This window comes from Agelaius phoeniceus, chromosome 4 (assembly GCF_051311805.1).
Source record: "Agelaius phoeniceus isolate bAgePho1 chromosome 4, bAgePho1.hap1, whole genome shotgun sequence".
In the NCBI taxonomy this organism is placed as follows: domain Eukaryota; kingdom Metazoa; phylum Chordata; class Aves; order Passeriformes; family Icteridae; genus Agelaius; species Agelaius phoeniceus.
The window spans coordinates 51596526-52143244 of record NC_135268.1 but is presented as its reverse complement, the minus strand read 5'-3'; the positions used below and the strand labels follow the sequence as shown (position 1 = coordinate 52143244).

The window sequence follows — 546719 nt, the reverse complement described above, 5'->3', positions numbered from 1 at the left end:
TCCTTTTGTTAACATTTCATATTTGACTGCTTGTCTGCAAAGGAGATAGAAATACATTTTTCATTTTCTAGGTAAAAGCAGAATATGATAATTATCTTTTGTATCTGTCTGGTCCTCTGCTACTAGTGAGGCAGTGAGTTTCCACTTCTCAGTAGTTATGTGCAAGTCATTCTAATCAAGATGGTCCTCAGGAAAAAAAGTCTTGCTACAATTTGGTTCATCCTATTACCCTATTTCAAGTTCAGTTTTCTCAGATTTCTTTCTTTTCCTAAGTTTTTACAGGATGAGTGAATGCTAATAACACTCCTATATACAGTCTCTTTTTTCTGTGTTTCCAGCATTTGATGCATAGGATGTTGTTGGCTCTGTAGATAGTGACACTTCTTGTAATCTTGCAGATTTGAAATTGCCAAGGCAATGGTTCTTCTAAAGAGCATTTCTTCCATGTACTAGTTAAGATAAGCTGAGTAGCTTCAAGAGTCTGCTGCTGGCTGGGACTTTGAGCTCATGAAGTCATGGATTCTTGCTGGGATTAGTGGTACATGTATGTCTTCCCAGTTCATTATTCACAGTTTTCTCTTAGGGCATATCACAAAAAGTCTGACTGCAAAACAAACAAAACCTGAAATGCGGTTGTTGTTTAGTGTTTAATGGCCTGATACACCAATTGTCTCTGGTATTTTTTGATAAGGAATCTTAAATGGTGGTTTCAGTGGTTAGAGACTGAGGTAGCAAGCAGATACAGAGGAGCAGTGAACCTTGCAAATGGTAAAATAGCAATGTAATTAGTATGTAAGTACAGAATCATTCTAGAGCCTTTGAAGCTCATTCTGTACAGGAAACATGTCCAGCAAGTTGTTAACAGCCATTATGCTCATTTTTGAGAGAAGGAAAAAAAGATGCTTATTAAAAATTGAAAGAGATGGACTGATAAGGCATGTAGGGCCAGACAGGATAAAGCTGTGACATTTTCAAGATCTGCAGTAGGATGTCTGATATACCATAAAGAGATGTGAGTGCAAATACCCATTGAACTGAGAGGCAATACAAATCTGAGCATAGTGAAATCATTGGGATAAGCCTCAGAAAACCTTCAGGGTTTTTTCAGTCCCTGATGGACAGGCTTCAGTATCAGCAGGGTTTTTCTGATAAAGAGTGTTCTGTTCTTTTCAAGCAGTGGAGAAAGTCAAGTAAGACCTCATTACATAACATAGTCATCTTGTCAGAACGACCTGCTAGAATGGAAAAGAAAAGAACACAATACAAAAATATCTTCCATATCTTCCAAGAGCTTCTGGCATATCTCTGGGATGCACTGACATCTTCATCAAGCTCAGAACAAGCTTCCATAGTACCTAGAAATCAAATAATTTAAGTAGCAAGTTCAGACACTTAGAACATGTGACTTTGCTGGAGCTTACATGAAGGCAGTCCATGATGCTGATCTATTATTATGCAGCCCCTAATGGAACCATTTTTGGTGATACCTGCCACCTTACCTGATGTTTAATGAGAAAGTCATTTGCTCACAAATTTGGGGTTTATTATTTGACTGTCACATCTCTGACCTTAACCTTCATTGCTTGGCATTAAACTCCTAAACTATGTCAAAGGAGTAGAAAGGTTGCTTTAATGCACTGACTTTGCAGGAAAACAAGAAAAAGAATGGTGAGGCAGAACATATGTAGGTGTTTTACCATGTCTGAACAGAAATTGTAGCTGCAGAAACTCCAGGTGGCCCAACTGTCTCCTGCAGGATTTAACAGGATGGAGTGATGGAGTCATATATAACTGCTGACTTCAGTGTTACTGCATGCTGCCCTAGATACACTGGCTGGCATGAAAGGTGCCATGCAAGCCATTACCCACACTCTGGCAGCTGCCAAGTTCCATATAGGGTAGGAGAAATAAGTCTGTTTTAGCCTAATTCCAGCAGGCATAAACAGCATCTTCTATGCTCAGAACATCTTTAGGCATCCAAAATTATTAGCATTTGTTTAAAAGGAAAAAGAAAAAAAAAAAAGCCAGCATTTCAGATTTTTCCAGAAAGCAATACTATTTTAACTGGGGCTAATGTTTAAAAGACATGACTAAATAGGTACAAATTAAGGCAACGTGTGCTTAAAATTGTGGACAAATTAAGGAATATATATTTGGACATTTGAGTGGATCTGTGTTAATTATTATTTGCTAAGTTTATGTTGCAAGTACAGTAAATTCTTGTTTCCCCTTTTAAAAAACCTCATGCCTCAACAAAAGATAAAAACTTCCATTGTCAGCTTTTGCTTAAAAAAGAAGTAGGAAGTTCTGTGATTAAAGGAACATAAGTGTATGTGAGAGAAGGAGGAAATGAGAGTTTCAGAAGCAAAGAGCTGACAGCAGGGATTTACCCAAACCCTTTGTGTGACCTCCAGAGAGATCCCAGCAAAAAACATGCAACAGTTCACTGCTGTGGGCTACGAATTTCAGGAATTTTTAGTTACTGCAGTGACTAAAACTTCTCTCAGAGAGAAGGTTATGATATACTTTCCCTCTTCTGCATTTCCCTCCCACCAGCTATTCCATATTGCAACATAAAGGTGGGACATGACACAACACAGACATAAGCAGAACATCTGCAAGCTCTGGTATCTGTCACTTGAGCACCCTGTCCTGATGAGCCAAACAGTCAAGAGGAAAAACATCACTGGGGACTAAGGTACTTTCCTTTGTGAGCTGTGAGGTCCACAAGAGTCACTGGCTGTGTGCTAACACCAGTCCTGTGCATTCTGGTGAAGCATCTCTTCTGGAAAACCAGCAGCATATGATGCAGCAAGTGTCAAGAGATCATGGCTCTTCCACTTTCCATGAGAGTTTGATCTAGAAGGGTTGACCCTTCTTTTGTTCAAACAAGAACAAAACATTGAAGACCCTGCAGAGCCAAAAGATTTTGTTGTTGTTGTTGAGGCAAATCAGCCATTGGAATGGAGTTCTTGAAAGATTTTATGTTTTCCCCCAGATTTCCTTCATTACCAAGCATGGTTTCTGCCCAGAAATTGTTGGCACTGCCAGCCCTCTTCCCAAAGGAAATTAAGGGCATGAGCAGTCTTGAAGCTTTTATTGATACCAGGATCTGGCTCTTTCAGTCAGAAAAGAAGGATGTAAGTTAGACATGTACCCACCATTCCTGATGAATGGTTCCAAATATTCCTGATGAATGGTTCCAAATTCAGCTCCTCCCTTCCGTTCCTGATTCTTGGCTATTTCCCAATGTGTATCTCCACAATTCCCAAGAAGCAGATTTACAAAAAGCTGTCTGTGATCTGAGATATACTAAGCCTTCCGAAAGAGGTATTTCATTTTACCCAGAACCCACAACGTATTGCTCTGCTTCCTGGCCAAGTTTGTTAGTTTGAGCTCAGTGCAGCCCCAAACTCAGGAGTTACATGATTCCCAGTTTGGAGTTACTCTGTGCCCAGCAAGCTTGGAGTATAGAAAGAGCTCACTCTTGTCTGTCTACACCATTCCATGTTGACTTGCTTTGAGTGTTTTCAGGTCAACTTCAAGACTTCTCTTCACCAAAGTACAACGAGCATGCAGGCAATATGAAGCATTTTACCAGCCCCTGACCATTTATTTTGTGAGCTTCTGTATCACCTTTCATTTTTCATAATTATTGGAAGACAGGAACAGATATTGCATGGGATGGTCCATTGATGGTCCTCTGCATGCCCCTGGTTAGGCCTTCATTTCCATCTTTGTAGCATTCCTGTTCCAGCACCCACTGGAAACTTGCTGGCAATGGCCATGGCTCCTAAGGCCTTTTCAGTCATTTTTGATCATCCCAAGATTTATTCTGTAGTTATAGCATAGATTATTCATTCCCAATTATGTAATTTCCACTGTATTAAGGCATTTTGTTTCCACAGGACGCAATATCATTATAAGAATCAAGACCAGTCAGAAACCTTCCTAAGCTTGTTCTTCTGAAAAATCTGTGCAAAAAATCTTCTATACCTGCATTTCTTTTTCCCCTTTGGAGGTTTGCAAGGTTCACTGAAGTTTCCAGTCTGGAATTATGTACATCATGACCCCCCCAGCGTGCCAGTCCTGTTTCCAGTCCCCACTGTTACATAGATGGGCAAGGCACTGGTCTGAAACCAGATTGTGGTTTCATTTTTTAAAGGTAGGAGCAACATTTAAAAGCAAGCAGCGTTTGAAAGCAAGTGCTCACAAGATGTCAGCTGTGTTAGTTTACCAAGCCCCTGGACATCCAGTCTAATGTTCTCACTGGAGAGCAAACTGGCCTAATTTGTAATAAAAAAAAACAGTTATGAGTCTCACTGAGGTTAAATGGAATTGTGAAAAGATGTACTGCATATTCCACAAAGAAAATATCAAGCTCATTCCCTTGCCTTAATTAATATTGCCATTTTTCCTATTTTCTGACTCTACTGAAAGAGCTTTTTCCAGCTCTCTCCAACCGTCTTTTGCAAAAAGATTATAAAGCTTCAGGTAATTAGCCTGGGTATGTAGCTATTGCTGTTACTGGAGAAGGTTTAAAAATTAAACAGGTCTCATTCCCAGGCCCTTCACAAAAATCAGGCTGATTTCAATATAGTCTTACTCTGGGCATATTGTAATGATCTTCTTAATTACAAGTTTTAAGGACTTTCTGTCTGTCAGATCTACCATGTTCTGTCTGTGTAAGTGAAGAAACACCAACAATTGTGAAGTATTACCCTGCTGCATCTTATCAGAAGGGAAGAAATTTGTTTCTAAAAAGAAAACTCACAAAACTTTTGGCAGGTATTTTATTGTCTCATTTTACTTACCTTTTAATGGCTGATATTGAAGTACCCAAATTTATCCCCAGGGAGGAATTTGATCATCGATTCCAATAGGAATGGGATGACACCCTCAGATAACAAGCTACCTCTGGGGGAGGGGCTCTGTTGTTGCTGCTGGGTTATTTTTTAATGTGTTTATTACCCTAGGAGTTTAAGACCTAAGCCTGTAATCTCCAAAGCAAAGCAGCTCCTGTGACCCCGAGCGCAGGAGGTGCTGCAAGGCTGTTATTCAGTGTTGTGCAACCCTGTGGCTGTGCTGCGCAGAGCACTTCCCTCTCCTCCAGACAGCAACTCCCACGAGTGCAGCTTTCCTCAGGGAAACCAGGGCTTGTGCAGAGCACCAGGGAAAGTGGGGGAGATGAACCAAGTTCCCAGTATGACCTTCCACATGTGTGCATGTTGCTCTAGGCAACCTTCTGCAAGTGAAAGTGTGGCCCTCATCATGGGTGGATTTAAAAGCAGCCATTGGCCTTGATTTTTCTACTTTGGCATTGGAGCACTGTATAAAGTTAGTGTCCCTAGAGGATGGAGTGTTTTCCTCACAGTTAACTTTCACCTAAATCAGGGGGGTTTAGGCCACAGAGGTTTGACAAACTAGCCAAGTCTAGAACTGCAAACTGGTTTCAGCCACAATGCTGAAGTAAATGTGGCAATGAGGGAGGAAGCATGGTAGGTCAGGAACGACGCAGATGAGACCAGACAGATTTAGGGGAGTTGTTTCATGTCCTGCATGCTCCTAGAGCTGTGCTTCACTGTGAAGGCCCCACTGAATGCTGGCTGTTTTACCAAAGCCTGTGCAGGGGAAGCAACTGGTGGGACACAGCAAAGAAACCCAATAAACAAACTGAGCATCAGACAGAAAGTGTAGGAAGGGCAGGGTGGAGGTGCAGGAAGTGAAAGCCCTGTGACCAGCTTTTTCAGAATGAATATCAAAGCTTTCTTCTGAAAATCTTAGGGAATTAAAACTAATCTAGAGATTCTTATACTGATTTCCTGAATTTCTAATATTACTGATCTACAGTACGACTGAAAGACTCTTTTACTGCTCTGTTAAACCAGTCAGCTAACTTCAAGCATTGATTTTCAAAATGAGTATTTCATTGACTTCCTAATTCAGCATTAGGAAGTGCTGAACAGTCTTTGTGCAATAGTCCCACAGTGTATATTTCTGCATTGAGGAATTCACATCAGTCCTGGATCATATTCTCCACTAGATGGTAATGTTGTTTCAAATAGTTTGTGTTTAAAGGAGCTTCCTTGCCAACAACTCCGAAAGAAAGCGGAAGCCATGAGATACGTCCAAGAAATATCTTCGGATGACTTGGAAAATTAAAAAGTTTCCACTTATTATAAATAATTTTTGGTTTGAAAAGGTTTTTATGAAAACTTTGTATGTACTGTAATTACTAGGATCATGGAAGTCTTAGTTCATGAAACAAGTTTGAAAAGGTCTGAAAGCAATGAATCAATTGACAGAGAATGCAGAAGACAAGCAGAGTGATCTCTACTTCATGCTATCCGATACCCATCGTTGTTACTGAGTGACTCAAAATCCTTCATTTGTTTTTAGCCACAGTTTTTCCTGGGGAGTAGGAAAGTGCTCTTCTCCTCCTTTTATGGCAATGGAGACAGTAGAGCAAAAAAACACTTCTGCCACGGTGCTAGAAAACCTCTCTGGCTCCATCGGGATGTGGGGAAAAATAGCAAAACAGCAGCTGTGCTGCCCTTCCTCTGCTCCCTGGGGCTGGCTTTGGCAGGCTGCACATGCAGCGCTGTGCCTGCAGTGGAGGCTGCACATGCAGCAGTGTGCCTGCAGTGCAGTGCAGGTGGCAGTCCTGCAGCAGTGTGCCTGCAGTGGAGGTGGCAGCCCTGCAGTGCAGGTGGCAGCCCTGCAGTGGAGGTGGCAGCCCTGTAGCACTGTGCCTGCAGTGCAGTGCAGGTGGCAGCCCTGCAGTGGAGGCTGCACATGCAGCAGTGTGCCTGCAGTGGAGGTGGCAGCCCTGCAGCGCTGTGCCTGCAGTGGAGGTGGCAGCCCTGCAGCAGTGTGCCTGCAGTGCAATTCAGGTGGCAGCCCTGCAGCAGTGTGCCTGCAGTGCAGTGCAGGTGGCAGCCCTGTAGTGCTGTGCCTGCAGTGCAATTCAGGTGGCAGCCCTGCAGCAGTGTGCCTGCAGTGCAGTGCAGGTGGCAGCCCTGCAGTGGAGGCTGCACATGCAGCAGTGTGCCTGCAGTGGAGGCTGCACATGCAGCAGTGTGCCTGCAGTGCAGGTGGCAGCCCTGCATGCCGGCAGGGCCCCGCTCTCTGAGCACACACACGGGTGCGGGGCTGTGCCAGCAGAGCAGCAGGGCAGCCCTGCCAGGCAGCTTCAGCAGCGCTGCGAGCAGCAGCAGGAGCAGGAGACAGTTCCTGAGTGCTCACAGGGAATGCGGCTGCACTCGGGACCAAAGGGCAGCCCTTGTCACACAAACATGATTTATTTATTTGTGTTCAGCAAAATACAACCACTGTGAAACAAAAAGGGGCCAACTTGCCCCACAAGAAGAAGCACAGTCCCAGCGTGTGCTGCAAGCAAACAGCTGCAGGCTTGCTCCCAGGCAATATCCTAGGCCAGTGCAGCTCTGGAAAATGTTTTTAAAAGTCTTTAAATAGCACATAGCATTAAAGCTTAACACTGTTTCCACCTTAGGAACCCAAGGTTTCCAGCTTCTGTATTAGGATTTGTCATAAAATTCAGTGAAATCCTTAAAATTAAATTTTACTGTAATGTGCTGACAGGTCTAAACTGATGTATTAAAAATCCAAACCTAAAATTAGCTCAGTTTGTTTCTTCGAAGTGACCCATCAATGTTACAAATCAAGAGCAGATTTATGCTGTTTGCAAACAATAACCAGCTCTTCTCTAGCACTGGCTGAGAATGTAAACTTTTAACTTACATAAAGCAAGGAGAGTCCCTGTCAACACTGGATCTTCTGATCACATGAGACTCAATTACATATGCTTCAAAGTTCATCTGTGCTAGTTTTATTTTTAGTAATAAAGTGAAGTTTAAAAAACGACTTTTCACCTTTCACTTGGAACAAGAGATTAGGAAAATTCAAGAGAAGTTCAATTTAAAAAGCAATTCTGGAATTTGATACTTCTGCAATGTGATCCCATTAATTGTTACTAATCAATTAATCCAGCCTTGGCTACAGATATTGTTATGGCTGTTGATACAGTTATGGAAAGGCACCATTAGGTTTGGATGAGAAAAATGTAATGCCTCTGCTTCAAGTTTGGGATCCCATTCCTTATTTGCTAGATGAAACAATGGATAACTGTCAGTTTTGCTTTAAATCAGAGAAGCAGGTTTGTCCCTCTGTCAAGAGACATGAGATGAATCTCATACTCAGGGAAGACTTTGCAGGCACTTCTAAGGGCACTGTCCCATTGCCAGCTGCTGTGCCTGTGCCTTATCTAGAGAGGCAGCATTTACAATCAGAGGTAACAGTTTTAATCAGAGCTAACCCATCTGATATCCTTCTGGGCTCAGATTGTATTTGTTTGTCCAGGCAGGAAGCTGCAGCATCAGAACTGAAGGAAGGTTGGGCATTCCACACTGGTTACCCTGGTTGCTTTTGCTGCCTTGCCCACCAAAGGCACCTTCTTGTGGCTGTGGCTATTTCAGTCCCCAGCTGAGTGGAAATCACACAAGTCAGAGACCTTAGTTTAAGAAGGCAAAGGTGGTGTTTTATCTAAAGATGCTAAATGGTGCTGTCTCTGCCAAAACTGCCTCTGAAGGCCGAAAACCAAGAAGAAGGATGAGTACATCATGCTTTCCCAGTCTGCACCACACCACAGCATATGTGCTGATTTTATTATTTTAATATTCTGTCCCAAACAGCTGCTCTGAAACATAACAAGATAATTTAAGATTCACATTATATTGTTCGTTTCTTCATCTTGTGATCATCTGGATGCATAAAGAGAGCAGCACTTCTAACATGCTTTGCAGAAAAAGCCCTTAAGAAAATCTCTGGGCAGCCCATCTTCTTACACAATACAAATTTCTGTCTGTACTTGGTGACAGCAATCCACGAGGCCCAGTCAGCTTTACACAATGCAAGTGTCTGACTGTTTGCAGAGCAACCCAAACGTGCTTTTTCCAGAGAGAATACACAAGAGAGCAGGAAAATCTTCTTGGTTTTTTTTTTCCTTTTCTTTTTTTCCTAATTTGCACCTGCTGTTCCATCTAATTCTGGGCCATCAGAATGTCTTAGATGTCAGACTCCCAGAGGTAAGTCAATACTTGACCTCATAATTTTCTTGTGGGTCAGGTGTGAGGGGCAGAACCTGTTTCACATCGCTGACACATGGCACAGCTGCCAGGTCACTGCTCAGTTTCTAGATACATGCAGAGAAAAAGATCTGAAAATGCAGATTTTTTGCTCAAGTTGACATGAGTAAGATGTTTGTGTCATAGTGCATGTTATTGTGCTCGTAATCTTTCAATATTATGACATTTAATACTTCCTATTGTAATTTGACAAATTTTTTAATTCTTACCTAGAAAAAATTAGTGTTTTCAACTTATCACTTCAAATTAGAATCCAGAAATTTTACATCTCTCTGTTCCCAAAGAGCTAGTTAGAAAGCATTATTCCATTTCTCTGCTCTTCTATAGAACTTCTCATCTGCAGATTTTTCAAGTGCCTTGAAGAGGCTGTCCCTTTTTTTTCCCCTTTATAAGCACAGTGGAGGGAACATAATGAGTTTAATGTTTCTGTTTGGGCTCACTGTGCTCTGCAGAAGCAGAGGCAGGGTGGAGATGGGTGCTGGAAAGTCCTTTAGCCCCACTCAGATACTCTAACCCTGAAACAGCCCTGCCTTTCCTGGGCATAAACTCATCAATGTGCAGAGCATGGTGGCACTGAGCCAGGACAAAGAAGCTCAGCTGTAGAGACAGAAAATGTTGAAAGTTATTGCAGGGCTGGGGGGGTGTGAGTAGTGCTAGGACATAGGGACAGGCAGCAGTCTGCTTGGCACCCAAGACTTTAACAAGTACCTTTCACTTTAGGCTATGTATTAGATGTCTGAACCATTTTCTCTAAATAGATCATGATTAGACATGTATCTTAACCTTTGGAAAGCTGCAATATTTAGCTGTTCTTCCAAGAGTGGACCCTAACACTAAATCACCACAGATCTATATTGCTGCTAGGTCTGCACTGCAGTCATCCCTATTTTTAGCAAAAGGTGATTAACTTCCTTTGTCCAAATTAACGTATTTCTATAAAAAACACCCAAGAACACCGAGACTAATGCTTTTTCCATGCAATAAGAGAAATATATGAAGCACCAGCAAGCAATAAGAGGCTGGGCAGGGGCACCCTGGACAGCAAACACCCCTTGCCTGATGTGGGGCCACTGTGACTGGCCAGGACATGTGAACAGGGCAGGGCTTGAGCAAGGTGTGGCAGGAGCCCAATTTTGTTGAGCAGTGCCCTCCAAAATTCCCTAGCTTTGTATTTGGTGTGAGCAGGGTGGCAGATCCAGAGAGTATCTCTTAAGACCAGAGGGGGCCTTGAGAAAAGCATCAACATGTGAGAGCCACTGGGCCATGACTGATACAGGCTGGAACAGGCTGGTGTCCCAGATTATTCCCATGTGTCACTGCCTGTTCATCCTGGAGGGACACAGCATGGCAGACAGAGTGGGGGATAGATACATCCGGTCATAGTCTGTGCAGAACAAAACACATGAGGGGAGGGGAAGCAGGAAACACCTCAGAAGAAGGCAGAGTGATAGAGCTGAGATCACTTTGCCTGAGAACAAGTGTGGTGAGATTCTGTGCTGCCTCTCTGCAAGCAACCAAGCTGAGTTCAGGGAGAGGGAGACACCAACAAAAATTCTTGGGCCATTCATGGAATTGTCAAAGGAGCCATGGCCTAACATAAGCTCATGTCTTGGCTTCCCACAGGCTAAACACCTGTTTCTGGACAGCTCTGCAGCTGGAGCAGAGCTCCCTGCACTGCTGCCCTTACATAAACCAGCATAGGGAGTCCATGTGCATTCCCATCACTGGTGTGAGATAGAGATGTACATTCCAAGTCCCCACGGGTCGCTGAAGCAGCACAGCTGGCCAGCTGCAAGCTGCACCCCAATGCAACATGTTTCTACAAAAGATGCTGAGAAACTGCTCCCTCAGTTCCTACCCCCAGGGCATCCCTACTTCACCTGTTTTGAGCCTCTCCAGCAAGGTGAGCGCCCTGCAGCAGATAAAGGAGGGGAAGCTGAGCTGAATTCCTCACCTGTAGCTCCTGTGTGCTTTGAAATGTGAGCAGCACTGAGGGAAGAAAGCTTGTACAGGAAAAAGGTGGGCTAATGAAGAGGGCAGCACTACTCAAACTGGTGTAGGCCACTGGGGTAAAACTCCTGCAGAAGAACTGGAAAGGGCTAAGCTGTGTATGTCATGTGCTATAAGTTGACTTTTTGATGTCATTAGATGCCAGTCAGTAAGGCTATGAATAAATAGCTATGATGATTAGGAAAGTAAATGCATGCATTTGATGTCCAGAGATTTTAAGGAAAAACATACTGATGATGAAACAGGTACTCTCCCTCTGATCTTTTTGAGCCTAATGTCCAGAACAAGTAGGAAGCATTAGAGCAAAACCAGGATTTCCTCCTAGTAAATTCGATTTTCCTTGTTTAAGCTATTACATTGTACTAAGTGATGTAATCCTTTTTTTAAGTTACAGACTGAGAATTTAAGGGAAAGGAGACAGAAAACCAAAAAAGAGATGAGGAAAAGCAAGAGCACACATAATTGCATTGCGTTTGTGATGTGAAGAAGTGCAGACAGAAGTGACTTGTGGATAGACTGTGCCCTAGGGCTGTGTACAGCTTGTACCAGTGCCTGGGCTGTCCTTACTGTGCTTGCTCAGAGCAGCTGGTGCACACTGAGTCTGGATTACTTTCTATGCATACTTGCTTGTATCTACTAATGAAAATCAAGCCTAAAATGTTGTGTTTCTTTAGCTATGTCTTCTTAATTTAGTCACTGCCAACCACTTGATCCCATTGTGGATTTCACCTCACTCTAGTTGTTTGATTTTACCCCACTCTAATTTTGTCCTTTTCTTTCTTTCTGCAGAGCTTTCTGTTCATCCAAAGAAATCCCATTTATTGATGGTCTTTCCCTAATATTTTAGTTATAGACTCAACAAAGTTTTTATTACCAAGGATCTGAAAGTTAAGTAGGATTTTTTTTCCTTTGCTGTCCCCTTTACATTTAGAACAGTAACTAACACAGACTTTAAAATTATTTTTCTGGATGGCTGGCTTGTGCAATGTGCCATTGGGAGAGGGGTGAAGGGAACGGGGGCTTATCCCGGGAGAGATCACCACGCAGGACTCCTCGAGGCAGCTGCAGAAGGTGCAGGAGAGGAGGCTGAGGTTTGGGAAGGTTTGTGCTGTGAATTGGGCCACTGTGACCCACTGCAGGTGTGGCTGGCGCGGGCGGCAGCAGCGCCTTTTCTGTCGGGAGCGCCGGCAGAATGCAAATGCGGAGAAATTGGCAGGAAGGGAGTGCTGGGGGCAAAGCCAAGAAATCATATCCGCCCAGGGCTGCGTGCTGGGGGCCAAGTGACAAACTGTCCCGGAGGGTCAGGCAGCCCCAGCAGCTCCGCACTGCTCCAGGAGACTGGCAGTCCCTTGGCAGCACTCTGCATCCCGCACCCCGCATCCCGAATCCCTCTTGCCTCATCCCGCACCCTGCATCCCGCACCCCGCATCCCGCACACCGCACCCCGCATCCCGCTCCTCGGGGCGGGGATGGAGCGGGACTCAAAGGTCACCCCGGAGCTTCCTGCACGCGTCACAGAAACACGGCTGGCAAAGGGGGCACGCACGGCAGCAGACCTTGAACCCTTGTGCAAATTTACCCGGGGATATGGAAAAACAAACACGGAGGAGCCTGGAGAAAGCGATGGTGGTGGCTAAAGCCACCTCTGAATAGCAGTTTTCAAACAGAGTTGGTCATTAATTTTGCCACCAAATGCTTTTAATTAGATATTGCCTGGTCTGGTCAGGCTTGAGAATCTTTCACAAGAATGCGTATGTATCAAACAAATCTTCTCTTTTCTCTTTTCTCTTTTCCTTTTCCTTTTCCTTTTCCTTTTCCTTTTCCTTTTCCTTTCTTTTTCTTTTCCTTCACTTTCATTCTAAGGGAGAGAAAGAGGAGTGTTTATAGGACAGAACAGGCTATTTGGTCATAACATCCCATTTGGTTGGGATTAGATCCCTCCCCTGGAATGAGAAAAAAGCCCAGGGCTGGATCCATACCCTGCCAGCTCCAGGCCAAGGGAACAGCACTCACTGTTTTCCTTCCCAAGTGTTTTTTCTGTTGGGGAGTGATAAGGAATTTGTTTTGGGTGGTTTCTGTGAATGCTCCCATGCTTGTTAGAGAAAATTGCTCATTTTGCAGACAAAATTGTTTCTTTTCTTTAAGAATGGTAGCTCTCACCTTGGGGCAGGTGGAACAAATGGCTTGCTAGCCCAGGGAGAAGGACAGTCAGTGCTGAACACCTCAGGCCAGGCTCTTGGCTGGTGAGGCATCTTTTGGTTGCTACAAACTGCTTCAAAAAGTCTTGGGTTTTGTCCAACTCAGGATAGGAAAGATTTCAAAGTCTTGCAGTTTTGTGGGAGGAAGAAACCATTTTCCACCAGATGCTATTCCTCAGAAAACATGTTAGGAAGCAGCCAAGGAAACTGCCAGAACAGCAAAGTCTTCATGTGTCAAGCTTACTTTTGGTGGGGTCAAGGAATGGTTGGGTCTACTGCACTTCAGGGCTTTTCATATTTTGCCTGCATTGCTGTGTGAGTTTATAACAGAATAGAGTTCCCTAAAGTGTTTTCAGCCAAAAACATGATTCCAAAAATTGAGCTAAAGGATATTTCTCTTTGAGACTGGGTTGGGAATCATTTGGGCTATGAGTTTAGCAGACAAGGAGATAAAGAGCTTAACTCTCTGTAAGGTAAGAAAACTTACACGTCATAGAAACTTGTTTTAATAATGGTGTGTTTAAAGGAAAAAAGGTTTGCATTAACAAATACTTGTGCCACTGCTACTCCTTGAGAAAAGAACTGTTAACAAGGCCTGAGTGAAGTCACTGGAAATTAAAGATGAGGATTTTAGGATAACTAGTTTGAAATGCCACTGAGGAATTTGTGTTCTTAACAATGTATGTTAAGACTTTTGTGAAGTATTTTGATAAATCTCTACACTAGAGATACCACCTTTTTATGACTATTTTGGAAGCTCCAGTCACTGTAAACCCCAAGGTAGGAAGTTTAGCAAAAATGTTCCTTAGGATTTTTTACTTCACTGCTTTCAATATCCAGAATATTTTCCCCTTCTTTTTAGCTTGAGTTTTCTTTTACTTAGATGAGTTTACACTTTTTGAAAGGCTAGGCAGTAAAAGTTTGTTTATGACAACATTAATTAATTAATAAATAATTCAGTGTGTGCATTATTTATTTTGCACATTACAATAGTCTCTTTGGCTTAGATATTTCCCATTTGTTGGCTGATGCTTGTCTCTGAAAATGAGTTTCTAAATGTCAATAATTCCAAATCTGTCTAGTTCCAGTAGCCTGCCTGATGGAAGATTGTATTTTGGTGAGATGGATAATTTCCTGGACTCATAAGTACTAAACAAAGTGCAATCACTCTGCAAGGGTCTTGACATGAAAGCTCTGTGTGTGCTCTATCTAGTTCCTTTTGATGTTTTGATTAGCCCACCCCAAATAATTGCTAGCTAACTTCATGCCAATATGGAATACAAAACATTTCTCTCTCTTTTCCTCTGAGAGCAGTTTCTACTGTAGATTCCTAGGAGGGAAGCTTGGCCCCTCCATGAAGGAAAGTGGCTTGTATTTTCTACAAAACATGTGTGAAGATACAGGCCTTTGTGTCTGGTCCCCACTTGTGTCTGTTCCTCCCCTCCATATAACTTGAAGTCCACTTTGTGGTTCTTGCTTTTTCATCACAACAAAATTCATGTAAAGGCAGTGAGGGAAGCCAGTGGCTACAGTATAGGGGAAACAAGTGGCTGAGAAAAAATTTTGGCTAGTGTAGAGCAAAGTGAGAAACAGGAGAGTCATTGAGAGGAGAGAAGGGAGGAAAGCTAAGAGAAGTCACTGCTGTGACAGGGTAAGAAAAAGCTGAAATGTGTCTCTGTCACAACAATTGCTTTGGAGCATTAGCATCCATCAGCCATGTAGTAGTACAGAGCAAAAAATGAAAACTGTCTTTTTTTAAAGTCCTAAATTACAGTTGCCATGTATTTCCACCAGATATTGATTAGGCAGCCACTGTACCATCAATGCACAGCCAAGTGTCCCCCTCATGAGAACAAGTGAACACCTGTTTAACACAGCTCCATTTTCCAATGCAGTTCAGAGACTTGTCTAAAGGCATACTGGACAAGTCTCCTCCTAATATTACTTATCTAGGAGACACTTAGGACCTCTGAGATGAGCCATAACTCATCTTTTTCTTAGAGTGCTGTTTGATATCCTTCCAAGCCAGACAAATCATCTTTAGCACAAACCTTTATGGTCTTTTTTGTCTGTACCCTGTAGACTCCACTCCATGGCTTGACTGCTAGCTCTGATATCTGATTTCCCCAGACAGTGGCTAATCCATTTCCACTTTCTTTAATAGTAGCTTTGATGTGTCTCCCTTGTACTATGCTGTGCTCTCATTTGTCATCCACCCAACCATCCATTACTGTCTAAAATGTGGAGGCATAGCAATGTTTAGAAGTGTTCTCATCAGTTCCTTTGTGGTCCCCAGTGTCTCTGAGCTGTTCAATAAAATTTCCTTTACATTCTGTTTAGAATAGAAGTTTATTTCTCCATTAATCTTCATTTACACGTCACTTTGAAACAGTAAAATCAACTGGTTCCCCTCCAGTCCCAGTACTATTATCTGCTTTAATGTCACAGCATCAAAACTCACTAAGTTTTCAGCCTGAATGACTCTATTTCTGTAGTCTGTGTGTTTTGCTACATTATTCAATAACCTTTTTATCTTCCCTGCTTTATCAGCTTCCTGCTTTGCAAGTTTGTGTTTCAGTTTCCTCCCATTGTAAATCCCTGCAGTCACATGTCTGGTCAATGATTCAGATATCACCTGTGAAATCTCGGTCTTCCAGGATTTTGACTGATGTTCACCATATCCCTGCCACTGATATTCCTCAGTCAATTCCTCCTTCTTCAACTCCTCCTTATTCCTCCTTCTTCCATTCAGAAGAAGTAGCAAGAATGTTCAAAAATCTGATTATCTCAAAGTAGTCCCTGCTTTGAATGACTTCAAAGCTGCTTTCTCAATTGCAGCATAAAAAAAAACATTCCAAGCTAATAACAAAAGCTTAAACTGTCCAAGCCTCACAGATCAAATGTGCTCTCAGGGATTATAAAATGAATTTATTTATTTGAATACCATAGGATGCTCTGTACTGTAGATGGCCATAACATGATCTTACCATCCTATTACTATTTCTGTATTCTGAATTTGACATCATTTCAAAATTAGGAATCCATTGGTTGTCTCAAATTCTCCAGACTGTTCTTGACAAGAACATGCATGATATAGACATAAGTTTTCTCCTTGAGGTATTTAATAAAGATATGTCCTTCTACTCATGTATAACATTGTCTGCTTTCTCCAGATTTTGCCAAGAAGTTTGCTTGTGGCAGCAGTTAAGGTTGGATGTCCTGTATTTAACAGCTAAGCTGCAATTCATCAGTTCCACAGACTGCATTTTCATTAAGCAGGGTCTGGAACAGCTCCCCACAATTCAGCATGTTTTAAAAACCCAGATCAAGAGAAAGGCAAGAAAATGAAGAGGTTTGTGTATTGGTGGACAGAAGTGTTGATTTTTTTTTTAGTTCCAGAATTTTTTTTACCATGTAAATGTTTAATGTGATCTTATTGATGAAATTATGGTCTGTCATCCTGCCAAAGCTTCTTGTCATGCAGATATGACTGTCCTTACCTTCAGCCAAAAAGGACACAAGATGGGCATGCTCAGCAGCTGGCAGGAGCAAGCTCTTAATTATTAGAGAAACTGAAAGTCTCACAGTGCTCCTTGCCAGGCAGCCAGTACCAGGTGGTACAGTCACAGCTTCTGGGGCAATGCTGGTTGGCATGCTCCACATACCTTGCTGAAATTTCTTTATGATATTGCATACAAAGGTGCTTTCTCATGGTGCATACAAATATTGCATACAAAGGTGCTCCAATGTCGTCTTAGGAAGATTTCAGGTGAAATTGCCTTGAGTTTTCTTCACTGACAAGATGGACATGCAGGCATTTCCAGGAACCATCAGCAGAGTTAATCTATGCCAGTAACTTCAGTGACTGCTCTTATTTTTGTGAAGTCTGAAAGGGTTTTAAGCAAATAATTTTTCTCGTTAAGTGCCCTTCTCAGGACTGGATTTCACACCTCATCACAGTGTGGAGCTGCGTGAGAAAGCCTGGCTGGGAGAGCCACCACTTCCCTGGGCTATCTCTCAGTGTGGGTAAGACCAGCCAGATCCCCTTGTGAGAAACAGCTACTCACTTTTCACAGCTTAGGAAGGTGTATTAAATCTTATCAAAAATACAACAGAAGACTGAATAAAGAAAAAAGGTTACAGCGCCGGGAGCAAAAGATTTTCCCCGCCATGTGCTCAGCCCCCTCATAGTGGAGGCTTTCCCTTTTTAACCCTTTAATCCCTCCCAAAGTTCTGTCCATCAGCCCCTTCTTCGCTGTCCAGTGGCGAAGATCTCTTCCTCAAATCCTGATTAGAGGTCAGGTGTCACCATAGTGACAAGCCAGCCCTCCCAGATGTACCAACTCCAGCTGTCCCTTGATAACCACACAAGGGGGTAAAACATAACTATAAATCTATAAAACTTTTCTTAACCTATATACATGATATTTGTCGGTTAATTGTGAGAGTCAAAAATCACATTACTCATCTATCACATTCTTTACACAAATATCTGGTGGGTATTCCTCAGAAACACAGGGTTACCTTTCCAGAGGTGACCACAAGGGACTGTCACATGTGCAGAGATTTCACCTGAGATTTTGCTACAGCGTTCATCTCCAGCTAAGCTTGCTTTGCAGAGAGTTCCAGCCTGGGATGTCTGAGCCAGAGCACAGCTCCTCCCTTACCCGTGTGTAAGGGGAAAGAAGGACATGTGCACAGGGTGTGGGATGTGGCACCATGTCAAGGATGGAGGGTGAGGATTCTGTCAGGTGTGGGAGCAGAGGAGGCAGGCTGAGAGGCTTCCCCAGGGCATGAGGAAGGTGAGGGGAGGAGGAAAGCATGGCTTGCCTGGAGACTAATGGAAGGTAGAGCTCTAGTATTTACTTATCCCAACGACTATTTCCATCTTAAACAGCCTGAGCTACCTCTAGTAAAGAGGTTTTTGTCTGTGTGCTGTGGGAAAACACATGTAAAGGCAGTGCTGGTTACAACCGCCCTATCAATGTTTTTATTTAAAGGATGTGGATTGACTGGCTGCAGAGGAAATGTAAGGGGATGCTCACAAAGGAAAGCCTCTGCTCACTGTGTTAGCATTTGTTTATTTAGAAAATGTATGAAAATGCATTTCAATTTTTGGTAAAAATGAACTTCCATCATATGAAGTAAGACAAATGGATTTTCATCTGATTTTTCTAAGTAGTCGGGTCCTGAGCTTCTCCTGAGGCATTTCTCCCTTGGGAGTCTCCCACGAAGAATCTCCTCCCACCGGGGCAGTGTTGTCAGGCTGTTAGCACCTTTTAGGAGGCCACCTTCCCTCAGCACCAGCTGAACTGGTTCGTTCCACACCTTTGATTTGGGGTGAACGGAGCCTGCTGAGGCTGAGGGCTGGCAGTGCTCTCTGTGTCACCGTCTCACGCCAGTGTCACACTGAGGTACTGCGGCCTCCGCCGGTTTCGGGCTGTCCCCGGCGGGCTGCAATGGATCCCGATGGCGCAGTCCTGTTCAGCACAGCCTGTCTGAGGTCCCAAGCAGCTCCCAGCCGCAGGCCACCTTAGCAAGCTTAGGTGATATCAGCTCTTAATGATTATCAGCTCATTTTATGATTTCAGCTCTTTGCTTGCTAAGTGCCTTAGGCAGACGCAGGGAGAGAGAGGAGAAGGCTGTGTGAGGTTCCATAGGAGTGTCTTTATTGAATCTTCTGCGAAGGCTCTCAGGGACAGCTGTTCTGCCCAGCTGGGCAAAAGTAGGGGTTTTTATAGGATATAGGAGTTTTAGAAATTGTCCAATAGTAAGGGTCAAAGGGAAAGTGACCTATAGTCTTACAGAGAGATAAGCAAGGGTCTGAAGGTGGGGAGAGGGGCTTCTAGGGCCCAGCCATCATGACTCGGCATTTCCTGTCTCAGGCTGCTGAACGCCAGGGAGGCCTTGCAGGCCCTGGGCCCGCTACACTGAGGCGTGTGTGCTGGGTGTCCTGCTCTGCCACCTGCAAGGACAGTGAATGAGCAGAACAGCACTGAGCAGCGACCTACACCTGCATCTGCTGACATCAGCAGGGATTCTCATGTTAACTTAGGGAGCAGATTCTCTGAAAATGCCACGTGTGTGTGTGTACTTTGCTGCCTCATGTGAAATGGAGCGTGTGCCTGTAAGAGAGCTGCCCAGCAGCCTCTGCCAGCTCTCCTCAGTGCCATGCCACCAGGAGCCTGAAGCAATGGTAAGCCTCGCCTATGGATTAGACAGGTGGGACACAGGGTGGGGTGGGAAGCTGGGATCATTTTGACCTGATGAACCAGATCATCTGGATGCATTTCAGCAGGGCATATCTGTGCAGGCTGCTGCTCAATCCCAAGGTGAGTGCCTGCAGCCATGCTCCAGTTTATCACACTGCCTCTGACCTGGGTCAGATGTCTTCAGTGAACTAATGCCTCTCAGGCACACCCCTGCCTGATTTATGTGAACATTGGACTGGGTGAGATCAGTGAGGGAAGGTAGTGCTACAGCATCATCGTGTTTTCATTTGGTGGATCCAGTTTGCTTTATTCACCTGTCTTCTGCCATTGTAATTACATTGTTTGTTTTGGAGGGGGTTGCTTTCCCAATCTTTGTCCTATCCCAGAAAATGGAACAGATTTACTTCTGTTATGATGGTTTCAGAATGAACCTAAAGCATGGGACCATATTCTTACTTTTTTTTTATCCAGGAAACCTTTCTGTTGAGCCTAAAGTCCTACTCTTAAAGGAGTGGCAGAGAAAACAGAATCAAGCTCAGGTTTCCATTTCTACATATATTTGAAGAGCCAAACCCTACTTCTGCAGAAACGAATGGCTAAACTTCCCATTGTCTTTAAAATGGCAGCAAATAAAAGCAGCAGTCAAATATATAAAATTTGATGGTGAAAGTCAGCAGTCAGTCAGTGTTATGTAAGTGTCCCCACACATTTGAGAAACTCAGCCTGCCCTTTCCTGCCAACCCAGCCTTGCCCTTTCCTGCCAGCCTGGAGACTGGAGGCCTCAAGAACCTCCTCTGCAGTTGTACTTCAGCAGTAATCCCAAGGAGCATATTTTCCTCTGGTCAGATTTTCAGTTTTCTATCAGAGTACCTACCTTAGAGACTGGCTTCCTTCTGTGTATAAACACAGCACCTGATCTTGTGTGCTGCAGTGACAGAGTGACAGCAACGGTAACACTGACATTTCCTTTCATAACTAAGCCATATGTTTCTTCTTGGGTTAAGTTTATCACATTTCTCCATTCATACTCTCTGACATGTCATGGAATGCCTTCTTACTACAGAGAGGGAAAATGGCTCTGATTTTTTTCACAGGTGTTAAGGTCAAAAGGGACCATGTTGACACCTCTGACAAAATACAGAGCATAGAGTTTCTCTGAGTGAGTCCTGTATAAGGTCCAGTAATCTCAAGAGGAAATAATGAAAAGGTTTCTAAGACATTCAGTCTTGATATAAGATTTCAGGTGGTGAAAAATTCGTCCCAGTCCACAGTGAGATCCTCCAATTTTTAATTAACTTTGCAATTAAAATTTTGTACCTCAATTCCAATAGCAATTTTTCTAGCTTCAGTCTTACATTGTCAGATCTTATTGCTAGGTTCAGTAGTAACTACTGTGAAAAATGCTCTCTCCCCACAGAGATGGGGCTGCCCATACTATCTTTGATAATCTGAAATTACTTATCACCTTATATTTATTAGACTTTAAAAGGATGTTTTGTTCTTTTTTGGAGTCCTTTACAATACCCCTTAAACAGCAAACTACTGGCTTTTGTCACTTGGCAAACATAAGGTTATCTGGGGCCTCTCCAGTTTCCCTCTCTAGAGAATTTTCATACCAAAGGGCTTCCTTAAAGCAGTTAATTCCTATATGTGGAAGCTTAAATAATAGCTCTGCCTATTTATAGCTATGTTAAGTTTTCCATTTACTTCCATCTTGCTCTTGTGTGTAACCTCTGCCATGCCTGCCATTTCTGAGCAATGAGCACCCTGGGAATTCTTGTGACCGTGCCCTGAGAGAGGAATGCCAGGGCATTCCCACTACCTGGGGCATAAAACTGACAGCACATAGGGAAAAAAAAAAGGCTGCTTAGAGGGAGTCACTGAAGAGCAGGTGGGATCCCTGAGCAAGTATGAATTAGACATGGTTTTCTTCATTTCAGTGTCTCTGGTCATGGTACCGTGTGATAGAGATGATGAATTGATTGATAACTGTTCATTTATAAAATCATATGCCTGAAAATGTTATGTGGCACTGGACAAGGCACAAAGGGAGAAGCTCTTTCACATGGAGAGTGGATGCAAGTGGCTTTAGGACTCCTGTGTAATGCATGAGCATTTTGTGAGAGAGGAAAAGGGAGAAAAGTGAGATTCTTGACCCACTGATCATGCCTGTTCTTGTTATTTCCACTACAGTCACATTTTGTCATATAATCCCTTACAGAGATTGTATGGCTTAGCCAAGGACAAGGTGGCCCTCCAGAAGATGTGCCTGGTCGCTCAGCTGCTGCCTGTGGTGTTTAGGCAAGCCAGCTCTAGCACAGGAAGTATGCTCAGGTCCCTGCCCCAAGGGGTGTCCAGGAATAGAGAGCTTCACAGATCTGGGTTTGGCTCTAACATTTACTGGATTTCCAAAGTCCCTGAATTTCAATCAGGAATAGCAATAACAGAGCTCTTAAGGATGGGGAAACAAACAGGGCTGGTTTGCCAAGGGCTTCAAGCCTACTTGTAAAAATTACATCATTGTTTTACACAGAGTGCTGGAACCTGCCAATGTCTTGATAACTGATTAACATCAAAGAGAGATAGGAGGAGGTATCTTCAGTTTCTGCTGTATCTGAAACAGCCACCCCTATGCCAGAGGCTTTGAATTTTTAATTTGCTGCCCTATCAACACCCAGAAGGGTGGGGCTGGGAAAGGTTTTCCTTAAATAGATCATCAGCAGATATGGCTGAGCTTCTTGGAGGAGCCCTGCAAGGCAGGCATAAAGAAGGGGGTAATTACTTCACAAGTCAAACGTGTGATATCACCTCTTCCAAGGACAAAGGGAAGGCTTCAGAAATATGTGTAGAAGAAATGGTGGGGATGGAACAAAAGAGACTTTACAAATCTGGACCCAAGCCTGGAGGGGAGGAGGCCCATAACTCCTTCCCACTGAGCTAACATTGCCCAGTTGCATCTCTCCATATTCCTTTCCATCAACATGCATCAACTGGCCCCTCTCTATCTGGGTCCCAGCCCAGCCAAATGAACTCATGGTTTTCCTAGTTTGAACCTCATTACATACTCTTGCTTCCTTTCAATTCAGTCCACACTTGTTCAGCCCATATCCACACAGTCCAGTGGGACAGTCACTAGTAACCCTAATCACTCAGTCATATTCTGGTCCAGTAAAAATTGAGCTAATGTATTTAGAAAATGCATCAGTGTAGCTATTTGCCTCAGAAAAAAATGTGTTGGAACAAAAAGGCTTTGAGGGGGAAATATTAGAACAGCTACACAATTTTCAACAAAAATCTCAAATCTTAAAGGCTGCATGACTGCATGGTGGAACATTAGGACCTGTTGTCTGGCCTATTATCACATTTTGGTCAGTTATCTCTAGTGCAGGGCACTGGAGAACTGAGAATAAACTGGCTAAGGAGCAAGCTGGAAAACAGATGTCTATGGCTAATATCTTACTATGAACTTGTTTATATAAACAAACATATAATTATTTACTAGTGGGTCATTTAAGGATACAACAGCAAAGAATTTTGTTAAGAAAAAAGATTAGATTTATTTGGGATCATGAAAAATGTCTGCATTACCATAAATCACTGAGGACTTTGTCTACACACTTACTTGATTTAGGCTGAGATTCATAGAGCTGATAGCTAACATTTATTCATTACTGTTTTTCTTATAGGAAATCTGAAATAGGAAAATTTAAGAAGGTCATTAGGGACAATAAGTGAATAAGGTTGATGTTTTACTTAAAAAAACCAAAACCTAATGATAAAGGGAATAATTTCTCTTCCTGAAATATCACAAATAGTAAACCAGAACATGGTAATTTCAATTATGGGGACAAATTACAAGACAAACTGCCACAAAACAAAACAACATCAGATTAATTACTAATCTGAGATCAAATAGTGACTATGTCTCTTTGCCACTAGAGGGAAATGTATAGATCAATTTATAGACTGTATATCAGGAATGTTTTCATTTTGCATTGTAAACAAGATGGGTCAAAGCCTTGCCTGAATGATTTATTTTCCAAATGGTTATATGTTTTTAAGCAGAGAATTTTATTTAGAAATGAGAGCTGGAGAGCTCATGGCATCTAAATCCTTTCCATGATTAATTGCTATTGCTGCTTGGAAATTAATTTCACAGACATTAATTTGACAGAATGGCTCAGGCTGGAAGGGATCACAGGGGTCATCTGCTACAACCTCCCTGCTCAGACAGGGTCATCCCACAGCACATGGCACAGGATTGTGTCCAGATGGTTCTTGAATATCTGCAGTGAAGGAGACTCCACAGCCTCTCTGGCCAATCTGTTCCAGTGCTTGGACACCCCCACAGTAAAGAAGTTCTTCCTCATATTCAGGCAGAACTTCCTGTGCATCAGTTTCTGCCCTTTGCCTCTTGTCCTATTGCTTGGCACCAGCAATAAAAGCCTGGCTCCATCCTCTTGGCACCCTCCCTTTATATATTTCTAGACTGTATTTGCTCCACTACAGTTCACAGCCTTTGAACTTTATCTTACTTTTTGCCACATTGAACTCACTCTCCTTTGGAAATACAGAGTACTCTCCTTGGGACAGTGAGAAGGGCACACTGGCCTAGGGTCAGCTCAGTCTGCAGGGTTGCAGAATGCTCTGCTCTTTTTCAGCTCTGGCATCAGCCACTGGCTGGGTCACTCAAGTAACCCCTCTGTGACTTAAATAAGCATATAAATCCCCATGAAATATAACCAAGGAGATTGTTTAAATAAAACACCACTACCCCTGCTGATTATTTCCATCTGAGTAGATTGACACATTGAGCAAATTCTTTTAAAGCATGTACTTCCAAGATAAGCATATAAATACAGCTACTTTTAGTGATTCTCAACATACAGTACCTTTTACTGACAGATTTTTTTCCTAGCTCACCAAGGGCCCCAGGGAGCACAAGGTCAGCATCCTCTTCCTTGTTCACTTGCCACACCCTGCTCTCCCCCAGGTTGCTGGGCTCCACACTTCACCCAGGCAGGCACACTCCAGCTTCTGGGAACCCCCCATGCCACAAGGAATTCCTGCTCTGCACAGGAATAGGTGCAGTGTCCTCAGAGATATGGCCTCTTGATTGGTTGGCAAGCTTGCTGGATGAACTTGAGTTAGAAACGTGCCAGCAATACCTTGCCCAGGCTCTTAATTCTTCATCTTGCTCAACTGAGATAACATTAGACCAACCATACAGCATAAACAATGTTGATTTTTAAAGTTGAAATTGGTTATTTTAAAGTCATGACTATTCAGTAGGAGCAGTTTTGAGAGTAATAGTTTTGGGATGCTTGAGAGGTTTATTTTATTTCATCCAGAATATTAACCCCATTGACTCTGGCTTCTTTACCTTATGGCACCTGTGCTGGTTTTGGCTGGGGTAGAGTTAATTTTCTTCACAGAAGCTGGTATGGGGCTTTGTTTTGGATTTGTGCTGAGAAGTGCTGATTACACAGGGACGTTTTAGTTCCTGCTGAGCAGTGCTGACACAGAGCCAAGGCCTTTTCTGCTTCTCACACCACCACACCAGCAAGTAGGCTGGAGTGCACAAAAAGCTGGGAGGAGACACAGGTGACCAAAGGGATATTTATTCTGTGCCATAAGACATCATGTCAACAGTAATGTAGGTGGGGTCTGCCCTTTGATGACTGGCTGGGCATCATTTGATTGGTGGTGAGGAATTTCACCTCCAATGAATGTTTCAAATTTTATCTCATCTTTCTTGGGTTTTACTTTTCTAGCTCTTCATTAATCTCCCACTCTGCCACGCTGCCCCCCATTTATTGATATTGATTTTGTTACTATTAATTATTATTACAATTATATTAATTATGGGGTTGACAAGAAACCATGTGGGTTGATATGTTTTTATATCAACCCACATGTTTTCTCACTTTCATCGTTCCTATTTCTTTCCCCATCTGGCCAGGGAAGGGGAGATGGGTGTGAGTGACTGTGTGGTGCTTAGCTGCTAGCTGAGGTTAAACCACAGCAGTATCACACCTTGGATGTTAATTGGTGAGAAAAGCCACTGCTAAGAAAAGCCCTGAAGAGCAGAGCCATTGTGGTCTTTTGAAGGCCACCTAAGGTGGCCCTGCCTTGAGCTGGGTGTTGGAGCAGATGATGTCCAGAGGTGCCTTCTGACCTAAAGGACTGTGTAAGAAGCACTGCTTGCTGCAGTGAGATGGACAGCCTTACCACCTCTGAGCAGGAGACTTTGGAGCCTTGGTAACTCCATAATGTGGCCACGTCACTGCTACAGACAGGCCACCACTTTTGCAGTGAGTTTGCACAGCCTTGGGACTGAGCCTTGTCAGGTTGCTCTCTCCCTCATCTGCCTGAAGCTTTGTTTTACTGAACTTAGCTGTTGCAGCAATTTTTCTAACTAACCCCGTATCTACAGATAATTTATTTGTTTATCATTGCATAGTATAATCTCAGTTTTATATTGGTAGCCATGATAAGCAGTTGTTTCCTGTAGAATAAAATATTAATTAACAACTCTAATACAATGATGGAGAGAAACATGGGTCTGATAAAATAATGGAGGCCCTGAGAAGCAGAGACACAGGGGATGGCATGGAGAAAGGCAGATGTGGGATGATAAAGTATAGAGCTGCACTAAACTGCATTTAGGGAAAGCAGAACAAAGAAACAGTAACCCACCTATGCAGAAGGCATCATATACATTAAATTCTGATGTAAGGTGATAGTGAGACCAAAGAAGAAAAATAAAAGTGTCTAAGTATGTTAGCAAACTAACAAAAGTACCTCAGGTGGATCCCAGAAGGAGGAAGAAGAAACCAATTATATCAATACAATCTTCTCCCAAATAGGCACTCAGAGCCTGATAACTTACTGTGTCACCCTCTCCAGTAGCCCAAAGCTGCTGACTTCAGGACTCAAAGGTGCAGTGCAAGGGTGACCATTACCCTGAGAAAAGGGATGTCTACTAAGAACTGTCCCTGTTATGATTTCAGTTGCATTGCAGAATCACAGAAATAATAAGGTTGGAAAAGACCTCTGAGATCATTGAGTCCAAGCTGTGACCCAACACCACCTTGTAACCAGACCATGGCACTGAGTGCCACATCCAGGCCTTCCTTAAACACCTCCAGGGACAGTGACTCCACCACCTCCCTGGGCTGCCCATTCCAATGCCCAATCACCCTTCCTGGGAAGAAATTCTTCCTAAATGTCTGACCTATACCTCCCCTGGCACAGCTTTAGACAGCATCCCCTTGTCCTACTGCTGGTTGTCTGAGAGAAGAGATGGACCATATCGCTATAATTGAGACTTTGTCCAAAAAAATTATCATTCTATTTCAGCAGCAATTAGATCTAGACTAATAACAATTCTAGAATCAGATTGATACATTTTCCACTATACTGAAAATCTTTGGATTTACTTATATAAGGTATGCTTCCTCTGAGTCCATGAACAATATTATGAGTGTAACAGACTCATCAGTTCAGTTCAACTTATCAGCTGCTTAAGACCTTTAAAGGAATTCCTGAATCAGTGAAGATTTCCTTACTACATAGTGTCAGCAAAATTACTTAAAATCTTCAAACTCTTTAAAGAAAATAATTTAAATATACCTATTAGTGATCAGGCTCACTTCTTTGATGGCTGTGAATTCCACCATGAGCAAAAAAACTGGAAAATTAATTACTTTTCCTGTTTTGCTCTCAGTCTTTATTTGATAAATACTTCTACTCCTAGGATAGAAATTAATTTAAAACAGCAAAGAAAAGGCATTGCAAAAGTCCACATCTACGACAGGTGAATTCAAACCTTCAGAAGGGCACAAATCACCCTTGTTTGCTGTGGAAGCATAGGTGGGGATCAGGACTGCTCTGTGCAAGGGTAATCAGGGCATCAGGAGAGCCCTATGAGTCAGATCAGATTGTCAGACTTTGAGATGGGAAATAGAAGTGTGAGGGATGATCCAAGGAAATACACAGTAAAACAGCAGCAGCACTTGGCAGCAATGCAGAGGATGTGTAATCCAGGCCTCCAGACAATGTCCAATGCCCTTCACGCTGGGTAACAATAACCCCCTTCTGAACCAAAGCTAATGTTTGTCTGAGCCTGCTACATCTCCCTGGGTTGTGTAGGATATCCTTCCCAGTCGCCTTCTACGTATCTCTGCACCCCAGAGCTTCTTTCCTCATGGCTTTCTCTTGTTAGAGCTGAACATGATTTGGCAACATAGCACCAGGGAGATAATTTCTTTCCTTAAACAGTAGCTTGACAGCGCAAAACAAGCTCTGAAGGAATAGAGTTCTTCTGCAGGGAGCACATAAAAGCCCTGCTTGCAGGTGCTTCAGTAGCTGCCACGTGTGTCTCAGCAGACCTCAGCTCAGGTGCCGTCAGAAGGAGCTCATCTGGCAGTATTGCACTGAGGCTCTCATTCTCTGTTAAATTTTGTGTTATTCTGTAACACTTCTACATATCCACAACTGTGACCGTGGCAGTCACCATGATAGTGCCGACAAGACTCCTGCACTGAGGAGTCTGAGATATTAGAAGGATGTGACAACCACACCTGTGACATCTGCCCACATACAGGAATAAGTGTGTAATTAAAACACTTTCACACGACGATCAGTGTGTGGCACTCTGGCTCCAGTGAGGTTTGATATAATTATATTAAACAGTGGTAAAAGGCCACTAAGGCTGGAAGATCAAAGCCCAAAACCTTGCTTAGGAGGTGCCTAATAAGTTAGCAAAAGGCCTAAATGTCTTTAATTCACCTCTTGGGCACGCATTACATAACAACACTTTCTCTACCTGACCACATGCTACTTTTCAAGAGGCATTCTGCTCCATTCAAAGCAAAGCTGATTCTTTTCAAGATTGGTATGGCACAATATTAGTGGGGAGAGGGTGTGAAAGGCAGGATGTTAGGGAAGACAACATCTGACATCCAGGCAAAGGGTGCTTATTTCAGCTGTAAAAGCAACAGAGGCGAGATTTTGAAATCCAAACATCTCCAGAAACAGAAAGAATGACAGTTGTCCTTTTATAATACATGCTCATAAATAAAATGATTGTTGCCAAATGAGTTATAAGCCCTGTCTTGGTTTGAAAAGACAAGTGTCTGCTAAGGAAGGCAGGAGCTTCCCTTGAAATGGAAAACATAAACACCCTCCCTCTGGATTATTATAATTTTGAAATTAAGGGGCTCTCAGGCAAAGATATGGGAATAGGAATAACAGTTCTTTACTAGGAAAAATAAAAATAAAAATGCTGTAATACAAAACAAACCACTGAAAGAGTCAGAATATAACCTGACACCCTGTGGATGTTGGTAGCAGTCCCATTCAATGGTGGCTGCAGTCCTCCTGGAATGACAGATATGGTTCTGTTGAAGCAGTGATCCTGTAGAAGGGTGTTTTCCTCTGAAGGTCCAGGGGTGGTGTAGATGTGTCTGGTCTTCCTCTGGGAATCCAGTAGAGAAGAAAGCTGCTCCCCTGGGAATTCAGTGGGGAAAAGCTGCTGTGGTGTTCCAAACCTCTGATTATATCCAGGTCAGAATGCTTGGCTCCTCCCCCTGGGCAAAGCATCTCCCAATGTGATGATGTAATTTTATCAGCCATGCAGTGACACTCAATGGCCCATTAATAGAAGAGATCTCCTGGAGGGAGGGTTGGTTGTGGAAGAGATAAAGAAAACTGCCCCACCTGGTTTTAACAGATGGCAATAGAATACACACTCCTGACCACATCTTGCATTTGCAACCTAAGACAAGCCCATAAGATTTAAGAGAGGTGAATTTTTATATTGGCAGACAGACATTAATTTTCTAGATTCAAATTCCTCTAAATATGTAGTTGTTGCTGGAACTCAGCTTTCATTCTCCCTCGTGACTATAAACAAATAAATCAATCCAAAACTTGTACTGAACCTCATTAATGCCTTTTGGCCTGAGTTTGGTTTAGTAAATGAAGGGATATGAAAAAAATAACCAACCCTTTTTGTACCAAAATCAAGAAAAGGTAAATAACTGAAAGGAGCATCCAAGTGCAGCCAAAAACTATTTCCAGTTGTGAAATCCCTGAATAACCAGTCCAGCTTTTTATGATTGTTATGAAGTTCTTTATGTAATGATAGAGAAGCATTATGTGCAGCAATAATTGCTATGGTTCTTTGCTTTCTGGAATTTTGTTTTGGGGGGAGGTTGACCCGGTTAGAAGCACAACAAGGCAGACTACTGCATTTGATTTATAACCCCTTACATTGCAGGTGTGAGGGAGCTGGGAGCAGTCACATGGAGCTTCATTGTCCAGCACTGTAAAGCAGCTAGACTTTGTGAATTAAAAGAAAAATCCTAGTTTTCAAAACAGTCTACTCAATTATTATTTTTTCTTCTTCTGAAATGTAAGAAGTTGACAAGGCCTGTAGGCAACTTCATAAGGACTGCCTGAGTAGCACTGATTATGTGTCCCTGGAGAGGCCAAGAAAACAGGAAAGGGAGCCAGCCAAGAGGCATATTTAAGAGAAGGTTCTCAAACTTCCCTATTACCTTTGGGATTGTTTCCAAATTCTAAAGCTAAGAAAGAAAAACCTGGACTTGGCAAAATAAATAATCTGCACTGTACAATATGTTGTGTCCCAGGATGATTTGTGACATTTTGTAATACTGTGTGTCATGAACAATACTGAGAGAATAATCCACAGAAATACAGCTGCTTGAAAATTGCAGCTAAGACCACTTATAAATTAACAATTAAATCAAAATTTTGCCCATTTTATAGGCAATGTAACACAAAAAGCCAATGTTCTCAAAGGAGCTATTGCAAAAGGGAAATCTCAAAAATATTCTTACTGGATATTACTTGGAAGGGATCATTTTGATATTTTTCATAATTTGTTATTTTAATTTTAAGGTGGTTGTGTCTAGGAGAAATTATTCTCATTATATAATTCCTTATTATTAATTAGATTTAGAGTGGTCTTACTGGTACAAATATGCAAGAAAAGCAAGTTTAGTATTTTACTTCCTCCAAATGGCCATATACAGATCATTCTTACAATTGTTTTCTCACAGATACCCTGATTATACCCAGTTTAAACCTAATCTACAAGGAAAGGAAAGACTTTTACATTATTCAAGAGAGTTCAGATGTATTTACATCTTTCTGCCCAGCACTGGTCATGTGTGTGGGGCACTATCCTTAAACAGTAATAGGAAAAAATGGCTTTTATCACGTACTCTCCACTGCTTGGTTTTTTTGGGGGGGTTTGTTTGTTTTTTGTTTGGTTTTTTTGGTTTGTTTTTTTTTTTGAGAGACCCAGTGGAAAAAAGATGCTTCTTTGTATTGGAAATTTCCCTCAACAAATATTTTTACATTTTTTAAACCATCTCAATATGTTTATAATGTCTAGCAAAATAAAGTTAGCATTTATTTGCCATAAATCTGTAGCTTTTATTGATAACACTTCAGGAGAAACTTTTCTATGATACCTAAGCCATGTGCAGCATTTAAATATCTGTAATTAAAGTCATATCATGAAAGGTGATGTAATTAAAAACATTTATATATTATGGTTATAGGAGTAATGGACTTTTAGAAAGCTATTTTTGTCAGTAGAATAAAAGAGGAAACAGAAATTTGCTTCCAATTAAGATTTTATATCTTTATAATAAGCTTGAGATACACTTCAGCCAAATTTTAGGAACTGTTACCATGTGAGAAGGACAATGTCCATGGTGAACTGAGGAACTACCTACTGGTTTTTGGCTCTTTCCATGCCATCATTTACTTTCTAGCACAGGTTATGTGCTTGTTGCTGCTATGCACTATTTACACCATCATGTATGCAATATGATTAACATGCCAGCAGTGCAACTGCAATAAACCTGGATAATCCTTGCCCTAACACTTTTAAATTCATTGTGGATAATAACTATATACACTCCAGCATTATCTCAGATTTAAATTCTCATGAATTTTCATCATACCTCTCAGCAATTATATCCCTGTTACAGACCAAATAGTGTCTTTTGCACATGCACATTTCCTGGAGACTGTAGTAGAAAATATGCAGGAGGAAAAAATGGCCCAGTGCCCCAGCAGGGAATCTTGTGAGTTTGTGTTTGTGCAAGAGAGATGCCCAGTCTGTTACAAGAGGTCTTAACACTACCTAAATAAAATACAGTGCAGAAAGTAAAAGGTACAGTGCATGAAGTCAGAATAAGATTTGTTTGAAAATTGTAATCTGATTATCTATTACATGCTTTCCCATTCTAATGGAGACTACATCTTTGGTAACATAGATATTGAAGGGAATAATCCCATGTTCAGCCATATCCTTACCAGATCACCACTGCACACATTTGCAGTGACCAATACCTGGATTCTGCTCTCCCTGGAGCACTTTTTCTAGTGTGCTTCAGGGCCAGCCCCAGCATTTCCCTGCTCTTACACATGGGTACTTTCCATGGCACACATCCAAATGTAGTAAAGGTATCCTCCTCTGCTCCATCAGCCCTGCCACCCTTTGTCTGCTGATGAACGACTTTTCAAGGACACTGTGAATGCCAAGCTGACAGCCTTCCAAGAAACTACATTCACTTCCATTGCTGCTACTTAACAAATTAAGGCTTAATATGGTGTTAGAATAGTGATAGATCATGGTCCACATGCTGTCCTGGCTTAATGGAATAATGAACTACCCCACAGTTGGAGATGTGTATCTGCATATATGTATGTGGCAGAATAACATTTTGCACAAAAAAATAAGGATTTTCCCAACCTTACTTTACGCATCCTCCTTATTCTGGCTTTAAAATTTGCCAATGTATTTAAAGAAACAAAAGTCTCCCCACCAGGTTGAAGACTACAAAATCTCTGACAGAGAAATCCTGCTATGGTGTGTGCAGAGAAGGAGAACCTCAGGGGGACTCTTAGGAGGTGAGCTTTGTACCACTCACATCGTAAAAATTGTTTAGAGCTCACTTCTTACAAAAAGCCTGCAACTTTTGTTTTGTAATTAAGAGCTCTGCAAAGGCTTTACACTTCTATTTTGAAGTAAAATATTGCCCAGAGAGTTTGTGGATTCCCCATCCCTGGAGATGTTCAACACTAGACTGGATGGGGCTCTGAGTAACCTGGTCTAGTGAAGGTTCCCTGCCCATAGCAGGAGGGTTGCTAAATGATCTTTAAGGCCACTTGCAACCCAAACCACTCTGATTCTATGAAATACCAGTTCCTCTTGTGTTTATCTAGCAAGATCTGAACTCTTGCAAACACAGGGGGTCCAGGAAAGTGGAGTGTTTCCTCTCAGCAGAGTGCTTGGCAGGCATTGCCAGAAGCTACTCTGGCTGTATCACTAGGGCTGGGGAGGAAAGACTTATGCTTCCCTCTTTGTACCTGCTCAGGGGACACCCAGCCACCACCACTATTATGATAGAGTTCCCAGGAAAAACAGGAGGAAGTATTCTTTGTTAAAGATTAATTTGGCTCATTGAGGCTCTTTAACATTGAAATAAGTAAGGAGGCACAGAAGAGCCTTTGCTCTTTGCTCTTGAACTAATAAATAATAATAGTAATTTCTGGGAGAGCCAGGCTCAAGTCTTTTCCCCAGGTGTCCCCACATCTCCTCAACATAACTTTTACCCTCTGGAATTTTCCTGCCTCTCCCATTTCATGGCCCCTCCTCCCAGCCCTGGCTGCTGCCTCTCTCTCAGGCAGCCCCGGGCTGAGGGACGGGTGCCTTTGCAGGGCACTGCGCCCACTCCAGTGCTCCCCACCCCTGCCCAAGGCAGGAACTTACCTGAGGACAGAGATTCCTGACTTGTGAGGCACATGCATGCATGGTGCCAGGAGGGTGGGAAGCCACTCTCAGCACCTTTAGGGGTGTAGCACCATGTGTCTGCCCTTCACCCTCACCCTGACCTGTTTACAGAGAGAGCCTCTTCTCCTGAGCCATTGGAGTGCCTCTTGGCCCATTCCAAAAGGAACTTCACATTGACCCCTGAAGATGGTGGTGGTACCTCTTCCACTTCCTCTCTGGGTTACTTTTGAGAAGTTTCCCTTTGCTACATGGGGAAGGGCTGGTGTATAGATGTAGAGCCAGGGCTGCACAAATCTATGCATTTGCAAAGTTTTTTTTCCTTCTTAAATCATCTAAAGGAGGTTAGAAGCTTATAATTGAGGTTTTAACAGGAGAGGAGAAATCCAATAAAAATGCTCATAGAAGTCTTTATCAGGGCTTTATACAGAAGGATGCTTTAAAAAATTCTAATATGTATGAAATGAATGAGCATTTTCCCCCTCAGTATCTTGATTCATACCTGAAAATTTATGTTAGAAGGTATTCTACAAAGTATCTCATAATTGTTTCACTTTTAGTGTAGAGTTCAAGTTACAGTAGAATAAACACCTGAGCAATGTAAACATGCATGACCTAAGAAAAGGAAAGAGAACCTAAGCATGAGGTATGTTTTTTACCCCCAGTACCTAATCAAAGAGGCTTCTTAATACTTTGGTGCTATATTATGGCTCCCCCATCAGAGGACTGTTAGGCAGAAGACAACAAGGGTGTTTACTTTCCCTCCTTATTGTTTTGCTTTTTTTCCTAGATAAACCATAACCTGGCTGGCTACATGATATGAGTGCCAAAAGGAGGTGTTTGCAAGGCCAGTAGCGAGCAGGCATGTTGTGGTGGCCTCACTTCTGCAACCTAAAGAGCTCTGTGAAAGCTGTGGCAGTTCACAACACCCCACCTTCCATCTATCCTAGAAATATTCTGTCTAATCTTGCCTTATGCAAACCCACAATACACCCAGCACAACAACTTGCTGCAGCACTCAGAGGAAGTATAAATTCAGTTCTCAGAAGTGAGGAATACTTGTGCTCTCAAGCGAGTGATTTTCAGGCATATTTCCAGAAATATATTATTCTTCTTAAGAAGGATATTCTCTAATACCAGGCTTTGAGATTTGCAGAGTGATAGTAGTATAGCCCAAATGAACAATTAAAGCTTGGCAGACTACTGTTCACTTCCCATTTAGAATCACAAGAACAATGTCAGAGTTTTATTTGATTAACATCCACTATCTGTAGTGATCAAAGGACTATGTCTAAAAAATTAGCATTTTAGGAGGTCTTTGATAGTCAGCAATAAAATTCTCATACTTAGTCTGAAATCATTCCCATCTGCATTCTTTATTTGCATATAATTTATGAAGTATCATTAATGAAATCAAACAGATAGTAAGCACACCTAAAGCATCCATCCAACACCAAACAGAGACTCCAGATAATTAGGATAACTGCTATTATTTTACTTCTCTGCCCCTCCTATAATTAGGAGTGTTTGTAGTTGAAAAGGGAAAGAATCAAAGACTTTTCAGAAAATACTGTTTTAGTCTCACCTTATTTCACAATATCTTGTTTTAATCACACCTTATGCTTTGTAGGGGGCTTCTGAGCAAACTAAGTTTGACTCCCTTCAATGGCAGACTATGATTAATGGCTTCATTATGTAGTTCATGTCCAGGAAATGAAAATTTTTACTTCAGACAGAGTTCTACCTGCTAAAGGATTTATTCCTATATTATCAACAGAAATCAAAGAACATTACTTTTACAGCAAACACTTTTCTATTTAAGGGAGTAGGATTATTTATTGACCATCAGCATCCTGCAGAAGTCAGGCAGCACAAAAGGTAAGGAACAATTAGTGTACCAAGAGTTGGCTTCAGCTAATTTCCAACACCAAGACTATGCAGTATAGAATATCCTTTTATGAATATGAACTTTATAGCATATTGCATCACCCTACTAATACCACAAGGAATGTTTTATTTGGGTTTATGCAGTTTTAAAGAAGACTGTTAAGGATATATCCATCATTTATTACTTCTGATGGAAAATTGTATTTCACCAAATCAAACTTTTAATAGAAGAAAATTGTAGGTATTTCACACTTACACACATTAAAAAAACGTGTACGAAAAAAGCACAAAGTTTATAGCTTTCAGACCAGGACTGAGTGTTTTCCATTTGGAGTTACAGACCAGTTTTCATTGGGTAATGATAACATTTGCCCCTGTTCCCACTCTCCTCTGATCCTGTCTGCCTGGCCATAAACACACCCCAGTGCACCTGCAGGGATTGTGCTGAAGCAGCCACCTCCCTGAGCAGCCAGCTTGGCCTACATCTGCTGCAGCAGAAAGCTGCATCCATGGAAAATCCACAGGAGCTGAGCACTGAGCTCATGCCATGCCATGAGGAGGTGAGGGGCTGTCTTTTGCTTTATGTGTCCTTCCAGCTGCAGCTCCTCTGGGACCACGAGAGGAGTTTGTGCTGCCTGGTGCACAAGTGGCTCACCACAACCTCAGGCTGCTCCTTCACCAGGGCCATGAGAGCACAGTGACAGCCCAGGGGAAGTGGTGGCCCCTTCAACAGCAGCTTGAAGATGCTCACTGGAAGAGAAGAGCCTTCATGTTCCCAGGATCAAGGTAGGGCCCATCCTCATGCATTTTTCTCAGACATTTCAAAACAGGAAAGGCCAACATTTTGTCATAATTAATGATGTCTTGTCTTTCTCAGTGTTCCAAGTAACTGGTTTGCAAAGAAGAGAACTAAAGACAGTGATAACAGAACATGCACTTACACTGAACGGCATTTACCTGGGATGTGATAAGAGGTGATCTCCTTCATGTGTCTAATAGGGACTATTTTCAATCTAATCAGTAATTAGCTGGCCAATATAATTTGAGTGTTTGGCACTAGAAATTAATGGCACTGTTTCCTCTTACTGAACTTTAGAGCAAGGAGATGAAAAGCAGAACTGTGAATGCCTCAGTGTATCAGAAATATATTCTTTCATTCCCTGCACAAGTGAAAGACTGTGCAGTAGTACCCATTGCAGACTCCAGTGTCCCACAGCAATAGTCACAAGGAAAGAAATCTGCCCACAGCCTCCATCATCTATGAGACACAGATGGACAAAATTTTAAAATTGACATTGAAATCAAGATTCAAAAATATTGTGGCAACCTAAGCAAAACAGGTTTTCAGAAGTCAATTTTTCAAAGCAGCATACAGAAAGCATGAAAGCTGGCAATCACTCAGTGATTTGCAGGAGCTTGATAGAATCAGTGTAGACTATCTTACAACTTGTCCATTCTTGCATTGGCAGAAGTGGCTGTATTTCTTTTCCGAAATTAATAAATTATAATGCCAAAAGCAATACTTAAAATAAACTTTAAGCAATATTTAAATAAATCTCATGTTTGGCAAATTGCTTATGCGCAGAAATAAAGTAGAACAGTCCCACAATCACCCGATGCAACTGTGGATTGCAGGACAGTAGCTGAACCTGATATTGCAACAGCAGTGGTTTTAGGTTTAGATTAACTGCAAAGGATTTCTGCAAGCATTCTGCAGGTTCTGTGCAACACAGTGAGACCCTGAAGTTTCAAGACAAGTTAATGACAACTCACCTGCATGTCAGCTACCCAAAGTAGTATACAGAATATGGAAAGACAGCAAAATATGACTAGGAAAACACATCCAAATCTGTCTCTCTGGGATTACAACTGTCTTGATATTTTGTGCATTAGTGATACCACACATGAGATGACAGGGGTTTTCCTTATGCACTGAAATTTTTACAAGTTAGATATTTGCTATGTGAAAAATTGACTCCTGCAAAGTGTGCACCACTAGTCCTCAGGAACCTGTTTCAAAGAAGAATTCAAGTTTAAGCACAATACTTTTTGAATAATCACAACATTCCCACACAGAATTCCCAAAACTGGTTAGGCAGGTGAATGATGCAGGGCAGAGTGTACCATTTTAACTCAAACCTTTAAAGCCTCTTGTCAAAACTGTCAATATCTCAGCATGTAAGTGTGCTGTGGGTGATGATATCACACCAAGTAGACAGTTGCCATCACTTAGAAGTGCTTCTCCAAGGATATCAAATCAGGCTATTGAAGATGCACTGCTAATAAAACTGTCCACACATTGTAGGGGGATACAATATAAGACAATGTAAGAAAATAAAGGTAGTATAGAAAGTAATCTTACCCCATTAAGGAGTTGCAGCTGAGCCAATTATTAGAGCTTGGGAACAGGCCTGATTTTAACAGGCCACAGCTGTAGCCAAAAAGAGGAGTGTTATAAAAGAGTGGATTGGTTGGTTGGGGGGAACTGGAGTCAGTTGGCTGCTGTGAGGACAAGGAAGAGTCAGTGCCTAGAGGAGCTGCCTACAAGAAACATCAAGGAGGTATGAAGCTCTAGCAATATGGAACCTTTGCAATACAATGACAACAACACATCGTAAGGCAGGAGTACTGTAATTCTACTGGTCTTCAGTATAAAATACTAAAGCTGATGAATTTTGTAGTTATGAGAGATTATTTGGTTCATATGTTTACTAGCCTAACACTGACCCTTCTCTTTTTCTGGCTGAGGGCATGCACCCTGAGCAGTACTATGTGTGCTGCTGAGCTGCCAGCCCTGGGAAGTACCTTGTCCCTCTGATAGCAGTTTCTAAGGCAGGTCTGACTGTAGAGGAACCTGTGAGAGTGCATCAGCATCTGCTGGTTCAGCCTGCTGCAGTCAGTAGCTGTATGGGGATGATTTGTATGATATGTATATTAACTGGGTATAAATGAAGCACAGGATCTCTCCCAGGCTTTATTGAAAATCCTTCTGATGAGAAAGGAAAGCCTCTTACATCTCTAGCCCACCAAATAGCCATCTTACTCAAAGCATCAGCACGGCTCTCCTATAAACTCCTGTGTTATTTTCTATGCTTAAAGAGCATGTGTTGACTGGCAGCAGCTGAGACATGCTAAAAGCTGCTCAAGAAGCATGAAAAGTGGCATCAGACTGTATGAGCCTTCAATAATCCACTAATCTTTTTGAACGCATTCTTTTGTTTAGGCAGACTTTAGTCATTAGATTTGACACATTTGACATATTACAAAACTGATCATTATTGTGTAGCTGGCTAATCCTCAGTTTGAGGAAAGATTGATTTTTAAACTACTACAAAAAGGCCATCAACTTTAGCAAGGAGGCTCTGTGTTTCTAAGCATATATTTTGCTTTTACAGCATTTTCAGAGATGATGTAAATGATATAGATTTGCATAAAAGGGAAAATGCACATACTGTGAGCACAAAACTGCTTCACAGCCAATGATCAAAGTAGAAATTGGTTTATTTCTCTGTGGAACATTCACTCATGGTCAGTTAGAGGACAGGTCTGTTGTAGTAGGCACTTCTGTAAAGACAGAGGTAGAATCATCTGGGTTGGAAAACACTCTAGATATCATCAAATCCAACTGTTAACCCAGCACTGCCAAGCTCATCATTAAGCCATGTTCCTAAGTACCATGTCTACATAACCTAATAAAGTCAGGAATAAAACTACGGGAGAAGTATCAATTAACATTTATTGTTAAGGCATAAATGCATCAAAATAAAATTTAAAAATGCATCCTTATTTTTAATGTTAGTATTCACAGAATAGCCTATTTTTGCACAACTATGTAGTATTTTCCATAACATATTTTCACTGAACTAAATATACAATGCCCACTAGGTCTTGCAGAATTAATCAACATCTTTTACAGGTTTCCAGACTATTAGAAAGCAAGCTATTGTGAGGTCACTGAAAATTAGTTATTAATATTGGGGTTTTTGGTGAGCATCTCTTAACAACTCCTTTAACTATACTTAAGTTCTCAGAATATAGTTTCATTTTTTCTTCCTGATGTCTGACTTTTAATCACTGTTCAATTCACTGAAAGTCTTTCAATTTCCATTAACAGAACTGAACTCATTACCAGGGCATAAAGATGCTTCAGGCCAGACCACACAGTAAGATCCCATTCCTTTTCTGATCCTCCTTTCTCACCTATGAATGAATGCTGAAAATCCAGGAGGGAGCTGTTTCCTGCCTGAAGAGGGGTCTGGGAGAGATTTTGAATCCATCTTCAAGATTTCTTCATCTGAAGATTAGGCCTTTTAAATCTGCTTATTGAATATAAATTTATGTATTTAATTCTAAGTTGCCCACATTCATTCTTGCTAACTTGGATGCACAGTAGTCACTGATAAAATCAAATGATGGTAGTTTTAAAATGTGCATACAACATTATGTTTTGTGACAAGCTTCTAGTGGCCATGGCTGCAGACAATATACGAAACTGAAATAAGTCTAAATAAGTTATTATCTAGGTAATGAACTTGAATAACATTTTTTAACCCTTCATTGATGTTACCATTTTTTAACCAGGTTTGCTTTGCTCGTCTACACTGTTTATTAAAATAGGCACCTTCTAAGCTTTTGAAAGAATATGATTACTGATGCAGTCCAACTCCTAGGACATATGACAACACTTTCTCTCAGTAAGTCAGGCCAAGATAAGAACTGCAGCAAACCCTGAGGCTTGCTGTACTGTCCAGATGTTGAGATTTCAGTAGAAGATGGATGTTTTATCCTTAAAGCAATGGGATTTTCCATGTAAAATGCAACTCTTATGATGATAACAGTACACAAAAACCTCTGTGTGGTTGATCAGCACAAAGTTTATGCCACACTTGGACAATATTTTAAAACTTAGGGAAGGACTTTATTTATGTATAGATGTGGGGTTCTGCTGTGCACTATAATGAATTCACCCAGTGGAATTTTAATTTGCATACATTATCCTATTATCATGCCTCTCCCAAAACTTTATTAGCTTGAATGCAATACTGCCTGAATGTAGCTAGACTGCCTTCAGAAATTAGTTATTTCATGCGAAGCCAGTACAAAAATTGATTTTTGGAGCTTTGTTGGGTGTTCCCAAGCATATTTTTCCATGTTGGCACTTGTATGATATTTATTACAGTCTATACTCACTAATACTATATTTAGCCTTTTACTCCAGGAGATTCTCATCAGTGTATTATATATTAATCAGTAACTTGTCCTGTATCAGTACACACCAGAATTTGTATGTGGAAAAATGCAAATCATTTCATTCACTCCAGATGGGAGATGGATGGTAAGAGTGAAAACTCAGCAAGCAGCAGAAATGAAAGCCTTGGCTAGTGGTTTTCCTTTTATTTAAGCAAAATGGGTCAGTGTCTTATACTGACTGCAGGGGAGAGGTGAGAGAATGGGAAAGTTGCTCAGTGACAAAAAGTAGAAATCTCTTCATCCAGATTCTGCTTGGGCTACACAACTTTCTCCTAAATTGACTATCTTCAGAGGTATCAAACTAACTCAATGACCTCTTTAGTCCTGGGCCTGTCTGAGGGTTAAGATGCCCATAACATCAAATACAGCCCTGTGGGGGCTTGGTCTCTGGAAGCCATTCTGATCTGTCTATTGCATCCCTGAGCCCAGGGACACAGCCACAGTGGGAAGGATGCAAGGTCCTGGTCAGGGGTCCAACAGGAGCTGCTGTGCAGAGGCAGCAATGCACATTTGGTGCTTCAGGTAGGAGGGAAACAATCTCTTACCAACACTTCTGTGCATCTGACACAGAGTGCCTGAAGACCTTGAATGGCTGACTCTAGTTGCAAGAGGGTGCTATCCATAAGAATGATTAGTTTGTTATTTGTTGTTTTATTGCAGTCTAGTAGTGCTTTGCAGAGCACCCTACAGGCACAAATTACAGTCCTCACTTTGGTCATAAAAGATTGCAATCAAAATTTCAAAATATATTGGGCAGAAATCCAGTGTTAGATACACCTTTCTTTAGAAAGCATCTCTCTCTATCAAAGTGCCCTACACCAATTCACTGTGAGCTAAGCTCTCCCCACCCTGAATAATAGCATTAATTAAGAGCAGTTTTTTGGTGAATTGCATTTCATGCTGCCGCTTAGGTTGACCTAATTTGTGCTTGGCAGTCTCTGTAAGGAAAGTTAGTCAGTGAAGAATAAGACACTGTGTTGCAGTAAACAACCCAATGCAGGCAATATCTGGGCAGTCTAAAGTAGCCATTTCTAGCTCTTCAAAGTTAAAAACAAAAAATGGTGTTTCTTTGTTGCTAATTTTATAAGTACTTTGCAGGGCAAAATTAAATGGTGTGTTTGTTGCAGCACAAAGATTGCCTGAGATGTGTGCAGAAAACTGGTGCATCACTTCCTGTTTGCTGCATTGTTGCTTCACAGCTTTCTCCCAGCAAGGGAGTGATGTTGCCCAAACAACCTGGGAAGCACATCTGGGTGCTCAGTGTCACCCAGTGTCACGGTCCCCTCGTGGCTGTGGGGGCTGTGCACAGTGGCACACATGGTGGGCTGTGTGCTGAGGCAGGCACAGGGACGGGACTGGAAGGAGCTGGGCAGGGATCAGTGCCCACCCAGCCTTGCCCTGTCCTGCAAATCTGCACAAGGGGAGGGAGCACTACTCGATGATGCAGGTGGCTTGAAGAAGCCCACTCTCCCTTTGATGCTGCAGATATCAAATGGTTAGAGGGAAGAGGGAGCCTTCAGTTCCTTTCTGGGCCTACCTGGCATGTGGGTGCCCATTGCAGTCCAGTACAAGGAACTTCAGTCCTTACAACTACACAAGGGCTGTTGAAGTTGAGCCAGGAATGTCACAATGGTGATAGCAAAGGCCGAAGTCTGAAGCAGAGTCCCAACATGTGTCTGCACTAAGTAATGAAGTACACTACATGAAGTAATGAAGGTGTCATGCTCAGAGTAGCTCACTACTGCCTTTGCTGAGGTGCTGCTTGAAGATCACTGGCAGGCACAGAGTCACAGAAACATTGGTTAAAAGAGGCCTGTGAAGGGCATCAGCTCCAACCACTTTCTGGAAGTAGGACTACCACCAGCGCTGGTGATAGGTCAGCTGTGACTTTGGTCAAATCCTGTAAGCATCCAAGGACTGAGACCACCCCTGCCTTCCCAGACAACCTCTTCCAGTGCAGCACTGTCATCCTGGTGGAAATGGCTTTGTCATGTCCAGTCTGAATCTCCACTTTGTGGCCATAGCTGCATGTTATATCATCTGCCAGCTCAGAGAGATTCAGTTTTCTCATTTGCTTCTGACAGGTCAAAATCTTCCCTAAGTCAATAAATACTCCATCTAGCCTGCTCCTCCCATTAGTATACATAGTCATTTCCCCACGGACTGCAGTCAGGTTTGTCAAGGATTTACCCTTATTTTGTCTTTCCATCTTTATGTAATTGGACATGATCCCCAAGATTCATCAGTCTTCCTGATCTTTCTTTTTAAGGGCTGAAGTGAGCCTTACTTGTCTACAGCTCCTCTTCCCACGTCTTCCTTCTTGCCTTGACTACAGACAGATGTAACATTAGCCTTTTTCCAGTAAGAACAACAGCTTCCACTCCCTCAGTTTCACTGATGTCTTCATCTCAGCGGTTGTTTAGTAACTTTTCTAAAGCCTCTCACATTAATTGTGTTTTATACATGTTCTCCAGACTCCTGCCACTTCAAAATCGTTCCTGACTGTTCAAGATACCAGCTTCCCCTTGAAGAACATACCATCCATGTCCTTTACTTCCTTAATTTTGAAGGAAGCTTCCTGGTTGGAACACAAGTTGAGAGCCATTGAAAGGAAGGATAGTTATGCAGACAGAAAATTAACATAGACTGGTGATAAACACTGGTTATCTTCTTTTCACTGAATAGAGGTTAACATTTTTAGCCTGTAAGACGTGTTTCAAAACTTGATTATTTGTTCCAGTTACTTTATTGTGTCCTGTATTTTTTCTTATTTTGGGAGGAATATAGACTGCCAATTGCTTTTGCAACCAGCTTGCCATAACAATTTACATTTCTCTTTTGGGTACTAGTGACAGAGTTTCATGAAAGAAGCATTTTCTAGATTACAGAAATTACCTTAATGGCTATTATGCTTTACTCAAGTTAAATTCTCTCTCTCAAAATACAGAGTTTACTTAACCTAATATAATTAATGTTTTGGGCATGCCAAATGCATATATATATATATGTTATATAGCTGACTGTAAAAATCCAGGAAACGCTCCTTTTATGACTTCACCATGCCATTCATATATTGCACAAGAATAAGGATGATAAATAACTGAATATAGGAATTTGCATCACAGAAGTGTTTTTTTTAATAAAACAAGTGCTTATTTAGTCTATTAAGTCACAAAAGTGGTTCTTAAATTTTCTGCTTGCTATACATCTGATGTAAAACTTAGTCAAATGGTTGCTTCATTCCTATACTCCTAATAGCTGAAATCTATACCTGAAATGAGAATATTAAAAAAAAATTGCAGAAGTCAACAAGGGCAATCAATTATATTTACTTAGGTTGTTTTAGACTTCCCTCTGGCAATTCAACCGTTAAATCAGTTAATGGAATTAAATTATTTGTATGAGAAAATCTGCCCTGTGCTTTGTGTATTACCTTCATTTTTAGTGTGGGCTATGCAAGTTACTAAAAATTAGCTGCCAGCTTTCACTGTTCATCCTTCAGAGTTAGTTTAGTCAAATTTGTAGAGTTCTCCTCTCTGGGCTCCCAGTCAGCTGTCCTGCCCTATACATGCTCTTTTTCCAAGGCACAAAACATGGGATCATGCCAGAAGGAAAGCTGCCTGTGCAACATAATATGAGGAGAGCCAAATATTTCTGCAGTGCTCTAGCTGCACATGCAGTATGTGATGCATGCACATGGGTGGATTAGGGATGTGGTACGTAGTGGAACATAAATATTCTGGTGTTTGCCTGGTCAGCATCTCCACTGCCTACACAGCCAACAGCCTGTGCTCTGATCTCATAGTTGCAGCACACTGGAAGTAAAAACAGCAATTGTACAAGAAAAAAAATGAAGCCAGAGAGACTGAACAGTGAATAGAAATTTCTGACAGTCAATACTGGATGTGTGTGAGAGGGAAAGAGAGCATGAGCAAGTCAGAGCCTCTCAGAGTCCGAATGTACGAGCCCAGTTTTTGAAAGGGGCATAGCTAATGCACTGCACCCATGCATCAACCCTGCTCTTCCTGTAGGAAGTAATTCTGTCAGCTTTAATGAAAAGAGAAAATAAGTATTTTGCTGTCCTTAATCACTGTGTTAGATAGTTCTTGTTAGGTTTCTACCCTGATGGCTTCTTGCTGGGTTGACCATTTTCCTTTTTCTTCTCCCTAAAGGAATGGTGTCCAGCTGTTATCCTGCTCCCTTTCAAGATGATGACAAGTGAGTGCACAGCATTCCCCATGCCAGAAGTCTTCCTTCCCTGCATTATGTAGCATTCATTGTCACAGACAATTACTTTACCTGATACTTGTCAACATGCAGGCACACAAGAATTCTTTACCTCCAAAACTGTTTACTCAGCACCATCCTCTGCAGACTTTGCCCTCCTTTCAGCCTGTCTGGAAGGAATGAATGGGGTGGAAAGGAGCTCAGTCTCAAGCTGTTGCTTTCAGAGTTGAGCTGGGAAGCTCTCCAGAAGGATATCTAGCAGAGCTGGAGCCCTGGACTCCAGAAGGGCTGCTGTGAGAGCCCAGCACCAAGGAAGACAGGTGGCCAGAGAACAGGAACTTCAATCTTTGTGTTTCTTTAGCAGCAGTGGAAGAAGTAGAACCCCTGTGAAACCCACAAAGGAGTAGCCAGGGTACAGCTAGAAGTTTTTAGGACATGCTCCATGGCCTGTGTTAGGTGGCCACTCTCAGAGCACTGAAACAGATCCATCACCTATGGAGCCCCAGGCAGAAAGGCAAAAGTCCAGAATTTACATCCCCCAAAACAGGGAATATCCATTATTTTCCTATCACCTAAAACAAAACCAGCTGATTTGTTAATTACATCTTAGATAAAATAAATTTACAGGTAATTCACATGCTGCCTTTTGCATAGCAGCATGTGAATTAGCTTGGAATCCAATGCTGACCTGACACATCCATAATGGTGGTATGAAGTCAGAGGATCTATTTGCAGAGTGGCTTTGAATTGCTTGAGTTAAGGGTAAGAGGGCAGGGAAAGAGGCTGTGTAAAATCTGACTCATTTACCTATAAATCAGCTTATGGTTGGGAAGATATTTATTTACTGATATTGGGACACAATTAGTAAGAGAAGCAACAAGAACAAGTGATGACAATACTGCTGTATTCCCAGGAAAGGTTAAGATTTGTGTTGATACTCTGACATACAGGAATAAGCAAATTTCTTTTCAACAGCTTTTATTCCAGGTGATTAGATGGGGTGAGACAGGTTTGTTATTAGCAAAGCATTTATCTGTCTTTGCAAAAACAGTACACGACATCTATGAAATGTAACTGATCAGACACACCCTCTAGGAGATACATCCTTCCTACTCTTGTAAGCCAGTAAAATCTACATTTTCATCTTAGACTAATCTCACGAACCACACTGGATGCTTAGAGCCAGAATCTCACCACATGTAAACCAAAGTAGCTCCTCTTAAGGCAGTGGAGTAGCGCCAGCTGTGCTGTTCAGATCAGATCTAGAAACCTCCATGCATGTGTTGGTCTGCCTATAGCAATGTGAAGCATGGGAGCAATGTGAAGTTTCCTGTTTATAGAGGTAGGCTTTCAAAACATGTAGAAAACACATTGTGCAGAAAGTTTGCCCTTGTCAGGAGTCATGAATCCAGGGGTCTTTACATCAAGAGCACTTCCCCAATTAAGAGCAATATATTGCACTTGAACATGGGCTTTTATTATCTAGAACTCAGATATCAACATTAGTATCTACAATTACTCTTTTATGTATTAGAATGACTTTTAAGGATTTACAAATAGAAATAGACTATGTTGTCTGTAAAACAGCTTTCCATCCAAAAAAATTGCCTTATAGGCACTGTAAGCATTATAAAACATGAAATGATATTATATTATTGAAATTTAAATTGTTTTAGCACATTGGCCTGGTCTTCCAATCAAATGTAACCAACAGACACACAGTTAAAAAGAATTGTCCTTTTAATTCTCCTGTTCATGATTGTGAGCTTCTCAGAACAGTGGCACAGTTTATTGGAGACCCCCCACCAGCTCTGCTCTCCTTTAGTTCACAGCCAGAAGGCAGCAGAAATAAGCCACAAGTAAAATCCTTTTTTTCAGAGACTGGCCCTGTGCCTCTCAGGAAAGACATGGAATAGCACACTAGGGAAGAGTTCAGGCCTACCTCCATACCTAGTTTGGTGCTGGAGTTGCATCCACCAGCCCATAATAATTCCTCAGAGAATGAGAAGCTCATCTGCTACAAACTGTGAGGGTTTGCTGATCTAGGATCACAAAGAAATATTCTTTGACTACGGATCTTGATGGCACTGAGCTTCTTATCTAGAAACTTTCAACAGAGAAAAGCATATGTGCCTCCACATGTGTTAATACACAGCCATTTTAAAAATAATATCCTCCCAAAACAAGAAAAGTAAACCAAGACTGAAATTCTCAGATTTAGCTATTATACCCTCTGATCTGTCTTTAATTTGTTTTGGGTTATAATTGATCTCTAACAACTTAGGTAACCAGCACAGGTAAGCTACACTGTATTGTTTTGGTTTGGTAAATGCAGGTGGCTTTATATTAGGAATATTGTTCATGTATCTTTTTCAGAGGTCAAGGACTGGCACTTCCCATAGAACTGCCATTACAACAAAATATAGTTGCCTCTTTCCACAGGTTCAATCATGGACCTGAATTTCAGCCTGAGTCTTAGGTTTTAGCTTTTATATTTTTCAGATTCTGTGCTACTTGAGTGTGTAGTTCTGAGCTTCATATTAAGGTAAGCTCTCTTCACAGAGTAGGGAGACAAAACAGTTCCTTCTCTAGTGGGGGACCAAGGATAACCAATCCAAATTCCAGGCCCAAGAGCATAAGCAATGGCAGAATGAAGAGAGAAAAGCAAGGAGGATGGGACTTCATAACCTAAAGCTATAATTGGACAATTAACTCCAATATGCAAATGGACCAGAACTTTTAGAAGTGAGAGACTTTGTGACCAGTCACCCATTTTTGAGACCATTTTGGGTTCATCTTGGGTGTAGTCCTGGCCAGGCTCTTAAACTGCCCAAGGTGTATCCATTGAGGCCTTTTAGTAAATATCTACTTTAACTCTGACTAGCCTCTGCTCTAGGTCAGCTTTCACAAGGCATCACAGAAAGGCCTGAGATGGAAGGAAGAAGTGATGGAAATTGGATTATTTTGCTTTCACTACTCTGATATATCTAGTAATCAGTCAATTTATCAATCTTCCTTGCCAAAACCTAACTATGTCCTTAAAATTGGAAAGTATGTATTATGTAACAAACCACTATGGTTTGTTGAGCCATACATCATTTGCCTGGGAGACTAGACCATTATTCCTGCCAGGCAGTTGATGCAATTTGTGAGCTGTGCATGGGCACAAAACCTCAGTGTCCCACTTAAACAGTGTGCAGGGAATCTCCTATTGCTCAAGCTCCTGCCAGGCAGCAAGGGCCATCCAGGCTGTGCTTTGCCGCTGAGGATTTGTCCCCACTGGGCAGTGATGAAATGCAGTGCACCCTGCCACTTGCAAATCTCCGAGACTTATACTCACAAGGGTCACAAATACAAGTTTCTAGTCATAAGGGACATAATTCTGGTAGTTTTGCACAGAGAACTGAACTTTCCTCTAAATAGTAGCAACTAAAAGGCAGTAAAAGAATGACTGATACAAGTGTTGCCTTTTTACAGCCACAAGGCTGATAACAGTCCTTAAAATAGTTTGCAAGATGTGAACTTCAGTCAGTAAGGGAAAATATTCAGTAAGATCTTATAAAATAAATTATTTTGTTGGTTTACAGATTTACTATCATGGGAAACAAATAGTTTCACTAAATCGGAGGCAGATTTATATTATTTATATGATAGAGTGGATTGGATTGGAAGGAACCTTAAAGATCATCTAGTTCCAACATCTGGGACATGGGCAGGGACACCTTCCACTAGACCAGGGTGCTCAGAGCCCCCATCAACCTGGCCTTGGACATTTCCAAGGATGGGACATCCACAGCTTCTCTGGCCAACCTGTTTAAGTACCTCACCACCCTCATAACAAAGAATTTCTTCCTAATATCTAATCTAAACCTACTCTCTTTCAGTTTAAAGGCCTTCCCCCTTGTCCTATCATTTTTTGCCCTTGTAAAAAGCCCTTCTGCTTCATGTAGGCACCCTCTAAGTACCCAAAGGCTGCTAAAAGTCTCCCTGGAGCCTTCTCTTCTCCAGGCTGAACAAGCCCAACTCTCAGCCTTTCCTCTTAGGAGAACTGGCCTTTCTCATCATCTTCATGGTCCTCCTCCTCCAGACATCCATTTTTTCTTATGTTGGAGTCCCCAGGCCTGAACACAGTACTTTGGGTAGGTTCTCATGAGAGTGGAGTAGAGGGGCAGAACCACTTTCCTCAGCCTGCTGGTCACACTTCTTTTGATGCAGCCCAGAACAGAGTTGGAAGGTACTCTGCATAAATACTATGACCTTTCTTTGTAGCAGATGTATCAGACAGACATTTAAATGAGGACTACGATGACAAAGCAAGAAGACAGATTCTCACAGAAAACCTTAGAAGCACACAGGTCTTAACAAAAGGATGTTTGTGAAACGAAGGCATTTTGAATATTTCCATAACCCATACTGAGAGAGGGGATACAGAGGAATGTCATGCCAGGGCTGCTCAGGCCATGAAGCAGTTCCTGAGTTGGGGCTTGGAGAGCTGGTAAAGGACAAAATGCACATCATCTGTGTAAGCGCCTTTACAAAAAAGCTAGAATATGGCCAGAGATAAGTAGGGTAAATGAACACCATTAGACCTGGTTAGAGCATATGATCCCTAATTACCACTTCCAGAACACTTTGATGTTCTTACAGAGAGATTATATGAAGTTCAAAAATGACTTGTTAATAAGTAAAATTTTCAAAAGCATTTGAATGGTGAATGAGTTCCAGAGACCGCTAAGTTACATAGGTAGCTTTGGAAACTTCCCCTCAAGATAATAAATGTATGTCTCACCACTTGCTAAAAAGCCTTTCTTCTGCAGTGGCACAGTATTACTTGCACACAGTTTGAAGCTGTGTTTTTGTTCTCTGACTAACTGAAAGCGTAGCCTCAGTGTACCACTGTGTATGTTGTGCAAGCACACATTTAGAATTTGCATTTTTTAGATTACCAGACAATAAAAAAACCCTGAGATTGCACAGATATGCACCACCCTTAATTAGAGGCAGTGATATTCTCTCCCACCCAGTCCTGCCCAACCAAGACAATATTGCACATACGCCTCCAGACAATGAGCCTACCACACCTTTTGCCTCTAATTAAAATTATTAAGTTGAGATGGAAAGAAATGCATTTCAGTCTGTGCTTGTTAGTCAAATGTCTTGATAAAACTGAACATGTTCTGCTGCTGCCCACCATCTGTCCTTACAAATACTTTTTGAAAACACTGAACGGGAAAACAGATTTGTCATTACTGACTTCCACAATTTTATGCCATGCCCTCAGGTTTTTCTTTATGCAGACCAATAGAATGCACAGAATAGGATAAATTTTTCTCCTATTAAAACAATTTTGCACTCAACACACATTTTAGTAGAAAAGATTCAAACCTATGCATGTGGAAAGCTATGCAGAGCAATGAGGATGTCCTTATTGAGAACAGTATTTTGGGGCAATCTTGCTTCTTCTGTCTCAATTAATTCCTCACATAGTCTCAGTTCTTTCAATGCCAGATAAGCTCTCATGGAAACACTGTGACTCCATGTCTTTGACAAAGGGGTTACTTCTCATAGCTCTGCAGCCTTTGAGGCATCAAAACAATGTAAATCTTCCCAGCTTTCTCTTATTGCTGAGAAATCCGACTTCTGCAAGAAAATATGCCTTATCCATTATTGAGGTAAAGGAAACTCCTAGACAACCATAGCATCTCGTCCTGCAATGATTCCCAAAATTTTGCCCCTGATACAATGAAGAAATCCCAGCTGAGGTCACACAGCAGCCCAGCCACAGATCAATATGGGCTGCCAAGAAGGTCGATGCTGTTTCTTATGCAGACTCCCCACTGAATTTTAAGTGCAGTCACCATCCCCAGGCTTCCAGTGAGCTGCTTTAACTCTTGTGCCATAGGTGCCTTAAAAGCTTCTCGGCAGGTACAATGTTATAGTCAACAAGTATTTGTAAGACAAAGGAAAATGGACTTTGCCTGAGGCTGGTGCTAGTCTCTAGAGAAAAACAGGAATATCTCCTACTGCTGCAGGACCAACTGTGAGCTCTCTTCCCATAGATTATTGCATTAGTTCTTTTTCTTGGAACTACTCTTCTTTCTTATCACAGAAGCTCTTCCCAACAAATAAGTGGGAATTACTGTTTATTCACAACGGGTGTGAATAAACAGTACCAGATACAAATATTATCCCATCACAAGATGAGAACTGGCTCACATCAGTGCAGGTATTGAATTCCTCAGGGCTTGAGTTCAGGCAACAGAGGGACCACCCTTTCTTTGGTGAATTTTGGTGAGATAAAAGCTGAGCATGAAGATTTCTGGAATACCAGGACTGTTTAAGAAAATGCTGCTCAGCTGATATTAAATCACTTGAGGAGTGTTGGCTAATCCCACGGCATTCCAGGTCATGTAAGGCCAGGGCTAGTTGGGAAGGAGCAGCAGCACCTTCTCCTCCTCAAGCCAGTGCAAAGCTCTGCTTGCTGCCAGAAGGGACAAGAACAAGAATAGGACAGAAAAGTTTCTAGTGTGATTTTTTTGATGTAGAGAAATACAAGGAGGTCACAAGGAATGGCAGCAGCAAGATTTAAAATTATAACAAATATATCTAAAAGACTTCTAGACAAAGCATGCACAGGAAAAGGATAATTTTTCAGTCTTCTAGGAGTTAAACTCCATTTGGAAATTCTCTCTAGAAACTCCTTAGGAGTAGGCTTTCCTCTGCAATTTCTGGTCCCATCCATTTCAGGTTAGACTGGAAATATTGAGAAAGAGGCTCCTGACTCACCAACAGCCCAGTCTGTCTCAGGCTATTGACTCCCTCATATTCAAATCCACAAATTTCTCAGGAAGTACAGATACAGGAGTCTGAGGATGTTATCTTGTAAGGCAGAATATTAGACTAGCTTCAAAAGTCAGAAACAAAATTTTGCATCATTGCTAAGGCTGTGTCTTTGACAACCAAGGTGAGAATAATGAGGAAAGGTGAGGATGAAAATAGGCATTTAGTTGTAACTGGAGTTTGTTTCTGTTTCCTCTCCTTATGTTAAAGTTTTGGAAGTTTTTTGCCCCTCCCCTCTTTGTTTTCAGTTACATTTAAATTACATAGTTAAGTGAATATTTTGAGCTATCCAAAGCTTTCTGGAAGCAATGGGAAGGAATTATACTGACTTAATCTATGGGTTAATATTACATTTTTGGAAATGTAAGTGCATGTGATATTCCAAATACTGCTTCATACACTGCAGTAACTTCACACTATACCTTGTTATTGCAGCATATGGCTGTCTCAGATGATGGTCAAAGTTTATAGTTTACCCCCTAAAATCTCAGTAAGTAGACAGAAAACTTTATTTCAAAATTCAAGGATGGGGAGGAGAAACAAAAACCAAACCCAAATACCTAATCCTTACCTTCTCAAATGACTGAAGTTCTGGAGTACAGAATGACAGAAAACTGTATGTTTGCTTGTTGTGAGAGGGAAGAAAATAATAACACGCCCGCCTGCAATTACTTTCTTACTGGAAAAAGAAGAAACTATTAAGAGAAAAATTTTTCACAAGTTTCACAAGCTGAAATAAGAAAATAAATACCATAAATAGTTCCTTTTGTGTCTTACAAAACAATTTAAAAACATCTTTCATCCATTTCTAACTAGAACTGTGGTTCCAGCTTTTATGTGAGCAGTAATGCAAGTGTTTCCTTAACTCCTGCATCATTTCTTTAAACTTTTCCTCTTTATTGCCTCTGGATACTCAGCATTTTACTTTTTTTTTCAAATGAACATTATTAAACACGTGTGATTCATTAGTAATGATGGCTTAGCTTGGGACAACATGGTGGTTTCCACTCCCAGCTTTCTGCCCTTGCTTTCTCATGGTAGTTAGTTATTCCTCTTGCTTCAGGGGTAGCTCAGCAGCACATGAAGCTCCTGCACAACTCAAGTTTGGAGGAAACCAGGATCCATTTCAATTTCCCCTGGTACACCTACCTCTAATTTATGGCAGCTCAGCAACTGCTCCTGAGCAGGCACGGCCCTCTGCAGCAGAGGCAAAAGCTGCTGAGAGAAGAGCAGGGCAGATTTCCTGGCTGAATTCAAAGGAGCAGGTAGGTACATTAGCAAATGCCATGGGTCGCATTAAGGAAATTTGAGGAGTAATGCACTCAGTGAAAACAAAACAGAGCTTGGCACCAATCTAAATATTTGGAGGGTGGGGGATGAGGAAGAGAAGGTGCTACAGGGTCATTAAGAATTGTCAGATCATCATTCAAATCTGCAAAAAAATGCTAAAGGAGTCCCCAGGGAGATACGAAATTAACCCTTGATAATATATTCATCATTTCCCATTGTTTCTAAGAAAGTCCAGGTAAAAGATATTACTGCTTTAACAGGCACCCCAGCCCTCTGGCTCAAGGTATACTGATTTTGAAATGGCAAGGGTCAGTATGCAAAGAAAGTATGTGGGGATGTTTCACCACGACTTTTAACCCATATTACTTGAAATTGATTCTCTCAAAGATCATGTCCGCAAAAGTTCTCCTAGTCCTGTAGCAAAGTATAAAACAAAGCCATGGTCCTCTGGCTTTGTGACTTAAAAAATGAAGTGAAAGTAAGATTGCTCAGCTGGTCTCTGGACTTAAAGAATTAAATCCTGTCTTTACATGTAGGCCAAAAAGTATTATACAAATGAAGAAGGCAACATTCCTTGGAGATGTGGCTGATTATTTTCCTAACCTGATGTATCATCAGCAGCCTAGATGTTACCCTTAGAAAGAATGTGGCCTTACAACATTTTACTTTGTATATCCAATTCATTTTTAAGAGTTTTTGTTTTCTTAAACTGATATTTGAATTGTATTCAACACTTATTTCCTGAGAAAATAACTGTATATTGGAACAGGAAGCTGCACTGATGCCTTGTGAAGACTGACCTAGAACAGAAGCTAGACAGAGTTAAAGAATCAAGTAGGGATTTATTTAAAGGCCTCAATAGATACACCTTGGGCAGTACAAGAGCCCAGCCAGGGCTACACCCAAGATGAATCCAAAATGGTCACAAAAATGGTCACGAGGTCTCTCACTTCTAAAGTTCTGGTCCATTTGCATATTGGAGTTAATTGTCCAATTATAGCTTTAGGTTATGAAGTCCCATCCTCCTTGTTTTTCTCTCTTCATTCCGCTGTTGTTTGTTCTCTTGGGCGTGAAATTTGGATTGGCTGTCCTTGGTCCCACGCTAGAGAAGGAATTGTTTTGTCTCCCCACTCTGTGAAGAGAGCTTACCTTAATATGAAGCTCAGAACTACACAATAAAGCAGCACAGAATCTGAAAAATATAAAAGCTAAAACCTAAGACATCATACAGGTGACAGTTTAATTTAGAAAAGAATAGCAAAGTAACTTCTGCAAATACCACATTAGGAATTGATTCTCTAAAACAAAGCAGGCACAGCTTTGCTCTTACTGCCAAAAAGGTATTTGCCTGTCCTGTATTTCATTCTGGTTTTCCTGAGGTAGTTTTCCTAGGAAGTTCTCAGAGTCAACAAATGAATGTGTGTAGCCAGTCTTGTGGAGTTACTAAGAACATTTGGCATAGGCTTTAGGCTTCTGGGTCACCAGCAAAGTGTAGGTAGTCAGAGACAAGGAGGGGTGACAGTAGGTTCTGTTGTCAGATCTTGTGCTGGAGTAGCACTGTCTCTAACAGCAGGGCTGGTGTCTCCAGGGAACCACACTGGCCCAAGCAACAGCTCTAAGCACCCCAAAGGCTAATTTAACATTACACACATTCAGCATGGTATGTCAGGTAAGAGCATTTGTAATTGTGTGTTATATTAGTATGGGAATTAATAAGGAATTATAAAATTCTGGGTCAAGAAGAAAAAGGCAGTATTAGAGACTTATTAGAGTATTTTAGACTCTTAGAGACATCTTTTAGTGCTGAATCACCTCAGACAGAGAGCCTGAAGAAAAGATTGCTGTTGAGTGCTTGTATATATTGTAAATTAGACCTGGTCTTTTTAGTATAGAGCAGCTACTAGATACCACAAGAAGGGAGCCAATGCTGCATGCCATATAATCTGGTTTTTAATCCACTGCTGAAAAAGCCTGCAGAAAACTGTTAAAGCAAACACTAGCAAATTAGCCCATTTGAAACAGAGGAAGAAAGAAACAGACTAGAAATGATGCACTACAGTGTAGAAGCACTAGATGTTATTGATGGATTTGCTGTCATGAGGACTGCATTGTCTTGCTTTCACCACCAGTTTCTAACTCCCAGCCATGTGTATTTATAAGGTATGGGGGTTTTGGTCTGGTAATTTTTATATTCCTCATAATCTCTGTTCCTTTGTGATTTTCACTTTGTTTTTTATATCATACCAAATACATCTTGTTCTTCAAAGTATAAGAAACCGGTGATAAAAACCATTTGGGAGTGAGCATTGGCAGACTCACCTGGCAGAGAAACTGGCTTTTAACCTTGCAGCTAAGGGGAGGAGAGGAGTACTCTGGTTGAGTACTCTGCAGTAGGTGAAGCTCTGTTGAGCCGTGGGACAGCTGGAAAACTCCATGGCAGCTGAGATATACCAGCTTCTGTCTGGACCTCCGCAGTGTGTGTCTGGTAGACAAGGTCCACAATCATGTTAGGCTCCCACTCTCAAATTCTTCCTCTCATAAGCAGCTCCACTATCTTTAAGTGAATTATTTGCTGCTACTTCCACCAAGTCATAGTTCCCCATTTAACAGAGGCAAGTTGCCTGAAATTTTCTTCTGGTTTCCAGCTTATTTTATGGGATAAAGCTTAGGAGATAAAAAGAAAAAGCCCATACAGTCAATTTTCCACTATTCATGTCAAAGAGATGTCTAATCATGAATTACTTTAAATGGGAAGTTTAAGGGAAAAGGACTAAAGTATTTTAAAGAAAAGGGGTTTTTAGCTCAGACATAACAGTGTGTAAATGATAAGCTGAAAGGTTCAAAGGCAGCCAAACCCACTGCAGATCTCTCCAGCCCAGAAGCAGGAAGCTGAGGAACTCTTACATTGGCTGGTCCCAGGTGGTGCAGTCAGCCCTTACAGCTGCTCTTGTATAACACCATTCTGTGGCAACAAAGAGCAGACATGACTTTACTGGGGTTTGTTAGCTCAGGCTCAGTCAAGACCTTTCTGGACCAGCCTACACCAGCCTGAGGCACTCCTGAAACCACAGTTCATTTACTAAATGACCAGGTAACCCATTCTGAGGCACTGACTGATGACATTTACATTACATTTGATGAGGAATCTCTGCATGTATCAGAGACAATGTGCAGCAAATCTTTGGTATCTTTACTTTATAGGAGAAACTCCTTTTCCGCATTGCAGCCTGTGTGTTCCTTCTGTAACCTTTATAGAGGGAACTATACACACTATATACACAGCTGGTATACAAATGCTACCTACAAAGGACCCATATCTCAGTGTAAACAAAGCACAAAAGAAATGGTTTAGCTGTATAAAGTGATAACATAATAAACAGATTCTCTTCTTCTGTACATTCATTCCTGAGTATCTGCTTATATTTGGAAACATTTATGGTGTTGAGAATGATTTTTAATTGTTCCACAGCATCTGCTTCTTTCAATAAAAAATAATAGCTGGCCACACTCCATATGATTCTTTACTCAGGCAATGTTGCAAATTTAAACAGGAATTGGGGAAACTGCAAGGGAACAGAGTGCATAGCTGAAAATTCAATGGCATATGATATAATTAGGCCACAGCAGTGCCAAATCCAATTTGGACAGTTGCTCCTCCAGACCACCAGCGGGATGCTCTGCTAGCTAGCAAACCACAGTGTGCAGGGAAGATGAGGCACCTCTGAATGGCAATGCTCAGCAGGGAGTTATGTCAGTGCAAAACCCTGGCAAGGAGACACCTAATTCCTGCCATCAGCTCCCTAAGGTAGGGCAGCTCCAGACATTCCTCAGTGGAAGGACAATGCACAATGGAAGGACAATGGCAATCGTCACAAGTTGCAGCAAAGGAAATTCTGTCTATATGAGGACAAAAATGTTTACAGTGAGACTAATCCAACACTGGAAGAGACTTCCCAATGAAATTGTGGAGTCTCAATGCTTGCAGCTATTCAAAGCTCAGCTTCATGTGGCCCTGAGAAACTTGCTGTACTTGATAACAGTTTGAGGAAGAGGTTGGATTGGATGACACCCAGAAGTCTCTTCTGACCTACATTGTCCTTTGTTTCTGTGGACCCCTGTCCAGAGTCCGGGATGCTCATGGAGAAATGCAGTTAGAAATATTTGTTTATTTGGAACCCATCCCCAAGAAGTCTCTCCCAAATAAAAGTCCTGTAACCATGTCCTCAAAAAGGAAAAAGCAAGAGCAGCAGTTTCTTTTAAAACTCATGACAGTGGTGATGCCAGTACCCAAGTACTATATGATATCCTGTTCCCTGAAGCACTTGTCCAAGAAATGGCTATCCTTAGTGACCTGGGTGGGTCCAAACAAGTACAGGGTAGCCTTTGAGAAACAAGGATTCTCAAGAAAGGCTCAGGGACATGAAGGTGCCTAGGCCTATGGTGAAAGGTTATTGTCTCTTTCCAAGAAATAATGTCTCAAATCTTCACATCTGGTTATGGACTGTCTTTTGCATGGGCTCAGATGGAGAAGCAGCCATGGATATATGGAGCTATGCCAGGTTTTATTTCCTTCCCAGCTCTGCTGTAGCCCTCAGGCTGCAGTCACACTGCCCCTGGCTGCTCCCTTCCTGGCCCTTTGACTCATGTATAATTCATTCTGCCAAGATCCAGCTTCAGCAACAAGCTCCAAGTTTCCTCCCCTCTCAGAGATGGGCTGCTTATTAGGCTGCTCTCTTGGGAAATGCACCCTTGAGCTTCTTCAGGCTGAGAAAAACCTAATACTAAGGTTCCCCTGGGCAGGCACCCTTAACCACCATGTGGCATTAACTAAAAAACCCCACACGGCTGTGCCATGCCCACTACCTCCTCTATCATAGCCAGGGCCTGTTTTCAAAGAGCCTGGCCCTAGCTGAGCTCTGCAGGCAGCCAAATGCCATCCGTGGGCGTTAGGTGTGCTCTGGGAACAGGGAATGGGAGGGCCCTGAGGGAGTGGGGCTGAGAGCAGCCAGCTTCCTGCATCCTGCCCTTCCCAGCACTGGGACACAGAGCCATGTGGGCTGTGCTGCTTCTGGCCAAGCAGTGAAGCAGAGCTGGAGGTGCCCAGGCCGTGTCAGGACCTCCCCGTGAGCACAGGCAGATGCTTTGGGATGCACAGAGTCCACTTGGATTTCTGATTTGGAGACAGGTGGCTGCCTGACGTGCCCTGTGACACAGCCAGTTTACACACCTACAGCCTCTTTGCACTTCAATGCTTGCATCCAGTGCTCTGCTTGAATCACATTTTGGGCATTCTGCCACTGTCTCAAATGCTCTATAATCCATTTCTTCTCTCTCCTACTAAACCCTCTTGGCTCCTGTCCTTTCTTTCCTGCCATGGTGCCCTCTGCCTGGGCTCTCCATACACTTTTTTCAGGGGGCATTTTCTCTCCATACAGCTCCCCAGCAGACTGACCTGCCTGGGCATGGCAGGACACTCTGGTGGTGTGACCAGAGGTGGTCCTGCCACTCCAACTGCTAAAGTAGCCCACAAGACCCACAGACTGCTTCAGAGGGACCCCCAGGGACTGACAAATCCCTGTGATTAATAGAAATAACTTCAGGTCTAGACTGAGAAAAAAGCTCCAGCCTCTACCAGTGTCTGACCCCCAACTTTCTCTACAGCTCAGCTTTTGCCTTCTGCCATACACACCATGTCCTATCATTTCTTTTTTACTACTTTCCACTTGTTCCAATAGAGTATTACTACAATCCCATGACAAAAGTAGCATGGACCAAACATGCCATCTAAGTTCTTTGTGACCATATTTAAGTATTAAAATTATTTTTTCTTTTGTTCTTCAGGGATTGAAATAATGTCTTTCAACTTACTCTTCTGTCAGAAATGTGCTGAGACATCTATTTGCAGACTAAACCTCTTGGTTTTCCACTTTGGAAGGCACATGTGGCATTGGTCTTCCAGTATCTCCATCCAAGTTTCTCTTGTGGGACTCACAAATCCCTCCATCCTTGACACTTGCATTACAGCAAAGCAGGGAATGAGTCAGAATCTTAGTCTAGGAAATTATCTAATTCCCTTGTCACAGAACATGATGTGTGCCTACTTCTTCAATTACTTTGTCTCTCACTCTTCTTGACAAAACTGGTATTGCTGTGGAGACATTTTGACTACAAAAAAAATTTTCAGAAAACAAATTCATTTAAATGAAAATTATACCCAGACTCCTACTTCACACTTCCCTATTTTGGGATCCCATTTTAAAAAAACATCCTTAATCTCCATGTGCTTTTCCTTTTCTTTCTCAGTGATGAGCCCTTCATAGTACAATATGTTCCAAGAGTAGTAGTACTCTTTTACTACTGAAGGCCAGGAGATGACAGTCTTCTGTACTCTACCCTATGAGACTCCAACTAGAAGTTACAAAAATAGAGTAAAAACTAAGTTTTCCTCTTTTGTAATAGCACATTTTCCATTAATGATGAGTGGCACAATTCAAAGAAACTTCAGGATGAAACAGAAGGGCTGGAACACTCCAGAGAATAGCAGGAACCCAATCATACAGGTACTGGAGGGGTTGACACAGGGACATCCAGACAGGGTTACCCAGAGACAACACAGCACTAACAACACTGGCACATGGCCAGAGATAACAAGCCTAATTATCCCACTACAGAGCAAGGTATGTTTTTCTCTCCAGTGCTCAGTGATCTGGCTGGATTTACCATCTTGGGCTTAATACCAGTGATGCCAGACACGAGTGTATCCACTGTGCAGCCCTGGGATTGGGAAAGCAATAGGGAGCCAAGGGGGCTCTGCTGGTAGCCCACTGAAGTCAAGCATGGTTCCTTAACACAAAGCCTTTATTATTAGCAGGGTGAAAAAGAACAAGGTGGGAAAGACTATAACAGTGGGGAAATAGGAAGGAGGGAGGAACAGGACTGCCTCATTTAATGCTGGTAAGCTCAGTTTGGGTGTGCTGCTTAATTTTGTCCTCAGATTCTGCAACACAACTGCAGAGAACCCTCTGCCAGAGCAGAGCTGGCTCTGCAAACAGCAGATCTGTGCCTGTGTGACATTCCTCCTGAACTCATAAGCACTGCTGATCCCCAGCTGGCTCTGCTGTCCAGTAGAATAATGCCCCCAAACACCAGCAGGTAATTGAATGTTAACTGGCCTAGCAATTTATGGTGTACACAGATGGTGCTATAACCATCTAGCAGAGAAGTGTCAGGGTCTACCAATGGAATACTTTTTAAAACCTCAAAAAAAGGGCTTTCATACTAACCTGGGAAGCTACATTATGTTTTCTGTGTTTATGATGGGCACTATTTTCCACTCACTGGACTTCCTATGTCTGTCAGACACAGACACATTGGTTTAACCTGTGTGTTGTACTCATACCCGGCCTTGAGCATCAGTAGGTCAATGGGAGACCTCCCTCTAGGCTTCACAAGGGATCTGGCCCTCTCTTTCCCTTGTGCACAAACGGTGTGGTGTGTCTAAGCCTCGGGGCTTAGCCTTGAGAAGAGCTCCTGAGGCTGCAGATGTGTGCACAACCCGTCCCACAGGCATAATTTGAGAAAACCCTTGCTCAAGCTTGGTCTCAGCCTTAATGCACTAGGTGGTAGAGCATTTTTCTGCCTCAAAACAATTTCACTCCAGTGGCCTGAACAACACAGGGTTCTGAAGAAATTTCAATGCCCTTCTCAAAGTACAGTTGTCCTATCCCTCTTCTCATATAAATCCTTACACTGCTCACAAAGAAGGAGAGTGGCAAGCCAGGACAGAGAATCCCACAGAAGAGACACCACTAAGATCTACTTCATGCACTACTAAAATACTCATAACTTAGAACAAGTGTCAAATGGTAGACTAAGATGGAAGAATATATATGTTTTTACTGTAACATGCTTAGCAAATTCTTTTGGAAGAGTGAACACTGTAAATTAGTTATATGTTACCACTATGGCTCTGCTGTGCCTACCACCAATTGTCAAAATACACTTATGTTCTCCTTTTAATTCTGACACATTTTCCATTGAAGCAAATGGAACTTTTTCCATTGCTTTGACTCTGTAAAACGCCTTCTGAATAAAAACCACATAACTGTTACAGCTATTTAATAAGTAACTACCATATACAATTTTATAACTATAGTTTATAGTTATACAGTAATAACTAGATACCTATATAAAGTAGTTAACTACAAAGTTAAATAGCAGTTGTAGCTCACTTTAGCATGAAAAGGAGTATTAAAATTTTACTGGATTGATTTAACATTTGCTAGTGGGTTTGCTAGAATGATTTACATGCACTGCCTGTCTCTTCTCTTAGCTGTGCTCAGAAATTAGGTACAGGCTGAATAACACAGAGATTAACACATAAGATTGAACCAATCTGTGAGTTTTGTGGTCTGTCTTGAACAGGAAGCAAGGAGACAAAGGTGTTTTGCTAATCCATAACTGTTTCAATGCTGAGGGCCACTTCTTCATGCTTTGCAAGCACTGAAGAAATCTCCAGAGCACACACAGTTCAGCCTCTCCACTGGAGCAGAATCCAGAATCCATGTGTGACAGATGTTGGTCTAATCAGCTCTTACAAACCCCCAGTGAAGATTAGCAACACAGCCTGCCTCTTGCTTTGCCACTAGATAATTTTTTTTTAATATATAATTTAAATCTTCTTCTCTGCAAATTAGACTCTTTGTTTCATACACATCCCAGTGGGCATGTTGAACATTTAGTTACTCACTGATCTTTTTAAAACAATTTTTAAGCAGTACCAATGTTTTTCCTCTTCCCAACACCTTATGCTGATTTACACAAGTTGAGCAGCTGGCCTACAGTTTTAAAAGACCTGTTCTGCCAGCATCAGGCACTTCAGGGGAATGATGACAGCAAATCAAGATTTATGTTTTTCCATTCAATTGTTTTGTGATTTTAATGTGATTATTTTCATAGTGACAGTAAGGCTTTGTGAGCTTACAGCTCTGATGGTAACCTGTACAAACCAACTAAGGATGGATTCTGTCCTCCAAGGACAGACAGCAAGATGGGTTTTGCAATCTCAGATAACATACCAGGTCATTTTTGTATGATGTTCTCAGTTTTGCTCCCTCTAACAGAGTTAAATTCACTTTAAAAGCAAGGAAGGGAGAATGAGAATTAGAACTTTGTTTTCTCCTAGACAGCTTTCAGAAGAAGGTGACTGAAGTTTTTAGCATCATACAACAGAATTTTTAATTCCAGCCAAGATGTCAAGTGAGATGTTTTGCCCTCAAGAATGGGCTACTCTGTTTCTTACAGAGGCCTGATGCATTTATTTAATGTCAGTGGTCATTCTGTAGGAAATTCCTGCAAGCTTCTTGGTATGGCATGGAAAGGGACTGCTCTAGTCTAAGAGATAATGGAAAAAACCCAAACCCACTAATATCAGCTTGGAAATCAATGCTCCTAGGAATTCTGTTCACAGAGAAAACAAGACATCAGCTAGTTATATTGTCTTCTCAATGGCTCAGAGATTTATCTTGAACTCATTACCAGAAATGAGTCAAGACTGGGTAGCCTAGATAATTGAGTGAAAATTGTGTGACCCAGATTAGCATCCACCACACCTCCTGACTCTTGGCATAATTTGACCCATATGGGAAAAAATGATGTTTCTGGACCTCACAGGGAAGGGGAAGAATGTAAATTAAAAAAGAAAAATCAGAAAATAGCATCAGAATAAAATCCTTTTGATATACTAAGAATTTCAAAGGACAAAACAAAATGTGCTGCTCTCTTCTGGCCTGGCATCTCTTGTCCTGAAAAAAATAAGCCTCACAGCCTTTCTAGGCACTGGTACATGGAACTGCTTTTGAGGCAAGCATAAGGGGTAATTTGTAAGAAAGCAGTTGTATAAATTTTACAGTGACCTTGCCACTAGTTGGTGTGTGGGTGATGATAGCATGAAACTGACTGACAAAGAAGCTGACAAGGGAAGAGTGCAAAAAAGCAAAACCTAAGAAGCTGATCCCTGAGCAGGTGCTAACCTAGGGAGGATTAAATGAAGCAGACTTTTCTTGGACTGCCTGGGCAGATAATTTGCCCTAGGAATCAAAGAGTGAGCAGAATAATCCAATAAAATAGGTTTACTTCCTGAGTATTGTAAGGAAAAAGACAGGAATGTTTTGCTTAGGGTAAACCGAAACAATGTGTGGAAGACAAATTTGAAAGTAGACAACCAGTGCTTGATTTTTCTTTGAATCAGATGTGCCAGCCAGAGACTGGAAATTGTCTCTAAAATCAGGGTGAATTTCTATGCACATTCAGTGCTTCTTGTGGACACATTCTTCCTCAGACTATGGTTGGGGTCATAGCCAGCACTCAGGGTGTCAGTGCCACACAGAAGCTCCACAACAACAGCTGAAGACTTAGATCAAGTACTATGAAAACTTTGAGGGAATTCAGGGCCTGAGAGTAATGGAAGAACCAAATAGTAAAGCAAAGAATAAAGCTTGTACTGGAAGAGACTTAAGCAAGGGGAAGCAAAATGTGCTTGACGAATATCAGGTTGACAGCCAGGGATTTTGTTGAAACTGTTGAGCTAGAGTTGAAGGCCACAGCAGAATGGAGAGGGAAGCCAAATTAGTGAGATGGGGTCTGTGAATGAAAATAAAAGTCACTGAGAGGAAGAGAAGGAGGAGAGCCAGAAGGTAAGGCAAGGGATTGCTGAGGCTGGGTGGTATCAGCTGTGATGTACATCAAAGCAATACACAGTAAGAAGAAAAGTCAGAGGGAAGATATGAAACAAAATAACAAAAGGGAGCAGAAGGGGGCAGCTACAGGGGGAGCAACCATCGTTTTTCAGCTTTTTTCCTCTACACAGTTCAGTTTGCCTCCTGTGTAGAAGAATTTATCACTGAAATTTATCCTCAGTGTTTCATGTCACTGTGGCTCAATTTGTGATATTTTTTCACAAACAGCAACTTTGGTAAATGCTCCCTTAACACTGTTCTGTGTTAAGGGATTGCTGAGGTCCTTCACAACATGAAGCAGAGTGGTAAAAGCCAGATAACTGCTGTGCAAGCAGGGTGGAGTCACCAAGCAGTGTTGTTATTGCATGGCAACTCACAATGTGAAGCTGTTGAAAATTAATCATGTTTTAGTAGCAACACTGTGCTACTTTTCCTGATACTAAATGCCCTCTGACATGCCCAATTTACTGGGGATGACAAACAAAAGCTTGTGGCCAGTTGTTGTTCTGGCACAGAAAAGAATTTAAAAATGCAAGTTTATAAATTTTGTCATTATAATTGTGTAAATTACATTCCTGATCCCATCAGATGCCTCCCCTCCTGGTGCCAGGCTCCCAGTTTCCAAGTCCCCTGCCACAGAGCCCCATGACTCTTCCAGTCTCCACTTCCCTGCAGTCAGATGTAATTATCACAGTCCTGACTAAACTTCAGTTCTTCTGCCTCCACCAGCACAATGGTGTCCATCAGCAAACAGCCTTGCAAAAGCAGAGCCTGATCTTCTCAAAACAAAGGCAAGACAGTGGAAAAGGCCCCACAACAAAAGTTATCTATACAAGTTTGTCTGTCTGCCTCCCACTCAGGCTGACTGTGATGGCTCCTTCCCTGACTCCAGAACCTCTCCCCACACTGTCCTGTGCCCAGTGGCAGCTTCTGGCCACTGACTGCATCTTCTTGGGAACAGCTTCTTAACTGTTTGCTGATCTCTGGATTTGCAAGTATCACAAGCAAAGAAAAGCCTTGAGTTTTTCACTGAGCAGAATATAAGATGCTCAGATGGAGCAGCTTGTCAGTGCCTGCCAAGATATTGTTGTCTGCAGAGTCAGTGTACAGACTGGCAAGTTTTGGTCTTCCAATAATCTCACTTAATTAGACCACTGCTGGCTAGTCAGGAAGCACTCTCCCCTCTAGAAGTCAGATTAACGTTTTCAAGGGTACATTTAAATTGCAGAGAACATGATGCAGAGATCCCCAGGCTAGCACTGAGCTGATCTGGCAAGTCCACATAGCACAGCAAATGTGCAGATATGCCAAGTGGGACTGCAAGGCAGAATAATCATGTTCAGCTGGCACAGAACTCAGGGCTACATGGTGGCTGGCTCAGTGCTGGCCTGTAAGCAGCCTTTGCACTGTGTTTCCCAGCTCTTCAAGCTCTGGGAATAAATTGTACTGCACCAGCACAGACACCTTTGTGCACACCCTAAATAGCTGATCAGAGTCTATTACATAGCAACTCCACTCCATCCCAACCTCTCTCTTATAATTACTAAGAAGTCATCATGCAGTATGATCTATTTGACCTCCACTTGGTTACACTCCTCATGTGAGACACTTAAAATCTCTTAACCTCTAATTTTGTGCATTGATTTTTCTAAGCCTAACATTGAGAAAGTCTTATAACACTAGCCCTTCAATGTCTGCATTTATCCTTACCCCTTTCTTTCTTCTAATATAGCCCAATACCTCTTTAACAGACGGTTACCAAAAAAGAAATCTTTTATTCAGATAAAATTAAAATCTGGTACTAGACATGAATGAGTAACAGCTTTGGCATCAACCTAGATTAGTAACCCTAAATCCAAGAAACTATTCCTTCTAGCAGGTTCTAGCAGAGCAAGGAACAGGAAACATGAGAAAATTTGCCATCTTGCAAAGTTTTTGTAGCACTGACTGTGTTCTTGAAAAGCAGCCAGCAATCCATACTATGCACTTGTAAATGTTCTGCAGCTACTCTCTTAATAACTCAAGGATGATGGATGAGTGTAAGGTTGGGCAGCTTTGTTTGATACCCTAGGGGAGAGAGAGGGAGGGAGAGAAACAAGTATCAGCAAATAGATTGTGCAACAGACAAATAAAAAGAATTACACAATACACTATATTTTAAATAAGCCTTCTGGAATGTTGTCATTTTCAGCAATTGATGTTGCTCAGAATAAATTATCAGCTAATGCTACCAAAAATTTCATTTCAAGGGAGACAAATGGGTCCAAAGCATTGCCCCCAATAGTGCTTAAAAGAGTGTCAACAATGCAGAGCACTACTTACAACATGTTACATTTTCTAAAAAGAGATAGTCCCTTATTTCAGCCTTTTAGCCCCTTTAGGGCTTTAGCAGCAATTCAGAAAAATGGGCCCAAAGGTGAGGTGGAGGGGTGTCTTGAGGTCTTCTCACACCTCAGAGGCAGTTTGGAGTCACTTTTGTTAATTGCTTAATTCTGTGATTTTTCAAACCCCTAGAAGATACAGAGCAGAAAGTTTTGTGCCCCAAATTTTCACAACAGGTGAGAAACACAGCCACTACTGTCAGTAGGCTTAAATCTGATAGAAATGGGGACTGCCCCTCTTCTTGGTAAATGCTGACTTTGTTAAGATTGTGAAAGTTCATTTAAATTTGTTATGAATCCTTCTAGTGAATATTTATAAATAATTTTCTCCTTGAAGAAAAAGACTTAACAGTTCTTTCTTTTCCTTCAACTCTTGTAACTTCTGATCTGTCCTTCTTTCCACTCCCTCTCCTTGAACTGAAGCATCTTTCTCATTTTACGATCGCCAGAGCACAACATGGAAATAATGAAAACAACTCTAGTATTAATTGAAGTTATGAAAGCATGCATTTTGGAATTAGGAATTTGTGGAAGAAGTATGGGAATTGTAATTATTTCAGATCTAGTGCATATGTGCAAACCAGCAGAAGTTTGCAAAAAGAATATGGTGATGCAAGGTAAAGCACAGACCACTGGTTTTGTCAAGCAAACCTCCAGTGGGAAGGTGAGCACCTACAAGTGCTTTTGATGTTTGGGCTGGGCTCAGTGTTTCACATAATTAATGCACTTTTTTCAAAAGCAGCAAACATTGTATTCATGTCTTGATGAAGAAGCAGCACAATAGCATGTGCCAAGGGTACTACAACACACACTTAATGAAATCAACATCAAAATGCCTCTTGACCTCAGCTGTGACATCAGCAGCCTTTGTGTATATGAGAACAGCTGTCTGAAGTTGACTCGCAATGGAAGAGAAGGTTCTGAAAAATGGAGGAAAACATTTTTAAGGGCTTGTAGCCACTGTGCAGCTAGTGGTAATGGTATTGAAGCACACTATTGGCTAAGTCAGTCTTTAATCTGGTTGCAGCTCTGAACTCCAACTGACATTATTCACACAGAGCAGCTTCTGCAGAAAATGTTTGCCAGACTCTCTTCCTACAAGAAAACTCCATCTGACACAGGTGGCTATGAATGAATCTGACCTGTTCCCTACTCATAGGTCATCTATGGCATTTCAAGCATCCTTGAGGCTCCTTGCCTTTGATTCCCTTCATGGCCACTACAAAAGATCACAGCAAGTTGCAGAGTGAAGACTACAATCAGCTTCAGTGCTCTCAGACACAGTTCTCTGAGGTACAGAAATCACTGTGGTTACGAAAAAGATATTTAGGGCAGAAGTAGAACTGTTTTTTAGAGCCCTGATTCTGAAGAGTAAACTTCCAATAAGTTGAAGACCACCACAAACCACAGAAATTCCTGTTCCAACTGTATTTGACCTTGTCTAACAATAATAAAAAGTGCTGGTATCCCACCAAGAGAGAGTGCTGCAGAAGACTCACCACCACGGCAAAGCACACTGCTGAGACTCAGTGGAAGATCAGGCTGTATGTGTGAACAGCAAATATCCTGAAGGGGCCAATAAGAATATGAAAGTATCCTTTAAATCTACAAGCTTTGAATGAGAAAAGTACAGTGCTGTCCTTCCTAGAGAATTCCAGCTAGTGTGCTACTTCTGCTGTTCACCAGCTTCAGCTACCCATGAGGGAAATCACTATTGGCTGAGGAAGGACTTAAAAAGTTATACCACATTTGTCCTACTTGAAGCATAGTTTTTATAATACTGACAGATAAAAGGATTTATATTATAGTGCATTGGTCACACCTAAATGACAACTATTTTTACACTTATTTTTTCCAGCTATGCAGCTCAAGAGTAGAGGGCAAGACTCACATCTACTTTTTGGGGTATGGAAGCTGAAAGGATTAGGCAAAATGTTGTCAGACAACTTAAGTAAGAGCCTTAATATATATCCATATGCTTTCTGCTAAATACCCAATTAAAGGCTGGGTGAATTTGAGTCTAGAAGGCAGGGATTCCTCAGTCCTATAGCATATTTAATTAATTCCTCATTACCATCATATTGAATATTATAGCACCAAGTAATCCAGTAATTACAGTTTTCCTTTTCAAATCTGGAGTTCATTGATGCAGTTGACAATTGATTGCAGCTTGATGCAGCAAAACAACCCCAAGATTTCTCAAGAGCAAAATAACTTACATTTATGTCTTTATTTGTAAATGCACTTCTGAAAGACATCATGTGAATTGTATTTAGTAAGATCCTTATGGAGCTTTTACTACCTCAGCATTAAAAAACAGAGAATCCTACTTGAGCAGTAATAATGTCATCTCTTTCTTTCTAAGGAAGCCTGTTTGACTTGATAAAACATGAATTGTCAAATGTATGGCAGGCACAGGTGACTTGGGAGATAACACAGTACAAGTAGTCATAAGGTCTGAAACTCAGGGAACTACCAGAAATTCCCATACAACTTTTATTCTTACGCTATATTTCTTGTAAATTTCTTCATTCAATATACAAATATTTCTAGAAATGCTAAAATCATGAGAACAATCTTACTTTTGCAATTTTTTTTACCTTGTATGTCATTATCTTCCCACTTTTTTTTTGACAACTGTAGCTAGTCTAAGATAGTTGTTGTGTATATGACTACATAGTGACTTGTGTTGATATTCTTGGAGACTTCTAACATAATAAAAAATGCATAATAATAATAATAATTAATATCTACCTGTCAGATATGGCTTCTTCAGTGAAGAACTAAAATCAAAATTATGACTTTGGAGGAAGTTTGCCAAAACTAAAATAAAAGCTAGAAATACACTCATCTGTAACCAGGTCAACTTATCTCATAGCACTTGTTGTAAAAGCATGAATGACATAATGGTCCCTGGGTAATTCTGTGATGGCCAACTTTTTATATGCAAACATTGCAAAGAGCCTTGCAAACAATCAGGATTAATTCATAGTTCCCAGTAGTACTGACTGTACTCCATGGGGCAGGTCTGGCCAACCCCTCCATGTCGCTCCTGAAGGGACACCTGGCTGCGGCCTGAGGGTGCATTAGGGCAAGCCCTGGGGGATCACCACCTCCCTCAGGGCCTGGCTTACTGGAGGAAACCCCCAAAACAGTCAGAAGGGGAGATGCAGCAGGTCACTGTGGAGCACAGCCAGTCTGTAGTGAGCTACTGATGGCTACACAGTAGTTGAGCCCACAGGAGCAGCATGAACCAAATCAGCAGTTCTCAGGACAATGCTATGATTTGGGTTTAGTGAGGAAAGTGCTGATGACAGAGGCATAACAGAGGCATCCATGGTAATCCAAATAAAGAACTACATGGGGTTTTTCTTTAGGGTTTGGGTTTTTTTTAAATATATCAGTATGCATACAGAAAGGATGGATTGTTTGGAAATTGTTTAATTTCTCTAGAGGGATGGAGATCCCAGAAATTTTATTCCTTCAGCTGATGCTGATAGACAATCCTGGATGCTCAGTACCTTTCAAAATCTGGTCACAGACATGAGATAGATTAGGGCCTAATTTTCAGTTATCTTTTTTAAAAAGGATCTGGGTTACAGTCTTGAGAAGTAGAATACTTGTAAGAAGTTTGTATCATCTTTCTGCTCTGTATAATAAAGTGGCATGTGGTATTTTCTGTAGGTGCACACATTCACTTTACAGCCAATCTGAAACATGTTCACATCATATAATACTCAGTGATGTTTCTGCCCTCTTTGAATGAGTTTAGGAAATTATGCCCAAGTCCATGGATGCATGTAGGTGTCTGATGACCAGTGCAATCAGTGGGAGCTGGGTGTTTAACTATCTTCACATACCCAGGATGGAATGGTGGAAAACAGACTGTTGATACAACTTTGTACAGCTATCAAGGGCAATGCCAAAAGCAGTGACTGCTGTGAGCAGCAAGGCTGGGACCCTGCTCAGAAGTGCTGCAAGTCACAGTGTGGATACAGCAAGGAGGAAAGGGCACCCCTCACCTGCTGGGATCCACCTCCTAGAAGCCAACATGGCCACAGCTCTCAGTCTCCACAGGACATTCACAAAAGCAAACCTGCACCAGCACGTAGCCAGAGGAGCCTCACCACGCCCAAACACGCCAGGACAGCTGCACACACCGCCCAGGTGTATCACAGAGCCCATTCTTCTCCATTACCACGTGGGATCAGGCCCTGCTTCTGCTTGAAGCTGCCCATATTCTTGTATGGGCCTGTACTTCACCAATGTTAATGCACAAACCTGTGCATGAATTATTCAAAGGTATCTGTAAAATTAGTTTTGAAAACTGTAAAATACTGATCTGATGACAGGCTGGTCATATCTCCTATAGTTTCATTACTTCAAATGAACCTGAAGAATCAGGGAATGTTTTGCTTTAGTTTCTCATTGAATCAATGAAAAAGAAACATGTTCTTCCTGATGCTTCACCTGTGAGTGATCAGGTCTGCAGGCAGCACTTCAGCCATCTTCCTGAGCTACAGAAGGGCAGACAGTGGCCAAGGAGGCAACACTTGGGCACTGCCCCTGATAAGGTCAACAGACCTGCCCTCTAGCATCGGTACTTGGATCAGCCTGGGTGCCTTTCTCATTTAAGTCCCAGTTCTGCCACTGCCAAGTTAACAAGAGTTTGTCATGGGGCATGTTCAGGCTTCCAACACATTAGGAATAATGCTAATGATATTATATGTTTTGTCTGCAGTAGGGTCTGGTGCTTAGAAAATAAACATCTTGGCTTTGTCTCAATGTTTATCTTCAATAAATACCTCAGCTTTGTCTCAACAATTATCTCTCCACAGCAGACCATTATCCAGTAGCAACATATAATTCATTTAACACTACTGTTTAAAATATATCCTCTTTGTGCTGCAGAGAAAGGAGCCGTATGTGGGAAATATCAGGGGCCTCATGTATTCCTGGAATTAAAACAGAAATTAAGTCATTTGAGCTATTTTTTATCCTCTCAGCTTTTGTTTTTCCGTTTCTTGTTTTGCACAATACAAGCTCTCTCCGGCTCATGAGGAGATTGCAATTGGAGCAATCTGGAAGGCTTCCAAGGAAAGCATATTTTAGGGTAGTCCTGTGCCAGGGGCTATTGCAGGTGATAATAACTGATAAAGGTCCAACATATCACCGGAATCTGTTCAAACTGATGACAGGGATTTAGGAACAGGCGGGCGTTGGGCTTCTTTGTATCCTCTAAGGAAAAGGTGTGAGAAGTTCCTGGTGATAATTGTTAAATATTAACATCATGTTGACGTTTCAATCTGATTGCATGCAAGTCAGCAAGACACCTAGAAGTTAGCAGAGCATTTAAAGGAAAAAATTTCTCAGTAATTCTGGGGGCTGTAGGGGCACTGTGGAAGGAGACCCTGTCATAACTGCAGTGTTCAGTGCAAGCAGCTCAGGCAGCAGCATCTGTGAGAAAACAGCCCTCTATTGCACATCAGTCTTTTTGTTGTCTGCATTCTGTACTCAGCCAAATATGCCGTTAGCACTTAGCAAATATGCAGTAGGGTGGAGGATCTATTCTCCTGTGCATCACTACAAGCCCAGAGAAACTCTGTTAAGGCAGCAGAAGTAAATGAGATCACAACCTGACTTGTGTTCATGACCAGTTAAACTTTAACAAAGACCTGAAATAGTAGGACCACTCTGAGGTAAAAGGTTGAAGTGATGAAAAGCGGCTGAAGAGGAATGGATGGTGAAAAACCTGAACAAGTAGAGCCCTAGTGTGGATGGAAACAATATTTAACATCTGCAGTCAAAATCACCATGGCCAGATCCTATAAAGAATACAGGTGTTTGGGTGCGGTGGAGAAAGGAGAAGGAATGCTCAAACTGTTTGAGGCACTTGCAACCAAGCCTGGTATTTCCCATACATGTTTGGTACCTCACTATCAAACCTCAGCATTCCTGGGCTTCTGTACAGCCCACACTCACCACCATCTCATGCTCAGCTGAGTGGAAACTCCAGACTAGGAATCCTAGCATAAAGGTCTCTTGAAGGGTTGTCTAGTCAATGCACTCTGAATACACCTCAGCATTGAATTTCATGCAGAACACCACACACAGAGTCCTGTGCCCTGCAGGGGACTCCAATTATCTTCTACACTAACCAACAGTTCACTTTTATCAGCTTTGGCACTTAATTCTGGTGGCACAACCCACACAAGCAGACAGCATCCCCTGGTGCAAAAAGCTGCCTCCACCCTCATCCATCACCAGGCACCAGTGCTGCAGCCAGAGCTGTGGAGATGGGGATGCAGGCTGCTCTCTAGTCTGCATTAGGAGGAGCATCAGGAGGTTTCATGTGGTAATTTAGAAAGGCTCCCTACAGGAACAGTTCTAGTGGTACTCTCCATCTCTTCCAAGAAAAATCAGCCACCAGGGCTGACATTAGCCCACCAGCTACTGGTGTAGCTAGCCATGCCTAGCAGGTCTGGCACTTGCTCATTCATGAGGAGAGATGAGCTAGAGGTTCTCCTCCAGAGCTCTGTTATCTCTGCTAGGCAAACAAAATTAAAGTAAGTCTAAGATACAAGACTCAGCCTTGTGCCTCAGGAGCACTGGTGGGATGGAGGGGAATCTTTGTTTCTATTCCTCAAAAGTATTTTATCTGAAGTCTCTGGATAACTCAGTGGGCATGGACACACCCAAATTCACATGAAATGATAAGCAGTTAATAAAGAAGAAATCAGATCCCTGAGTAGCAGCAATGTGACACGCTTGGAAAACTTCACATAGACAACAAATTTTTGGTATGAACTTCAGTGCAGTCAAAAGTAATGTCATTCATTAGAGGAAAATCTTTCAGGTCATCCTCACAGGTTAATGGAGCCCTGAGAAGCAGTGAGTCTGCAGGGAGGACAGGGCAGATAACCCAACAGGAGGAAATGTTTGCTTCAACAGAAGGAATCCTTGAGTGTATGAACCTGGCAACTCTGGATGCCATGGACAAAGCCTGTCTCAGTCTAAAAGTGCTCTGGTTTTGAACATGCAAGTCAAGAGATTTCAGATGAGAGTTCACTGAATGACTGAGGACTGGAAAATGTGTCTTACAGCAAGAGTTTCCCCAAGGTGAAGCTCTTCATTAGAGCAAAGGGAAAGGCTTGTGTAGGTGTAATTTAGGAATACCTGTATTTGAAGCAACATTTTGGAGTGGGCTCTCACACACATCTGTCTAGACAATCTGCCCTAGAAATAAGGCATGTGGTTTCAGCAGAGAGGAGAAATTAACTGCTGGAACAACTTACATGGAGCAAAGGGTAGATTCTTTATCACTGTGCATAATTTAATTAAACTTGGCTGGTTTATGCAAAGAAAATCAATAGTTCAAACAGGAACAAATGCTGGGAAACCCTTTGATCCATGTTATGCAGAAGGACATGTGAGATGATTAATTCTGGATATCAGTCAATGAAAAGTGGGTCATGCTGTGCTCTGCTGCCCCTTCACTCTCCATCCCTCAGCACCAGGTCTGTGAGCAGTGGAAGCCAAGTGAAGCATCTCCAGCAATGCCTTCTTCCACCCTGAGACAGGGAATCCAGGACCAGCAAGAGTGGGAGAGATAGGCAAGAAGATTTCAGTGCAGGAACTGAGCTTGGAAATTCAGGAATTAATACCATGTTTTTCTTGGGTTGCATAACTAATTGTTGAGCAAGAGAAGAGTGCAGATGTGGGCTGGTGGGATCTACAATAAATTAATTAGAAATTAAGAGTCTGAGGGCCAGCTGGAAACTTCCTACTCTCAGGAGGCCAAACAGAGTTTTACAGAAGAGGGTATCACTCTCTGTCCATCCAGAAGAACTGGCAACACACATTGTCTGCCTTTCTCTCTTACACACACAAGAAAAAAAATTACTTTTTAAAAAACTTCATGATATTAAAATCATTGCCATGATTAGGCCAGTGCAGTTTTCTTCACTTCTAAGGTTTAGAGTCCCGTGTGAGAGCCAAACCCTACAGTGATCCCATCTGACCAACCTTGAGAGTGTTGTCTCATGCCTTTGTGAATGCATCCACCGAGGATGTTGCAGTGACCTCTCTTGGTAAGCTCTGTGTGTGTGTATGTGTGTGTGTGTGTGTGTGTGTGTGTGTGCTTCTTCTCAAGCTACTCTTTGCATATCTTCCAGGAGATGAAAAAGAAAAATGAGCTCAAAACCAGTGCAAATTGCCTAGAAGGTAATCAGAATATTACTATTCCTTACAAATAATTTAAAAAACCCTCTGCCCATTTTCATGGCATTAACACAGCACTAGCATAATGGTTCAGCCAACAAAATTTGTCAAGGAGCCAGTCCAGATTAAACAAAATATTTGATCCCTGACTACCCAAATCTCCTGTTTCTTTAAAGAAGCTTCATTTGTGTCATCTTCAGTACATAAGTCTCCTTTGACAACAATATTACAAATCCCAGTACAAAATTAAGATACAACCCTACACAAGCTGTGAAAGCTCGTCCCTGCATTTGCTCACTTCTCTGACCTCTCTGTTATTTATCCTCAGCATAAGATGTATTTCAGCCATTTGAATTTGCACTCCAGGCTTTATAAAGCTATCCTTCTCACCATCCCCACCCTGCCCTGGAGGAAATACTGTCTATAGGACATTCTGCAAGTCACCAGTAGTGTAGCAACATGCTGCTCCACCTTTATGCTGCTGGACAGGTAGATAAAGAACCCAGCCCACACTCCCATCTGGATAAAGAGAAGATTTAGAAAGGACAAGGAAGCACTGGCACATGTTGCCTGCAGCACTGGTGGAGTCTTTAAGAACTGGTTTGACTGGCATCTGTCAGGATGCAGGATACAGGCTAGTTCATTCTGTCTTCCAACACTACTTTTCTGAATCTAGGATGAAATTCTGCTCATGACAAACTGTCAAGAATATCTGCCTGTTCCCTGCAACCAGGGAAACAGAAGAGACACACTTTGGCAGCAGGCATTGAGGAAGGGGATTGCAAGTCACGTTGCAATCACCTTAGAAGAACATCTGACCCTTATCTACTACTGTCCAGATGGCACGGTCATTGGCATTGACGGACACTGGAATCTTCAAACCCCAAAATGGGCAGCAGCTTCCAGACTTTTATGACTTGCATTATTTTTAGCCGCTTACACAGTCCTCATGATTGATCTGCCTGGAGTGGCTCTGCTGCAAGCCCCGAGGGAGGTGAGAGGAAGGGGCTCATGGAGACGCACACTTCCATGGCTGATAAACTCACACGTGTTTTGAACCGTAAAATGGCAGCTCGTTGTGAAATCCTGCCGGAGCTTACCTTTTAAATGCCAAACAAGCACAGCATCAGCAGCACATAAAGAAATATTTGAAAGGCGCTGGCGGGAAGTCAAGAGAACGTGGCTAATGTTTCACCTGACCTCACCCCCTCGGCGGCCGGCTGTGCCCCGGCAGCCCTGCCCGTGTGACGAGAGCCTCCGAGCTCCGGCAGGCAGCTGCTCCCTGACTGCCCGCACTGTCTGCCCTGCTGGCAGCAGGACAAGGGAAACAAAGCGGCTGAAGCAGAAGGCAGCGGAGCTGAGGAGCGGCGCGGCCCGGAGCACAGCCCCGGCAGGGCGGCAGCCCCTCCCTCCCTCTCTCCCTCCCTCCCTCCCTCACGGCGGGGCCGGAGCGCGGCCTGTCCCGGGGCTCCCGGCCGCGGTCCCAGCCGCGCCCTCGGGAGGGGCCCGGCCGGGCACACACAGATGGATGCGGCTCTTTCCCGTCTGCCTGCCCTCATGGGGGAGCGGGGTGGGAAAAACTGGTCAGGCTCTGCCTTTCCTTTGGAAAAATCCACTCTCACTCCCCAGCCTCCAGCCGCCTGTCCTTTACATGCACCTAATTTGCCTCCTCTTTCAAACCCCTAAATATCTCCCCTTTAGCACAGAACAGTTTATTTTTCAATAATCTGTATTAAAAGTAATTATCCAGAGGCCTGTCCCAGCAGCCCAGCTCTGGAATTCTTGTTTTCTCTGAGTTATTCTTGTGTCCTTACTTTGTAATATTGTTACCCACCCCAGATACAAAAACCTGCTGTAAAGTCTGTTGCTATCACTGGCTGGCAGCTCAGGTTGAAAATGGAGCTGACAAGCATGATATGCCCAGAGAAACATTCTGTAAGCAGGAATTTGACTTACTGGATGTGAGCAGTGTTAATTATTGATTGATCATATTCTCCTCAGTTCAAGTGAGATTTGTAGAATTGTTATTTTACCTGCCTTAAATTGTAAACTGGTTAGTTTACACGTACTGGATCGTAGAGGCACAAAGCTTTTCAGAGGATTTAGAGAAAACTGTCTCTGTGTAGCATCAACCCAAGTGACAAAAGTGACAAAAATATTTCAGATCCTAAATAAAAAGAAGCAAGGCATTTTTTTTTTTACCAGGTGTTGATCAAAAGCTTGAGTTTAAGCCAAAAATCACCAGCAATATGGTCTCATGACATCAGCAGGAACATAGTGGCAAAGCAGTTGCCCAATGGCAGCAAAATAGAAATACAGACCAGAGACTGTTAGGAGACTAAAGCCAAATGTGATTCTTCTTGCAAAAAACATGTGAACTGACAGGAAGAAAAAGATCTAAAAATTAATATTCAGTTTGGCCAAAATCAGATACAGAATTAAAATCAACCTAATTTTTGAAGGTTTGGATTTGTTTGCTTATTTACTTACTAGATTTCTTTTTGATCCAGCTGTTTTTCATTTTGGTTAGTTTCGTTTTGAGGCAAAAGTGATGAAACACTACTAGAAGGGAAGTTCTTGTGGTTTTTTCAGGGGCATCCAGAAGGAGAGTAATGGAAAATCAACAAAAGACAGGAAAGACTGGAAAGTGTGAGACTTTTCCCAAACTCTGCCTAGTTCTGCAGACTGATGGTATATCATAACAAACAGACTTTTCTTTGGGTTGTAGAGGGTGCATACAGACCTTGTGTAGGCACAGGGAGATGTTGTGATAAGGAGAAAAGGAGAAAAAATATTCAGGAACTGTCCCATCTCCAGGCAGGTACAGAACAAGCAGGACATGAGAAAAAGGCAGTGTGTAGAGACTGGCTCGTATCCTGAGAATAAAATTCCACTTCTTTTCCCATGCAAATTGTGGAAGTATTTTTGAATAATGGATGAAAATTATTTTTCCCCCTGCCCCCACCCACCCATGTGCAGCTGAACCCTCAATTTCATTGAGCATGCATATTCCTTCTGCCTGTGATGCCCATCATCTGCCACCACTCAGGTATGGCTCTGCTTTGTGATCTGTAATACATAAGCAGAGATGCAGGAAAAGCTCTTGCTTTTGATTTGCCTGACATTGTAAACTTCAGACAGAACTCAGCCTACAAAGCAAAGACTAAAAGTTTAACCATATTTCTTCTATCATTAATATTCATCAAGTGGCTACTGACCAGATCTTGAGCTGGATAAAGTCACCGTACCTTTAAATCTTTGAGGAGATGTTAGCCACTTTGGCTCTGGGCTTAACCCTGTAAGTGTCAAATGGATTACTTTACTTTTCTTTACAAAGAAAACTTTACTACTTTACTTTTCACTTTACAAATTGAACCCCCAATCATCTATGAGTTATTTCAGAATATTTGAAGTTGTTACAATGAAATTACTTGGATTTTTTTAATCAATGCAATTTAATATATTTTGCTTTTTAATCATTTCCTAGTCATTTGTTTCCTAGACTACTTGTTCAACTTAAGTATTCAGCAATCATTTTTAAGAGAAACAAAGTTTCTTAAAGATTCAATACTGTGTTCCATCTGCTATGGGTGGAAAAAGTCAAGAACATGATTTCTGAGGCCACCCAAAAAGTCATGGAGAAAAAGAAAAGGACAACTGGACTTGTGAACCTTCTTGTTGTTTTTGTATTGTGAGCTTTATTGGTACAGCTCAGAATCCAGCCATCTGAGGAGTTTACTGGGCTCTCGGGAAGAAAATATTTGTACTGCAGAGCAGTATGTTTCCAGCTTCCTATGCAAAGTTTAAGGCTATATTTCTTCCTCTGTGGATTTAATGGTCTATCAGAAATATAAGGACACATCTTAAAAAAAAAAAAATTATGTCTTTAATTGACCCTGAGATTATCTCAGTTGGTTAGAGCAGGGTGCTAATAACACCAAGGTTGTGAGCCCAATCCCAGTATAAGCCATCCACTTAAGAGTTGGACTTGATGATCCTTGTGGGTCCCTTTTAATTCAGAATATTTTATGATCTTCGTCCCTTTTTTAGGTTTTGGTACACATTTGTTTCAACTCTCTTTTGTTTCAAGTCAATGTACTAAATTTTTTTTCTGCACAGGCTACAAATGAACAGCTGGTTAAAAGATGTATTTAATTACCCTTCAGTCGAATTGCCATCTTTCCTATCATCCAGTACCAAGCAACACTGGACATTTTACTCTACTGAAGAATTTCCTGTCTTTATCAAGCCAGACTCCAGGCACACTTTTCAGCAGAGAAGAATTAAAAAGGGAGGACCCTGTGCAAAGGAGCCACAATTTATCAGTGTAAAACCTACAACAAATTAAAACAGTTTTCTCCGAGTAATTTTAGCTATCAGAGGAACTTCCACACTGTTTTGTCATGCTAGAGATACATTCCTAATTAATCATTGCATGCACATACACATGCCCCTGCACTTGATCAAATGAACAGCTCTTGATAGCTAAATCCTCATGCACCCTTTGCTCCCCAAACTTACAAGCGTTTCACAGGATGTTTAGACAGGAGGAAGGAGTGGAGGACACCAGAATGACAGTGCTTATGACAGTCTGGGGGCTGTGATTCTGTTTTGCAAAAGGGGATATTTCTCATTATTCTATCCACTGCTTTGCACTACAGTTGGGACAGAAAAGGAGAAAGCCCAGGCAAAGAGAAGGAAACAAGACAGAGGTGACTGCAATTACAGGTAGTCAAAAAACCCAGTTACATTCCATTCTTCTCCAGGGAAATGAGGCAGCATGAAGAGTGACCCTGCCCTTTTGGAGACTTTGAGCTTTCTGTAACTTTACAGGAGTTAGAGGAAATCTAGATTAGTAGTAGAAGCCCTTCCAGCCTCAGTCCCAGTCAGCTGTCAGGTTGTTTGGCCAGTGGAGCTTTCATTTAGATGATGAAGATATACACTGAAAATAGATATAAATAGGACAAGAGCTGTACGTTACACCAATTTTGGGTTATATTATTTTGCAATGAATCCACAGGAAATTCTTTGAGGCCTTGAACCACAAAGTACACAGCTCTGCTCTTTTGTTGGGAAGTGCCTCTTCATTGGTGCAGAATCAAATGCTGGATGTCTGGGCAGTCACCTCTTCCAAAGAAATTGCTTTTCCTGCAATGTGCAGACTGAAATCAATCCCTTTCTGTGCCTGCAGTTCTCCCTTACATCTGCAGATTGCAGTTGCACTGCAAAATGCATTCAGATCTACAGTTGCTTCTCCTAAGAATAAGCTTCTTCTCAAGGGCCATGAACTCTGTGCATGTTGAAATGTTTCTGTGGCCTGAACTGGATTGTTTAGCATATGAAAGATCCGCTGTACTAAAACCCAATGGTATTACTGGTATGGTGAGCTACTATGCCTTTTCTGTTGGTTTTGTCTTATTCTGTATCTGCAGATACAAAATTTATCTGCTATGCACTGTATGTGCCCTGATGACTGCAGTGCTGGCTGTATCTCGAGTGGAGACCTGCAGGCCAGGGAGAAGAGGCACATAAGAAATATCCTGGACAATACAGATGTGAGAAGTGTAGCCAGCAGTTCCAGAATAAGAATAAAGTCACGTTTAATTTTGTTTCTACATACAGCCGTGTGCAGGGACAATGGCTCTCTTTTTGTGACACATGTATCATCTGCAGAAATGAGCTGCAGGGGATGGGGAGTGCAGGCTGGGCAAGAGACAGGAACATTGCCAGAATTGCAGTTCTGGTCCCTGCCAGCTGGGATGCCTTCACGTGGGACGCAGGAGTGCATCCCTGCCCTTCCACCAACATTGGTACCCTTACAGCAGCTGGGTCCAAATAGGCACTCCCCAAACTTCAGCAAGCACCAGCTTGAGCAGTAAATTTCCAAAGCTCATCAGAAGCCCATCAGTTCACACAACTTTTAATATAAACATCCCTCTGTAGAATTGAATCAAGCAAAGATATAATTTTCTCTCATTTGTGACTTCTAAAAAATCATGTAAGTTTGGAAAAGCTATTTTAAGTTCTGGCAAATTAAGAACACAATCAACCACAGAAAGTCAGTCAGGAGACAAAATGTTTTTGGCTAATGAAAATATTTCAGCTAGATTCTGACTCCCTCACACATTTTGATTGTTTTGGATAGCATTAAAGGAAATTCTGAAGTAAAGTAATGGTGAACCAAAGGTACTGAAAAGAAATCAAAGTGACAATTTAGTTTTTAACGAAATACTTATTAAACATTCCTATATTACACAAGTGGTCTGCAGAATTTCCATGGGTTTGTAAACTGATTCATGGTTGGTAGAACAGCTCTCTCCATTTAAAGAGAGCTTTTTTCTTCATCTTCATTCATTCAGTTGCTGAGAGTTGAAACTATACAGAATGAAACAGGAAAGTCTGGGAACATGATTATTGAAAGATTGAAAAATTAGTTTTGGATGACCTTGTGCTTTCTTTTTTTCTTCTACTTTCTTCCACAGGAAAAGGCTTTTGTGAGAGCAACCCTCAGCTGTTCTGGTTCAGGGGAGTTTGGTGAATATTTTTGGTTTCAGTTTGCTGAGCATTAGGACTCCTGTCTTATTCTATTCTGAAATGAACTGAACAAGTCAAAGTGATTCTCATAACACTGAATCTGGGACTGAAATTATGTGACTTGTAATAATGTCAACCTTTTCTAAACTGAAGGTGTCTTTCACAACCATAATGGAAACAGGCAGTATCTCAAAAGGATGGATCAATGGATACATGTGGGGATGATTCTGATTTCACAGATAACAATGGAAATCAGAGGCAGGAAAAACATTGGAGACATTAAAATGACTGTAAGAAAAAGCAAGACTAATTTTTTAATTTTCAGATATACAAATATGCACATTAAGAATTGTCTTCAGTTAAGAGTATTGTGCTGTCAGTAGTCATCTTACTTTAAATGTAGCAAGACTGATTACAGAAGAAGGTAGAAGCTGAAATTTTAGAGTTATTTTTTATATCTTATGCAAATTTACTTTTGAGCAGTTGCTGTTTGGTATCTATTTGCTTTGTTAAAAGCAAATAGAGAAAAATAATTGAATACGTAATAATGATTCAGAAGTTGAATAAAAATAAAATCCAAATTTGCTAAAGCTAAACAGTAGGGGGAAAAAGCATATTAATTGTGCACACAATGTCAAGATGGAAAAAGCCATTCTAAAATATTACATTGCCCTTATAAAGACTCTCAGAACAGGCACACTTCACTCTCCATCTGGAGGGAAAAAACCCTGAACAGAGAAATTACAACTAAAAGTGTACCATTTTAAATATACCAGGTGTATGCTTTTGCACAAAGTGTGCAAAAATTTCTATCTGCTGGGCCTGATGCCATTATTTATTGTCTTCTAGGAATAAGTCCTTCCACTGAATCAGGATCACCATGGGTTTTATGTGATTTCATCACCTTCAGCACCTTCATCAAATAAATTGAACAGAACTCATCACTCTAGAAGAAGGTTAACATCATTTGAGTTAAGGGGCATGTTAGCAAAAAGTAGAAGAAATCATCCCAACAACACTATTCCAACTTTTTTGTATTTTCCCAGATTAATATTATTAGCACATATTAATGAAGTGATTTTTAAGCAGTTTTATATCATATTACTTTTTTCAGAAATTGTTTAATATGACCTTGGCTTTACTTGTTTTCTTCAGTTTCTGTGGTTTGTTTTTTTGTTTTTTTTTTTGGTGGGGGGGGTTGTTTGTTTTAGTTGTGGTGATTTGTTGGGGTTTTTTTTGGTTTTGCCTTGGTTTTGGTTGGTTGGTTGGCTTTTTGAAAGTGAGCATTTTGTGGTGAAAAGAATAAATCTGATCTTGATTTTCTGCTGTCTCACTCTGCTTGATTCCCTACTGTATTCTGTGTAACTGGAGATTTATGCCACTGAGCAGTTTGCATTTAGAAGTGGTGGGTAGGTTTTGAGATACTGCCATGAAAAATGAGCCCAGGAAAGTGTGGTTATTATCTGCATACACTGAGAAAACTATTAGAAAGTTGTTTTTGAAAATCTGATATACCAAGAACAACTACTACTTTCTCCTAGTTGCCTCACATTAGTGCATCTGAAAAGCAGATACATCTGAAAAGAATGTAGAAAAATTACTTAAGTCAGTGACCAGGGGTACTGTGGCTCTCATGCACCTGGGTACAGGTGTAGATGGGTCAGAATGCCACTTGGTAAAAGTCAAGGACAAAAAATTTTGGCAATGTTCTAGTACATTATCATGGCATAGTGACTCTGGAAGGTGTCACAGCTGCTGCTTATATATTTTCACAGATATCCCTCACTGCTTTTCTCCTTGCTGTTGCTTACATATGTGCCAGCTGAAGCACATCTTCAAATTTCATACTAAAAACATATTCCTCATTTTTCATTATCCTGTTATTGGACCTTGAGAGTTTTTGTGAATGTGATTCTTGTCTGAAAATTTCATTCTCAGTAGAAAGCACAGCAATTTACCAAGGATCGAAGATCCTAGCCCTTAGATAAACAAGCATCCCTCTGATAAAGAAGAAGCATTGTGAAGCCCACTTCTTATGTCTGTCTCTCTCTACTCACATCAAAAATAACAAATGGGAGTACTGGGTCAGAAATAAATGTTTTACAGAAATAGTACTTCAACAAGCTCTCGCCATGACAACATACATATAGGGAAAAGAGAAAGATAAGGGTTTCCTCAAACATTATTTGGCTCTTAGAAGGGTGGAAAAGGAGATAAAAAACATTTTACCAGCATCAGGGAGGGAGAGGCACGAAGCACACAATTCTGGGTATTCAGTGCTTGTAGGGAGGAATAGATGAGACCCCTTCCTGCCAGCCTGGGAGAGCAGGGATGTGTTTCTGCCATTTTATCTGAAAGGAGAGTATTTATGCTTGGTATAAACATTGGGAGGTAGAGCTGGGATGGTTTATCTGGACACCAAGGGGAAAATCACAGGATGAAGAAAAATAGCCAAACTAGAAGTAAAATGAATGCCTGTAATTCAGAGGGGCTGTAAAAGAAGTGGTTTCCTCTGCTAACATGCTCTTACCTCCTCCTCTTATTGGGAGGTAAGAGCATGTTAGCAGAGGAAAACAGGAAGGTATTGGAGATGGTGAGAGAGAAGAGCAGTGCTGGGATGTAGATCTTGAAAGCCAGAATCTGGATTTTATGACTTTTTAGAAAGACAGAGTGAACAGGTGAAATAATGGAAATGGGAATTTGGAAAGTCTGTCAATCACATTCCATTTCAAAGACTGGTTAAATAGGCATTTACTTATACCAAATAGCAGTAGGTGGCTGCAGCCAACATTCAGATAACCCCCAAAGCATTTTCTATCTATAGAAGTGTACAATAAAGTCTATTAAATATGGCCTTCATTTCAAATTGAGCAGATGAATTTAATAGACTGAGGCCTTTTGTCGAAGGACAAAGACAGGGAGATGTGTAAAGCTGAATATGAAATATTCAGGAGTCTACTTCTGGCTGGTACTTAAGGCTCTGTTTTACAGTCATGGACTTTGGAGGAAATGCTCTACATAAGAAAAAATAAAAAGAGCAGAAGGTGCTTTTCCCATATAGTCTATTACTTCCTGCAATTCATGAGAACTCTTTCCTTGTGCATAAAGGTCACCTTTCATTGATGTACATATCTGTTTGGTTTGATGAAAAGGGTATCCTGAAAACATATTAAAAATATGAAAGGAAATGTAAAGTTAGGGGCAAAAGGGTGTATCTCATGGCAGGACATCTATAAATAATGACTATTAAAGAGAGTTGGCCATTGAAACTGTTCTATACAGAAATATCCTCGTGGCACTACAAATCATAGATTCCTGTTTCCACACAGTGACTTTAAAACCACAGGCCAACACTGCTGACTGCTGTTTGAATGTCCAAAAAACAAAAAAGATAAAGAAAGTGAGGGTATGAAGAGAGATTTGAAATTTTGCAGAAATGTTGTAACAGACAGATAACCAAAAGGAGAACCAAAAGCCTAGAAAACAAGGGAGCAAAGAGACTAATTTAAAATACTGGATGCATTCAGGAGCAGGTGTTACAGTAGATTTGTTCCTGTCCCCGTGTCTTTTCTGTGTATAACTGCTTCCATCTGAGGCAGACCCAAGATCTGGAATGACCCCAGCAGGACCCAGCACATGACTGGGAGGGATGATGGTGCTGTCCCTGTAACATAAGTGTATGAGATGCAAGCAAACGGGGAGCAAGGGCATGAGATGGGATCAAAATATCCTTACCTCATGCTCAGCACAGGGGATGTGAAGGGTCTGTCTGGAATGCACAGCAGACAGAAGCCTGCACTGGCCAGCAGTGGGTACCCCACCTCTAGCAGCAGCAGCCAGCTGCAGAACTCCTGCCTGCCCTTGAGGGGCCATGGGCAGCACTGGTTTTCTTTTGACTGGAAATGAATGATGGTGTTTTCACTTTGATGATGCCTCTTGAGCAATTTTCCACACCCCACCCCCCTCCCCCAGTCCTTGCTCTGTGAGGGAAATACGTGATTGAAAGCAGTGGAGTGGTGAGCAGAATTCATAAGCCCTTCCACAGATAGGAGCAAAGAATTATATTGGCAACCATTCCTTGTAAATACTAAAAAAAACTTGAACAAAATATGGCTTAAAACTAAACCTTCATCAGGTCATTTCCTCAGTGTTGCTAAATGCTGCAATGACTTGTGAACAGAGTTATGTATCAAGCTGATGAGCATTGAGATGCTGCCACTGGAGCTCCTGGTCCTGGTCCTGGCTGTCTTCTCATGCACAGTGCACCCATAGGTGTGGGGGTTCTCTCCTTGACTTGAGGTGTACACAAAACTAAAGTGTCCTTCAAGTCCTCTCCAGCTTGCAATCACTGTCCAGAAGACCAGAACACTCAGAAATATTTTACACAGTAATGAACATCCTGATGACCATCAGGAACTGGAGTAGGGCTGGGGTGATGCCAGTGGGGACCTGGCAGAGCAGGAAGAGCTGTGAAGGAGAGCAGATGCTGCAGTTGGTCAGAACTGTGCAGAGCAGGACTCCTGGGGATGGAGGGAAGGACAAAGCACGAGTGGGTGGTGGGTGAGCAGATCTCCAGCACCTGCAACAGCAAAGCCACTCAGGAGGCTGTGGCAGTGTGGATGTGCAAAGGTGAGACTGCTCAAGTAAAACAAGTTAGGAAAATAGTCTAAACCAGCAAGACCTGTAAAATCAAAATTAATATCAAAGCTATATAATTTAGAAAGTCCTGTGAACTGATTTCTTCAGTTGCAGCCACAGGGAGTGGACGTGGGAAAGCGTTCAGCTATTCCTATAGCCAAAGGTGCTAAGAGCAGGCAGCTGAAAGGGATCTGCACAGCAGAAGGATATAGGGGTGTGTCAGCAACGGGAGCAGAAGGACAATGCAGAGCTGCAACTCCCTTCCGCCCCTGCCCCTCTGCCAGACATCCGGATTCCAGGCACAAAAGGGCAAAGCCATTTTTTTCCCCTTGAATAGCTTTTTGGGACTCTGGGAGGCTGCCCTGGGCACTGCCAAAACCCTGCTGCTGCCCAAACAAGCTGCTAGCTCTCAGTTCAATTAATTATGCCCTTGGTGGTAACTGTAGCAGAACTGGAACCAGACCTGGTAGTAAAATATCTTGAGCCTGTTTCCATTTTCCCCCTATCTCTTATTTTCCTAAAACAGCTGATTTGTCACTTGCAGGTAAAGAGCCATGGCTCTGCTGTCAGGGGGATGTATTTCTAGTGTAATAATGCATGACAGACATGTAACGATGCATGATGTGCATCCTAGCTGCATTTTTGACTCCTCTTTCTTTTTCTTAATACATTTTCAACTAAAGGTCTGTTTCAGAAAAAAAAAAAAAAAAAAAAAAAACAAACCAAAAAACTCAAATAACAAAACAAAAAAAACCACTACCACCAAAAAACCACCCCAAAACAAAACAAACAAACCCCCTCAAAACAAAAACAAAACAACAAAAAAACCAAAACAGAAACCCAACCAACCAACCAACAAAACCCAACAAAAAACAACTTTTTTTCACCCTCCAGTGGAATTTAAACAAACAAAAAAATCCGTGTCATTCAGAGTTTCCTGTTCAGGATTCCCCAAACAAGCAAATATGTAACACTTCTCTATGGCATACGTATATGCTTGAATTTCCAACTTCCTGGAGCCTGGTGCATGATATGCATGATATATGCATGATATGCAAAAATATTTGCCTGGAAACCATAATATTATTATTATTAAATTAATAGAATTGATAATATTAATATTTCTATATCATTAAATATTATTAATATATTGTAGTAGTAATTATTAGTACTCAAAATCTTGTAGAGAACATCAGGTCCTGACCTAGTAGCAGGGGAATAAAACCACAAAGCAGTACCATGCAATTTTTTTTTCTTTACTTGATGAAGCATTTGGATAATAAGAACTGTGCATGCCTTTCTATTTGCTGCATTTCAAATAATCATTCAGCACTGCTTTTATTTTTCAGTTCATTTGAATAAGTTTTATGAGTCGATGTTGTGATGTGAATTTTTATTGCTGTTATCTCATGTCATTGTGTCTTCGGGGTGCAGAATTCCATAGGGAAAACATCTTTTGAAAGCGGGTTTTGGCTGGTTAGTTGACAGGTACTTGGTACTTAGACAGGTACTTGGAGTGCCCAGGGTTTCTCCTGGGCTTTCTGTAAAATCTACACACCCAGTCCATGGTCAGCCCACCTTCTCCTTGGCTGCACGGCCCTGGCTGGAGGAAGCTGCAGCATCCCCAGGGGTGAGTGTGTGCCTGCAGACACCTTGGCAAAGGGGGCACCTTGCAGAGATGCCAAGGAGCCCATTTAGTCCCCTGCTGTGAGAAAAGACAGCTTTCACACAGTTGTCCAACACACTAAAAACAAAGTCACATTTTTAAATAACCATGACTTCACAGTTACTAGCAACAGAGAACTCTAGGACGGAGGAAGTATAGGAGGAAAGCTAGAGAATAATAAATTTTAAAACCTTTTAAAAAAACTCCCATGAGCTGGGACTAGATGGCAAGTCCCAAATTCCTCTTCAGCTATCAAGTGTTGGTTGCAAAGGGAGTTAAGAAGCCTGTCTGTCCTGCTGGAAGGAAGCATGTGATTAAGAGAAATCTATTATTTTTCATTTTCATTTGTACTGGGCTGTGGCCTGAATCCAAGTCAGGGACCAGTTCTCAGAAGGGAATTAGAAGGCAAAGCCAATAACTAAGTGCCAGATTAATTCTGCCAGCTCTGTAAGCCTGCTACCAGCTATACCTGGGTGAAAACTGCCAGCACACCAGGACCTTGCAGCATCCAAGCTCCAAGTGGAGATACCAGGTCCATGGGAACCAAACACAATAAAACAGGGTGGGTTATTAAACAAGACTTAGAATTACATTGAGCTCAATCAGACAGTTGGGACCAGAGCTGCAGTGAGAGGGCAGTGGTCAAGCCAGCTGTGTGCCCTCTGAAAGGACTTCTGTTTGTCCCCACCATACTCAAAGGTTGAAATTGATCTTACTGGCTTGAAGATCAGTAAGACCAATAAATCCAACAGAGGTAAAGAGAAAAAACAAGTCTCTCTAGCTCAGAATCAGGGCAGTCCCTGCAATTGTCCATTTATGGGTATTTTGTTCGTAGACTGCCATCCTACAAAACTCTGAGGTCCCTGATTCTGATTTTAGGCTCTTAATTCAGGACTATTTGCTGAAAATTACAAGTCTAAACATTCTGATAATTTTGACTTGTGGTACCAAAAAACCAAACAACCACAGATTTATTTTGTTTTCTCCAATGAAAAATTAACTTCAGATAATAATCCTATTTTTAGGGTGGGGTGGGTTTTTTTTGTTTTGGTGCTTGGGGTTTTTTTCCCTAAAACCTAGCTGCCTCTGATGGGAGATTCTGTTCCTCCAGAATTTGTTCTCACTCATAATCAAAATATCCCACATTCCATAACCATGAACAGAAGAGCAAAGCTTAGCACTGCAATTTCCAACCTCTTGGTCTCATTTACCCACAGACATGAGGGAAGCCTGGGAAAAAAGAGATCTCAAGTTTGGCTGCTCCCCTGAAGCACTTCAACTTACATTTCCTATCTTCACATGTGGCCAATTCCCAAATGGTCAAAGGGGTCACACAAAGGAAACTGAGTACTAAAATAAGCTTCCCGTCTAACATAGCTCTGCACCTTGTGAAAACACATTCCACAGACAGACTAGTCACAGAAGAGGGAACAATGTCTTGGTAATTGTTTTAAAAGCATATCAACTTCCAAGGTTCACAGTGGGAAACCTGTGCCTAAACCTTTAATATTATTCCATGTATTGGCATAATTCACAAAGATTTTTGTCTGCAAAATTTTGCAAAAAATTTCATGGGATTGAACATCTGTAAATTATTTTTGACTACAAGATGTGCCTGAGTTGACCCTAGCTGAGAGGTTCCTCAGCAGTGGACTAGACACAGAGCCAAGAGCCCAGAGCCAAGAGCAGCTGGGACAGGGCAGCAAGTGGGCAGGTAACCTCAAAGTACAGTTCACACCAGGGAATTTCAAAGAAAGATGGAGGCTTCTCCTTAGGGAGATGAAATCTAACTCCTTTTCATGTGCAACTGCTGGTGAGCAAAGACATAAATAATGCACCCTGTTGTGTTGTGTTGGATTGTTCCGTTCCCCCCAGTTCTGTGACGGTTCTGCCCTGGTTCTCCCTGACTCCTCTCCAGTTTCCGTGGCACCCGATGTATCTTTTTTGTATCCCTCCCCGCTGTCCCTGCCTGTCACTCTCTGCTCCCACCTTTTCCTCTAGAATCATCCAGCTGGAGCAGTGGGTGATTGGCTCGGGAGCCGGGGCCCCTCCTTTATGTTGTTCCCATTGGTGTTTCCCTTATGTCAGCCCTTGGTACCCTCCCCCCGGAGCCCCTATTCGCTGAAGGACTGACTCCGCCTCTGTTTCCCTTACCCTTTATAAGTTGTAACAACCAGGCCCTCACTCTCTTCGGCTGCTGGTTTTCCCCTGGGACTGCAGTAAACCTGGCCTGTACCCCAGCTGGAGAGTGCCCTCTTTATTCCTGCTGGCTGAAGCTTTGACGCGGCCGTGTCCTGCACGAGGAGGCGCCGCTGCTGTAGCACAGAGCATCATCCTCGGGTGCTGCCCCGAAGCGCTGCTGTTGGGGCAGTGCCCCCCGAGCTGCAAGCGGTGCTGGCCAGCGTGCCGGGACCTTTTGGGAAGGTCGAGCCTTCTCCATCTAGCCAGACCGCTTCAGCACCCAGTGGAAGATGCTCATCTTCTGAGCTACCCTAATCAGCTGTGGCCATGTGCTCAGTGTCCTGGGAACTGCTGAGACCTGTGGAGCCCTGCAGACTGCAGGAAAGAGCAGGGATGAGCTAAAGGGCAGGTCCCCAAGGAGAAATCCACACAGCCTTGTAGTCCAGCCCCTGTACTATGTCACCATTAGCACCTCTGCCAATGTTCTCCATCTGCATCTTTATCTCCACTCAGCTTTCTTACTGAAATTCCTTTCTAAATCCAAAAAATCTGTGTCCCTTGGTACCCATATTCTGCTGCCGCTATCACCTTGGAGCAAACTGCCTCTTTTTAACCCAGGATCCCATTTGAAAAGGACTTCTTGTCCACTCCACTCTGCAAGTTTTCTTGTTGCCTTTCTTTGCAGGCTTTCTGCTGCCTCAGCCAGGATTTCTTTTCTCATGGCCATCTCTGAGTGCAACATAAGAGAAAAAGACATATTTTTTCTTCATCTAAACAACACAAGAAAAAAAACTACATCTGCTTGCCACAGGACTATTCAGTGTTGTAACTGTCAAGCTTGAATTTAGTCTTATTTTCAATTGTGACTTGATATTCTGCCTAGTTCTCATATTTAGAAGCCAACTAGCAACCATTCAACAACAACAAAAAAGCTATAAGCTTTACAGCTCTGGCATAAATGGCTAACATTTGGGGAGCAAAAGACCTGCTTTAGTTACTAAAATAATTTCCTTTTTCTTGTTTTCTCTCTTGGTTTCTCTCTCCACATTCTGTCTCTTTATTTCCTTCTAGATCTTCCTCTTAATTCCCCTTCTCATCTTTTTAATTTGGGTTCTGGATTAATTTTTCTGAAGCTAAAAAAGTAGGGACTTGCAAGTATTTTCCTTTATAAAGGTCACACGATTGTTTGCACTGGACTATAGCTGTAAAATGAGACAAGTTGTGTTAATCTGACACCAGCAGCAGAATGTAAGAGATATGAACATGCACAACTGGAGCCTGGGCACCTTCCCATGTGGGCTGTGCACACCCATCCTTGGCACCAGCTGCCATCTGTTCTATCTAGGATACCTGCACCACTTAATGGAAAGTTTTGTGATAACTTGAACTCCCCCAAAACACCAGGCTATAGAGCCTCATCCACTGTTTATTTTAGTTTACCTGTCTTTCTAGGCAGTCTTTTCTTGTTCCAGACCAGTTCAGCAACATCACCTGCACCCTCTTAAGGTTGTCATTTCAGCTGCTCTGGTTTCCGTGCTGAATTTCCACTTAAAACCCTGCTCCTGAGCTTCAAGATTTCCATAAAATTCCATGAGAAACTGGTCAGTGACTGAAGCTCTCACAGAAATTACTTTCTTAAATCTCTTTAGCAGGATGTGATGCCTGTAAACTCTCCAGAGATTCAAAGACAGGAAGAACCTCATTTTTTACAAAAGTAAGGCCTACTGGGTAGATCAAGGAATATTTTCTTCAATTCCATTCCTGAGTAATGAGGTGAATATTAACAGCAGAGGCTTCAGGGACATTTTTTGTTTGAATGCTGGTAGAAGAGTAACTCCTCTCTCATTCTAGAGTAATGAATTTTTAATTCAAAATGTAACTGCTCATACTGGGGAGACTTAATAGCTTGGTACATTGAATTGCCACCTGGGATACATATATCATGGAGTTTAGTTCTTTCCCTAAACAAGGAAAATATTTTAATGTGGTAAAGCCATAAGTTCAGCCTGGCCTTTTATTGTCCCAAAAGAGAACTCCAAACATAGCATAGCATTTACAAGGCTTTATGACCTCTGTAAAATGAGCAAAACAATAATTCACAGACCATTCTATATTCAATTAATCCTTGGTGGTTAGAAGATGAGAGGAATTGCAGAAAAATAACATAAGGTTATATAAAACAATTGTTTTACAAACTCAGAATTTTACTCTTAAAGCTACAAACATTTTATTACAAATGCTGGCAATTCCTGCCAACTCTCAGCTACAACTGCAGTCAGGCATTAGCAACAGCTGGAGCCAGCAAGCATTCCACAGGCCACTTTCACATGTGCCTCACCTGCATGGATGATGAAAGTGTACCAGCCCACCTAGCCAGTAGAGACTGCATTTCTCCAAAAGCATTTGAAAGGTGCAACCTTCATTCTGCATCAGACCAAAACCAAATGTCAAAAAAAAACTCAAAAAACAACAAGAAGTAAGGTTCTCTGCTGTACAACTGCAGGTGAAATATTGTCCTATGTAGCAATGCTGAATTTCAATCCAGGAGGTCCAAAAACATTGATAAGTGAAAACATGAAATGGACAGAGAAAGCTATAAAAGAAATCACCAAGCAAAGCAGAGCCATAAGGGCCCATCACTATTACTCTTTCTATAATTGTGTTCACAATAATAAGCAATAATGAAGTACTGGAGCCAATAAATAAGGAAAATTTGTGAAGTCCAGTTTTACTGACACACCTAATTTCCTTGTAACTTTTCTATGCTAATGCCAAGGATGGGGGAAAAAAGTTTAGTAATTCATAATACAGAACTGAAGTCTCTTTCCTCCAGCTAGAGAGAGGAAAAAATGTTATAGGCTGATCTCTGCCCAGCTCAGCTGTGCAGTGTTAATGGTAAGGTACATGTGTGCAAATGCCTGTGCTGTCAAAACTGCCGCCCCTGCTCTGCCAAACCTACCAAGAGCTCATTTCCTACAAAAAAAGACTGCACACAGTCTGGAAGAGCACGAGCACTTGTGCTTCACCACACACCCTAGGCTGTTTCTGTGCATTTGAGGTATTCCAGGTTTAAAGAGATTTAGCTGACAGGTCCAGACCAGCAGAAAAACTTTTTACTGCCTAGTTTCATGTGACAATTAATCAATAGTGAATTCTCAGTGTGAAAAATCTGTGATCATTTTTCTGAGATGCCTCAAGATACTGCTAATTTAAACAGTGGTAGAAGTCCAGAGAATTTTACAAATTATCTGGAAGCAGAGACAAAATTCTTAGAGTGACTAGTGTGCTCGTGCAATTTCAGACACATTTTAGAAAATCATTTCAAAATCTCACTCTAGCATAAAACCTAAAATCTGCAGCAGGGAGACATAGAGAAAAGGCTTAAACCCCCTCTCCATAAACAAAAATGCACATTTCCAAGCTGACTTACAGGCAGTTGCACAAGGGAGCTGGGGTTCACATCTCCCAGCACATTTTTGCTCAGCTGAGCCTTTCTCACAGACATAAGCTCCACTGCAAATGGCTTTGAAGTCCTGTGCACACCTGCATAGATTACAAAGAAGGGAAGGCAGGTCCCTCCACACCCAAACTGTAAATTAACAATGCAACATGTCAAGTTAAGATATGCCCTCCGGCACCTTGTTTTAAAGTCAGACCAATGGCTGACAGTCTCCTGATACACTTACTTAACCCTTTCCCTGGAATTCACACCCAGTTTTCAGTCTTCTGAAAGAAGAAACAAATTTATAGGAGTAACTGTGTGGGGGTTTTTCAGTTCAAACCTGGGCCATCTGGTTTAATTCAAAGCAGGAAGTTACTTTTTTTCTGCACAAAACAGAAGAAAGTTCCCACTGTACTGATTTGACTTTTGCAGAGTGCTTTGGACAGCAATACCTTTGGCTTGTGAATATGTCACAGGCTGAACAGAACCAGGCTTTGCCTTTCCATTTCATCTGTTACTCCTGGAAGAACCCCCATCTATGGGCAGGTCATGGCAATTACTGTCCTTTATTTCACCAAAACCCTTCAGGAGGTTCTGCTCTTCCACCAGAGAAGTGTTTCACCAGTAACTACAGCTTTGAAGCATACTTTTAACTGAAGCAAGAACAAGTATAGTCACCCAAACTGCAAGATTTCCTAGTCTTACTGTACTCCTCTTCCTTACTTCCTCCACTTTGTCACGGTGGCTCAGTGATCAATCACACTCATCTTGTCCCATCACTTCAGATCTAGTTGTAGGTGACAACTAATTCCTATCCCATCTACAATACTGCCCTTCTCCTGACCTAACCTCCTCTTGACCCTATCTCATGTCACAGATCTACAGCTGTGGGGAACAAGCGTGTGGGACTGAAGGACCCTGCTGACCTCCCTGAAGTGATTTCTGCAGGGAGAGCCCAGTGCCTGCTGTGACTCCATGCCCCAGCTGTACCTTTATTTGGCAAGTTTGCACACAAGCAGACATACAGGCACAGAGCTGAGGTACTGAGGGGCTGCTGGGGCTGGCCAAGGGTGCGTCTCCCGTCTCTTTAGCCACCAGCACAAGGCCAAGCACATGCCCACTTACAGAAGGGCACAGGGCACTGCTGACTCGGTGCAGCCATCTCCATGTCACCCACCTGCTCTTCCAGGAAAATCATGCAGCCCACTCTGGTCTGAGGTGCTCCCTGGTGGCATCCCAACACCCTCCACCCTGAAGGTGAGAGGGTGGAGGCATTTAGATTGGGCTGCCATTTTATAGTGTGGAGCTGGTGGTCCAAACCATCATTGTCCCAGAAGTGAGCTGAGTGGAGCTGAGCCAGAGAGGGACCAGCCTGCAGTTCATCCCCTGAAGCACCACAAGTCAGGGATGATTTCTGCACCCAGGTGTGGGTCCTTACAGCAAGACCTAAAGTACTCCTGACCAATGATAAGAAGGATCATCCAGGTATCCAGCTGTACTACAAGTGCAGATAAAAGCCAAGGACTGCAGTCTGTATGGTAAAATATGCTTTTCAAATCTCAACTGAAGTTTCCACATTTGGATATTCTTTGACTGTTTGGTTTTGTGGGAAAAATAAACAAAAGAATGGACATTTATTTATGTTCCTTCTTCTGTCTCACACACACTCTCCTTCCTTGTCACAAGCCCACAAGAAAGGGATCCAACCATGTTTTTGAGAAAGTAAGAACAATCTAATAAAATTCAAAAAGCTGATTTTTGGAAGTTTCTTCTCTTGGTTGAAAACAACTGTAACTCTGATAAACATTGTTTCTTCATGTGTCTGCTTTAGGTGGTTTAGTTGAAGTATCTAACTCCAAGCACTTTGGTACATATCCTTATCTGCATCAAAAGGAAATGAATATACTAGGAGTCAAGCAGAAAAGGAAGAAAAAAAATATTAGGGAATGGCAACCACCAGCTGTACAAAAGAATGTGAAGAGAAAAAAGAGACAGAAATAGGACCCAGTTTGGTTATCAAAGATAACCAGACAACAAGAGTAAACCATCAGATTGCTCAATGAGTATCTGAAATGGAATAAGGGAAAAAACAGAGCTGATTAATAGGAGGGATGTAAGAAGGACCACTGCAATGCAATGGTGGTGTCTTCACTGCTTTTAAGAGCATCTTGAATTCCAGGATGTTTCTCCATTGAAGGAACTCTGAATTCAGGTGTAGATTTTTTGTTTGATTGTTTGTTCTTGTATAATTATGCAGCCAAGGTAACAGGAGTAGTCAATGCTGTAAGACACTCTTTTGCACTCCAGAATGTTATCACTGTTGGGGAGCAGCTTCTGTAGGGAAATGTGATGAGAATCTTTTCAAAAAAGGACACAAGTGAGCAGCTCCCTAGACTCATGTCTAGGTGATATTGCAGGCACTTTCTGTCTCCTATTAAAAAAAAAAACCAACACAAAAGTCCGTTTCCTTTATAAAATGTACACAAAGAATGCAAAGGAGAACACACAACACAAACACCCTCCCACCCCTAGGGAAATCGCAGATAACAAGAGACCCACAAGGTCACACACCCAGATTGTGAGATCAAAAGGAAAAGGGCCCAGATAGGGAACTTCTGGTATCTAGCTGAAAAGTTAGCAAGCCAATGATTTGTTGCTTGTTGCTTGATAAATTTCTAAGACTACAACAACAAAGTATCTCAAAATCTGACAGGATGAGGAATGGCATTTCAGATGGTTCCAGAGGATTGAAGCTATCACTTGTCCTTCATGGGTGTTAAGTGGATTTTTAGGGTTTTTAATGAGCACACCTTAAACGCAACAACAGATTAAAAAGGGTGTGCACATTAGATCAAAAACAAAATGTAAGACGGACGGATGGATGGATGGATGGATGGATGGATGGATGGATGGATGGATGGATGGATGGATGGAGAAATGGATGGATGGATGGATGGATGGATGGATGGATGGATGGATGGATGGATGGATGGATGGATGGATGGATGGATGGATGGAGAGATGGATGGGAAGAACAGAACAGAATTAATGCGATCAGCAGTGCCCAAATGCTCTTCCTGGTCAAAAAACTTTACTTTTACTTTACTTTTAGAAAACATGCCAAATAATGTCAGCACCTGACCCCAGTCACCTTATCTTCCCTGCTTTCTGCTCTGCTTTTCACTTTCATCTCAAAAGCCCTCTATAATCAGCATCTTAAGAATCCAAACTTCTCAATTCCCTTAGTGAGAGAATATTGTGCATTAGCCAGAATAAGCAGAACACTGAAATGACTGCCCTGATATTGATTTTCTCATGTTAGTAACATAGAATGCAACCAACACATAAAATTGATTACTTTTATTTCAAAGGAAAGGGGACCTAGATCTAATCTCAAAAGTGATTGAAAATAGCACTAGGGAGTGTCTCCCTTATTGTAATTCACTGAATTCACACTGCTTTGGCTTAGCTGGAAGAGAAACAAAGACTCTGTGAAAGTATTAGGGAATTTGAACTATTGGGAGGAGCAGCAATTAACCCTGAGTTAATCTTAAGGGCAGAGTACCTACACACTCAGTACAGAGATACCTCATTAATTCCATGAAATATTGACACACAAACTAAGCAAAGTGTAATTACTTTTCCTTTAAGGCCATTGCAAGTAAAGGCTTGGCGTTCCCACTGCCAGGAGTTTCCTTCAAATATGTCATGAATCTAATTGACCTGTTATCTCAGAGGTACAAAACCAATACCTTTTTAAAAAACCATGGTTCAGAGGAAGAGATTGACTGCTTGGGGTCCACCAGGCTCCTCAACATCCACTCTTCCATTTTCACTCCTTAGCCAAATTGCCACCCCTTCTCATAATTCCAGATATAAACTCCAGTGTTTTAAAAACTCTTCCTATTACACAGACACTGAGAAACCAATTGGCAGATGCCCTCCTTGTCCCACAAACGTCTCTATTCTGTATTTTAGTCACTGGTCAAATCTCATTCAGCTGCCTCCAGAAAACTAATTTCTGCCACCATTCTGACACTCAGTAGTGGGTACCCACATCCCTTGCTTCATATTTGAACAGAATTACTCTCCTGATCTTCTTGTTCTTCTCTGAGCCTGTCTGACCATGTAGCCAGGGGTTGCTGTAGAGTTAATATTACAGGGCCTGGTATTACTCATCAATACTGCAGAGGTGGCAAAGATCAGGACTTACTGGGCCAAGGACTGTACAAACAGTAAGGAACAGTGCCTGCCTGCAAAGCCTGAAATCTAAACACACAGTGCAAGCAAAGGTAGAGCTCCCATTTCCCTTTGACAGGTGGGAGGGGATGCCACCTCCCTCTGACCACCCCCTTCCCTTCCATCCAGCACTGATGATGAGGTTCTGCTCCATGGAGCTTTCCTGCAAGAACCCCCATCTCCTCTGGCAAGGAGAAATCCCACATTCCTTGGGGATCTCCCTTGACACGGCTGTGAGTTTCTTGCTGTGCAGCTTCCATACCTAGGAAGGGCTGACCCCTGCCCACATCACACACACACAGTCCCCCCCTCCATAGCAGCCCATGGACACCTATGCACCCATACACACACAGACGCACAGGCAGGACATTCTGCCTAGCCCTAGGAAAACTCAGGACTGCCCACTTTGCCCTTGGGCCACAAAATTTCATCACACACTGCACCCCAGCCTGAAACTACATCTGCACTCGGGTCCCACAGCACCTGCTTCTCAAGGGCATCCAAAGCAACTTTTTCTCTCACTGCAATATGATCTGATTCACACTCAGATTTGTGTGACATGACACACAATTCAGGCAGGTTATATTTAATACTGGAAACAGTCCAGTGTCCTCAGGCCCACATGTAGGATGCAGCAGTGAGCTTCCCTGTGTTGGTTGTGGTGATGGCATCACAGTACTTGAGGTCACCACCCAAACTTGGTCTTACAAGTGACTCCCTCTTCAAGGCAGAATCAGCTCTCCATGTCTATCAGCATCTCACCTAACTGGCCACTGCTATAATGGCAGACAGCCTTTAAATGAGTCCAGTAAAGTCAAGAAAAAAAAAAACTATGGATAGATATGAAGTGACTGATGAAGAAAACCAGAAGAGCATTTACCTCTGGGTGCTTGGTGGTACTCCCGAGTCATGAGAGCATGCTCACATCAGTTGCTCTGAAAACAAGAGAAAGCAAACATTAAATTGACAAATAATTAAGGTTAGCCAAGCAGAACTTTAGAATTTATTTCCAGAGGATAAAACCCTGACTGCTGGAAAGCTGAGATGCCCTTAAGGATAAAAAAAATACATTAATTCAACCCTCAGACTGCTATTACCCTTTCTCTGGGATTTCCCAGTTGGAAATATGTGTGAATGAGCTCTGTAGACCATGTGTTACAAGCTCAACATTTCAGGAAGCGTTCTGACTGACTGCACATTCTCTGCACAAAAGATCTGTGGATATTCAATAGATCTGTAAACTCTGGGACACGTTTGGCTTAGCATGCATGCTCAATTCTGTTGAATAACATAAATGAGCAGGGCAAATCTAGAATCCAGAACATTTCAGACTTATACTAGAGACTCACACAGGCAGAACAACACTATCTGAAATCCACAGGACTTTCAGGCTGGCTGTGTATGTACTGGGTAGCTAATCTCTGCATGTGCTGTAGAAACAGTGCAGGTTCCAGATTTATATCAGCTCAGGCAAGGATCAGTCACTGAGCAGGGCTTCCCACTGGCTGGAAACCCTGGGCCAGTGTAAAAACCCTGAGGCTGTGTCTAGGAGCATGTCTGCAAGGAAAATGGGGCGTTCTTATGGGCACTCAGATCTGTGGGGGCTCTGTGCTAGCCCCATGGCAACAATGAGGGCTTGCTCCTGTCCACTTGGCCTCTGACATACAGATGCTTTCTTCTTCAGACAGCCTGTGCCTGCTGTCAGTATCCAGAAGGCTGTGCTTGTTTGTACTAGCCCAGATAAGGAGCCCATGCAATGCTAATTATTAGGTACCTGTTAAGCCATTTTACAGACAGTTGTGTGCCTTTATAATTTAAAGGGACAAGTGCAGTGAGTTACATGTAAATGAGGTCTGGCTTAGTGTCACAGCATCTACAAAGGACACAAGAGAGTCAAATAAACCGGGGAGCCCTTTTCTTCTCTGCATTACTGCAGAGGAGGCAGGCAAAGCAGAGGCTGGTGCTGCCTGCTGATGGGAAACAGGGGTTTGTTAGCACAGCCAGAGGCAGTGCCCTGAAGGAGAGCGTACCTGCCAGGAACAGGGTGCAGCAGAAGCCTCTCCCTGCCAAACCCCAGCCAGCAGGCTGGGATTGGCACTGAAGGGAATGCTAGCAGCAGCTCTGGAGGGAAGGAAAGGCTGCACACAAGCTGTTCCATCCCAAACCCCTGGAGCCAGCTTCCCACCCAGCATCACTGCCTGCTACTCAGAGGATAAACCCAAGAAGAAATGTGCATGAAGGGAAAACCAAGAAAAGGAGGAAAATGGCTAGGGAAGTTCATTGTACCTATGGCCAAGTTCCCAGAGCTATGCAGTTTCCCAGGAGGTAATACATGATACCACAGCTTCAATCCATGAACAAATAAAGTGGTATTATTTTGCTCAGTGCAGTGCAACTTCAGTTATGATGCTCAATGAAGGCAAAAGCCTGGCACACTGACCTCATGTCACAAGACATCGATGATGGAGACAATGAAGGACTTTTCCCAAAAGGCTGGTATTCTTGTGTGTCCTCTCTTCCAGGTTCTTCCATCTTTCTACATTAATATTAGTCATATCTGAAAATCAACGCCAGAAACTGAACCAGAAAATATATTTCTTCTCTCTTAGTTTGGATGCTGATCTGAGGGGGTTGATGGGCTGATGCAACTTAACAGAGCCCTGAGATTTTTAACTCTACTGACTTCAATGAAGATATTCTTGATTTGCACATACAATGTGCTTGGTCACCTTGTGGCAAAGTTTTGCTTTCACAGACATCACTTTGCCACAGCATTGGTGATGCTGAGGACAGTTCCAAAGTGGTGTCTGCTGGAGCAAATTACTGGTTCCCCCTTTAGATGGTTATTCCTGATCAGGAAAAAGTCATTTTGGGGAAAGATAAAATTTCAGCTTCTTAACTGGCCCATCTATAAACATGAATGGATTTATGAATGAAGAGGTCTCTGGAAATCCAGTGCAATGCCAGATTGAGGAGTCAACTCACTGCCTGTTACCACTGCAGGCAGGCATGGTACAGGAGGTGTTTCACAAACCAGACATGGCTATGGAAAGACCCACACTTCTCCCAGTGCTTTGCTAGATGAGCAAATCCTCCTAAGTTAAGTGCCTCCCACTGAAGAAGCCACCCTTCTCTTCCCTCCCTGCTTTCCTTCAGGCCAGAGATACCTCCAGGGATTAGATCATCCCTTGGTGTCAGGATTTGTGCTATGCTCGGCTGCCAGCCATGGGTGGATGTGTTATTAGTCAGATTTACATGTCTAAAACATCGTTTGTGCAACCACCCCAAGGCATGGCTATGAAGGAACTCAGGATGAAAATTGCAAAAATAAGTTCAATAAGCAGAAAAACAGTGTCTGAGTTGATGCTCCCCTACAAGCTAGTCAAATCTACTTGCAGCAAGTTAGCTAATGTGATTTACTATCAGATTTACTACAGAATGTGTTTGCTATTGAATGCTTCTTTAGTTGCTTCATGTTGCTCTACTAGATGCAGTATGCACTTGGTATTTGTCTCTAAAAAGCAAAAAAGGAAGCTGAGGAGTCCCACACGAGGAGCACACCTCTAGGGCTCTCAAAACAGGCATTAAATCAAGGGGACTTCATAGGCTATGACCATGCAGAAGTTATTTATCTACCTAACCAGGGGCTTGCAGGCTGTCACTCTGTGTTCAAAGCACATCTCTGTGGCACTAGGATGCTGCTGTCCTCACAGAGTAGTAAAATCACAAGGAACTCCAGACAGCAATGGTAAAATATTAACCAAACCTCAGGGGGGTGTAATACATTACAATCAGCTGGCATGGTATAAACCTGTTTTAAATATTTTCATGACCAAAAAAAGGAAGACTCTATTTTAAAGGATTTTACTCATGCTTTTCATTACCAACACAAAAAATGGCCACAGCCCAACACTCTGGGGAAACCAGGCATGGGAGGATGGGACTAGTGGAAAGCAATTTCGAGTCATTTCAACACCACACCACCAGAAGAGCAGGAGTAAAACAGCCAAATTGAAATAATGTCCTCATGGAGTGCCCATCCTCCTTATGGGCTGCCTCTAGATCAGTTGTCACAGGAAGAGCTGTGCTTTCCTCCTCCTATAGCACTGGGGAGGAATAAAAAGCCAGGGCTGCAGCTCTCAAGGGAAGAAAGAGAAATGTGGAACCCACGAAAAAGTACAGAACCAAGGAACTTCCACATGGCTTTTGGGGCATCAGGCTGGCAATGTCTGTTCAGATCTCTGGCTGCCATTTTCACACATTTGCTTCTCCTCAACCTCTGTGCCCTCTGCAGCCCAGGCCACTGCAGGAACAGGAGTGATGAGTGCTCAGACACTGCCCATGCAAACACCATCACCATCCTGTAATCCTACACCTGGTGCAGCCCGGTTTACCTGATTACATCACTTCTGTTCACACTAAGTGTTCATTGTGAAACTCTCTCAAGACAGGAAAAACTAGATAACAGGGGAAGAGCTTCTCTGTGGAGATTGCCACAGATGATGCCTGTTCTCATTGTTCAAGAAATCAACATGGCATCCAAAATAAAAAATTTCCCTGAGATGTCCTAACTATGCCATAATTTTTCACAGTTAAGCTGTGCAAGGAATATTAAAATCAGACTTTATTTCAGTTTCCGTTCACAAAATGTACACAAATAATCCAAAGCAGGACACAGAGCAATATGCCCCACCACCTCTAGGAATCAAAAGTAACAAGAGACAGATTTTTAAAAACTGTTTTGAAACAAATTTATTGTGTAAGAAAAAAAAAATTAAAGCAATTCACAGGAGTGGTGGGCACACCTGCTAAATTATTCAGACAAAATCAACAACCCCAAAGATAAATTCATGTTAAAATTCCTCCAGTTGCTACTAGAAAAATAAACTGACTCAACCCACTCTTCATGCCTTAACAACTCTAATCATAACCTGGGGCTATCCCCTTAGGTCATTTCTGTCCTAGACATCGGCCATTAGCCCTCAACACAGCAGCAGAATTCCAGCCCTGATTCCTGTCTTCTTTATTTCATCCATCAGAATGTCCTCCTCTCCTTCCACCCTGAACTGCATTGGCAGGTGTAGAGCAGAGGGTGGTAACTTGCCTTCCCACCTGCAGAGAGAGAATATTAATCCCTTCCTCTTCCCTGGAAACGTGGGAGCTGCCTACCATGCTGCAAGCAAAATCTGAGTTTATTTTTAAAATAATACTGTCTTGATTTTTGGTGTTCCAGGTATAGGAAAGGCCTTGATTTGATTATGTCTCATGCTGTGTTCCTTAATGACCTCAAATTATGAAACTGTGATCCAGAAAAAGCACAGTGGTTGGTATCACTGTGTAGAATAATCTGCTTCAAAATGTTCTTAGATCTACATCCACACACATCACTAAGACTAATTAATTAATTTATTAGACTAAATCAAAACTTTCTGGTAGCAACTATATGTTGTTTATTGAATAAAAATAAACTACTGAAAATAAAGCCATAACCTTTGCATTTTGCTAATCTTTTAAAAGCCTACATCTAATACTAACAACAGAATTATTTGCCTAAAAATTTTCCTATAAAGTACACTAAGATATTTTATTTACTTGGTTTCTGTTGGTTTAAAATAACAAAACCATTTATAAAGTCCCTTCATGGACTCAATGTATGGGCCATATATTACAGTTTTTTCTCTGGTTTAGTAGTGTAAAATTTATAGATTTACACAGCTAAATTAATGACAATGTATAATTTAGGACTCTGATTGTCTACAGATGATTCGCAATTCTAAATTGTAATTGGCTCACCAGTTCAATGCAGTAACTTGTACACAGCATCTGCATACAGGCTGTGACTTGTAAACTTGCACAGAGCAGATGATGGCCTTTTTATTAAATCACTAAGAACTGACAGTGTGTGGTGGAGGGCTTTGATGTGATTTGTATTAAATATCACTCTTGATAGGAGACAGTATTTTTATTAAATAGAATATTTTTCTTGTATCTATGTAAAGTACTAATACAAAACATAGCAAACCAACAAAGCTATGCCAGCAGAAAGGATACTGTTGAAACATATTTCTAATTCCTTGAAGAGTCATGTTTTATTGTTATTTAAGAGGATATATTGGTAGAATTAGAACTGTTTTGAAACCACACCTAGCAACAGTTTAAGGAATTAATTTGTTGAGCAAAAACTTTACTTACAATCCATGCACAATTCCTCTAAATTTTCAGTATTAAAAAGTTTTGCAGTAAAATGTAGCTGAATTTACTACTTAGATAGCTGAAGTTTGCTGCTCTTTATCCTTAGTTACTGCACTGACCTCAGGCAGCCCCAGAAAAATGTCAATGGAGAATTGCAGCCAACAAACCACTAAAGCTCCATCCTGTCCTGTGAATGTCCCATTGATTTCTGCAGTGTGGGACCCATCTGAAAAGCTTTGATGAGAAATGGTCATGTGCACTTCCACTCTAGGATTCCTCTTTTAATTATGCCATCCTCAAAAATTGTTAGTGCCAACAGAAGTGTACACTGGCCTAGGGTTTCCTCCACGCTTCTTTTATCCAAATCTAAGGAAAACCTTCTGCTCTGTTTCATGTGCTTTCCATGCAGAAAGCTTTACCTATAAAGCATACCTTCCACTGTGGGATCCTAATGCTTTAAAAATTATAAACCACTGCAAACTTCCACCTAACAGAAAGCTGCTATTGTCTTTAATAGGAGTAAGACTGGCACTTCATTAATGCAGTGCAGATGGCTTTTAATATCTTTCCAGGATAAAAGAGAGCTCTATCAGCATTTATAGGACGTTATTGTCAGTTGTGTGTGAAGAGGCAAGTGGATCTGTTTCAAACTGTCCTTTGATGATTTATGATCCAGAGGGATTTCAGAAATATAATTTACTTAACAAGTACTGAGCCACATCTTTGATATGTTTTCTCCTGCTAATGACAAGTCTCCCATGAAGCTCATCATACTCCAGCAATGTTTCTCAAATTGTGGATTGTGACTCCCTTTGAAGGCCTGAAAGCATTCAAAAGAGGCCATGTAACATGAGCAAAGGGAGAGTTAGTCAGCTCAGTTCTTCCAGGTGAAGTGTTGTGTTTACCTGGCTGCCAACATTCACACCAGCCCAGCAACTATGATTTTCTTCTCAATGCTTATAATTGGCTGGCATTAGTTTGGTCCCTTCAGCACATGGGCAGGATTGTTTACACTTGCAAGCAGTAATTACCAGCAATTCTCATTGCCACATCTTAAAAGGACTGACCTGCTGTCAGTTCAGGTGGTTTTACAAAAGATGGATAAACCAGAGAAGGTTGCATTTTCAGAAATTCTTGACATATAATGCTCACAGGAGAACAGATGATAAAGAGATTCCTAATTTCTACAGAGGTAAAAAATAAGTGGGCTTGAAACTGTGGAACAGAGAGAGAAGAGGAAGAGCATTCAGCTGGCCTCTACACCTGCAGAAAAACTTACTTTTAGGAGAAAAGTGCACTGTATGAGGAAGGCTGAAAACTGATAAAAAAAGAGAGTGAAAATGGAGACTCAAAGAACAGTCATCAAAATCAAGATGTTGAGAACAAAATTAGTCATGAGCCCAAAGAACGCAAAAAGAAGAAAAACATAATTGCCTAATCATCAGCACCAAGAGCTGGATGAGGGACTGGAGTTACACAACCACAAGCAATGTGTTACAGAACCCAGCATGATAAGTATGTTAAAGCAAATTGCCAGGATCTGCACAGACACAGGGAATAGGAGAGATGGCCTTGCACATCATGCAAGGTGCATCACTGCCTGTGTGCAGCTCACAAACACTCACAACTGAAAAGCTTGGCAAGGATCTAAGGATCTGCCCATTCAATTTGTGTGCTCAGCCCAGCCACTGCATTCTCACTGCAACCACGATGATCTCTCTGCAGACCTGTTAAAGGTGTGCCCTCCTACAACTACTCTCCAAGTTGCTGGAACTAGGGGAGAAAATTATTTTGAAAGGCTGTGAATTAGCACTGTCACTTATGAAGTTCAAGATAAGTGAAGAGGTGGTCTATTTTGCAGACTATCAAATCAGATCAGATTACTAGATCCATAATGAGCTATCTGTGGTGCCAGAGTAGAAAAACTCATTCTCACTCACATATTCCAGCTGAATGAAGTAGGCTGAATGTCTTCTGTTGCCACTAAACAAATGCAAAAGTACAGGCAATTTCCTAATTTGAAAATTAAATAAATCTATACTAGAACTGGATTGAAGACAGTTTGATGACAAAACTGTATTTTTGGTACAAGGGATTATATCCCATGAGTTGCAGTTAAAGACTGTGAAGTCCAAAAAAGTAATCTATTCAGCTTGTGATACAAAAGGACAAATATGTAAATGATTCTATGAAATTCTTGAGAAACTGTAGTAGATGTTCAATAAGCCACAGTTTCAAAGTGCCAAGGGCAACCATTCTTTCCCGTAGGAAGGAAATATGAGGGCAGTGTTACATTAACTGCTACAAAAGGAAAAGGAAGATGATAATAATAATTACCAACTAGAAGATAGGGACTAACAGAGAAATAAAAGCACAATGACCAAAAAGTAGTATGTTGTGAAGAAGAAAAATTTTCTATAGTGGATAGATTCTACAGTGTCTCTATAACATATTGTGGGATGATAATGGTAAATTATCAGAAGCAGTATACAAAAGGAAGAAGTGTTAACTAAATCTTTCTATTCTGTGCAGGGAACTGTCCCAGTTGGTATATAGTCATATAAGGTAGTGATGAATGGTAAAGTCTTCAAGCTCTATCAGTCCCTCTGTTTGGCAAACAACAGAATTCAAGTGCCAAACTTTCATTCATATCTCAAAATCTTGTTAATTAATTCAAAGATTCAAAGCTTATGTATTTGTTGGGATCATCTATCCTGCCCCCCTACATAGCATAGTCCATAGGATTTGCATGAATCCCATCTTAAGCTACAGAACACCTACAAGGAATACACCTACTTGTAAGAGTAGAACTATAAAACTCAGATGTTTGTTCGTGTCATAGCTTGTTCTAATTCAGCTTCTGGCCATCAGAGTCTCCCACCTATCTGCACTGTTCAAAGACTATAGCCAGATCCCTCCTTTATCTTCTCCCAACCATGACCATTATGAGGCACATTTGCCATTTCTCAGGAATTTCCACCCTTGCTAATGGAGTAGCATTCTTCCTGTCCTGTGAATATCCAGACTGAATACTGGACACCAGTAGTTGTTAAACCACTGTTAAGCACGAGACTAATGGCAGTGTCTGCATGAGAAAACTAAAGGTGGACACAAGTACAGGCACACATTTGTTCACACTATGTCATGGTTAGTTCCACAGCACATCTTGGGAATATGTGAACCAGCCCTCTGTCAGCCAGTGCCTTAGCATGGTTTGAGGGGTATGTTGGCACAAGTTGTTCAAGTATTAGTGAGACCACTTTGTACAAGGGAATCCAGGTGTATGGAGGCAGGTTGTGCTATTTCAACTGTCTAGAAAGACAGAGAACTGTACCTGGCTCACTTTACTGATTAGCATAGACATAGATTTTATAAACTTCTCTAATCAATTTCCTCATATTTTTAAGTTCAAGTGCCACAGAAGTTTGTTTTTCGGTGACCCACACCACCAACTCATGCTCAGACAGTTATTCACCCTGTTTACCATGTCCCTCTGAACATCACTATTCCCCAGTCCAGATTTGTCCGTGCCATCTGTATGACCTAAGATTTTTGCTCTCTCTCCAATGACTGTATATTCAACCATGTTAAAACAAGCAATCAAAGGTCACTTGAATTATAACACTACTGTTTTAACATCTGTTAGTTTCTTCACCATTAACATCTTCTGAAAATTCCATTAGCACTAGTTCTGTGTGTCATCAGAACAATTTCTCAAAAAAAACTTTGGTATAACAAATCTGTTTAAGGAAGAGGAACTTTCACACCAAATAATGCATTGTGCAAGTTTGCACCTGTGCAGTCATTGCAAAGTCAGAACGAGACCCCAGGCACCTTAATCTGCTGACACTAATACTGCTTTGAGGAAGGGGCTGGACTATATGAACCACAGAGGTACCTTCCAACCCAAATGATTCCGTGGTCATTCTACATTTGCACTCCAAGACCTGGCCAGCTTTCAATCAGCCTAACTCGTGCCATGTTAATTTTATATTGCTTGGCATTCTTAACTGCTGTCTCATGTGATGTTAGATCAAATTTGGTCATTTCCATCACACTTATCAAACTAATTTGCCATTTCATAAAAAAGGTGGCAAGTAAGATTTCCAGTATCAATTTACTTCCCATACAGTAATGATGATACAGCATTACTTGTATTTTTCTCCTTTATTTTTCGTTAATTTAGCCCTAATGAGCTCTTCGTTCTTTTGCCCACGATTTGCAATAGGCCCTATTCTAGCTACCAAAAATAATTCTGGATTCCCAGCTCTTGCGGAGTTTCAGGAATCCCTGAGCAGGCGAGCAGTTATCCACTCTTCAGAAGGACTCCGCTAAGCAGCTCGAACGCAGCTGGCCGGGTGCCTTGATTTAATGTTTAACTTCTCCTGCAGTTCCTGGGAGCACAGAACAGTTTCCCCGCAGCCCGGAACGCTCCCCAGTGAGGCGCTCCCGGAGCCCTCCGTGCCGGGGCTGGGCCAGGCCGGGCGGGGCCGGCGCTGCTGCCGCGGGCTGGGGCCGGGGCCGGGGCTGGGGCTGCCGGGAGCCGCCCGGCGCGGAGGCACCGCCCGCGCCCTCCTCCTGCCCGGGAACATCCCGGCCCCGGGGCGCTTTGTCCCTGTGACTGTCCCTGTGCGTGTCGCTGTCCTTGTCCCGCCCTGCCTCGCCCTGCCTCCCCCGGGCGGCCCGGCCTCGCTCGGCCTCGGCTCCCGCACCCGCGGCGGCGGGCGCAGCGTGGCCTCTGTCCTGAGGGCCTTCGGCGGGGAAAGCGGCGTGCCTGGGATACTTCCTGCTCTTTCTGCAGCTAAAACCCTCGCCAATGAATAGTATGCGGTTCAGAACGACTTAGCACGACGTGGTGTTAACATGCATATCAAAAAGTCCCATTTGTCATGCATAGCCCAAATCTTATCTGTTTTGCTGGCCGATACAATGCGAATGAATTCCAAGAATTCTGACTTTTTTTCTTGCCTACTCTGTTTTTGAGTCATCGAGACACCGGCTTTTGTTCACTGTCTCCAGACACTTCCACATACTTTATATTTGTCAGTACCTATGGCAAATCCAGAGCCAAACACCAACATCCCTCTTTCCACCTACACCATCTGCCAGTAAGGCAGCGGACTGACATTCCCAAAACGTCACTGAAAAAGGGCAACTGATACTTCTGCCTTTAGCATTGCAGTAAACAGAAGATAAATCTTTCTAGCAGTTTTTTCCCCCTGCCAAATGCCAGTTAGTTTTGAAAGAAAGCTTAGTAGCCAGTATTGCATTTTGGTAACTGACCTTAAAAATTTAAATCATCATGCCAATTTCAAACTTGTGAGAAAACTTGTAACTATGTCTCACTACCAGTTGCAAAATCTGCTTTAAATTTTTCACCGTCAATCCTATGGGCTTTCCTGTGGCAAACAGTTCTGCCTTTTGGTCTCCAGACAACCAGTGTGTTTTGACTTCCAGTTATTGCACAAAAAAATAAACTGCTTTTGTGTATCAGTGCTCATCATCTGTCACTCCCTGGAAGAGAAAATCTACTCAAACCAATCCTTCCACTCTCATTTTAGTTGGTATTTGGAGTACAAAGCCACCCTCCAGAACACTGCTTTTAGGCTCTCCTGATCATGACAGATGTCAAGCAGGGAGCCATGGGGAGTTTTCTCTCTCCCCTGCTCTACATACCACCAGAAGTTAGGTGTCCTTAATACCAAGTTCCTTTTGCCTGAGATGTCTTTCATAAACAGTACTTAAAGACATATGATGAATCCACGGAGGATACACATCATTCACAGCCCCTGCAGCCATGGCTCACTCAATAAATCATTGCTTTTGGCGCTGGGACATCAATCCTCCCCTCCCTAAGAGACAGCCCTATCCTACACAGCCTATCTCCCATCTCATTGGGTTTCTTTGCCACACAATCTTCGGGTTGAAATGTTGCCCTTTCGTTTATGAGGGTTGATTGATTGATTCAGGATTGTCTTCAGAAACAGAAATGCTGAAGTTTCTTGAGAAATCTTGTATTTATGATATTGTGTGGAGCAATATTGACTGGCTAACACTAGCTCTGCTTCTGCCAAGTAAAGGTATGTGGGACAACCAAGAGATTACAGGATGGACGTGGTAATCAGCCAGCTTCAAGTGAGTAAGAGGCCATATACACTTATTATCCATGGCCCTATCCTGCAAGAAACTCAACATATCCAGAAGAGTCCCTCAGGTCCTACTGAAATCAAGTTATGTCAATAGTAATAATGGTGATATAAATATGGAACAAAAAGGAAGAGACAAACCCTGCCCAAAGCTTACAAAGGAACAATCCAGGCATGGGGATCTGCTTAGATGAGCACAGGAAAGTATCAAAGATAGAGATGGATCTCCAGAGAGAGAAGAGAGCCAGATGGTCCTCTTTCAGATGGGATCTGTGAGAACTGCTAGTAGCAGTTCCCTCCACTTTCAGGCACATGCTTTGTGGCTTAGGCAAAACACTGAGGGATAAATATGTAATATCTAGGTTTCATTCTCACCCTGTGGCATGGAGGCACCCAGTGTCTTTTACAAGTTCTTTGTTTGCCCCATAGGGAGATTGAGATGCTTGTGCAGCATGGGTGCAAAGATGCTGAACATGACCTAGGAAATGCCAGGAGAGGCATGAGTAGTAAGTTAGACTTCTCCTAAAGCTCCAATGCCTGACTCCAGGCTGCAAATAGATTCCTTCTTCCAATCAGAGGCAAGTAAACCAGGTCAGTGACTGTACACGGAAAGAGGAGGAGGAGGATGTAGTGGCAGAGACGACGCCCAGTAGCCCAGTGGCAAGAGAACTCACCCTGGAGGTGGAATATTCAGGTTTGGATACCTTCTCTTCTGCCTGACTTAGAGCAGGGATTTAACTTCAGGTCTTCTGTCTCCTAAACAAGAAAGCCATGCAGGCTCTCAGTATCAATGGCACTGCTTTGCACAGAACTTTTAAATGCTTCTTTGGGCAGAGAGGAAAAAACCATACTGTGTCATCCTGGTGTGAGATCATGCCCAGAAAGCACCAATCTGGGATGAACAGTCCAGCCCTCATCTAGTGAATGATTAAGTACTTTATAGAAACTGAGAGCTGAGTCCCACTGCAGAGTATCCTCTACTCTATTGAACTGTGCACTTTTTACAAGAGAACTGGGTTTAGACCCAGAGGAATCAGGATTTAAATTTCTAGCATCTCTGTGTGAGGTTTGGGGGGGTTGGGTTTTGTTTCTTTGGGGTCTTTTTGTTTTCTGGTATTTTGGGACAGGAGATGCAGAAGATGTAGTCTCAGGTTGCATGGCAAGGTGGAGACACTTGGAGCTGTGAATGCACTCAGTAAGCAGGTATTAGCAGCTCAGAGACATTTAGGAGGAAGGATTGTATGCATGCTGACAGCAAAAATGTAGGTGCATTATAGCCTTAACTTTTGTCAGCATCCATGCCAAAGGGCACCAAGTGCCTCTCAAGCTAAGCAGACCTTGTGCAGGGGGTTCTGATGATCTCAGAATATGCCAGGTCAGGTTAGCCAGATACCAGCCTAAATATCAGTCTAGCCCTTAGTCTCTGGAGCTCAACTCCATTGTGGTACAGCAGTATCACAGAGACATGGCTCCAGGCCATATCCACCTCCTATCCATCTGACTTGCCTGCAGAAGCACCTTCAGGGCATGTTCTAGGCCAGCCCAGCTGGTACTCACAGGAATGAACTTGATGTGCACCCAAACCATTGAAGTGCTCTCAAGGGCACACTTATTCCCATGCAGTGCATGGCTCTGGGTCTCTGTGAAGCCTCTGCCTGTTTCCCTGTGCAAACATATCCTGTGACCTTTATCAGGTGGACAAGAACACCTGGAGTGAGACAGAAATGTCTCTTGCCACAGGTGCAGATGGGACTTGTGATCTATCTGAGCTCAGGCCAGCTACAAGCAAGAGGAGAACTCAGATGCTTTGCTGTCAGAGGACCACTGCTCCAGCCCACCCTGGAGCCTTGGCCTGGGGGTGCAGTACTCACAGCCCCACTGCCCCTGCTCCACTTGCAGTAGCTGGGATCATCCTCCTACCAGCAGCATCGTGAGGATGAACACAGTAGTGTGGGGCCACTGTGGCCACCAAAATGGGGTATAGGCAGGAAAGCTGATCTGACAAAGCAAAAGTGGAAAAGTAGAAGCTCTTTCCTGGAAACACTTCTGGGAAGCACAGAACGGAGAATAGGGAGGAAGAAATGAACAATCGTCATTGCCAAATCAGAGCCGCAAGTCAGGTCTCAAAAGAATCATAGGATTGCAAAGAAAAATGACATTTTTGTTCCTTGTATTTTTCATCTGATTCTTTGAGTCTCTAGGGTTCATATGCAATCTTTTCCCTCATTAGAACAATCAGGATAAGATTTTGCCTTTGTCACTAATCTCCAGAAAACATCGTTGTAAACAAACACACCAAACAGAACAAGGATGCCAACTGAAATGCTGAATTTTAGCTAAAAAAATTAGAATTCAAATGTATAGAATGGATAATCAGTGATATGGCTAATGGGTGCCTTCCACAATCTGTTCTCCTCCTGTGAAACATAAGGTGATTTGTATTTCTGTCAACTGCAAGTCTGAAAGGAATGGAAAAAGAAACAATTGAGTATTTGCAAATATTGCATTACTTTTTTTATCTATCAGGGTGCTAGTAAGAGAAATATATTTGAAACAATTCACCAAGTTTTTTGTCAATGTGTAGGGCACACAGATGAGGGTGTTGTGGGAAAATGCAATTGACATTCATCTTGTCTTCTTCAGCAACATCTGCCACATCCTTGCTGTTTTCATGTCCCTACATGTTAAAGTGCTGTGCTCCTGTCTGGGAGAAGGCCCCTCAAATCACATAGCTTAAGCACAGATCTGAGAATTTTTATGAATGTGGCAATCCAAATGCAATTGATGGCTAACAGGTAGCAAAAGAGAGTTTTGTGTCTGTATTTACAGTGTGGTGAACAGGTGAGTTTAATATCAGGCATCAAAATAAATCAAAGTCTTACTGAGCTGGAAACAGTCTTTTTTCTAACTCGTTCTCTAACTTCTTCCTTAACAAGGAGAATTTGTTCCTGTTATGAAACCTCATATTTCTCTACTTACTTTATCAATTTGCCAATCAAGTTTCGCAGTAGAGTACTATCAGAAATTTAATCCAGTTTAAAAAAAAATCAAAAACGATAAGGTTTTAATAATTAGTTACTGAAATGTCAGCTCAAGTTCCTGCCATTTCAACCAAGATTCAGATCCAACCCTTCTTTCTTTTTGTGTGGTATCTAATACAGACGTACTGCAGTATACCTTCTCTATCTACAGGTGAAATGCTTTGACTTCCTAAACTAAAAGATTGTGTGGGAAAATGTTTTGGTACCTTAAAAATACTGAAACAACCAGCTTCTCAGAGGCAGAAATTTTACTTTATTGGACTGCTACAAGTCTTCTGCAGCATGACTGCTAGGCAGTCTTCCCCACAGAGAACTGAAAAGAGAGAGAGCTAACAAAGTGAGATTTATGGACAAAGCACATAAAACCTTTATGTGCTGCAGTAAAGCTGAGGGCATGTTGCTGGCAGCATGGCTTTACATGTCTGTGTGCATTTCCAGGGAAATGGAGATCCTTGTATGGGAGTCAGCGAGGAGCCACACAGCAGCAGGACACCTCCCATCAGGGATGGCTACACCTTTGTGCCCGTGTCACCTGCGCGGCTCCCGCAGCCCCGCTCAGCTGGGGCAAGGCAGAGCTCATGCACACGTGCAGGGAGCACAAGGCTGGTAGCACTCACCTCAGTGACCCACCAGTGCACACTGTGCCCCTTTCCTTCACGGCCATTTGACCCATCAGGGGCATCAACGTCTGAAATTGTTATGCATCTGTAGTGCAAGTTTCTTCCAGCATCCTCACCTGGGAGACAGTCTCTTCTGCTAGGCTGTGACATGCTGGTGGTGCCATCAGTCAGGCCAGCAGGGGAAATATCTAAAAGCTCATCTATATTCACACCAGCTCAAGTTCACTTCCCTACACCCAGTGTAAGAAGGCTTTCAGCTGAAGGAAACCACTCCAGCTCGCACTTGCCTCGGCTCTTTCCCAGCCAGAGCCCTTCCTGAGGGAACACAAACATGACTCAGCTTTTCCTTTGAAACAGAAGAAATTTGGTTCTCTTTGCAGTTCCACTGCGGTGTGGTATGACAGAACATAGATCTGTCTTTCATTTTGTTTAGAAGATGTGACACCAGTAGCAACTGTAGATTTAATTATATTTCAGCTGCAAGAGAATCTCAGTTATGTTTTTTATATATATTTTTGTTTCTTCTCAGAAAGCAAATTTTAAATAGGCAGAGCATTCTTTAATATCACTGATTGTGGTTGGGTGTGGCATAGGTCCCCATAAAAGAAATTACTACTTACTGTCCAAAATGTTCATTTTGACAGTTAAAAAATGTCTCTTTGACACAGATATATATATATGTGTGTGTGTATATATACAGACATATATATATTGAATAAATGTCATTGTATAATTGCATCATGAATTGTATAATTAATATTTGAATTTCATAATTAGACTGCATAATGAATGTCTTGGTACATAAATATATGTCATTATCCAAAATGTCTTTCATATACATACACCAACAGTAAAACTTCTCAGTAATCCTTAGTCAGTACAACCATGACAACATAAAAAGAAAGAAAATATATTTATGAAGGCTGGAGTCTCCTAACTTATGTCTCTCCAAAGAAAACCAACTCTGATAGTCTTCATTTTTTTAAAAGCATAATAATATTCATTTTACCGTATACATGTTTCCTTTAAGCTATTGCTTAAGGATTCATATCTGTGAATATCACTCCCACCTTAGCTTAGGCTCTCTGCTCTATTTCCCCAGAACTATATAAGAGATGTTTTATTTGCTTAGTTCAGAACCAACACCCCTCACTGCTTTGATAAAATCTCCTCTTGGTGTGTGATTGATTTTTTATCACAATTTGTTGACAGGCCTATAAAAACACCTTGGAGCAGGAGGGGTAATGAGCAGCTCACATTGCATGCAGCAATGGAATGAGTGGCACATTACAGTAATGAGGAGGGACATGTAGCTATTAGAAAAAGAGGGTGAATAAAGCCAGTTCAGCTTCCAGCTGCAGCGATGCCTCACCTATGGCAGGTGTGGGTGGCTGTGGGCAGCTGGAGGCTCCCAGCCCCCCTGCACAGGGCAGGTCAGCCCCTGTGCCAGCTTCTGATTTAGCACACCCTGGGGTTCCTGGTCCTCTCTCAACCTCTTCAGCCACGCTCCAGAACCAGTCTGGGGTGACGTGTACCGCTTCACCACAGAGAGTAGAGCTTCCAATCAAGTCCAGCAGGCAAAAAGAGCTTCTGCTCAAACCATTGCACAAAACCCAGTCCCCATCTTTCATTAGGAACAAGTTAATTTTTATCCATCACTCCTTTCCTCTTCTGCCTCTTTCCTCCTTAGTCTACTCCCATTCCTGTGTCAGTTGCGTGTCTTTTGTGTGTCACTTAGTTGAACATCAGTGGAATGTAGTATACATGAAACATATATAAAACATTTCCTCTGCTGGAGAATCAACCCCCTCATGGGGGAGGTTGTTTTATTTTACTTCGTGGTTGTTCTGGGAGCAGTAAGGGAAAAGAGCTGACTCAATGGTATTTCAAAGATATGGTCCCACATAATAAAAATTGAATAAAACAAATAAAAATAAGCAAAAAGGAAATATTCTTATTTCTATATTATTTGTAGTACTTCACTCACAGTATCAAGCAGCAGCATAGGGTTAGACTGGTCAGGGGCTTTTTCCTGTACAACCTTGCCGTGGCAGGACAAAACAATACACTTGCCCTGAGGTCAGAGGGCTGAGAAATACAGCCTTTACACTGAAAGCTGTTACTGCTGGTATGAAAAAAGCTGTGTATATCTGGATTTGAAGAATATTGATTGGGATCACAAACTCCAAAACCCATCTGCAAAGCACTGATGTAGTATAAACTCACTCTGACAATTCAGACAGTACCAAGAAATCCCTGATGGGTTCCCTCGGACTGGTGAGGATCTGCAGGATCTATGCCTGACCTCCTGTAGATTTTCACCAGCCAGGCCAGCACAGAGAGGCAACAGAAACATGCTTGGGGCGATTACACAGAAATGTGATCCTGCACCACACCTGATCTGAATCAAACATGTATTTCTGGGAGATCCAGTCAAACACGGATCCAGTGTTAGTAGTCATGGATTTACAGCCTGAGAAGTTTCCAGAGAAAAGACTACAGGCCCAGGAAACAGTCACAGATTCATGGAAATTGAAGGTGAAGCCAATCAGTATTGCAAATGGCTTCTTTACATAATAAAGCCTTTAAAATCGCGTTCTTTGAGAGCTATTAATTAAGAAATTTTTAATTGATTTAATGCAGTCAGGTTGTACTGTTTTTCTGTCAGGCACTTTTTAAAATCCATTTCACGGGGAAAAGTACTTTTCAGAAGTCTACCAGTTGTCTGGAGGAGCAAATTCTTAGCCCAGTTTCTAATTTGGAAGCGTAGGGGAGAGATAATGCCATCAAATTGAAATCTAGCTACCATACATACCATACAACTTCATGGCTGAGCAGAAATCATGCAGCTAACCTTTCTGCTCACTATGTGCGTGCCACAAGAACCCCTCTAAGATTTTAACTGAGATCAGAGCAGTTTCCTGGCTCGATCTGCTGCAATCGTCAAGCACTAGCACAGATCTTTGCAGATCTCTGCAGGATGCCTGTGTGTGCCGAGTTCAGAGAATCATTCCGGCAACTTTAGAATGCTCTGGGGGGAGATTTTGGAAAGTTCAACTTCACCGGTCAGTGCTTCGCGTCCCAGTTGGTGGGTGGGAGCCTGTTGTGCCCGCAGCAGGCGGAGCCGGAGCGGCCGGGGGTGTGTGCGGGTGTGCCCCGGGCCGTGCACATCCCGTCCCTCCCTCGGAGCAGCCCCGGGGCAGCCACAGCCCCGCCTGCCCCCCGCACGGACTCTGGGCAGAAGGCAGCCGGCTGTGCCCTGGGAGCGGGGCTGCTGGGTACCGCTCCTACGGCCAGGCAGCGCCGACGGCAAACGCGCCTCGTTGTGCAGCCTGATGGTGATCTGCCGAGTCTCTCTGGGCTGCTGGAAATATCCGTGTTTCAGTGCAACACCCTGGCTGTAGGCTTTGGGAGACTGCTTGCGGTAATTACAGTCTGTCATAACATAAGTTTATTACAATAGTCTGTTCTGGTAATAGGCAGGAATGTTTTTACCCTTATGAAATACACAGATGCTGGAAGATTTATGTGGATAATGCAAACAATAACGCCTTTGCAGATTACAAACCACAGCTAATCTGCATATACTGTACTGAAGAAATAGCAAGAGTGGTTTATAAAGTCATCTGCCTAAAGCCAAGATTTCAGTAAATTATTTACCTTCAAGGAAGCAACATACTGTCTTTCAGTAATGCTTCTATTCATTGGCAATTACAAGTTATTTGCTGTCACTTAAAAACTTGGGGGAAGGGGATTTGTCTGCTCAGGGGGAGGACTTCTGCTGGCATTTAAAAAATACTCAGACTTTCTAGGGGCCAGGTACATCATTAGACTGTTGATGTGGCACCAAGGTAAGCAGGTTTTAGTGCCTGAACTCTATTATTATGGCTGCCATGGCTCAATGCAGTAGTTGAAGACCTTGTCTGCCATAGAACAGGCAGATCATAGAATACAGGCATAGAACATAGGCAGCCAGATCTCTGCACTGGAGCTTGCTCACAATTATGGGAGCTGAAGGTCCTTAACTCTAAAACTATTTCCTTAGCATTTTCAATCAAAGAATCACCTAATTAAGGGGTGAAAAAATATCCTTTAATCATCCTCAATAGTATATCCACAAAGCTCTTTATAAACAGCTACAAAAAATGAGGTTAAGCTGTTGGGGTTGATTTAGAACATCTTCTCTTACATAACTTGTTTCCCCAGGCTTACCTGTGTGGTAGTGTGCAAGTTAAAAGCATTTTATTTGTTTGTTTCAACAAATCTTTTTGAAGAGGTGTAGCTCAACCCGCACTCATTGACATTGTCTGTGACAGGCAGGCAGCTGCCACAGGAGAGGCACAGCTTCTCAGGCTGCTTATTTGTGTCAGCGTTATCCAGGAGATGCTCTCTGTGTCTCCTACCCAAAGTGCCAAACTGCCACAGGCACCTCAGCAGTAATAATCTGCACCTAGCCTTGAGAAAGATTGTGTGGCACGTGTAGAAATTCAGCTTCTTTAAAACTGATACGTTTCTCTTGAAAGTTTTTCCATGTGTGTGACAAGGTTTATAGCTCCATGCTGTTATTATAGCAAAATTTGCAAAGATACTTATTTGCATTTGGCATAATGGTTCACTCTTATTGTACAAGCCCCAGTGACACCTCTTCTGTTCAGTCCCCTCCCTGCACATCAAGATGTCAGCAGGACATGCAAAGAAGACAAGCATAGCAGCAACATCACTGATTCTTGGATCTGCTGTTGATTCGACTCAAGGTATTTTTACTTAAGTTATTTTCCTTCTGAAAACCAACCAGGTACACACCAACCAGGCACTAGTGGGGAGACTAATCAGTATTGCTTATCATTTAGAAAGCACCACAAAAATACTTGTCACTCTACAGAACACCAATTCAGAAGTATTGAACAAACATGCAGGATAGTTCGTGTTCTGAGCAGCTCAATTTAAAAACAGGATGTAGTGGGGTTAACGATAAAAGAAGAGAAAACAGAATAAATGTGTTACTGAAAATGATGTTTAAAAGTTCTGTACTGAATAAATTTAATTGCTTCAGTATTGCTTTGGCTTGCAGTATCCTTTCAGAGCTCTCAGTGTACTTGATGCTTAACTTTTTACTTTAATTTAATCTAATTTTAAAATCCCAGAGGCACCCAGTATCCATAATACCTGATACAAATTAATTCTTTTTAATAACATGTTACATGGTTTCATCTCCTTTTATTCATTTGTTTAAATTTCTCACCTGATGATTTCTTTTTATCCCACCTAAATCTTTACCACAAGAAACAGAAAGCAGTTCAACCCACATGCATTTTCTCCCTTCCACTCCATTTATCAATTGCTTCTTTATCCTCCCTCATTACCTCTCCTTGGGTTCAGGGACGTTGGTCTACTGAAGTGTTTCTGATATGAAAGTTATTCCATGTCTTAAGTGATATTTCTTCACCTTCTCTATACCTTTTATGATGTGACTGTAACCTATTTGAGAAGAGCACACTATTCAGAGCAGGGGTGTATCATAGATTTATACAGTGGGGTAGTTGTATTGCTGCAAGCAATTTAGTATCTTCAGCTGCTAGTTTAATTACATTTTGAAAAGATGCACAAAGACTAAAAAGGAAATGTAAATCTTTATAACTTCAGTCACCTCACACTGACTCTGGGACTGATATTCAAGCTTAAATTTCTAAAGACCAATTACTGATTTGGGGAATCTAACTGTTCTTCTGGAGCTTATACTGCTAAGTATTTTTGAGACTGTAAGAGACTCAGGTGCTTAGATTCTGTTTGAAAACTCATCTCTGGTTGAAAAAGAAGTGTAATATTTTTGTTTCCTTCTTTCTCCAGATTCCTATGTGAGACTGGAGCAGGAATGAAAGCTCCTTATCTTATAAGTTAAAACATTTAAAATCACAAATCTCCTCTCTGTCTCTTTTTTTTAACTGGCATTTTCTCTGTTTGTTCCTCAAGTATCCTAGAAGATACAGCCTGTTGCTGTAACTGGCCTAAAAGAGGTTCCTAGAGAACTCTATAATGCAAATATACATACATATATAATTTTAATGATCACACAGTAAGGAAGATTTTCTCATTATGAAACTAGTTATAACCTATATATAAGGGTATAATGCATAACTACTGCAGCACTTCTTATCACAGAGCATTTGGGTACTTTGAACAATATATTAAATCATCATAGGTTCTCTGAAGGCACTGGAGCAATAAAGGTTGAAATTAGATGAAATAGGATGAAGAAACTTTCTGACCATGGCAAAATCATATCTGTCCTGTCCCTTTTCAAAGGACATCCAAAGGCTCAAATAGCATGATTTACCTTCCTAAGGTCCAGACAGTCCTTATACTGCATTTGCAAAGCTTTTTGGTCACAGCCATACTGCTGACAAAGGCATTATTTACACTGACAGATCTGATAAGAGAATGTAAACACCTTAAAAGTGCCATTCCTCTTGCACAATAAGCTCCTGGCTGCTGAATCAGCACTCTGGGGACAGCCCTTCCTGCCAAGCACCCCTCCTGTTGTTCAGCCTGCACCTATCTTTGCTGCCATTGCACCATTCCTCTTCTTTAGGACTCCACACAAGCCTCAGAGAGTCCAGCAAAGTCTTTTGCCAGCCAGCACAAAGTGGTTGTGCCCCTTTTCTAATCCAAATATTTCATAAACTGACAAATTAGAAGATTAGTTGGGTGTGATAACTGGTAGAATCCTTACCATACAGATATTTTCTTTGGGTCAAGTGCACTTTTCTTGAATTACCCAACCAACCCCCCTAGATTAAAAATATAGATATAGATAATCATTGAGTGGTTAAAAATATTTTTTGCATAAGTTTGTAGGTTCCTCCAGAAGCCCCATGACTTCATCCAGATAGCAAACCACAGTACTGTCTGAGCAGAGACAGACCTACTGTGTTTGCAAAATGCACAGCACCATCTGAAATCCTTCATCCATACTGGGCACAAATCAATTGATTGGAACCACAAATAAAGGTTTATCTTTTATTATCTTGTAAAAGATAAAAGCAGAGCTGATGATATGATGCAGCAAGCGTTTACAATCGTATTATTGTATTCCATAAGCTGCCACTCCACACCTGTCAGCACAGCCCTGAGCTGTAGCTGCTGTGCAGGCTGCAGGGCAGCAGAGTACACTCTGGGTGCAGCTAACTGGTTGAGATGCCCAGTGAAAACAGCAGCTGTTGCATGGGAGTGTGAGAGAGGACAGAATCAGGCTCTCCTGGGAGATGCACAGGGGCAGCATGAGCGACACGTGCTCCAACATGGGACATTCCAGCCAGATACAAGGAAATTGCTGGCACTGTGAAGGGAGCCAGGCACTAGGACAGGCTGCCAGAGAGGCTGTGGAGTCTCCATCCTTGGAGGTATTTAAACATGGTCTGAGCAACCAGCTCCAGCTGACCTGCTCTGAGCAGGGCAGGTGGGGTGAACCACCCAATGTCCAGAGGTCCCTCCTCAGTTACTCTGTGGTGCTGTGAGTTTGTGGCCAGTTACTGTATTGCAGTTGAAGGAGCACTAATTTACAGGTTCTGAGGATTTTTTACATCACTCTAACTATCCAGGGGAAATACCAAGAAGAAAATAACCATTACCTATTTAAATAAGAGAACAGAAATGTAGATTTTGGAGAGATGCTTTCTAACCAAAGTACCAGCTGGCAGCACAGCTTCTCAGGAAATGGAGTTCACTAAGACATGGGGAATTTCCAGCATTCTAGAGTGTGTTTTTAACCAGATTTGAGATGAAAAATGCAGATCATATATTTTACAGGGATAATTCAAAATATTTCAATTAGTAAAAAATGTTAATAGTGTTAAAAGATCATCACACAATACAGACATGCACATACATGCCTGAACACAAATAAAATATAAATACATATGGAAATACAACAAGAATATCAACACTAAAAAGTCAGGAAAAGTGATGCACGGGAATCAAAATAAAACAAGAGAGAATATCCAAGTGGAATATCACAATTCAATTTCGAATTTCTTTGAAATTTTCCTATGGAAAAAACCATTTGTTTTCAACATTCTTCTTTGTGAAATACATCTGGTACCCTGTGGAGCAGCATTTTCCAAAGGGAAAGTTCAGTTTCAAAACTTCACATCAGTTCTCTTCAGCTATTCCTCCAAGAGCCAGAATCTTTGAGGAATACAAGGAATACAACTATTTTCCTGAGCCACAGTTTTCCTTTCATCACAATAAAGCAGTGAATTCTTCACATTTGTTACACATTTCTGTAATGTTTCACAAAATGGCATCTACAATTTTTACTGCCCTATTTCTTTCCGGACCACCCTAACAAACAACTTCTGCTTTATTTTTAGAATTAGCCTTTCTTGCTGGCTTTTATTTTCCTGTGCCACCCTAGCATGATTTACTGCAATTCAAGTTTAACTATTAGTTTGCTGCACTGCACACCTGACTCTGTGGCACAAATAAAACTTACTGATTTCCCTCCGAGCCCTCACCACTCAGGCTATTTGAGTACCCCAAGTGCTGACAAACAAAAAGGATATAATTAATGTAACTTTCTTACTTTAGAGTATGGAGGAGAGGTAATGAAATTAGGTTCCCAGAGATCCTAGCAATCAGTCCTCACTACATTAAAAGCTGTGACACTCTGTCCCTGGGTGTAAGCATATAACATTTATGGATGTGAGTTATGGCCCAGAAAGGAGATTTGTGCTTCCAGTGGTATAATGCCACTAAAGGTTATGGCAGAAGAACTGAAAGTCTCTGTATCACAAGGCTATAAAAACCCATGATGTTTCAAACTCATGGTAGTAAAAAATGAGAATGTCTGGGGCTAATGCACAGTCAGTGTCTGAAGCAGCTGCTGCTCCACAGTCGGTCTGGAAAAGGTTAAGATTTTCTGGAAGTGATGTCTCCACAGATGGCAAATTCCTCTTTCTGTTCAAATAAGACTGTCAAAAACAAAACAACCTCTTTCCCAGAGAAAGAAAACTAATTTTCCACGAATTCAACCCTTCTTTCTTCCACCATTTCCTCAGCTGTTGGTTCACTGCCAGCTCACTACATCCTCAGCCCTCACTCCCAGTGGTTCTCAGAAAAGATTGTGTTTGCTGCTTGCTGTTGATTCCCAGCCCTGCTTACCCTACTCTTGCAGTGAACATTCTTCTTCTCCCTGCTCTAATTCCTACTTTTTTTCTCTTACTTGTGTGGTTCCATCCCCAGTTTGCAATATCATGTGCTGCTTGAGCAAAAGATGCTCCTCTCCCTAAAAAATCTGACTCATTCACAGCACTGAACTCTAAAAGTTAATTGCCGCAGGGATTTATTCACTTCAACAGCATCAAGCTAAGCCCCTTTTTCTGATGATTCAGTTTCAAATCTGTGTGTCACCAGCTTTTTTTGCAGATCTTCTCTTGTTTTCCCGTGACAGTCTTCATTTGCTTCACTAACATCTTTAAATTCAGCAAACTTCAAGAGCTGCAGGGATGGTCTTTTTTTCCCCTTTCAGCTTTCCTCCAAGGCTTAAAAGGCTTCTCTTACATTCTTCCTTTTGTTTTTTATCATGTAAGAAGAATCATCTGTACATCATAACTAGTAGGAGCTCAACCATCACAATTAAATGTCTTAATGAAGGCCTGTATTCTTTTGTGAATGCCTGAACACTCATCTGTGAGAATGTGGATGTACAAATTTTCCATTTCTATGACCCTGAAACTTTCTCAGTAGCAGACCCATTTCTCCAGGAGGTTTTGTAGTTCTGTTCATAGTCTATGGCCCAGGGCCATCGATAACTTAGACATAACTGGACTTCCAGTCAGTTTCATACTCTCACATAGTTATACAAATTAGGGGGGTTATGTTCCAGGGATTTATATAAAAATCTGCTAAATAACATAAATAGCCTTTATTAGGTAAACAAGACAGCAGGAGAACAAAATTTTTGTTACCATAACTTGAATGATAATGTGGAAAAGTGGAAAAACATATTTATATGAGAGTGCCATATTTTTTAGGAATTTACATGGAATTTTGAAATCTCAGTCTTTCTGTAGGTCTTGGCTGCATGTGCATGCAGATGTTCATTTAGCTTGTGTCTACATACACAAATCAGATGTCAAAACTGAGCTGCACACTGGTGTGGCAGAGACACTGCTAGTGGCATGGCTGGCAATGTTTCCATCATTTTCAAGGAGTGAAACCTCATATAACTGCTTTTTGAACACATACAAAAACTACAGCAGAACTGAGGAAGAAAATTCCCCAGCTGAGAAAAAAAATCCCCAGCCAAACTATTCATGCAGATGGATCCCTCCAGCTCTTGCAAGCAGACAGACACCTATTTCAAGCCACCTAACTTCAGTGCTGTGCTAGCCCATTGGATATGCCACTTTCAAGCATATATTCTGCCTGTAATTCCCATGCACAACACTCACAGGGTCTCCTCTTCCAGGCTCTTTCTGCAGGCAGCTGTACTGCATGAACTATGCAGTGGGTACACTGCAAAACCTGGCTTAGCTCTACATTGTTCAGCTGATGAGTAACTTGGGAGAGAGAGGCTGTGTGTGCTTCAGAGCTCAGCTGAACAGGGGAACTGCTCCAAAAAGTTGTACTTAGGTACAACTGTCCGGGCCCAGGGCTAGCTTTGATCTTAGAGCAACTAAGGCACCTGTAATAGAAAGCTCCGCTTCTGAGAGAAGAGCCTGCAGAAGACACCTACATTCAGGAAAAGATACTTTCCAAAGGAAAATTGTGAAATCCTTTTCTGATATTATCACATATTTTCTAACTATATGGCACACAAAAATTATTACTTCACCATCTATTCCTACTGTCTGTCTGTGCTTTGAACTCCACTTTCACTCCCTGCTAATTCTGGCCCTCCCTAATCAGCACCTCTCCCAAAATCAGTGACCTGTTGGTGCCTGACTGCCCGAAGTGCCCTGGGTGCCATGCCTTAGCTGGTTGGTTCACTGATGGCTGTGCCAGGTACTCCTGATGGGAGGGGCCTTTGTGGGCCAGGGGAATGGAAAGCAGTCTCTCATTTTGCTAATCATAATTCCAATTATCAAACGGGATCCACTGTTGTTTCTCTTAGCCCTGTTTTTATGGTAGTAGCCATGAATTTCCATGTAGCCTTTGAGTAAGCTGTGCTGGCTGCCCAAGTTCTTTCATTATAAATATTATCTATAGCTGTTGACCCCTGGGCTTTCCCAACTCAATCAAGGGTAAAATCTGGCTTGCTCAGGCTCAGCTAAGGAGCAACCTGTTTCCCTAGCCCTCAAACAAAGTCAAGCCAGTCAGTTTTTACATTGGAAAATCCTTTAAAAATATGTCTCTAGTAATGCCAAGGAGTTTCTTAGTTGTTAAATCAAACTATCCCATGACAATTTCATACTTTTAAACAGAATACAGTCTCCTAATTCTTGCATTTCTGTAGATAAATGTTAAATGAGGACAATGTGGCAAAATTCCAGATATCTTGCTGGAAAGCAAAAAGGTTAATTAATCCTCAGTGTAGTTTCAATCATGAACAAATAAAAATGTTTAAAGAGCTCCAGGGTTTAGATTTCAGCAGAGGCTGATATGCATACAGAAAGACTGTGATGTTCTTCATCAGTGTCTGGTGCTCCACAAGGATTTTTCTGTATGAGTCCCAAAATTCAGGATTTAAGTATTTTTCACATAACCAAGTTTAGGTTGAATGGCTGAGCCAAGCATACCAAGATGTCAGGACACCCTTCTAGTTTTAACTCCTCGTTTCTCTTCCTTACCATCCCTCCAGCACCTGATCTCTTTTCCCTTCAGAGATCACAGCTGTCAGTTCCACACCAGAGACAAGCTATGACCACAATCTGGCATTTCTAACGACTGCAGGCCCAGGGGTGTAGTCCATGACAGGAATTTGCATGTTAAACTTTGTGTCCTGAGACTATAGTGACGTGAAAAACCCTTATTCTTCTACCATGGTTTCCTGTCCTAGACACTGAATTTTCCCAAAGGTCTGACTATTTTATTTATAGAAAAAAAAATGAAGGATTTTGTGCCATTTTGTATTATAATTGGACAAACGCTGAGTGAAAGATCCTAATTTCTAGACTGATAGTTCTGATCCTACAGCAATCAGAGGAGCTTTTTGCCATGATTTTGGTGGGAATCAAATCAGCCCCCAGATCTCATGAATGATGCTTACAGGTGAGTTTGTATTTACTGCTGGCTGTTTGGGAGTGTGGCATATGAAGAATCAGACCTGCAGCTGCTGTGGGTGTAGAGCAACCGTGACAAGCACAGGGAGGTACAAGACAAGGTGGCACACCCAGCATCGTTGGTTAAAGAGCTGAAATCTGATGTCTTTGCAGAAGGACAGAGAGCACTGTAAATGTGTATTACAAGGATGTAAATTTGAGCTGTGGAACAGAATTAGGAGATAAGCCACAGCCAAAACTATAGATGTGGGTTTTGTATCTATCTGCTGTGGGAAAATAGAACCTTAGCTACAAGAGCACTTAAATCTGGGGCTTAGGACTTTGGTCTTGAAACTCATTTTTCATCTTTGTAGGTTTTTCAAAACTATATCCAGATTTGATCTAACACAAATTCAGGCCCAGACCCAAAATCTCAATTCAGACTCAACTCCACTGAAAATTATTTACCCAATTTATGCCATTTAAATCCAAATTTATCCTAATTTCTAGGAAGTTCAACCTCAGTTAAACTGATTCTGAAGTTCTGTGGTGACGTTAAGGTTCATATACTGGAAACATTTGGAGAAATTAGGATATCTAGCGTAAGGGGAAAACACAAGGGTGAAAAGCAGAAGGAAAATATTGAGAAGACCAGCTGACTGCCAAGAGAGGAGAAAGAAGGGGACACTATTGCATGGCTGTGTTCATACTTCTATCGGGTAGGACATAGTCTGTTCTAGTGTGGAAGCTGTGGAGATAGCTTCAAATGTCTATATTATAATAAATTTTGGTTTTCAGGTTCTTCCTGGAATGAGAACGTTCCCATTCTAACCAGTGATGCAGATCTGCAACTGGAAGTGACTTGTGTCTCTCTTGGAAATGATGGCACCTGACTGCTTTCACCTTGTGAGAAGGTATTTAGTGTTATAGATAGCTGACACACTGCCATGATGCTGTAGAAATATCATGAATATGGGGTAATAGAACCAAGCAGAAATAACTTAGTACCAGTGACATCTCTTCAATGGTGAAAGACCTTTATATTAAAAGTAAACTCTTATTTTAAATATGGTTTCTTCTAAACTGAAATGGTAAAATTTTTTCTCCAGCCCCTGAAAAGATCACTTCCATAAATGGAGACACATGTGGAATATTACTGTTTCGGTTTTGCTATTCTTGATAGAGAAGGAAACCACAAATCCTTGCTTGTTCTGTACTCAGAAAGACAGAAGAAAAAACACTAAGTGATCACTTGCTGTGCAAGCACAGCCTGAGATGTATGTAAAAGCTAGTGAGAAATAAAACCCTGTTTCATTCTCAGTGAGACCAAAGGTATAAACCTCCTCACACACGGTGTCCCCTTGGTCAGCAAGACCTACACAGACTGGTGAACTTGGCAGAAACTGTTCTGTGTTAGTGCTCACCTTCTCTCTTGTGTGCTTACCATTGAAAGTAACTCCCCTAGGTCTGCACAGAACCAAAAAGGTAATTATAATTATTCAGAAAAGAATACTCAGAGTGATATGCAAAAAGCATCTTGCAACTGCCTTTAGAAGGGCAGTGACATTGCAGAAACCCAACAAAATTATCATGTGACACTCAACATGATATTGTGCGTTTTGTCCTTATCATTATCCACATTTCTGTTTGCCAATTTATCCTGTGCATGTGTGAAACTGTGCATCCAGCCTCAGTTGCAGTTGTTGCTGTACTATTTTGCACACTCTGTGCAATGCTTTGGCACACATGGATCAAGTGCAGATTCCATAAGACCCACACAGGACAGTGATGGTTGTGCTGCAGAAACACTCAGGGGTAAGAGCAGGGCCATACATAGAAAGGGAGCCCAGACTATGTGCCAGAGAAGCCTGATAGGATAAAGAAGTTTGAAATTGTAGGATGGTTGTAAAACCCAGCTAAGACTTGCATGGAACTGCTGTGAACAGCAGACTGAATGGGTTCTCTCATAAAAAAAGAGAAGAAATCCCAGCAGTGTTAAAAATTTTTGTGAAAAGGAGAAAGCAAAAGCAGTAGCTACAGAAGAAATTGAGATCAAAGATGGAGATTTTTTTTTAAGGGGGAAAAGTTAAAGACTTGTTTGCATTATGCAGCAAAAAATCCCAGAACAAAGAGAAATGAATGTGGTAAGCAGAAGAGAGCAGAGATGGAGGGGTGCAGCCAGAGATCAGCCCCCCGCAGGGGTATATTCCCTGCTTCTCATGGCACACACTGCTACTACCAGCCATAGGGTGCCTGTAGCTTGAACAGCACCACCATTTCCTCTAGAGAGCTGCTTAACTGATCATATTCCTCTTTAACCATTCTGGAATGTATTTTTAGGAGCTTTTGGTTGATCATTGCAGTGGGCCAAGGAGCAATAATGACAAATCCGACCTGAGCTCTTGCACCTGGGAGTGTGGGCACATGCAGACTCTGGGCATGGCCTGTGCTCAAAGTACACAGCTTTTTAAAGTCTGTTTTCCCCAGATTGATGGCATAATCTGGGAAATGAAATCTTGTCTCTGGAGCATTACACTGGGACCCACAGTGCATTTTTAATTCCATGCCTCATACAAAGCAATTTGTTGATGACTACTCACATAGTGAACTGAACAGTTACCCACACAGCAATTGCTGGGAAGTATCTTCCAAGTGAAAACATTAATAATTTTTGACACATATGGAAAAAGTTAAATTAAGATGAAGCTTTCTTGGTTTTCTTTTCCTTTTTGTGAGACATTCAACATTTGTCTCAGCCCCAACGTTATTTAAGTGTACTTGGTGCTCACACAAGAGTTTGGGGCTGTTGAGCATCCCAGAGGGCGGGGTACACAAGTCCAAGGCTAAACTTTCCTTAAGAAAACATTTCAGGTTACCTTTAAAATGATAGGCCAAATGGCAACAATAAAACAGGTAATAAATTACTATCACAACCAGAGCCCTGTATCTCCTCTGCAAGCAAACATCTGAACAAGACCAAACTACCGGCAGTGCAATAAAACACAAAGGGTGTGTGGAGTTTGTGTAACATGAAGACATAATTTCTGCTTCATGAATCTACTTATAGAAAGAGGAATGAATTTCTGGGAAGTAAGCAAGTTCATTTAAACAGAAAATAAACTTCAAAGAGAATCATAAAAAGAGGAGGGCAAACACAGAGATCACTTTGTTTTGGGCTCTGTACAATTGCTCAATAAAAATGTCTGCTATTCAAATTTAATTTTTGGTTTAAACATTGCAGTTTCTTTTGCTGCTCTTGGCAAAATTATGTTCTTATCCTGGAGGCACTTCTGTTATTACTATCTTTCTTAGCCTCTGAGCTTAAGGCTTCACAGAGACACCAGAGCTCATTCCCACAGACTGACCTCCAGGATTGTGGGTTGCTTATAGCTTATCTGAAAGTGTGGAGTGATATTTTCAGATATGGGCACCATATCTGCAAAAACAGTACAAGTTAGCTCAAAGTTTGAGAAACTGGATGTGTCACTACTGCAGAAAAAAAATTTCTTCATTCTTTCTTTTCAAGCTACAATATAGATTTCAACTATAAGGAACCTATTTCTGATTTTTAACTTAAAAATGCATATCTTTAGAGCAGCAGAGGGTTAGCTGGCAAGTCAGCTCCTGCTTTTTCCCTGTCTCTGATCGTAATTCCTCTTTTAAAAGACTATTTGTGATCCTCTTCAGCAAGGCATATCAAACATTTACCGACAAAAGAAAGATTTTAACTCTTATCAAATGTTATAGCTATATTTTACCCACAATTTCCCTATTCTCCTGAGTGCCAAACCAGCTGACATTTATGGATTTAACTATTAGCATACTATACATGATATATCTTAACTTACATATGCAGTCTTTGTACAGTGACAAGGATTGCTGGTTTTAATAGTTAAATTTCCCATGGCATTTAGTGAACCTAGCGACCTATGGGGACCTACCTCATTTTCCTGCCTTTAAAATTCCAAACCAATATTAATGTCTGACAATTTTTATAGCAACTCTTTTAATATCCAAAAGAAGACAATTGGTATTTGCATACAACAGAACCCAGAGGTCCAAGAAGATAAAGAAAACCAAAATCACAACACAAAGTCCACTGCAGGCAGAGCAAGGACATGGTATGACCCTAGGGGCATCAGTATAGTTTTGGTTATCTGCTACACTGAAAGCTGGGGGAAAAAAATAAAATAAAGTTTCTTATTTACCCATAGGCAAGTCCTTCTTTTGTGAACATCAGACTCACCTGGAGCATGAAATGTTTCTGGAGACTATGGCATTGTTTTGGTCTGGTTAATATTTCTTTTTGTAAGGCTTTTTATCTTGTTTTTCAAACAGTGCTAGCACCAAAATGACCTGCCAGCTTTTCTTTTTAAAGAACTATGACTGGTCAGATTCCTAGGAATAACTATTTATGCCAGAGGGCATGTGGTAGCCAAAGATCCTCCCCACATATAAACAAGTAGTTTTATAAAACTTTGCTGCAGGCAGAGAAATGTGGCAGATAAGGCACTGCTGGATGACAGCTACATTTTCCTCAAAGTAGGAAAAACAATGTCACAGCTCCCAAAGGCCCCATCTCTGTAGGCTTGAAATAGAGCAAAAAAATTAAAAAGAATGAAAAAGAAAGCAAGCACTCTTTTCCATTTCTCAAGAACTGCCAGTAATAAAAAGACAATGGATAAGCCTTTCTCCCACTGTATGTAATATTTTTGCATCTTCGTTAATGTTATGTGTACACAGCATACACAGAGATGTCAAGAAAAATACTACTATCAGTGGAACCACAGAGTTGAAAAAACAACCATTCAAAGGCAAGGAAACACAGTCTTAAAATAAAATGCTATCCCTGAACTTTACCCTTCTATATTTATTCTAAAATATTGGATTTGTTATAGAAATAAAGAGAACTATCAGTGATTCCAAGAGCACAAAAACCATAAAACCATTTTTTGTACAACTCAGCATATTATCCTTCACCAAAAGTAACTTTTGGCCCTTGAACATCCATAGGCTGTAGAACTTCACCTTAGCTAGTTTTGTGCAAGCCTGTCATATTTGAATTGCAAAAGTGTATTAATTAAGATAACTTTGGTTAAACTGTGTTATTGCTCAGTTATCTTTGCACAATGAAGGCATGGTTTCATCAGGGGAAAAGTTATTTAATGTGTTTGTGATGCCTGGATAGGCTGCCTGGAACAGAGGCTAGACAGTGCTAAAGGAATAAAGTAGGTATTTATTAAAAAGCCTTCAAAGGATACACCTTGGGCAGTGCAAGAACCTGGCCAGGGCTCTACCCAAGATGGACACAAGATGGACCCAAGATGGACAACCGGTCACAAGTTTCCACACTTTTATAAATTTTGGTCCATTTACATATTGGGGTTAATTGTCCAGTTACAGCTTCAGGTTATGAAGTCCCATCCTCCCAGATTGCTCTCCTCAGTTTACTGTTGTTTATACTTTTTGGGCCTGAAGCTGCAAAGGTGTCCTTGGTTCTCAGGCTAGAAAAGGATTGTTTTGTCTAATTAAACTGTGAAGAGAACTTGCTAAATTCTTAATGAAGAATGCAGTAGAAACATTCTCCTTGCTGCAAAGGGACAAACTATAGAGCTCAAATTTAGTAAAACTGTACACCTTTGGTATAAGGATTTAGAAATTTAAACTAAAGATGTCCCTTTAGTACTCAATATTCTACTACTACTATCCTTTTTTAACCCACCCTAATTTAATGGTCTCATAAATTAGGCAACACACACTCTGAGTACATCCTTTTTTTTTTTGTTTTCTTGTTTGTTTTTGTTTATGTGAAATAAAAACAATAATTAATTAATTAACTGTCTGCATTGATATCAGTCAGGGACAGTTAATTAAGTACTTTACAAATGCAGCATTGAACAAAGTGTTCCTGTAGGTTAAAAATAAATGAAATGTAATATTAATTCCTGTGTCAAGGGATTAGAACCAAGGATTCCTGCAGCATGGTGGAGGTTATCAACTAAAACCACAGAAGAGAAAACAGAGGATACCAAGACCACAGGAAATCCATTAGACCCAAATGTAATTATGAGCTAAGTAATGTGGTCCTGGGACATTTCAGATAAAATGTTTCCTCTAGAAATGGAACAATATTCATGGAAATGTGCATTGCTTCACCTAAATCTGAAGTATTTTGTGTACAATTTTGGTCACTCATTGTACAGAAGGGATGAATTCAGGATGCAAAAGCAGTGCAGATGACTGACATGAGCCAAAGAATGGATAGGCTACCATACATGAAAATACAATAGGCTCATTTATTTAGCCTAGAGAAGTGAAGGTCATTAGTGAAAATGGAATCAAGCATAACACCAAAAAGCTAAAATAACTTTTTCAGCTATTGCATGATGCTGACACTTGATGGAAATTGGGATTCTGACATTTTTACAATAATGTAGATAGTTAACCAGCAAAGAAATACATTTCTGAAACACACTATGTGAAAATAGAAACCTTATTGCTTTACAGAGAGACACAGCTTCTGAGGGATTGTATGATACAGTTGTCTGCAACTAGAGAAACACAGACTTGATCATCCAAAATGTCTTTTTGAATTGTATCATCCTACCTAATAGGTATTAATCCTATAGGTATGGTATAGCCCATAGGTTTAATGGGGTTCAGCCATCCATAGAAGACTGGGCATCACCAAAGTTTCAAGGCCTGCCACAGCTGGGAGGTACTACCACCTCAAAATCACTTTTAAATTCAAATGGAGAGCTCTCAGGCAATGTTTACTCACGTTTACCATTTTCCTGAAATCCCTTGTTTGCTACGGCTACAAACAGGCTACCAGTGGCTGTCCCTGCTAAAAGCAGCTTCCAGAGCACAGGTTACCCAGACTGTGCTGCATGGGGTCTGTTCCCTGCCCAGGCTCCTCTGCCCAGTGACACAGCCCCACTGCAATCTGCCTTGCACTGAGCACAAGCACTCAGGGAGCTGGAAACCCTGCATGGAACACACAGTATACCTAGAGGACTGTGGGAGGGACTAGCAGTGTTGAAGCAGCCAGGATTTGGAAATTTTGGCTTTCAGGAAGAGGACAGTTTGTTAACATGAACTGTGGATCCTGGAGCATTCCAAGCCTGGCCTTTTGACTTCAGCCTGTTTTTATCAAAGACCATTTTTCTGTTGAATGGGGTGGTCCCACCCAGGGGTCACTTTCTGGTGTATCTGCAAACTTGTCACCACAAGGTGAAACTGCAGCTATTGTTTAACTGAAAAGAAGTTTTGCCCACCTACACCCATCGCCTGCCATTCCTCCTGCAATCTCATTAAGCTGTTTTGCTTTGCTGACACCAGTGCTGCCAAAAAGCTCAGCTGGCGAAGGAGCCGGTGTTAGTAATGTGGCTGGCATCCTGCCTCCTGCAGCTGAGGTCACTGCTGAGCACTTCTGAGTCTCTACTGGTCCACTTGGACGGATGGCCTAAAACTCTCTCCCTCTGTTCAGCTTCCCAATGATGTTGTAGCAGGCTTGCAGTTGGACTATTGCACTGGCCTTGCTCTTTAGCAGTGATAACATCTATAACTGCTGTTTTTCTTGCCTTGTATCTTCCCTAGCCAGCCACCAGAGTTGTTGAAATACTTCATGATCCTGTGTTCCCATTCTACTCAAAAGCCCCAAGCAGCCCTGCAGACCATTCCCCCTAATTCATGGAAACAACTTAGCTTTGCTGGAAGATTTTACTTAAATTGTTTCAAATTTGCGGCAGAATGCTTCTTTTCTGGTTCCCTTGTGAAACACTCGCTCTCACTCATGCAGGTCTTTCGATTTCAGAGGCCAGAGATGTGAAGCACAAACTCTGCCTTCTTTGCACAGTTTATAAACAATATTAACTTCTAGGATGGAGTCCATTTCACTTCACCTTAGCCATTGAAAAGTCAGCCTAAGTCTATAATTTAGATTATCTCTATAATGGTTGGAAAGGAGAAATTTTTTAGAAGGAAAATATCTCCTACACTGACTCATGGGGAGGTCTTACCTTTTGGAAAGGTCTCTCTCCATTAAATACATGTCTAGGACACCTAACACAAAAGGTAGATAAGTCTGATGATTGATGGTTTATGTCTTGACAGTATTTTGTAACAGAAACTAATTATTTATGGCTCTTAAAAGCTAAGTAGAACTTTGTAGCCCATTTCAAAGAAGGTAAATAGAAGCACATAAAGAACATCTGACCTGTCAAAAGACAGACTGGCAATCACTGTCAAAGTCACAAGAAGAAGACAGGAGATCCTCAATCACAATCCTGTGCTAAGACCACTAAACCACGCCTCTTTCAACAAACACCTTTCTACTTGTTGCCTGCAAACATCAACAGCAGTTTTACATGGGTTATTAATTGCTTGTAGTGCCTTGCCTGGAACAGTGTGATCACACTGAGTGGCCAGGCCCTGTCCCTTAACCCCTTCAAGCCAGCTTGAAGAGAGCAGTCAGGTCCCACGTCCAGAGCCATTCTAAGTGATACTTGACTGCTTCAGATTCAGTAAAATTCCAGTGGAGACACAGTTGTACCAGAAAAGTGTTGGTTGATTTCTGGGTTTTTTTCCCCAGGAAAGAAGGGATATGATCAAAAGCAATCCTTCCTCTGACCTTAACTGTGGAAGGCTTGCCAGCTCCAAACATATTTTCTAGAGTAGAGAAGACCTCAAGCCTTCACAAGTACAATGTCACCTTTTATACATAAAAGTCAGGCCAGTGAACCTTCAAGTTCTTAGGTTATCCAAGCCACTATGTGTGCATCTGTAATAATATACACATTTACGTATATTTGAGTGCACCCACTCTAAAGTGAGTACACTCAAATGTACTCACTCTCAAGAAGTGTTTGGATGAGCACACACATAATTTTATCATTTTTAGGAGTAACTCTTGATTCTGAAATACTTGTTCTCACTAATGAAGTATACAGCTCACCAGTAATTTGTATGCACCTGAAGGGGAACTCCAAAGAGATATCTTTCACTTTATCATGCTGGACTTAGCCTTCTGAAAAGACTGACCAGATCAGGAAGGGAGAGGTATGGCTATAAAGCCAGGGTGAATAATTTGTGGTGCAATGTAGTTGTAAAATCACTGGGCAAATACCTACTGTATCTCTAACCCATTGATCTGCTGGATGTGGAGTGCATGTTGTGGAGAAGTTCAGCTGTGTCATACCAGAGGCTACATGGAGTCCTGAATTTTTATTGCCAGCTTATCAGAAAGAGTCATAAGAGAAAGGAATTGCTCTTTTTCAAACAGTTCAGTAGCTGAGAGCAGAAAATAGTAGGTTTGTTTGTGATAAGGACAGCACTACACCCTGCACTCACTCTGCCACTGTACAGAAAGAGAAAATATAAGAATGCAAAGCAATAGCATTTAAATTTCAGGTTGTAAATGCTACACTCTGCTCTTCATGCCCATGCTTCATGCTAAGGAAAAGCTGCAGAATGTCAGACAGGAGCTCTTTTCAAACAAAACTGAGGAAAACAACACTGTTTCTCTGCATTTAACTCCCTTCTCATGGTAAGCAACAGCCACACCAGCAAGCCACAAAGCAAGAGACACCTTAATGGTCCAGGAAGTTCAGAGATCTTTGAGTTAAATATTGAGCAATGCAGGTGCAGGCTGCAGATGGGAGGTTGGGGTGTGAAAGCATGCCAAGTGCATAACAAAACTCGATTGAAAGAAGCCAGTATTAAGATCTCAGTGTGAATTCATTGCACATAGATGGCAGGAATTCCACAGATAGCCTGTGTGAAACAAGAGAGTTTTCAAGGTTCCTCAGTGTGCGAGCCACTGCCATGAAAAGGGACCAGCATTGCTTTGCTCCCTCTCAATTACAATTATCACTACACACGCCCAAGGATGTCTTCTGCTAAATATGCAGGGGCAAATAACTTCTTGATGCAACACAGCTCAGGTGACTGTATTCACAGCATCACTGTTTTTCAAGATTTGTGTCTAATTATTTCAGAATTAAGAACTGAATATTTTGCTGGTCATCATGCTATTTCATCTGTAAACAATAGGAGGTAATAACATTTAATACAGGTATATCTCTTACACATAAAGCTTAGTGAAGAGAAACCCTATCAAAGTAGCCCCTTGCATTTCCTTGGAACCATTGACATGCTGGCATTTAGAATCTAGGCCATTGCTCATACAATGGTTTTGATATATACAGCCTTGTGCCTACACTAACTATCCATTACTGTTGACACATACTTAAAAGACAGGCTTTATGATTTATTCTTCATGTCTTACATTTCTTTGCTTAGGTTCCAATTCTTCCTAACCTTTACAGCCAGCATTTTAAGTTTACACATTATCAATTATTAGACCAGAAATATATGCAGTATATTAGGTTAGACTCATACACAAGCCTTTGTGGAATGTTGACTTCACAAAGACTGAAATTCTATCTCCTCAAGTATCTTTGAAATCACTCCTAAACTTCTATTCCAGCTTAAGGATGTAAATAGGATTTATGCATGAATTGGGCTGTTGCTGGCTATTAGCACATGGGTGAATTTGGTCCAGTGGGTGTGTATGTTGATTTTCCACTCTAGAATTTCTGATCCTCCCAATTCTTCATTACTACCTGCCAAGATTGCTATTGTTAGGTTTGGTTTTTTTATACACATGAAGAAAGATTTATAACCTTTATGGTCAAAGTGTTCCACAACTGATCCTTTTTCCATTTGCCTTTAACTCTCTTCCCCAGCCCCGATCATAGCTGCTTTAAAAAGTTTAGATGGACTGATGATGTTTTTATTAATTATTCATGTAACTAAAAGCTAGTTTATTAACTGAGTAGGTCTTGGTTTCTGGAGTACTGGGGAAAAAGCATGTCACTGAGGACTTCTCTAAGCTGATGGTGTCTATAGAAGAGGTTCTAACTTTCTAAAGTGCATATTTCTGAGAACTTCTACCTCCAAAGGACTGGTGTTTGCAACAATTTTCTCTGGAAGATTTGAGAGTTTAAACACTTCAGACTTAGTGGCAAATTTTAAAGCATTTTTTTCTTTTTGAGAGAGATGTTAATTTGTGTTTTGAGTTATATAATTATTTCCCTAAGGTAATAAAACTCAGCTGCTTTTGAAAATGAATGTTATTTTACCTCTCTTATTTTTTAAAATAGTATTTCCTTAAGCTTGATAGCTTGATTCTTAAATTAAAGTACCTTTTCTATTTTCACATTGCATCTTAAATAACTGACGCATTTTATGATCCTCTCTGGAACCCAATAAGTAAAGCTCTGATTTGAGACTTCTGCATTATGAATTTATAGTTCTTGCCTGGCACAAGCACACTTCAAAACGAGATGAAACTTTGTGCCAGAATATAATGCTATTCAAGCATAGAAGAACAGAAACCCAAAAAGTTGAAAATTGCATTAGAAGAGCCATTAATATTACCCAAGAAAAATACCTATATTCTCTACAAAACTGGAGATTCCACAAACCCTAAAATCTAAGTTTTCAGCTATTCATTGAATACCTGTAGCAGATTGTCCAGGCCTTTTATTAGAAGTATGCACAATATATTGCTCTCTCCAGATGTATTCTGCAACTGCTTCATAAAGAGGAGAAATGGCACAATGGAAGAGGCTAAAGGAAGACTTTGGACATTGTTTGCCCTGCAGAGATGACAGAACAGATTTGATGCCTGCAGAAATAAATACAGCTTATGTATTTTATTTGTAAATACAACTTTTCTTTATTTTTAAAAATAAGCTTCAGGATTTCTACAGCAGATTTTTATGATGGTGTTTCTAAGTAACTGTTCACCAAAGGCTGAGTTTCTTCACTGATGTGAATCTGCTTTTGCCATGCCTCACTGGTGAGGTTTTGCTGAAGCAGTTCCTTTGAGAAGAAAGGAACTCACTACAGGAATAACTGAGTTATTCCTCACTACAGGAATAACTTTGCTGTTCATAAGGGAAGAAGCCTGAGGAGAGCATGCCTTCAGTGTAGACAGAGGAGAGTAAACTGAAAAGCCATCTTCATGTTCTCCTAATCTTGTTCATCTTAGTCCCATGCCACTCAGACATCCCAGACAAACTCTTCAATATGCACATGAGCAGCAGTGCTCTCCCAGCACCAACACACTTCAAAAGGCAGCCATTATTAACATTCCCATGACTCTTCCACACCCATCCCTACTAAAACCCTCTTACCAAGTTTCTGAAAGCATCTTTGGAGCTTTGGAAAGTGCCACTTGGCTATGCCTGTTCCAGGTCAACTGTCTCCTCTCTAAAGACCTCTTCCTCTCTTCCATCTCTCTTGCTGTTGCTCTCTTGCTGTTGCTCTCTTGCTCTTGCTCCATCTCTAACTGTCAAAGGACACAGTAAGGATAAGGTTTTCATCTACAGTTTGTATAGATCCAACAACCCATGTTTTGATGTGACCCAGGAGAGGTAAAATCTAATTTCTGGATAGTTTTTAGTAATTTTTTCCTGGTTTGGGAACTGTTTTATTTCTGTTTAAGTGTTACTATAGATACTGGAACTTAGCCTTACAAAGTTACATAACCAGCCTCTGCAAGGGTGTCTGGTGGGACATAACACCCTCCTGTGCAAATCTGACACAGAGAGCATTTGGTACAAAAGTGCTGGGAGGGGAAGGTACCCTTCACACCTCTCTCCAGGTCTGGGAGGCTGTGTGCCTGCCCAAAGGCCCAAAAGGGCCAGAACATGGCTGAAGCATCTGGGAACAACTGGGTGAAACTAGTCACAGCACAGTCATAAAAAATATTGAAAGGGTAATAGCAGATAGTGTTCAGACAGACAGCAACACATTCCAGTAGACACTCCACAGCTTGGAAACAGGAATGAAAGTACATTGCATTTGTCTGGACTATTCAGGACAGTGATGTATATAGAAACCAACCTAGGAAGAAGCTAAGTCCAGGCCCAGAGTGTCAGAGTGGCCAAGCACACCAGCTAACTAGCCCAAAAAAGCAGAGCTGGTCAGTTGTGTCACTGCTGTCTCTGTGCCCAAGATCTGTGGTGATGGCTGGATAAACATAGTTCAAAAATCAGCAGTTTCCTGAAAGCAAACTGAGCAATGTTACCATGGTAGTATGCTCATGGCCTCAGGCATTTTTCTACTACTCATGAATATTTCTTTGTCATATGGTAGGGGAAAAGAAGTCTCTAAACCAACTTATACATTAGTTTGGCTTTTTCATCCTGTTCATAATTTAGGAAATTGCTTAGGAAAAGTCCACTATCCTCAAAGCCCAGAAAATCTCTTGCTCCACCAAATACAACTGAACTCCAAGTGGACACCTGCATGTTAGAGGGGAAGGTTGGTGCACTCCTTTCCCAATGTTTTCAACAAAGCCAGGCTCAGCTCTTGACCTCTTGAAACATTGAAGCCTAAATCCACAATTCTAAGCTGAGATAGACATTTGAACATTTAACAGAATTTCTACTAATTCAGACACTGTAATTTTCACACTTCCCTGCTCACACTACCAGTTTCCTGAAAATGGGGATCATGCTTCCCTGTTTCACAGAACTGCAGCAAAGAAATTCCCTTAGCAAGTATGTGATGCTTGTCATCAAAGTCTAAAGGAAAGGACTGAAGAAGAGCTGAAATAGAAACTCCCTGCATCCCAGGCACATAAAATGCTCAAATGCTTTTTATTTAAATTAGTGTCCATTGTAATCTTGCCTTTATTGGCAATTGCTACAAATGCTCCCTTTACAACCAGTGAAGATGCTGCTGCTTCTTTAGTGAAACAAGGAGAGAGCTCAACCAGACAGCGACATCAGGCACAGCCATTTAGGACCAGAAGTAAGAATTAATCAACATCACATGGCAATAATATGGGCAAGCAGATTTTGTGAACAGAAGCCTTGTTTCACCTTCCCTGCACATACCTGCTACCCCAGTTTTACATCTCATAGCTCTATCTCAATTATACTGATACCAGAGCTTTTAACCCATATGTAGCTTTTAATTAAATAAAGGCCATTTAGATACTCTTCACAAGCTATGAGTATAGTGCTGTACTTGAAAGTCTCCAACACCATTTGAAATAAGTACACACTTAAGTTAGCAGATTTTTCCCAAAGCATGGAAAACAGGTCAGACACAGGTCCACTGCCTCTGTATATTTGAAAAACAGGGTTTATGTAAACACAAAGAGGGATAGTAAATGGTCCAGCACTGAGAAGGCAAGCAGGAGATCCTGACTGCAGTGCTTGTAGTGCATAGATATATATAGATATAGATATATATTTTAATAGAAATATATATACATACACTGGTATTTCAATTCTATTTCCACCTTTTGTTACTAATGATGAAATGAAATGAAATGAAATTAAATTAAATTAAAAGAAACCCCTCACAAAAAAACCTACAAAGCAAACAAAAAATTTTAAAAGCCCGGTTTACCTTGAGAAATGCCAATAAAGAACAATTTCTATGATGTACTTCCCTACTCTCCAGGTTTTGGCTGGGATAGAGTTGATTTTTTCCCTAGTAGCTGGTACAGGGCTGGGGTTTGGATTTAGTATGATAATAATGTTGCTAGCACACTGATGTTTTAGTTGTTGCTGAGCAGTGCATACTCTAAGTCAAGGACTTTTCAGCTGCCCATCCTCTGCCAGCAAGGTGGTCCACAAGAAGCATGGAGGAAGCATGGCCAGGATGGTTGGCCCAAGGAGGCCAAAGAGATGTTCCATACCATAGAGTGTCACACTCAGTACAGAAACTGGGTGGGGGAGAGGTCAGTCACTGCTCAGGGATAGGCCTGGCATTTGTCAGCAGGTGAACAATTACAGTGCTCATCACTTGTGTTTCTTGGGGTTTATTTTGCTATCTCTTTCTTTTTGTTGCATCCCCTTTCATTTAAATTATCATAGTATTATTATTATATTTTATTCCTATGATTAAGCTGGTCTTATCTCAGCCCACAGGTTTTATCTCAGCCCCCTTTTTCCCCCAGTTCTTCTCCAATCACACTGGGGGCCAGGTTGCAGCAAGCAGCTGTGTCATACTTAGTTACCAGCTGGGCTTAAACCACGACTCCCACTTTTTAACAACCTGGTTCCTTCAAAACTGTTTCAAGATGCACTCTGAAAACCTGAGGACTTAAAAAGGACCTGGTCTTTTTTGAAAATGTAGTACTGGTATGAAGTGATATAGATTAAGGAACAGAAATGATGAGTTTTCCCTCAAAGCTTAGACTTGAAGATGTTTTTCTGGTGATGGCTTAATCTGATTCATGAAAAATTTTGAAGCTGTTTGGCAAAACATACTGTACAAATGCTTTCCTATTGCACTGGAGAAGCTATGAGCACAACTGAAAGACTTGCACATATTGTGAAATAGTTTCTTTACTTTCACATCATTTTAATGTCACTCACTTTCTGGATGAAATCCTGAACCATAAACTGAGCTGTAAGCAGGATACCCGTGTAGTAACCTCCCATGTTCTGAATGGATGTTCTGAATGCCACATACCCTTCTATCTCAGTACTTCTGCTTTTACAATTCCATAGGGCTTTGCCTGAATTATAACTTCTGCTGGAGTATTTCAAATAAATTCAGGCCACTTTAACCGATCAGTTCAGTGTCATTCTTTGCTCAGAAATGCCAGTGTGACCTTACTATTTGCTGACTCTGTAAATAAGTAATTATTTGGCTTACTTATTAAGGTAACACACCCTAGCTAGTTCGAAAAACCAGACCTACAAGATAATCCTCATCTCAAGTTTCTGGTGGCTGTACTGTCCCAAAGAATATGCCCATATTGAATAAGTGAAATTTCATCTAGCCTTCATACTGCAGTCAGACGTGTGAGGCACAGTGATGAAAGCAATAGTCATCAAACAGGCATTTTCTCCCATTAATTTATGAGTATAGAATATTGCTCTGCAGATAGAAAGATGTATTTTTCTTACTGCAGGAACTGCATTGCTAAGCATGCAATTAAAATTTTCAGTCAAATCACTTTTCATTAAAATATGTGGATCAATAATGACATTATTAGATATCTGTGTAGAAGGCAAAGAAATTAAATTTCATAGAAGAGGTCTCTATTTCACACTATAGCTGATATCACCCCATTAATCATTTTTTTATATACACTAAAATTCTAAATATCATTGCTTTACAAAAGTAGTTTGAAAGTATCATGAAAACAGCAAATATGTTTTAAAAAAGAGACATACTGATATAATTTTCTAAAAGTTTTCAAATTATGTATTTTCCTAGATTTCTTTTTTTTTTTGCTTTTAATACTTAGAATATGCAGAAAATTAAAAAAAAATATTATTGCTGGTTAAAATAGGGAACAGCTCTTGTTCTCTGTTTTTAACCAACAGATGCCATTCTTGCTAGACCATATAGTACTACATAGGTAGCCACTGGCTATTCCTTTACTTTGTTCTTAATGCCTGCATTATGATAATTTTAACCTGTAATTTGTTCTCATGCAGGTTTTTTTTTTAACAAGTACAGCATTTTATAGCTAGAAGTTGCCATGAACAGCCTGATTTTAAAGTATATAATGATCTTTATCTTCCCCAACAGTGGTACTTAATGCAGAAGCAAAGAAATCACAGGGTTGGTCAGGCTGGAAGGGACCTCAGGAGGTCAAACTCCTGCTCAGAACAGGTTCTGAGTTTGGAATGGATTTGTCTAGACTTTGTCCAGTCAGATCCTGAAAACCTTTTGAAAACATTTCAGAGTTTCTCTGGGCAACTTGTTCCAAAACTTCAAAACAACGTTTATCCTTGTTTTGGCTAGAACTCCCCTCCCCATTTCCTCATTTTTAGGAAACCACTGTCTCCCATTTCCACGCTGTGCTCCTCAGCTTCAGTTTCACCTCCTCAGTAACCTCCAGTGCTCAGGAGGCTGCTCTGAGATCTCCTGACACCATTTCTTCTCCAGGCTGTCACAGCCTTTACTGAAATACTTTCTTCATATTGTGATATTTTTAATTTATGAAAATCAGCTAAAGATGGCAGCTAGTTCAAACTGGTCAGAGTCTGCAAAGGTTTTTCAAACAGCAAGAGAAGGAACCATTATCTTAGCAATTTCAGTACATTCTTCAGTCAAATGTATTAAATTTTACATTTTGTCTGATAAGTCTTTTCAGGGCCTCACAATTCAGCAAAGAAATGTGCTAACTTTTCCGTAAGTATGCAATAACATTAAAGAGATACAACATTCTTTGTTCTATATTAACTTTTCAGTTTCTTCTGGTGTATTTTTTTCATACAATACCAGTTTGCAAGGGAAGAAAACCCAAAACAACAAACCAAACCAAACATTGTTTCCCAAAATTGCATGCTTTTGGAGTTTGTTTTTGAATATTGAGCATTATGAGTCATTTGTGACTGTGGAAATTCCAGTAAGTCAATGGAGTTATGTCAGACCTGAATTGAACTCTTTAATTCCTGACAGTACATCCTAAACTACACAAGCAAACAATGTCCCCAAATGTGAAAGGAGTGTTAACATCCTCCATATTTTAAGACAGCTCTCAATCACCCAAATTAGACCCAAAACCTCCATTCTTCCAGGACACAAAAACCTGTGATCTCTGGATATATGAAATCTCCAAAGATCAATCTGTCTCCTACTCAAGTTATATAAAGCCATACATAATAAAACACATCAAAATGGGGAAATAAATTCTTAAATTAAAAAAAAAAAACATAAAACAACCCAGTAAAACCAAAACAAAAAAACTCAAGAAAATTCTTAAAAGTTATCTATTTTCCCATCAGTCAAGCAAATAAATAATAACTGAAGGTCTAGCAGCTTTAACTATAGGCTACTATAGTTAGATAGCCTTAACTATCTCCTGGAAGATCCAAGACCTGGTTTTCCCCTAGGAGTAACCTGGCATTACTCCACTGAGTTGCTTAACTGAGCAAAGTCAAATGACTTTTACATGATATGGACCCTAAATAGACATAAACTGACACATCTAAATTACTTTTTTGCGTAGCAAAGACAACTTCCATCTGTTAACAATTCCACTTTTTATCTAACTGGTGCATTACAAGATTTTCTGGGAACAGCAAAGAGCAGAATTACTTCTCTTGATTTCCCACCTACCATGGACTGACCCTGGTTGGATGCCAGGCACCCACCAAAGCTGTTCTATCACTCCCCTCCACAGCTGGACAGTGGAGAGAAAATACCATGAAGGGCTCATGAGTTAAGGACAGAGAGATTGCTCACCAAATACTGTCACAGGCAAAACAGGCTTGAATTAGAGATGCTAACTGAATTTATTGTTAACAAAATCAGAGCAGGATAATGAGAAGTAAAATAAGACCTTCAAAACACATCTCCTCACCCCTGCCTCCTTCCCAGCTCTACCTCCTCTCCCCATAGCACAGACAGACAGGGAATGGGGGATTATGGTCAGTTCATCTCATATTGTTTCTGCCACTGCTCAGGGAGAGCAGTCCTTCCCCTGCTCCCTCCCACAGGAGACAGTTCTCCAATGTAGAGTCCATCTCACAGGCAACAGTTCTCCACAAACTGCTCCAACATGGGTCACTCTTCCATGGGGTGCAGACCTTTAAGGACAGGTTGTTCCAGTGTGGGTCCCCAAGGGCTCACAAGTCCTACCAGCAAACCTGATCCAGCATGGGCTCCTCTCTCCATGGGTCTGCAGATCCCTGCCAGGACCCTGCTCCATGACAGGTCTCCCATGGGATCACAGCTTTATCTCAGGCATCCCCCTGCTCCAATTGTGGGACTCTTCCACGGCCTGCAGGTGGATCTCAGCATTCCTGTGGTCCTCCATGGGCTGCAGGGGCACAGCTGCCTCACCTCACAGCTGCAGGGGAATCTCAGTTCCAGTGCCTGGAGCACTTCCTGCCCCTCCTTCTCCACTGACCTGGGTGTCTGCAGAGTTGTTCCTTCCACATATTCTTGTCCCACTCTTCTCTGGCCACACTTACATCTGCACAATAACTTTCTTTCTTCCTCCTTAGATATGTTATCACAGAGTCACTATCACCATTTCTAACTGGCCCAGGCTTGGCCAGCAGCACGGCTGTCCTGGAGCCATCTGGCATTGGCTCTGCTGGACACAGGGGAAGCTTCTGGCAGCTTCTCACAGAAGCCACAGCTTTAAGCCCCTGCTACCAAAACCTGGCCATGCAAACCCAACACACCATAATTTCAAGGCTTCCAGAGCACAAACAAATCCTTATACAGTGAAAGTCAACAGAATAACTCACTTTTTACCCATGTGTTTTCCATTGCTATCTGTTGAAACAGTCAATATAGACTGAAAGCAACAGACCTTTCATAACAAAACCACTGACTGCATATATTTTTGTATGAGAGAACCATGTCATCTTTCCGTTTTCTGTTATACAATCTGGAGAGAAATTCCTGCCCCAGTACTGAGGAAAACATCATTATAGAAATAAAGCTCAAGAACAGTATTAAGAAACAAGGCACCTACACAAGGTCATTCTCAATTATAACATCATCCAGACATTGTCTTGAGTTCACATCAGCAAACACTTGATGAAGATTTGGTCTCAAGCCCATCAATCTTCACATATACATATTTGCCCTTGCTTCCAAAATTGTTGTTATTCTTCCTGCTATGGAAACTTCAAGTGTCCCTCATCCACATCTTGGACATCACTACTAAATTCAACCATCATTCTACAATTCAAATTATGAAATTCAAGTTTAGCAGACTTCAGTAGTCATCACACCTGCAACAAAATCCTGCCTGTTCTTAAAAACATCAACACATGACAAGAAATTCAACACACACACCCCAGTCCCCACATATTGCCTCTGCAATTCTGATTGCTGCAGTGGGCTTGAGGGCTGACCCTCAAAGAGCTGCTTTTTGTTAAAAGCAGTCAGGTGTGACTTGTTGCTTTTAACTAGAAAGAGCAGCCATCCATCCTTTCATTGTGTGAGGCGTGAAGAAGAATACCACAACAGAAGAACCTTGTGTTGTGGTGTTTGAAATTTGTTTCTGCACAAAATGTAAATTCATTTCAGGGGTGAGGAACTATAGTAATTGTCTTGGTCCATGGGCCACAGGAAGGGACAGGCAGGAGGAAGAACCCAGGCCAGGTCAGGCAGCAAGACTCGTCATCCCTGTGTGGGCAGGAGAGAGGCAGGGAGGGGTTCACCCAGTAGCCTCTGCCCTAGGCCCCGTGCACCTCAATACCAGCTCTGCCCAAGCTCCTCCAGTGGTTTCCTCCTGTCCACACCTGTATGACAGAGGCAGGAAGCCTGGCTACTCACCCTCGCCTTGCCCTTCCTCCAAGCAAACAAGAAGGACCCAATTATGCAAACACACAGACTGACTCACGAGCTGCTCGCGTGCTCACGAGAGCCCACCGTTACAACACAGGACATCTCAATGCTATAAAGTGCATCTTGGGCTGTGCTGTGAGCTTTTTAATATCTGCAAAGGCCTTTCCCATGGACCACTGAATTGGTACTAGCCACAGAACTCCCAGGAGAGCTTGGGAATCATTGCCAGAAGACAAGGCTGAGTCACAGAATTCACAGAAGGGTATGTCTGTGCTATAGCCACAAGTGATGTGACTGCAATGCTGTGGACACACTGCCAGGCAAGCTTTCAATTACTTGTCTAGGGCACTGGTAGTAGTCTGGCCATTGAGTTCAGGCCAGCCTAACCACTCAAGTATTTACCCAGCTTTTTGGGCATGTTTTCCAGATAGCTACAGGGTCCACACTGCCACAGCCAGATTGCTACACAGCCAGTCAGCTCCCCAGCTGACTAGTTTTAAACCAGCTCAGGTATGTACATCACTGCAGTGTAAACATACCTAAGCTTTTAATTCAATTCAATTTCTTACTGCCTCGATGTCTGTATTTTTAACAACTTGGACTTATAGCATGTATCCTCACTGTACTGTGGAGATTAAACATTTGGTGTGCAATAAATTAATAGCATTTTAAGTGTAAATTTTATGGTTCTTCAAAAATATGAACTGTGTTTAAGAAAAGTAATGAGTATTGCTGGCTAGGTGATGATCTGTCCCTCTTCCTTCCAGCAGCTGTTCAGTGAGTACTAGATGTATGAGGTGACTATCTGACCTGAAACTCTGCAGAACACAATAAGTTTATACAGAGATATTGAAATCCCTCAAACATGTATCTGTAGACTAAGGAAAAACCCACTGATTGCAGTGGACATTTTCCCTGCATAAATACCACTCACTGACTATATATAGAGTACATTTTGTAACACAGAACAACTTGGAAGAAATGCCAGCTTAACAATTGTACTGCCTGGATCCAGCAAACTACTTTCAATTAGCCTCATAACCTGAAGTTGAATTAAGGACTGAAAAAGTGCACACAATTTTTAAGTATTTCCTTTATTTTTTTGACTGATTTTTGGGAAGCAGAATTTGTCAGAAATATGACAGAACAGTCACGTTTATTGCAATGTCAATTTGGCTGAATGCAGCAAGGGTTCATTTCAACAAATGGCTGGATTTGGTCTTTCAACAGACATCTGAACATATTATACCCATTCATTTAACATTTTAATACTGATTTGTTCACACCAGAGATCCATATCTTCCCCTCAACACACTCTAGGTAACATCTCCTGTCTGCTTATATCAGAAATTTGTAACATGTTGCCAACACACTTCCTAATGCTTGGGATTATGGATCCTCAAGGCCCCATCATGTTAAATGCTCCATCTTGTTGTAAGGGCTCATGGCAGGTGCTACAAACCAAAGGACACCCAAGCAGCATTCTTTCTTTTTTTCAATACCAAGGACTTGCATAGCACTTCTCTTCCTTCTGTTTTGAGACAGAAGTCATTCTGTGGGGATAATGGGTAGAACAGAGATGGAAGAGGTGTTGTGCTGGAAGATGTTAAGGGCTGCCATCATCCAGTCCTTTGATCTAGAAACACTTCCAGTCATGGTTACTGCTGGGTCTGCTAACCAGATGGCAAGGACTCTCTCTGCTCCCAGCTTCTCCCTTCTGTTTTTTCAATTCCCACTAAAATCAGTAAGATTTCTGCTCCCTTCAAACTTGGACTTACCAAAGGAAGGCAGCAAAATGCTGAAAGGTATACAGTCTTGACAGTGCAAAAGCATCATTCTCAATCCTCCCTCTCCTCTGCTACTTCACAAGAAGACAGTAAAATTACAGCAGATTAAAACAGGTTCATCTGAGGCCACAGCTAGATAATAGCAAGAAAAGACTTTACCAGGAGCATGCTGGCTACTACTAAATATTTTGGCATTTCTCATGATTTGACATCAGAACAGTTCTGCCTCTGACCTAAGGGTTTCAGTTGCTGTTTAACCTCTGCTAGTTCCCAGAATAAAAGAATGCAAACTGGGACATACCTACTTTATCTTGAGCATGTTCCTGCAAGAAAAGCACAGCAGCTCCTTTTCACAGCCCTAATGAAATATTTTGTGCCCATGTGTGTAACACAGCATTCTGTTTATTTTATAGGCTTATAATAAAAAAATGACACTTTATGAGCTACATGATAGTATTTCAACAATACCTTGTTGTGACATGATATGGTGTAATTACTTAGCAGGAGATACTACAATTTATTGTTATGTCACTGAGTCATACCCTTCAGGGCTTCAGATTGGTGTCTTAATTTGCTTTTTTAAAGCCATACAGACTAGCAAGCTAAGTAAAGGGATTTATTAAAACATCCTAGGAATAAAGACATGCATGCACAGCCCTGTGTTTGAAAATACTTTCCCCATCCTTTCCCCTTCCTTCTTTGCTTTGTTTTTACAGCATTACCAACTGGGTATATTAGAATCAAAATGAACAGAAATTTCAACCCAAACATACTAACAGGTATGTTACACTAGGGTCTATTAGACAGTTATATACATAGACTGGTCCTGCAGAGCTGGAAATACTCGGCCCCTTCCACTGACTTTACCCACAAAACAAAGCATAAATGAAGACCTGACAGGTAACCTGTCTATCCATGAGAAGTGTAAGTGGCTTTTCATCTGTCCATGCCATTAGCACTGGACAGGGCCTTGCCAAGCACAGCATTTGCCTCTTCCTTGGTTAGGTACCATCAGTACCTTCATGGTTAGGTACATCAGTAAGGAAAGAACATGACTTCATATGGCACGCTACAATCGTTGTAAGCACACTGTATTTCAGTGATTAAGAGGAAGCACTTTTCCTTGGAATCGATACAGTCAGCCAAGATACATTTTTTTTAAAAAGCACTGCTCCCAGTGAAGTCCCTCGGTCTCCTTCTGTAGCTGTGAGTGCCTCCCATTTTACAGAGGGCGCGTACAGTGCGCTCCGCTGAAAGCTGTCTCGAGCAGCAAGCGCAGTCCCGGGGCAGAGCCGGCGCACCCCGCACCCCGCACCCCGTGCCGGGAGCGGCCCCCGGGGCAGCGCGGCCCCTCCCGTGGCGAGCGGAGCCCGGAGCAGGGGCGGGCCGGGTCACGCACACACACCTGCCCCGGGCCGGTGCCAGACACAAGGCTGGGCAGGCAGGGACGGCACGGGTGAGGGAGGGAGGGAGGGGATCGCCGCCTCTGGCGACGGGGGTCGAGTCGAGGCAAGCTGGCAGCGCCTCTCCCCGCCGGCCCCTTTTCGCTCCGGCAGGAGCGCACCCGAGGCAGGACGGGCTAAGCGCAGCCATAAAAACCACCCCGGCACGGGCCTCAGCCCCGGCGGGCTGGCCGCCAAGCCGGGGCGGAGCCGGGCCGACACCTCTGCCCCACGCCCGCCGCGCTCCAGCCCTCGCCCCGCCCGGCCCCGCCACCTCCCCCGGCGCGCCGGGGCGCGGCGCGGGCAGCCCGCGGCGGCAGGGCCGGGGAGCCGCCGCCCGGCTCCGCGCCTCCCCGCGCCCTTTCCCAGCCCCCGCCGGCGAAGCCAGCTCGGCGGCAGCGGCCCAGAGTGAGCACCTCCCTTCCTTCCCCCCGGGCGCTGGGTGTTGCTGTTGTTTTGCTGCCGCCGCAGGTCGGCCGGGGTGGACGCGGAGGGAGGGGAGCAGGGAGGGGTGCGCCCTGCCGCAGGGCCGCTGCCAGGTGCACGCCTCTGCCTGACACACGGGCGGGGAGGAGGAGCTGGACCGGCAGGTTTGTCGGTGGGGCGGCCCCGCTCCCCTCCCCTCTCCGGGCTGCTGGGGATAATTAGTGTCTGTGCGAGGCTGTCTGCCCCCGGGAGGCAGGGCGGGCGCGCAGTCAGTGCGTGCCCGGCTGTTTGTGAGCGGTGACTCGCCCCGGCCCCTCGGCGGAGCCTCCACCCCGCGGGCGGGGACCCGCCCGGCCGCGCTCCCTGCCGTGACCCTCCCACCGCCACTCACCCCGCCGGCCCGGGGAGCCTGGCAGGGCGAGCGGCGCCGGCGTCATGTGACAGCGCGGCCCGGTGCCAGGAGCCCGGGGGGAAGGCGAGCGGGCGGAGGGCGGGAGCGGGCAGCTCCTCCTCGCACACGGACCCGGAGACACCGCCGAGGCTCCTTAGCCGCGGGGACGCGGGACACGCCGGCCTCGTGCCTCGGTCCCACCGGAGCGCCCCCGCTGCCCACCGCGACCCCCGGCGCTGCGGGAGCCGACGGAAAATCGCGGCGCGCTCCGCACCGCCTGCCGAGCGTAAGTGTGAGGGCGGGGGTAATGCGGGGGCCGGGCTGTGCTGCTGACTGCGGGATGGAGGTGCCGGAGGAGGAAAGTTTTCCCGGCGCTGCGAGCAGCGCGGAGCCCCAGGCGGCAAAGTGATGCCGTGGGAGTCGCAGCCACGCCGGGGGTGGCGGGAACTGGGTCTCCGTCAGGCCGCGGTTGTGGGGAGCGGGGAGCAGAGCTCGGGGGGTTCCCCGGGAATCTCGCCGTGCGGCCGGCGGGAGCCGGGGGCGGAGGGCCGCCGCTGTCCGCCCGGTGGGGAGCGCACCTGTGTGGCCGGCGGGGCCGCTCGGGGGGCGCCTTCCCCGCGCCCTCCCCCCGCCTGTCCCGGCGGGAGGGCCCGCGGGCCGCCCGCCCCTCGGGGCCGCTCTCCCGCCCTGCGCGGCCGCAGCCCCTGGCCTCTCGCCGGGGCGGGACAGGCGCGACTCCGGGCAGAGGCTGAAGTGCCATCGGATCCCGGGCGGGATACAGTGCCCGACCAAGCCGAGGTGGAAAGTGTAGCGGGCTCGCTCGGTAGTTGGCAGGGCAGGAGCTGGCGTCCGGGCCGTGTTCCTCCCGGAGCGGATCGGCAAGCGCCATGGCCCCCGTTTAACTCCTGGTGAAGTCTGGGATGAAATCGGCTCCCTGAAGCCTGCCCCTCGTATTGTCACGTCACCTTAGCACCGCTTGGCCGCCATGCAGGCGAAGGTAAAACGTGGGACAGCACGGCAGCGAAGTGTGGAGTTAGAAATAACCTTTCCTTTGCTAGATGCCTTTTGTTGGTGGTTTTTTTGTTTTAAGTTTTTAGTTTGTTTGTTTTTTAAATTTTTTGTGTATTTATTTTTTAACCGAAATGGGAATAGGAGTTACTTGCCTCGGACCGCTGTCAGGTGAGTGCCTGGCACAGCGAGGGGAGCCCTGGCAAAGGAAGGCTCAGCAAGGCGAGCCTGCGCTGGGAGAGCACAGCACCTATCTGGAGCTCGAGAGAAAGACCTAGTTCAGAATAGCTTAAGTGGTCATTCAGGAATCACATTTAAAAATACCCTAAAGATGTTCTGTGCACTTCCCTGTTGCTTCAGGTACTGTACATGCGTGGTCCACTGTTTTATTCACTTCCTCACCTTTGAGAATTCAGGAAGTGTCACTGTTTGTGGAACTGAACTCTGAAGATTTAATTGTTGGGAAAAGCTGAATTCGAGTAGCTGATAGGAGAGCTCTGAAGACTTGACTTCGTTTAAACTAATATTCATAAATATACATTACCTGTATTGAAAAGAAAGACTTACATGGCTTCTGACTAGTGACTTTCCATCGAATACTTTTAAGATACCGGTGTGATAATCACACGAGCAGCTGGTGCTTGTGTGAGAGGACTTATATCTGGATTTGATAATCTCACCTGACCCAGAAGACACCTATTTCAAATTAGCTTTCACCTTGTATTTTTAGGAATTTATTGTTACTGCCTAGTATTGAAATATAAAAAACCCGAAGCTGACTTGAGTGGCCTTTTTTTCACAACCAGGCATCTGTTTCTGGGTGTTTTTTCCCCTGCACATGCTGTTATAGCTATGGTACAGATCACAAGAGAGACTGGGGGTAAGGGTGAGGGGGTGGGGGCAGGCAAGAATTCTAAATGGTCTTTCCCTGTCCAAAGAATCCAAGCAAAACTTCCTCCAAGTTGCAGAGCTTCGAGGGAGCCATTAGGTACTGTGAACATTTGACCTAGTCACCATCTGTTTAGCCAAAAGAGAAGCCTTCAGATAAATAAAGATGTGTGAGTGAGATGAGTTGAAGACTCAGTGATAATAAAGATGTTATACAATCACCAAATTACCTGTATTTGCAGTTATTCAGTATGAAGAAGTAAGGAACTGATACTATTGGCATAAAACTCACACCTTGCTGGGTAGGTGCTATACTAGCCAGTTTTTACCCCATGTTCATTATTAAACTCCAGCCTTGGAACCCCACGGCATTCATTGGTGTTGCTGTGGTACTCATCCACCTAATTTGCTGTAACATTCTCACATTTGATATTATTAGATGTCCCACCCATGGCGTATAAATAACTAATGCAAGATATCTAAGAGAAGAGACAGTATTTGAAACCACAGTTGTGAAGGAAAACAAGTGTTGAAGTTATTCTACTGCATAAAATTTAGACACGTTGTGGTATTCCTCTGCTTCAGCTTCACTTATTCAGCTTTTTATGTGGGTGCTTCAGAAATAAAAGTAGTAAATTCGTGGGAAATCAAATTCTGAAGTCTGAGTGCATATGAAAACAGGGATGTGTTAGGCTAAGCATGTAATGGCTTAGAAAAATATTCTTGGGTGCTCTGAGTGATGTCGGTGCTCAGCTATGGAGCAGTATTGAGCGTGAGTGAGCCACTGTCCAGGAGCAGCCCCAAGCTTTAGAAATCCTTCCTGCAATTCTCATTCCCCAGCTCTCTCTGGGAAGAAGGTGCTTCTGCCAGGCTGGGTGCTGCCTCTGATGTCATGAGGCCAGAGCTCTGTTTAGCTACTGGCATAAATACAGTAATAAACCAACTGGTCTAAGGGAAGGTTTCAGCAAATCCTCCTGACCTGTGGTGTCTTAAAATCTCCTGCTCCCTCATGTTAAGGGAGCCTGTTTGTAAATAGGGCAGGTCCCCTGCATCAGGACACTGTTTTTATTCACACCCAATGAACAAACACCTCCACCCACTGTTGTTGTTTTAAAAGACTCCAGCTGCTCATGAATATAGGGTCAGGGAGGGCCGCCTAAATGTTTCTCTGTGCTTTCTCCCCAGCACAGCCAGCAGAGCTGTTTCCTGTTCTTTGTTTCAAGGCTGGGGTTTGCGTCACACATTCCAAGTGGCATATGTGGTGCTCTTTCCTCTTTCAGGCTGTTTTCTGGCAGTTCTGTAGCCTGTCCAGGCCCCTTGTCACTGCCCCTCAACTCCCAATCCCCACCCGATGAGTTATCATGTCTCTACACACTCAGGATTGCTTAAAATGCCTGTGTTATGTCATAACGAGGTTTCCAAGTTAACCTTTAACACGCCCCTTCCACTCCAATGCACTTCTGGGGGTGAACTGGAGTTTTGAGCTCTGTTCACTGAAAACTTGAACTCAAGTCTCCAGAAAGTTGTGAGCCAGTTTTCTGCTCTCACTTGCTCATCAGCTGATCTGGAATAGCTCCATTAAAGTCACAGAGTTGCACTGATGTATAAAGAGTATATGTGAGAAGAAAGTCCACTTCTGCAGGCTCATAGTTGTGAGAGGGTTTTGACTTCAGCCCTTACTCAACGTGAATGGCTCACTATGAGCACTTTGTATTTCCAAATCCCAAAAGAAGTAAGTATTTTCCCCTTACGCAGGCTAGAAAGTTCATTGTCTTCCAGATGTAATACAGAAAATGAGGCACTGCTGTCTAACTTTTCTTTGGCATTAATAAGTACTGCTGTCCCACATTTTACATTTTTGAAGGCATAAAAGTAATTGTTTTACTCCTGTTTTTATATTTATCTTTCCCCCTCACCCTGTTGCAGGCAGACATAGTGAGAAATTGAGAGGAAATTGAGAAAAACATAAATCTTTCTGTTACTGTGAATCTGACAGAAGAAGACCTAAAGGGCCAGAGCTCACTGAAATAGAGAAAAAAACTTGCATTAACTTCAGTGTGCCCTGGATGAAAATGCAAGATAGAGTATTTATTCTTCTGTGTTTCTTATGGCCTGGAATATGCATGGTTACTGTACACACAGAATTACTTCCACCCTTTCATTTTCCTCTTTTTTTTTCCCTCCAGTCATTTTTAAAGTAGTTTTCTCTTGCTCTTCTGGATGCTACAAGTTAGCTGTTTGAGATCACTGAAGGTATCTTTAGGAAGTATCTAAGTACACACTTAAAACTTCTTTCAGAGCTTAATTGTATGTGAAAAAAAAAATTATTGGATTGTGTGCACATATTAACACCAAACTGTTTTTTGTCTGTTCAGAAATCCAGATAAAAAGAAGTATTTGGCTACACTGTTTTGGTAAGTTGTTTATTGATTATTTTAATGTGTTGCTCTCAGCTGTTGTTATTTTGTTGTTATTTCTGTTTGTTTTAGAACACCATGGACGAGTTTACCCATTAGAACACAATTATATATTTTAATTCTTGTACTGTTAATTTGCCAAGATTTCAAACAGTTAATCTTTTTTTCCCAATGACAGAGGAAAAGAGTTGCATTTAACTGTGTTTAATATTGGAAACGGCTGTATAATAAATGCAGTAAATTTTGTGGTTCACACCTCTTTGTAGCCAGAAGTTCTGTAAAATAGGGAACTGAGGTTAAAATTATAATAATTTTTGTAAACCAACTTTTAAATATTAATTAACACCGCTAACAGGAGGTCTTTTAGAGTTCTTTTATGCTGTCAGCATTCAATCTTTGTGTTTTCATTCTGAGGCTAGTTGCTTCCAATCCAGAATATGAAGTTTGGCAGAGCTGGTTTTAGGAGAGCTTTAACTCTTCCCTGTGAAGCAGTCACTTGATGCCAAAGCTTCCTTTGAGGATTTTGTAGCTGTAGGTGATATCTCCCAGGGGAAGAAAGTGTAAGTGTAGATCAGCCAAATAGAAAGACAAAGCTCCAACAGGTTTTAAATAGTAAACTAACTCAGAAGGGAAAAACCCTCCCACCAAACACATGGTCTGTCTGTCATGCAGTCCGTGTGTGTTACCAACCAACCAGCTTGATCCATGAAGACATGACAGAGTTTCCAGGTTTTTTTTTAAGAGTCTAAGTTACTTTGATCACTGTCACATTTGTACTCACTACACTGTCCAGCTCTTTTTCCTGGTTGTTTTTTTTTTTTTTTTTTTTTTATTTCCATAGGTTCATAGAAGTTCATCACCATTTGCCCTGTATTTGGATTCTTGTTCAAATCTATCATTTAGGCTGTTATTCTTAAATGTATACTTCCTTTTTCTAGGATTAGATTTTCTTTTCTTTGCCATGCTATAAAAATGTTGAATCTCTTTTTCACGTTTCCTGAAATAGAAAAACCCTTCACATAAGAGAACAGTATTTTCTGTCATTTTCCCCTCACAATTAAAAGGTTTAATATTTCTCCTTTCAAATTATCCTAAAAATTAACCTCTTAAGAAAAACACAACCAGAAAAGCGAAGCTCAGTTTGGAAGGGAAAGATTATCATACCATTCCACATACTTCATTTGTTTTCAAAAGTCTGATCTTTTATCCTTACTGGACTGTTTCTCCTTCTAAGAAGTAGCTTGAGACAGGAAACCAGACAGCAGTCTGCCCTGATAAGGGAGAATATTGTCTAATGGAGGTGCCTCAAGAGGTTCTCCTCTTAGGTTCAGTGAGTAGAGAACTGAAGGTTGAGCAGGGTTTACATGGGCTCAATTTTTCCTTGGTAAAGAAGGTATTTCCTTAACAAGCACTTCAAGAACATTTTTTCTCGAGATTTTTACATACAAGAACGCCATTTCCAGACACATGGTTTCAAAAAGCCTGCAACAGTATTAGCAGAAATTTAATTGAAATACTAATTGGTCAGCTACATGTCAAAGCAGTCCTAGGTCAAAAAAGGTGACATCAACAAAGTTATGATGCACAAGTTGTGCAAAACCACAAGTTTTTCAGCCTGCTTGCAGTCCTGAAAATCCTGAAAGATTTTCAAGTCTTTGCTAAGAAACAAATGGAGTTTGAAATACTCAATACCAGAATTCTGTAGAAATGCTCTTTTTCTTAATGCCTATCAATAAAACTTTGAGGAGAAAATTTTTGCCTAGGTACCATTTTCTTTTACAAAATATTCTAACATTTTCAACAATTATTATTGTTACCCAGTGGAAATCCAGCAAATAAACACAGAAAGCTGTTGATCAGTAGAACATTTTCTTGGCATGCTGGTTCTTCCTGATTCTCCTTCCACTCTGTTCCTCATGGTCTGGCTGCTCTGGTCTCTTCCCACAGCACCACGTCTGGACCTTTGGTGCTTTGGCTGAGTCTGACTGCTTGGCTGAACTGGAGAGCTTCTTTGTCTGCTGCTATTTTGGGGTCAAGAGCAGTTAAGCGCTTGCTTACTTCCCATTGAAGTTAATGGAACATTAGAAACACTTTTTTGCTGACTCAGGTCTTGACGAGCAACTGGTACAGTAAAGTGCAAATACCTTATGAGCTCTGGAAATCAGCTTTTTTACCTTCCCCAGGGAATGTTTGTCTCAGAAACTGGTTCCTCTCTGCCAAACTCTTTGGAGGTTCCACTGAAAACAGCTTTTCACCTGGGTTCAGAAAACCTCCCTTCCCTTTTGGATTTCATCAGTGGAGAATCCTCTGATACTATTGTTTCTCCCTTGTATCAGAGGAAGTTTGGCTTGCAGTTCACAGAAATCATAGGTTCAGAGCAACACATCTGAGTCCCAGAGTGCTTGGACTGAAGAGCTTTTGCAATGTGATAATGTTTGCTGCTGGATTCAAACAGTGCTGCAAGAGCTGCAGTTCCTTGCAGAGGGCACTCATGCAGTGCTAATTTAGCAGATACCATTACATTATTCTGTAATTATACTGACAATAACAATCATACCTTGAAGCTTCTAGACAAAAACTTGCTGTGCATGGGGCAGCATTCCTTTGTTTCCCCCGGGCACAAAGATTGAGGAAATAAGCCCTGTATATGTTCTCAGGCAGAGTGAAGAGGGGCAGAGTGTATGGTCACCACCCCCTGTCTGCAGCAAAAGTCAGTTTCTCGGCTGCTCTTCCAGATATTTCATGAGAGCACAGGCCTTATATTAGAACAGACCTTTGTTGTTGGATGTGCACAGTCAAAACTGGTCCTCCACCCCACCCTTTCCTTTCATAACAGGTCTGCAGAGTCGGTGGACCTTGAAGGTAGATGTGCAGGGCTGCTGGGAGTAGCTGCACTGCAGTTGCCCTTTTCCAGCTGCTCTGCAGTGCAGATGTGAAGTCTGAGTGCATTCTTTAACCACTTCGCACATTTCATCCAGGGTAAATAATCCCTATTGTCAGAATACACGTTTAAGTACCTTTCAGCTTTCATTTAATCTTAATTATGTCTCTGAAACAATAAACCATACACCTGTCAGGAAGTTAATACTGACAAGTGTTCCATCCTGACAAGGTGATGAGCTCTAATGATAATTAACTTCCCTCCTGGAATGGATGCCTTGCTGTATACTGGATCATAAGGACAGAATTTGTGTTGTTTCTGGCTTGCTGTCTTCACTGGACTTCAGATAGGGGAATACTGAGGGACTTTGCCTGGACTTTACCTTGCACCTGTCCCTATTTGCATACAAAACCCAGTTGCTTCATTTGTCTTTCTGAAGTACAGGGTGTGAGCAAAATCTTATCAAAAGCCGGGTCCTGTTTGGACAAGTTGGACTGACTTGGCAGAGATCCACTGGGTGGAGTGAATGGGAGGAGGCAAGAAAGTAAAACTGGGTGGCTTGTTAGCAGAAAAAAAGAGGGAGAGCAAAAAAAAAAAGAGGGTGGAATGTTTGCTTACCGGATTGCAGTTAATTATTTAGTTTCAGATTACATTCATATTAAATTCTTTTACCTCGCATGAGAAAACCCTTTAATGCAAAATAGTTTACCTAATAAAGACAAAAGTTCTTATTTTTAATACATTTAACATGAATATGTTGTTGTCACCTCACCAGTTTTTCCAGAGCACCTCAGGAATGAGGGATGGTATTTTGATTTTCCAGAAATTATTTGTATATACTAAACAGTTTGCAGGCCTTCATGCAAGTGGATTCTGAAATCACTCTGTAAAGTAGAACCCAACTGTTTTTTTATTCCTCTGTAATAGAAACAGATAAGACTATTTGCCTTCCCTATTGCCCCCTTCTCAAATATTTAGGAGAGAAAGACTGAGAAGTTTTGAGTTAATAGGCATGATTTTACAAATATACTGGGAAAAACTACCTGCTTCTTAGTATAGTACCATGCTTTATTTGTGTGAGTGTACATGCACATATTTGCTCACGAGTGTGGTCCAAGCTATCAATTTGGAGCATTATTTTTAAATACAAAGAGGAGTCGTCTGTGAGTTTATTTACAGCTTTAGAAATACATCATTTTGAGCTAAATTTTAAATGCCAGATCCAAAGCTGACTGGTATTGACTCTGTAGCTGTCCTACAGGACCAAGTGTTGCAACTTAATTAATTTTCTGTTCATGACGATTGGTTTCCAGTCACTATAAAATGGGGAAAAGAAATCTGCTTAAGAGTAACATGATAAAGAAGTGCTTGATTCCTGTACTCTGATCCACCATAATAAATTTACATAAAAGTAAAGTTTTCCTCTGCTGTTCTTAGATGACTGCACTTGGGAAAGATTGAGAATTACTTTTCACTTTTGTTCAGGGTAGTACACTTCCTGTTGTCTATGTCAGTTTAATTCCTGCACAGTGATTTAGAGCTATCTCAGGAAACACTGAAATCTGTAGCATGACATGTGAAATGTGTATCAAGTGTCTTTTCACACACTTTCTTGGAGCAAAAGGTTAAAATGAGTAATTCTTGAACTGAAGAAAATACGGGTTTAGAATTACAAAAATTACACAAAGGATGAGCATCATTGTATTTACTTAGGACAACCTTCCTTCCTTCCTTCCTTCCTTCCTTCCTTCCTTCCTTCCTTCCTTCCTTCCTTCCTTCCTTCCTTCCTTCCTTCCTTCCTTCCTTCCTTCCTTCCTTCCTTCCTTCCTTCCTTCCTTCCTTCCTTCCTTCCTTCCTTCCTTCCTTCCTTCCTTCCTTCCTTCCTTCCTTCCTTCCTTCCTGCCTTCCTGCCTTCCTTCCTTCCTGCCTTCCTTCCTTCCTGCCTTCCTTCCTTCCTGCCTTCCTTCCTGCCTTCCTTCCTGCCTTCCTTCCTTCCCTCCCTCCCTCCCTCTCCTTCCTTCCCTCTCCTTCCTTTCTTTCTCTATTTCTCTTCTTTCTTTCCTTTCTTCTTCTACAGATTGGTGTGTTACTTTATCTATACGCATAGAAGCTAAAAATCAAAGGTTTCTGGAAACCTGAAAGGAATTAGTTCCAAATTCCTGCATAGGAGGTCTGAGTGGCTCCATTTTACTGTAAACTTCTTTCATGTCTAAAAGTACAACTTCTCTGTTTTCACAATGCAGATGAATGTGTGAGAATATGGGTGATGAAGAGATATGTGGATATATTTCTGGGAAGTCAGTATTCTGAAATGTTAGCTCTAGCTATGTGACTTGTTGAAACCTGAGAAAGATAACTAGGTAACAGTTATCTAAATGATAACCATTCAAAGAAAATAGTATAATTAATAACCTTCTCATGAACATGCTTAAGGTATTTACGGAATTACCACAACTTTCAGCACATAGTGCTATCTTACACCACTTCTCCCAAACTAAAACTACATACAAAACTGGAAATTTCATTAAGCTGCATCATTTGTTTCACTTTAGTTTTGCAATTTGTTTTTGTCAGGCCTTCAACTTTTATAAGGTGAATTATGAGATACTATAATTTACTCTGAGACTTGTTCGTTTCCATTATTCAAAGTGCGCACTGTTGTAATAAATTTCCAAAAGTCTTTAAACTTTTTTTATGTACCTGAATAACTAATAGTAGACTTGTAACAATGCATGCTGTCTCTCTTAACAAATTTTGATCTATAAACACATGTTAACTGCAAAATTGTTCATTAGCATAGGCTTATTAGAATTGTTTTAATTTGAGCAGGTACATCTTTAAAGGTTCATTTACATTTCTGGGAGAATTTCCCAGCCACAGGTACCAATCTGTTGGTGAGCCTTCAGCCTGTCCTGCTGGAGGGGGTGAATTGCCGGTGCTGGAGTCTGGCTGTATTCGCTTCTTTCCAGTGCCATCTACTGGCCACATGGAATTTGTGTCATTTACTTCTGTCCTCGCTCTTAAAAGAGGTCGTACCGCCCCCAGGCAGGGCTGTGAAGTCTGCAGGGTACGGTCAGAACTTGCTCCTTTGACATCAGTCATATAATGTATAACCTCGAGTGATTTATAAACAGCCTGGCAACATCTAAATGTCATTGTGAGCAAATTCCCTTTGCTCCCACTTAGTTTTATTGTGTACCCTTGTGGCCTTGCCCAGAAGAGGTGTCTCCTTTCCCTCCCAGTATCTTTCCAAGATGACCATGGCAAATGTGTAGTATGAGAGCTATGACATGCTTTATGCTAAATACTTTTATTTCAGGCATTTAGACATTGGCCAAGTAAGGTTGAACACTGAAACTGCACAGAATGCAAGCAGATTTTTTTAAAGTGCTTTTATGTTGCACTGTTAGCACAAATAGTTGTTGAATTGTCAGTAAATCTATTATCTTAATAATAACTAATATCTAATAACTGATCTATTATCTTGATAATAACTAATATCTAGTAACTGATGCATTTTTTCTGTTAAGTCATTGTAGCATGTTGAATGTAGTCCAAGTAAATCTTGAATTTTAGTCTTTTTCTTTGCATTGATATCAGTGTCACTGTATGTGATCTATTGAGTGTTTCTGTTAGGACTCTTAGGAAAGAGAGATCCTTTCCAGAATCAGTTCACTTGTATAAACAAGATTATTCTGAGGTTGTAATGCTGATGAGAAATGTGTGGTCTAAACTCCGATGTGTTAAAACACTTGACAGCTAATGAAAGTGAAAATTCTGTGGTCTTGGTGTGCTGACATGCACAACAAAAATTCAATTTGCCTTTCATTAAAGTGAAAGGCAAATTGATGTCCCTTTGTTTCAATAGCAATTTGGAAAGAAAAATCTTGCAATAAATTCAGTCAAAGATTTAAAAATCTCTGTTAGAGATGGATAAATATTCACATTAATCTGACAAAATAGTAAATTTTCTACAATTCAGAAAGTTGATTCAGGTATTTCCGGTGGCTTTCTAACACCTTGTCTTTCCCCAGCAGGACAGAACCTCAGAGGCATCAGAACAGGTGAATAAAAAAGATGCTAATGTTTGACCCAGTCCCTATCAAGCAAGAAGCCATGGAGCCTGTTTCAGTGGTAAGACTTTTCAAATATATTAGCCCTAAAGATGACTTTAGTTTTTCCACCTTTAAATTCATAATGAGATGTAACTAAGATATGGACTAGGTTAGGAAAGCATGTGAAGCTCTATTTTGCTCTTAGTGCAATCAGATTCACGTTCTAGGAAAAGTTTCTGTAGTTTATTAATTTATTGCCTTAAACAACCTGAGCAGTTGCCTGTGAGAGGAGAGAGCATCCCTGTGTTCCTGAGCCACTGCTCTGTAAATATTATCTCTCTGGCTCATGCTGCTGATGGAGGTGGGTTGAAATTAAGTTGCCACGCTTCATGGTGAAGTGGCAATAGCCTGTGGTTTCAGTGTTACACCCTTGAACTAAGTGAACAGCTTCTTGCTGTGCCTTTTTTTGTTTTTCTCTTGGTTGTGGTGACAGGTGCCTGTGGCTAGCTCTGCTCTAAGCAGCAGGAAATTAATCCTGCAAAAACCCAAACCAGCAATGGCTTTTTGCTGGGTAAACTGGTTGCACTGCTTTACCAAGTGAACAAATGAGAACTAGGACAGGGGGGAAAAAAGGGGAAGAGGAGACACTCCTCTTACTTACACTTTTTACTTCTTTAAAATTGGGTTGATTTTCCATGAAGTCCGAGAATAGGGTCCCCTCAGAGAAGAGTCTGATAGGCAACAGTAGTGGGACATGTAGGTGGGAGCAGTACAGTGAGAATTGTGATGATACAGGCTGAAAGGAAAGGCTTTGACTTTGCCCCCTCCACACCAGCTTTGTGTCTCCTTTGCGTGACTGAAGAATTGTGCGGTCCCAGAATGAGTTGGAACCTTTGGATCAGCTCACTGAATGATCAGAATTGCTAACCCACCAAAAATACTCATCTTTTGGTCAGATCAAGAAGCTGATCTGACTCATTCTGTGCAGCTGCTCAATATTAGAGCAAGGGGAGAGAGGAGCATGAGAGAACCTCCCCTTTCAGCTTTTAGCCTGCAATAACAGATGAAGTGTAACATGAAACCACACCCCTAGAAAGGCTGATCCATTAAAAGGGTGAAGTCAGTGTACATAACTCAGAGTGCATTAAACTTATGTTCAGAATGGCATCTTTCAGTGAAAAGTTTGTTTCCTGTTTTATTTAAAATAAAGAGTAATTTTCATAAATTTAAATGCATCTCTGAGCAGTTTGATTTCTTCAGTGTTATTAACAGCACTTTTGGGAGTTAAGTTTATATGTATTTTAAAATTACAGTTTGACTTTTGTGGGGTCTATTTGCTGGAGAGTAATGATAGAAAAATAACTCACTAAAGTACGACAAATTCCAATATTTGGGTCAAGAAAGAATTTTAGTATTGGCCAGCCTGTCACTTTAATTACAGTTACAGTGTAACTGTATTAAGATTAGTGGTGATTATCTGCTATAATCTAAGATTATTCATGGTGTCTGTTGAAATCAGAAAAGAGGCTGGTTTTACAGAAGAAGTGTCATTGCTGTCTTTTGGGCTGCCTTTTGTGCATGTCTTCCTTCATCTCCCAAAGAAGGTTCTGCAATGGTTGGGGCTCGGCACAAGACACACAAGTGCCCCAAACAGTTTTGTACTTCTGCCAGATGGGCAAGGTCAGTCCCTCAAAAAGCTCACCAGCAGAGGAGTGAGCAGTCTTTCCCAGACCAGCAGAGAAAAACTGCAGTGGGAAAAACAAGGGAGTGTTTCTGAGCCAAGTGCATTTCAAGGCTGGAGTTCCATATACTGGTTATTCTGTACCATATCCTTCTCCCAGTGATGTGGTGTCTTCTATGGCATTGGACCTTTGGAGTCTTCTCATGAGTCAGTGTAATCACTCTGACCAGCTGTTAAAGACTACTCAGAGCATTTTACCACATCTGATGTTTTTCTTTTTGCCATTGCATGAGGAAAAAAAAGCAGAAAAGAAAAAGCAGAAAGTCCAGAGGAAAGTATGGTTTCTGAGTGAAGTTTCCATCACTGGACACTACTTCGTTTTCCCTCAGGCTGAGGACCATGGGTGTTTCAGCTTCTGTACACACAGAGGCTGCTTAGCCCCAAACCCTTGAGCTCCCCACCTCTTCTTGGTCTTGTGGCTTCCTTGGAGCCCTGGTGCCACAACAGAAACTGCTCTGGAGACACCTCTAAAGGGAGGTATGGTGATATGGAGAGAAAATGAAAAAGGATAGCAGCCACTGAGTGAGTTAGTTTTCTTGACCACCTTTTGGGGAGGTGGAATGAGAGAGAAACTGTCATATTGACGTTGAGAGGTGCTAAGCAGAGCAGACTGGGCTAACATGACCTGGAAGTCTGCAATCAGGATTATTTGTATTGCATCTTTCATTCTGATAGGATCATTAGAGGCCAAATTAAATTAAGCCTCTTAGGAATATCTCACTCTTCTCTCTGAATGTAGGTGTACTCTTTACACTGTAGGTGTGAAGTCTTTGTGTCTCTAAAACATCACAGTAGTTGGAGGGAAAGGAGGAAATTAGTAATGGTTTTGACACCACTGCATTTCAGGGTGTGTGGCTGAAAGGATTAGCTATACTTCTCAGGTGACTGAAGCTTGCACCCACACTATTTCATCACTCTCCCAACAGCTCATGCCATTTATTGAAATGAATTATTGAACATATATTATGATGGTTCCTAATGAACTACTGACAAAGTCATCCAAGTCCTACCTACAGGACTCCCTATTTGCTGTGAGGACTTCTAAAGGACTTTTTAAACATTTGGACCAGTTACCATTTGGTGAAACAAGTTGATTTTTTGTTTGAATTGGAATAAACAGTTTTTCTCCAGTCTCCAGCATCATTTCTACCCTTTTGCGGTCTGTGCACCAGAATCAATCACAATCATCATCACTCCCCCATCAAAGAATGCAGAAGCTATGTGAGCATCCAGACAGTTGTTCCTTGAATTCCCACTGGGTATTCTCAGGATAAGGTTACACCTAGGGATGCTTGTTCTTTAGTAGACTCATTGGCCAAAAGCATTCCTGGAGATTTAAATTTCACAGGCTTTTTCCTTTTTAGCATTCTTGCAATGGAAGAGAAGTTCATAGGCAATGACATTGTGATCATCCCTGACAAACCTGCAGCACTGTAAATGCACTGATGCTTAGTGGTGGAATGTTTACAGTTCATTAAAGCTGGGTGAACTCTACTGTAAACCAATAACAGGAGTTTTAATGGAAGTATTTAATGTTCCTTACCTGTTAAAATTATGATGTTTTTGGCTATGCCCATAATTTGATCCAATTTAATAGATACCAAATGCTGTTAAATATTAAATTATATCAATATTTAGTGGTCTCCATCACTTAGAATGCTGATAATTTCATAGCTTGGCTCAGCAGTTCTGGCAAGTCTGCAGACAGTACTTCTTGCAATAATGGCATTTACTAAAATTCTGATGAACCAATTACCAGCAAAGATGAATGTTTGTATAGATGGAATTTGTAAGAATAAAGAGAATATATAACTTGCAGAGATTTTAATGTAATATTTACTGTCTGGAGATTAATCACCATTTTGTGTGCTGCTTTATTTGAATGTTTTATGGACTGAGGGACTCAGCTTTGTTGTTCTATCACAGTGCTATGAGTGCAGGAGGAAAATTTAATATTTTCTAAACTCAGTGTTTCAAACAGTAACTGAAAATAAAAAAATTATATTTGTGTCATTTTGCAAAAATACCTCCCGTTACCATTGACATTTAAAATGAACCAAGTGCTCCCTCACAGGGAAGACAGAGGTAGGAAACCAGGAAGATGTATTGACAGCAGTGTTCACCCCAGGAGGAAAAATAATTGAAATGTTATGGAAATAATTTTATAAAAATACAGTGGTTTTATGCTTCTGATGTTTCACTTTATACCATTCTGAAAATTTTTAATCCCACTCATCAAAATACTTTCGGTGCCAAGGAAGTAATTAGTTTTTTATTATTAGTTTACTTACCTAAAAACCAAAGATAGCATTTTATTTCAAAAAGTTGACAACACAACTAAAAATTTATGTGTATTGCATTTTCTGTGTCTCACTTTTGTGTTAGAGCATCACATCAGTTTCCATTGTGAGTTAGCTGTTAGTGAACAACCTCAGGTTTTAACACTTTAAATACAGTATTGGTCTGCATATTTGTTTAATAATACTGCATTCTACAGTTCATGTCAATACTTCTTGGTTTACAAAAATCACTAGATATGTGTGTTTTATAATACATATGTACACACATACATATATATAAATATATAAATTATTACTAAATTGTGGAGATCGTCACATAGGTCAAGATTAGCTTTGGGGTTTATATTGTAATGGGAACTGCTAGCTACCACTAACAGGAACATTCTTCCAACACACCAAATGTTTATCCTTGTACTCATTTTCCAAAATTAGACTGGCTAAGTAGCTGCTTTTTATCTCAAAAAATCATTTCGAAAGGTTTAGGTTTTACCTTCTGCACTCTTGAGTTACTCACCCATTACTTATATAGTTCAGCTGAGTATTTTGTATTGATTGTAGGGTTCAGATTCATAATTTCTTTCTTTAGTGATGATTAGTTTTCAATTACTTTAGCAGTTGATTGGGACCCATTACTTGCAATTCTAAGCCCAGCTGAGCTCCCCTGTTTCCAGAATTGATGATCCTCAGTACACAGTTACATGCTTGGCATAGCAGATTATCTCCCAGGTCAGTTAAGAAATGTACAGGCATGAATATATGACAGGCAGTTTTAAAGGGAGAAAAGTAGTTAAATAAGCCTTGAAGATTTGTTTTCATAATCTGTCTTACATTGCTTCTGAAACAGTTAGTGAATCAGAACTTAACTTCCTGTGTGAAGAATCTGAGGCTTTATTTAATTCCATTTTATTTAGAAACTACATCAAAGTGCTTTCTTAAAACTTTTTCATTTTGCCTGTTTTATTGGCTGCCTTCCTTTTTCAGCAGCAGCTGCTTGCATGTGTTGATTTATTATTTGATTTTCTGTATTTCTTTTCCACTCCTTCTGACAGTCATACCCATCCAATTACATGGACCAAATGAAGCCAAACAAATACGGCGTCATTTATTCTACACCAAGTATGTTGCACAATAAGTTCTACTCCAGCCCTGAAGGACTATCAAATGGGATCCAGATGGAGCCAGTAGACCTTACGGTAAATAAACGGAGCTCGCCGCCTTCAACTGGAAGTTCTCCTTCCCCACTAAAATTTCAGACTGTGCACAGGAGAAGTTCACCTGGATTGACTCTGTCCTCCCCCAGCTCACCTCTCAGTAAATTCACACCGTCACCCCCAGGAGTGCAGCCTCTTTCCATGCCAATAACAATCCCTCCTGTAATGGCCGCTGCTCTTTCACGCCATGGACTCAGAAGCCCCGGGATACTCCCGGTCATACAGCCTGTTGTGGTCCAGCCAGTTCCTTTCATGTATGCTCCCCATCTCCAGCAGCCCATCATGGTGTCCACAGTTCTCCCGGATGAGATGGAAACTCCAAGTAGCATGCAAGGTTGGTGTTGTCAGAATTGCTTTTTATGCTGTCTCATCCCCACAAAATAAGACAAATATCCAAGCACTTGGTTTCTGTGGGTTGTTGATATTTTAGGAAGTGGAACGTAATTTCTGTTCTTTCAGAATAAACAGGCATAGAATTTGTTGTGTAAATATTTTACCAGACTTACCAAGGTCATAGGATCACAGAATCAATTAGGTTGGAAAGACCTCTGAGATCATCGAGTCCAAGCTGTGACCCAACACCACCTTTTCAACCAGACCATGGCACTGAGTAACACAGCCAGTCTTTCCCTAAACATCTCCAGGGACAGTGACTCCACCACTCTCTGGGCTGCCCATTCCAATGTTTAAACACTCTTCCTAATGTTCAAACTAAACCCCCCCTGGTGCACCTTGAAGCTATTTCCTCTTGTCATTTGAGGCAGTTGCAGAGAGTGATGAGGTCTCCTCTGAGCCTCATTTTCTCCAGGATAAACAATTGTGGCTCCCTCAGCTGCTCCTCACAAGACCTGTTCACCAGACCCTTCACCAGCTCTGTTGCTCTTGTTTATATCTACATAAACTATTGATCTACTGAGATTCAGACTGATAAAAATGAATAGAAATGTTTTGAGTCATAGTTCATCAGGAGATAACTAAAACTGAAAGATTTTGTATTTAGTGTAAATTGTCACAGTAAATGTAGAACTGATGGATTTGTTTTAACTACAGGGGTTTTTTGTATATTATTCATTTCCATAACTCTTCATAATTTTCATGTGTTGCCTTCCCTCTCCTACCCTCTGCCATACAGTGCCTGTCATTGAGTCTTACGAGAAGCCCACACTGAAGAAAACAATCAAAGTAGAGCCAGGAAGTGAACCATCAAAGACTGACTTCTATCCTGAACAAATGTCACCTCCAATGATGACCTCATTGTCCCCTCAGCAAGTAATGTTGCAAGAGTAAGTAGCTAACAGTAGTCCCAAGATCAGCAGAGCAATGGAAAGCAGTTCATTACAGCAGTTAGCAGTTCTGAGGAGTGGGAAGGATTGTTGCTGTGCTTTAGAATGTGTAATAAAATACACGTTCATCCCTCCCACCACTGCTACTGTGAAATGTGATTTCAACTTTCTTTCCCCCCTTCTTCAGCAGTACAGGAGTTGATACATATTTATACCGTGCAATAGATCTGCCTTTTCTGGAATGCATTTCTAAAGTGATGACAGGTTACAATTCCACAATTTACTGAAAGTAGGACTCCCAATAAGCCAGTGATAACCTACTTATGTAAAACCAGCAGCAAAATTGAAAGAAACTTAAAAGACAGTTCATACTGATATCTCTATCCATGTTTCTTGAAATACCTTTCTTTAAAATGAGTGTTGTGACTTTCTCTTCTTGGAGGACCTCTTTGTCTTTTCAAAAATTTTGCCTGCTTGGTGGGAAGAGCCTCTTCAGCCTTACAAGTTCTTTGTATATAAGTGAACGTGAGGCCATTGTTCTGTGGGTGATTTTTTTGGCACCTCAAGTAGTTTCTGAAGCTTTCTTCCCTCACAGCCACTTTTTCCATCCCAGTAGTAACTCATTGTGCTGGCATAGCTGTTACTGGGGTCCCTGTTACTGTTACTGCATGAACTGGGTCACAGATCTAATGGGTTTTAAAACAGTGCTGCTTGCAGAAGAAATGACAAGGGCTAGAAAAAGAAATTAGGTCTGGGGCATAAACCTTTTAATTGAAAACATTAAAAAATTCTCAGTTCTCCTCTCATGAGAAGCCATGGGCACCCTTCCATTTCCTGTTTTTCTGGGGAAAATCCTGTCAGCTTGAGTAAGCCATGGAATGACCCAGAGCCAGGCTCATCCTTCAGCAGGCAGTGCCCTGGGTAGGCAGGCAGGCTGCCAGCATGGCTCTGGCAGGAGCTGAAGGTGGGAGCTGAGCAGGGCTCACAGCACAGAACCTCAGAATCCTTTTCTGCATTTCCCTCTTGCTCACTGTCATCCTTGAGGTGGTTGTGTTTGACCTCACCTCACAGAGTAAGGAAAGAGGGCTTCAAGTCACACACTCAAAACCCAGTGTGAGTATGGTTCAGAGAGAGAAAGAAAAGCATGGGATGGATGGGTGGTCTCCTGTATTTCCTCCAGAACGCTGCCTCTTCCTCCTGCAGGTGGCCATGGGGTTCAGAAGCACACCACAGCACCAGGGCTGGCTGTATTCCACAACAGCTTTCTTGTGGGCACCCCTCCTTGTCTTCAAACAGTCTAGCTGCACCTCCTAGACTGCAGGCTCTTGGCAATTGGTTAAGAGCTAGCTTTTATAAACTATATGCTGTTTCTTTTAAATCACCTTATACAGGTTTATTACATAAAATAGTAAACATGCTTGTTTACTAGTTAGTAACTTACCTTCCATAATGGACCTACCACACAAGGGAGTAAGGTCTTTATGGAGCTGGAACTACTGCTAGGTCAGGACTATCAAATGGTTCAGTTTATTTTTTGTCTTTGTTAAGTCTCTTTAACAAGAACAAACCAGTAAGTGCTGTTCCTGGCTGGTACCACACCCTTCCTCCAGGGCTGAGACTTCTGCAGGCTTGTCACCTGCATTAGTGATTTGCATTATTTATTTCCCAATGGGTGTAGTTTCCCCAGCAAACCCATCCACTGAGCAAAGAATATAAAATTTGGTATCATATGTAGATAGCTTTGTTACAGAAAACATTTGTATGTCCATGTTTCCTAAGCATCAACTCTGCTTGCCCATGTACAGTGTGATGTTCATGGAGATTCTGTCCTTGCACTGTAACAGCTTAAATTGCACTGTAGCTTAAATTGCATTGTAGCTGTCCTGTGGAGCTCTAGTTCTTGCTTCTGGAGCCAGCCCTTTCAAGTTCACATTCTGCTGTATCCAAAACAAGTTTATAAACTGTATTTATCATTAAAAAAATACATAGACAACTCACACAAGTTACAAGATGAGATACTTAAACCTTTATTTTTAAAGAATGCTGTTGTCTCTCAGCTTTATGAGCTATGGTTAGGCATTGATTTTATCACTATTCAGTGATTCCAACTGCCCAGAGTGTACTATTCAGACACCTAAGCTACATTAAAGGGGCATAGGAAACCTTTAGTCTCACTGAAGTGACTTTAAGTGACTTATTTTGCTTTAGTGTTAGCTGTTGGCAGTACATCTGTCTATATCTGGATATTTATATCTATCTATCAAAATAATGTTGGTGGCAATTCTGGGGGGATGGTCCTGGATGGTTTCTAGAATGTCTGATAATCAGTGTAACTGTGCAGTTATTTCTAAAATCAAACTTGAGGTAATAATAATAGTATAAGGAGCCTCATTAACATATTTTAATGCAAGTTTCAAAGTCTAACTCATGCTGTGAACATAGTGTGGTCTGTGGTAAAGAAGAAAAAGCTGTTGGAGTTTTAACGTAATTTTTAGAAGGTACTCTTACCTATTGAAGAGTGCCAAATGGTACCTACATGAACTTACATCTAGTTGTAGAAGAGGGAATGAAAGAATTTGGGCTGTGCTTTTATTATTGGCACTTACTTAATATTTACCTCTGAGTTTGACACCACCCTGACCATTTTTTAAAACTGCCACACCCTATCTAATTATTGATAACATTCTGTTGTCTTGCCAGCCTCCTCTCCCATAAGGGGGAAAGGAGATATTCTCAGTGCTTTTTCCAGACACTTGCAGATTGAAAATCTAAATCACAAATGGTGTATGGCCAATATCCTTTTTCTCCCTTTTCCCAGATGTGAGCATGTCCAGGACTAGCCTCCACATATAATAATTTAAACCAAGTCTGTTCGCTGTCCTAAGCCTGAGCTTCTCCAAAAAGACTGGTATGCAACTGCATTGAAACTGAGCATTGCTTTGGAGAGCTGTTTCTTTGGAAGCTAGAAGCCTGCCTTCTTATTTAAGAGTGTGTGTGTCTCTAACATTACCATCTGGGGTTTCCTGCCATTATAATATTTTTAGCTAGACTTAATGTGTACTTGAAGAGTACATCACCCAACAGTCACAGAACCACCCAAGAAAGAGAATTTAGTTTCCAGCTTCCGACTCTTATGAATCAATAACAGAATTCAACTTTTCCCACATTGGTAATCCCCATCCTGCTGCTGTGGGTTCATAGAAAAATCTTTTCTTCTTAAGCCACGCACAAGATTCTCTGTCTTCAGCACGTGCCCTTTATTGTGCCGAGGGAAGTAGGAATTCAGAAAATGTTTCTGAAAATTAGGCTCTAAAGGAACTTGGAGTAAGTAACCAATAGAACCCAGTGATACAAAACATTAGTTGATTGGTAAAAACATTAGTTGATTGGTAAATACATTAACTTAGAAAAGACAGGAGTTCTAGAAAGTTCCTTTCTGTTGCATGGGGGAGCTGGTTTTGCAACAAGGAATGCTAATATCTGCCTGTTATATTCTACACATACCTTTTTGACAAACATGAGTTTTTTAAGATTGATGTGGAAGTAAGAGTCAAGGTTGTCCCCAGTTCTACAGTAGAGGTGTCATTCAACAGTCAAAGACTCCTCTTAAGAAGCCTGTATGTTTTCGCACGTGTGAACATTCATGGGTTTGTTTACAGCAGAAGTCCACATTTAGTTCATATATGTCTTACCTGCACTGTACCTGTGGGCTTCTAAAGTGAAAAATTATGTTTAAGAAGGTGGAGGGACAACTTCAGACATCCTGTGGGTGTGCCACACAGGCTAAGCTCTACTTTTAGGAATTGACGTCAGTGGTACAGGGAGGCCGCACCCTGCTGCCAGCACCAAACAGGAAATTCTTAATTACATTCTACAGGAGTGGCTGGGACAATAAAGATTGAGTTCTGCTTTGAAACCCTAAAGATACAGTTTCTTTAATAATATGGAATAGCTGTTTCCAATTACAATCAAATTAGTTGTATTTGAAGGGAAAAAAATAGTGAACAAATACAAGAAAAGTTCACTCAGGGTTTAAGAAATTGGGTTTGACTGAAAAACACAAAGTTGAATAGGGTTTTTCCTGTGAAAGTTTTTAAAAAGATCTAGGAAGTAGTAAAAATGGCTACATCATGCCACAAAGTGAGTAAACATTTAAAAATATTACTGCTAAAATACACAAAATTTGCTAAACCCTTCTGAATTTTTCGACTTGCATGTAATGTTGTTCTTTCTGCCAAGAGACAGAGTGGTAGTGAATAAAAGGCTCTGTTATGAATCATATTAGCTGAGGTTTGCTGTGCTAAATGTTTTTGATTTTAACATTAATTTAACTTTGCAGGAATCACCCTTCAGTTATAGTTCAGCCAGGAAAGAGACCTTTACCTGTGGAATCCCCAGACACACAACGAAAACGCAGAATACATCGATGTGATTATGAAGGCTGCAACAAAGTCTACACTAAAAGCTCCCACCTGAAAGCTCACCGAAGAACCCATACAGGTCTGAGCATAGCTGTGCTTCTCGTTCATCAAGTCTATGGTAAAATAGTAGGCTGAGCTTGTAACTTCTGCTAATGGCCAGGTGACCACAGGTGCAAATAACTAAATGACAGAAGGTAGATCTGGCATTGTTGTGAAAATAATTATAGGCTGAGCAAAAGACAGAGGACATAGTAGGAAAAACCTACAACAAGAGACTGTAAGCCAGAACAGGTTCACAGTGCATGCTGATGTGTGTTACATTCACTGGCTCTTCACCCATTTTGTGTCCAGTTGCTTGCAGTTTACTCAATCTGCACAGCCTGTAAACACCAAATCAGTTCAAATTGCACTGGCTCATCTATGACATCACTGTTAAATTTGACTGTAATTTCTATGGGAGTAGCCCATTTGCAGAAGTTTGGATTGTGTGCCAAATGAAAACACATCTGCTCTGTGGAGATGCTAACCACTGGTGCAGTGGTGCTTTTTATCTGAATGAGTGTTCCAGTAAACAACAATATCCCCATCTTTGCTCTCCACAGAAGTGTTCATCTTTGCATGCTGAATGAAAATACATACCTCCAAGGTTTTTACAAGGGTACCTCTTTTAGGAAAAACGGAGCCCAGTTCACGTCTGTTGTGCATCAAGCCATTTACCTGTTGGGCAATACAGTGGTGTTAAAGGAGGAGGATGACATATTAGTAATGATAGAGAGAGAGTTTTAAGTTGAGGTACTTGAGACAGTGATGCCAGTCATTTACACTGCAGTACATTTCAGAAATCACATGATTTCTGCCTGTTGTGCTTTATGGTAGCACAGTCCTTTCAAAGCTAGAAAATGAGATCCCAGTTCTGAAAATACTTGAACAAATGCTTAAACCTTCATCCTTCTGGGTTTCATAATACAAAACAAGTGCTAATATGGCAGAGAAAGGAACAGAGACAATAAAAAAATAAGTTGTGGCAGGTAGCAATTTTTTGGTCAGTTAACTTTGACTACACAGTTTCTAGCACAGAGTACTCTTCAGCTTTGAGCTGTTTAGAGCTTTTTGAGTAAGCAGTGAAGTACTTACTGAAATTCGGCAAGGCAGTAGAATAAATCTATCAGATTTATGTGTGAACTTACATGATCAGAACTGATGTGAACTTACATGATCAGAACTTAAATCCTCACTTCTGTGTTTCCTTTTCCAGGAGAAAAACCGTACAAGTGCACTTGGGAGGGGTGCACGTGGAAGTTTGCTCGTTCCGATGAACTGACGCGGCATTTCCGCAAGCACACAGGAATCAAACCCTTCCAGTGTCCAGACTGTGACCGCAGCTTTTCACGCTCAGACCATCTCGCTCTTCACAGGAAACGCCACATGCTAGTCTGAATGTCTTCTCTCCCTGACTCCTGCCACACTTTTTTGTTTTTTACACATGCATTTTAATTTGGATTCAGCTGGTCTGGATCTCTGAGTTTATACCATTAAAAGCTTACGTATGGTCAGTAACAGATGTTATCTAACCCTTCTATGTCCTTACCACGGGTCAGACCTAAAGAATGTGAACACTTCTTTTTTTCTTTGGGGGATGCTAAGCAAACCCTTTCTGCATTCAGTATGTTTATTGTATTTCATTTGTGAATAAGGGAATTTTTAAACTAACAGCTTTTGTTGGTTTCTTCATATAATCAACCCAGCATATACTGATAAAATAGTAAATGTTATTGAATATCCGAAATGCTAGTCCTTGCCAGAGACTATTATTTATGTGCCCCTTAAGGGATACACTCTCATTTTATGCTCAACAATGCAATGAATGGACTCTGCCAGCTGTGTTGATTTCTGCAACGTGGTTCATACAACAGTTTTTGGAAGACACCTGATTTAGAAATCCCCTCTGCCCAAACAGTGAGTAATATTGAGGAAATAAATCTAAGCAGTGTAATTACTTTACAGAAAGACTGAGTCATAGTATCATTTACCCCAGTCAAGAAGAAAAACGGGCAGGAATTGGTCCGTACACAATACTGTGCATCTAAACCAATGCCATCTGTCATCTGTATTATAGTATAGTATATATCCTTGTTTTTCTTGCATAATGCCCCAGTGGATTTGTTAAAGGAAGACTTTGTGTGACTCTGTATGTCTGGTTTCTGTGCAAGTGTATGGATGGAACAGCTTGAAGCTGAGTCAGGGGTTTACCATCAGGAAGTTCTTCACCCAGAGGGTGGTTGGGCACTGGAACAGGCTTCCCAGGGAAGTGGTCACAGCACCAGCCTGTCTGAGTTAAGCATCTGGACAATGCTCTCAGGCACATGGTGTGACTTTTGGGGTGTCCTGTGCAGGGCCAGGAGTTAGACTCAATGATCCTGATGGGTCCCTTCCAACTCAGCATATTCTATGATTCTGTGAGTCCATGGTACTCTCCTGTGATTTGACATTAAATGACATTCATGGAAACCTACTGCACCTCATTTCAGGGATATAGATTATCCCCCTGCAATCATGCCCCTGCATTTCTTCTAAATAATTTATTTGTCTTTGCTGTACTTCAGAAAATAGCAATCATTAAGTCAAAAATGCTCTGAACTGTACTGTTGTGAGTACCACTGTAATACACTACAAGATTTAAAATTACTGATCCACAATATTTTTATGAGAAGATGGCATCAGATATGAAGTACTTCTGATGATAAATTGAGTCATAGATCTGTTTTGGATAAAAGCACATACCAAATCATCCAGTTCTGGTTTGTGCCTCTGGTAGTCTCTCCATGGTAGGTACAACTGCTTCCTTGTGGACATGTCTATTGCATTAAAACCATGCCCATTAGCAAACAGAACTCCATACCTAAAAGAAACTGAATTCAAGCAACCTGCAGCTGCCCCTAGAAATGTTCCTGTCTGGGATCCTCTGAAAGGAAGGTTTCTGTCTGTATTGGCTGGCAGACTTTGTGGCACTGCAAGGAAACAGGATGTATTTCTCTACACTCTCACACACAAACACATTTCCCTTCCTTGCCCTGTGTAAGGTAACCACCATTCCCTGTATGTTAAACATACTGAAGTCAGCTTTTCCTTTCTTTTGGAAAAACCCAGTGAACAATGGAGGTGTGGGGGGAGGAAGAGTTTGGTAGAACCCTGCAGGAGACAGGTGGAGTGTCCATCTGCAGGTGGGTAATTTTGAGCTTGTGGAGTAGGTAGGCTGTGCTTCTATAACCAATGGAGCCCAATGCCAAACAGTCTTGGAGATGCAAGAGTGTGAGTGCAGAGAGCCTTTATTTGGTGATAGGACTTTACCAGCTGTTCTGCTGACATCCACATGCCTGTGGAATTAGGGAAGGAGAGGTTTGTACTTCCTGTAGAAAGATGCTCTGACAGCAATTGCTCTGTTCCAGCTCCATACATCCTCACCACCTCGGTAGGGCTGTGTCATACAGCTCTCCCTCATCTGCTCACCTGTGGCACTGAAACACCCGGCACATGAATCAGCCTTTTTTCTTTCTTGGTAGGGCAAATTGTTAGTGACATTGAGAAACTTGTAGGAAAGAGACTGATAGTAATGAGTAGCTGTTCCAGAATGTGGACTTCCTATTTTTTATTTTTTTGGTAGCAGAATTTGCTCTAGGTTTTAATGGCAATTTTGTAAATCCAGGTGTGTCACTGGCTGGGAGGCTGTGTGGAGGGAGCTCTGTGGCATCAGTCACAAGTCTACAGATGTTGAGTACCCTGGGATGAAAATAATTCTCTGTTCTGTTGATGAGGGGAAAAACAGATACTAGAAAATAAGCACCTTAATGGCAACTGGTCCCATTTCTACCTTAAAAATGCAAATTTATAAAATTCAGGATGTTTAAGGAACATTTCTTTCTAATGCTCTGTTTCTCTTTCGAGGTTTACATAAAATGTTCTCATTAGTATGTTTTTTAATATTTTTTAAATCAGTACCCTAAAGGCAGACCTTTTTTTGTAACTAAGAGTTACTTCAGATGATTTAGTCTAGGTTATTTGCTGTGTTAATTCATTAGCTTATGTACCTTTTTCCTGAAAGTGTTTCTGCACTAATGATGGGGTCTAATACAGTGGAAATTGAGCAGAACTTTCAAATTTCATCCATGTGTCTTGCTAATTAGGACAACAGAAATTTCAATATTAAATATAAGTATTTGAGATTATTACATGATAATGTCTTCCTTATAGGATTTTTCAGTGTCTGTGGTGTCTTTGTGGGATGTCTAAAAGGTCACAAACAAATACACTTCTAGCTGAATGTGAATTCACATCTTAACCAGCTCATTGTGTAATTTTAGCAAACTTTGATTTGAAGGATACCTTGCAACTTTGAAATGTACTCAATTAAATACTTTGCAAAACCAGTCATTCCATCTATGCCCTAAAGAAAAGCCAGTTTAGACAAAATCCTAATCCTGGAGAATGAGTATATTTAAACCCCCCCACTTTCTCTGTAACAGTATTGCACTGTGCAGTGTGTAACAGGTAATACTGTTTTACTAAAATGTGTCTGTTTAAGCTATTTGATTATAATAAATTACTAGTTAGTAGTACAATTGCAAGAAACAAAGCAGGTTTCTTGTGTGGGTTTATTTAAATATACACATGGCATTCTGCAGTGATACTTCTAATGCCACATCTTGTTCAAATATGTTGTCTCTGCCAAGGATAGCAACATGATGAATACAAATCCTTCCTAAAAAATTTACAAAGCATTTTACATCTCTTACATTTTTCATTATATTTTACAGATATTAGCACTTAATGTACTTTAGAGGGTCAAAATAATCTTTTTGCTTAGCATCTCTCACCTGCAAATATAGCAAGGATTTTTATTTACTTTGATACTTCTATAAACTATGCAGAATTTTTTAAATAAAATGTAATATATTTTATAAGCTAATAAGACAAAATGGCTAATTAAAGGTTTCTAGCATGCATTACTATAACTTGCAAATATGGAGACATTTTGGTAATCTTTTCTTACTAAAGATGTGAATGTTTAATGTACTTTCACTGTTTCTACTTTGGTAGTCCAATGGGAACTCAGTAATGACATTTTGTCATGTCAAACTGTGAACATAAAAAATTTGTACTGTACAGTCCTCATACTATATTTAGTATATTTAGTGCACAGTGCATATGTATTATACTTGTTAATAAAACACTCAGAATATTGTTTGTGGTCATGTTGTCACATGCTGGCTGACAAGAGCAGTGATGCTGTGCTGGGGTCAGAGGCAGGCCTGGAGGAGACCCCAGTGGCTCTGGGTGTGTGGGTGCCCCTTCTGCCACCTCCCCTGTGTGCCTGCCCCACACGGGGCCCAGGGCAGCAGCACAAGGAACTTGTGCTGCAGGAGCTGTGTCCTGCAGCACGCTCAGTGGCAAGCAAGCTCATAAAAATGTTTTACTCACCTCTAATTAGGTCATTCTAATTAGGGCATTCTAATTAGCCCATAGGCAGGTGTGGAGCACCAAACACATGAGTTTGCCTTTTTTAATCACTCACAGGATGACTGACTGGGCCTGCTCCCCACAGCCTCTCCCAGAGGAGGGTGCCAGAGGCTGCTGACACATCTCCATGTGAGCCCTGCACACTTCCAGACACACCTGCAGGCTGTGCTGAGATAACAATGATGATGATGATGATGAAGAATGGGGTTTTATTTCTTCACGCCTTATCAGATGCCTAAGAAGAGGGAGCCTGGCTGAATTCACTATGCATCTCTAACTCTTCCCATTCCTGCTGAAGTGTTTGCATCAGGATGTGGGTCTCTCGCTGCCTGGGATCCTGCAGATCAGCCTGGTGAGCGCCTGTGCTATGCCATGGTGATGTACAGAAGGGAAAGCAGGTACAGCAGAAATGAGGCATAAAAATAAAAGCCTGTAAACAGCAATCAGAATATGAGTAAATTACTGGCTTGTATTTCTTGGCCTCCTGCCAGAGAGTGCTCATTATCATGCTGCTGATTTCTAAGATTTAGGAGGAGGGACCTATGGCAGGGGCAGTCACGGCCACTGACCAGCGTGGCAGCTGTCACGGGAAGAGCTCATCCCCATCTGCCCTCTCGAGGGCACACCTGCAAGAGGCTACTCCAGCTGCTGGCTGATGAGATTCATCTCTGTTTTCCAGTGAGTCAAAAAGCATTGCATACGTTCTAGACTGAGTGATCACTTTCAGGCAGCAGTGATAATTGCATCGGCCATTGGGTGTCCCTCTTAGCCTGAGAAAAAGGCACAATTGAAGTTCATGAGATTGTAATTTAAGATAATATTCATTTTCTCGTACTTGAGAAATTAGGCTGTTCCCTCTGAGCTCAATTCTGTCATACACAGAAATCTGCTCAAGGATTTAAAACTGATCTCTGTGTCTTTACTGCGATTTTTAGTGATAAAAATGATTTAAACGTATCCTTTACAATTAAAACTCTGGCCTGACTGAACACTAACTAAGCCAACACAATGTTGCTTGATGAGAAATACTGTCAAATGCTTACTTAGAAAAGAAAACCGACCAACACACCAAACCACGACAAAATGAGTCTGCTTTATCAAAGGAATTCAGTCGTGTATTTTAAGAAGCTGTAGTGTATGGTATATACGTAACCAAAATATTTGGCATCTGCATGAAAGATCTGTGAGGTGGGAAGGACAGAGTATAAAGGGCTCTTACAGCATTAATATTCCAAAACAATATACATGGCAGACTTGAGAAATTATTTCTTTCACACCCACCTAAAACTTACATTTCAGAACAGTCTTAAAGGTGAGGGACTCCTCCACAGCCCAGTCTGTACATTATTTAGGACATAACCCCCACTTTGCTGATGCATTAAATTTACAGAGACCAGAAAGCCTGAATTACGAAATTTTACTTCCTCTTTTCTTGTCTAGTAAACAGGATAGACTACGTGTCTTTTAGCCCACTAGCACTAAGGGTGACTGCTAATCACGTTAGGCTGTAATGCCTGGGAGGGGGAGGAGGCTTTCAGGAAGAAGGGTCACAGGATTTCTTGATAGCATTCCCCGCTTTAAAGTGTCAAGTCCTAGAGAGGTAAAATTGTAAAATCATGAAATCATAGAATCACAAAATAGTTTGGGTTGGAAGGGACTTCTAAAGGTCATCCTGTCCAACTCCCTGCAATGAGCAAGGACATCTTCAGCTACTTCAGATCACTCAGAGCCCTTCCCAACCTGACCGTCAATGTTTCCAGGGATGGGACATCCACAACTTCTTTGGGCCATCTCTTCCAGTGTTTCACCACCCTCATTATAAAAAATTATTGCTTATATCCAACCTAAATCAGCCCTCTTTTAGTTTATAACCAGTACCCCTTGCCTTACAACAGGTCCTGCTGAAAAGTCTGTTCTCATCTTTTTTATAAGCCCTATCTAACTACTGAAAAGCCTCAACAAGATCTCCACGGAGCCTTCTCTTCTTCAGGCTGAACAACCCCAGCTCTCTCAGTTTGTCCTAACAGGAGAGGTGCTCTGCCCTTCTGATCATCTTTGTGGCCTCCTCTGGACTCACTCCAACAGGTCCACATTCTTCTAACGCTGGGCTCCCAGAGCTGGCTGCAGCCCTGCAGGTGGGGTCTCACCAGAGCAGAGCAGAGCAGAGGGGCAGAATCCCCTCCCTCCCCTGCTGCCCACGGGGCTCTGGATGCAGCCCAGGACACCTTTGGCTCCCTGGGCTGTGAGTGCCCATGGCTGGGTCATGTCCAGCCTCTTATCCACCAGCATCCCAAATCCCTACTAAATCTTGATTTCTGGGTAAGGTTTTGACATGGTCGCCCACAAACATCCTTCTCTAAATTGGAGAGATACAGATTTAACAAGCGTGGAAATAACTGAGAGATAATTAAGATGTAGTAGGGATTTTGAGCTCTTCTCTCCAAAGCTCAGGAGCCAGGCACCTGGCATCCTACTGCCATCCTACCCAGGTAACCTGAACTGGTAGGTGAGTGCCAGCAGTGTCATCTTTGGACACCAGGAAGCTCTCCCACAGCTTCAATTTCACTGTTTCATCTACCTACCACTCCTGGTGTGTGCTTGGAGAGCCACCTCAGTGAGTGTTAAGGATCACATCCTCTTACAGTTTGATCACCTCATGTGCTGCCCACAGTTGTGATCTCAGGACTTTACATTTCCATCAAGCTGTAAGTACAATGGCACAACTCCACATCGCCGTTGAAATGACACATGAAATTTAATAACAGATAAAGAATTAGATGTTTATTAGACTCTCAAATCCAAGCCCAGCAAGTGACTAGATGTCTCCTACTAACAAACACCATTAGTTTAATCAGTAAGATTTTAGCAGAGAAGTTATTTCCTAGAGAAAATTACTCTTTTTTCACCTGTGTGATGACCCTCAGCACCTGCTCATTAAATGAGCAAGGTAACAGAGTTCAGTGAAGCCTGGAGATAAAAGTGCTTCATTTCCAAACATCAAGTTTCTAAGTACTAGGAAAGAGAAAAAACATGCAATCCAGTATAGCTTGATAGAATCACAGCAGAAAGCAGCAATTTACAATACTATTAAAAATACCATAAAAAATACTATACAATACTATAAAAAATAATAATTAGAGGTATTAACTGTGAATTTGAAGACAGTGAATACCAAATTCTATGAACTCATAGCTTGGCAGGTATCTATCTCTAGGCAATTGGTAATGTTTAATACAGCAAAGGAAGAAGAACATCAAACAAGAATTAATGGATTCAACTTTTCACACACCCAAGAAAGTCTCTCTGTGATGAAAGATTTCCAGGAAGGGAAAACAGGCTAAAAGGGTGTGGATACTGTACACTTAACACCTACTGTACCAACATACTGGATGGGATTCAAACAAGAGTTTTCTTCTTTGTGTTATTTAATGAAAACCAGGAAAGCAGATCCCTACAATATTAATGTCACAACATTCACATCAGAACAAAGATGAAATGTATGCCTTGGTGGCCTGATTACACTGAACAAACCATATTCTTATTACTTTCAAACATAGCTTTCAATGGGAAAAGTCAAATAAATGCAACCTGAAAATAAGGTAAATCATTGAGAAAATTTCTCTCTCTTTCTCTTTGTTGATGATAGGCAACTACAGAAGACTTCTGACTACCTGGATGGCTTGAATAAGCAATAGCAATTTCTTTATGTGCCACATTTCGCAACAAACTGGGAATATTGTAAGAAAACAGAAAAAAAATATTAACAGAGTTTAATGCAAAAAAGTCAAGTCAGCTATTCACACACTTATATTACCAGTAGGTGTAACATCACTCTCCTAATCATTTGCTTCACTGGCTGTTGGCAGGTTAATGCTAATGGCTGCCCTGAGGTTGGCCCAGAATAGGGCGCGCTTGCTCCTCTCCTTCGGCCACTCCATGTAGGTGCGCTTTGCCATGAGAGCTTTCAGCTTGTGATACCTGGCAGGGATAAGGTACGGAGGGATGGGCTCCAGTAAAATCAGGATTAAGCTGTTGGAATTCTCACTGAATAACTTGTGATGGGCAAAGTACAGCTCATAGTGACACCACTCACTCTGCACAAAGTTGGGAGACAACACAAAGATCGACCTGTAGCTCTTCTCAATGCAGTTAATGATGTTCTCCACAATGCTCTTGCCGGGGATAAAGTTTCTCTCGTGCTGGCACAGTTGCACGCTGCCCTCCCCCTTCTCCAGGTTTGGGATCAGCTCGTTCTTCACCCACGGCGAATCGCGCTCGCTGTAGGAAATGAAGGCGTGGAATTGCAGAATGGCCTCCTGATCTGCGGGGGGGTTGTGCCAAGCTCTGCGCTTCGTCTGCGTCCACTGCCACGTCATCCGCACGTACCACGGCACATCCAGGTAGATGCACAGGAAGGCCACCGCAGCCACCAGCAGCAGTGTCAGCAGCAGAGCTGTCACAAGCAGCAGCGTCGTGTTGCAAGCCAGCGGGCTCAGGTGGAAGTCCTTGAGCTCCGTCCCTCGCAAGCCCTCTGGGTACTCGCACACGTAGGCCGCCGGCCAGCCAAACAGCTTCCCCCCCAAGTGCCTCTCCAGCTGGATAAAGGCTTGCAGCTCACAGGAACACTTGAACGGGTTGTGCCCGGCCTGCAGCTCCCTGACCCTCGGGCAGCTCTGGAAGAAGTCAGCAGATGGGGTGAGGATCGAATTCATCTCCACGTTCAGGAACTGCAGGGACGTGAAGTCGCTGCAGCCCGGCAGGTCGGCCAGCCTGTTCGATGCCAGGTTCAGCTCCTCCAAGGATTTCAGCTCCGCCACCCCGCTGGGGACATTGCTGATCTGATTGTTTCGTAGGCTGAGTTTTTTGACATTGGCTGGCAAGCACTCAAACACAGCATCCACCAACTGATTGGAGGACAGGTCCAGCTCTGCCAGAGACTCGGCCCACTGGCACTGCACGCCGGCTCCATCGTGGCGCAGCAGGTTGTTGCTCATGTCCAGGTACTGCAGGGATTTCATACGGCTCGTCATGAAGCTTACTTTGCGAAGGCTCTCAAATTTATTCTTCTGCAAAATAAGTAATTTAAGATCCACGAGAGTGCCGCAATTCTGGAACAATTCATCTGTCAGGGCGTTGTGAGAGAAATTTAAATACTGAAATGAGCTTGTCCTATTGGGGCAAAGCATATGTGGCATATATGCATCAGCTATTGTCAAATTGGCAATATTCATCTCTGAAAACTGTCTGTATAGAATCTCCTGGTTGAAATAATAAACCTTATTACGAACATGCTCCAAAGTTAATGCTTTCATGGAGCCATCCAAAGAGATTAATTGTTCCACAGAGCTTAATAAGGGTAGAAATGCATATTCAGTCAGCTCCTCCAGTGGTCCCCTAAAAGTCAAATTTCTCACAGTCAAATGTTCCACAGGTGAATACCAAATAAGCATGAAAATTTGTAGGATGATAGCCCATTGTAAGTCCACAGCATCAAGTATGAGAGTTGTTGTCTTGATTTTCTTCAGGAGCATTAAAGATGGAGAGGGGAAATCTTTGTAACTCAAAGTATATCTTAAGTTAACTATTTCTAAGTTTTCTGAAGTGCTCATTCCATCATACAGGAGGGGAAAAATGAAGTTTTGGTCTGCTGCAAAAGCAATGTGGAGATTCCTTGTATTCAAGACTGTCAGACTCTGAGGCTCATACAGTGAACAGTTTCCCAAGTTCATGAAGACAGTGTGCAGCTGCAAATGTTTGATATACCTGAAGTCTGATGTTCGTATCATCGTAGCACTTAATCCAAGGTACTCCAAATGAAACATGTTCCCAAATTCCTGACAGATGGGCAGGGCAGTAAACTTATTGAAAGAAAGATCTAAATGTCTAAGATATGCAAGAGTTAGACAGGAAACTTTTGAAATGTTATTATGAGATAAATCTAAGTATTCTAAATTTTCATTAAAAATGAAGACACTAAAGTCAAGCACTGCCATTAGATTATGAGAAAGATTTAATACTTGAAGGTCAGAAAGATTAATAAATTCTGAGATACTAAGTCCAGAGATCCTATTATGTGATAAATCTAATACTTGAGTACGGACTGGCATGGTTTTTGGAACATTAGTTAGCAAACTGTTTGAATAATTTGCAATAAATTCATCTTCTACAGTTGGTTGAATATTATTGCATAGTGTGAATGTAAAGGCACAAGTTAAGACATAGATATTTGTGAGGGATCTCATTATGCTATCCAGCTGTATCTTGGTTTTTTGCAGAAACACAGAAGCATATCTTTGTTTTCATATCTTTGTTTTCTGTTCAATATGTCCCACTGATGAGTCCAGCCCTATAGAAAAAATACATTAAATTTAATGAAGCCGTTGAATGATTGAAGTTGCTTTTTTATTGTGAAAATAAACTTCAATATAAAATCTATATAATAAATTTCAATATAAAATCTATGTAATAAAAAAATATTTTTACATACTCCTGTTTTCAGTTCTTACCAATCGTCCTCACTCCCACTCTTTAATTAATGACTCAGTCAAATGTAAATTAATTCTCTTATAATGGGTGGGATGCCACTGGTATGTTACAAACACATAGATGTTAAGAAATACAAATTTCTTAATCATGAAAAAATACAAAACTGGTACAAACCAACACCAATACATTTATGAGAAGAAACATAAAGGAGAACAAACATCAAAATAAAGGAGAACATCCATCTGCTGTTTCTGTACATTCCAGGTTCACACAAATTTGGGAACAAAACTCCAATAAAACCACCCTCACAGAAACTGGTGCAAAAACAACCTCTTCACTCAAAGAATATTCTTCACACCCCAAAGACCTGGATATTGCCATGATCCTCTCAGGGTCAGATTATCAGCTTTGTCCTTACTATCGCACAGAGATATAAGAGTCTGTTTTTAGAATAAGCCAAGAATTCTGAGGAATTATACAGTCCATTGCATTGGGTTTGCATGGCAAGGTTTTGGAAGCGGGGGAATACAGGTCTGGTTTCTGTGAGAAGCTGCCAAAGGCTTCCTCTGTGCTCCTTAGAGCCAGTGGCAGCTGGATTCAAGGCCAAGCTCATCCACAACATTAGCAGTGCCTCTGGGATAAATGGTGAAGAAGGGGGGAAAAGCCCTGAGAACAGCAACTGCATGAAGTATAAACAACTCATAAACAGTTTCAGGAGACAAACATCCCCGGTTTCATTTTCTGTTCTGATCTTTTTCTGTTAAAAGAATCTAAAACCAAAAGTTTTAAAATTCTGTCCCTGTGTAATCTTTTGTTAAATAGAAACCAAAACCCCTTTTATTTCAGTTTTAGGTTATAATGTGTGCTAGGCCCTAATAATTTGACTAATTGACACTTAGTCAAAACTCAACCCTCCCCATCCAAGTTTCCCATCAGGCTTAATCAATTTTTTTCTTAATTAAGTAAAGCAAAAATACATGCAATTAACATCACCAAAACCATGAAATGAATAAATCACTAAAGTATTTCTACCTCCATTGAATCCTAGAGAGGCCCAATTACACCTTCAGAAAGTTGTGCTAGAGTTTCTGAGGACACAAAATAAGTGAAGCTGGGATGATTGGTCAAAGTACAGTATCAATTGAAAGACAAAATAAGACAAGGAAATCTGACCCAGTTCCTTCAAAGTGCAGTTGGCTCTGCTCTTCAGAGTCCAGGCTGATAAACAATCTAACTCTTGAATCAAACAAACTTTGATCTAGAACTACCTGGAGGAACTTCCTCCTGGGCAAAAGGGATGTCAGTAATAACGCAAGAAATGCTCTGAAGGGAGGAAAAACCAGAAATATATTCTCTGTCCATGTTCCAGTGCCAGATGAGTTTTAATTTACTGTACATGCTATGCTAGATACTGCAACAAGGGACAAGCCACACTCTATTGCCCTGCAGGGTGCCAGAGTCAAAGAGTAAAGCAAATATATCTAGAAAAGCAGTAGTAAGGATCAAGGGTTACCCCTCCAATGCTGTTTCAGAATGGTATTAAATTAGAGTCAGCTGAGAATTAAAACTGCCATACCAAATGATTTTTCTCCCTTTCCTCTTTGCTGAAATTCAGATGAGTGTTTTCACTGAAACTTCAAAATGCAAGAGTATCTTCCAACATCAAAAAAACATCAGCACCTGAGATTTGATGAAGTCCAAGATATTCATATATCAAAGAGAAAATTATTAAAAATAATGAAGCAAATATAACCTACCTTTCGTGCATGGAATTCATCTTCAAGCTGAAGAATCGACAAAATTCTTCTGCATACTTGGTTAGCATCCTCAAAACAGAATTTCAAACATTTGTAATCTTCAGGGTGGGGAAACTCACATGAGATGCTAATTCCTCAATAATTACCGACCTCAGGAAGCAAAAAACCAGGTCTTTTTTAAACAAGATATACAATTCTAAGAATTAATGAAAGCTCCTTACAATGTGGGTATTAAGAGCACAATGACAGGAAACTTTTACCAGTTCAGACTAAAAATACATTTACTCCTGTAATATTTACATAACCAGCTGGTTTAGGAGGAAATAAGCCTATCTGTAGTGCAGAATATTTCCCTTGGCAAGACTGTTCAATTAATTCTGCATTTCTAATTTCAAGTCTGCTTCTGATGTTACACAGATGTTCTAGAAATCTGTCAACTGCATCTCCTCTTTGCACACACAGAAAAGAGGAAGCAGAACCCTCACTGTCAACTTTTGTTCATATCAAGATCTCTTACAGAATTCTACCCTACCAAATTTTTTTGCTCATCAAGGAGAGTAATTAATGTAATCCACTGATGGATGACAGAAGTTTATATCTCCAAAGCTAATAACAGGGGCAAACTGGCACAGTTAAAAACCCTTACAGGGCAATCATCTTTACACTAGAATGATTATCAAGGATACCTCACATTGTGGCTTCCTCCAAAAAATTATAAAAATTAACAGTGAATATTCCCTGTGACAAGACAGCTGTAATGAAGCCACAAAGAATATGACACAATATAGGGTAATCTGGAGCTGAAGGATGTCACGGTTGAGCCAGAAATGACACAAATTCACTCGAAGGCAGAAGTGTGTTTAATACGAAAAATCCTCTCTTTTATAGACAGATTTGACACATTCTACTTGATTGGCTAGCTAACAAAAACATTTTTCTCATAAACACTCCTTGAGAAGAACAGAAAAACAGAGTAGAAAAACACCACCTGCAGGTTGTTTATACTAACAAGTTATCATCGTTTCTATGACTCCCTAAATAGTCTCTCAAGTCCACTGTGAGAGAACGAAACCCTTTTGCTCACTCTCTGACCAGGCTGTTGCATCCACAGAAGGAATCCAAGAAAGCAGCCATTCAGTTAATATTGGGAACAGGGACATGAGCCTGGGAGAAAATCAACATCTGTGACCCAAGATAAGACCAGGGATCATGAATGTTTATCAATAAAGCAGCAAGAGTGTTTGCCAGCTGATACCATCTAGACTCCAAGTTAAAAGAGATGCTCCTATTGGTAGGCATTAATCCATGATACTGAATAGAGTAAGGCACTTGTTGTCTGAACAATGATAGCACAATTAGCCAAAACAGTGGCAGCTTTATGTTGAATATAATTCCTAGAAAAAAAATTGATGCACGGATAAAATCAAATACACCATCAGCTTTCATCAGAACTGACTGTAGTACACACACAACTATTAAAAAACCACCTTTTATTTGTAGTATGTTTAATTTTTTTACCACCCTTCTTTATGAAGCTTTAAAAGACATCCAAATAAACAGTTTGCCCTAAAGAAAAATTTGCAGATAGTTAAAATAAAACTCATATTCCTGAATACCTCTAATAAACCATTAGGAACCTTGCATAATTTATTTTTACAAACCAATTCACCGAAGTTTTGTTTGGGGCTGGTTTCAGTTTACTGATTCAGTCATTTTGCATGACAGGAAAAACCTAAAAGCAATGTATTTCTGTTCATGCATCTCGAAATGCACCAGCTACATACCATCTTTTCCATAGTCAGCTCACACATGTTCATGCAGATACCTTGTTCCATTTCTGAATTTTATACTGCTGGGGTTTTTTGCAGTTTTTGCATCAGTGTTCACAAAAAGACATTTCACATTTCTGCCTGTATGTCATCATTATTTACCCAGAGAGGAAGCAGAACCCTTGGTCAGGTATGAAAAGCTATTCAGGACCAGCAGCATGCCAAAAGAGTGAAGAATCTCTCTGACAAGAACTGCAAAAGGCAACTTAACATGTGCAAGACATGGGTTAAAGCACAGTCACAGAAGATGAACTCATTGAAGCACTCATGACAATACAATAATTAAAGGTTCTCAACGTTGGTGTTTGGTCACATCAAGGACTTTAACTGTAATTGTCATTGTCACCTGTATGTCAAGTTGGTGGAAAAAAGGCCAAATTCTACCACAAGTCAAAGTGGGCAAATACTGTACCACATTTATGCTCAAGCCAATTTTGCTTTGGTATAAATAGACACAAGGATCAAAGCTGTGGAAATCAAACTGGTAACCCAGAGCCACCTTGCACAACACACAATTTCCTCACTTATTGATTATAAATACTGTTTTCTCTTGACAAAACAGTGACTACAAATGAACATTATAGTCAATCTCAGCAAGTACTTCCAAAAGAAAAAACAGACTAACCAAAGCCTTGAGTAAAAACACAGATTTCACAGAGGTTTTGAACCTTCCTCTCAGCAGAATCTCCCAGAGTCCCTTTATTTTCCCCTGGGTGCCTTTCCTTCCTCAAACTCTTTGCAGCTAAAGTTCAGTGATGATGTTTTGTAACATTTCTAAAGCTAAAGAAGAGCTGAGCTCTCAGCAGGCAACTCACATTATGTCAAGTCTGCCTGTCTGCCAGTTTCCTTTATACTATACAATACTTAAATACACATAAAAACATTTCTGTTTTCACTCTTGAACTTCATTCTGCACATCTTTTATGTTTCAGAGGGTGTTTAACTCCTATTTTATCAGTTTTGCATGTTGATATTTTTATGTATGTAAAAATAGCATTCCTGCTAGTCATCAAGATGACTAACCAAATGCCAGGAATCGCTCTGATACAGTATCTGATATCAGAACACATTTACACACTCCTTTTTCCTGATAACTGGAGTGCAGCAGCAGTTAGGCATTTCAGTGCAGGACCAAGTGCAGGCACACATCACCAGGCTGCACAGAAAAGCTCAGTCCCTTCCAAACTCCGCAGATAAACTGGCTCACATGCTGGGAGACTATGTATGGCCCCATGAACATGGAAAAATTTCTTCATGGATTAAAGCTGGTTCTACAGAAAGGGTTGAGAGTATGACAGAAACTGAGATAATTGTTTGAAATATTCTAATAACACTTGAGAAATTAATTCTGTCTTGTGGAATCAGAGAAATTAGCTCTAACAATTCATTGCACGTTTAGCTGTTTAATCAATTATTTGGCACATATGGAAAAAAAAAGATAATAGTATGTGGGCTTCTGGCTCCAAAGTACAAGTTTTAATTGATGCCCATGCTCACTAAAAGCCACCCTTTCCAATTTATTCACTCAAGGATTTTGGAATCCAGAAACTGTAATACCATAGAACTGTAATTATATACTTCTGCTTATCATAACATCAGCTACATTCCCTGAGGTCACATAGTTCCAGGTTCTTTCCAAAGTGGCAAACAAACCTTGCTTGCCTTGTTAAAACCTTCCACTCCTTAATTTCTGGTAATGGCTATGGCTCCCACATGAGTAACAGGAAGGTTTCTTGGAAACTCTCTGACTTGCAGAGTGTTTCTCTGTCTTTCAGCCAACAGAAGAAGCCAGATGAGTTCTAAAGGTTACACACAAGTGGATGTTAATTGTATCACAGAGGTTTCAAGAGTTACTAAAACTCTTGGCCTAAAACTCTGAGGCTTTTGAAGAACATTTTCAAGCAAGGTATCACATAATCCAGCTGTCCATGGTTGTGAGAAAGGGATAGGCAAACAAGCTGTCTGATCATCTTCAGTTTTCACACTGAAGCAGCAATGGGAGGGGAAGGACGAAGCAGAGAAAACATTTATTTCCACAGTTCTGAATGAAATGTCTGCAATTTGATAACAGGTGTGCTATATTAATTTTGAGGGTAAGTGGGATGAGCGAGCTAAAGGTGTTAAATTTGACCTTTTTTCTACAGCTCATAAACAGTCACTCACAGTTCAAGGCTTCAGGTCAAGAAATCTCAGCCTGCTTAAACCTCAGGCAAAAAGAAGCATCAAAACTAAAATGTTTTGCTAGTAATGGAAGACAGAAATAAGATAAAATGTAGACATCCTATACTACATGAGGATTTCATCATAACATCCCTTTTTCTCTCATATACATGTTGAAAAACATTTTTGAAGGGAAACTTCCTGCTTGATGGTCATCTAGCTCTGGTATTTCAAACAAACTTCCCTTGCTGGGGCAAAGAGGAAGTTTACTGTCATCATCTTCAGCAGTTGTGAAAGTTTGCCTGAGCCCAGCCATGCTTTCTTCAAGCTAAAACAGTATAAGCACAGACAGAGGGGGCTGCTATGTTTCTGTAAAGGAAAAGCAAATATTGTAAATGTAGTTTGTTTTTCAAACTCAGTGAATAAACCATTAAATTACCTTCTGTCTCAAGACCTAGGAAATTTTTTCAGGCTTTGACTGGTTATTGACTTTCTGGCCAGAAGTCATAGCCATGCTACAAGAGGTACTGTTTCAGCAGAAAAGGACAGATTCTTTTAATAATAAACATAAAGTAAGATATATGGATGAGAAGACAAGAAGTAGAAAGCTAGGGAGGGAAAAGCATGGTTTAGAGATGTCAGGAGTTTCTCAAAACATAGGCAATATGATGAAGGCAGCTCTGTTACTGCAGATGCCCTCCTACCCCCTCTGGTCAAGGTACCTCTCAGGATCAAAATGGTACCAGGACCATGGTATGAGACCCATGGTCTTAGAGCTCTGTGCTTCTCACTTGCTGTAATGCCAAGCTAAAAAGTGAAGTACCTCACCTTTTTTTTCCTTAAGAAAAAAACCCCAAAACTTTTCTTCCTTGCTCAATCCTTGGTTTTGGCAAGTTCAAAGTTCACAAACTTCTGTGTCTGGGTTCTATCCTTTTATACACCAAACCTGAACAAAGACTATTTAGCAACCATTTTGAGCTCTGGCCTTCAGGCATCTTCTCAGGATCCTTAATTTTCTTTCACATGAACTGATTTTAGAGATAATCTCCTTTGACAAAGCTGTATAAATTTTGTGATTAAAGCAGCTCTGCAAACTATCCAGCAGATGAAGCACTCTTCCACATTACTATACTAAACTGCTCCAGATTTTATCGTGCTGAGAAAAACTCACTATAATATTTCAAGTCGTATTTCAAAATCCACATTCAAATTCATTTGCAATTTGCTATCTCAAGAGATTTGCAATAAGATGAATTGAATTTTGACTATGGTTAGGAAGAGACACAGGCAAGCTGGAAACAAGATTGTGTAACAAAAAGTTAAACACCTTACAATGAATGGAAATCATATTTATTATTTCACAAAGAAAAAACAGATGAAACTCCATTAGAAAGATGCTTCATCTGTTTCCTCATACAAGTTCTCATTAGCTTTTTGCAGGTTAATGCTAATGGCTGCCCTGAGGTTGGCCCAGAATAGGGCGCGCTTGCTCCTCTCCTTCGGCCACTCCATGTAGGTGCGCTTTGCCATGAGAGCTTTCAGCTTGTGATACCTGGCAGGGATAAGGTACGGAGGGATGGGCTCCAGTAAAATCAGGATTAAGCTGTTGGAATTCTCACTGAATAACTTGTGATGGGCAAAGTACAGCTCATAGTGACACCACTCACTCTGCACAAAGTTGGGAGACAACACAAAGATCGACCTGTAGCTCTTCTCAATGCAGTTAATGATGTTCTCCACAATGCTCTTGCCGGGGATAAAGTTTCTCTCGTGCTGGCACAGTTGCACGCTGCCCTCCCCCCTCTCCAGGTTTGGGATCAGCTCGTTCTTCACCCACGGCGAATCGCGCTCGCTGTAGGAAATGAAGGCGTGGAATTGCAGAATGGCCTCCTGATCTGCGGGGGGGTTGTGCCAAGCTCTGCGCTTCGTCTGCGTCCACTGCCACGTCATCCGCACGTACCACGGCACATCCAGGTAGATGCACAGGAAGGCCACCGCAGCCACCAGCAGCAGTGTCAGCAGCAGAGCTGTCACAAGCAGCAGCGTCGTGTTGCAAGCCAGCGGGCTCAGGTGGAAGTCCTTGAGCTCCGTCCCTCGCAAGCCCTCTGGGTACTCGCACACGTAGGCCGCCGGCCAGCCAAACAGCTTCCCCCCCGAGTGCCTCTCCAGCTGGATAAAGGCTTGCAGCTCACAGGAACACTTGAACGGGTTGTGCCCGGCCTGCAGCTCCCTGACCCTCGGGCAGCTCTGGAAGAAATCAGCAGATGGGGTGAGGATCGAATTCATCTCCACGTTCAGGAACTGCAGGGACGTGAAGTCGCTGCAGCCCGGCAGGTCGGCCAGCCTGTTCGATGCCAGGTTCAGCTCCTCCAAGGATTTCAGCTCCGCCACCCCGCTGGGGACATTGCTGATCTGATTGTTTCGTAGGCTGAGTTTTTTGACGTTGGCTGGCAAGCACTCAAACACAGCATCCACCAACTGATTGGAGGACAGGTCCAGCTCTGCCAGAGACTCGGCCCACTGGCACTGCATGCCAGCGCCATCGTGGCGCAGCAGGTTGTTGCTCATGTCCAGGTATTGCAGGGATTTCATACGGCTCGTCATGAAGCTTACTTTGCGAAGGCTCTCAAATTTATTCTTCTGCAAGATTAACGTCTCCAGCTGAGGTAGGTTGTCACATTTTTGAAAAAGAAAATCTGTTAAATCATTATTTAAAAAATTTAGGTATCTAAAGGGACTCTTACGTGAAGGACAAAGCATATGAATCATCTCCGAATCAGCTATTGTCATGTTTGCAATATTCATATCTGCAAATATTTTGTATAGGTCATCCTGTGAGAAGTACATGTCCGTGATTATAATTTTCTTCATTGTCAATGCTTTCATAGAAGTACCTGAGTAGTTAAACTTATATCTTTTAATGTGTAACAGCTGTGTTACATTGTTAATATTGAAGTATTCAACGGATGAGTGCCATACATTCTGAAAAATTTCCATGAGATCATTCCACTTCGCTGACACATTTGTCAGTGTCAGATTTTGTAACCTGGATCCTTGTCTGAAATTAGATAATAAAGCTATCAATTTTTTTACATTTTCATTTATGATTTCTGACAATGACAGGCTTTCTGTTGTATTTTGTATCACAACCCAATCATTTTTAGCTTTGGACTGATGACTCTTTGTATACAGGAGTGGCAGGCTTGTGATTTTTTGGTTAGAATCATCTTCTGGAAAATTGTTAGAAACAGATGAAAAGAGTTTATCTTCCACAGACAGGCTGACATGGTTCAAAAAGGTTAATGCAAACAGACACTTGTACAGAAAAACATTTCTGAGAAAGTTCGTATTTAGTGTCATACTGTTTTCTCTTTCCTTTCAGGTGCTCAATACTTTTCTTAACTGTCCATCTTTGTTCCAATCCTGTGGAAATTAAAGAAACACAAGCAAAAACCAGATTGTATTATTAAGTAGCTGTGCAGGAACCATCAGAGAGAGAGATTTTTAAGGTTCCAATTTATCATTTCTCCATTTGATTCAAAAAGCAACGATTTTCTTCAATCATTCAGGAGAGACATTCTTTATTAACAGACCACTGAAATTTTTATTTGGCAAATAAGGTGTATTTAACAAATAATGAGTCTGTTTTTTACAAACCATGTCTGATTTCATAGTTGTCCAAAATTTGCTGCTTTCTTACAGAATTACTGCTGTGATACAGTGCATTATGAAAGTTTCCTAAACTGTGTAATAAGCTTTGATTAAAATGTACAATAATTGGTGTCAACACGTCATCCTCTCCTCAGATTCTCTCTTAAGTGACGTGAACTGGCCTCAGAGACATTATTTTAAAATGGTCTTTTGACAGTAACACTTGGACTGAAACATAGGATGGAGATTTCAAGAGCATGAATCAAAAGCTGAATGTCATTAGATAGCTGAGACTGGATCATAAGTGCTTCTTTTAACTAGGGAAATGAGGGTGAGGGTAGAATGATCTATATTTATGCCTTGGGAAAGCCCATAGAAGGGTTCACTTCTTGTCTGAGCTTAAACATTTCCTGAATTTAGACTCTGAAAGTAGGGTGCTCACATCTGGTCTGACAAGTGTACAAAGAGAACACCAGACACACTGGGAATATTTGCAGGCTACACAAAAATATACACAAAAATAGATGTAGAACCTCTGTATACAAAATCCAGCCCTGATCTAAGGACACTGACCTCAAACATCTCTGTTGCGAAAGAGAGGTTTATTTAAACAGACTTTAAAGGGAAAAAATCATAACTGTGTCTTTGCTTTGGTTTTCCCGATTAGAGGTCACTTTTTCTTTCCGAATGTAGGAGTTTAGGATAGCCAGCCTCCCTTTGTTTAAGTCAGCCATTGAGAATACTGTCTTAAATCTCCTTTTAGCTATTGCATAAATCCATTAGACTGCCCCTCTAAAAGAGGAACTGGTAAGAACTTGGTTAACAATTTTACATGTGTAAATATTATTTAAAGCTGTTTTCCAGATTTCTAATATCTTTTTATTTCATCTTCTTTCCCCTTCCCTCCCATTAATTTTAAATCATAATGTTGCCTGAGGTTTCCCTCAGTACTTTTTAATGACTGCACTGGCCTTTAACTTTCCCTTGATATTGAAGGGGTTAACTTGTGATTTTATATTTCTAATGACTCTACAATGAGACAGTAGCTACCACCTGAGAGACTGATTTACAACTTCAAGGACTACATTCACTGCGCCATTAACCATTCCATAAGCTTTCTCAGAATTACTGGGGCAAAACACATGTTCTACTTCATCTAACAAAAAAAACCCAAAAAACCAACCAACCAAACAACAACAAAAAACAAACAAACAAACAAAACCTACAAAAAAAAACTTCCACTGAGTTCTTTAGTAAAGAATGCATGAAACTAAGCTTGGAAATCATCTAGAAATAGTGGGGCAATATGGCAAAACTTTTCCAGCCTTTTTCCAAATTCTCATTTGGAAAAATTATATGCATCACACCCCTCAAAATGCATTTGGGCATATTCAGTTCTGTTCTTCTGATTGTTTGGGCAACTTTACTAATGTGTTTATAATTAACCATAATACATAGCTTCAAGAGAAAACTGAAAAAAATCTACCTTTAAATCATTATTCCTTCTTTGGATGAAATTTCAGCAATATCCATGGACCAGATGAAAAAAGGATAGGATTCTTCTACATGTGTTTTATTTTCTTTCTTTTTCATATATCCTAGCATTTAGTAAAATTATTTATGAGTACCTTCAAAATTTCTTTGGAATATCATATGAAGAAACACAAGTAAAAACTTTTATAACATATAACCTGTGATTTGGAGGCTAATACTGTAGAAATTATCCTTCATAGCCATATCACTTTTAATTCAGAAGTATCCTCATGTCTTCAAATGTGATAAAAAAAGCTTAATCAAGAAAAGCAATCCAGGAGGGTAGGCAAGCCAAGAGCATAGCAAGAGAGTGTCCTGTTGTTTAAAGAGCAGGGGGAGAGAAAAAAATGAGGTTTTAAGTTTTTCCAATATAAAACTGGTATAAACTGACTAAACTTCCATATAAGAAATAAACATATAGCTAAGACAGTTCAGTATTAAGACATGCACTTCACAGGTTACCAACATAGCAAAAAATTAATGTTACAAACATGCCTTTCACAAGGATGAACCACATGATCAGGTTAGACCCAGTTCCTGAACTGTAGAAAACTGAAGAAAAACTATTGCCATCACTCTGCCCCCCTTAACTATGGGTGTAGTGCTAATAATAAGGGACTGCTACTTGGACAGGTTTTTTGGATAAGTATTCCGAACACAAGCAACTTCACCATCGTTCCTTACCCATACATTTGGAAAGAACATCGTACACTTGCTACAAAAAACAAGGCTCATTTTCAATAAGATACAGAATATAAAACAATTACAGCTAACTAGCAATAGCACAAAGTCAACAAAATTAAAACTTTTCTCACCAGAAATCCCTGCTGTCCAAAAAAGCAGAAAATGTTCTCAGGAACACAACAAAAAAAAGAAACTTCCTGTAACTCTATCCTACTGAGTAACAATACTTAGGAACACCCAAATTTTTATATACATGTTTGTGCCATCTACTGACAGCTTGTGAAATGGCATTTGTTTTTCTCTGGATGTATTTTTCACATACAACATTACTGTAATATCTCCACTATTCTATTATTGAACTTTATGTTTTTATGCTTTGCAGTATATTAAACAGGAGAAAAATGAATCTTTTTACCACTTTCTACCTTCATTAAATTAATATGAAAATAAGTACTACTTTTGAATAAGAAATTCAAACACCTTTCTATCTGAACTTAATAATGATCTAAGTCTCAACGCATTATTGTAATTTTTTGTCCATTTTGCTGCACCAATTTAGTTGTCAGACTCTTCTGAAGGCAGGTTTATAAAAGTACCATTTGTCTTAGTTTAATTTCCATTTAATAGGAATGGAATAATAATCTCTCTCCTACTCCAGCAGTGTTGTCATTGGGTTAAACAGCGAACATGGAAACACTGAGTGGAATTTGGTTTGGTTTTTTTTTTTTAATTAAAACAGAGCGGTGACTTTGGCACTGAAAGCCCAAACACAGGGTTATTGTCCTGGCAAAGACATAAACCAGTCTCTCTTTATTTTTGTATAATGTGGGTCAGAAAGTCCACCATAGCTGAGATCTAAATACAGAACTGCCACACTATAACCTACCTTTCTGGGTTAGCATATCATAATACATTCATTATTTAATATTTCAATGATTCAGGAAGCAGAGGAAATAATCTAAAAAATTACTTTTTCACTTTAAGGCTTATTCTGTAGATTATATTTAATTTCTCAGCCTCAGGTGAAAAGAGGTCATCCAAAAATGAAATTGAAAGATAGGACAGGTAGTAAGCAACAGAATATGGAAAATTCACTGCTATACTGCTGATGAGCCTTACAGTAGTACTGTATGATTTCATGTGACCTCTTGGAGTAGCTCTCCTCAGTAGCTCACAATGTGCTGGTTTGGCTCCTGTATCAAAAGTAACTTCTCTCGTTGGCAGACTAGTGATAGAAACGATGCTGTGTTGCCTTTCACCACTGTAAAGGCCATGCTTCGCTTTAAAATGAGGTGGCAAAAAGAGGAACGCGTATGAGGAATTACACAGAAACAAGAACCACAGGGGTTCCCAACAGCCTGAAACTCCTTTGCTCAACCAAGTGTTTCACCGACTGGAAATGTGTGCACGCACCGCCGGCTTCTGTCAGGGGATTTCCTGTAAACATAGCGATAGGAGGTGCCGAGCGGTGTCTGAAACGCTACATCTCCGTTCAGTTCCGCAACCCCACGGGTCAGTAAGTGCTCACTCTGAGGAAGGATTACTTTCTTAAAAAAAAAAAAAAAAAAAGTTTTATGCCAGCTCAGCAACTAGATTAATTTGGACTTTTTCTCTCAGAGGACGGGTGAGCACTGAACCAGTTTCCCAGCGAAGTAGCCACATCGCCGAGCTTATCTGAGTCCGGGAAGCGTTTAAGAGACAACGCTCTCGGGTGTGTGGTGTGATTCTTGGGGTGTCCTGCACACGGCCAGGAGTTGGACTCGTTGATCCCGATAGGTTCCCCTCCAACGGAGCATATTCTATGATTCTATGAAATTCACCCCTTTTCCGCCTCATCGCGGACGCGGGGGTGCCGCCGGCCCTGAGGGAAGCGCTGCGGCAGCCGCGCCCGACGCTCCGGGCCGGCGCTTCCAGCGAGGTCCCGCCGGGCCCCGCGGCGTGCCCCACGCCGAGGGCCGTGAGGGGCGGGCGTGGCGGCCGGGGCGGCTCCCCGGGCTGGGTTAGAGAAGCCTGAAGCCCGGGGACTGCTCGGCAGCTCCGTGGCGCTGCCCCTTTACAACAGACGGCCGCCTAACATAGCCGGAAGAAGAGCGAAGGACAAAAGCCAGCCCTCCCTCCTCCCTGGGGCCGGCCTGGGCTGCCGGGCCCGCTCTGCCTCCTCCCCCGCTACTGCCGACGTGGCGGGGCGGGGAAGGGAAGGAGCCGGGGCGCGCCGGTCGGGGCACTGCTGAGCGGTAAGGAGCGCGGCGATTTCTGCATTTTCTGCCGCTTTTGACACTGGCTGCGCCACACAGCTCTGTCCCAGAGGGGAATTTCAAAAAGGGAAAAAAGGAAAAGGAGAAGCGGGAAGTTGTGGCCGCTGCGGGCTTGCGGGAGCGGCGCCCCGGCTGCTCCTGCCCCGCCTGGGGCAGAGGGCAGCGGGGCAGGGGGAGCTGCCGGCGGCGGGCGCCTGGGGCGTTCGCCTGTGCTCGCCGTGCCCGCAGCGGCCCGCGGAGGAGCAGCGACAGCGGGCGTCGAGGTAGAGGGGAGCAAGGTGCCGTCGCCAAAAAAGTTATTCCTCCCTCCCGCTCGGGGACCGTGATTCGTGCCCCAAGGCGCCCGGCGGCAGCTGGGCTTTGCTTTCTAGGGGAGATGAAACTCCTCAGACAGGCTCGGCAGGTGCCGCCACCGCCGGCCCCCTCAGCGCGGTCCCCGCCACCAGTCCAGGCTGGCCTTAGCATCTCCCTCACAAACTCCCAGTAGAGTAATTCCCTTTGGGCGGAGCTGTCCGAGTTGATTTGGATCAGGACAGTCTCACGGATGAGAGGCTGAATGACGCTGGCCCCGGGTGCAGCCCGGCTCGTGGGTTCTGCCAGACGCGGTGATTTGCTGTTACGTGCCGCGCTCCTGGAAGGAAGGTTCAGCAGGCAGCTGCAGGGACCGTGTGGCCCGAGTGGTACCCAAAGATGATCCAGTAGTGCAAAAATCCATGTGCACGTCTGTGTGATCCTTTAAAAAGTGCTGGGCTTACTCAGAGCTAATGCCCATTCAAAATTATGAAGTATGTGTGTAAAGGTTTTACAGGTTTTAATAGAGGATCCTCATCTCTTATGATGGAATTTGACTTACAAATACAAAAATTTTCCTTAGGTGATGCTGTCCATCACACAGTGAGTACTGTTACAACAATAGCACTACTTCCCTACAATAAAACATTTTATAATATTTGCTGTATTTTTAATGGAAAGCTGTCAAATGCAAAGATTCTGACTTCAGAATTCATGTTATCTGAAGATATTAAGGTACGGTGTAAGCTGAAGTAATACAAGTGATAGCAAGTGCTTACTTTTTTACTTATGTTTCTTGTTCACTGATCCAAAGTGCTACTCTTGGAACTATTTAAAGAAGTGAGCTACATTCACATTAGATAAACAGGCTACTAAAGCTATAGATGTATACAGTTCTATAGACTTTAATAAAATATGCTAATTTAAATACATGCTTCTTAGGCAGATTTCTCCTAAATCCCAGTTATGTTTTGCTTTTTGCCTTTTTTCTTCCCTGTTCTTAGTCTGTCATACAATCTCCATTCTTCCTGACTGATGCAAACCTTTGAGCCATATTTAATTAATATGAGAGTCAATGAAAAGGCAGCATCTACAGAGAGGACTGTACAAGTCTTTTTATGCCATGCAACTTGACATTTTGCAAGCTCTCTTGTCAAGGATTGTCTTCTGAGTGCCAGGTTGTTACCAACAGATAGATGTTAGTAATCACAGACCAGCAGTCCTTTTGGACTCTGGCAGTGCCCCTCCTTAATCAGCTGCAGAGCGTACTCTGTGACTTTATCTTTGCCCATCAGCATCCTCAGCCTGATGACTGCACAAGGGTGGAAAATACCTCCAAAATTACATTGGAAGATAAGGAATGAATAAGACCTGGTAAATAAAAACTGGTTCATAACTTTAAAAAAAATCAGTAACAACCTCATACAAGTTTACCTTGGCTTCAAAATTGAAGTTTAATCACACAGCTGGAATTTTAGGAGATGATGAGAAGTGTTGCACTCCCCAAAAAGCAAGACTTTGGGACAAGTGATACAGAAACAGCGTGAGCAGTGACTCTGTGCTATGGCTGTGTCTGTGAAATGGCTCTAGGGCCCATGGCCTGTCATGTTCACAGATTATGCCCCTTCTCAAGCACATGAATGTCACCACAGTTGTGGGTACAGAGCGTTATCCTCCCCTCTGTCAGTCAGCAGGCTGTAGGAACCCGTCGCAGCCATGAAAGGGAGAGCAGGAGCTGCTTGGCTGTTGCAGCCTGGATTATTTTGTTCTGCAATGGTCTTTCACACACACCTGATAGTGAGTATAGAAATTACCCATGTGGAAGCTCCTACATTTAACTTCTCCAGACATATTAATATCCTTTCACTAAACCATATTTTGGAAAGCAGTAATGCTGCTCTTTGTATTTGAGTGGGATCCTGCAGAGTGAGTGGAGTTACAGTATTATCCTGATGCCAGTGCCAGCCTGAGGCATGTGCCACAGGGCTCCATGCTTTTGGAGATCTTACATCAAGGTTGTATTGTTTTTCAGCAGTAGCATATGGTAAACACTGTGTATTTTATAACAAACACTCAAATGTTTATGGTACCTAAAAGACTTTACTTTCTATATTCAGAACTGAAAATGTCTGAAGACGTATCTGATGGCGTCCCATCTGAAGAAAAACCTGAAGTAATGGAGATGCCCAGCAATGAGGTATTGCCTCATGAATCAGTACCACACCTTGCAGAAGCTGAGATCTTGCATGAGTCTTCACAAGATCAACATGGACAGGTCACTCAGAATGTTAGTAATGGGAAGGAAGGAGACACAGTCATTAATGAAAACCCTTTGACTGAAAATCTCATTGAAAGCCTGCCTTCCAGCCTGCCTTCCAGTGAAGACACAACTGGAGACAAGCCCACCGAGTGCATTGAAACTGTAAGCCTTGATGCAGAACCTGAATTGGAAGAAACACTGCATGAGCAAAGCAATCCAGTAAGCAATACTTTCTTTTCTGTAAAAGCCCTCCTCTCCTTGCATTGTGAAGATGGCTTGTTTTTCACAAAAACCTAGGAAGTTATGTGGAAAACATACATAGGGATAAATTAAATTTCAACACCAAGCTTTTGAAAACTAGTAATAGTTTAATTTCACTTTTCCAGTATGATACTAATTTGGTCTTTCAAGTCTGGTTGCATTGAAACTTGCATTGTGTAAAGGTGATATGTTACTGGACACATTCTTGAGACAACAATTTCTTAACATGATTTAAATATGGAATACTGATAATGGCTTAGCACTAGCCATTAGTGTAAAAGGTATGCAGCACATCCTCTGGCTGTGTTTTTATTGAATTCAGTTGTTAGGAGTTCCCTGTGCACATCTACTGAATTACACATGTGAGGAGACTTTGGAATAGAAGCCTCCAACTCTGGCTCCTGCCTCCAACCCAGGAAGGAGACAGGTTCCTACCTCTCCCTCATATTAACCTCAATAAACTGGTATGGCTTTATAGGATTGGGTACCTGAAAAAATATTAGGACATCTGTAAAGATATCTCTGGAGATTAAAGCTCTTCCAGGAACAGATGATGTGAACTATGCTTCTGCTTTTTTTGTGCACAGAAGTTTGAACTCCACATAATACCCAATCTGTCATCATCTATTAAATGCCAGACTTTGTTGCCTGACAGGTTCTTTGTGTTTCCTCCTGCCTCTTGAGAGCAAGATTTTTCGACAGTGGAGTAACATTTTTGTTCTTATAGGCTGCAGACTCCTTATCTAAAGCAAGTAGATGGGGAGCTTGGGGTACCTGGGGAAGGTCTCTCCTATCATCAGCTTCTGCCACAGTTGGTAAGTGTTCAGTTGGTAAAATGTGTGGAAATAATGAATAATTTTCATGTGTCATTAGACAGATTAGTGTTGCATCTTAAGGATTCATAGACAATTTTGCCTTGATAAGCTTGGGAACCATGATTTTTTTAAAGAGGAAGATGGACCTTCCTAATTATTCAAATTATGGACAAGGTATTTGGCTTGTTTGTAAAGTTAATGAATTACTTGATTGTGACTTCTTCATAGAAAGAATCCATAATCCAATACAATTTCTATCAGGCAAAGGCTTATGGTTTCTCAGGTCAAAGCAACCCAGATTTTCACGCTCACTCGTGTTAATGGTTTGTATGCCAGGTTTGACTCCTGCCTACACATGAATTCACTTCTATTAAATCATTCCAGCTTTTTTTGCCACCCAGTGAAACATTCACACTGTCACACTAGATTTCAGACAGTAGAACAATGTACTAAAACATGGGCCCTGTACTCCCTCTCCCTATACTCTCATTTCCAATAATAGGTCACACAGAGTGTCCTTGTGAGGACTTCAGGTGAAACTTAATTATTGCTCTTTGAAAACTCACTGTTAAAAAGCAAAGCATAGAAATATGTAGTTACCAGTGGGAAATAATTTCTCACAAACCAGAAATGTTTTGTAACAAAACAATCTGTTAGCTAGTCAGTTCTCATAAAGGATCCACAGAACACTTTCAAAAGATGAACGTAGGAATTAAAATTAATTGCTAGTTACTAAAAATGAGTTCAATAGAGATACTGGTTTTATGATCCCATATAAGGCTAAATAATTCTCCTCCTTATCTCCTCTTTTTCATGGACAGTAAACTAACGGTTTCTGTCTGTTTCTCAGAGGAGGGAAATTTCCTTGTTCTCTTTTTTTTCAGTAACATCCACAGTCAGGAGTAAATAACTACATTTTCTTTCAGACAACAACAATTAACATTTCTAGTTACATTCAGAATGGGTTTCTAGGGTGTGTGGATCAAGTTTGTTGTGTAGGCAGTCTGACTTGATAACGTTGTGTGATGTCTGTTTTGAACAGGCATGTCATCACCCTGAATAAATATTTTTAGGGTTGTTATTGTCTAAAAATGAGCACAGCTGGAACAAGTCAAGTTGCCTTGGAAAAAGAGCATCCACATGCAGAAAAGGAAAAGGAAAATTTTAGAATCATTTTAATTCAACATCAGAATGGTTGCGCTATTTCACATTGAAGACCCATCTACTGTTTAGGTTCTGGCAGTGACCAAGAACAGCTAGGAAAGCACCTAAACCCAGATGTATATAAAGCAGCAGTTCCCCCTGTTTTCCTGTTTCCTAGAATCTGCAGCATAGAACAGACTTCCTGACCCTGGGATCAGGGTAGGTTGAGTTTCCATGTTACTATCTAATAATTTTGAATCTAACTTTGTGAATTTATTTAACAAAATTGACTTTGAATTAAACAAAAATCAAATTTATGTTCTTCCATGTTTTGTGAACCCAAGGTAACTTGGAAGACCAAATAGCTAGTCTTAGATTTGTTACAGGAAATCAATGCACCAGGTAATATTTTATATTCCTGATACAGAGGGCTTATTTCCTAGTTGTTTATTATGAAAATTCATCCTTGATCCTCTGGAACACTTAACTGTCTCTCACTGTCATGGACAGGATATGGTTCTGAATACACCACGCATTTCCTTCAGTATGATAATTCCCTAGTGAGATATATGGAAAAAATTCTAAAGCTATTGGGAATTTCTATAAGCTTTATTATGACTATTATTATTATATATTTATTATTCTCCTCAAAGTTACTCCATTCAATATCTGATCAGTTCAACCAACACTTCATCTCCTGTTCCACACCAGAAAATAGTTTTGCTATGGACCAGTCCATTGTAAAGTTGCTATTCCTTCAGTGTAGCAAATGCTGTGAGTAAAACTGCCTTCTTGGAGTTAAGATTTAGTAGCAACACATTCAGTCTGTGATTTTTCTGTTGTTCTGTCATCATATTGTACAACACAGCTGCTTGTCTGGTGAAATATGACCAATATCTGCTATTCCTAATGTTTTTCTTCAAAATTGTGCTTTGTAAAAATAGCACAAACAGTTTGAGGTGGACTAAATAACATCTTAAAAGCTTAAACAAATACATTCTGCTTTTAACAAAGAGTATAATGGACCAGCCAGGGTTGGACAGTACCTTGAAAAGTCATCTAGTCAGGGGTTTTGTGGGAAAGGCTTTATGCCTCTAGATGAGATTATCTAGCATGTTTTCCAGTCACATCTTGAAAACCTCCAGCAATAGAGACTCTACCATATCCCTGGGTAGGTTTTTCCAGTGAATAATTCTTCTTACTGTAATTAATTTTTCTTGCATTCCTACCTATTTAAGACTGAGTTAAAATGTTGTTCCAGTGATCTCAGTTTCATTATCCTTCAGACACTGATAGAGAATTCACAAACACATGAGCATTTTTAATGCATGGCTATAATTTATTTAGGACAGCTGATTTTAGTTCCCAATAATAACTGAGTTTCCAGCTGATTTTAGTTCCCAGTAATAACTCGGTTTCCATGTAGTTTGTATCTCATCCTCCTTTAACTCTGCACATACAGCCATGGATTGTTTTGGTGGTGGTTTTTTATTCCAAAGAAAATATCTGTTGTCTTTGAACTGATTTTGACATTATTTGGATCGAGGTCCCCACGACAAGACAGATGTGATACTCCTCTACACAACAGAATCTGTAATGCCCTTGGAGTTTCAGTCACTGCCTGAACCATATTTGGGGTCTTGACACTAGATGTCACACTAAGCAAACTATTGAATCAACTTCATCAATGAGGTGAAGAGATTTCTTTTGTTCTTGAAAAGTGCAAGAAAGCTCATTCCTCCTTATAGAACCACAATGGAACAGAATCACTGAAATAGTTGCTGGAATGATGAGATGGGAGAAGGCTCACTGTGATATGGAGGAACAACTTGTACTAATTATCACCATTTTAGTGTCTTTCTTTTCAATTGTGTTTTTTAGTGGGTCAGCCATTACACAAGGCAGTCTTTTGACAGCGTTGATAAAACTATCCCGCTTGAGAGGGTGACTATTGCAGCTAAGTCAATCAATTAATGGGTAGTAGCCACTGAAATGTGTAGTCCCTCACCTGTCTTTTCTTTGTGTGTTTCTTCCTTCTCCCTGTACCAGCATTCATGTTCCTCTGAGTTCCCTCTAATCCAGTTTAGGAAGTGAAACTGACGTAAGAGTAACTCTAGAGGAAAGAAAAATCCATTTTCTGCCTCTTCAGTTCCTTGAACCGACTCTTTGAGACCATTTTTGGGGCAAGCAGAAGGGACAAGGGTGGAACGTGGGGAGGAGTAGAACCTCCCATAACTGCACCAAGAAGCCATTAGGTTAGCTTAGCTGTAACAGCAAACTCTTCATCCCCAGGGTTTATGTAGGCAAAATATATTTTCAGTTTGTCCTGGCAGCTTGGGACTTGCATTTTTAAAACATCTTCTATGCTTAAAAGCTTGGGTCTTTGGTTTTTCTTCCAACGAATCTATCTGCTAGCTTAATTAAAGTGACTGCCTTCTGTAAGCCTTGCCTTTCATATGCTGTGCTTTGAATGAGGTATGGCATTCAGAAGGTGCTGAAGTTATGGTGCTCAGTGAGCTGCATTTCCAAGAAAAGTCTGTTCTCTATCATGCTGTATACAAATGCTTCACTCTGTGTAAGTTTAAGGTGTTTTATCTTTAGGACCATTGCTAAGACTAGCACCTGTCAATACATTCACACAATAAAAGTAATAAGAAAATAACCCAGCTGTTTGATTCACGTGATCCCTGAAATTCATACTATAAGGCTGCATAATGCATCTTTCTAATGTATTGTTTGTAATTATTGTTCTGCTATCTTGATTATTTTGTTCTCGTGTATATTCTCATCTAGTTCCTCAGCTATGAGAATGGCACATGAAAATATCAGACACCCATACTTCTCCCTGGTATGCTGAAAAGCACTTTTTGTCACTCAGTGTGACAGAATGAAATGTCTCTTTAGATGTCACTGTGTTCATGAGCTTGGATATTATTATGCATGGGTATGTGTAATAATCAGCATTACATAGTTGACTTCTCTGTGGAACAGAAATGCCAATGCTGCAGATAATGTGAAACTAAAGTATTCAAACATTGCAAATGTCTTTTCTCTATAGGTATTGCCCTGTTGCAAAATAAAGTACAATATTAAAAAAAGAAGGCTGGGTGTTATGCTTGTACTTTATGTGATCATAAAGAGGATAGTTAATCTCTTCAGACCTTTTTTGATTTCATAAATTTGGCTGATTAAGGGAAAACTACTTTGGGTTGGAATCACGTGGTGGTCACAACTGTTTTGTAAATAACACTTTTCAGCTGCTGTAGCAGCAAGGCTGGCCCTTTGCAGTTATTCCTTTTAAGAATGCTGAATGGAAGTAACAGACGGAAGGAAATGTGGGTGCATTCTGGGTTGGCAATCTCTTTTCCCTTCTTTATGTCTTTTAACATCTCTTTTCCCTTCTTTATGTCTTTATGTCTAGAAGAGACTGAGAGCCAATAAAATGGTGTAACAGCCCTTTATGCTTATTGCTGTTATTGAAACCTTTTATGCTTGCAATAAGGAGATCTGAATCTAGTCTCATTTACTAGATTAATTGGAGTGATTCCTGATTTATAGACAAGATAGCATAGGTGTTACAAGAATCTAGCCTGGTTTTTTTTCTGTTTGTTTTAACTGCCCAGAAGAAAAGTTTTGTGAAGGCTTGAAGTAAATGGAGTGCCAATAGGTTAGCCTAAAATGGAGAAAAATGGGGTCCCACTTTTTAGTGTACAAAACCAGAGCATGGCTGCCACATCTCTATACTTCATGATGTGGAGTGATTCTCCTCCAGCCAGTTTCAGGTTCCTCAGTTTCTCATCTGGTGAAAGATGCTCATTTAATGCCTTGGTCTTTAGCTTGAGCTAGATGAGGCTTCACTCATGTTACTAGACTAAATTTTGATCAGTTCTTCATTAGATGTGCTCCCATGGTAGGACACAGGTTACAAAGGCAGTGTGTTAGCCAGGGACAAAATCTCAAACTCCTCCCCATCTGTACCACTGAATCAGAGAGTCCAGTTGCCTGTGAGTACAAGATGGACAAGGGATCAGTGATTCCTATACAGAGTGGTTTAGGTTTCAGACATAGTGAATTGCCCTCCAGAGGTGTCTATCTGCCTCTCTCAGCTCTGCAGGGAGCCCAAAGCTACTAAGCTGGGAGGTAGAAGATAAAACAGCTTGCAGTGAAGTGGGATGGGATCTGACTAAAGCATTTGTGAGTGCTGTAACCTGGCCTTGGCAGATCAGGCAAACCAGAAGGCAGGTCATGTTGTTAGGCAGTGTTAGCAAAACCTTCCTTTTAAAATGAAAGATCCCAGCTAGGAACATGAACAATAATATTCTGTGGAAATTGCCAGCCAATAGAAAGGCAAGGAATCATGGAGGCAAGAGAAACAAAAGCAATAACACAGGGGAAAAAAGAGTGCTTTCTTCCAAAAGCTCACAGTTAACAATGCCTATTGCATAGCTCTTCTGTCTGCTGTTACAGAAGAGTAAATGGAGATGTCAGAGGTGTCAGCTCGGTTGCATTAGCACACCCAGTGTTACAAAATGAGTGCATCTTTAAATTGTAGGCTTCTCTCCCATGACCCCTTTTATTTCTGTGCCTTTTGAAATTACAAATAATCATTTTCATTTCCAAGGCTACAGGCATTTCTGCCCTGTTTGTGCACATATGGTGCTTCAGTTGTGGTCTTCTGATCTCATCTGGTTTTGCTGCTGCAGTCAAACATACATGCCATATAGCTTAGTTCAGCAAAGCCACCCTTAGCTGACCTGGAGTATCTTCTTATTATTCTAGGGCATTTAACCACAGCTCCAAAAATGCTGCCTTTTTTAGGTCAGTAAATACCAATACAGCAACTGTGTGCTTTCTCTTCTTAAATGTGTTAGCTTGTCTGCCAAACTATGGGAATCAATTCAAGGCTATAAAAAAATCACAGGAAAAAAAGTGGGAAATTGATCTGAAAACGTGTAACTTTTGCAGACAATTCAAATTTTTGCTCAATATTTATAGGATTTTTATATGACTACAGGACCATAGTATTTTGTTACCAAGTCAGGTTGATTAAGTCAATGAAAAGAATAAAACTCTTGCACATTTAAAAAGTTGTGAGCAGAAGCAATGGAAAGGAATGTGACATGCAGTGTCTATTATATTAGTGTAAAAGCACAACTAATAGTGATTTGAGTCCCAGGAATATGGGGATTAAATAAATAATCTGTACATGCTAATATTTTCATTGAGCTCATTAAAATATGTGGGAGATTGAGATTAGACCATGCAGTACACTGCTCTCCAGTATCTGCATTGGAACAGACTTTGCAAAAGTCAGGAAATTATCCAGCAATGACTTAAACGTTGTGGTGCATAACCTGGTATGAGTCACACAGTTGGATGCACTACTGTTTTTTGTAAGACACAAGTAAAATAGATAAAGGTCATATTTCCTTTAGACAGGTAAAAGCATTTATCTGCCTAGGCTGTTACAGTGTGAAACATTGGGACCTTGTGCAGCCTATGAAATTCCTTGTTCTGCAGGTCTGTTCCATAGGCCATATCTGTTCTTTATGTTTACCTCCAGATACTGGAGTTTTCTTCCTGTGTGATCTTTCAGAAGTGCTGCTTCACATATGTTTTCTACAGTATATTTATTCATAAATATATATAGTCATAAATCTAAGCTTTCCTTTTTCCTTCTCCAACTAGATTTGCTGCATCTTTCTTGAATGAGATGTTTGAAAGCATATTTGTATGACTACACACACAGATGTATATGTTTATTCAGAATGCTGTAGAGCACTGGCAAGTGATAGGCTGTTTGGCTGTAATTAATGTAACTCAGAAAAGATGCTTTGAACTTCTCTAAAATAGAGTGCACACGGTTGTGGGAAATTGTGGACAACACAATCATTACGCATAACTTTGCACCTTAGATGTCTAGATATCTGCCTGACCATCTGTATTAATGCCTTCTCTGAAATAATTTATCTATTTACAGTTCAGTTTAATCAAAGAAGTATGAAATTGTCATTAACATTTCTCATAAGTTGTTAGGCAGGTAGTTGAAGCACTCTGGATTGTCCTACTGCTAGAAGTGATCAGTTTCATGCAGGATGCACTGACAGTGTACAGTACAAGATAAAGATCAAATCCTGTCACTGAAGCTATTTAATTTTATGTTGGAAAGAAATATTGCTCACCTGGTTTGTTGTTCACCTGTTGCACCTTAGCTGATACACAGAAACTTCCAGCAAAGCAAGATTAACAGGTGGATTGCTTGTAATGAGAGAAGTATATCATGGACATACTTGTACACATATCCAGAAGCAAAATAGGCAGACAATTTTAGAGTACTCTTTTTTAAGGGCAGCATTTTTCAACTACAGTTGATGCAGATTAGGAAGATACTGCCTCCCCTTGACTGACTACACCAGTCCCTGTGATCTGCTAGTGTAAATAAACTCTGTGTAGAAAACCAGTAAGGCAATGCTGTTCTGTCAAAAATATTCAGATAGAAACAGTAGCAACATGTATACTTCATATTAAAGTAGACCATTTTAATATAGGCTAGGGAGTCACTGCAAATGAATAATATAAAGGTGGTAAAATTTCTGTAGGAGATCACCTGCCACTGGGGCAATAGTTCTGTTTGTGTCATTTGATATCAGGAGACTTTACAAAGTGTATTTAAATAGTAGCTTTGGGGAGAGACACTTCAGAATTTTACTTCAAATGAGAAATCAAGGAGCTTAAATCCTGAAATAACTTTGGGGACTGGAGTCAGTATCCCTAAAAACATAGCACCTCTGCAGAGGAAGAACAATTCCTTGCCTCAGTCCTGCAGTCATAGACAATCCATTAACTTTGGGTTAATTGTTCTAGAATACTCAAACTATGTGAGGTGATACCCTATGGCCATAGGAGGACTAAGGTTCCATTTAAACTGATTGCAATAGAATATTTAGCATTTTGAAAAGCAGGGAACTAAACTTATGTGGGCCACTGAAATAACTTTTACTTTTCAGATCCAGCATAATTTGTGTTATATTTCAGCCTTATAATTTATATTCAGTTAATATTAATATAGTAGAAGTGAATTATTAACCTAGAGAAAATTAAGCAATTGAGGTAAGTTTAATAGATATTTTGTTTGTCATAATTCATGAAGTATAAGAATACTATGTGCTGATAGTAATGAGTTTTCAAATCATATAGTCTAAAATATGCCTTTCCTACAGGTCATGGGATAACAGCAGTAAAGGAAAAAGCAGGAACTACCCTAAGAATTCATAGTGGAAGTTCAGCATCTCTGGAAACAGCAGAGCCTCCTGCAGCTGAAACACCAGTTACTCGTAAGTTCAAGTCCACTGAAATTGGACAAAACTCTTTGACCCTGCCAAATCAGATCCATTTAGAAAATGTTAAGATTTTGGTCACATAAACCAGTTTACTGAAATTTTTGACTTGCAGAGTTGAAATTATGCTGTAACCTGCTTGTTTTCTTTTGTTAGAAGCAGAAGATTCTTTGGCCCAAAGCTCTTCTGAGAATATTCCTTCTTCTCCTTCATCTGGATCTCGTGGCATGCTGTCAGCTATCACTAGTGCTGTACAAAACACAGTGAGTCATTTTAGTTGGTCTCTCTGCTCTAGTTATTTTTCATTATTTTTAGGTTCAACTTCACTGTAGGTCATGTTTTTTAAATTACAGGTCTTTGTAAAAACACTTCTTTTGTAAGTCTGTTTAGAGTCTTTTCCATGACAAAATAACTTTAAAATTAAACTGTCTAATTAAAAAATAAAAAGTCAAAAAGAACCAGCTCAGTTACTATGTTTTCACCAGTTTCAGTGAAAAAATATGGTCTTCTCCAAAACTATGTAGAATTCTGCAAATTTTTGGAAAATCTTTTTTATAATTGTACCATCATCTGATTTTTTATTTTTACAGTTAAGTCCTTCCAGAGAAAGTGTGATAGGACTTGTTACCATTTTTGAAGGCAGATAGCATAAGAAAATACTCAATTTGCTTATTTTAAGGCTTTTACCAAGCTCTCTATTTTTAGTTCCTGTCCTTTACCTTCACCTCTTTATCTAATCTCTCACTTCATATTAGCCTTCCTAGACAGGGGTCTGATTACAAATGTAGAGGCAAAATCTTTTGTTCACAGTTATTTCCTATCAACCTTATATTTTGTGTGTTGAACTTCATCCTGTACCGTACCATTTCCAAATAAATTTTTGTGTCATCTTCTTCCCCAAATTTTTTTGCACCTTTAAAATTTTGTTGCACCTTAAAAATTTTTTTGCACCTGGTGTTTCACTTGAAATTATAGAAGTCTTTAAACATTTGCTGTAAAAGCATAGAAGATTAATTCCCCACTGAGCAAGTTTTATGAAATGGCAGTTATTTTTTATTGTATATCTAGTTCACTCTGACTGCCTCATCACTCTAATATCAAAGATTTTGGGAACAGAAGGAGGAGATTCCTATAGATTATTTCTAAGACAGTTTCTACAGAACCTGGAACATCATATGGCTTGTAGAGCTGGCCACCAGTAAGATTACTTGAGCATTATACAAGATTTGCAAATAAGAGAAATGTGCTTGTAGGCAGTCTGGAGAGCTGCTGTACCACAGTGATCAATGTGGTACAAAAAGAATCACTTAAAGTCTCAGTAAGTCACCTGTAATGCCACTTGAGACTTTGGAAGGGTTTTCCATTATATATTAGGTTACATCAGCATTTGAGTGTCTGACACACCCATAATCCAGATGGAAATGGAAATATTTAGTTAGTGAAACTTCTTCAGTGTACATAAAAATACAAAGACACAGAAAAACAAATGTATTTAAATAGACAGTTCCAGAGTCATCGCAAGTGTTAAAATCTTAAAAATCAGGTAAGGCAGAATCTTCTGTTCATGATGGGCTTGGCTCCATATTATTCATGTCTAAAACAAATTCCTACAAACCAGATGCCATTGCATGAAATTAAAGTGGAATGGAATAGAATAGAATAGAATAGAATAGAATAGAATAGAATAGAATAGAATAGAATAGAATAGCAGAGACACAGAATAGTTAGGATTGGAAGGGAACTTAAAGATCATCTAGTTCCTATGTCCTGCCTTGGGCATGGACACCTTCCACTAAACCAGGTTGCTCAAAGCCTGATCCAGCCTGGCCTTTAATACTTCCAGGGGTGGGGCTTCCACCACCTCTCTGGGCAATCTGTTCCAGTGCTTCACCATCCTCATAATGAAGAATTTCTTCCTGATATCCAATCTAAATCTATCCTTTTCAAAGTAAAGCCATTCCCTTTTGTCCAAACACTGCTTGCCCTTGCAAAGTGTCCCTCTCAAGCCTTCCTATATGTCCTGTTTAGGTACAGGAAGGCTTCTGGAAGGTCTCCTCAGAGCATTCTCTTCTCCAGGCTGAACAGCCCCAGTTTTCTCTGACTGTTTTCACAGGAGATGTGCTCCAGCAGTTTTACAATTTTTTTTAAAATTTACAGCAATTGTTACATTTCCTCTGGTGTAAGTAGTTCAATTAACTGGAAATATTTGTATAGGGGTTTTTTTTGTTTTGTTTTGTTTTTTTTTAAACGTATTCACAACAACGTAAATGCATCAATCCTATTGTTAGTTGAAGTATAGGAAATTTAGGGACCTGAATGTTCAAAGATGGTGTCTACAAAAACAATCCTTTTTACAGTTCATATTACTCTAAACTGGGAAGAAAATAACCACAACACGTTATTTTATACAGGGGAAAAGTGTATTATCTGGAGGCTTAGATGCTTTGGAATTTATTGGGAAGACAACCATGAATGTCCTTGCAGAAAGCGATCCTGGATTTAAGAAAACCAAAACACTGATGGCAAGAACAGTCTCACTATCTCAGGTTGGATATATTTAAATACTACTCTGTCAATGCAATTTCAGATTCTTTTTCCAGAATTTCACATGCCTCAGGGAGAGGCTTTATTTATTGCAGTAGATGCTGGCTGGGCTTATGGAAATAAATATTAAGCTTTACAGTTGCTCTACTTTATTTTTCTTCATAGAACCACAAAAGATAATGTAAAATCACCTTTTCTGCATAATCATATATGCAATTGCTGATTTAAATAAGATAGTATATGTGGTGATAAATCATTACACTCTGGAGGCAAAATAAAATTGTTGGTGTTTTGGTAACAGCTGTAGATAGATATCTTCCAGCATAAACTTTACTATGCTGGTTTCCTTGGAAATCAGTAATACTGGTATATAACTTATGTCTCATTGGAATTAAACCTATAAAAAGTTGTATCTCAGTGTCCATCTAACTTAATGGTATCCTTACACAGTTGTGATTCATATTTTAAAGCTCAGAGATGAGATTAAAACAGAAGTATAAATGCTGTCAGTACAAAATTATTTTAGTTCTCCAGACCCTGAAAAGAGGATAAACAATAGACATTGAAAACAAAGTATATTTACTGCATGTTTACTTCCTTGTAGGGAAGAGTATGGTATTTTTTTTAATGAGATGTTTCATCTTTAGTATTTGTCATTGGAAGAGTTAACAGATTTATACTGTTATAGTAGATCAAAAGCAATTAACTCTTGTTGAGGCCCACAGGGTTAAAATGAGCTTTTGAGAATGTCTCCTTTAACAACATGCATGGATTTGCACGTAGAATCTGAGGCAGCATGCAGCATAAATCAGTTCTCAGGGGTTGCACTGTTGCTTTTCAGCGATTTGTTCATAAAACTTTGTGAATTAACTTTTGAAGATGGACACTTCAGAGGAAAAATGTACTGTAGTGTAAATTTTAAGTCTTTTGTACTAAACAAATCACTGAAGACAATACTGTAGGAATTTTGAACAGTGGAGTAACATAAGTGGGGGGAGTTCACCTGTATTCAGAGACTGGCATGTGACCTAACATGTGTTTCAGATATATTTACCACCTTTACTGTAGGAAATTCATGAGAGACCACTTCATCCAGGAACAGAAGGAAGGAGGAGAAGATCCTATTGGATATCCTATCCTATCCTAGTCTATCCTTCTTGTACACTGATGGAAGTGTATTAAAAGCCCACCAAAATATACCCAAGGGTAGTTCTGCTCCATCTTTGGTATAAGTCATTGATCTCTTTTGTCAGTCCCCCTGTCACATAAAACTGACTTTAGTATTTGCTAAGAATGTTTTATAGAAAATATTTCTGTAGGTGCATTTTTTATGCAAGTTGGTGGATAGGTCCTGAAAATAATACTCTTCCCATTTTGTGGTCTGTAAAAAGAATTGCATGGCTCTTTAAGGCTGCACATGAAATAATCCTTTCTCTTTCATTATAATGGGTGAGGAAATGTGTTGTATAGTATCTGTAGCTGACATTGCTTTTGAAAATACAAGCAGGATTTTTTTTTCCATTGTATTTTAAAGAGAGATAGTTAGCAATTACCATTAGGAAAACCCTGCTTAGAATATTATATAAATATTTTATCAGAGAAAATTATCAAAAAAGAAGTTAGCTATTTCAGCTCTAAAATTTTAGCTCTGCAGGTGTGATATAGTCCCAAATTTTATTACTACTTCTAGACACACAGAAGCAGATAGTAATAAAATCTGTCACACTTACAGTACTATCAATAAAACATGGAATGATGTATATTTTTACAGCTGTTGCGAGAAGCCAAAGAAAAAGAGAAACAGAGGCGGGCCCAGCAAGTTACAGTAGAAAGAACAGCACATTATGGACTACTTTTTGATGAATTCCAAGGTTTGTCTCATCTTGAAGCTCTGGAAATCCTGTCAAATGAAAGTGAAGCTCAGGTACAGTATGCAGTCATCATAAATCAATATGGTTGGTAAAAAAATTTATCTTTACATTAATTTTATTCTGCAGATGCATGTAGAATGAACAAAAATAAGTTTTCCATCAAGTTCAGAGAAAGCTGAATTGATCCTATGGGCTGGCCCTGGGTTTTGGAACTCAGTACATCTAAAATATAACTACAAGATTAACTCAAACTTCATAACTGAGAGGTATTTTTGTTAGGACCATATGTAGTCTGCCATACACAGCTTGTAACACTGCAGATGTCTTGCAAATTCCTTGCAGAATTTGCAAGGTTGAAATCCTTTGGTTGAAATCAGGTACAGATACTTACATTCAGGAATTCCAGACCTACTACCCGTGGAGGCTGCTGAATTAAAATTAGTTCCAGATTACTTATTCCGTTCTTATTGTGTTACTTTTTAAAGTTGCATAGAACTACACCAAGATATTATTACTGGAAGTATACAAATGTCTCTCTGAAGATGGTAATATTAATAAGGCCTATCTGATAAATACGTATTTCAATTTCACTCTCAACTTATTTGCTCTGCTAGTACATCAGTAGATCGCTGACAGTGGACTAATAGAATTCTGTAGATTAGATTCCTAGTGGTGGTATTTTTATATTGAAACAGTTTTCTAAATAAATTTTTTAAAAACAAGTTTTCTTTTTTGTTTGTTATTGCAATTAGCATTCTTTGCCCTGTGGGGTACTTCTTAAAATATAACCAACTTATGTTTTAAAATATTTTATTTGCTCTCACAAATAAAAGAAGCTTATATTAATAACAGGTGCATACTGTCAATGTTATTTTTATTTTTTGTTATTACCTAGATGAAAAACTATATGTTCAAACTACACATGTAAGGTTCAAGGGTCTGCTTTTGGGAGCAAAAAACAAAACCAAAAATGGCCAAAAACCCCCACCCACTAAACAGGAATGAGATAGATAGATAAATAGATAGATAGATAGATAGATAGATAGATAGATAGATAGATAGATAGAAAGAAAGAAAACAAGTTCAGGTTAATTGCATGTGTCAATAATATTTTTATTTTACTGTGAAATACCACACGGTCAGCCAGACATGTGCAGGTTGTTACCATGAGGTTTCTGATGCACTTCATTTGTGTCCTAGACACCTACATAGTCCTACTCAGTCCAACAGGATTGATGGTGACTGTGTGGGTCAACAAGTCCAGTACTCAGATAAATGTTCCATTTACCATGCACAGATGCACCCAGACACAGAATACAGAAAAAGTACTGTAGAGAAACTTGAGACTACTTCTAACAGCCCAAAAGCCACAGGAGGAGTGCAAGAGGTACTGAAAACATGTGTGTTTAAGCTTTTATTTTACAAGTTTCCATTAAAAGAAGTTCCCAGTTAGCCCTTGAAATGGAAGTGCTATAGAAAGGGAGGAAAAGGCTTTATGTGGTCCTTCCCAACCTGACTGGAGTGCCACAGCTGTGTCTTGGGTTTAACCCTGAGCACAGGAGCTGGACACAAGGACACACCAGTAAGAAAGTAACAGCTGTGTCCAGCCTTGCACTAAGGTAGAGTGCACCTCTGTCCAATAGGCTTTATAAAAGCCCCTTGAAACAAACATAAAGGTAAAACTTTGTACCAAGGGGAGAAAGGGCGTTTCTCCTGGCTTCCATTGGCAGAAGGAGCACTCTGCTCATGGAGTTAACACCATCTAACTGTAGTACAAACAGTGATTCAAAGAATCTGTTTCCATCCCTCTTAGGTGTGCCATCCTGTTAGATATGCAGGGACTTGCAGATAGCTGAGACATGCAAAGACCTGCCAATACATTCTTCAGAACAGGTAGACTGTCAATAATTTTGGCTGCATTTTGAAGGCAACCTTTTCCATCTCTTCCCATGAGTGCTCAGACTAACCATTATGCCTGTGCTCTTTTTGCCTGCTGCCTTCATCCTGGCAATCCCAAAACAGTTTGCAGTTAAACCATAGATTTAGAGTTCAAAACTCATGTTCTGGAGGAAGGAAGGGACCTGATGATGTGGCAAGACTAGTGTAATTTTTGTGATACTCAACAAATTCTGTTGACAAGATCTAAAAATATGTCTAAGCTGGGAGATTGGAGACAAGATTTGAACATAATAGAAGTTTCCATTTCTTAGTCTATTTTGGATTCAGGTTCTAAATTAGCATTTAGTAATACTGTCCTTTCTTTTACAGATTCAGTCACATTTAGCAACACTTGATGGAGAACAGTTGGAGACTGTGAAAAATGATTTAATTGCTATAAAAGAGATCTTTGTTCCAAAGGAATTAGATGATGAAGTGGTGCAGGCACAAAAAGGTAATTAGAATTACAGAGACTTAACCATATGAATAATTGCTACTTCTTTATCCAGTAATTAAAAAATTCCAGTCCAGACTGTAATTTCTGATATCCTAATAGTCTTCATAAGGTAGTTACTAAAATGAATACTCTAAAAGTTCTGGAAGCTGATCAGTGCTTAATTTTGAATTAAGCACTGAATATTTTAACTGAAGTGTGAATTATGCAAGCATAAATAAATATTATTTTGCTATATCATCAATGAAAGCAAAAAATGGAAAATAATAACTTTTTTGATAACTGAACTTTTCTTACAGAAATTGTATAATCTGAAAGTTTTGAAGTACTTAGAAATTATTTTCTGTTCGGCAACTTCATCCTCACTCTGCACCCCCTTTCTAGATGGGGGAAAAGATTTGAGTATCATAAAGAAATTTAAGAAGCCTGAATTTTTTTGAATGAAAGTGACTTTGAAACACAGTAGCAAGCTGCTTTATAGGTTTTGCTTAGCAAGATGTGGCACATGGAGTGTGAGAAGGAGGTTAGAGCAGCATAAGCGTTTCCGTAACTGAACACAGTTATGGCACAGCATTGAAGAGAATGGGATGAGCTCCCAAAAATACAATACAATGGGTGGGTGCTTTGGTTTGGGGCAAAATATGTGTCTTAAACAGGTCAGAAATGTTAGCAGTTCCCCAAACAGGTTAGAACAGAAGGGTAAAAAGTCAGCTTAAAGGCAGCATGGTTCATGTCTCCAGGCCTGTGAGATCCATACCAAACCTCTTAGAGCTAACAGCAAAATTCCCCTTGACCTGACTGAAGACTGGGTTATGCCATTGAAGGCCATGTTGCTGTGTTTTGGAAACAAAGAAACATAAAAGGATATTTCTTCCACATCCTCTTGGTCTTCTCAGGGTTACTATGCCCATAAAACCTCCATTTTGCAAGATGGTGAGATAAGATTTCTTTAGCCTTCAGAAAAGTTAGCAAAACTGTGTTAACATTCACATGTTCTAACAGGAGAGTAATTTCTTCTCAGGCTGCTCTTTCTGGCAGTGCTTACTCAGCTTGCCTGATCCCTCTCACAGGAAACTCACTGTTTCTCATTGAGGGGAACAGGAAGTGCTCAGCATAAAGTCTTAGTGTGGTAAAGTTTTGTGCTGTTTTTTTCCCCTCTTATTTACTCTTTAAACCCCATACCTCTATGGAGTTGTGCAAAATAGAAGTCAAGAAAATGTATTACCTGCTTAGGAGTGAGGATTCATGAGATGTCTGTTGTTCCATAATTTTTGTGGAAAGTAGTTCCTTGATTTGAAACCAGCTCCCAGGAGAAGTTCTGTTTCTTGCACAAAGTGATGTTTTCTCTGAAGGTCAGAAGTTCTGGTTTTTTTCAGTAAATCACAACAGCTTATCCTGCTCCTTGAAACATTTGCAAGGGTTTTGAATGGGTTGCAATCAAGGCAGTGAGCACCTTAAAAAGAGAGACCAAAGCAATGTGTGCTGCAGATTTGTCCTTGCAAAAGCAAACCACTCATCAGTGAAACACATTCCTTCCTCTAAGGCTGCGGAAACAGCTCTGACTGTTTTCTGGTACAAGTAGCAGAAGGCCACACACATACCCTTCCCTCTAATGCTTCCTCTCACTTTGATTATGCAGCCCTTTCATGCATTTTTCACTGCAGCTTCATTTCAGTTGTTTATGAAATAATGAGGAGAATGTTTGAAAAAGTGGCTTTACCTACATTTTGAAAGCTTTTAACACCAAAAATTTCATACATGAGGTTAAATAAGAGAGTAATCACAGTGAACAGTCAATTCAATATCCCAGTTACCAGTAATTTTGGTGCATATACATGCACACCTCCACACATTCCTTTCTTGTGCCACAGTCACTATTTTAGTGTTGGAATACTTGGTGAAACTATTTCACTGGATGTATTTGATCATATATAATATAAAATACTATAGCAGTAACACTCTAACAAAAACTGTCTTGTTATTTCTTGCAGCAGATACAGGAGAAGAGTTTGTCAGCATGCTCACAGAACTGCTGTTTGAATTGCATGTTGCTGCTACTCCTGACAAGCTAAATAAGGTTAGCACCTGTTACTGAGCTGCCTTCAGTTTCTTGAGCAAAGAAGGAGGGCTTTGTTCTGAAGTCTGACACAGAGCAGTAGCCAGTTCACTTCAGACAGCTCAGAGAGCAAAGTCTGGTAGACTGAGACTAAAATGCTGAATATAGAAAAGCTTTCACAGAAGTGAGATGAGTAAGGCAGTGCAGCTGGATGAGCCCTTTCCAGTGTTAGAAGGCTTGAATCAGGGGTGTCTCAGCAGAACAGAGTTCATGAGAACAGCAGATTTGATCTTACAGACTGGGAACAAAAGTCAGGTTCAGAATAATTTTTCTTGCTCTAAAAGTGAGTTGTGTGCTACTCTCTGTAGCCAGAGACCTACTGGAACAAAAGTGAGATGTCTGGGAGCTAGTCACATAACTAGTCACATTTGTACTATCAGGTCCCTTTAAAGCTGGTTCATCTGCTGGTCTTAAGCTCAAATGAGTGTTTGTCTCTCTAGCTACATAGACAGACTGTGGATAACTAGCTTAGGCTTAAGTCTTAATGTGTTTTAATTTGATTTAATGTTAAAAAGGAGTCATCATAAATTTCCTACTAAGCATAGCAGTAGTCTAAACTTGTATAAAGTCTCAGGACTCTTCAGCTTTGATCTATTTGCATGCCAGGGAAAGCAGCTCAAGTTATTATTTCTCTTATTTTTAATAAGAGAATTAATAAATATCTCCAATTTTTTTTTCTTTTTTCTACACACTTCTTATTTTCTTGTTTGGAAAACTGTGTAAAGAAAGATTTCTGTGCAAATTCTTTTGAATGATAAAGGTGAAATATTAACTTTGGAATTAACACCAGCTCTATATGTTGGTTAGGAGTATTATACCTTTAGAGGAATTATCCCTGGATGAACTATCTTTATGCAGTCCAAAATGATTCTCCCTACAATTTCTTAAGTGTACACTTCTTAAATGCCACTCTGAGGTTTCATACATTCAAATTTCTGAGTATAAAGAGGAAGTGATTAAATGTATTGTTAATTGATGTTCAGGAATGTCATTTCAGTCTCTTTTCAAGCTGAACTTTGGGGTTGGGTTCTTTGTTTGGCAGGCTAGGAAAAAAGCTCATGAATGGCTGGAAGAAGCCAGTTTGTCCACCCCAGTAGACATAGAAGAGGAGCTAAATGAAAAACCTGAAGAACCTGGTGAAGAAAAGACTCAAAAAGACAATACAATTGAGAGTAATAAAACAGAAGTAGACAAAAGCAAAACTGTGGAGGTAAAATAACTTTTGGAGGATAAGTTTCATTAAGTGATAAGATTGTTTCTTTGTGTGTTGGCTTTATATGTCATCCTTAATTTTTAAATTCATGGAATAAGAAATAATAATACACAACTATTCACTGTAGACCCAGTTGAAGACTAAATTACATAAATATTCTTACTGTTATTCTGTTTCCATAAGTAAATATCACAGTGAGAGGTTCTCTATCGCATTGTTTTTATGGTTTTATATCTGTGGTTTTGTGTTTAAGCATGTGTATACTTAACATACAGTGAGCTGAGGGATGCTGAGGGGTAATGTCAAACATTACATGCACACTGAAAGTTGTATCTCAGTGTTTCTTAGTATCTCCTTCTCTCAGTGACAATACTTGGGAAAATGTTCAAACTATTTAAAGTTTCAGTCATAAACAGACAAAACAAATATTATTTAGGCAACTAACAACTGTTCATTCTTTTTATGAAAGATAGCTCTTAAGGCTAAAAGTGTTCATTTAGACAGTTCTGATAAGGTTAATTGTGATTGAGTATTTTCTGTCAAGTTAATGGCAATACTAAATGTATTTAGTACTAAATACTAAATCTTTGTTGAGATTATTTCTAATTAGAAATTATCTGTCGTGTTTCCTTACAAAAAAGTCTAAAGAAGCAGACAGAATATATACACTGTATATATTACAGATTTTTATGTGATTGCAGATTACCAGCTGGCATCAGCTTGTGAAAGCTGTAACCCCACGGTGCTACGTACAGATTTCTATAATTGTTGATAAAAGCCAATTTTTTATTGGGCATGTTATCTATTTCTGCTCTAGAGATTCAGCTAAGGGATGGCTCAGTACTTTTGGCTCCCTATGAAAATAATTATGATTGTGACTTATTCTAGAGATTAAGTACCTTTCTGTTTGTTAGGACAAGGTTTAAAAGTGGTATGTTGGAAAATCCAAGAGCCTGACCTAGTTCCCAGCCAAGCAGACAGTAGACTTGATCTTACTAATTTTTCAGAGCAAGTAGAATGTATTTTATAGTCTGTGGATATTTAATTTTCCAGTATTTTTTGTGAAGATGGCTGATTTTACTTCACCATGTATGTGTTGGTATTTCCAGTTGGGGTAGGAAGGATTCCTATGTTTGAAATTCTTTTATATGTATATATCTATAAATATATTTATCAGTGTTGTTATTATTGATTATATTATTCCCATTTTTAATTTAAGGAAATCTACATGCTGTCCATTGAAAGTCTGGCTGAGGTAACTGCTCGTTGTATTGAACAGCTTCATAAAGTAGCAGAATTAATTCTACATGGGCAAGAAGTAGAAAAAACAGCACAAGATCAAGCAAAAGTACTGACAAAGTGAGTAATATGTACTTCATATATGAACATTTGACATTTGCATAGAACTCATGAAGTTCCATTTAGCTTGAAGGCACAGTAAGTTCATGGATCAACAAACAGCACTGCATTTAGGGGTCCTGGTGCTGTATTTTCTCATAAAATCAGGTTCTATAGGCTACCTGTCATTTTTTGACATGGCTGACATATGTATGTGTTACAAAAACATGACCTATACACAGGCTAAAAGTTATTTCTGCTCCAGCAAGCAAATGTCCCAACTTGGGTTGCATTTCCTGTTCCCTCTGCAGAAGATACTTTGCCTGCATATATGGAATTTGTTTTTAGAGTGTATAATGCAGTCCTATTATCTGCCAGCAGAGTTTCATTATCTAGTGTTTATCTGCCAAAAATATAAAAAATCAATTTGTAGATCTAAACAATAGACCCAATTTGTTAGCAACTTTGTAGTTAACCATAGTAACCCAGAATTTCAAGAAGCCAGTCTGTCTAGTGGGACTCCAAACTCAAATATCAAGCTCTCTATAGTTATTAAGTCTACTGATTTCAGTAAGTTTTCATGTTAAGATATTTTAAACAATTGACCCCTAAGTAAGTAAAATATTTAACCAAGTGCTTGTCCTTAGCAATGCTACTAAGAATAGCAAAGTCCATAGGAACACTTCAGTCTAAATCAAAGCACTTATTAAGTATTTTTCAGAATCAGAGCTAAGGTACAGTGCACCTTGCAGGATGAGGCCCTGTGGGATACACTTGGGAATGTCTAGGAAAACAATTAAAGATCTCAGAATGGAATTGTTCTCTCATATTTTAACCACAAATGGTCTTTCCCTTTTAGCACAGACTAAATGTTTTATTGTTCAGTAGAAAACTTCTCACTGTTCTCATTCAAGTTTGATTTATTTCCAACAGTATTCCTAGAAATTGTGTTGCTGCAATCATCAGAAAAAAACATGAACTGGAAGTTTAGAATTTAAACAAGTGAAACCTTGCACTGTCAAAAAAAACTGGTGTGTGCAACAACACATCATTTTGCTGCTGTAGTCACCAGTGGATTTTTCAGTGAAGGAATTTAAAACCTTTATCATGAACAGTTTTGCCTAAATATTTTAAAGATATTTAGAAGCAAAATTGCTTTAAGAACATCTTTCCTTCCAAGATAAAGTTTGTCATGGGGTTTTTATCTATTAATAGGTCAAGAATGTATTTTTATATTTGTCTCTCTTGTTTTTTTAAACCAGTTTAACAAGTGCCATGTGCAATGAAGTTTCATCTTTATCAAAGAAGTTTTCTGATTCTGTAACAGCAGCTGGGGTAAGATGACAGCATTTTCTGTAGCATTTGGGGTTTTTTTAACAAAGTTCACCTCTTGAAACAGAAATTCTTATGTGGGTCCAGAGGCTTTATATCAGCAAAGAGGCCACTTCTTTCCTCAGGTCAAGAACACAGAGCATTTTTACAGCAGGGGAAGTTTACAAGCCTTATAAATTCTCTCTTTCTAGAAACCACTTCCTGTTTTTCCCGATCACCACTCAACACTTCTCACATTGAAGGGCCCCACATTTGAAGTTACACAGCTTGATGATAATTTCTTCTCCGACTTAGCCTATCCCTTTTAAACACATTTGTGTAAAAGTCATTAACAGATTGTACTTGCAGTACCTTAAGATGGTTTCATGAGTTGTCTTCTTAGCCTTTACTAGATCCCCTGGCTTAGCACTGCAGTGTTTCAAAAGGTTTAAAAGATTAGAAAATCTGTTTGGTCCAACTTAAAAAAAAATCACTCTGTCTTCTATCATAAGATATTCTGTTTAAGAACATCCATTTATCTGTGAACATCTTTGCTAGAAATAGTGTCCTGCCTTTCAAGATGCTTCAAGGATGACTGACATCTCAGTATTATAGCAGGATTCAGAGGTAAAAATTGTGCTGTTGCTGAAATCTTCTGTAAACATCAGAGAAGAGCAAATTCGGGTTCTCCTGATAGTTCCATGAAAACATGAATGTAATTCAAATGAAATTTTTCCAGTTTTCCATTAGCTCTTCCAGCACATCTCTGAGCATCTTTTTTCATAGTTATTTGCTAAGGACGTGATTTATGTATTTCCTTTTATCATGAATAATTTACATAACTTCCAATTACTGCAAGGAAAAAATGCTTATTTTACATTTTGGGATTGTACTTTAGCATATATCTGTGGGACACTTGAAATAAATGCATGCACAAAAACATAAAAAAAATTGCACACCAAATACTAAACTGGCCCACTAAACAGTGCATTTTGTAATGGATTTTCTAGTAACTGAGAGTAAAAATGTAATTCTTTTCTCTGACCATCTCTCCTTGGTTCTGCTGTCTTTCTCCAAACTAAAATTAAGAAGTTTCATTTTTCTGTAAATCTGTAATACGAGAGCTACAAGGTTGTAAGTCGAAATCCTTCAGTTAAATTAATTAGTATTGTGTTCAGTGTTGAAAGAAAACAACTCTTGCTGGAGGTTACTGTTTTTCTAAAAAACCACATTGCATTGAACAGTGTGAATAAAAAAGGGAAGAACTTTTGCCATTTTAAAAAGTAGAGGAGGTAATGAATCTGGATTTTCTAGCCTCTATAGTGTCACTACTCATTGTATCCATCTGTCTTCCTATCTGGTGGTTGAGAGGAAGGTCATGCATGCTGAGCTGTTTCACTGGGCAACCTGCACTGCCCAGCTCATGTGCTGCCTCCAGTTTGGGGATCTGAGTTTCACCTGGTTTTCCTTCTGTCAGGGACCTTTCATCTGGTCCTAACCACAGATATTTGTGTAACTTCTAAGAACTTAATTTTTCTTCTGACATGTCTTTTTCCTTTTGGTGTCCTTGAAAATGTGCAAGGAGTTAAAATTGTTGTGGGATGTGAAAAGGTCACTGATGGACAGATGGACAAACAATGTCATTACATAAACCTCACACCTGTAGGAAAGAAGCAATTTGAAACTCTGTGGTACATGAAATAATGAAGAATAAAACCCTGGGCCTCAGGGTTCATTGTATTCTGTGGTAGAAATGCATAGGGTGTACTGAGGTATGGTTGAAATGCAGACAGCAGTTACTAGCAATACTGAGATAAACAGGCTGGGTAAGAATCAAGGTGAAAGAAGACCTCTACAGAATTCATAAAATCACATCTCTGATATCAGTATATTTCTGTTAAGTGTATTTCTTGACCTGGCTTTTCATTCTGTTTTCTGATTTACAGAGCAATATGAAGGCAGAGGTTCTTAACCCCATCATTAACAGTGTGCTATTAGAGGTAAGCTCCACCTCTTCACATTAGAAAATGTTCTAATAAAATTATTTTAAATGAGACAGGCACATTTATTTCCAAAGGCAAAAACTATTTAAAAAGTAATGACAATATCATTCTGGCTGTTTGGTGCCAGAACATAAATTTTGTGCTCAGCCTCTCCCCCAAACACTTCAGCAGTCAGGTTGCATTTACTGAGGATTCTTAAGAGCTGTATGACTGAAGTGAGGCTGGCCAGCTCTGAAACTTTGCTGCTGTACTGGTCAGAGCACAGTAACAAATTGCACCTTCAGAGTATTCTTTCCTTTAAAATTTGGATTGTAGGTATGCTACAGTGTTTCTCATCCGCAGGCATTTAGATTTTTACAAAGATTCACAGTCTAGCAACAGCCTTGGTCAGCACATGGATAACCATGTGTCAGACCATCAAAATGTTCATGAGTGATTTCTTTTATTTGACACCATGTTCTATTTTTCTTCAGAAAAGCACAGTGAATAAAACATACTTCAATTTCACCAAGAAGAGGTTGAGATGAAGTAATATCCTCATAAAGTCCTAAAACTCATAGGAACTGCAGCACAGGTTTTTAACTCTGTTAGATCATAGACAGAAAGAAACATAAAGTAGTGACCATATATTGTCATTCTGTATTTAATAGCTGCATTCCCTTAAAAATAAGGAGAAGATTGCTTTACAATAGGCAATTTTGCACTGAATTAACAATACCTGTAAGGAAAATTAAGGAAAGTTGAATAGAGCTGTAGTGAAGACTACCATGCAGTTCCTTTTGTTATAGGGTAAATATGCTGTAACTGCTGACTTACCTTCCTGTGCTCCAGGAACTGCAAAATCTAGGAATATTTAGAATTGTGGAATACAATGTTTTGTACTTCATAAATCCCATAGCTGTATACAAGTATGTATTAATACAGTCTAGGATCATGGAGAATTACAGGGCACTATACTGTTCAGTATTAGAAATTCCAAAAATAGTACTACATGTTAAAACCATTATAATTTGAACTGTTAATTTCAGTGACACTTCTCCCACCTACAGCAAATTCAAAATTAGTTCAGTTGATGGAAAGCCTAGCTGGCTTGTGTTTAAAAGACAAATCTGCTTCTCAACACTGTGGCATTTTATTCTACTCATATTACCAACAAAACTTAGAGTTCAAACTTAGTGGCAGTCAGATTTTCTATATTTATTCAGGCTATGCTATCTACTGATTCTAAAGTCTTGTATGAAACAATGCTAATATAGCATGATGCAAAGGTAAAAAAAAAAAAAGGAAAATAAAAAGTCCAGTGTCCTTCCTGAAGTACATGGCAGCTGTACTGATGACCCACATGTTTTCTCCTCCCTTTAGGGCTGCAACAGTACTACTTATATCCAGGATGCTTTCCAGTTACTGCTTCCAGTTCTGCAGATTTCCCATATCCAGGCCAGTTGTTCCAAAGCCCAGGAGTTGTCAGCTTGAGAGCAACCACAGACCCGAAGTCTTGAGCTGTGCCAAGAGAAGAGCTGGTACAAGAGATGTCTGGCCACTAGAGTTCTTTGAAGACACTAAATGCTGTTTTGCACACACAGTACTGAACATTTTAAAACTCTTTCAGACTTTAAGACTTTAGAAGTAGTTAGTAAAGTGAATAACTTCTTTTCCAGTGTAGTTCATGCTTTGCATTAATTTAAACAGAAGTTTATTGATTATTAGCATTGACTTAAATACAGATTCTAAATGTTGACCCTTTCAGTTGTAAACAATGTATGAAATGAATTGGAATGTAAAGTTTCTAAAACATTTAACTTCAAATTACCATTTATATTGTTTATATTGTAACTACAGTTTAAAAACTCTGTTTCAGAAGATGGTTTCAGTATTTAATTTTTGCCAAAATGAACAAATTATCAAAGTGTTGAGCTTGTTAAGTATTATTTTGAGTAGCAAATAATAACATCATATTAATATATACCACTAACATCACACTTTGTATTGAAGGAGTTGCACAGCAATAGGTATTAACTTTACTAAGTGAAAATTATGGAGGTTATGCATAAAGAATTATACTGAAAAGAAATTTTCTGAGCCAGTTAAGATTACAGGTATAGCTCTATATTTGCTGACCCATAAGTTTATATTAATTTAGGTCCATTTCATCATTTCAATGGTTGAACAACACAGGAAAAAAAAAGTAATCTTTTTCATATGCAGGGATAGAAAATTTCCCTTTTGTTTGGCAATCAAAACACCTGCTGAACAACCTTCTCTCTGTATTACTGGGTTAACACTTTGGGGTTTACTGATACCTACAGTTCAGAAATAGAAGTTGTAGCAAGAAGTTATGAAAGAATTGGTTTGGGTGTGGAGGTCATATGTGAGAGGAATAATCTTTTTTCTGAGGCAATAGGGCACAAGCAAGCAATAGGAATGACATTTCATAACAACACTAGCAACCATGCTAATTTGTGCATATCTTTAGTTTAAAATACTGAGCTTTGGACCTAAGAATTTGTTTAGGCTAGTTTATCTCTTAGACAGGAAGAAACTTCCAATATTTTACATAGCCTATTCTCTTGAATTTTTGTCATTTATTATGTTTCTTTCCATTATTTTGTATTTTTCTGTCTTGGTATACTCATGAATTGTATTTAAATGCTAATTTTTACAGTTAACTTAATATGTTTAAGCATAGTTCATAATCATAAAAATAATTAAATTGAGTGTGAGGCAGTTTCTGTTTGATAGAAAAAAGAAACCATGTATCTGCTTTGCACATGGTAACTTCCTTGACTACAAATAAGTGGACAGAAAGGTCTTTTGGTGTTTTACAGTATTGTGGTCCCTGTTCCTCTGTCACAGTCATAGTGGCTTTTCCATTTTTTGTTATTTAGAGATGAAATTTTGCCTATCCCTGAAATAAGGTTTATTATGCAAAATCTATTTCCTGGCACCCTGTAATTTAACAGACATAGAGATATCTTCCTGGGTAAGTAGAAGATGTACAGTCTTCAAATTCATTTGTACAGGCTGAATATAATATCAGAAGCCTCAGGGGATGATGTTTGAAATCCCTGAGGGGCATTCTTAAGACAAAGATTGCTTGTCTGAGTTACTCCTTACTAGAGGTTCATTATCTTGCTTAAATTATGCATTTATGAATAAAGTATCTTACCCTGAAGTAAAAGAAGCTATAAAAAGTAACATGGAGACCTAAGGTATTTACATCTGTACAATGTAGGAAGGGGAACAGGGCAGTATGTAAGCGTAGGGATACTCCCATCTGATCTTAGATTCAGTCATCTTGTCCTAGGAAAACTGAATGTTGCATCTTCAAATCAGCTTTAGGTAAATAATATTCCAGTAGAAAAGTACTCTATGGATATAGCCAGAGTATTTTGTTTGCACTGATTTGATTTTTCCACCAGTCAAATAAATAATTTGAGATACTGAACTGAGACAGTACAGTAAAAGGGAGTGGTTTGAAGAATAATGTGATGGGAGTATATTCTCAGTGAAGTAATTTGCTTTCTGATTTTTTCATTTACCTTCGGAATGATGAGTATGATTTTACTGGGAGACTGACAAAAACAGATGCTGCCTTAAACTTCTAATGGATAGTGTTCTTTCTTTCATCACTGCCCTTTTCCAGGTTAGTACACTGAGCCTTGGCACTTGGCAAACTACTAGGTTTTAAGTACTTGTGAAAATTACCTGTTTTCTTGAGCAGATGTGTTTTCCATGGCATTCCATTCACTTTTGAGCACACCCACCCTATAATGCAGCCACAAAGGAGGCAGGCTTGTGCACTAAGTTCAGAATTTGTCTGGATTAAACTTAAAAACAATGTCTGCATGCCTACAGTCTTGCAGATGATCCACAGTTACAGGTCATCCCAGAAGAATGAGCTGGAATGCGACTGTTAAAGAAGTAATTTACTGAATATTAAGGATACTGACTTCTTTTTGTCTTGGGTTTGGGGATTTTTTGGGTAAACAAACCAAAGCAAGCTGAAAGTTGTTTACTGCTTTTTAGGGTATACTCTATTCATGTGTAAACATCTCTTCTCCATGAGTTCCTCCTACACTCCAGCTTCCATTGCTAGAGACAGCTGAACAAAAGAACTGTCTCTTCCACTTTTTATCATGCTGCTTAAGTCACCCACTGAAGCCTTCCTCCAAAATGTGCCTCAGTCATATCATACAAAATCAGTCATTACCAGCTGGGATGCTTCTTAATGATGTGTGTCACCAGTAATGTCCAGTGTCACTCACCAGTCAGGATTCATAACAATTTCAAGGAGTCTGAAACAGTGTTTTGAATGACAAATACAGGTTTCCCCGCTTTTTTCTGACTCACAGAAGTGTTTTTATCATACAAGCATTCACCCAGCTCATAGGATTATATTTGAGACATTCCAGTTGTATTTCAGATGACAGCCCCATCCTTTCTGCTAGTCTCAGAAGAATGTAGAGCGTGGAAATGGACTTTCCTGAGTTCTTTTGAAAACCATCTCAGAGTAAGGCTTAACATGATGCCATCAGCGAGTCTGACCTACTTTGGAGTTCTTACAGTTGGACTGGAAAGCCTCTGGACTTTAAACACTTTATTCTGTCTCAGGTCAACCTTTGTTGCTGAAGCTGCTTTTATTGTGCAACTTATACATTTTCCATGCTGTCTCCTACTTCAGCATTCATATTGATGACATTGTGCAGTTTTAGAATTAAAAATTGAAAATAAAATGTCAAAAATTCAGTGGTATTAAAAAGATGGGAGACAGAAGTTATTTTCAAAAGGAAAAAAAAATGTGCTCTCTGGAAATAAGAACAATTTTCAAGGTTGCATTAGAGAAAAGCCTCTGTAAAAATATTTTTTTCAGCATTTTTCAGAATAAACAAGAGATGACATCTGATTAGCTCAGCAGAACGGGAATAATTCACTTCTGAAGTAAAATGAAAATCTGCGCGAACTGAAAGGTAGTCAAGAGGTGGAACATTAAAAGAGGAAGAGCTCAAAGGAAAGAATAGAAAGGAAATAGGAAAAAGAAAAGAATAGGTAAGAGCAGTTAATTTGATCACTGTGGATCTGCAGTGCTCATTCTCCCTCTATTGGCTGCCCTGCAAAAGTCCCTGAGCACGTTTGCTAAGAACTCCTTAGCAGTCTCCCCACTTTGATCTCCTCTTCACAGCCTTCCATTACAGCCTTTTGAGGACCTACCCAGAACACCAGGTAATTCAAGTAATTTTTAAACACCTTCAGAAGTCCCTCAACCCATTTAATAGATTTGGGAAAATGCAGCCCTGCTCTTCCAGCCCTTTGAGATCTCAGAGACTGTATCAGCAGCTTATCTGGTGCTGGCATTTAAGATGGTCTCTGCCTTCCCTCCAGTTCCCTTTGCCAGTTCAGTCCTGTGTCCATTTTGCACGTTCTCTGCTCCACCAGTTCCACCTTCCCCACCAGTTCTGTTCACACACACACACCCCTTCTCCACCTTCATGTCTCTTTTCCCTTGCTGATTTCTGAGGCTCTTCCCTCCTGCTCATCATCTTGTGCTTGAGAGGCTGCACCAGGACATCCTTTCTCTCCTGACATGTTCAGTTCTGACAAAGCCAGAAATGAGGACAAGGATTTACAAGGATGTGGGAGGAGAGAAACCAAACCTCAGGAGAAAATGGCAAGACTAAACCAGTTGTTTTCAGTCCCTCAAGTGTAAGGAGGTTGGACCAGTGACCACCTGAAATCTTTCTCAACCAGAATTACTTCAGAACACATTTTTTGTTATGTTACCATCCTTATCAATGTCCCCCCATTCTTCCATTATTTCTTGTAGTTTGGATCACAGTTAGAAGACAAGGTAAGCTTTACTCAGCAGACAAAAGCTTGAAAGAGCCTTTTGGGTTTTCTTGTTTATGGTGTTCTTAAAAGTAACTTGGAAGGGTAGTAAAGCCAAATACTCTGAGAACTGTGGGATAACTGTGGGTAATAAAATAGGAAATCACATTTTATTTGTCTAAGGAAAAGAGGTAGGTTATAGGCAGCAAGAATAGTAATAGAATTAAACTATAGGAGAAAGAAAATTAAGTTGGGGTCACAAGAAGCAGGGCTACCCCTATCAAGATCTCTAGAACTGAAGGGGAAAAGTGATAGATAGCTTGAATCACTTGAAGCATTTAAACACCGACCAAAACTGCCTTAGCAGCTCTGTAGTGAATTGAGACAAATATGTCTCTTTGTCTGTAAGTTGCTCTCTATAATAAGAAGAAAACACAATCAAGAAGCAAATTATGAGAGGCTTACTTTTTAGACTGTATTGAAAACTCTTCTTCTGAAAAGCTTATTAAAAACTCTGCTTCTGAAAAACTCTGCTTCTGAGAAGCTTTGTTATTACCACAAACAAACCACAAAAAGCCCCCAAATCAAGAAAGTATTTTTCTCTTATTTTTTTAATAAGATGGTAAAATAAAAAACAATAGAAACAAATGTTTCAGACTTATCCAACAAAATATAAAAAAATCTATATGCCCTCAAATAATTCAGTAGCTAATGTTCACACCTATTCATATTAAAATCTGAACTGCTCAGTGTAGACTGGAAAATTCAATTTCAGAAAGCTTCAGGAGGGAAAGGCTGTATAAATGTAAGGAATTGAGGTAATGAAGTATTTACTGGATGCTAAATTGCTGCCTATTGTGTTTGCAATGGGCAGTTTACAATCTGTTCATCCTGATGGATTTAGCACAAGGGAGCCTGAAGTCCTGGCAATTTCTGTCTCTGCCTAGTAACTGATGGCTAAGCTGTACCCACAAATCATTTGTTAGCACCAAAGGAGTTTGGGACCCTGCTCAGCCCAAACAGCTCCACTGCACTCAGAGGAGCAGCAGTAAATCGAAAGTAAGGAAAGGTTCCAAGAGATAATGGGTTGAAATGCTAATGATCCAAGCTGGAACAAAAGATGGAAATCCAATTTCTCAAAAAGTACAAACCCATTTACTGTCTTAATGAGTTATCATTTTTTCTTTATCCACTAAGATACTGCACAAATTATGATTGTCTTCCTGGTTTACTGCAGAAACTAACATGCTGCAGAATTTTTTCCTTCTGTAATACTTTAGCCACCCTTTTCAACAGCCAGAATCTGTATCTTTTAGGCATCTTAGTCATCTAGAGCATTAAGTAGGTTGAAAATTGTGCTTATTTCACAGTAGAGGATAATTCATAGCTTTATACAGATTTCTTATCCTATGGAACATATAAAATAAATTTCTGCCCTGATAAAAATATGTAATTATCACAAGGATTACCTCACAACCATATAACTAAGTATGAATCCTGAAAGAACAGAAAATAGATGTGAAATCTATAGTCTTCTATTGAAGTTGTTTATGCAGCAAAACATGCTTGTTCATCATTCATATTTTCTTAACACAAAGTAATTATGATGGAAAAAATGGAACTTGTCAACTAAAATGCATAATTGTTATTCCCATGAAAAGATGGATAGCATAGCCCCCCAGGCTGGAAATGGGGATGCTTTCTTCTGTGGTGTATGATGTGTCTTCTTTCATCCAGAAGTGCTGGTATTTCATACGGTGATACCTGAAACAAAAGAAAATATTATCAGGAAAAAAAGAGGAGGGTAAGTCTTCTCTAATTTATCTCAAATGTCATAATTTTGATGTTCACAATAATGAATTCTCCTCTTTATTACAAAAGAAAACAACATTGTAACTTAAAGGCAGACAAAATAGGTGATGCGCATCAGAATGGAGCAAAAGACTGAGATTGATACCTGGCAGCTGAGTAGTGGCCCAGGTACCTGCCCCACGAGAGTGACACAGGAACTTGAGCAAGGGACACCAGGCCTTACCCACTTCCAGGGAAGCTGGCAATGGAAGGGTGAACATTCACCACATCCACCTAGCTGAAGTGCTTTTCTGTGCCCAACTGCATTCCCATTCTATACTGCTATATGGCAGGACACATTTGGAAATAATGAAATGAAAGCAGCTTTTTCCACATTCACAAGTGAACTGCTTCTCACTAACCATGAATGACACTTTTGAATTTGGATTGCAGCTCCCAGAGCTCACAGATTCCAACCAAGCTTGTCTTACTTTTCAGGGAGGAGAAGAGGGAGGTGGAGTGGAAGTACAGGATTTCTGTACTTCTAACTTGCACACTGAGTGAAAAAGCAAATATAGCTTGTCACCCATTCTGGTAGTTCCTATAGCTGCAGGCCTGATTACAACATCTGTCTACATTTTCTTTTACATGGTAGGAACTGGGTTTAGAAGTGTTCCTTGGCTGTGAAATCATACTGGAGGCAGCAGCTGCTGAAGTGAGCTAGAAAATGACAAGTGTAGGCAGGACAGACTGCATCAAAAATTGATGCCAGCTAATGGAGCAGTGGATTTAAACAGCCTGCACAGTGCCCCTTCTAGTCCAGTTCTGCCAGCAAGCAGCAGTGCTTCCCTTGGAAACCCTTAGTGTGTCCTTTGGAGAGAAACACAGCCTGGCATGCATTTAGTGCAGGACCCAGTAATTGTGCCAAGTACCCTGGAATGTGCTCAGCAATCTGATTCTGTGAGCTCCTCTGTGCTGAGAGGAGTTGTCATTTTAATGTGCAATTAGGACTAGAATCTCTTACGGAAGCAGAAACAGGAGGAATTACCTTTCATGATATTTAAAAAATAAATACCTCATTGAGTGCATACAGTTCTGAAAACAATTTAAAGCTGCCTGAGGGCATAAATCATAGAATCATAGTTATCAAGAGGAATATGGTGTAAAAAATTAGGTCTTACAGAAATGGCCAACCCTCAAAGCCAGTAGGTCAGTACTAGTAGGAACTTCTCCCTTCAGCAGCTTCACACCAAATTTTATGATAACTTTAATGACAGTACTATCACTTCAGAGCACTGAATTTATGCTTTTCAGAAAAACTGTCAAAAGGATAATTGGAAGGATCCCAGCAATTTAAAATCACACCTACTGTTCTTCACAAATACCTGCCTGAAAGCAGCTTAACTGTAATCTTCCTCTCACTCCTGAGCTCACTCGTTACATGCCTTTGCTAGAATGTCTTATGAGTTTCACTGCTTTCTCTGCATAATTCCTATCTTCTGTTGTTTGTGTGGGTGTCTTGCTTGAAGACAGATGAGAGAGAGATTCTTTTAAATATGAAAACATTTTCGTAAAGCCACAATCACATAAGGAAAACAGGCAAAGAATATTTTTAGCTGCACTTTCTGTTTGTTCTACTAAGTTCAGCAAAGATGGCATTTAAAGACCTCTTCAGGAAGGCAGCAACAGCATGAGCCAAAGCCCAAGTAGTGCCATAGGTATACCTGCACTGAAATTTCCTGGCATTAGACTGGGATACGCACAATCAAATTTCTAATTCCCTATGGGAGTGTTTCATTAGAAAACAATGATGGTGATGATATTCTGAATGTTGCTGGGTAAGACACAGCCTCTCATACACTTGTTGATCTCTTCTGCCAACCCTTGTGCCCACAGGTTCTATGCCCACATGCTTCTCAGATTGTGAAAGGGACCCATCAAATTCTTCTAATTTACAATTTTTTTGACAGAGGTTTTCATCTTTTTAGCCATACACTGTGTGTTGTCCCTGCCAGCTACCTGTCATCTACCTTATGTTCCAGTTTTATAATCCATTTCACCTGAAGAGAAGATTGTGTCTTAAATTCTATATTCACTGGAGACCAACTTGTCTGATTTAACTGTGCAGCTACACTGTCATTCAGAAAGAGCTACAGAGGCATGAAGCATCTTTGGTGTTCAAGGATCTCAAAGCCCTTCACAAAGACAGATGGCAAAAGGCAGTGTCCTAAAAATCATTGGCAATTGCTGATGTGGAACTTTCATTAGTTTTATGCAGTCTTTGACGTGTCTACCAGTTTTATTATAAGAATTAATGCGATGCAGGATACCAAGATTCTTTTATCGTGTCCTTGAGGCATTGATTGCCAAAGAGATTGATGCAGTAAATAAAATGTCTGGGTAATAGTGACCAGCTTGTGTGAATTTGATCTAGCATCAACTCAGAGTGTAACACTGGGCACTTTCAAGGAAAAAAAAGCCCACAACAGTTGGCTTTAAGACACTGAGTTTTTCTTTTCTTTCTTTCCTCATAAAATGGCAGCACTTCATCCAAGAACTGTCAAGTGTCTATCTGTCCATAATTTCCCCAAACAGAACACTGTTCTGTCCCTAACCATTCATGAAGTCTATTAACCCTGCCTTTGATTCAGAGAATACAGTGCTGCTTCCCCTAAACAGGCAGAGGACAGAGGTACTGCAGGAGAGGGCTCACAGTTTCTCTTCATGCTACACGTGGCTTTTATTCTGCCCTGACCACTGTAAGACTGAAGTGCAGCTTTGGTGTGAGAGAGGCCAGTGATCCCCCCAGTCTGCCCAGACTGCATGTGGCCCCACCCCAGGGAAAAACAGATTGTCACAAGGGCAGGACTCAGAAAGTCACTCCTTGAGGCAGGCTTCTTTAGCATCCAAGGGAAAGGTTAGCCAAAACCTTCCCTACTCAACAATGATTTCACAAATAACCATCAACAAAATCATATTTCTGAATGCTCCAACACCTTCATCTTACATATGGGTATGGTGATTTGCCTCTTTCTTGCCCACTTTCATTTCTTACTTTAATTATTTGCCCCCACTGTTTAGGGAATGGCCATTGAATCAAACACATTCAGAAGTGCTAGTCCTCATGGTTTTTCAAACCAGATATACATCACACAGCATTTCACAGCTGCTGAAAATAATAGTTTATGGAAGTAGAGTTCTTAAAGTTAAAAGTACCAGTTGATGCAAGTAAAGCTTTGTTAAAAGCACTATGCAATCTCTTTTAGCTGAGGATAAACAGTTCTTTCTTACAACCATGCAAATTAGTAAGGAGGTATCATTAGGAGAGACAGAAACCATAGTCTCCAGAGCCTTATTCTGGCATGCTCTTACCTGAACTGCATTGCCTCTGAATCCAAATATTTGCCCTGAATGCAAATATATGCCCTGAATAAAATGTTCATGCTTCCAATCTAAACAAAATTAGGGTAAATAATGTCACAATCTTCTCACAGCACTAAGGAAGTACACTGACAGCTGTTATATGTTATGTAATGTAATATGTAAAAAAAATATGTAATATTTTGCAGTAGCTGTGAGGGGATGAGCCTGGAGCTGTGTGGGCATGGCTAGATTATTCTACACCACCTCAGGTCATTGACAGGAGCAGGGATACAGGACTTGCTTCCAAGAAGAAGGATGTTCCTTCCAGTGGGGAGAAAAGTGGTAGGGAAGACCCAGTCAGTATTGTCCCAGGCTTTCTGTGAAAATTGTTTCCTTGCCTATACCTTTTGTTATTGTCTTCTTATCTCATTGCTGTTTCCACTAAATTGTTCATATCTCAAGCCATGATCTTTGCCTTTTGTGCTTTCAACTGGGGGGAGGGGAAGCAAGCTGCACTGTGGTTTTAGCGGGACTATTGAATAGGAAAACACCATTCCTAAACCACAACATATGTAAAGTTTGTTTCAACACCTGAGGGACATGGCTCATTCATTGTTTTCCTGGACAGTTGCTAATATGGCAGTTTAATGAAAGATGGCAGAAACAGAGGATTCTTACCTATGGTAGTCAAGTGTAGTTGTAATGGTTATTGTGAAAATACAGAGACATTAAGTGATCTGTGATGAAAAGATTCACCTTTGGCAAAGGCACAAGTGCAGAAGTTGGTGCATTTTTTATTAGCTGAATTAGCTGTCAGTGCAATAATGAATAACAAAGCATTTGGGTGCATTTCTATGTGCACACAGAATAGATAGATAGATAGATAGATAGATAGATAGATAGATAGATAGATATAGATAGAGACAGATAGATAGAGACAGATAGATAGAGACAGATAGATAGATAGATGGATATAGATAGATAGATAGATAGATAGATAGATAGATAGATAGATAGATAGATAGATAGGAGACCACACAATTGGATCTAAGTATATTGATAAACATGGCAACACATGTATGGTCATATGTTTATCAATATATTTACATTTCATAATCAACAGTATTGTCTTAAATCTAAAGACTTAAAAAATACATTTATAGAAAGAAATGTCTTTTTCTTGTTAGAAAAAGAAAAACAGTGGAAAATTGCAATGTGTAATTGATTATTGATATCTCTTTCAATCTACTAGTAAGAGCAATACTTCACTGTTGCCGACTGGAGCAACAAGCAAAGAACAGGCAACAGATCTCTCCTGACCATTCCCATGGCTAAACCAATGTTTTTCAGCCTTTCCTCTTTCAATGTGTTGTGTTAAGGGCCACTGCTGAGGCCATCAGCAGGTTCTCCAGCTCATTAGCTATAATGATCGTGATCAGAGTTATCCTTGCTTTTACATTTCCTCCTCCTCACAACTGCTGTTACACCTACCACAGCTGCTGTGTAGGTAGTCTCCTGACAGAGAAATCAAACACTCTGTGCTGTGGTTAATGATTTCTCTGAGCGTAGCTCCAGCTGGCTGAAGATGAGGAAAAGTATAACTCATCTTGCCTGTCTGATTCAGGGCAGACATTGAAGTAACTCTTACCAACCAGACTGAGGTTGGTTTGAGGCAGGGAAGGGCAGATGTTAGCGGTATCCCCAGTGGATCTCTCTCAGGTTTCTAGCTCTGCCTAGAATCCCTCCCTATTTGAGGCTCTTGTATCAGTGGTCTGAAATGCACACTCTTCAGGGGAGCAGCTGTCAGTGGTACAAAGATGATGGGTTTGATCAAGAAGCTCCCTGGTACATACTTCTCATCTCCAGCCCACCTCCTACTTCAGAGAAAAACTCACGCTTCATCAGGCTGATGTAGTCTAGAACTGTCTTTGGCAATTCTGGGAATTTGATTATTTTTGCATTTTTCCAGCCTCAGTACTTAGCTTGCATGTGCAGTACTTGTAACACAGCTTCTCCCCGTTGAGCAAACGAGTCTTTAGCAGCATTCTAGAGACTTCACACTCTAGAGACTTCACAGAGACAAACCCAGCACTCGTGCAAAAAGCAGATCACAATTTCCTTCCCCAGCCTCAGTTACCACAAGCACTCATAGCTAGCAAGCTTTCCTGGAACTGAGGCACCCACAGACACAAGCAGTAATGACGTGGATCTGACCTTATCAGATGAAGTGAGAAGAAGGGGGTTTTTGCAGGAAGTAAAGCAAAACTAAAGCAGAAAGTGTTTTTTATCATTTTCACAGAGTATTTAGCTCTGAGGAGTACTCCTTTAAGAAATGTATTAAAAAAAAAAACATGATGAAAGGCAAGATCTAGATCTAAATTTCTGCAGCTAGATTATTTAATAATCTTTCCACACAGTGTCATGTAACATTACAATTTACAATGTATTCAGCATTATTCCCACATATCACATCTGGATTTCACCTCACTGCCAGCTGTCCCTCTGACAGGAGGACTATCTGGAAAAGCAAGCCCGCTTCTGTACAGCACTGAACAAGGCTTTTGGGCTTTCTCAAGATACCTAATCTTTTTCTTTCAGTCATTCACACAGAGATTAAGGAAAGGGAGTAATTAAGCCCAAAGTGTCCTGGATCTCATGTATTGTCTCACAGAGCAACCAAAAATCTGAAAAGCTGTTCCATCTCTTCTTTCTATCCTTTAGCTCCTAACAGTTAAGGAAATAAAAGCAAAAGGTCACCCCAACAGTAACTCCCACCTCTAGCAACACAAAAGTTAAATTTGTATGAGAATGAGCCATGACTTTTTCCCTCTGCTTCTAAAAGATGAGTTTTAGGTGAATGCAACATCCTGGAAGAAGAACAGAATTAACAAAGCATGCTAATGATCAGCCATAATACTGTATAAGTGAAGGCACTGAAGACAGGTGAGCACCTGCTTAGCAGCACATCCTATTTCAACCTTAGAAATGTCTTATTTTCAAGCCAAGAGTAAAAAAAACAATTAAGTTGGGCAGGTACCTGGCAGACATGTATGTGACAGAGACCAGAAAAATAAATGGTGTACTAAAGTGTCTGGGACCAATCCCTGCAGAAAAGGAAGAAGCTGCCCTACAGAAAGGCTACCGGGGCCTGGAAAGCACCTGCTCAGTCAGAAACTGAGCCCAAATGGCAAACAGCTGAACTCAGATGATCTGGGAACTGCTGTCAGCTATGTCACAGAGTTCCCAAGTCATGTCATCTCTTTGTGTCTCCTGACAGCCTCATTTTAAAAATAGTAACAGTAACAACTTCTTATCTTTGTAAGTCTTCACAAGATCTATGGATGACAATCACTTAAACAGGGGCCAGTATTTTTAATAACTGTAATATACTATCCGATAACCCAGCTACTCTCATTCAAACACCAAAAAATTCTCTAGCTCAGTTATTAATTTACTATGGAATTACCTCATATTCTGTCAGCAAAGCTGTTCAAAATTTTTCATTTAGTTCTGTTCTCAATGTGCAATTTCATCTTCATCCTTCCACATGAAGAACAAAAATCAAACTGCTCTTCAGTACATAAATTTTTTAACACCATAAAAAGATAGCATGAGATTATATTGAGTTTCCAATAAAACTCCATCCAATTTAAATAGAAATATAAAAGAAGGAACTCCTTAAGCCTTTAATGTAAAAAAATCACCATACACAATAATATCATGCGTGCAAGTAGCCATCACCTGGTCTATGCACTTGAAATATTAGTCTGTATTACTTATTCAAGTAGCATCTGTTTTTTCTAGATATTACAAGTATTTTCAGGAAGAGCTATCTCTTATGGCACATTTCTATGAAGATTTCGTTCCTTACATCTGGAATTCCTGAAACAATTACTGCAGCACAGTGGCTGCAGAAAGTTAGGACTGGGAGATTAGTCTTGGTTCTGAACAGAAACCAGCTTCTCATCATTCCTTCTGACTGGTGGAAGAACAACAGAGTGATCAATTTCTTTTGCTTGAGGAATTTCATAAGGAGGCTATTTGTTTCAAATATGGAATTTTCTTCAGAGATCATTTGCTAATTGCTTTTTTCCTCCACCCTTGTAAAAACAAAGGTCAGCACAGTGCTAAAGTTTAGGACACAATATTTTGCACCAGAAAAAAAGTGTCAGAATTTGCACCAAGGTCTGCAGGGACACACAGGGTTTATCAGGCTAACACATATGATTATAGATCACTTTTGGTAGCAGAAGTAAAACTGATTCTCTTTTCATGCCACCTAGCTCTCACAAAACACATTATCCAGTTTTTCATCTTATTCACTTGGCTAGAAGAAGTAATAATTATTTTCTTCAGATATCCACACTATTAATTCTAAATATATGAGGCAAACCAAAATAATTAGGGTTGTAAGATGGTTACTTACCTTCTACAGTTGTTCCACGTGACAATGCTCTTGTTCAGGAATTACAGGCAGTCTCTTTGTGGTCTGTGCAGGAAGTGGGGCCTGTTGTTTGCTGGTATTCACTATTGAAAGTTAAAATAATTTTTATCCATATTATTAACAGCAAATATACCTGCAGAGTGTTGGACTTGCATATGAAAGTTTGAAAAATAATTGAGACCCATCTGAACAAAAGACAGAGATGGACAGTACTGAAAGTACTAACCATGTCTGGTATTTAACTTCCTTTTAATGCTAGTAGAACTACAATGTCCTGATTCTACACTGATCTGGGAAGCAGCTTGAAGGTAGGCAAATAAATTTGTGTGAAATAAATTTGTGAATAAATTGTAGTGAAAATCCAAAAGCATGCAAATTTGAGGTTATGTAAGTGCCCCCCAAAATACAAACTCCTAAATTTGGCCAGTTAAGCAGAAACAATGGAAATTTAGAGTGTGAAATTCCTGACTCATTTTCACATAAGGGCAGCACAGATTGCCACAGGCATACGTGGTGTGGCCTCAGCTCATTTGTCACACACACAGGGAGAGCTACTGGGTATCACCCAGTTGTCAACAAAGGTGACATACACCACATACACCTCAGAAGCAGGAAGGGGGGGAGGTGATGCCTTTAGCACACAGATCCTGATACAGTATCTCAGTGGAATACTGATAAGGAAATGCAGAGATAGCACTGTCAGGCAAATGCACACAGAGTTGTTTATCCAATGCATTTTTCAAAGAACTGCTGTAGAACACAATATTTTGACTCCAGGTCCATCCTGTCCCTGACTATCCATTACTTCTGTAAACCTACAAATGGGTTTCCACTGAGCTAACAACAAGAGGATAAATTGTGCCTCTTATATTTAGCTATGTTCATTCTCTACTAGCTACATCATTTGGACCTTTCTTTTTACAAATGCAATTAAAAAGTACAGTTTGGATCTTGGCACTCAAGCAGCTGAATATGAAAAGCAAAGTAAAAATATTTAAAAGTTAAAAAAAAAATAACAACGGATCTTGTTTGACCCTCAGGATGAATGAGATGAATCTGGAGAGAATGGAAATATAGGCTGATATCCCCTTCAGTGCCTGTGTGTAAGAGTGTTCTGCATGCATGCAAACTGAGCAGAGAAAATGTCCTTTGTGCATCAGGGCTTTATGGAAAGCATACAGGGGCTATAAAAAGCTCCCTAAAGTTACCTGCATCCTATAGATTTTATCCTTCTTTTTATCTGAAAAAAAATTTAAAAGCTCCAAAGTCATAATAAGGCTTCACAGTTTTCTTGGTTATGTTGCATTTCAGAAACATGTAAGTCTATGTTAAATATTGAATTCTATGAGAAGCTTTGCTTTTGCCAACATAATTCATGTAAGTTGCAGAGGGAAAGATAATTATTCAGCTATGTCAGGAACTGAGAGGGACCACCAAATAGGTGATGTTTCAGTTAGCCAAGATTAAACAAATTTCTCTTTCTTGTCTTGGCATCTATTTGCTGCTGTAGAAGATGTGTCTTGCCTGTTCTCTTTGCTAAAAAGCAAATGTATTGCAGAATACAAGGAGGAGTAAGTCTGAACTCGCTGGGATGCCAGCCCTGACACTGCTGAGCCAGCATTTGCTTCTGTTTCCAACATGTCAACTAACCTGAAGCTATAGCAACACATCAGAGATATGGCAGAATTTCCCCTATTTCCTCTAATCTTGTGGGAAAGGAACTATTATTTTAATAGGATAGCACAGAAAACAATACAGGAATTCAAATGAGAGGGAATTTGTTTTGCTGTTTCTTCTGTGCAAGTAATAGCTGTCAAGCCCACTTGTATCAAATAGTATGGATGTCACAAACCCTAAACAGTCCAGGAAACAACTGCAGGCCAGGAAGCCTGAGGTTTTATTCTCTGAATCCTTGTTGTCTCTGTGACCCTGCAACGCTCTTCTTTCAGGATGAGTTATGAAACTACCATCCATCAGAATTAACTTTGCATTACTGTGAGCCAGACAATTGAGTCAAGGAATCTTGTATCCTAAAATGTAAGGAACCAAACTGTAACTCCATGAGCCAATGGAGCATCACTAAAAATGAATATATTGTTTGAGCAATGTAGAACAAGATATTATGCTTGAACTAAGGCTGCCCACACAGACTGCAGAGCAATAACATGATGATTTTAACAATATGATTCCCTGTCTGCATTGTCCAGTTCTAGTACAGGAATGAGAACAAGCCTTTTTTTCCTGACACATGCCACATTTGAAATAGAATCAAAATAAACAAGGAATGTTGTTCTTACTCTAGGAAAATAAAGTCTGAATGGGAGTTTATGGTGATAAGATTCCAGTAATATAAATTCCCACTAAAGTATAACCCAACTAATTATGTTAGTGAATCTTCCAGACCCTACTAGGCAGATTCAGCCTAGTTATTAAATGCCCTGATTTATGCAACCTCATTCCTCTGCAACTTATTCTTGCTTTTTTTTTTTTTTTTTTTGAATACAGTTCATGCACACTGGCCTGCTCCCAGCAAGTAATTTTGTGCCATGTGCCCAGGATTACCTTTTTTTTAGGATACAGCTACATGAGAATAACTACACTTAGTCAGTTACTAGACTGAAGAGGTACCAAAGAGGTACCCAAGTGGTTTAGGGAAAATGGGCTAAGGAAGAGGAATAACAGCAGGGTAAGTAGAACTTTCTTCCTTTTATCTGCATTGGAGACCGATTTAAGCAGTAAGCTGCAAATGACAATTCAGCAGTTTCTATCTGAGCTCTTTTAAAACTCTGTGGGGAATACATTCTACTCCTTCTAATTGCCATTATTAATTTACTAAGCTGTTCTAAAACCTCTTCTACTGCTTCTTCAATTTATGAAAGCTCTTCAAAGAAATTCTTGCAATAAAATTCTCGAGTGGGAATCTCACTAGGATTCTCTGTAGTAAATGCAAAGCAAGAAAGTGGCTTCAATGGATCCTTTTCCATGTGTTATTACTATCAAGTTCTATTTGATGAAAATCCTCTGTGTCTGGAAATACAGATCAGCCACCTAAAGAATACTTCTTGCACAAAAAAAAAGGTATCCTGTCTTCTTTCACTTGTCTTGTGGATGCATTTAAGAGAAACTCTTTTTTGTCAGTTCATACCATTCAAGGGACAGTTACTATACATAAATGCAATGGCAGGGCCAGCTCTGAAGTCTAGAAAAAGTTTGTACAACCCATGGTCTAGTGCATTCTTTTTTAGCTTTACAGCCCAGACAACATTTAGTTAACATTTATGACAGAATGCTATTAAGCTCCCCTCTCCTCACTATATGTGCTTAATCTTTGCAGTACTGTGAATTTGGAAGGTTGTAAAATTAATCCTTCGCCAGAGAACATTCTGTACATTTTTCCCCCTTTCCTCTGGTCACTGGACTTAATGACAATGATTCATGGATATAAAACCACTAACAGTTTTACAAAACTAACATCCATGCTGTAAATTACTTTTTTTGTAGGACTACAGTGACATTAAGCCAGTCATTTACTAAGCCTCCTAAGAATTCACTCCCATTGTTGAAGTATAGGCTTCCCTCTTTTTCTTCCCTTGTAATTTCTTTACTTCAAATAACCTTTTAGGAGTACTTTTCCATCTTTTCATCTATAAGATGTACTGTCACATCCTCTCAAGTACTCATTACTGTGTTTCCAGGGTGATTGTATTGTCTTCAGTGGATCTCAATGGCTTCTTTCAAGATTGCAAGCTATGCTCTAATTATAGGGAAAATATTGTCAAGGGCTGTCAACAAAGTCATCTGTAGCTATTTATAATCCATTATCATGGTAACAAATCCTAAGCTTAGCAACTATGGAAAGAATAAACTCTTCATATGGATTTGATTGTATTTTAAATTATATTGGTATAAACTAAGAAATTGATTGGATTGACTGAAATTATGGTGTGTGAAACCAAGGACTTTTATTTTAAAATAAACCCCATTACAGCAGTTCATGTAACTAAGCATCTTTCTGAGTTTCATGGATCAATTGTAGTAGGAGGCACTTAAAAATGAGAATGACAGACCAATAAGGGATTCTTATTCTCTTCAGTAAAATCTAGTAAAATCAGATTTGAATTTCCCTAAGACCCCCTCATCAAAAATGCCTTGGATATACAACATTAAATGGCATTAAAATGCTATTCTGAATATGTGTTTAAACAGGTATGATATTAGTGAAGCTACTCAAGACAATAGATGTCAGAAAAGTAATTCCTTCCACGCAGAATGAAAAGAATGAGCTCATAAATATATCTCAGAGGTAGCCAGTGCTTTAAGAGCAAGAAGCATAAATTGTACTCACAGGGGAGTTCAGACAGACAAGAAGCTATTCACTCTTTTCTAGGTAAAATTGAAATGCCATGAAATACTGAGTTGTGGACATAAATTAGTGAGTCTCCTCTTACTCCCGAAGAACTAACAAAACAAAAAGCAAAGTACTTAAGCCTTAAGTCATATTTAAAACCACTTTTTAAAATTGCTGGCTTTGTATTTTTCTTGTTTTGAAGGGAGGTTAGTTTGACATTCAGAGCTATTATTCTATATGTTCATGTTAATCTTTTTAAAGATATAGCTCCCTTCACAAAACCAGAATCCATGAAATTTATTAAAACATTTCACTCTTTGAGCAATGTCAGTAACACTCACAGAAACACCTGGTAATTGGCACTCACACAGATATTGGATGCCAAATCCAGTTTTCTAGAATCCAAACTTTGAGTTTAGCCATGTCATTTAATTTGTGTGTGGTAAGCATACTACACTCTCTGAAGACCACAATTTTTTACCTATCTGAAACTCAAAAATTGCATTTTGTGGGAATTTGACCCTAGAAATAGGCTATGAAGTGCCAGCAAAACCATTTATTGAGTCCTGCTGCAGCCATTCATTCCATGCTTTGATAACAAATTTTATCAAGAGTCACAAACACATAGAGCATACATACACATGTGTACATCTCTGTATATTTTTCATACACACACAAAGCACTCAGGTGACAAACCTCAAAACTGGCACGCAATATGACCAAAAATTAAAAAGTTCAAAGTCATTAATGCAACACACTGGGAAGACTGGGAGAAGCATTCTCACATTATATATATGTCTTCTTATAGTTTTGTTGTCAGATTTATTTCTTTAAAACAAAAAAGTGTTTCCTTAACATAAGCCAGATCAAATTTGTGTAGGACCAAGGTAACTCTGAAACAAACTTGAAGCATCTCTTGACAGGAGATTCTTAAAAGGTCTTTCTTGATCTCCTCATGCCTCAAGACTTGTTAAATTTTGTTTTACTTTTATATACTTACCCGGAAAAGGATGAATTTTAGTAGCAGATACAGTTCTTCTTGCATGTATGGAACTTTTTCTTCTTAGAACAGTAGAAACTGATGTTGCTACTCTTTGTTTATAATCTGCTTTAAACAAAATGTCTTATGTTAGCATCAGCCCTTGATTAGAAGGAAAGCTTGTAAATCCCTTATGATTAAACTGTTGAATACCTTGGAAAGTGTTTAAAAAATCAGGAAGGTGTCGGAATAAGGTGATGAGGTAACCAAGGGCCAGATGATTTGTATTTTCCTGAATGAAATTTTGTAGAAATTTTATTCAGATTTGTCCCTTTCAAATTATTCCTTGCCTTTTTCTAAACTGTGTACCTTGAACAAATTTTGGAAGGATATCAAGAAAAATGCATATTTCAGTACAGGTTTGGACGCTCACTGCTGACAGTGGAGTAGCAAGGATAGACTGCACAGGCAACCTAGGAAGCTGACAGATTCCTTGCTAGTGTGGGGTGTTCATCTCAGATAGCACAGTCTGAGAGCAAGCTCCACACCCCTGACAAAGCTAGAGCTGGATTGGGCACCTCTGGCTGTTCCTCAGCACTCAGTTCATAAACTCTCAGTCTTTCCATCCTTCTGCTGCTCTCTAAATGCTGTGCTCTCAGTGGGTTTATTGCAGACAGTTGTGCAGCTGTTGTGGTTAGCCCTGTTCAGCAGCAACTGCAGTCCAGGGCTCAGCCAGCTTCTGGTGACAGGCTCACTCCAATTCTATGTAACAGAATTTATTTTTATCTTTTTCCTTTGAGAACACTAAGAAATTCATTAAGTTAGAATTATTTAGGTCATGAATTTTTTTATGACTAGCCAGTGGAGATCTAAAGCACTAAAGCCCCAAGCATACACTGTAACAGTTAATGTCAAAGGAAGCTCTGGAAGTGGTTGTGAGACAAGAGTGGAAAGGAAAAGGCACAATTAATTTAGGGCCTTTGTCATGGATCAGTTGTAACCTTCACCAAGTTTATTTGGATATTTTATTTTATGCAATTATCAAAATAGCTTAATGATTCAGAGAGTCTCAGAGTCTACCTAGCAGAATATCTTGCAAGGTCTCAAGAGGAAATGAGTAATTCCACATTTCTTAACAGCTTTCAGTGGTGCTCAGAAATGAAGAGAAAAACTATCAACTGAATTGTGGCTGGAAAAACTCATAACAGCTATTTTAGAAACATAGCTAATAGTTCTGCTCTATTCTTTGAGCTCACTGGAAAAAAATAGTGTATAGACATGCAATGAAAGGTGGCATCTTAATATATACACATAAACCTTAAGTTTTATTTTTTGTGCACTTGTCTTTTTATCAGTAACATAATGATGTTGGTTATAATGTTATATATTGTAAATTTAACTCATAAACCCACTTTTCCTCAATTAGCATAAAATGTATCCTTGAAGCTAGTAAGTTATTAGAAGCCTCAAAAGGGCATCTCTTCCTCCCTGTTTGTGTTCATGATGATTCTGAAAACTTGAATTTAATAAAAAAGTGATGTTTAAGAATAAAGGTACTAAATCATTAATCATCACTACTTACAGTTCTACATTAATAGAACAAAATAGAACGTTATGACTCAAAGCAGAGAAAATCAGAGACATGACATTTATAAGTAGTTTTCAAATTACAAATAAAAGTCCTTTAAATTAGAGCACTTAATAGCCCACTTATAAAGTCATAATTTACACTTCGTGGGTTTTATATACATGAAATCTGTCTCAGAAATTGCTTCTAGCAATAAGTAAAATATCATGTATTTTAAGCAACATAATCTGGTAAGGAGTTCCTTTCATCAAGGTGGGGGGGGTACAAACTTGACATCTCAAGCAATTATTTTGCTTAGTCATTAAAGATATGTGCATAAAGTATTGACATTATGCAAAAAATCACAGAAACATTTTGTGTGTGGGCACTACTCTTCCTTCTGTTCAGTTATGAGTAAAGCTAGACTTCTATTGCTCCTTCATTTCAAAATTACCTGTGCATACGGTAAGGATGACCAGGGGAATGGATAAGGATTATTATTTGGTTTACTACCCCTGTGACCTTTCAGCAGCTCTGAACTACAGGGGAATGCACATCTGCCTGGCAATAGCAACTAAATGCTGGTTGTCTGGAGGCATTCTGCCCACTCAGGGCTGACACAAGCAGAATGTCTCTGGAAACTGCTGCGAAAAGCACCTGAGAGTTATTCCCTCAGGTAACAGCTTAAGTAATATTCTTTCCACAGTGATGAAAGGTAATGTGCTCCTGGTACCACCTACCTCTGACTTGGGAAGAGAAACAACGACCAGCAGCTGACAAGAGGTCAATTTTTGGCACTGCTTTTGTGCAGAGGACTTTATCTTGATTGCTCAAAGGTCTCAAGCTCAGGGTACTTCTACAATTTTATTATTGTTTTATTCATTGTATATTGCTAGAGAAAATACTGTAAATCTGATTACTATCTGTATCCCAAAAGAAGAGCCTGTCATGGCTGAAAGAATATTCTAGAAACAATTGTATCAATCTCTGAACTAATGGCAAGTTCTCTCATAGCAAAGTTCCAATCACTTGGAATATTCAATAGTGATGTTTCAGAAATCACAGCAATGTTTTCTTTGCTGAAGTAATAGCAAAGAGATGAAATGTTATCTGGGCTTAATTCAGCTCTTGGCTTAAGAAAGTGCACCTTGGTTGCCCTGCATGGGATTACACTGCCAATGAATTTGAATAGCCAGTTTTAAGGACAGACAGGTGAGTGTATATCTCCTCATATCTATCCTGTAATTTTTTGTGACTGTGACCTAAATAAATTATCTTCAGGAAGGAAAGGGTATTTCAATTCACTTATACTGGTCATTAGGATTTCTGCTTAAAACTTTGCAAAGTTTAAGAGTAATTGTTTCATCTACTGAAATCAGTGTGAAACCAGAAGTTCATATCACTAAGCCACCAATCATCTATCAAAATCCCCACATTTAATTTGCCATCAACAAGCTTGGATTTGCATCTACATTTTTGCAGAGGTGAGAGGTAATATTATCAATCATCTGAGTACTTCAGTCAGTTTCTAAGAAGCTTTTACCATTTGACAATGAAAATATCAGTGTCTGAGCTACAGTAATAATCAACAGTTTTGTTATTATAAATTAATATATTCTTACTTGCATAAAAATTTAGATTAATGCAGATTAACGTTTTGTTACTTACAGTTCCGGTTATTTTCTTGGACTATTTTGTAGATGACGATTGAAACAGTAAATACAAAAACTACTGGAATCATAGTGAGCCAAGTGATCTTCGTCATACACATTGGATCTGTCCATAAAATGTACAAGAGGGAAAATTAAGCAGCAAATCACTGCCAGTAGAGAAAAGCAGAACATTCCATCTTAGTAGGTTTTCAGATTGTGCCTATCCCCACAGATAAAAACAAAACAAATAAAAAAAAAAACAAACCAGAAGCAATTATGCCTTTTTCTTTCAGCCTCCTCTGGTTTTTGATGGTAGGTTTCCTGTCTAGAATTTAGCTTAATTTTTGCCTGTATTTTTATATCTATCTCTCTATATATTTCTATATCTATATATCTTTCCAAGGCTGAAATAGATACAGATGACTGAATGAATGAAAACTTTTCAACTCAGCCAATGGAAATGCTTTATTTAAGGTAGAACAAGGGTAACACGTGTCCCCTCTGTCTGCATAAAGCATGGAAGGGAGTGGTCCACTGTCCAACAATGGCCTGTACTGACATTCTTAACCTTGTGGTCTATCTTCATATATGAGAGAAGGCATGAGCCTACATATAGAAATTTTTATTTAAAAAAAATGAGGAAATGCCACCACAGGAGCCCTCTGGGGAATTCCTTTAAAGTTGCCTTGAGGAAGAATCACATGGGACTGGATAAAGGAGGTAGGCTGCTCTTTTGGACAACAACTGCTGCAGAAATGCAGCCACATTCCACAGGGATTTAGTTCAATAACTAGTACAAGTCAGGACTGTATACAACAAAGAAATGATGTGGAGAGCTTTCCTCTCTGGTTGTTTGAATGGCCTTTCAAACGTCTTTGGCAGCTGCATGTTAATGCATACCTTAGCACTGTCAAATGACTGTTTTAAAAACCAGCTATCTTACTGTAACTCATAAAAAACCAAATTACAGACTGTAGTCAAACTACTGTTTCCCTTTCCCTTACTTAGAATAGTATAATTAGACTTCAACTTCCGTTGTATCTTCTCCATCAAGAACATGTGAGGCAAATGCCAATGACCCCATGGTTCATTCCTCCTAATTTAGAACTAAAAATATCTTTAATACAGTAATCTAGGCTCCTTTTAAACAGAGCAGCCTACCCCATCTTGCAGTGGCTTGTAATGACTTGATTATCAGCCTTGCTTAGTAAAAGCCCTGAGCACTTCTTTAGCTGTTGTGAAGTAGAGAGAAAAAAAAAGGCATATTGTTAGTTTTCATTGCTAATATGAGATTACTGCTACCCAGGTAAATCAGTATTAACAAAAGGTGGTTAGTTCATAGTATTGACACAAGTTAGCAGGGCAAATTACAAATTATGCTCCTCTCATGGCTAGACACACCTATTAAAAAAATCCAAACAAACAAAAACCCAAAACAATCCTAAACTGTGCTTTCTTCTCTAGGATTTTCCCTGGACTTAATTAACATATATTAATCCAACTCTAAAAAACATATTTTTTCCAGCAAAGGTACAGCATAAAATATATTTTCCATGCAAAAATAAGTGAATGCAATAATTCAGCAATTTCCAAATGAAAGTGTTGTAGATAGACAGAATGGAAGTCCTGACCATGGTCAGGAAATCAAACAAAAAACTTTTGCAGCACAAAGAGAAATATAAAAAGCTGAAGGTTGTCCTCAGGGAAAACTAAGATTATTTCAGCTGAAGATTTATCTTTTAAGCATTCTGCAGTGAGGTTATGTAGTAGGCTATTGTAGTACAACAATAGAATGGTCAAACCTATCTCCTGGCTCTTTTATCACTGTAGTTAACAGGGATTTTTAAATTTACCTCCAAGACAACAGCGTTATGCCATTATCAGGAAAGGGAAAATTTTATTTCCAGGTTTTGTCACATGCAATGTGTGAGTCTGTTGCTGCTAAGAAACAAGGTACAGATCTTTACTTTGCTGTATTTCTTCTAGAAAAAAAGAAGTCACAGCTAAACCTGCTTTAAATCATTATAAAAATCATCAGTTGTCTACTCTGGACTGCTTTTTAATAAGGGATGTTCAAAATTGTATTCTCTTCTTGTGAAATATTTAAATATTTTCAAATATTTAAATATTTTCAACTACCTACTTGAGATTTTTTGCAAGATTATGTTGTTTCTAGTTTGATTTCCATTCTGAATGTCTTTTGTAACTTACATTCCATATAAGACTTCAGTTGCAGTGAAGTAGTTATGCAGTCATTTTGGTCTTCCATCAATGCCAAGAGACAAGAATGATTTAGTTGTTTGTTGGCTGCGTTTTGTCCTCTGACTATAGAATTGTTGATGTGGATTTCCATCAGGTAGTTCGTATTATGCTCCACTTCTTTCTTGGAAACCGTAGTGAAATTAAAATATTTATAAAAATAAGTAACATTTTCTGTTTTCACTTCAAGCGAACCTTTTGCTTTTGGAAATAAAAATTAAAACAAAACTGTTATACAAGTGGTAAATCGAGAGACAACTCTCAAAAAGTACAGTGAATTCTCTGTCTCATTTGCAAAAACATAAAGGTTTCTACATCACTGACTATGAAAAAGATGGATAAATATATACTGTGTAAAGTTACTCTGAATAGATCTAAAAAGCCTTGGTTATCTTATACATTTTCCCTGCAAAGTATAACTCTTTTTTGCTTTACTATCACTTTTTTGTTATTGTTGTTTTTGTCAGTTGTCAAAGGCAACAGGCAAACATCAGGCTATGAGAAGGATAGAAGCCAGGCAGAAGCCACATGATGATAGAGATTTGAAGTGCACACACTGTCTGTCTGCTACCAGCTGCAGGAGGTCCTTGCTTTGCTTCAAACCACACAATATGTGAGACTTGTGCTGTGTTTACAAGAACCAGGTGAGATATTGTCAAAAGTGTTAGTTGTACAGGTATAACTGAGAACAGAGGTTGTCCATATATAAGCTTTTATTTTTCATGCTTGTTAAGACAGCTGTTTTGTAATGAGGAAAATATACAGTTGGAAAATACCTGAATTTCTTATATTCAGGACTTGGCCTATTGCCCCGGTTGCTGACAATGTTAGAAAGAGGTATCCTCTTCCCCAAAGATTTCCATAGATTTGCAAAGAAGGAATGATGGCTGCTACTGCTCTGAAAAGATGTGGGTTGCTATCTCTCCTCTGTATTGCTGTGCCATTCCTTAGTCAGTGCTGCTTTCTATAAAACATGTAAGGCCATTTTTGATACTACACAGTTGAGGATAATGTAGACTACAAACACAAAAACTATGGAAGAAATAACCATTCCTCCCACATCACAGGAATAGTTACCTACTGAATTAGTTCTCCAGATACAGCCTATCTTCATAATGTCAGCAATCTACATGTAGAGTCCCATAATGACATTTAAAATCAAATCCAGCTTGAAAATTTGTCAGAAAGTACAACTCCTTAGAAATAAATTGAGTACTTTAGAAAGTATTTGCTACCAACATGTTTCACTGACAGCCAGGAAAGAATGCCGCTGAGAATCTGGCACAAAGTCAGCATTTTCTAGCCATGCAAAAAAAAGCTAAAAACCATCATTGTTCATAGACTTGCAAAGACCAGGACCATATAATTTTCTTCTAAGTACCAAATAAAAACTTGCCTTTTATTTTGTAATTAGCTACTTCAAAATTAAGTATTTCTCTTATCCTACTTACTTTTTTTAGCTATTGACCCTGATCCTTGATGATCAACATTCACATCCCTCTTGGATTCACACTCTCTGTGTTTAGGGTGGGACTGTTGTTCCCTCCAGGATGACTGGCAAATACATGGAATATTTTGGAAATTGGAATTATTTATAATGACCTTCAGCAAAATAGTCTGGTTTTCTCTTCTTTGTTGCACTGATGTTTTGTAAGAATTGTTAAAAGTACAAAGTGGAAAAGAGGTGTTACTTGATGAACAGGTATCCATGCAGGACACCATTACCGTGTTGGCTGTAAAAGAAAGAGTGCTACATTAGTCAGACAATCGTATAGGACACATGGACAAGTATGTGCTCAGAAGCATCATGTAGTGCATATTCCAACCATCTTATGATGAAATGCACTTTTTTATTTTTTCTTGAGGGCTATGACAAGATGTTAAATGCATCATATGTAACAGAAAGCAAGCACAGAGTCTTCCCACAATCTAGACGCTGGATTTTATTTGCTGAATTGAATTAAAACTCTTGTAAGAGTAACTGGAATTTCTGATGGTATCTAGTCACATTCCTGTTTCAAAGCTCCTTCAATTTGACTGTTCTTCAAAAGAAGAGAAAGCATTTATGCTTCTTCAAAAGAATGGAAAACTTGTTTGTAGAGGGAACTCAGCCCTAGAACAATGCAGTTGCAACATTCCAATGCATTTATGTTGTAAAGTAGCTATAATCAGAATGAAAGCTTTCTTTCCAAATGACATTGAAGCCACAGAGTGAAAATACACAGCAATGCTGTGAATCCTCCAGCCAGACCCTTCACATTCTCTGATATTCAGTCAACAAACATGGATTTTAATTATGACCTTTGGGTTTGGTATTCATGAAATTTCAGTATCAAAGTACCATAGCTAGAGTACATTAATGCAGTTCTGGCAAGCAGCAAAAACACATAATTATAAATGAGTGTGATTTCTCTTCCACATTACAGTAGAGCTTTATCATGCAAATTTTTACTTGTGCTAACTTTGAAGCACTTTTTCAGCAACTTTGAAGTACTTTTTCAGATACAAAAACTCAAGAATAAAAAAAATTTGTGTGACCTCAACATGAAATATGAATAACCACTTCCCAAAGCTGATGCTGCACTAACCTGTGGTTTTATGTTTCCCATTCTAGCAGTACCCTTCCATCTCTATAAAGGGAAAATTTTGTATCTAACTCCCATTATGAGCAACTGGAGCAATGTGATCATAAATCCTTATGAATAGAGAGCAAAATATATCCTTTAGTTGCTTCAGTGCTCAGCTGCACTCGGCCACCTGTGCTCACAGAGCAGCAGGTTGACCTCAGAAATGATTCAGTAAGAGATTCCAGACAGGACAGAGAAATAAAATCCAAACTCCAGTGTCAAAGTCAATTATCTTCCCTTTACTAACACTACATCAGAGAGTCATGAACTCCTTATAAAACATGATAAATTGAAATGTAAACCACACAGGTAACAAAAAGTTCATTTTGATATAAAAAGGAAGAACATCAGACAAAATTTAGGGCTTGATCTTTCCCTGAGGCAAGACACAGAATTTTCCTTGAAATGCTTACAATCTGACCCACACAACAGGTCATGGATCAGGCTTCTGAGATGAAATTCTTCCACTTGAAAGAGGCATTTTGTGTAGAACTTGTCTGTGGAGATGAACCAGGAGCAAAAATTTAATGCTTACTCTGCTCCCATGGCAAGCCATGGCATCCGGGCCACCAGTCTAAAACCACTGCTATGGCTTTCAAGGGCAACTAATCATAATTCCCTAAAATATCCTTTTCACCAAGAAATCTGTACATGGACTTGGGAATCTGTTGGCTGGACTGTGACAGACATCTCTGTTCAGCACTGCAAAGTCCGTCCATTTTGAACTTCACAAATGGCTAAACAGATTCCGGAGCTGCCTGTAAGCCACGCTGCAGGTGTGCCAAAGGCCTGTTATCTGTTGTAGGTGTGCCAAAGGCCTGTTATCTGTTGTAGGTGTGTCAAAGGCCTGTTATCTGAGCGGAAAAGGTGTGAATGTTGTTGAGTTAGGGAAAGTGCTTCCCATCCTCTTGAAAGGTCTCTACTGAGACAGCAGATCAAATGACAATCTAGCATAAACAAACTTCTTTTTTCCCACATCACAGGACTGTGGCTTTTCTGAGGAGGGATGTAGACTGTTGAACACTGGAAGGAGGGCTGCAATAACACTACACTTTCCCAGTGGGTTACATGGCAGACAGAGCCATACCATACTCCTTGCTCCTTGCTGCAGCACTGGGAAGCACCCTCCCAAATGTAAACATCACTCTAGAAACTTGGAAAGGATTTGAAATCTGAACACAGGCAGCCTGAATAGTAAAAAAGGATTGCTGAGATGAAACCATGCAAAGTAACTCTAGGGAAATGTTTTATATTCAAAGACCTGCAATCACATGCTTAAGCTTAAGAAGTTATGTGATTATTAAATTCTTCTAAAGAACCTCTATTTACAGGATGGTTTTTCATAGAAAATCCAAATCCATTAATATGAAAGTATTCACAGGGAAGATCAAAATTTATAAAAAAACTTGCTTCCCATTAAGAAAATCACAAATATTTCACTTTGCATGGGTTTGACTCTTTTTCATTTGATCTGCAGTATTCTGTTTTGAGTGAGAGCAGCAGTGTGTAAGTTGCATTTTTTATCATTTCCTTATGGAAGCTGGAGTTGCCACATAATACTGCAGAGATATAAGACCTATGGTACAAGTTGGGGAATACACAACTGATAGATTAAAGGAGATACACTCCACCAAGTAGCAGGACTCAAGGGACAGGACTGGGATTGAAAGCATCAGACCCCAAAAGGATAACCTCCTACTCTAAATCAGTGTAATTTAAAGGTTCAATGACTTGTAACCAACAAATGGATTGCTTTACAAACAGAAAGGAAACATTTCACTTCTGGTAATGCTGAACTGTATTCTTTTGAAAAAAAATTAAGGGGTTGTTTTTTTTTTTTTTTTGCAAATTGATTTCCCCCTAAATTGTTGTTTAATGATAAATTTCCATTTTTATTCCCTCTCCATAATGAAAGTAAATGCTGGAACTTCCCCTGGGATAAGACATCCAGGAATTAGGAGCTTTCTGCCATTCATTTAGGAACTCGCAGAGGAAGAGCCAGTGATTTCACATCTCAAAGATTTCCAACAACTCTGTCTGCTGAAGTCTCATGGTGTAACCAGCAATTTGAAACATTTACAAAAAAATCTATACATTTTAAGTTTGTCACAAAATCTGAAATAAAACCAGTTTTCAACAGAAGGTTTTTGATGAACCAGAGACCCAAAATCCTTAGAGATTTTGAACAAATTGTTCAACATATTTACTTTCCAATGTAATTCAGACATCATTACACAGTCTGTTATACAGTAATTTAGTTTTTAAAACATCCAAAATGCAGCAATAATTCTAATTTTCCAAATATAAGTGCTGCTCCAACTAAAATTCTGTTCCGCACATATACTTCACAATCTTATTTTAGACATGCTGTGATTAAGACAGAATTGCAGTGATCACACTATTGCAGCCTAAAGCATGACAAATAGGAGCAATCTAGAAAAATTATCATGGAAAAATGTAATTATTCTTTGATGTTTGACACTAAGGTTAATGTTTCCTTCTGGTAATAGTCCTGTAATTGTTTATTTGGATAATCTGTGCTACAAATACTTTGTTTACCTCTGCAGGGAGGTAAAATATTAATTATTCCACCATCTTAAACCAAATTATAAAAGTTATGATATTCAAAACTTATGACAGCTTACCAAGTTTGTTCATTTATAAACTATAAAAATCTATACATTATATTCTAATTACTGATATATCCATTCTTTATGGTTAATGAAAAAAATATATAAGCAAATTAATCTGGATATTTTAATATGCTAAATTATTTCAGAAAATTATATTCTTCATAAAGAAATTATGTTATGATGCCTGAGAACACACTCTTTGTCAAAGGGATGCTTTTTATTATCATACTTATTTATTCAAAAGCTTTCCTAGGAATGGATATGACAAAACTATTTAAATTTACTCATGCAGTTTTAAAAAAGTAACTTGCACACATGTGTAGTTAACATTTATCATAAATTCAGTATCAGCCTCTAGGATCAAAGAGAAGAATTTGGCATTTATGCTACAAGATTTGCTTTACTCAGTTACATCCATTCTGCTCTACATTTTGTCAGGTTACCACTGCATATCTCCTTCACAGACAGCATCTCATTGCCAGGTAGTAATTGTACAAAGTTTTACAGCATTTAAGTATAAAATCTTCTAAAAAGTTGTTTCTGAAGACATGAGCACCTGCTATAAAAGAACATTAGCATTTTCACTACTTTCTTCATTGTGAAGGCCATGAAAATACATGCATGGAAAGAGTTACCAAAAATTTTGCAGTGTATGTAAATGAATTACAAACTCATTCCAAATTACCACACATAATTAACTCTGTTGGTAAAAAATCAACAAAAAGAGTTTATATCCTTTGCAAATTCCACATGTGGGCAGCATCCTAACCATTGCTTTTAGGAAAGCATGTGCCAATTTTTCAATTGCAGACTTCAGAATAAATAAAAGGTTATTTTAAAAGCTGATCACTCACCTTCATGGATTTTGAAAAATTCAGGTAAACACAAAATAAACACGATAATTATTCCTAGTCCTAATCTGAAGACTACTGGTTTTCTCAAAAGCAAGCACATGTCACCAAAGCACTCCCATCTAGCATAGTGATGGCAACTTCCTTCCTGGTTTAGCTTTTAACTCAGTGCAGACATTATGCAAAATAACACCTATTCATTTCCTTTTCTTATAATGACTTTCCCTTTTACTTCTCACTGCATTAACTTGCAGAAAACCACATTCTGTTCTTACATGGGCATAGATGAGGATGATTCATTCAAATATGCTCAAGACAAAATTTATGTACCACAATGACAATAAGAAAAAAACCAACTATTTTATATGTTTGTGGAAGTTTTTCTTTAAGAACCCCTTAATAACCACTTTCATATACCTGCTAAACAGTAGTCAGTTATCTTTGTGAAGGAATTTTGCTCTCATTTGGCCAAGAAGATTTTTTAAAAATGAGTCAGATCCTCATTATTTAAATGATTCAGAACCACATGAGTCAGTTATGGGGATTTTATTGTTTTATTTATATACATTTGCATGTGGCTAAGTGGAAGATAATGTAATAGAGAATCTTTCAGACTTTACCAGACTATTGATTTGATCAGTACAACCTAAAGTTTTTGATCTGGCAATCAGTGATATATTAAGTACAATGAACTGAGGATGAGTTGTTCATATTATCATTGCTGCTGTATTCTTAAAAGATGACAGATGTGTTGCCAATCTGTCAAGTGTCTTCAGTTTGCATTTTACTATTCTTTACACCACAAGAAGACTGGATAGAGCCATTGATATTTCTATGACATGATAGTCACAATTTTCAGCTAAACTTTCCAGTTAAAAATGAAGTATTAATTCTGACAACCACCACGATATTCTATAAATTTTTCTTATAGATGAGACTGCAAAGAACATTTCTGAAATGTTGTGAATAAAGCTACCCTGAATAATGCATATGTAAAAACAAATAACTTGACTCAAATATAGAGTAATATAGTGTAAAGGATTTCATTAATTCAGAAAGATGTCTTCTGAAGTATTTTTCCCACAAGCCATTAAATATTGAGTACTAGCCAAATGAAGTAATATTGTTGAAATTAAAATAAGAAATGCTCTACAAACTCGAAATGCTCTTTTTGTCATCTAGTTATCTCAGAACATGAGTAAGGCAAGTGGAAGCAAATACAGTATTCATTCTATAGAAAGAGTCCTAATGAAGCTGTAGTAAATATAAATTTAATGAAATTTTAAATGTAGCACTTTCATGCAATGAAAGCGATGAAATCAAAGCAAAATGAACTCTGATTTTTTGACAGAATGGTATAATAGAAGCAATAGAATACAAAAAATCATAGGTATGAGTTGAAAAGGAAAAAACTATGCAATTTATATGTCATCCATTAGGAATTTAGGTCTACTTTGTTTTTGCTAATTTGCATTGCCCCTTAAGTATCTTCCATATCAGTTACTTACATTTTCCTGTTTTCAGTGTTGTGTGGTGTTCACCCATCCTATCTGCCCAGAAGACATGGAGAAAACCCTGGAAAACTGCAGGAGGACTTTTCAAGTACTATGTGTATGTGTCTCTTTCTGATACAGACTATCACCACTGATGGTAGTGTCTAAGGTCAGAATAGATATTGTGCTATAGGATTCCACCCAAGCTCAGGCTGATACAGTATTAACCTGTGGAATACTCTGAGCATCAGATTCTACAGAAGGTGCCTTCCAAGAACTCTGCAGTAAACTGATATAAGGGGCATATCTATTTTAGGGCTATTTTGATGGCAGATTTTAGTTTTGTTTTGTTTCTGAGTTCAGAGTGCCCATGTATGATCTGTCTGCACATCCCTCAGGATCACCGTAAGCTTTAGACGCTGCTACCTTTGGGCAACTCTGTGTGTGTGTGTGTGAGTGTGTGTGAAGTGGCTGAATCAAGTGTGTGTGTGTGTTTGTGTGTGTGTGTGTGTGTGTGTGTGTGTGTTTGTGTGGCCTGGCCATACACCAACCTGGAAAACATGAGCTTTCTTTCTTGGGGACAATCTTCCCTCCCCCTAGCTAGTAATTTTTACACAGCTGGAACAACTAGCATCTTTGAAACCCCCATCGTAATGTCAAGTTTAGTTAAACCCGGCTCAGTTATTTAATGCCAGCCAGGATGAGACCTGTCGGACAGGTGAAGCACACAGCCACGCACAGCCAGGCAGGCCGTATTTCCTGCTGTATCTCTGTGCAGAACGAGGCCCAGCAAGCACTGTGGATCTCATTCCTGCACGGCCATGCCTCAGCAATGGCCTCCTCCACCCTTAAATCAATTTGAGCAGTTGGAGGTGCATCTGGCTGTCACACAGTCTATTAATTTGGGAAATTATTCCACCTCTGGATGGCAGTGGTCACTGGTAAGGTATTGCATGACGAGGGCAGGAAAGGCTGTGTGTGTTTGCATACGAGGCAGTTAGGAGCGGCTGCCTCAGCATCGAGTACAGGGTCCTGAGAGGAGGTGAAAGGCTGCGGTGTGTATTACAACACGTTTATTTCTCTTAAATGGGGCAGCGGGCAGCTACGGAAATGTTTGGCTTTGTGTTTTTGGAAGAAAGACAAGGACGCCCAGGGACCGGATGAGGCGGACAGCGCCTCCCTCGCCGCTTCCCCTGCCCCGCCGGCAGGGGGCGCGCGCCGCGGGCGGCTCCGCAGCGTGAGGGGAGCGGCCCAGGCCCCGGCCCGCCACACGCGGCCACGCGCCGCTCCCGCCCCGAGGCAGGGGGCGGGGCCCGCGGGAGGAGGCGTGTCCCTGCATGGCCCCGCCCCTCCCCCGAGCGCAGGGAGGGGCCGGAGCGGGGCCGCGGGGACGCGACAGCGGCGGGCGGGAGCGCCCAGTGCCCGCGGCTCCCGGCGGAGCGGGAGGGCTGGCGGCCGCCGGGCGGGGCGGGAGGAGAGGGCGCGGGAGGGGACGGGAGAGGGTGCTGGGGCCTTCCTTGCCATTTTTTTTCTTTCTCCGCCCCCTCCCAGCCGCGCCCCCTTCCCGGACCGTGAGAGGTGAGGAGGGCGGTGGGGGCTCGGCAGTGAGGGGAGGGGGCCGCGGCTGCCGGGAGGGGGAGGAGAAAGCGAGAAGGAGGAGGAGGAGGAGGAGGGCGAGGGCTGGCGCCTGCGAGGGGTGGGGGCGGGTTCGCCCTCACCGCCACCGGCTCCCTCCTGCCGGCCGGCTGCGGAGAGGGGCTGCGGCCGGTGCTCGGTGCCCGGTGCCAGGCGCCCGGGCTGAGCGGGGCCCGGCGGGAGCCGCGGCGCTCGGCGGGGCAGTGCCGGCGCTCGCCCGGGCGGAGCGGGGCGGGGCGGGGGCGGCGGGGCGGGACGCGGCGCGGGTCCGGTCCCGCCGAGACGGGCAGCGGCCGTGGCCGGCTCGGTGCAAAGCGGTCATAGCGGGGCACTGGTAGAAGTGCACTGACACAGCTCTCGGGGACTTAACCCCAGGTGTCTTAACCTTCACCATCACAGGATGAAATAGTGGAAAACAATTTTTTTTTTTATTTGAGACCGGTCGAACAGAATGGAGCAGTGACTGACTGCCACCTCGCTACATGGGGAGCGGCGTTATTACACGGAGAACAGACAGAAGTATAAGTGTTGAACACCAAACAACTGCTGATTATATACATTGCTGGTTTATGTTTTTCCTTAAAGCGTTTTTGTGGGTTAGGGCTTTGAGCTCGGACTGGTTGAGCTTCGTGAGCAGCGGGGCAGCCCAGCTGAAGCCCAGCCGCCCCAGGCTCCTGGTCGGCTTTTTGGGCAGTAATGTCAGAACAGTAAAAAGGGAAGGCTTGGCTTTGTTCTTTTATTTTACTTAAAAGTCGATTATGAAATTACGTGAGCTAAACTCCAAATACAGTCATCTTTTGAGGAAAAAATTATTGCTCAGGTCTTCTACAAGCATAAACAGGAATAAAAACTTGAACTCATGGTAATGGTGGTGTAGCTTTTCTGTCTAGACAAACTATGTACTGGATAGGTGGATCCTTTTTAAAAGCAAATTGCATGATGTATTTTCATGAGCAATTCATCAACTTTGCCAGAAATAATCTGATCATTTCTCATAAAGGTCTTTCTGCCTGGGAATTTCCAGGGGCATAGGTGGATTAATATTTAAAAACAAACAAAAAAAAAAGCACCTTGTTCTTGAACTTCATAGGTGCCTTCCTGCTAGAGCAGATTGTATTCCCGTTTTATGCTTTTCCCTTGCTGAACAATGATAGGGAGCATAAAGCAAGATAAAACCAAAATAATAATAGTAAATAATAGCCCTAATCTGAGTCAAGTAGTGTTTTCTTCTGCCTTGTGTCAACATCAGGGAGGGGAGCGGCCGTTGAACCATCTATCCCTCAGTCAATGTCCTCTGCATGGGCAGGTCCGCTACCAAGGACAGCATGTTTATACCATGGCAGTAGACTAACACATTGTGTTTCACAGAAATGCAATAACTGCTAATTTCAAATAGAAAAGAATTTGAGTGAAGATGAAGAAAATCTTCCATTAGACTGTTATGGTCAAACAGTAATTGCAAGCTGTCGCTAACAATGACAATTCGTATTGGTGGACTTATTCCAACTCCCTGGACTTTTGTATCACCCATGCTTTTAAAAAGATTATTGTTTGCTTATGTGTATGTCATCTGGTTTTGTTGGTATAAATCAATGTTTCCTGATATGGTAATATAGATTACCTAATCAGACATAGCATGACCCAATAATGGAAGTTTCTATAGCTCCTAAGAAATTATAATATAATTTTACATTTCCCTTACAAAATTCTTGCAGTTTTCCTCTTTCCATAGCAATTAAATTGCTTTTCCTTACAGCAGTCTTACCTAGTAGAAAAATGCAGAAGTTACAAACCTGACTATCCGCTGCTTGCTTTTTGTCACAAGAACAGAATCTTTCACTCAAAGTTCCCAGCAAGGCCATGCTGCCCATAGACACATGTATTATTGGGCTGAGTGGCCTTAAGAAACACTCATATGGGAGAGATGAGGTTATGTGCTGCAGGTGCAAGAATGAGGTGGTATTACCCTTCAGAGACCTGCAAGGTTCTGGAAGCCAGTAAGAAATGTCAGACCATGAGAGGTTACATATTAGGTATCACATTATGCATGCTGGTATCATGTAAGGCTACTTTCTTTCACTGCACAGTGCATATAGTAATTTGTTTGGTGCCAAGCCAAAAGGAGATGCATACTGTTTCAGCAGGCTGGATTTTTTGAGCAGAGTCTAACTTTGGTAAGCAAATTTTTAGTGACCTGTAAATAGGTAGGGGTTGAGAACCACTGTAACAGTAAGTGTGAATTTTTATTGAGCTGCTGCATTTAGGGAAGCATGTTTAGTAGTGGCACTTGGCTTTATTCACCAATGCAGTCAGTGTTATTCTTTGGCACTATTGTTCAGATTAAGTGCTTCATGTGGCAGATCAGTTCTTCACTGCTTTTCCCTTCAGGGAAGGGAATCAAAGATAAGGGTGACAGTGGACTAAGGCTATTTTGTTTTTCAAGAAGTACTGTCTTTAAAAAAGTGTTTTTTATAACTCTTTTATAAACACTTTTTTTTAATAACACTTTTTATAAACACTGAGTAAACTCAGTGTTTCTTGAGAGTTTACATATTCACATTTCATAATAATTTCCCCTCTTTTTTGTGAGTCTTTGTTGATGGGTATGTAACTTGAAGTTGTGGAAGGAACTGAGGTGACAGTTGTGCAGTGACACACTTTTAGCATCTTCCTATCAGTAAGTGTAAGAATCACAAAACAAATTGAAAGAAGCTCTATCTGAACAGAGTAGGAAATCTGCTTTTGAGATTATTCTTTTTTTTTCCTCCCCTCTAGTGGATGGTTCTTACTTGTATTTTTCTGTCTCTAGATTTTTTTCTGCTACCTCAATTTTTCTTGGAAAGAGGAAGATAAAGGGAACTACATGATTCTTTGAACAAGTAGAGATGATTCCAGTGTTATAGGTAAGTATTGTATTTACCCAGTTCTAACAGTAAGTTATGCTACAATGAATGTGATTTTAGCCCACAAGGGTACATACTCTTCCTTACACCTGAAATTTCATCATGTCTTATATAACACATCATGTAAGGGCTTCTTTTGGCAAGTGTGCATAAGCAGCAATGACTTTGCTTTTGTGGCCTTCACGTGCCAGTTTGGACTGGTATTAGGTGATTTCAACCCTTGTGCTCTTATCAAAGCATGCTTTATAGAAGACTGTCAGCATTACAGTAAAGTTCAATTTTGATCTTTTCAAAGTGCATGAGAAGCCTTTGCATCTTTTAATCATTATAGGAAAAACAGGGAAATTGATACAGAGTCTGTTAGAGAAAATACTGCTTTTGGTAGAAATTAATATGAATAAAGGCCCACCAAATGCACAATCAAATCTCATCACTCCAATAATACTGACTGGGTTTCACTTTATTTCATTTTTTTAGCAACAAAGTAGTAAGACTGTTCCAAGTGAAAGTAATTGTCAAAGGGAGTATCTTTGACATTTGCACAAAGGAAAAGGATGTTGAAAGCATGAATACATGCAAGAATCTAGCTTTATCTGAACTCTCTATAATGTAAAATACTGCTGAAAAATAAGTGCTAAGGGTGACAAAAGCAATCCAATTAATTTAGAAATACTAGGTTTTACCAAAGTGCAAAAAATCTGCTTTCTTGACTGTGAGATGTCTCTGCTTTGGGAATGTTTCCTTCAGAATTTACTCATGTGATACAAATACAAAAAAGAGATGGTCTTTCTCCCTGTTCATGTCATGATCAGTCACATTGTTTCCCTCAGTCAATCCATATCCTTGTTGGTAGCTTCCACTACAGATGGTATCAACACTTTCTTGAGCTTTAAAAATTGTAAGTACTGCTAAGGTTCCTCAGAATTTACTTTGTGAACAGGCTTTGTGTTTTCACTCTTTGCAGAAGTTGAAGATGTGGTAGCTCCACTTACCAAAATAGCCAACCTCTGTCAGAATTTGTGCAGACTTGACCTGCACCCTTTCTACAGTGGTCATGAAAGTTGAAAGGGATTTGAAACAAATGCCCAAATATACTACAAAGAGAAGGAACTGAAAAGGTTGATCACTGTGGAATATGCCTTTATTCCCATCTTACTGCAAGGTAGAATGACTAATTATTGAGCAGAGCTGCTGGTTTTTAATTATGTCTTAGGGACTTTGCTGGCATTTTTCCAGAGCACAAATTTCTGTAAAGTTGACTATTGATTTGAATCTTTTCTGAGGAATACTTTGCCAATTAATTACCTCTTCTGGCAGTTCTAAGTGCAACTGATGTTAAAAATCCTGATGTCTTCCATAACAACTGGATATACTTAAAAAAAAATGTTGAGTGGTAACTTGGATTCTTCCAAGACCATCCATCAGATTTTCAGAGTAAATGGAAGACTGTTCACAAAATTGTACAGGATGTTTTTGTAAAACAGTGAAATTTAAGGTGGAGTGAGTACTGGCTTAATTTCTTTGAAAATGCGTGTGGATAGGCTTGTCTCACTGCCTTAGCTGATGCTTTTGTCTGATAGCAAATATACATTGTATTGACTCTGTTGAGAAGAACTTACTAAAGCACAATGATGATATGATCTGTCTAGAGCAGTTTTGAGTTGATTTGGGTGGAAGTAGTGTCATTTATTACCAAAAAAAAGTTCACACCATTCTGGGACTTACTCAGCCTCAATCTCAGAACAGAACTTGTCAAAATGAGGCTGAAGTATAGCCTTAAAACAGATTAAATATTCACAGCACCTGGCTGTGTCATATGATGTATATTCATGGTGTAGAGTAAGAGAAGACTCAAGTCCATAGAGGTTTACTAACCTGAACTGTAAAGAATAAAAATAGTCATATGGCTGAATTAGCAAATTAGTTAAAATTTTACAATTAGCATGCATGTGGTGAGGAGATGTAGGAGAAGTTCATAGGAAGATGAGGTTTTTATCAGTGGTTTTGATGGTTAGATTGTTTGCAAGCAAGTTCATACTTGTTAGCAGAGTAGATGGTTTATGTTGACTTTTGCATGAATAAGCCATTAGCCTGACAGTTGCTGTGAAGTATTATATGTTGGTTATTCTTTAAATCCATATGCATTTGTCTGGTAGATACTTAAATGTATTCTAATATTCTAAAAATAAATACTTTTGAATATTAAATGGTCACTTCATCCTTGCCAAAGATGAAATCAAAGTTTAAATCTTGTTCTTTTACATGCAGTATGGGAAATTATGTTTTTGAATTTAAATGTAATTACAATCTTTTGCATTCAAACTCTAATGAGAGCATTAAGGAGGTAGGGCATTTCATAATGTTATCATAACTTGATATGGCTTGGCAAGATCTTCACCAAGCAACATAGCATTTTAAACTTGGAAGTATTTTTCAAGGAAATAAAAGTAATTAACTAGAATTAGTCTATGAGTTTATAAACATGTGGGCAGATCAAGTGATAAGTAATAGAACTTCACTTTTGTACCTCTTCTCACTTCCTGACAGTTTTTGTAATTAACAAATACAAACCTAAGTTGAATCTGTGCATAAGAAATTGTCTGATGGTTCAACTCAAGAACAATTGTACTTAAACCAGATTGATAGTTTCAGTGAATATTCAAACATTATTGTTGTTTGAAAAATTATAAATTCAATGAATGAAAAATAATTTTTTCAAATACTGAAAGCTAAGTAAATAATTTTTAGAACTTTAAACAAATGAAGAGGAGCAATGGACAAATGATTGCAGACCCTCTAAATCTGAGGAGATCTACATGCAATAGTACAACACATAGTTTTGTATTTCTCTTAAGAAATGGCTATAGTTGATATGAGAGAATGGAAAAAACACACACTAAACAAATAATTAATGTTTTTTATCAATTATGCTTTCTCCTTCTGACAGTTTAGCAATCTGAATTCAAGATTTTTCTCTTTTTTGAGCATATTACTTCAGTAATGGGCCTCATGCCCCTGAGAGTGCCAACAGTATCTTGTGTTCTTCTTGGCACTTTATTTATATTGCTGGTGTCTAGTTCTTGCTCTCAGTGCAGAACAGGAAACATTTAGGGGTTCCTTGAAAAGCATGGGTAAGGCAGCTAAGATGGGATCAGTATGCTGTTTAGGATAGCTGAACAGTTAACTCTGCAAGTACCTCAGTGATTTAACAAGTGGTCAGATTTCTGCCATTGTTCCCTCTATCCTTAAGCTCATTTCAGTTTTACACAATCATGGAAGGGTAGGAGCTCAGAGCTGTGTTTGAACAATCAGTCAGCTTTTGTGTTGATTTCTGTTTTACTTTGTTTATAAATCCTGGGCTTAGGCGATATGAAGCCACCCAGTGCATACTCAGAAACAAAAGATAGGCAGCTTGTGAGTCTGTAAGCTCCCCAGGCAAGTTTGGTTTATGTCTTGTGGTTTAGTCAGTTCTTCCCTTATTACATTTCTGTCTACTTGCCAGTTTCAGTAAAACTCTGACAGAATGGAGCCCTTGTTGCGTTTAAATTCCTGAAAGATTTTGAGAATACAAGTAGGTAGGAAGAGCCCAAGTAAGTAATATTATTTGACCTGCCAGCTCATGAGCCTGTCTGTTCTCAGTCTAATATGACAAAGAATTTGCTTGTCCTGCCTGTTCTGGTACTTGGTAGGGAGGGATATGCATACATGTGGGATAAGGGAGACTACGTGAGGTGAAACATGCAGAACTGTAGTTTTTGACAGAAGAGCTTGTAAAATAAATCATGGTGGGGAATCTGAGGTTGCTTTCACATGAAACTGTGGAGACAGAATAAAGAACCTAAGAAACCAGTTTTCTGATTATGGTTAGGAATACACAGTGGCTTGATGCATGGCTTAACCTGAGATTTAATAGTATCCAAGTAAAGAATTAAAAGATATTTTTCCTTATGTGCCTCAGATACATACTATTTTAAGCAACATTGATCCAGGCAGTGGACTAGCTTTGTTTTAGAGTGAAGAGAATAGTTAAATATACTGTGATTTGTTCTGCTTTTTTTTTCCTGATAATACTTCCTTGAGCCAAATCACTAGTAAAGTCAATGGAAGCCTTTAGTTAACATCTCCAGTTTAATCATCTTGCTTTTAACTTTGTGAAGCTTATTGTAACATGAAAAATCTATCACCAAGTTACAATGCTTGTTATAGAAGCAGGTAATACAAAGCATTGAATTCTCTCCCCAAGTGGGGTGACCAAAGTTGCCCAGGACCATGTCCAGACAGCTTCTGAATATCTCTAAAGATGCAGACCCCACAACCTTTCTGGGCAACCTGTAGTCAGTCCCCTCACAGTGAAAATGTTTTTCCTCATGCTTAGATGTTGTGTTTTAGTTGTTGCCTATTGATTCTTGCCCTGTCACTGGACACCCCTGAAGGACATTTATTTATTTATGTATATTTATTTATGCACATTGATGGGACCCCCCTGAGTCCTTCATGTTGCCTATGATGCCTCTTCTAAGATTCAACTCCAGGTGGGCAAAATGGTGGTAGAAATCTTTATATTTAAAGGATTTTTATGAGAAGTTCTGTTTGGCATCTGCAATGTTGTGCATAATTGGGTTCTAAAACATTGAAACTCCCAAAATTGATTCTTTAAATAGAAGTTGTTTTTCATATTTATGAGACATTATGATTCTCATAAACATTAATCTTGATACTTACAGATTTTGATATGATTCTTATAAAGCATTCTGCCTTCTAGTGTGATGATTGTTGGTTTTATACTTTGATCATCTGTAATGCCTTTCTGTTAACCCTGTTTTCTGCAACACTACTTTTGAGCTGCAATGATCAGTTGCAATGATCAGTTGCACACAAGGAATTCCAAATGAGATCACACCACTTGTCTTATAAATATGCAATAAGATATTGTATCCTCATATATTATCTCTTATGCAACTTAAATTTTCACTTGGGGGGATGGGCTTAACTGAAGCTGCTAATGAAACAGAAATCCTCACTGAGAGAGAAATTGGTCTCTTGAGGTGTTTTTTTTGGTGTTAAATGATTATTTAGAATGCTCAAGTCTGTGTCTTGAAGTGCTTTGATTCAGTGGCTGTGGCATTGCATAGCTTGACATTTAAATATGGTGTAAACTTTTTGCCCACAGACCTCTATGTATTTCTCTTAGAAGTTTGTGTAGTCTGGCATGGAGTACTATGTTGCATTACCTAATCACTTGCAAATCTGCTTCTTCACTGTTTTTTAATGTGTTTTTTAATGTGGTGGATTTTTATATGGTGCCTAATGTAGAACTGTGAATACTTGTCATTTTTTACCAAATAAACATCCTCTCTGCTGTTGACAATGTTGATAGTGTTATCCTTTACCCATTTTTCTGTGAGTTTTTGAGGATATCTGAATACTTAATGGTGAAATAACACTGCTGCTGTCTTGGAAAAATGTTAAAATATTGTCTTAGTTTGCCCAGCAGACCTGCCTACAAAAGGAAACTATCTCCTTGTTATTTTGTTTTGATTTGTCTCAATCTTTCAATTAGTCCTTTATGGTCTTTTGTAACTTTATTAGGCAATACCTTCCTAAACTGGTTCTAAAGGATGGCTTTACTTTCAGCAGGACATCTTTAAGTGTCTGCAGAACAGTGTTTTTGTCACCACTCTTTCTTAGCAGTGACGTTTCTAAAGGAGATGATTTGTCTCTTAAATTTGTGACTACCTTGTTTCCATTAGAATTGGTGCTACTAGTATTCCTGGAGTAGATGAACTTGGAATCTTACTTGTCTTCACCTTGTGTGGTGCTACTTGACCTTTTTAGTACAGAAAACTGGTTCTGAAAGACTGGCCCTTCACAGTGTTGTCCATTTTGTATTACAAGTAAATTTTAACTTAAAACCAGCATCTGACCTGATGAATTGGAGTGCTCATTTTTTGAGTGAGTAAGCTTACTGTGCTGTTTACAGAGGAATAGTTCTACACTATGGCTTTACTTGTAGATGGTGCAGTCCCTGATGATGCTTCAGTATTAATTGAATAAAGCAATGTTAATGTTTTAATCTTTAATCTTAATGTTTTAATTTTACAAATGTCTTGAATCAGACTTCTGTTGTGTCTTGAACCACAACTTCTGTTGTGGGTGAACCAGTATGATATTTGAGCTTGGATCTAACAATGTTGTCTTGTATTACATGTGGAAATCTCTCTTGTTCCCCACCCCACCCTTAGCTGAATAAAACAAACAGCAAGGCAGGCTGTTGTTCTGTACACATGCTTCTTTCCATGCTGTTGTTAAGCTGACTGCTCCCTCGTGTTTCGAGGGAAATGCACTATGCAGAGTGGCAGAAAGTTGTGATGCAGTACCAGTACTTTGGCTACAGCTCATTTCTGCCAGTCAGAACAATGAGTTTAAGTACATGAAGTCAGTAGCTGTAGGACATTTTCCTCTCTTTCTCCTGAATGAACTGTGCCACAGCTGCTGATGTACGGCCCTTTTCACATAACTGCAAACCAGAAGTGTTTGCATTTATATAAAACTTCGGGATAGGAAGAGATTATTGTTTTATAGAATCATGAAGCATTAATATAGCAATCTTCCTGAAGTCTTTGTTGAGCTGTTTCTGTAACTTTGGGTCTGGAACACAGGAATAGGGAGGGAAAAAGAAAGTAAGTATTTAACACTTCTTCTAACAGAAGCATAGTTATAAGCAGAATTGCAGTTTGAAGTTCATCTATAGCAGTTTTCTTTGAGCAGTTATTTTAATGCCTCAAATTAATATTTTAAAGTTCAGAAATCCCATTTTTAAAAGTGTTAAATTTTGAATGCCTTTTAATGCTGTAAGTATGTATTTGATTAATTGATGAACATCTTATGGTCAGTGAGTCTTTTGTATGTTTTCAAATACACATCTAGGATCACTAAACATTGACAATATTGCTTTTTCACATCCTAATGAGTCTACTTATGTCTAAAACTTATCTTTTTATATTTAATGCTTTTGTTCAGCATTTTTTCAAAAAATATCTCTTGCAGTCACAATAAAGACTTTATGTAATTATTTTGACATTTACATTCTTAATTGGCACTTTAAGGGATCATTAATGTATTCTCAGGACTACCTGAGCTTTTATGGCCCCTTTTAAAATTAATTTGACACACTAAAAACCTTGAATATATTATATTTGAATTGCCTTGAAGTTGAGTGGTAAAAGGTTTTGGAGTCAAATCATAGTAGTGACAGAAAAAATGTTACCATGAAAAGTACTGTTGAAATTTAAATATTAAAAATGCCTCAAAAAAGTATTCCATATACATGTTTGTTTATTTTAAATCTTGATTGATTTCCTTTGGCAAGAAAAAGGAAAAATCAACAAAAGCACCAGGTCTTATTATTTAAATAATGATATTTCCATATTTCCTAGTGATACACTCTAAATATCAAGTACACCTTTCCTCAAAATATACAGTAGAGGTATCTTAAGACTAAAATTGTTTAAATTTATCTAGTTATGATGGATTGCAGTCTTTAATACTTGTATGAATAAATGTATATAATATCAGTTTTTGGTTAGTTAAAAATGGTTTTTATCTCTGTGCAGATAAACTGTCTGAAGATTTTGAAAAGGGCAATTTCTGAAGCTGTCATGCTATGTTCTTGGTGTTACCTATTTACACAGTTGCGGATTTAACGTGCAGCATTTATTTAGATGTTTCTTTTTGTTCACAAGCCAGAATCTGGGAAACTGTCCTCTACTGCTAACTGCAGGGATTTATACCTTTGTGAAGCTTTTCATATGAGATTAAATGTTCAGGTGTTCCACTTGAAGGAATATCAATCTGTTCAATTAAAAATCAGAGTTCTCAAAATTGTTTTCACAGTAAGCTTACACAACCTTGTTAATACGAACTGAATTATGTTCTCAAAGGTGACAGTGTACTTGTATTTGAAATGTTTTGATTCACCACAAAATAGAAACTGCAACACTGCCCAAGGTCAGAAAAAATGGATATAAGCACTGTTGTTTTCTCAATAAATGCAAACTTTTGCCTTAGTAGATGAAAAAATATTTCAGAATCCTTGCAAATCTGTGTAGACTGTGCTTGACTAGGATGGATTGAGCAGGTTTCTCAGAAATGTGTTAGTGCTTTGGAAGGATGTATGATGGGAGGCCATAGAGGGTGGGCATTTGGATTTGTGAGCACCAATCACCAGATGAGGTGCCAACGATGAAGTCTGGGTGATCACAGTCAGTGGAAGTCCTAACAGTCTATTGTTTGAGATCTCCTCAAAAGTCTGATAACTTCTGGCTGGAGATCTGATAAAAGATATTACATTATTCATAGTAACAAAGATTGTCCAGAAAAGAGGCCCTCAATTATTTCTGAGGAATACTGTCAGTTTAAATTGAAGAATTAACTGTCACTTGTCTTCTCTTGTCATCTATAACACAAATATTCCTATGAAACAGAGAAATATTTTAGATATTTATGCTGTCCTTAGAACTGTAATTTTGAGAGTGTGTGGAGGAGCAAGAGTTTCTTTAATCTAGAAAAATGAAAGAGAATAGAAAACAGTGTTGTGGTTTGGTCTGTTAAAACTACAGCACATTTTGTTTTCTAATCTATGTTTGAGCCCATAGCTTCACAGCCAAAGAAAAGCAGTAATTGGGCTGTTTTTGCCAGTAGATCAATGAAAAGTGCTGAAAAAGCACTAGAATCACAAATCTGCCACTGTCTTATAGACTTGTACTGGGACAGCTTGAATTTTAAATGAGTCTGTTACACAAGAATGAGAATCCAGGTCACTCCTTATGTATAATGGATATACCATACCAGCAGAAATAAAGGTATTTAAAGCTTACTTTTTATAGCTGGATGGGTAATTAAAATATTACTGGTTTGATGAATGTTAACAAATACACCAGTTGCTTGTCCTCTTTCTTCTCCCTCGATGAACACCCAGCGCCAATATAAAACAGAAGGAGAGGATAAATAAAAAGATGCCATTTTGTTTTTACTTCTTAAGCCTTACTCCAGTTTCACTCAACTTGCAGTCACACAGATGATGTTATTTGAACACTACAATTAAGTGTTTAATAATTAGCTATATGTGTACCAGATGAGTGGGGTCTGCATGTCATATCATTTTGGTTAAACAGCCATACAATTTTCATGCTAATATATTAAAACACTAATATTTTCTTAAATATTTCCTTATATTTCTGTGTTTAAATTAAATCCTGAGGAAAGATGGTAAGTGCTTTATAGATTTACCTACTTAATAGTCTTGTATCTGATGTATCTTCAGCTGTTTTCTGGATATGCTGCAAAGGTCTCTGTATTTGGCTTCTGGTAGGCCAGGATTCCAGCAAGGTGCACACTCTGAAATGCATCTCTGTGGAAACAGCTGGAATGCAGTTCCTGTAGAAATGAGCTTTTGCTAGCCTTTGTGAGAAGCACTTAGATCAATAACTGTGCTCTGGGCAATGACTGGTGAGCTTTCCAGGTTAAAACTAGCACTTACAGCATTGTGTTTCCTCAGAAAATAGCATGATATTCTCCTGGCAATGAATTTTAAACAGTCTTTGGGTTTTGGGTGGTAAAATTTGGCACTGCTTAAGTTTTCATGTGGACTCTGCATATAGCCTGTTTTAAATAATACTGCAGGTATCCTAATTACAAGATGCCACATTTTGGAGTTCATCATGTTTGTCTGAGAGAGGGTGGCTTTCACTTTTCATGAAAACTGTCGGGCAATAAAGAAGCACTTGTATGTTTGTTGCATATATATCCTGGAGAGTTGAACAGACTAAATGAGTTGTAAAATTTGAAAACATAGATCTCTGTATCAAGGCCTGATAAAATCCATTGCCTCTTTTTTGTTCTAAAATTGTTATTACAATCTGCGTGTGACTGAAATTAATCTCAGCATTTTATACCTAACTAGCTTCATGTGTCAGAGAGGAAATAGGCTGGTTTTCATGGGAACTGTAAATTGGCCATTGTACATTTTGTGAATAAATGTATATAATATCAGAGAATATCAGGGTAGTAATAGGCTTTCTAGGTCATTCATAGGAATGGCTATTCCTCATTTGAGTAAAAACTTTTGCTGGACATTTTAAGATGTTCTGTAAATTACCAGTCCTAGAGGGAGTTCTGTCTCAAGAGTATGCATCTCTCTTTTTCACTGTTCCATCACAGTACTCCTAATGTGATGTGGAACAGTATATGGTTAGAAAGAAGCATTTTGAGCAGTCGTCTTACGTTGTTTATTTTGCAGGGGTTTGTCTGGTATCTTGCAGTGATTGGTTTTTTCTTGCTTTCTGTTTTAGTGATATATAAGTGAATGGAAACCATTAGCTCATTTCACATAGAAATTTTTGGTTACTGCAGACCTAGATTTGAATCAAAGCACATCAAGATGAAAGGCTTTATAGCCTCCACTCCTAGTCCCTTGAGCCTTCCGAGGCTGTTCTTGTCCTTTTTAAGTTCATTCATGTCCTGTAATGGGAAAAAGAATTATTTACAGTTCAGTTTCTCCCCAGCATAATCAGTTATCTTTGAGCTGGCTTTGATTCTTCTCTGTAAATTTATTTTTTAGCAGCGTAGAAGGAATTTAATTTGATCTTTGCACTTTTTTCCCCTCTGTAGTAGCAAGAGTTAACAGAATAAGAAACAGATTGTAAGATGCAGTATAGAAATTACAGTTTGCTGTCATTTGTGGTTTAAGAAAAGGGGGTGGTATTGAAAGGGCTTGAAAGGGCTTTAATGAATATTGTTTAGTGTTTTTGAAACCTAATGGTCAGAGGCAGCAACAGAAACAGCCTCAGAGCTTTTAGGGTGAAGTGATTAGCATTTTTCCTGATGGAGGTGATTGTTTCACCTCCTCTTTTATGTCAGCGTTTTTCACTGTCTGTTGCCTTTTGTTTATATTCAAATGACATACCGTTAAAGAAGCCTTTTTTTGTGTGATTGCAATGCTTTTTCCCCTCCTTCTGTAGAAAATCTGTTTGCCACAGACAGGCAGAGCATGTGTTTCTCTTGTCTTGGTTGGGTGCACAAATCTTCTTTTATGTGCGCTGCTTCTTACCCTGTTGCCTAGACGATCGCTGGCTTTCACTAAGAATGTCTGGTTCTCGTAAAGAGTTTGACGTGAAGCAGATTTTAAAAATCAGATGGAGGTGGTTTGGTCATCAGGCATCAGCCCCGAACTCTGCAATTGAAAACCATCAGGGAGACTTCTGGAATAGAGGACAAAATGTAACAACTGCTAGCAGGAAGTTTTTAGACTCGGGTAACTTACCTTTAACATCAGTTGGTTACAGAAGGTCCAGCCAACAGGATTTCCAGAATTCACCTCTTTGGCCAATGCCATCCACCTCAGAAATCCCTGCATTTGAATTCTCAGCAGAAGACTGTGGAGGTGCATGTTGGCTTGGCAGACAAGAAACAGATGATAGAGCAAGTGAAGAAGAAAATGAATCGGACAGCAGCTCGTGCAGGTTAATTATTACTTTCCTATTGTGAGAAATGTGTTTTCATTTCATGTTTGTAGTTAGTATGCATATGTAGGCTAGCCTTTGTTCTGAACTCAAATGCTTCAGAAACCTAGCAGCTACTGTGCATCAGAAACAGAATATTAATTATAATCAGGTTCTGTGTGTTTACTAGGACCTTTTTAAGGCAGTCAGTGAGGATAAACAAAGTGCAAACATGAATGCACTCATGTTTTAAACAGTGTACTAGTACATGCTGCTATGAACAAGGTACTGCCCATTACATGGTAACGTTACAGAGTGCTTTCTACATTATTTTGAAGTGATACTGATCGTTTAGTTATGTCAGTTAGGAGAAGATTATGAAAATGTAAACTTCTTCTGATTCTGACCTCATGCTTCCATGTGTATCTATAGAAGACAGAGAATGAGCTGTAAAAAATACTTAGACTATAAATCAAAGAAAAAAATTACATCAATTGAAAGTCAATCAATTTGTGCTTTAAAGTGGTTCCAGTAACCCATTTGGTTGAATTAAACTGTGCATTTGGCAGAAAAAGAAAAAATGTTTCTATTGCATCTGTAAAGATGTTTTGGTGTTCTTTTCTTACATATCATTACTAAAGATGAAACTGTAAAACTTGTTCTTGAATTAAAGTTGTTTGCCAGTTATTGTAAATTAGGGAAGTTAATAACCTTTATTGTGAAATATCGGTTAAATTATTTTATTTCATTTACTGTATAAGTCAGTCAGTCTTCACTAAAAGTATTTTTCCTGTTTTGTAGCTCAAGTAGTTCATAATTGCTTACCATTTCAGAAAATGTTATGTTTGCTTTGTTGCTTTTAAGACAGCTTTACACTGATGTGGCATTTCAGAAAAGTGTGGCTACTTAAAAGGGTACACTGTTTAATAAAGGCTATTAAGGACGGATCAATTTGCTTATAGCAGTTGAGTGTTTTTCATTCCTTAGGAGAAGAATCAATTTAGTGGAAAGGCAAAGTAGTCCATAATATAAACACGAACTGTTTATTGTATATATGACCTTTAAAGATTCAAGGAAAGGAAGGAGAGTAAAATTGCTTAGACGTGAACATAGTGTATTTGCTTTTATCACCCCATGTCAAAATACTAGAATTACTGGGAAAGGAAATCCTACATACTGCTGCATCATAACAGCAGTCCCACTGTGCTGCAACAACTATGTAGCTGTAAGTAACACACCTCTGAAGAGATTGCATTTTAAATGGCATTCAGATGTAAATTTTTAAATAGCTATGTTATCGGATATGATACAGGTATAACGTCATTTTCCATTTCAGCAACATATATTTCTGATGGGGAATTTTTACATGCAGCATTATCCCAGTTAGGATATTCTCTTCATAGCAAGGCAATCACTGTAGGAAAATAAATGTGTAATTTTAAAAGACAAATGTGTAGATTGAAAATAGTACAATATTTGGTCTTAATTGTAAGAGAATAATGTGCATATGGTAAAACTAATTTGTTACTTTGTTGAATTGGAGAACTGCAAATACATATTTAGGAGGTTTTAAGAAGTCTTGGTTTGGGTTTTTTTTTCTGTTGCAGAAAATGTTCTCTAGGTATATACTAGAGAAAATGCACAAAGGATTTGAACTTAGTAAATTGGAAATATATTTTAAATTATGTGCTTAATTATGTATAGCATCTAGAGGTTTTTGTATTTCTGTTACTGTCTTCTAATTCATGCTAATGTTTACTGACATGCTTTAAATAATTTAGATAAATGTTGAGTTCTGTGTCAGTACAATTTATTATGCAACTAATGGCAGTGTAGGAGCTTGCTTTGTATTGTTATCCGTATCTCCGTCTTATGGAGAGACTGCACTTATGCCATGTTTTGTTCACTTCATTTGTTAAAAATGTATAAGCTCTTGGACAGACTACACAATTCTGCCTAACACCTGGAGTTTCTCTGATATTAAGGACTTAATTAAATGTTTCTTCTTTGCAGTCTAAAGTACGGCTTCTTATATGTTGGCTCGAGGGAAAAAGCCCCATACCAACACTTTTGTCTATGTAGTTTACAAAGAGCTTTTTTTCCCATATGAAAACATTGTTGCCTCCTTTACAAGTAAATCACGTGCATGAAAAAGTCTTTTTAAAAAACCTTCTGTAGAAGCTATAGTTACCTTTTCTCTGTGCTCCTCTGTAACTTACTGCCCAGTTAGAAGCCCTAATAACACAAAGTAACAGAAGCAGCTCTACTGCTTTGTTTGTATCAGTCCTTCCTCTTTGCCTTGTCATATAGCACAAGGAGAAAAGCATTGAGATAAGGTCTTTGTCACTGACATCATTTAGATCATTATGTGATTCATTTAGAGGAGAGCTGCTGTCAGATTAATTTGGTGTTATATGGAGTTCAATTCCAAGTTTAGTACCAGATCTTTGACCAAGATTGTGTCTGAGATGCAAACAGATCATTCAGATTCAAGAATCAGAGCTAGTCAGCTGTAATACTGTTCACGTTATACTCCTGTGTGTCATTTGTAACCAGCATTAGCTCGAATGGTTGTTTACTGGGACAGGGAGTTTTGAATTCTTCTGCAGATGTTCATCTCCTAGATTTCCTCTATTGCTGCTGTTTGTTAACTGTCCTGCATCCCTGAGGCAATGATCATCCTTTTGGATTCATACACTTTTAAGAATTTACCAACAGCTCTGCAGACTCTTGTACAGAAAGTGTAAGCCTATTAGCATTAGATTTGTTTTTCTTAACTTTTTTTGGTGGTGCCTTTGCAGCAATCTACAGACCTTGAAGGCATGGTGGAGATAAAGCTAAAAATACCTAGAGCGTACCTAGCATGCAGAATGTTGTGTCTGCTTCATTTCATCCATGTGTGCACTAAAATACTGGAATTACTTTATTGTAGGTTGAAGTAGGGAAATGTATTAAAATATTTATATTTGAACATTAAATACAAGCAGGATTCCAGAATTCATCAGCTGTGTGCTGACCTTGAACAGTTTAGTAGAATGTCTGTAATTATTTAAAGAGAAAGTCTGAATGTACCACGTGGTACCAGCTCTGCAGTATTGCTCTGTATGATCATTCTTGGAGTTAGTGTGTTGTAACTTCCAATCTAAGTCTGCCTCTTCACCCTGAGTTTTCAAGCTACAGAATCCTTTGATATGTCTTTTTTTTCACCTCACTCACACTGACCTTTGAGGGTGTAAGTACTTTTGGAATTCTCCCAGGTTGTCATTGCTGTGGCAAATGGAACTGGAAAAATATTCATAAAACAGTTTGTGGAAGGAGGGGCATTTAAATTTTTCATATCCAGTTACAGGGTAACAGACACAAATAGCTTTTGAATCATTCTTTTTCCTTTTTTTTTTTAATTTTTGCAAATACTGTAACTATTAGACTCTCTCTTTCATGTTCTCTTTATGGACCACTGAACCTTAGTCTTTCTTTCTCCTGTTCCTTCATTATGGAAAATGATTTGTAAGTTACTCGCTCGAGGGCAGGTATGGGATTGAGCATTAGATGAGAGGGAGAACTAGGCTTGACTTCATTGTGTCCTGAATACATTTTATTGTGGAGAACAGACACCATTGCAATTATTTTTCCTTATTGAATGAGAGTGATGACCGGAGTTCTGTGTGGAAAATGTGCAGTTTTGAAGCTGGCAATAGCTCCAGTGAAATTGTGATGCATCAAGCTTTTTCCTTTTTGGTTTCTTCCTTTCTATCTGCAAAACACTTTGTAAGGTTGTAATGTAAATAAAATTCTGAGAGCGTGTAATTTTTTTAAATGTTATTAATGAAGTTACTTTGAGGAGTATGGGTTAATATATAGTTCAAACAAACCAGAAAAACACACAACATATTAACCCAATTGAGAATGTGCTAAATTTTGATATGGAGATACAGAATAATTCCTTAAGTATTTGTGCGTTGACCAGTGACCTACCCATTCCACTTCTGATATTTGTTTTTCAGGGCTACTGGGTAAAGAGTTGCTTTCACTGAGTACTTCTTGCTCATTCCCTTGAGAATGCCACCCTGCCGGCCAATATAATGTTGTCCATGGTTACATGGTTACATCTTTGTATGAGCCCCCGATTCAGTTTCCAAAATGGCCACAAAGAGTACTTGTTCCAGCCTGTAAGAGGGCTGGTGGTGGAGCAGAACAAGTGACTCCTGGGCTGCAGGGAGCAGGGAAGAAGTTGAGACATAAATAAATGGCTAACCACAGCTTCAGCAAGAATATTTAACATAAAGTCCCCCAAGGGAAATCAGTAGGCAGGTATCTAATTTCTGATCCATTATTAGATTTAGCTCTGAATTAAATACCAAACTGCTTGGATTTTTTTAGCTATCTGGGTATGTGCAAAAAAACCCCCCAAATCAAAACATATAAAACATAAAACCCAAGACCGAACCACAAAGTTCCCCTTTACAGAAAATCTTCTGTTGGAAATTTAGACTTTGGTTTTGAGGAGCTCTGTCTTGAAATGAGTATCCTACACCAAGGAGTGAGATAAGTGTTATGGTGGATTTAGCCCCAGGCATGCTGCTCAGTTCATGACATCTTTGTGGAAGCAGGGGTTGGGATGCAGATATTGTGAAATCACATCTTTCCAAATGTTATGGAAGATCCAGAGTACTTTATAAGTTGCCTGCATTGTTGAAAACTAAGCAGTGGTCAGTTAAAGAACTGTGAGGAGGAAAACATGCTTTCCACAGTGTATATCATTAGGATTCATTTCCTTTATCTCCTAGGGCCATGCATTCCTTTTACATTTTCTCTATTCCTGTTTTTTCCCAGTCTTCTCTGTTTGTGTATACAGATGGGAATCATTTTTCTCCCCATCTACCCTTGCTTTTCACTTCTGTTGACTTCTGATGTGCTAGATCTCATATCAGACACAAGGAGGGCAGTAGGAGTGGTGGTGTATCAATGTGTTTGTGGGGTTTTTTTCCCTGCATGCCCATATGCTTTTACTAGCTGAGTTTTGTTCTGGCCACCTTAGGTTAAGTGTGAAGCATAAGTGGCAGGGAGGGGTTTGGTTCCTTACTGCCATCCTTCCATTACTTTTTCACTTTGCAGGGCCTTGGTGGATGTTCTTCCTTAACCATCTGACAGCACTACAGATACAATTGCTGGGCTGATCTCTGTGTCTCACTTAGTTGAAGAGTACAACATGAAATGATTATACATTTTCCACAAGGGTCTAGATTGTTTTGGAGGAAGAAAGAAAATACAAAAAAAATAAAATAGCAGGGAAATTAATATTAAAACAAATAATGCATATCAACTTTAAAATCACATGTGATTTTTATTTTACCCTTTGTAGATAAAATTTCACCTGAATATTGTATGAACTAAGATTTCTGTTATTGTCTTCAATTGTCTTCAGCAGAACCTCCAACAGCAGTCACACCTTATCATCTTGTCAAACAATGGAGCCCTGTACCTCAGATGAATTTTTTCAGGCTCTCAACCATGCTGAACAAACTTTTAAAAAGATGGAGAATTATCTTAGACACAATCAGCTGTGTGATGTGGTGTTAGTTGCTGGTGATCGTAGAATTCCAGCTCACAGGTAAGTTTATTATAAATTGAAATAACTTCATAATTATTTACAAATGCACCATCAAAGTGTGTCCCATGTTTTGTTTAAAAAAATGTCAGAACATCCTAAACCATTCAATTTAAACAGGTATATGTTTTTTAACATTTCTTTGGAAACAAAAAGTTAATTTTTCTATTGTATGCAATACAGAATAAAAAAGTTCAGGTTCTTTTTGTTTCGAAGTATACTTATGATATTTGCATAACAAACCCCCAGAAGTCCCAAATACACTCCCAGAATATTATAAGTTGTAGTGGTTTCTTTACCATAGAGCGATGTAAATTTTTTTCTTGGATTTAATTTTGTTTAATTTTTTCTTTGTACTAGCAATTATACTATTGGAGTCACAATTAACAATAAGGACAGTCTTCTGTTCACATAAAGGTTTTTTGCTCCTGTAGTAAGAAGAGTCCTTTGATAGGAGACTTCTGAACACTGGCAGTATTAGAGGTCTAAATTAGTTCAAACTTTATCCTCTCTGTCATCTGTGTATTCAACAGATCATGTGTATGCTGCTTAAAATTTAGGAAAATACCAAAGATTGCAAAACACAGGCATGTGTAGCTGAAGCACATTATGGTATTTAATGCACAGAATTTGTAATTTTAATAGGAACCTAGGTATAAGTAAGCTATGGTTTCCTAAGTTGAGGTCTACAACAGAAATAGCAACGTAAAGCATTCTTGTTTTCCATTGCTGATTCCTACTCTCACAGTGAAACTGCAGCTCAATGCTGTAATGGTAATAAAAAGATGGGAAGATGTTGCTGGTTTGGAGTTGGTGCTTTCCTTAAAAAGCCAGATTTCTGCTTTTATTCAGATATTATCCACACTGTTGTGCTGACTCAGCTGAGGGAATGACAGCATGGGGATGGAAACTGACTTGAGAATCAGAGAGGCTTCTAAACCATAGCCTGCTGTTGCTCTCGGAGACTTCATTTTATGAAGTGTTCAAATTAGTTACTAAAGTGTGTTGTCCCTGTGAAAAGAATGAGTCAGATGAAAACAAGGAATAGACACACCCCTAGTGGGCACATGCTTTAGTAATTTAGGGTGAAAAAACTTTGGAGTTTTGGAGTGGTGTAAACAGGAAAAAATAGTGATTATAATAAGGAAGTCATTTTGCTTCCTTATGGAGCCAAGGTAACCCCTTTGCAATTTGTGTTTGGACTGTGGCTTATGTAATAGTTAAAAATGTGGAGAAAGGGTGCAGAGGACAGCCCTGAATATCTTTTAAGGACTAGAAGGTTCTATTTGCAATGAAATAAATGGATAGAGAACACACTAAAAAGTCCTTTAATGCGGTTCACGCTTGTTTCTTATTTCCTCAGAGAACTGGCTTCACTTCTCCAGTTTGTGCTACTGTATCTATTTCTGTAGTTATTATTATGAGGCATATGCTACTACTCCTCTGGACTTCTCTTCTGAGGGGAAACATCTTGCTGTAGTTAGTATATTCTGTGTTAAATACGTATGAAAGTTAAAGCCAAAGAAGCACTGTGTGCTTGTAGCAGGAAGTGGGAGGCTTGTGATTCTCTCTTGTTCACTTTATAATGTTGGAGCAACTTACAACGAAGCTTTGCCTTTTGCATAATAAGTTCTTTCTCTAACTGTTTTGTTTTCACAGAGAAACATAGCAATAACTGGCAGTCTTAATCTCAGTAAATCCAAAGTATCTCACTGAAAACTGATTTTTTTTCATAGTGGGAAGGATAAATATGGAAATCTTAAATTTCATTTAAATTTTACAGAAATTCAATAAGATGACTGCCTTTATGTATTTGTAGTAGCCAATGTTATAAGAAAAAACCTTCTGTAGTATTTTTTGCTGCCTCTATACAAGTTCTGACTTTTTTAGTATTGACTGCAGGGTGGATCAGTCAGTGCATTTCAGAAAACCAGTGATTATTTTGTCTTGAAACTTAATAAGCAACAGAATATGTATTAAATACATCTTAGTTTAATGGCTTGGCATTCTAAGATGAGTAAGAAAACAGAAACTTCATTTACAATGGACAACTTTGTTTTCCTTTATTTTTCCATAAGAAAGATAAGAGTTTTTCATAGTATGTGATCACATAGAGCTGGTAAGAAAGAACATTCTTCATTATTAATATTAATCACACTCACAGAGAGGAGTATTCAGATTTTTAGTTTTGAATTTGGTATTTTTAATAATTCCTGTATTTTTAAATTATCAATTTCTACTTTTTATTGAGTGTTCTGAGGTCCATTATGTATGTTTTTAGAGAAAAGAGACATGAGTTTAGTGTCTGCCTTGGTAATAATCACAGGTAATGCATTACTGAACTTCTGAGAGGTTTTGTATCTCTGAAGAATTCAGGCTATGAGTCTACTACAAATAAAAGCATCACATGTAGTCGTGATTTTTCTGAATATTCTCTATTGTTCCAAAAGTGTTTATCTTCTTTTTCTGTGCTGAAATTATAGCTAAAATCTTATTTATAAGGTCAAAAAGCAAGTATGAAAAGGGGACCATTCTCCAGTAGGAAGAAATGTATTATATTCCCACCCCTTCAGCTTGCAGTTCCATAAAGAAATTATGGATACTTTGATTTAATTTATTTAATTAAGTTTTTCATAGTTTTTCATGTTTATTTTGTGTCCACTGCAAATTCAGATGTCTGCCGTTTATTATGTTTGTATTTATTACATTCAGCTAACTGTTATATCCAGACTAAAAGCTTGTTTTGTTTAGTAATAACCCACTGATTAGAACATTCATGTAAGAAAAGGGAAATGTGTGTAAATTGCTGCCCAGAGGGCATTTAAAGCCTGCCACATCCTTTAATCAGCAGTGTGGGCAGAGCCATTGTGTGTCTTTCTGTTGACACTGAAAGATGGAAATAGAAAAGAGATGGGACTTAAGAAAAGAAGGCAAATGGAACCTTGTGTACTCTAGGGTTTAGGAAGCTTGTTTGAAAGAGCCTGAACTCTTCAGTATCACCTTACAGCTTCAGTGAATGCTGACAGTGAGTTTCCAAGGACAGTTTTCAGCTCTTACACAGCCACAAACAAGGAGCTGCCTAGGAAGAGTCCCTTTTATCTTTCAGATCTTAAGCAGCACTCTGTCAGCTGAGACGGGTTTGGAGATACTAAACCTGTAAATTGCCAGGTGTGGTAGCTGTCATCATTTTACATAGTAATTGCTTTGGTGACCTAGAAAACTATCAAGATGGTGCAGTTTGTGGCAGTTCCAACAAGTACAGGTTTTAAAGTGTGCCACATGTTTTACTGGCTCTCAGTGGAAAATTCTTCAAAACATATTAAGCCGTCATGGTAGATCGTTCTAATTTGGATTTTGGATTTTGTCAGTATTTAGTGACAAGTGAATATCAAATCACATGTGTATAGCATTAATTGATTTTTATTGACTAGTGGGAAAAAGAAAAGGCCAGTTGGCTGAAAGTCTGCCTTTGTTTTCTTCTATCCTAGCTCAGTGTCACCTTGATGCATTGGCATTGTATATTTTAATCCCATTTCTTTCTTTGAAAAAACTTTTTTTTCTAAATTAGTCGAATTAAGAGTTAAGTGTACATACCTCTTCTAAGGCTTTTCATTGTGAAATCACTGCAAAACTGCTCTCAGTATAATTTGTGCTTTTTCAAATTACCTGTATTAAACTACTTCTGGGCTTCACATCCTCTGTCAGCATGTGCAAGTCACCCTCTGGAAAGCACTTACCACTGTGAGGCATGTATACCTCCTCATGGATCTGAACACGTTTGCAAAAATAGTAAATGGATTTCATTTGTGTTAATTTCCTTTGGATGACTCTTGAGTCTGGAAATTACAGGGAGAAATTTGCTGATATCAAACCTCTGATAGAAGGCATTGGGTCCCTCGTGTTATTTTTTGATGTTTCTTCAGCAGTTGTTTCTAAAATGTGTACAGTCCAGTGTTCTGAATAATAGTGCAGCTACCTAGTCCAGTTGCACTGCTGGGGGAAGAAAGAAAAGAAAAAAGCAACCCCCAAACAGTGATATGACTAAGTATTAAATTCCATTTCCCATTGCAGAAGACCTGTCTTTTTCAAGCTCTGTTCTGTGCAGAAGTTCCAAGTCAGAACAGTCAGATGTGAATATGTTAAGTTGGTTGTTTTGCCTTTTTAAATTCTGAATTGGACCTGCAGGGATAATTGGGTTATTCAAACCACTTTCCTTTCCAGTGAGAACCCCTATTTTGTACATAGAAATCTGGTCTTGTCATCTCATTCTAGCATCAAAAGCAGTTGCAGAAATTCTCCCTTGATACTTTCATGAATGTACTCTCTAATTTACTCCACTTCTATAGATCTCTGAGAGGCAGTATTTTCATTTAAATGCAGATTTCATTAAACATGAGGTTAAAATGCCTAGAAGTGATGCCCGGGCCATAGCTTGGCAGAAAGTTCTGACTTTTTTAGCTAGTCAGCTACAGAATAATTCTCATATTTCGTTAACAGAATTTAATTTTTCTTTAAAAGAACAGAACTTTGCGGTTTTTTTGACAAAACTTCAATCATACAAGGTGTTAAAATAAAATTAATCTTTTCCCCATGCAATTGTAACTCTACTTTGTTGCCTCAGCAGCTAGAAAAAAAAAAATTACCTTTTCTTTTCTGTAAGCCTGACCAAATGGTCAATGATCAGAAAGTTCACAAGAAAAATATATTGTGAGATTAATTAAACGAAATTTTATTACTTTGCAGTTAATTAACTAAGAGACTGCTCCTTGTATTTCATTACTTTGTATATGTACCTGTAAATTCTCCCCTAAGCACTGGTGCTCACCTTTTCATTTAGTTTTGCTCTATTTTGTGGTTCCTGACCTCTGCCATTTTAACACACCAGTATAATGATTCAGCACAGCATAAACTGCCTGAAGTATTAGATTAATTGAATGTATGCATAGGGACTGTTTAATGTATTTGCAGTAGGCTGGGTTCTTGGGCTTGCTCTTTGTATAGATCCATACATATACCACATGTATTCATATTGAAATCTCTGTGGGCAAGGCAACAGTGAACTGCTACAGCACAAAAATTGATCTAAGCCACAAGGCCATTCCTGGAAGTCTCTTATTCCTCCTGAATAGTTATGGTTGGTTTCATATTCCTGCCTCATATAATTTTCTCTTTTATCCCAGTCTCTGAACACATGGAAATTCTTTCACATTTTTCAGAGTGACATTATTATTTGTAAAGAGTGATTTACTCTCAATAATCCAAAGAAATGTCCGTTGTGCACTAACATTTACTTACACAGTAAAATAGTCAGGATTATCAAGAAAGGCTAAATAGATACTCAAAAAAGAGATTACTCTGTATCATCTCCATGTTCACTGTGACAAGTTTTGTTATCAGTAGTAGTAATTGAATGTATATGTGTGCAGCAAGAGTAAAAGCATTTTAGTCACTTTGAAAAGGACTGGTAAGTCATTCTTTCACATTTAAAAATGTATCTAACATAATCTAAATGAAAATCAATTCAGTTTTATTTTAATAATATATATTCCAATTTATGTGAATTTGGGGGTGTTTATGTTTGTGTTGGCTATTAAAAGTCATTGCTTTGAAAGGGTAATTAGTTTAGATCAGTAGCAACTGTAGGTTTAGTATCAGTACTTCATTATTCATAGAGAGAAACTAGAGCATGGAGCACTTTGTCAATTTTTAAATGTTTTTCTCACTGCAGTGTTTCTTCAAAGGGCAAAGTAATGAATCATAAATTAACAAACATCAGGTTGACTAAGGTTTTTTTCTTTTCTTCTGTTTCTCTCCTTTTGTGCTGCATGTCGTACTCAGATTGGTTCTCTCCTCTGTTTCGGACTACTTTGCAGCAATGTTCACTAATGATGTAAGGGAAGCAAGACAGGAAGAAATCAAGATGGAAGGTGTGGAGCCAAAGGCATTGTGGGCTCTGGTTCAATATGCATATACAGGTAATTGAAGTGAAAATGGGAATTTCATCTAATGAATTGTCCTCATGTGAGCATTGTATTCCATTACTAGATTTCAAATGCTCTTTACAAATTATTCACATTATTTAAATTCTTATAAATAAATAAAAATAAATCATAGAATATCCTGAGTTGGAAGCAACCTATAAGGATTCTCAAAGTCTAACTCCTGACCCTGCTCAGAGCACCCCAACAATCACACCATGTGTCCCAGAGTGTTTTCCAAATGCTTCTCGAGCTCTGTCAGGCTTGGTGCTGTGACTGCTTCCTGGGGAGCCTGTTCCAGTGCCCAGCCACCCTCTGGGGGAAGAACCTTTTCCTAATGGAAAAGGAACCTTTTCCTAACCCCCTTCAGGCCATTCCCTCTGGTCCTGTCACCAGTCAGCAGAGAGAAGGGATCAGTGCCTTCCCCTCCCCTTCCCTGGTGAGAAAGCTGTAGACAGCAATTAGGTCTCATTGCTGTTACCTAAGACAACCTGATAGGTTAAAGTTTCTCTGGTAATACTACATTGAATTAGTTAACAAATTATGTGAATCTATTAAATGTATCATGACTGACAAAAAAAGGAATCTCATTAGGATTCCCTTTCCTTACATCATTATAGATACTAATTTTGAAAACTATTAGTTATCTAATGCTGAGGGTGATGTTTACTAAGGCTTCTATTCTGTCATATAATCTGTAAATAATTCTATTGCCTTGGGGTTTTAAGGCATTTGTAAGATTATAAGAACAAATTAATGTGATTTTCTTTTTGATGTTACTAGGTCGCCTTGAATTAAAAGAAGATAACATTGAGTGCCTGTTGTCTACAGCTTGCCTTCTTCAGCTCTCTCAGGTTGTAGAAGCATGCTGTAAATTCCTCATGAAGCAGCTTCACCCATCCAATTGCCTTGGAATCCGATCCTTTGCTGATGCCCAGGGTTGCACTGACTTGCACAAGGTGGCTCACAATTACACTATGGTATGCTGTTACATGAACTATCATCTGCTTTATTTAGCAAGGAAAATACAGAATGTTTTCCTAAATATAGTACTAATGTTTTTCCACCAGAAAACCTTCATAGTTTTCAAACAAGAATATGTTCCCATGATGAAAAATGACAAAATATCTGCAAAGTTGCTGGTTTAGCGTTGGAAGGAAACACACAAGCATAAATGCTCTGTAACAGAAATGGAATTGTGGGGTATGCATTTAATAACATATTTCAAAAGCCTGTTCTTCTTTCTGACAGTCAAAAACTACAGACTTCACAGTGGGGAAGCTGCCATCATCTATTCCAAAATTGCACATTACTAAATGGAAGTGTAGAGTTCCTTTTTTGTAATGAACTGGAGTAATCAGGTTCCAAGATATATTTGGGGTATGAATGTGAGCATTCAGCAATATAGATTCTGCATCATCCTTAATAATTTAGCAACGGGATGTCAGGCATCAAAGAATTTAATCCTAGGCTAGGTAATATGTGACTAAATACAAACTTGTACAATTATATTTTTCAGTTAACTTATAGAAATTCAGACCTACCAGCTTAAGTAAACTTCATCTGTTTAACAGTCATACTTTTATTTTAATACAAAATGTTCTTTTTTTTCTTCTCACAAGTGTATTTTAGTAAAGTTATCAGAAGAAGGCAGAAGAACTATGTCTGAAGCAAGTCAGTTCATCTGCTCTTTGCAGTTTTGTGAGGCATTTTGCTCAATTGTTGATGAAATTTTGCCTAAATAAGCTCTTGGGATTTGAATGAGGGCATGTAGATGCTGCATAAGAGATGTGGGAATAAGGATAGTCATTTGCTTATGTGTCATGGCATTACCTGCCATTAAGTTATTGGCTTAGATCCAAGAGTTGTAATTTATGTCTTGTAATTAGTATTAGAAATCCATGGCTCTTCCTCTTGCTGCCTTAGGTTTTGCGGGTTTGAAATAATTTAAAAAAAAATTACTTATTGGTTTAAATTAATTTAGTTTACTATGTATAACAGTTTAAAATAGCTTTTTTTTTTTCCATATACAAGACAATATTCCTCTGCAGTGAATGGATCTCTCAGATATTTAATATCATGGACACACAAATTTACTGAGGCAGATCAATAAATAAGGTGCAGATTGTAACTTACATGTTTCTATTCTTGGTCTTCATTATTGCAAAAACAAAAATAAGGAGTCTGCTGTTAGGTAGAATGTGCAGTGAAACAGTAAAATAAATGTGGCTTATGCCTTTGAGGAGTATTAGAATTTATGTTGAATGAGACCAGTGATAGAAAAAATATGTGAAAAGAGAAACTCCCTCCTCTGATCTACTTGTTCTTTTTCAGAATAAGTATGTATTTTGGTCTGGGCAATTGTCATGTCCGTTTTAAGTGAACTGCCAAAATCAGAATAGTAAGAATTATTAGACTAATGCATCCTTAAAAGGGATTGTTGGCATTCCAGTCTTAGTATTCTGACTGGCAATTCATGACTTAGGGAAAATAGGGCTGTGAACTTTCTAAAAGCCATTCTTCTGCAGCATATCTTTCTTTCAGACCAGAGGAAAATAGTTCTGTGCCTTTTGGCTGTTGTTTACTTCAGTGGCAAAATTGTTGCTTTTAAGGCTTTGATGTGAACGAAATTCAAATTAGGTGGATTTTAAAAAGCCATTTTCAAAACTAATTAGTTGTGCTAGATGAATTTTTCCCAAGGCCTCTTTTAATGTTGTTTAGGTCCAACAGAGACATTAAATTGAATTTTAGTAATAATGAGTAATAGAGAAAAAGCTTCTTTATTTTGAAATGACTGTTGCTATGGAAACTGCATAGAAATGTCTAGTCCAATTGAATCTTCAATTAAAATAAATCCCCAAGTAATTTCATTTGTTTAAAAGCTGTTTGAAAAAATAAAATGTTCAACACTAGTAAGTGCTAGGTGCTTGATGCTCTTTCCATTAAGAAGTATTAGAATGTAAGGGTTAAGTACACCTGTAGTAGCTGGCAAAATTCTCTTTCTTAAAAGAGGGAATTATTTTTATGCTGCATTGGGCTGCATAGAACAGTGTGGGACTATATTGAGTACAGTTTATAGTTCTGGTTCTTTTAAAATACTTGTAGTAGAAGTTACTGAATAATATAAAATACTTAAATTTTAATTTACACGTGTTATTTTCTATGAGTTTTTCTTTGACAGAAAAGAAAGCCTGATTGCCATTTAATATTTTTACAAGTAAAACAACTTCTCTGCTTTGAAGCTTTTTGTTACACATGTAATAAGTTTATAATCATCTTACCTGCTTCATTAAAATACCTTTTTACATGAAGTTTGAAATTCAGGTGAAATGAGCATTTGTTTAAACTGGAGGATGAATCAGTGAGTTATCCCATTAGGTCTGCCTTTGTTAATAGGGTTCTTCTGTCTGAGTAAAGTACATTAGTCATTGGAAAGGATCAGTGATTTAAAAAAAAACGAAGAAGGATTTGAATGTTGCACTTATTCCTATTACAGATATATATCATGCTAAAAGGACTGAAGTATTGCATTACTTTATTGCTTACTGTGTTGACAGTTGATGAATTGTTTTGACAGAAGGGAACAGTTTATCAAAACTGGTCGATTATTGGCATTACAAACTTAAGCTTGAAAAATCCTCAATATACACGAAATGAAACATGAACTGAAGCAATTCATAGTGGATTTAATGCTGTATAAAGAGCAACTCTGATTTTTACACATCACAGTTCTAAAATAGAGTTGATAGAATCATAAAATGTGTCCGAGTAAAGGTATCTTTTGAGCAAAGGTTGTCCTGTTTTGCTGTGGTTTATATTTAGTATTTGGGGCATACAGTTATAACTTTAGGAATTTTATTGGACTGGCTAGTATTGTATCTGCTTGCTTTAATGAATTTGTAATGGCATTTTTGCACAAAATGCCTCCTGTGCATTTTTATTGCTGTCTTCAGAGTCAGAGCAAACACCCCTTTTTGACATCAAGTTTGTTTGAAACAGCTGATAGTGTACCTTGAATGAAAACCAATAGATCCTTTTCCACAAAAAGTAAGCAAAAGGGAAGTTAATACTTCGAGATGAGGAAAAGCTAGCCTGTGTTATTTCCAGAACATGAAATATCTGTGGTGACTAGTGAGGTATTCTTAGGTAAGTGTCAGTAGCTTCTTCAGTAGCCAGATTTTAACTTTCTGATTTACAACTAAAAAAGAAAGAGCAGACATTCAAAACCTTTTGTGATGGTGCCTGAGTGCCTGTCTAATCATTATTGATCCGTTATGCATGCTTAAAGCAGAGTGAAAAGTAATTTTGTTTTTCATCAGAATTCTTTAGAAAGATTTTCATCAGAATACTTTAGAAAGTATGTGAGCAGTGATAGTATTACAAGATTCAGATAAAGTTAGTTTTGGAATTTGTGTGATTTCTGAGGAAGCCAGTGGATGTATAAAAAGAAAAACTTAAAAGAACAGAGTAATAGATTGGGTCCAAGCAGAGAAACCTAGGCAGTTTTGCAGAAGAAAAGGTGTGGCACACTTAGACCTGCTTTCTCCTGTAAGGCAGTAGTTGGGTAACAAAAAATCATTGAGTTATGATTTGGAAGAAAGAATTAAAGAGAGATAATGTGTCCTTTTTTCTTGCAACAGTCTGGATAGGTTTTTCTTTTGTTAATGGGGAGCATGAAGAGAAGAAAAGAGAAATTTAAATTATTTCTGTCCACAAAGGGCCAGAACCAAAGTTTGCGATAGTGCCTAAAACAAGGATTTTACATTTTTGCACCTGAAATTGCAGTCCAGAATATCCTGCTCAGTAATCATCTGACTTGGAAAATACTCATTCACTTCCTTTTCACCTGTGAAAACCCAAGATATCTTTGTCTTTCAAGTTCCCTCAGTCCTGCCTAGCACAACAGATCAGTACTGCCTTGTCAAGACTGAAAAGGTTTCTGCATGCTGCTCAGCCTGTTTTGGAATCCAGAAACAGTGCAACAAGGAGTCAAGCTAAAATATCTGTACTGCCCCTGCACACAGTGCAAGTATTCAGTTGGTTGATTGTTTAGCATATCAGTCAAATCTGAGTAAAAGTAAAGAAGGTGGTATCTGACAGCTGTTTGACTATTAATAGTTTACCAGGAAGTCAGATAGCTCAGTTCTTAGTGAAGTCATACTTAGTTGACCAGTGGACTGAAGCAGTCAGCAGACAAAATAACATTTCCTGATTGCTCTCCTTCAGATCCTGTGAGTCAAACACCTCTTGCTTTTTGGTTGCCCATGTTCAGAGTTTAAGCAGAGCCCCATGGTTAGAGCTGCCTGTTGGGCAGCCTCAGTCCCTCTCAAGCTGCAGGAGTCTGATGCTCTCCAAGGTTTTCATCCTTCTGACACAGTGTGCAGGGAGACTAACCACCTCACTGCATCCCACTGTAGGGATTAAGTATCATTTAGAGATACACATCATGGCATCTTATTTTTATGTGCTCCTAATATTTTTTTGTTCTGTACCAAGTCCGAGGCAGATCTGTGGTTAAGAGTATCAGCATTAATCACTCTGCAGTTGCTGAAGAGTGAATTTGAGATTATGTGAATAAGCAGTACCCAACATTGAGCATGAGGACTGCATGTCCCTGTCTTGGATAATACATAAGCCTCAGGCTACTTATTTGATAAAGTTTCCAAGTTCTTTGAGGAGCTAATTTTGGGGTTGGGAAATTCTCTTTACTTTCAGGACCAGAAAGCAAGGGATTGAAACTGCAGATCATTTGTTCTCTGAAATATCCTGTTCTTCCACAGAGAGTTCCCATAAGAAGAAGGAAAGAAAAGGCTAATGAGGAGGTTAAGAATGCTAGGAGATACACTGGCTCCTTCTTTTTGTCTTCAGAATCTCTGTCTGTAAAGGAAGAGGAATTTTCAATTCTGGTTATAAAAAAAAACAGACATAGGACAAAGAGTGCCTGTATTCCCAGTGGAATGCTTTGATACTCTGCTCAAAAGGAGTCTCTGCTTTAAAAATAGAATGGAAGCAAGAGGAAACTGAACTTGTTCTCATCAGAAAGCAATGGTCTGCAAGCAACAAGAAGGAAAATCAGGCTTTTTACACATAAGAGCTGTTGAAGTGATGAAATCCAGTTGGAAAAAAGCTTTTCAAAGAGGATCCCTGATTGACTTACGAAAGATCAGCTTGTTGTTACCTCCAGAGACAAAAGAACTTTTCATGCAAGTGCTTTCCCCTTCCTCTTCCTGTGATCTGGATAGACAATTTGGAAAGTTTAAGGCAGTAAGTGTTTCTCTCCATCAGAGCTCACTGCTTGTTCATTCAGCAAAACTAAAAGCATAGCTCCAGCTTGCATACTCTCTAGGAAAAAGAACCAAAAAAAAAGCAGCCAGTGGAAACAAATGAACTCAGTCGAATATGAATTCCTGTGAACTGTGTGTTTAAACTGTGGAAATAATTTTGATGACTTCTCAGATTCAACTTTACTGCCAGGCATTTAATATCAGAGTGAAATAAATAACAATGCATGTGTAGTGCTTCTGAATATTGGGACAGTTCTTTTCACTGATTTTAATTCATATATTTGTTCAATTTTACTTTTATTTCATAATACAAATAGTTAAATGAATTAAAGAGGAAAAGACAACTCAATCTCCCTTCTAATCTACTATAGCTCTCACTTGGAAGCACTTTTTTATGTAGACAATTGGACCTTTGTTGTAGGAAAGCTTTTCAGATATTAAATATTTTGAAAGTTTTCTTTCCAAATTCTATCCACAAGTAGAATTATGCACACCTATAACATTTTGAGTTATTTTCCTGATTTCCAGAATTACCCATGGCATGGAGTAACTTTGATCTTTCCCCTTATAAATCTTGTATTGGTTTTATGTACATCTGGCTTTCATGTAAGATGGACTATTTCCACCTAATTAGTTTTTTCCTCTTAGCTCAGCTTTTTTTATTAGTCAGTATCTTTGGAGTACTGAGGTATATCTTTGAAAGCATTAGGCCAAGCAATAAAAGAGAAGTATCAACCTTCTTGCTTTGTTGTCATGATTCCCATTGCATATATAATGCCAAACTGTACTATTGTTTTGGTTGCCATTTTAAATACTAAATTCAGACCTGTTTTGCAGTGCATCTCTTGCTTCTTCTTGTGATATTCTCCCCTTTTTTGACCTAAAAATCCTTTTTTCTTTCCAAGATGTGCTTCTAATCTACAGGTTTTTTTATTAGCATGCAATTCTTTCTTTTTAAATCACTAAACAAGGCACTAAGGCCGATTTTCATATTAGGCCCACTTAGACTTCTGTGTTTGTGGATTTAACACATTTTGTTCTCCAGGTGTTTCAGAGGTGCATGTGATGGCAGACCAAAACCAGCACCCCATTAGCTGGCTATCTAGCAATCCACAGTGCATTTAATAAATTGATTGTAATTTTGTTATCATCATGAAGCTACTCTCAGTTTTGTGTGAATTTAGCTGCAGTCTGAGATAAAATAAAATACAAGAATATGTTGTGATTTTACTTGCTTGCTTTGCTTTGCTGCCTTGTAAAGAAAGGTATATGGCGAGAGAGGATAGAAATAATATCACCCTTTTCTGTTACATCCAGGTTTTTCACTGTAATGGTGCTGATTGTGTGTTAACACTTCTGCTATTCCAGCCTAAACTGATCAGAATCCTCACAGAATATGCTGCAAATCCTCATATTATGAAGTAATCAGATATCAGCATAGGATGTGTTACATATTATGAATTTCTTATTTTGAAGTAAGGATTTGTTGCTGAAAATGACAGGATGAAAGTTAGAAGATTGAATCCTATCAGAATAAATATTGTTAGTGTAGCAAGGCATGTGTAATATTGTGGATTCTTTGTATGTTTTGCTCCCCAGTCAAATCAGATCAATTGTATAAAACCTATGAAATAGCAAAATAAACTTAAAATAATCCATTTTAAATCAACAATAAAATTGTTAGTGTTGTTTATTTTCTCTGAAAACTTACTGCCACATTTTCATCTAGCAGTTATGAAAACAGTTACATGTGCCCAGTTGTTGTAGCATGTTGTGCTCTTTGCTTGACCACAGGAACAAACTGCATCTTTTTAACTGTACTGCAGAAAGCATTTCTTCACTTTGCAGTGTCAAGATATTAGCACCCACAACCTATGGCTTATTTCTCTGTCTGTCTGTACACTTTCCTCATTTGTTTCAGCACATCTGACTGTGGGACTAAATGATTGAGTCGGGGAAATGATCAGGGTTGAAAATAATTCAGTACTTAAACTTTTTTTTTGGTCTTCCTTCCAATCAGTACTCCAGTGGGACAACTGAGAGATGACGTGAAGGGAGGGAAAAGAGGGGAGGTTACAGCTGGTGTTCCATAAAATGTCTTCAAAGTATGATGCTGCCTCTATTAAAATACTTTTCTTTTTCAGGAAAACTTCATGGAAGTAATTAGAAATCAGGAATTTCTGTTATTGCCAGCCACTGAAATTGCTAAGCTTTTAGCAAGTGATGACATGAATATTCCTAATGAAGAAACTATACTGAATGCACTACTTACGTGGGTTCGACACGATTTGGAACAGAGAAGGAAAGATCTCAGTAAACTCCTGGCTTACATTAGACTGCCTCTGCTTGCTCCACAAGTAAATTGTTCAGTTCCTCTCTAGTTTATACCATGGTTACAATGGGTATAATGTCTACAGTATAATTATATTGATAATGACAAATCATAAAATTTATAGTGATCTGGATTCTTAGAGCTGCGTGTAAGAACTTAGCATCTTGTATAGGCATGATAGTTTGTGTCTCTGTAAACCGCAGCATATTCTGATTCTAGGACACAAAAAGGGGGGGGGAGATTCCAGAAAAAGTTGCTTTTCTTGCCTATAAAAATGTTCATCAAAGATATCTTACTAGAGGCCGTGTCCTTTTAAAATTTCTTCTATATGGAACTTGCACAGTTTATTTGGCTCATTACATTTCCTTCATGTAGAAATAGCTAGGAAATGCAATTTGAATTAATTGTTTGGAGTGATTTTTCTTCTGTTAACTCTTGATAGGCCATCACTGCATACTTCTTGTTCTTCCCAGTCAATACTTTTTCTCCTTCTTGGAGAAGATTAACAGAAAATGTAGAGGAAGGTTTGGGCTCAGTTTGTTTAAATAGTTGGGAATTACAGTTTTCCTACTCCCCTAGGAATGGCTACTCTTGTTAGTCTCAAAGGCAGGGAGGCCCTGCAGAGTGACCTCCACAGATCAGAGGACTGGGCAGTCACCAACTGTACAAAGTTTAACAAGGGAAAGAGCCAGACTCTGCAAATTGCATGGGGCAACCCTGGATGTACAGACAGACTGGGGAATGAGATGCTGGAAAGCAGTGCCATGGAAAGGGATCTGGGGGTCCTGGTCAACAGAAAGTTGAACATGAGCCAGCAGTGCCCTGGCAGGCAGGAGGGACAACCCTGTCCTGGGGGGCATCAGGCACAGCATGGCCCAGCCAGGAAAGGGAGGGGATTGCCCTGCTCTGCTGTGGGCTGAGGCAGCCTCATCTTGAATATTGTGTGCAGTTTTGGGCACCGCAATATAAAAAGGATCTAAAACTGTTAGAAAGTGTCCAAAGGAGGGCAACAAAGATGGTGAAGGGCTTTGAAGGGAAGCCCTCAAGTATAAGGAGTGGCTGAAGTCACTTGTTCTGTTCAGCCTGGAGAAGAGAACACTGAGGGGACACCTCGGTGCAGCTGCAATTCCCTTGGGAGGGAAGGAGGAGGAGGGGCAGACACTGATCTCTTCTCTGTGGTGCCCAGGGACAGGACCTGAGGGAATGGTGTGAAGTTGTATCAGTGCACATTTAGGTTGCAGATCAGGAAAAGGTTCTTCACCCAGAGGGTGGCTGGGCACTGGAACAGGCTCCCCAGGGCAGTGATCACAGCACCAAGCCTGACAGAGTTCAAGAAGTGTTTGGACAATGCTCTCAAGCACATGGTGGTCCTTGGGGATGTCCTGTGGGGTGCTGGGAGTTGGAGGTGATGATCTTTGTGGGTCCCTTCCAACTCTTATTTCATGATTCTGTGATTCACTTCCTGATAGCAAGTTTGTAAAGTAGGTTTGATTATTTTTATTTGTTTTTTCCTTTCTTATTTTTCCTTGCTGAACCTTCTTTAGTAATATTTAGTATTTTCTATATAGTCAAAGGATTTTGCTTTATGACTTTCAGTTTGCTTAGTGAGAATTCTCTCTTAAGTGAAGAAAATAGGATTTTTATGGAATCCAAATAATAAGTAAAATTCATTAAGACAAGAAAAATGGAGTTCAATTAATTCACAGTAATAAATCACATGCACTACATTCTGTGTATTTCTTCTAATCTGATGTCCTCTTGCTGGATAGTAAGATTCTTTACCAAGCATTTTAGTATTTATTTCCATACTGATTATTATATATTCAAAAACAGGATTTTCTCAGTTGTGGTCTTGACTTTGTCATTCATTTTTTCTAGAAAAATAATTCAGAGTAAGGCAATTGACAAGGAGAAAATAATTCTTTTGTTGAACATTTAATTAATTGATAACTAAGTAATCCCTCCTGTATTCCTTCTGCTTAATTGGCTGTAATTGAAACATCTTTAGAAACTGAAAGTACAGAATTTATCCCAGAAATATGTACTGAAATCAATTATGTCCACTCAGTAACTGATTAGGAAAATTGCAAGATGAAATACAGAAGCAAAATTATATTTTACTTATTATTTTATCTTTAATTTTTAATCTCATCTCCAAATATATATTTATATTTCTAAAACAATATTTTTCTGTTATGTTTTTATTTATTACTTTCTTTAGCACATTAAAGTGTTAGAGCAATGATTTTAATATGGAAACATTTAGTAGATGAGTAAACGTATTTGAAGTGCCCAAAACAGTCTTAATGTTTTCAGAATCAAGTTTTTCTTCATGATTATGTGACATTAGGCTATCTGACAGCAAATATAGCATAATTAAAAGCTTTTTAGTTTTATGGTTGATGAGTTAAAGGTATTGGAAAGAAATTAAATTAGAAAGTTGAACATCTTGCTGAAACCAAAACCATTGCAAGCAGAGATGCAGATACACTTTAAAAAAATCTTCAGGAAATACTGTGGAACTGTAACACTGGAAGCAAAGAAATTGTAAGCAATTGTTAGTTTTATTGGTTGTTTTTATGCATCCTTTGTGGACATCTCTGGTTAGTGCTAGCAGTGTCCTAAATATTTGTACATTTATTTTTCCTAAAGTTGAATATTTGACTGCCTCTTAAGCTGTAAGGTGGCAAATATTACTTCTCTGATAAATAATGAAAAAGATGAAAAAATTAGAAATTTCTGAATTACAAGACGGCTCAGATTCCTTTTAGACAGAAGTTCCTAGTACTGGAGTGTCTGCACTACCTTTCTCCTTATCAGATTTGCAGTTACTATGATTTCATGCTAACATGTGATTTGTAAATGCTGTTAGAAAGGCTTTCAGTACAAGGACCTATGTAAATAATAAAATTTGAAAAAAAGGTACTCTTAGTAAGCCCATTTTAAATTCTTTGAGTAAGGAATAATCATAGTAGTTTTAGTTTCAAGAGCCTGCAGACTAGATTGCATTTCTTTTTAAATTAAATCAAGTTGCTTTCAGAGATTGTGACTCTGTGCTGTGAGAAGTTCTTTATAGGTTGAGTGGGTTAGAAACTGTAGAAAATGTAGGTTGCATCTTGTTGTTGCAGAACTCACATTCACACATAGTGTTGCTTTAAATACTATGTGCTCCTTGTCCATCAGAAAAATATACTGAAAGTCTGAATTGGTCATGTTGTATTCAAGCCTTACTTTTCATGCATGCAGCTCTAAGAGTGTCTGATTTAGGAAATAGGAATTAATTGATTTCTTTTTTATATATATTTTAAATCATGTGCAATTCTGTAGCATTGCACACTGGCAGTTAAAAGGCAGCTTTTAGTTTATTATTTTATAATCACAGAGTGTCCCTGTGAAGTGATACAAGCAGTTGTTTGGGTCAAAAGTAGAAATAATTGAAGGTATGAAAGTAAAGAAAGAGATTAAGTTCCCTCTACTAATTTACATGAAAACACTTCATTTGCTATTTTAAATAGTGAGAACTTTAGCCACTTAGAGGAATGCTGCAGAAATCTCAGTTTTCTGAAAATCACTGATGAAGGGCTTTGAGAAGGTTTTTTATTCTCTCTGTGATGGTTATGTTTTCTGTCATATTTTGTGTTATTTTGCCTGATACTGAGGTGTTCAGGTTTAGCCATCTGTACTTACTTGTATCCCTTCTGGAAACATGGTTATCATATTTGCCACTTTGCAGCCCTAAGACAGCTTTATTATATAAAACTGTATTGTGCACATCTGTTTCACAGCAAGTCCCTTTAGTACTTCTGATGACTGATGTCACAGCAGTTTTGTACCTGTTACTGGTTGGCTGTCAACAGCTCAATAAAGATATCTCATTCTGGTTTGTGGACTTGCATGTCTAATATTCACAAAGTGTTTGGATTTTGGCTTTTCAAAGGCATCTGCCTTTTTTCCCTCTCTCTTTTTCTGACAAATGTCCAAATCCCAGTGGGGCACTTCATTTATTTTTTCTGCTATTCATGCCATGTTGTATAGCTCAGAAAAATGCCAGTTTACAGACTTAGAATAAGTAGATTATGACTATCAATGTAATTTTTTCCTGCAGTTTGATAAATATGGACAAATCACAAAAATATTTGACAAACCACCCCAGAATCTTTGAACTTTAAAAGTTAGTAGTCTTTAGTTGAATTTTATTTAATTCATATTTAAGATTTAAGATTTAAAAGTTGCCAAATTTGCTTGCAAGCTTGATATAAAAATTTTAACAAAGGCTTTTATTAAGTGGTACACTATGATCTAGGTCACTGTCAGGGTGAGGAACAGAATATATATTAAAATATTCAGCATGTGCTAAAAGGGCTTTTACAGACATCTGCATTGGGTGAATTTGAGAATAAAAGCATGAGGTTGAACTAACTTACATACCCAAAGCCTGTTTCCATTTTCTTGAATGTTCCTACACAGCACTGGAACTCTAGATTATGTTTCCTTCCTTTGCACCATTAAGCTGAAATATCCATTAAGATCAGATGGCCTTCAACTTTAAATATTTATTTATTGATGGTTTCGCTCAAAATGTGAATGTTCTGTTTATTAGAAGTTTATTTTCACTCTACCCTATTTTTTTATATGACCATTTTGAAAATACAGCGATTTTTAAATTGGGCAGTGAAAGTGTTTATATAAAACGTTATCTTGGTAATCATGGTTTTATTTTCCATGTTTTTATTGTTGATAGCAATACAGCTTGTTTGATTTTCTTTCTTTTTCACAGTTTTTGGCAGACATGGAGAACAACGCACTCTTTAGGGATGACATTGAATGTCAAAAGCTCATTATGGAAGCAATGAAGTACCATCTGTTACCAGAGAGACGACCTATGTTGCAAAGCCCTCGCACCAAACCTAGAAAATCTACAGTGGGCGTTTTGTTTGCAGTTGGAGGAATGGATGCAACAAAAGGTATTGGCTTATGTAATGTTTAGCTGATGAGCTGTTTTGGTTCTTTTTAAAAGAAATGCTCGATAGATTTTTTTACAACCTGTTAAATTTTAAATTCAAGGATTTGGCAGTACAGAACAGGAAACATCTAAAGTGTATACTGTTTATTAGGTTAAAAAGGTCTATATATCTTTGAGACTGCTGTAAATATTCTGGTATCCAGAGTTCTGATTTGAAATTACCATAGGAATAGCTGATTACTGAGTAGTGAAGTGTTTAATTGAATACAAACTAATCTTTATTTACTTGAGGGGGCAGTAACTTGGAAATGGAAGAAGAGGTCTGAAAGGACACAAAGGTGACCTAAACATGCTTAAAAAAAAGCAAAACAACAAAAATATTTTGACTAATTGTTAAATAGTTCTGTCAGAACTACTTGGATTTTTTTTTTCATAGAAAATTCCATACTTTTTAATGGTAATTAGAAAGGATCTTGTAAGTTAGAAAAGTGAGAACAGAGAAAGTGTTTTCTTTAATTTGTTGTTTTAAAGCTGTTTCTTGGTAGTTTATGTCACATACCATCAGCTTTTTTCTCTAATATTACAAAACACTTGATTTCAATATGTGATTGCATTCCACATGGTTGGTTTATATTCCTAATATTTCTATTTCTAAAGGCTTGATTCTGCAAAGCAGTTACAAAACCTGGTTTTTGTCTTGAAAAGCACCAAGAAAGTTGTCCTTTGTAATGGTGCAGGTAATTGCTTAGGAAGTCAAAAAAGACTATTTGTCTACACAGACTTAAGAATATGCTGCAGGGTATCATGGTGTCTCGTGGGAATCAGCATATTACTAAAATAAAAACTACCCTAGTGCTTCACAACTTGTTCTTTTTCCATATGTAACTTGCATATATTGTCATCAGGAGCTACCAGCATTGAAAAATACGAACTTCGTACCAACACGTGGACTCCAGTTGCAAACATGAATGGACGAAGATTACAGTTTGGAGTTGCAGTCTTAGATGATAAATTGTTTGTTGTTGGTGGCAGAGATGGACTGAAAACATTGAATACCGTGGAGTGCTACAACCCTAGATCAAAAACTTGGAGTGTAATGCCACCGATGTCCACTCATCGTCACGGTCTTGGTATGGACAGTTCTGTAAAGGCTGCCTGCATATTTTTTAAAGGTTACCTGGTCAAAAAAACCATTCAGAAGTAAAGTTTAGGGGGGTGGAAATTTTGTTTAGATGCCAACTGCTTATTCAATGTCCTTTCTCCTTCAGATTATATTGAAGATTGTATTTGGTAGCATCAGCTACCAAAAGGATTTTTTTTTCTTTTCAGTTTTGTGGTGCACACTGGACTGTCACTAAGAAATTCTGATATTTATTCCTCTTAATTTTCTGATCTTTATTCCCCTTAATTGTTTTCATATCTGTATTTTAGGAGTAGCTGTACTGGAAGGTCCCATGTATGCTGTAGGAGGACATGATGGCTGGAGCTACCTGAATACAGTAGAAAGATGGGATCCACAGGCTCGTCAGTGGAACTTCGTAGCTAGTATGTCAACTCCCAGGAGCACTGTTGGTGTAGCAATATTAAATGGAAAGTATGTGAAGGAGTTTCTGTTTTCAAATTTAAAATCTCATTATTTTAATGTAATTAAAAGACCATCTTAAATAACTATTAATAATTTCTCTTGATAGATATCAGTTATAAGCATTAAGAGCCAAGTTTCTTCATTCACAGAAGAGATACTGTGCTGGGTCAAGCAAGCCTCTCCACAGCATAACAGCTGTATGTCATGTGTACTAGGGCTCTCATCATCCTAGTGACAGTCAGCTGGACTTGCTTCAGTATGGCAAGATCTTTCTTATACCAAGAACCTGCTGCATTACAGTATGAAATTTGGCAGAAAATAATCCCCCTTGCATTCCAGCTGGTCCCCAGAGATCAGAGGGGCTGGGTGCAGCTGGGCCTAATTTCTGTTTATAAGCAGTTCATTGCTGTAAGTCTGGTTGCATTCAATACTTTAACAATCACAGATCCACAAACAGTGTGTTTTTTTGAAGCTATAGAAATGTAGATTTGGAGCCGCTGATTATGAATGCACTTACTGCATCAGCACTAAATATACTAAGGCTAATCAATGATTAACCAAGCAAAGTTAGAAATTCAAGCTAAATTAACAAATTCAGTCTCTTGCTTCACCCTTAATTAAGCTGAGTTTCACCTTGGTATGCACATATCCAGTCAGAGATGCAATTCTTACTAAAGAAGTGCCCCTGCTTTGGGAGTAGAGAGAGGTGCAAGCCATCTTTTGCCAGGGTGACACAGCAGACAAAAGCTACTGAGTAGTATTGTGGTTGTGGCAGAATATGTACACTCTATTGTCCACAAACTTTCACTTCCTGTCTATGTGCTATCTGTTCATCTCCCTTGAGCTACTTGAATGCTGCCAGGTAAGAAAAGTTTTTTCAAGTTTTTTTAATTTTGGAAGCCTAGTCACTGGTAAATTAGTACTGCTGAAAGACAGCTACAGAGTGTTCTCTAAGGTCTGGAATAAGTCCAAGAATGAGTGAAAATGCTCACTGCCTACAGGAGGGAGGGATGAACTTGAACAACTAGCAAGCAGAGTGCCTTAGCTGCCTTGGAACTGCAGTCTCAGATACCTAAGCTGGGTCTTAAGCTTGCTATATATTCAGCAGTGGGTCCCAGATACAATGGAAAGCACCAGAATTAGAGCCTCACATTTCCCCATTGCTATAGAACATTGCCTAGACTCTTAATGGAGGCAACAACAAAAGATCACTACAGCTGACCTTTTTAAAACACATGCAGCATTTCAGATGCAGGAGCAGTAACTTCTGCACTTTCCTGTAATGTCTGTTTGTTAAAAACTTGGTTAAGTTTCAGTGATTGAAACTGAAAAACCTTCATATAGAGAAGTTAATATGGCTTTCTCCGTGTCCAGAATGTGAAATCACTGCATAAATGATCAAAACTCTCTCCATGCTTTGAGGGAAGGTAAAGTTGGGAGCTTCATAAATGTTATGTTGCATAAAGGATTGATTTTAGTAATGAACTTTATGGAACTACAACAGAGTTTTGCAGAAACCTTCAATATATTCCTTACCTTAAACAAGCTGTACTACTGAAGAAAGAAACTTCCATGGATTTTTTTTAAAGCTTATTAAAATTGTTACTGAGAAGGACTAGATCAACCATATTTATAAGATGATTGTATTTAAGTTCCTTGGTCAGTATATTTAAAAAACCAAACACTAGTGTTACCCAAACTGAGGACATCTTAAATAGTGCTTCATGGTAACCATTGTGTAAATTCACACTATCATTATCTACAGTATCTAATGTTTGTTTGATTATCTAGCCATTCTTAGGCTCTGAAATCATTTGAAGTGATTTCTCACTGGATTTTACTTCTGATGCATTGCTTCCTTTTTAGAATAGCTTCTGTGTTCCTACTTTTACAAATAATAGTGCTGGGCATGTCTGTTGCTATGCCTAGAGTGCTCATAAATTCTGTTCATAAGCTCTTCGTGAAGTTTGATTATTTGATTAGTTTTAAAGGTTCATCTGTGATTGTGTCCTCCTAAATCAATTTTTTTTCATTCATTTCAGTCAGCCCTTGCAAATAATTGAAATCCTCCGTACCAAATGCTAGAAACCTTTTTCTTAGGACTAAGCAGATTGGGCTACCTAGTGGGTGTGAGGGATTTAAGGTGGTGCTGTCAGTCATGAACTAAAACCCTGGTCCAGAAAAGCACTTGAATGCCTAAGATGAGGCAGGGTAGAGATGGTGCATGATCCACTACTGAATTTGTCCTTCTGACCCTGCAAATCATATATGTAGTTTTGAAATTGTTAGTTATAGGCATAGGTTGGAATATAAATGCTGTGTAAGATATTCCATTTTCTGTAAATTACTGTTGTTATGCATTGATCATTACAATAGGAAAAGACTGGAGCAAAATCTTGCCAGAGTTTTCACAACAGAGCAGTCTACTGAAAGTTGAAAGTCCCCTTCTAAACTTCCCTTTTTAACAAACTTGAAATCCTTCATGTTTCACTAGAAATTGTCTTATTCAGACAACATTTATTTTCTTCTTTTTTTTTTGTTTTACTTTGTAGGCTTTATGCAGTTGGTGGTCGAGATGGAAGTTCTTGTCTTAAGTCAGTAGAATGTTTTGATCCTCATACAAACAAATGGACTCTCTGTGCTCAGATGTCAAAAAGAAGAGGTGGTGTAGGTGTAACCACCTGGAACGGGTTCTTGTATGCCATAGGTGGCCACGATGCTCCAGCATCCAACTTAACATCCAGGCTGTCAGACTGTGTGGAAAGGTAATGTCCTGCTGGAGGCATATCCTGCCATGGGACTCTGACTGTGCTAGTCTGTCAGGAGATTTATGGGAAGAGCTGTAAGTAGGAGCCCAATAGAATAGGTGTGTTATTTTTAGCATGAACAGAGGAAACTTACATATAAAAATATGCTGTGTAGGCATACTATGATTCAAAATGTTACCAGGACAGAATATTTAAAGAAAAATATTTAAATAAAATACTTAAATTCTTCTTAATGCAATTCATCTAGATTATTTTAACAATCTCATTGAATGAATTATGTTTGATAACTGAAACAATGTGGAGTTGATTGGTTTTAAAAATGGAGCAGCTCTTCTTTCACACAAGAAGTCTGAATCTCTTCATATAATAACTTTCAAAGGAGTTAACAGTAAGGTTTGGTGGATCTTTATATATCAAATTCTTTCTTGCACGCTCTAATGACACTGGGAAATTGGCATGTAATTCAGTCATTCCTAGGTTGGTATATCTTTCTGTAAAGTGATTAATGAATGACTGTATCACAAATTGCAGTAGCACATGTGATCCATAAAATAATTTTAGAAGGTAGTAAATACTTCATAATTCACTGTATTAAATCTTCACTGGCATTTTAGGTATTTCTGAACTATGCTTTAATTCTCTCCCTGCTCCCCCACCACCAGCTGTAAAACTTTTCTTCTTTTCTATTACTTCCCAACACTTAGAGTAAGTCCTCATTGCCCATATTCTTCTTTTACTAAATTTATTCATGCCAGGATATATATTCTACCGTTAACCCCTAAAAAACCCAAAACAAACAAAAAAACCCCCACAAACCGAAACAACAGCAACAACAAAAAAAAAAACCAACACACTACAAAAATCCACCACAAGAGAGCTGTAGTTTTCAAACTTTGAGAGTCCTAGTAGAACTGAAAATACAGTGTGGCCCATAGCCCTTAACATGTGGAAGTTGCACTGAAAAGACCTCAGAAAGGTTTGCAGATAGGAAGCTACTTCTCAACAAATACCAGATTTTTAGGGCTATACAGATAATCAGAAACCAAAGAGAAGTAAGTCTGTGTATTTTTCTACATCAGTATTTTCTGAAACAAAGTTACAGAACTCATTACTTCAATAAATTGGAATCATCTTGTAATGCATTTTGTCCTTGTTCTTTAAGTGAGTTGAAATTGAAGACCATCAAATTCATGGAACTAGTTCCTTTAAAAAATTAAAGAATTAAGAAATATTAATTTAAAATATCAGGCTTTTATGACCACACTAAACTTCTAAATTATATTTTGCAACAGAAGTTGCTATTCCCAGATAAATACAATTGCTTATAAATTATAAAATAATTGGAAAAGTAATTTCTACATTTAACTTACTAATCACCCTCTTCTGTTTGCATGTGTGCTTCAAGTAGTGTTTTTGTTACAGTTATGCTTGCATGCATTTGTGTAATACTTTGACTAGAGGACAGCAAATAAAATTGTTAGAGCTCTTTGTATCTATGCTCTTCATGCAAATAAATTAAGACTTCCGTCTTTCAATTTGTTTTTAGTAAGTATGATGTTAGCCAAATAATTTTCTTCGTACAGTTTTTAGAGCCCTTCAGAGCTCTGTAATTACATTAGTTCTGCTGTAAGCATCTGCAGTCTTAAAAAAGATTGTCCCTTTTAGTCAGATTAAAATATATTCCTTGCCATAAGCATAGCATGGAGTCTCCTATGTAGTTCTCAATTTGACTTATAAAGAATGTTGATAATGTTCTAGAACCACACAATTTTTTCATTAAGCCATCTGCTGTTTCCTGTACTGATACTTCTGATTTCAAAAGTGTTGTAAATTGTCTAAAGGGTTTTGTATTTCCCATATGATTTTTTCAAACCACTTTTGGGGGTCATATTTTTGAAATTGGTAATCTTAGTAATGGTAATCTTAGTGCCAAACCAAATTTTACCAGCCTGTGCTTTGACATACTTAAAGCAAGCACTTGCTCTACTGTGGTGTAGCAGCAGACCTGTTTGTGGCATGGCATGTTTAGGCATACAAAATGTAGTAAGAGCAGCTGTATATGGCTGTATGACTATTTGGAAAGCAGCAAGAAGTAGATACCTGGCTAGTAGTGACTTGTGTTACCAGATGACTAAAGAAACAGTTTCAAAGGGAGGGGAATTGAGGGGGGAAAGTCCTTTGAAATTGACACCCAGATCTGTGCTGTTCTGTTTTCTACTACCTTGACAGCATCAATTCCAGTACATTTTGTTGTCGTTGAATTTTGGTAACAGTTTTAGTGCATAACACAAATTCTCTTTTAGGTATGATCCCAAAACAGACATGTGGACTGCTGTGGCCTCTATGAGCATTAGCAGAGATGCAGTAGGGGTGTGTCTTCTTGGTGACAAGTTGTACGCTGTTGGAGGATATGATGGGCAAACATATCTTAATACTGTGGAGTCTTATGATCCCCAGACAAATGAATGGACACAGGTATAGTTTCTGATCAGACCATACACTACTATTAATATTGTTATTTCAAATGTGCCTCCTTTTGCAAGGAGAATTCAAATATTCCTTCTCTAAGAAGCAGTTTCTTAACAGTCTGTTGTGAATCTCTTTTTTTCCTTGGTGTACCATCTTGAGATGACTTCTCTTGAACAGACAGTTGTTAATTTCCAATAAACTGCCCTCCATTCTTTTGCAAGAGTATAGCTATTCTCTTTGACAATTTCAGCTACTTTTAAAGAAATGTATTGCCACATTCCCCAAACTGTCATAAAGGATTCTGTTTACATGACTTCCTGATAAATGATAAATGCAGATTCGTTTTAGCTCTAATGTGTCTCTAATGTGTCTCTCAATATTTATTTTATCAAGGTTTTGGTCATTTTTTCATAAATAATCCCTTCCTGAAGTGAATGCTATGTACAGTGTATGCAGGTTCCAGAAAGCCTTTACCCATTTTTCTTTTTGCAGCTTTAAAATAAAAATAATTCTACAGTTCATGCTCAGAAACTATTACTGTCAGTTCAGAGCTTGGTTACTTTTATATAGCTCCAGGAATGTGTGTCTCTGTGGGAAGAGCACACACAAGGACATCCTGAGCTGACTGTCCTTTGGTATCTAATGCCATTTGAGATACCCTAAAGCATCTACATCCACCAAAGGTTGGCAGATACAGCACAGACTCTGTGGGACACCAAGGCCCTCCTGGAGTCCAGTTGCAGACCAGGATGAATGTCCAAGCTCATCTGTAGTAGCATCAGACACCAGTATTTAGGCTGAGTTCTGAGCCACCTGGATATGTTGTTCTGGTAATAGCCCCAAGTTCTTAACTCAAAAACAGAACTAAACTGCTGTTTATAAAAATTCCTGGAACACAAAAAAACTCAGCTGTCCATTTCCCTCCATTTCATACTGCTGCAAGCTCTTAAAACACAAGTCTGTGGGACACCAAGGCCCTCCTGGAGTCCAGTTGCAGACCAGGATGAATGTCCAAGCTCATCTGTAGTAGCATCAGACACCAGTATTTAGGCTGAGTTCTGAGCCACCTGGATATGTTGTTCTGGTAATAGCCCCAAGTTCTTAACTCAAAAACAGAACTAAACTGCTGTTTATAAAAATTCCTGGAACACAAAAAAACTCAGCTGTCCATTTCCCTCCATTTCATACTGCTGCAAGCTCTTAAAACACAAGTCATCAAGGAGGATCATCAGAACTTGGGGCATTCACTGGTACTGGTAATGATAATCCATGGCATTGTTAGTCCTGCTAAAGAAAAAAAAGTGTATCAGAGAACAGAAGGTGCTTCTCACCAGAGGAGAGAGACTGTGCTTCTCATCATTGCATCTAAATGAATCTCACATGTCTAGGTGGTGATCAGCTGTATGTACCTCTGTATCCTTAGCCTTGACCCTCTATGTCTCACTGAATGCCACAATCCCAGTATATAGGATAGTTTCAAACTTTTGGGATTAGGAAATATTAGGAAATAGGAATATTAGGAAATACAGAGAGATTAGGAAATATTTGTGTACCTTCCTTCTCTTGTTATGTTAGCAGTCTGCCACTTCTTCATCTTCACACAACTCAGGAGAAGGCAGTGGAATTTTCTCAGGTGAAGGTTGTCAGAGTCACAGACAGCTCTATAAAAGTCTGTTGTTCCTGGGAAAGAAAGAAATAGGGGAAATGACATAAACAGCTTTTTTGTCTTCAGGATAGTCTCTGTACTACTTGGTGTGCTATTCACATATATTGCAATACTATTAAATTTAAAAGGGGAAGCAAAGGGGAGTGTTAGAAACTACTGCCCTCCATTCAAGTCCAGCAGAATCTCAGCAGAAAAGATTCTTGCCAGAAGTAAATTCTGTTTGCAATTAAAGAATAAAGACTGGTAAATTTGTTCTGATTTCAAGAACTCTTAACAGGATTTTATCAAATAATCAAGTAAAAAGGAGAGGTTGCCCCTATAATTTTAGGCATTTTCTGTTTCTGAGAAATGCATTCTTTTACCACCTTTACTCAGTTGTCTGATTGTCTAGCTCAGGTATCCAGTTTGTACTATAACAAAGGTTTCTTTTTCCTGTAATACTGAATAATTGAAATTATTAATAAGAATTGTTTGATGTCCTTAGGCTTGCTATTGTTTTCAGAGCGCTTCACTGTTATATAAAATATCTTTACCTTTGCTTTGTGTTTGTATCCAATTTTGGACCAATTTGTAAGTCATGTTAACAGAGCAGGGTGATATTGTCATTCTGCTGCAGCCATATAATTAGGGGGGGAAATTACTTAAAACTGATTGCACTCATCTGACAGATTGTTTGTTTGTTTACAGGTTGCACCACTGTGCTTAGGAAGAGCTGGAGCATGTGTTGTGACTGTAAAACTCTGAATTATTTTCTCTGGGAAGATGACATTCTCCTGTGTAGACTCAGAGGATTACTTTTTCCTCAAGCAAACTGCAAGTGCATCAATCAGCACCAGGTGCAGGATATCTACCACAGCAAAGTGTTTGGTCTGAAGTTGACATGATGTTCTTATGGACCAATATTAAGCACTTTTTAAAAACTTTTGTTATGCATATGTTACAAGAATTCTTCTTGTAAGAAAGTCACCTGCAACCTGCCAATTGGCAGTAGAGGACTTCTGTTTAGGAAGTGCTAAGAAAATGAGTGAACTCACTATAATAATGTTATGGTTCTGGGGCCTTGATTTCCCTAAATGCAGAGCAATGATGCTATAAATGGATATACTTTGATATAATTGGGTCTATCTCTGGATGAAACAAGTTATAGGATTGGACCCTGTAGATTTAATTTGCCTGTAATAAATGCAAATAGGTATCTGAGTAACTACAAGGCAGGCTAGCATACCAATGCAAACTATTGTAAATGGCAGGTGTCATGTCTGCCTTGGAAATGAAGTTGTGTATTTGGTAAATCTTTTGCACTTTTTAGCATCATTCCTAGTTTAGCAAACTTTTTATTTAACCAAAGCCTTATTTTAAATATTGTCTTATGCTAATAGAAACCTGCTATTTAATAATTTCTGACAGGTATTTTTGACATCCAGTGTACTTTTTGGGTTTTCAGAGTTGTTATGCAAGATGCAGAAGATCATACCTTTTGCTCTGCTTTGGTTCTTGTATTTACTTTGCTGTTTGTATGCATTATTGGAAGAATTCTAAAGTGTGATTAACAATTAACCAATTTAAGTTGAATATTTGCACTTTGGAATTTTTGAAGCATTCCATTACATTAGACTAATTACATTTTTAAATGAGGCTTTGCACTACTATGAGAAGTATACTTTTATAAGATGAAGAAATTGTCTGTCTTTCCTGTAAGATTATTTAAAAATGTAAAGGGCCCAATCCTGCCAGATGCTCAGCTGCCACCATTTAAGCATGTTCAGCATCTTACAGGACAGTGAAGTGTTCCTCGCAGGGCTGTATTAAATTAGTTACCTTATTTAACAGTTACCTAATTTTTTAAGATACTTCATAATTTGCCTTTCTCGAGCCCTCTGCTGTTACACCGAATTGCTTTGAACGATCTAAATGTTCTCGGGAGAAGCCTTTTTGTATTTGCTTTTATGTGCCTTGTCCCTTATGTTCTCCGAACAGCACCGCCCGTGAAAAACGGGAAGATGTGAACTCATTGAATGTTTTGGTCTTGTTTTTTTTTTAAAAAAAAAGTTTGAAGTGCCCGATACCCGAAGTCCTTTGTACATTTCTAATTTTAAACGTGTGTTTTAACGCTCTCGGCGAACTATTTATTGTTTTAAAAGAAATCGGTGACACTTTGTGATGAAGCTTTGCAGTTGGAATACAGCTGATCTCAAGAGGCTTTGCTGGCGAGTTGTGTGCCTTTATTCCCTGTTTAGAAGCCCGCTCTGCGTGACCGCGCTCTAAAACCCTGCATTTCCTCTGAGAACCGGGGGCCGCGGCCTCACGCAGAGCTCCTCCGGCCGGGCCCGGAGCCGCTCTCTGCCCGCCCCCGCTCTGGGTGCCGCGGCCTCACGCAGAGCTCCTCCCGCCGGGGCCGGGCCCGGGGCCGCTCTCTGCCCGCCCCCGGCCCGCTCCGTCTCCGCGGTGACGGCGGCGCCGCGGGCGGGCGGCGCATGCGCGGTGCTGGCGCAGGCAGCCCGCTCTGGTGGCCGCGATGAAGGTGGGGCCGGGCGGCCGCGGGGCGCCGGGGCCGGGCGGGGGACGCGGGGCCCGGCCCGCGGAGCGAGCGGGCGGTGGCGCTTGCGGCCTGGGCCGGGGAGGGAGGCGCGGCTGGAAGGGCCGCCAGCCAGCGGCAGGGGGGCCTGGTGTGCTTGCCGGCACTCCCGCGTTTGTTTACTTTCGCGAGGAGAGACTTCGGGTGGAAGGGAGCTTAAAGGGCATCCAGTTGCAACGCCTCTGCGATGGGCAGGCACATCTTCCAATCTTCCGCTAGCCCAGGTTGCTCAGGGCTCCATCCAGCCTGGCCTTGTACGCTTCCACGGATGAGGTGTCCACAACTTCTGCGGGAAACCTGTGCCAGTGCCTTTCCAACGTCGCAGCAAACTCTTAGTAACTAATCCAAACCTACTCTCTCAGTTTGAAGCCATTCTCTCTTGTTCTGTGGTTGCATGCCTTTATAACAGTCCCTCCCTATCTTGTATGTTTCCTCAGGTACTGAAAGCCCACAGTTAGGTCACACCAAAGCCTTCGCTTCTCCAGGCTGAGCAATCCCAGGTCTCTCAGCCTTTCCTCATAGATGGAGAAGTGCTTCATCCCTCAAATCATCTTGGCGGCCCTCCTCCTTAAATTATTTTTTTCAAAACCAAACATCATTGTCAGATGTCGTTTATGAGTGTGGCATGTGGTGGTTGTGTTTTTGCTGGTTTTGTGAGCAGAATGCAGATTCAGTGTGAAGAATGCCTCAGTTATATTGACCCAAAAGAAGGGATAAGAACCTGTGGCAGATGAGCAGACCTCACAGGCATTTGGTGGACAGCAGGTGTTGGTGCTTATCTTATGACACGTAGGGATGTAAGTCACGATAGCCAGCTGCAAAACAAACTTTGTGGGCTTTATCTTACACCCAGGTTACAGAAAAATATCTGTGGGTGGTGTGAAAGGAAAAGGATGTTCAGAAATTTTCTCCTTTGGAAGTCAGAATCTCTTTCTATAGTGTGTTGGTTTGAGATCTTAGCTTTTAAGACCCAGCAATTCAGAGTAACAAAAAGATTACCTGTCCCTAAAAGAGTGAATGTTGAGCCTTCTCTAGTTTGTGTTTGCAAACTAAGGATGCTTTCTGGACCCAGAATTTTCCATTAAATTTAGAGAACTATTAACGATGTGGTCTTTGAACTAGAAGGGGAGAGTCTCATGCAATTTTTTTTCTTGTAACTAAGAGGCAAAAATAATAGTTTATTATTAGTAGAGCTGCAGTTCTCTATGTGAACACCCAGCAGCAGAAACTTCAATTTTTTCCACTCAAGTTGAAAGAACGTTTATCTGGGATTTTGCTACTTCAGTGCATTGGAATCACACAGAAGCTGTTTGTGGTGGAGGGGGGGTTACCTCCACCGTACTCACTTACTAACATGCTAGGCAGCTGTAGTATTCTTATATATGATGATTTTAAGATGTATCATTTCCTACTTTTTTTTTTTCTTTTTTTCCTCCAGCAAGTATTCAGTCTGTATGAAAAAGCTTGGTCTGGTTCTCCTGTGCAGTTTGCTTGGCAGAAAACTTTAGGAAATTTTCTTGCTGTAATAGGGTAAGACTGCAACTATTCGTTGTATTTGTCCATCAAAATTGCTGATAAAGAAAGGAAATTATTCTATATATTAATCTTTTTTAGAGGTGATCGTTCTGTGAAAATTTTTGATCGTCATGGTCAGAAGAGAAATGAAATCAACCTGCCGGGGTAGGTACTAAGATAGGTTTAAATTATTTTCATTGTTGTTTTCTTTAAAAATGCTTCTCTTCTGGTGAGGTGCTTAGACAATGGGAGAAATTTGTAGGATGATATACTATCTCTGGTGAACATACCTGGCAGAGAAGACAAATTATGTAATTAAAATGTAAAAAAAAAAAGACCAATCACATTAAGAAGGCTCATAATGAGGTTGTGTGCAATATATCCTCACATTCTTGCTATTGTTGATTTTCTAACAATTGGTTATCATGGTTTTGCTGAGGAAAGGTAAACCAAAAGCTTTTTTGGTTTAGTGCTTCTGTTTACATCAGTGGCATAACTGTACACATTGGCATTGTTGCTTTAGGTCAAGATGATACTTTTTTCCCAGCTTATCACACTCTGGTTCACATCAGAGAGTGGTATGGAAGTTTACAAAGTGGATTTTTTCAGATTAAATCTAAAAACTTATGTACTTTAGGAAGATATATTGAACTTCTTAAAAGGTAGTGAGACCATAGGAGCAGGCTGGATATGGACCAGGGGAAACCTCCTTAGAGAAAAATGGTGTGACATTGGGTCATCATGTTGGTTTGCTCAATAAATACAATTTTATTGGGCACATTAATACCTCATGATAGTTTCATTTGTGTACTGTTCATCTCTTCTTAGCACTTTAACTGTTCTTAATCATCATGGCAATTTTTAATTTTATTTCTAACTACCTGATGAATTCCAGTTAAGATAGACCCCTTAGTCAAGGCAAAACTCCCATGGTCTTTAAGGCTGAAACCTCTAGTCAAGAGTATAACTAATTTCCAAATCATCACTTACATAGCCCTGTGTCATTGGTTAGTATGAGGCAGAATCACTCAGTTCCCCAAGAAGTCTAGAAATCCAGTCTTTGTAGTTTGTGGTAATTGCCACCTTGCACCAAACCAGGAGATGCAATTCTCAAAGTCTTTACCAGACTCACATGTTTTTCACTGACCATCACACCTTGCTGTTCAGGTTAGGTGTCGTTCATAATATGGTCTGGCTGTGTCAGTCTCTTTTGCTTGGTAATATCCATGGCCCAGCTCTTTCTGTGCAGTGTTTTGCACAATGTGTGATAAATGCACATTCTCTCCAGAAAATTGTCCAAAATGAGGAGAGCTGTGTGGAATCAGAGATGTATTATCAGAAAAGTAATCCCAAATCTGAATGGCCTCTAACAAACCACAGCCTTACAGAGGACTTTCAGTGTCTCTTGAAAATCAAGGTGACTGTATTTCAAGTACTAGAACATAGGTAGCAGTGGTTTTTATGACCTTCCTCTCAGCCCCTGTCATCAATGAGATTTGAATAAGAGTGGGGTTGCTATGGAAATAGTTTACAGATAAATCTCCAATCTGGGTTTGCAGGGGAGGAGAAGGGAAAATAGGGACTCAGTTGCATAGTTCTGGCTGTTTCTGTACACTTACAAACACATTTTAACATTCCTAGTGATTTTTTTTTTTTTTCTTCAGTAACTGCATTGCTATGGACTGGGATAAGGATGGAGATACTTTAGCAATAATCACAGACAAATCTAGCACCATATTTCTGTGGGATGCAATCACAAACAAAACAAGCCAAGTAGACAGTGGCATGAGGTAAGAAATTTTTTTTTAATGTGGGTATTTAAAGAGTTTTACCATTGTGACTTGTTGATGTGGAGGCTATATTTCAAGAACATCTTTTTATTGGAGTCCTCATAATATATATACTAATTAAACTAATATGCTACAGTTCATTGCTAAATTATTTTAATATAAATATGTATTTTTATTATAAATTTAATTAAAATTATATTTTTATATAAAATATATAATTTTCTGGTTTTTAGGTGTTTGTTATGGATGGGGATTTTGGGGGTTACAGGGTGTTTGTTTATTTTTTGAGTGTCAGCAGTGCAATTGTCTCTAGAGCACTTCTCTTCAATGTTTCTGCGGTAGCAACAAGGATGGGTGAATTTTTCATGTATCTGCACTTGCTACTCTTTCTCCTAAGTCTTTCACACCAGATAAAGGGAGCATAAAAGTAAGGGAAGTGATGTCAGTGGTGCTAAGAATTTTTTTTTCCCCTTAGATTAATAAGGGGGCTAAAATGCTATTCACAAAGTAGTGTAGTTTAAGATGAAAGGAGATATCTAAGGTTCTAAGCCTTACCTTTCTGAATTTGGCCACAGACTTTAGACTCTTCTGGGGTCTGCATAACCATCAAGCATTGGGTTAATAGATAAGCTTGGTTTAACAATTAAACTTGTGGCTTCTTTGAGTCTATTCCACTAAACTCTTGCATTCTACATAAACATTCTTCTTGTAGGAGAGAGAGTGGAAACAACTCTTTCCTGTGTTGGTTAAGATGTATGTTATACATATATTATATTGAGGGAATGAATAGACCATATTGTACCATTTTCATGTGTGAGCAAATACTATGGGGAGAAGAATAACCTGCCAGTATGCAAGCAAAAAGGAACATAGAAGGTGCTTAACAGAATGGAGTCTGCAGTTAATTGCAGTTCCTTCATGATCTTTCTCTCTAATACTGGAGGTAAATTGCTTACTGGAGGCAGTCTTGCTAGAACAATATATATCTATGTAAGTCCGGGATCCTTTTTTTTGTCACGGTGTTATTGCTTAAGCAGAATAAGCACAAGACATAAACAGTGTGATAATGAGGCTTTTCTGATATCCTTCCCTTTTTGAAATTAGAAAAGCACCCTTATATGCAAACCAAATATATTGGAGGTCATTTCACATGTCAATATTTCAAATTTCTATTGCATTCCTTGAGTGAAACTTAAAAAGTTGGGAGGGACTGCACTAATTAGAAAATTTTGGTTTATAGTTTTTTTGCTTAAGAGGCTCTTGGTTTTTTAACATGATATATAGTATCTGCATAGCCTTAATTGTACACCAAAATAGGCCTTGCTCTATCTGAAACTTCAAGTTAAAATTGATCTTTCTAACTTCTTTATTACATTGACTAGAACCAGACCTACTCCCTTTTGAGTTGGCTAAATGCATTGGGTTATTGAAGAACAAACAAAAAAAACAATACAAAAAGCGACTGGAAAATAACCAGTGATTCCATCTAAGACTCTTGATGTTTGCAGACCCATTTTCAAGTACAAGTCATGCTACATTACCTCATACAATTTTTTATTACTTTTACTATCTTCTGCATACTTAGATAATTCTGATATTGGTCAAGAGCATTTACTTAATTTGAAAGTTCTCCTTGGTCTGTATGACTCATAGAAGTTAAAGACAATTGCAAAATTTGTTTTGCAAAATGTTTCAATATGTGAACAGATGAAAGGAATCTCTACTATACAAAGTAAATTTTTTCTTTGTTTTAGGGATGCAATGTCTTTCTTGTTATGGTCTCGAGTAGGAGCTTTACTTGCTGTTGGAACAACAAAGGGAAACTTACTCATATATAACCGTCAGACTTCTCGCAAGATTTCTGTCCTTGGTATGGACTCCTTTGAAACTGCTCTGGCACGTGTGAAAGTGGAATTTTGCTAATACACATAGTTTCCTTTCCAGTTCTCTATATAAACATGCAGTCATACTCAATTTGCACCTTCTACTTTGGTGTACTCAGGAGAGTATTTTGAGAGAATACTAAGTTTTTTATATATATATATATGTATATATACACAAATACCTAACACTGCCTTACTGCCTCCTGGGGGACTTGTGTTACCTTTCTTGCCAAGGAATTGTGTGATTGTTCATTTGCTAAGTTACTCTTTCTTACCTGCTTAGAGTACCTCTGGGCATAAAGGTTATGGATGTAACACATTCCCCAGAAATGTGATGCAAATAAATGTAAGAACAAGGGCTGTGCTGATTCATATAAAGTCAAAAGATTTTCATCTGAGAGCAGATTTTTTAAAAAAAGGCTCTTGCTCTGACAGGTTGTTTCACATTCTGACAATCTGTGTTTGAGTGACTGGCTGAAGGGTGTATATTCCATCACAGATTTTTTTGTTCTTGTTGTTGTGTTTGATTTGTGTTGTATAGGTTTTTTTCTTTTTCAGGTAAACACACCAAAAGGATTACTTGTGGCTGTTGGAGTATTGAAAACCTTCTTGCTTTAGGAGGTGAAGATAGAATGATTACTATAAGCAATCAGGAGGGGGATACTATAAGACAGGTAGTATCTATAATGAACATTTGATTTTAAGATGTACTGGTTTCCAAGAAAGCTGGGACCTATGGGAGCTTGTGCCTTTTGATTCCCAGGGCTTTCAAGGTCCAGGAGCTTTTCCTTTTTTCAGTGTATTTTATGCTAACATGTCATTAAGACCCAAACTGAGGTCATGTCTTCTCCCAAAGATTTTCTTGATTTTGGTACTAAATGCAGTAGTAACTTTCCCTGTCTGTCCTTATGCAAAATTATACATGGCAGGAGTAATGCCATTATTTATCATCAGCATGGGCTACGTTAACTGTTGATTTCTCAATCTGCACTTCTTTCTTGCAGACTTCAATCAGCTCAGATCCCAGTGACATGCAGTTCTCAGTTATGAAGACTGATGACAGAGTATCAACCAGGGAAAGCACAGTAAGAAGTCACTACAAAATACTGTAGCTCGAGTGGGAATAATCTCACAGGATAACTCCATGTGACCTGCTGCCTTTTCTTCTGAGGAAATGGAGCTGACTGCTGTAGGGGAAAGTCTTGATTTTGAGATTGTAAAGATTTGAGTGTATCCTGCTGAGCTTGCATTTAGATTTGTGAACCACTGGCTTACGAAGGGGAATGTCCTGAAAATCTCTTCTGCTGTTGATGAAGATTCAGAATTCAGATCCATGGGTTTCTTAAGGATTATTCAAATTCCTAGATCTCATCTTTTAGTGAAAATATAGGACCTTAAAGTTATGCCATTATTGTCACGTTAATTTTTCTTTTCATTCATTGGCAGGTCAGTGTAGTGGTTGGCAAGAAGACTCTCTTCCTTTTTAATTTGAATGATCCTGACAACCCAATTGATCTGAAATTTCAGCAGCCTTATGGCAGTATTGTAAGCTACAAATGGTGAGCAAAACTTCCTTAATTAATTATTGTAGTATTAAGAAGTTGAGATTTTCCAAGTAGTTCTGATAAATGCTGGAAACAAAATCATCATCTATCCCATGCTCAGACTGGATTTTTGTTGGCTGCATTGTAGACTTTTCAGTAATTCTTTTCTGAACACAAGGTAGTCTACATTTTCTAACTGTTCTACTCAATGATTCAATAGCTGTAAAACAGTATCTTCCAACAGAATCACTGTTGGTATGCCCAGCTTTAAACAAAAATATGTTGCTGTTGTGACAGATGATTAAACTCACAGGTTTATGGGTTGTTTTCTATTTGGATGAGTAACTGGTGGAAGAGCTAGGGGTAGAGTTGTTCCTTCAGCTAGTTTGTTGGTTTGCAAAGCTGTGCAAAGTTCTTGTAGCCTTCTTATTGTGCAATACCATTGGTAATGTTTCTATGAGGAAAGCTGAAGCTAGAAGTTTCAGATCTGTACCAAAAAAGTAGCTGTACTATTTCTGTATCTTTGAATCATTACAGCTTGTCTTTTAATGGCTGTTCAGTCAACATGGAATTGACATCCCTTTATACTACAACTCTAAAAATTCTGAAGCTATATGCTTCTTAGTTTATGAGCATGTGTAACAAGGTGTACCTGGGCTGCTTCCCTTGCAGTGATTTTTCTTGCAATTGAGCTAATGAGATATTGTTTGAATTAATCTTTACATGCTGTAACTATGTGTGCCTTAACCTCATCATTTCTGCTTGATACTATGAAAAGTAAACAGAATATTCACAAATTTGTTGCTTTGGTACTTCCACTGTGTTTGCAGTGCCCTTAAGGGCACAGTGACTGGCATTGTTGTTTTAACATGGCTTTGATGGGACCACATAGGCCAGAACCTTGAAATGAAAGTTGCCGTCTTCTTGTACGCTTATTTCAATGAGGATACCGGAAATCTTTATCCTGGCATCCCTGCCAGGTGTACAGCTTGCTGAAAATAAAGTGGCATTATAACAAACAGGAGACAGTAAAGGTGACTTACAAGGCATCTGGGCACAGGCATGATTCTGTCCTTTAGGGACCTTTGATAGCTTTTCCTTAACCTGTTTTATATTATATGGTTCAACACGATATATATAAATTCCCATAATTTGTTTATTCTTTTCTGTTACTGGGAGGCATTGACTGTACCCCAGCAGTCTGAAAGAAAATGCTTTTTGCATATTGCATTAATAGATCTCTTTTCTAAAATGTTGCTTTTTTTGTAACAGGTATGGTGATGGCTATATTATGATTGGTTTCTCACAAGGGTGTTTTGTAGTCATTTCTACACACATTCGTGAAATAGGACAAGAAGTCTTTCAAGCTCATAATCATAAGGATAATCTAAGCAGCATTGCTATATCACAGTCATTAAACAAAGCTGCATCATGTGGGGACAATTGGTAAGTGGTAGTTTGTATATAAAGAATAGAATTCATCTCTCAGGACTGGAGCTAATGGGCATTCACACTCTGCTTCCTAAGCCTTCAAGGCTCCCTGAGAAGTGAATTTAGAAAACGTCAGATTAATTGCTGTATGGAACTGCTGCTCTGCCTAGAGCTAGGAGAAGCTATTGTTGACCAAAATCTCTGCAACTGTAATTAATATCATTAATTGCAAACAAAAAAAGAAATAAACTTTAGTATGTATTTTTCCTTTTGATAAATTTTTTTTCTGTTATGTTGCTTGGCAACAAGATAGTCCAAACTTCTTTACTGAGATTTATTGATTGAACATAGACATCTGCTTAACAAAGGAGAAAAATTAATTTAAATCTGCACTGCGTATGTTGATACCTGATATCCTCCTCTCCAGTGTTTGGTCTTACCTGCAGTCTAGACAAAAGTTGAAAAGTGTGAGCAATTAAGGAAATAAATAACTGGAATTAAATACACTGGAGTTTTTCCAAAATGTTTTGTGCATATGATAGAACAGCTCCTTTAGTTCCTCATCTGCTAATCCCTGATTCTGTGGTATCTGAATTCTTGAGCAAAAGAGGACTTGTGTCATAGTAGGAGTCAAATGGTTCTCTCTGTTCTCAGCTCTGTGTAGGACCAACCGCTGATTTATGACACTTGTACATCAAGAGTGGTTTAACTGTGAGCAAAACATGGTGAAACTTCAAGCACCTGAGCTATGGTACAATAAGGGTTATTTCTTTCAGTGGTTTAACTTGCATTGAGTGATGTGATAGCATAAGTAAACTCTCACTCTATCCCTTTTATATGCAGGAGGATTGAAAGTATTTTTTGCATCTATGTTTCAAGCCCTGTGTGTCCATCAGTAATGTCTTTTAAAATTAAAATGCTATGACAGATCAAAAGGGAATAACAATCTATGTTCCCTAACCTTCAATTCTTTCAAATTGGATTTGTGCCTTTTCCTCAAATTTTAGTTCTCTGAGCAAATATTTTTGTTTTGTGATGCAGTGATACATTATTTACAGTGATGGATAATAATGTGTTGTTTTTAGGAAATTGAAGACATTTTGCATTCATGTTCTACTTTTTGCTCAGTTAGGCTGTCTAGATTGGACTAGGTTTCTTCCAGTTAATGATTACTGAGATTTGGATTGGTGGGAATGACTGACTCTTCATTTTTGTTTTAGCATCAAAATCCATGATCTGACTGATATGAGAGAAATGTATGCCATAATAAACTTGGATGATGAAAACAAAGGTATGTTAACTTTCTCCATGGGGATAGAAAATTTTACAAATTAAGTAAACTGGAATTTTAACAGTGTCTCTGTTCTTAGAGTAAAAGTACTGCTGTTGGAAAAACTGTGTAAATATAGAATTTTTCAAAAACTCCTGCTTTCCCAACTTGTATTTATTAGGTGACCTGTAGCAAAATGGGAGCATATTTTACCTATTCAAAGTATAGAGGAGTACAGCTCTCAAAATTTGATCAATTTGAATTTGATCAATTAGTGTTGTGCAGTTTTGAATCTGTATTACAATGTATTCAGATTATTACAATAATACACTTAACAAGTTTCTGCTTCTTTGCATGATTTTTTTTGGTAATTTTCAGCATGTCTTGTTCTAACATCGATATTTGATCTGTTCTTGTCCTGATGTACAGGACTTGTGCCTGTGGCTTCCAGAACAGTGTTACAAAACCATTCTCTTGAGTAGTGAGTTTCCACCCTTATCTCCTCATGTAGTGTTTGTAAATGCTTCAGTTATTGTCAAGTAGATGGTTGCCTCCAGCATTTTTATTTCTAAAAAACTGTGTTTTAAATTTTTTTTCTTTTTAAGAAATTTAGGATATTTTCAGCACAACACTTCTCTGTCTCCCTTGGAATATTGGTATTAGCCAGCTGGAGTATGTTTTTTCTAATGGCATTTTCAGACACTGAGGAACAAACAGCAGTTCTGTGTTTAGTACTTACTGATTTGTAAGTAAGGGGAATAAGATTGAATTCTGCTCAGCTGCTTCCAGTATTATGGATCACTTTGAGTGTGCTGCCTGAACTGAATGTGTTCTTTTCAGTGTTGAAGAGGAAGGATGTTAATCAGTTTTGTAACAGATCTGTAATCTGGTCTAGTGAAGGTGGGTTGCACCTAGATGGCCTTTAAGGTCTCTTTCAGCTCAAATCATTCTGTGATTCTGTTAAGTCTTCACTCTCAGGAAAACACTGGATTAGTTAATTATGTGTTTGAGTTGAGTGATTCTAATTGATCTTGGAATTATATTAATTGGTTAGCTTTAGTACATATATTCTAGATGTTCCTACAATTTTCACCGTTTAGAGCAAAATAATTGCTTGTTGGTTACAGTAATTAAAGAAAGAACTGTATTTTTTTACAAAAACTTGTGAATATTTTAGGTGTAGATCAGATGGCTTGGACAGACGATGGACAGCTGTTGGCAGTATCTACACGAAGAGGATCCCTCCATGTTTTCTTGACAAAGCTTCCAATCCTTGGAGATGCTTGCAGTACACGGATTGCATACCTCACTTCTCTGCTTGAAGTCACCATAGCAAATCATGTGGAAAGCGTATGATAACCTCTTCCTTTTAAACCTCAGGTAGATACAATTAAAGTAAGTATTAAAAGTGGATGAAATTTGTATTATTTTGTTTTGTTTTCTTACAGGAGCTACCAGTCACAGTCTCTGTTGAAGTAGAGCCCAGTTTTGTCGCTATTGGTGTTTATCATTTGGCTGTAGGAATGAACAATCGGGCTTGGTTTTATGCACTTGGAGAGAATAGTAAGCATAAATTTAGTTCTCTTAAAACTAATGCAGCACTCTATATTTTATTTTATTAATTTAGTATGGTGTTTAGCAGTTCTGGACATTCCACGTTGTACAATAAAAACTTGAATTGCCAGTGGTCCTGCTAGGATGGGATAATAATTTTCGCAGGCTGAAGTAGTTATGGCAAGACATTGTAAATAATAGAAATAAAACTTCTATTTGAGATGTGAGGTATTGGTGATGAAATGTTGCTTACTTGTTTTTTTCATGTCATCTTGTTCATCAATTAAGGACTTCAGGCTTTTGAGATATTATTTATCTGTGTCTTAAAGTACTAAGTTTGGCAAAGTGCCTAGGAACTATGATCAGAGAGTTTAAATTTTCAGTTTGGCAGATCTTCATGCTGTTTGTATGGGATAAGGAAAACTTGGTTATACTATATCCAAATTTTAGATGGTGGATTTCCAACTTCCATGTTTTTCTAAGCATGCCCTTTTTTTCAGTGACAGTGAATTAAATAAAAGTGTAACAATACTAGTCAAAGTTGCATAGGAAGAGTTTCTCTTGTAGTTTCTAACCAGTTTTCTGACTGCTAAGAAGAAAATCTCTTTATGTGTGGCTTGTCCCCTCTCTGCTTAGTTGTTAGATTTTCACATCTCCTTACTCAACTGCAAGTTTAGTTAAGTGAAGACCTGTACAAAATCAAAATATTTTTACCTTATCTTTTCTGTTTGAATCCTTTAGATGTAAAAAAGCTTAAAGATGTGGAGTACCTGGGGACAGTAGCAAGTATGCACCTTAATTCTGATTATGCTGCTGCTCTCTTTGAGGGTAAAGTCCAGCTGCATATGGTAAGAGCTCTGGCAATTTGGATTGCCAATGTTACCTAATGAGTTGATAAGCTGAACAAGTTAATGTAATATTAAAAATCACATGAAATGGAATGATATTCAGTTAATGGAGGTAAAAATTAGAAATTCTGCAGAATAGTTTTGTTGGCTAAGTAAAATATAGAGCTGAGTTTCTGTAGACTTAGAAATACAACCTAGACTAGAACAGGTGAAGAAAAACGTTTTCTTTCAGCTGTTTAACAAGTTTTATTTTAAAGGTCTCTGGTAATGTGACAGAAGCAGATGCTAGGTTCTTAACGTGCAAGTTTTTTTTCATCTCATTTTCTTACAGTTTGATAAAAGCAACACTATAATACCCTATTGTTAACAGTGGAGATTTTCAGTTCATTCTGTTCTTTATATTTAGATAGAAAGTGAGGGTTTGGGTGCTCAGGAAGAACGAGAAACTCGACTTTTCCCAGCAGATGATGATAAATACCGAATTTTGTGCCATGCTCTAACTAGTGACTTCCTCATATATGGTACAGATGTGAGTATTACTTACTTCAAAAGATCTTTTTAGATGGAGTATATTTATGTTTGATTTTTTTTTTATTACTGCTTATGCTTTTAGCAAAACAGAAAGTGCATCTGTGAACTTTTAGAGTGGATTATTTTCTATACAAGAACTTTGAGCAAATAGAGTCAAAATTGCATCCAGCTTCCTTTACTGTTGCATTTATATGACATGCATTGGCAGGAAGGTTGAGTTTTGCTTTTACTAGTGTTTGTTGCAAAACATTGCTTTTAATAGCAGAACTTAATTCTATTGCGTTAGTGAGAGGGTTAGCAATCAAAATGGTTTCCAGATGTAAGTAAAAACATAGCACTTCCCTTGCAAATTTGTTGATTTAGGTGGTGATGTGAAAAATGTGGACAAAAAGGTACTGATGTATACAAATGTCTTAGCATAAATGAAAGCCTTCATTTGCTACTGAAGCCTTTGTCAAAAGACTTTTTTTAAATGTTTCAACAAGGATAGGATCTAAGGAGGGCACTGAAAAAGGATGTGGACATGCTTATTGATTTTTCTGGAGTTTTTTATTTATGAGGGTAGTTTTTTGTCCTTTTAATATTTTCTGGCACTGGGAATACAGGACACGTTTGGCATTGTAGTATCATGCTCTTTTTGATATCAATTGATGTATTGACCTGGTTTAATAACTGATTTAATAACTTGAGTGATTTTGTAGCAGATGAGGTCTTTCCCACCTCCTCAGTACCTAAACTGGTACTGGTAAATTTGAAGTACTGAATTTGCAACCGAGCAATTTGATGTGTGCAAATTCTACCATTGATGTCAAAAGCCACATTTTTTAGAATATATCTTTAATCACAAATCAGTTTGATTGCTTTTATTCCCTGACTTGGGTGCTTCTCTTCCTAAGAATGTGTGGTTCTTCCATGGAAGCAAATTTTACAGCTTTTTCTGAAAGCTAGGCTTCTCTCAGCAACGAGACAGACATTTCATTTGTTTCAAGAACTGCACAGATGTCTCCACAAAGCTGAGGGAGATAAATATCAAAACCAACAGAAAACCCCTCAAAGCTCCTGAATCCTTTCTTTGTCCCCCAAAAGCTTTTCCTGTCTTACTCAAAACAGGGTATGAGAATGAAGCAAAAAAACCCCACTTGGAAGTACTTTCTTTGAATATTCAGTACTTTAAGATGTAAGACACTACAGCCAAATTAATTACCTGCTTGCCACTTACTGATGTAATTATTAACATTTTCTGTTATTTCTCATTAGACTGGAGTTATTCGTTATTTCTTCATTGAAGACTGGCAATTTGTGAATGAATATCGCCATCCTGTCAGTGTGAGAAAGGTTTTTCCAGATCCCAATGGAACCAGAATGGCTTTCATAGATGACAAAAGCGATGGCTTTGTCTATTGTCCAGTAAGTTAGTGTGGGATACCAATACAATATATGTACAAGCAGGCTCTTCAACTATATAGTGTTTTTGTTGGAAAATGAAGAAGATTTTGGCACTCCAGCAGGTATGGTGAGAGAAGAAATTGGCAAGGAAACCTGAAGATAATTTAATGGTAATGTAAGGAAATAAAATCTGTCATACTAGATCAGGACAGTTTCATTATACTAAGTTCCTGATCATTTTCAAAAATGTATGTGTTTGTGTATTTAAATACAGATAACCTACCCAGTTTCACTCCCCCTCTCCATACCTTTTTTTAAAAAAACAGTAAATATCATTTATATAATGTGTATTTTCTCCACTTCAGATTTAAATTCTTGTGTTATTCAGAATCACTGCTTATAAGGAAACTTTTTCTTAAAATAATTTTCGTATTTCTGCACTACTTATGTTATTTTTAAAATTTTTAATCACAGCTGGGATGAATATTTTGTTTCTCACCTTAGTCACTTGGTAGTAATTTTACTTTTGCATTATATGTAGGTAAATGATACAGTATATGAGATTCCAGACTTCTCACCAACCATTAAAGGAATCCTGTGGGAAAACTGGCCAATGGATAAAGGTGTTTTTGTTGCTTTTGATGATGATAAAGTATACACTTACGTTTTTCACAAGGATACCATTCAAGGTACCAAAGCTCTTTAAAAAGCTTGTTCTTAAAGATTATACTATTTTAGTTAATAAAGTAAAACATGTTCTGAATCTTCATTTGTCTTAAATATAGAAATAAATAGTACTACAGAAGATTTGAAGTGCAGCTTATGTATAGAAAACAAGTTACTTTGCAGGTTTCTCTGTAAGGCATTTCAATGCATTTTGGTCTCAATTCCATAAGATTCTTGCTATTATAATATTTCATCTAAAAGTTACACATTGTGCTTCAATTGTATGTTGAAGCATTCAAGAGAAAAATCTCAGGATCAGGGTCACAAAACTTGCATCAGGGTCACAAAACCGGTATTCATTGAAAGTGTTAAAGTTGTAAACGTAGCCATTTCTATATTTGTAAGAGAGAAACATTGAAATTTACCTACCAACACTTGGAAAAGGACCTTACTGGTTTAGAAGCTTTACATTCTGTATATTTACTGAAAGATGTGTGCTTGTGTAGTTGCTGCTGACTGCCAGAATTACAGACCCTGAATTAATGTCCTGCAAATATACATGTTTTCAGCTGCTTGCTATACTTTTCACCATGTAAGGATTTTTACAAGACATCTTTTTTTTTCTTCCTGATCATTGAATCTAGGATCAAAGATTATTTTGGCAGGTGGCACGGAAGTCCCCTATTCCCATAAACCTTTGTTGTTGTATAATGGAGAATTAACTTGTCAGACTCCGAGTGGGAAAACAAACAGTATCTATTTAAGTACTCACAGTTTCCTTGGCAATTTGAAAGACTTTGGACCTGATATGCTGAGACAAATGCTTACTCAGACTCTAATGTTGAAAAGGTATATCTGTATTTTAATTATATTGTAGAAATTGTTTTCTTCTGTGCTGATAGTTTAATATATCATATCCTGATGATTTTAAAGTGTCCTGCTGAATTTTGATAAATCAGATTGATTTGTAATTTTACATAGATCTCCAGACCAAGCAACGTAAATGACCCAGTGATGGTTTAGGGTGGGTTTTTTTCACTGTCAAGTAAAAACCTGAAGTAAATTTTTTCAAGACTTATTTGGGATTTTGTGACAATGGCTCCTCTGAAACTGGCTGAGGATGCTTCTGTTGTACTCTCCTCCCACTGTAATGAAGCAGTGCAAAATCAATATAATGGAAAGAATGCCAGAGTAGGGAACGCAGATGGTTTACTGAAAAAGTGTGATAGAAACAGGAGAAATAGAATGGTAAGGTACACATTTGTATTTTTCCATTATTCCTGATGCATTTCTCTCTCCATGGCTTAGAAGTAAATGTTTTTGTTTTCTCTAACAGAGGGAAAAAAATGTTGAGAGGGAGTTTTGAGTATGAGTAATACCTAAAATTAAAATAGTTGTAAATGTGTTTTACCTTCTGTAGGTTTTCTGAAGCATGGGAGATTTGCAGGCTTCTGAATGAGCAGTCTTGTTGGAACGAGCTGGCCAAAGCTTGCTTACATCATATGGAGGTGGATTTTGCAATCCGTGTTTATCGAACATCTGGTAATGCTGGGATGGTGATGTCACTAGAGCAAGTAAAGGTAAAATATAAAGTCTTACCTAGGAAATATAGTAATTTAATTCCTCTTTAAGAATTGCTGAATTCTTGGGGTTTTTTTGGGGGGGGGAAAGGTTGTTTTTGTTCAAACAGAAGTTGAGTTGCTTTCAAGGGATATAAAGGATAAGGTGTCCAAACTACAGACTGTTTGCTTGGTTTTCTCTTGAAGTGTTGCAGTCTCTACTGTAATGCACAGTATTTCCTTCTGCATTTGCTTGAGAACAGCAATATATTCATGTTTCAGGCACTGGGAGGCTCTTATTTCCTTTTGTTATTTTTGAGAAAATGTGGAAGACTGCTATTAAAAAAAATCCAAAATAAAACCAGATTGCATCTATACATCTAAAAGTGAAATAGTACCTTAAAATTATGCTTCTGCAAATTGCTGATTTTAGACAGTGTTAGCTGTAGTGGCGCACGAGGGCTTTTTCTGGTTTGTAGAATCGAATACACATCATCGTAAAATGTGTAAAATATAAGGATATTTAGTTTTACTATTTTGCTTTATTTTTCTTACTAGATTATGTTATTTATACAGTATTTATTTTCTTTTGGACTACTTCTGCACCTATTATGTCTTTCTACAGGGAATAGAAGACCACAACCTTTTAGCAGGACATCTTGCAATGTTTACTGGTGATTTTAATCTGGCTCAGGATTTGTATCTGGCATCCTCCTGTCCTATTGCTGCTCTTGAGGTATTCATTTAAGATGTGTATATTTTCTGCTGGTTTTTTTCCAGGTTAATGCTGGAATATTTTGTTTTCTGATAATTTTGTCCTTTTATGGTTTTGATCTTGCCACTGTGCGACTAGAATCATAGACTATCCTGAATTAGAAGGGAACCACAAGATTCATTGAGTCCAACTCCTGGCCCTGCACAGGACAACCCTAAGGGTCACACCGTGTGCCTGAGAGCATTGTCCAAATGCTTCTGCAACTCTGTCAGGCTTGGTAGTGAGACCACTGTCCTGGGGAGCCTGTTCCAGTGCCCAAACACCCTCTGGGTGAAGAACCTTTTCCTGAATGATATCCAGTGTAAAACTGCCCTGACACAGCTTCAGGCTGTTCCCTTGGATCCTGTATCTGGGCACCGCAGAAAAAAGATCAGTGTCTGCCCCTCCTCTTCCCCTCACAAGGGAATTGTAACTGTGACAGGGTTTCCCCTCAGTCTCCTCCAGGCTGAGCAGACCAAATGACCTCAACCACTTCTCATATGGCTTCCTTTCAAGGCCCTTCACCATCTTTGTTGGCCACCTTTGGACACTCTCTAATAGCTTTAGAGCCTTCTTATACTGTGCCCAAAACTGGACACAGTATTCAAGATGAGGCTGCACCAGTGCAGAGCAGAGCAGGACAATCCCCTCCCTTGCCTGGCTGGCCATGCTGTGCCTGATGCCCCCCAGGACAGGGTTGTCCCTCCTGGCTGCCAGGGCACTGCTGCCTCATGTTCAACTTGTCATGGGCCAGGACCATCAGGTCCCTTTCCAGGGGGGCCAGTCTGTCTGTACATCCAGGGCTTCTATGTGCCAGGTGCAGAGTCCAACACTACCCATTGTTAAATTTCATACAGTTGGTGAGTACCCAGTCCTCTCATTTGGCAAGGTTTCTCTGCAGAGTCTCCCTGCCTTTGAGGGAGTCACGAGCTCTTTCCACTTTAGTGTCATCATCAAATTTATTTATTTGACCTTGGGGTCCTATGTCCAAGTCATTTATGAAGATGTTGAAGAGCACAGGGCCAAGGATGGAGCCCTGTGGAACCCCACTAGTGACAGGTCCCCAGTCTGATATCTCCCCATTCACTATAACCCTTTGTGTCTGACCCATGACCCAGTTGCTCACCCATCCCCTGATGTGTTTATACAGCTGTGGGCTGGACATCTTACATACTCTTATGAGACTGCATTCAAAGCTTTACTGAAAGCCAAAAAGATTACATCAATTGACTGTCCTTGATCAGCTAGGTGGGTTACCTTATAATAAAAGGAAATTAAGTTTGTCAGGCAGGACATCGCTCTCGTGAAGTTGTGCTGGCTGTGACTGATGACTGCATTGTCCTTGAAGTGTTTTTCAATAACTCCCAGAATAATCTTCTCCATAATTTTACCAGGCACTGAAGTGAGACTGACAGGCCTGTCATTTCCAGGGTCAACCTAACAGACCTTCCTTCAGGATGAACATCTCTCAAATTGTCTGAATCTTTCTAGAATATTAGCTCAATATTTGTATTTAGAATAATTTAAAGTTCAGAATAGAAGTCCAAATTTGATACTTGCTTCAGAAAATGTTACTGTTCTTTGTTAATAGATGCGAAAAGACTTGCAGCACTGGGACAAAGCACTGCAGCTGGCTAAGCGCCTGGCCCTGGACCAAATCCCTTTCATATCAAAGGAATATGCAGTGCAGCTTGAATTCATGTAAGTTCTGTAAGGTCGTACTATAAGAATAGTAAACCAATACTCAAGCTCAATAGAAGAATACAGAACTGAGACATTTCTGAGCTATTCTGAGATGACTGCATTGCTGCGAGAGGATTCAGTGAGGTCTTGCAGCTGTAGTATGAGGAAGAGGAGTTTTGCAAGGAATCTTTCATGCTAGAGACATGTTAGTAAATCATAGTTCCTTTTGACTAATTCTGGTGTATATATATATAAATTCTTTGCCACTGGTAGGTCCACTATATACTATATGCATCATCTACTAAATAAATACTTCGGTGCAGGCATGTGCTTGGAAAATAGAGAAAGTTGAAATCATTTAACATTTCTACATTGGATGAAAGCCATGCCTTTTGCCTGTCTTTCTTTAAATATCCATAAGCCTTTACTTTCTTAAATCATTTAGGTAGAGGTATGTCAAATTTCAAGGCTGCCAATACCTGAAAGACAGAAAGTGTTAATCATTTGACATGATTTTAAAGTCTATTTAATAGTTAATTCTTCCCAGATGAAACCTTGTCTGTTTCATATCTAAGTCAAGAGGAAAAACTTACCTATTAATAGTTCGTAGACAACTCCCTTCCCTTGGCAGTACACCTGGCATTCAGAGAGAGAGGACACTTGCTGGTCACAGAAGGGAAGAAATGGACGCAGTTGAAGCAATGCAACCATCTGGAACTTGAATTCTGAATATACTCCAGGAAAAAAAATTCCCTTTGATTTTGTGTTGCAAAAATTCTAAATAATTCCAAGATTAGCTTCATTTGTCTTCCAGAAAAATCTGGAATAGAGCTGAGACCACTGAGGTGTATTTTGCAGATAGATTATTTCTAGAGATATTTCTAGGGATTTCTATTTTCCGCCTTTCAGAGGAGGTTTATTGGTCCCTGTCCAACAGAATTGAGGGATGGAATTGCCTCTTTGACTAAGAGCTTGATTAAGTCCATAGGAAATGCCATGAGATTCTGTGTAACTGTCCACTTCTTACATACCTCACAACCTTCTATGCAATCGTTATGTCTACATCAAGACAGATACATGCATAATGCATGCATAAAGTGGTAGGAAGGCAAACATCTCTTCCTATTAAAAATATTTGTCTGTATAACTTCCAGTTTTCTTTTAGGGGTGATTATGTTAATGCTCTGGCACATTATGAGAAGGGAATCACTGGAAACAACAAGGTAATTCCTTTTCAGTAATGATAGCCTTGTACTGTCACAATATACATTAAGTTGTCATGTTTCAGACTCATTTGAATTCCACATTTTAAATTCAGCTCTAAATTAAATGTTATTAAGTCTGTAATACTTTGTTCATTTGTTTCAGTGCTTGATTACTGTCACTCTTGTGACCTGGTGGTTCTAGTCCGTAATCTATAGTTACTGCTTTCCATTTGATTGCCAGTACCAGGAACACGATGAAGTTTGCCTTGCTGGAGTGGCTCAGATGTCCATTCGAATGGGGGATGTCCGGCGAGGGGTGAACCAGGCCATCAAACATCCCAGCAGGGTACTAAAAAGAGACTGTGGAGCTATTCTGGAGAATATGAAGGTACTCAAGAGAGTTAATATAAGGCTGAATATGTGATTTCACGAGGTTAGTAATTTAATTATGGTCTTAATTTAGAAATTATATTTAATGGTTTCCAATATTGTAGCAATTTTCAGAAGCTGCTCAGCTGTATGAAAAGGGACAATATTATGACAAGGCAGCATCAGTATACATCCGGTGTAAAAACTGGTAAGTACAGGTTTCAGGGCAATGTTATATTTCAGAGGATTTTCTGGGGTACTCTTTGGATAATAATGGTTCTCTGAATAGAAAAAATGCCTCATTAACTATGTTTCATTGATTTTATTGTTCCAACTTCAGGCTTAAAGATTCTCTCAGAAATTTATGTTGTTTTAATATAGTCTTACTGTAAATGGGAAATAATTTTTTTCCTTTTTTTGTGTCTTATGTTTAAAGTTTCCTGCAGTTTAAAGTCCTTTGTGGGTGTGTGCACATGCACACATCCACACTGAATTTAATTCATATTGAATATAGGAATTATATTTGTGTAGTTACTGTTTAATTAATTAGATTTCTAGTTTTATAACATTCATAGCTGAGACTGAGTATTTGGACAGTCGGAAATTATTCAAGAGTAGCCAGTATCACAATTTTCTTTTTTTAAGTTAATTTGATTATTGTGAAGTCTCCATTGGAAAAGTCCAATTTCCTGAGATATTTAAGGACTCAGTTCTGGTCTAATTGCATTTTATGGACTCCTCACATTAGGAACCAATCAGACAGTTCAGTAAGACCTCTTTCATTGAGTGCTCTAATGATTAGGTTGGAATATTTTGTGCATTTATTTGAAAAATAAATTTTTTATTCTACCAAAGAATTATCAGTAGTATCAAAATGAGCCAGGAGAGTGCTTGGTGAAGGGGAGTGGCTTGCATCTAATGATCATCTTGATTTGGGAAGTGGGAGGTACAAGCTTTGTTTACTCTTGCAGAGGGAGGTTCAGTTTGAAGAGTGCCCATCTTTTAGTCAGAGAGGTGAGATTTAAGGTCAGCCTCTGCTGAGTCTCTCGTGTCCTTTGTCCTGAAAGGCCAACTGCTTAGTTTGCTGGTTTTTATAGATCTTTCAGGTTACCATTTTAATGCTGTGCTTCTTCTGTTGGTTAATCCAATAACACCTGATGTAAAAATTGTTGATCTGGCACTTTTTATGCTTATACACCTGAGACTTAAAAAAAGAGAACAGACTGTCTTCAAACCTGTGTGCTCATAAAGCAATCTGTAATTTCATGCTCTTACAAAGTGCAACTTTTGAAAATATTAAAATTACTTCAAAGCTTATCCATTATGTTCAGTTTCTATGAGACTCCTTTTCAATGTTGATATAAATATGCCAGTTTTACCAGAGAAAACTTGGAAGCAGCTGTATTTATTAAATAACTATTATCTTTCTAGGGCAAAGGTTGGTGAACTTCTTCCTCAGGTTTCATCTCCAAAGATTCACCTACAATATGCAAAGGCCAAGGAAGCAGATGGCAGGTACTTTTGAATGCTCTTCTTTAATATAAAACCTGTTATTGCTGTTGTTATTATTATACATGAGTGTTTTTGTAAAATAAATTAAAATGCATACTGAAACTTGCATAAAATAGTCTTGTAAAAATGGATTCCAAAATATGTAAACTAAAGTTTACGCTTTGTGTATTGAAGATTTGAAACATAATCTAAGGACATTCATCTGCTGTCAAAGATGTGTTTCTAATTAATTGTTTTCCAGTCTAAATGTTAATATCTTTCTAACAAAAATCATCAAAGGTTTTGAAGTACTGAACATCATTCCATTTAGCAGAGTATTCAAATTCAGTTTGTTTCTAGCAGCTCCTTAGCTGTGATTTTAGAGGTCATTCAAAAGGAGAATTATCATGAAAGAAATTTTTTCATTATAGACTCAGATTATTGGTACATCTTAATGGCTGCACTTGCATAATAATAATGCAAAGTTACTAGCTGAAGTGAAAGCCCGAGGTAGGTTATATTTAATCACAGAATGTAGTTCCTTCAATCCTTAAGGTAAGTAAACTGCTTCAGAATAATGATACTTGAAAATATGAAATAGCACCATACTTCAATGTTTGCAATGATGGGGCTAGAAAATTCTGTTTCTGTCAATTGCATAGTGAAAGAATGAGAAATTTCTTGATCTTGTCTACAGAACAGAAAAGAGGTCTTATTTTTAAATTGTACACCTAGCTATCACGTTTGGTTTTTATTGTTCTCTTGCTCTCCAGGGATTTCATGTGGAAGAGATGAACTGTTTTTAATATATAGCAAAAGAAATGCTGGTAGAGTAGGTCAAAAATAGTATTGTGGTACTCTGCTTTTCATTCTCCTAAGAGAAAATGAAATAGAAACCAAAAACAACATAGTAAATGCAGAGCAACCTGATTACAACTGAAAGGAAGTTGCCACAAAATAATCTCACAGATATAAAATACTTTGTTTCCTTCACACGGTATTATGAAGAGTTATTTACAAAGTTAAAACAACTGATGTGGAGCCATTATTTTGCAGGTACACGGAAGCTGTGATAGCTTATGAACATGCAAAGCAATGGGATAGTGTAATTCGACTATATTTAGATCACCTAAATAATCCTGAAAAGGCTGTTGATATTGTGAGAGAAACACAATCTCTTGAAGGAGCAAAGATGGTGGCCAGGTAACAATCATCTTATGCACGTTAAAAAGAAATATATATCTATTGGGAATTTATGAGGCTTGCTAGCATATTAGACTCTGGTTATATGTACTTGGCTAGAGACTGTGTAATTCAGTTAATTGATTTGAGTTCTCTAAGATTTGGACAACTAAATACGTACAGATTTTTTTTTTTGTTCTTGTTGATTTTCTGAGTAAAATTATATTAACCTGAAGTAATAAGTTAAGACAATAATAAAAAATTGCCATTCTGTATTATTTATACTAAGTTAATTTTAGGAACGTAGTTAAAACAATCAAGATACAAAATGGATTAGAAGTGTGTCATATTTGTATGTATGTTATGTACTATATTCCTAAAACATTTGGTGTGTTCATTAAGCTAATTAGTACTAAGGTGTTAATTTGTCATTCGGATTAGATTCTTTCTGCGGCTTGGTGACTATGGTTCTGCCATCCAGTTCCTGGTTATGTCCAAGTGTAATAATGAAGCTTTCACATTAGCTCAACAGCACAACAAGATGGAGATTTATGCTGATATCATCAGTGAGTATTCCAGGCTCATAGTTTACTTGCATTGTGTTTTGCTGTTCTTTTAATTTTAATCAATTTGAAATCATAAGACAATGGGTGTTTAGTTTTGTTTCCCATTTCCAGTCATCGTGCCCAGTTTTGGTAACGTGTCTGCTTCAGGCCTATAAGCCAGACTTTGCTTTCAGCTTTGCTATCTCCTTGTTTCAAATCTTGCCTGTCCTACAGGTTTTTTTGTTTATCCATAGAGATAAGACATTTAGACTATTTTTTTGTGCCCATTGACAAATCCCTTTCTTTGGCCTTGATACAAAATGGAGCATTTCAGTGGTACAGTTCTTGATTTTTGTTTCCTTTTCTCTTGGTTCCAGCTCTTTTCTTACATGTCACTTTTTTCCCTTTTCTACTCTTTAAGACCCTTTGTGGCTTTCTTATGTCTCAGTGAGAAGTGGAAAGGAGACCTTACTGAGAAGCTGACTTTTATCTTAGGCCATCAAGCCAGTCAGAGTCCACCTTGTCAATTTGCACCAAATTTTATAGTTTGTGTGAGGCACCTTTGAAGAGTTTCCTACCAGCTCTACATATGTTACCTCCCAAATTCTCATATTTTCAATTAATCTCTTTGTTTAGACATTGATTTGTTATTGTGAAGAAACAAAAGCTTGGCAAGAGTTAGCCTGGAGATGTATGGTTACAGATGATTGTCAAGGTGGCCACAATTGTTCTACAGTTCCTTATGCCTTTTTACTTCTATGCAAAATAGAATGTCTCAAGCTGTAATCTAAGTGTGTAAAAAAGGAGTTGAAAACTATCTTTGGAGTAGGGTCTGTCCTTGTTTTACATGTGTACAGCAGAATGGAGTCTTGGTTAGAAGACTTAAGTAGTAGTCCCTGCCACCACATGGTTGCATTGTCCCTGATAGCCTTGCTTTGTACAAGTGTGCTTCCATATTCTGAAACTGTGAAAGTGATTCAGGTGATAATCTCATCATCACTTGCCCTGCTTTATTTTTGCCAGGACATGATGGAAAAATTCATTATCAGATTATAGCAGTACCATTTCATTATGCTTTTTTAGAAGAGAATGTAGTGACAGGATGAGGGGGGATGGTTTAACTAAAGGAGAGTAGATTTAGATTAGATATTAGGAAAACTTTATTTACTGTGAGAAGGGTGAGGCACTGGAAAAGGTTGCCCAGAGAAGTTTTGGATGTCCCATCCCTGTGAGGGTTCCAAGCCCAGGCTGGATGGAACTCTGAGCAAGATGGTCTAGCAAAAGGTGTCCCTGCCCATGGCAGGGAGCTTGGAACTAGATGATATTTAAGATCCCATCAAACCCAAATTATTATATTATTCTATGATTCTGTGAAAAACAGAAATCTCATTATGGTGTAAGACCTGTGGAAACAATTATTAGTCTGACATTTAGTCTGATTAAATAGTAAAAAAATGTGTAAGACATAATTTGAGTCTATCTGGCTTTGGTTTTCTTTGATTGTCAGTAGAAAAACAAAGTAGAATAGGAATATGTTCATTCAGTAGGGTCTTTATCTTATTTAATAAGAATACCCTGCTATCACTCAGATCTGTCTGTTGCAGGTTCTGAAAGTTCTACCAATGAAGATTATCAGAGCATTGCACTCTATTTTGAAGCAGAAAAGAAACATTTTCAGGCGGGGAAATTTTTCTTGCTGTGTGGTCAATATGGACGGGTCAGTACCTAAAGGATAAGCCATTCTATAAACATTTCTATAAATGTTTATAGAAACTGTTCAAGATACAGTCTTCAGGAAAGTTCATATTAGATTTTAAGTGCCTTAACTGAAGACTTACTGATATTTTTTTAAAAGGGTAAAAACGTAAGCAAACTATTTATGTTTACAGTTATCTAGGCTGTGTTCCATGAATGATACATTGCCATGCACACAGGTTTTTCATAGCAGTAGAAGCTTGGGGTGAATCAGTGATTGACTATTGTCAATGAATCACTGAATGTCATGATCTGCAGCAGCAATTTATTACATTTCATTGGCTTGACCGGTGGAAACTTGGTTGCAGAGTAATTCATTTAATTGCTGTAGCATACCTAACTGAAAGGTTTTTTTAAAAAGAGAAAATATGTTAATTGAAGTATGTTGATAGACACACTTTTGATCAGTTACAGGTCTGTGAACTGATCCTTGTTAAATGTTTAATTTTTGCATACTGAACACATACAAAAAATATGACTGGTTTTTGCAAATTATGGTCATTGTAGATGACAGCTCCTTCAGCTGTGGCATGGGAGGCTCCATGACATTAGAAACATTATCACATTAATCACATTGTGACATTAATTACATTGCTGTGAACATCTTTCACAGTTAGTGGAGGTGAGCACCAGAATCTGGCAAAGTCTCAGTTGTTTCAAGAGCAGCTGCTACGTCTGTAGTTGGGATAAGCATTCAGTGTGCCCCTTGTCTTATCAAAATGAACAGAGAGAGAACCTGGTAAAAATTAGTAAAAATGAATTTCATGTATCTCAATTTTAACTTTTCTTCTGTATCATTTTAGGCATTAAGGCACTTCTTGCAAAGTCCAAGCACAGAAGATAATTTGGCTATGGAAATGGCAATTGAAACAGTAAGCAACTTTGTTATAACAAAATATTCTCCATCTTTTTGAGAACTTTACCTTCAGTACTATGACATTTCCCCAGCATCACTGAGTGTGTTTGGTTAGATTGCAAATATAAGGAAAACTGTATCAATAAAGAAGATATCTAAACATGTCTAAAATTCTCAACCCATTAGAAAATAAATACAAACTGCTGCATGTCAAAGCTGATGAACCAAAGAATCATCTGGTTTGAACAAACAGAACTAAAAAAATCATGTTCTATATCTATCTGGTTTCAGTGCTTTATTGAAAGGCTCCTTATAAGTGAGTTATTTTTCTCTTCTTCTTTCATATCATAATTTCTTGTGTCTTTTTTTAATAGGTGGGACGGGCAAAAGATGAAACCCTAACAAATCAGCTGATTGACTATCTTATGGGAGAGGGGGATGGCATGCCCCAGGTATTGTATTTTTATCACTGCTGTTGTGTCACATTTCTGTGCTATAAGATATTTTGAGCTTACTTTGTCCTAAAATTCTTGGTAGGCACAGACTGTGCTTTTGCTTTTGTTAGGGAGCAAGACTTGTATGATCATTCCATGAGTCATTCACCCAGTAACTCCAGATGCAGAAATAAAAGAAAGGAAGCAAGTATCTTAGATATAATATTTTCTCTTCAGTCATCTTTATGAAAGCAGGTAGTTGGACAGAGGAGGCCCAAATTAATGCTCATAATGAGAGTAAGAGACAAAACTTAGCTGTTTGTTGTTGCCAGTTTGCCAGCTGGCTTTTGCCTTTCCCAACTGGACAGTCAACATGTGTATGTCTTGAGATGAGCTACAGCAGTGATCTCTTCCTGCAGGAGCAGAGTTGGTCTGACTTTTGCAGTGGAAGAAAGTAAGGTACAAAGTAGGAGATACAGGTCAAAACCCCAAGGTTGACCAGGCTACAATAGTTCTTGTGTTCAATATCAGTGTAAGGCATAAAATGTTGCAGACAGATTTTAAAAATCCTTTTTGATTTCTGAATGGCCTTGATGATAATAGAGCTTGTTGTACATTCAGTCATACTTGGGCTTGAGTTCATGGAATTAAGTAGCTGAACCACTTGAATTTTTACTGCCTGTTACAGCAGACCTGGAATGTGAGCTAACTGGGGAAAGCCAGACCTCAGGTGAGGGTGTTGCAGTCTACTGTCAATTGCTTAGTCAAGGAATTTAGGGTCTCATACAAAGTCATGCTAAATACAGTCAGGTGCAATATGATATATATGGAAGTATAAATTATGCCTTGCTGAGGGCAATAAGGTTTGGTAATTATGGAGATGACAGGGGCTCAGTGCAGTAAGTTGATTTCACCCCTAATATTACAGCTGTGGTTTACAATTCTGTTAGGAAGCTGGAAACTGTCTCTTTCCTCTCTGTATGAATTAAGGGGTTGAGATTTTAGACTTTTAGAGACATTGGGCATTTGATGGCCAAGCTTTTGTAAAAGGTAAAAAAAGGAGAGCCAAACCAAACCTCTATCTCTTTATTATTTACCTCTTACTTTACGGTAAAAAAAGGAGAGCCAAACCAAACCTCTATCTCTTTATTATTTACCTCTTACTTTACCTCTGATACAAAATGTGAACTTCAATAATATTATGAGAGAAGCAAAACATAGCAAAACAAACAGAATTCAACTGCAAGAGCCCAAAGGGAATTAAGCTGTTGGAGGCACTGGATGAAAAACCTGTGCAGTATCAGTGTAAGCAAGACTAATTCCATATTTATGCTGGAAGCTGGGTGGAGAGAAACTGTAGCACCCAGTCTCTTTTCTCAGAACAGTGGTCTAGCTGCCTCATTCAAAGAAGTCTATGGGACTGTGTAAGGGATGTGAGCTACAGTATGATCTCCATAGTGAAGAGGTTCTAAAGATTTTAGAAAAGATTTGGGAATTTTTTGAATGCCATTATTGCTATATTTAACATTGTTTTGAACTTCAGTGCAGAGCTTTGTTTTCCTTATTTAAAAGCTCTCTCTTGTTCTTCTGAATGCTTTAATCCAATCTACCATAGTCTCTCTCAGTGAGTAACAAAATTTTACTTTATCCAATCATATATATTTGCTTTAAAAACAATCATTATCTTCATTATGCTATGGAGACTGTTCTTGAATTTATCAAGCAAGATATTATTGTTTTTAGAAAATAGAAGCTTCTATGTCGTGGCATTTTTGTAAAGCTGAAAGTAAGAGTGAATTTATTGGTAGCCATGCAGCAGAAACTTGTTCATCATTTCAAGCATTGATCTTCAAACCAGATCATTACTGACTGGCTGATTGGTTTAATTCTTTCACAGCCAACAATTTTCTGGCATTTTAATGAAGTGTCATATTATCAAAATTATTATGCTCACCAAAATTTTGCTACATTATTGTCTAACTAATTATAAACTATTTCTTAGATGTCTGATTATGTCAACTATTGTGTTTGCTAATTTCAACATATATTCTTAATTTGTCATGTGCCCTCTTTCGGGGAACATTAACTAGCAAGGTTCTGCTGTTTTCCATGTGCATTTTTTCTGAGTACATACATTTTAAAAAGAAAAATTAAACTAAAATTAGGAATATCTAATACTAAATCAGATTGCAGTAACAAATTTTCCAAAGACCTTAGGAAATGTATTGTATTAGAAAATCCTTTCCTGTATTTTCTGCTCCTTAACGTACTGATTTTAAAGGTAGGAGTGTCAAAGTGAAACATGGGAATATTTTTTCTTGAATTACTTTCAATTTTTTCTGTTTTTCTTTTTTTTTTTTTTCTTTTTTGGGGGGGGGTTAAGTTTTTAAATATATTATTTAAGTCAAATATAATTAGGAACATGGCAAACACCATATAAGACCACTGGTCCATGCTGGGACAGGGTCGTTTCCTGCTGCAGCCGGGAGAAAGGGGAGAAGCAGCCTGGGTGGGGTAGTGCTGTTTTCTGCTAATCATCAATGGAATGGCCATCTGTGGCCATGAGGTGATATCAGAAATTGGGAAGAATTATAACCCACTAATTTTACTAATTTTTGGTTTACCCCACTAAGGGAATAGCAATTTTTCTTTTTAAGGCAGTTTACAGTGGATAATTAATATCTTTTAATGTAAGTAGTTGCAGTTACTTTTTTATCGAGCTATTTCATTATTCTTAAGTTACAATTCTTAATGATGTCCAGCCTTCTGATCATGTGTTGCTTAAAATTCTGCTCCATCATTAATTTAACAGTAATTCCTTTTGTTCACTTAAAGTTTTTCCTTGTATTCAAGTTAGAAAGAAGTCTAATTTTGTCTTCTCTTTTCTTTCCATGTGCGCTTCTTTCTCTCTTGCTTTTATTTCTGTGATTTTTTTTCTTTGTAATTTTTTCTTTGCTTCTTAAGTGCAGTCTAATCTTCGCAGTCATCTTCTCTACAAGGAAATATCTTGATGTCTTTAATATATCCATTCCCTTGAATTTCTGCTTTTTTTTGCCATGCCTGAGCCTTACATACAAAACCCACACAGTATTCCAGAGAATAACACAACATTGATTAATACAATTATTGTTGTAGTAATTTTCATACCATTTTAACATAGAACACACACTTTAAGTGTTTGGATTTACTACTAATATTGCAGAATTGGCTGGTTTGTATTTTTTTGCTAAGCTCTCCATAAAATTGCAAGTATCGTCTTTTTTTTTTTCATTTTTACATTTAAGTTGGAACCATACCATTATATACAATATTTAGCTTAATTTAATTCCAATTTACTAGTTATAAGATTATTATGTACAGGCTTTACTTTTTATTGACCCCATTTTAGAAATCACTGCTAATGATATAAAATAGTGACACTCATCCAATTTTTTTTCTCTTAATATTTCCTTTTCAACATAAGCAAGGTCATTTTATTTTGCTTTTTATTTTTTGTACTTCTTTAATAGCAATAAATAGAATATTTTCAATATTTACTTTTTTCTATTCCTATATTTTATTTTGTATTTTTAGGAATTAACTCTTGAGGATTTCCTCAATCCTAATTTTCTCAAAACCAAGCAAACTCTGATTTCTTATCAAAGACCAATTCTTCTATCTCTCACTGGTATTTTTTTCTACTAGTCTTCTAGACATTTGAGTACACTTACAAAAATAGAACTCATGTTTGTTTTCTACAATACTGCCATCTTGTTTTTTGGTTTTGTTTTTAAATTATTTCACTAATTTTCCTGCTGTTAGATTGCCAGGTTTTGGGTGAACTGTTTGCTACATTTGCCATTCTTGAGTTATATAATTATCCTGGTGTAGCAAATTATAAATTTTATGCTGGTTGTCCTTTAATTTTCAATTTTCAATTTTTTAGCTCTCTTAGATGCCCACCATCTGGTCCCAGAACAATACATTCATTAGGGGCCAGATTTTGGCATCTGCATCCACACTAAGCAATGTCTACATCCAGATCCGTAGCACAGTTTAAGCATTTCTGGCAAGACTTCTATTCCTAAAAGGAATCCCTGGGTTCTTTTCCAACCCTGTCAATGCCCACACAGCTGGAGCTGTTTGGTTTTCCCTGTACAACTCTCCATGTGCATGGTGGTCTGTGGCTTTCTGCACCCTCCTGCCAGGGCTTGGCCAGCACCTGCCCGCGCTCCCTTCCCTCAGGCCCTTGCCGTGGCTGTTCTGTGCCTGGGCAACAGCCAAACCCTGCAGGGGCTCACACAGAGAGCTCTTCATGGAGCAGGCTTGTCTGCTTTCTTTGGAGAGTGTGGTGCTGGGATGAGCAAGTCAAGAAAGGGAATACAGCAGTATGAATTTGGTCAGTACTCATTGCTTTTGTATGATTTCATTCAGGATGCCAAGTACCTGTTCCGCTTGTACATGGCCCTAAAGCAGCACCGAGAGGCTGCCAGAACTGCCATAATAATTGCCAGGGAGGAACAGTGTTCAGGTAAGTCTCTTTTCTTGATGTGATGGCAACTCTCATGCTGCCTCCTCAGGTACCCTACTTAGGGTGCTGTTATTTGTGTAGGATTTTACTTAGAGAAAAATGGTGCTTTTAATCATATTCGAGTTCAGTTTTGAGTTTGAAAGTAGACTTGGGGAAAACCTGTGGACTCGCACCTTTATATTAAATATTGGGGGAAAAAGAAACTTTTGGAAAATATGTGTTCTTTATACATTCAAGTAAACATAGTGATTGAGACAGCCTGTGACTTTACCTTTCTGTCTACTACAGTTCATAGAATTTCCATTTCTACATATGGTTTCTGGCTTGGTACTGATCTTTTATCAGTGGAAAATGGGCAGAGGAGTTGATTTCTGTTAAAGGACCACACATATGCTTACTTTAAGCTTGGTTTTCCTTTGTAATGGGTTGCTAAAGTTAGAAACAAAATAAGAAGAGAGAGGGCTAGAAGCAAAATAGCTGCAAAATAGCTGCCACCTCCATTATTCACGCTCCTCTGTAGCCATGGCAACAACCCTACCATAACACTGCTTGCTTTTCATTTCAATTATGTAAAAGTAAAATCTATAGAGGAAAAATAGCAGTCTCGGGAATAACCCAGGCAAATTAACATTTATGGGCTGCTCCTTGGCTGCTCCTCAGCACTGGGCTAAGGAGGGGAAAAACCTCTGAAACCCTTGGCAAGCAAATCTCCCAGTCCATCATAGAAGTGAATAATGTATTTGTGCTAATTATATAAGCAGGAAATGCAAAAGCTCAAGGGTTTAAATATTTATTAGCATCTCTGAATCTGAAAACTTGTATCTAAAATGCTGTATCCCATGGTTTATTTCATATTCCCTAGTAGTATAAATGTGTTGTGCAACAGTGTAATAAGAAGCACCATGTTTGTTTCATTTAAAGCGCCAATCTTGCGGTAACTATTTCTTCTGGAGAGGCAATTTTACATCAGCATCCTCTTCCTTCAGCAGATTTCAGTGAGCTTGATTGTGAAATTTGCAGCAATATAGTTTGTTCTTTCCTTAAAAATCCATCTAATAATAAATATTTAAGTCATACTGCTTGGTATTTTTCTTTGGGAATGCCATTTTAAGTGCAGTTTTGCTTGAAGTTGTTTTTATGTAATCATGCGATTTTAAGGCTGTATTATATTGAGAGTCAGTAATAGAATATAAAAGAATAATGTTGTTTTCCAGCAACTAATTCTGAAGTGATATTTAGCTGTCTCACACAAATTTCACAGTTTGATTCAATTGTAGTGTATAACAAAACATTACAAATTGGTCTGTAGAGTGAAAACATCTGCTGATAGAGAAATACAGGGAGGCGAAGGAGAATGTTTGCTGAAATAACTAGAATTTCCTTTAAATGCCTCCAGCTGTGAAGAGTATGACTTTCTCAGCCTCTGTGAACGCAAAAAATCCCAAAACAATCAGCAAAATAACCCCAAAACAATACAAGAAAAAAACATCTTAAGAATAGACTAATTGCAAAACACTACTTGATTTCAGCTACATTGATAATTTAATGAAATCCTGTGGTTTCAGGACAATCCTCGATCATAACCTTGAAACAGTATAACCTAGTGAAATAACATTCAAATTTTAACTATCCCTTGACAGGTTTTGGGTTTGGTTGCAGAGGCAAGGAGTTGCCAAAGCAAATGATCAAGTTAAAGTATACTAAATTAATATTTTAAAAGTGGCTTTTGAATATCTGACATTGAAGAACAATAACAACAAAAAAATCTTTAAATGCTCTAAAAACATCTTCCACTTTTAAAGTTCATTATATAAATTGTCATCATGTATATTTTGCTACTGTTTAGATTACTTCTCCTAGTGTAATTTTTTTTTTAAAATTTCCTGGCTGATATTGTTTAGGATACTGTGACAAGCAACTGCTTGTGGCTTTCCAAAGAAATTGTCATGCAATGGTTTTATTCAAAGGATCAGCATAACTTCTGCTTCCCTATATTTCATTAGTAAAGATATTGTTATGAAAAATTAAATTTACTGTTAATTGTTGGGTTTTTTTTCTTAAGGAAACTATCGAAATGCACGTGATGTGCTTTTCAGTATGTATTCAGAGTTAAAGACCCAGAAGATTAAAATTTCTTCTGAGATGGCTACAAACCTTATGATTCTACACAGCTATATTTTAGTGAAGGTAAGGAAGTGAGAAATTGAATTTATGTGTAAGTTGCACAGTGTCTGTTTTATTGAATTGTATGGATGGATGTTGTGTGTACATAAATTATATTGTCATATAGATTGTATCACAGAATCCAAGTGCATGCTAACAGCAAGCTTCAGGAGGACAACCCATAGTTGTTTCTGCCTCTTTGAGTAGCATATTCTTTTTTTAAATACTGAATAATTGAAAATTACATATAGCTTCCTGTTTTTCTTTTGCATTCATGTTTACAAATACTATGCTACAACTATTTATTATTATTGTTGTTGTTGTTGTATTTGAGGTTATTATCCATAAGTAGATCACTGCTTTTCTGCAAATGAAGTTAAGCAGGGGCTCAAATGATTTCTCTTTGTTAACCCATGGATGCCCATCAGGATATCTATTCCTACAGCCAACTTCAGCCTCCCTCTCTACCAGCAGTGAGGCAAGAGCTGCAAGTGCTGGGCCGAAGGCCAGAAGGACTGGGGAAGGGCCATGCTGAGGTCTCTGGTCCCTTCTGTAGTCAGCTCTGCTCAGTTTCATGAAGGAGCTGTTGGCATGCAGCTCCCAGCAGGATGGATGCATGCCAAGAGCAGGCTGCAGGAATTCCTCCCCCGTGGCTGCAGTAAATGTGGTTTGTGTGCTGCATTCCAGATTCACGTGAAACGCGGTGATCACATGAAGGGAGCGCGGATGCTCATACGAGTGGCCAACAACATCAGCAAGTTCCCATCACGTAAGTGCTGACAGCAGAGGAGCTCTGCTCAACAGGGAGCAGCTCATTAATCAGCACTGCCCTGCAAGGTTCATCCTCCCCTGTGATCCTGTGGGCAACAACAGAGTGTAACTGCACAGTGTGCTCTGCATGCTCCTCCAGGCAGCTCCTCTATACACAGCCTCCAGGATGGGATCCTCACCAGCACTTTAATCTGTCCTCACTTTACTGCAGTACTGAGCAGCCTCAACCACACACTGTCTCAGGACTGTGTGTAATGAACTGACTGGTTCTGGGACTTCATCACCAAATCTTAATTGATCTTTTTTAATTATTTTTGGGTACATGGAAAATGTAGACTAAGAAGTAGGCTTTAAAGAGTGCAGACAAGATTTGGGAGAAATGGTTAAAATCAGAACATTCCTGTTGCCATGCTGAGCTTCAGGAGTGTGAGGCAGTAAGAGTTGAAACTATGGTTTTCCTGTATATGGTTCCAGGAATGCCCCATATTGTGCAACTCTGTACCATGACAAAGAAGAAAAGTAGTCTTTTTTTATCAGTAATTTTTTAGCTGTATTAGCTTAAAGGTTTTAAACATTAATGTTGGTAAATAAATATTTGACATCATTGTTTCATTGCATTACAGATATTGTGCCAATCCTGACTTCAGCTGTGATTGAGTGTCACCGAGCAGGATTGAAAAACTCAGCCTTCAGTTTTGCTGCTATGTTGATGAGACCTGAGTATCGGAGTAAAATAGATCCAAAATACAAAAAGAAAATTGAAACAATGGTCAGGTGAGTGATGTTAATCAAAGGCACACAATTTCAAGGCTTTACTGTTTTTTACTTTTTATGTTTTTGCTCATAAAGCCTGTAGACTGTTTTCACATTATTTCACTGTCTTACATTTGAAAGGCTAAGAACCATTTTCCACCCTTTTTTGAGATTTAAAGACTTCCTTTGAATGTGATAAGCCTTAAATGCAATGTGCATTTAAAATGTTTCCTAACCAGCAATAGTGTTTTCCATCTTCTCCCTACAGTCACAAGTGCAGCCACAGAGGTTTAGTTGGTTTCTAGTTGAGAATCCAGAGCCAAACTGTTGGCTACTACAGCAGCAAGCATTGTGCTCTTCTGTGATTTAGATGACTAAATGGCTAAGATAAAAAAGAATGGGAGGGCAAATAAAATATATGAATTCCTGATATTTTCTTCCTTATCTGAAGTTTTGTTTTGATCCTAGTCAATATTTTCTGCCAGAGGAGGAAGCATAGGTAATTGTAGAACAGCAGGGCAAGCATATGTAACACTTTTGTCATTTATTCTACTTGTCTCTAACCAAGGCTCAGGGACTTCCTGAGCTCTTACTGATGCTTTAGGTATTTATTTGTGAAGTCTGTAAGCTCTCCATGAGCTTATCCAATCACTCTGCTTAAACTAAATATTTAATTTAAATGTACATATTTAATGACAGTTGATTCCTACAACAAGTTCCATTGTGTCGGGACTGGTCTCTAGCTAGTTAAGGCCTCGTAGGTTTTCCTCTTGGGAAAACCTTTTCTGTGTCATTTATGATTTTAAACATGTTTTATTTATTTCCCCTCTATCTGTTTTATCTTTTCAGGACCTAAAGAGTCTCAGCTTACGTAGCTTTTTATGGATACTGGTTTTTACGGTGTTTCTCTGAAATTCTTCTTACATTCTTCTGCCTTTCTGGAGGCAGTTAGAAGCTGTATGATCCTACAGTTTTTTGAAACCAGTTTTTTGTTACTCCTGTTCTCTGTGGTCCTACCATAGAAAATCTCTGAGACAAAGAAACCATAACTTTATAGTCAATACATGTAGACTGAGTTTTGAAATCTTGTAAAGTATTAGAATTAGTTACACCTCCTAAAAGATGGTGGTGTTTCTAATTAAATGGAAAGTTATCTATTATTTCTGAGTTGACATAATTGTGATGAAGCTTGGGTGATAGTTAAAAGGAAGGAGCTGATAGAATGTAAAATAGCAGCTGGAAGTTATGCAAGTAACTCAAAGTAAAAACACTTGCCATTGTAAAACAGCTTTGTTAAGTTCAAACAGCTTGAGGGTTTTATTCACAGCTGTATCTATGTTTTAGACGTCGGGACACAACTGAGACAGAAGAGCCAACCACAGCCTGTCCCTACTGTGCTTTCCAGCTCCCAGAGTGTGAACTTCTGTGTCCCAGCTGTAAAAACAACCTTCCATACTGCATTGCAACTGTGAGTGCCTGCTGTGCTTTCTGCACTGTGACAGTAAAGGCAAAGCTGCTTTCCCTTCTAAAAATAAGTTCATTTGAACTTCTTCAGTTTGCTAGTGGATCCAAGCTAGATATTTTTATGCATTTATGGGTTTTTCTAATCTGTTGCCAAATTTCTTTTTGTCTTTGACTATCATAAGAATATCCTCACTTGCCACCTCCAAGTAGCAGGCACCTGAGGGCGCCAGTAAATTCAGGAAATATTCTGGGAGACTTCAGCTTCCTGAAAAAGCACGTGCAGCACCAGGAATCCCCAGCACACATTTGGTGTAGTTGGTGCACTGGGGAGAATACAGATTACTGCTGCTGATGCCTTCCCAGCTCAGCCATTTGCCCAGGGGCTCAAGTGCTCAGAGAACAGAAGTCCCTCTTTCCTTTTCCATGTACAAGAGCTTGTGGAGGGCACAGCTCACCTCCTCTAAGCTACCAAGACTTAATACTAAAAAAAAAAAAAAAATTAAAAAAACCAACCAACCAACTGAACAAAAAAAACCAAAACTTCAGAAAGCTCTTTGGGAAATTTTTAAGCACATCCAATGCTAATGCTTCAGGCAGTGACCTCAGCATTTCTTACATTACTCATCCTTACAGAACTGAGAAGTTCTAATATTTTTTTGTTTCTTTAGAGTGTACTGAAAAGGTAAGGATGGCATACGTTCTTGGTGGAAGTTAGTGTACAGCTACTGTATAACTAACACAGTTTTTACTGGGTTCACATGAATTGTCATACTAAAATTGCAAGAAAAAAAGAACTTACTTGAACAAGAGACAAATGTTAGAATTAACATTCTTTATTAAAACTAAAGAATTAAGTCTCACAAAAAATTAATATCAATTATATGGGGGTCTTTTTGCTCTACTGGTTTAGCAGAATAAGGTGACAGGTATACTTTAGAAATAGTATCTTTAGGAAAACAAAGGGTTTTAAATATAAATTTATGAGCCAAACACAATGTACATGTGAATGTATGTTACACAATATGTATTTAGGCTCCATCTTGGCCACAGTTTGTTTATGTCACAGTGTTTGCAGACATTAGGACTGTGGCATTTTCAAATATCAAACCAGAGTCAGTGTCAAAACAGTCTGCTGTTGCATATTGTATTAGAGCATAAATCTCTCAGTATAGGTCAAAGGTGCTGCTGTGTTTTTATAGTATTAAAAAGATACATACAAATGCCTTCTAGCAAAAGCAAACTAGTAAACTGTAGCAAAAAAGAGAAAATGTAAAGAGGCAAAGGCCAGGCAGGCTCACAAATGAGTGCTGAATGTGACCTAATGGGCTCAGGTGCTGTGGCTTTGGGGGCATATTTGGTATGTCATATACAACACCAAAAATGCCAGCAGATTTAGGTACAGCTCTGGGTACAGATCTACAAATACCATTCTAGAATTGCCAAACGAGAAGAATTTTAAACACTGTAATTCAGTATATTCCTAGATTTCCATTTTAAAAAGAGGAATGCAAATGATAACACTGCATCTGTGAGAGCTCCTTTTCTAGTTAGAGATTTTACACAGTAATCCAGCTACAGTAACACATATGTGGGGCTTTTAATTCAAGATCTTAGAGCTCAGTTGCTGAGGCTTTCTCCTAAGAGGTCCAAAAGGAAATGCTCTGTAGGCAGGCAACACTTGCCCCTCAGTTACCTGCAGTTTCTGTCTGCAGGGTCGGCACATGGTGCGCGATGACTGGACAGTTTGCCCACACTGTGACTTTCCTGCCCTCTACTCAGAATTCAAAAAGTAAGTTGGGATTTTTTCTCTACTGCAGTATTCCAATGTTTCTTCATATTTTAGCAGCTAATGGATCATTTGGTACTAAAAACTTGTAATAGAGCTGGGCTGGGTGGAAGAATTCCCCTTACTTGGTAATTGCACCTTAGACAGTCAGAGAACATTGCTTCAAAGTTGACCAAAATGATAGGGTATGATCAAAGAACTGGGCCAGGGATGCAGGGCTCCAACAGGAACAGTAATGAAGATGGATGGTGAGCTTGTGTAAGTTCTCAGCTCTGTCCAGGAAGAAGCCCTGACATGGGGGGAGGGCAGGAACACAGACGCAGCAGCAATCACCAAAACAAACAAAGTTCACATAGAATTGGGTACAGACTAAGACAGCAATTATGTCTTGTCCCTCATAATCACGTGACAATGGGATAGCTCTGTTCCAATATCAGCAAAACCTCCTTTGTTATATCTTTAAATGCAAACAGCAGCCTTCCTCATGTGGTTCTCAAATGTTGAAAACTTAGACAGAAGCAGCTATTGTTCTGACCTGCACTTGTTACAAGCACTGGTCAGAACTCTGGTCTAGGCTTTGTGCCTCAGGCCCAACCTCCTTTGAAAAATGTTAGAATTTGCTTTTGACCAGTTACCCTTCCTTTAAAACAGCCTGTTACAGACTGAAAATGTGTGTCCCATGTGTTCTGAAAGGATTAACATTACTGATCTTAAGAAAATAAATGACTGCACAGAATACCTCAAACTAGAAGATGAGGACCAGTAAATTCAGGTATGGCCTACAGTCATACTTCTTATTTAACAGGGTTCATTCTAGACAGCTCTGGAGTTTTTCCTAGTAAGGAATCTTACCTTAGAGCCTGGGTCAATGCCTCAGATAACTTGAGACCCAGTTCTATCACCTATTTGCCCTCAGGCATGCAAACACCAGTAGGTTTTGCTACTGCAACTGACCTGGTTGTTAAATTGTGCTTCAACTCAGTTTACCTCTATGACTACATTAACATCCCCAAACTGTTGTGGTTTGGAACATGTTCCTGAACACCAGGTGTGCTTGAGTAGCACAGAGAACAGTTTGAAGATCTCAGCATCATCCAAACTTCCCCAGCTCTTCCAGCACGGGTTTAAGTGTGGGGGTTAGAGAGCAAGAGGGGTACTACCTGGAAGGAGCAAATCTAAAATGCAGGATACATGATCTTAACTTGCCTGTTTAACAGAATCTATCCCAGGATAACAGCAACAAGTACTGGCCTGAAATACTCATCCTTCTAAGAATGAGAGCATGGCTCTGTCTATACCAAAGACTTAGATCCAGGACTTCAGTTGTTTTTTTTTTAATGGTAACTGAAAATGAGCTAACAGTGTTCCTCAATAATGTTAATAGTTTCAATAATTGCAATTTACTATTGCAAACACCTTATGTGAAAACTCAGCTGTAGGTCACAGTAATGCACTCAAGGTCTTTTGGGGAATTTTTAGATGATTTTATTTTTCCTGATCTGCTGTCACAGTATCTCAGAATGTAATTAACCACCTCTGTTTATTTCCAGAACTGCTTGTGTTGGCTGGCAAGCAGCAAGGGAAGCTCTATCACTACATCACACATCTCTTCCCCAGGCCTAATAACAGCCGTGTCACTTCTATTTTGTGATACCTGTAACTATTTAGCTTTTGATAAATTTTGTACTTTGGTTTATTGTAGTAATAAAACTGATAATTATTACAAACAAAATCTGCATTTCATCTGCACCAAAGACAAACCACGGGGCCATCTTTGTAATATGTGTGGCAGGAAGAAAAAACACTTCCCTACTGTTTTCTTTTTCAGTATCCATTCTGAACTGTTATGAATATTTTCAATTAAACAGTTTTTACTCTTTAAATATTCCTTTCTAGTTTTGATTAAAGGTATAACTTATTCAAGTACAGACTTTTGGAAGTAAATCCCTCACTGCTTTTCTGTATCTGTAACTGAACAAAAGGGAAGTTTAGGAAAAGAGGAATGCCACATCACCTATGTAAAAGAAAAACAAAAGTGTGGAATAAAGGAGGGAAACAGGACAGAACACTCCATGAACTTAACCAAAATTTTAAAAGAATCCTGTGAAACATTTTATTGTAATTTTATATACTGCTTAATTTCTATAATGTACAAATAAGCCATTTATGTATGGGGTTTTTTGCATCATGTACTATTTACAAGACTTCACCACATAATGTCAGGGGATTTATATTAAAAAAAAAAAGCAGTGAAGTCCTAGGAAGACTCAGCAGAAATGCCAGGTAACTAAGCATGACATTTTCAGCATGTTCATGCACCTGGTGTCGTTGCACAAGGAAGTTCTAGCTTGTAACATGTACCATGTCAGGAGTAAGCACAGCAGGGTGAGAGCACAAGAGCTACAGCACCTCTATAAGAGGAGCATTTTCAACGCACTGGTTCTACTTTCCCAGCAGCAGCACTGGATCTGTTTCATGTTCTTGGCAGAAGTTAAGATATGCAAAGCTGTGTCCAAAGCAAGGTTTTACTCTAAATGTCTTGTTTTCTCTTTTCTTTTCCCTTCTTTTTTTGTTGTTTCTTCATTTTTCTCTCTTTTTGGCAGCTTGGAAGACTTCACCTTTTTTTGCTACAAACAGAAATACAGACAGTTTAAAATCCAGCTGACAAAAGTTAAGTCAAAATGTAGTCAAGTGTTAAGGAAAAAGCCATCTCTTTCCCTCCCCTTTCAGGTGTGAAGTTTCTAAATGCCATAGAGAGTACAGGCTACCATATTCAGTCTTAAGGGTCCCCATTTAGTGATACCTACAAAGATATTACTAGAATTGTCATCTCTAGGAACCACAGGCACAGGCCTGCGGTGGCTCCTTGCCACTGGCACTATCCTCATCAACACTTGAAATATTACTAAGTTTTGGAATTGGATGCAGAATTTTAGATTTGGAGTAATGTCTCACTTTGGTCCAACATAAGACAATGGATGGAAGTAACTTAAGACTCTTCCACACTACCACCAGTTAAAATTTTAAAAGTTGAGAGATTATTTAATACTTCTATGATTTTTTTCTTAATTCATTAAGATGATGTTAAAAGTCACAGAAAGGTAACTAAAAACAAACAAAAAAGCCCCAACACTTCAGTGAGGTTGTTTAATACTGTGGAAATTAAATCACCTTAATCATTGCATCACTGTCAACAGTGTCCTGCTCATCCTCATCAGACTGGATCTCTTCCACAGTCAAGTCTTCACTCAGCTCTAAGGTTGCTGCAGATCCCGACTGCCTTTTGGATGCCTTGGCAGCACTAAGGGAATATGGAGTCAGATGTGCCTCTTTGTTGTAGGCACGTGTGAAAGCTGCTTTCACCTGGCAGGGTAGAAGGAAGGAAACTGAGCATCAGTTTAGGAACTGTAGATTGTTAGAAACTTACTGACAGATTCCACATCAACTTTCCTTTGGAAAGACATGACCAAAGATACACAGAAGATGCCACTCTCTCAAAAGGACACAGAAAGTGTTTAAGAGCTGTATGGTGAAGGCTTATTTTAAACAAGTCTCACATAATCCTCAATAAAGTGTGTATCTTCAGATGCTTGCTCAGGCCTACAATAATTTCAGCACAGTCACACCAGAGCCCCCTTCAGCAGCACTGTACACTTGCCAGACAAGCAGCATATTCAGACTAGGGGAAAACACCTGATAGTAGTGTAGGTTTAGTTTACAGCAGGTTCTTCTCTTTCCATGAGCACCTGATCTGTTTCAGTTCACATCTGCCTAGTTTGTAAAAGCAATCTGAGCTTAAGCTCACCTTGTACCAGGTGAGGGGCCCAACCACTGGAGTGCAGTAGCTGGGTTCTGGAAGAGCAGTACATGAAGCACTCCAGGTCTGGCACTTCTGTCTGACACGAATGGGAAAGGTGTAAGCTGCCAGGCAGCCTCTGAAGGCAGTGCCTGCTCTGTAACACAGGCAGCTGTGTCCCGCCTCCTTTGCAGGACAGTAGGACAGGCAGGGCTGTGCCTGAAGGACACAGCCCTTACAGCCAGAGCCTCCTTGTAGAAAGGTACCAGCTTTTCCTGTCCTTCCTCTGTTCTGCTTCTATACCCAAGACACAACGGACTCCTAGTAATCCTTTACACCAGGAACAAAAAGTGTAAGACTCCAGAGTGAAGCACAGCCTGTTTATCTTTTAGGACTTAGCCCTGAACTTAGTGGTATGTTTGACAGCTGATTCACAAAGCCTACTATTAATTATGGTTAAGCTGGTCCACCAACTTCAGGCTTTCCAAAGCACATCCATACCATAGCAGTTATTCTAGGATTTCTTTTTTAAGATATGGAAGAAAACAAAAAAAATTCACTGGTGAATTTTACCTTGGGATCCAGCTTTGAAAAAGGACTGGGTTTGCCTCCCCACGTGCTTATTTCCATGATATTTTCAACATCTTCTTTCATCAAGCAGTAGGAGTCCATAAATGTTATAGCTTGTTGTACACCATCTGCTCCAAAGTCTCTCAAGGGCTGGACAAGTGCATCCCGCAAATATGACAAATATTCCATATTTACTGTCCTCTTGCATGTCTGAGTTCTTTGTCAAATTGAAAATAAAATATGAAGTAAGTAAATCTGTCCAACCAGCAACATTGACTTCTAAAGACAAGAACAAATAGGTAAGGAGGCCCTCAGCAAATAGCAATCAGCTGCCTTAAGAGCAAACTGCAAATTGTGCCATTCCTTTTGCCATACCTGCATTGGGGAATAACCAATGCAAGGTATTTGAACACCAAGCAGTCTGGGGAAACACATCTCTGAGAAACAACTTCAGGGGAAAAAAGAAAAATGCAAAGTACTTGTGATTGACTTGTAGAAATTAAGCACTGAGAAAAGTGTCCCTAACAACATAGGAACACATGAACATGTCACTTATTTGCACCAAGCACAGCAAGGAACTGATGGTAGGTAATGAACTGCACAAGAAAGAATCATAGGAATGTATCAGAGGAATGCCAGTACTACCTGAGACTCATATGCATTGCCAGTTCTTGAATGATACGATCGTGTTTGCCTGTGGATGAAAATTTCCCCAGCCAGCTGGGAAAGACAGGAAACTGGGACATGTAACCCCTCATCAGCTCCCCTGGGAGAACACTTGCATAAATAGCCTGAAAAAGTAACACACATGCCAAACTCAGATCACACTGAAAGTCTCATGGACACCATGACACACTGCCCTGCACTTCACTGTCCCCAGGGAAGAGGGGTACATGACACAGGGTCACAGTGGAAACAGCTTATTTTAAGAGAACTCTCTCAATTGCTTATTTCTGGTCAATCCCTCTAAGGTTACAGCTTCATCCCTTGTACCACCCTGTTTATTACCATGTTCTAAAATACCTGTGAAGTTTTCTTGGTTTCAAAACCCAAAAAAAGCCAAACAGACAACTCCAAAACATGGCCTTTTCTCATGTCCAGTTTAGAGTGCAGTCAAATAGCTGACTTCACACAAACAAGTGATCTCCAACACACACACGGTGAAAGGGAGCTTTCCAAAGAACACTGCAATCTACATAAGTCAGCTCTGTTCCTAAGCATACAGCTCTTTGGACCGGTACTGAACTAGATGACATCCAGAGGTGCCTTCCAATTTCACCTACAATGCATTCTCTGATGCCAGTCATAATCCTTTAAGCACAAGTCTTTTCAGTGTTTCAGTGAGCATTAAAAGAAGTACAGTGACCAAGTTTCAGTCCTCTGTGCTTTGAAAGAAATCCTACCCTGGTGAGAGGAAGGACAGAGCAGGCTTGTAACAGCAAAAGTGATAACACACTATGTGCTTCTATGCTTTGTGACTGTCCACCTTCTCCACATTGCAGAAGACTTTATTTCATGTTGCAGCATGGGCTCAACAATATGGATATAGGAAATTCTTCTGATTACCAGTGGAACAGAAAACACTACATGAAGTACAAACTGTACATATCATATAACTACACTGAAACACCGATTTCCACGGATCCACCTTTAACACTGGACTCCCCCCTTTAAAGAACATAAAGTGAGTGTTAAGGGCTCACCTGTGTTGGAAGAAGATTCCAGTTCTGCTTGCTACGAATCTGTCTGTCCACTATATCACCGTCACATATACTATCAGCTGCTCTACTCAAGAGCACCAAGTGCTTTTTTAAATTACCTCTGGAAAAAAAATGAAGTTGACTTTGTTACAAGGCAGAAATATCCAGATGGGTTTTAGTCTACCTTGACTCCCCAACACAAAAGCCTATAGCAATTTAGGGTTTGGAGTAACTCACCCAGCAGCAGCTGGTTTCACATGCACATAGTTCTCTTGGACAAAGAGAGGTGCTAGTGAATAATCATGGAAGAAAAGATCTGATTTGTCTATAAGAGACATACGGGCAGCCTCCTCTCCAGTAGCAAAAACCTTCCGGACAACATCAAAGGGGCCCTAAATAAATGACATTTCAAGAAGTCAGCAGCTAGAAGGTCAACACAAAAAGTAAAACACAGCACAGTATCCACAAAATCAGTATCCAGAAGTATCTTCACTCATCAGTACCAGCCCCTCATTCAGTATTTCTACCCTAGAACTTTACCAGTTTTAAGAACTGTAATTTATTTTTGATATTAAGAGAATTATGTCCTAAACAAAGAACAAAGGATGGGAAGTATGAGCTTCATAATTGCATCTTACATAAGAGACAAGTATATCAAAATTCAGATTCAGTCCTGGATATACTACTCTTCAACTATCTGTGGCAAATGCGATAGCTCTTGGCACCTAGGCTTTATTCAGTGCTTCAGCTCAAAAGATGCTTATAAAGCCAAGTGATTATATCAGAATATGACAGTAAAAGCCAATCCAGTATTTGACACTTACCAGTTTGATGTCCTTTTTGGCTCTGCTGGCATCTGTTTTAGCCTCATCATAAGTCAGTGATTTGTCTTTTGCACACCACATATTAAGATTATGTAAAACCTAAAGAACAAAATGTACAATTTTGTAGCATAATAGAATTTAAATGGAAGACTCTGGCAATAACAGCCTAATCTTTATACATAAAAATACTGTTTAAATACTTTGAATTCAATGTACATAATCTGCTATCTGAATGGTCACTGATGCTGAATGGGTACTGACCTGTCTGATGTCCTGATTTGCTGCCAGGATTATCTCTTGCATAGCAGGTGGGGGAATTTTTAAACCTTCTTTAAATGCAATAGACATCATGGCACCCTGTAATCACAATTGAGAAACTGTCACTAGAGCATTCCTATGAGTTCTTGCCCCAGCAGAAAATACTGACACATGTATGAAAGAACACTGCATATTTTTCTAAATTTTTAAAGCACATATAGCTAAAATTTTCTCTCATAATCATAAGCCATCATTTACCAATCATGTAAAAAAGAGCATGTTTGTTTATAAAAACCAATTTTGGATATATTCTTAAGACAGACATCTAAAACCCAAAAGGCTTTGGGAAGAGAAACTCAGGCAATTCATTCTGAAAAACAGTTAGTCGCTGAGATGATGGATTAAGTGGTGTATCCAATTCTGAATAAACTGTGCCACATGAAAACTGAAGTTCCTGATGGTAATTCAGTGCAGCCCATAAAGCCACAGCCTACTTACCTTGATCTGTTCTAGCCGAGGTCTCTGAAAACGGAGATCCAAGCAGTAGTGGACCAAGGAGCGCATCTTGGGGTGGTTGCGATCATTGCACATGCAAATGATGGGAACCTTCGTGTGCCGGATCAAAGCAATCAGCTCCTGCAATTGAGACACGTTACAATGCCATCAGATAACTGGATAATGAGAGCAATTAGAATGTCATACCAAGCAGCATTAGTCCCCGCCTTAAATCAGATCCTTGACAGCTGCCAAGTCCACATTTCTACACAGTGCAAACCTAGCCCCTTGCCTATATTTTTCACTTCCTGTTCTGTTCAGCTGCAAAAGATCTGCTGCCTACCCACTTCCATTCCTTACTTCCAGCAGTTATGTTTGGAACTGTCTTGAAGAAGCAATGAAGACCAACAGCCCAGAGTACAGCTGTCCACCTACAGAACCAGACTCATTTCTCCAAAGGCCAGTTTGACCTGGCTTATGCCCAGAGGGCACACACAGCTTTCTGGCTGCACCCTGCCTGAACAGTGCTAAAGCAGCAGACAAGATATCTAAGCTGTAGCAAAGACATGGGAAATAGAACAATAGCAGCTGTGTAGTTTAGCTTTCTAAGCTGCAACAAGTTTATTTAGTAGATATTTAGAAGGTTAAATATGAATAGTGCTCTGTGCTTTGTCTCTTATAAACGGGCCATTGTATGCGAGAGAAGGCCACCATTGTTTTAACCAAAGCTACATGTGCTTAAGGTGATTAGATAGAACTACTGTCAGTATGCTTCTGCTCTCTGTGATTGGCTAAGATGGCTTTATGGTATGCTGTAACATCAAGTTTCCTTGGCCTGCCGCCTGACCAGCGAGCTGTTAGCATCTCTTCATTGCCATAACCCTGTAATGAGACTGATGCTGAAAATAAACAGCTCAAGACGCTTGTCAGAGCGGCCCCGTCCCGTTTGTGTCTGTCAAAGAATGAAAAGGCAGAAAGTAGAAAGATCAGCTCATCTCTGCTCCAAGAGGCTTCATCACTTTTAGGCTCACCAGAACAAACTTTGCTAGCTCTAATGAAGGTGAAAATCAGTTCAGTTTCATTCTTACAATGAAAATACCTGCATCTAAGCTAAAAATCTCTATGCCCTTTACCATCAAAGTACTGCACGTGACTATAGGAAATCCTCAGAAGCTAAAACTGGAGCTACTGAAGAGAACAAAGGGTGCTGCTGCCTATGCCACACATTAGTTACTCAGTGTTACTGCCTATGCAAAAGAGCAACAGTCCCAGCTAGACTATGAACCTCCCACTGCAGGGAGATGTCACCTTAGAGAGACCTTAGGATAAATGTACCTGTTCTAAAGTGCACACACTCAAGTTCATCACTCCAGGCTTCTACACAAATATCCTTTTTCCCTCATCTACCAAGGCACAATTCTTACACCAAAACAGGCTTCTAAAACATGTCAGACTGTACTCTGCAGAGAGTTTGTTTATGGATCATGGGTTGAGGACAGAGTGGCTTGACTATCTTGTGCTATATATGGCACACACTCTTGGCAATGGCATTAGCTAGGAACTACAGTGGCTTCACCTGAATCCCTCCTCTGTCTTCATTGCCTGCCATACCATCCACTTCATCCATGATCAATACATGCTTCCCGCTAACTGATGAAGATGCACCTGAAAATGAATATGGATAAGAAAATGAGATGAGAATAAAGGAGTCTTGCTCAGAGTTTTACCCAATGCTAAGTAAGATAACACCATCCTGGGCTACTGAGGTGGTGGCTCTGCCACTTGATCACATGAATCTATGTTCACAGACCAGACTATAACCTCATGTTATTTTCTTAGAAACAAGTCCCATGGAACAGAGGAGCAACTGCACAGTTCTTGAGTAGTTTGTGCAAATTAACAACTCATTTTACAAGTAGCAGGATTTAATTCTAAACTGAAGAAGAAATATAACAGCTTACTACATGAACCCATCCCTATTAGAGCCAGGCCCCTCCACCTGATGAGCAAGGTAAATTCCTAACATTGTGCAATAAGGGAGCTCTGTCCTTCCTCCAAGCAGACTCTTAATAAAACAAAAATCTCCTTCAAACAACAGACGCACCAGAACAGAAGTCTTTGATGCTGGTGTTGTTAAGTGACTCAGCAACAACTTCTTTCAGACTGTTCTTGCTGCGAGTGTCGCTGGCATTCAGCTCCACGTAGCTATACCCCAGCTCCTGGTCCAAACACACAAACCACATAAAAAGTGAGAACACAAATCAGTGACAAATCATATAGCTTTAATTAGTTTCTCCCCTTATACTCCTTTTCTCTAGCAATTCAAAAAAAACTCTATAGCCATGTGTGGAACAGATAGGTCCAAAAGAGACACTTTCTGTTTTGTTTTGTGGTGGGGTTTTTTTGTTGTAGTTTTTTTTTGTTTGTTTGAATTTTTTTTGTTGTTGGTTGGTTTTCTTTTTGGTTTAATTGAGGGGGATGCAGAAGCATTGGAGTCAGTGGCACATTTTAAATTTTGGAAGATTAACAGAACTGCCAGCAGGGATAGGAACAGAGCTGTGAGCCAAGGCTGGCTAAGCTCCATGGTATTTCCAGCTGCATAACAAAGAAACATACCACACGGCTCTGAAAGCTGCAGGAAAGAGAAGCTTTTAACTATTTAACCAACAGGAAACACATGACTCCCACAGCAGCACTAACACTTCTGTCAGTCCCTGACACAACTTAACCCAGCTGCTCCTTTATCAGCAAACTCTCCTGCCAGAGGCAGCCAGAACACAGCACTGAGCACACACAGCATTGGTCTGTTTTGCTGGCATTTCCTGTGGAGCACAGAGAAATGCTCTGTAGAGTCCTGAGGCAGCTGAGAGCAAGCCAGGTTGGAAACCAGAAACAGAAAATGACATGCTTTAAGGAAAAAAAAGCGAGCCCAAGACAGCACATTCACCTTTTCTAGTCTAGCTCTAGGTGTGGCATCAACTTGTTGGCACGGAGCTCAAAGACATGCAATGGGGGGACAGGGAGAAAAGGATTGAGAGTTACTCTATACAACAGATTTCTAAATTCAGATTTAGAAACGGACACATAGCCCTGTCAATTTCTCTCATCCTGAAGTAGCATTTCAATTTAGAAGAAATCTAGGAAATATCTCTCTGTTAGACATATAAAAACCATGACCTTAGCCTTTCAAAAAGCTTGCCAGAATTTGACTCCCACTAAATGCAAATATTCTCCAATATTCCAATATTGCAGAACCAGTGCTGAATGCTCACAGTTTTGGAAAACCATTTCCAATTATTCAACATACTGTGATATGTTTCCTCTCAATGTAACAGAAAGAAATGCAGACACCCATTGGTACCTTCTCACCTTAGACCTGATACAGGTATCCAAATAGCCACATATTTTCACCTGTAACCCTGTTCTGAGCAGGTGCAACCTGGCTGAGAGCAGACCCTGTCATTCAGAGCACACCCACCTGCACACTGTACCTGTATCAAGATTCAGAATTAATATGTAACAAAAGTGTTGGGAACAACCATTATTATGACCTCACCTTACAAACCAAAGCAGCTGTAGTAGTTTTACCAACTCCAGGTGGACCAGAAAGTAATGCTGCTTTAAAGCCTGTCCCATCATCTTTGCTTCCAGTTTTACTAGGTTTTGCTAAAAAAAAAAAAAAAAAAAAAAGGAAAAAAAACTCAGGTTTTACCTAAGTATGTAATTATAAAACAATGCTCCTAAAGCTAAAGATATCAAGCATCATTTGAATTTTTCCTCATTTAAGGACAGAGAAGAACATCCAAAGATGCACACACAGCTGCAACATAACTACTCAGGTAAAAGCAGTTTAAACCAGCTTACAGCTTATAACTTGCAGTGATTTTGAACTGAAAAATACTAAAAAGTGCTATTAATGTAATACAACCATTTCAGCAATTTCCTCACAACCATATCATACACATAAAAAACCAAAAACACCACCAAACCCACACACCACCACAAACAAATTAAGCCAAACCCCAAACACGCCACACACAAAATCCCACTACCTACTAGAGCTGAACTAAACTTAAACCCTCTTTTAAACACCGAAAAACCTGTCTGTCTATAGGATGACCAACTGTCTACTTGACACATGCCCTTCTTCCCGGAGGCAGGACCTTGACAATTCATCCCTTCACATGAGAGAAGCCCTTTAGACCTGCTCTTATCCTGTATCTTCACTGTTGGCCATGCCTAACCTATTTCCTCTTGCTGAGGAAGAAATCAATGGGCTCAACACAAGGCCATTTTTAGATACATCACAGTAGGATATTTGGGGGGATTTTGTAAAAATGAAAACTCAAACTTAGGGGAAAAAGTCTTTTAAGACACATTTTTCTGCTCTTTTTTCAGGTGGGAAGGTGGGTAATAAATGAACAACTACTTCACTGAAAAACCTCAGGCTCAATTGCTGCTAAAAACACATCTGAGTGCAGCCTTATTCCCAATTTCTAGAGCTGCCCTGCTACCACCCAGGCCCTCAGTGGTCTAGGGAACCAAGGAGCATGATTAGCATGAAAGAACACAGAGAAAATTAACCAGGCCAGTCACCTTGTCCATCTTCCAAGGTGTTCTTGTGCCAGTTTCTGAGCCACCGGAGCAGTTTATTGGCACAGCTCTGCTCACCCTGCTGTCCAATAATTGCCTTAAGAGATACAGGCTTATATTTATCTACCCACAGCAATTTCTCTGTGCCATCTTCATTAACCTCAGAAACCAAGTTCCCCTTAGGTTTTGGGGCTTCTTTCTCCTCTACAGTCTGACGTTTAAAGTCCGTAAGTTTTCGAACAGCAGTGGTTTCTTTCTTGACAGATCTGATGGTTTCTCCTTTTTCAGGAGTAGACTTGTATTTTTTATTATTAGCTTCCCTTTTGTAGGGGCTAAAATTCCTTTTCCCAGCCTCAGCTTTCTCTGGTGTCTTTTTGGGTTTTGACTCCACTTTCTTTGCCTTAGGAAAATAAAAAATTAAAAAGAAATTAAAGGAAAAATACAGTAAATAAACAGCATATTTATTTTAACAATTACAGGGGGCTTAGAAAGTGACAAAGCTTATGTATTAATTAAAAAAACCTTCAAGAGCAGATACAGAAATACTTTCTGAGAAATAAAGCACAGCTAAACACAACGTCACCAGGCTCTGTAGTACAACCCACAAAAAAGAGGTGGGAAGTGTTCAGGCATTCCAAAAGCAGTCCCCTAATTCACAAAGCCTGAGGCATCCTACAATGCTGAACTGATGACTGTAAGGTTGGAACAAACGGGTCAGACACCCTTGAAACTCTTGCAAAACACTTGCAAAAGTTGCTCAACCCAAAACAATTCAAAGGGAGCCTAAGTGATAGCTAATAAGCTCAGAGTTGCTTTTCCCTGGGACATTAATGGTATCTTTGCATAAACAAGTCATGTCTTGTAATGAATGCACCACACATTAGAGCTAACAGAGATTCTAATAACATTCTATCAGCCACTACAAGCTAAATTTAAATGTGCACAAAAAACTTGGTACCTCTTTTTTTGTATTGAAAAAATTCCCTTTAATATTTGTAGTTCAAGTACCACATAAAGACAAGATCTGTTACATATACACATAGTTTACATATTTCTGGGCCTGTCTGGGTACCACGTATCAGTCACAATTACTTATTCCAAAGAATGAATACTCCTTGTTTCAACCCAATACCCTCTAAGGAGATGCAATTACCTGCTCTGTCAGGCACCTAAAATGTAGAATAATGTCAGAGCGTGAAAATAACCTTTAGCTCCCAAGTAGAGTCATTTGTGTTCACCACAAACAAAAAATTTTCACTTTTAACCTAAAAGGTCAAACTGATGATTGTTGTTACTGGAAGAGAAGACAAACTCCTTTCAATTAAAAACAAACTAAAGCAAAAAAAGCATACCTCTGTTTCAGCTGCCAGCTCATATTTTGACTTTTTGCCTGGCATAGTTCGAATAAGATCAAACAGACCATCCTCATCAATAATTTTTGTACCTAAAGCTGATGCCTGGAGCAAAAGAAAGAATTAAATGTGAAATCATGTTACATTAGGATTTCCGTAATTAATTTCAAAGTGTTTTCTAGTAAAAAAACTATGACTAGGAACACAACAAGAGTTGATATAGATGTAGATATCTCTGTGTGTTGTATGTATGCACAGAAGTAAAAACAAAACAAAGCCGTAAGCCACTTGGCAACTTTTCATTTTAAAGATGCACTTTGTTGTGGCAGGGATACTGGAAATTACCAGGTAAGAGAGGAACAATTGAGCTGCACTTTGCCTCTGGCCAGGCAGGAGCCCACTCACCTTCTCACACTTGGACTGGCCGCAGTCCCGGCCCATCACCAGGTAATTTGTTTTCTTGCTGACATTGCCGGTTACCTTTCCCCCGTAACGCTCAATCAGAGACTTGGCCTCATCTCTCTCAATGCACTCCAGAACTCCCGTAATTACAAATGTCAGCCCCTCCAAGCAGTTCTCAGCTCCCTGAGAACCAGAGCATTGCAGAAAATGCCATTACTGATACAATTCTACCAAATAGCCCTTAACCATCAGCTATTTTAACCCTCTACCACATCAAGTACCCTATGAAACTTTACAAATCAGACTATCATACCTAGCTAGGTAATAGTTCTAAAAGTTCCAATGAGAATAGCTACCAAGACAACTCCACACATTGTTTACCTGACCATACTTGTAGCACTTTGTGCTTCAAGCATAGCATATGAATCAATTGAGTGACAGCAAATCTTCAACTTTAAAACCAGTAACTATTTTTAATTATCATGACTTCCTAAATCATGTTCTGAGTATAAATTCTTTAGTACACTTCCTTACATTTAGTCACTGCTTAGCATTACAGTTTATGTTTTTCTAATACATTCTTCCTACTGGGAAAAAAATACCAGTCTTTAAACTGTTAAGTTGATATTTTTTTAAACTACTTACAGCAGTAGGTCTACCAAACACTCCACATCATATATAGAATCCTGCAGCCAAGCTTACCTGAGGTATCTCTTTGGAGCCCAGTGCTTTGGGACCCTCACGATTGAGGAAGCTTCGGTAAGCTTGGTAATTGTTTCGCTTCTTTTCAGAGTCCTCAGGACTTATAGACTGGGTCAGGAGAGGAAAAAAAACTAATATACATATTACAGATATAAAAACAGCAAAATAAACCCAAGCTTCACAGCTTAAGACATTTTCAAGCACCAAAGGAAAACCAAGTTCTAACACTTGTTTATAATCTATTAACATGCAATACTGAATCTTGCTCTCCTTTTGGTGCTTGTGTTGAGGTGTTTTTCCTTGTTCCTTTTAAAAATACTTCAAAAATGTGAGAGTTTAAAAAATATGTACCCATTGTTTATTGGCAGGTTTCTGTAGCTTCATCTATTGCACATACACACGCTCACTCAACTCTTAAATTGTCACTTTAAATTCACATCCTATTTATGATGTACACTTATATAAAAGTAGAAATACTATGAAGTACACTTTAAGAGACACTTAAGCTTCTCAATCAGCAAACAACTGCTAAAAACTGACCTCAAAAAGAGGTGCAGGCTCTCCCTTCTAATTACAACTGCTATTTAATTGTCAAAATGGGGTACTTCATACTGTATGATTAAGAAGTACATTTTAATGTTGCCAGTAACTGCCAGTGCTCAACAAATACAGTTACTGAATCAGATATAAAACCCCAAATTCTATTCTTACATAGCATATCAATAATAAGAAAAAACAGGAGACTAGGGAGAGAAATATAAATACCTAAACAATGCCACCCATCATTTTAACCACGGAACAGATCCTCAGGTCACCACACTGACATCAGTAAGTTTGCACTCACTAAGTGTCAGAATTCCTGCATTCTGCGTTTTCCAGCCAAGTTAAACAAGAGAAAGCACAGAACTGATTTTGCAGTGTACCTGCACACCTTAATGGGCATTAGAGAACCTCAGGTCCTTCATCTGTTTAATTTACACTTTGCCAAATAATTTTTTACACTTAGTTTTACAACTGCTGTAAAGAAGGAACTTACAGTCTTACCAGAATTCAAAACCTTAAAAGATGCTCAGGAGATTCAAACCACCAAGTTACAACAGTGACACCTATAATAAATGAAAACTATTTTCCTGCAAACTCCACCAAGACATCTAAATTAATTTTGATAGCTCCTACCTCAGTCTTCTTGGGAGAAACTTTCTCCTTCTTTGGTGTTGTCTTCTCTTCTTTCCCTGAAGCTGCTTTTCCTCTTAGTGCATTTTGAGCACCTCTTTCCTTTCCAGCAATCTCTTCTTTTTTACCATTAGATGATTGTGGGGGTAAACAAGAACCTTTCGACTGCTCAGATTTAGCTTGTGGCTTCGCAGAGTAATTCATGGCTGCACCAGCTGAGTCTGTTGCTTTCACTTGATAGGAGGCAGAGGGAGAAGAGTTCATATATAAAAATGTATCTCATTAATATTATAATTTAGTGCAATGCTTTTCAGTTTCTGTGTCCTACCTCCTTCTGACTGCTTGTACCCTGCTGTTGTATTAGGGCTGCTGTTGATGCTCTGTACTGTTTGCTCTCCTTCTGTGTTTTTCCGAGCCTAAACAAACACACGATGCCAAAGTCAGGGATGTGTGTCCCAAGCTACCACAGAGACACAGCAACACACTTCACTTAACTGGGACTAGAACTTACAATACCATCCCTACAGAGACATCCAGCACACACTGTCTGATGAGGCAGGACACCCTTTACTGAGCAAGGAAAAGCCAGGAAGGCAGTATAAGAAGTGAGTATGCTATTTCCATGAAAACACTTTCCTGCTGTTTTTAAGGCATTTGTATGGAAGTCTCAAAACAAAGGCGTATAATAAGTAAGAACACTCCCAGCAATGCAACTCCTAAAAGTGTAAGTTTAAAAAGAATTCAACCTTTTTCTTCTGTGGTGTTTCATCCAACATGGCCAGAGTTCTAGCAAATTCTTCATCTTCATGCAGCTGTCTCTCCAGCTGAAAGGAAAAAAAAAATAAGATTTTTAGGCTAATGCCAAACAAGTTCTAACTCTAGTGTATTTTTACAAAAACTCTTAAGTGAGCACATAGCTAGAAAAAGGGTGTTCTACCAGAGGCAAATAAATTTCTGGAAATGGCACTGAAGAATTACTTGTCTACCCCAGAAAACAAGACTAGTTAAATCTAGTGAGAAAAATGGACTTGTTGCACTAGAAACATTATTATGCCTGTATAAGCTGTTTTCAAATGAGTTTTTCATTCATATATTTTATTGTTGTGTACCCTTTTATTTTAAACAATCAAACTTTGAAGGCTGCACCTGACAACAAACAGCCTGCAACAACATGTAACCTGCTGGCTTTATCAAAAGCAGTCCCAAAAGACAAGTAGTAACAATGCCTGTTAAAAATTATAATATCTCCAGAATGAATGCTTTATTCTCATTTACTATTAGCAAAAAAAGCATATTAAAAAATTCTGTTCTGGAGAACTTAACTACTGCCCTTAGCCCTGCTCTTAGTGTCAGTTCTATTTACTTTAGGGAAGCAAATATACTTTAACTTTCTATTACTTATACTCATACAAGTGATTTTGTCTGATGAAAGAACCAGTAAAAACAAACAGTGCACAACATCTGTGAGAGTTATTTATTAGTTGTAAAAAAACCCCACCAAAGTCAGTTTGGCTTCATTTTTATTTCACTTAACATAAACCTGACATCTCCAGTGATAACTGATCCTTTGGTTACCTTTCCTGTGCAATATGGTACCTTGGGGAAAACCTTTTCTATTCATGAATAGTGTTCATTATTGCCAATAAATATTGACCACTGTTTCAACAGGAGAACAACAGAATCACTTCCATAATTGAAATCCAACATGCCATGCTTTAAGATCCCAATAGATGACTTTATAAAACCAGGATGCCACAGGCATTGTCTGTATGTGTCCATACAGTGAAATTCCCCTTCCCTGAGTATAGTGAGGAGGGGAAAGGGCAGAGAGCGCCCAGTGCAAAGCAGACTGGGGCAGAGACACCCCTGAAATAAAGTACTGGGATGCACAGAAACTCTGACTGTTTTGGATAAGATCAGTTCAAATAAAGACATCATCTTATTTTTCCTGACTGGTTGTTTAACTTTCTAGTAGGGTAAAGTTGGATTCACTTTCTCTCATCCTTACTTTCAGAGGTGTAGATTTGTCTGTACAATCTACTTATTTCAAACAATACTCAATATTACAAATATATGTGGGAAATCAAGTTTTCCCAAAAGCAAGTAAATATGTGTACCTTCCCTCACAGTAGTACTGATTCAAATAGGAAAGTTTAAGACATGTAAGGGCCATTCACATTTTTCTCAACTATAAGAAAAGTTAAAAGACATGTAAAACAGATCATGGATGGCAATGACTTTTAATTTTTTACTCCAGAGAATGAAAATAAACATAACGCCATCAAAACATGAGGAAGCAGAAAGTGAATTCTGTGTGAAAGGCAGGATTATTAGAAGCACATCAGCTGCACAGACAGAGAAAATCGATTTTCTCTCTATCCAGACTAAGTGATACATTCTATTTACATAACTGAAATATTGCCTATAAAAATAACTGTGTGACCAGGCTTGCACATATTGATGAATTTTATTACACTTAGTTACAGCATACCTGGAAAGTCCATCTTAACTTCTTAAGGAAAACCAATTTTAAGTTAAACAAACTGCTCTTGATATAGAGCATTAAATTTGTAGAGCTTTTACCTCTGAATCTTCTTCAAGCTGCAGTTGCCTAGCAATAGCCTCATCATCTAGTGTGCTGTCTCTGCTCTGTGAAGGCTATATTCAAGAAAAAAAGACCAATTATTCAGTTACCCCATTACTGTGTCAATTATAATAACTTCACATGTATAGATTCTTTCTGTATGCTTCTAGAAAAGGACTGTGAATGAGACATGCAACATTAATTTCTAGCTCTCTAACCTAAACACTATTAAACAAGGCTATTTTCAAGGGGTTGTTATTCAAAACAAGACCATGCTATAATGTCAATATCTCAACTATTAAAACAATGCTAAGCATCTCTCAAGCTATCAAATGAAAAAAAAAACACATCACTTGAAAAATACATTAGTAACTACACTGGGAATTTTTAAGTTCCTCCATACTTTTACTGAGTGCTTTGTTATTCCACGAATATGTGCCCCCTAAAGCTTGGGAAAACAACCTTCTCCCTCTCCTGCCTGCCCTCCACCCTAAGCTATCCCTTCCACTCACCAACCTCAGAAAACCTAATGGATTTCAAGAAATGTCACTTGAGAAGGGGCAATAAGAAAATACTACCTTCAACTTCGTGCTATCTTATCAAACATGGAAACCACTCCAAACTTGTATTTGAGGAGTTGATGTGCACATGTGGATCATGAGAGCTCAACTTCTATGTGAGTGCTCATACAGAGTAACAGGAGGTAGGAGCAGCACTTCAGCCCCTCCTTGCAGTCCAACTGTTCATTCTGAGCTGCCACCAGACACACGAGCAGGAGCCTCCATCAGTGCTCACCTCTCTCCTTTTACTTGCTACCAGCTTCTTTTCTGAGCGTTGGACACTCCTTGTCCCAAAGAAATCAAGTGCAGAGGTGGGAGTCTGTTTCACTGGAGAGAGGGGTTTGCTTTTAGCTTGTGGTTTTACCTCCTCTTTTTTCACAGTATTTGTTCTTGGACAACCAACCCCTGATGTCCCGTTCTCCTTCGGTTTCAGGGAAATTCTTTTATTGGCAAAATCATCATCTTCATCTAAACACAAAGAGAATTCCATTACTTCTGGTACACAGAACTCAAGTTCTAATAACAGAACTGCCAAGACAACTATTTTAGCACATTACATCAACTCAAATCCTTAAAAAATGCAACAGGCATTCCAAAGTTTTCTGAAAAAAAGGCTGAGTTGCACAACACGTAGTGTTTAACACCTTGAATAGCATAACTCAAGTCTGAACAGATTCAGTACTGAAATAACAACACAATATTGTTACTTGTGCTCACACATTACCTCTCAATTAGACAAGTTCACAAGGAATGCCTTCCCTTCTTAAATGAGGAAAATAAACAGGAGGAAAATAAACAGAAGATCTAGACCAATGAAATTTGAACTCCCTCCTCAATTCATGTCAAATTGAACAGCATGACTCTTCCTTTACATTTTATATGATGCACAAAGCCACGTTTATTTTATTACTTTACAGTACTCATCAACAAAGCAGCTAACATAGGCTTTGTAGACATGTATTCTTAAGCATCCAGCTTACATTACAAACCAAGGAAAAATATCAGAACATTTTCTTTACAAAAAAAAAAGGAAAAAAGGATTCTTGGATAAGCTTCCTAGTTATTTTTTCAAGTATTGCTCATAGTTTATGAATATTTTAGCAAAAACATTTCAATGCCATTTTTTCACTTTTTCCATTTTAGAGATTCTATGTATGAGCTTTCTACATCTCTGCACTTAAACACACCTCCTTCCAGTACAGTCGAAACCAACTAAAAGAAAAACAACAATTTCACAGAACACAGAAATCAGACAAGGTCAGCAAGACAAAATGGAATTTTCAGTTTGAAAGGAGGAGGAAAAGTGGCATACAGAGTCTTACTGAGAATTATCCCACAGACCACTGAGCAAAATTTTAATCTCTCCTTTTCAGATTCTTCTCTAATAACCAAGACATGGTCTGCCCAGCAATGAAAAAGAAAGAGGGTTTGATGGTTGTTTATTAATTTTGAACCCAAACTTTTCACCCAGTTAATCAATCAATCAACAAAAAATGAATACCAAGGACTTCAAAGAGTTTTAGGTCATGTTGTGAAGTCTTACTGACAGTTCTACAAATGAAACCCTCTCATTGAGGCATACAAAACCCCACATATCTCACTGCCACATGATCACATTAATACAACAGCACAGAAGACAAACATCCCTGGACAAACTTCTACAAATGTTAAAAGCATCATCTTTGTGAATTCTTCTATAAACTCAAAGTGAGCAAATAAGCTGAAAGAAAATACTCAAAATTAATATTAGACACTCTATAAAAGCAGCAGAAAGACTTGAGAGGAACAGAAACAGAGGCAGTTTTATTTGCATGCCTCTAACTGAAGCCTAGTTTTACTTTTCTCAAAATAGAGATGCTTTAGACACTCACCTCAACATATCATAAACACAGATTGTTCTAAACATCCTCTTTTTAACAGAACTTGAATTGACAGCATTATCACAAAAATATGTTCATTTTCCAGCAACCCCTAATTTAAGTCCCCATATTTCTTTTCATACAAAAGTTTGTTTTCTTACCACTTCCTTGTCATCTCTTATTTTTGTTTATATCTATTCCTAGTCTGTCATCTCTTATTTTTGTATTCTAGGCAAAGATGGAGGAAAACAATTGGTTTTTGTTTCACCTGTTCTCAACAGATGGCAGTGTTTGGAGTGTTTCAGGCATCAGCCAGAACTTGCTGCTACTGAGCACTTACTAGGCAGACTATAATGAGAACCAAGCAGGATTCCACCTATTGCTGGGAGAGAAAGTTCAGAAAGGGGAAAAACTAACACAGAGATGCATCTCTAGAATGCCTAAAGACAAAAATTTATCCAAGAGAAAGTGGCATTTCAGCCAAGTCAATTCACAAAGCATTAGATGGAAGAGAAAATTCAATCCCAGGCCCTCAGCTGACAGCAGCAGGTTTTACACAAAGCTAAAAGCTTTCCTATTCTCAACACAATTTATTTTCCCAATGCAGCAGTAAATGTCCTACTGCCATTTAGCTCAATTTAACAAACTGTGACTGTTCAGGGAGATTTGGACACCAGATGCTGTAGACTCCTAATTTACAATAGTTTCAAGTCTGAATAGGAGATTACTTATCTCAATTTCAAGAATATTTCTGGTTCTTTCAAATTTTTCAGTTTAACAAAAAAACCATTTGCAGGAATAAAATATACTGTTACTGTAAATCAGCAGTTAATGTAGAAGTAATTACATTTATTTGTCTTAAGATTACACAAATCCTACTCTGCCCCCCCCCAGCTTCCAGCTTTTCTTAAACTAAGGACTGCTCAATGCTAAAAAAGAACTTTTACTTATCCTTACTGTTATCAGAGGATCTGTATGCAATATTGATTTTTTTCATTATTCACTTATAACCATAAATAGCAATAAAACCCAACAGGATATTGCTTTCTCTTAAGTAGAAAGAAGTAGAGTAAATACAATTAGATTTTAATTTAAAAAATTATGCACTCAAGTCATTTAGGAAGACAGTACTACATATTATCAATAGTTAGAACTTGGCTTTAATTATGTTGCTCCAAGAAATGACAGGATTAGAAGCATTTATTGACTGCAAGCAGTGGCTGAAGACAGACAAGAGACTCACTTATGAACAGTCATTATTGATAAATAAAAATAAAGAAAAATGAGAATGAGAACATGGAAGTTGTCATTAGGAAACAAAACCAGCCTGATTCTATTAAAAGTGGGTTTCAAAAGAGGCTTTAGGGGACTGACACTCAGGCTGCATTTTCATCCCAGGTTCAGGAAATCCTGAAATGAACACATCACAAATTCACCTGATCTCCAGGCACTCCCCTTAGTTCAAGTACTGATAAACACCAATTTCTTTAGGAAAACCTTAACACTTTTCCTCCAAACAAAGTGCTCCCATACACCTGCTGCCACAGAAGTGAACAGCAAAGTTCATCAGCTGCACACTTCCAGTCTCCTTGTAAGCATGAAGGCAACTTGATTTACAGCTCTGAAGGTGCCAAGACAGTGATACTATTGCTGCTGCACTAGTCAGGTCAATGGTGCTCAACATGCAACATGTGACCTGTAAAAGGAAAAAGATGTCTTCTTATTTATAAGAAGCAAGACAATAATTTGTGGAAAATACAAGCGAAAATTTGGGGTTTAACTTGCAAAAATTGTAGATTAATTGCATTCTTATAGCAATTGCTGGGCAAACCTCAAGATAGCCTTACATGGGGGAATGGACTTCAATGAGAAACAGGAATCAATTTCAGCATCAACTAGATGACTTTTCTGTTGTAAAACCTTTCTAGAGCAGAACACAACTATTCCAAGAACAGTATTTCCTGTTTACATTGATCCACCTTTGTGTGCTATGAATGAAAAATGAAATAAAAATGAAAAAATATCCTGAACATACACTATTTTTTCCCAGATCAGCTCAGAACTACAAACACAAGTAAAGACCATATATTCTAGTTGAGGCTTCTGGAAATCAAATACATGCAGCAAAGGGCAAGCTACCCATGTGATCAATGGAACACACAGGCAGTGACCATCAGGAGATTGCTTTTAATTATTTTGTACACAAACACTACACATGAATCTGGGATCCATTATGCCAGGCAATGTAGGAGGACAAACTCCCCTAGCAACAAACAGCTGCCATCCTGGGGGTTTTAAGAGCTATTCCATGACGTTAAAGCACAGCTGGCTTTCATTTCATGTACTGTTCCAGCAGCAGCACAATTATGTTAATAAACCAATGCCAGCAGGTCACTTGTAACTGCTTGTTATTCCTCTTTCCTACCCTCACCCTTTTTAAAAGAGTTTCACCTGTTGATTACTGAACAACACCTGTTGTTGTTCCCTAACTGAGCCTGATAAAAATTATCTCGGCTGTTTTAAAAATAAATTCAGATCCTTGTAAAAGCCTTGGGTACAGGAATGACCTCAGCCAATCTAAAAAAGGAGCACTCTACTGCACACAGGGACAATAGCAACAAGCAGCATAGGACAGGCCCTCAGAACAATGTATTTTATTAATTTATTATTTCTGTACTGTTGAGTTGCTCATCACTAGAAAATGTAATTCCCTGGTTCCTATTCTATTTAGGATACAAAATATTTGAGGCAGGAACAGCCTGTTACTATGATGTCATAAAACCAACTCTAAATATAGGCAGGGCAGGTACAGAACATAACTAATTTCTACTTATTATTATGTATGTTGAATGGCATTTGTAGACTACTACATAAGGATTTCTGTATAGAGCTAAAGGACTACATCCTAAAATCATTAAATCTACATTACTTGTAAAAATTATAATACTCTGGACATTTTTCAGTTTCAGTGACACCTCTTCTGCACAAATACTTAAACAGTTCCTGCACTACAGGACCTGCCATCTCCAGCAACAGGCATTGCTGTCTAAGCTGAAGGGAGGGTGCAGAAAATAAGGTTTGTCTACAGTCCTAGTATTGACTTTATTTACTTTACCTATACATGGGTCAGCAGCCAACACTCCCAACACTTGGCAGGATTGAGTTTTGTACTCATCTTTTGCCTAAAGTAACTCTTTAAGAAGGTTACCTTTAAGATAACTACTTCTCAAAAAAGCCAGCAAGTCTACTCCAACTCCACCCCTGCAACTCCTTCCAAAAGACAGATGCCATGTGTGATTAGCAAAGTGCATTTTTTCTTTCTCCTCATTTAAAAAAACTAGTAGTTGCAACATTTAAAAATTTAGATATTATGTCATTAAGTCATGTTAGAGTTTTAATACCATTTCTCAAAAAGCTAACTGATTTTAGATGTACTACAAACATGCACTTTAAACCACAATTGTTAGCATTTGGCCTATATTGACATGTCAAGGTTCTGTGCTGTTATAAAAATATAAAGCTTACCTGAATCCTTTCACCTTTACACCCCTGAAACAAATTTATCTTTGGATTTTTCAGTTACAAAAGGCAACCTTAAAAAGTTGCCTCTGCTTTATTTTTCATTTTGAGATAAACAGGTTTATGGATACAACACTGAAATGCAGTTAACTACCATGAGTTAGACACTTGAGTGCCAAACTACACAGCCTTTGATATCCTTGGTCCAACACATACCAAATAAAATTGTTAGTCAAGTCTACATGCTTAGTTTTGGGACCACTGAAATACAAAAGGGTGAATATATTTAAACCAAAGTAAATTATCTTAATAGGCAAACCCATCAATTATAACAACTCCTTCCAAATGAAATGCTTGCATATGGCATAGAAAGAGCTGTGTGTATCAGCTCAGCAAGCCATTAGAAGGGATCAGTCCACTAACTCATTATTATTATTATTATTGAAACTTCTATTCACTGGAGCAGGTTACTTTCCTACAACAGTAGTTCACAGAAGCAGATCTGAATCCCACCATGCATTGCAATTTCCTGCTCTGGCTTAATTGCCTGAAGTTACCTGTGTGACAGGAATATTCAGTAATGCCATGTGAATAATTACAAAATGGGAAAAAAAGTAACTTCAAGCAATCCAGTCAAGTATAAATGTGCTCATTTTTTCCAGCTGCAGCTCAGCTTACTGAGCCTCTCAGGACACTGTGCTCTGTTTTCAAACAAAATCAATCAGCATAGAAAAAAAATCCAAACATAAATCCTCTTTTTATATTTTGAACTAATCCAGGAGATTAACCAGTTAATACCAGTTACTCTGGCAGTTCAATAAGGAGATCTGAAAGGGAGAAAGAAGGTCTCCACATGGAGAACAGGAACAGGCAGAGGAAAACAGCAACATCTTGAGCTAACACAGCTACAGCTTAAAGACCTGCTACAGAGACTACACTAAAATTAATTTTATTTCATGTCCTGCCATGTTTGAAATACAGGCTGACAAGTAATTCTACCATCTTCTGATAAATGCATCCCTCTTTTTAGTCAGAATTACATTTATTTCTCAATATTGCTGTTATCCTAGTTTCTGTAGAAAGAAAAAAAGACCACTTCTATAGGAATAAGATTATATCATTTCATGCACACCTCTGGTTTGCAACTACTCTCCTATTCAGGGAATTAACTGCTATCATACACTATGCTCATACAACACTCACCTCTGAAGAGTGTGAGTACAAGAGCACATTTACCATTACATGGCCCTTATGCTGTACTGCTGGTATTCTCAAACTTGACCAAATCAACTTTAAACAGGCTCACTCCTCAGTAACTTGTGCATTCTCCTCTACAACACCCATCCCTGCTTCTTCAGAGACTTCTGCCAGAACTCACTCTCATTCCTCAAATGCATTTCAAAACTCCCTTAAGGTTTAACTACAGCTTCTCGACTGACCTTTCATTAAACACTTCAGAGCAAAGTTGGTACCCAGAGTGCTATTTATCTCCTCCTCACATTTTCACTCAAGTATAGCATTTTCCATAAATAAGTATTGCCCAGGAAGTGCCAGTGACAACATTTTATTTCCCTATGAAATATTTCAGTGAAAGACATGCTTATTCACTGACAACCTGCTGCTCATTTGAACCTGTGCTTGGATGTAGGGACCATTTTTATACCCACCAGTATTAGCACTTAATTAATTTTTTGTCTGAGGTTGTTTGGGTTTGTTTTGTTGTTTGTTTCTCTATCCTCAATATTCTCTACATTAAAAGAGTCTGTATTATCTAGGACCTTCACAAGCTATTCTTTTTGTCCTGTCTTCTAAGCTCTAAAGAAACCATTTCCCAGTAACCTGCAGACCTCCTCAGTTCCTACCACATCAGTTTTTCTACCTTTATAAATAATTCTGCCTACCACTACTATAAGGCTTTTTTATTTTTAAAAATATTCAAGCAATCAAGGCAATTGCTACACATACATGATTACCTCTACACAATGTCTATGAAAGGTAAGTATTCACTTCAAGCAAGGTCAAAATTCTTGCTGAATAACCACCTATGATGAAACCAGATGAGGTTCAACAAACCACACCAACAGCCCATCTACAAAGCTCAAGGTTCCATACTTCATTAAACAGTGCAAGTACCAAGTACTATTTTAACAAGTACATTGAACATCTGGATTTTTCCCAATTCCCTAAGACTGTACCACTAATAAAAAAAGTCTTTTTTTTCCCCTTGTTACTGTGCAGAATAACTTAGTTTTATCTTTGACCATCATTAAACTAAATATTTATTTAGATTAAATGTATCAATAAAAACAAAGAGCAACTATTCTTGCTTTGTTCTTTTGCCTTTTAAAAAATTAACTTGTTCACAAGCCAATAAGAAAAGCAACACAATAATCCAGATCAGTCTACTTTTATACAAATCAAAAGGTTCATTTCCCCAAACAGTTCTGGAGAAAGCTGGATTCCACAGCTGAAAAGAAATTCCAGCAACAAGAGGAAGAAAGATTCAAATTAAATTGAAAAATAGGTTGAGGCAATTAACTACCAAACTTCTACTGCCTTCTTGATGCCAAAAGGCTCTTTCAAACACTGCCACAGACATAGCCCTTGAGAAAGAGATTCTGACTTTTGAGTGAGTCCAAGCACATATTCTTGATTTTAAGTTTTCAGTTCCGTAACAGTAAAAAAAAAGAAAAGAACAAATATCTATAAATTTTGTTAGGACCTTTTCTATCTGTATGTCTATATTCCTATTCCTGTAAAACACACTTATCTCAAGCCAACTGCTGTATCAATACCACTTCAATGCACTCAGCTTGACAGTTCCATCAAGCTGAAGAAACAATTTATAGAAATTATAAGTAAACAAAATTCAAGCATTATGTCTCAAGGTTATAAAGGCATTGTTTTAGAATACACTGTTAAATCAAACCTGTGTGTACTTAAGACTCTTTTGATAAGAGTAACCTTGAGCCCATGGTTTTCAGGGATTTCACTAATAACCTTGACTGGTGTTCCCATGGTATCCTGCACAGAAAAATCTGATTACACCACTTGGAATTGCATAATAAACCTAAATATATGCTGTTTATTCCCCAGGAATTTGATCATTTACCTACTCTGGGATAAAGATCCTACTCTGCTTTTAAAGATCCTTTTAATTAGGAAAGAATAGTGGGAAAAACTGTCAAAGGAAACAAAGCTTTGAGTAAAAGGATAAATAAGACAAATAAAACATTCATGTTATTTTGGAAAATTGAGCTAATTTGAATACCTGATGTGGTACAGCAGTATGCCAGGTCAACTACCAAGGACAAGCAGAATAAGCACAATGTATCTATCTTAGAGACATAAAAGACCCCAAGGAGGAAGAAAGGTATAGAAAAAAAACCAGCTGAGCCACACTTCTAATGCAATACTGCAGCAAACAATCCCTTTTTGTTTTAAAAATGAATGGTATTTTTATAGGGAGGCAATGTTTATGTTCAGCAATAAACTTACCAAAAAAATACTACCATACCTAAGGACAGTATCCACTTTTCCAAAATAAGTATAATAAAACTCAAAGAGGGATTACAGAAGCCCTACTGAAATTGTATTATTTAAAAACCATGTTTTATCAAAACAGATTTGGATTCAAGTCTGTTAATTCAATCACAGTTTCTTCAGGAATTACTGTGGCTAGTAAAGAACTCTACCCCAGAGACAAATAAAGAAGGCAGAAGACAGAAGGTACAGCTTCAGACAACCACTGCAGCAACTGACAAAATAAATGTTTGTTGAGAGGTACAAGATCCTTTTAGTGACCAACACGTCACACAGAGATTAGACATGGAAGGTTATACACCAGGTAAAACAAAAATCCCTGCAGCCAGCTGTCATTTCAAAGTATGCTGGTGAGCAGCTAAACTATATTGTAGGTACTTCCTTAACTTCCTCCCCTAAATCTACTGAATTCTCTTAAGCAAGGAAGCATTACCTCATTAAACCATATGCCTATTTAAATCAACCTAAGCCACTACTCACCATCACCTCACTTTTCACCCTGCTCCTGACTTCACAGTACTTGAGGCTAAACTTCTGAAGCGTTTTTGGTTAGCTTGTTTGAGGAGAATGTAATTTGTCCTCCTCAATATTAGGTTTTATGGTCACATTTGAGTCTATCAAACAATCCACCCCACTAGAACATAACCCACCCCACTACACATATAATGATATATTTCTTCCATTACCTGTCTCTGAAATATAAACAACAGGATCCCGCTTTAGAACTTTACCAGGTTTAGAAGCAGCTGCTTTTTTCTCAGGTGACTTCTTGGATTTTTTCACTGACTGCACCTCCTCTTCTGAATCTGTGTTTTGACCACAACATAAATGTAGACTTCCTCCACATACACACAGGGTTTAATAGATCACATAACAGTCAACATGTGTTCACATACATTCAGCTGAAAGACTCCATATTCCTACCATATGGTAGGAAGGTCAGAGCACAGCTTCCCTTTTCACCTGGCACATAAGTGACTAAATGAAAATTTGGTCAGAACTCAGTCTTGACAGTGATTTTTGTTTACATAACAATAAATGCTTTATTATTTATTTCAGTAACTGCTATATCTATACAGCAATCTTTCTGAAAATGAATGCAACCTTCAAAAATACCACAGCAATTTCCTTAAAAAAAAAAAAACCACCCAAAATGAAACAAAACAAACAAAAAAAATTTTAAAAATCCCAACATCAAACCCACAAAAAATATACTATTATGCTGATGTGCTCCAGTAAATGGAAACCTATTCCAAAAACTAACAACAAGCAAAAAACAAAAAACTACAGAGGTGGTACTCTGATTTTTCAGGAGAACACTGGTGAATTGCCACTCATATCACCAACCATTCTGCATATCCCAAAAGCTGTGGAGATGACAGATTTATACTACTGTGGATTATGGATCCCAGCATCCACATGAATAAACAGGAGAAACTGAAGAAGCAGAGACAACTAACAGGTGTTAGAGAGGGCTAACCTTCAGAGTCTCTCTTTCCATGATAAACACAAATATATTGTAATTATATCTAAAAGCAGAGTGATTATAGTCAATTGACTCGCATACTGGCACCCTACACAAAACAAAACAAACAAAACCACCATCAACACCAACAAAAAAACATTTTCCCTTTTGAAGAGCTTAGAGCACTGTTTCTCTTTTTCTGTCCTACTACTAAAGGGTTAGAACTTGTCAAATCTCCACACAATATCAGTACTTCAAAGGTATCAGCAATATATTAATTTTGTACTCCTACTACTCCTCACTGCTGAACAGGAACTGTTTATAAAACTCAACCCACAAAAACTTTCAGATGTACAATTTACCTAATCAAGATGCAAGAAATACAAAGGAATATTCAGAAACAACTGTGAACACTACCTGAATCATAGATTATTCTTCTCTTCTTTTTTGTCCGCTTCTGTTTGGAATCATCTTCACTGGATGAACTATTCACCTAAGTGGAACAGTTCATTAGTTCAACCATTAAACAGATCCTCTCAGCTTTTAGTCAGTCATACATTCAAATCCATGAGCTTCAAACAAATTCTAACAGAAATTATTTGTTTTCCAATATCACATTTACAAACAGTCTTGTGCTAACTCCTGCTTTGGAGGGGAAAAGATGCAGCACAGAGAAAATAAGGAAGAATTTTCACATTGAAATTACATAGTCAGAACACTTATTTAAGCAGCATTTCACTACTAAACTGTTGTGTTTCACGTTACATATTCCATCCTATTAGAAATTTTCCCACTCTTTAAGTGATTTTTAAACTACCTATAGCCATTGCTCTTTTTTTATACAGCTCAGAAGATTAACATGTAAAGTAGTCTGAAACCAGAACCCAATCTAGTTTTATCTGTCATTTTAAAGAATTTGGTCTTTGCAGCAGGTTTAGAGAAGTGATCCCAACAAAGAGAGTGTTCATGTTTCCTGCACAGGTGTTACAAAAACTGGTCACACAGTAGGCACCACACAACAGACTTTCACCTCATTTGTAAGCATGTCACATTTATGATATGCCCACATCTACTGGGCACAAACCTTGGGTTCATTAGAATAAAAATTACATTAGCAAACCTACTTAGAGAACTGTGGCCAATAGGCAGAATAACTTCAAATATATCAGACTGTTCTTATGTGAGCACCTAACTGTAACAATTTCTACCTACCTTTGTCCTACAAACCAAAATTTTAAATCAGCAATTTTCTTCACCACCTACAAAGTTTTACTGCTAGAAGTTAATTTTAAGTGGCAGTTTCCTCCCATGACTATAAAAACAATTGACATAGTCTGTTATTTTAGTATATGAGAAGAACCATGACTTTAAAAAATGCTAGATACACAAATAATCCAGCATCAGTGAAACCAAGCACTTCATAAATATGAAAAGCAAAACTAACCTTAGTCTCCTTTTCCCTTTTCTTCCCACTTGAGGGTCCTTCACCATTTCTAATTTTTTCATTCTTTTTCACAGTCTCACACTCTTGTCGCTTTCCAGGATGTATAACACCAAAGAATTTCCGGATATCCTAAAAGGGAAAAGAGATTTATAAACTTTTAAATACAGACAGCTCTTCACAATATAAAATAGCAATGCACTGAAGTTACCTTCTCAGCCATTACATTTATTGCAATCAATAAATTTTTTACCATTACATTTACTGATTTTGAAATTTTGTTTACAGTTCAGAAAATAAAGCCCAGATAGTAGAAGCAGCACCCATACCACCTGACTCAGGTCTTTGAATCATGAAAAAAAATTTACTTCTTCCTTAGTTGGGCATCTTCACCAAACACACTGCAAGACAAACTTCCAGCAGCAATGAAATACAATGACTTAAGACAGATGTATAATTAATTTTTTTTTTTCTGATTAATTATCACAAACCTCAACCAAACTCTTTCTATAGTTGAAATTTTTAACACAGCTATGAAGTAGTGTCCCATGTGGAAAGAAAGGACCAGGAGCTTGAAACAGTGAAGTAATGGCACCTACTGCATTCTACACCTTCTCATAAATATTTTAGACAGTAACTTACATCTCACTAAAAAACTACTCAGCAAGAAACTTATAAAATTTAAATAAAGAAAAATAACACCAAGATCTATTTTGTTACCTTACTGTAGTACCTGACCACAATACAGCCAAAACAAGCTTTCTAAGCATGTAAAATTAGCAGCTGGAGCCTAAATTTTAGAAAATCAATATTGTACACACAAAATCACACCTAACTACTCTTTTAAAAATCTGGCAATGCAGTTTCATGAAAAGAACTTGAGGAAAGAGGTACCTGGTTGGTATCACCACCTCCAGGGTTAGCAGCCATTTTAGAGCAAGGCAGTAGCTCCTGTGCCCTAAATCCCAGCCAGCAGGTGAAGGCTGGGGCTCAGGACTCCCCTGGACACAGCTGGGAGCTATTCCCCACCACAGAGCTCAGCTGGCACTTCCTTATCATTACAGGCAACCACGAGTAAAGCAGAACATTCTTAGGAAACTGGCATCAAGTCTGATTGATAATAAGGGGTCCTTGAGGTGCTTCTTCTAACAGTCAACTCCTGTCAGTTCGGATTTAGGGCTTAAAATCAATGGAACACATAATTTGAAAGCATAAATAAAAGATGGGACATGTATAGATTCATTCAGTGCACTTAAAACAATTGTCTAGAATTGGAAATATTGTTTCCTGTAAAAATTTAGGCTCTTTGTGTTTTAACTGCATATATTAACATGGATTCAACAAATGGTAGATTGAAAATAATTCTTCTTTAATGTGACATCACACTTTTCTATCCATGGAATTCATGCCTTGAAGCATAGGTTTTCAACACTCTACTATTTTACATATATTCCTACAATGTAAATGCAGTACTATATAAACTCCAAAATTTTGACAGCCAATACCTATAGCTAAGAGGTCTGAAGAAAGCATCTATTTAAAAAGTCTCCAAGCAGATAGTTGGACTTAATTACTCAATTATACTCATTATTACTGACTTCCTTTTAGGCTTAAGGTAACATAGGCAAGAGAAAAACAAGTATCATTAGATCTTTTATGCAGTAAAATAATTTAAATGCTTCATACAACATTGCAAAATAAAGTGACTTTAAAGTTCTCTTTTTTTGATAGTTGTTACTTTAAATCTTAAAATATTTGAGAATTTTAGATCAAGGTTCTATTCATTCTACTGTTTTCACTAAAAACTGTCAACTAAGTGAAGTGCTCTGCAAATCTACCTTGTTCTGCCAACCTCTGTGCTACCTGGAAATTGTTATGAGAGGGAACATGGATATATCCCAAAATTACAGTCATCAAGCTTGTACACCTTATAAGTGATAGCAGGGAATATGTATTACGTTGGCTAGCCCAGCTAAAAACCACATGTCTGCTTTAATTTATTTCTAAAGCTTTTAAAGCCTTTTCTCCAAAGGCTTCTTAGCAAATTTATTAATCACTGTTTTTCCTCTAACTTGATCTTGAGTTTGGATTCCAGTTCTGGAATCAGTTTTAAAGTGTAGATAATTCTGGCAGAAGCTTTCCAGAACCTTTTGGTGTTTTGAGAACAGGCAATAATATTAGAATTCTTTAAGACTTATACAAGTTTTTTGAAATGCAAAATTAAAATACACAGCCCTAAGCTACAAAGGAAGATTGACATCTATGCACAGCCTTCTTCAATATTCTGCTATAAATTCACCAATCTTCTTCAGCTATCCTGCCCCTCAGAGGAAAAGGTACCCTTGCTTACATAACACAGTGAATAGAGAACTGCTTGGGAGAAAAGTATGCCCCAGGGTAACAACAAAGTTACCTTTCACTGAAGCTTTTACCCAGGAATCATGAAACAGATTTTTCATGCTTTTTATAAAGGCATGCCAGATTAATTATTAATTCACTGCATAACTAATTGCAGAAATCAAGCCACCTAACTATCTATCATACCAGCTGACTGACCTTCCTATTGGTATATTATGCCATCCATACATATATAGGGCCACCAGCTGGAAAATCTCCATGTTCATATTTACTTATGCTTGTTGCAACAAGGAAAGGCTGCAACTGCCAAGTTTCCTCCCAGGACATGCCCCCAAAACCCACAGCAATGTGTCCTGTTTATCCTGGAGATACTCACCAGCACGGCTGTTCCCTTGCCCAAGAGGCTCAAATTAAAATAGGCTAAAATTTAGGTGTGGCTCCCCAGGGCTGCTTCAGCACAGCACCAGCAAGGAAGAGCTTTGGGCAGTCCCACCCAGGTAGGAGGTGTAACTAAGAATGTCTGATCACTCTCACTCAGTTAGGGGGTGAGTTATGCCTGGCATCTGAAAGGCCTAAAAGCTGCTCAGCTATCTTAGTTAGAGCTGTATGGCTGTGCCAACCAGTCCTTGCCTGTTCTGCCTACTGCTTCAAATCCTCCATCTTACACTGTAACAGAACACCACAGTCATTAAGCATGCCAGGCTGCAAGCTCTCTCTTGGAAGATTTGTATCTGTCTCTTTTACTGGGGAGAGCAACACAAACAGAAACTGAAACCCATTTGTTCGGTAGGACAAAGACTGGCAACTCCAAGAGTGTTTTTACAAGACTAGTGTTTAGTAAGGCAAAATATTTTCCAAAATAACATCATATAATCCAGTCTGCACCTCAAAATACAAGATAGAAAACTGAACTTCACCAACCTAGCTCAATGACTGCAGTAGAAAGTAATGCACCTTACTTCAGGTACTCTATGTCTCAATGAGGGCCTTCTATCAAAACAATCATATTTCCTTCCAGTCTGCCTATTTCAGTGCAAGTTTTGCTCACATATCAGCTCTGACACTTGGTGCTCCCAGAACTGCACTAACTAAAATCAGATTTATACTCTCACTTCAGTGAAACCAGTAACACCTGCTTGGGTAACTACACTTAATGAACAGTTACTGAGTGTGGTAACAGCAGCATTTTACAAGCACTATCACTGTTGTAAGTGATGCTGCAGCTCCAGCCAGGAGTGTCCCTCCCAGAAGGGGAAACTCAAGAAACCCCTACTCCTGGGCACTCATTCCCTCAGGTGTACTGCTGTAGTCGGCTGCTGGGGAACTGGGTCATGGCCACTAATCTGGGTGAAAAAATAAATCCCTTCTAATGCAAATCAGTTTGTTGTGTAACTCTGCACACATCAGTTCAGGACAGCTGAGAATATGCTGCAGAATCAAGCTAACATGGGCTACTTACACCTGGCACTACAGCAGGAAAGTGTGCAAGGGTGTGACATTGACTTGCAATATTCTCATGCTGTCACTGCACAAGCAGAACCATTACCAACATCACTGTGCTCCTGCCTCCATTTCCACAGCTGCAGCAGAGATGGCTGAGCAGCCACTTCAGCACTGAAAAGGGAATGGGATGAGGCAACTTTTATACTCCCAAAAATGATGGTTATCTTTGTCCCTTCTAGGACAGGCCCAGACACTGTGAGATGTGTGACATTCAGAAGATCACACACAGGGAGAATGCCTTTGTCCTGGGAAGGTGGGAAAGGAGGAAGCAAGCCTTTCAAAAAGATCAGTTTTCTCAAAAGGTTAATAGTAACATGGGACAGGCAGATATCTTACAAAAATTGGAAGTAATCAGCTAGCCCAAAACAAACCATGAAAGTATCAGTTAATAGTGCCAGGAGTCTTAGTGCTGGCAGACCTGTCAGTACAGCAGAAGACTCAGATTGTAGCACCCACCATTGCAGAGCAGCAGGTGTAAGCTATAAACAAACTTAAACTCTTTGGAGAGTCCAGAACTAGAGTTGCACCTTAACTTGCAAAATAACACCTGTAGTTAAGCCAGTAAAAGATGTGCACAGAGACTCCATCAGAATAAAAGCAAAGTTATTTGAGCCAGAAATGAGAAGGGGATACCATCTTACAGTGACTGCATAGGTGAGCAGCACTTTGGAAAGCACAGGAACGCTATATGTTTATGCTTAAAATCTCTTTACATCCTACTGAGGGCTGCATCGTTATCGATAAACACTTGTTTACTTCCAGGTTTCAAGCTCTATTTTCCCCCATCGAATTGCTTTTCTGCAAATACTGCGCACCCTCCAGCTCGCCATCAGCAACGCCTCGCGTGTGCTCCTGCTGGAATTAAGGAAGAGGTCACACTCCGGCACACGGCCTTTACAGCACGTTTGCTCATCCGCATTCCTTCCCCGGACGAGCGCACGCTCCGCGCCCTGCACCCCACCCGCTTTCGGGGAAAGAGAAACTGGACAGGCTCAGCCACATTCCCCTCCGGGCAAGGGCATTTCCCCGGGCACGGGTTCGCGTTCCTGGCACGGGTGGAAGCCTCGGCCGCTGGGGCGGGAGCGCGGCGGGGCGGCCTCTCCGCGCGGGGCTGCGCGCCCGGGGCCGCCCGGGGGCTCGCTCAGCCCGCGCCGGGCCCCGACGGCCCCACGGCCGCCCCCGGCCCCGCGGGACCCTGCGTGCCGCCCCAGCCCCGCTCACCCCCGGCCCGGCGGGGAGCCCCTCACCATGGCGGTGGCGGTGCGGTCCCCGTGCCCGGCGGGACGGTCCCCGTGCCTAGCGGGACGCTCCCGGCTCCATGCTCCCGCCTTCGCGCCAACTCCCGCCGCCCGGCGCGCGGCGCTGCCGTCACGGCCGCGACGGGCGGGGCTGCGGGGCGGGCCCCGGGCCGGGGCCATGGCGGAGCCCCCGGGGCAGCCCGGCCGCCTCCGGCGCGCTCCCGCTCCCGCACCCGGCCCGGCCCGTCCCGTCCCGTCCCGCTGGGCCCCGTGCCCGTTCGTGCGCGGGCCGCAGCGGCCCCTCCGTGCGGTGGGGGTTTAACCGGCCCCGCGGCCCCGGGCGCTGCCCCGGCGGGAACCGGAGCGCTGCAGCAGCGGGGGCAGCTCCTCAAAATGGAGCCGCCCGCTCGGGCACCTCCGGCTGAGCAGGCGAGCCCGCGGGCTGAAAACAGAGAGGAGAGCAGTGCCAGGCCTCCATGGCTCCCGCCTCTCTCCAGGGCACTGAGGCACACACAGCGCCCAGAAGAGGCGGGCAGCCAGCCCGGGCCGGCGCAGCTCTGAAGGGCATGTCCTGGTCATAAACTGGTCATAAACGTGTGACAGTCCCCTGCTGCCTGGCTGTCGAAGCGCCTGCTTCCTCTAATGGTGTTTGATCCCATGCACTCAGGCTGGGGAGAACTCGGAAGTTGAGTCCAAGAGAAACCAGGGAATTAATTAACGTTGTGTTTCTGCCACTGACTGCTTAATTTTCTAATTCATTTCTAATGAAATCTTCTATATTTTCTTTCACTGAACACACTTGCTAAACACCGGAAGGGGATAGATTTGTTCAAGCCAAATAAAAACGACTACACTCTGAAATATTCTCTGATGTTTAGATTCTGTCAATCTACTGAATTGCTAATAGTTGTTAGGCTTGGAGAAGAATGGGAAAGACAAACTGAATTTGTGACATTACAAATACTACCAGTCATTTGGGAGACCCTTCATCAAAGAGGAAAAAAAAAACAACCAGAGTACAAGCTCAATTGGTAGTTGTCTCATATTGCAATTGCTAATGCTATCACTTGTGTTCCCTCTGTGTTCACTGCCTGCTTGGTGGCATGGTCTCATTCCACACATCTGTTAATGATACTTATTACCATTCCTGTTTAATTCTTGAAATTGGACTTATGGTAACTGTAAGATCCTGTTTGTACAGAAACTGCTGCCTTTCCTTTATGAACACACATGGTTAGGTGGGCCCGCGTACTTTTAGCATTAGCATAGCTCGTGATTTTGGGTTTCTGCATAAGGAGCACAGTGAGTGAGTAAACACAGACCCACAGCACAGGCTGTGCTTTTTGGCCTGTTTAGCAAGTTATTCCATATGCACTCAACATAATAGCTATGCAAACAAAACCGATACTGCTTTAGAAAAACATCTCCAGTGATAAGTTTGTATTTACATATTTAATTCTCGTTATGCAACTTTGAAAGCTGTGCCTATTCCTGATACCAGAACTAAAGATCAGTTAAAATGGCTGACGTTTGTGAGAGCCAAACTGTTCAAATAATGCTCAAAGAGTTATTGCAGGTGGTTATCTCTGTTTGTGGTTGATAAAGCTACCTGGAGTAACATCCAGCAGAGGAGTATCTGTTTGTGGGTTTGTGACATCTTCATGTTTCTTGGAAGGCAAGAGTTTAATCCTTCATGGAGACATCAGCCTGAACACCTGGGATGCCTGCCATTCACTCCTGGCTGTGGTGGGGAGACACAGGATACCTCTGTTCTATGTACATGCCTATGGAACCGGTGGAAGAGGGAAAAACCTTGCTCCACCACAGGAAAGAAAACTGAATACTCATTATTATGTATTATGATGTGCTTTGCAAGATAAAATCAAGGCAAAATCCCTTGAGTCTATAATTGATCATGGGTAGTATTTTAAAGGCCTATTACCCAACTAAAATTACAGCTTTTTAAAAAGTAGCTAAAGTACACTTGATTGCACCACTCTATTTACAACAATGACAAAAATTTTTTGCAAAATTAGTATTGTTTTCTACCTTGCTGAAACTCACAGACAAATTTGGCTTTTTATGTTGGGTTTTTTTTCCAAAATACATTTTAAAAAGTGAGATATTAAGTCTTGAACTTGAGGTTTTTTTCCCCTATATAATAAGCCCAGACCTTCTGTTAATATTATTAGTGAAAGCTTTGTCTTGCTTATTGAGAGAGGAGATTTTTAATAAGAGAATTGCATTTTCTTCTATTGAGAAATAAAAAAGTCTGTTTTCTTTTTGTTAATATCTTGTTTATTTCCACATTCTTCTATATTGCAATGTTGATACTCTTGGAATTGAAATCAACTTTTAAAGTGAATAAGGAATATTTTTCTTACTAGACTCTCTAGTAAAGAAAATAAAAATTTTCAGGCATTGTAGAAACAGAAATTAGCATTTTGTTAGAGACGAAAAATTCCAAAAATTCTTCATAAAGCTGTGGTGTAGTTTCTATTGGCATTAGGCTTTCTATAGTATCCATCACAATGATGTGTCTTTAGAAAGACTTGATCCCATGTCAAACAGTTTTTGCTGTATAAGGTAAAGATAAGGGATTTGCATGATGCTGTTGTGGATGATGACACAAGTTGTGCTTCTATGAGCACCCAACAGTAGTAGATCTGAGCAGCTGATGTTTATGTAAACATTACACTTCTTCTGAGTGAACTTTGTCTTTAGGTCTTTTTCTTCATTTACTTATCTAGGCCGAATGAATGTGTCAACTGAGATACTCAGTCTTACATTCAAAACTCTATCCTTTCAACTAATGTGTTCAGCATTTCTGTAGATCAAACCCCAGATTTTCAAGCCAACCCCCAAAACAAGGAGAGTACATATTCAAGAATCAAGTGAAAAATTGTTTTCTTCATTTGAATCAGATGCCTTGGCAAAGGCAAAGAATAAAAGGAAAACTGATAAGTAAGAATTGAACTGAATAATCATTAGGCTTCCTAACTATTGAATCTGTATCAGCAAGTGCCCTGGAGATTTCAGCTTCTCCCAGTCTTGATTCATTGTGAAACCAGATTGGTTGGGTGTGTGGACAGAGGCAGGAAATCTGTGCAGCATCATAGTGCATGATGTCCTCATACAGCATCAGGGTTGGAGCCTGGCCTGACTCTGCCACTTGAGCCAGTGGAATCATTAATTCTCTTCCCCTCCTTTCACAGCCTCGCTTCCTAACACCCCCTGATCACATCTCACTCTTCTGTGCTGATTGCTTTCCAAATTAACAACAGTCACAGTATTCCTTTCCCCAAGTCTTTGCTCAGATAATGAAATCCTTCTTCCAAATTCAAGTCAATTCTCATCACTTAAACTGCTTCCTCTTTAACTTCATGAAGTTAAATTACAGCCCAAACAGTTAAATATGACCAAGCAGTAAGAAACTGGATTCACAGAGGCTTGAAACATTGAAACAATTTCAAACCATGATTAGAGCATGCTCCCAGTCATGTCAATAATAAGGAAAGAAGTACAGTTCATAACCTTTTACAGACCAAGCATCTGAGAGCATCAGCCTCTGCTGCACCTTACACATCTCAGGCAGGTGCAACACAGTCTGCATCCTTGTGCCAGTGATGCTAACACTGCTGAGTTTAGTGGGGAGAAGCCTGTTGCCTTTCCCTTGCCCACAGATTGCCCATGGGGCTACAGAGCTGGGTTACAGAGCTGTTGTGAGTACTTGGAGCTCAAACATTTGGTAATGATGGTGACTAGCTGCTTTAGAAGTGTAGTGGCATTGATAATGACTTGTACTTGGGTTTTCCTTCATGAAGTAGGATGCATAAAATCAATGCTTTTAAAGGTCAAAATAGAAAGATGATGTTGATGCAGTAACTATGAAACAGCATTTTAAATGCTGTTCATAGAACAAAAAGAAACATGTCAGTATGTATTGCAAGCCAATTTTGTACAGTCCCTGTCTGCTCCTCTTGTTCCCAAGCTGCCTGTATGTGGTAGGATCTTGGCTGAGAAATGTAGATCAGTTACTGCTGGTAAGGGGAGAGGCCCGTGTTAGATGCCTGGCTACCCCACCACCAGGGACCTGGAGTGCAGAACATGTCAGGCTTTTTCTTCATCTGTGGTGAAAATGTTTCTTGTAAAGGCTCTGCAGAGAAATGCTTACAAGCATGGGCGTTTTGTTGTTTATCCTAAAAATAAATGAATTGGCTTCCATTTGTATTCATTAATCAGCTTTACTGATAAATTAAAGGTATATGTCAGTGGCATTCTGCAGTGCTGAGAGCATGGTCTCACAGGGAGCAGGAGCAGTAAAGCAGCAGTAGCCCAGCAGAGCATCTGGACTCTCATGGCCCACATGGCAGCAGGGCTGATTCATCTGAGCAGAGTGCTCTGCTCCACTGATTAATTGTCCCAGTCTGAAATGCTCAGATTTCAGTGTGTACCTCTCTTACACACAAAGCTACTTCATACTTCTATGTTGTTGCTCAAGGCTCTTCTGCAGCTGTGGTCACACAGTGTCTATTACTATATGTCTATTACTATGTGACTATTACTATTACTATTACACTTTATATTACTGTACCTCAAGAAAAAACAAAAATGGCAGGCACCAGTCCTACTGTGTTGAGTAAATTGACTGTATCTCAACATACATACTGTTGCTAAACATGTTAAAAGATTAAATTGTACTGCAAAATTGCTGTATAAATATTTGCTGTACTGATGCTCCAGCTGTGTATATGAATTGTTAAAATAATCAATACTGAAATAGAATTTTTCAGGGCTAATTATCTTTGCTAATTGTGTTCATTTGAAGAAATCCAGGAAAATTGTGTAAGAACTGGAACAGTCCCCTGTTGATTTTGTACTGCTGCTGTGTGTAGTGCTGTGCAGGAGACTTTTATATAGTATAGAAAAATGGTTGCATTTGGTGTTTGAAAGAAATATTGACTTGCTTTGTGTTTTTATATTTATTTGGATGTATGTATATCTCTTGTTTACAATTAAATTTCCCACAAGTCCAAGAAGAGTTTTTCAGTAGAGGTGGGTTTTTTTGAGCAGGGTAGGACTGAGGAATCATGCACTGCCTTTCCAGCCATCCAATTACACAGACAGGATAGATCTCCTTTAAATTTGTGATTATGTAGTGTGAATTGTATTAATGTTTTCTTGAAATACAGCTCCACAAGAAATAAAGGATGTGACAGCTTCTTAGACCCTCTGTCAGCTGTGTTATCCCACCAGAATGACTGACGTTTAAATGATGATAAATTAGTTCCTGGCATTTCTGTTGTAGAGGCAGGCTGCAGTAAGAAGCCAGGTAGGTGTCTCAGTGGTCATGCAGAGGCCACCTCCCTATAAATTACACCATTCTCAGATCTGTTCTACGTCTCACAGTTCAGGCTAATCATTGACAGGGCTTTTACAATCACCAGCTTTTAGTGAAGCTTTGATAAGACACTCCAGCAGCTTGTGACAAATGAAAACGATCTGCACGGCGTGGACTCCAGCAAAAGAATGGAATTTTTTCAGCATCAGTACAAGAAATCTGATTTTTAACGCTGGCACAATAAACTGGCACAATGTGTGGCCAGCGACTGGAGAAGATTGTTGCTTTCTGGACGTTCGTTTTCGTAAGGATTGTTACTGGGCTTGCCGGAGAGGGAAGATCTGTGTGGAAAAAGGACTCCCACTTCAGCCCTGTGAGCGAAACACAGATGTTTTTATATGACACTTTCCCCAAAGATTTTCTCTGGGGGGTAGGGACAGGAGCTTTCCAGGTGGAAGGCAGCTGGAGGAAGGATGGGAAGGGCTTCTCCATCTGGGACCGCTTCAGCCGCTCGGAGCTCAGGGACACTGACAGTGCAGGCACCTCCAGTGACAGCTATACCCTGTTGGACAAAGATTTGTCTGCTCTGCAGTTTCTGGGAGTTACTTTTTACCAGTTTTCAATTTCATGGTCAAGGCTCTTCCCCACTGGAGTGGTGGCAGCTCCCAATGAAGAAGGACTTCAGTATTATAACACCCTTATTGACTCTTTACTCTACAGAAACATTGCCCCCGTGGTTACACTGTACCACTGGGATCTGCCCTTGATGCTGCAAGAAAAATTCGGGGGATGGAAAAATGAATCAGTGATTGATATCTTCAATGACTATGCCACGTTTTGCTTCCAGACCTTTGGGGATCGTGTTAAATATTGGATTACAATCCACAATCCATATTTAGTTGCTTGGCATGGGTATGGCACAGGTATTCATGCTCCAGGAGAGAGAGGGAAAATAAGAACTGTCTACTCAGTAGGACACAATTTGATCAAGGTACAGTATAATAAGATTTCACAAATTGATCTTGCACTGCTCTGGGAAATGATAAGAGGAATTGGTGCTGTGATCAGTGTTTCTTTAGAAAATCACCTATTGTGAAAGCACCAACAAATAGCTTTTAGCTAAGGCAGTCTATCTATTAAGCCTCATTTTGATCTTATTTCTTGTCACAACAGCTGACTCAATAATTATTTGTTTTAAAGTGCTTGTTTATTATTTTATTTAAATTAGTTTTTACATACAAATTCTAACTCTTAAAGATCATTCTTTGTTCTTTACATTTAGTTAAACACATTTGGTCATCCTGAAATGATTATTCTATTAGTTTAAAAGGAAATTCATTTGTATTTGCATATTGAATCAACTTTACTGGCCATAGAGTATGTATATGTCAGTGTGATTTGTTCTAGCTTAGTAAGATCATATTGCAAAATTTTTCCTTCTGAACTAGCAAGGTTGGCACGTCTTGGGTTCAGAAGAAAACAAATGTTCTTTTCAGTACTTGAGAGTTTCAAATTATTTCCATGATGTACAGTGTTTTTTGCATCTGCCGTGCTCAAATTACTTTACAGAGCAGGTCTCTATCCTATCTCTGCAGCCAGTATAATTCCCCCTGCTGAGACTATTCTTAACTGTCACAAAGAGGATTTTTCTACAACTTGCCATACATCACACATGTAATTAACAAATAAATCTGAATGGGCTAATCCTACAGAAAGAAGTATGCATGAGGGGAAAAAATTATTTGCCAGAGTAGTTAAAATATTCTGCAACCAACAAATTTTTGTATTTACCTCTGGCCTTGAACCTTCAGAACATAATTTTTCAAAAAAGTCACACTGCAGTCAATAGAAGTTTTACACAGAGAAAAGTTGTCAAGCATCCTGAGTCACTAACTGATTTCAGACTTGGCATAAGAATGATTTAAAGATAAAGACTTGTGAGGCATCTCAAAGAAAACTGATCCCAAATCCTTCTTTCTGTTTTCAAATGCTATTTTATGTAATGCATGTAAAAGATATTATATAAGTCTGCAATATTTCTTGCCTTCATTTCTGAGTGTCACAATCAAATGTGGAGTACCAACCGGGCACTCTCTGCAGTTTCTGTAGAATCCATGTAAGCAGCACACCACACACAGGGAATGTGATTGCTCTTCCAAAGAATCAATTGGATTTTCCAGGAATGCAAGCACAGCTGGGTCTGATACACAAATTACTGACCTAATTGTCTTGGTCAATATTATTTGTCTCTCAGACTTGATTAGATAGTTGCCTCTTGTTCTAGAGTATAAAGTAAATCACTTGGATGGAAGAGTTAAGGAGACCTTCAGCAGCACACAATCCTTTAGCTACTGTTTTAGTATCCGTGGGCAGAAATTATTCTCCTGTGGTACCCTTCCTACAACCCCATGAGCATTACCTAAAGTATTAGCAGTTCTCTCCTATACTACTGTAAAATTTCTGAAGATTCTAGATTTGAGATCAATGAAAATTCTCAAATTTGTAGTAAAGTATTTGAGGAACAGGAGTTTTCTGGTTAGGGTTAGGGATGGAATGGAAACTCTTGAGGTATCAGTTGATGTGACCCAACTCTTCTTGTCTCTAGATATAATCATTTATTTCTCTTAATAAACTGTAATGCCAGACAGCCATTCCACAGAAGTCACATCTGGTACTGGATGTTCCAAGCCAACTAGCCAGAATCTTTCTCAAAGATTTTTGTGCAAGTTTAAATGTCTGGTTCATTTTGCATTGTTGACAATACAGTATTAATAGAATAATTGATGCACAATCAGGATTCATGTGTTGTGAAATATCTCTCCTTTGAGAATCAAGAAAAATTATAAGATTCTCTCTTTAAAGAGATTTCACAGGGGTTTTTATTTCATGACCAGTAGATACTGGTCTGTTTCTCAGACATTGTATTATGGCTACCTTCTACTTTCCCACTGCAAACCAAAACCATTATCCCAAAAATAAAAGATCAACCAAATGTCAGGTTTTGGCAGTGTGAGGCAAAGTCTGTTAAAGCTCTTGAAAAGATTGCCATTTATGTCATCAGCTTTAGGAGGAACCACACTCTTGTCCATGTCAAGGCTTCATTTTTGGACAGGCTATTGACAGACCCGATCCTCAGTGCCACCCTGTGCACAAACCAGGTCCATCCATTAAATATACAGAGCAGGAAAAACAGGTATGTAATGCTGAAATGAAGCTAATCTGGCCACCACACTGTTGCACAGCAATTTGCTGAAAATCATTCTCAAACCATTTTGTAGTATCTTTGGAGAAATTAAATGAAGCGCTCATATGAATCCTACTTTTAATTTAATTTCCTTATGTATTGTTGCAGTCATGGTGCTGAAGCTAAGTTTAATAGAATCACAAAAACAATATAACAAACCACAAACCTCTGCTTTTTTGGACTTTGGATTATTTTATTGTAAGAACAATTTGAAAGTTGCTGGAGATTTTTGTGTCCCTTGAAAAGGGCTGGAGAAATTCCTCTTAGTTTTAAACTCATCAATTTTATTGCTTTCAAAAGCAATACAGTGTCTTAAAACCCAAATAATTGGCTGGTATATCAAAAAGTTCATAGAATACCAGGTTGGAAGAGGACCTCAAGGATCATCTCCATAATGAGATGCATTTTAGAACTGATTAAAAAATTATCTGCTTCCATGAATGAATTCATGTAGGTAACTAGGCAGATAATGATCATATTAGGGCTTTCCTACAAAAGTAGGGTTGGTCTGTCTTCATCCAGCCCCAGAGCTCTGTGTGTTGGCTTGCACAAGGCATTGCTGATGCTGAATCACCTCCTGCCTGTGCTCCCTCCAAGCCTTGCATCCTGTTAAGGGAGTGCCCCAGACACCTCTGCTTGAGAGACAGACCTGCCTTTTCATGGGCCTTGCTATTCAAGATATATAAAGAGAGGTAGAGGATGCAGAATCAGAGGCTGATAAGCAGGGTGCCTAGGAGATCCACATTGGGGAAATAATTCAGAAGAAGAATTTCAAATGTGAGTTTTAAAAAATATCAATTTCAAAAAACGTATTTGCATGTTACTATGCATTCTCTTTGTGCACAGAGGGTAATCATTGCCACTGACCACTTCAAAGGACTCAATACTACCTCTACACAATTAATAGGGAATTTGAACTTTGATGCTTATTAATTGTAAATTGCTAAGGGATTCTCTTAGATAAATCTCTCTTGAGAGATATGGCTCTAGGGTGGACACCAGAATCATCTGTGCTTGTAAATGTCTTTGCTGGAAGATTTTTCAACTAGTTGTAGCCATCAGTGATGATGTAAAATTCAGCATTGATTCATAGTTTTTTGATGATTTGTTATTTTCAGGTTAGCTTTCTTAGATTTCTTGGTAATCATTAAGGAAAACACAATCCAAATGCACACAATCCAAATGTTAACATACAACAAATTATGATAGCAAAGCCTCAGTCCTTCATAACAGCCTCTCAAGAAGTGTAGTCACCTGCACCTTGAGATGTAGGCAATCCTTCACAAGGATTGAGAGTCAGTTTGCAAAAGACAGGGTTTAGGTCTGCTTTAGCTCTACTGACTATGGGGCATCTTTACCACAGACCAAAAAAACCTTTAACAATAATACACTCTCCAAATAAGCCAACAGCCCTGCCCTTTTTCTGAAATGTAACATCATCATCAGACTATATTCTAGTTCTTCGTGGGTTAAACACCAAACAAGTAAACAAAAGGCCCAAATAATTTGATTATAATTTTTTTCAATTCTAATTTTCCTAAATGTTCTTGATTTCCAGCACACTAAAATAACTCCTTATACCCCTGACATTTTTTTTGTACACTCAGTGCTTTTCAAAGAAAAATTGCTTGGCTAAAGCATCTTAAGAATTTGAAAGTTTTGCTCTACTGAAAGCTCTTTGCATGTGCATATGTTAAATTACAGGATCAGAATTTCAAGGAGTATAAGAATGTTTCAAAAAGAGAGAACAAATACTGTTGTCTTCAGTTTATTAAGTTGACTTTTCTAGCCTTTTTACAGGGTTAGTACTAACTGACATAGCACTCTCTGTGACTTTCAAGACTAGGGCATATTTTCTACATTTATACCAGGAAAATATGCTGAAATTAATGAGTCATACGTATCTAGAATAAATACCCAACATTGATCCTACTTTAACTGTGTATTTAGCCTTGACATTTGTCCTTGCTCTAACAAGGAAAGTGAAAGATTAGGGATTAAACTCTAACTGAAAAAAGATTAGTCAAGATTTACTGAAAATACCCAATTTGATGTATGATAGAGCTTTTAAATTGATGTTTGTTTCATATCTGGTCTTAAAAAGCAAGTTCTATAAATCAGCTGATTCCATCAACAATAGTTTGCATTTCTATCTGTGAATGTTAAGCTTCTTTACAGATAATTAGCAACTCAAATCATATTTGTAGGCAACTATGTGTCTACTATGTCTGTAAAACTCTTACTGTAGAGAGTGAGAACTTTTCTACAGTAGGAGTTAATCCTCAGAATTCAGTCACCAGTGATACATACAAATTTGTACATGAGGATTCTATCTTGACTCATATTAAATGTACTTATTTATAACTGAGGTCTACTCCTCTAGAGTTTTACCTGGGGCTATATCCTCTGCCATACACATTCTTTTTAATAGTAACTTTATTTTCTTCTAATCACCTCCTGAAGATGTGTATGAATATGATGAGAGATTCTTGGTTTTTACATGTCAATATCATGTTCTAATTAGCTGTTTTTTTGGCAAAGCCATTTTTCTCCACTTCACCTAGAAAAGTGTGATTGCTGTGATTTACCTGGTGCTATTGTCATGGTCCTTGGCACTGTGCATCATACAGCTGAGTGCAGGGGGGGTTTCTTGTTAAGCCAGCACAGCCATATGCCTCTCCTTCAACAGTGGTGATTGTGGGCTGTGTCTGGAGAAAAACTCTGCAAACCAGGTGAGAAAACCCTAGGGGCAGAGCACAGAGTAAGCCTGGCCCCAGCAGCCACCCCAGGCTGGAGGGACTTTCAGGAGAGGACAGTGAGGGCAGCTGAGGAGATGGCACTGGCCACTTAAATTTTCCAATGAGGCTACTAAGAAATCAATTTTATAATACTTTAACTCTATCTTGCAATTTGCCTTGGGTCCATTTTTGCTGGCTTCCTTCTTCAGCTACAGAAGCTGCATTTCAAAGGTTAGTGTCACTTTATCAGTATTTTCAAAGACAGACTTTGAACAAATGTTACAAGCATGACCTTAGAAACCATAAACGACTGATACACAAAATTTCACAAACTCTAATTCTTTGGTACCCCCCAGCTTAAACAAACACCTACCTGACATCAGGCCTTTTGGAGTTTTTTTAAACTGTCAAGGCTGTGTGTTTCTAGATAAATTAACTGAAATTATTGTTAAAGGTAAGCCATGCTGTTTGGCTTAGTAATGATGACAATCTAACTCAGCACTCAGTGTTTCACAATGCTCCTGATGTTTTTCTCTGGGTGCAAGCTATTATTTTCTTTCCAGCTTAAGAGTGTAATTCCACACTCCAGGCATGAGGTAAACTCTGAGTTACTTGACAACTCTTCAGCTGGGAGAGGTCAGCTCCCCTCCCCTGTGTCAGATCACCTGATGTGATTCAAGCTGCAGTCCAGGTCACTCCTCTCTGAGCTACCTGTCCTGTTCCCTTACAGGACTTTGACAATGCTAGTGGCTCCTCAGTCTCCCATGTACTTCTGGTTTTCTGGTTTCTTTGTCTGCTGTATGCCCTTATTTATGTAATTAATAGTGTGACATTTGAAGCTAATTGTGACATGCCATAATGACACACTTTCTAAAACATTATGAAAATCAGAAAAGCAGTATTAAGATGTGATACATTTCAGTGGCCATTTCAAAGAAGAAATTAACTAAAATCCTGAACAAAATTCTCACTCAGAGCTGTGTAAGTTGACATTTGTGTTTAAACTTCACAGCTGGGTCCTTTGCCCAAGTTTTTACATTTAGGGATTGTGCAAATATCAAAACTTGAATACCTGCTCATATGACTAGGCCAGAATAAAACACTAAATCCCAAGAAGAGGGATGGGGTGGATGTGGTTTGATCAGAGTAAGGCCAGGTAACCCCCAGAGCACAGAGCAGTTAGTAGCACAGAGTCACCACTGACAAATGAAATATCATATGAGATATGATATCATCTTTGATGGAATAATTGTAAAGATGGCTTGAAATTTTAACCATATCAGGAATCACCATTTGACAGAGAAAGACTGCCTAGATCACAGAGTTCAAATCCCATTGTTAGAGTTGTTCCAAAGTGTCTTTGTAACAGCAGCTCTTCTTATCCCTGCTGGGATCTCCCCTGAAATTTAGACATGTGTTAAAAAGCCACAGCCCTAAGGTGTCATAGGACATGAGTTTCTGATCATTGCCCTCACCCCAAGGAGCCTTGCAAGGTGACAGTGATTGCCCATTAAACTGTGCAGGGTAATTCATGTGCCTTCACTGATGCTTCCATAGAAGCCTGCAGTGACTCAGATGGACCTACCTGCCTCTCTAGCTGCCAACCCACAGAGACTTATTAAAATTACAATTTAATGCTATTTTTCTCTCATCAGGCTCATGCAAAAGTTTGGCATACCTACAAAGAACACTTTGAACCCTACCAGAAGGGGATGATATCCATAGTATTGGGATCCCACTGGATTGAGCCTAACAAAATGGAAGATGAATTGGACATTTCTAAATGTCAGAAATCCATGGAGAGAGTACTCGGATGGTTTGCTAAACCCATCCATGGGGATGGGGATTATCCAGAAGAACTGAAAAATGAATTCTTGTTTCTGCCACACTTTACCGAAGATGAAAAAACCTACATCAAGGGAACAGCTGACTTCTTTGCATTTTCCTTTGGTCCTAGTAACTTTAAACCTCCAAACACTCTACCAAAAATGGGACAAAATTTGTCACTCAATTTGAGGGAAGTGCTGAACTGGATTAAGCTGGAGTACAACAGTCCTCGAATCTTGATTGCAGAGAATGGCTGGTTCACTGACAGCCACGTGAAAACAGAGGACACCACAGCCATCTACATGATGAAAAACTTCATTAATAAGGTTTTACAAGGTTTGTACAGAAATTACTTGTTGGATTTTTCAGAGAGCACTTTTGATCGTTTGATATTTAGCTCTGTAATAATTTAGTCTTTTTTTTTTATGAGATAATGGCAACGAAGTTAATCATTAATTATTTATACTGCATGAGTACAAGTCATGGATCAGGATCTATTGGTGCCAGGTGTTGTACAAACAGAAAAAACCCATAGTCCCTGTCCCAGAAAGCTAAAGTCCAACATCTGCATTGGGTTAGGGTTGGTTAGGGTTAGGGTTTCCATACTGAAACTATTACTCCTGCAGGACTCTCAGACTCCACCTATAGTAGGTACAGAAAAGCCTTGAGATCTTCTGTGAATGTCACCTCTGGTGACATAGGGAGCTAAGTTAACTCCTGGCTTTTCCTACCTTCAGCCCTTTGTTTCTGCCCTGGACCTTCCCCTTATATTTCAGGGGGCTTTTCTCATCCTCACTCTAACCCTCAGTCAGGATCCTGACCTGTTTCTGCCTTCTCCTTTCACTGTTCCTGCAGACAATGTTACAAACATACTCTCACTCTGATCCACCAGATCTCTACCTATCACCTGCCTAACTTTTAATTTTCTTTACCATATAGTATACATAAAATAGTAATTTTGCCCCTACCCATTTAAACGGTCACAAAATCTCAGCATGCACCATCTCAAGTAACACAGCATCTTTTGCTCTGACAATTAAATTTACCCCTGTCTATTCAATATGCTTCTACAAACAAAAATGTTCTCAGTCATCACTTACTCTGTCCCTTGATGTCTGCTCCCATTTGTTCAACCTTCCTCAGTGCAGACATCAAGTACTCATCTTTACTTGCAAGGCCATTCTAGCTTATCTCTTTAGCCTCTACATCATTCTCTGCCTCTACATTTTGCAATGGGTATTTTCAGACATTTTTGTACTTTCTCCCATGGTTTCCCTAATTTAGAAGTTGCCTTCTTTGAAAATACTTGCCACTGTATTGCTTTGTTACATTTCCTCATCTCCTTTCCAGTATTCTGCCCTTGTCCATCAGCTTCCCATATCCTCACATTGCAAGCTCTTGGGCTTTCTGATTTCATCTGGCAACTAAATTTACAAAAAACATCCAGCTGGCCTATGCCCATGCTGCTGGGTACCTTGGAACTCTGCTGCATCAATACATGCACCATGCAAAACTGCTTTCTGCTCAAGTTGCAGCCTGGTGTGACTAGGGCAAGGAGGTTCAGTGGAAATACAGAATGGTGCAAAATTATATGTCCTGAGAAAATTGAGCTAAATGATATTGGGAAAGAATAAACCACAAAACCACAAAACTTCATCTTTATTCCTTGGCTTACTGGTGTGGTGGACTACAGGTCAAATATGGCTTGTCCACCTGTCTATGTCAAAATCCTCAACAACCCTCCTTAATCACTGCTTTCCCTAGCTCATTCCAGCCCTTATAAGGTTAACATGAGGAGTTATCCCATGGTATTTCATAGCTTAAAGGTGGTGACAGGCAGTGAACATGACCATGGAGTTTGGACTTTTCCTTGCAGGCTGCCAGCTGGCACGAGCCTGCAGGGGTGAAAAGCATTGTGGTTACTTGGTGTCTGCTGAGCAGCTGCTTTGCAGGCCCTTCCTGAAGAACCAGGGTCCACATCTGAGAAAGCAGTTGTGTTGTCATCTTTCTCATATATTATATGTAAAAGATCATATGTAAACTCCTTTGCAAGAGGGACATTAAGATTGCCTGAAGAAATCTGCATGCACTGCACCCATTTTGTAACTAAATCAGTCTCTGGTTGCTCTACCCTACTTCTCTAAAGTCGTTAACAGTCCCATGCCAACAAAATAGATTTTTCAATTTACAAGCTGAGTAGACATTCCCATGAGCTTGCAGACATCTTTCAAATAAAGGTGGAGAGTTTTAGCTTCAAGACAAAGTTACAAACCAGATCAACTGTTGCTCCCTTTATTTTGACTCATGAGTTTCTAATTTACTGGTATTATTGTACTGGCATATTGTCAAATGCAACTTCAAACGTGGATGTGGTATAATATTTCTTGTTTGGTCAGAGCAGAATTAAAGCATCCTACAGTAATTTAATTTCTTAAGGACACCTTAATTTCTTAGTGACACCTTTTTTTTTAGTAAATAAAGACTAAGATATATACATCAGTTTTGCAATGAATTACAGTGGGTCAATACAAACATTGAGAAGACACTCAAGATTTTCAAAATAAATAGTGCTTTCTCATAAATATCCCTTATATATGTTAGAGTAATGAATACAGGACTCATGGATGTTACCTTCTCTTATGCAGCTATTAAATACGACAACATAGATGTGTTTGGTTACACAGCCTGGTCCCTCCTTGATGGCTTTGAATGGCAGCATGCTTACAACATCAGGCGTGGATTATTTTATGTAGATTTCAAAAGCAAAAAAAAGGAAAGGATTCCCAAGTCATCTGCACTTTATTATAAACAAATCATACAAGAAAATGGCTTCTTCCCAAAGGATTCCACCCCAAACTTGCAAGCTCAGTTCTCCTGTGACTTCTCCTGGGGTATCACCGAGTCTGTTCTCAAGGTAAGCATAAAATATTAAATGGATCACTGGCAACAGAGTGATCAGCAGCTCCCTGAACAAATGACCATACACAGCACCTTGCATTCCAGAATTCCAATGCACACTGCCAACAGAAGTTAAGCCATAATTGCATTGGTCCAATTTCCTGTGTTTCCAGGTTTCCAGGTGAGCTGGGCACAGAGTGCTGGCTACTGCTGCGGCAGCAGACCCTGCTGCAGGTGCCCTTCCAAGCACGGCCCTCCCTCTGCTTGTGTCTCCATGTGGCACATCAGATGAGGAAATTTCAAACCAAGAAGTTGATCCAACCAATTGTTACCAGGTTATTTTTCAACCAGGGGTTTCCAAATCCAGTTTGCAGTGTGGCCATAGGGATGCTTGTGAAGCCTGATGGAGAGAGTGACAAAGGGCAGGGACAAGGTGATTATGCTGGTGGCAGCAGAGTGACCTGCAGGCTCCAGGTCTTGTCTACAGCAGAAACACATTCCTGGGTTAGGCCTGGCTCTAAGTGCCACTCAGACAAGTGGGTAAGAAGCCATTCTTTACAAAGTGACATAGCACAGGTGAAGATAACCAACCTTGAGGTTTTACCATCTGAGCTCACATTAGAAAACAGATCATACAACCTTTTGTCGAAACTGGCTCCTACAGGATCTATTTATACTTTATTTTTCTTCTATTTCTGCTTTAAACTTAGTAAATAAGCTAACTGTATGTATGGGCAGGTTGGGATACCCTTCTTGTTATTGCACACAGACAGTCCCATGACAAATACCAGCCTCAAAAACTAACACAAAAATCCCATAATTTAGCCTGTTGACTGACAACTGTAGGGGAAGAAAAAGTTAAGCTTCTATATATCTTGTTAATATGCAACACAAAAAAAACCCCAAACATTTCCTTTGAAAAAAAGTAATCTAAATATTTTAAACTTTACTTTGAAACCTAGAAAAAGCATTTAAAAATTGGAATATCAAAAAATGTTTTATTCTGAACTTTTTTAACTAATAGGAGATAGAAAAGATACAACTAAATGCTGCAAGCTGTTTGTGTCAGATAAGTATGCCTCAATTATACAAGTTTTATCACAGCAGCAGTGCCAAAATAATCCATACCTGCCTCTGGTGCTTGTTCTCACCACCTGCTCTCCAGGCAGCTGCCTCTGCCTGAGAACTGCTGTGTGCATGACCAGAGTGAACTCGATCAGGGAGAGCTATCTCTGTGAAAACATGTCATGTAGGCTGGTGGCAGGGCAAATGCCCATGTGTAATCAAAAAGTGCTATTTTGATGTTTTTCATAGGGAAAGGAACAGAATGATAAGATGACCACTAGCACAAATCCCCTATAGGTGAGTTGGTTATCATCTTCCCCCTGGAGCATTTAAGCAGGGACTTCTGACATCCACCACTAATTGACAGCTAAACACAGGCAGAAATGCAGATCACAAGCAGATATTATGTTCATTTAATTAAAACTCATTGTAACATATTTTTACTTTCACAGGCAGAATCAGCAGCTTCCTCACCACAGTTCTGTGATTCCAGCTTGTACCTCTGGAATGTCACAGGAGATGGGCTTCTGCACAAAGTTGAAGGGGTAAAGCTAAAAACCCGACCAGCACAGTGCACAGATTTCGTCAGTATTAAAAAGCAACTGGATCTCCTGGAAAAAATGAAAGTCACCCATTACAGATTTGCACTTGACTGGTCACTAATTTTACCCAATGGAGATTTGTCAGTGGTCAACAGGCAAGTTCTTAGGTATTACAGATGTGTGATTAGTGAAGCCCTGAAACTGAACATTCAATCCATGGTCACCTTGTATTATCCAACTCACACCTACCTGGGCCTGCCGGGTCCTTTGCTGCAGACAGGAGGATGGTTGAACCAGTCCACTGCCTACGCTTTTCAAGAGTACGCAGCTTTGTGTTTTAGGGAGCTTGGTGATTTGGTTAAACTGTGGATTACAATAAATGAGCCAAACCAGTTAAGCAATGTCTACAAGAGGAGCAGCAATGACACCTATCGGGCAGCACACAATTTGTTGCTAGCACACGCCATGGCCTGGAGAACGTACGACGAGCGGTACCGGCCCTCTCAGTACGGCAAAGTGTCCCTGTCCCTGCATTCCGACTGGGCTGAGCCTGCCAACCCCTTCTTTGAATCTCATTCAAAAGCTGCCAACAGGTTTCTTCAGTTTGAAATAGGCTGGTTTGCCAATCCCATATTTAAGACTGGGGACTATCCAGCTACTATGAGGGAATACATCACCTTTAAAAACAGAAAGGGCCTTTCATATACTTTGTTGCCATCCTTCACAAGTGAGGAAAAGCAGCTTGTCAAAGGTGCAGCTGACTTTTATGCACTGAATCATTTCACCACCAGATTTGTGATTGATGAACCTCAGAATGGAAGCCAGTATGAATTTGATTGTGACATTCAATTTCTGCAGGATATCACCTGCCTGAGCTCCCCTTCTCGTTTGGCAGTGGTGCCTTGGGGAATGCGCAAAGTTCTCAGGTGGATCAAAAAAACTTATGGTGACATTGACATTTACATCACAGCAAATGGAATAGATGACCCATCCTTGGACAATGATGAACTTCGAAATTATTACTTGGGCAAGTACATACAAGAGGTTTTAAAAGGTGAGTGCATGACAGATTCAAGTTCCCCAGAGCCATTTCCACGGCTCAGAGCCAGGCACAGCTAAGTCTTGCCCTGGACAGAGTGAGCAGTCCTGGCTCAGATGCAGGAGCCAGTAGCACTGAGCCCCCTGAGGGGCCCAACTCTGCAGCCACACTCAGGGCAGCTACAACACACAGGAATGGCATCAAGTGCCTTGCACAAAACACAGCTACAGCTGCCTCCAGTTTAAACCATGAGAGAAGCTCTCTGGGCATGCACATACAGCAGAGTAGTTACTCAGAAATTATTAGGAGGTGGCAGTTCAGCCCAACAACTCCCAAGAAACAATTAAAGTTTCTACTCTCCAAAGAAAGGCAGAGCCTCCTTGCTTGCTGAACTAGTCATTGGACAGGAAAGTGCAAGCAAATCCATAGTGACCTGGAGGGACATAAAGAAGAAATACAGCAGGGCACCAGCAGCACCAGCTGCTGTTGAAGGGAGAGTCTGACTCTAGTTCTTGTTCCACTGCTTGTTTTCTCCTGGGCACATATGGAAAAACTAGTAGGAGTTATGGAGGTAGAGGACAAAAACATTCAAGGTAATGATCTTTAGCAGCAGCAGCTTACTGTATGAGAAATGCTGCAGAGACCTCACCCCTTCCCTCCCTCTTCCCCCAGCCAATCATTAAAGAAAAGCAGTGGGACACAGGCTACCAGCAAGGCCTTGGTACCTGACCCATACAGGCAAAATGAGATGTGCAATACATCCCTCACTGTTCCCTACTGCTGAGCAGTAGAGAGATCCTGATCAGGACATGGGGGTTTCAAAAGTTTTTCTGAGGTAACTGACATCAAACACAGTATAGGTATCCTGGTTTCTCCTCTCGAGGAGTTAATAAAAATGAGACAAATCTTACTCATGGCTAAGCATGGCTTCAGATTACTTTTAGATACCAAGAAAAAAGTGTTCTCTCTCCAGTGCTTAGCCTTCTTAGTTACTACAGGACTAATGTAGTGATGATTATGAGCATTTGCTGATTTATTTTCCATGCTAATTTCATACTGCAAACAAAAGAACAATACATCACTAAAGGAATTAAGTTCTTAGTCTGGGTCACATTCCCAGCTATGCTCGCTGACTGCACATGACTTCAAGGCTTGCTATTTTTAAGTATTCTCACCCAGCACTTGGGTGCAGCAGTGTAACACAGAGCCATGCATGCTGCAGGGATGAGCAGCTGAGTTTGGAGCAGGGCAGGAATTCTTGGAAAGCTGCTCATGGCACTTATGGGCAGCTGCTCCCAAGTCATTGCAGCTGGCTCCAGTTAAGAGCAGCATCTAGCCTTTCCCAGGACAAAACAAACTCCCAGCTCCAACCCTGTACAAATCCAGTTTTCATGGGGTAGGTCCAAAATCATAAGGATTTTTTAAAAACAGTAAGGCACTGTTCCTATGTAATTGAGACAACTGAGTATTAGCAGTAAATATTTTACAAAGTATACTTTTTAAATTTCTAACAATTTGAAATCTGAAATTTTACCAGAAAGTATGCAAGTTTTACTTGAAATGTAACTTTTTATTAACACTTTGTTTTGGTTTCTTTTCCTTCTCAGCCTACTACATTGACAAAGTCAAGATTAAAGGCTACTATGCGTTTAAGCTGACTGAAGAAAAATCTAAGCCCAGATTTGGATTCTTCACGTCAGATTCAAAAGAAAAGCCTTCAGTAAGATTTTACAATAGCCTGATAAGCAACAATGGCTTTCCTGCTGACTACTCAGTCTGTGGCCCCTCTAGCCACGAAAAGCAGTGTAGCTTCTGCTTGTTTATTTCTCAGAAGAAGCCATTAATATTCTTTGCCTGCTGCCTCTTCTCTACCCTCAGTTTGCTTTTAGCTATTATTATTTTTCACAAAAGAAAAAGAAGGAAACATTTTAAGGCAAAAAGCATCAAATGCATCTGTGTCTCATTTTAGAAGGGGGCACAAGCCCACTTTCAGTGAGATCCATCACTGCATTCTACAGTGGACAATACCACTCAGCTAACTGTGGAAAAGCACTGAGTCACTCCAGCCACACACACCAGCATTTCATTCAAAAACCAAGTAATCACATCCACAGGAAGAAGAGCCATGGCACTTGTTTCTAGTGAAATTACTTTTATCCACCTACTCTACCTAGAAGACAACTTCTTCTGTTAAAAAAATATAAAAATTATGACCCTCCTGTGCCTTGGAATAACCTTTAAAACAGCTTTACTTGCAAAGAGCAACTTTTGAGAACTGATATGGACCTTTTAAAGTCTTGTGATGTGTATTCATGTTTTGAGTGTTGTTCAGCATGAAACTGTTAGGGTTTAGAAGTGTTATTAAACCCCAGAAACCTTCAACTAAGTTGAACAACACCAAGAATGAAATGTACCAGGCCAGCTTCTGAAGATACCCCCAAAAAGAACAAAACCAAGTTAACTCCATTATTGACCAAGAGATACCCTTACAGATTGGGTGAAGTAGTTTTAAGCAAATGTAACTGGAGACAAAACCATATGCCATCACTATTTTTCATTTCCAAAATGGGGCAGCCATAAAACTTTTTACTAGCAGAGAACATCTAAATAAATAGTAACTATTAACCCACTCAATAGAGTGATTAATGTAAATTGCACTTGTCATTATACAAGTGGATCTTCAGGCAGTTTTTGGAATTTTTTAACATGTGTGGGATGGTTTAGCAACTTGCTGCCAAGTATGTTTCTGCACTGTCCCAGTATTTTATGTACTTTTTCCAAATTGAATGGAGCAAGTGACAATGTGGATTTTACTACTGCACAGAAATGGTACAACCTCCCAGTCAGATGTTGCTACACGGCAAGGTCAGCAGTGAAGAAACCAAGATGTGTCCCCAGGTAACAAATCACTGCTGGTGAAACTCAACAATACACTCTGATTGAGCTTTGAGGTCAAGTCCCTTGTTTTCTTAATTGAGCAATAAAGCATTGTATTTTCAGACTACTGCTTCCATCTATGTATTTAGTTTAAATGGTCTTACAAATCTCGTTCTACTCATTTCAGTTTTGTTTTTCATCTACTTCAGATTCTGTCACCACAAGTCTGAGACTTGAGAAAAGATGTGAAAGAACACTGGTCTACCCTGTGAGAAAAATGCTTTTATTATTTCCTAATGCTGTGATTCAAAAATGCTACTTCATGACTTTGTCACAGAAAGATCACGGTAGCACAGCCTACACACATTGCCCTACCTGAGTACATTCATTCAGTCTGAATGAAGTCCCATGGTTTGAAAACATATTGGTAGGGTGGATCCACTGTGCAACTGCTTCTCTAAAAGCCATCAGGTTCATGCAATCACCATTAAGTTCTTAAAAAAAAACCCCAAACAAACTCAAGATAGGAAATATAGTTTATTCTACTAAGCCTCTAAGGGTATCATCACCTTGTACCAGCTGGAATAGCTGGACAATGTCTCACGGTAAATACCGTTGGAGGTCCAGACAGCTGTAAATAAAACATAAAGAGCTTTTAGAAAATTTTTAGCAGTGCAAATGTGAAACTGAACGTTTATAACCCTTTGATGTTTATTTATCTGATGATTTTAATGCAAGACAGACATTAATAGTTTAAAGAATTTGATTTTACACAGGCAAGATTACTTAAAGATGCCTTCAAGCACAACAGCTCAACTGTTCAACAAATGTAGTAAGTTGCCCCATCTCTCAAGGCACTTGGAACAGTACTAAAAGTTATTTTTTCAACGGCTTGCAAATGTTTGGTATCTGGAGGATGATTTATAAAAAACCAGGTTTATGAAACTCACTTCATCTACATCCTGCCCCAAGCTTAGGTTCTCAAGGCACACAGCACAGAATTTATTTGCAACTCAGACTGTCTCATCCTGCACAGATGTTTTGTACTATGTAAGGAACCACACACAGCTGAATGCATCAAATTCCTTTAGCAGTTTAAATTCCTAAATTATCCCCAAATGCTCATACTCAGCTTCAGTAACAATGCCCATGGACAATGTACATAGTTGTCCTTGTTAAACTGACCTGTTTACCAGCATTTACATACTAACTGCTCAGAAGACCTTTACATATAAATTGGGTGCTGTCCACCACTTTAGTGAGGGCAGTGTCCAACCAGCAAGAACATTAGTTTGAGATCTTCTCTGTAAATCAGTCTCTTAGGCCAGGTCTGCTGTTTTTAAATTCTCAGCTAGCACTGCAGCTTGCATTCACAATGCAGAGTACAGCCCTGGAGAGACAGGTTTTCTCCATACAGCAGCAAAATGCCAAGCTGATGAAAGATGAAAACTGCTGTTGAAAGACCTTCCAAAATTCAAGTTTTATGATGCATCTTATGACATCTTTTACAAACGAAATTTCATCCCTATTGGAAACCTGTTTAACCATGGCCATGTTGAAGCAGATAAACCTTGTCAAGTCCCCATCTATACAGAGAAGATGTACAATGTGTATTAAGATGATACCAACCTGTGAGTTTTACTCATCTGCCTGCTGCACTGTTCCCTTCTCAGAAACATAGATACCATCCAAGAATTTCCTGATATCTTTGTTCTTGACTGTGGTGGCTTGCTGGATCAAAGCAGCTGCAGACAAAGTGAGACCGTTAGCACAAAGCCTAAAGGTCCAAGCCAACTTGTAGCCTTTGTTTATGCTCCAGTATTTCATCTAACCAACAGGACTGTCATCTAGAGACAGGAATTACCAACTTTAAATCCTGTAAGGTCTAATGAAAATAGGATGCATTTCACTGAGCCCAACTCAGAGCAGTGGCACTTCATTACTGCACACATGTACAACTGAAAAGCTGAAAAGTTTGGTGCCAAAAAGGCCCTAAGTGCTGACTTGAAGAAGAAGGTTCTGCAGAATTGTAAAAACATAAAAACACCTTTAAGCTTAGGGACAGAGTAAGGAACTATGAAAAGCAATTACAGTGACTAGAGCAAAAAAAAAAATCTGTGCTGTTGTTTACCTCGGGGTTTGAGGTAAAGAGTTTGCTAAGCTGCCATCTTCAGATAAAAGTTTCCATACAATTTTCCACACATCTACTTTCACAAACCTGAATTGGAGACCAGCTCAATGTCATTCCCTTCGAGGATCAGCTCATCTTTCTGGGCCTGAGATACTGCACAGGTAACACCTATGGAAAGGCAAACACATAATCCACACTGTTGAAGGTGTTAAGTGTTTTAAACAAACAATATTAATGTCCTGTCCCAATTTACATATCTAGACACTAGTGTTCAAGACAATAATTAGCTTCTATGACTTTGTTAAAGAGAGTCCCTCAAATCCATTCCAGGGCTGTCCTCCCTCACACAGTTTCAATTAAAGATTAGTGCAAGTCATGCTCTGGAGTGAAAGCTACTGAAGTGACACTCCTGCTTACGCCTTACTCCATCAGAGCATCAATCACCAACTCTGTGTACAAGCCAGCACTTTGCCAGCACAACTCTGTCAGCAAGGTGGTGCCATCTCCCACAGGCTTGTGCTCATTAAGACAACACTGGGGTCAGCAATCACAGAACAATCAAAGCCATCAAAAACTACCTGCTGTGTTTACATTGGCAATGGTGCAAATACTCACAAGGAGTAAACATGATGGCATTCAAGAATCTGACAGGAAACTTCAATTTTTACTGAAGGGCAGTAACATACGTTTTCAGTTTCATCTACTTAATCAACAGATATCAGACTTTAAGCCAGCCTATTACTAACAGTAAATGCTAACTTTAAAAAAAATCAAATACAATAATCAAACCCACCTTTAATATCCCACAGTAAATCAAAAACCCTGCAACTCTGCTGCACTGTTATCTACCAGTGTTCTGGGACAAGTTCTGATGCATTCCTCACTCCTACACTCACCCCAAAACATCATCAGTCACATTAAATGTCCTTACACATACCCTCACCAGAAATGAATTGGATAAAACCAAATGGATAAGGGATGTCTTTCCTACAGTCTTTATGTAACTGTTTATGACACCTTTTGTTGCCTCCTTTCAGAAGCTTAAGAAGCTCCATCAAGTGTCTGCTTTTCTGTTAGACATTTTACTGAAACTCCAAGTGTGCAAGATGTAAAAACAGCTAATAAGATAATAATTTCTAAGTTTATTGTGAACGCTCCTAGATAATCAGCAAATTCAAACTAGAACACCTTAAAGAGCAAAACTATAATGTGGTATGAAACTAGTTCATGTACAGTGTTTCAAAACAGAAACACAACTCTAACACTAAGCAGCTGCAGGTTACCAACTATCAACGCTGCTAAGATCTCCCAATGATTAAAGTAAATCCTGGATTCCTTATACTACAGTAACTAACTCCAGACTGGTTGTTAGCTAACTCTCACTAGTAAAATTACAGAGGCTTTATTAATAATAAACCTGAACAGTGGCAATGGCAGCATAAGAAGATTACATCAATTCAGACAAGTACATGCTGCTCCAACAATTATTCATCCTCTCCCATTGTCAGTGGCAGAGCCCAAAGAAAAGAGCTTGGGAAGCCTAGCTCGAACCAGCAGGATACACCTGCAGAGAGGCTGACCTGGCCTCATCCTCACTCTGCGGATGTACTTCTCCCCCAGGAAGTTGCGGATCTCCACCAGCGAGCCGTTCTCCTGGATGACCACGTTGATGGGGAAGTGAGCGTACACCGAGCGCATCTTGTAGCGGAAGCCCTGGGACACAGGACACAAGCGGACACTGAAACAGGCCCAGAGGCAGAACGCGTGCACCAAGCTTACAGGGCAAACTGCAGCCAAGGTGCAGCAACAGCTCCTGGAAACGGGCCCCAGAGACATTCACCCTTTCCTCCACCCCCAGAACTTGCCTGAGAGCAAAGGCAAGAGAAAAAGCACAAGGAGAAAGAAGCTGCATCCTGGATGCTTAGCAACGCTCTCCCTCCATGAAGTAAAAGGCTCTCACTGCAAGTAACAAAAAGGGCAGCAGTGATCTGGTTCCCAACACAACTTACCAGAGTGACCCCCTTGATCATGTTCTGTACATGGCTGCAAATCGTGCGGACTGTGGCCAGCTCCTTTCTGTTACCCCACCACTTGTCAACACGCAGCTGCATCAAAAATCACATTGACAAAGCTTTCAGGTATGCTTCAAAACCAGCAACAAAATAATTTTGTGAAAAAACCAAACGCGGAACAAAACTTTCAGATAAACTACTTAAAGCTCACCAAACAAAAACACAGAACTGTTTTGTTTATTTGACAGACTACTTACTAAAGGCCCACCTGGTTCCTCTTTTAAATCCTAACCTGAGACATGGGAGAAATGTTTTGTTTTCTTCAGGTCTTGCCACTAACAAGTCTTCAAAAGAGCTGGGATAGATAAATATACAATCTTGAGCTAAAGGATGCATTAGCAATTACTAAGCATATTCTTCTAAATTCTGTCTCCTACGCATAATCAACTTAAAAGAAACACTCTCTGTGGATCCACTGTTTTAATGAAACACTCGATCTTTGTGAAACAGTAGCTGAAATCAGTCACTCTTGATATTTTCTTACACTTTTTGAGACAATATGAAAAATCATGCACTTATTTATCTCTCCTAATATAACTTGCAGTTTGTGGAAATCAAAAAAAATTTTTTTTTTCTCTAAAAGAGCCAGTTTGCAGAACAGCATACAGTAACCAACCCCTTTTCCTGTAACTGTCACTACAGAAGAATGCAATCTACGTATTCACTCCCACAGTGCCTGAGGAGGCGCCACGCTTCCACCAGATCAACCTCTCTCAGAAAACACAGCAATAAGCAAAACCTACCGAACAAGTCACTCGCTGCTGAACATTTTTGGTCACTCTCCTCCACCACCAAGAAGTTTTTAAGCCAACTATAAACCTCCTGCCTGTCTCCGGGCAGCAAAAGGACCTGTGCAGCACCCACCTTCTTGTGCTTCTTTCCCAGGAGGGACAGCTCCACGTTGATGTGGTTGAAATCCCTCTTCAAGGTTCCTCGGGGCCCCTTCACGATGACCGTCCGGCCCTTCAGCGAAACTCCCACTGCGGACCAAAGGCGGACACGCGTTACGGGCTGCGGGGGCGGCACGGCCGGCGCCTCCCGCACGCGGCGCGGACTGACCTTGCTCGGGGATGTCCACAGTCTGGTTGCTGAGGATGGTCTTCATCCTGCGGGAGACAACGAGAAACGCTAGAGACCCTCGTCCTTGTGCCCGCCGGGGCCCCGCCCGCTCCTTCCCTGCACGACCCGACGCCCCCTCCGCACTGTCACCGCCGGGCTCCGCTCCCCAGAGCGGCGCCTCCCACCCGGGCCCGGAGCGAGGCGGCCTCAACGGGGCCTTGCCGGGAAGGCGCCGCCCCGGGGCCCTCTCGCGCAGGATGCGGGACAGGAGGCGCCGGCGGGCCTCAGCACCGCCCCGGGAGGCTGCCCGCGCGCAGACGGGGCGCTGGGGAGCCGAACACCGCGGATGGTCCCGGATTATCCCGGAGATCCCGGGCGATCCCGGAGCGCCGCCAGCCCGCACCTTGCAGCGCACAGAGCCAAAAGAGACAGCGCATGACGTCATCACGTATTTGTAGCCACTCCGGGGTCCGTGACGTCATCGCGCCGAGGAAGCCGTCCGATAGGCAAGAGTAGCCGAGCGGCCGAGTGCGTCGATTGGGCTGGGCGCCGCCATGTCGCTGCTGCTGCCGCAGGGCCGGTGCGGGGCCGCCGCCGCCCGGGGGCTGTTGGTGCCGCGGGGCCGGGCCCGGGTGAGTCTCGCCGTGTGCCCCGGAGGCCGCCGGCAGCACAACGGGCCGGGCGGGTGGGGGCCGCGATACGGCACGGCAGAGCAGAGCAGGAGGAGACACTGTGGGGCGCACGGCGGTGCCGGTGCCGAGCGGGTCTGTGGCGGTGCGGGGCAGCGCGGAGTGGCCGCGGGCAGACCCGGGACGGACCGTCCCAGCCCCGCACGGACACACGCATCCCCAGGATACCGAGCTCCGGCCCCGCTCCCATGGACAGCACCCGGCACTACCGGGAACCCTGGCAAAGGCGCTTCCTGCGGCCCCGCAGCACCGGAGTATCCCACACAACCTTATTCACAGAACCGGCTGGGTTGGAAACACCTCTGCGGTCATCGAGTCCAAGCTGTGACCCAGCACCACCTTGTCACCACACCACGGCACTGAGCGCCACATCCAGTCCTGCCTTAAACACCCCCAGGGACAGTGAGCCCACCGCCTCCCTGGGCAGCCCATTCCGATATCCAGTCACCCTTTCTGGGAAGAAATTCCTCCCGATGTCCAAACTAAGCCGCCCCTGGTGCAGTTTAAGGCAATTTCCTCTCACCCTGTCGCTGGTTGCCTGGGAGAAGAAGCCCATTCCCACCTGGCTCCAGCCTCCTTTCAGGGAATTGGAGAGACCGGTCAGTTCACCCTGAGCCTCCTTTTCTCCAGGCTGAGCACCCCCAGCTCCCTCAGCTGCTCCCCACAAGCCTGGGGCTCCAGACCCTTCCCCAGCTCCCTCAGCTGCTCCCCACAAGCCTGGGGTTCCACACTCTTCCCCAGCTCCGTGTCCCTTCTCTGGACACACTCCAGCCCCTCAAAGTTTTTCTTGCAGTGAGGGGCCCAGAACTGGTCATGGGATTTGAGGTGTGGCCTCCCCAGTGCTGAGTACAGGGGAATTGTGTGTTACACTGCACATCTAAGTGTGGTGTTATGATAGATAAGTCTGTTACATGTAGCTTAAGATAAAAAGAGGGTTATAAATTTAACTTAAAAGCCGTTGGGAAAATGCTTACACAAAGCGTGCGTTAACCAGCAAAAAGGCAAATTGTTGTTTAGGGATGCCACCATGTTTGTTACTAAATAAATTACAATTTTGCTTGTTTTAGGTGTCAGGAAGCCATGTGTGTAACCAGTATGGAACATCAGGTTCTTTACCCGGGGAAAAAAAAGAGTTCCTGCAAAATGGACCAGACTTACAGGACTTTGTCTCTGGAGATCTGTCAGACAAGAGCACATGGGCTGACTATAAAGGCAATTTAAAGCGTGAGAAAGGAGAAAGGTAATAGTGATTTTAAACAAATTTAGTTGCTTCTCAGTATGATCTTGCATGTTTAGTAATAACTACAAAATGTATGCTATGTATCTTTATTAAATTTCACCCTACTATGTTGCAAATTTAAGGATTATTCGAGAAAGGACAAGTGTAATTAACTTCAAATCCATAAAAAAATGTGGAGACATGGTGGTATGTTCTTGAGTGCCTGTAATTGAATTACAAATATGCATCAGTAGGTGAATGTGTTGAAAAAGTACTACTGATAGAGATAACAAAAAATGAAGACTTATGTTAAAAAATGATTAAACCTTCATATTTCCAGTTATAGAGTGATCAGACTTTGTGATAGCTGTGCAATGTCTGCTGCCATTAATGGCTGCAATCTCCAGTGTGGCACTGTTCAGTCCCTCTGGAACAGTGAACAGTTTTAAACATTTCAATGGCCACAATTCCCATGCTTGAGTGTTGGAATGATGATGAACAGGGAAGAGAAGTCTGATCTGGCCATAAATGATGTTAATTGCTGAGTTGCATCAGTTTTCAAGGGACCTTTCCTTGTTGGGATCTGTAACAAATGAAAACAAATCTATGACTAAAACTTACTGTCTAAGTAGTATATTAATCTTTGTGTTTGCTTGGTGTTATTCAGGCTGCATCTTCCTCCATGGCTGAAAACAAAGATTCCCATGGGAAAGAACTACAATAAATTAAAGAATACCTTGAGAAGTTTAAATCTTCATACGGTAAGTCTGGCACTAACCAAGGGCTCCTGTTAGAAGTAAGGCAGATTTTGCATTTTTCTCTGTGGAGGACAGGTAGAAATAATGTCTTGCATGATCTTCAGAGCTGAAACCAAGCTTGGTGCTAATCCTTTTTGCTAGCAGTGAATTTTACCCCTAAAGAATAAGGGTAGATCCAACAGATTTAGTGTTTTTCCTACTGTGATTTTAACTACTGGTGTTTATTACTTACATCACCAGAGATTAGAAGATGCTATGTGTAACTATTTTTAATGGAGACACACACCATTTCAGAGTTACATACTTGATTTTCATGAAAAGAAACTGCAGATTTCATTAATTGTACTTTCCAGATAGTAAAAAGCAGTGGGAATGCATGGGGGGGATTTTTTTCTTTTTTTTTTTTCAGACTAAGTTCTTAGTTCTTTATGCTTTAATGAATCACATACTTTGTGAACTTTTTATCAGTTCTTAAATTTAAAATATTAATGTTAATGATAGTCTGTGCTAATTAATAAGATAGTTATGTGGCTGAGCAGTTTTTGGAGTTTTGAAGTAGAGAACATAAAGGTAATGGATATCAGGAAGCAGTTCTCTTCCTATCTGTTCTACTGACTTGTTAAAAACAGCAGGGAATTTTAACCTCATTTATCACAGAAGGAACTATGTTTTGTTTGTAGGCTACTATTAAAATCCATCAATAATATAATAATTATTTTCAAAAATAATACGGAAAAATCCAGGTACAGTACAGCCTTTCACCTCCAGGTATGTGAAGAAGCACGTTGTCCCAACATTGGAGAGTGCTGGGGAGGTGGGGAATATGCCACAGCAACAGCTACTATTATGGTAAGTCATTAACCATTTCCTAAGTGTTCTCTTAATGTCTGAGCTGTTTGTACTCTATTCTTGGATCTTTACTGTAGTGGAGTGGGTTTATTACAATAAATTTAGAGTAAAGCACTGTCCTAAGTTTTTTTTTTTGCTTACTGTTAGGATTTATCTGCTGTAGTTTATGCAGCTGTTTCCCAGCTGAGCTATAGTGGTATGTACTGTGTAAAGGTAGGAATGTCTTTCATGTTCCAGCTGATGGGTGACACGTGCACCAGAGGCTGCAGATTTTGTTCAGTAAAGACTGCCAAGAACCCCCCTCCGCTGGATCCGCAGGAGCCGTACAACACCGCCAAGGCTATCGCCGAGTGGGGCTTGGACTACGTGGTGCTGACCTCCGTGGACAGAGACGGTGCGTACCTGGGCTCTGCTCTGCCTGCCTGGGCTCTGCTCTGCCTGCCTGGGCTCTGCTGTGCCACCCACCCTGGGCTCTACCACTGCCTGCCTGGGCTCTGCTGTGCCTGCCTGGGCTCTGCTGTGCCACCCACCCTGAGCTCTACCAGTGCCTGCCTGGGCTCTGCTGTGCCACCCACCCTGAGCTCTACCAGTGCCTACCTGCGCTCTCCTTGTGCCACCCTGAGCTCCCACCGGTGTTCTGTGGCTACACGCAGCCCCCAGGAACATTCATCTGCACAGCTGCCCAGGAGGGCTGTGTTAAAGGAGACAACAGTGCTGAAACTTTGCACAGTTCCTACATATTCTCAGTATTTCTCCATGTCTGGTGAAATACAACAGAAATTACACTCTTAATAAACATCAATAAATACTATGACACTAAATATTTTATAACTAATTTTTAGCAGAATGCATGCATATACACCATGTTCTATTACTTGGATAGCAAAAAGGATACTGAAAAAAATCTTTACCAAAGTGAAAGCCATCAAAAGGCATGGCATGCCATCAAGTGCAGGGACTTGGACCAAAGCTTGCCCAATTAATCCTCATTGAAATCGCAAGATTTCATTTCCCTTCCCAAAAGGAAATTTAATTACCTTCCTTTCATTTCCTTTCGGGAAGGGAAACAAAATCTTGCAAAACAGAAAAGAAAGACTTACAAACACTCTGGAAAGGCGATATGATCGAATGAAATACAACTGGAAAAAAATCAAAAAAATGTATACAATACCATTACAGAACTTCCTTCTAAACATTAAACCTAGAATATAGTATATGCCACAAAACTGAAAGTTGTGTTTTTCTAAGGAAGTAGGAAGTAGCTTCCTTGCAATAGCTCCCTTGTGGTGACCTCACCATATAGGTGAGGAAAGCCATTGTAAAAGCTGTTCAGTATGATGGAAAGTCCAGTGGCTTCAAAGGTGCTTAAAAGAGCACTAATATATACTTCTCAATTTTTGTACAGCTGTTTTTCAGACCAGAACCATAAATAGGTAAAGCCATTTGGTGCTCAGGGAGACAGGGAACCTAGAGACAGGTAAATCTGAGCTCTGCCCTAGACAATCACAGTTAGACTTTGTGCGGAGGCTTGGTAGGATATCTTTTGTAAGCCCTTGGCATAAGAGGCGAGACAAGACTGGGGTTTGACTGCTTTATTATTTTGCATTTAAGGTTTGAATTGGATGGGGTTTTTGGCTTTGCTGGTAAGTAAATACATTTCTTGAGCAGAAAGATTAACTGAGTAATTGCAATGCTTCTAGATATGCCTGATGGTGGAGCGGAACACTTTGCAAAGACAGTCCGGCATCTGAAAGAAAGGTGTGTCATTGATGTATTACTGTGGTTGTTAAAACTTCAGAATGTGGTACTGTGTGTAGGTCACAGCTCCTTCAGCTGGGTTATTCCAGGGGCCATGCAAATACAAAAGTCTGCCTCTAGCCTGTCTGTGCCCCTTTTTTTTTCTCTTTCTTTATCTTTCTCATAGAATGGCCCCAAACTGTTTTGAATTTGGATGCATTTCCAATTTATCCCAGGCTTATTTAAAGCTAAGCACTGGAGTCTTTTTTTGAGCAGACAGCTGGTTTCCAGGAAATTAATACATTCTTTTGAGGTATGTTCATCCTGAAGCTTGGGCTCAAACACAGCAGAGTTAGGTAACTGTCACCATGTGACCAAAGGAGTCTGGTTTCTCATTCAGCAGTGATCAAATTGCTTTTCATTTTTCCTCAGTGGCCATTTCCAAGTCTGTGATTGTACCTTCCTGCTTTCCCTGGCTGTGCTGCCTTCACCCTACATCGGTGCCCTGTATGCCATTCAACAGCACACTTGCCTCCCTGCAGAATTCCTTTGTATAACTTCATTTAAGTCTTGATCCAGTGTATCTTTGGGCTTGAAGGGTTCCTGCAGTTTTCCCCACCAGCCTTTTTGAGCTGAAATCAGGCTCCTGAACCCCAAGACTAGATTCTAGACTCAGTCTTCTTATTCCAGTAGCAGAATTATATCTCCTCTCTATTTTGGAGCTATGATCTTAAACAAGACAAATTCCTGGTTTTACTGATGTGAGCTGAAATACAGCAGAAGCCAAATAATAAATGTAAAAGCAATTCCAACAGTCTCTCAAACATTTGCATGCACTGTTTGTATTTTTTAATGTGTCTTTGTTGCAGGTTAACTTAATACGAGTTTGTTATATTGTGTTTGCAGAAACCTGTTGGTTTGGAATTATCCTGAATTAACTTTGCTTTGCTTATTAGAGTGTCATGTCTTCAGTTATGGGGGTATGGGGTTTTTTTAGCAACAGGGACACAAAATGCCACAACGCCTGTGTTCCTTTTGTCTCTCGTTTTCAGGAATCCAAAAATCCTGGTGGAATGCCTAACTCCTGATTTCCGAGGTGACCTTAAAGCAGTGGAGAAAGTCGCCTCGTCGGGGCTGGATGTGTATGCCCACAACGTGGAGACGGTGCCGGCACTGCAGAGGTGGGCAATGGCTCTGGATTTGCCGGGCGCGGAGCGCGGCCGGGCTGCGAGCCGGGCATGCAGTGGGGCCGGGCGCGGAGCGGGACCGGGTGTGTAGCGGGGCCGGGCTGTGGGGCCGGCTGTGTAGCGGTGCCGGGCTGTAGTGCCGGGCTGTGGGCCCGGCTGTGCAGCGGAGCGAGGCTGTGGGGCCGGCTGTGTAGCGGGGCTGGGCGTGCAGCGGGGCCGCGCCCGTTCCCGTTCCCGGCCTGCCCCGCGCGTGCGCCGCCGAGCCCGCCGGCAGGGGGCGCGCGCGGCGCGGGCCCGGGTCCGGTCGGTGCCGCCGCGCGGGGCGCCCCAGCCGGGCCCGGTGCCGGTGTCCGACTGGGCGGCCCAGAAACCTCTGCTCCGCCGCTTCGCAGAAATTGGCAGAACGCGCCTGTGCTGGCGTCTCTAACTTCTCTGTGCCCTTCCACGTGTTTTCCCCCCTTGTGCTGGAAATGTGCGAAGGAAGGTCCGCGACCCCCGAGCCAACTTTGAGCAGTCGGTCCGAGTGCTGAAACACGCTAAAGAGGTCCAGCCCGGCGTCATTTCCAAAACCTCCATTATGCTGGGGCTAGGCGAGACGGATGAACAAGTATATTCCACAATGAAATGTAAGTTGGTATTGAAGTAGATGCCAGAATTCACAGGTATGAATTTGAAAACAATTGGTGTTGGAAAACAATTGTAAGCATCTTTGCCTCTCTATGTGCCTATCAGCTTGCTGCTGCAGGAACTGTTTTCCAAGTTCCATTGAAAAACAATAATTTGGTTAAAAAAGACTGAATTTCTGAAATATTTTGTCTTCTTATGGCTTACAGGTTCAATTTGACAGGTAAATTCATGATTTTCCTTGTGATCCTTCCGCCACTAATGAGGAATTTTGTTTTTACAGTATTGCGGGAAGCAGATGTGGATTGTTTGACCCTAGGACAGTATATGCAACCAACAAAGCGTCACCTAAAGGTAAAAGTGCCTTTAATTTGGAGGCAGAGTTAAGGTCCTTGCACAGTCATCCTTACTCTAACTGCAGATGTTGGGAAAAATTTCCTTCCTTGTTTAGCCTGACAATGATCATCTGTTAGGGGCTCTTCAATAAAAATGACCTCAGCCATCTAACCCCTTGTATCTTCTGCAGACTTCCCAGTGCTAGTTTCTGCTGTTAGCCAGGGAGACAGCTGGAGCTGAGGCGTGGTTCTGGAAAACAAGAGCTTCAGTGTATGTCTCTAACATAATTGCTCAAGCCAGTGCCCTTTTGCTGTTCTTCAGCCTCTCCCTTAATGGTGCCTCTTCAGCTGGGATATTTATCATTTTCTGCTTCTGCAGTCTGTCCAGAAATTCACTCTCTGTTCTGTTCCTGTGTTTCACTGAATTAACTGTTAGTGAAGAGATTTGTAGGACTATTGTGGTTTTTCACTAACTTGGACAGAAAAAAAAAAAGGTTTGCTCAAAAGGACCATTCAAAAACAGAATGAAGAAAATGATAAAGCAACAACTAGAGATTAAATTCTGAACTTTTCAGCTAAATATATAAAACAAATAAAATACATTTGTTTGGTAGAGAGCAGAGCAAAAATGCAGTTTGTGACTTCACTGATGAAAGCTTTGGAGTGAAAAATTTTGAACTTGTAATGTAACTATTTCATTTCACTGTATACTAGCTATAGCAATTTCCTGTGCATTAGCACCTGAGCAAAATTAATTCCTTTCCCCAGGTGGAAGAGTATATAACTCCTGAGAAGTTTAAGTACTGGGAAAAAGTAGGAAATGATCTTGGATTCCATTACACTGCTAGCGGGCCTTTAGTGCGTTCTTCCTATAAAGCAGGTAAGTAAATTACTGAAAGGCATTGGGTTATTTAGCATGTAACATTTTATTATACAAAACTAAAACAGTGATGTAATGTGCATCAAAGCTCACCTTAGCTCAAGGACACCTCATATAGTTATCATCTGTATTTTAAAAATTACTTAAACTGTTTCCTGTAGGTCATCCCAATGCATCAGTATGACAGTAATTAGTATTTGTACAATTGCAGTGCTGCTTAACCTAATTTTTTTTTCCAAACCTATTCTGTACCATCCTTAATGTGTGAGGCAGGATAAAGGGTACCAAATTTTCAAGTTTTCCTTCACATTCTGTCTCTTGGATACTTCTGGGTTCAACGAGGTGCCTGGTTGTTTGTGTTGCAATTTTGTTGCTTTAGGCATAATTTATTTACAATGCTTTAAAAATAATTAGAGACACTTACAGCAGTGCTTTTTCTGATAAAGCACTGGGTATGAAGTAGCAGCTGATATTAATGGAATATGTGGTGTAGGTACAACATCCTGCTTTTTCCTAAGGAAGGAGAGAGAAGACTCATCTGGGGTACTGTGCTGCTCTCTGTTTTAATGACAGCTCAAACAAGATTTATAGCTGGATTCACTGTAACTTGCTGATACTTTATGAAACAGGAATTAAAATTTAATTAAATCAATTCACTTTTGCCTGTTGTAATGCACAAAGCAACAGAGCTATTTCATAAAACTGGACAGGAGGAAAATCAGGATTTTGGGAGTGGAGGGATTGTGTGTTGGGTTATAGTTTTGAGGGGTTTTTAGATTTCTGCTGTATGTATTGGAAATGCTGTTATATATAATTGAATTCCTCTAAAATAACTGGTGAAAAAATGTGTTGATTGTATTGTAGAGTAGAGCACTCATGTCAAATAAGAATGTATTCTTCTGCTTTATTTTATTGAAATATCTACAAATCATTTTGGTGTCTATTTTTTTTTCCTTTTAATTAGGTGAATTCTTCTTGAAGAACTTGGTAGAAAAAAGAAAGACAAAAGCCATCTGAAAATGAGAATGAACCTATTTAAAGCAGCCAGTTTTAAGAATCCTTTTTTTCAGTGCATAATTATACTCAGTTCCAGGAATGCAGAAGAACAGATGGTGGCTATATGAATAAACTTACTATCTTTCCAGAACAATTTTTTTCTCATCAAAACACATTATTTTACCTAATTTCTTCTGGCAAGGCTACAGCAACAGAATACTTGAGTGTTCAGCAAAAAGACAGAAGATAGAACCGATTTTGAGAGTGATGGAACTGAGGTGGAAGAAACAAACATAAGCTGGGAACAAAGACTGGGCAGATTTATAGGTCTGCTACAGCAGTCAGCATTGCTGCAGTGAATACCTGTGAAGGTGCTGATAGTAACTGGAAAGGTACTGATACCTGGGTGTATCTTACATTATGTAACATAAGCTTGCAGGGGCTCTGGGAACTATAGGAGTTCTAAAGAAAGACTCTGTGTGATAATGCACCAGATTAGGGCTTTCCTTAACCATGCCAGAGAAAGTTCAGTGATACTCCTTCAAAAGATGGTATCTCTCTGCTGCACCAGAGAAAAAGAGCTGTACCATTCTGATAGCTAAAGCTTTTCCAGAGCTTGCCTGTCTCCAAGTGTGAGCCTTGGTGTGTACAAGGTATCAAGCAAAAGAAAACAAAACGTCCTTTCTGGCAAGACAATTAACCCTGTGTAGATAGCATTAATTTAAATAATTAATAATTAATTAATAATTATTTCTTTGGAAAATCAGAGTTGGTGTAGGAGCATAAATGGAGCTACCCCTAATTTATGTACATGACTGTAACAAACCCCACTGAGCTGCACAGATGCTTCTTTGGTATTGAGTATGCAGAACTGCAGTTCTGTACTGTGCTCCTGTTGCATGGCTATTGTCTTGTCATTAAAGGAAAGTTAAAACCCCAGTGGTGGTTGTGTTTAGTGGGTCTGGTTACTTGGCCCTTGAGGCTTGGTCTGGCTGCTAAATCTGAATGCAGAGAAGTGAACCACATTGTGGGTGAAACATGAAATCCACTGTATATCACACTAAGCTCAAGCAGAAATAAAAACATGGCATATGCTACATTAACAGCTCTAATTGCCTCTCTTTATAGCAGTAATGCAAATGATTCTCTCCCTAATGCTCAGCTCTGGACATTAAATACCATCTCTGAACTAACCTGACCTGTATCTTTGTCAAGTTATTTGGGAAACATCCCAGGACTTGGCTATCTGGCCCAAAACTCCCATCATGCAGGAATTCTATGACTGGTTCTAGTGCTTTTCTAAACTCCTGCAGTCTGTAGAAGGAGAGTGGACCCTGCACACTCACCAACTCAGCAAGATGATAGAAGGAAGACACCTAGCAAGATAATATATAGGAGAAACTTTTATGAACATAATATTGTACAACTGAGGCCAGTGATGCACAGCTGACACTTCACAAGATGAAGTACAGCAATATTAACACATTATGAAGAAAAAGTTTTAACCCAGAAGGAAAATGTACCAATTCACCAGTGTAAGGGGAAATGTGAGCCACGAGGAACAAAGGGGAAGAAGGGATAAACAAAAGAGTAGCCCTGTACTTTGTAAGGGCAGAGAGACAGGCAAGGCTGTTTTTTTTTTTTTTAAATAAACAATATTATTAATAAATTTTAAAAATCAAAAGGTCTGATTGCTATTCATGGAAAGCCCAGGTGTATTTTGAGCCAAAAATGCCCTGCTTCAGTTAAAGTCCACGTGAGTACTAGAGCAGGGAAAGGAAATTTCCATTGCAAGGAAATTCAGCACTCTCTCCACTGCAGCACACATAGAGGGTTGCAACATCAACTCCAGGATATCCACACATTTAACAGCTGCCAGCCTTTATTAGAGGTCCTGCTGCAAAGAATGGTTTTGACTTGCTTACAGAGCAGATTTAACAGAATATCACTTTAGCTTCTGCCAAGTTACTGCTCTTTCAGCATATCAACACCAGAAATACAGAAAAAAGGAGCTCTGAGCCATACAGCCATTATCAAACAAGAGAACGTTGCACAGTGACTTCCTTACAGTTAGAAAAATAATGTTTCTTGAAACACAGTCCAGTACTGCATCATGTTAAAATGATCTTGTGAGTTGCTGCTGGGTGTTTCAGAGGATGATCTCATGCTCTTACACAACTGTCTGCCAGCTGTCTGGTACCAAGTGGCAGAAGCGACACAAGCTTTTCTAGCTGCATGTTTTGCTGTGGATTCTAGAGAATGTCATACTTTGACTTCATAGACTGGAGAGGGTCTTTTCCTGGTTTTTTTTAACATCTGGGGACAAGCCCTGAAGTTACAAATTCCTGCTTGTACAGGCATCTGACTTCCCCTATTGCCCATTCCGTTTTTTCCATAACTATGTGTTAAAGCACCAAACTCTCACAAATACCCTTTTTGTAATTCAGCACAGGTTTCATGACTGTTTAGTTAAGTTTCATGTTTGGTGACATTTTCATTTTGTATGTCAATCATGCCATTCTGTCAGTTTGATTCATAAAGCAGCTATAAAATATTTTAAGAAACATTAATTATCCTTGCAAGCAGGAAAACATTAAACTGAGTTTTGGGAATAAGATTTAGAGTTGTCACAGAGACTTTAAAAGAATGAATAGTCTTTTTGGCATCATCACATCAACCTACTACACTGTCTGAAACATAATTAAATGTTATTCATAGAGAACTGTTGCATCTTCCAGTAACTGCAAGTCCTTAGGTGAACTGAACACTGGCTTTGTCCATTTAAAAAGAGTTTTGAATTTTATTCATACTTGATGAATAATTAATATTGGTGTCTCCTCCATTAAAAAAGTGTGACACATTTATGCTTCTTTACTACCACATGTAACTTATTGCAGGTGTTCAACTTGGAGTAGAAATTTTAGCTTGATTCCAGCATTCCTAAATCAGATCTGCATTATGCTTCCTGCATTGTTTAACAATTAAATTTCAAGTTTAGATGTTGAACAACATTATAGCACTACAAAAACCTGAAATGAGACCTATAAACTTTTTGGCCAGTACAAAATCTCACCCCTAACTGCTACTTTAATAACTAGTATTGGTCAAAAATGTGTGTTCTATTCACTTGGAATATTCTTGGCTGCTATTGTATTCCTGGAACCAGACTAGTTTCAGCTGCACAAAAACATGAACACACATACTCGGAACAAAAACAGGACATCTTGCCTGGAACTTACAATTTGTCTGTGTCCATCTTGGGTAAAACCCAATTTATGCATTCTGTATCATACTACTTCTAGACTTGTATTAAATCCTGATTTTCTTCAGCTGTTGCATTCTTGTATTTTTGCAGTGCAAAGCAGTGTTACCATGGAATTGCATTTTAAGAACCCCATAAAAAGAATTTCAGAGCACAGGAGTCGGTTGGTCACGTTACACAATTCTCACCCAGAATGACATGCTGGAACATCCATACACAAAAATTCAATAGCATTAAACCCCATCTCTTACATCCACTACTCAAGCTTTCATAACAGGAACTTGGGTCATCTCCAGTTCTTATTTCCCTGATAACTGTACTCTGAAGACAATGGCTGATGATTCAAGGTGCTGCACAAGCTTCTGAAGCTCTTCTTTTGGCCTGTGGGAAGGTTCTCTGGCATATATGCAAGGTATGGCTGTATCCTGAAGGAATGCCCCACTGGATTCATCCCCCAGTCCCAGTTCTCCCACTAACAGAATGCAGCCACCAAGAAACTAAGTTACTCTGAGAAAGCAAGGGAAATGCCAGTACTAGTTTTACCTCTTACTGCTCTTGAGAAAGGATCTGCTGCTCCCCCTTTGCTAAGAGAGGGAAGTGAGAGTGATCCCACTGTAATGAACTTGGCCATTCTTTAACATCTTTATGACTGACCCACAAGTCACAATTCAAGGCTTTGACTAATTCTGCAGGAGAAACAGGGTAGCAATAGGGCTAGCAGCACTCATTTTCCATCTCTTTGGGATGGCTTGTGAAAAGCCACTGGAATCTCAGGAACACTTTCATATTCCTAAAAGGAGCAATTCTTCACACAAGAGTAACAGCTCATCATCTGCTTCAAACTGATGAAGACAGGTCCCATACAGGGGCACTACTATTGCAGGTGCTTGCAAGTTTCAGAAAGGCATCCTGATTTTCTGACACCCCTGCTCACCCTCCAGGTTAAGATGGGCCCTGAAGCAGTGCTGTGCTAACCTGAACAGTCGAGGGACAAGAGATCCTTGGAGTACAACTTGTCAGCACCCTCCTGCTAACCCCAAAGGAGCAGGGAGCAGCCTGCCCTCGCGGGTGCTACAGGGCCAGAGGAAGCCAAGAGGACACTCAGCTGCAACACCAGGGTGGGTCTGCCTCTTGGATCACAGTGCTCACAAGGGCAGCTCTGCAACCCTGCTGCATCCATCCAGGGCTGTTACATGAAAGCAGCACTCACCAGTAAGGAGGAGGAAATGGTATGATGAAAGATGACAGTTTGATTTTAAGCCATAATTCCCACTCACTTTGAGTGGCTTTTGACGTGTGAAAAATCTTACAGGACAAAAAGCCTGAGGTATATTTGCCCAAAGTGCCAGATGATTGCTGCAGAGCAAGTCCCTAAGTGGAAGCCATTAACATGCAGAACCTGGAAGCATCTGGTTCAAGGACACAACTATTTCAGTCAGATAATTGTCTTGTATTGTTTATCCAAATTGTTATACAAGTTCCCTCAATCTTCAAGTAACTGTCCTAAAGCTTCAACTGTACCTACATTTCTGTAGTCTGCCCATTTCTGGGTAAGCAGTTACAGTAACAGCACTCATTGCCATGACTCTGATCTTATCTCCTGTTTAACTATTGATACACCATGTTTGAAGGCACACCAGTCAAATAATTCAGAAGGTAACACTTGACCTGTTGCAGGATAATTCTCTGCTATCCACATGCTATTATTCAACTAAGCTGTCTATACCTTCTAATCTGAAACCTGTTCATGGTCATCCTTCTCTATCTTGCCCTCCATTTCAGAACCCCATGCAACAAGCCAAACACTGACAAACACTGTCATCTCAAGGATTTTAATAGCACTGGCCAATTGAGAATAATAAAAACAAGTAGAAACAAAGTAACAGTAAAGGCAAAAATATCAAGAGAACATTGGAAGTATTCATTCCTGCTAGTCAAATGAGGTAGGAAGCTGATTTATGGGGCTGAATTTATTTTTAATGATTTCTTCAAAGCAGAGATTAATTTTTTGCAGATTCATTAAAAAGACTGCTTTCAGATGGAGTATGTAATGAAGGAAAAAGATAACTATCAGGTAACATTAAAGCCAATATCTGTTTTCTACTTGGGCTGATATTAAATTAAGGTAATTCTCCTTAAATTCAAATGTTCAAAAAGCAGAATGCTCCTCTGCTGAAGACAGGTTGTGTTGCTGTAACTTAGGGAATACTTGCCCCAGGAATCTGATTAAAAAAAAAGTGTGGCTGCACATGGAATGTAGGCAGGACAACCAAAGAATGAAAACTGAAGATCTGCTAGTGGATCAGTCTGTAACTGCTGTCCACTGGCACTAATTGCACAACTGATGCCTGCAGAACTGCGTGGTCTCCCAAAAGATGCAGCTTAGACTGCACCAGTGTCAATAGATCCCAACCAGGACTGGGGCATTATTTTTGAAGTCAGTTCTACCTTAGGGCTGGACCTAAACCCTACTAATTTACTTAGAAATTATCTTTTGACTTCAATGCCAGTTAGAGCATGCATTTAACCAGGCAGAGAATCACCCCAAAAGAAAAAAAATTGGTGAGACCAAAGTTCCAGTCCATAGATCACAGTTTATATAGACTGATTACAGTCTGTAACTGGACTAAGGTAGAAAGATATTCTATTCCTTTTTTTTCATATCATTTGAAATATTTAAAGTGCTGTTTTAGGAACATTTCTGGAAGCAGAAATCTGCAGTTCAAAGGTAACTTTTCACTTAAAAGATGATTCATTATTAAAAACAGGTTTGTACCATCTTCAGTAACCAAAAAAAATTGCTATAAAAATATAGATTTGAAAATAGACTGAATTCACATGTACCAGGTACCATTTCTAGTGTAAAACTGCTTTCGTTTATGAAAAATATATTTCCTTAAAAAAAGCATAGGCTTACAGTATTATCATTAGGAAGATCAACAAAATTCCTTCAGTATGTATTACACATTATACTCTAGGCTTTTTGACAGGTGGATCCTGCAGGCTGAATTTAGGAATTTCACAAGAAGAAGCAAAAGGAATTCTTTTGGCTGACACCTTCTTCCCAATTGTTTCAATCTGAAAAAGAAATCACATTTAACAAGTCAATGTGGCAAGCTAACAATCATGTCAACCTATGAGGAAGCTACAAAGAACACATTTTATGAGCATTGGAATAAAACAAACCACAGAGCACAGTGTGCCCAAGGACAGTTTCTGTGACTGGAGTTGCAAAGAGTTTGTTAAAAAAACAAAAACAACCAACCAGCCTTTTACAGGTGCCTGCTTTGCCTATTTAAAGCTGCATCTTGACAATCTGAGCATTCATCTGCCTCACCTTCCACAGGACTACAAATACAAGCACCATAAAATGTTTCTGGGTATTCATAAAATGGAGCCTCAGACTCCTTTTCCTAAAGTTTATAGTAAAAAGCTTTTCACCTCCATAATGCAGTAGGCTGTTTTTGAAGCAACACAGCTCTGAAAGGCTAAAGGCAGCCAACACAACAAGTGAAAGCCTGTTACACAGCCAACACACTCAAGCCAGGTATGGCAAATTCAAAGAGCAAGGCAAATTCCTTAATTTCTAGGTCAGACTAATGTGAATCACTAAAGACAGAGCTTGTGGAAGACAAAACACCAACTAGGTAAGACAGTTCAGACACTTAGTAAATAAGCAGAACCGTAGCTTTCCTCTTAAGTAATGCAGATCAAATGCAAAGCTCCAAAAGACAAAATACTTCAACTATTCTATTTTAACAAAATTTTGATGAATATATTCTAGGCAGACATCTGAATTAACACTGAAGAGCACTGTTTAAACAGTCAAGAGAGCTGTATGTACCATATTTGCCTTTAACAGCTTCAACTGCCTGGTTAAATGGATTTATACAAGCTGGTTCACAAACAGTGCACATACCTGTAGCTTAAACACAGAAAAAAGATCCAGAGAGAAATCCTATAGCCATTATAAGAATAAGCACAATACTCAGGAGTATAGGGAATGAAAAGTAACTGAAACATGCATCTGATCTGGCCTGCAGATTTTGTTCTTATGGTATCTGGCTGAGATGCTTCCATCAGATTATTCTGGGATTTGGTGATTTCAGTATTAGTCCAATTCCATCTATGCTGAAAGTGCTTCAAGCCCTTCAATCAAGGCTTACTCTGCTTTTCCTGCTTGAGACCTAAGCAGGCTTTTTTCTCAAATCAGAAATTACCCTGCCTAGAATCACAGAGCTTCCCATTCATATTTCCTGAATGAAGCTTTACCTGTGGAAACAGGTTATAACTGAAATGGTAGATGTGTTTAAAGTTATTTAAATGCTAGTTTGATAAAAAAATTCAAAACTACTCAAATTCATAGTTTTGGATTGTATACAATGGAATTGCTATCAGCATCAGTCTAATGCAACAGCTTTTGACAAGGGAAATGAGAAGATGAGGACTCTAAAAACTTCCATTTTGGGATTGTCTTTTTAAGACAAAATCCTTTTTATTATTTTATGCAGAAAATATAGGTCAATTGTTAAATGCCTTTGCAATGATACTCTGGATGAAAAATCTGGATAATAAACCTGGATGACTAATTGCATTCTGGATGGCAAACTCACAAATAAGTTAAAAATTCAAGTATAATTTCATAGAAGAAACACAAGAGTACAGTCTCTGATCTATAAAGTCTAAGCCACAGAAGACTTCAGAAGACAAATTCCTAGGAGAAATATCACACAGAGTAGAATTTAATCTAGAATTTGCTATTAGCTTAGCAAAACACCTAGCTAAAAAGTTAAGCTTCTGGTTCCTCTCTCTGGTATAAACAAACACCGTTGTTTGGATCTTCTGGCTGATCTTAATCAAACACAAAGGACTAAAAGGATTAATCAGTCATCTCCTCCAGCCTCTCATGTAATACTTGAGCCTTTCACTGAATATCTTCAGATACATCTTTGCATTCATTGCTTTCACCTCCAGTATCAGCCAACTTTGTTTCACAGACCTCAGGGAGAAGAGTCCAAAACTTCCCTTAATAGTTTGTCCAAGTGAATATCTCACTGGCTGATAAACATTTATTACCTGCATTCTCTCTTGTTCAGTGTTTAAGTCTCATGTCTCCAGTACACCTGCTTATGTCTTTTGAAAGGAGCAAAAATGGTACTTACAGCTCACATTTACTTCTGCAGAAAGTTAGTTTTGCTATCCTGTTACTGTCAATTTCAAAAGCTCTTTTTTTTTTTTTTGGTGATATTAAAATAAGACTCCAAGTAGGGGCTATGGCACAGATTCTAACACAAATTCAGCCCTTCTGCAAAGACTGCAGATCTGGAAGAAACACTGCAGGGGCTGGTTTTGGAGTCAAATATCAAGCCAGAATAAATTTAGGCATGAGATTGAGCAGTTTTTCACATTCATCTCCTAACTGTCCATTATTTCAGTGCTGCAAAGAAGGGCAGAGCAGCATTCAGATGTTAGATTTATGGTTGCACTCCATGACCTCAGATGTCTTTTCCAACCTGAATGATTCCAAGGCAGGCTTATACTGTGGAATATTGATTGCATAGCCTCAACTTTAAAAGCACATCAGTCTGTGAAAGTAGGAACATAGTGGAGGAACTAATGAACACTTAAGAACAAACAGGTTTACATTTAAATCCTCACCTCTAGAGGTTTTTTCCCCCTTACTACTCAGTCACTGAAGAAGGAGAACAATAGGGAAGAGAGCAGAAGGAAAACAACATAAGAAACATCATTACCTGGAAGCCAATGACTTGTAGCTCGTTGTGAAGATCATCTAGAACTCTCCTACCATCAAAGATAAATGCAGGCTTGAGCATTTTCTTATGAATACGTTCATAATCCAACTCCTGTAAAGAGTAATTAAAGCAGATAGAATAAATAAGTAGCATAACACTCTCTTTTTTCTTTAGTTTTAAATTAAAGATGGCATTTACCTTAAACATGTCCCATTCAGTGCAAATTACAAGGGCATGAGCTCCATCACAGGCTTCATAGGGATCTTTACTGATAGTGACCAAGCGAGACACTGTAACAGAAGGAAAGCAGTTTTACTCTGCATGTCTTTAGCATCAGTCTGGCATGTTTCTGGCAAATGAGTCTCCTTCCTTGCCCTACACAAACAAGTGGTTTCAAGTCACTCACCTTATTTTCTACCAAGATACTTAATATTTTGATTTTACTTATTTAAATGAAAGCAGGTCATACCTGGCATCTGAGCAGAGCACTTACATGTTTGAAGTCCATAATTCAAATTTGATGTAAACAGTCAAGCAAATCTCTAGAATTTGAAGGTACTATGGAGCGCTCAAATGCTAACTCTCACAAAGGTCATTGTCTGTACAACAGCAGCACATCAGTTTCTATTTTACACTCAGTTCACACTAGAGAAGAGACACACGTGGCTCCCCAGGGGCTGCCTGAGCAGCTGCCTAGAGGAAAGTCTCCCCTTTCCCTCTAATTCAAGGCCATGTCTAATAATGTACACCCTTCGTTCTTCATCACAGCTCAATTTGCTCCATAGAAGCTTCAACTATTCTCCCCATCCATCAGCTCCATTCCCCCTCTTCCCAGTAAGAAAACAAAAGTCCCAAATGCCCCTTACCTCTGTAATCATAGGTGATTATTTTAAATGGAGTGTAAGGAAACAAAGTAATTTGGAAGTGATATGAGGGAAGGGAGAATGCTCTGTAGTACATTCCAGAATCACTTCTTTATTTCTATTTTAGATATGTGAGAAAGAACTAAGATAGAACTCAGGGCACAAAGGAACTGTCAGAACTAGTCTGTCCTGGACATTCTTTTTTCTCCTCCTTTTAATTATTCAGAGATAAAATTCTAGGTATCTATTCAAATGAGTATTTATTGGAAGAAAAATATGCAGTAGTTGAGAATTAGCATTTATCTACAAAAGCTACAGGGAAAGGAAGAAGAATGAGAATAATCCTCTGAGCTATAACAATCTTTTAGTAACTGCAACCAACAGCACAATGATGTCATGCTGAAAATGAATTTAAAATATTTAAACAGACCCGTATGTATTGAGAATAGGGTGGGAAGAGGGGAATAAACTTTATATGAGAATTCTTACCTTGGTTATCTTCTGAGACACCCAGATGTGAGAGATCAAAGATGATTTGTTCCTTAGGTACTTTAGGGTCATAGATATGCAGCTTTGCTCCTTCATCCATTAAATACTTGCTAATGTAGATACTGGATGACTCTCTAGGGAAGAGAACCAATCAGTTAAGAACCAGCTGGCGTGTTCCAAGTAATGAAAGTTCTCAACTATCATGATATGCAATGCCAGAGTTTTGATATCATTTTTACATTCAATATCTTAGTGGCAACCATGCCAGCAGGAAACCTGTAATCTTGATGGACAACAAGGAGAATAATATGAAAAGGTTTGTATCTCTTTTGCTGAATTGTCCAAGAAAGATGAGTCTGATGACTCCTAGAGACCAAAATTATAAAGGCCTAGAGTTTATAAGCTTTCCCCACAAACTGCAGTTGAAGAGTTGCATCAAGTTTGACCTTTACAGGAGAACAGAATAAGCCACTTCAGGAAATCAAGCTGAAACTTTATTTTCACAAAGCAACTTAAGAACCAGCTGCAAAACTGTTTGCATTCTTTTCTGTGGAGAATGGAAGGAGTCTGTCAAAATCTATCTTTGCTTGTGCAAGTTAATAAGGACTAGAATTATCTGCAACATTCTGCATGATTCAGGTCTGTTGTAGAGGTCAAGAATCAGTTCTCACCCATTTAAGGAAGACTAATCCTTGTTACAAACCAATGCAGTCACAAGAAAAAAAGGGTCCCATGTCCAGCCATGAATTCAGTTCAGTGGTGGGCATTAGCTGGGGGCTGGTGACAGCTGTAGGGAGTCCATGCTGGTGAACTGAGCTTACCTTGTGTCCCCAGTATCCTTTTTGAAAGCAAACCCTAAAATAGCAATCTTCTTGTCAGTGACAGTATTAAACAAGCTGTCGATAATGCGGGAAGCAAATCTTCTTCTCTGATAATCATTCATGTCTATTACCTGAAATTATACAAGCCATGATGGTACAGAGGGGAGCCATGTTAAACTATGAACAGATTCTATTAACAATCAAGCTGAACTACCCACACATAGATTTAATAGAGGCTTAAAAGAGAAGGCTAAGCATTTGTAGTCAGTATCATAAGCAACCCAAAGATAAATTTAAATTAATGTATTAAATTCTGAGATAAATCCTATTTAATGAGTGAATACTGATGCCCATATTTACATCTTAACATGCATTATCTCATTTAAAGGCTAGGATTTTTTTCAGATTGCTTTTTTCAAAAAATTAAAACTTACTGCTTTCCATGTCTCTGCCTAGAGCACAATTTCAGTGTTAGGGTACTTGCTAGTACCCTACCTTTTTTCATGCCATGCACATCCACTGACAGACCTACACATTTTGACATGCCATGTGTAACAACTGTGAGAATATTTATAGCCTTTTTAATCCACACTAACAGATGCCAATACACAAAACCTGTGTAATTCAACCACACTTAAATGCTTCACTTCTGTTATTTTGTTATTACATGCAAGTGCTCCAATTGTTCCTGGGATGGAGGAGAGTGAAGGGAAAACAGGCTAACCAAAATGAAGACCAAAAAAGCCAAAGCTTCTAATAAGGTAGGAAAATCATGTACGTGGTATTCTGGGGGCATCTGCTAGGCAGCCTTATACCTGACCACCAGAGACAAATGAGGACAATAAACCAAAGGGGTTGTTTGAGCACACCACACATCTCAAAGCTTCTCAGTCAGGACTAGGGAGTAAAGTGAGCTGCTTTCACTGGCTAATAGGGATTGCTAGTACAGACTGGGTATCATTGCTGCATTGGAGCCAGGCCTGAGGGCATCCATATATTCCCAACATTAAATGAGGGAACAGCAGCAACCATGTTTATTTTTAAAAATAGCAAGATCTACTGAGTTCTTTCAGAACTGTAAAAGTAGATCCTGAGGAAAAGATTGTGAGTTCTGAATTCAAAGTGGACAGATACCCAGCTGCAAAAGAAAGACAGGAGACACATGCTTGTATTTCACAACTTCTATTGCTGCTAGACAGCTTCACAATCCATTTGGTCCAAGTAACTTAATTCACCCCAAAAAAGCTGAAGCACCCACAAGTATCAAATGTCAGTGATAAGCTGAGGGCCCTGAAATGTAAAGGTGATCAGCACTAAGGTATCTGCTCCCTGGAGCTGAAGCAAAGGTTGTGTGGATAGTGCTTAAAAGCTCAATGCCTGGAAGCTGAGTGCTGAAGAAACACCACCCTCTAAAAAAGCCAGTGAAGAACTTGTACCTGCTGCCAGTAGCGAGCCACCTCAGGTAAGTTCAGTGCCTCACAGAGGTACACTAAATTCAAGACATCCTTCTGAAAACAGCTACCTCCAAACCCTGAAAGAGAAAACAGTTATTTTACAGGTGACTAAGGTACCCGTCCTAGCCAATTTGTGGAACCAAGGAGTTTTTGGCAGTCACTGACATAGTCAGCATTGTAATTTTTCCCAGTATTTCACTGCTAGCAAATGAAAAATCTTAACCTCTTAAAATCCAACTCCTGGACCTTCTTAGTCAGCTACAGAAGGCTTAATTATGCTTCAGGTTCCACTGAAATCAATGGAAGTTTTAACATAGAAATCTGAACCTGTATGAGAAAAAGCAACTACAGGCTATTATTTAAAGTAGGTAGACAAGCTCCTGGGCCTGTTCTCCCCCTTCCTCAAGATTTAGACTACTATTTCTCAAAACAAGCGTGTTAGGATTAGGTTCCTTCCTCTTGCACCCCCAAATGGATATCTAATCATTGCCAAGAATGAAAGATCACCACAGCTGACCAAGGGAGAACTGAGACAGAGGGATCCTTGAACCTAGAGAACTTTGCTCAGCAAGCAGAGTCCCAGAAACAACACACTGTAGAAGGAATTATAACAAACCAGTAGCAATTGATGCACCAATCACCACTTCATCACATTTTACTCCCTCATAAATCTAATCCAGGAGTGACTGCCTATGGCATTTAGTGCCATGGCCTAGTTGACAAGGTGGTGATTGGTCAAAGGTTGGACTCAGTCTTGGAGGCCTTTTCCAGCCTTATGATCCTATGAATTCATCCTACAAATTACAAGCTGTCATCACACATTCTGAGCTAGAGGTATTCTCTTCTCCCTCAGGCCACTGGCAGCAACTCCCAGATAAAACTGCAGCAGTTGCAATTGGGAAGATTGGGAAGACATCTTAGAGAGCACTGTTGGCAGTGATGTTTCAGAAAAATTAAGTCACAGCTTTTCTTTCCAGTGTCACAGGCAGGGTAAACCATGCACTCTGAACTCTCCAGTTTCAGGTTGCTGAGCCTGGAGCAACCTCAGTTCTACATACTTTACCAGAAAAATTGATTTATACTAGTATTCTACAGTAATATTTTCATACATTAAGCACTTCTAATGCTGTAGAAAATTTTAAAGAACCAGAGTACTTATTTCAAAACACTACTATTATATTATATATATACACATATATACATATATATTATATTGCACTATTAAAACAGAAGCCCAGTGGGGAAAAAGAAAGGAAGATTTTTTTCACGTACCAACACTGGCTTTGAGAAATTTATTTCCAATTCTTTGGTCTGTTCCAATAGCTCTTGCTACTTCTTCAACATCTGCTCCTGTAGCTTCACACAGAGCACTGATTGAGTTAATGCTGCTGATTCTTTGGGCAAGGAAAGCGTTAGCTGCCTGCAAATCAAAAGTATAGTAAAGAACTTCATTTTTCCAGAAACCAAGATGTCCACAGACCAAAGGGAGTTGCTACTGAAAGGACTACTTTAGTATTTATGCAACTCCATTGACATACAAAAGGGTAACCTAATGAGTTTAATATATAGATGCCAGTTAATGGGATTTAAGCGAAACAAGATAATGCTTAACTTGCAGAGTCTGAACCATTTTATGAAGGTAATCAGTTTCTGCAGCACTGGAGGCTTGCTCTTACTAATAACTAACAGCAATAGAAGTGAGAAAAGACTTCACAGAAAGTCAGAAGCATCTATTAACCAGGTCAGCTGATCTGAAAAGATCAATATCCTTTGACATATGCATTGGGCCCTCCCAACCTCACCTGTCTTTCCTAGCTGCATCACTCAGTCAACAAAGTTCTGCTTCTGAGCCTTGTCTCACACCCCTTGCAGACCACAGCAGGGAGCAACACTAACCAGTTTAGAAAGTTCTGATGACCAGGTATTGGTTGTGAGGATTTTTTCTTTGGGCACCCAGTGCTCATAAACAGCACACAGAGCACGGACAGCTTTCTGTCCCTCTGGAGAGTCATCCCCACCGATGAGCACTCGGTCCGGGTTCTTCAGGTCCTTGATGGCTGTTCCTTCAGCAAGGAACTCTGGGTTAGACAGCACCTACACCCACAGCAGAAAAACAACAAGTAAAAGCCAAAAGCAACACCCAGGCTTTAAATACACAACTCAAAGATTATGTTTACCTGCAAATCCAAGTTCGGCTTAGTATTAGCATCAAATATTCGACGAATGCTCTCTGCAGCACGTACTGGAACTGTGCTTTTCTCAGTGACAATTTTATAGCCATTTGAATTCTGTACAATTCTTCTAGCACATGCTTCAATGTATTTCAGATCAGCTGCTCGGCCTTTTCCCATTCCATAGGTCTTTGTTGGTGTATTAACCTAATTACAAATACGTGAAAAGGGAAGAAATGTTACAAGTCAGTACCTCTTGTGTTAAGAGGCAAAGTGAAATTGTTAAGACTGATGGACATTCTCCTTCTCAGAGGAAGGAAAATGCTTCTGCTCCAGAATTATTCTGGTTACCATATCAGATGAAGAGGTATTAGCTGTCTCAATTACACATTTTGTTTCCTACAGAAAGCTCACTGGTCTCTATTTAAATAGGATTTAAACAAGAACAATTCGTAGCAGTTCTGCAGGCTTTGATGAAACAATCCTTATTCTGGAAACACCAGTAATTTCTACATGATTATGGCCAGCCACTTTTTGTTACCTATCCTACACTAGGAGTGCAAAGACTCATGTAAGAATCTTGTGGCCAGCGAGGCAACTACAGCTTAAACTCCCTTTACAATGAAACCTAAGGTTAGGACTGATGAAAATTAATATACCAATGTACACAGAAAAGGCAACATGAGGGAAAACACGTAGTTTAGATGAAGACAGAGGGTGCTTTTCATTACAAATGGAAAGAAGAAATGGCAACAACATGTAAAACACAACAGCTTGTTTTCAACCAAGGACAAGTAGCAATATATGGGCTGTATTAGTGGCTGTCATCCAGCCACACAGCATTCATTTGAGACTTACTGCATGAAGGAAAATACTGTCAGAAAGGGAGCTCCAAACTACAGTCCCCTAATAAAGAGGAGACCTCAAGAAAAAACAATTTTAACAAGAAACTTAACTGTGGTCTACCAAGGCAAACAGCAATCAGTTCTTCTGGATTCTGCATTAGTAACAACTTCTACATTACAAAAGGTTAATCTTTGACTAAATCCTCTTTCCAGTGGTGTCAATAGCTTTGAAACATTAAAGCCATCCCTGCTTCCATTAATACACTATTTTGAAAAGATTCTAGAAATAGGTCATCTTTGTAAGCAAATAACCAGCATACAATTTTGCATATCTGTCTAGGAATTTATCATTATTACTAAGGTTCCACAGGTTTCACCAGTACACTGCAATGACAGCTGCACTACATTCTGCTCTGACTCCATACACCTAACCAAATTAAACATCAACATTACCATTCTGACTTAGAACCTGTTCATTTGTTAAAGGTGCTACTGGCTATAAGATAAACAAACAAAAAGCTTACTTAACACTTTTCCAGCACTACACAGAAAGACAAGGAGCAATCTGTGACACAATGATATGACATTGCTAACTGAATCTACATGACAAAAGCAAAGGCAACTTCCTAAAAGAAAAGAAACAATGATTTGATAAGAAAGAAAAAAAAATTAGAAAAAAAAGATGAACACATCCACCTTCTCCTATACTTACAGAAATAAATACAAGATCAGCTTCTCTAATGGCATCATCAATACTAGTGGAAAAGAAGAGGTTTTTTCCTCGACAGGATTCTACTACTTCCTGTAACCCTGGCTGAAAAAGAAGCAGAAAAAAAACCAGTTAAGATTAATGCAGTTAGAAGAACAGCAAACTCTATGCCCAAACAGAACATAATTTCAGATACAGAAATATTTTCTTTTTTTCCCTGTCAGTGCAGCATGTTTTCAGCCTGGCAGATGTAAAGCTTCTGAAGACTATTTACACAGTAAAAAAAGTTAAACTCTTTCTTATTCAAAAAAACTCACAATGCTGTCCTGAAACTTTCAGCCACACTAAATTGCTTATTTGCACAGCCAAATTTTAGCTTTCAGTTATTCCTGTGTTCAGTTCTACTACCACAAGAAGCAATTTGAGAAATACCTGTAGAGTGATGTTAAGTAGATCCAAGAAGTCTAAAATATTCCCTAGACTGCAAACTAAGGAGGTGGTCTCAATTCTCCTGTTCCCATTGTCCATGATCCCCTCAATATCAGATCTAAAACTGCTTCAGCACAAAAGAACACCCCACAAAGTCTTCCACTAAGTAAGCAAGCCCAGATCCAGTGAAAGATAGGCAGCAGAGACACACAGGAAATCAAGACCACTCCTTTAGCAACCACCCCTCATGGGGCCAGACTAAACTTATCCTGGCACCACTCCTACAGTGTGGGAGAATCACAAAAGCCATAATATGATTAAATTCTTTCCAGAGACACATAGAGTGCTGTAACACTTTCCCCTCTCTTAACACCTCCACTCAGACAAGAGAGGCAGGAGGTCACATATAAATGAGCAATCCTCTGTATGGATTTTTAAGAATGGTCTTAAAAAAATTGAACCGAGATATTTTGTTTGAATAGTCAGTCATGCACCTTCGTGTGGCAATCATATCTCCAACTCATTACACCTATCATGACATTAGATACTTAAGTAAATGCCAGAAAGGCAAAGGTTCACTGGATGGAGAGAAGAAAGCAAGCAGAAGCTTTCTCTTATGCAAGACATTTTTACTGTCTCGTTTTATATCAAATACCACCCACTTAGAAGAAAAACAAAGGTCAGAACAGGCAAAGTAACATCCTTCAATCCATCAGATATTCTAACTATGGTTCTCACAAAGGGGTGTAAATAGAAAGGCAGTCCACTAGACAATTTCTGACACTGAAAAGAAATAATCCAACCCAAAAAAACCCACAAAAACCTCACTGTGCAATGACTCAATTTTACAACTGTCTGAACTAACTCCTGGCAGTTTTTGTGCGTTCTTTGTAAGCAAAGGACACCATTCCAGGAAACAGATGTTACAAGTTTGGGGTTTTTTTTAAAAAAAAAAACCATGCCAAGGCGAGCTCTACTTTAGCTCATTCAGTCTAAGTGTTGAGAGAAAACAAAGTACTTGCTTTCAAAAACTATATTCATGCCTCACCTACTAATCTGAACATAATACAGTTTCCTTTGAATTTATAGGCCAAAGAAGGTCTATTCATCTTGACTTAGTCACAGTATAGCTCTGGTTTTTAGAGGGAAGAAAACTTCTTACAGCAAAAGAGCAACTGTTAGTACCAGTCAGATCCTTTGTCTTTGGGAGATGAGTGAAGATAAATTTTCACTCCTATTAAAGAATTCAAATCTATAAAAACTGTATTTCATGAAAGAATGAAGGAAAGAAAAAGAGACCTCTTCTTTTATGATGAAAAAGAGTGGAAAAAAAAATTGCTAAAAGAAGCAAAATAGCAAAATGCTTGACATATTTTCAAATTAAAGTAATTCTGCAAGGAAGGAGTGACAGTGTGGCACATTTATTTGTCCTAGTCTTCTTAGGCCAGATTGAAGATTCATGGTACAACTGAATCAGAAACGTGACTGTCCCGATCTTTCCACATAGATAAAGTTGGACAGCACAGATTGGATTTTGGCAGTATTTAGAATGCAAATAAAGCTTACAGGTCAGTATTAACACATTTATACTGTGCTACAAGCCAGCAGATAGTATCTGTAATTGAACAAGAGGACTATGTTATGATCAAATCAGGTCCCAAAACAAAGTCAGCATGATTAGCAAAATTCACTATATACAGAATTACTTTTTCCTTATCAGGCCCTTCATATACTCATTAATACACATCAGCATCAGGTGCATTAAGTTATTTCAGAAACCTGGTTTAATGAGCAGTAGGGACAAGCAGGTGCTCCAGAATACTTTTTGAAGGACATCACTGACATGCTAAGCTTGACAAGCTTCAGAAATGGGCTACAGGGAAATGCCATGTAATGGAAGGCAAGCAAAGGGAACGCTGGCTGGAATAAGAGACAAAAGTGATGTTTACCTCGTAGATTGGGAGTGTGTCCGAATTCCAGGCATTGATTCTGGCTTCGTTGACATCCACAACAGTAACTTTGATATTAGGGCACATTTGTGCAATAACACTACAGGTTGGCCCACCAACATAACCAGCACCAATGCAGCAAATCTTCTTAATCTCAAACATGATTGCTCTAGTAAGAGGAGAGGGAAACAGAAAAGCTGGAGTTAAAAATTAAAATACCGGCCAACAATTCAAGGAAAACAAAGAGTATCAGTGATTTCAGATTTTATTATGCTGCGGCCCACAGAAGCGTTTTCTTTCTCTTGAAATGCACTGCTACTCCTCTCTGCAAGCCGGGAAGGTTTTGGAGCCTGCCCCTCTCCGGAGCGCCAGCACACCCAGAGACCACCAAAGAAGGGTTTCTGTGCTCGCTTTGAGTCCGGACACCCCGATCACCCCCTCGGGCCGAGGAATTGCTGATGCCGCGGCAGCCCCGCCGAGCAGCGCCCGCCGCTGCAGACAGCGCTCGGCGGGCCCGGGCCGCGCCCTGCCCCTGGAGCCCCTCGGCCGGCAAGGGGAGGCCGCAGCTCCGCCACCTCCCCGGAGAAGGCTACGGGCCGAGCCGGCCGCGCTCCCCCCAGGGCCGGGCCGGCGCCGCGGGCTCCATCCCCGGCAGCGCGGCGGGAGGGAGCGGCTCCCCGGCCGCGCCCCGGCCCCGCGCCGGGAAGGGCCCCCCGGGGCAGCAGCGAGGGACTCCGGCCGGCACCGCAGCACGGACACTCACCGCGGGCAGGCAGGAAGGCGGGCAGGCAGGCGCGGTCCGGCCCCGGCGCCGCGGATGGAGCGGGAGCGCTGCGGCGGGGATGAGCGGCAGGGATGCTCGGAGAGGATGCGCGCCGAGCTCAACGCGACGCTCGGCTGCGAAGGGAGCGGCGGTGGCGGCGGCCGCTATTTAAAGGGCTACGGCGGGCCCGAGGCGGCCGCTTCATGGCGAGGACGCCGAGCGGGGCCGTCCCGCCTCCTCCTTCCCCCGGGGGCGGAGAACGGCGCCGGCCCGCCCGCCCCGCGCTCCCCGCCCGCCGCGGGGCCGGCGAATGGCCGCGGGACAGCTCGGGCAGGCCCGGCCCCGCCAGGGCGGCTGAGGGGCTGCAGGGCCCCCGGGCACGGCTGGGAGCTGCGGGGCTGGGCCGCTGAGCTGCTCCCGTCGTCTGCCTCAGGGTGCTTTCGTAAGAGAACTTAATTGTGGTGGTTGGATAATTCTTTGTCCTTCAGCTATGGTTACTGTGAAGTAAAGAAGGCGGTGTTCATCCTCCTGTACCGTAGCACTGTTTCAACAAAGAGAAGTGAAGGGAAACGTGGATAGGTTACAGTAAAGTTCAGTGTTTAAAGTTTAAGCTTTGAAAATGCAGTGGTAAACAGTTCCCAGAAAAAGGAAATAAAACGAGCTTGCACTCTTGTGACCTGGGCACTGCCCAGGCACCTCTTGCCTAGCAGTGTTAAAGTTACTGCTCTTGCCTTTAATGTAAACATGGTATGGTATTAGTATACTACATGTGACTTTGGGAGCAGAAAGATTGTGAGAAATCTGATGTCTTTTCTTCTCCAGTACATTTAAATTCACTTACACTGCCTCTCCTAGAAGCTGGGTGGGAGACTTTGCTCCATCTGCATTTTGACTTAGATTAGACTTTAAATAGATTACAGTTGCCAGTATAGGTGGATAATACATATGTGTTCTTATCAAAGCAACTAAAGAATTGCCTTGTTCTTATGTGGCATTTTCATCCATAGCTCTTAAAATATATTTTAAAAAGTTGAATCATTATTTCTGTTTTATGTCTTATCCTGTTACTACTTTGGAGGATCTCGTCTTTCCCTGGAAGAATCTCTACCTATTTGAGTGAGTACATACTGTAATCTCAGGTCCTTTAGAAATGCCTGTAAAATATGTGTGTTTCCACTGAAAGAGCCTACTGAGATTTGCAGTCAGTGCAGGATCCTGGCAGATTCAGTGTGGTTAGTCAATGTACCGCCTGGCAAAGGCACAGGGTTCACCGTGTTTATTCTGAAGTAAAACCAAGTTATACATTTTCCCATTGCTTACTGGCACAGATGTCTCAGTTTTAAACACATCTAAGTTTTTGTGAGGTTTTTTTCCCCCCCAGGGAAACCTAAGCAAAGCAAATAGAAGCTCAGTGAGTGACTCAGAAGTCAGTCTCACCTATACCATGCTCTTCGAACTCCCATCTATCTCCTTAGGTCTCAGAATAGCCATGAATGCGTACATTTGTACTGCAAGAATGTTATCTGGTCCCTCTGTACCAGCCACGCCAAAACCACTTCAGGTCCTTAGAGTGGTCTGCTGAGGGCGTTGGTAAGTGTGCTTTGTGCTTTGTGCCTGGCACACAAGGAGTGCATTTCCTAGAAACACCCAGGGTACGAGGCCGGGTTGTGTGTGAGAAAGACTTCCCTCTGCCTGCTGCTGTCTGTGTGGGTAGTTAGTAGCTCACTAGAGTCAGCTAATACCTCCAATTACTGAGTTTGCTAAGAACTAGGGCAAGAGCTTCAGGGCCTTCCTTTTCTGGAGGGGTTCAGGCACACTTACCTCAGGAGAGTGTCCTGAGGATTATAAAGAAACACGTGGATCTAACACTCCACCTGCATCTGTGCTACTTGCCAAGGAGCTTCAAAAGGGGTATTTTTTGTATCTGGCAATCATGGCCCTTTCCTGGGAGGAGAAAGGTCTGGGTTGTTGTCTATTATTTGAGAGCTGTTTCGAATGTCTGAAGAGCCCTTGGAACAAGCAATGGACTCCGGTCCCTTTTCTCAAAGTAAAGGACCTTCACTGATAGACAGTCACACCCCTGCCTGGGACATTGATCTCACATTCCCTCTTGCAACAGCACAACTTAACCTGAAAGGTTGGATTGCATGATCTTGGAGGGCTTTCCCAGCCTAAATGATTCTGTGAAAGGATGACTAGGGCTGCTTTTGTTTCCCTATAGCCTGCACTCTGCTGGTGAGGGCACTGCGGGCAGATTAAAAAATGCAGGACTTAAAGGCATTGCAAATAAATGGTGTGAAGTTTGGGTCTCCCCTCTTCTTACAAAAAAAAAAATCTGAATTATGGGATGGGATTTTCTTGGTTTTTCCATTGAGGCAGACTCATCATTTACCAAGATGTAGAATTTTTTGCAACAGCATGCAAGGCAAGAAAGGTTATGTAAGGCTGCTGCAAAGCAGATGAGGCTGGTCCACTGTTGTCCATTTTTTAAAATAAAAGTTGTGAATTCTGCTCTGCTTTTTTGAAGGCTCAGTGTAGACTGTGAATACTTTTGCAGTGCAGGATACATAAACTAAGTGACAGGAGGAATAGGATTTCAGGAGTATGTTTTTCTTTAGCATTGGCAATTGACGAGGTCAGGTGAATCCCTCTTCCAGCATATTGGGGAGTGGGTTTGAAGCCACACCTCTGCCTTTCCAGAAACCATGGAGGGAAGAGCGATCTGAATGCCAAAGGTGGGTGGAGGGGCCACTTTTCACCTCCCATGTACAAGCTGTTCTGTTATGCAAGGGAGAAATCATGGTTTTTGAAGGATATGGGGGATGAGGGGAAGGAGAGGGAAGACAAAGAGCAAGCAAGTTCATGATTGCATAATCTCCTGGCTGGCATCCTGATGTTGGAGGTGGGAGGAAAAGCCAGCAAAGAACCGTGGATAGGAAAGATTTGAATCCTGTCTGGTTATTGTTTAATGTCAGACTGATTGCCAGCCAGATTTAGCTGATCATTAACTAAAGGCAGCTGAGTTTGTGTAATCTGTTTCTGACACATCTGACACAGATTCAACAACCACCATTATCTGTCAAGCCTTTCTTTAACTTCTGACAAAGCACTACTGGGAGGCAACCGCACCTGTAATTGGGAAATCCAATCCAAGGTGCTCGGCACAGTCCCAGGCCAAGGGACAAAAGTGCCCTGAAGACCAGTTGGATCAGTATTTGAATCCATTCCTTGTATTTTACAACATGAAGAGGAAGGAAGGAGATGCAGCTCAAGAGATTATTCAGGACATGTGGGACTGGCTCCAACAGCTGCATAAAGCTGCCATACGCTGCTTTTGAACACAGATGAGAACCTGAGCTCTGCGTGTGCTCTGAGCCAACGCTGTCTTGCTACAGAAGACATTTTCTGCCTGGCACATCCCTACTTACACCCTCTCCTCATCTCCACCTCTCTGGTTCACCAGGACTATGACATTGCTGAACAACCTGACAGTTTGCCTAAGCATCTTATGATTAATCTAATACGGTATTTTCTTTGCTGGTGACAACCAGCCTCTCAAACTGCAATTATTGGTAAAATTTGTTGCAAAATGCAGTGAATTTCTGGTCAAGTTGAACATGCCTGTTTGCATATGGCATGGAACATCTGGACAGCAACCTCATCAGGTCCCATGTACAATATTGCAATGTAAATAAAACCCCAAAGCCATGCAGAATGAAATCTTTTGAAGCTGGAGGAAGGGCACTCTGAGAACTCTGATGAACATATCCTGTCAAACCCCATTCTTTAAATAACTGCACAATATTTTGTTTCCCAGTACATGACCTTCCTCTAATTACATTATTTAAAGCTCTCAAGATTCAGAGCAATTATTCACACTTCCTTCCAGGCATGATTACGTTTGGTGGCCTATCTGTTGTTTTCTAAGTGCCTCTTTTTTTTCCATTGTCTTCTGATGTTTTTCTGGAAACCATACACTTCATGCCAGACATCAAAGCTGCTCCTCCAGAAGCAGTGCTGTGGGCAGCAGCGTTGCTTTTCTGAACACAGGGTACCACCAGGAGAGCCATTTCAGGCTACCAGCCATCTCTCCAGAACAGTCAGGAAACATTAAATGCTGAAACTAATGCAATGGAAGAGCAGCTGGATAAGGCACTGCTTCTCATCACTGCCCCACTGGAGAGAAATGGTCCTGTAGCATCCCTTCTTTAAAGGGTTTTACTCAGCTGAGCTGCCCCATTCCCATAAGTTGTTTGCATAAAATAAGGTGAAGATTTGATCTACCCTCACAGTATAGTGAAAAGCCAATTTGGTTTAATCTCTTCCCCTTACATACTGAAGCCCAACACAATACAGCAGGAGGGAGTGTCAGAGACAAGATGCATTGGTGATTCAAATTGCAAGCTAATATTTGATGAAGGGGAGAATGATTATTTGGATTTTCTATTTTAAACAAGACTGCATGAAATCACTAAGGCAGCAAATTTTTACTCATCATCACAAGAAAGCAGATTTCGATGCATTACCTGTGGTGTTTGGTGTAGTGCCAGTCCTGTGGAGGCTTCCTTGGCTTGTTTTCTTGCTAATCATTTTCATTTCATCATTTATCATTTCAAGTTCTGCCCTAAACTGAACACCATTTTGAAGATTTGCTTTTTATATCGAACCAATGGCTGTCACCTTCAGAATGTTGTACAGTGGTGGGGTTTTTCGCTGGTCTGCTAAAGGAAACATATTTTCTCATCTCTAGATTTTAAGGACAGTTTCTGCAGCAGAAGAAATTAATTTTAAACGAGTTATAAGTCTGAAAACTATATAGTCACAAAATTATTCCTCTGCTTCATCATTTATAGCTTGGAAGATGAAACAACAAAACCTATAAAAGCAAAGGCCTGTTTTCTTAAACCTTGCTACATGTGATCTTTGATTATAAATTACTGCTTTATTTTCAGTAAGTACTTTACAGTAACACTTTCCATAAAGGCAAGAAGAGTGAAACCTTTAAAATGCTGCATATATAGGGTGAATTAATATATATTGCCAAATATTGAAGCCTATTTGTTTCAGACACCCCCTCTGGCCAGTGCTCTGACCTGCAGATGTTAAAAAGGTAGTGTGGAAGCCAGACTCTTCTAGCTATTATATTTAACTACAAAATGTTTGCTGTGGGAGTTGGCAATTTGGACACAAGTGTTCAGTTACTTTTCCTCTATGAAAAGAAAAATCTTCAGGTGATGTTGCCTAAAAGTTGGTAAGAGTTGTCTTGTTTTACAAGTGAGGATGTGGTTCAGCATGGAATATTCTGCTTCTTCCCCCACCCCAAGGTGCAGATCTTTGCAGTGAATGGCACTGTAGGCCATTGGCTGGTACTGGAGAAATAAAGAGAAGGAGAAAAGGATGTAAGTAGTCCCTTTTTGCAAGGAATTCACTTAATGGGATATTTTGCTGCAATGATTTGGTGTATTTTTCCTAAACATCCTAAATAGGGTAATTTTTTTTCAGGCTTTGGGGCAGAGTAATTTCAAATTACTGGTGATCTTGAACAGCTAGGCTTTGTACAGATCTATTCAACAATGTAAATTTAGATTTGTGGCAATTTTCTTTCTGCATCACTTTTCTCAATAGGCATCTGCATCCTTGTCAAACATTTTAACAAGTGTACTTAGAAGTTTAGCTTTAGTTTCAGGGGTTATTTATAGTATCATGTTTGAGTAAAAGGGTAAATTTTGATGAGCAGACATTATTGGTATTTGAGTAAGATCTCATACTGTTTAGATTGACTCAAATGCTAAAACATTTGTTACTTGTTGTTGTTATTATTATATTATTCTGATTTTGTTTCTGATTCTCTGGTATTTATTGCCACTATCTGTGGCAATACATTATTTTAAACCCTAATGCTCCCCTGGTTCTCATTTTCTTCCTCAGATTAGCACAGGAATCTTTAATGAGGGATCTGAGTTGCTGTTGAGGCAGTGCTCAGAATTTTGTGCTCTGCTTCCAGAGAAGAGAGCTGCACTTCATGGGAACAGTGAGGAAGCAGCAGGACTCTACTGCTCCTACACACTGCCTTGGAGCTATTGCAGCATCTTCCTTCCTCAAAGTCCAACACTGCCAAGATCTAGAGCTGGGAAACAGATTGCAATCACTAAGTAGTAGGATTTGATCTAAAACAAAGTAACACAATCAGCATATTTATCATTACTTTTCTTCCTGTATAATTTCTAACTTCCCAGATTGCACAACTACTTAGAAGAGCAAAAGGCAGAGGTATCCATGTTGGTCATCAAAGTATCTTAAACCTTGGAAACTGCTTTTTATTTGTTCTGACTCGCTTGAGATACATACATTGGACAAGTGTCCATGAGAAAAGGTAGAATTTACATTTTAAAAGTTACACAGGTGACACACTATTTTTACTGACTCTTATTTTTAGATGATTTCAAATTACCTTAGAAACTGATAGGTTGGTGCAGCCCTATGTCTTATATAAAAACTAAAAGACAAAGACAAAAGTTTACTAATGATTGCTATTTATTTTGTTAAGTCAATAAAAAGTGCATAGTACAAGCCCTTTATCCCAATCCAAGTACTCAGTAAAAGATTACTAGGAAACTGCAAATGGCACAGACGATTTTTTGTTTGGCATAATTCAGATATTTTAAACCACCGATTTACATTAAGTACATGACATCTTCACTCTTCCTTTTTCAATCATTAACATTACAAGGCTAAGTGATCTGCAGACAGTGCATGGATACATATGATTTCTCATTTCAGAGTATAGTAATTGTGTTAAGCAGACTCTAAAATACTATTGTTTTAACAAAGTTAAGGTATAATTGTAAATTTTCCTTCCATATTTTCCAAGTTGCTACAACTTGCATATCTGACTAACCAAGGTTAAAACCATCATTACAGAACTGATCATACCCTAGAGCTTTGCATACCACTAATCTCTTCCCAAAATTTACCATAAACATCTGTAACCATGATACAATTATTTAATCACAAATTACAACACTAAAGACCAGATTTCTGCCACCCTTACTAAAGCTGCTACTAGTACATTATCTCAGAGTAGTTCCACAAACTTCAGTGCAACTACTTGATGAGTAAGGCACTATTTAACACAAATAAGAGTGGCAAAATACAGTCCCATGGTTACTTACTTTTATTTTAATTAAGAGTGCTGATCTGAACTTTGTATCTTGGAGAGAGTATCTGAATTTAAAAGGCATACATTTTGATGTGGGATAGTGGCCTGGCTCTTTAGTAAAACATTTTACAATAAAATATTTCCAATGTTCATTTTCTTTTACATAAAAAAATTTAAAATAGCCATTTACATGAGGAAAGCATACATGTATAAAATCACTGGGACAATTAGAGGAATTTCAAGCAAAGACATCTCTTTAAAGGTAAACCACAACATTCCTCTGAACAAAAAGTTCATTTGCCAAGACTTTTAGAGCTGGGTGCATGGGGTAAGTTTTATAAATACATAAACAGACATTTAAGTGAGACTGATCCTCACAAGTGAGGAGCATCTCCTGTCAATCTCACCAACTCCCAAGAGGATGAGGAGTAGTGCTCTGAATAGAAGCCTGTTTCAGCTGGCTTTTTAATCAATTGGAAGCTTGTTTTATGCCTCCAATAGTGAAGGATTCTGGCCAAAAATCCTTGGAGAAAAAAGGTCAGTGTGGGAGATTATATAGGTTTTCTTGTGGGTTCAACAAAATGATGCTGTATTACTTGTTCTGAATAGCATCCCAAACATAAATGTACATGGAAGGCAAAAAGTAAGCACTGGCAAGAGTGCTTGTCCCAGTGACATCTTTACACAGTGTTTGTGGCCTGTACATTATTAGACACAATGGGACAAATTCTCTCAGCTTCTCTCCTGCAGTTTCATTGCTTTACATGGCACTGCACTGATGTCACTGAGAGCACCTGGCCCGATCTTCTTCTTTTTTCTTTTTTTTTTTTTTTTAACTTGCTCCTATGCTTGGGAGCACAGTATTCCATAGAGGTTCAATTACATCAAATTACAGAAGCCCTTCTTCAGCTCTATACTGTACCCTTACAAGAGGGCTTAGCTGGCTCACCCTTTGCCCTGAAGAGTAAAACCCTGCAGCTGTCAACCATGGGATCTGATGTGAGATTTTTGTTAGAGCCTGTTAATACAAACCTTTTTGAAATTTAACAGTTAGTTCCTTCAGCTCCATAACTAAAGTCCTCATGAAATAAAGGTTCGTAGACTAAGGCTTAGAATTCCCATATGTCTGTTCTACTGACCTTTAAGGAAAGAAGTTTCATGTTGGGAACATAAAAATGTTCTTTACATTATTCTGATCACTTTTTCAAATTGAACAAGAAAAATATACAGTGTTGCTTTTCTGTACATCTTTAAAATGTTCTTAAATTAATGTACATAAAAAAAGTCCTTCCCATTTTCTATAATGGGAGATGTGCACAGGTGTGTGCACAGCCACACATACACACACTGAAACATACCACACATACACACATTTATTAGAGGGAAGAGACGTGCCATATGTAGTCACCTGCAAGTTTGTTATTCTACAATTACAACTAGTAGATAAGGATGAAATGTTAAGAATTGCTGATGACATACAGGTGAAAAACCTGAATAATCCAGTACATGTTGTATACCAAAAGTTGGTAACCATGGTAATTTCTTGGTATGATTTCATCCTGTCCAATATCTATTACATCATGGCTAAAAACTTGTTAAGGTACCAATTATGAAAAGACTATGCCAGGACAGAAAATTCTACCAAGTTCCTCTTACTAAATTTCTCTTTTGATAAAGTCTGTAAGTAAACACACCTGGGTTTAGAGTATGTTTTTTCACAACATATTGAATAAGACATACAATTTATTAATGAAAATGTCTGAATTAACTTTTTTGGTGGTCTAATCTTTTGTGTAAAGTTTCCAATATATAGATCAAAGCTTTGACAGTGGCAATCCTCACGTTCACTTATGTGTGCCCACACACACAGTATCATTCTAGTGGACAATCCATCCTTTTGCCAGCAACCCTGAAAACTGTGTTAGTGGTCCAAAGACCAGAATAAAAGCTGCTCTGAAACCAGGGCAAATATAAAACAATTTCTATTTTTCAGCACATAACTAAGTACTTCCAACCATAATATAACTCTCAAAAGCATACTGGAGAAGAAATATGAATTAATCTGATGAAAGGTCAGTAACCTTCCATTCTTATAGGTGGACTGGGATTTTCTTTTTCTTTCAATGCATATCAGAAATCACATCAAAGAAATTCGGATCACTGTAACAGAAAGAGATTAAGTGGAATGTCCACAGTAACAACCAAAAAACCCCTGCAATGCCTTACCTTTATTCAAATTACAATCTTATAGGAATTGTAATAACATACAAAGCAAAAATTAACTTAGAATTGAAGTTGCTAAAAGCAGTTCATGAAGATTACTGCTGAGTGATAACTCTGCTCTATATAAATGAGAAAAGAAAACAGTATTGAGTGCAGGTTAGGAGCAATCTGGTCACTTCGTTCATTTGGTCGTGCAAGGTTTTAGCTGCTGAGCTTTTCCAATACTGAATGCTCTAGTCCACTGGTGGGGCTGGTGGTTCTTGTCCCTTGGGAGAAGAAAGGAAGAAAGGAAAAAAAAACAAAAAACAAACAAACAACAAAACCAAAACAAAACCAAAAAAAAAAACAGGTACAGAATTAGACACAGTGTTTCATGAGGATATAGCAACAGAAGAACTCAGAAGCATTACATTGTGTTTTCTTTCATGGTTTTTCAATAGCTCTTATAATAATTAGAGAAAATGATTATCAAAAAACTATACTGTTTCCTGTATTAATTGAGATTTTTTCATGATCCCACATCTAGGACAAGGATCACCCTTGTCAAAGTATCATGCTGTAATTTTGTTTACTGGCTTCTCTTAAAGCTGAGCTTGTCCCCTTTCCCCTAAGAAGGCAGGAGGCAGTTTCATCCAGGGACAGACAGTGTCCAGAGGACACTGCACCTGCTCCATCCCACACCCAGACTTCATGATTCCTTTCACTTTGGACTAACTCATTTTAATTTTTAATGGAGTTCCAAGAAAATACAGTGAAAAAAAAGGGGAAAAATACTTTGAGACAGTGTGTATTAAACCAAAATAGATTTAAGCTATTACAGAATCTCCCTGCAGGGCACTTGAAGATGCACTTACATTGTGTTGGCTGGTTGGCTTTCCGACTGTGTTTGATCCTCTTAGATTACTGGGTCTCAGTAAGAACAAGACAAGTGCAATCACCACCCAGGCCATCATTATCATGGCAAAGCTGATGCCATTGTCACTGGAGGAATTTGGTCCTGGCACTACAGACAAAGAAAGGTCAAGTTATAACAGAGTAATAGCAGAGTTCTTTTCCCCAAGTGAAACCAAAATTGCAATCTCAGGAAAAAAAATCCCTGAAATATTTTTTAATGGAGTGTTCTGATTAGTCGCTCATTTTGGCTTTGAGACTGTATTTTATCACATTTCTTACCCATCTGAAAAGAGAATAATCTATTTTATAATATTTCACTGGTATTCTTAGAATTATCATGAATATTTCTTAATTCATATTAACTCCTAGTAACTGGAGATGATAAACATGCTCTTGACATTTAAGAAATCAAACTTGATTTTTAAGAAATCAAACTTGATACAGAATATGTTCATGTAGGAAAAGCCCCATATGTATGTTGGTCTTTGTTTTTTTGCCTCAAACAAATAAAACAATAAGACTAAACTGATGAAAGCTTAGGCTCCATTGTTAGGCCTCACACAGAGAACATGCTAATTTTTAGCAAGAAGGGAGCAAATTAATGGTAATAAATTTCTTAAATCTACTCTTAATTTATTTCTTGAGAGTTTGTTTGAAGATGTTTCAGTGTCAATATGCCAGATCTCCATGACTGATCATCCAGGTCATGTCATATTTCTGCTAGCAATGTATCTGGCAGGAGGTGAAAAATGATGCAGAGATACATTCCAAAATAAAGCCCAGGAACACAATATAAAAATTTTACACCAAATTTCCATAGAGAATACCTGAAACATCAACACATGGAAATAAATTTAAGAAAATACCTTCAGGCTGGAAATAGCTGGCTGCAAATACCTGCACCTTTTAAAACAACTTTTCTCCTCTGAAACATAACTTCAAGTAATCAAGCAGTAACTAGTCTTGTCAGCTAAAGTGTAAACCCATGTACAGATAATTACCTATGGTACTCACATTAATCCATTTATTATAGTATCTGAAGGCCTAACATCTTCATTAATGATCTAGATGATCAACTGGTACAGAACAATTAATTCAAAGCTATAATGAATAATAATGATTATGGAGTAAAGTCTGGATTCAGTATTGGTTGGATTGTTCTTATTTAACCTTTACTTGATAACTCATACCCTGCTGGAATAATTTCCTTGAAGGTTAATGCTGATACCACAGAACCACCCCCATCACTGCCATCCTAGTAGCATTGCTAACAGAGGCTCTTCCTTGGAAGGGTTTGTTCATAATACAGCAGAGGGGAAGCTTACAGCTATGCCAATCTCCACACTGTTGCTCTGGAAATAAGGCTTCATGAGTTGGTGCTGTTGGACTTTACTCACATCACATGCACTCAAAAATGTCAAAGAAGAAAAAAACCCATGTACTATACAAGTTTATGCTTCTCACAGCACAAACAGCACCATTAACATGTATGAGCAAATGAAACCGCTTTTGCCTTTTAAATGTACAAAATATAGACATTTCAAAACTCAAGATGTTGCTAATGTAGAGGAATTTTATTATTATAATTATATGCAATTACACGTGAGAATTCTTTTGAAAATCTGAGTGAATAAAGGGCTTTGTATATGGAGGAGATGGCATAGTGCAGAATATAAATAAGAAAGCTACAGCCTTTAATTCACTAAACTCTTACACAATTGATTTTGAAAGCATATGGAATTGTGAAGGTAAGAGTTTAGACCTTTAGTTTTGTTGACCAAAATATTATTATTATCAGCAGCATATATCAATATTTTAAATCTTGGAAAATCTTATATGCAGTCCAGGAGACGAGCATATAGTTTGGCATGAAAAGAACAACTGCTCTGCTTTATTATGGGGCTTCCAGACAACATTAATAGCCACTCTGAGACTACCTGCAGCAACAAGTAAGAAGGCCTTAGGTACTTGCTTTGGCAAATATTTCTCATAGAAGACTGAAAATTCAGATGACTTGTTAGGATTCCCCATACAATGCAGAGAAATGGACTATGCAGAGAAAGGTCCAACTGCCTTCTGGAATTTGGCTGAACATTGGTGCACTTAGGGTCTGTGGTGGTTAACCAAAAGTTGGGGTAAGAAATGATGCCAGATCAGGTCATGCTACAGGTCAGGGAAGGGAGCAGAGGGGACCACAGAGGGAACCCACAGGTGTCCATCGCAAGACACAGTTTCCTCCAGCCAGTGCTGTAACACAGTTCAGACAGAACCAAATGTGCTGAAACATGTTCTGAACTAAGTTAAGCAAGACAATAGCTGATCTAACTGGCCCTGTACTACCTACTCAAGGCATGCCAGACACAACAATGTTTACATTTTCCAAGGAACTGATAAACCCACATCTCTCACCATGACCGTGTGCTTTAATAAGGATGTGAGATATTTCAGAATCTGTTACTTTAATCTCTTCCAGGGAAGAGGATAAGCAAAATTTCACATAGTTGGGGTTGAATCCAACTTTTCAAAGCTTTGCATCACAAATCAAGAGAAGAGACAGGAAGCTATTTCAGCTACTGGAAGCAGTTATATGTAGGAGACAACAATCTTGCTACAAAGACCTCCATCCCTGAGATCACAAAATAATCAGATAAAACCAGCTTATGGATAAAATAACAGTTGAGTGAAGGTGAAACCAAGCAGGATGGAATTTATGGTGATGGGCAGAAAAAAAAAAAAAACTTCTTTTTAAGAGTTCACAGTCACAGTTCCTTTATCTGTAACTGGTATTTTTTTTCAAGTAATTCAGAAGTGATGTTTTAATTCCTTGAAGAATAAAGGTTATCCTCTAAGAGCACCTGTGAATGGTATTTTCTAATATCTTCAGATGGATAGAAGATTGTCCTGGTCTGAGATGAATGTTCCTGCCACCACCCATTTTGATGGATGGATCTGGTTATTAATCTCCAGTGCTCCAGACACACCAACTAGTACAGAATTTAACAGCACATATTCCCATGTCACTGAGAGACATGACACACAGTCTCTAACCTACCTTTCCATGCAACACTGAATCCAGCCCAAGGTCTTTATTTTCACAGTATCTGGTCCCCTGGGATTGGCATACATGTATATCCACACACTCCTGAATGATGCCTGTGAGCAGTTCTGGCCCTGTGGTTACCTGGAATTTATTTATTTCTTTTTTTTTATAGCATGGCTGAATTATCTCTCTGCAGCAGAAAGCTTTATGAGGAGCTGGTGTGAGATTGTGGGATTAACTCCCAAGGGAGTTAGTGACTATGAGTTAGAATCCTATCTGTGGCGCCATGTACAAGATGCAGTTTTTGGACTTGCTTTTTCCTATAGAAGCGGAGACCAGGCCACACAAACTAGTCTTCACCCAGAAAGAAATGGGAAGTAGAAAAAAAAATCCTCTCTGACAGATGTTTGCAGATTCATTTGAGGTTCTAGAAGGCAGTAAAAGCTATTAAAATTATGAGTTTGGTAAAAAGAGTTTTTAAAGATTAAAGGTCAACCAATTCCTGATTGTGCAACTGAAATCTCAAGAATACAATATTACAACTACTAAGTGCCCAGGTTAAATACCCTTACATGAACCTAGTGCTTTTAAAATGCAGTTTTTCCTTCAGAGTGAGGCTGTACTCTCAAGAAAGGAGAAATTTCATTTGTTTTACTGTAAAAGTGTATTCCATGTGGTGCTTTTTGTCTGCCCTCTCATAGTAGAAATACCTTCTCTTGGAGTATAAACAGATTGACCCTGGTAAAAACTGTTAAACTTCTGCATGCAGGAAGGCAAAAGCATGGTCTCTGACTTATGTCTTCTTTTCATGGTGCTTTAAGCCTTGCTTCTTCTGAGGGAAAGGCATAAAACTGAATGAAGAGAGGTATTTTAGAAATTAATAATCAGGGAAGACAAAGAGCCCATGGGACCTTCAGGAGATAATTCCTGCAAGCTGACACTTTCAAAGGCAGGGATAAGGAACCCAGAGAAAGCCAAGACGGACTGAAGCAGCAGAGGAAGGGAGAAGGGAATTCCCAGAAAAGGGAGGGAAGAGTTGGCAGACATTTCAGGCTGCTAGGTTAGGCTGCTGTGACTGCCCTAGATGAATACAAATCAAGATGAATCACATGTACGTATTCACTTTAAATTGCATAAAAGTTTGGAAGTAGAGTAGACAACATTTGAGACAGTCACCTCTGACCACATTACAATGTAGCAGAGCACTGAGAATAGTGCTGAAAATATGAGGTGTCAACGTCTGGGAATTGCTAGAACACAGAAAAAACTCCGGCAGCAGCCCCTCATTTCCTTTGACAGGGAAAGGGAAGGCTGACTGTGAAGGGCCATGAGCCATCAGAGCAGATCAGTACCAGCTGGGACCCTCCCTAGGCGGGATGAGTCGCTGATGTTGCAACTGCCACACGTCAGAGAAGCGCTGTGCTCCACTTGCATTACATAGAATTCAGAAAGGAATTACCGCTCTTACTGCTCATTTCAAGGGAAACTCTAAGATCTGATCTGCTGAGCATTAACAATCCCAACAGAATATTAAATGTGCTGCCTATTCAAAACTTACAGCCTTTTCTCTTCTGCAAGGCACCCACTGAAATTGAGGGAACAGTCATCAGACTCTGACACATGCTTTAATGCACAGCAGATACTCTGATGGAGAACCAGCTGATGAACAGTCATCAGGCAGAGGGCCCAAATGCTTGTTGAAGTGGTGCTCATATCTTCCTATACCTAAATCCAAAAGCACTGGTCCTGACACTGGCAGGAAACTCTGCAGGGGAGTCACTATGACATAATGGTGCCAACAACTGCAAGTAAGAATTTATAGATAATACAAAAAAGTGAAGGAGGGAAACCTGGTACTACTGCCTTGATATGGCTCTAAAAAACAACAAAAAAAGAACCTAAATCAAGGGTTGGAAAAACAAAGCATGCTCAGAAGAATCAACAGAGGGTGTTTCTGAGAATTTCCAGCTGGTAGCAGCAGCACAACACATGATGCTGCTGTTACATTGGCTGAACCCCAACCCTGACGTCTCCCAAAACAAAACCACATACATCTCATCAGTTATTCCACAACCTTGCAACTTAAGAATCTGTGTATGACAACATTCCCAGCTGTGCTTCCAGAAGGAAGACCAAATTCTGGGAATGAGTGAATTGGTGAGAGTGAAACAAACTTGTTCATAGTGAGATTCTGAAAAGAGAAATCAAAGTCAACAAGTACCAGGAAGTGGAGCTGTGGGACCTAGGGAAGAGGAGACCCACCTCAAATGTAAGCTCATCACTTTACAGCTCATAAAAACAGCATGAAGCAATGGACAGAAGACTGGCCCAGAATTACTTTAATATGTTTCTGAAACCTCTCTAGAAGCTTCTCCAGGCTCAATCTGTTTATTTTTGCCTTTGACTCTTGGGGTCTTACAGACTGCCACAAGCACAACATCACAGAAGCACCACAAAATAATACGACAAATATGCAGACTGTGTCATTGCATCAGCAGAAAAATACCTTTGCTAGAACTAAATTTAAGCATTATAATAACATAGGAAAAGATTTACTCTGTAATTTTTGCTTTGGTTTTTGAAACAAACCACTGGTTTGGAACAATTGCTGCCAAATTGCTTGCATCTGCACAGACAGTTATTGCAAGAATCTCAGAATGGAAAGCTATTTGTTGCAAATCATTCAAATCCCCACTGTACTATATAGCTTGGTAACATTAAAGCTATAGCACAGGCTTTGTGGCCACACATATCAGAACTTACTCATTTATACAGTCCTTAGTCTAAAAGTTTCATAAATACTAATGATCCAAGACTCCCAAGGCATGAGAATGACCTACCATTGCTTGGTTTTGACCGTGGACTAAAGCTCAGAAAGCTCCATGCCCTGCCTCCTTCTAATAGAGAAAATATTCTGTCTCCCATCATCTTCCTCTTTCCTACATGCCTGTGATTAAAAAAACCTACATAGAAGTCTAAGGTGTGGGAGACTAAAAAGTCTGCCCAGGTGCATTTGGAAGAGGAATAGTGATGAAAGCCCATAAAGAAAGAGTAAGCCAGCAGCACTGTACAGCACATGTGCACCACACCATCTTTTTTCTTCAGGGGTTATGTGGGACAGCTCAGTTTCCCCTTCAGCCCAGCATGGCACTGAATCTGGGATTGTTCCACGCTGGCAGAGCCCAGTGCGAGTCTGAGCTGCATGCCCATCTCTAAACAGGTTTTACAGGAGAGTGAAGAGGGAGGAACATGAGGGTCAATGAAGCCATGCACTCTCTCCAAGATGCTGGAAACCTTGCCTGCACTGCTCCTAGACCTATAAAAGATACAGGCACCAGCAGCTCTTGCTTACAAGAACACTGCTCAGGTGCTTGCTGCTCCCTCAAGGCTTCACAGCAGTCCTGATGCAAGCTGAATGAGTTCACATGCTCAATTGGTAAAGGGATGTAGGAAACACAGACCCACTTCACTTTTATTTACAAACAATTGACAGCATTCACTCTAGCTCATGGAAAGTGTCTCAGGGAGTGTCTCAGGGCATGCTTACATTACTGCATAACCTCCACACAGCTATGCTTCACTGTCCATTCTGGTAATGTCTGACTGATCTAGTACTGTTCACTATTTGGGAGAGGTTTTTTGATGCATTTCATAGCAAATTCCAAGGAAGTGTACACATCAGTCCTCTGCTTCATTAACTACACAGGCGCCAAATCAACAGAGATGCAGTCATGGTGGATGTCAGCTTATGAGTCAGAGCCTCCTCTTCCTCACAGTGGAGTAGAGGGGTCACAGCACAGACAGTTCATCACCCAGCCCCAGCTGTGAACACATGTGTGTGTGTGTCTGTGCTCAGTATCTACTCTTTATTGGTTAGGCTGCTCTGAATCTGAGGAGGACAAATAAAGCACTTTCCAAATTTTCCCCTCTCATTTCTCAAATTATCCTATTTGGAGGCTAACAATAAGATTCAGTAATGCTTGGGGCCTGATTGATGGTTATGCTGGTTTATTGATACCTCCAGGATTCTCATCAATGCTGCTTCTAATGTACAAATGTTCATCACAGGTTCTCAGAAATTACCACTCCCCAGCATATCAATTTTATTACTGTAGTATTTGATTTACTGTAATATGTTCCCATAACATTAAATCAACTGCTGCATTTTAAAGAACAGTCAGACTGTGTTTTAATTACTGCTGTTCATTTTACTTCCATGAACCTGATATGAACAGTTACTCACATTCCTGAAGGCATTCTGTGTCTGTGCAGTACGACTGGGATTGTCTCAGCTGAAACAGAGAAAAAGAAAAGCATGACACTTAACAATAAGTCTTGGTCAGCTTTTACTGAAATCAGGATTAAATATATTGTCAGACTAAAATTCAAGAATAAATGATACTTTACTGGATCACACTTGGCTTATGATTTGTGAAGAATCCCAGGTATGTAGATAGTTTCTGAACACTATTTACATAATACCTTTAAATCACCTGACTACAGTGTGATTGCTTCCAATGCAGCCATTTAATACCTTTCAAAATTCAAAGAAAAGAATCTGTGGTGATATAGGAGATATATATATATATATATATATATATATATACAGATATACTCTCTACACCTGTTCATTATAAATCCCAGAATACCTGTTCTTACTATTATCTAAATCAAGTAACATTCAAATACTCTGTGATTACATCACAATACATGATCAGACTGTGATAATGTTATGCACAGAGAAGCTGCATTAATATTTCACATTTAAACTTATTACTTACTATTTTTTCCCCCAAGACCCTTTTTTTAAAGCAGGTTTTAATATGTATTTTACTGGTTTTTCTCTTTACTGATGGATAAAATTTAAAACATTTTTAGTGACTGTAATAACTATTTGATTTACAGGCTAGGTAAGCTTGCCTACTGCAAGAAAAGTCAACACTGGCTAACCTGCAAATCAGTGCAGCTATTTTACAGATGACAGAGCCAAAAAAGAAAGACAAATATCACATTCTTTATTCAGATCAGAGATGTCAAATGGATGGGATTTAATGTGCAGCACTATAGAATTACATTCTATACTCTGCTTAGGTAAACTACATGGATTATTAGTAAACGTTTTTACAAGTACAGAATTGTTACTTGGTTAGAAATAACATTTGCTTTTTCAGAGGTTTTATGATACAGTTGTGTCACAAATCCCAACACTTTTTGTCACAACAGGCTAATCTGTTTATTACAAGTGTAAATATACAAATGCTAAACAGACAAAAAGATGGTGCTCTTTATGTAAGAAATAATGAATCATTTCCACAAAACCCATTTCCCCTTGTATTGGCATAATTGACTTAATGTATGTAGTCATATTATGCAAAACACATCAAGGAAACAGATGAAGAACTAAAGAAGGAAGACATCTGGGAAAGTATAAGCTCCTGCTTTTATCATAAAGATTGTCAATGACTTACACATTTGAAAAAGGAAAAAATGCAACTGGAGATTGATCTGTCCAGAACTGGACATTAATTCTTTCATTAATATATTAAGATCTATTAGCAAATTTACTGAGACTACAAAGAAGTCTCTTAGGAAGGAATCTGGAAGGCTGAATTTAACCTTCCAGCTATGTCTATAGTTAAAAACAGCACTGAGGGAAATTCAGGCAGAATACTTCTCTTTCTTACTAAAGGAAAAGATCTATCAAACTATGCATATTTCCTGCCCTTCTTATATAAAAACTCATTTTTTTTAAAGCTTTGGAAGTAATTTACAAAGGGGAGGTTTTATTTTAGCAATAGTACCCATTTGAAATATTTGAAAGATTTCTGAACTGGGAAAGCTGGATATTTCTATACCCATATTTTAAAGAGCTCAGCAACATAATTATCTTCTGTTTGTATAAGAGTTTAATTCTGAGAGGGGCTTAATTTATAATCTCTACTTAAAACACTGTTTACAGATATTCAACACAGAAGGATGACCAGAATTAAAATGAGCAACAGATACATGGTCAGAAACATTGTATAAGCATCTCGTTTATCCCCCTCTGTCCCCAGGATGACAAGTCCTCATACAGTTTATCTAGTTTTCCTAGATATAGAAACTGCTTGGGGGTGTTCTAGCCACAGTATCAGTTATCTCCCTTTCTAAGTGTCACACTCTGTCCAAGTACAACTTTTTTAAAGCTCTAGGATGTCTCTCTGAGCCAGGTAACAAATCTGTTTTTAACAGCTCAGCAAGAGGCTGCATATTGTCACTGTGGGATGAAACACAGCAGATCATGAAAAACAGGCAGCAGTAAAAAGAGGTTTTTCTTAATTCACTCAGGTCAACAAGTACCTTACTGTGTAACCCAATATGAATCTGATTCCTTGTGGTCACTCATTTAGTCAAAGGACAAGAAACTCTTCTGGCACACGTATGAAACGCTTACGTCAATTGAATGGCTGGGAAAGGTAATGCCTTTCCCTGAAAGAAGAATGTTCCTTCTCCCAGTTAGCTCTCTTTTGACAAAAAACACCCTTTAAGGAACACAGCAACTGTTGGGAAAAACTCAATGTGCAACATTTCAGTAGCAAGGCAATTGAAAACAGAGCAATTATCAGGCACTGGAAATAAATAGTCCTTTGTATTAAGATTTTTATAATCCAATGTGGAGGGGAAGTTTGGATGAAAGTTTGTGGAATAATGGTATAAAGCTGAACCAGACTTCACCTGTTCTCAACAAAACCCTCAAAAAGACTTCAAATACACTCAAAGTTTTCAGACTGGGAACACTACAGAGCTGATGAGAAAAATTTGAACAGAGAAGTGATTATTCAAATACATTAACTCCTAGATACTTAAAAACAATATTATTAACAATGATTTTGATTTTATTAATACTTCTGAGATCCTTGTGTGGCTGAAAGTGTGAATTCAGTGAAAGATTAATAGCTGACTGTCTGATCTAACATCTACTAAAGTCAGCAACAGCCTTTTCATCTTTTTCCATATATTCTAACACAGTCCCTTAAGAAGAACACAAAAATTAGGCAAGTGAAACATAAGGGCGTATTCAACAAGAGAGTTAAAAATGTTGCGAAACGAAATATTTATTCTATTAATAAAAAGGATCATATCCAAATTTTAACATTGTCTGTGCAGTTTGTCATTCAAATATAATAAATGGCTTAGTGCACATGAACCAAACAATGAATTACTTTGTTTTTTATTGTCCACAATGAAGTAAACACAAGTTATAAATAGCATGAAAGCTAGAAGAGAGCTAAAAAGAATCAAAAATTTACAGTTTTAGTACAGTACAAACTTGAAAAAATAAAAGTAAAAATATTAATTACAAATGTATATTATTTAAAATACAACTGTGAACTTTCATTTCCTCCAAGTACATTTAAAGTCTTGAATTGCTTAAGTTAAAGTAATTTAAATTAATAATCCCCAAACCACAAGAACTCTTGGTCAATAGGAATATTTGGTTTCTATGAAAGCCCTGATAAGTTCCTGGAAGAGGCAGGAATGGCAGAATCACAGCAAATCAGTGCCCCCTTAGTGACATGTTGTGAATCTAAACTCAACAAAATACCAAGAGAAAAGAAGCAACCAAGTTACTTCCAGTGGTAAGAGAAAAGGGCTCTTCCTCACTCCTTCCCCATGACGCTCAAATTTTCCATTGCAAAAAAAAAAGGTACATTTCGAACAGCTCCTAGCTCCAATTTGAAACTGTTCTTCCTTTGTTTTCCTTTTCCAAATTAGCTTTTGGAAAAAGAAAACAAAGCTAAAAGCTAAACAGCTTTTAGCCCCAGTTCACACTAACACAACAGTGTTTAGATGCTGCTCCTTTGAGAGAAGGACAGTTTTAACATGCCATCTTGTGGATCAACAGCATCCACCCATCAAGCACACCTGAAACCTGTGTCCTGCTGCTCCTCTTTCAGCAGATGCCATGTTATGGTAGGAGTCTGCACAGCTTTCAGCAATGAGAACCTCCACTTTTTACAGTCCCCAGCTGTGAACAAAATGTGAACAGCCACAGTAAAGGGACACTGCTGGTGGCCTCTGAAAACTCTTTTGGGAAGTCACCATATTAACTAAAGTTTGTTTTGGTTTTTTTTTCATGTGCACACAAACATGCCACTGTGTGGTGAAAACGGTGTGAAGTTTCACTGCATTTTAGCTACTCCACAAAATCACTGCAGTCCAAGTGAAATAGTAAACCCAGTGAAAACAGCTTCATCTAGCTAAACAGAGACCTTGTTTTTCCACCATGGGGACCTCAGCCACTAGGACAATTTCAGTCTTCCTTGAAAGAAGTTAAGTTGCTTTGCATTGCTCATCACAGATACCTGCTGTGGAGAACGAAATGCACACTTTGTCTATCTATATAGTAAATAGTTCTTGCTTCAATTCCTCTGCTTCCTCTTCAGAGCAGTTTAGTGAAATTCTTCAGGTGAATTTTCAGAGTTTGCTATGCCAGAGTTCAACAGTCTCAAAATCTCTGTGACTGATCCTGCAATCTCTGCTCAGATAATTTTTTTAAAATGAAAGTCAATAGCATATACCTGAAAAAGAAGAGTCAGGGTTTCTATCCAGTGTGAACTCTTTTTCTTGAGAGTTAAATGTATTATTAAGAGTTAGAAAAAAAAAGGACAGAGCATACAAATATGAGGGAGATACCAATGATCAGACAGCTCACCAGTTTTTTTCAGGAGAAACAGCAGCATAATCCCTGTCCAAAAGCACTTTCCAACTCCAGAAATGGTGTACTAAAGAGATAATAGAACAAGAACAACAGGACTTATGGCAGGAACAAAGCAGTCTAGTGAGAATGGCAGATGAGGTGAAAATATATTATTAGTATACTCTTTATGTAGGGATAAAATAACTACATTTTAGAAGAACTTTTGAGTCCACTCAAAGCAGAAATAAGTCCTCGGAAAAGACACAAATGAAAAGTTAGTAAGTTCATGAGACAGGTCAGGGAAAGACCTCCATACAAGAAATTTTGATGGATGAAAGCCCAGAGAAATGTGTGAAAGAAATAGACGAAACAGGTACAAATATAAGAGAGCAAAAATACATAATGGTGGGAATGACAAGAATAGTCAAGTAGGAAAGCAAACAACTAAATTGATATGGTCACTTATTCCATGAATACAAGTAAATTTAAAATGGAATCAGAAAGAGTGTTGATAGAAAATTTTACGTGATAATGAGGGCAAAGTATCATCCCTTGTGAAAATACTTTTTTGTTATTTAGACCAGCAGGAAGCTCTGCTTTTGCTCTCCAACAATGCCAGAAGATGAGAACGCAATGGCATACTCCTGATTGCAATCTCATGCTTCTGGGTAATGAAATCATTGTTTAAGCTTTGTTGGCAGCCATGTCTGTTCTCTCCAAACTACATAAACGATCTAGTAAACAACATGATAAATAAATTGCTATGGTAGGATATGCCAGCCCTGAATACAAGCCAGGCTGCAAATTGAATTGCAGCATTATCTGTAAGAGTTCAGATTTAAAGATGCAAAAAATGACACCTACATGCATTAGTCTGCTACAAGCTGGCAAAGAGAAATAAGAGGAAAAGAATGGCATACTGATGGAATTCAATTGTCTCTTAAACTAGACTAGCTTCTCTTAGAGGAACAAACAAGGAAAAAGTGAACACTGCCTTCCCCACTTCTTAATTTTCTATGAGTGTATGCAGAATTAGAATAAATTATTGTTCATACAAGGACAGAATAACAGTATGAAATAAAAATAAAGAGCCTGGTCCTATGAGATGGCATGTAATTTTCTCCCCAATTGCAAGTGAGAGAGAAGGATGGTTGCTACATTTCAAAATAATATTCCTAGACCACAAACCAACTTTTAAGACCCAGAATAATCAGCCAGTAATGACAGAAGGAGAACATTAACTTTCATATTGAAAGACATTACATTTTATGGAGGAAGATGCATCAGAAGTCCCAGGGACCACTACAGTCTGGAGCCCTGATCTGGACACTAACACATTCTTCTCTTCATTTTTTCATTTGTTCTGGGATTGCTGTTTCACCTTGGTGTCATACAGACCTTCCTTTTTCACACTTCCCTCACTTCCCTACAATTGCCTGACTTACTGGTACTTTATTTTATAATTTTGCTACCTATGATATCAATGACATCCTCCTTTTACTGAATGCAAAGCAGAATGAATTAGCAGTGAAAAGAAGACGAAACAGTGATGATCAGGACCATTACAAGGAGCTCACAGCATCTCTGGCTATGTGAACTACTAGCCAACAAATACACAAGCCAGAATATTAAACAGAGGCATCTGAAAATGTGCACAAACAACATACATATCTCCCCAGAGGAGATTTGAAAACTTACATCTAAAATGTAAAACCAAAATACGTATAGGCTTTTTGACCTAATAGTTGAGTATCTTCTCCAAAATTATGCATATTAGCAAAAGAAAAGTGTACTCCCACATAGACAGCCTTGAGGAAAAGGCTTAGAACTCACAGTTCCAAAAGATACAAACTACAGTTTGCTCTAAGTGTTGATTACATGAGGCCTGAGAGAAAAAGCATAATTTTCTCGTTTTTCCTCAAAAGAGATTGCCGTAACACATCTCTGGTCATCGTTGTTCAGCCATTCATAGTACAGGTTAGATCTACTAATTATTTCTGGAATATCAAGCTGAAAGAATTTTCAGTGCATGATTTTTTATACTGCTTGCAATACACTATGCATACTTTGAGATGATCATGAGGAGTAACAGAGATTTTTCCTTTTCTTTCCAAATATTTATTGGTTAAGAAGGAGTACTTTCAAGCATACTAGAAAGCTCAGGAATGGGAAATGTAAAGAATGACAGACATGTTCAGAAAGTCCTGATTCCTAACCCCTTAGAGACTCAAGTGGACACCACTTTTCACAGCTTTTTTCTTTTCTAATATGTCTAGAAAATAGTCTCCATTTACACTGTTTGAAGTAGAATTAGATTCTGGGTTATGACATGCACTGGCAGTACATGAATTCTGTAATACAGTTTTTGGCCTTAGCCTGTGCAACACCAGTACCTTGAGCACTCAGTGAAAGACAGGAAAATGGAAGTCAGTGGAGCAAGAGCACTCAGGTCCAGTCTTACCCTCTGCCACTCCAACCCTGTGTCTTATTCTTTTGGGCTGGTGTCTAAGCAGGTGCATGAAGGCTTCTCCCCTGCACCTCTGAAGAATGACAGCTTCTTTGTCCTAATGAACAACCGAAAGTTCAGCTGCTGGGAAAGGTCCTCCTTGAATCAGCTTCAATGCAGAGGACAAAAGGGGCAAGTGAGAGCAAAATGTAGTTTCCTGCTCTTGGGATGTTTGGCTAAAAACTATAGACTAGAAGAAGTAGAACCTGCTATATAAAAAAATAGAAGGCAAACACCATGGAACATGTGTAAGAAGTCTCCAGCGCAACCTTCATATTTAAAGGACATTTTAAAAGTGTATTTGGTATAGCTCTGGTGTGCTTTCAGTAAAAGTCCCCATCAGTAGGGAAAGCCACTTTTGCTGATTTAAGTTGGGCTTAGCTGTGCTAACATCTTGAGAGCCTTTCACCATTTGCAGCACATACCTATTTTAGTAATCTGTGTTTATTTTGTGCTGTTTACACAAAGTCTCCTTTAGCCAAGACTTGTGGCTGGATATGATGCTGGATACTATCTCAGACTATGCCAGTTTGAAAATGTAAGACTCTAAAATGGCCTGGTCAAAAGAATTATGTGGAAACTTGATTGACAAAAGAGTTTTTGAACCAATTATGTTCAAATAGTTTGAGAATTTGCAACTCTTGCTATAAAAATCTAGTGACAAATCAAAATACAAGAGAGATTAAAATAAAGAATGATTTGCTCTGTATCCCCTGAAGTTTTGATATAGCAACATAACTAAGCATGGACCATTACTTTGCAATTAGCTACTGAAGGACAAAACACAAGGTTGTAATTCCCACAGTGGTTTGTAAGTAGAACTGTTGGCAGTTTACCAAAATGGGTCATTATAGAATTAGGAATATTTTGGGTTAAAAACCATACCACTCATTTTTGTAAAAACCAGTATGAGAGACTCCTGAAGCCAGTTTTTGTAAATCAAATAATACTGTACCAGGAGGAGACAGAAAAAGGATGTTTACTTGACACAAAGTCATGTGTGTTACTGGCCTGCTTGGACATTTCTGGCCACTCTAAGCAGTCATAAGCAGGTTTCAGTCTTCCTGGAAGATGCTCTACGTATGATTATTCCTCACCACATAAAACACATAAACTGTATTTAATGAGACTGAACTTATTAAACTGTGTTTAAGTAGACTGAAAACACATAAACTGTGTTTTCAGTCTAGTTTTCAAACTTGAACTGACCCTTGGGCCAAGATCAGCCACACCTACTGAGAGACCATCGATATCTAGAGGAGTAACATAAGGGAATCAGATTTTTGTATTACAAAGTAAGTGAAAAAAGGGGAAATAAAAAGGTTTAAATACAACATCATTCTCATCTAGGGATCTGCTGTCTTTTGCCAAAACTAAGACAGGAACCATTTCCTCTGGGTACACAAAATGTCCTTCATTGTGATTCTTTCAAACAAGCATTCCCCTTGTCTGACAGATCCCCCCAATAAACCAACTTGCTGTCATTCGTTGTTCCTCATTCTTGAACTCTGGCTCTTTCTGTCAAAGTAAGTTTTGCAGGGGGAGGAGACTGAACTGGAGATAAAGTCATGCAAGCTAACAAACCTGTCATTGTCTTTTGACAATTCTTGTGCATCTGCAGAGGATGGAAAATCTTGTGATATTTTTCTTCTATGCTTACTTCCTCTTATGGAAGTTCCCAATTAACTGCTATATCCATAGAGTAAATAGTGAACCCAACATACAATAGCCAAATTGTTATTACACAACACCACCAAATCATAACAGATGGTGCCATGGGTATTACATACTAGAAATGATATTTTTGAAGTCACAGCCAAAAATTTTAGATTTTTAGTGTTTTCTAGGAATATTTGGAGATCATAATATCTGCTTATTAATTATAATGGCCATACAACAGAAACTTACACGTGTGAAATGTTCATATTTTGACACCAAGGAGAACCCTGAAAAATTCACTTCAGTTTACTTCCGGAAAATGATAGAGCATTCAGCATAAAATAATTCAATGCCACTTAAGCATGTATATATACATTGTAAGAACTTTGTGTATGAACAATACACAAAGTTAATCTAATAAGCAGCAAAATATCTTTTAAAATATTATGTATATTACAGATACACAGTTCACTGACTATAAAATCTTCATGGTATTATGAATTAAGAAGGAAAAGAACCCAACAAAACAACGCCCTGCTTAGTCAAGGAAAATAAAAGACAGATAAATAACCAAGCCACATAAATAAGAGGTGGACTTTTTAACAGCTTTCTTGTTTGTCATTTTCTGTGGTGTTACTAACAACAGAGAGCAAGAAGAGTTTAAATGACAATAGCTTTTCTTTTTTCATTGTATTATCATTAATTGTACTATGAGATGAACTGAGGTCTGTATTTCAAATAGAGATTTAAACTATATGCTATATAAAACCTCCAAAGTAATGTATTCAACCACAAATTAAACTTTGAATGCCACATACACTTCATAAGAGTGTCAAAGTAAATATACCAATTAAACTAGAAGTTAAAATTATCATGTTGGAAATTAAAACAAGAACTTCAGGTTCTAGAGGCAGACTTCTTGACCTCCTTCTGATTTTGGAATAGCAGTGTCATTCAACTCTCCTGCACAGTTAACTCTAACAGAAATCCTGTGTATTTGAATAAGCTAACTCTACACATAATAGTCACAACTGAATATACTATAACTTTTTTATTAGCAGGAGCCTTAATTCTTATCAGTGTTGGTTTAAACAAATTATTCTGTAAAAATTAGTTTACTTAAACAGAAGTTTAAAACATCTACAATCAGTCATGGGGGTTTTGCACAATGTCATTACTGGTTGAAAGACCTTAAAAGTAACATTTTCACATTTGGGCATCTCCTATAATTACATTATAATTCTGTTAAATTAGATTCTGTTAAATCTTATCTCTGCATTCTGCATTTATCACTGCATTCTGCATTTACAATGCTCAGTCTGGAGACAATTGCAAACACCTTGTTATACAATTTGCTCCAAAATCCTGTCAAGTATTGCCAGCTTTAATACCATTCAAATGTACTCTGGTGTGTTTTATACCTATCTATATTAAAAAGAAGCAACAATTAAATACATATAGGGAACCATTCTGGGTACACAGCATGTTTGGATATATTTTTCTCACCCAGACTCTGAACAGATCACTTAGCTTTGTTTATCAAAATGATTTTGAAGTTAGAGTTTCACGGATCCAACTTTTAGAGATAGTGTGTACCCAGTCTCCATTGAAACTTGTGGGGTTCAGCAATTTTGAGAACCAACATTCACATGTTCTTTTTAGCACAAATAGTAAAACTTCTGTTTGCTTAGGTCGTGTAAGACTGAGTGACAAAACAGCAACTTAGAAGGCAAACTCTTACTGAAGCATAAAAGTTACAGATGCAAAAATGGCTTAGCAAGCCTCCTGCTGAGATCATAGCACAGGTTACTTGAGGATAGTCTGGCTGCTGACTGAGACTTCCGAGACTTTTCTTTTCTAGATTCTGCTAAATTATCCTAGCTAGTGATTTGGTCTTATAAATATTTAGGAGCATCTGCTTTGCTTTTTAGAGAGATGAAATCTGGAATTTCCCTTTACTCCTCACAGTTCCAAATGCTAATTAGTATGATCTTTTTGGAGGGTGGATACTGAGCAATAAACTCCATTCTTGCAACTACACAGAACACTGTTAGACTGCTCTTGGTGACTGCCCAAGAGCATGCACCTATCATGTGCTCTGTTCACATTCATAACACTGGAACTAGTGTTCCTCCAAATGATCCATTTTTACACATGATCCATTTTTACCTCACACTGCCCGCAGCAGCTCAGGAACAAAACCTCACACACATTTGTGGCATTTCTTCTAACTTTGGACACAACTCACTTACACTGTTCATAACTAGAATCCTCCAGCCACAACAAACAGAACTGGCTGACCAGTGTCATTGCCTGTCAGTATCTTCTAGCAAAAAAACAAAAAGATTAAAAAATGCTGAATTTTTTAATTCAGGGGGTGAAAATTCTGAACCGTGCTAGTTTAGATTTGCATCAGACAAGCCTGAGGAAAAAGGGCAGCAAACATGAACCCTCCTTTCTTCCTCCCAACTTTTGAATTTGGTTCTGGGGTTCCTTTCTCATGACTTCAGCCTGTGTTCAGAAGCCTCAAGGTTCAGAATCAACACAACTGTAGGATATGGCACAAACATCATGTTGAGGATGAAAGAAAATCCTTCTTGGGAAAGAACATAGAAGATTTTGAAATTGTGCCTCTAACTGGGAAGCATTAGGATGGCTAGGCCTGATGTAAAGGCTCCACAGAAAGGACAATTCTCTACAGAAGTCTCAATTTTCTGCATCTATATGTCAGCAGCACCTTTCCAAAATACTGATAAGAAACCTCTTGAAGAAGGGCGTGATCCTAGAGAGAATCTTCTTCACACAACTGCCTTGAACAGTTGATGTACTCAGTAACTTAAAAGAATATTAATTTAGGCCCTAAGAAAGAAAATGTGATAAAAACAAATATATGAAAATCAATAAGGGGAAGTACATCAAATGAAATTGATGTATACTGTAATCTTAAAAAGAATTTACCAAATTAGAGCTGTAATCAAATTCACCTAATTGCTCACAGTTCATAATTGTTAATGTTATTTTAAAAGTATATATACTCAGAAAAAAAAGAAGCACTTTATTGCATATTTTTCAATAGACATTGAATTAAGTTCAATACAGAAACAAAGAAACAGCTATTTTACAGGTTACAGTTAGAGCAAGGTACGTAACTTGCTCAAAGTTGCTCAACCTATCAATGACATGGCAAGGAACAGAACTCAAAACTCAGACTCACTGGACTCTCAACTTCAGTAGTTTTAAGAGAGCAGTTTTAAAAATTTAGACATCATTATCTTGCCATATGAGTATGTGCAACTTCATATGTGTGGAACTACCTTGACCACAAAGACTTTGCTGGGTAGTTTCCTTGGTTTTATGCAGACTGAAAAAAAGGCATATAAAAGAAACATTTCAAGAGAAACAGTGTCAATGGTGTCAAAATGCAGCTCTGGGAAATAAACAGAAAGCTATCATTTGTATTGACTCTTCAAAAGCTCATCAGAAAGTTGGATACACAAATTCTAACTGTACGTGCTACTGAATAAGCAGAATCAAAAGCACCAGTAACTGCAAACCTGCAAGAGCTGAAGTAATGCCTGAATAACCACCCTTCCAAATATCCTCATGTTATCCTTACCAGATTAATCAGTCTTCTCATTGCATGTTCATGTGAGCAAATGCATTCACAGGGATCAAATCCACCTTCTGCCATGGCTCTCTGGATAAACCTGAACTTGTCTGTGAACACCTAAGAAGAATAAGAATAAAAGGACAATGAACTCTTTCTCAACTGACCTTATTTTCCAGAGACTCACACATCAAGTTTCAGTTCATTTAATGCCAGGGTGAAAAAGCAAAACAAAGCAGGGTAATCCTATTATTCCTTTGGCAGTATGAATGAAGAAGTCTGGTATGTGCAGTTACATTTTGATGTTGCTGAAAACACTGTCTCACACAAATTTTTTTTGCAAGACTGTGTTTCTCCCCTGGGTTTTCTCACATACCAAAATGAAACACATCCTATCAAACAAGAAGCACAAAGATTAAATTCTTGTCTCTCATCTGTACAGTGGGACTCTTAAGTGTATATATACAAATTGAAAGGTCAGGGGAACTTGTACTCCTAAACCCTAATAAACTGCTGGCATTTTCCCTCCAGATCAATGTACAGGAAAAGAATTTAAAACTCAGTAAGTTTTTTGCTAAAGGAAACAATCATCTTTGTTGTATATTGAAAGCAAACAACAGGGGTACAAAAGTGAATGTACTTGGAAACACTTTAAAAATGGAATTATGCACACTAATTTTAGATCAAAGAAGTAGGTTAATCACTTAACAATACAGAATGTTCAAAGAAGCTTTAATGGACAGGGTAGGAAATCAATTCTAGATTATTCATCTGCTAAAACCACTTATACCAAAAATGTCAGGCATGTTCAAATGAATGTTTACTATTTACCAATAACTTTTCAGTGACTTAATTGAGGGTCAAACCATGCAGCAGACTGCAATGCATTTCTATCCTTGTGGTCAAATCTGGGATTGATTTCTCTCAAATGAGGACTCAGGATATATTAGGTAGTTCTGCAAAACCATACTTAAGAAAAATTTTTCACTTGCCATCCGTAAAGCTGTATTCAGAATGTGTTAAGTGTTGCATGCACTCAGGCTCTGATGTGACACAACTGGCAAGCTTGCAAAAAAGACAAACACAGCAGTGCAGAGCAGATACAATCTCTCAATTCCTAAAACAGATACTTTATGAAGGTACCAGCCATTTGATAAGGGTGTGCTGAATCAACAGACGTGTTCTGCAGACATTGCCTATAAAAACTTACAGCCTCAATCACACATGAGCATTTTAATGCTTCAGTCTCACCAGTAGGAAGAGGCATAACCTATAAGTCTGTAAGACATCTTCATTTAACAGAATATAACACTGCTACAGTTCTACCCTCTTGGGGGGAGAAAAATGCAAATGCATTTCAGAAGTCCTTCCTTTGTTAATGCCGACTATTCTTCTGAATAAATCTTTACCATGCTGGAGAGACCAGAGAGTAAAAGAAACTGAGAGATATCTGTCTTAATTATGGAGTTTGAACATCAATGCCCTTAATCTGTTAGGGTATCCACTTCTTAAAATGAAAACTGAAAAAGGAACAAAAGTTGAAGTGATGGAGGAAATTATTTTTGCCTCTAAGAAAGCACACTCTGGCTATGTAATAAGAAGATGACTTGATTATGTAGCCCACAAGTCCCTTTGAAAAGAAAACCAGGCCCAAGTATTGAATTTTTCAATGAAGAGGTAACCAAGGACCAGTAATTGGAAGCTGTAATTAACCAGATTGAAAAGAAAAGCAAGGCATACATTTTTACCATCATAGAAGCTGATCAGTGCAACAAACTGCCCAACAAGCAATGGGATTTCCCACCCCTCACTGCATTCAGATATGCTTCAGTAAAATACAGGTTACTGAGTAAAGTACAGAAGCACCCAAGTTCAGATATAATGGCCTCCAATACATAGGAGATCATCTGATCTATTAACTATTTTAAATAATTATTGTAAGGCTACTACACTAACTTACATGAAATTATTTCAGAACCACTAGAACCCCATGATAGCAATAGAAGAAATTCTTTAACTACACAGTCTCCCAGAGTACCACACCAAGCACAGGAGCATTTCTAAAACAATCTTAGGATAAGGAACAGATAAAAGCACTGATTACTAAACAGTGAAAAATAGGATATAATACTGACATCCACAAGAAGGTATTTGAACAAGAGATGAACAAGTTGCAGAAAAGTAACTTGAAATTGTAACTTGAAATAATTGTAACTTGAAATAATTTAGGGGTCAGTAACACATAATAACGTCACAGAAATTAACAGACAAGTGTTTATATTAAAGGGGACTGAACAAAAAACAAACACCAAGTAAGAGTCACCACTGATAAGACCAGGATAACATTCTCTCTAGAGCACATAAGAGAAAAAAATTAGACAATAAACGGGAAAAGTTAATCTGTCATACAACATCATAAATTTAAGTGGAGGTGAACTAAAAGGAATTTACCCCAAGGCACCTGTACATGACAAATTACCTCAGTGATATCTAAAGAAAGCACAAGACACATCACCAAGTAAAATGCCATCAAAACTTTGAACAAAAGATCTCTTTAAAGCTTTCCCACCTTCACATGATGCTGAAACGAATCATCCAAGCCTATAACAACAAACTCTTTCATTGGCAAAGAACCAACATATTTTGGGAACAGCACTAGGTTTTCCCCTAAAATAAAGATGCTAAAATTGGGTTAGTTTAATATGCTTAAAATCCAGGTAAATAATTCCCCTTTATGCAATTATTTTTGATGGAACTGAAGGAAACGGAGATCTTATATGTCTGCCCAATTACAAAGAAGAGAGAAACACTCTATACTACAAGATGATTTTCATGTGCAAAATGACACTCTCATGTCTTTATTTCTCTTTAAAATATTCTTGAATTAACTGTTATTTGTACCACACCTCAAATGCATAAAGTACCAAGCTCTGTAATCAGATCTTAAGCTTTATTAGCATTTTGTGACCCTATCTAAGAATAAGAGACTAGTATTTTTATACAGCACAAAGCAGGATTTCTTGGCTCCTTAGGCAGCCTGTTTGTATCAAAGTCCTGTTCCAGAATGGCAGCGTGCTTCCTGCCTGCCTCCCGGTACTTGCAATTGTCAGATCTCACGTCAGCAGCTAACTTGTTCTGCTCAGCTCTGACCTCTTTGCTGTGAGTCACACAAGCTCTCCACCTTTTGCAAATACAGTCCTTCTACACACAATCTACCACAGAAAATGGGGGTATGTGCTCTATTCCTTTCCTCCTGACTTGGAGAAAGAAATAAAATGCTTGTAGCTTTCCTTTACTTATTATTTTCAGTATGTTTTTCTGTTTATCATCACCTTGTTTTCCTTGGAGTTGACAGAGCTGGTTTGTATCAGCTGGTAGGATCACAGCAATTGGTCAAGGCTATGATGGAAAATACCTGCAATTCCTCTGACTGGCAGTGTCTTTTACACAACTCAAAATTACCATATTTTGGATTGGCCATATTACTGCTAGCACAACATTTAAATCACAGCATTTACAAACAGCTGGAAGACATGGTCAGTAAATATGCCAAAGCTCTCTATGATAGCAGCTGAGAAGATATCTATTATGGCCTCCAGACTAGCAAACTGATAGAGAGCATAATAAAGGAGAAAATCAGTAAACACAAGCAAATATGATGTACCATCAGAGAGTCAATATGACCATTCCAGTGTAAAGAGGTCCACAGAGGTAATCATAAACAGAACTGCTGAAATTAAAGCACTGTGGTCAGAATTTGAATTACTACAATTCAGGAGTAAAGTGGAGGATGCTCTCTGATGATTTAAGTCAGAAATAAAAGCCCCCCACTACTTTTTGACTTGAGTATCTATTTGAAATTGCAGCCAGTGAAGCCATATGGAAAATATTTCTAGTCTCTCATGATTTAAAAAATATTCTCAGTTATAGTAACTATTGTAAATTGTTTCTTTTATTATCTTCCCCACTCCCAGCCCTACAGCAGTGTGTTATATTTTATACATCCTACTATCAAACCCACAATCTTTATGGCTACAATCTGGCTTGGGGGAGGGTTGTCCCTAGAGATTGTTCTGTATTTTGAATTATTGCAATGACTATACATTATCTCCCTATTCTCCTGAGTAAATAGCATGCAGCTGGTGAGCTCTGGAAGACACAAATTATACTCTGCCTTGCTCCACTGTAATAATTACAAAACTGGATTCCTTTCTACTGTGAAGGCAAACAAGAATGTTTGTGCATTTTCCATGTGCTAGATGCCCTCCAATGTGATTCTAATATGATGCTGATTAGCAAGATGGTCAAAGTGTACACACTGGTCATCTCTACTCCTTGGTATAAAAAGGCTGTCTAAAAGTATTTATCACACCAGTATTTGAAGAAACAGTAACTTTATATGATCCATAGATCAGAGTAACTACAGATTTATCATGGACTAAACCAGGCATCTTCAGATCAAAACATTAAATTCATCAATTCTTTTCTCTCCTGGATCCAGGCACTTAAAATGTAGACTATCACAAACACGATAAATACAATGACTGAAGATTCCCCTGCTAAGAACTATTTTCACTGTGTTGCTATTTTCCTGAAGACAGAAGGTAAGAAATCCTTGGGAGCAAAAATACCTCATAGCACAACAGGCAAATAATATAATCTTGCCACATTACTTTAAAGAGAAACAAAAATCCTATTCAGATCCTTGCTACTGTTTTTCAGCCAACTGCAATAACTTGGAATACAATTGTCAAATACCTCTAAGAAGCCATCAAGTTAATTTTACTTTTGAGTTCAGTTTGGGAGAAGTGTGGCAGAACAAATGAAAATTGATATCAAATTTAAAATAAAATTACAGAAAAAAAGCAAATTAATTGCTCTGCCTCTTGCAGGCATTCTGAAAAATTATAAAGGGCTAAAATAGCAAAAGCCATACACAGAGCATGAATGATTCACTGGCCCAAAGACAAAATGCTCATTTTTATCTTACTGTCTGAGGCAGAAACCCTCTCTCTTGTACTCATCCATTATCTTATAAAGTATACATGTTTCCTTAAAAATTATGTGTTCCCTTGCCTTTTCACCTGCATCTAAGCCATACTAGTATCCATGTCTTCTCACAATACCTGACTCTTTTTGTAATTCTTCTATTCACAGCATGCTCCAAGTTTGGTTCTTTTGTATAATCTTTCCCACCTCCAAATATTTTCTTCTAGAATCTAAAACATCCTGTACATTGGCTTCATATAAGATGACATAACACCCTTGCATTCCTGCACATTAAGTCCTGTCCCAGAGAAACTACCAGGCACTGGGACTGTGTGACCACAGTACCCATTAACTCAGGGAGTGAAAATTTGCTTCAAGCAGGAAGAGACTGGTGTGATAAGCTCCTCCTAAAACTCCTGATCACTGCTTTTATAGGAATCTCCTCCTCCTTGGCCATTCTGCCCCCCTAGGTACTGTGAGTACTCAGGGGGTAACTGGGACCCCAGCTGACTTGTTACTGGGCATTTCAAAATGCCTCTGGGTACAACCGGTTGCTCCAAAATCTGTGTCTAATCCTGACTCTTCTAGGGAGTGGACCCACTGAACCCTGCCTAGTCATACAGAGTCCAATTCAACATCTGTTAGTTGTACAGTAAAATAACAGATAAAGCTATATGCAGTAGGGCAACACTGTTTACTAGTGACCAACCAAGGGAAGCCAAAATATTCCAAAACAGTGAATCCCAGACAAACTCAGAATTTTCTGTATTTCTTATATAATGCATTTTCCTGTTGATTACCATCTTTTCTAGTATTTGTACTTCATGCACATCCCACCCTCCCACAGAATCTGAGTGTTTTGTTACTCTTCTGATGAACTACCTACATCCAAATCACTAGCCTATTATTTAACTTCCCATTATTTCAGTTGTACAGCTAAACTTCCTGAGTAAGACAGGGCAGGGAATTTTATCCACTGATTTCTGCAGCATGTGTTTCTTCAGACCAGATTGTAGCAGAGAGGGGGGGAAACAATATGCATGGATTTTGGGGTTTTCTCTTTAAAAAGTCACACAATGTATGTGTACATAGGACTGGCTGATTTCACCAGCACATAGCTTTGTAAAATTTCTAGTTCAATTGCTACTACCAGAAATGCAACACATTTCCTATCTATCACCAGAGCAGTATAGAGGAGGAACAAGGCAAAAATGGTAGCCAAGACATTAAAAAAGCAAAGGAAGGCAAACTAAACAAAACTACAGGACAGTGCAAGGAAACAAAAGCATTACTAGTTGAATAGGGAAGAAACTTCACAAAAGGAACTATGAGAATAGGGAAAAAACTAAAGAGAAAAATAAGCAGTACTTTGAAATAAAGAAATGTTATTCTGTTTGAAGTTAACAGGGGCATGACTCTAAGGCAATAGAATCCACAATAAAGACAAAGACACCACACTAAATCAAAATCAGTCCAGAAGCCAAGGGCCTGGTATAAGTAACCAGCGGAGGTGGTCTTCATTTTTTATAAAAATGTTTTAAATTGTTGGGGTTATAAAATTAGCAAAAATAAGCTTGAAGTTTTCTAGGAAAACTTCCTTTATAAAGCAACTTCCTCAGTTCAAACAAGGCTAAAAATAACTTCTGCAAAGAAGAATCTTGTATACAAATCGATACTAATTAAAACATTCCAAGGATATCTTCTGCTCTATTACTGTAATTTAGATAGTTCAAGTAAATATTCCCTCATAGAACTAAAGTCTGAAACATGGCAACATTATACTTGGCTTTTTCATAATGTTGATTTTTAATCCCTTTTATTAATAACCCAAGAGAAGCTCTCACTCATCTCTTTCACACTCACAGCTGCACCCTATTTTTACTGGAATAAATACTATGACTCTCATCAGATTTAGTGCACCAGGATCTAGTAGTTCTGCATGACCACAGATCTCTAGAGAGCTACTGATGATCTTTTTCTACCAGGCCTCCTCCTGGGCATAAAACTGAATTTTCAGGACAAAAAAAACCCAAAAAAACAACTGGCTAACTGGGCAGCAAAAGCAAACCAGCCAGATATGGATGTGGGTCCTGCCAGAAGGAGAGCTGCCACAGTAAAGCATGGCTCCAATTACAGCTTTCTTCAACTAATTGTACCAGTTCAGATCACCCATTTAACTTTTTTAGGGAAAAGAACTGCAATGATTTTGATGGCTGAGTCCAAAGTGGGTTCCTAGGCACAGCAACACTTTCATGGTATAAACCATCTCCACTCTCCTTATAATTCCAGGGGGTGGGGGGAGAGCAGCTGGGTTTGTACTTGAAAGCATCAGCATGTCTCCCTGGACTTCCAGCTGTAGCCTAATGAATTGGCAAGTATTTTTTTACAACTTTTCTCAGGATAATTAACAAGATCTAAAATGAACTCTTCAATGCAGATTGAGCTAAGCCAGTTCCCTTCCCCATGGAAAAGTCAGTGCTTACCCATACACACACATGGAGGCCGCTGGGGGAGTTCTTGCTGGATTCAACCAAGTTGACTCACACTGGTCAAGTAGGAGCTCGAGACCCCAGCAGGAGCTCCAGAAGAGAAATGCCCACCCAGCCACATCCTGCTCAAGGCATACTAGTTGGGTAACCTTGCTACTGTCCCACAAATCACCTCCTAAGTAAACAATGAATTCATTTTCCAGTGTCATTCATCTGACGTTTCTTAAAGATGCAAACATAATACAAAACAACTTCTTAAAAATAGGACAAAGCCAAAGAAACTAAGAAATGCTGGGCCAGCCACTGAAGGATACTACAGTGACATCTGAAATCAGGGAAGGAGCTTTTGAGCAGGGACAGACTTGAAGCTGAGAAGTAACTGGTAAAAGTCTGAGGTATTTTCCTGGTGGTCTTATAGGACTACTAGATACATCCCTTGTCTTCACTGTGTGACCACCACGATATTCTGAGCATTGCTGGGTTGCTAACATTTTCACCCTGAAGTGGACATTTGGAGCTGCTCTGTGTGGGGCAGAATATTCTTCTGAGCCCATCTGCCAACAACAGTGCTAGCACCTAGAGCAATGAAGCAGGAATCAGAGCATAAAAACTTTAACTACTTAAAATTATGGTCAAAGCCCTTTCATAGCCAAGCATCACCACCCTTCTCAAACTGAAGTATGTGAAAAAGTTCACACCCCTTCAAAGAGTGGCAGGTTCTAATAAGAACCTGGCAGGAAGCTTACTATTTTTGGGCTGGGCTAACCAAGGTCACAGGTATGCTGAGGTACATCAGTTCAACACAGAATGGCATATCAGGGAAATACAGATTATACAGATGCTTCTTTCAGCACAGTTAAGTCTTGTCAGTGTCAAGTACAACTCTCAGAGGACAAGAACCCACTCACTGAAACTCCTCACTGTTCCTGTACTGTTTGCCCCCTTCACTTTCCTGGTCAGACCCCAGCATGTCAGGACAAAAGATTTCAGGCTTTAAAGGCAATAAGGCTGATGTCAATGACCAAAACTGAACTCCCTAAGGGAGCTAAATAAGATCTACCAAGATTTAAAAAAGCTATTTACTTATTCCCATGCAGGTGGCTCAACATTTCCTCTGGGCAACACTTGAAAAGGAGCTAATTATGCACATACAGTCATGGACCAAAAAAGCAGTCCAGCTATTTTAGAATTCATTTAATGATATTTGATACAGAATGTTATTACCAAACTCCAGCTGTCAGCTTTGGTCATCCTTTTGTTAAAATGATGACATTTTTCTGAAAGAAAGCTCTCAGAATATGAAAACCAATTAAGAGAAGATGTCAGTGACACAGAGTATTGTCCAAAAATAATACCCTCTTTCTGATAAGTAAATGCTTCAGCCTCTTCTAGTGTAGGAGACTGACAGTGGTCTAGGACAACAAACTTATTCCTATTGTGCTGAGTAACTAATGGCTATTAATAATTTTATTTCATATGTTAATGCAAAAATGTGAGCTATCCTCTGTAAAATTACTAACACATATTTCAACCAGTTTACAGAGCAAACTGGGAGCCCTCTCCTGTGGTTTTCAGTAAGGCAAGAACTCTTATTGACTTTCATCGTCCTTCCACCTCAATACTAAGTAGAAAACCTGGGCATATTAGCTCAGGTTTTGGTTAGTGTCTCCAGCATTACAGACTGCCTCAATGCTTGCTGACATTCCTCCCCCCATTCCCAAACAAGTGCCAATCTCCCAAATTCAGCACTCCTGCAGCTGTAGAGTGATGCACTGCTGCAGGAAGCAACACATATTAATCCTGAAAACCCTGCTGGCAGCACTTCTGCACCAGCCCTGCAAGGACACCCATGCTGTGCCAGGCCAAGCAGGGCCAAAGGCTTATGCTGCTTTGGGAGGCCAGATTCTGAGCAAGTGAACAGGAGCACACCTTCCAGTGGAGAGACAGCACTTACACAGGGAACAGGAGCACACCTTCATGGAGATAGGCAGTATTTACACAGGGAACAGGAGCACACCTTCCAGGAGATAGGCAGCATTTACACAGGGAACAGGAGCACACCTTCCAGGAGATAGGCAGCACTTACACAGGGAACAGGAGCACACCTTCCAGGGGACAGACAGCACTTACACAGGGAACAGGAGCACACCTCCCAGGGGACAGACAGCACTTACACAGGGAACAGGAGCACACCTTCCAGGGGAGAGACAGCACTTACACAAGGAACAGGAGCACACCTTCCAGGGGATAGACAGCACTTACACAGGGAACAGGAGCACACCTTCCAGGGGACAGACAGCACTTACACAGGGAACAGGAGCACACCTTCCAGGAGACAGACAGCACTTACACAGGGAACAGGAGCACACCTTCCAGGGGAGAGACAGCACTTACACAAGGAACAGGAGCACACCTTCCAGGGGATAGACAGCACTTACACAGGGAACAGGAGCACACCTTCCAGGGGACAGACAGCACTTACACAGGGAACAGGAGCACACCTTCCAGGGGACAGACAGCACTTACACAGGGAACAGGAGCACACCTTCCAGGGGACAGACAGCACTTACACAGGGAACAGGAGCACACCTTCCAGGAGACAGACAGCACTTACACAGGGAACAGGAGCACACCTTCCAGGGGAGAGACAGCACTTACACAGGGAACAGGAGCCACCTTCCAGGGGATAGACAGCACTTACACAGGGAACAGGAGCCACCTTCCAGGGGATAGACAGCAGCTGCACAGGGAACAGGAGCACACCTTCCAGGGGACAGACAGCACTTACACAGGGAACAGGAGCCACCTTCCAGGGGACAGACAGCACTTACACAGGGAACAGGAGCACACCTTCCAGGGGACAGACAGCACTTACACAGGGAACAGGAGCACACCTTCCAGGGGATAGACAGCACTTACACAGGGAACAGGAGCCACCTTCCAGGGGATAGACAGCAGCTGCACAGGGAACAGGAGCACACCTTCCAGGGGACAGACAGCAGCTGCACAGGGAACAGGAGCACACCTTCCAGTGGACAGACAGCACTTACACAGGGAACAGGAGCACACCTTCCAGGGGACAGACAGCACTTACACAGGGAACAGGAGCACACCTTCCAGGGGACAGACAGCACTTACACAGGGAACAGGAGCACACCTTCCAGGGGACAGACCTGCTTTTGCAGGGAAGCAAGAATAAAGAGCACCCTTGCAGATGGAAAACTGCAGAGGTGAGGATCTCATACTAGCCCCCCATGGAAGCAGAACAGGGAACCAGACTTTCCTGTTTATTACCCCATCTGAGAGATGCTTTGGGCTTAACTTTTGGGCTTCATAGTACAAAACTAATAATTTACTTTTAAAAGTATTAGAAAAGTATGCTTCCATAAGAAACTATATAACCTATTCTGCTGGTTTTGGCCGTTGGAACACCACTTTCCTCAGTCGGTAAAAGGAAAAGGTTATGCTGAAACACACCAGAGCTAACCACGAGTAGCCAGGCAGCTACTGCAGCTCAGGTGGCCTGCAGTAATTCATTATTTCAAATGATTATTTTATAAGTGTTCATCATTCAGAAACTTTTAGACATTTTGTTTCTTTGCAAAATTAAACATGAAAAAAGTCTCTTATTCAGTCCTTTACAAAAAAACATACAGTTTCAAAATAAATAAAAATGAAACTTTTTCCAGCATATTGAGGCAGCAAATGCAGCCCTACCATGAGCTATGAAGCTTTTTTATACCAGTATATTAAGAGTACAATTGCTTGCATTAAAAAATACCTTACTAAATCCTTAAAACTATAAAAATACACTATTCCTTAATGTCACTCTGATCTCATACAAACACAAAATTATACTGAAATTCTTTGGAATACTTTCATTATTTTTTTCTCCAGGGATGACATATGTTTCTAATAACTTGCCACTGAGCAAACAGATTTAACAGGGTAGCAGCATGCTGAGAAAGATAGCTGGATTTTCAATTTTCAGATGAAAGAAGCTCTATTCCCTGGCAGCCCTACTCCTAACCCCTTTAGGCCAGATCAAATTTTATCTGAAGCTAGCTGGTGCCTGTCTTCAACTTCAATGGAAGTTGAATCAGCTGGTTTTTTTTACATACCTGCAGTAAACAATTTGAAGCTTATCAATTAGAATTTTTCAAATCAGTATTTTTACCAGAGGGAACCCATAGCAATTAACAGGATTTCTAGACTTGGTTATTTACATATGTTTAGCTACCAGATGACCCAGTTTTTACCAGAGAATATTATCCATCTAATTCAGCAGACTCACAGACTAGTTTAGATTATCAAAAGGAAAGTGTTATGCAAATTACACAACACTCCCCTGCACCTTCTAGCAACAGATTTTGAAATCCATTATATTAATTTGCACAACAAAAATCTAGAGTTCTGTTTCACAAGATCAGGATCAGTTCACAACACACATCTTACCTTTTGCTCCACCATTTTCATACAGAAAATAATGTATTTTTCATCTTTAGAGACTTTTGTTCTACATACTAATTTGAAGCTAAACCATCTGACAATCTCCATGGCTCAAAAATGTCTCTTTTATATAAGAAATATAATAATATAATAAGAATATTTCTATATTTCACAGAGCTCTCTGATAAAATGTTTACCTAGTATTTTCAAATAGGGGTTCTTAATTATGGGTCCTATCTGACCAGTCTCATCTAGATACCAGGGTGAGGAACCCCTAACAACACTGTAATCACTTGCACTGGAATCCTTGTTAAAGTAAGGTTGCTCACACCAGGAAGCTTGCTTTCACACTTGATTTAGTTCAACTGCTTGAAGAGCTAACCCCAACTTTTCTTCACACCTTCAGACAGCTGGTTTTTTTTTCCTAAATAAATTTTTAATGTGTGAAAAAACCATAAATTATTTTATCAAGTTGTCTAAAAATATTTCCCTGCTAAAAATAAAGATTTTATTATTAACTAATGGGAAATATACGAACATACGAAGAAAAAAGACCAAAGCTCTAATACTAGAGGTCTGTATTTGACAAAGATTCAACAAATAAAGTAAATGAGCATTGCAGCTGCTTATATAATGTAAATGGTTGCTGCTACATTTTTGTCCAGCGCTTCTGGGTTTTTTTCTGATAAAAATATTTTCTTTCTGAGGAGCGCTTGATGGTTTGGATCTGACATTTGTTTAGAAGCTTTATAAAGTAAGAATGAAACTATATTTAGTTCCAGAAAGCCATGCTTTTTAATGCATGCAAAGCTGCAGAAGAATCAGAAGCAACCTTAATGAGGAAAACTTTTATCAAATGTAATTCAATCTGTTCCCACCCAAATGGGACTAATTTGTTCAATTATCTATAAAAATACCAGTTAGACACTTAAACAAAAGCTTCTGAAGCATATCTGTTCAATTAACAACAATGCAAATGCACAATCACTCAATCATGCCAAGGGCTGCTCCCCTAAGCATCTTCCAATTTTTCATGAAAAGCCCCATCAATCATCACTAAGGGACCTTTTTCTTGCCCCAGCCTCAGCCAGCAGTGTGGAATAGGTGGTGGGAATAGGGAAGAGGAAAGGACCATATTTCTTCTCTTACTGCTAGCAGAACCACTGTTCTGTCAGCAAAGTAAGACTAACACAGCTAACACACACTGATCTTTCTCCTATCCCTGACTGCTCCTTCATAATGAGGAGCTAAGGAGTCTTACTTCAAATGAGGCTCAGTGGGAACTAGGGATGCTAGATGCTGATGTGTCAAGGCATACAAGCTGAATGAGCTCTTCTGGGAAAATAATTCCTCTTTCTTTTTACCTGTACAAGTACGGCAAGATTCAGCTCTGTGACAGAGCTTTAGGAAGTTTTCTTCACTTCCACTGTACTTACAGAGGGTTTGGGAGTACTTGGATTTTCCAAGAAGTATTAGCATTTTGCAGAATAAGCTGCCTCATTAACAATTAGATGGACCTGTATGCATTCATAAATTGAATCTCTAACCCAGACAGTTAAGACAGAAAGTGTTTAACATCAAGTTAATTTCTAGGTATGTAAATGCAAACATGCAGAGTGTGTAACAGCATGTAGGCAAAGTAGGGTCACAGGCTCTCTGTGCTGTGTCCCAAACAGAAAATGGCCAGATGACAACAGGCTGTATATGCATAAATGCATCTGCCAAAACTTTTTCATATTTGTTATGAAGAGGAATCTGATAAATGTTCAAAACATAGAGAGTAAGAATTTGATACTTGGTATTGTCAGGGCACTGTGACGTTTGCCATTCATATGCATTTATAAGAGAAGATCTTGCTAATTTTCATTGTACTGGCCTGTGAAGTCTCATGATGTTGTAAGGTCAAATTCTGGTATGACAAACTTCAGCAGAGACAAAACTTGGTCTTTAAGAATGTATGTCAAGTACCCATAATACCTAGGAGGGAAAATTCTAAATGTACAAACATAGTTTTATTACACATTTGTTATGCAAATAACATCCACACACCACTTATTCTGAAGTTTAAATATATGAAAGTAGGAAATGAGAAGTTAATAACAAAACCAGAAGTCAGTTAGAAACTAACTTTCTCCAAAACTAAATACCAACTTCTTGAAAGCAGGTAAAATGGTTTAAAAATTATTGAAACACAATGAATTGTTTTAAATGTAAAATACTTCTTTAATAACAATTGTATTATTCTCATTTTTCCCTTAGAATAAAAGAACATGGACTGCAGAATATTGCTCATGTAACTGGACCATGCAGTTTGGAACTTAATGGATTTGATTGTGGTTTATGTAAGGTGTTGCAAAACTATCACAGTGTGCACAATATGAAGAATATCATAGAACCTTGTCGATTATATTTATTTCTATAGTCAGCAAAATAGTATCCAACTAGGATAAAAAAAGATCCACCCAGAGCTACAAAACTGCTCCTACCATCATCTCAGTTCTACAGCAGACCAGGGCTTTTGGTCCCCAGTGGGTCAGGGATGTCCCTGCTGGCCCAAGAAGCACGTGCAACAACACAGTGTGGAACTACCACTAACACATCCTGTATAACTTTGCCCTTACTTAGCTCCTTATGCAAAACAATCTTAAATTACTTAAAGTACAGAACTCTGTACCACTCAAGAGTTAGGCAAACATTGTAAATCTTGTCTTTTACAATGGGCAAGAAGAAACAAAGATGTTGGACTCACCCACCACAGTGGCAGGGGAAAGAACAGTGGTTAGAAGTGAATCAACTAATGACTGCTAACATTGCAATTAATTTCATTTTGTAAACTGCTTCTACCATTTCAAGCCTCAGTATCAGTGACAGGGTCACTTTTTAAAATCAAAGACTGATTTCTTTCATCTCATTGAGTCACAGGAATTGGATGAAATTATCAAGGATATAAGAAGAGATAAAAAAGTAAAACTGATCTCCCACACTTCTGATTTTTTTGAACTTATGTCTGTTTTTGGAATGTAAAATGAATGAGTAAAGGTGGATAGCACACTAATAGCTAAGCATTTAAAGACTTCTAATATATAACCCATTAACACTCACTAAAGATACACACCTTCCCCAGCAGGCACACTAACAACATTAACACAAAATGCTGTTAAGACCCAAATGTTAGATGTCCTTGCCTCCAAAAACGGGAATTGGTTTCCAAGACTTATCTGCATAGATCTGGATGTTCAGACAGTATTAAAACACAAACAGTCTACAATCTAAAAGGCAAACTTGAAGACACTTGACAAGGCAAACAGGTGTTTGTCAGGAAACCAAAGTTTTTGATGTAGGTCTTGCAGCACATTCACGCAGGTTACCAAGGCCTCAGAACTGGCGTGGAAGGCAGCAGTTGAGCTGCAGGGCAAGACAGCTGGGGAACCCAGCACAGTGGCAGCAGCAGAGAAATAACCATATCTTGCGCTCTCCAAGGCCAATATACCCCTTCTTCACTGATTCTCTAGGAATCACATATTCGAGCATACATGAAGAGCTCCTGACAGGAACCCTATATTTAATAAATTAACAGCAATGTGATACTGTCCTATTCCCGAGATTATCTTTCACATGACATTGTTTCATCTCTCCCACTTCAGCTGCACCCTGTTCGTAAAGCAGGGAGCAGCCTGGTAGCACACATCCTGGTGGCTGCACGTCACTGCCAGCTTCTTTAAAGAGAGAAACCTAAACCTCTTTGGCTCAAAGTATCAGACTGCGATCCTTTAAGGACAAAAAGAAAACCGACAGAAGAGTGCCACTTCGTATTAAAATCCCCAATAACCAGAAAAACCACAATCCGACCGGCTGATAAGAAGACAAGCCGACGTTTCTCTGGTTTGGAAAAGAAGGAGAGCTGCCTGACACCGAGTGGAGAGGCTCCGGCTCTCCCGGTGTTTACCTTCCCCGGCACCCGGCGAAGCGCCCGGCGGCGGGGACGTTTCTGCACTTCAACAGGCTTGAAGTTACCCCGCAGCCCCCACCGGGGCTCGGCCGCCACTCCCCGGTCCCGGAGGGTCGGGCGGGGATGTCCGCGCAAACCCTCGGCCGCCGCCAGCCCGCGCCCTCCCCGGCCCCGCCACGGCGGCCCCGCTCACCGTTCTCCGGCCGCCGTCGCGGAGGGCTGGGGGGCGGGGGCAGGGGCAGGGCGGCCGGGCGGGCAGGGGCGGCCCCGCGGCTCGGCCCCGCGGCTCGGGCCGGCTCACACGTCAGCCCGCGCCACGAGACCCGGATCTGCCGGCTCCCGGCGGCGGCGGCGGGGCCGGGGCGGCGCCGCGCGGTCCCGCCCCCCACTCCCAGCCCTCCGCCCGGCACGGGAGCCTGAGCCCTGCTGCGGGCAGGGGCGGCCGCGGCCCGGGCCGCGCTGTCCGGCAGGGCCCGGCTTGGAGGCCGCGGCAGCGCGGCGTGCCGGGGGGCCGCAGTGCCCAACAACGCGGCGGCCATAAAATAAAGCTCGGTAGGTCAGCGCGGAGAGGACGCGGGGACAGGACTGCTATTGGGCCAGGTGTGCCTGGGGTCCGCCACAGCCCCCGCGGCCAGGGCTCCGCGCCCCCGGCACAAACACGGGCACTTCGGCCGCTTGGCCCCAGCCATCCCCACCGAAGTACGAGGCAATTTACAGGCCAGTTTCTCATATTGAAATTTAAAGCCTGTTCAGGAGCTCGTGACTCACGGGCTTCTAAGCAGTTAAAGCATCCATCAAAATAGGTATTTAGATGCTGTGAATGAAGTTAGAAAGGAAAATCAGATTGTGGCTTCTCAGTCAGCCAAGGAAAGGGAGCGTCATACTCCCAATACAGAAAGATGGACCGTATCCTGTCTTGGAGACACTGATACCACGCAATAATGCAGTGGGGATTATAAAGGGAAGAAAATCTTGTTCTCCAATATTTCCAAGGCTGGCTTACCTCCTCCAAGCCGGGAAACAAGGACAGTACTGCAATCAGAGTGAGAAAGGAGAGTTGGATAGAAGTTGCAAGTGCTCTCAAGTTGGTATCTCTGACCAGTGTTGCATAGTCTCATATGACCCACACATGGCTGTTCTCATTACTATTTGCAGTTGTCATGGGGTTTTCAAGCCTCCTTACGTGGCAACAGCTTTTTTTCTGAAAGTTTTTTCCTAAATTTGAGTGTCTAGCCTATGCTAGTTTGCCAAGTCTTGGATGCACTGCCAGTTGACATCCTTGCATGTCCAGCCATCACTGGTGCACAGAGCCACCTCTCTCTGAAAGATGCAGGTAGACCAACTCTTCCTGGTTAGAGCTGGCCCTGAACATATCCATTCCACTTCTGAGAGTCAGGAGGTAGGCTGCCTTTGTGTAGCAATGCCACACAGTCCTGACTTGCTGTGAATCTTGCCTCTTCTTTCCCATGTTTTAGTCCTTTCTCTTGTCTTAGCACCCAACTAAGCAGTGGCAATACTAAAAAGGGAGGCAAGGCACTGACACGAAGCCAGGCCATCACACAAAAAAGCTAAACTATGCAGAACTGGTTTACCTTGTTTACCTCAATCCAGGGAACTAAGACTCTGGTAAGGTACTAGGAATGCTAAAACTTACCTTTAATTTGGAAGTATGAAACTATAGCCCTTCAATATTTCCTGGGAGAACAAGTTTCTTTACAGCCTGTTCAGGAGTTTGAACTGCAACAGGAACTATGAAGATTAACAATATCCAGGTATGCTTGCCTTGAAGTTTACTTTGGCTGTCCTGGCCAAACACTAAGCTAATCTAGACAATGGTGTCAGAGGGTAGTCATAGGAAGAATGATCAACTGTTGGCTGTATCCTTCTTTCCAGCTCTCCCTCAGCCATTCTCCTAACCCTTCACCAGGAACAAGCCACCCTTGAAACAAGCAAAGACAACTTCTCAATACCATTAACCAGTCTTGCCTGTCTCCCACACTTCATACACAGGGCTAGCCATTGTTCTAGAAAATGGATCTGAGATCCTGAAATCCCCAAATCAGACACAGCTTACCATTAGTCCTGATTCAAACAAGAGAGGAGAGAAATGCCAACAGCACAGTAGCAGAGAGGAGGGTTCCTTCTGCCAAGCTGAGGCAGAAATGCCAAACACTTCTATTTTCTTGCTGAACAGCTCTTGGACAAGGTCAAACAGCAGTTGCTAAAATGATATCAGGCATATTTGGAGGAACCATTGAAACTGATAAAAGAATCTCAGTGATTCATTCTTGGAGAACTGAATTTGAACAATCCTAGAACTGGAAGGGCAAGACTAAGTGAGCTTGACCAGCAGCATGAGATGCCTTGTCAGAAATAATATGAGCCTGCAAAGAGTCTATATAGGAGAGGCATGAGTTGAGAGTGATGACAACTGAGTGATCTACAAGGAAGCAGTATGCAATGGTGGCACAGCTAGAGCTCAGATGTCTTCCTCACTTTGAATCAAATGCAGCCTCCTCAGACCTCAGTGCATTATATCTTTCTGGCTCATTTCTCACATCACCCCATCCAGGTACTTGCATTATATCTGGTAATGTTTTGAAATTGTGCCTTGAAGAGGTGTGCAAGAAGCACTACCTGGCTGGCCAACCAGCCCCACTGGGTGAGATAAAAGCTACCCTTCCCTACTCTCATTTCTTCACCCCATGTTGTATGCTGAAAAGCTCAGCATATCTGAAAATAGCTTTACTTACCTGGTTTCAGTAAAAGCTGAGGATTTTTCCAGTATCCTGCATTATTTGCACTTCCTTTTGACAGCAAAATAGCAATTTTTTTCCCAATTATTTTTTTTGTTCAACATATATGTTTCCATTCCCATGTTTGGAAGTACGGGAAGCTGATGGGCCTAATAAAGGATGGATTTGTGAAAGGGTTATCCTCATGTATGAAACTTCAGAGGATGAACTGTCAAGGAAGAGGGGCAGGCAACAGGAACCACAGAAAGTAGGGACCAGGAGCAAGAGAAACAATGTATAAGCTTATTGCTTTCAAAACAGCAAGAACATACAGGTATGCAGAAAGTAGCTGCGTGTTTTAAATAAAACATTCTGCCAGAGCATCCCTCAGAATTTGGCCCTCCTGGTTCCCACGGGCAAATGAACAAGGCATAGCAGGCACTGATGCTATCTCAGCTTCCTACTCCCAGACTTCAGCCATCTGCTCCCCCTTACACTCACAAATTTAGTGCACAATACAGCAGTAAAACAAGATCCTGATATGGAGGCTATTTTCAACTCACTCTATGAAGTTTCCATTCTGGCAGTCAAACTATGATGAAAACAGTGATGTAGACTACTTTAGGAACAAAGCCATGAGATGCATTCAAAATCAGGTAGTAACAGGGGTAGAATTGTGAATCTACTGATTTTGGCACACTGAAAGAATTGTGCTGCCCATTGCCAGGCTAAAACTATGAAGACAACTCTGATTAAAGAGCAGAGGGTGGTATTAGTCCTTTTAACAAAACCCTTTATAATGGAGGAGGGTGGAAGTTTAGCAAAAGTTACTATACATTATCTACATCCATAATCTGAAAGTACTGTAGGTTGGGCATTTTGTAAAGCAACAGGCAGGTGTCACATTCCACATCACAGTGCTAGCTTTCAACTTTTCTACCTCAGTAGGCAATGGTAAATTAGGAGTTGTGTTGGTGATCTAACTTCCCAAATAATGAATGAGCTTGTTTACAGACACCCCAGAACATTGCTTTTCCCATTCTCAAGTTCTTTTTCTGCTGATGTTATTTTCATCTTTGCTGCATAAGTCATGTCACTAGGCATTGTATTGCTGACATCCAGGTATTCTGTGGAGTGGAAATTGTTCATCTGCAATTCATGCAGTTTCATCAGATCTGAAAAATTACCTAGAAATGGGACAAATCCTCCTAATGTAACTCCTTTTCTGTCTGCTCCCTCTTTTCTTGTTCATAATAAGGAGATAATGCTATTCTAAGGAAATTCTGCTGCAAATTTTGATACCAAAGAGCCATTTGGAAGAGGTCTGCAAAATGGTCTGAAATTGGCACCTAGGAAGTGCAAAGGAAAAGATTATTAAATACCCTTGTAGAATCAAGGTAAGAGAGGCCTTTTGGCAGCAACACTGGGATTTTTGGAAAAGGAAATCCAATTTTGGAAAAAGAAGCCAAGTCCTTAAAAAAGTTGCCTGCAAGCATTCCTAGAATTCAGCTAGACTGGCATCTCACAAAGCTCTGGAGAATTGAAAAGCCCTTTGGGATACTAGGCAGCAAGCCTGAGAATTGGCTGGCACAAAGACTACATTGTGTACTTATGTTAATTTTACTGATATTTGCTCATGTAATCACCACTGAACCAAATGTATACTGCCAGGTTTTCTATCAATGTGCAGATCTAAACTTAACAAACACTCAACTGCAATTGTCAGAACTCACAGAAAAAATACGGCTCAGTGGAAACAAGAAACTCCAGTGAAATTGTCAGAGGATCTATGGAGGCTCGTTTGAGCTCCTGAAGCATCAACACACCAACACAGACTTTTGGGATCAATTAGCCACAGTCTAGGGAAAATGACCACAAAGGATTGCTGCAATGCTGCCAGACCACAGCTGCCCAGTGAAGTTTTCCAAACTATGAAATGGATGAAGCAAATCTGAAGTTGAGGGGATGACAAGGATTATTTTACACTTAACTAGAATAATGATTAGTAATTTAGAATAACTATGAAATGCAAGCAGGCCAATTGGGATGCTTATAAGGTCAGGCTTGCAAAAAGCAATTTAAAAATAGAGGATTAAGTCCTGAGCCACTAAATTGTTAATGATAACACTCACTGGTATGATACACCATCTGAATTAGGCTGAAATGGTTCTGTAGTATTAGAATAGTATGTTCTCAGTAACCACATAAGTTAATAGTCCACTAAATTTCATTGATAATTATCCAATCAGTATTGGGAACATTATTTTGCAAAAGCTTAGGCCAATCCCCTCTAAAAATGTGGTCTAAGTGAACCAACACTGCTATAACCTTAAAAAATTGTTTTTCCTCTGGAACAGAAATCATAATAGTAGCTGTTCAACTGTGGTGGCTTTCTTGCAAAGAAAAGATGAGAAACAGAGTGAACTGCTTCATAAGCAACTGTAGTTCACATAAGCTATCTGCAGCCATAAATTTACCAGCAGCTAACGTTGCTATATTCATCTGAAAACTGCTGCCACTCGGGAAAAACACATCTCATGTCACCCTCTATGTTCAGAGCCATTTCAGCATTTAGTCTCAAAATGCCTCTGAACATGAGTCAGAGCCCTCAACTGTTACAGACTTGAAATAAAAATGAATCCTTCTTCATTTCCAAGTGAATGCCTAGTAGAAGAAGCCGTATCTGATAGACAAACCACAAGCTAAAATGCAAGCAAGCAGATTTGATACTAGGTGCAGAAATGAGAAGAGAACATGAAAACAAGATCCTAAAGGATTTTTAAAAACATTTTACTAGATATAACTAAGAAGCAGCAATGAATTAAAATTTTCTGGTCATGAACTGAAAATTACTCTGATCTGAAATTGATATATGCAGTTTGCAGTTAGTATTAAGCACTTGGTATATGATTGAAATTTAAGAGTACTATCCATTAAAAAGCCAAGGCATTATTTACTAATCAAAAAGATATGGCAAGAAGAGAAGACATTTCATGTGTTACTGAGGAGGTGTATCAAAAGGCATAACTCTGTCAGTCAGCACTTGAAGATCAGTATTGTATCACATAAAACGTGGCAGCATCTCTACGGACTACAGAGAACTAAATCACATTGTTGAAAAAAAATCTGATCATAGTAAGTGATACTCTGGTTTCTGTAGCACATTCAAACATGATTTTTACTTTGGATATTAGAACATGAGTATTGACAAGCGTACGATAAATGGCTGCTCTCTCAACTGGGCAAGATCCCTATAGACATAACGCAAGGTTTTTAACTTGTGCATATTTGCTTTTGAGCAAATTTTGTTTGACGATGTGGTATGATGCAGCTGGATGTTTGCTGTAGGATGTCACACCTTTTGAAGAGGAGCTGTAAACCCTACAAGTGGTTTAGTGTAAGAAAGAAAATCTGACTTTACAGAACTTCACAACACTGTCTGGTCAGGAAAAAAGAATTCTTCTGTAGTATACCCTCAGCAAGTTTGTTGACAACACCAAGCTGAGTGGTGCGAACAAGACACTGGAGGGAGGTGGGTCTGTGTGAAGTTCAACAAGGCCAAGTGCAAGGTCCTGCACCTGGGTTAAGGCAAGCCCAAGGACAAATACAGGCTGGGAGGAGAATGGATTGAGAGCAGCCCTGCTGAGGAGGACCTGGAAGTGCTGGTGGATGAGAGGCTGGACATGATCCAGCAATGTGCACTTGCAGCCCAGAAAGCCAGTTGTATCCTGGGCTGCATCAAAAGCGTGGTCTGTAGGTCAAGGACCACGATTCATCTCCTCTACTGTGCTCCTGTGAGACCCCACCTGGAGTACTGTATCCAGCTTTGGGTCCCACAACATAAGAAGGACATGGACCTCTTGGAATGAGCCCACAGGAAAGCCACAAAGATGATCAGAAGGATGGAGCCCCTCTCCCATAAGGAACAGCTGAGAGCTGAGGCTGTGGGAGACTTTATTGTGTCCTTCCAGTACCTAAAAGGGTGCAAGAAGTCTGGAGAGACTTTTAACAATGGGTTTATTAGGATGAAATTTCTTACTGTGAGGGTGGTGAGGCACTGGAACAGGTTGTCCAGAGAAGTTGTGGCTGCCACATCCATGGAAGTACTCAAGGCCAGGTTGAATAGGGCCCTGAGTAACCTGGTCTAGTGGAAGGTGTCACCCATGGCAGGGGGTTGAAAGTAGGTGGTCTTTAAGGTACTTTCCAACCCAAACCATTATATAATTCAATTCAACTCATACTTCACAGTTCAGAGATTTTGCAAAAACACCACACGGATTGAGGGAAACCTTTGGGGTGTTTGAAAGTATGAATTTACATTTTTGGTGTTTAAATGGGTTCTTGTGGTTACCTTTTGTTAAGCTACTGAGGTAATCATTAGACACAGATTATCTCAGTAATTGGCACCTAGAAAGTGGAAAGGAAAAGATGTCTCTAAAACTGAAGATAATTACTGAAAAAAAAGGATGGAAAGATTGGAAGCTGAAGCTGTATTATAGCAGAAGCCCAACTTCTTTGTAGAGAAAATACTGAGGTAGCCAGTCCTTTCACAATGGTGCCCAGTGACAGGACAAGAGCTAAACAAGAGCTAACACTTCTTTTTTCTGATGCTAACTGAACATTGGTAGTGGTTGCCCAGAAGGGCTGTGCTATCTCATATCCATAGAGATATTCAAATGGACATGGTCCTGGCAAGGCAACTTGCTCTGGCTGACCCCGCTTTGGCAGAAAGGGTGGTCTAGATGATCTGAAGAGGTCCCTTCCAACCTTGACCCTGCTGTGATTCTGTGACATTATGCCACTCAAGAGGGAAGCCAGGGGTAGATATACCTGCAAAGCACTTTCACTGCAATTTCTGTGGGAGTAAAATTAGTTGGAATGAGTGATATTAAGATACAGGGATAGTATGGCACCTATAAATAAGTCTGCTAGGAGAGTTAATACCTTTTATATCTGCTCTGTGTTTGGGGAAGGGACCAACAGTGTAATATTACAATATTCCTAGGACAAATGATGCCTTAAGTTTTAGCTTCTGTATTTTTCAGATTCTGTGCTGCTTTAGTGTGTAACTCTGAGCTTCATATAAAGTGTTAGCAAGTTCTCTTCACAAGGTAGGTAGACAAAACAATCCTTTTCCAGCTTGTCCAAGGACAACTGTTACCAGTTCCAGGCCCAAAAAGTATAAACAAAGGTGGACTGAAGAGAGAAAATAAGGAGGGATGAACTTCATAACCTAAAGCTATAATTGAACAGTTAACTCCAATTTAACAATTAACTCCAACAATTTAACAATTAATATACAAATGGACCAGAACTTATAAAAGTGAGAGACCCTGTGACCAGTCATCCATTTTTGTGACAATTTTGGGTTCATCTTGGCTGTAGCCCTGGCCAGGCTCTCATACTGCCCAAGGTGTAACCATTAAGGCCTTTTAATAAATCCCTACTTGATTCTTTTACTCTATCTAGCCTCTGTTCTAGGTCAGCCTTCCCAAGGCATCACTAAGGGTTAGAATCTGCAAAATCAAGAGGCAATCATACAGCATGACTGAATACTTCCCAGCACGACTAAGCCCTGTTTGGGGAAACAAAGATACAGTCCAGAATACTGCCTTTAAAAGCTTGTTCCAATTCACCATGTGATCTTTTTGCACTGTCAGAAAGATGGGAAATCTGTAACAGGAAATTTTATGAGATGGATTATTCTTCAATGAAACTGCTATAATTGCTACCCTTTGTTTGAGAAAAATGTTCAAGACAAGAAACTCCTTACATCTAAACTAGATCTTCCACCTAAACAAAGGCATATGCTATTACTGAAAAGACAGACACACAGAATAGTAGGGATTTTCTAGATACTGCTTTGTGAAACATTGCATGCCTGGCAGAAATCCACAGACCAGAAAAATGGCTTGTATCTGCTGTGTTCAGGGAAACTGTACATTACTCAGTACAGGACACTATTTGAGCCTTGTTTGTTTAACCTGACTTTATCCTCAGTGTTCTCTAATAAATTGCCAGGTGCAGTGTTCTTGCTGGCCATGTGGACAAACTGAAGACAATCAGGTTAGGAAAACAACAAAGATCAGATTGTCCTGGCTTCTATTCTTGAATTGATCCTTACTGGTTTCTATGATTTGCAATCCTATTCAATTAACTTTTTTACAGAACTGTGGTACAAACACTGACTAGTGATTTAGACTTAAGGCTTTAATTCTAAATTATTATTCTATTGTAGTAAGATTAATAGAAAAACTTGGGTTTTTTTTCCTAGTACAAAATTGTTCTAGTCTCCAAAATGCAGCTATTTTAGGATGGTATCTACAACAACAGAGCCTGATAAATTACCCATCTGTCAGAGCTGAGCTTTTTCTAGATGATCTCTGACAAACTTCACTATTTTGTAAATTTTTGTTGTAGACAGTTCCAAAAGGCTTCCATCAGTTGTGGATTTGGTGCACATGATAACATGGTGCCCATGTAGTTTAGCAAAATGGCCATCATAAAAGTAAATTCAAATTCTAGATACAATTTTCAAAAAAACTCAAAATCAAAAATTGCTGGATCAAGCAAAAATAACTGAATTCAAGAGCCCCAGATTTCTTTTTTACTATTAGCCCTACCTTTCAGGATCCCTAAAAAGCCCCGTGCTTTACAAAACAGAGAGACCATTGGAGGAATTCTTAACAATTTATATGCAAAGTATACTGGAGTCTGTTGTCTCTGTGGCTTGGCTTGTAGTAGTTTTCTGATTTTACTGCACATATTCTTGTACTATACTGTGGTTATTCACACATCTTTAATGCATATTCTCTTATAGCTGGAAACTTTTTTGAGGTGGGACCACCTCATAAAACCATTTATAAGACTATTGCCTGCAGGAGCATAATACACTCTGCAGCCTGTGTTGATGGCTCTATGTCTCAAATTATGTACATTAGGAGGAAAGGTGTCCACTCTCACCCTTTTCTCTTGAGCAGACACAGCAGTGATGCAGATCAGTTTGCAACATAAACTCCCTGAACAAGTGTTGCCTATCTGCTCAAAGGAAAATACAGATAGCCAGCTGGAACCATCCCAGAGACACAAATTTTTATATATATATGCTGGCAGTTGAACCTCTTTATACAGTGAGCTTCCCAGCACTCAGCTTATCTACATTGTTAGGAATATGAAAATATTTTAGCAGTAAATACCACTACCAAAGAAAGTAGGTTTATTTTTCATTTATTCTGGATTCCCATATTCATTCAATTACTGCTTCACAATTTTTTGCTGCTCTAGTTCTAATTCCAAACTCAAATCTCCTAATGAGAGACTCTAACTCCACCCCCCAAACAATCACTTCAAAATATCAATGCCATTTTATCTTCTCCCTTACTTACTTGCTGCATTTAGGCACTTCCCTGGCTACCACTACACTGAACAGTAAATTTAAGCTTTTAGCTAAAAGGTCAGATATATTTCAGTCCTGATGACTTTTATAAATGGAGGCTTTACTGAGTATCAGTCTGGATCTGATTTTAGCCCCTATAGTCATTAAAATAGCAGCAAATGTTACTCAGTCACAAATCCTACCATGAGGAGAAGATAATGTCCAGTTGGCCAGGAAAAGCTGTCCAGCTGGCCTTTTAAGGCAGCTCTAACTCCCTTTTGTACCTTTCTGTGAATGAAAGATCACAATATTTAATTAAATAAAGTTACACAGATTTGATAACATACTATAAGTTATTACACTAATAGATGATAACACAAAATACTTAAAATGGTACAAATTCTTCACTCAAGGTAGTAAATGTTTTTTGAGTGGACAACAATATACCAGCAACATAGCATGGTCACTAAGTTCTTTATAAGATTGGTTAAATCCTCTCTTCCCTTATAACTCTTATATTCATAAAACTACTAATAAAGCTATGTTAGGTTGTGAAATCTATTTCTGTATTCACAGCTTACTTTCATTTTGAAAGGATCCTCAGAAAGACTGCTATCTTCTTTTTGTAATAGGAAAAAAGGAGCACACTTTATAAGAAGTGCTTCTATTTCCCTGTAATCAACTTGTCAGTCTTTGACTGCCAAATTTTCAAGGTAGATGCCTGATCATTAAGAATATTAATCAACTTGGGAGCTCCTGCAAAATTACAAGAACTATTTCACAGCTGAACCTAATTCCTCCACCCTCTTTTTTTTGTTTCTTCATGAAGCCACGAGAATTGGCCTGTGGACCTCAAGGTGTATGTACTGTCAGTTGAAAATCACTCCTCCACAAAAAAGTGGAAACTTAAAACCCCAGTAATTTTGCTCACAGACTCAAAAACGTTGGGTGTTTTTGTATCTAGGTTTTCCTACTAGAAACATCATGTTCAGATATAACATTAATTTAGAAGATATAGGCAGACCAATATCAAATTAATGAAAAGTCCAGGGTGTCCTGTCAATTTCTAATAACAGCCCTTAACAAGTGAAGGACAATAGGGTGTTATTGAACTACAAAAAAATTCTGCCCATTCATTATTTAATGAAATTTTTCCTATGCTATAGATTGATGTCTGATGCAACTCCACTAATTCAGATGAATTGCATCATATGAATTCAACCTGAGTGACTTCACATCACTCTAATATTTAGTTAGAAACCTTATTGCCTTTTAATGCATATACATTTCATCTGCTAACAACATGAAAAACATATTTTGGTAAGCACAGGCATCTCGAGTGAATACCTCCTCTCTCTTCCTGAACACCGAGCAATTTCTGTTCTACTGGTTTTGCCATTTCTGCCTACAGAACTCCTACAAGTTCTTCATAAATACTTTTACAGGTAAGGCCGGACAAAGGAAAGCTTCCCAACAGAGGGATCCGTCTCAGGCGAGCAAGGCAAGTTGCCCTGTTCCACCCAGGAGAGGGCACTCTTACACCTGGCCACGCAACCGGACATGGACACCTATGGGAGGAACAGGAAAGTTAAGATGACATCTTCAAACTCGGTCAACTTGCACGACCAGTTCGTTATTTTTATGATAATGCTAATCACAGGTAAGTTGAATCATCCAGACGTTGCCACAACAGGAACGCAATATGACAGACAATAAACGTGCGGGCTAAATTTATTCTTAGTCTCTGAAATGTGCTGAATGATATGCAGATAAAAAAGACAATTTCTGCATTTCTCTGGTAAAAGCTGGGATCGTAGAAAGAGAGCTGTAGGTGTACCTTCCGTAGAAAACGAAGGTTAAATTTAAAAATAACCTGTTTCTATGAATATTAATTGTTGCCTTTTTTAAAAATAAAGCACTATTATAAATGAGCATACAAACATTTAAATGCAAAGTGCATATAATCTAGTACTAACACAGCCAGTAAAGTTAATCCTTATATGAATATCTGAAATAAATAAAATAAGAATTTAAAATGCTACAGGTTCAACCCCTGTTTCTAAAGGGGTTGAAATTAATATACATATCTCTTGAGACAGCTTTCCTCTTCAATAAGTAATCCTCCAGCAACAAAGAGAGAAGATCAAGCCTGACATTTTTGATTTTTCTAAACTAAAGAAGCCAAGATGAAGAGGTGGTAGTTTTGTTATGCAAGACATAAAACAGTAAAAGAGAAATAGAATGCTGCATACTGCAAAGTTAATGTTTCAAAAATCTCATTTTCCTCTAATCACAGGGGACTATCTCAATAATTCCAAATTTTCTCTCAGTAATTCTACTATAAAAATGTCCTATTGATATGAAAAGAATAAAATTAGGAAAATATGGAAATGAGAAAAAGATCACCAAGAATCTTAACTTGAAGAACAGAAAGCACTTAGTGCTGTCATAAGCATCTTGGAGTCCCCAGGCAGTGCACTGGGGCTGGGGGCATCCATAGCCAGAGAGAGAAGAGCCATGGGTGGGGGCATCCATAGCCAGAGAGAGAAGAGCCATGGGTGGGGGCATCCATAGCCAGAGAGAGAAGAGCCATGGCTGGGGACATCCATAGCCAGAGAGAGAAGAGCCATGGCTGGGGACATCCATAGCCAGAGAGAGAAGAGCCATGGGTGGGGGCATCCATAGCCAGAGAGAGAAGAGCCATGGCTGGGGACATCCATAGCCAGAGAGAGAAGAGCCATGGCTGGGGACATCCATAGCCAGAGAGAGAAGAGCCATGGCTGGGGATTTCCATAGTCAGAGAGAGAAGAGCCATGGCTGGGGGCATCCATAGCCAGAGAGAGAAGAGCCATGGCTGGGGGCATCCATAGCCAGAGAGAGAAGAGCCATGCACATGGGGCTATATTGGATGTACAGCGAGTCCATTGTGCACAAACTTTGCATGAGCCACAGCCACTTTTCCATGAAAATGTGGGGACTCTTTCCTATATATAGGTTACATGATAGACTGTATATTTCCTATATACATTTCACATTACATGGGAAATTACAGTGTTTAGGATGTTTGGTTATCCCAGCACTGGCTAATAAATATTGTTAGCCTTTCCATATTGAGAGCTTGGGCTGAGGCCTTGCAACCACTGACCCTACCAACCTTCCTCCTGCAATAACCTTACATATTTTGAACTTCAACTATATCTCCTTCTCCCACTTTCAGGAGTCTTTCAAAACAATATGCCAATCATAATAAACAATGCATAGATACTCAGAATTGTATCTCTCACTTTATTAGTTGTGATCAACACCAACAGGCAAAAGCATAAACCAATCTGCAGCCAGTTTGTAAAAGCTGCTATTGAAAGAGTTGTTCAGTATGAGACTAAAATGGTGATAGGGTCAATGAAGAACTATCTCCTGAAATCATATATACTACAGATATTTTTAATTCAAAAAAATAGCTATGTTCAATGTACTACAGTTGTACATATTGTGTGTGGATTTTTCTAAGGGCAAAATACTAATGAGAACTTAATTCAGGGCTTTATTATCAATGTACCATAAAATATATTAGGGAGTCAGACATGGGAGTCCCTGAAATCACACAAAGAGTCTGTTCTCAAATTTTGTCTAGGCATTATCTTTTTTAACAAAGCAAAAATAAAACAACAAACAAAAACCCAACTCCACCCAAAAAACCAAACCAAACCCCAAAACACCTATTCAAAGTCTATGGTCCTGTTCTACCCTAAACCCCTGTAGAATCTTCTGTAAAATAGTAAATTACAATAAAGTATAAAACAGTATTGAAGGTATAAAGTGATACTTCCAGCATGCTGATTATGTAAGGTACTGATTTTTACATAGACTTTGATCCTGGCAAAACTCACCACTACTTGGTTCTACCATCCAAAAAGCCTTTCTATATCTGTCTTTCAGCAAAGAGAAAATTAACACAGTATTATGGTGAATATGAAACAGTTGTAAGTGAAAAATGCCTACTTAAGGACAAGGGAAAGGAATGGGATATAACAAGGAAAAGAGATACAGTAATTCATATTAATTTCATTTTTGCAGCAGCAGACTCTGACATTTGTAATCCAAATGAGCACACAAAAATGAACCTCGGTACAAACCAGACAAAATCATTGCCCTTTACCATGGCTGTTACTGGATGTTCACTACATATAACATAAAAGCATATTCACAGGAACACAAAGGATTTTGACACTTAATAAAGGTCATGTTTTCCACTCCATTCAGAGCAAAATCTGAATATTGGAAGCTTAGCTTCTTTCTGTGAGCTGTCTGAAAAGACATGAAGGATTTAACCAGGAGATTTTATGTACTACCTTTATTATTTTTGTCTATAGTAGTCATAGTTGTTCAGCACACTACAAACCTAACTTTCATCTAAGAGGCAAAAAAGAGTTATCATCCTTTCTCTACTGGTGACAGAAAAGCCATGGCCTACCTCCTCGAAAAGAATTTGAGACATATCAGTGGAACTCAGATGTCTAAATTATTCTGAAAATGAAAGTGTAAGATCCCACTATTAAGTCATTAAAAAGAAACCAGGCCTACTGCAAAACAGTCCTTTTCATAAAGGTATTGAAAACCTTAGCTGAAAAACTGGATTGTATAAAACATTTTAAATCTGAAAATAAAAATTGATGAACAGATGCACATGCATCTGTTTTTCTGTTTTTACAGAAAAATGAACTTTTTCTGTATGAACAGAAAAATGAACATTTTCTGTTTTTACAGAAAAATGAACTTTTTCCAGTCAAACTACATAGGAAGAGTAAACACATTAAAGGGACTACATGCATCTGTATATAGTCGACAGATTTAAAAAAAAATATTTTTTTTGTTGCTTGTATTTTCTTTATAGTGTATATAGTAGTTAAAATGCTGTGTATACTAATGGAGGTGAATGAATGGCACTTGCAGATAACAGCCCTACCAGAAGTCGACATTTGTTGAGATAAATGTCTGTGTTGTACGTTGTCCTGCACTGCACCGTTAAAAGGGGGCCTCATAAAATGTTCCTGTAAACCTTAATGTCTGGCAAGCCTCTAGCTCCTGAATAAACAGTTCAAAATACAATCTCATGTTCCCCTCTGAAAATCTATGCTCTTTGATAACATATTTTATACACCTCAGGTTAGAAGCTATGGTTGCTGTTTCCCTATTTCAGATTTCAGAACAGAAGCAGCATCGTGGGTGCGCACGTTTGCTTCTACAATAAAATGTCCATTACACAGGGCTGACCTTTGTCTTTCACTCTACTTTTAAAACATTGTAGCAGAATCTGTGAAAAACAGCAGTTCCTTTCACTGTCCCCATTAAGTAACCTGTTTCTGGGCCTGCAGGTTCTCCTGGTCCCGTGTGAGGAGGCACCGGCGTCTCCAGGGGGAGGGGGGAAGAGGACGAGGAGCAGGTCTGGGGGAGAGACGTGGAAGGAATAACATTTTTCTCTGCCGAGCATAATGGGAAAAAAATAGATGAGAATTGCTGTTATGGCCCCGGGTGAGCAGATTCTCAAGTTACGTGGGAGCCCCCTAGTTCTTTTTGCTCGAGGGCTTCAGCAGCAGACATACCAGCTGCTCCTTGAGCCAGCTGTTTCCTCAGCGACACCTCAGACACTTCTCCGCTGCCGCGGACCGGGCCCGGCCCTGCCAAGGGCGCTCCTTAACACCCGTTCGCCGGCCCGCTGCCTCAGGGCTCACCCCGCGGCCGGTGCAGGGCCGGGCGGGAGCCATGACGACACAACGGCCTCAGCTGCGCCCCGAGGCCCGCCCGCGGCGGGGCTCTGCCTGAGGGGTGCCCCCTCACGCTCTCACCACGGGCCCGCCCGGCCCGTGACAGGGCGAGCGGCTCGGGCAGGTGTCTCCCGGGACGGGCGGGTGGGCGGCCGGCGGGGCGAACCCCTGCTCCTCTGCAGGTGGGCAGCGCACCCTTCCTTCGGGGTCAGCGGGGAGGTGGCGGCCCAGAGCCCACTCGCCGCAGCCGCCCCACCGGCAGCGTCCAGCCACGGCCCCCCCGGCTCCACCGCCGCCCCGGTGCCGCTCCGGCCGCGCTGCCGCGGCCCCTCCTGAGGAGCGGCGGCAGCCCTTTCGCGCATGCTCGGCGCGGGCGCCATTTTGGTAGGGCCGGGAGTTCTCCAGCGGAGCGGCGGCGGAGCTCGCTGGGCCCGGCGCGGAGGGGGCGAGGGGTGCCCGCTGCGGAGATGGCCAACATCGCGGTGCAGAGGATCAAGCGGGAGTTCAAGGAGGTGCTGAAGAGCGAAGAGGTCAGAGCCTCTCCCCCCACCCCCTGCGCGTCCGCCACCACCACCCTCCCCCGTGTGAGCGTGGGCAGCAGTGGACGGTGCGGGTGCCCCGCCGGCCTTCGTGGGGACCCCGCACCCCCCTCGGCCCCACCTCCCCGTCCTGGAGGTGGGCCCGTCCCACGGCATCTGGGAGGGGAATGGCGATTCCTGGGGACACGGGGCCCGCCAGCCGTTGGGAGGAGGAGGAGGGGGCCGCAGGAAGCGCGGCGGCAGGGCCCGAAGAGGCCGGGCGGGCCGGCCCCCGGCCAGGGCTCCCGGCGGTCGGTGCTCGGGAGCGCCGCCAGGCCGGACGCCACGGAGCGGGGCGGGTGGGGCCGGCCCGGCCTCCGCGGGGACCCCCGGCACGCGCCCTCCCGCGTCCGCCCGCGCGGCACCGGCAGGGATGGATGGATAGATGGAACGGACTGGGGAGGGTGAGCCGGGGTACGTGATCCCACACATCCCCTTCAGCTGACCCCTTTGGCTCGCCAGGGCCCGAGGCTGCAGGGTAGGGGTTTAATGTTTGGGGCTTTTTAGCGTTTGCTATTAAACCTCCATTTAGCTTCCCTTTATACAGAACTTCCTTTATCCCACTGCAGGCTTACTCACCTTCAGAAGGATGCTTTTAAAGCCTCACTCATTTCAGTCATGTTACCTCGTTTCCCGATCAGTATGTTCAGAGGTATGTGGTGGTCAGTAAGAGAGGCTGACTACTTTCAGGGCAGCAGTAAAGAAGTTCTGATCAGTTTGGGGGAATATATAGCAGTGTTTGCAGGCTTGCATCAATACAGCTTTTGCTGTGTCTGTGTCTGAGTTGGTGGACGTCAGCCAGATATGTTTTAATGGTTGTGTCGTCATTATCGTCCTACTTGGGATGATGTTGCAGGTTAGATCCTTGTGAAATATTAATGTGAATATGTAACTCCTGAAGCTGGTGTTTCAGAAATCTGGACATATTCACAGAGAAAAAAATGAGAGGATAATTTTTGAAAGGTACTAATGGCTTTAGGAAAACACGTTTAGGGTAGCAGTAGTTGATGTACTTTTATATTGTATGCTAAAAACATTGTTGCTATGCATCTTGAACTAGCCCTTAGAAAAATGCATGGGCCTTGTTTTACAGCTGCCTTTAGAGCCCAGGCTGATTTTGCCAAGCTATTGCACAGCAAATACAGAATTGCATGGAGACCAAGAGAAATTTCTAGGTGGATACCTTTATACCAATGCTAGAGAATGTAGACCTCATACCCTGTATAACCAGCTGATACTGTGGAAACAAAGAAGTCTATTTGGAAGTGCTTTCTAAAGGCTTCAAAACCCTTTCCCTTTGCTTTATGTAGAGAAAATAAAAGAAACCTTACCTTACATAGGTTTTGGGGAGGTGAATGGTAAATTTTCTTACTGTAAAGGTTGGATCTAGTGTGCTCATTTTTTATTATTTCTGTTTGTCTAGTCTTTAGGACACAGTTACAGAATTTTGAAAATGGATATTATTTTAAGATAGCCTTTGAGCTGCCTGAAGCTATCCAGAAAAAAGGTCATAATTCTTATGAAATTCAATTAATGGAATTTCAAAATCATAGTATAGCAGACTCTTGATATTTCTTTTTCTTCTGCCATTAGCAAGCTACATAAGGGTCATGATACATTAGTATGTATAAAATTGCTGTTTACAGACTATACTGACTCCCATGTCTTGAATGCAAAATTTCAGCGTTACTCAATGGTTACCAAAGTTGCAAGCAAAGTTTTTTTTGTGAATGTTTGTACATTCCAGTGCAGTCAAACTATGGTGTCATTATCACTGGGTGTGAAAACATGTGGAGTGGGATGATGAATGAAGGTCCAATTAAATACTACAAATCACAAAACAAAATAAAAAGGAGTTTTCTTACTATTTACTAAAATTATTATTAAACATGGTTTCTTCAAAAAGAAATCTTTTTAATGAATGGCAATGTAAAATTTGTTGTTTAGAAGTTTGTTAGTCCCTCTCTGAAAGCAAAGTGGCTCACATTATCTGTTCTTAAATTATTCCTGATTTAATGCTTCAAACTACTTGAAGAGCAGCCCCTCCTCCCCTTTTCCTTGTAGATGTAAGATGTAATAGGAGCACAAATGCCTGGGAAGGGGGTAGGCACACAGGGAGAAAAGTACATAGGAAGTTTGTTCTCTGTCTTCTTCCACTACTCACCTTTATGCTGAATAGAGTGGTGGAACTAGAAATGTTTTTAAAAGGGAGCAGCTGGATGACAGTTAATTCCTTCTGCATTTTAATAATGTGTTGGAAGTGCTAAACTCACTGTAAAGTATGTTTATCCTTGCTGTGGATAAGTATCTAGGAATCCTTGCCACTCAGGACTAAATAGACTTTTCATATTATTTAGCCCTTCCTTTTTTCTTGAATGAAATTTCTGGGAAATAACTAAAATGTGAAATACTACCTTGCTGTCTGGTTTACAAGTAAGAGATGAAGGATCTTCCGTATTTCTAAGCTGAATCTGGGACTTCTTGAGTGTTTTGTAAAAGTATTTAAGGTCTTATCACACTTGAGGAAGAGAAAAGTGCTTCTGCTCTGCTTGCTTTATTATTTGTAGTTTTGTTATAAACACACATTACATTAAGAAGTAGGGTATTGCTTATATGAGAGGGATACCTGTAACTTTGCATCTCTTAATATTTGAATTAAATAGATAAAAATAATCAAAGCTTCTTTGTCAGGAGTGCTCTCTAAAGTATGATTTTTAAACTTCTTACTTTTGTGTGTGGAGAAAGCTTTACAGTTCTAAGGTGGGCGAGGTATTGTGCATCTGTAACAAGGATAAAGTTGTTAAGTTCATCTAGGTAGTAACTTTACTGGTTAAATATGTGTAGGCAAGAGATCAGATGTTCTACTTTATCTCTCTCCTTCTTCCGTCATTTCATTAATCTGTTTTCTTGTTGGTTTTATGGGCTGAAATTATAAAGCTACAAAATATATGTTGAACAAAAGTATGAAGCTGCAGCATGATGGAGAAACCAATGAAGAGGTGGAAGGAGAATAGTATCCTGCTTTTACTAAGTAGGAGAAAGTTTTAGTGAGGGTTAGCTGGTGTTATTTTTAGATTAAGTTACTGGAATGCTGCATTGGGTAGCCAAATCCTTACCTGCTCTCTGTTTACAAGTAGCTATCTTATGAGAGGGAGAACTTGCCTGGCATTTAATAATTAATATAAACATGAAAGATCTTGTGGTCACTTAAAGACTGATGCTGAGACGTATTGTAATTGATCAGGTATGTTAAACATTACGTGTAACTTGTTTTTTGTAATTTAATAAAGCATCAGTGTTTACTTTGAAGAAATTAGACTCTGCTAGCAGTGAAGGATTCAATGTTTAATTGGCCATCCAATTTCCTTTATCATGTGGAAATGTAAGGTGTTTTCTACTAATTGATACCTTTTGCAGTGAAAACTCTAATCTGGTATTGAAGGTGACGCTTTGGGAAACATAGCTTCCTTCTAGCAAGAAGAGAATTGCTGGTATGTCTACCATGAAATGTTCTTCTCTTACAAATATGAAGAGACATTTATGGCAGGTAAATCCAGGTAGAGCTGTGAGTAAATTTAACTCAGCTGCAATTATGGAGTGTATCTTCATGAACAGATATGAAGTAGCAGTGTAAATTTGTAACTTGCTTGAACCCAAAACAGCATTCAAGCAAAGATAGTGGGTTAACAACAAAAACTTCAAGAACTTGATTTCCAAGAAGGAAATGAGTGTTTGTTTTGGAGTCTGCTATGTGTTTCAGTGATTTGCAGGCAAAAGGGAAGGGAAAAATAGCTGTAGTCTGCCATACCTTTCTTGGACTTGTAAAGACCTGGTGAGTAGGCCTTTAGAGATCTTGTAATTTATTTCAGTATATAGCAAGATACTAAGTAACATCTCTGAAAATGTTTTTGCTGTTTGGAAAAGCCATAGATTTAATCTTCAAGCTCCTAAAAACTTCATTGCTTTAGTTTGCTTATATTTGGGCAGTCTTAGATACTGAATCCATTAATGTGGAAACTTCTGGTTGTAATTGTACTTTAGCATTAGTAGGATTCTTGTTTTTCTTCCTATTTATCATGTAGAAGCAATGCAGGTATTTATAAGAATGAATTTTCTTCTATTATGGTTCCTGAGCCAGCAGCATACATATTTTAAACAGTATCCATTTGACAGTGATACATGTGCTTAACCTTTGACTTGTAAGAATAGTCCCATTGAAGTCAGTAGAAGTTTAGTGAGTGCAGTGGGATTGTTTTCATTGTTTAATCCCAGGGGGCAGCAAGTACTGTGCAGCTGCTCAATCAGATACCCCACTCCCCACAATGGGCTAGGAAGAATTGGAAAATAGATAAAATCCATGAGTTAAGATAAGAGCAGTTTACTAATTTAAATAAAGTAAAATATAGTAAAAATAATGGAAAGGGAGATTACGAAAAGAGAGAGAAGAATAAAGCTGGATGAAGACAAGGGATGTCCAGTGCAATTGCTCACTACCTGTTCATCTGTTCCCAGCCCATCCCAGCATCAATCAGCAGCTCCCAGCCAATCCCCCCAGTTTCTATACTGAGTGTGACATTCTATGGGATGGAACATCCCTTTGGCCAGTTTGGCTCAGCTGTCCTGGCCATGCACCCTCCTGGCTTCCTGTTCCTGTGCTTGTTGGCAGAGCATGGGAAACTATAAAGTCCTTGACTTAGAGTAAGCTGTACCCAGCAACATCAGTGTGTTATCAACATTATTCACAGACTGAATCCAAAACCCAGCTCTGTATCAGCTACTAGGAAAAAAATTAACTCTGTTTTGGCCAAAACCAGGACAACTGCGAAAAAAGCTTGAGTGTGCTTAGTTGATTGAGAGGCATAAAGGTAAAAAAAGGTGTAAACATAAGAACGCTGAAAGTGTCATTATTATATTGGTACCAGTCTCTCCGAAGGCCTGCATATGATTAAAAAAATGTGTGTGGAGCTTGGGGCTGCTATGCAAAATGGAATCTTAGTGGGCTGGAGAAATGAATGTCCTGGCAGGAACCTTTTGAAGCTCAGCTAAGGTAGGTGCCAAGTGCTACACCTGGGAGGAAGTAACTCCATGCATCCATATGTACAGTCAGGAGACTGACTGGAAAGGAAGCAGTCTAGCAGGAAAAGAACTTCATGACCTAGTGAAAAGCCAGTTGAACGTGATGGTGGTGGCAAAGAAGTCCAACCACATACTGGATTGCATTAGCAAGTATGTAGCCAGGGAGTTGTGAGAAGGGATTCTTCACCTCTGTTCTCTGCTTGAGAGAACACGCGTGGTGTTCTGTGTTCAGATACATACACAAATGAACTGAGCATAAAATTGTCAAGGTGGTTAAGAGCACAAGATGTGTGAGAAGACAGTGAGAGAGTTGATGTTGTCGAGAGAACTATTGAGAGGGACATCTTCCTGTTATCTATAAATACCTAATGAGAGACTCCTGAGAAGAGCCAAAGTTGTCTCAGAAGTGCATGGGAATATGGTAAGAGGTGACAGACACAAACTGGAACATGGGAAATTCTGGTCAGACACTGGGGAAAAAAATTACAATGGTAGTAGTCAAACATTTAAGCAGTGTGATAGCAAGCTTCCAGAATCTCTGTGCTTGGAGTTGTTCAAAACTCAACACATTCTTAAACAACCTGTTCATATTGGACCTGCTTTGAGCAGGAGATAGGGACTAGAAGCCACCCAGCTGTCTCCACCTGCATGAGTACAGAATCTCTAGTATAAGTTTGGTTTTTAATTACTGCTTCTGTTTGTCAAAGAAAACATAAAAGGGTTCCAACTCTGTTGCGACATCTGGTAAAACCTTTCCCTGTAAACAAATAGAAAAATTTTGAAGTAGAACATTTCTTTTAGTTTAAAAGTTTTCACTATTGTATGACAAATTGGAGGCTGGGTTTTTCTGGTAGATGCAATGCTATCAGGGTTTTTATGTTGGACAAGTTCTAGTTTGGAACCCTGAAAGTAGAACAAATACAAGATTTGTACTACTTCTTTAAGCTTCATTTCTCTGAAATGTGAAGATTATCTTAACTTTAAAATAGTTGTTTGTGAGATCTTTGGTACATCACCAAGAATAATTTTGTCTGCTGTGTTTTTAGCCATGCCTACAGTTTTAGGCAAGACAAGGTTTAGACCTGTTTCCTATAACTGCATAAAAAGAATAGTGAAACACCATTACTGTGCATCTTTGGTTTCCTTAATCCTATCTGGGGTGTGTTGGTTATATCTTCTAGTTTGTACTGGGGAATAACGCAGAATGGTTCTGTACATCTTTGCCATCAAACGAGTTTGTCCATAAGTGGTGAAAAAATTGCCTGTTATTCTCACATCTGGGATGGTATTTCAGAATTATTAGGTTTATTTATAGTTAACACCCCTTTACCTGAACCATGTAGCTGTTCCTCAAATTCTGTGAATATAATATCAGTGCACTTTTAGGATCAGTATTATGTAGGTACTAATCAGTACTAGCATTAAGTCTGTGATTTAAAATATACAATGTCACTGATCATTTGACCAGACCTATGAGTTTGCCAAGTACCGGTAGAGGAATATTTGTGCAGAGAAGAATAGATTTATTGCTTTTGCCTGTGTCACTTGGTGACTTTTTTATGTTATTGTGTATCCAGTTGGGTCCAGATTTCTAGTGAGTGGTCTACATATCAGTTGGCAGAATCCTAAAGATTTTGGGAGTAAGTGGAAAACAGAAAAACTTAAGTCTGCATTGGAGTCAGACTCATTTGGTTGTTTTTGGTAATGTCATAAAAACCTGAGGAAGGAGAGCAGTCCCTCGTTACAGGAGTGGATTAATCAGTTTAGGACGAGGGGATAGATTGTAGCTGATGATGGTAGCCTCTGATAACAACACCTTTACCAATTCCAGTCTTGCATTCATTCTTCTGTGCTTGTTTCCAGGAGTTCTTTTAATAGAAAGGAAGTGTACGAGTCCTAAGGTTAGTTCATTTTATCATAATAAATTTGTGTAAGTATAAACTGCAAGAAAGTGCTGGTTAACAGTCCAGTGGTCTTTATTTTTCATTCAGCTAGTGCAAGTACTTAGAGTGTTTCTTAAATTATTTACCTATTAAATGGTTTTTAGATTCCTGGATTCCATAATCCTAATAAGGACTGTTGTCATTATACTTCATCACTTTTACACTAATAATTGCCCCTGGTATTAAATTGAGAAAATGCTTTAGGTTACAGTTTATCATTAACAGGCAGGCTATCTCATTGTCTTTGACAAGCTAAGTAAAATTTCTGCAATTTAGATATAGCAAAGGAATCAATTCAGTTATTTTATGGCAAAGAGTAGGAAGTTTGGCAAATAATATTCTATATGGCACTCTAGGGATGTTTCACAGAATTACTGAATATTCTGAGTTGGATGTAGTCCACTTCTGCAGTCTTGATTTATCCAAAACTTTCCTTTGAGATTATATCAGTGTTAATATTTGTAATATTAGAGTTGGGAGCACTTGAATATGCTTGCCCTGAGTATTTAATGAAATAGTATCTGCATCATAAGTATCTCTGTGAGTAGCAAAAGTAACTTTCTTTGAGTACCAGATCTGTGTGTGTTAATCTAGTATTTTGCAACAGAATTCTGCTAAAGTAATGGATTGCTCCTGTCTATCCTTCAAAGTGTCTGCACAGGAGGGAGATACTGTGAATGTCAATGGCTACAGAGGAAGCTTCATTCGGTGTTATGCTTTATGGGACACTGTAAAAGTCAGGCCTGCAGTACTCCAGCATAACTCCAGTTTGGCTATGCCAACATCTGGGAGAGCTGGGCTCATCCTGAGTGTCATTCTTCTGTTGGATGGCTAATAAGGGCTGTCCTGTCTACTTTGTCACAAAATACGTAGGAAACTAATTGAAGTTCATTATTTCATAATTTTTATTCATTATTAGCCAGTATGATCAACAGTTCAGATTGGGAAAGACTAATGAAAGACTGTAAGTCTAATGACTTTTAAAGAAACAAGTTTAAGGTAACATGCCTTCAGATTCTAAATACATCTATGGAATGTTTCAGGAAGGGAGGAAGAAACTCAAACGCACAAATACATTAGTCCATATTTTACTTAAACAGGTATTTTAGCTCAAGCTGAAAATATTTTACTTTTTATTTTTAGCTGAAGAGGAACTGTGAGGAAGTATTTTTGAGTTTTTGCTATGTTAGGATGTGTTAAAGTACAGGAGGCTGTGATGGAATAAGGTAGCATACATGAATGGAAATCATGGTAGCTGTGTTGTTTTTTCTTTGGAGGCTCTTAGAGCCTTCATGATGTTTAGGTAAGTTCTTCCACTTTGGAATAAGGGTGTCCATGTGGGAAGCTAGCACAGAAAAACTCTTGAGCTATTTTTGCTAGTCTTCAAGCTCTGAGACTGTGATTGAATTAGCATAATCAATTTAAAATGAACTGAATCCTGTGATTCCTTTATATGTAGAATTGCTAACCTAAATAGGGTATATACATGGAATTTACTGCAGAGTCTGCATCAAATGGTTTTGTATGTTCATAAAATGGCTAATTCAAATAATGGTTCAAAATGATTATTAAAGCATGCTTTATCTGCAGGGTTCTACATCAAAAACAGAACCATGCATAAAAAGATAGGAAAAATGCATCTTTTCTTTCTGCCCTTACTCTTCTGAAGGGAGCAGGAGTCCTTTGCACTATGCCCACACTGATGTCGGTATCATAGTAGGCTCAGATCACGTTTGGTAACTCTTGCACGCAGTTGATGCTCTGAGGTACTGTCAGTATCTTGCATAGCTCAGCATGGCCTGTGCAGGGGCCCTTAGAGGAGTACAGGAGAGAACATGTGTGGTTACGTACACACCGTTCATGGCTGGCACAGCGTTACCAGTGTAACCACACTGTCCCTCCGTGAGACAAGCAGTGACTGTGTAACTGCACTTGGGGCTTCTGCCACAACAGCTGGGGCCGTTACACCTCTGGTCTCCCAGACTGATGTGATGGTTTAGTCAGAAATAGCTTGGACAGACACTAGAGCTGAAGTTTCAGAATTCTTTTAACTAGTCCTAAGGCAGTTCCAGGGAGCAGTGTCACATTCCTCTTCCAGACTCATCTCTTCTTCTGCTTTTGTGCTTCTTCTCTTACTTGCAGCGTTCAGTGGTGAATCAAATCAGGGGTTGAGTTAAAATGAAAGAACTGTTGCTAATATGCGCTTATTTCAGATGTTTGCTATGCAGTTGTGTGAATGCTATTACAAAATCTTATCCCCTCCTTGACATTACTTCTGTGATAAGAAGGGAGGTAGGACCTTGGCCACTGTTAGACGGGTTTAAGGCACTGTGGAAGTACAGTGTCTTAAGTGTTTTGGTAGAGTGATGTTTTAACGGCTGAACATTAGCAGGAGTGGGTGGGTATTTACCTACCTTAAATTAAAAAAATTCTGCTAAAACTTTGTGGTGCTCCAGGTCTAACTCTTGAAAAATGAAGATGGTTTTAATATTTGAGATGTTTTGTGTTCTGACAGGAAAAGAATATCCCTCAGTATTGTTCTTGTATATTGTGATAGATATGAAAATTCTAGACTGTCTAAGCAACAGTAATACAGAATTCACACAGCATTCATACTTGTAGCTCTTTAGATACATTAAAATACAAGTTACTTATTAATAACATAGTATTTTTATCAGTAAATGAAACAAATAGTATGCAAAAACAATGTCACCTAGTTTTACTAGAACAGATGTAACCCTAATATATGTTAATATGGGGGAATGAAATAGAATGTGAAATTTGGTAGAACTTCCATGACTGAAATTATTTTTAGGTTTAAAGAACAAGGGAGCATTTTAAGGAAGTGTATTTCTTGGTATTGACCCTTTCTTATCTAGAGAACTGCTCTTTAATGTGCTTTTGACAGAAGTATTTCTTCTCTTTGCCCTGCCCCAGCCCTGGATTGTTTCTCTGTGGCGTTCCTCCGTGCTTTGAAGGTCAGCAGGCGCTTGCTCTAGAATGCAGATGTGATCTGCTGAGCTCAGCTGGTAGTGCAGCGTGTGTACTTCATAGCACTGTGGTAATTATGTGGCATTTCTGCTTCTCTTAATAATAATAGGCTCAGGATATGCACTTGATTTTGGCTTTTAAGCTGGAGTGAGTCTGAAGGAATATTTTGGAAGTATTGAACTGTTCCCTCTTGCTTTGGTACCTCTTTGAGGGGGTGGCAGTGGGATTATAAAACTGGTGTGGTTTTTTTTTTTTTTTTTTTTTTGGTAAGTTGAATTTGCTGTTTTTCTGCATGACAGTGCACTGCACTTTGCTTTGTTGAGTGACACCTCCCTTTTTTATGTTTTCCCATTTCTTGTGAAAGAGGGAACTGAGTGGATGCAGTGTACTTTGGCTTACTCTGGGGTAGCAAGGGGGTTAAGAAAGGAAAGTGTTAGTTTGAAAAGAAGGGAGATGAGAGTATGGTATTGACTTCTTAGACAGCAGCTGAAGACACAAGCCTTTGTTAGGAATCTTCCTTTCTAGCATGTCAGTGAAGGAGGGAGACCTGAACCATTTGGAATAAGTTCAGAATGGTGCCTTAGCAAAAGTACATAAGAAAATAACACGATACATATTGCAAAGCAAAATTCCTTTGAATATTTATCCACAGATTTGCAAAGAGTTGGTAAATAGGATAAGAAGGATGAAGTTGGTTTTGTTTTTTAATTTATTTAAATGATTGTTTTACGGAGTAAATTGCTGCTGAAACATTGGAGTCTTTTGCTCAAAACGAGTTAACTCAGAGTACTTACGGCCTTGTGCAAAAATTGTGTTATAGATTTCACTGGATAATCAGGTGATCTTTTTCTGTAAATCTGGTGAAATATGTTCATGAGAGGTTTTGATGTAGAATAAGACTGTTGTGTTGGCATATAAAATGAGTGGCAGGGTAAAAAGAGTTTATAAGGCACTAGTAACTTTATAGTATAACAATTTATTTTTGCTAGCATGGCTTCAGACTAGGGTGAAGGATTTCTCACTTAATTTGGCTTATTAAATATTGAACTTTGTAATGTCAGTATAAAATGTTTGGATGTTCAAAAGTACCTACTTCACATTTGTAAGTCATGGTTGTCATTAAAGAGGTAACTAAATTTTTATTATATTTTAGTAGGTTCAAAATTTTTGAATTGCCAGTTATTGCAATAACCAGTTACTGCAAGTTTACCTCATGGATGAATCAAAAATTTTAAAATCTTGTCACAAAGATAAAGAAATAATTTTATTTTGTTTCTGTGATTAGGGAAACAATTAGTGATTGAAAACATTTTGTGTATACAAAACCTCCCAAACTTTGTCCTTGGTTGAGAAAATTCCAGAGAAAGTTTTCAAGTTTATTTCTTAATTTTTGCTGAAATTTTTGCATGCACATTTTTTAAGATTTTTGTCACTTCCCTAAAACTCTTTCGTAATGTGTAAGGGACTAGTCTTAAAGCCCTGAATGATTAGAGTTTTATACATAGCTGATTTTAGTGCAATGTTTATATGCATAATTTATCACATATATGTGTATTTTCAGGCTAGTTTTTTCTGGTTTAGTTTTGTTTATATACATACATGCACCTGTTTCTAGAGTTTTCTGAGTTATCTTCTGTAAAACAAAGTAAATTAACAAAAAATAACAGTACTTGATCCAATATAGAGTATGTATAAATAATTTTATAAGACCAGGAAAATCATAGACTGTGGGTAATTAATTCCTGTATGGAATAGCAGGGTTTTGTGATTTTGTTTGGTTTGGTTTTGTTTGTTCTTTTTGTTGTTGTTGTTGGAGGTTTTTTTCCCCACATACAACATAATTCAGAAGTAGCCACTAGGTTTTAAATTCCAGATCTTATTCTGTTTAAGGTGATTTTGTGTCTTGTTTCCTGTTTTTATAAATCGTATTTACCACCTTGTCCCTTATACCCAAAGATACTTGACTGGAATTTGCACATGGTGTCTAAATATGTAAGGAGAGACAGACCTAGAGCATGCAAATAACAGTTTGACACTACTTTATTGTTTTTAAAATAACATGCTGAAGTTACTAATATTGCTAATAAACATAATTTTCTTTTTTAGTTTTGACACCAATAGTTAAAAACATTATGTTTGCTAATGGATGCGTTTATGTTTCTGTAGAGTAATTTATTACGCAGGGATTGAGGGTCTAATGTGAATAAATTGTCCTGGGGGGAGTAAGTAGAGCTGACTGGTTCTAGGAAAACTTCACTCAAAACTTTTTTTGTATGTTGCCATCATCCAGTATTCAGTTTATGATGTTTGGTAGCCATGGCTGACATGGAAATATGAGGGATTTATTTGGAGTTTGGGTTTGTTTGGGTTTTTTTGCTTCTACTCAAGAGAGTTCAACACGTGTCAAGACTGCTGGCCATGTAATTAAAGAAAAATTTATTAGAAACATCTTATTCTTTCATTTTTAGTTCAGCCTACCAGTATCTGTCCATATATCACCAGCTCTGATAAGGGGCATTTTTATGCAGATTGCTTGAGATTGACTCTCTGGTAGTCTCCTTATCAAAATAACTGAAGAATTTGGAGGCTTTTTAGAAGGCATAAAAAGTTCTGATGTAATTATAATTCCTATTTCTAAAAAGCTATTTGCTCTACTTCAGTCTTTATGAAGTAGACTTACCCAGGATCAAACTTTGAATGTATAATTTTTCTGCTTTTAGTAAATATAGTAAATAGTATTTTGTTTGTGAGAAATAAAATTTAGAAGAACAATGCAGTTTTTATTATCTTAATATGCTCTTTTGTGTTGATATGTAATGGTTTTGTCTGTTTATTTTATGTCAAGGAAAACACTGGATTTTTAAGAGTAGAGGTACTGGACTAGTGAAGAGGATAATAGGCCATGAAGAAATAAAAGAGGTTTCTAAAGGCAGGTTGAAGAAGAGAGAAGGAAATGGTATTGAAAGCTCAGGAAAAAGGTTGGATTTCCTGCAGAAAGCAGACAGGCCCTCAGAATGGGCAGGCCCTCCTTATTAAGGCCTGTAGACTATGGTGAGTAAGGAGAACAGAAGAGCTTGTTATCTGCTGAGAGTAATATTATAGAGTCCAGAGCTGCTCTCTAAAATGATTTCAGTAGAAGTGAAGATGTGTGTTTATGTCTTGACAACGGCAGAACTTACTCTTCAAATTTTCTGGTAGAGTGGATTGTGTGTTCTTTGCAAGGAAGTGACTAAAACATAAAATTAGACAGTATCATTCTGGAGTTTTTTTTTAAGAGGAAGCAGGTGAAGACAAAATATTATCAATCAGTGGTTACTGTGATAAATATGATTAAGTGTCCTGTCTTTGGAAGATGCTCACAGAATGACACTTCATGAAGGATTGATTCATTTGGGTTTCTTTTCAGAGATAAAGCTTTTAGTAGTGAATAAAAGGGCATCATATGCATCTTCCCCAACTTGTCTGCATCATACTTTTAGTTTAGTCTCTTAAACTTGGGTTTAGTTTCCACAAGGTTTCCAATAAAATTGGTTAAGCAGGACTATAGCATTGCAAAAAGAATCTTAGCAGCTGAGTTGGTCTAAAAGACAACAAATCTTTTGACTAGACCCTAGTGTGAATTAAAAAGAAAAATGGCTATGCATAATCCATCTAGACTATCAAGAAAAAAAGAGGGAATGGCATCATGCATTCCCTTGCATGATGCAAGAGAAAATTGTTGCATCAATTTTCCTTTCTGTCTTGTGGTCTGTTTGTTGTTTGCGTTTTTTTTTTGATCAGTCTTGATCAAAATAATTTTCAGATGTGATAATGGAAAGTTCTGCTAGTGTTGGACTTGTAGATTTCTAGAAAAGGATTTTACTGATGGATTTCTGGGCACTGCATTGTTACAGAATTCAGCTTTGAAATTATGGAAGTAAATGCTGTGAGTAATGGCATGGCTCATATTTCAGGAATTGCTAGCCCAGTGATTTAGTCACTAAATTGTTACTGGATCAACGAGAGGTGATGCTGTTTTAGACTTGGTGTGGAAGTGTATTGAGGTCTTTGTAGGACTGCTTCTGGAAAATCAACTTGGGGTGTGAGATCACAGGCTGAGTCATAAATTCTGTGCTAAGGTTATTGGTGTTAGAAAATTTTTGAAGACCATTGTTGTTGGTAGAGGTGGAGGCAAGGGACTTATTTTGTTAGAACTGCTAAAATTAAGTAATTTTATCCTACACGATCCTCATTAAAGAGAAATGTTGTAGGAAAACACTCCAGATTTAATTTGTTTAATAATCACTTTGGTGCTGTTTCTCCAGGAATGAAGGATAAAGCAATACTTGTCAAGGTGAAGCTGAGCTGAACCTTGAAAAGTGTCAGAATAACATGGAACAAAGGATCTTCAGCTATTTGAAGAAAAAATTAATTTGGTATATGGAGGACATGGTAGAATTGAAGCATAAATACAAAATTAAATTAATCCCTGCAATAAAACAGTGCAGTATTGCCTGCTGTTTTTCCTTAAGGTGCTGTGCACAGCAAATAAGGGCATGGAGACAGCTACAGCTGTAGTAATAGAAGCAGTCATCTCAAAGTGGGAACCAGGATCACTGACTCCTGAAAGAAACTGATCTTAGTGACAGACTGTGTGTTTTGATTGCTTTTAAACAAATTTATGGAGTTGGAAAGGATTTGTTGTGAAAAACAGCTAGTGTGGTACTAATTGAAACTGAATATGAAGGAGAATATCCAGGCTACTACAAGAGTGTGCAAGAGGTCACTGAAGAAAAGCAGAATGCTAAGTAGAAAATGAAGCAAGCTGCAGCATGGATTAACCATAGATTGTATCATTGAAATTCATCCTGTTTGCTATTAGTACAGTCCTCTAAATGAAAAGTTATTTGCAAAGGACAAGAACTCCTGGTGTCAAGGTGGAGCTTGCCAGGTGATGTTGGCTGAGGGAGAGCAGGAGCAGCTCAGCTGAGGTTTGAGTGACTGCAGTACCTGCGAAGAGAGTTACAGTGACTCACCTGTATTGGTTATTTAAACCACTCTGCTGCTTTGGGAATGAAGAGTCCATGCACAGGGGCAGTACCTCTGACAAAGCACTGTGCAGTCACTGCAGAGGACAAAAACTTCTGCAGGAATCCTTGCTGGGACTCTTGTCACTTGATCTGAGCCTCGTGTCATGCTGCCATGAAAAAGACAGATTTCATCTTTCTTAGGTTATGCTGGCTGTGATGTGTCTTCAGTGAGTGCAACAGGGTGCTCGTGGTACAGATTCTGAGACATCGTCTAAATTTGTTTATGCAGGGCTGGTTAGGTGATCATGGGACATAGTAGAGAACCTTTTATAAAAAAATCAGTATGGTGAGATTAGAATGTCATCTTGTTTAAAGCAAAATTAAGGCTGGAAAATCAGTGTAAATGCCATATATTTTAAAAGGGGAATAAATACTAGATGTATGAAAAACTTGTTGAAGCTGGGAAACAGTGCTGTCAGAAGTGGGGATAAATAGATTGTAACTTCTAATTGTACTTGAGAAAGCTTTTAAAAATTGTGAGGTGTTGGAACAAGCTGCCGGTTGGAAGCGTGAGAGCAAAAAATTAAAAGTGATGTTGGAAAGCTTGCAAGAAGATAGGTCACATAAGATCAAGTTTAAATTCAGAGAGGGAATTTTTTACAGTGCCTGGCTGTTGTGGAGAGCTGCAGGTGCTGCCTCATTTGTGTGAATTGAAGGGATCTCAAGTTCTAAATACAAATGGATGTAACTACAGTTCACAATTGGATTAATTTAGTGAATTAGGATTTTTTACATGGTGAAACTTTTACCTAATCTTTGATTTTTCTTTATATCTATGAACATACCTGGTCAGAAAAGCACTCTTTGTTTGGTGGGACTGATTCAATAGAACATTTGCAGGAAAGAAACAGAAGTAATTTCCCAGCTGTTGTCCAGTGAATGCTGTGTGCTTAATGGTTCATATCATTGGTAGATTCAAGAACCAGCTTGTGGCACCCATCAGCTTTATATGACTTAATCCTTCTCTAGTAGCTGCCAGCAACCACGTTTACTCTGAGGGTGAGAAGAAGCACAGCTGTATAGAACTAGTTGGAACAATTTTAAAAGATCTGAAAAGGTCCTAACAGTTCTTGCAAAAAATAACACAGGAATTAAGAAATCTGTATTGCAGTCAGTGAGCACAGTATGCAGAAGTAGCAGAATGGAAAAGCCTGTAATTCCTTACCTCTGCAAACTTGATGGTACATCTTTCTAAAAGGAGATTGTGCTTTGCAACTCCCCAATAAAAGTTACTGGCTGGGAGATTCATGGCTTTCACTAATACTGCTCTCTGGACCTGGAAAGCAAGTTCACTGGAATGAATAGTTCCAGCTGAACACTTCTGGAGAATCTGTTTCTGGAAAACATATATTTTCTCCAGTATCAAAGTACAGTATTTTTATTTGTAGAGAAGTTCATATGGGGTGTGAAAATGTTGAGGAGGTGACAATAAAATTCAAGTGCATAAAGTAAATTGTATCTTATGCCTAAATATTAAAGATATGTATGATTTAAGACTACAATATTCTGTTTAGATCTTTGTAATGTTAAAAATATGACTCTGTTTGGGGAAGTCTTTTTGTGCTCCATTGCAAGTGGCAAATGTCTGTTTTGAAATAAATTGGTCTAAATATGAAAAGAACTGATGTGTAATTTGGTCAATTTAATTTTGTAGTTTAGATATGTAGAATTAATAGGTGATTTGAAAGATCATGGTCATTTTAAAATATAGTCAACTTTGAAGTACAATTTTAGATATGATCCTGGATTGCTTTGCATATTCTAATGGTAGTATAAATAGTATTGAAGTTTCTAATGCTTCACAAGTAGTCTGTTTTTAATGAAGTAAAATTTCAACTGGAAGATAGCTATTAACTTTAGGTTACTATATTTTTAAATGTTTACTTACTTTAAAGTACTGTTCTAAAAATTTAAAGCAGCGTATTTTGGGGGAAATTTGTATGTGAAATGCTTACTTATGATTCTTTGTTTCTCTGTTTATTTTTAAGACGAGCAAAAATCAAATTAAAGTAGATCTTGTAGATGAGAATTTTACAGAATTAAGAGGAGAAATAGCAGGACCTCCGGACACACCATATGAAGGCAAGTAAAGTTTTTGTGTATGCAATCATTGTACATTTCAAGTCATGTGTCTTGAGATGCTTTGTTTGTAAAAATAATTACAGCATAAAATGTAGAGGTACATGTTTTAAAACAGTCTGATTTTTTTTTTTTTTAATACAGCTTGAAAAACTATTTCAGTTCAGCTTCTGTGTTGCCTGAGGAGAGATCTATTTGGCAGTAGGATAGACTATCCCCTATCAAGCTTAATTTGCATATATGAGCTGTGTGGTTTAATTGGTATAATTCTGACTTCTAGTTGTTTGTTTACTGTCTTGAGAGTTTGAGCTCCTTAACCATGAAGCATTAAGAAATTTAGCTTTAGACTGTACATGTATTTCTGTGATCTAGAGTGGTGATCATTCATAAACATTGCATTTCTCCTATCTCAAGCAGAGATGCTGTTGCAAGTTAAATTTGGGATTAATTTTGGGCATCTGTGTGTCCCAGTACTTAATTTATACTGACGTGGGGGACTCTGTAGTAAAGCGTCATATCTTTAGCTCTCTTCAAAAATTATACCTTACTGACTTTCTAGTTTATTAAAGCTGGTATCACTAATTATGCATCTCTTACAGTCTGGTAAAAGCAAGGTAACTTCTATAAAGAAGCTTTAACAGAGGCTAATGTAACATGCTTCTTCAGAAATTACTCAATAGTGTTGGTACTTGTAAACTTTGTGATAATATATATGGAACTGGCAGACATACCTTCTATTGGAAGTTCTTTCATGATAAGTAAGGATTTTTAATTTTTTAAAACAAATTTTGGATAGCTTTAAAATATAGTTCTACTTGACTTTTCCATGCCAGGTATCTACTTTGATTTGAATTTGTACTTTCAATAAAAAAGTATCAAGGAGTGTCTCAGGCAAATAAGTTCTTTTTTTGGAATATGAAACAATTTTGCATGTTCTTCAGGTGCTCTAGTTGCTCTGTGCCTTTGAGCTAACACTGAGACTTTAGTATTCCCTTGAGATTGGGACACATGCCATTTGTCATTATTTTGAAAAAATAAATTTTCATCAGGTGGAGAAAATACCTGGGAATTGTTTTATAGCGATAGGAAGTGTATGCACTCAAAAGCATTAGTGACTGCTAATGAAAATCTGGTAGTCACATCTTCCCTAATGGAGGACATCCCTTGTGATTTGCTTTTCTGGGTGAGAAGCTGGTGCAGTAGCATTGGACTGAGAGCAGGGAGAGTCTCCCCTCTAGCTTCGGGACCAAGGACAGGAAAAGAAGGAAGAAATAGCCTAACAGTGGTTGACATGGAAGAATACTGGGCAGGGGTGGATGTCAGAAGCTGACAAGAAGGGAAATTAGTCTGGAAGAAAAAAAGTAGAAAAGTGGAAGCAGCTGTAATGGTAGGGGTGCCCTGCAGAACTTTATTTCCAGAGTTCCTCAACAGTCTAGTAAATAATAGTGGTTGTTCCCTCTCCCTAGTAAATAATGGCAGCTTTCCCCTCTCCCAACCTTGTCCCATGTGTCTCCATCTCATCAGCTGCAGATGTATAGTTGACAGATGATAATGTCTGGAAACAATTTCTTCTGGTTGTAATATGCGCCTTCAATTTCAAAGGAGTACTATGCTGCTTCCCTAAAATACAGACTCATGCCAGTGATCTGTTGGGAAGTGAATCATTCTGTTTAGAATTTAGGATAGTTGTTGTTTTGGAATCGTATAGTTCATCTTGTAAATCCAAGACTTAGTATTGTAATAACTTAATATATGTATATATATATATATATGTGTATATAGGCAATTGAATACTAGGAAACATCTGAATGGTGGTAGAAGGGTGTTGGTTTTGGTGTTTATTTTCCATTCAGAGAGAATTAAACCTTCTTGGGTAAGTTGGTTTGTCAGAGCTTGCCATTCCCCCCCTCCAGGTCAGTATTACCTTGGTTTATAAAATAGGCCTGGTTTAGAGAATGTATTGAGAGTTATTTGAAATTAAATATGTAACACTCATGTGTAACACTAATGAGTGTTACATAAGTTAAAAACTGTATAGCAGCTCACGTAGAGGGTAAAAACAGATTGAAATATCTGTCTGCAGGACTGGGTTCTGTGTGATGCTGAATGATTCAGGTAGACAAGAATTTCAAAAGCTGGGTACTGTGCTCAGATATTCAGCATATCCTGCTAGTGAAAAACAGCAATATGTTTAGTGCAGAATTTGTTGATGTGAAATGCATGCATACTTACATACCTTTGAGTAGATTTAATTATGAGGATGTAGTAAATACCCCTTCGTGGGGGGGGGTTGAACTTATTTTTTATTCTGATTATGGCAGGAATCTCATGGAAGAGCAATGTGATTGTATTCTTCCTTTAATCTAGAAGTCATATGCTTTGAGGAACAAAATGAGAGTTACTGCCAGCCCAGTTTCTGGTGTTTCCTGACATTAGAATAATTTGCTTTGGAATGTTAATGTTTCTGTAATATAGTTATATGCATTTATTCCCTTACATTATTATGGAGGGCGTGCTAGTGTTTTTTGTCTTCATTTTATGACTATAGCAGTTAATGCATGCTACACAATTACTGACTGATGTTTTGTCATCTATAATCTGAACAGTGACACAGCAAGAAGTGCTTTATGAAGAAGTTTTTTGCAGTAGTTCTGGTCAGACAGTCCCTGTGATACAGGAGGGAATTCTAGAACCATTGTGAAGTGAAAGAACAGTTGTTGACCATAGTTGGTGAGGTATCTGAAACCAAACTGCTGCTGCAAATTTTTTTATAGGTAATGTTGGAACATTAGTTAAGAGTGACTGAGAGGAAGAATGCCATCTATTGACAAAATTTACAGCTTTTATTTATCTGCTAGTAGTGTCAACTCATATTGATCAATTACCAGAATATTGCAAGACACAACTTACTTGAAACACGTTTGCATCCAATGTCAAAATGTGTTTGGAGAGAGGACCTTTGAGAGACTTGATTAATGGCTGCTGGGTTTTACTTGAATCAAGAGCTTTTCAGTAGATAGGTTGAGGTTTTGTGGGTTTGGATTTTTTGAGGTTGTTTTTTCTTAAAGCCTGTGTAATATTGTTATTAATTTCAAGCCAAGCTTGCCTGTGAGCCACAGCAACTGCAAAATTTATAATAGGTTATTTCTTCAAGGGAAATAGCTAAAAATTGCTCTAACTCTTGTGAGACCTGTTCCAGTAGGACTACAGAAGGAATATTATGCCATTACTGTTAAATTCAATTTCGAGCATTAAATAGCCACAAAAAAGCCATAAATATGCATCCTCTTAAAAAAATGCCAAAATATTAGCATGCAGAAATTAATATATTAGTAATTTATATTTTAAATTTAGTATTAAAAAATCACAGATTTGTTTAGGTTATGTCTTTAAGCCTGTATTTTTAACCTCAAAGTTGAGTGCAAACCAATACTGTATAAATAACACTACCAGCTCTTCAGTCTCTGGTGAAAGATATTGGTGGCTGAATATCCTATTAGGCAGAGACTGTAATAGTTTGTGGTAAGCAGGAGAAGTGGTAATACCTAAGGATAGATTTCATATTACCTTACAAAATGATGTGGCAGCAAAATTGTAGAAGGACTGATGAGCGTAGCTGGTTTTTTTTCTTAGAAACAGTTGCTGCTGAATTATGCTTCAGTTCAAAGAAAAGGAAAACCAAACTTCCTTGAGGTCTCTTGTTGCTGTATGTCTTCAAAACTGTTTATCCTCTGCTGTCCTGTGAGCAGACAAGCAATCAACTTAGACATTACTGTTATAATTTTGGATTTATTGGTCTTTCTTGTATAGTATTCTCTATTAAAATGTCTCAAGTTACTTTAGAGTTAAGTGAGAAAAAGAACAGCTGTAGGCAATAGTGTAAAATACCAAACTGATGCTAACTAGTTTCAGGTGGAGTGTATTAGACTGAAATACATTTTAAAAATGAGAGCTCTTAGGAGCTACTAATGTGTTTTTTGGCATAGATGAAAAGGTGCCATATACTGTAACTGCTGAGAGGAGTACTTGGAGGCTTTTTTTCCCTGTGCATCTTGCTGCCAGTATTGTAACTACTTGAGAGCTGGTTCTGTATAGCTTCATTTGCAGAGTAAATCACTGGAAATCTCAAGGAAAATAGATTGCAAATACTTCAGCATTAATTCAAGAAATTGTATAAATTGTAACACATTATACTGACAGAGGGAAAAGGTTTCTGAAAGAAGAGCAGCAGATTGAAGAAAAAAATTGCAAATGAGAATAAATGCTTTCAATTTTTGTAAAAAATGAAATGTCTAAAAAACAATGTATGTTTTTTAATACCCTGTTCTTTTTGTCATTGAACTGCTGCCTGGCAAATGGCCTTCACTGTGCAGCCAGAGATAGTTTGAGATTGCTCCAGAAGACATGAGCATTGGTAGTGAACTTCAATGTTAACAGAACTATAATGGAAATAGGGTAGGGAATGATACTGTGACAAAGAAATAAAACTGAGAAATGTTTAAAAGGGGCAGTAGGAGGGGGTTCAGTCTTCAAGCTCCTATTATCCTTTATTGTATGCTCTGGCCCTTCATGTTGTATTAATCATACTGGTGTGTCAAAGTGTTTGCAGAATTGAAACTGAAGTAACTACTTCAGGTGGTAGTGTAGCACATAATAAAAGTTAAGCACTGGTACCTCCTTTATTATTTTTTTCCCAAAGTGTGGGAACTTTTCTGAAAGAGTTACTTGAATGTATTTGAATTTCAAAAAGTTTAAAATTAAATACAGGTAATTTCAATTATGTAATTTGAAGAAAATTTGTCATGAGGTATCAGAAAAGAGTCAAAATAATGTAATATCCCATGTTCAGCCTGAATATTCCTGTGTCCTCTTTTTTCATCTATTTAGGAGATATTTGGTTCCTATTTTGGTATATTTTACTAAATTAAAGCATGGAAATGATAAGATTGGAAATGAGAATGTACACAATAAATATACCTAAGAAATATAGATAGTGATTTGCACAAGCAAACACAGCTTTTCTAACTGACTTTATTGCATTTATTTGTGAAATAGATGAAATCTAAATGAATCTCCTAACTAATACGACTGGGTAAATTTGAATTAACTTGAAAATCGGCTCATTTAGAAGTGTAAGCTTATTGTCATGAAAGACTTAAGTTTGAGTAATGTTCCTTTGGTATAATTTCCAACTTGTTCTTGTCTTTTGCAGGTGGAAGGTATCAGCTAGAGATAAAAATCCCAGAAACATATCCGTTTAATCCTCCTAAGGTACTGCAAACACACATTTTTGGGTAATACAATTTGGCTAACAAGTTTGGTTTGAGTGTTCTTATATACTTGTTTGTTAGTGGATTTTTTTGTTGGTTTTGTTGTTTTTTTTTTTTTTTTTTTTAATTCAGTTCTAGGCGAGGATTGGAACTGTTACATTTAGGTAGAAACAAAGCAGGATGCAAAACTGTGTCTAGTCAGAGGTACACTCTGATTGTTCCTCAAAGTACAAAATGGGAAATTTTGGGGGAGGAGCTTGGGCCTTATTATTGACCCTAATGTAATATTTTTCTGACAAGATAAATACAGTTTTCAGGTAGTTTTAAATGATGTGGAGGGTACAGCTGTCTTCCCTCCCCCTCAGCATTGTTGAAGAAATGTTGTAATAGGGAGTTATTGGTTCTTTTAATTTCTTGGGCTCCATAAGTTATACTTAAAAGGTTCTTGAATCTAACCTACCAAGTTTCTAGTAATAATTAAATAGAGACTTGTAGTGTTGTGTGTCTTGAAGAGCCAACAGAGAAATATAATAGAAATAGATAATATGCACGCGGGTGAGAGATGAGAAATGGCTGTGGCAAAGTCACTCATATTTTTCACAACTTACTGGCCTTTTAACTTTACTGCATCTTTCTAGAACTTCAGTTTTGTCATTCCACTCTGAATAATGTTCTCTCCAGCCATGTGCAGCTGTACATTCCTGTGCCCTGATTTAGTCCATTCTTCAGTGGCTTGACTCTGTAGACACCTGAGTTGTCTGACTCCACTTCTTGATTGGTTTTCTATTTGTCTGAAAGATGTCTTTGAACCAAGAACATGTCCTAGTTTCTTATTTTCACCCTGATATGTAATACTCAGCAGGAACTGGGAAAGAGGAAGGAGGAGAGAGGTGTCAGTTACTCATAGGTTCTTTGAATTACTTCCTTGGGGCTGGAGCAAAGGACACAGAAAATCTTAAAGAAATGTCTGTTGGTCTTCAGTTCTTTAATCTGCACACATTGTGGTGGGAGCTGAAATAAGGAGAGCTGAAACAGGTTGCAGATGCTGAAAGATCAGTCTGTATACCATGATTTAGGTGCTGCTTTAGGGCTTGGTGGTCTCCATTTCCAGAGTTCATAGGCAGCAGTTAGAAACTCAGTGCATTGTAGCATAGTACTGCTTATTCTGGAGTCTTGAATTGGAAGCCTTTTTGCTTGTGTCTGGCCCTGCCTTTCATCTGAAAGAATTCTTTAGCTTGTTCAGTATGTGCTTTGACAGCCATTGTTAGCAGTCATTCACTGTGAGAAATTATCCAGTATTTACATCGCTTTTTACATTTTACAGGTGATTTCTAGAGTGGAGGTAGTTAGTAAGTGCCTCAGCTGACATGATAGCTTATTTTTGTCCTGGAAAGCAGAACTGTTCTGGTCTTGCCTATTTAGACACCAGGATTGCACTGATTTTATTATAGCCCTGTATGTACAGTCTTTTGCTGTAGTGCCTGGCAGGTAATCTCTTCACTGATTTGCTTGCAGGTCAGGGGCAAAAGTCAAAAGATCTGTGCTATACTTAAAGTGTTTTTCAGGAGTTTGGGGTGAGGAGGAGATGAGAAACAGATGGGTCAAAATCACTAGAAGGCAATTACAGTGCAACCTGAAGAAAATGAAGGGGGAATTTCCAAAGGTAAAAGCAGCACTTTCCTTTAAGAGAAAGTGCTGCTTTTACCTTTCTTAGTGTCTTAAAATACCCAGAAAACCCAAACCACCAAAACCTGATTTTAGTAATGCTTTGTAAACATGAAAACACTTAAGTGTAAAAATGTAGACATAATTAATGAATGAATGCTGGGACTAGATCCTTTCAATAGCAAAGAAAAATATTAGTAATCTAATTAAGTTTTGGGTTGGTGAAGCTTTCTGCACATGAGGTAATGAGACAGGATGGTTATAGACGTAGTAGCATCCACTTTCCAACACACCTGTAACCAACAGTTTAGCTCAACAGTGAGTGATATGCAGTTCCTATATTAAGAGTTTAGGACTTTACTAAAAGTGGGCTTTCTAGATTTCACAATGTTAGAAGTTTTTAGTCTGTATTTGACCATCTACTTGTCAAAACACTTGTATGCTGGAGGATATTTCTAACCAGCTTTGTGTGATGCAGGGATGTGAACACATGACATGTGAGAAAGCAGGGATGAGTTTGGGGAGCTCTAGCAGGCAGTAGTCTGTTTGGAGTAAAGCAAGGCTCTAACAAACAGCCTTACAAACTTGAAGCCTCCTGAAATAAGCAGTATCACATCTTAGTTCCATTTGTAGTACTATATTTTCCAAATTAGTATTTCTTCATACTGTTATTTAAAATGGTGGATTTAAAATGTTTACTTAGTATACTGCACTTAATTACTGCTTTTGTTTTTTAAAACTGTCTTGTTTTTTAGGTGCGGTTTATCACCAAAATATGGCATCCTAACATTAGCTCTGTCACTGGGGCCATTTGTTTGGATATTCTGAAAGATCAATGGTAAGATTCCAGGGGGGTTTAAATGTGCAAAATCAAGTATACTGGTGTCCTGGATAGGAGGCATCAGCTCACCTTGCTTTTCACCTTGTGCTTATAATTTGAGATGTCCTTAAAGCACACGTTATGGTATAGTATAGTGAGGTGCAAATATCCAAATGAAATGATTGGGTGATAATTTTGGAAAGCACTAAGTATTTATTATATACACAGAGAGTTCTTCCAAAATTTTTTGCACTAGAACGCACATTTCATTGTTGACATTTTGGGTGGTTTTATATGAGTTAATTTTTAATTTTAGTTATTTTCTGTTAACAAATACTACCTATTGCCTTCTTTGATCAGTTAATTTTACTGCAGAAGTTTTAATAACTAAAATCTGTGGAATAGACTTCTGTCCAAACTAACAACTGCACTCATTGTTCATTTGTTTTTCAAAGTAATTGATTTAATGTGGTTTGAAATTGTGTACAACAGTTGTATGATAGACATGATGTATAATACAGATGATTGTTTTCCTCCATGTCTACCCCAAAAGAATAATACTCTAATTCCCCAGCAGATCATACCAGTATCTCATCCATACAAACTTCAAATGCTTGTAAAGTCAGCAACTTTGTCAAGAGTGCTGTTGGCCAAGCAGATATCATTTGGGTTTGAAACAGAAACTTTAGAGGAGAATGCTGAAGTCTTGAGGTCTTGCAGGTGACACATCAGGATATTAATCTTTTACAGATGTATGAGGTTATAGAAGTCATCTGGCACAGTATAGTGTAAATTACTGAAATGAAATTGTAATGGTCATAAACTGTTGTTTTTCTAACTTTTGGAATGGCATATGTTTTCTTACCATCTCAGACCACTTGATGTTCTTTCAGGCAATAGAATCTTTCAGTATACATGCTGTGGTACCTGGCAGAGTTTTTCTTATCAGTAAAGCTAGTGCACTTCTGTACCTGTATCTAATTGTCATACCACCCTACAATTTTACTGGAGATTAATGACTCCTCAGCTGTCCAAGTACAGTCTCCTGAGAGATCGTACTCTGAAGCAGATTAATGAACGGGCATGAGGTTGTCTGTAAGTATCAAAAGGCAACAAAGATGTAAAAAAACCATGAGCTTCAACTTAATTTATTTACCTTTGGGGTTGTTAGTCAAAACCTTTGATACTTGAGAAGGACAAACAGGAGAGTTGACCTGTGTTCTTGTAATCTTTGAGTTATGTCTAGCACAGATAATTTGATCTGTGTCTTATTTCTGTTATTTCTGCATGATGAAAAAAACCCAAACATTAATATCTTCCTTCTCCAAGATGTATATGGAATAGGAGTATTGGAACAAGAATTTTACTTCTGTATATTTATCCCAGCTGACACAAGAAGCACTAGTATTATTCCAGTTATATAGTTTTAAACTCTTCCTTTGAAACAGTGTCTTCATTTGGAAGCACTAAGGAGAGAATTGCACAGAACCTGGTGGTGATGGAGGGAGATTTCCTGTATACTATTAATCCCTCTTCAAATGATTCTTAATGTAGTGTGATCTCTTCATTTTCTAGTGGTGCTATTTGTAAGTTTTGTTTATTTTCGAATCATAGAATGATTCAATCACTTGACAATCACTTGAGCATTGTTGAAATGTTTGTCAAAGCCTCTAATCCTTTGATAAGAACAACCTTATAGCTGTCTCCACTGTTTACTGTTTGAAGCATTTCTGTATCGTGGTAGATAAGACTGGTTTTCTCCTGAGTATTTTCCTAAAACTCAATAAGCAATATGAATGGTTAATATTGTTTAAATAAGTTGTTTATTGTTCTTCAATATATGCAGCTTTAGTTAATTAAGAAATGCCCACAGCATAGAATCATAGAACCATAGAATGGCTTGGGTTGGAAGAGACCTTAAAGATCATCTAGTTCCAACCCCCCTGCCATGGAGGGGAACACCTTCCACTAGACCAGGTTAAATCTGAAGTGGCAACATCCATAATATATGTGCACACAGACAAAAATAAGTATGTACAAAGGCATACTTGAGAAAAATTACCCTTGGGTTCAGTGAAATACGTGCAGGTGCCTTTGGATCTTTTCAGTGGGCAAAGGATTAAACCTTGAGGAATGGTGAGGGAATTAGCCCAGGCTTCATTGGCTTTCCATGGCAATCCTCAAGAGTCTCACAACTTGAGAGTTAGCTGGCTCTGAGAGTCATCCCACTCTGGGAAATGCTGGTCACAGCCTGCTGTGGTCCATGACAGCTCAAAGGGTTTCAGTACCATTGTTCATAGATAGGGTCATAAGATGATTGACTTAATTCATCAGTAAATTTCCATCCTGGCCACAAGGATGAGTTGGTATTTACTGGAATATTCCTTGAAAAGACCAGTAATAAAAATACTATTCCATTTGATCACTTGTTCAGATGGAAGAAGGAACTTAAGGCTATTTGTTGGAAAACAGGAGCTTGCTAGACAACAGAAATTCTGGGAGTAGACAGAGTTTTTGATAAGCTCAAGGAAACCTAACTGTCTAGGTGCCATTAATCCAGGGGGAGGCCTAACAAGCATTCCTGAGACCATAGCTGGCCTAAGGAGGGAGCCAGGGGGAGGATGTACCACCACACACCACCAAAAATAAATTTTCTGCATGTCTATGTTGAAAAGTGGTTTGAATACAATAGCTTCATTAGAAAGCAAACAAACAAACAAAAAATAAGCAATCCCAACCCCCCAGATTAATATTTTAATATTTAATATTTATTTACATTTTAATATTTATTTCACCAGGGATTCAAAAGTAAATAGGCCAAATGCAATTCTGAAACATACCTGTGGAAGTATCCTAGAAAATATATTAGTTCCACAATCTCCCTTGTCAAATCTTTTAGCAATAAGATTGGTTTTTGAAGTGCCACTTCATTGCCTTGTAATGCTCTTAACTGAATAATGCTCATTTTGTTGCTGTGTTTAAATATGAGTCTCAAATTTCACTGCATATCTGTTTTTCAGTGAGGTTTGAGAGTTAAAGGACTGGAGAAGTTTGGTCTATGTGCCTTAGCAGGATTTCTGAAAGAGTTAAAAAGCTGATAAAATACTCATTCATAGATGGTGAATACAAATAGAAAGATTTAAATTTGTTTATATAGTTTTAAAAAGTCTCTTCCCTAATCTCCCATCGTGTGCTAATGATTTGCTGTTCTAATGAGCGTAGTTGAGATGATATTCTGCATATTGGCAGGAGATTTTATCAGTTTGCAAAGTAATGTCTTTAAATTATTTTTAATGAATTTAATGAAATTCTTTTTGACATTGTGGGCTTGATACTGAAATTCTTTGCAGCTGTAGCTTTTCATCATGTTTAGATTTTTAAATACCTGTTATGCCAGTTTGTTTGCAAAGCAGCTACTGTTTGCCACTAGAATTGAAATAGGGAATACTGCTTATGCTTATCTGACATAATTTTCATGATGTGGTTTCACTTCCTATGACCTATATTTATCTTCTGGGCTAGTACTGTCTCAAAGCTTTAATCTTAAATATACATGTATCTAATGCAGTTCATTGAAACCTGAGAACTAAATTACTGGAAAGCTGTTCTGCATAAATCCCTTGAGCAGAGATTATTAAGTGAATGTGTCCTTGCTGCATATATGGCTACAAAAACTCTTGGCTTTTGTGGGTTTGACAGTCAGTAATGAATAATAAGAATATTTTTGTCATAGTGGCTACTGGAGGATTTGTGCTTCAGTTTTAGTTGAGATGCAGAAATCATTATAACAGATAATACAGTTTTAATAGATAAACAAGCAGCAGCCAGCTTGTAATCTTCCTGGGTACCCAGTACTGCTGGGTTTTTTTCAGGGTGTTTGAGGAGCACTGATGCTTCTTAAAGCTTTGAGAAGAATGCAGAGAATGCATGGTTTAACATGGTTTTAGGGAACCCTTCAGCAAGCAGGCTGTCTTTCCCCTCTGTGCTGTGTCAAACCTATCCTATTATTCTTTTTTTTTTAAATTTTCTCTGATGGGTGCCTGGTCTTTTAGCTGTCCTGTAAATAGTGACTATGCAATGAGCTTCTACTCAAAGGCCTTATTAATTTCCATCCAGATTCCATAAGCTGTTGGTACAAGGTCCCAGAGATTTTCTCTTGGATTAACAAGCTTATTTATTTCACAAACGGAACAAATATTGCAGATTATTTAGAAAAAAGTGTTCCCATAGCCATGTTTGGATGACAGAGTGGAGTAGCAATCTGCTGGCTGCAGCTGTTCCTGCCATTCTGCTTCATTACCCTCTTGGAATAATGAGAGAGATTGTTTCTTAGAGTGGAATGTAAAGAACATAAGTAAATACTTCCTAAGTGGAGAATTACTTAGCTTTTAAAAATGAAGAAAAAAAATAAAACCTGGCAGTGTTTTGTAATCCTCTTAGGACTCTCTCTGCTCATCAAAAGGTAAAATAGATTTCTTTCCTTGGGCATGCTGGGCACAGCTGGCTTGCTGTGCCTTTTAATGTTAACACTATAGACACCCAAAGTAGGGGTGCTCTTTTTTAATGCCCTAAGATATTATTAAAAAAAAAGGAGGAAGAAAGTGTAAGTGAACAAAATGTATATCAGCTCTCTTTGTTCTGATTCAATCCAGATTTTCCTTGTGGTTTAGCAAATGTAATGCCAATAGAAAGCTGGGCTTTTGGTTTGGATGTCCAGAGTGGAAGCTTTTAGTTTCAGGCTCTCTGAGGGCCATGCATCCCTGTAGGGAGCTCTCTGCAGCTCACTGCTGCATGACAGGGGCCTCCTCCCATTTTGCAGATGGCAAACCTGCATGATAGCTAAGCAACATTTTGGGATGGGAGTGGAAGTCAAGGGTTACTATAAACTTTAGGAGCAAACAGGAGCCAGTAATGTCGTGGGACAAAGGCAATGTAAGGTCATGTGCAAGGCAAATAGGAAGTTTTACCTGCTTCATTATACAAGCTGGCTGCTTGTTGCTAGTGATTGGTCAGGCTTCCATTGAAGTAGTGTACCTGCTTAGAGAGTTGTTGTACAAGAAAGGTGGGAACCATAGGAAAAATCTAGAGTGAAGTAACAAGAATGATGGTCTAAGCAAAAACAATGTACAGTGAAAGATTGGAAAGCCATCTCAGTGTGCAGAGTATTATCAAGCATGGTGAAGAATTGAAGTGGATTTTCCAAGAGCCTTCTGAGGCTTCAGTTAAGAACAGATCAGACAGAAGTCTGTCAGGAGCAATACAAAACCTTTTCTTTGGTAGGGAGGAGAGAACAAACCTAGAACACAGCCATGCAGCTAACTTGAGTTACCAAAGAGAATTGCTTGAACTCCATGACATGTTGCACATAAGTCCATACCTCTAAGTAAACTTCAAATGTAAGAAGAGTTGGAAATACCTGATTTGTTCAGGGTTCTGTTCTGGATCAATAAACCTTTGAGGTGCATTGGAAAATTCAGAAGGTCAGTATCTTTGCACTGGAAATTCATTTTAAGGAAAATACAACTTTTTTTCTTTTCATTCTTCCCCTGGACATTCTTCTTTGGCTTGGGAAGATGTTGAGGAAGGGGCTGGGGGTGTGTGTTGGGATTTTTAACTTTGTGCCACTATCAGTATAGATTTTCTTTCAGAACTGATGATGGAAATTGTTTTTGCTTTTTGCTCATGAGGAACAGGTCCTGCCTTACTGATACCTGTAAATATAATTCTAAGCAGTCATCTCCATCCACTGTATTCTCACAAAAGAAGGTAACAGGAAGAAAGAAGAGCTTTTAAGTTCATGGGAAATCAGAATCTATTTTTAGCTGTTCTTTCAATTTCTTCTGTGAATCTTAATATCTATCTGAAAAATTAAGACTAAGCAATGAAAAAATAACAAGCTGTTTTTACTTTCTTTGATCAGGAAAGCTAATTGGTGTTCTGAGGGTAGAAGATTTTAGATGGTTATACAATAGTTACACAAAATATGTCAGTTTTTCTTTACCAATAATCACAAATTCTAATTTCTTCTTTTGTTTAATGCAACTTTAGCTGTAATGGGTTTTCTTTTATGATTTAAGAATACTTCTTTCAATGTTTCTGTCCAATACAGACTGTGTTACTATGCATGAGATGGGAAAGCTGTTTTGGGGCATGAGACTTGAAACTAAGTTGTAAGCTACATTTTTAATCCTTTTTTTAAAGGTTAAACCAATCTTGTTATTTTGAAAATGGAATGTCGGATGTTCAAGTGTCCGTATGCTTTGTATAAAAATCTACAAATATAAGAGATGAACAGGGATTGAAAGAACCTGGCAATCTGGAAAGCCAGAGACAGCTGGAGACAGCTGGTGTCCATGGCACCCTTGGTTCTTAGCAATGCCCCCTGCTCAATAAAGTGTACTTTATTCTCCTCTCCTAGAAGGTACAGTGGAAGTGGAAGTAAATGGCATGTAAAAGTGGCACAAAAGGCTGTGATCCTTTTTATGTCATCTTCTCTACATTTTCAGCTGTCTGTAATGTAGAAGGATTTCTGCAAAGGAAAGGGCAGAACAACTTTTATTTGGAGAAAGTAACTATAGCATTAGTTATGGTTGATAGATATTTCATGTTGAGCCAGTCTTTAAAACTCTACAGTAAATAACATAATGAAGTTACTTATTGAGAAAAAGTTACTTACTGAGAAAAAGACTTCAGGTTTTACAGTGGGTGTGGCAGATGTGGTAGTACCTGAAATTGACTGCGTAAAAATAAAAATTATTGCATCCATTTGAGCATAGTATGGCCTGAAAGGCTTAGTATTTCATGACACTTGAATGCTGGAATAGTAAATATGTTGCATTACACTCCTGTAATGCCAGGAGATGAGACTGTGAATTATGTCATCAGTGAGTACATTAAATAGGTTAATTTAAAAATTGTATAAACCAGTAGAGATTACAAGCCCAAGGAAATTATAAGAGCAGAATAGCATTAGGTACATGTAAAGAAAAGAAAATTACTAAGGAATAGGTTTGAAAGAGGAGAATTGTATGTATGAATTTTCAGAATTCAAATTTAAAAGCACATAAGGATTTTTTTAAGATTTAAGTATACTACGTTCAGCTTAAGGGACTTCAAGCTGGTGTGGCAGTTGGAATGAGACACTATGTGCTAATTAAAATCTCTGTCATTTGGGATGTTTCTCACTTGCATTTTGATGTAGAACACTGCACTGCGAAAGCTTAGCAATAATTATCAAGCTAAAAAAAACTTCTAGAGAAAAATCTTCCAGAATTACAAACAATTAGGGAAGAATGGCATGTTTGAATGGTTAGTGACAGAGCAAGAAAGCATCTAGGAACATAATATTTGGGTGCCACAAATGTGCCTCTGACATCTTACCAGCACCTATGCTTTGTTCATTGGTATACACTGCTAGAGTACCTTAATACAGTGACTCAGTACTGGAAAATACATACATTTCTGAAACCTGAGCCTGGAAATGCACTTGCACACTGTCTCCTTTGTAGCTGGACTGTCAGGTCAAACTGTTCCCCACCTATTTAACAAAGCCTTTGCACTTACTTGCAATCTTCTGAAAACAAGAAACTGTTTTCTGTTGACTGAAAATTGAGGTTTATTTGTAAGAAATTGGATGCCTGTGTTTCACAACTTTGCTCTGGCATTCATGTGTCATAATCACTGCTCAAATCTAAAATGTCACATCTTCCCCACTCACCTTCTCCTAGTTCTTAAGCAGAGGAAACAGATTTGTGTATTCGTTTGAACATCTGTCTGTGCCATTGCCACCATGATTCTAAGAATCTAATTAACTGTTCAAATCAGAAATACTCAACTTTCACAGGGTCTGTGGGGTTCTTACTTGTTTCCAGTGTGTGCCAACTGAAATGGTAATTCAGAGGTGTTATTTATGATCAAAATCTAATGAAACTGTGTAAATGTTACAACTTTACAGACTTCCAGTGTGTCATAATTCCGTGTCGTTACTTTTGAGTAATTGACGTCTCTGACCATACTGTGTTTTCCCTTACTAAATTATTGAAGTGTCTTATTCTAAATCAAGATGAATGATAAGAACCTAAAATCTTAGAAGTTCCAACTCTGGGACTGTGCTACCTTCAACAGGGCTCTTCCACAGGGGCAAAGGGTAACTTTACAGGACCATTGTGATTACAGAATGTTTTCCTCCTGCCAACAGTCAGGCTGTAGTGAACTATTTTGATCGCACATTCCATAATTAGCCTAACCATTTTATTATTGTAGTAGTAATTAACTCTGTAGAGGTTCAATGTAATGAAAAATGTAACATTAAAAGTGGTGCAAAGAGACGTAGTGTATAGAATTCCTTACCTGTTGGGCACGTTTGCAATGTAGGTCACTGCTCCTGCACGCAGGTGCCGGCAGAGGGAGCATCCCCGGGCTCCGGCCCCGCCCGCACCGGGAGAGAGGTGCTGGTGCTGCAGTGAGGGAGGGTGGCACAGCCTCGTCTGGCCTTGGCTTTTCTGGGCTTTTTTCTCCAGATAAAATGAATTGCATTAAATGGGCAAGGTGAAATGTGTAGATCAAGGTACTGTCCAAGAACTTCAGACAGCGTTGTTAATAGGAAAGTCCACATTTAAAACCTTATTTAAATATATATATATAAAAGAGTATTTTAATAACTATAATGTGCAGCAGTTTAAAATTATGTTTCTTGGACTTAAAATCTGTACATGAACTCATATCTTTTATGATAGTACAGGCACAGGATATGGTTAAGGATATTTTGAATTTTCACTTTTAGGGCAGCAGCAATGACTCTAAGAACAGTGTTGTTATCGCTGCAAGCATTGTTGGCAGCTGCAGAGCCAGATGATCCACAAGATGCAGTAGTGGCAAACCAGGTAAGATACTCAGTTGATTGTTATTTTGTAACACTTCTGTCATCTTTACTGACTCAGGTTAGGTCCCAAGGCTTACAGAAGATTAAAGATTTTAGACAATTTATTGTAAAATGGTACATTCTAAATGTGAGCTGCTACAGTGTTTTGTGCTCTTTTTGAATTCCAGAGTGAGTATTAGTTACTCTACAGTGTCAGGAGGATTTGTCCTTTATTTAGATCACCTTGTGAGAAATGTCTGGAGATAACAGCATAGTTAAATGAATTCCAGTGTAACTGGCCTTTCAAAATCTAAAGCTTCCAGTATAAGAAAAGCTATATGCTATCGGTTTTAAATGAGTTTTAACTTGGTGGTGTTAATTGGATTTGGCTTGGTATGTAGTTCCTCTACCAGATTAATATGAATGTTGTGGAGCATTATATTTGTTTAATGTCAAAATTTTATGAATGATGACTTGGGAATAACTGTTTTTATCACTGATTGAATTGCTATCAGTAGAATTTTATAACCAACAAGGTTTGTTGCCTTTCAGATTAGTGATAACTTTTACTACCAAAAAAGTATCAGTTGGATCTTGGGCCATACAAGGACTGGCATGATTTTGTTTAAAGTGTTGCTGAAGGATAGAAACAGTTATTCCTCTGACAATTCTCAACAAAGTGTCCAGTATGTGTGTGTTTTCCTTTTTACTCTGAGGAGAGAGAAGGGCAGCCTGGCTTCCCCACTGACTGACAGTAAGGGTGTATTTCAGTTAGAGAAGAGCAAAGCAAGCTGATGCTGGAAGAGCATTCTATCTCACCTGTATCTTCTCTAAGTCAGAACCTTCCAGGATAGGGTGACAAGGTGTGCACTATTTCCCTTTAAAAGCCAGTGCAGAATGATAGATAAACTTTTTTTTCAAACCTGTCAGGATTCAGGGGGAAACATGGAGATTAGAGGTAGCCCATTGCATGCTGGGTGTGTGAGAGCTGCTTGCTACCACTGTACTCAGTAAGTACAGAAGGTTTGCTTGTGGGATTCTGCACTATGGCTGCTCTGAATAAATGTCCCTGAACAGTTCTGTCAGGCTGAATTGCTCTGCCCAGGGAGAAGTGTTGCAAAGGCCAAAAAGGCCACCAGGCATGTCTCTGCACTGGGTTTTCTCCCAGATGTACGCTCTTGTTGTCACACTCCTTCATGAAAAAAACAACTATATATCCTTTTTTATAAAGAACAAAAATAGTGTTTCCTGTTCTGATGGTAGAATTTTGTGTGGGAATCATAACAGTAGAAGCCCTTGAGCTGGTAAGAGTTTTTACCTCAGGTAAAGAGCTCCATGAATCTTTGTAGATTCCAAAGAGCAGTTTTCCAGGCTGTCCCTTAGGTGCTTGTGGGGGTGTGTCCATGGGACTGTGGCATGGCTGATGTTGGGAGGATTCAGTTTATCCAATTTCCTGCAAATACCTCCATGAAAACTATGCTGGGATTTGGCCTTGAGTTACAGGCATGTGAATGTAAGTAGAAAGTGATTATAATGGTTTTAAGAGAGATGTGGGTAAACAACTGTTTTTTTCATGTGTTTATTAGGTTTTGGGGTCTCTTTTCCTTTGTTTGGGGTTAATTGCTTTTTCCAAGACAAAAATTCACAAGGAATTAATTATTCTCCACACTTGTGCTATTTTATTAAACTGTGTGCTGTCCAGGTAAATGGTAAAAGCTCTTGAGAGAATCCCAGGGAGAATTCCTGTTTGAGTAAGAGCAGTATTTTCAGACTCCAGCTGTCTGGTGTATTAATTGCTCTGGTTGCTGGGTTTTTTTTCAGTACAGCAACATGAACTGCCTCAGATTCCTGATACTGAAGCATCAGTGAAAGTTGCCTTTAGGCTTTTCTAAATTCAGTGAGAAACTGGATTATTTACAGATACCTAAGTAAAGTAATTCTATGAATAGAACACTGAAAGCTAGTTCTGAGTGCAATTATGACTAATTTTTTGCACTTCAGCTAGTTGCTTTCCAGGCTTGGCAGTGTTCTCAAAAATATTTTTAAAAAATTAATTGGAGAAGATCTCTTAAGAGCAGAAGAAAATAGTATTTCAGGATGCTACTGGTGTTTAACTTAATCCTTCTTTTTTTTAATTATTACACCAAAAGACATTTGTTACAGACCACTGCATTTCTAACAGGGGTTTATTTCCAATAATAGATTGCCTCCCATGTTTGTTTCAATGCCATTAATGTCACCAGATAGTAAATATACAAATTATGACATGTGGATCACATTTATAGGGAGGTGGGCAAGGCACACAAAGCAGTGTAGTTGGTGTGGGTTGTTGTAGGAGAGGCAAAATGAAATGTACAGCATTTTACTGTGCTTTATAGATCTAATTATTTTTTTCATGTAATAATGGAATGTCTAAGAATGATAATCAGCCATGTTTCTGTCCTTAAAATGTACCTAAATATTTGAAAAATGTATTTCCTAATATCTTGTCTTATTAAAGTGATGATCTAAAGGAAGAGGTTTTTTTTAAGATCAACTTGACATTGCATACAAAAGTTGTTAAAATAGGAAAATCATTTAACTTTTCTGAGTATAGTTTATGACAGATGACCCACTTTCTTGGCAGCTGAGTTCTTGGCACTGGCTAAAAATTCTCTGCAATATGGTCCAGTCTGTTGTTTATTGGAAAACTGGTTAGTGGTGAGATTGGTACAAAATAATATAGTTACATACTGGCATGATTTATTTTTTCTGGTAAGTAATAGCTTTCATGAAGAGTTGCATCTCCCTAGCTTTTTGTACTTGCTCACCTATTTTCCAGCCCTTCTGTCACCTGTGTGAATAAGATCCTCATTCTCAGGAAGAAGCCCAGTAGTAGAGTATTGGCCTGGTCTGAAGAACTGCAGGCCTACTTGCAGTGTGTAAAACCATATCTATTTTTAAGTGGTTAGAGAAGTGCATTAGAGTAGTACCATGTTCAGGAGATGTTAACACAGCAATAATTTGTACTCTGTTGCACTGAATATAAGTTTTCAGCAGCTGTGCTAAATATAGCTGCTTTACTTTGATCTGTGCAATTGAGAGCAGTACCTGGCTGCACACATCAAATACCAATAGGGCACAATTTAACCTGAAGGCAAACTCATTATATCAAATGCTTGCATAGATTTGCTCTTTGTGTAATCCTCACCTCTAAATTTACTTCAAGAATATCAGCATGATCAGTATGAAACATTGTGGAAGATATCATAGGAAGAATGATGGGTTGCAATCTGCCATATTGTCTTGCTGTTTGGTTGGATTGCTGAGTTGATTTAACTTTCTGCTTCCCCCCCCCCCTTCTCTCTTTTGTGTAGTACAAACAAAATCCAGAAATGTTTAAACAGACAGCTCGGCTTTGGGCACATGTGTATGCTGGAGCACCAGTTTCTAGTCCAGAATACACCAAAAAAATAGAAAACCTCTGTGCTATGGGCTTTGATAGGGTAAGTACAAATAACTTCAATATTTTTAGTAAGGGCAGGGCAAATTTATGTGTATAAATACAGGAAGTCATCAGTATCATCAGAATCTACTAAAGTAGATTCTCTACTTTCATGATGTTGTGTAGGTCCAATTATTCTATTTTGCTAATTATTTTTAAGAATTGGAGTTTTAAAATACTACATTATGGATAACTCTTGTGAGCTCCCCCTGCCTTTTTAAGACAATTTTTCTATCAATTGTTAGCAGGGATTTAAGAAATGGTAAACTAATGTGTTTTGATTTTCTGTGAACTTTTCATTTCACTTCCTGGAGCTGCAGGTTCACACACTGAAAATATTATTGCTTTTGTTTTCTCATTGCAGAATGCAGTAATAGTGGCCTTGTCTTCAAAATCATGGGATGTAGAGACTGCAACAGAATTACTCCTGAGTAACTGAGCCATATAGAGAGAGCTGCTTCTGTAGTCCAGCTTGCCCCTTCTGGAGGAGCATCACCATCTGTTATTCCTAGGATTCTATATAGATTCTCTTTCAAAACTGGCACTCTTGCCTGATGATGCTATCTAGGCACTATTGGAGACTGAAAAAAAAGCGCTCTGTAAATAAAGCTAATTAAACGTCTGTGTAAATTTAAAAAGGGGAAATACTTTAATTTTTTTTCTTACTAAATATTGTAAAAATTCTTTGAGCTCAGCTAAGATAATGGGGGAAAACAATGCCTACTTTAGTGTTTAGCAGTGTGACAAAGACTAGCAGGAACTTGCTTCAGGATTTTGATTTAGTAATTCAGAAAGCAACATTTTGAGTGTTTGTCATCAAAATTGTTGGTGCCACTCATCACAGTTATCTTACTGTTTTTAACATGGATCCTATGTGCCTGTGGATTGACCTATATTTGCATGCTTGTACTTAATAGACATATTAGGTAGGGTTGCTGAAGAGAGCACCATTGAAATACTGAATTGCTTTTGTAACTTTTCCTGACAGACTTTCAAGACTTACCCAAAGTTCCAAATGGTGACCTGTTCAGAACCATTTTCTTTCTAGCTTATTAATTGGGAAACCTGATTCTCCTTTCCCTTACATCATACTGTTGATTATGTTTCATCCTCTGTGGGTATTATGTGTGCCATTGCAGTAGTCTAGGCTCCCCTTTAAAAATATATATTTTGAATTATCAGTAGTGATTTTCATCCATCATATTTTCTATACAATCATGTAAGGAGTATGCCTCAATACAGCACAAAAAGATGGAGCTGGTTTCATTTCCTTTTTATTTTGTCTTAAATAGCTGTAAAGTGTTCTTCAGTACACTCTGGATAATATGATTTCACAGGGTTTGAAGGAGGACACAGCTGATTCTCCAGTGTACTGAGGATGGAAAAAAAAATTTTTTTGAGTACTTGATATGATGCAATCAGCTGTTTTTTGCAGCAGTTTTCTAGCTTTATTTTGGGCTTCAGTTTAAGGATTGCTTACCAGGTACTTTAAAATTCATCCTTGCTTGCATTTTTCTCTGGTTAACACATGGAGGCTGTGTTGGTGTTTTTACTGTACATACTTCAAATGCACATAGAAGTAGAAGTGTGTTCTCAATTTAGCTTTTTTTTTTTTTTTGATTGATGTTTCTGATAAATGAGAACTGAAATCTTACCTTGGCTTGTACATACAGTCAGTCTTTTTATTTGTATTAAAATGACATTTCATCCTGAGTGCAAAAGCTTGAAAATTATTAGTCTTGCAACTTCAAACACTAGTACATCTATTTAAAGAGAGCTGTAATGTCTTTGTGAATATGATGCTAACTTTTGAGAGTGTATCTGACAAGGAAGTTCAGAGAAATCCTGAGACAAGAAAGTGGGGATTGTGGATAATGGAGTACTGTATCAGTCATCTTTTCTATGACTCTTTTGTTTTGTCCTGGTTTGGTTTTTTTTTTTTTTTCCTAGGCCGTGGATTAATGGGGTGGGGAAATCTATGTCTGCTTAGGGTTTTTGTAGAGCTGTGAAGTACAAATTGAAATGGTTTTGCACTTCATGGTCTGTTTATAACTCATACTAGATGAAATCAGGAACATTATGGTATCTGTTAAATACCTGGAGCATAGTAGTAGGGGAACAGAACCAGACAACAGAGCTGTCAAGACCTGGCTAGTTCTGGGGTGTTCCTTGTACTGCTCTGTCTGATGTGTCCAAACTTAGAACAGGGCACAGACAGGAAATACTTTGAACTCATATCAGTGCAATACTAAATGCATTTGCTTAGTCTTTATACTTAACTGCTTTTTAAGGTGTAGTCAGTGATCAGTTTTCTTGGGTTTTCTTGAGTTAGTGTAAATCATTTGCAATGATGCCAAAGGAAATGAGTTGTTTTGACTTTCCTTATATTTATTTATTTTTTTAACAAGAAGCTGCTACTGTTCAGCTGGTTTGCTAAGTGAAAACCAGGGATGGTAGGAAACTGGCAAAATGCTACTTGTGTTAATCTCAAGTTGCTGTCTTTTCTGTTATACAGGCTAAGAACTTCTTGATTACATCAACACCTTTTTTTTTTTTACCCTGGTGGTAAATATGAATTGCTGACTACTTTCCCTTGTTCTTCGCTGCTATTTATCAAAAGAAAGAACGTGGAAATCATTGTCGGGGACATAAAACTTCTCAGTACTGGGCTTCTGAATGTGTCTTTCCATAGACCAGTCTCCTAAGAACAGCAGGCTTCTCCAACAGTATGTAAAGTGATAAAGGAAGCCAGGCAAAGGGGAGAGGGGGAAAAGAGGTTCTTAGGTGAGCACTGTCACCTCTGAAAGAATGCCCTGTTAAGTTTTACTTCTCTCATGAAGTTACCTCATTTTCTTCTCTACTGCAAAACACTTGTCTTCCCCTTCCCCCTCATATATAAATGTTGGATTCTGGATTTTACCCTCCATCCATGTGCTCGGTAGCTTAATGCTAGCTTGGTGCTGGCAGGAAGCTACTCAAGAAGTGAGCTGGGAAGGAAACATGACCCAGCATTAAGGACACACCTTTGGTCTGAAGTCCCTCTGAATTTTGACATGTTACTCCTTTATAAGGAATGTTTTTGTATTCTTGGTAATTATCAGAGTTGAATATAGGGATAATGTTGTACAAGGTTAGTTTAACTGCAGCTGGGGCTGAGCCCTAGGAATTTTGCTGTTAGTGTTCAGCTTATCATTGTGAGCCATTGTACATGCCAATGGCAGTTCTGTTGTGTGTGTCACTGAACATCGCTATATTCAGGGCCCTGTGCATTCACAGACGTGGAGTTGCTGTGCAGCCCACTCCAGCTGTGGACTCGGGCTGCACATTGACCACTCCTTGCTACAAGAACATGAAACATGGCTACAGCGGCTAAGTACAAATAAATCATGCTTTGTCTTCCTCTGTTGTGCCAGAAGATGGCTTGAAACAGTCATTTTGAAGTCCAAATGGCCCCATTTTTCTAAACAAGGTATTGGTAATAACACGGATTACCAGAGCATTCATTGGATTTCACTGCTGAACATTTTAACATGCATCCAGCAGAGTGGTTTATCCTATCTTATCCAATTCCTCCAAGAGCAAAGTACAGCTTTGTTCAGAGGTAGAGAAATGCCCTTTCCTGTTGCCAAAAGCCTCCATTTTCCCATGAGTACCAAAATCCCTGACTGTATTCCACCCCCTTGCCAAATTCACAGCTTCCTCCCATTCCTTCTGTGAACAAACTGTGTTCTCAGTGTGACAAATTGGTGCATTTTGGAGACAAAAAAACCTTAGGAACATATCCTGGAAAGGTGCATCATTTAGTGCATTCTGCATACTCCAAACTTTTTTTTACTATTTTGTTGAAAGCTTGCAACAGAGTACATGGGGCCTTGACTATAATTGGTTCGGTAGTATTTATGACCAATTAGGTACTACTGGTGTATGAATATGTCTTAGTTTTTTTCTAATTATCACTGTATTCAACTGTTTTCCATGTGAATTAGTATTGGAACACTGACATAAGGAATATAAAAACTTTTTTTGTTGTTGTCTGAAAGGAGGAATTAAATAGCCAGAAAGAATCTTACCTTTGTAACACCAAATCTGCATTAGATGGTGTGGGTAACAGAAACGTTTAAACTATGCAAATTTAAGCCTAACAGCTGTGACTCAGACTAGGCACTTCAGAGCTTATGTCATTTGGGAAGGGAGAAGGGGAGTGGGGGGAAATCAAAACACAGATTCAAGTGAGTTCTTGTTTACTGCATTGGTCATGCACTGTGTCGGGAAGTTCTGTTTTTAGTGCAGGGGAAGTCCGCTGTGCATGTCCCTTGTTCCCTTCTGATACATCACCAAAAGCTGGCTTAGACTTGGAGGCTTGCCTGAAGTGGGAAACGTGAAGTTATTTAGCAAATAAATTTGTTTTACTTAAATGCTGACGAGCAGAGGCAATGAGAAGATGAGGTGTCATCCCCTGCTCTGTTTTGTTGATGGAGCTGATGAGTGGGACATTAATTTGTGACCAGGTGCTTAGTTTTGTATGGTTTTGATGAGCAGCTGGCTCAACAAGAGATAGCAAAAGTGCATTTCCTCAGCAACTATTGCATCATGGAACTGAAGCATGAAAGTCAAGATGCTTAAAAGTCAAGCCTCTTCTGGGAAGACAAAATAGATATTTTCAGTGTTACCATCCTCGTTTTCCAGGCACAGCTTTCTCCTAGGGCTAGGCAAAGGGGCAATCACTTCTTTCTTGCTAGTTTTCTTATCTGTTCCAAACCTATCTGTGAATGATGTAGGCAGCTCTTCCTGCTTGTGGTGTTTGTGTCATCAGCTGATTCATCATCAGACTCACAAGACCAACTGTCCTCAATGCATTTGGCTTCTGGCTTGGTTATTCCAGCTGCAGTGCTCTGTTGGCAGCAACCTGACTTTGGATTTGTTCTCACTGGACAAACCCTTGTGAATCATTTGCCCTGTACTGTGCTGTGATGTTGGAGCTGTGCTGTTTCCTGCTTTGTAGGCATCAAACTGGCTCTGGGATCGCTTGTGGTGCTGAGCCCTTCATGGATAATGGAAGTTCAGATCACGGCTCGACAGCCGAGGAAATGTCCTGTGACAATGCTGTGCTTGTCTGGTGTGTGCAACTGCTGCTGCTCTGGTGCAGTGTCTGAAGAAGGCTGCCATCATAGGAATGCTGATGCCAACTGCTGAAGAGCCCTGCTTTTCACTTACCTTTTCCATCCTCTATTCTGACTTTTCTAGTAAATAAATATTTACCTATAAGTACTGCAGGAGGTTGGTTCCTGAGCACCAGACTTCCTGTGGAGACGGAACAGGGGTGGGGAGGCTGGAATGCAGCATCAGTGTTTTTTTGTCTTGAAAATAAAAGCTACACAAACACTTTTGTAAACAAATGGTTTTTAAAATAAACACACATTTTAAAAGATGTTGATTTTTCACTGGGAATGCTTAACAATAAATGCATGTTTCCCTGAAAACAGTTTTCATTTTATTTCTGGCAATTCAGATTGTTCTAAGATTACAGGGTCTATTCCTCCATGTCAGTAACAAGAGAGAAAAGAATGATCATTTTCATGGTGCACGTTAAAAATTTTTGAAGAAGAAAATGTGTAAATAGAAGTTGTGTAATGGAAGCGTGTGATATTTCAACCAGGACTGCCTCACGTGATGGCCTGACCATCCTGCACCACCTCTTGTCTCCTTTCAAAGGCTGCATCTGAAGAAACAGAGCCAGTAACACAGAGGAAAAGTTCTCTCTGGATTTCCCTGCACCGCTTACATTCATGCCATGGTTGTACATTTTAAACTGTGTACCTCAAACTGCAGTTGGTTCACGCACAGGGAGGTGACAGCCTGGTGGCTAATGGCACTGCCCTGTGGCTCAGCTCTAGAAGAATCTAGGAGGGATGATGACTATGGATTTACTACCAGTACAACTTCACTTTTTTGGCACTTGTCAGCGTTTGTTAAATGGAGTAAAGCAATTTAAAGCAGTGGCTGCACAGCTGAAGCAACAAGCAGAGAGGTTGCTGTGGAGCTGGTTGTAATACTGTGTTTCAGATCTGCATCCCAGCTGCAGGTGTGTGTCTGTCCCTGGCCAAGGTTTGCAGGTTTCTGGGCAGGCTCTGCCAGCTGGGATAGTGCTGCACTGTTTTATGGTGTAAGATGTTTGGGTTTTCTGTTTAATTTACTGTCATCAGGAGCTGTGTCGTATTGTGGTACCTCATTCTTTAAGAGGGGTGAGGGAGAGGGAGCACTCCCCAGTCCCTCTCCTGCAGGTCTTAGCCTGACATTAATTCAGAGTAAAAAAAAGTACAATTTCCCCAGTTTGTGTAGTTAGACACTGACATGAGTAACTGAGAGCTGCTTTATACTGAAATATTTGTGAAGTTGTCCAACAGCCTTGTCATTTCTTCCAGTGCCCCAAAACTGGAAGCGAGTTCACAGCTGAAATGGACTGATGGTGCTTGCTAGCTTGACTTGTCCTGTACTTAGTTTTCTGTTTCAGTGGCTGTAATACTGACACATTTGGCTCTCAGACGGGTAACAGATACCTCCAATACAGCAAATCCAGGATTTTAAATTGTTTTTAAGGTCAAGTCTGGATCTGGAGCACCCGTGTCTGATATAATGTCAAATAAATTACATTGCTTCACTTAGTGGCTGCTTTGTGTTGGAATACATTAATTCTTTAGGTGGGTTATGACAGTCTGGTATAAAATAAAGGGTAATAAGCTGGGCTGGTGAGGAAAATATGGGGGGCAGGGGGAGATGGGAGAGAATCTGTTTTGTGATGATGATACCTGAACCACCACAAGTCCCTTTAGCACCCCAAGTCCTCCATGTACAGCTGCCTTTCTTGCAAATGGTGTAGGGCACAGGCTTGTGGCCCTTGCACCTGCAGTGGGTGGGGAGAGGGACAGTGCCACGGTCTCTTCCCTTTGTCTTTCACAAAAGCTCTTCTCACAATTGACAATTTAAAAACATCGTGATGGTGAATAGTTAAAGCTCCTGCTGACCCTGAGAGGTTTGGGAATTTCCCTGCAGCTGAGCCACATTACTGCAGCAGGGCAAAGCTGCCTGTCCCCATTTTTATACTTCTGCCTCCTGCCCAGGTGCAGAGGTGGGGAGGAGGGTGCCTTTCTTGGAGGAACATTTTGCTGGTTATAGCCTCCTAAAAGAGGAGCTGCCAGTTATGCACCAAGCCAGATTTTGGTTCAAAACCAGAACTGGCTGGTGCCATTTCACACTGCAGTCAGTCATAACAAAGAGTGGGCACTGGAAATCCTGTCATTGCCGCAGCTTTAAATTTCCATCAACACAAGGCTGGAGAACTAACACCAAAGACAAAGTGGGTCCCAGGTGTTTCTGGAAGTGGTGGCCATCACATCTTCACCTTGCTGCAAGAAACTGTTGGGTGTGAAGTGGTTTATGTGTGTAGAAAGTGGCTCAAAGGATCCAAAGCTGTCAGTGCAAATGGAATGAAAACACCCGATTTTTTTTTTGGAGTTAAAGAGCAAGAAATGAATTCCTGTGTATGAACAACCTGGAAGAAT

At 39.6% G+C, this 546719-nt stretch overlaps 14 protein-coding genes and 2 long non-coding RNA genes across 31 annotated transcripts; 8 read left to right on the top strand and 8 right to left on the bottom strand.

The window, feature by feature from the left end:
* The first annotated feature begins 148986 nt into the window (after positions 1-148986).
* On the top strand, positions 148987-176941 carry KLF3 (KLF transcription factor 3). 7 transcript variants are annotated; one of them, XM_077177612.1, is made up of 7 exons: positions 148987-149089; positions 153770-153808; positions 160730-160826; positions 165838-166333; positions 167132-167282; positions 171622-171821; positions 172959-176941. In XM_077177612.1, exons 3-7 carry the CDS (start codon positions 160770-160772, stop codon positions 173138-173140), a joined length of 1086 nt encoding a protein of 361 aa, XP_077033727.1. In that variant the 5' UTR covers positions 148987-149089; positions 153770-153808; positions 160730-160769; the 3' UTR covers positions 173141-176941. The 7 variants fall into 7 exon arrangements, with proteins under 7 accessions (XP_077033727.1, XP_054489665.1, XP_054489666.1 ...); XM_054633690.2 differs by lacking the exon at positions 148987-149089 and adding an exon at positions 149128-149784; XM_054633691.2 differs by lacking the exon at positions 148987-149089 and adding an exon at positions 149128-149784 and having other exon boundaries at positions 160727-160826.
* Positions 176942-179983: 3042 nt separating this feature from the next.
* On the bottom strand, positions 179984-190647 carry LOC129120879 (toll-like receptor 6). The gene is made up of 2 exons (XM_054633689.2): positions 185461-190647; positions 179984-183563 (listed from the first exon to the last, which is right to left on the bottom strand). The coding sequence occupies exon 2, from the start codon at positions 183457-183459 to the stop codon at positions 181054-181056; it is 2406 nt and encodes an 801-aa protein (XP_054489664.2). The 5' UTR covers positions 183460-183563; positions 185461-190647; the 3' UTR covers positions 179984-181053.
* A 130-nt stretch (positions 190648-190777) lies between these two features.
* LOC129120877 (toll-like receptor 1) lies at positions 190778-195526 on the bottom strand. The gene is made up of 2 exons (XM_054633685.2): positions 195449-195526; positions 190778-192872 (listed from the first exon to the last, which is right to left on the bottom strand). Exon 2 carries the CDS (start codon positions 192807-192809, stop codon positions 190836-190838), a length of 1974 nt encoding a protein of 657 aa, XP_054489660.2. The 5' UTR covers positions 192810-192872; positions 195449-195526; the 3' UTR covers positions 190778-190835.
* A 1742-nt stretch (positions 195527-197268) lies between these two features.
* FAM114A1 (family with sequence similarity 114 member A1) lies at positions 197269-229024 on the top strand. 2 transcript variants are annotated; one of them, XM_054633688.2, is made up of 14 exons: positions 197269-197551; positions 199981-200342; positions 201112-201199; positions 209563-209676; positions 209836-209942; positions 212091-212225; positions 213995-214147; positions 216363-216486; positions 218478-218563; positions 219645-219812; positions 221035-221174; positions 222416-222488; positions 224411-224464; positions 225830-229024. In XM_054633688.2, the coding sequence occupies exons 2-14, from the start codon at positions 199989-199991 to the stop codon at positions 225938-225940; spliced, it is 1707 nt and encodes a 568-aa protein (XP_054489663.2). In that variant the 5' UTR covers positions 197269-197551; positions 199981-199988; the 3' UTR covers positions 225941-229024. The 2 variants fall into 2 exon arrangements, with proteins under 2 accessions (XP_054489663.2, XP_077033724.1); XM_077177609.1 differs by lacking the exon at positions 197269-197551 and having other exon boundaries at positions 200222-200342; positions 201112-201195.
* A 1649-nt stretch (positions 229025-230673) lies between these two features.
* On the bottom strand, positions 230674-256982 carry TMEM156 (transmembrane protein 156). Its single transcript, XM_054633458.2, is given in 7 exon segments — positions 230674-232054; positions 239871-239971; positions 245237-245341; positions 248451-248558; positions 250646-250894; positions 252145-252426; positions 256808-256982. Coding segments are annotated over 6 exon segments (1017 nt in total). The 3' UTR covers positions 230674-232054; positions 239871-239873.
* A 2714-nt stretch (positions 256983-259696) lies between these two features.
* KLHL5 (kelch like family member 5) lies at positions 259697-310186 on the top strand. Of its 4 annotated transcripts, none has more exons than XM_054633455.2 (12): positions 259697-259875; positions 262742-262835; positions 279762-279944; positions 285780-285916; positions 286703-286899; positions 294348-294560; positions 299313-299499; positions 300404-300628; positions 300930-301092; positions 303636-303848; positions 306155-306326; positions 308674-310186. In XM_054633455.2, exons 3-12 carry the CDS (start codon positions 279802-279804, stop codon positions 308728-308730), a joined length of 1707 nt encoding a protein of 568 aa, XP_054489430.1. In that variant the 5' UTR covers positions 259697-259875; positions 262742-262835; positions 279762-279801; the 3' UTR covers positions 308731-310186. The 4 variants fall into 4 exon arrangements, with proteins under 4 accessions (XP_054489430.1, XP_054489429.1, XP_077033723.1 ...); XM_054633454.2 differs by having other exon boundaries at positions 279759-279944; XM_077177608.1 differs by lacking the exons at positions 259697-259875; positions 262742-262835 and adding an exon at positions 273933-274354 and having other exon boundaries at positions 279759-279944.
* A 168-nt stretch (positions 310187-310354) lies between these two features.
* WDR19 (WD repeat domain 19) lies at positions 310355-350142 on the top strand. Of its 3 annotated transcripts, XM_054632694.2 has the most exons (37): positions 310355-310507; positions 312000-312091; positions 312176-312241; positions 313741-313866; positions 315621-315736; positions 316308-316423; positions 316754-316834; positions 317196-317308; positions 318566-318739; positions 319945-320015; positions 321172-321344; positions 321443-321557; positions 322290-322396; positions 322803-322925; positions 324185-324334; positions 324855-325002; positions 325624-325828; positions 326400-326559; positions 327164-327274; positions 328884-328993; positions 330141-330198; positions 330422-330568; positions 330675-330757; positions 331981-332064; positions 333097-333243; positions 333664-333788; positions 335372-335484; positions 336326-336394; positions 336753-336830; positions 341226-341322; positions 343385-343509; positions 344173-344254; positions 344880-345030; positions 346354-346477; positions 348186-348262; positions 348911-349031; positions 349810-350142. In XM_054632694.2, exons 1-36 carry the CDS (start codon positions 310502-310504, stop codon positions 349023-349025), a joined length of 4038 nt encoding a protein of 1345 aa, XP_054488669.2. In that variant the 5' UTR covers positions 310355-310501; the 3' UTR covers positions 349026-349031; positions 349810-350142. The 3 variants fall into 3 exon arrangements, 2 of the variants coding, with proteins under 2 accessions (XP_054488669.2, XP_077033720.1); XR_013182136.1 differs by lacking the exon at positions 310355-310507 and having other exon boundaries at positions 311982-312091; positions 346337-346477; XM_077177605.1 differs by lacking the exons at positions 310355-310507; positions 312000-312091; positions 312176-312241; positions 313741-313866 and having other exon boundaries at positions 315626-315736; positions 316291-316423.
* Positions 347291-384389, bottom strand: RFC1 (replication factor C subunit 1). 2 transcript variants are annotated; one of them, XM_054632695.2, is made up of 25 exons: positions 384204-384389; positions 379099-379227; positions 378072-378147; positions 376876-376995; positions 367504-367736; positions 366708-366782; positions 364871-364948; positions 364453-364540; positions 364128-364357; positions 362952-363059; positions 362253-362432; positions 361848-361952; positions 360499-360895; positions 359459-359568; positions 358007-358121; positions 357479-357567; positions 355906-356043; positions 355411-355506; positions 355150-355248; positions 354563-354717; positions 354329-354446; positions 353271-353416; positions 352629-352842; positions 351431-351622; positions 347291-350886 (listed from the first exon to the last, which is right to left on the bottom strand). In XM_054632695.2, the coding sequence occupies exons 1-25, from the start codon at positions 384372-384374 to the stop codon at positions 350785-350787; spliced, it is 3564 nt and encodes a 1187-aa protein (XP_054488670.2). In that variant the 5' UTR covers positions 384375-384389; the 3' UTR covers positions 347291-350784. The 2 variants fall into 2 exon arrangements, with proteins under 2 accessions (XP_054488670.2, XP_077033721.1); XM_077177606.1 differs by lacking the exon at positions 376876-376995.
* Positions 384390-389788: 5399 nt separating this feature from the next.
* KLB (klotho beta) lies at positions 389789-404857 on the top strand. The gene is made up of 5 exons (XM_054632980.2): positions 389789-390526; positions 397173-397680; positions 399990-400258; positions 401760-402903; positions 404496-404857. Exons 1-5 carry the CDS (start codon positions 389789-389791, stop codon positions 404855-404857), a joined length of 3021 nt encoding a protein of 1006 aa, XP_054488955.2.
* LOC129120393 (uncharacterized) lies at positions 400125-401932 on the bottom strand. Its single transcript, XR_008534253.2, has 2 exons — positions 401782-401932; positions 400125-400642 (listed from the first exon to the last, which is right to left on the bottom strand). It is a non-coding gene; the product is annotated as an uncharacterized LOC129120393 (long non-coding RNA).
* Positions 404858-406283: 1426 nt separating the features above from the next.
* RPL9 (ribosomal protein L9) lies at positions 406284-411493 on the bottom strand. The gene is made up of 8 exons (XM_054632512.2): positions 411431-411493; positions 411028-411074; positions 410833-410948; positions 409906-410001; positions 409477-409609; positions 407984-408064; positions 407395-407510; positions 406284-406396 (listed from the first exon to the last, which is right to left on the bottom strand). The coding sequence occupies exons 2-7, from the start codon at positions 411071-411073 to the stop codon at positions 407404-407406; spliced, it is 579 nt and encodes a 192-aa protein (XP_054488487.1). The 5' UTR covers position 411074; positions 411431-411493; the 3' UTR covers positions 406284-406396; positions 407395-407403.
* Positions 411494-411505: 12 nt separating this feature from the next.
* LIAS (lipoic acid synthetase) lies at positions 411506-421494 on the top strand. The gene is made up of 11 exons (XM_054632510.2): positions 411506-411659; positions 412784-412956; positions 413603-413696; positions 414462-414542; positions 414780-414936; positions 416243-416300; positions 417332-417460; positions 417947-418092; positions 418374-418444; positions 419194-419305; positions 420270-421494. Exons 1-11 carry the CDS (start codon positions 411582-411584, stop codon positions 420320-420322), a joined length of 1152 nt encoding a protein of 383 aa, XP_054488485.1. The 5' UTR covers positions 411506-411581; the 3' UTR covers positions 420323-421494.
* Positions 421495-425376: 3882 nt separating this feature from the next.
* UGDH (UDP-glucose 6-dehydrogenase) lies at positions 425377-440209 on the bottom strand. Its single transcript, XM_054633047.2, has 12 exons — positions 439810-440209; positions 439047-439215; positions 436672-436773; positions 435121-435321; positions 434840-435037; positions 434216-434363; positions 432926-433020; positions 431490-431620; positions 430669-430802; positions 429515-429606; positions 429317-429427; positions 425377-426641 (listed from the first exon to the last, which is right to left on the bottom strand). Exons 2-12 carry the CDS (start codon positions 439206-439208, stop codon positions 426531-426533), a joined length of 1485 nt encoding a protein of 494 aa, XP_054489022.1. The 5' UTR covers positions 439209-439215; positions 439810-440209; the 3' UTR covers positions 425377-426530.
* Positions 440210-446325: 6116 nt separating this feature from the next.
* On the bottom strand, positions 446326-502502 carry SMIM14 (small integral membrane protein 14). Of its 2 annotated transcripts, none has more exons than XM_077177603.1 (5): positions 502483-502502; positions 469587-469697; positions 457369-457417; positions 450046-450194; positions 446326-449457 (listed from the first exon to the last, which is right to left on the bottom strand). In XM_077177603.1, exons 2-5 carry the CDS (start codon positions 469659-469661, stop codon positions 449425-449427), a joined length of 306 nt encoding a protein of 101 aa, XP_077033718.1. In that variant the 5' UTR covers positions 469662-469697; positions 502483-502502; the 3' UTR covers positions 446326-449424. The 2 variants fall into 2 exon arrangements, with proteins under 2 accessions (XP_077033718.1, XP_054488892.1); XM_054632917.2 differs by lacking the exon at positions 502483-502502 and adding an exon at positions 485647-485817.
* On the top strand, positions 489314-500669 carry LOC143693979 (uncharacterized). The gene is made up of 2 exons (XR_013182135.1): positions 489314-489585; positions 497009-500669. It is a non-coding gene; the product is annotated as an uncharacterized LOC143693979 (long non-coding RNA).
* UBE2K (ubiquitin conjugating enzyme E2 K) lies at positions 501656-545822 on the top strand. 2 transcript variants are annotated; one of them, XM_054632602.2, is made up of 8 exons: positions 501710-501855; positions 502473-502555; positions 518971-519064; positions 524274-524332; positions 526752-526834; positions 535599-535698; positions 539033-539161; positions 539525-545822. In XM_054632602.2, exons 2-8 carry the CDS (start codon positions 502493-502495, stop codon positions 539597-539599), a joined length of 603 nt encoding a protein of 200 aa, XP_054488577.1. In that variant the 5' UTR covers positions 501710-501855; positions 502473-502492; the 3' UTR covers positions 539600-545822. The 2 variants fall into 2 exon arrangements, with proteins under 2 accessions (XP_054488576.1, XP_054488577.1); XM_054632601.2 differs by lacking the exon at positions 502473-502555 and having other exon boundaries at positions 501656-501855.
* The last annotated feature ends 897 nt before the right edge of the window (positions 545823-546719 follow it).

What these genes read in the sequence shown, in the direction of transcription:
- KLF3 (XM_077177612.1), top strand. Translation starts at nt 160,770, where the DNA reads ATGCTAATGTTTGACCCAGTCCCTATCAAGCAAGAAGCCATGGAGCCT. An exon ending in CCATGGAGCCTGTTTCAGTG is followed by an intron (nt 160,827 to 165,837) that starts GTAAGACTTTTC and finishes TCCTTCTGACAG; the next exon opens with TCATACCCATCCAATTACAT. An exon ending in TCTCGTTCATCAAGTCTATG is followed by an intron (nt 171,822 to 172,958) that starts GTAAAATAGTAG and finishes TTCCTTTTCCAG; the next exon opens with GAGAAAAACCGTACAAGTGC.
- LOC129120879 (XM_054633689.2), bottom strand. Translation starts at nt 183,459, where the DNA reads ATGAGATCCCTCACAAATATCTATGTCTTAACTTGTGCCTTTACATTC.
- UBE2K (XM_054632601.2), top strand. Translation starts at nt 501,793, where the DNA reads ATGGCCAACATCGCGGTGCAGAGGATCAAGCGGGAGTTCAAGGAGGTG. An exon ending in GATATTCTGAAAGATCAATG is followed by an intron (nt 526,835 to 535,598) that starts GTAAGATTCCAG and finishes TTTCACTTTTAG; the next exon opens with GGCAGCAGCAATGACTCTAA. An exon ending in GTGCTATGGGCTTTGATAGG is followed by an intron (nt 539,162 to 539,524) that starts GTAAGTACAAAT and finishes TTCTCATTGCAG; the next exon opens with AATGCAGTAATAGTGGCCTT.
- KLB (XM_054632980.2), top strand. Translation starts at nt 389,789, where the DNA reads ATGTGTGGCCAGCGACTGGAGAAGATTGTTGCTTTCTGGACGTTCGTT. An exon ending in CATTAATAAGGTTTTACAAG is followed by an intron (nt 397,681 to 399,989) that starts GTTTGTACAGAA and finishes TCTCTTATGCAG; the next exon opens with CTATTAAATACGACAACATA. An exon ending in CATACAAGAGGTTTTAAAAG is followed by an intron (nt 402,904 to 404,495) that starts GTGAGTGCATGA and finishes TTTCCTTCTCAG; the next exon opens with CCTACTACATTGACAAAGTC.
- FAM114A1 (XM_054633688.2), top strand. Translation starts at nt 199,989, where the DNA reads ATGTCTGAAGACGTATCTGATGGCGTCCCATCTGAAGAAAAACCTGAA. An exon ending in ATCAGCTTCTGCCACAGTTG is followed by an intron (nt 201,200 to 209,562) that starts GTAAGTGTTCAG and finishes CCTTTCCTACAG; the next exon opens with GTCATGGGATAACAGCAGTA. An exon ending in AGTGGTGCAGGCACAAAAAG is followed by an intron (nt 216,487 to 218,477) that starts GTAATTAGAATT and finishes TATTTCTTGCAG; the next exon opens with CAGATACAGGAGAAGAGTTT.
- RPL9 (XM_054632512.2), bottom strand. Translation starts at nt 411,073, where the DNA reads ATGAAGACCATCCTCAGCAACCAGACTGTGGACATCCCCGAGCAAG. An exon ending in TGGGAAAGAAGCACAAGAAG is followed by an intron (nt 410,002 to 410,832) that starts GTGGGTGCTGCA and finishes TTTTTGATGCAG; the next exon opens with CTGCGTGTTGACAAGTGGTG. An exon ending in TGATCAAGGGGGTCACTCTG is followed by an intron (nt 409,610 to 409,905) that starts GTAAGTTGTGTT and finishes CCTGTGTCCCAG; the next exon opens with GGCTTCCGCTACAAGATGCG.
- LIAS (XM_054632510.2), top strand. Translation starts at nt 411,582, where the DNA reads ATGTCGCTGCTGCTGCCGCAGGGCCGGTGCGGGGCCGCCGCCGCCCGG. An exon ending in ACGGTGCCGGCACTGCAGAG is followed by an intron (nt 417,461 to 417,946) that starts GTGGGCAATGGC and finishes AAATGTGCGAAG; the next exon opens with GAAGGTCCGCGACCCCCGAG. An exon ending in CAACAAAGCGTCACCTAAAG is followed by an intron (nt 418,445 to 419,193) that starts GTAAAAGTGCCT and finishes TCCTTTCCCCAG; the next exon opens with GTGGAAGAGTATATAACTCC.
- WDR19 (XM_054632694.2), top strand. An exon ending in TCACAAGGATACCATTCAAG is followed by an intron (nt 325,003 to 325,623) that starts GTACCAAAGCTC and finishes CATTGAATCTAG; the next exon opens with GATCAAAGATTATTTTGGCA. An exon ending in GGAGCAAAGATGGTGGCCAG is followed by an intron (nt 333,244 to 333,663) that starts GTAACAATCATC and finishes CATTCGGATTAG; the next exon opens with ATTCTTTCTGCGGCTTGGTG.
- SMIM14 (XM_077177603.1), bottom strand. Translation starts at nt 469,661, where the DNA reads ATGGCAGAAGGTGGATTTGATCCCTGTGAATGCATTTGCTCACATGAA. An exon ending in CACAGAATGCCTTCAGGAAT is followed by an intron (nt 450,195 to 457,368) that starts GTGAGTAACTGT and finishes CTTTGTCTGTAG; the next exon opens with TGCCAGGACCAAATTCCTCC. An exon ending in AGCCAACCAGCCAACACAAT is followed by an intron (nt 449,458 to 450,045) that starts GTAAGTGCATCT and finishes TCTTCTCCCAAG; the next exon opens with GGACAAGAACCACCAGCCCC.
- RFC1 (XM_054632695.2), bottom strand. Translation starts at nt 384,374, where the DNA reads ATGGCCCCGGCCCGGGGCCCGCCCCGCAGCCCCGCCCGTCGCGGCCGT. An exon ending in AAGAATAATCTATGATTCAG is followed by an intron (nt 376,996 to 378,071) that starts GTAGTGTTCACA and finishes GTCAAAACACAG; the next exon opens with ATTCAGAAGAGGAGGTGCAG. An exon ending in CTCGGCTAGAACAGATCAAG is followed by an intron (nt 355,507 to 355,905) that starts GTAAGTAGGCTG and finishes TTGTGATTACAG; the next exon opens with GGTGCCATGATGTCTATTGC.
- LOC129120877 (XM_054633685.2), bottom strand. Translation starts at nt 192,809, where the DNA reads ATGACACTAAATACGAACTTTCTCAGAAATGTTTTTCTGTACAAGTGT.
- UGDH (XM_054633047.2), bottom strand. Translation starts at nt 439,208, where the DNA reads ATGTTTGAGATTAAGAAGATTTGCTGCATTGGTGCTGGTTATGTTGGT. An exon ending in CTGATCTTGTATTTATTTCT is followed by an intron (nt 435,322 to 436,671) that starts GTAAGTATAGGA and finishes ATTTGTAATTAG; the next exon opens with GTTAATACACCAACAAAGAC. An exon ending in AGCCGAACTTGGATTTGCAG is followed by an intron (nt 435,038 to 435,120) that starts GTAAACATAATC and finishes CTGTGGGTGTAG; the next exon opens with GTGCTGTCTAACCCAGAGTT.
- KLHL5 (XM_077177608.1), top strand. Translation starts at nt 273,978, where the DNA reads ATGTCTGGTTCTCGTAAAGAGTTTGACGTGAAGCAGATTTTAAAAATC. An exon ending in AGGAATGGATGCAACAAAAG is followed by an intron (nt 299,500 to 300,403) that starts GTATTGGCTTAT and finishes TATTGTCATCAG; the next exon opens with GAGCTACCAGCATTGAAAAA. An exon ending in CTGTCAGACTGTGTGGAAAG is followed by an intron (nt 303,849 to 306,154) that starts GTAATGTCCTGC and finishes ATTCTCTTTTAG; the next exon opens with GTATGATCCCAAAACAGACA.